This window comes from Rana temporaria, chromosome 3 (assembly GCF_905171775.1).
Source record: "Rana temporaria chromosome 3, aRanTem1.1, whole genome shotgun sequence".
NCBI lineage: Eukaryota > Metazoa > Chordata > Amphibia > Anura > Ranidae > Rana > Rana temporaria.
The window spans coordinates 248116097-248692812 of NC_053491.1; the positions used below are offsets into that span (position 1 = coordinate 248116097).

General features: G+C 42.8%; 4 non-coding genes and 1 pseudogene across 4 annotated transcripts; all 5 read right to left on the bottom strand.

Annotated features, from left to right (window-relative positions):
- Nucleotides 1-315113: 315113 nt before the first annotated feature.
- On the bottom strand, nt 315114-315232 carry LOC120933856. The gene has a single exon (XR_005748135.1). It is a non-coding gene; the product is annotated as a 5S ribosomal RNA (ribosomal RNA).
- Nucleotides 315233-316025: 793 nt separating this feature from the next.
- On the bottom strand, nt 316026-316144 carry LOC120934188. The gene has a single exon (XR_005748334.1). It is a non-coding gene; the product is annotated as a 5S ribosomal RNA (ribosomal RNA).
- Nucleotides 316145-316244: 100 nt separating this feature from the next.
- LOC120933858 lies at nt 316245-316363 on the bottom strand (annotated as a pseudogene).
- Nucleotides 316364-316454: 91 nt separating this feature from the next.
- On the bottom strand, nt 316455-316573 carry LOC120933981. Its single transcript, XR_005748166.1, has one exon. It is a non-coding gene; the product is annotated as a 5S ribosomal RNA (ribosomal RNA).
- A 358-nt stretch (nt 316574-316931) lies between these two features.
- Nucleotides 316932-317050, bottom strand: LOC120934083. The gene has a single exon (XR_005748238.1). It is a non-coding gene; the product is annotated as a 5S ribosomal RNA (ribosomal RNA).
- Between the last annotated feature and the right edge of the window lie 259666 nt (nt 317051-576716).

Genomic DNA, 576716 nt, shown 5'->3' on the forward strand with positions numbered 1-576716 from the left:
AAAATGCCAAAATAGCACAAAAAAAACCCAAATGACCCCATTTTGGAAAGAAGACACCCCAAGGAAACTGCTGAGAGGCATGTTGAGTCCATTGATTTTTTTTTTTTTTGTCCAAAGTGATTGAATAATGAGAAAAAAAAAAAAAAAAAAGAAAAATGTGTCACTAAATGATATATTGCTCACACATGCCATGGTTATATGTGGAGTTGCACCCTAAAATACATTCTGCTGCTTCTCCTGAGTACGGGGATACCACATGTTTGGGACTTTTTGGGAGCCTAGCCGCGTACGGGACCCCGAAAACCAAGCACCGCCTTCAGCATTTCTAAGGGCGCAAATTTTTGATTTCACTCCTCACTACCTATCACAGTTTCGAAGGCCATAAAATGCCAAAATAGCACAAAAAACCCCCAAATGACCCCATTTTGGAAAGTAGACACCCCAAGCTATTTGCTGAGAGGCATGTTGAGTCCATGGAATATTTAATTTTTTTGCCCCAAGTGATTGAATCATGACCAAAAAAAATTAAAATAAAAAAATGTACAAAACATTGTCACTAAATGATATATTTCTCACACATGCCATGGTTATATGTGGAATTGCACCCCAAAATACATTCTGCTACTTCTCCTGAGTACGGGGATACCACATGTGTGGGACTTTTTGGGAGCCTAGCCGCGTATGAGACCCCGAAAACCAAGCACCGCCTTCAAGATTTCTAAGGACATAAATTTTTGATTTCACTCACACAAATCTTGAAGGCAGTGCTTGGTTTTCGGGGCCCCGTACGCGGCTAGGCTCCCAAAAAGTCCCACACATGTGGTATCCCCGTACTCAGGAGAAGCAGCAGAATGTATTTTGGGGTGCAATTCCACATATAACCGTGGCATGTGTGAGAAATATATCATTTAGTGACAACGTTTTGTATTTTTTTTTTTTGGTCATTATTCAGTGACTTGGGGCAAAAAAATTAAATATTCCATGGACTCAACATGCCTCTCAGCAAATAGCTTGGGGTGTCTACTTTCCAAAATGGGGTCATTTGGGGGGGTTTTGTGCTGTTTTGGCATTTTATTGCCTTCGAAACTGTGATAGGTAGTGAGGAGTGAAATCAAAAATTTATGCCCTTAGAAATCCTGAAGGCGGTGATTGGTTTTCGGGGTCCCGTACGCGGCTAGGCTCCCAAAAAGTCCCACACATGTGGTATCCCCGTACTCAGGAGAAGCAGCAGAATGTATTTTGGGGTGCAATTCCACATATAACCGTGGCATGTGTGAGAAATATATCATTTAGTGACAACGTTTTGTATTTTTTTTTTTTTGGTCATTATTCAGTGACTTGGGGCAAAAAAATTAAATATTCCATGGACTCAACATGCCTCTCAGCAAATAGCTTGGGGTGTCTACTTTCCAAAATGGGGTCATTTGGGGGGGTTTTGTGCTGTTTTGGCATTTTATTGCCTTCGAAACTGTGATAGGTAGTGAGGAGTGAAATCAAAAATTTATGCCCTTAGAAATCCTGAAGGCGGTGATTGGTTTTCGGGGTCCCGTACGCGGCTAGGCTCCCAAAAAGTCCCACACATGTGGTATCCCCGTACTCAGGAGAAGCAGCAGAATGTATTTTGGGGTGCAATTCCACATATGCCCATGGCATATGTGAGAAATATATCATTTAGTGACAACGTTTTGTAAAAAATATTTTTTTTTTTTTTTTGGTCATTATTCAATCACTTGGGGCCATAAAATTAAATATTCCATGGACTCAACATGCCTCTCAGCAAATAGCTTGGGGTGTCTTCTTTCCAAAATGGGGTCATTTGGGGGGGTTGTGTGACATCTTGGCATTTTATGGCCTTCAAAACTGTGATAGGTAGTGATAGGTAGTGAGGAGTGAAATCAAAAATGTATGCCCTTAGAAATCTTGAAGGCGGTGCTTTGTTTTCGGGGCCCCGTACGTGGCTAGGCTCACAAAAAGTCCCACATATGTGGTATCCCCGTACTCGGGAGAAGCAGCAGAATGTCTTTTGGGGTGCAATTCCACATATAACTATGGCATGTGTGAGCAATATATCATTTAGTGACAACTTTGTGCAAAAAAAAATCAGTTTGTCATATTCCCGCAACTTGTGTCAAAATATAAAATATTCCATGGACTCGACATGCCTCTCAGCAAATAGCTTAGGGTGTCTACTTTCCAAAATGGGGTCATTTGTTTTGTTTTTTTGCTATTTTGGCATTTTATGGCCTTCGAAACCTTGATAGGTAGTGAGGAGTGAAATCAAAAATTTGTGCCCTTAGAAATGCTGAAGGCGGTGCTTGGGTTTTGGGGCCCCGTATGCGGCTAGGCTCCCAAAAAGTCCCACACATGTGGTATCCCCGTACTCAGGAGAAGCAGCAGAATGTATTTTGGGGTGCAATTCCACATATAACCATGGCATGTGTGAGAAATATATCATTTAGTGACAACTTTTTGTAAACATTTTTTTTTTTTTTTTTTTCGTCATTATTCAATCACTTGGGACAAAAAAATTAAATATTCAATGGACTCAACATGCCTCTCAGCAGTTTCCTTGGGGTGTCTACTTTCCAAAATGGGGTCATTTGGGGGGGGTTTGTACTGCCTTGCCATTTTAGCACCTCAAGAAATGAGATAGGCAGTCATAAAATAAAAGCTGTGTAAATTCCAGAAAATGTACCCTAGTTTGTAGACGCTATAACTTTTGCGAAAACCAATAAATATACGCTTATTGCGATTTTTTTTACTAAAGACATGTGGCTGAATACATTTTGGCCTAAATGTTTGACTAAAATTTAGTTTATTCGATTTTTTTTACTTTTTGTTATAAGAAAAATCATTTTTTTTCAAAATTTACGGTCTTTTTGCGTTTATATCGCAAAAAATAAAAATCGCAGAGGCGATCAAATACCATCAAAATAAAGCTCTATTTGTGGGAAGAAAAGGACGCAAGTTTCGTTTCGGTACAACATTGCATGACCGCGCAATTACCAGTTAAAGCAGCGCATTGCCAAATTGTAAAAACACCTCTGGTCTTTAGACAGCGTATTGGTCCGGAGCTTAAGTGGTTAATGGACTTTATATCACTTGTCACATGGTGTTATTGAGTTTATATGTTATTGTTTATTTATTATTATATTGATTAGCGCTGCAATTTTCTTACACCTATTTAGGTTACGTTTTTTTCATTTTAATCATTTATAAAATGTAAAAATAGGTGGAACTCCTGCGCTGAAATGGGTAGGTGGGGAAGGGAGGGGGTGGGAAGGGGAGGGGGGGGATGCAAAAGGCTGTGGAAGTGCCCACATCCACAGCCTTTTGCATCCCCCCCTCCCCTTCCCACCCCCTCCCTTCCCCACCTACCCATTTCAGCGCAGGAGTTCCACCTATTTTTATATATCACGTGATCCTATTTGCACATTTATAAAATGTGCTAGGTTATGTCACTCATTTTGTGTTGCAGGGTTTGACATTTTATAAAAAGCTTCGACATGCTATTTTTAGCACGCTTTTTCTTAACCATCATGGCTGTCTCTTATATATAATAAATGTTAACTATACAGTATATTGCATGTCTGCACCTATAGGCATGGGCTCCTAATTAGACATAGGCAATTAGTTTAGTTCCGAATTATTTTTTTAACAAATTTTGACAAATTCGTTAATTCCGAAATGTCCTAATTTCCTAATTTTTCGAATTTCCAAATTTTCGAATTTCCGAATTTTTAAATTTCCGAAATTACGAATTTCTGAAATTTCCAAATTTCTAAATTCTAAAATGTGAAAATTCAAAAATCCTAAATTCTAAAATTCAGAATTTGAACATTTTAGAATTTTCGAATTTCCAAATTTTCGAATTTCCAAATTTTCGCATTTTTCGAATTTCCGCATTTTCCGAATTTCCAAATTTCCTAAAAAAGCTAAAAAACAAATGAAATTAAAACGAAAATTAACACATTTTTCAGCAGTGCACATGTCTACTCCTAATAATACTGCAGTCTCTCTTTATATTAGCTTCCCGTTGTTTATTGTAAAGGATTTGATTAGGAGAGGAAGGGGCAGTGCTATGAGCCAATCAGGTTTTAGTTCACAGAACAGTGAACTTGGACCTGATTGGTAGGAGGGAAGATCATCTATTTCAACCAATATAAAACAAAATAAACTAATTGAAAACCTCCATATATACAATCCTATACCCACACACTTGCCGACCACCTAACTGTAAATGTACATAATGACTTTACAGCTAAATGCCAGAGTTATGGCACCAGCTAGCTAAATAAAAAAAATAAAGGGACAGTGTAAAATTTAAAAACATAAAAAGTTTAATTATTTAGAGAATTTTTTTTTAAAAGTGCCCCATCCCTCCGAGCTTCTGTGCATAAGCATACGCATATGTAAGTCTTGCTAGCATATGTAAACAGTGTTCAAACCACACATGTGAGGCATCACCGCGATCGTTAGAGCAATAATTTTAGCACTAGGCCCTTTCTATAACACTTAACAGGTACAGTAACCTGTAAAAATGTGTAAAGCACTGCCTATAGAGATTTTTAAGTACCGCCATTCAACGAGCATGCACAATTTTAAAGCATGGCATGTTAGGTATCTACTGTGTAACATCATCTGTCATATTTTACTAACCAATTGAGCTAACTTTTGTGTAAATGGTGTGATTTTCACGCCAATAATGTGTGTACGTGTTGAATGGACCCATGTAAATTAAACAAATAAACAATAGTGACTGTATATTTATTTTTAAGCTGCTCCCCTGTTGTGATGGAGTGGATGCCTCCTATCTTAGTAAAGAGTGAGTGATAGGGGGCGCTAGGTGGTGAAATTAATTAGTAAATGCTAGTTCCTAGTGTTAGTAGCATATCTAGGAATTGAATATTTATATTAATTTATATGTGTGATATAACTGATATGTCACAATTTTATAAATAATTAATCCCAAACAAATGTGCCAAACAGTTAGTAAATAACTTGCTGCCAGTACAAAAAACTATAAATGAATAAATGAATAAACAATATTAAATTTTCGCCACTGGATAGATCTTGATGTGCTTAATGATGTCTCCTCATACAAATTCTTCTTGATTGGATGATACGCACATTGAATGTTGGAGCTTGTGGGCCCCTTGTTTCTATGTTAGCAGTGCCTGATGCAAGTTTGGTTTTGTTATTGGATCACAACATACCCACAACCAGTGTCTGGAGAGCAGAGTTGGAATTGCCTAATGATCAACACATGCCTGCTTTATACAGATTTGTGGTAAACAGATTGGATTTACACGTGGTGTGATGTGCTCTCCCAAACACACTGAAGCTGTTGAAGCGCTTTTTCATCTTTACCCTCTTGGAAAGACTGTTTATTTTTTAGCTAGCACCGCATGTGGACTATTATTATATGTTTTATAGTATATATTACTGATATATACAAGTCAATTTTATTGAATGACTCAAAATAACTGAAGTGTAGCCAGATCACCTAATGGATGGGCCTTTCACATTCTCAGGCCTTCAGACATGGGTCATTTTGCATGTTTTAGAGATTTGTACAAAGAAAAAATTGAATGACGCTGCAATACTTAAGATTTAATTAAAAGACTCCATTCAATTATTTTTAATTTGAGGTAAGAGATGCTCTACTGTCCATTATTAATTACATTTGTAAGAAGGGTTGGCAAGCAGACATCACACTGATTAACCACATTAATTCAACCATCATCAGTGTTGAAATATTTCATGTTTTTGTAGGATTAGCTTAAGAGTAGCTATTAAAACATGAGATTGCATTTATCCCACTTGGGTTGCAATTTAAAAATAAACCAAAGATGCTAGATTTTTGTACTTAAGCCATTAACATTTGGACTCACTTTAATAAGGAAGATTCTGGAGATTTGCCTACCACAAGGGTGATTGTTTTGTAAAACATAGTTTGAAGATGAAATATACTCTGGAGAATGTAAATTGACTATTACAAATGACGAGACATTTAGGTTAGTGTACAAACAATGCATGTAAGATGTAAAATGCAACATGTTGGCCTTACAATAGTTTATTATTAGATATTAAGGATGCGCCAAACACCCCCCAGTTTGGTTCGCAGCAGAACATGCGAACAGGCAAATAATTTGTTTGAACACACGAACACCGTTAAAGTCTATGGGACACGAATGTGAAAAATCAAAAGTGACAATTTTAAAGGTTAATATGCAAGTTATTGTCATAAAAAGTGTTTGGGGACCTGGGTCCAGCCCCATGGGACATGTATCAATGCAACAAAAAGTTTTAAAAACTGATGTTTTTTTGGGAGCAGTGATTTCAATAATGCTTAAAGTGAAACAATAAAAGTGAAAAATATTCCTTTACATTTCGTACCTGGGGGTTGTCTATAGTATGCATTCAAAGTGGCACATTTTTTCCCTTGTTTATAACAGTCCCTGCACAAAATGACATTTCTAAAGAAAAAAAAAGTAATTTAAAACTACTCGCGGCTATAATGAATTGTCGGGTCCCGGCAATACAGATAAAAGTCATTGAAAAAAACAGCATGGGTTCAGCCCCCCAGTCCATTACTAGGCCCTTTGGGTCTGGTATGAATATTAATATCCGTAGTAGTGAAGGATCTGGGGGTTTTGGTAGAGCTATAAGTTAATCTATAAGCTCAATAATAGCATGCAATGCCAAGCTGCGGTTTCCAAAGCGAGCAAAGTCCTTTCTTGTATTAAGAGAGAGAGAGAGATATAATTGTGCCCCTGTTCAAATCATTAGTAAGACCTCATCTGGAATATGCAGTTCAGTTTTGGGCACCAGTTCTCAAAAAGAATATTGGGGAACTGGAGAAAGTGCAAAGAAGGGCAACCAAACTGATAAGAGGCATGGAGGAGCTCAGCTATGAGTAACTGAATTTATTCACTCTTGAAAAGAGGAGAATAAGGGGGGATATGATCAACATGTACAAATATATAACGGTCCATATAGTAAACTTGGTGTTGAGTTATTCACTTTACGGTCAACACAGAGGACACAGGGGCACTCTTTACATCTAGAGGAAAAGAGATTTCATCATCTCCAAATACTAAAAGGTTTCTTCACAGTAAGAGCTGTTAAAATGTGGAATAAACTCCCTCCAGAGGTGGTTCTGGCCAGCTCAGTAGATTGCTTTAAGAAAGGCCTGGATTCTTTCCTAGATTTACATAATATAAGTGGGTAATAACATTTATAGGTAAAGTTGATCCAGGTAAAATCCGATTGCCTCTCGGGGGATCAGGAAGGATTTTTTTCCCCTGCTGTAGCAAATTGGAGCATGCTGTGCTGTTTTTTGCCTTCCTCTGGATCAACTGTGGGTATAGAATTGGGTATATGGGATTGTACGATATTTTAATTTTTTTTATGGTTTAACTGGATGGACTAACTATGTAACTATGGGACAGATTCACAGTCCGGCGGCGCAGCGTAACGTAACCCGTTTACGTTACACCGCCGCAAATTTCCCGATTTAGTGCCCGATCCACAAAGCACTTACCTGGAAATTTGCGGTGGTGTATCGTAAACAGGTACGGCGCAAGGCGGCCCAATTCAAATGGGGCGGGTACCATTTAAATTAGGCGCGCTCCCGTGCCGGACATACTGCGCATGCTCCCGTCGCAAATTTCCCGACGTGCTTTGCGCGAAATTACGACGCGCCGACGTTTTGTGAATCGCGACGTGAAAAAAAGACTTGCGCCGGGAAAAATAAAAAACTAAAAAAAATTCAAAAGCGACGCGGGAAAGACGGGCATATTTTAACATGGTGGAGTACTTTTACACAATGTTAAAGGTGCCCTATCTTTGCGCCGGAAATCTAACACTCGCGACGACGTAACGACGGGAAAAATCTTTGTGGATCTCTGTAACTCCTAATTTGCATACCCGACGCTGTATTACGACGCAAACTCCCCCCAGCGGCGGCCACGGTATTGCATCCTAAGATCCGACAGTGTAAAACAATTACACCTGTCGGATCTTCTGGCTATCTATGCGTGACTGATTCTATGAATCAGTCGCATAGATAGAACAACAGATACGACGTCGTATCTGCTCTGTGAATCTGGCCCCTAGTAACTAAGGGTAACCACAAACCAAAATGTAAAAAAAAATCCATAGACAAAAAAAATTATATATAGCGCATACCAGAGTGAATAGAAGTGTAACAGCTGCGTCTCAAAATGTCATACAACATCAATAAAACATAAAAAAGAAGGAGTCGCGCTAAATGGTAAAGAAGAATGCAAATATAAAGTGAAACAGTAAGTGAACAGTGCACGTATATATAGGATAAGAACTGATGTTCTCATATCAGCTCCAACATGAAAAAGTCCATAAAGTGAAAGAAAATGAGCCAAAAAGCGAAATGGCCTAAAAAGAAATAAGACACAGTCCCAAAAGATGAGTGTCCCGTCAGTGCTGAAAAAAAGGGGGGGGAATCCACAGATGCTGTGATGAATAGCAGACAGGAGACCTCCACCAATGTAACACACTGACTCTTACCAGAGATCAATCAATAATCAGCATAAACGAAATCCAGCCTCCACTAAGGAACAGGTAAACTCTCATTCCATGAACCACCACGATAAGCAGTATTCCTCTCTGATGGCAGCCCAACAAAATACTCCAGTGTATAAAACGAGATTAAAAAGGACTCATAGCGTGATACTGCAAGATGTTTTAATCATAAAAAAAAGTATTGCACTTACATCAATCCGAAGAATAACTGGCATGTAACAGATAAAATAGCACACAGCCGGCCGGTCTGTGTTAGGAAGCGCGTGCCCAGAGATCCGGGTCCTCGCACGTGTAACGCGGTGACGTCAAAGCGCTGCCTCCCAACGTTTCGTCGCAAAAGAGGACGTGTTCACGGGATGAGGAGGCGCTTCCCGTCACCGCATAATAAAACAAAAAAAGGAGGGGCTTAGCTCCGAGATGGATCCGACAGCGGACGCACATCCACCATCTTAGTTAGTGGAAAGTACATAGCAATTGCCAGTACAATATCGCCAATCAGAGCTTAAGAGCCAACAACGTGAGGGGTGTCACAAAGGTCCTAAAGCCATAGCAACCACTTACCCCCACTCACAAAGCGCGTTCTTATAGCGCCCTTAATAAAATTTGAAAATAACAACAACTAAAACTTAAAATGCTGTTAAAAATACTAACTAAAACTGGGAAAGGCTAGTATAAGCCAAAAGACCCAGAGACAAAAACTTTTACATTTTAAATGTCTAAAAATTGGTCACATGTCACCTATCAGATCCATCTCAAATCAAAAATGACATATAAACAGAGTGATGGTGAACCTTCAAAGCTAATCTGGCGCCATGTACCAATACAATGTAATCATATTACTGACATCCTAGCAAATATATATTTATAGAGCATGAATAATATATGAAATAAAAAACATAAATAACATAAAAAATAAGATAAACAATAAGATACAAATCTTGAAGTAAAAATGAGTGAAATTATGAATTGTCTATGAAACAGTTCACGTCTACTTCAATGTTTAACCCATAAGGGGTGTAACATTTTAATTTGTGAATCCAAGCCATTTCGGATCGGGAGATATTTCTCACCAGATCACTCCCCCGCCAATGGGCCGAGAACTTATCAATACCCAAAAATATCGTGTCTTTAGGGTTCTTATCATGGACAAGCAAATAATGTTTGGAGACGGAGTGCTCTGTGAAGCCATTCCGTATGTTTGCTATGTGCTCATTTAGCCTTATGTGGAGAGGGCGTTTAGTCCTGCCCACATATTGAAGGCCGCATGGGCACATAAGCAAATAGATCACCCCTACTGTGGAACAGGTAATAAACGGTTTGATACTATGAATCCTCTGAGTGCAGCTCGAACTGAACTCAGTTGTCCTTTTAGTGGTTCGCCCATTCAAACCACAACTCTGGCATCTTCCACATTTAAAGAACCCTGTTAGTCCAGAAGAAAACATGGAAGGCAATTTGGGGGGGGGGGGGGGGGGGTCTAGTGTGTTAGGGACCAATTTGTCCTTCAAAGAGGGCAGTCCCCTGAAGACTACCTGAGGTCTTGCAGGCAATATTTCGTTGAGGACATTGTCACTTTTCAGAATGTGCCAATGTTTGGACAAAATATGTTTGACACTGGTATGTTGACATGAAAAGTCCGTAATAAAGGGAGATTTAAACTTAGTAGATACATCTCTAGGTTTATCTTCTAATAGAGTTTCTATCTGTTGTTTTGAAGTGTGTTGTAGTCACGAAACAGTTCTCCTCGACAGAAATAACCAAGTCCAGAAAGCAAATCTGCACCTGACTCGCCTTGTACGTGAGAAAAATCCCACGTTCATTGATATTAAGTAGATCAATGAATTGCGACAGGTCATCCTCAGTACCATCCCACAGGAGGAGGATGTCGTCTATGTATCTAGCCCACAGCTTGATCTGGGGTCTAGATTGGACACGGACGACATCCTCCTCCCAAAGAGCCATAAATAAGTTCGCGAGGCTGGGGGCATATTTAGCCCTCATAGCAACCCCGCGACTTTGCTGGTAAAACTTGCCACCATGCCAAAAATAGTTGTGTGTGGCCGCAAACTCTAGGAGTTCCATTATGAAGGTAATTTGTATGGGATCAAGGCCACTATCCTTGTTTAGATAATAAGAAACAGCATGTAGGCCAAGATCATGAGGTATAATGGTGTATAATGAAGTGACATCCGCTGTCACTAACCAAATCCCTGGTGAAGGTGTTAATCTAGAAAGTATATTAATTACATCTTTGGTGTCCTTAATGTAAGATGGTATATTCTTAACCAGTGGTTGAAGGAAGAAATCAATGTACTTGCCCATTGTACTAAAGGAAGTCAGAACCGTGTCCCCACGGGGGGTACCCCGAGAGGATCTGGTAAAGGGAAAAAAAACTTTGCAATCCCTTCCAACAGGGTTAGAGGAGGGTCCAGTCAACGTGGTTACTTTACCCCCTCAAATGGTTTGCAACATCAGGGTTGGAACCAATTTCAAACAGGGGGCCCCCCTAGCTTACGAGGGAGAGGTCCTCCTGGACCCTTACCCCAACCCCCTCCGGTTATAAATTATAGCCAAAACAGGGGTTATCAGAACCAATATGGGGGCTATCAGGGTCACCAGCCTTTTAAGGCGCAGCATTTTGGCCCACCTCCAGGTTTTGGGATACAGGAGGTTGTCCATTATGCAGGCAACCTTGAACCAGAGTACAATATACTCACACAAAACAGTTTTCTACCTTTGGGTGATCTGACTGACCAGGATGAGGGCGCATGTGGCCCTATACTGGGACCTAATGGCTCTACCAATCCGGCGCCTTATGAATTTGGGTACAACGCTGGCCCCAGCCAATTAAATGGCTTTAATCAAACACATTGGGGTTTTCCCCGGGCCAACCAGGGTACCAAAAGGGCGGCAGAACGAAAAGAGGAGTTAGAGGGGGGAGGAATAGGAAGCCCAAAAAGACCCAAAATGTAACAGGTGAGGGTATTTTTAATTTGAGCTCCCATACTTTAAGTGAGTCTGAGGTGGCGGTGTTGGACAAGGGACTTAAATATGTTCCCCCCACCAACATTAACAAGTTTAGAACTTACATGGACATACATATGTATGTCCGTAAGCTTAACATCCAGCGATATTTTGCCTCTAACCCTTACACCACGTCTGGTATTTCTTCATCACACATTGTTCATTCAGGTTTGGCAAACGCTTCCGTTTTCAACCCCCCTGGACATTTACCAGCGGCCTTAAGAGTGTTTAGAGACCTGACACTCAAAGACTTAGATGATTTAAAAACCAAACAAGTCCGTTGTAAACTACAAATAGAGGAGGGTATCAAGTCTCTGTGTCAAAATAAGGACTTGGTGATCCGCCCCGCGGATAAGGGTGGGGGAATTGTAGTCCTTAACAAGGACGATTATATGCAGGAAATGCAAAGAATACTTGGGGATGGGGATACATATACCCCTCTTCTGTTAGACCCTGGAGCAAAATATAAAAAGGCCTTGGTCAAAATTATCAATAGAGGTTTCCAAAGGAAGATTCTAAATGAAAAGGAAAAGACCTTTTTAGTACCTAGGATTCCGAGAACCCCTATAATGTATTATTTGCCTAAGGTACATAAAAATCCTACTTGCCCCCCGGGACGTCCCATTGTGAGTGGGATAGATTCGGTTACGTCCCGGGTGGGCAAGTACATTGATTTCTTCCTTCAACCACTGGTTAAGAATATACCATCTTACATTAAGGACACCAAAGATGTAATTAATATACTTTCTAGATTAACACCTTCACCAGGGATTTGGTTAGTGACAGCGGATGTCACTTCATTATACACCATTATACCTCATGATCTTGGCCTACATGCTGTTTCTTATTATCTAAACAAGGATAGTGGCCTTGATCCCATACAAACTACCTTCATAATGGAACTCCTAGAATTTGCGGCCACACACAACTATTTTTGGCATGGTGGCAAGTTTTACCAGCAAAGTCGCGGGGTTGCTATGGGGGCTAAATATGCCCCCAGCCTCGCGAACTTATTTATGGCTCCTTGGGAGGAGGATGTCGTCCGTGTCCAATCTAGACCCCAGATCAAGCTGTGGGCTAGATACATAGACGACATCCTCCTCCTGTGGGATGGTACTGAGGATGACCTGTCGCAATTCATTGATCTACTTAATATCAATGAACGTGGGATTTTTCTCACGTACGAGGCGAGTCAGGTGCAGATTTGCTTTCTGGACTTGGTTATTTCTGTCGAGGAGAACTGTTTCGTGACTACAACACACTTCAAAACAACAGATAGAAACTCGTATATATCTAAAGACAGTTGCCACTACTCTCCCTGGTTAGACTCTATACCAAAGAGTCAATACCTTCGACTAAAAAGGAACTGCACCAAACAAGCTTCCTTTGTGAAGCAAGCAGGTGTCCTAACAGAACGATTTGCTTCAAAGGGATATTGCTTAGATGGCCTATCTGATGCTTTCGATCAAGTAGCGAATTTGGACAGATTTGCTCTATTAGAAGATAAACCTAGAGATGTATCTACTAAGTTTAAATCTCCCTTTATTACGGACTTTTCATGTCAACATACCAGTGTCAAACATATTTTGTCCAAACATTGGCACATTCTGAAAAGTGACAATGTCCTCAACGAAATATTGCCTGCAAGACCTCAGGTAGTCTTTAGGGGACTGCCCTCTTTGAAGGACAAATTGGTCCCTAACACACTAGACCCCCCCCAAATTGCCTTCCATGTTTTCTTCTGGACTAACAGGGTTCTTTAAATGTGGAAGATGCTAGAGTTGTGGTTTGAATGGCCGAACCACTAAAAGGACAACTGAGTTCAGTTCGAGCTGCACTCAGAGGATTCATAGTATCAAACCGTTTATTACCTGTTCCACAGTAGGGGTATCTATTTGCTTATGTGCCCATGCGGCCTTCAATATGTGGGCAGGACTAAACGCCCTCTCCACATAAGGCTAAATGAGCACATAGCAAACATACGGAATGGCTTCACAGAGCACTCTGTCTCCAAACATTATTTGCTTGTCCAAGATAAGAACCCTAAAGACACGATATTTTTGGGTATTGATAAGTTCTCGGCCCATTGGCGGGGGAGTGATCTGGTGAGAAATATCTCCCGATCCGAAATGGCTTGGATTCACAAATTAAAATGTTACACCCCTTATGGGTTAAACATTGAAGTAGACGTGAACTGTTTCATAGACAATTCATAATTTCACTCATTTTTACTTCAAGATTTTTATCTTATTTTTTATCTTATTTTTTATGTTATTTATGTTTTTTATTTCATATATTATTCATGCTCTATAAATATATATTTGCTAGGATGTCAGTAATATGATTACATTGTATTGGTACATGGCGCCAGATTAGCTTTGAAGGTTCACTATCACTCTCTTTATATGTCATTTTTGATTTGAGATGGATCTGATAGGTGACATGTGACCAATTTTTAGACATTTAAAATGTAAAAGTTTTTGTCTCTGGGTCTTTTGGCTTATACTAGCCTTTCCCAGTTTTAGTTAGTATTTTTAACAGCATTTTAAGTTTTAGTTGTTGTTATTTTCAAATTTTATTAAGGGCGCTATAAGAACGTGCTTTGTGAGTGGGGGTAAGTGGTTGCTATGGCTTTAGGACCTTTGTGACACCCCTCACGTTGCTGGCTCTTAAGCTCTGATTGGCGATATTGTACTGGCAATTGCTATGTACTTTCCACTAACTAAGATGGTGGATGTGCGTCCGCTGTCGGATCCATCTCGGAGCTAAGCCCCTCCTTTTTTTGTTTTATTATGCGGTGACGGGAAGCGCCTCCTCATCCCGTGAACACGTCCTCTTTTGCGACGAAACGTTGGGAGGCGGCGCTTTGAAGTCAACGCGTTACACGTGCGAGGACCCGGATCTCTGGGCATGCGCTTCCTAACACAGTGTGTGCTATTTTATCTGTTACATGCCAGTTATTCTTCGGATTGATGTAAGTGCAATACTTTTTTTATGATTAAAACATCTTGCAGTATCATGCTATGAGTCCTTTTTAATCTCGTTTCATACACTGGAGTATTTTGTTGGGCTGCCATCAGAGAGGAATACTGCTTATCGTGGTGGTTCATGGAATGAGAGTTTACCTGTTCCTTAGTGGAGGCTGGATTTCGTTTATGCTGATTATTGATTGATCTCTGGTAAGAGTCAGTGTGTTACATTGGTGGAGGTCTCCTGTCTGCTATTCATCACAGCATCTGTGGATTCCCCCCCCTTTTTTTCAGCACTGACGGGACACTCATCTTTTGGGACTGTGTCTTATTTCTTTTTAGGCCATTTCGCTTTTTGGCTCATTTTCTTTCTTTTTTAAAAAAATTATTTTTTCACTTTATGGACTTTTTCATGTTGGAGCTGATATGAGAACATCAGTTCTTATCCTATATATACGTGCACTGTTCACTCACTGTTTCACTTTATATTTGCATTCTTCTTTACCATTTAGCGCGACTCCTTCTTTTTTATAAAAAAAAATCCATACCAGACTTTTATCTGAGCACGCAACCTGGCAGGACGCAGGAAAAGAGGGGGGATGAGAGAGCCACATGCCCTCAACATGGGGAGAATGTCCCCATGTTCATAGGGACAAAGACCTCATCCCCACAACCCTTGCCCGGTGGTTGTGGGGGTTTGCCGGCGAGGGGCTTATCGGAATCTGGAAGCCCCCTTTAACAAAAGGGAACCCCAGATCCCGCCCCCCTATGTGAATTGGTAATGGGGTACATTGTACCTCTACCATTTCACAAAAAAAGTGTCAAAAATGTAAAAAAAGTCCTTTATAAAAAAGAAAGACATTTTTTTTCCAGCGATGTAATCCATTCTCGAGCAAAGAATACGGAGGAAAAAAAAAAACGCTGACACGATCTGCAAAAACCCCCGTTGCGTCAGAGGTGGACGAGGTCACCCGTACATGTCACTAGGTAACCCTGCTGTGTTTTCCCATTGTGTCAGAGGGGGACGGGGTCTCCCGTGCATGTGACAGGTGTCCCCACCCTCAGCTATTCAAGAGCTGTCAGGGCGGGTGTAGCGCCAGTCAGCGGATCATGTCTGCATTTTTTTTAGCTTTTTTTTTTCCGTATCCTCTGCTCAAGAATGAATTATATTGCTGGAATTTTATTTATTTTTGTCCCAAGCTGTCTACTGTGTTTTTTTTTTAAATGTTGACACTTTTTTTTTGTGAAATGGTAGGGGTACAATGTACCCTGTTACCAATTCACATAGGGGGCCAAGATCTGGGGGTCCTCCTTGTTAAAGGGGGCTTCCAAATTCTGATAAGCCCCCTGCCCGAAGACCCCTACAACCACCAGGCAAGGGTTGTGGGGATTGTTCTGCCCACCAGATGTCTATGCTGATTATTTGTATCTGTGTTACATGTACTGTAAGGTGGCGAGTCACCTGCCGCCAGCTGCATCTGGTGACAGGTGACACGGCAAGTGACAAACTGCATCTGGTGGCATGGCAAGTGACATGCTTAGGGCTTCCACTGATTCTGTATTATGGTTAGTTGAACTATTTAATTTTATATTACAGTGTAATAACAGAAATAATGTGCTTCAATCTTCCTGACCTTTTGCTTGGTCTCATGTGTGCTGTCATTACTTTTGGCTACATTGGGATCAGCTGAGCTTGTCAGCTGGGTGGATTATTTTCCTTCTGCTGACGCCCAGGTCATGTGTCTGCACTGCGGCGCTTTGATTGGTCAATCATCGCCGTGGTGGCAGATTTAAAGCCCAAGCGCTGTGTTAGGCGCTCCAGCTGAGACCAGACCTAATTAATGCAAGGAAAGGCTGCTGTATGCACAGCTATCTAGGTGGCTCTGCCTTTTCATCTTTGGACTTTGTCCTAATCAGGTATTTACCTTACAAGCTTTTTGGCTTTGTGCTTACACACTGTGAGCATTAGGGATTTGTTTGTTCTGTGCATTTTTTGGCACTGAACTATCCCTATTTACTTATAATATACTTTTTTATTTCTCCCCTTTTTTCTTAACAGAGCGGATGCCGCTTTTTGATCAGGTTATTTGAGGGGCTGTGAGAGTGTCTTCCTTCCCCTTTATCCTCTTTCAATCCATATCTATGGCAAACATTAGACTGTTTCTACTGACAATAGGCATTTTTGCTTACTATTGACAGGTATATATATTACATATATTGTTCATTATAACAAGTTTTTGGAGTGTATATTCTCTTTACCCACTGTTGCATAATACAACTGAGAGTAGTTTGCATATGTGTTTCCACATGTGCTTTCCTGATTTTTCAGATTAATTCTATTAATGGCTTAAAATCCTGCTGTGGTTCTCCTGAACTATTCTGTTTTCCCTGAGGACTCTGGTTCCTTCCTGTATGGTCTGCTGTCTTTTGCTGTTTTACCTTTTTGGTAAGTAAATATTATTGTTTTTACTTTTGGCCCCTGTTTATATGTAGTTGAGATCCTTGAGCATGCATTATCTACAATAACTGATGTATTCATGATCAATATTTTTCTTTTCCCCTTTTTTGACATTATTTACCAAAATGTATTGATATATAAATGATTGTTTTCAACAGTCATTTAATTATATGTCTTGTTGTTTTTTCTTTTGATATTTAGCATTGTATGTCTGAAAGCTCCTGAAGAAACTCGTCGGAGTGAAACATGTAGAGCTGACTTAAACAATGCTTCGTCTTGATATCACGTATTTAATCGAGATGTATTTCAAATTTATCGTATTTATGGCATATTAATTATTTGTATAATAAATTATATTTTCTAATTTTATAATCAAATTTTGTCTGATTATCTATTTGCACCGTTCAAAAGCCCCGGTGTCCTTTTGGTTACCCCCTTTTTTTCCCCCCCTTCTCATTTTTTCTTATCATTGGGGTGAGGTGCCTGTGACTACTGATACTTGTCCACAAAACGTATTCTTTCTGATTCTTGGGTGTTTATTCACCTATCACCATTGGTGGACATTTATCAAAGTCTCTATATATATAATCAAAGTATTTTTTTCTTTTGATATTGATTGGACGACGTCCATGCATGTGCTAAGTATACATTTAATGATTTATGTATGGTTTCAAAAATCTTTTTGTTTTTTTTCACTTTCTCATTCTTTCTTTTTTTTATTTTCTGTTTTGTAATTATGGCTAATTATTGTGGGGAAGCTTTTAGTGGGTTAATGACTGATATTCATAGGTCACAAAACAAAATCAGTGGGGGGTTATCGATGGACCATTTTTTTGTCAGATTACAAAGGATGCTGGAGAGAAAATCCAGACTCTTTTGGAATAAGTGGTACTTTATGAAATATATGGATGACAAAATTACCCCATGGGGTTTAAGGATTCAAATTTTTCCAACAATCTCCAATGTAGACCAAGAGTTTAAAACTGAATGGGAGACAAATCTTCAAATTTGTTCCTTTAAAATGATGACACTTCTATGTCAGAGATACACTTTGGATTTGGACTCCCTGGATAGGGAAATAGAGAAACTGTATAGTGAGAACAAAAGCATCACAGATGATGAGATTTTCTCTGAAAGAGAAGTCACGCTAAAAGGTAACTTGGAAACTTATGTTTCAGTACTTTTAAAAAATAAAGAACAAAAATTTACCAGAGACAAGTTGTCCTACGACAACTCTCAAGCATACAACTGGGGCTCAGCCTCCAAGTACCGTAAACGGAAGGGGGATAAACCCAAATCCAAACGTCCTGATATTCCGAGTGATATTACTGGCTCTGACTCCTCTTTATCCTCCACTATTTCTATTTCGACAACAGATCAAATACCGAATGTGAAAACTCACGGCTTTTTCCAACCAAAATCAAACAGAGGAAACATGAGAGGTAACTCCTCGAGATCATCAACAAGGACCACGGTCAACACGCGAGCACAAGCTGCGAAAGCATCTTCAGCAAACGCATTGACTTTATCGGAACCAGCGAGTGGTATGGTCAATAATATGTTCAGTGCATTAAAAACTCCTACGGTAGGCACCTCTCAAAGCAACTCCACAGAGTTGGATTTTCGTCCTGCACGGGCTCTCACCCAGCCAGTGACGGACGACAAAAAATGACTTCTAAATCATCAGATATTGTTCAAACCACCTTGGGGGGTTTCCAAATAGTAAATTTATCCTCAACCCATCTATCCACTGAACAAATTGATGTTTTAAACCTAGGTCTGACATTTTGTCCTGTACAGAATACGGATACCTTTGATTTAATTAAGGATATACATTTATTTTCTCGTAGATTAATGTTAAAAGTACTCTTTGACAAACCCAAACCATCAGTTGCATCAACCAATTTTGAAAACCCCATCTGGGAAGAAATGACTCTAAAAGATATCAAAGCTCTTGAGGAGCTTACAGAACTTTGGGAGGAGGGAGGCATCGATGAGACCGACCTAATGGAGGCGGTTCTCCTTGATGCATCCACCCTCCCTGCTTCTCTATCCGATGCCTTGGTAACAACACATGTCCCAACTTCCAAACCTAGGGACTACAAACCAAAGTCCAAAATGTTCCCTACATTGCAAGGAAACCCCAGTATATGGGCTTTCACAAATCAGGTAACAAAGGAAATCAGTAGAACAAACTGGTCCCATATGCCCCACTCGAATTTATCGGAGACACAAAAATCTGCTCTCAGCTCCTTACAGACCAATGACACAATTGTCATAAAGCCTTCTGACAAAGGCGGCAATATTGTCATTCAAGATAAATCAAGCTATAAATTGATGGTATATAAAATCTTAAACAACAAAGAATGGTATAAAAAAGTAAGTGAGACACATCTTAGAAATACCATATTGCGATACCAAAACCTAATCAATTCAGCTTATCATCAGGGCCTCATTGTGAAATCTACATGGGAATTTTTGAATGTGATGCATCCTAGGACACCGACGCTGTATGCGTTGCCCAAAATTCACAAAAATTCGACTAATCCACCGGGCAGACCGATTGTTTCGGGTAACGGATCCCTAACTGAAAAAGCCAGTCAACTCATCGACGAGTATCTTCGTCCTTGGGTTGAAAATCTGGCTTCGCATTTACAGGATACTACCGATCTTCTGAAAACATTGGATGGGATTAATATCCCCAAGGATTCGTGGCTGGTAGCCTTGGACGTGGAGGCCCTCTACAACTCCATCCCCCATTCATTGGGGTTGAGGGTTGTAGAGGGCTTCATCTTGGAAAATTCTGAAGCCTCCCCGGCATACAATAAATTCATTTTGGATTTGTTGGACTTTATCTTATCCAATAATATTTTTCTTTTTGATGGCTCCCACTACCTCCAAGTACAAGGCATAGCTATGGGGACTAAGTGCGCCCCTTCCTACGCGAACTTGTACTTGGGGGGGTGGGAGCAAAATTTGCTACGCACGGATGATGTGCATTCATTTTTTGAGCACATCCCCCTGTGGCGTCGTTTTATAGACGATGTTTTTTTCATTTGGACGGGCCCCAAGGTTGATCTTTTATCCTTCTTGAAAAGTTTGGAGAGCAATGAATATAATCTTAAGTTTACCTCTGAGATGAGCCAACTGTCTATAACGTTTTTAGACATTCAGATTTCAATAGACAATGTAGGAATGATTGAGACATCCTTATTCCATAAACCATCGGCAGGCAATGCACTTTTGCATGCCTCTAGCTCACATCCGAGATCTCTTATCTCTAATATTCCTTATGGACAATATTTGCGACTACGTCGCAATTGTAGTACTGAATCTAACTTTGAGCATGAGGCAAAGTTATTGCAAACCAGATTCCAAGAGAGAGGATATAGCAAAAAGGGCCTTAAAAAGGCATACCTCAGGGCAAAGCAAAACAAAAGAAGTTCCTTGCTCCATGACCAAAAAACTTCCAAACCCGATCCGGGCATACGATTGATCACACGCTTTTCTGGCCACCACCAGAAGGTGCGTTCCATCCTTCAGAAATATTGGTGTCTTTTACTCAGCGATGAAGCTGTGTCTAGACATTTACAGGACTATCCACAGATTACCTTTAGGAAATCTAGATCGCTGCGGGACCGGCTGGTCCGCAGCCATTTTTCCTTAGGTAACACACGCCTGTGTGGACCCAGGGGCTCTAGACCATGCCACAAATGCCCATTTTGTTGCTACATTCACGCTTCCACCACCGTGAATCTTCCAAATGGACAAATATTGAAACCAACTTTCTCCGTAACATGCCAATCTATTGGCATAGTATATTTGATGCAATGCGAATGTGGGGCTTTTTACGTGGGAAAAACCAAGCGTCCATTTTTTCATAGGATCAGGGACCATGTTACCTTGATTGCTAAGAAAAAGATGGAAACCCCGATAAGCCGCCACTCAGGCATTCACCACCAATTTAACAGTCATAAAATGAAATTCTCTGCCTTGGAATACATCACCCCCGGTGAGAGAGGGGGCGACTATGATAAAATACTGCTCCAAAGGGAGGTAAAGTGGATTTACTCCTTGTCCGCTTTGATTGCTCCAGGGTTAAATGAAGCTTTGAGCTTCAAGCCTTTCTTATAGGGCTGTCTTTCATTTTCACTTCTATTATATCATTATTGTTAAAATTCATAATTCATATATCACATATATATATATGTTTCTGATTTCATAGCAATATTTATCAACATCATTGTATATTGATACTCATATGTATCTTCTATAAAATTTCATTTTCTTTTTATTTTTATTTTTCATCTACTTATTAATTACAATTAATTCCTTTTTCTTTATTGTATTTTTATTTTTATTTTCATTTTTATTTTATTTTATTTTATTTTATTTTCATTTTATTTATTTTGTTTTTTGTTTTCTGTTTTTTTTCTTTTTCTTTTTCTTTTTCTTTTTATTGAAATCCAAAAATCACTTAGGATATTTCCAGATGCAATAATCACTGTATGTTTATCATACTGTAACTTCTTATGCAATTATGTATGGATTGTCTCTCCAAATAAAACTTTGTGTTTAATGATTGTTGGATCTGCTTGCTCATGGATCTCATAAAACAGAGTGCTATTTACAAATAATAATTAAGAACACTATATGTCAAAACACCTTGCTTTTTCTACTTTCAAGTAGTAACACTATATCATACTGTTTTATTATTTATATTTATTTTCATTGTATTACTTCTATTCATAATGACGGCACACCAAGGAATGTTTTTCCCTTATGCCTCTGGGCGCAGGATGGATTCAGGAGAGCCATACGGACACGTAGGGAGCTGCAGGGGTTAAGAGGGTTTATCACTCCCCTTTCATTATTGTTTCCCCTCAGGTCCCTTTCTTTTAGACCATTTACGCCAGCACATCCATTCCCAGCTTGAGTTTTGTGTGTTTTTTCAGCGCTGCTGCGCTGTCTATTCCATTTGCCTTCCAGCTATCTTGTACTGGAAACCTTTCCAGCCTCCAAAATGGCGCCGATCGTTTTTGGACCGCCCACAGAGACCTTTTCCTTGGTCTCATGTGTGCTGTCATTACTTTTGGCTACATTGGGATCAGCTGAGCTTGTCAGCTGGGTGGATTATTTTCCTTCTGCTGACGCCCAGGTCATGTGTCTGCACTGCGGCGCTTTGATTGGTCAATCATCGCCGTGGTGGCAGATTTAAAGCCCAAGCGCTGTGTTAGGTGCTCCAGCTGAGACCAGACCTAATTAATGCAAGGAAAGGCTGCTGTATGCACAGCTATCTAGGTGGCTCTGCCTTTTCATCTTTGGACTTTGTCCTAATCAGGTATTTACCTTACAAGCTTTTTGGCTTTGTGCTTAGACACTCTGAGCATTAGGGATTTGTTTGTTCTGTGCATTTTTTTGGCACTGAACTATCCCTATTTACTTATAATATACTTTTTTATTTCTCCCCTTTTTTCTTAACAGAGCGGATGCCGCTTTTTGATCAGGTTATTTGAGGGGCTGTGAGAGTGTCTTCCTTCCCCTTTATCCTCTTTCAATCCATATCTATGGCAAACATTAGACTGTTTCTACTGACAATAGGCATTTTTGCTTACTATTGACAGGTATATATATTACATATATTGTTCATTATAACAAGTTTTTGGAGTGTATATTCTCTTTACCCACTGTTGCATAATACAACTGAGAGTAGTTTGCATATGTGTTTCCACATGTGCTTTCCTGATTTTTCAGATTAATTCTATTAATGGCTTAAAATCCTGCTGTGGTTCTCCTGAACTATTCTGTTTTCCCTGAGGACTCTGGTTCCTTCCTGTATGGTCTGCTGTCTTTTGCTGTTTTACCTTTTTGGTAAGTAAATATTATTGTTTTTACTTTTGGCCCCTGTTTATATGTAGTTGAGATCCTTGAGCATGCATTATCTACAATAACTGATGTATTCATGATCAATATTTTTCTTTTCCCCTTTTTTGACATTATTTACCAAAATGTATTGATATATAAATGATTGTTTTCAACAGTCATTTATTATATGTCTTGTTGTTTTTTCTTTTGATATTTAGCATTGTATGTCTGAAAGCTCCTGAAGAAACTCGTCGGAGTGAAACATGTAGAGCTGACTTAAACAATGCTTCGTCTTGATATCACGTATTTAATCGAGATGTATTTCAAATTTATCGTATTTATGGCATATTAATTATTTGTGTAATAAATTATATTTTCTAATTTTATAATCAAATTCTGTCTGATTATCTATTTGCACCGTTCAAAAGCCCCGGGGTCCTTTTGGTTACCCCCTTTTTTTTCCCCCCCTTCTCATTTTTTCTTATCATTGGGGTGAGGTGCCTGTGACTACTGATACTTGTCCACAAAACGTATTCTTCCTGACACCTTATCAACCATGGCGTTGTGATGATTGAAGCGCTAACACCATCCGGGTCCAGTAGCGGATGAGCAGGTAAGGATAAAACAGAAGCATGGTCAGTAAAAAAGCCAAAAGGTCAGTACAGTAACGAGTAGTTGCACGTTGGGATCAGGCAGAAGTGTAGTTGAGGAACAAGCCAAGGGTCAACAATGAGCAGTTTCAAATATGGACGGAAGCAGGGAAGACAGGAGAGAGATACAGACTGGAGATAGCACAATATTCTGGCAAGAAGGAAGTGCAGAGAGATGGTTTATATCAGGAAGTTGGTGGGAGGAGCAAAGAGTTCAAAGTTCAGCTGAAATCAAGGTACAATGCAGGGTTGTCTAAGGATCTGACAATGTGCTGTCCAGCATCTCAGATAGCTCAGTGAGAAGATTCATTGCCAGACACAGCTGAGGTCCCAGGTACAAGTCCAAGTCCTGACACGTATATTGACAACAGCAGTAGCAATGTCCCCGCAGACCTTCTAAAGCCTGTAAGGACAAATAGAATGATCTTACCGGTTACTCTGAGCAGTATTGAATGGGCCCCATGCTGAATGTCATATCCTGTGTTGTCATTTCCTGTGATGCAATTTCGCATGGAGGAAGCGATTGGCTGTTGGGGCCACGACTTCCTGCTTGTCATTCCTTTTGTGGCCGATGAATAAAAACCAAGTGCCTGTGCTCAGGAAAGGCATTCGAGCGATGGAATAAGGATGTAAGCATGTTGGTTACTAGACATGTGCACACTGAAATATTTCCTTTCAGATTTTCGTTTTCGTCCGAAAAATACATTTATTTAGTTACTCCCGAAATTCGTTTTAATTTATTTTGTTTTTCTTTGGAAATTGAGTTCGTCCGAACAAATTAAGGTTAAAACTGTCATTGAAGGCTTATGGTGACTGACTGTCTGTCGAATGTTCAAAGAAGATTCGACGGAGCAGCGAAACTGTACGACGCTGCAATCATACTTTTCCGATCGGATGTCCTGCCTACAAGCTATAGTAGAATTCTATTGTTGTATGACTAGTAATAATTATATTTATTAATTATTATTACTAGTCAACCAATAATATAATTTTTCTATAGCCTATTGGCAGAGCATTTGACCGGAAATGTATGATTGCAGCGTCGTACAGTTTAGCTGCTCCGTCCAATCTTCTTAGAACTATCAACAGACACCATAAGCCTTCAATGACAGATTCAAAGTTTTTCGATGCTTTGTCGAATCTTCGCCGTTCATGTTGAATTGTCAAGTTAGTTCTAGCTATTTTACTGCTCCTCCTCTTTGGTTACAATCAGTCAATAACATTCATCATCATCATTATTTTTATTTTACACCCCCACCCAATTCCAGCAGCGATCTTTTCTCTCTATAATGTCAAATCTTTTCTCTCTATAATGTCAAATCTTTTCTCTCTATGTAGAATAATCTTGGACTAATAGTGTTAAGGTTAGGCACATTCGACCAACGAAAACGAAAATAAAGCATTTGTTTAATGTCGGATCTTTCGGTTTTCCTATTCTGTGCGTTCGTTTTCGTTTGTTAAAACGATAACGAAAATACCTGAAACTCGGACGAAGATGCATTCGGATGAAAACGAATGCACATGTCTATTGGTTATGTCTGTTTACTTATAAGGGAAACAGGTTTATTAAGATGCATTATACCAAAAGGCTGAAAGGGCGCTTTTTAGCGCAGGAGACATGGATTACATGTAGCATATAGTGGAATTTCCACGACAGTACAGACTGCAGGGTTGAGAGGTGCGCTATGTACCGAGTGCAGAGTTGGAAGGTGCGCTATGTACACCCAGCAGGTACGATATTTAAAGGATTTATTTTTTATTTTTTTATTTAAGTATCATTAAAATGACTGCTCCAGAAAAAACGACAGTTTTTAAAACTTTTTTTCTATTGATACATGTTCCCTGAGCAAGACCCGGGTTCTCAAAGACGTTTTCGCAGGCATACTATAGACACCCAGCAGGTACAATATTTACCTGCTTTATGTTTTATGACAATAACTTGCTTATAAGGCTTTAAAATGAGCACTTTTGAATTCGAACGTTCGAGTCCCATAGACGTCAATGGGGTTCTAAATGTTTGCGCGAACGGTCTGTCCGTTCGAAGGTTCTGGTGCGAACCGAACGGGGGGGTTTTCGGCTCATCCCTAGCGCTATGTACCGAGTGCAGAGTTGGGAGGTGTGCTATGTACCAAGGGCAGGTTTAAAGGGTGTGCTACATACCCAGTGCAGGGTTGAGAGGTGCGCTACATACCGAGTGAAGGGATGAGAGGTGTGCTGTGTATCGAGTGTAGGGTTAAGGGGTGCGCTACCTACCAAGTGCAGGGTTGACAGGTACACTACATACCCTGTGCAGGGTTGAGAGGTGCGCTATGTCCTTGGAAAGCCCACCACTTAAATAAATCACTGATCTGCATTGTACAGTAAAAACAAAGAGCTTGCTGTTTGCTCGGAAGCCACAAGGCAGTGTAGGAGTTACCTCCCTGGATGCTTCTGCCATCTCCAGGCAGCCTAAGCTGGTATTAGCCAAGCTTAACTAATTTGGTCAGTTTACAGATGAAAAAGAGGAGGGGCTGACAGGGACTTGAATGCAGAGCATCATGTGCGGTTCCCTTTAAGTTTTTCCAGCAAACAATCTAACTGTGTCTGTGGAGATCTGTAGTGATTTCAAACATGCATCTCTGTGGAACAGGATGAGCTCTTCACAAGCTGTACAAAAAAGCATATTTATAACAATTATCTCCGCTCTTAGTTCACTGCATGCCATTGCAACAGCCCTGACTGTGCAGGATGGCCTGCCTCCCTGTCCGAGTCACGCAGACCCACTCGAGCTAAGCTGGATGGCTCACCTCTGCCGTCTAAGCCAAGAAGAATCTCCCCCCTGCCTGAGCCGAGCTGAGCCGACCCACTTTCCCGCCCAGTTGAGAGGACCTGCCCTAGCCAAGCCAGAACACTTACCCTCAGCTTATCTCCATTTTCCAGATGTGAGCAGGTGAGTGGAAATTTTAAGGGCTGTACATATATAGTGGCCCCCTCTGCATTGCATGAATGGTCCCCGCTGCCACCCCCTGTTCAGGGGCCCGGCCCCTTGCTGGGCGCTGGGCACCTGAATTACATTGGTGGGGTATTTTTTGGCCATAGGTTCTAATAGGCATCCAAAAAGGTGAACAGTGGGCTCCATGCTGGGCGCTAGCTGTTCACTCAGCATTGTGTTAGGAAAGCGTATGAATTGCTTTCCTAACACTGACCCACCTCTTAGCCAATCAGGTGCTTGGGTCTATTACCTGTCACCTGATTGGCTGAAACAACAGGCGCTCTGATAGAGAGGACGGGAGAAGACATTGAGGAGCATGGAGAATGCCACTGTAATCTGCTATGAGTCAGGTAAGTGCCGGGCAATGCACACTGGTAGCCTTTGATGGGGCATAGAAGCAGCAATTAATAGGCAGTGTGCCTATTAATGCAATTGATGAGCACAGTGTGAGCAATTGATGGGCACATTGGCAGCAAATCATGGGCAGAGTAGCAGCAATTGAGGGGCACAGTGGCAGCAATTGATGGGCACACTGGCAGCAATTTATGGGTACAGTGGCTGCGTTTGATGGCACAGTGGCTGCATTTGATGGCACAGTGGCGGCAATTGATGGCACAGTGGCTGCGTTTGATGGGCACAGTGGCTGCGTTTGATGGCACAGTGGTGGCTATTGATGGCACAGTGGCTGCGTTTGATGGGCACAGTGGCTGTGTTTGATGGTACAGTGGCTGCATTTGATGGCACAGTGGTGGCATTTGATGGGCACAGTGGCTGCATTTGATGGGCACAGTGACTGCGCTTGATGGGCACAGTGGCTGTGTTTGATGGGCACAGTGGCTATGCTGGATGGGCACAGTGGCTGCGCTTGATGGGCACAGTGGCTGTGTTTGATGGGCACAGTGGCTGCTGTTAGATAGCACAGTGGCTGCATTTGATGGGCACAGTGGCTGCGCTTGATGTTTTTTTTTCAGTTTGTTTGTTTAAATTTTGAGCACCAGCCACCACTGTGTATATATATATATATATATATATATATATATATATATATATATATATATATATATATATATATATATATATATACACTGTGTATATATTCATTCATACAGATATAACAATAATAAATACCTTGTACAATATGTAAAAAAAGATTGTATATAGTAGGGCATATTCTTAAACAAAAAATGCCTTTTGTTTATATTTGCCTTTCTGACATATTAGAGACAACTGATCGACTGATGTTCCTGTATGATTATTTATGCTTCATCTCTGACTTTCCTGCTGGTGCAACCAAGGGATTTTTTTAAATTGATAAGCCTTCTAATATTAACTGACAATGTGTGGGAGATTGACCATCTGGATGACTGAAACACTAAAGCTCACTGCATGATCAGACTTGCCAAAGAAATATATTAATGTGAATGCAGCAGAATGTCAAAAGATATATATCTAAAGATGGAATGCATAGCTTACACCAAAGTAGTGCCATTCAGAAAAACACTCATCACACTCATCACTGTTACTACAACAGCAAAAAAAGAAGAAAACATTTGTCACTGTGTCCTGAAAATCACAACATGTATAGTATAGACTTGTTTATCATACTTAGAACTTTGGAAAGAAATAACACATACTGTACAAGAGTATTTGGCAAACCACAGCAACAAATTAAAAAAAGTGTTTTCAGGTCATCATGTATTTATATTTTCCTTGAAAATATAGCCCTGAATCTCCTGATGCTGTCCCTGTTTGTAGCTTCACTCTGTAACTGATCACCATTTATGAACAGATCCTTAATTTAAAGCAGACCTTCAGTAATGTTTCTGCCAGTAAATACCTTATACAGCCAACTTCCTGTTTCTTGTCTGGAAAAAAGCCTAGGCTTATGACATCATGCACACCTCTCTCTCACTCTCATGAGAGTTTGCCAAGAAAGGGAGGGGGTGAGTGATAAGAGGGCCAATGAGAGCTGCAGGGCTGAAGATCTGGAGGTGTGCCTCTGTGTGTCTGTGTAAATCCAGGAAGTGAAAAGACAGCAGCTTTAGTTGCCCACAGTTAAAATGGATGCAGCCAGACTTAGTGGAGGGAGATGTCTGCAGCATGTTTGGTGCAGAATCACAGTGTATATAAAATAATAGATGTTTGTGAGCATACTGCAGTTCCTCTTTAACATCTAACTTTGACCCTTACTTCTGTTTACCTGTGACTGTGAAATAGTGTGAGAACAACCCTATGTTTTTTTCCTGTGCACCTATACTATACTCAGTGAAATAATTTCACACAGTTAGTCTGTCCTTACAACACTGTTCTGAACAAACTTTTTCATTATGTCCTGATTTCTGGCAGGGCAAGGTTAACTAATTAAGCAATTGGTGAATCAGGGCTGTAGATACTGCTGGACCTAAGCGCGGCCTTTGACACTGTAGACCACAGACTACTACTGGCTAGGCTAGCTGAAGTAGCCGGAGTCGCTGAAGGTGTTTTACCCTGGTTCTCCTCCTTCTTGGAAAACTGATCACAAATAGTGAAACTGGGGTCTTTCACTTCTGAAAAACGTACGGTGTCATGCGGAGTCCCCCAGGGATCTCTCTTATCGCCCATATTGTTTAATATCTATCTTCGCCCTCTCTTTGAAATCATCGGTAACCAGAAGTTACTTTACCACTCCTATGCAGACGACACACAACTGTATTTCCGCGTCTGCAACAAAAAGAATCATTCTCTTGGACTAGAGAAATGCCTCACTCTAATAGATAACTGGATGACAAAAAGTTATCTTAAACTCAATGGTTCGAAAACAGAACTTCTCCTGTTTCACGCTAACCGGAAAAATCACCCCGCGTCAACATGGACTCCCCCACCCATTCTGGGTAAAACTATCACCCCTAGCACAAAAGTCAAAAGTCTCGGAGTCATTTTCGATACCTACATGACAATGGATGCACAAATAGGGTCAGTAGTCAGCGGATCCCACCATCTGCTGCGTCTACTACGCAGACTCACGCCCTTTATCCCGAAAGAGGACATTGCAGTCGTGGTGGGAACAATCATCAATTCCAGACTCGACTACGCAAATGCCCTCTATCTAGGACTCCCCAAATACCAAATCACTCTTCTGCAAGTCGTTCAAAATACGGCCGCTCGACTAGTGACTGGGAAAAAACCATGGGAATCAATCTCACCTTCACTGAGATCCCTTCATTGGTTGCCAGTAAAATACAGAATCACTTTCAAGGCACTCTGCCTAATACATAAGTGTATTCAAGGCAACGCCCCCAATATCTATGCAAAAAAATAAAAGCCCATAACCCCAATGGCATTCTGCGATCCACCAATCAAAACCTCCTCCAGATACCCAAAGCCAGATACAAGTCCAAAGGAGATCGAAGATTTGCAGTCCAGGGACCTCGCCTGTGGAATGCACTACCAACCACCATCCGACTGGAGTCGGACCACTTGGCCTTCAGGAGAAAGATTAAAACCCATCTCTTCTGAGGTCAAGGGGTTCCTTAACCATGAAATGGATACAGCGCCCAGAGGCGATTCAGTTTGCATGTGTTGCGCTTTACAAGTCTCTCTCTCTCTCTCTCTCTCTGTAGATGGAGTCTTCAGTCTCCCTCTAGCAGTTGTAAACCCCTAATGCCTAGTACACGCGATCGGTTTTCCCTGACGGTTTAAAAGTCCGCCGGAAAAACCGAGGGGAAACTGGGAAACGGCTCGGTCCCTTTTCCCCTGTACACACAGCCGGTTTTCCCGACAGGAAAACTGGCAGGAGAACTTTGGTCGGGAAAACCGGCCGTGTGTAGGCTCCCTCGCAGTGTTTCCCATAGGAAAACTGCAGGAAAAAAAACGCTGCGATTCGTTGCGAGAAAAAAAGAGAACAAGTTTTCATTTTTTAAACCACAGTTTTACTGTTGGAAAAACTGCTAAACCGCATACACACGCCCGGTTTTCACGGCCAAAGGAAAACACGGCAGTTTTCCCGACGGGAAAAACGATCGTGTGTACTAGGCATTAGGGTTTGTTACTAAGCAAACTATTTTACTGCATTTAATTATTTGTATGGGTTGTTAAATGGCACGCAAAACCCTGTGGAAAGGTTATGAATTGGTAATTACCAGTCTCAGAGCAAACAGCCCTCTTCAGGCTCTTCAATAAAGAAGACACGGATGAACATGGATGTATGAGTCTTGCTTTTACATGGTTATATGTTCTGGCAATGACCAGTCTAATAACCTTTCCAGGCAAATCAACCTCTCCAGACTCTCCAAAGGTGAAGATGTGGAGGAACATGACTGTGTGAATCTTGCTTTGATTAAGCAACCAGAGATGAGGATGATGATACCCAACAGGTTGCCTAATTTATTAAACAAGTGGCCAATACACTAAAAGGAGATATTCCCACTTACCCTGAGAAGGGGTTAAATTCTGGCAAGGAGCAGTCTCATAGCTATCCCAAGCAAACATCCATTTTCAGACTCTATAAGAGGAATACACGGATGGGCATGACAGTATGTATCCCACTGGCTCAAGCAGCCAGGGATAAGGATGACACCTAATAGGATGTCACATTTAATAAACACATTGCCAATACACTCTAAAGGAGTGCATTTATACATGTCACCTGGGGCAGGACGCAGGTCCCCAAACACCTTTTATGACAATAACTTGCATATTAGCCTTTAAAATTAGCACTTTTGATTTTTCTTGTTCGTGCTCCATAGACTTTAATGGTGTTTGAACACATTTTTTGCCTGTTCGCATCTTCTGCTGCGAACTTAACCAGGGGGTGTTCGGCTCATCCCTAATGAGGACAACCTTTGTCCAGATTGGTAAGGTTGGTGAAATGCCTTACATTAGAAGTGAAGCTTTGGAAGTATTTTAAGTACCTCCAGAGGATAGCTTGACAATGCCCTTATGTTGGATGGATCAAGTGCTCGTTCTACAAGATTGGAGTATGTTGTCACAGCAGGATGTCAGTTTTGCCCTTATGAGCTGAAAGATGTCCAGGGCTTGGGATCACCCCTCTGGTCAGTGTGTGTCCCTTGTGGAATTGACTATATACATGACTTTACCATCAAAAGATGTTGCGGCCTTCAATGACAAACGGATTCACTGCATTTTTCTTGATCGTAGAGGGTCAAGCCTAAATTTTATAGTGATCAGTTTGGCTTCCTGCCTCAAGATGAATGTCTGCTGAGTTAAACTCAAGAATCAGTTTCCACGCTCACTCTCACTCCAGAGAGCTTAGCTTCTGGATCCTGACTGGGAGTCCAGGAAAAACTGGGTAACCAATGCATAAACCAAGAAGTCAGTAAAGAGTTCCATGTCAGGATGCTTTCTGTTATTTTGGGATTGTGCCACCCATACATGTCTTAGGGGCACTATGTGGCTCCTCTGTGGACATAGGTATGGCTTTGGTGATTGACATGTGGTCCCTTAAGGAAAGCATTTCAGGCCATATTTGGAGATCTTTCCACCTTCATGTCTCAGATTGAGCCATAGAAATTGCCTTGCTCCAGCAGCTCAGGTAGGCTCAGTTTAACTCTCGCTCCCATTCAAGTAGGGTTTCTGGACCAGTGGCCTAAACTTGTGCTTGAAGAAACAAAATCATCTGCAATGTCATTCCCTTCTGACGACCTAGTGGCTGGTAGTGCAGTGAGACACCAGAAAAGTAGTAGAGGAGCCCTACTTCAAGAGCAATAGGCTCAGGGCCAACAGTCTTTTTTAAGGGTCCAAAATGGTGTCCAAAGTCCTGGAGTTGAGAGCAGCATTTCAGGCTCTTAGCCTTCAGTCACCTCATCTGGGGTAAGCCTGTCCTGGTAAAGTTGGGCAGCTCAATGACTTTGGCCTACATCTGGAAACAAGGCTCAGTCTCTCCCTTCTGAAGGAGGTTTCTCTAATTCTAGAATCCGCCCAAGTCAATCTTCTGCAGCTATCTATGGCCTATGTGCCTGGTCAGAAGAATCTTCAGGCAAACTATTTGTGAAAATTGTGAATACTCTTATGAAAACAAGAAAGGACAGCGCTAACCGTGCCTATAGTAAAATATGGCATACATTCCCAGTATTATTGATGATCAAGATTTTGTATGTATGCTATAGGCATACATTTCGCCTATCTTTACCTTCGCCGGCATACAGTGGGCATCCAACACTTAATTATACTGTTTTTTAAGATGCAATTTGGTTGAAACCTCAAATTGTTTCCGAAATTTGATCTCCCATTGCTGTTGGACGTTATTGCATCAGATGCCTTCAATCACCCTGTGGTACCTCTCACTGAAAACTGCTTTACTGGTGGCAATAACATCAGCCAGCATTGGTGGCCTTGGGGTTTAAAGAACCCATACTTGTGTACATCCCAGACAGGGTGGTACTCATGCCAATGCCCAAACTTTGTGCCTGAACTGACCTTCAGAGTCCATATCACATAAGAGGTTGTCCTCCTATGTTCCTTTTGGGGAATACTCAAGAAATTAGCCCATCAGATGTGGGACAAGCTTTAAAATGTTTAATCAAGGTGACTTCTGCCATCAGAAAGTCGGAGCATCTGTTTGTCATTCCAGGTGGAACACATAATGATTTTACGGCTTCCAGCTAGATTATTGCCTCTTGGTTAGTAAAGCTCATCTCCTTGGCCTACAAGTTGAAGGGGTTGGCTGTGCCAGGAGAATCACAGCACTCTTCACTAGAAGGGTCTTGACCTTGAGAGTGACAGTGGGCTGAGTGTCTGAAACTATCTGCAAGGCAGCTATGTGGGCACCAAAATATTCATATTCATGGCTTAATGACAATTGAGTTTGGCAGAGGCATCCTGGCTTAATTTTTAGTCAGAATTGAGGAGTGTGTAGCATTATCCCTCCCCTGTTTTGACTAGTTAGTTTCCAGCTGTGCTGACATGGAGTCACCAGGAAAACTTAATTCAAATACCGTAATTTACCTTTCCTGACGAGCTCCATGGCAGCACAGATCCCACCCAGCTTGGTAGGACTAGTTACAGAATGCCGAGGCTGTAGGTGGGCTCAAATTTATACGAGTGAAATCCTGGAGGCATGGGGGGCAGAGCCTATACCCCAGCTGTGCTGCCATGGAGCTCGTCAGGAAAGGAAAATTATGGTAAGTATTTTATTTCAATTTTCAGTTTTCCAGCTACTGTTGTGTTTCACATAAGGGGATTACACCACAATTCAATGCCCTTAGATCTGCCACATCCCCTGTTACCTACCCACCTGCTGCTGGGCTGCAAGTGAAAATCAGTTCAGTGGTGAGGTTCACTGCTTACTCTTTCTGTCATTTTTCTTGAACACTACCATTTTCATCCCAAGGTGCCTTAATTATGTCAGAATGGCAACACTGTGTAAAGCAATAACATCTGGATAGCTTAAAGTACTGGTACTCTCACTATCAGCCTAATTTCTACAGTGCAGGGTTTTGTGGTAAAATGTATGTAATACAGTTTTAAAATAATTACAGTACAAATATTTAAAATATATTTATAAATGTATTTAATGTGTTTGAACAAACATCTATATTTATTGTGCATTGCCCTAAAGCCTTCTTAACATAAGTAAGTGTAACTCTGCATGTTGCTGGAAACACTACTGGTAGATGCTTAGATCTCACTCATTATCTTGTTTTCTCGGTTTCATGTTTATACTTTAAAGATGCTGATTTACCTGACTGCAACAGTCCTGCTGTGCTGTCAAAATACACAGCCTCATTATATTCTAAGCATTTAATTTCAATATAAGCACTAAATAATAACAATGTTGGAATTATTTTTGAAAATATTTTCTATCCACATTTTCCTGTTTACATATTTTGCATATTTATCAGTGAGTAATGCTATTGCAGCTGAGGAAAAACATAAGTTCAAGGACAAACTCTTCATAATGGATCTGAAGAAAGGGTTTTCTCATTTGCCCTAATAGTGTAAATAAAAGTGGTATATTGCTTTTCGTTTTTAATACTCCCCCCTGCACCTCTGCAATTCTTTTTATCTGTACCCTTTTTATTGTGACCTCCTGCCTTTTGCCCACCAATGACTAATGCACTTTTCCTCACCACTAGCTGCCACATCTCCTGCCTTTAAACTCTTAGCTCTTGCTTGTTGCCATTAGCGTCTCCTCTTGTCTGTACTGTGACAGCAGGCAGGTTAAATTCCCCTGGTTGCATCCAGGATGCAGTGTATATATCCCCTAGGTTCAGGCTTTATGCCAGTTTATACCTCTAGGGGGAGTGCTGGGAGTCCTGCTGGGAAGACTTGATGAGCCCAGCTGAATTAGGTGGGCTCATTAGGTCCTCTACAAAAACTCCCAGCATGCAGAGAGATATGCTCCAACCTGGAACCAGACCTGTGTGATTAGTCTGGGGAGTGTGATGTCTGTGCGGTGAGACCAAGCCTGTGTGGCTATTGCTAAGTGATTTAAACAGCAGGGAGTCAGGGACTGGGGCAGCACAAGGCTGTACCCAGTTGTTAGTTAGGGACACCAACGTTTATAGCGAGCAGCTCAAGTTGACCAGGATTTATTTTTGTATTTCTTTTGTTTTCTGTCATATTTTTATTTGTATATAGTTCAAATAAAACCGCACCTTTTTGTTTTCCTCCTACCACTGTCTGCTGTGCCGAATGTTTTTTGTGTGCTGAACCCTTCCAGTGGGTCACACACACCTGCTGCCGGGCTAACCCCTCACAGTATCTACTAGTTTGCTCCTGTAGGTCATGCTAACTGCTCATTACTATCAGTCACAATTCTATACTCAGTCCACCAGCAATTGCTGGAAATGTACATCCTGCTTCTTTCCAACAGTAGTACTTGAACCTCTTCTTATTTAACTAACACTAGCTAGTGTGTTTCCTACCCTAGGTACACCAATGGCTTCCACATTTGCTGTCACGTGCTTAGTCTTTTTTCATCATCTGTCACTTTGGTCTGAATTATGCTCTCTGCTGGATGCTTAACTTCCAATAGATCATGTGTCACTTTTCACAAAAGATATCTCTATAATTTCACTGTGCCCTTCATTAGATGTGGCAGCTCTTGCCCTTTTTTCCACTCCACTTTTTACAATAGATCTCCTTATAATGTCACTGTGTCCTTCACTAAATCCTACACCACTTACCCTTTGTTCACTCCACTTTGCGCAACAGATCTCCCTATTATTTCCCCTGTGCTTGAAGCTTGAACACCATCATCCAAAGCATTAAATCTAAGTTTAGTGCTCTTAATGCCATTGCTGCCAGTCATTGAGCCAACCCTTGTCTTACCCACTACCTCATAACTCCTCTTTGCCTGTGGTCAACCATTATCCAAACACTACCTAAACATCTGCCTGCTGACTTAACTTGTCACAGCTGTCCTCCTCTATGCCTTTATACAGGAAAATTAAGCCAAAGGTACAGAGGGACAGGATTTGACAACAGTAAATTAGTTATACAGTAAGTAACACATTGGGTACATATTACTTGAATCACTGAGTTAAATAAACACATCATAGTCAAAAGTTATATTCCTTAGCATGTTTCAAGCTCTCCCTTAATGATATTGCATACCTCTCTGTCAAGATTGATGACACATTGATCAATCCACCCCCATATGCCAGGGTACTGTGTGTAATCCTGGACTCAACTCTCCTTTTGGTCCCACATTCAACTTCTCTAAAATATGCGCTTTCTTATCCAAAGAAACCAGAAGGCTTCTAATTCACTACCTGGTTATCTCTCGAAATGACTACTGCAACTCTCTCCTCATTGGCTTACGCTTACATAGGCAGTCCCCCCTTAAGTCCATCATGAATGTCAATCTAATTTACCAACTACTCTTCTCTGCCAATCCCTCCATTGGCTTCCCTTCACCCAACAAATACAATTAAAAATACTAACAACAATTTACAAAGCCATCCACAAATCTGCCCCAAGCTTATCACTAGCTGTATCTCCAAAATACCAAACAGAACGTTTTCTTCGCTCCCCTCAAAGTGGTTCTAAAAGCAGATTTTTTTTGTTTTAATGCATTTATGCATTAAGATAAAAAACCTTCTGTGTGCAGCCGCCCCCTCAACCCCCCTAACACTTACCTGAGCTCCCTCTCGATCCAGCAATGTTGTATGAGAGCCACAAAGTCCCTTCATTGTCGCCCACTGCTGTCAATCAAAATCTGTGAGCCAATGATAAGAGAGAGAGGGGGCGGAGCAAAGCTGCGGTTTCGTGGCTGAATAGACACAAAGAGCACCAGCTCAAGCTGCTTGCTGTGGGGGGCACTCTGCAGCAGGGACGGGCCAGGAGCGCCAGCGAGGGACCCAAGAAGAGCAGGGTTGCTCTGTATATAATAATTATTATAAAAATTATTTGGTTTTGGGTGAGATTAAAGGATTTTAACCAATAAAGTGTGTATTGTCATTTCAATATTCACTGATGACTCAGAGAATTGCACATATAATGCTAGATTATTTGGTGGCACCATACAGCGTATTTCTAAATAGAGATGTAGCGCCCCCTTTACTTTCAGAAAGGGCACTACCCTAAAGTTAGTGGGAGAATGAGAGAGATACGTTGCTCTCATTCTTAATTTTGTTAAATTTGGCTGTCGCCAAGTCCTGGATTGTCCTGTGGGTCAGTTTGTGCGTCCAGAGATACGGTCTCATCTCTGGACGGCAGATGGCGCCAGAGGGATCCAGGAGTTGAGCCTCGCTGTGCATGCTGGGAGGGGGGATTTCTGTGGCGGAGACCGTTGTTCTAGGTTCTTCGTGGGTTCCTGGTTCCGTGTGCGCACATTGCGGGCCCCACCACTATCCTACCTGGCCTGGGGTCGCGCGCCACGCGCAGTTCCAGACTCTGGGCCCTTCTGGCCTGGAGCAACTGATGCCACAAAGGTGCCCCAGTGACTTACTGGGTCCCCGATTCTACTGAGGAGATCCCAGGCTGTATGGCGTTCGGTGGGGGATCGGCTTGAGGAAAACCCGGAGGCAGGTTATCCGAAAGGGCTTGAAAGAACCATCGGGGATCTGGTGTCCGGAACATTGACAGGTACACTCGCACTGTCAGCCGGTGACCCTGACGTGATCTATTGGGAGGATTCGCTCTGCTGTTCACATTGTCAGCATTGAGCCTGTGGCAGAGGTTTCATCTGGCATCCTAATCTAATCAGAGCCAAGTCGGTGGCAGAGACTTGTTCCTCCCAGTAACCTAAAATGGCACTCCGGCTGCCAGGCCTGTGGCAGAGGTCTGTCCGGGGGCACTTCACCCACTCTCGCTGGCGAAGTATCGTTACAGCTGTAGAGAAGCAGGACTGCTTTTCCTTATCCAAGGCCTGATACTGCAAAGTTACTTTATTTCATCAACCTTTCCTGTCTACCTCAAGTTGATGTTGGTCGTGTCAGACCAAGATATAAAGCATTCAGAAAACTTTGAAAAAAGGATATTAGTAGGTTGTGGCGCCTTCTGGTGAAAGTGATATTTTATAAATAAGAAAATGTATATACAAAAATAAATAAAAATGTGGTATAACTTCACTGCACAACTAGTGCTAATCATCAGAAAAAACTAAAATAAGTATCCAATGATCTGAACCGGTGACATGAACAATCAAATAAATAATAAATAAACTATTTGCATACAGTGCTAATAATCAAAAATGCTGTGCATAAATAAATACATATAAATATAACCTAATAAGAACTAAAATAATCCAATCCAATGATAAATTAAATATTTAAATTAGATGTATAAGTTCATATAGCTTAAAGCTGCTGAGGTAATAATTAATAAAGGTCCATGCAAAAAGGTGCTGTGTGCTTCGTGCCAATTCTAATACATTTCTGGTGTTTCACTTTGTGCTCCCTTCCTCCGTGCTCTGGTGTGTCCCGCACTCACCAGATCCACATCCCCTCCTGGGGTAACAGGCGTCCACAGTATACGCTCTGTGCAGCGCTCTGGCAATTCCTATTGTTCCCCTATGGTCCTTTCCAATGTCCACTCAGAAAAAGAAAGAATCCCAATAGTGTGATACCGTATGAAACTCAAAATGTATTGATAAAAAACACAGGGTACTCACATTTAGGCCACTGTAGAGCACCATTTCATATTTCCAGCATCTACTTCCTGCAGCATATTTATTTATTTTTTTCCTTGTCAAGAATATCTTTATTAAATGCAAGAATAAATTGTACATGAAGCATACATTCGTTACAGTTATCAGGTGGTTATTATAACATAAGATTGACTAACAGTATCATCTATCAACAACAATAAACGGGAATATTTTAGCCATGTTCTGTGTACTATCGCAGGAAGAGTTTAAGTAGTTAACATAGCCAAATATGTAATCCTTACAACTTGTCCTAGTGGCTAGTGGATAATATATCAAAGATAATACGTCCTTATTTAATGTAACCTTACTACCTATCAACTTTAAATTTCTAAAATGTGCTACCTTTTCAAAGTTAACGGTAGATACACGAAGGTACTACCTTATGCAGTATCAGATCAGGAAAAGGAAGAAGCGAAGAAAAGGAAGGCAAATGGGGGGGGGGGTCAGGTAAGGAAGTCTGCAGGGATGGGCTAGGATCCGTCGTCAAAGCATGAAATGTACAACGGTTATTTTCGTATAGGAAAGCTACCATGGCATCATTATACCTCTATTAAAATTTTCTGGTATAGCATATTGTATCCAAGGGTTCCATATTTTTTCAAAGTTGGCGATCGTGTCCGTTTCTAACGCTTCCATTTTGGCGTGCGTCATAGCAATATTCATTCTATTTTTTGTTTCCGTCGTTGATAAAATTGGAGTTTTCCAAGCTTTTGCTATGGTTTGTTTGGCTGCCGTAAAGAGTTGTGTTAGTAGCTTGAAGTGCGTGTGTGTTAGATTGATGGGCTTTAAATTCAGTAGTGCCAATTTAGGGTCTGGAAGTATTCTCAATTTAGTCACCGCATTTACCATCTTGAAAATCTTATCCCAGAATTTATGTACTATTGGACACGTCCACCAAGTATGAAAATATGTACCTTCGGTGATGCAACCCCTATAGCAATGTCCGGTGCAGTTTGGTGCATATTTAGCTATTCTGCTTGGCCCTGCAGCATATTTTTTAAACGTAATTCCGTAGCGCGGATTCATACTACCTTTCATTCAGAAAACTTCATCTGCTGACTGGACATTCAATTTCTGCTCTACTCACTACCTTCACCCCTAGACATCACATAGAGGTAACTTAATACGCAGATCCCAAAACAATCAGCGGCTCCTGAGGGGGTAGCGCTACAGAGAAATACCCTATTGTTGTCTTCTGGGGATGTATGATGCATTATCACTTGGCATAGAGCAGATTTAAAGGTGATAGATATGAAATATGGATAACCCTCAAATTAACAAAGAATAACCATAGCTGTGGCAATTGGGCATGGTGCTTAGGAACTGTAGTTTTTCCGGAAGTATTTTATCATTAGTAATACTCCATTCGTGTGATATTTTTCATTTCCAGGTTTTATTAAAAATTGTAAGAGTTCTCCCCAGTTGATTGTCCAAGTTCAAAAGGCTCTTATGTGTAATACTAAACATTTGTCACTGGCTGCCTGCTTGTTTCCAAGGTTTCTAAAAATCATGGTAACCACAAACTGAATTCACTTTATCACGTCAGGCTCACCTATCCCCTGCATACAGTAAATGGGACCCTCAGGGTTAAATCATCAGAAATAATTTGAAGCAGTCTTGGGTGATTAGTTTAGTATTCCACTGGGTTTCTCCCATTTTACTTTATTTTCTTGCTAGATAGTTGCAGTAGCAGGAAAGTAATATGATTAATATGTTCTTTCATTAAAGCTGAACTCCAGGCAGATATACAAAAAATTATCAAGTACTACTCTGACCAAGTTATATGTGTTCATTGAAAATGTATACATTTATTTAAATGCAGCAAGTGTATGCAGCCTCTTATAATTCCCTGTACAGAAGTCCTCATACTGGGAGGAGGGGCAGCTAGTCAGTTGCTCTATAATATAAGGCAAGGGACATTCTGACAGGAAGAGGTGACTGAGATGTGGTGTTTAACAGCTGTAAACTAGTACACTATTATCGGTATCGGGACCGGTACCGAGCATTTGTGTGAGTACTTGAACTCACACAAATGCTCTAGATGCCAGATATGATATCTGGAACCGGAAGTCGGCGGACGGAGAGGGCGGAACGGAGATCGGTCTGGCGGCAGTGGATCAGAGTGCAGTGGGTAAGCTGGCCAGGGCAGGGGTGCAGGGTACCGCCGCATATTTCGGTGACCGGAGCCATAACATTCAGTACAGAAAGTGACGTTCCATGTCATTGTCGGAAGGGTAAACATCACGACGGCCATCTTGGTACACCCTGCACTCAGCTGCAGTAAGCCAGTAGCGGACATCTTGTTACACCCAGCCCATATAGTTCGAGCTGGGTGTACCAATATGGGCGTCGCAGCACATACTTACTAGAAGTTAAAGTGGAGGTTCACCCAAAAACTAAATTTTTAACATTAGATTGAGGCTCGTTTTGTGAAGGGGAATCGGGTGTTTTTTTTTTAAATCGAAGCAGTACTTACCGTTTTAGAGATAGATCTTCTCCGCCGCTTCCGGGTATTGGCTGCGGGACTGGGCGTTCCTATTTGATTGACATGCTTCCGACGAGCCTCAATCTAATGTTAAAAATTGTTTTTCGGGTTAACTCCCGCATGTCAACATCATATTTCAATTTATGTATTATCCTTTATCAGCCTAACGATACTGTTTGTTTATACTCTGATTCTAAATCTATTGCATTATTGATCTACTGGATATCGGTTTGATCATTCTTTTTAAAAGACAGCTAAAAGATGAACATATTAAAATGTTCTGGTAGCAACACGCTAAAAATGATTGATTGACAAATGGGTTAGTGTCTGTAGGGGTTGGGAAAGAATAATTTCAGGAGGAGATCTTGTCTGTCTAGTGAAATTTAAAGGTTGGTTTGAACTCTTCCTGACTAGTATTTTTACCCACATACCTACACTTGTCTGAGGTTTAGGGAATAGGATATTACCGCGCTACCAAAGAGGAGGGAAGGGGGGGAGAAGAGGGGGAGGGGAGGAGAAAGATAGAAAGGGAATACTGCTGCAACACTGAAGGTGTATCAAACCCCAAAAAAATTAAGGTAAATAAGTAGTGCTGCGCTGTGTGATAGGGTAAATGAATTAGAGAAAAGACAGTTGCTATAACTGATATGTGAACATCAAAGCAAAAATACTCGCTGATATTGGTAATACAAATGACATCCAATCACAAATACAAAGTGCTCAGTGATATTAAATTGAAGCATGCACTGCTATATAAAGTAGCACAACTAAAGCAACACACATAAGTGATGCTAAGAAATCTCATCAGTGTCCATGCAGAAAAACAGCAAAAACCAAATGCTGTTTAAAAGATCAAAATAATCAACAATAAAGTGCTGGTGCTTGTGCCAAAATAATCAACGTGAAGGTTGTGCAGAAAAAAAATTCCAATATCCTTTTGAAGTTTAGTGAGGGTGTCCCCTTACCTTACTGCTGTAAGGTAACAGCATATATAATATAGCCAACGGTGTTCCAGTCGTTTCAGAATGTGGTATGTTCCAATGAACTGTAATCTCTCTCTATGAATAAAGTCTCAAGAGTCACGTCCAATGGACAACAATGACCCTCACCCAGGGAGGTAAAAAGCGCCAATAGTGCAGTATAGTTTAAAAGTTATTATTAATAAAAAAGGCATACACTATGGTACTCACATGGATGCAATAAAAACAGGCATAAAAAAAGTGGCGAGTTCGCAAGCGTCACCTCCGGTACCTCACGACACATGACTTCTTTAGGAGTGGTCTGAGGTGTCATTTCCGCTAACAGAACCACACTATGAAGATCGGTCACTTTCTTTGCTGTAATGTGCAAATAAGAATGGTATACTTGTACATTATAACAGACGTACCTCTGGTTTTGCCTTCTTCCAGCATTGACACCTCTGTGCTCTCTCTCTCACTACTCTGCCACTGCCCTGTTTCTGGATCGTAAAGCTTCTCTCTTTAGCCATTAGGATGCACACTGGAGTTACAACACAAAGAAGGAAAAATGTGATAATAAGAAAAACAAGACATATACTGTATATCCAAACACACAAAAGTGTCAATGTTGTCAAAAAAATCCATGTCAGTAAAAAAAACACTCTCCTGTCACCACTCAGACTAGGCAGCTAGTAATGCAATTACAGTAAAGTACAAGAGGTGTGTATACATGTGGCTGATGGGCAATGAATGCCTTCCTGGTGGGATAGCTTAAGTGAGTTTGGACTAGGATCCAAACATGTCTGAGCTCATCTCCAGTGAAGAGATATACTTTCCTTGTTTTTCCTTGATTTTTCACAAGCTAATACACATCTGTGCACCATAATGTATGGGGGCAGGATACCACGTACAGTACATATACATGGAAAATTCCAACAAGCTCTCAGCTTAAAGCAGTAGTGAACCCGCAGATTTTTTTTTTGTAAACCTGTAAGGCAAAAGGCATAAAGAGCTAGTATGCACCACATACTATCTCATTATGAAATACTTACCTTAGAACGCGGCGTCGGTATCTCACCCGGTCCACTCCGAGGGAGCGGACATTTTCCCTGAGCGTGTCTTCTGGGTATTGCAGCTCCGGCACTGTGAGTGGTCGGAACCGCAAAGTCATCACTCCCGCGCATGCACGTGGGAGACTTCTTTCCTTTCAGCCGGAAAACTCAGGGAGTATGCACCGCTGAAGTCAGTGGCTGCATGCAAGGGAAATATCTTCTAAACTGTACAGGTTTTGGAGGTAAAATTTTTACCTACAGGTAAGCCTTATTATAGGCTTACCTGTAGGTCAAAGTGTAAAAAAGGGTATACAACCGCTTTAACAAAATCTCATGGCAAGGTGGAAAAGGCCACACAGGATGTTGTCAGTGCACTTAACCCCACCCCGGGCTTTATCAGAACGTCCTACAATGAGCATAAGCCGCAGCCATCCATAAAATTTGATGGAGAAAGAAGTGGAAAGACATTTTATGCATAAAGATTATACCAAGTCTCTTCTGCCAAACAGCTCTAACTTTTATGTAGGTTCCCTTTAATGCCCCAGTGATAGCCGGCAGAAGATTATCTCAAAGAACTGCCCCTTTAGTAATAATTATTCTGAAAGCCCCCTTGTTCCCCTATCCCCTCTGCTACAATCCTCCTTTTCTTTTGAACCCAGTCCTACCCAGTCAGTCTAGGACTTGCATCACCACAATAACTGTGCTCTGGCATTATAGGTCTAGCGTTTGATAGATTCAACTTTACTACTGCTCACTGTTGTACATGAAGTGGCCTTGCTACTCTTTATGCTGCCTCGTCCCTACTGTTAATCACTTTGAATGCTACATTTTGTTATTACCATTGGTAATCCAGTTTATGCTTGCATAGTTACCAACGATATTGGGTGACAATATATCATGTTTGCCTTTAATACTGGTTTGATGCCTATTTTCTTTGATATAGCACTACTATTGGGTACTAAATATTGTTTTCAATGAGTTCATGTGATGTTTATATGCTCATCCTGTTGTGTCAGAGGGGCTGAGGTTCTTAAAAAGGTGGAAGCAAAGAACAGCGTACCTACCCTATCCAGTATCTTCTACAGGGATATCCCTATATGTACATAAATGGAAGCTGATACGCTTCTAGTCCCAAGCAAACATTGGACCCTAGAACTAATTTCATCACTAAACCACATTTAAAAAAAAAAATCTGAACTAAGTTTGAGAACTTACCTTTTCTGTAATTTCTTCCAGTAAAAATATATTCTGGTGACTGTCTATTAAATGTTTCATCACACGTACAAAATTTGCATTTCTTAATGGAAAATTCCTAATGCAAATAAACAGTACAGTAATTATAATATATTTCATTATATAGAATGATGCAAAATCTATTCTAGCCAAAATAAATAAATAATACTAAAACACAGCAGCAGAAAAAAGAAAGCAACATAAGAGAGTGTTAGGCATTTATTCGATTCTCTGTAAACTGTTTTTTCTCTAACACTAAGACATACTAAAAAGTAAAATGATTTTGGCAGCTTTGTGGTCTGTTATTAATATTCATAACCCTAACTCAGGCATATTCTTCAAATTGGCTACAAAGAATATGTAAATGAAGATTAAGCAGGTGCTGGAAGCCTCTATTTATGCCTCCTTGAATTGAACACATTGGTTTAGGAGATTCAGCAGGACTGCCTAGTGAATGTAGTCTCAGCCATTGCTTGTGTACAGTAGCAATATTTTAATCTGATCAAAAAAATAGTCATTGGACAAAAAAAATTAAATTAAGTATTATACATGTTGTTTAACGTAGCACAGACTAGACTATGGACTTTGCAGAAATGAAATATTGGACCCATTTCATATTCTTGGCTGAGCGTTTTAGCATTTTTTTTAATGAATGTTTTTGTTGTCTAAAATACGCAGGCTGCCATTGCTGACTTATTTTTAAAGCTGAATGCTCCAGGGCTTTATTACCAAGTGCAGAGATGGATCAGGATAGAGGGGCATGCTAAGCAATTTAGCAGCTTCAGCACCCCCCACTCATAACTTCCATCAATATTGATAAGGATTGCAATAAACACATAGGCCCAGATTCACAGAGACTTACGCCGACGTATCAGTAGATACGCCGTCGTAAGTCTGAAAATGCGCCGTCGTATCTATGCGCTCATTCTTAAAATGAGCTACGCCTGAATGTTGCCAAGATACAACCGACGTAAGTCTCCTACGCCGTCGTATCTTGGGTGCATATTTACGCTGGCCGCTAGGGGCGCTTACGTTGATTTACGCGTCAAATGTGTAAATGAGCAAGATACGCTGATTCACGAACGTACGTACGCCCGTCGCAGTAAGCAACGCTGTTTACGTAAGACATACTCTGGCGTAAAGATAAAACACCTCTATAGGTGGCGCAGCCCAAGCAAGGTATGGACGACGGAGCAGCCGTCGTATTTTACGTTGTTTGCGTAAGCCGTACGTGAATGGTGCTGGGCGTAGGTTACGTTCACATCGAAAGCATTAAGCCGACGTATCTTAGGGAGTATTTGCGACGTGATTCTGAGCATGCATACGCCGTACCAACGGCCCTTCATTTACATGGGGTCACGGTTAATTTACATGTAGTACGCCCACTACCTGCCTAATTTGAATTAGGCGGGCTTACGCCGGCCCATTTTCGCTATGCCGACGTAACTTTGGGAGCAAGTGCTTTGTGAATACAGCTCTTCCTCTCAGAGTTACGTCGGCGTAGCGCATATGAGATGCGATACGCCGGAACAAAGAAGCGCAGCTCTACCTGAATCCGGCTAATAGTTGCTGTTACACTTGCATGGCTTTTACTGAGAAAGCCAAGCCCGGCATAAAGTCCTATAAATATGTTCTCTTTTGTAAAGTTACAGACAGTTTTTTCCAATTGTGCTATCCGCTGGTTTACCGCAGCAGCATAAAGGTGGTAGCTGTGCCATCTGGAAATCCACTTGTGGATGATCCAGCTTGGCCTAGTGAACCACTGCCCTAGGACAAGTATACAAGATTACAATTGAGGGCTCATTTACACCAGATGCAGTGCAATAAGTTTTTAAAAAACAGTACAAACACGTATGCAAAAAATAAATGTATTTCAAATATTCTAGTTTACACCAGAATATGCTTTCATGTGCATTTAAAAAGTACAGTAGTAATGGGGTATATGGCGCAAAAAGTGTTGTGCGTACATAAATGTCTATACAGAACAGCAAAAAGTTAAAGGTAACTTTCCACTGATCTCAATGCATCAGATGCAGCACCTCTGAAGCCCTGTACACACGATCGGAAATTCCGATGGGAAAAGTCAGACTAACTTTTTCCATCGGAAATTCCACCCTTCTGAATGCCCCATCGGAGTAATTCCAGGGCTGTGGAGTCGGAGTCGGGGGAAATTTTGGGTACCTGGAGTCGGAGTCGGCAAACAATGCACCGACTCCGACTCCGACTCCTACTAAATTTAGATTGGAATAAAAAAAAAAAAAAAGCAAGTTTAAATGTCCCAATTCACAAAAAGTTATAATTAATGACTTCTCTACTGTAAGAATAAAGACCAATGCATGCAGTGCCTCACGTAACCGCAAAACGAACACGTTAAGTGACCGTGAAGAAGCATGCTTTTCATGTGCTTCACTATATGGCACGCAACGCACAATTTGGAGCTGCAATACTTATACTTTCCATAGTGTTGTGTTCTGCTTTTACAGGGAACGTATGTTAGAGAACCAGTAAGTGTCCAAATAAAAAAATTCCAACAGGAGTTTTATAAAGCACTAAAAGAAGTTGAAAAGTATGATCGCGCATCAAAACTAAGGCCCCGTACACACGATAGAATCCATCCGCAGATAAATCCCAGCAAATGGGTTTCTGCGGATAGATCCTATGGTGTGTACACGCCAGCGGATCTGTTTCCGCGGAGAAATCTCCTCTGGGATGGATTCCAGCAGATCGGATATTTGCTGAGATGCACAACAAATCCATCTGCTGGAATCCATTCCAACGGATGGATCCGCTCGTCTGTACAGACTTACCGGATCCATCCGTCCAAAGGGATTCCCCGCACGCGTCATAATGATTTGACGCATGCGTGGAATTCCTTATATGACAGCGTCGCGCCCGTCGCCGCGTCATAATCGCGGCGACGGCGCGACACGTCATCGCCAGAGGATTTCCGCGCGGATTTCAATGCGATGGTGTGTACACTCCATCGCATCGAAATCTGCGGAAATCTTTGAGAGGATTTATCCGTGGAAACGGTCCGCTGGACCGTATCCGCGGATAAATTCTCTCGTGTGTATGGGGCCTTACTGTTGAAGAAGCCATCCTTGTTTATCCAGAGATCGTTAGTGATGTGGCCAGAATAGTTACTGCAATGCCACCCACCCAAGTCAGTGTCGAAAGATTATTTTCAGCCCTGAAAATAATAAAGTCTGACTTAAGAGCCTCTATGAAAGAGGATCTGGCAGAGGCAATTCTCTTCCTTAGAACTCTACATTGAATTGATTTGCATTTGCTAAGCCTAGAACTACATTTCAAGATTAATATAAACCATTTCTAGGTTTTGCAGATTTTGTTTTTGGTTCATTATAGATAAGCTTTGTTTTTGTTCTAAAACAACCAAATAATGTGGTTTGTATTTTTGAACTGGTAAAGATCCTGTTCTTGATGTTTATGCCTGCTGCTACTATCCAGTCACTTGATTGTTTTCATTGTGTTTGTCTTTTGCTTAAACTGTGCAATACAGTAGACTGTTGGCTTCCCAGCCAGTAGTCCTGTGGTAGGTTGCGTTTCTTTCCCTCAAGGAATGTATAAAATACATTCGCATATTAATACAGAGGAGTCGGAGTCGGGGAGTCGGAGTCGGCGTCGGAAGTACATAAAACTGAGGAGTCGGAGTCGGAGTCGGAACATTTATCTACCGACTCCACAGCCCTGAGTAATTCCATTGGAAATTCTGATGAATTCCATAGGAGTTTACATAGAGAACATGTTCTCTTTTCCTCCGATGGAATTCTGTCTGAATTCCGATGTGAATTTGGTCGGACAAAGGTCTGATCATGTGTACGGGGAATGAGAGAATGAAGTATCTCTAGGAAAACAGATGAGAAGATCAGCAGTGTGCAATCTGAGTGTAGTAAATTAACAGATTTACTGTGGTGAAAAGACAAATGGCAACTTACATTGTGACTGTTAAGCCTTATACACACGATCGGACTTCCAACTGACTTTTAGGTGGACGTTGCTCCGAATGGGCGTTGGACATAAACTTGGTATGCATACAGAAGGTAGGACTTTTTCAGCCAACAAACATGAACGTAGTAACGTAATAGATGTACTACGTGTTTTTTCTGCTCTTTACCGCCACCCTTTGGGCAACTTCTGCTATTGTTGTCTGATCTTTAGCATTGGTTCTGAGCATGTGTGTTTGTGCTTCGGACTTTAGACCGATGGACTTGTGTACACACGATCGGATTAGCCGACGTAGGACATTTGATGCCGGAAAGTTTGTCTGTTCTCACAGCGAACATTTGTCCGATGAAAAAGCAAAAAAGTTTGTCCCATGGAGCGTACACATGGTCGGATTGTCCGCTAAAACAGGTCTGTGTGTATGGGCCTTTAGAAAGAGGCTTGGACAGCCATAAAATGCATAGCTCTGCCCTCGACATCCAGATGACATCACTTCCAGTCTGCTCTGCATCCAACTGCCATTTTGTTGGTTTCCACTTGCTCATCTAAGCTGTCATCCAGCCTGATGTCTGGACTTTCTAAGCTGTAAGTTGTAGGAAGAGGCACCCCATTCCAGATGCTTGAACCGACAGCTTAGGGATTACTGTACATACAAAAAGTGCCATTTCTTCTTCCCATGTGCGTTAGTAATTTAAAGTATTTCTCAGTACTAATAATGCTGCACTTAGTTTGGTGCCCCCGGTGTGTTCTCTTGGTCCTGCAGGTGTATCCATCCACCCAGTACTCCTTTTGGTCTGAGGTTCCCTGTTGTGAGACTGTCCATCAGAAGCCCTTACTGTGTGATGAGTATGATATTTTTAACTGTCACAATGAGAGTTGCCATTTGTCTTTTCACCACAATAAATCTGGTATCATACTACACTCAGATTGCGAACTGCTGTTCTTCGTATTTAAAAAATACATCATGTAAACTTACAAGAACCCACACAAACACAAATGTATGCACTGAAAATGCATGCATATGCAATGTAAAAAAAATAAAAAATAATAATGCCTAAAAAACATAGCGCAATTGCACTGCAAACAAGACAAACATGCACTACAAACGCACTTCAATCATATATAAAAACGCACTGCAAATGTACCACAGATGCATACAAAATCATATGCGGAACTTCTTCAGAACACTGAATGTAGGGATTGTGGTGTTAGGAATCGCACAGATGGCTGAGGGATGGTAAAAAACGGTGGTTTCACTGCCCCCCAGTTGCCATACTGGATCTTAACATTACAGTCTGACAGAGCTTTTCAGCTGAACGGTTGAACAGTGTGTGTATCTATTTTACAAGGTGGATTTGGAAGAGCACGGTTTTTCAGAAGGAGTTTGTATTCTAACAAGAGATTTTGTTCTCTCATATTATTATTGCTTTGTACTCCATGAACTTTGGACTCTCTGTTTTATTGCACGTTTCAGTACACATGGGATGAGAAAGCCGATGAACTGTATGCACATAATAATGGACACATAACATTCTAATTTCTACTTTATGCTATGATTGATTTATCATCTTTGCTGTTACACTTGCATGGCTTTGTTTTTCTACACAAGTGCTGGAGAATTATCTTTTGCACTGCGCTGGTTTATTTATTTATGCAAGTTTGTTGTTGGTGTAACACACTTATTTATTGATAACAGATACACATATTGGCCCAGATTCTCGTATATCGGCGCATCCTTATGCGGGCGTAGGGCATCCAAGATGCGCTACGCCGTCCTAACTTAGAGAGGTAAGCTCCGTATTCCCGAAGCACCGGCGTTCAAATTTGCGCCGGCGTAGTGCAAATTCGTGGTCGTATGTGGGCGTAAGTGAAAGTAGGAAGGAAGTGGGCGTGATACATTTAAATGAACTGTGACCTTATGCAAATGATGGTCTGAACGGACGGCGCATGCGCCGTCACGTGACCGGGTGTCCCCCGCCCCTATGCGCATGCGCACAACGCGATTGGCGAGTTGCTCCGACCAAGTGCATAAATACATCGTGTGCAAAAGTACACCTGTTAGTTTACTGTTGGTGGTGAGCTTACTTTTGCAGTGCTTTGCCATGTCTGCTGAGCGTACAAGGAGCAGGAAAAAGAATTTCTCTCCTGATGAGAGGGCTATAATTCTCGCAGGCATGGAGAGGCACTATGACCGCCTCCATGGGTCCAGGAGTAAAACTACAAGCAAGGGGCGAAGGGATGAGATCCTGCAGAGGATAACGGATCAAGTGAATGCTGTGGGCAATGAGGCGAGGAGGCCCCATCATATAGGCAAAAAAATAAATGATCTTAGGAGGAGGGTCAAGGACAAGATGGCCCTCATGGCGAGGCATGCCAGGGGCACTGGTGGGGGACCTGCCTCAAGGATCCGTCTGACACCAGATGAGGAGGTAGTTGCCCGGTGCCTTACCAGGGTGCAAGTTGAGGGAATGCCGGGCTATGATTCTGTTCATCCGCCCTTGAGGACAGGTAAGTGTTTATTTCAACTATCTGGTGTGTAGCATGTGTGGGGTCGGGGGAAGGGAATATGTGTGTGGGTCCACCAACATGTGAATGTTTTGTGTCATCCACAGGTGTCCAGGATGAAGCTGGCCCGTCTCGTGCCCCTGCCCGTCCCACACCATCCCCTGATGCTGATGTCCCTGCCCGTCCCACACCATCTTCATCTGATGAAGATGCCCCTGACCCCCAGGGAAGGCAAGCGGCATTGGTGGAGGAGAGTGGTGGCCACGCCTCCATTGAGGAGGTTCTGCAGGATGCGGAGCATTTGGGGGAGGAGGTGTCACTGTCCCTTTTCATGGAGGATTTGGGAAGCTTGGCTGGTCCATCCCGGACCTCAAGCCCACGATCCTCCATATCCTCGGACTCCATCTCCAACCCAGCCACTCCCTCTGTCTCCATCCCCAACCCACCCCCTCCATCTAATCCCTCCCCCTATGCCAGGCCTGAAGCCTCTCGTGGACCAAGGAGGTCAACGCCGAGAACCAGGGGGGTACCCGAGTTCCTGTCTGTGACCCTGACCACTGCGCAGGAAAACCAGACCCGCCTTATGGGTGCGATGGGCCAGGACTTCACTCGAGTGGCTGACAGCCTTGGGGAGAGGGGACATGTCCCCGATGTGATTCAGGACATTGCATGCAACACCACTGCAATTATCACCTGTTTGCAGGATCTCGAAACCACCACAGCAAGCCTGGTGAAAGAGGTGCAGACCCTAAATGAGTCCGTCCAGGGGCACACAGCTGCCATTGTTGGTGTTCAAACCGAGACCAATAACCTCCTGAGGAGGATAGCGGTGGCATTAGAGGGCAGGCCTCCTGCCCCGGTGGATGCTCCTCTGCCTGATGCAACCCCCCCTCAACCAGGCAGTTGAGGAGCCGGGGCCGGGGCCGTGGCCGAAGGCAGGCCAATTAGGTTTTTTTTCTTTATGATTATTGCTCGGGTAAAGAGTTATTTTCTTTATTTTTCTAAGTATTGCTCTGGTAAAGAGTATTTTAATTTATTGTTGACAAATGCACACGGTGAGGCGTGCAGAATAGTGTGACTGGTGTGAGAATGGGGGGGGGTTGACACTCCTGCCAGCAAAGGGGTGTCACCCTCTGCCGTGTGAAAGGTGTATGAATGTACAGTAACATAATTGGAGCCTTGGCGTGGCGTTACTGCTCCCTAAAACCATGTGGTTTGATTGGGTCTAATCCAATTTGATGTGCATGTGGGGGGTGTGTGCTAGGGACCACAGTGGTGTGCACGCGTGCATTCACATTGTGCCATTTTTAATGTGTGTGTTTAACGTTCAAAGAGACGTTCAATGAGGCATCTCCTGATTGCTGATCCCTCAGCAGACGGGGTACCCTCAGGCAGGGGGGGATTGTCGGGTTGGGGGCTCAGGTCATCACGTAGTTGAATCTCTAGGCCCTTTCTCACTGCGAAGTTGTGCAGAATGCAACATGCCCCGATGATCTGGCACACAAAGTCTGGGGAATACAACAGGGTCCCCCAGACTTATCCAGGCATCTGAAACGGGACTTCAGTTGGCCAAAGGTTCGTTCCACCACTGCACGGGTACTTATGTGTGCAGCATTGTAGTTTTCCTCTCCTGGGGTTTGGGGGTTCCGGAATGGGGTCATTAGATGAGGTCCAAGTGCATATGCCGAGTCACCTGGAAGGGAAAAGACAGGAGGATGTTAGTCATGCATGTGTCCCTCGTAATGTCTGCGTCATGGGGGGGACAGTCATACCTGACACCCATGTCACTCACCAACCAGCCAGCTGTCCCCATACACGTTCTGGTCAAACTCCATTGGGATGTCGCTTTGGCGGTAGATGAAGCTGTCATGACAGGATCCGGGGTGTTTGGCACGGACGTGCCATATGAGGCCATGGGCATCCACGATCACCTGGACATTGATAGAATGCCAGAGCTTCCTATTGCGGAATAGGTGCTCTGTGTCATGGGGGGGGCTGTAGTGCCACATGGGTGCAATCAATGGCCCCGATGGTGCGTGGAAATCCTGCAATTCTGACAAAATCTGCCCTTGCCTTATTCCGCTGGACCTCCTGGGTGGGTCTGACGATTTGGTTGGACATGTGTCTCAGGATTGCGGGGACAACCTGGTGCACACATCTGCTCATGCTGGTTTGTGACATCCCAGCCACACCTCCACTTGTGCGCTGAAAAGATCCAGTGGCCAGGAAATGGAGTGTTGCTAGGACCTTGATCAGTGGCTGCACTGCATGTGAGCGGTGTGTTGGGCTGGTGAGGTCATCCTGCAGGATTGTGGTTATTTCCTGGATGGCTTGAGTGTTAAATCTGAAGAGGCGATACACCTCTGCTTCCCCGATGGCCAAGACGTCTAATGGCGTTCGGTAAAAACGCTGCCGTGCCCTCCTCCTTCTCCTTCTCATTCTAAGCGCCTGGGCGCACACTAGTTGTGCTATGACCATGCCTGCCCCTGGCATGTTGGCATACAGAAGTCTTGTCCTGCAAGTGTGGTTGCTCAGCTCGTCCGTAAGGGTGCTGCTAAAGCTGCTCTCCAGCTGACCTGCACACGTCTGGTGCAAAGTTGCCCCTGCTTTTATGAGGGGCAAGTTTACACCGGTCGAACAGCTTACGCGCACCGCTCATAGCCTGCGTCGGGCGGTCGTACGTTCGGGAATCTCCGTATATCCCTCATTTGCATATTTGATTATGAAATCAATGGGAGCGCTGGGCGTTCTCGGCGTAAATGTGCGCCTACGCTACGCCGGCGTACAAACGTTGCGCCGATCGGAACAAGACTAATTTCTGGCGGACCTGGTTCTGTGGGTACGGCGCACCGATACGACGGCGCATCTGTACAGTTACGCCGCGCATATCAAGGTGCCCTGGCGTAACGCCTTTGAGAATCTGGGCCATTATTTGTATTCACAGGAGTCTAGGGTTGCACAGGAGTCTAGGGTTGTGCATATGTTTTGCTTTAACCACTTCCGCTCTAAAAGTTTTTACCCCCTTCTTTGCCAGGCCATTTTTTTGCGGTACGGCACTGCATATTTTAACTGACATTTGCGTGGTCCTGCGACGCTATACCCAAATAAAATTGATGTCCCATAGTCGGTGCTATGTTAAATTTAGGGGAGAATTCAGAGAGATAGTTGGCTATGAATTAGTTTGATTGTTTAACCTCTTTACCACCGCGCTATAGACAAAACACGTCTACAGCGCGGTGGAGTTATTCTGGGAGGACGTCCCTGGGACGTCCTCCCCGAATCCTCCTCTCGCGCGCCCCCTGGGGCGCGCTCCCGGAATCATCTGTGAGCGCCGGGTCTAGAAGACCCGGCGCATCACAGATCACGGTAAATTGCCGCTGATAGCCGCTGTTTACCACGTGATCGCTCCGTCAAATGACGGAGCGATCACTTGTAAACAAACCGGCATCATGTGATGACGCCGGTTCCTCCCTCTCCTCTCTGTACCGATCGGTACAGTGTGAGAGGAGAAGGGGGAGAGCGGGTGGCAGCAGCAGCTGCTGTGGCTGGATCTGTGACAAATGCAGTCACAGATCCAGCCATCCATCCCTCCCTGTGCAATACTCTGCAATACCAGCAATACTCTGCAATAACCCCCCCATACTCTGCGATAACCCCCCCATACTCTGAAATAACCCCCCCATACTCTGCAATAACCCCCCCTTACTCTGCAATAACCCCCCCATACTCTGCAATAACCCCCCTATACTCTGCAATAACCCCCCAATACTCTGCAATACCCCCAATACTCCGCAATACCCCGCAATACCTGCTAATATGACAGAAACTAGATTTTTTTTTTTTTATAGAATTTTCAGTGTTTTTTCTTTTATAGCGCAAAAAATAAAAAACCCAGAGGTGATCAAATACCACCAAAAGAAAGCTCTATTTGTGGGGAAAAAAGGACAAAAATTTCAGATGGGCACAATGTTGTATGACTGAGTAATTGTCAAATTGTGAGAGCACCGAAAGCTGAAAATTTATCTGGTTAGGAAGGGGGTTTAAGTGCCCAGTGGTCAAGTGGTTAAATTTGTGTCTCTGCTCTAGCTTGGCTGTACTGTGGGCTAACCTTTTTTCCGGGGACTCCCATCACCCCCGGATGACAGGTGGCAGCAGTGGGGTCAAGTGTGTCTGAGTATCACTCCTCAGCGGCCAGTCAGGGGTTGGGCCACTTCGCTGTGCATGCTGGGGAGGGGTATAAAGGGGCAGACGCCATTGCCTTGAGGTTCTTCCTCGTGTGGCGCCCACCATTGGGGTAGCCATTCCACGACACTCCCGCATATGGCCCTCCTGGCCGGGGTGTGCGTGGGCAGCAGTGTTCCTGGTTCCGGGACCACGTTGGCCCGGAGCAATTGATCTACTGTGTGGACCCAGTGATCAACTGGGTCTCCAATCTGGAGGGTGTCATGAGCTGTCCGTCCAATGGGAGGAAGCTGACCGATGAGGAGTCTGTCCGAAGGATACCAAGCACGAGGCTGGTGTTCCAGGAGGGGCATGTCCATTAATCGGGCGACAACCTGAGATCTGAGAGGCTGGATGTTGGTCGCCTGTCAGTTACTAATTTTGCATAACTACCTGAAGGAGATCCAGGTGCTGAATCTACTGAGAGAGGATTCCAGACCATAATTGTCTCCAATCTTTTAGGAGGGTCTGTGGCAGAGACTTAATCCTAAGTTCCATTGACACTCTGGCTGCCAGGCTGGTGAGAGGCCTGTCCAGGTGCGCTATACCCACTCTGGCTGGAGTGGAGAAGTAAAGTGTCGTTGGAAGCAAGACTATTTCCCGTATTTAATTACATCTGAATCTGCTGTCTCCTATTTGCTATCCCTTCACCTTTCGATTGTTTAATCGTTTTTACCTGGCTGGGTAATAAAAGAACAGAAAAGACACCTGTCGTGTGGACATTCCCTTTACTACAGCTCTCATCAAGTACCCTAGACGGCGGATATAGAGAGGTAACATGCCACCCAAAACAAACCAGCAGCTCCTTTGGGGGTAGTGCTACACTCACAAAGAGAGCTTTCTTTCGGTGGTACTTTATCACCTCTGCATCTTTTTTTTTTTGTGCTAAAAACAAAGGGCAACAATTTTGAAATAAAAATATATATATTTTTATTTTCTGCTATAAAACATATCCAATGTTTTTTTTTTGTTTTTTTTAATCTAATTTCTTCATAAATTTAGGGCAAAATTTATTCTACTACATGCTTTAGGTAAAAAAAATCCCCATAAGAATATATTGATTGGTTTGCGCAAAAGTTATAGCATCTAATAAATGTAATGGCGGCAATCAGCGACTTATAGTGGGACTGCGGTATTGCGGCGGACAAATCTGACACTTGTTGGGGACCAGTGACACCAATACAGTGATCAATGCTAAAAATAAACCCCCTGTCACTGTACAAAAGACACTGGCAGGGAAGGGGTTAACACCAGGGGAAATCAAAGGATTAAAGAGGTGCTTTCTAACTGTGGGGGAAATGCTTTGACTAAAGGAGATCTGTGTTTATGCTTAACAAGATTTCCATTGTCCCCTCTGGCAGAACGACCACCGCTCTGCCTCTCTCCGAACGATCGCCAGGTTCCCGGACCCGCTGATTGGCTCCTGCTGTGTCCAACCACAGTGCTCACAATCACTGCCAGCCCCTCTGATGTGACAAAATGTACTACACAGTGTCTGTGTTTTTTTAAATTCTTCTGCTAAATACCTTATTCCACCTCGCCAATCTGCTGTCACAGGATCGCCAGCCTCTCTCCTTCTACAAACTATGCACTACAGAGGGAGGGACTGAGATCCCTCTCTGACGTCTGCCAGGCATTCACATGGCCACAAATTAGCTAGGTGGAATAAGGTATTTAGAAGAAGAATTCAAAAAACACAGACACTGTGTAGTACATTTTGTCATAGCAGAGGGGCTGGCAGTAATTTTGAGCTGTTACTTTACTGCCACTCGGAACAGTGATAGAAGGGGAGGGGGGCAGATCACACAGGGAGGGGCAGCTGACAGGCAGGGAGGGGGAGAAGGGAAGACATAAACTGACCAAAGTAATCCAAGATCAACAGCCGTGAGTCAGGACACAGGGATAAAGGAACAGGCAGGATCAAACAGTTTTTTTTACAGCAGAGAAAAGGAAAAACTACCACACAAGCACTATGTGGTTTACAAGCTTTAACCGCTTAACTACGGCAGCAAAATGGCTGACCTGCACGAATCGTCATAGCTGTACGGCAGGCGCTTTAAGGAATATAAGGGGCGCACGCCACCAATATATTAATTACGGTTGTGCTCATGAGTTTATATACCCTGGCAGAATTTATGATTTCTTGGCCATTTTTCAGAGAATATGAATGATAACACAAAAACTTTTCTTTCACTCATGGTTAGTGTTTTGCTGAAGCCATTTATTATCAATCAACTGTGTTTACTCTTTTTAACTCATAATGCAACAGAAACTACCGAAATAACCCTGATCAACAGTTTACATACACCAGTTCTTAATACCGTGTATTGCTCCCTTTAACTTCAATGACAGCTTGAAGTCTTATGTGGTATTTGTGGATGAGGCTCTCTATCTTCTCAGATGGTAAAGCTGTCCATTCCTCTTAGCAAAAAGCCTCCTGTTTTTTGTAAATTCTTGGGCTGTCTTGCCCCAGAGTAGCTCAATGATATTGAGGTCAGGAGACTACTGTAAGATGCCACTCCAGAACCCTCACTGTATTCTGCTGTAGCCAATGATAGGTCGACTTGGCCTTGTGTTTTTTATCATTGTCATGTTGGAATGTCCAAGTACGTCCCATGAACAGCTTCCTGGCTAATGAATGCAAATGTTCCTCCAGTATTTTTTTGATAACATACTGCATTCATCTTGCCAACAATTTTGACCAAATTTCCTGTGTCTTTGTAGCTCACACATCCCCAAAACATCAGCGATCCACCTCTGTAACTTTTATCATAGGCCTTGTTGACTCCTCTCCAAATGTAGCGTTTATGGTTGTGGCCAAAAAGCAAAATTTTGGTCTCATCACTCCAAATGGCTTTGTAGTTACATTTTAAGCAAAACAGCTCTGGCAGCGAAAGGGTTTGCAGACATAAAGTACATACAATCTTTATATATATATATATATATAAAATATATATCTAAGGCTCCATTAATGTTAGACACGGACAAGGGTTTGCAAACATAAAGTACATACAATCTTTATATATATATATAAAATATATATCTAAGGCTCCATTAATGTTAGACACAACAATAGATAATGGATTTTGAGAGGACTAGCTAATATGAATGTTCAGGATAAATCTATATTTAGTGTTTTTGCAGAAGCTGAAATTGGTCACCTCCACTGCCTCTTTGGCTCCTGGGCAGCGTCAATGACTGGGCCACCATCCAGGAAATCAATTATGATTTTAATTTACATTTTTTTTTTCCTAAGATATTTTTATATGGTTTCTTCAAGCATGTTTAAGAAGTAGATTGTGTTTCAGTGACTGTTTTTTTTTTTTTTTAAATATTCTTTATTTAAGTTATCCAGCATACAGAAAATGGCCAATCTATTTGATCAAATACATCAATATAGTAAACACCAAACAAATCTATACAAAATCAAATGTTCAACATTAATCATAATTTATATAAATGTATGGGCGGCCGTATCGGAACGTCCTATGATCATAAATTCATCTAAACTTAAACAAATAAAAAAAATCTACATTCTAAGCTCGATTCCGTCTTGATAGTTTTCTTTAACGTCTTTATAGGAAGACAAAACTAAAAACATAAAAGAAAAAGTTACTCCTTTCTTTAGTGACTGTTTTAATTACAGATGCTTATTTCCATTGTTATCCCCAGGAACTGTACCATTGGTCTAAGAAACACTTAAAAAGGCTTCCCACATGTGGGTAGGTGTAGCGTGGTGTGGTGGCAGTAAACACTTGTAGACCCATAAAAACAGAACTGTATTGTAGTAAAAGTCCAAATAAACACAACTACCTGTAACAGCTCTGGTGAACGCGAGTGAACCACAATTGCGGTTAGCAAGGATTTCAATGCACTTCTCTATGTTATGTGAGAATTCAGTATTGGACCCCTGGCGTCACTTCAATCAGAGAACAGGAGTTTGGGGGTTTTCTACATCATCTCTCTCTCTCACATAAAGGAATCCGTTGAGCTACTAGGGGTGGATGTATTACAACATGCGTCCAACCACTAGCATTAAAAGATTACGATGCATGTGAAGATTCTAATGCACTTCCTTATGCAATTGATTATCAGTACTGGACCCCAGGCGTCACTCCAATCAAGAACAGGAGTTTAGGGGTTCTCTACATCATATCACCTAAACATAAGGAAATGCATTAGGCCACTAAGGGAGCAGGTATAAAATACCTCAACCCTTAGAATAGAAAAGATAAGGCAAACATGTTCAGTAACTTAGGGCACGGGCCCATAAATAAGTAACGACTTATGTCAAGCACGTAGTAAATAGGGTTTGTGATAGCAACTAATAGTTGCATAAGAGAGGCATATATAGCTCAGCTTAAATTGAGAGTATATGTTCCTTTAAGATGTTCCACAGCAAACAGGCAGTAACACAACAGTCAGTCCCAAGCAGTAAGTTAGTATCTAGCAGGTCAGAGTTATATGCAACGAATGTTTAGAAGCAATATATGTAGCAGGTCTTTCTAAGGCACTACAGATGGAACAAATGCTACTTATCCATTTTGCAGGGCTTGAAGTTAACAGTAAAGGATTCCGTAGTGTAGGGTGTCAGCAGGGAATATCTGTCAGGGTGTCCCCAGCAATGGCAGCCTGGATGTAGTGAGGGTGGTCATTAAATGTCCATGAAGTTGCAGCCTGGCTTGTTGTCCAATGTGGGAGCAATGGTACCAGGATTGTAGCATGGCCGATATGGCTGACAATATTAGAATGGCGTGTGTAATACACGCCATTCTGTTTATAGTTGTGAGGCATGTGTGCAGAATGCAGTGTTGATTGCATTCGGCCCTTTCGCGTTCCAAGCTGGAACGCGCGCGGCGCCGGGCGATGGCGTCATCGCGCAGTCGACGTATGTGTTCCAGTGTGGAACGCAATACGGCAACAGCGCCGTTTACACTACCTGGTGGGGAGACAACTGGGTGTACTCACAAGATGTTGCAGATAACAGTGTAACAGCAGTTCTTGAATATTTCAACAGCGTCTGTCTCAAGGGATAAAATGCAGCCTGGCCAGTCTTCACCCCAAACAGAGAGGCTTCCAGGAAAGATAGCATGCCCCTGCTCTTTCCCTACTCCTCTGGAACCTCATCCTATCACTATTACTGTTTCTGTCAGATGGTTGACCTGTCCCTATACTACCCACATGTGAAATGTGTGCCAAATCTGGGAGCTAAAACCTTAAATTGGCTCTGCCTGACCCAAGATGGCTGCCAAAATCACATGGGCTGGCAGCATGCAGTCGAATAGCTTCCCCTGTGACCCAGGAAACCATAAATTAACCATGTTCCTCTTGACTTCTCCAACTGCAATGCTGCGGTCGAGCACCACCTACAGTGGAAAAAATAGACTGCACCTCCCTACAAACCATCTATACATGGCTGTTATGTCAGTGCTATTGGAGATCTGATATATAACATTTTGTAATAAGTCTGATAGGCTGAGATGGTACATAAAATGATAGTTGAAATAAGTTCTGAAACATGTGCAACTGAACGGCATATAGGCAGGTGCCTACTGGGGTATGCGTGCCTTGATTTTTATGTAATATTGTTTGGTATGGGTATGGGGAGATGTGGGTATTACAGTGGGGGGAGATGTGGGTATTACAGTGGGGGGAGATGTGGATATTGCAGTGGGGAGATGTGGATATTACAGTGGGGGAGATGTGGATATTACAGTGGGGAGATGTGGATATTACAGTGGGGGAGATGTGGATATTACAGTGGGGAGATGTGGATATTACAGTGCACACATTTTACAGTACTTGTATTTAGTTTTAAACATATTGTATGGCTCTCACCAAATTACATTTTAAAATATGTGGCGTTCATGGCTCTCTCAGCCAAAAAGGTTCCTGACCCCTGCAATATATGGTTATGGTGTGAAGGCACCGTCCAACACCCAAAGCCTAATTTTTACACACTTGTTACTTCTATCCAAAGTCTACGAAATAGAATAAAAAAATTGTATCTTGTTCCGAGTGCACTAAATTGTGGACTCATCATACAGACTGGCTCCCCAAGTCGTTGTTTATAAAATAAAAAAAACTTTAATGGAAAATGTAATTTGTTTGGGCTTTATAAATGTCATTATTGCTGCAGCATGTTCTATATACAGTACCAGATGTGCTACTTTACAGGCTAACTAGGGGTACCCCCAGGCACTATATTTAAAGGAAGCGTTTCTTTTTTTATTATTTCTCATTTTGATGGCTTCAATTAAAGCATAAGTAAATCACTACTCATTTAAAAATTATGGGCCAGATTCACATATACTTGCGGCGGCGTAACGTATCGTCTATACGTTACACCGCCGCAAGTTTTCAGCGCAAGTGCCTGATTCACCAAGCACTTGCGTGTAAACTTACGGCGGTGTAACGTAAAGGCGTCCGGCGCAAACCCGCCTAATTCAAATGGGGCGTGTACCATTTAAATTAGGCGCGCTCCCATGCCAGACGTACTGCGCATGCTCCGTTTTGAAATTCCCGCCGTGCTTTGCGCAAAGTGACGTCATTTTTTTGAACGGCGACGTGCGTAACGTACTTTCGTATTCCCGGACGTCTTACGCAAAAAAAAAATTTGAAATTCGACCCGGGAACGACGGCCATACTTTACCATGGCTCGTCTAAAGTTAAGCCATGTTAAAGCAGGCTTAACTTTGCGATGGGAAAAAACGACTAGCGACGACGTAACGAACGCGAAAACCTTCGTGGATCGCCGTAAAACCTCATTTGCATACCCGACTCTGGAAAACGACGCAAACTCCACCCAGCGGCGGCCGAAGTATTGCATCCTAAGATCCGACGGTGTAAGTCAATTACACCTGTCGGATCTTAGGGCTATCTATGCGTAACTGATTCTATGAATTAGTCGCATAGATACACTCAGAGATACGACGGCGTATCTCTTCTGTGAATCTGGCCCTATGTTTTTTTACAACGTTTTTTTACAACGTTTTTTTACAACGTTTTTTTCATTGATACCCCCAGGGCAGTACCCGGACCCAATTACTTGCATATAAGCCTCCAAAATGGGCACTTTTGATTTTTCTACTTTGGGTCCCATAGACTTCAATCGGAACATCGTTTGCGATGTTCGAAATTTCTGCCATGAACCGAACAGGGGGTCGTTCGACCTATCTCTACTTCAAAATAACAAAATGTAGAAATCTGCAACAAAGTTTGTTACAATACTTGTAATATACATCGATCACCCAGAGGGGAATGTTTTTTTCTTAACAAAAGTGGAGTTACGCTTTAACAGACAACCTGAACCAAAGGTACAGTTGCCCTTTAACCTCTTGACCACTGGGCACTTAAACCCCCTTCCTAACCAGACCAATTTTCAGCTTTCTGTGCTCTCACAATTTGAATGCAACATTGTACCCATTTGAAATTTTTGTCCTTTTTTTCACACAAATAGAGCTTTCTTTTGGTGGTATTTGATCACCTCTGGGTTTTTTATTTTTTGCGCTATAAAAGAAAAACGACAGAAAATTCTGTAAAAAAAAAAAAAAAAAAACTTGTTTCTGTCATATTCGCAGGTTATTTCTCACACACAGCATATGCTTACCACGAATTACACCCCAAAACACATTCTGCTATTCCTCCCGAGTATGGCGATACCCCATGTGTGCGACTTTTACACGGCGTGGCCACATAGAGAGGCCCAACATGCAGGGAGCGCCATCAGGCGTTCTGGAACACCCAGACCAATTCTTACAATTACATAGAACCCCAAAACATTATATATGCGGAGTATTGGGGTATTGCGGAGTATCGCGCAGGGTATTGGGGTATTGCGGAGTATTGGGGTATTGCGGAGTATTGGGGTATTGCGGAGTATCGCGCAGGGTATTGGGGTATTGCGGAGTATTGGGTTATTGCGGAGTATCGCGCAGGGTATTGGGGTATTGCAGAGTATTGCGGAGTATTGGGGTATTGCTGAGTATTGGGGTATTGCGGGGTATTGCGGAGTATTGCGGAGTATTGGGGTATTGCTGAGTATTGGGGTATTGCGGAGTATTGGGGTATTGCGGAGTATTGGGGTATTGCGGAGTATCGCGCAGGGTATTGGGGTATTGCAGAGTATTGGGGTATTGCAGAGTATTGCGCAGGGTATTGCAGAGTATCGAGGTATTGCCAGAGTATGGGGTAGTATTGCCAGAGTATGGGGTAGTATTGCCAGAGTATGGGGTAGTATTGCCAGAGTATGGGGTAGTATTGCCAGAGTATGGGGTAGTATTGCCAGAGTATGGGGTAGTGTTGCCAGAGTATGGGGTAGTGTTGCCAGAGTATGGGGTAGTGTTGCCAGAGTATGGGGTAGTGTTGCCAGAGTATGGGGTAGTGTTGCCAGAGTATGGGGTAGTATTGCCAGAGTATGGGGTAGTATTGCCAGAGTATGGGGTAGTATTGCCAGAGTATGGGGTAGTATTGCCAGAGTATGGGGTATTTGCAGAGTATTGCGCAGGGATAGCTGAGCTGGGATGGATCTGTGACTGCAGTTGTCCAGCCACAGCACTGCTGACACCCCGCGCCCCCCCCCCCTCTCCTCTCGCACTGTACCGAACGGTACAGAGAGGGGAGGGAGGAACCGGCGTCATCAAATGACGCCGGTTTGTTTACAAGTGATCGCTCCGTCATTTGACGGAGCGATCACGTGGTAAACGGCCGCTATCAGCGGCAATTTACCGTGATCCGTGATGCGCCGGGTCTTCTAGACCCGGCGAGCACGGACACTTCCGCGAGCGTGCCCCAGGGGACGCGCAAACGCGGAAGTGCACGAGGACGTCCCAGGGACGTCCTGTCACAGTAACTCGACCGCGCTGTAGCAGTATTTTTGCTATAGCGCGGTCGGCAAGAGGTTAAATATAAAAACATTCCTTTAATGAGAAACTCTAATTTATTTGATCTTTATTTGTCCTACATTTTTTTTTTATTTTAGAACATACTAAACTTATATTTCATATAATTTCTTAAATGATTCCTTAAAACCTTTATTTTATAAAGAAATACTTAGTCCAGGGAGGACCTATTTTATTTACAATTTATTTCTAGGGGCTTTTTAAAAGGAAAACTAAGCATTGGCTGTATATTTTATAAATATGTGTACCTGAAAATTCAAACAGGGTAATATGTACAACTGTGGCCCAGATTCTCAAAGGGCTTACGACGGCGCAACGTACGGTGTCGTAAGTCCTAATCTGGGCCGTCGTATCTATGCGACAGATTCTTAGAATCAGTTACGCATAGATATCCATTAGATCCGACAGGCGTAAGGCTCTTACGCTGTTGGATCTTAAATGCTATTTTTTTTTTGCCGCTAGGTGTCGCCTCTGTTGTTTCCCCGTCGAGTATGCAAATTAGCAAAATACGCGAATTCCCGAACGTACGCGCGGTCGACGCAGTGAAGTTACGACGTTTACGTTAGATTTGTGGCGCGTAAAGTTGCCCCTGCTATATGAGGGGCAACCAATGTTAAGTATGGCCGTCGTTCCCGCGTCAAAATTTTTAAATTTACGTTGTTTGCATAAGTCGTCCGTGAATGGGGCTGGACGCCATTTACGTTCACGTCGAAACCAATGACGTCCTTGCGACGTCATTTGGAGCAATGCACTCTGGGATATTTTCCGGATGGCGCATGCACAGTACGTTCGGCGCGGAAACGCGCTTAATTTAAATGCTCCACGCCCCCTTCCCCGGCTAATTTGAATTAGGCGGCCTTGCGCCGGGTGATTTACGCTACGCCGCCGCAACTTTACAGGCAAGTTCTTTGTGAATAAAGCACTTGCCTGTAAAACTTGCGGCGGCGTAACGTAAATCAGATACGTTACGCCCGCACAGTTTTATGCCCATATACGAGAATCTGGGCATGTGTGTGTAAATTAAGCTCCTGCTGTTGAGGTCTGTTTACAATGTTGGCTATTTACAGCAAAGCAGTAAATTCAACTTAGATAAAATGTGTAGGTAGCCTTGAGTTTCACCTGCTAGCTGCAGGTACTGTAGAAAATAATAAATATTCATAAGTCCCATTTTTATTTTACTGGTTAAAAAAATACCATTTTTATTTTGTTGCTTAGTCTAATGCCGCGTACACACGATCATTTTTCGGCATGAAAAAAAAAAAAACATTTTTCGGCATGTAGAAAAAACGACGTTTTTCCAACTTCATCATTAAAACGACATTGCCCACACACCATCGTTTTTTAAAAATGCTCTAGCAAAGCGAGTTGACGTACAACACGTACGAAAGCACTATAAAGGGGAAGTTCCATGCGGATGACGCCACCCTTGGGGCTGCTTTAGCTGATTCCGTGTTAGTAAAAGACGATTTGCGCTTTTCTGTCTGTTACAGCGTAATGAATGTGCTTACTCCATTACTCCATTACTCCCGTCTCATAACTTGCTTCTGAGCATGCGCAGGTTTTTAACGTTGTTTTAGCCCACACACGATCATTTTTTACAACCCGAAAAACGACATCGTTTAAAACGTCGTTAAAAAATGCAGCAGGCTCGAAAAAAAAAAATTTTGTTTTTCAGAACCCGAAAATTGATGTGAAGCCCACACACGATCATTTTAAATGACATTTTTTTAAAACAATGTTTTTTTCATGCCGAAAAATTATCGTGTGTACGCGGCATAATACATAAAATAAATAAATATTAAAATGACATACCAAACCGTGTACATTCACCTTAACAAACTCCTGATTAACACAGCATGAAATCCTAGCACATGTGTGGACTCTTTTGGCCTGTGGAGTATTATAAAGCATCCTTCCTGATGATAATAATTCCTTAGAAGATTCCAATCACATAGCAATAACTGGCAGTGATTCAGAAATGCAGTTCTCAGACAAATGGTTATGGACTGTCAAGTAATCCTCTGTAAATGCATCTGAAACAACTGACCTTTCCATGTATTCTTAAGTCACGTTTAAAGTTCACGATTATTTTTTATACATTCCAAATGTCTATACTTTGTTAAACACCAATAAAAACAAGACTAAGGAAAAACTTTTCTTTTCACAGTACTACAGAGTGTGTATATGTGTATATATGTGTGTGTATATATATATTTATACATCAGACAGGAGGCTCATATCTTATGCATGATCTTTCTTTATTCATGCTCACAGCAGAAAACCAACTTTAGTAAAAAATGCTATAGAAAAAATGTTTCTTTAAACTGACAACCAGAAGCTACACCCCCGGCAGCCCTCTAGGTGGGTCTGCCAATCACGAGGTAGTCCAGTCATTATATAAAGGCCTGTCACTTTAGGAAACCTCCTCTTTCTTTCTGCTCACAGATCAGAACTCAGATAAGTATTTTTCCTAGAAATTTTTTATTTATCATATTTTATCAGATCTTTGAGCAAGATTGTTTACAGGGTTACATTTATATATATGGGAATAGAGAGGTCGTTCAAAATGATCCAAGACCGAGTCTTAGACCTATTTGGCCCCATCACTAAGATACTAAATCTCAGTGAACAGGCTTCCGCCTCTGGACAACCTGTCGATTTATCTCAACTCAGGGGATGGGCCCAGAGAGCGGTGTGTCTCCTGGGTTCAGCTAATACTGCATGCTCCATGGAGCGTCGACGCTCTATACTCATGAGACTTGATCCCCAACTCTCCCATCTGGCCGACTCCGAACCAGGACCGTCTGCCGACGGCATGCTATTCGGGGATTCCTTAATAAAGGACATAAATAAAATGGTAGGGCTCTATTCCAGCCTGGACAAGGCCCAGACGTCTCTGAAGAAGACTAACAATAGAGTTTTTCACAAGGCCGGTAGATATAGAGGCCGCTCTACCGGCCGTTTCTCTTCCTCCAGGCCATTCCAAAGAGCTCCCGTGCAGTACCAGGCTCCTCCGCCCTACTCCGTACCGGTTGCCCAACCAGCACCCTTTTTTTCCCCCCCGGGGACGTCCATGGAGAGGCCGAGGAACTAGAGGTTACCCCCGTTCCAGACCATCTTCCGGTGAGTACGATACCTCTACATTTGTCCCAAATACCGATAGGGGGAAGATTGAAACATTTTATCCACGCCTGGTCTGCGATTACGGCAGATTCGTGGATACTCAATACAGTAGCGGGCTACCAAATAGAATTATATGCCCTTCCAGTGATGGACCATACTCCTCACCCCATCCGGTTTTCTATCCCAAACGCCAGTCTGATGGACACCGAGTTACAGGATCTCCAGTCCAAACTAGCTGTAACAGAGGTGGACGCAAACTCTCCCGGTTTCCTCAGCAACCTTTTTCTAGTCAGAAAGAAGGGCGGAGGTTTCCGGCCGGTCATAAACCTGAGGAACCTCAACCAACATGTCGTCTACCGACATTTCAAGATGGAAGGCATTCACTGCCTAAGAGACCTCTTACGCCCGGGGGATTGGTTAGTCAAGGTGGACTTAAAGGACGCCTACCTTACGGTTCCCATCCATCCGTCCTCTCAACACTTACTCCGTTTCCTGTGGAGGGAAAGAGTGTGGCAGTTCACTTGTCTTCCCTTCGGTCTTTCATCAGCTCCTTGGTGTTTTACCAAGTTACTAAAACCTGTAATAGCATCCCTACGGAGCAGAGGCGTGAGATTGATCGTCTACCTAGACGACATACTCATTATGAGTCGCTCACCCCACCAAGCAAACGTCCATGCATCCTGGACAGTCACCCTACTTCAAGACCTGGGTTTCCTAGTAAACCACGAAAAATCGGTCCTTATCCCATCTCAGGAGATGGAGTTTTTAGGATTTCTGGTAGACACCAACCTAGCGGTCCTTCGTCTACCCAAATCCAAACTTTTGACCATACGCAAGGAGATCAGCCTCGTGCTCAACAAACAGAGGGTGTCCTTGCGCGGACTGGCACGTCTCGTCGGTCTATTGGCAGCGTCGATCCAAGCCATATTTCCTGCCCCCCTCCATTACCGAGCCCTTCAGAGGCTCAAAGCCCTTCACCTCCGCCAGGGGCTCCGCTACGCGGACGAGGTCCGCCTGGACGCGGAAGCCTTGGGGGAGCTTCGATGGTGGCTGCGCCATGCCGTAGAATGGAACGGCAAGACCATATTCAGTTCCAATCCGGACTTCATTCTGGAGTCGGATGCCAGCCGCCATGGATGGGGCGCTCGATGCGGTTCATCCTCCACAGGAGGGACGTGGTCCGCGGAGGAATCACTACTTCACATCAATGCGTTAGAACTCTTAGCAGCCTTTTTCGCCGTCAAGAGTTTATTACCTCACGCTTCCAATTGTTGTATATTACTTCGCATGGACAACGTCTCCGCTGTCCAATACGTCAATCGGCTGGGGGGCTCCAAGTCCAAGATCCTAGCGGATCTCGCGAGGGAGTTCTGGCATTTCTGCCTGGAACGCAACATCATTCCAATCGCGGAATATATTCCCGGCATCTCCAATGTAGTAGCGGACTGGAACTCCCGTCACCTGTCCGATTCCAGCGATTGGCGACTGGAACAGACAGTATTCCTTGCCCTCAATCTCCTGTGGGGTCCATTTACCCTAGACCTCTTCGCGTCCCGCCTCAACCGCCAACTCCCACAGTTCTACAGCTGGAGACCGGATCCGGAGGCTCAGGCGGTAGACGCTCTTCGCCAGACCTGGCCCCGAGGGACGCACTATGCGTTTCCCCCCTTCTCCCTGATCCTCAGGGTCCTTCTCCACATTACACACCTGAGAGCGGCGGCCGTCCTGATCACTCCATGGTGGCCGACGCAACCGTGGTTCCCTCTCCTCCTGGGGATGGCAGTGGATCTCCCCAGACTCCTCCCTCACTCCCCTCACCTTCTCACCGGTCCCAACGGGGACCTACATCCATTGCTCGTGGACAACTCACTTCCTCTCCTCGCTTGGTTGGTTTCGGGGTGCCCGACGCAGGCTGCGCTCTTTCAGGAGCAGCTAGGAATCTCCTCACCATGGCCTGGGCCCCCGGAACTAGGTCGGCATACCAATCAGCCTGGAAGCTCTGGGTTCGTTGGTGTGATCAACGACAGGTTGATCCCATTCAAGCACCTGTGACCCTAGTGGTCAATTACTTAGCGGAATCTTATGGATCCGGGAAATCTTACAACTCCCTCAATGTGTATCGATCAGCGATCTCAGCCTACCACTCTCTCGTTGACTCGCTACCGGTAGGTAGACACCCTTTAGTGTGCCGCCTACTACGGGGCGTTAGGTTTCAACGACCCCCACGGCCCAAGTACCATCATACTTGGGACGTGACCAAAGTCCTCTCCATGTTTTCGGATTGGAACGACAATGATTCGCTGTCCTTGAAGCTACTATCCTTTAAATTGACTGTTCTCTTGTGTCTGATCTCCATCAAACGAGTGTCAGACGTCAGAGCTCTGGACATTTCCAGACGCCAGTTCTCACCTCAAGGGGTGAGGTTTACAGTCGTACGGCGTACTAAGACTGGTCTCCAGTCGGTTTTTTACCCCTTCTTCCCATCTCATCCGCACCTTTGTGTGGTTCGCTGTCTTCAAACTTATGAGTCTAGGACGTCCCCTTTACGGTCCCTGTGTTCGTCACAACTTCTTGTTTCTTACGTTAGACCTCACCTTCCAGTTTCTTCGGCCACTTTGGCCAGGTGGGTACGCTCTGTCATGGACATGGCAGGGATCGACACGTCCCTATTTGGCGCTCACTCCGCCAGAGGGGCAATGGCTACTAAGGTCATTACTGCGGGAGGTTCTCTATCGGATCTACTACTAGCAGCAGACTGGTCTTCAGCGACCACATTCCGTCAATTTTATTTCAGACCGGAGGAACACGTATCTATGACTGTGTTATAATAATGTGTTTTACTGTATGCTTGTTATAGCTTTAAACTTGCATAAGATATGAGCCTCCTGTCTGATGTATAATTCTAGATTTTCCTAGCTTGTGACGGAAAATATTGATTATATGAAGACAGGAGGCGAGTATCTTCCCTCCCGACCCATCCCTTTCACTGTATTATGTCTCATTTATTCTAGGTTATTGAACCACGCATGTTCCAGTTTTATGGCTGACTGTTCCAGCACGTCCTGTTGATCTCCTGTTGGGATCGTTTCGTCAGGCTTTCTTCAACACTTGGACCGGTTGTCCTCACAGATCGGAGGGGGGGCCCCCTCTCCATCCAGATGCCCGACTGTCGATTGTCTACGGCTTCAGAAGTTCCAGTTCCAAGGATTAGAGGTCGGCCTGTTATCGTTATCCGGGTTTGTTTGCAGTTCGCGTCAAGAAAGAGGAGGTTTCCTAAAGTGACAGGCCTTTATATAATGACTGGACTACCTCGTGATTGGCAGACCCACCTAGAGGGCTGCCGGGGGTGTAGCTTCTGGTTGTCAGTTTAAAGAAACATTTTTTCTATAGCATTTTTTACTAAAGTTGGTTTTCTGCTGTGAGCATGAATAAAGAAAGATCATGCATAAGATACTCGCCTCCTGTCTTCATATAATCAATATTTTCCGTCACAAGCTAGGAAAATCTAGAAATATATATATATATATATATATATATATATATATATATATATATATATATATATATATATATATATATATATATATATATATATATATATAATTGACATTAGGGGATGTCTAGATCAGTGATAGATGCATTTTAAGTGAGTTCACAGCCAACGGGGACCAAGGTTTAATGGCATGGTAGCCTATTACTTTATTGACATATATATATTGACATAACGAGGCTCTATCACTATGAAGAGGGATGGACTAAGGACACAGAGTTTGCATGTCAGATGACTGCAAGGTTGCAGAGCAGTTATTTTGAGAGGAGAAATCTGCTCTGGCAGCTTTCTCCGGATTTTGCTATCTTCAGATGGGCCTCTGTAGTTTGGAGATCCCTCAGAGATTTAGGTGGGACGGGATCTCCACCCCTGTGTCCAGGTCTTGTGGACAGCCAGCAGGGTGTGTGCCCAGGTGCACACAGCCCATATAACGAGGGACTGGTGAGAACAGTGAGAGGAGGAAGGTGGAGTGTGTTCAGCTTGTTACTGCTGCTGCTGTATCAAGACAGACCTGTGTCTGGAAAGCTGTCTGCCCTGTGTGAGACTACATCCCTGGTGAGGGGGGACTTCGTGTCTGACGGACTGGAAAGGTTGGGACGGCTACAAGGGCCTGTGAGACCAAAGAAGGGTTTGGGAGGCTGGGAGACCCAAGGGGGCTGAAGGAATTCCTGGAGTCTGGTGGACAGAGAGCTAACCCAGGGGATGGAGAATCCTGTTGAGACCAGGAGTAGGCCGGTTTAGCAGAGAACTGCAAGGCAAAGTAAGCCTAGGAGCCAGGAGGCTTGGCATTTTCTGTTGTGTGAGTTTACTGGAGAAGAACCCCTGTGTGGGAAATTCTGTGTATAAACTTTTATTTTGTTCTTTTTAATAAAAATGGGCTACCATGCCCTCAAACCTGATAACTGACTGCCGTGGACTCTCTGGAAAAACGCATCTACCACTTAGCTAAACAACCCCCAATGTCACTATATATATATATATATATATATATATATATATATATATATATATATATATATATATATATATATATATATCTAAAACCCTGTGCTTACTGTAACAAATTAAAAATATAACTACAAAGGACATTAGCACTCTGTAATAGACATGTGCACACTGAAATATTTTGTTTCGTAATTTCGTTTTCGTCCGAAATATAAATTTATTTAGTTACTCCCGAAATTCGTTTTTATTTATTTTGTTTTTCATAAAAAAAATGCATTCGTCCGAAAATCCAAATTAATTAAGGTCTAATCTGTCATTGAAGGCTTATGGTGTCTGTCGAATGTTCTAAGAAATCTTTGAAAAAAAAAAAAAAGATTTGATGGAGCAACGAAACTGTCTCTCTATGTCGAATCTTTTCTCTCTATGTCAAATTTTCTTCATGTCTCTATAATGTTGAATCTTTTTTCTTTATGTAGAATAATATTGGACTAATAGAGTTAAGGTTAAGCACATTCGACCGCAACGAAAATGAAAATAAAGCATTTGTTTATGTCGGATCTTTCGGTTTTCGTTCTCTGTGCTTTCGTTATCGTTTGTTAAAACGATAACGAAAATACCTGAAATTCGGATGAAAATGCATTCGGAGGAAAACAAATGCACATGTCTACTCTGTAATTGCCAGAATACAGCAAGGCATCAAGGCATCAAATAGTATACTATATATCTATAATTTTTAAGGATATACAATATTTGATGCCAATGAGCTGATGTTGCTGTATCTCCATTGGATGATTTGTAATTATATATCAGACAGGAGGCTCATATCTTATGCATTATCTTTCTTTATTAATGCCCATAGCAGAAATACAACTTTTTCAGTAATTTCAAGTAGAAAAACGTTTAACTGAAAGAAAAAGAAAAAACTACAACACCCAGCAGCCCTCAGGCTGGGTCTGCCAATCATGAGGCAGGACAGCCGGCATATAAGGGGCTGCCTCCTTAGACCCTTCCTCTTTCTTTCTGCTCATGGCAGAGCATACAAGATAAGTACTTCATATAACTTTATTCCTTGATTGTATATATATATTGTCCCTGATACCGAATGTGGTGTCAGGTAACCTTGTTGAATGATGTTTAATATATGGTGGAATATTGGGTGTTTTTCCCTTGTATTCCCCCGATTTTACGTTTTTACATCTGTCTCCCTGATACCGGATGTCCCGATGTCAGGTAGTCTTGTTGGAAATTTTGGTTGTTTTATCTGGAAAGTTGTGGAATATGGGGGGGTTCCCCCCTGTTATTCCCCCGATTTTTGCACTTTTATGTCTGTTTTCCCTGACACCGCACGGTGTCAGGTAGTTATGTTTGAGCCTTATTTTGAAATCTTTCACTTTAATTTCTGTTACTTTAGTCATCCTGACTTGGGCTTTCCCCTTCCCTGGCGCTGGAGCGCTGCGGCGTCCTCCGTGCGGGGTCCGTGCTGTTCCCTCGCTCCCTCAGCGGGCGCCATCTCTGGGCAGCTGTCCCCCCCTCCTTCCTCCCCACGCTCGCCTTCGCGCGCTCGGTCGGTGGGCGGAGCCTCCGCCGCGGCCGCTCCTCTCCCCTCTCGCCGTCTACGGTGCCTTCTCTCGACCCGGGTGACACCTCGGCGTTGCCCCCCCTCCCTATCTCCGAGCAGGACGGGAAAGAGCGGATCTCATCGACCGCTCTGTCCCTCACATCCACGGCTCAGTAGGGACTCCAGAGGCCGTAGTCTCGCGAGACTTCGCCTCTGGAGTTATAATCTCGTCAGGCTCTCCTCCCACCGCAAGCTGTCAGCGGTGTTGGAGGCAGGAACCTGCGATACCATCTCTATAATCTATATATGACTTTAAATAAATTAAATAAATAAATTAAATTAAATAAATAAATAAATGAATAAAATAAATAAATTAAATAAGTTAAATAAATAAATTAAATAAATTAAATAAATTAAATAAATTAAATAAATTAAATTAAATTAAATTAAATAAATTAAATAAATTCAATTAAATAAATTAAATAAATTAAATTAAATAAATTAAATAAATTAAATTAAATTAAATAAATTAAATAAATTAAATTAAATAAATTAAATTAAATAAATTAAATAAATTAAATAAAATAAATTAAATTAAATAAATTAAATAAATTAAATTAAATAAATTAAATAAATTAAATAAATTAAATAAATTAAATTAAATAAATTAAATTAAATAAATTAAATTAAATAAATTAAATAAATTAAATTAAATAAATTAAATAAATTAAATAAATTAAATTAAATAAATTAAATAAAATAAATAAAATAAATAAATAAATTAAATAAATTAAATAAAATAAATTAAATAAATTAAATTAAATAAATTAAATTAAATAAATTAAATAAATTAAATAAATTAAATTAAATAAATTAAATAAATTAAATAAATTAAATTAAATAAATTAAATAAAATAAATAAAATAAATAAATAAATTAAATAAATTAAATAAATTAAATAAAATAAATTAAATAAATTAAATTAAATAAATTAAATTAAATAAATTAAATAAATTAAATAAATTAAATAAAATAAATTAAATAAATTAAATAAATTAAATTAAATAAATTAAATTAAATAAATTAAATAAAATAAATTAAATAAATTAAATTAAATAAATTAAATTAAATAAATTAAATAAATTAAATTAAATAAATTAAATAAATTAAATAAATTAAATTAAATAAATTAAATTAAATAAATTAAATAAATTAAATTAAATAAATTAAATAAATTAAATAAATTAAATTAAATAAATTAAATAAAATAAATAAAATAAATAAATAAATTAAATAAATTAAATAAATTAAATAAAATAAATTAAATAAATTAAATTAAATAAATTAAATAAATTAAATAAATTAAATTAAATAAATTAAATTAAATAAATTAAATAAATTAAATAAATTAAATTAAATTAAATAAATTAAATAAATTCAATTAAATAAATTAAATAAATTAAATTAAATAAATTAAATAAATTAAATAAATTAAATTAAATTAAATAAATTAAATAAATTAAATTAAATAAATTAAATTAAATAAATTAAATTAAATAAATTAAATAAATTAAATAAAATAAATTAAATTAAATAAATTAAATAAATTAAATTAAATAAATTAAATAAATTAAATAAATTAAATTAAATAAATTAAATAAAATAAATAAAATAAATAAATAAATTAAATAAATTAAATAAATTAAATAAAATAAATTAAATAAATTAAATAAATTAAATTAAATAAATTAAATTAAATAAATTAAATTAAATAAATTAAATTAAATAAATTAAATAAATTAAATAAATTAAATTAAATAAATTAAATTAAATAAATTAAATAAATAAATTAAATAAATAAATTAATTAAATAAATAAATTAAATAATCTAAATCTAATTAAATAAATAAATAAATATTTACTCATTAATTCTTGTTTCTGGGGAATTTATTCCCTAGAATAGATACCTCATTTATCAGAAAAATAATTAATAAAAATATAGATAAACAAAATCTAAATAAATAAATAAATATTTATATGAACGTACGAACAAATAAATACATTTATAGCATGTTCCTGTACATGCCTCCCATATGTTACTGTACTGTTTACGGTGCTGTCCGCAGACAGCAGATTCTTCTCCTGTGGTTGACGATTGGACCTTACCCCTGCTAGCGCCCCTGCCGGGGTTGACACAGTCCTGGCAGGCCGAGCCTACCTCAGTGCGGCACAGGTTCAAGAACTGATCGGTAGGTCCATCCAGGCTACCATGGCGTCGGTTCTAACCCGCCTGCGCCCCTATGTCCGGACCAGCCGGCAATGGTATACCGCCCCTAAATAGGGCAAGGTGTCCCAATGACACCGCCTCCGACTCCCCGGCAGGGGAAGTAAATAACATGTCCCAGGCAGTACCCTCCCAGGACTGCCGACCCACTGCCCTCCCAGACTCCAACTGACCCCCGAGCCTCGGGGAGATGCACATGCAGAGGCAGCAGTCCACTAGACGGACTAAGCCAGCCTCATTAGTGGATTCTTCTAGAACAGTCCACGGAGTCCGAGGCGGCTAACACCTTGAGTCTGAGGATGATGACGATGATTATGTGAGCAGTGGGCACATGGCGCTTCATGACGACGCCAACCCTGTGTCCCAGGGTGAAACATTATTGGACTCTCGTGGAGAGCCATTTTTCGATCAGGGGGCGATTTTCCATCCACACTCCGGTGACTGGGCACCCCAATATATCGAATACTGGATCCAGAGATCGGTCGGTAGAGCTAACCAAAACATGTTGTGGGCGGAATGCCCGCCTTTCCATTACCAAGTAAGGTTGTGCACACTCCCGAGGTGGACCTATACTCTTGAGGTATCTCACCAAGCACGGGAAGTATTCCTAGGGGAATAGAGAGGACCTTTTAGAGGACCTTTTAAGACCACACAGGACAGGGTCTTAGATCTTTGGACCTATCACCAAACCCTACGCCTTAGTGAGCAGGCTACCGCCTCTGTACAGCCGGTTGACCTAGCCCAACTTAGGGGCTGGGCCCAACGGGCAGTTTTTGCCTCCTGGAATGCACGTACACTTCGTGTTCGACAGAACGCCGCCGCTCAATCCTAAGGAAACTTGACCCCAACGGTCCCACCTAGCTGAATCAGAACACAGATCGGCCGCCGTAGACATTTTAGTCGGGATCACCAGACATGGACCTGGTCCCCCATCCCATTCGGGTTTTCAAACCTGTACACCGTCCTAATAGACAACGAGTTGCAAGACCTTGGACCAAACAAGCGTTCATTTTCCTGGTCAGGGAAAGTGGGATGGTTATCGCCCAGTGTTAACTTGTGGAATCTCACCAAATTATGGCACCCTGCGGAACAGGGGCGAGGTGGATCATCTACTTGTACAACCTACTCTTAATGGCTCGTTCTCCTCACCTGCCAAACAAACACGCCTCCTGGACGGGCGGATCGCTTCAGGATCTGGGACTCCTCATAAATCACACCAACCGAGCGATCCGTCGGCTGCCCATGACCAATTAGGCGCCATCTGCAAAGGAGCAGGTTTAGCTCAGGGCTAGGGTGCCTGCCCTGCATGCATTTGATTCTGGGTTCAAGCCCAGGATAGTCTACAATGTCACGGACCAGGGCTCAGCGTGGCCGCATCTCCACTGTTAGATCAGTATCGTGCTGGGCAAGCAACGGGTGTCCTTACGCGGACTGGCTCGCTTAGTCGGCCTGTTATCGGCGTCAATCCAGGCCATTTCCCAGCCCCTCTTCACTATCGAGCCCCCCAGAGACTCGAGGCTCTACACCTTCGCTAGGGGTTTTCGCTATGCAGACGAAGTCACTTTGGACGCAGAAGCCATAGTGGAACTACGGTGGTGTTTACGTCATGCCGTCAAACGGAACGGCGAGTCCGTCGTCAATTCTACACCGGATTTCGTCATAGGGTCGGATGCCAGCCGCCTCGGCTGGGGTACTCGGTGCAGCCCCTCGTCCACAGGAGGGACGTGGTCCGCAGAGGAATCTCTGCTGCACATCATCACTAGAATCCCGGCGGCTTTCTTGCCACCAGGAGTCTACTGCCACACACATCAACCTGCTGTGTGTTCTTGCAGATAGACAACGTAACCACAGTCCAGTACGTTGATCGCTTTGGGGGCCCCAGATCCAGTCCTAGCGGTTCTGGCAAAAGACTTCGGGCCTTTCTGCCTGGAACGCAACATCGTTCCGGTTGCGGAATATAGCCCAGGCTATTCCAATATGGTGGCAGATTGGAATTCTCGTTACTTGGCCGATTCCAGCGATTGCCGACTGCACCGACCTGTGTTCCTGGCCCTCGCTCACCTAAGGGATCCTTCTCTATGGACCCGTTCACCTCTCGCCTCATCTATCAGCTCCTGCACTTTTACAACCGGGAGCCAGATCCGGAGGCGCACACTGTGGACGCCCTCGGCCAACCTGGTCACTGGGGACACATTACGCGTTTCTCCCCGTTCCCGATGACCCTCTGGGTCCTCCTTCTCGTAGCAAACCTGAGAGCATCGGTCGTGCGGCTCACTCCACGGTGGCCGACACAACCATGGTTTTCCCCTCCTTCTGGAGAGGACTGTGGATCTCCACAGGTTGCTTCCTCACTCCCCTCATCTCCTTGCCAGTCCGAAGGGGGATCTGCACCCTCTACTCATGAAACACATCCTACCTCTCTTCGCAGGGTTGGTTTCGGGATGCCGGTCGCGGACAACGACTTTTCAAGAGCGACTAGGGATCCCTTTTTCCTTGGCCTGGACCCGGGAATAGATCGGCATCTCGATCAGCCGGGGGTCTCTGGGTTTCTCGGTGTGATCAACGACAGGTTGATCCCGTTCAGGCGCCTGGGTTTGTAGTGGCCAACTGTTGGGCGGACTTTTGATTCCGGGAGGCCCTTTAGCTCCCTTAACGTCTATCGCTCTGCGATCTCAGCCTACCGCTCCCTTGTAGACTTGCCCGGTGGGTAAACATCCGTCGGTGTGCCGACTTGGTAGAAGTTAGGTTTGAAACGCCCATCTCGCCCAAGTATCAACACTCTTGGATGTGACCAAGGCCCTGACCAGGTCCTCGGACTGGGGGGGGCAATGGCACTCTATCTTTGAGGTTACTGCCTTTCAAACTTACTGTCCTCTCGTATCTGATTCCGCCTAACGTGTGTCAGGCGTCCGGACTTTGGACGTTTCCAGGCGTCAGTTCTCGCCTCAGAATCAGGTTTTCCGGAGTTCTTAGGACAAAGACGGGACTTCAAGCAGTTTTCTACCCACTCTTCTCCGCGCATCCACGCCTGTGTGTGTCTCGCTGCCTACAGACTTGCGAGTCCTTGTCGGCCCGTTGCGATCTTCGCAATTCTCCCTACTCCTCGTTTCCTACGTTAACCTAATTTTCCGGTTTCCTCGACTACGCTAGCCAGAGGGGTACGGTCGGTCATGGGAATGACAGGGTTTGACATAACCCTGGTTGGTGCCCACTCCTCCTGAGGGGCGGTGGCTATTAAGGTCGTCACCTCGGTAGGCTCCCTCTAGGACCTACTGCTAGCGGCGGACTGGTCGTCCCGACCACCTTCCACCAATTCTGCTTTAGACGGAGGAACACATATCTATGTCAGTTTTGTAGTTTATTTTGACTGTTATCTTTAATATATACATTGTTGTAGCTTTGAACTTGCATAAGATATGAGCCTCCTGTCTGATATATAATTCGAGATTTTCCTAGTTTGTGACGGAAAATATTAATTATATGAAGACAGGAGGCGAGTATCTTCCCTCCCAACCCAACCCTATCACGATGTTGTCTCTCTCGTTCTAGGTCATTGCATCACGCATCCTACAGGTCGGAGGCTGATACGCCCCTGGACTTTGTTTTTCAACATCACCGTCGGGATTGCGGTTCTCATTTCGATCCATGGGTTTTTGTGCACCACAGACCGGAAGTGGAGGTTCCTACTGCGTTCCGGATCCGGAGCATGGATGCCGTCGACTGAATCCTGTCCGGAAGTTCCAGTTTGCCAGGCTCCCGGTGTTTCGAACTGTTTTTTTTTTTTTTTCTATTCCAGGTTTCCTGCCGATTCGCCTCAAGAAAGAGGAAGGGTCTAAGGAGGCAGCCCCTTATATGCCGGCTGTCCTGCCTCATGATTGGCAGACCCAGCCTGAGGGCTGCTGGGTGTTGTAGTTTTTTCTTTTTCTTTCAGTTAAACGTTTTTCTACTTGAAATTACTGAAAAAGTTGTATTTCTGCTATGGGCATTAATAAAGAAAGATAATGCATAAGATACTCGCCTCCTGTCTTCATATAATTAATATTTTCCGTCACAAACTAGGAAAATCTCGAATTAAATAAAACATTTTTATAAAATGTATTGTGTGGGGGTTGGAATCTCTCCTGTGCACATCCGGGGGTACCACTCCTCTTCTCCCGTGTATGCGCTCATCAATGCCCGGTACCAGGCGGGGCTGCGATCATGTGAAAGTCAACATTATGGCGGTACCCCAGCTTAGAGATGAGCTGTATGCTGTGTGCAGTAGTATAACATGCAGAGTTCCTCTGCAAAGTGTTCCGTCCCATGTCACTCCACACCTTGCTTGATGAATATTGCATTTAGGAGGGACACTGCTAAGCCCATGCCCTGTCCATTAGTCCAGAGTCTCTTTGCCACCTCACTTCCAGTGACAGAATAGGGTCCCGCTGTGCACCTAGCAGGGACCTCATGTGTGCATTTACTGTAACTACTTCGGCTCTCCTGTACCATGCGGCTCGGTATATGGGGTCTCCATACCATGGGTTTAGTCCTGTTTGATTTTGGGAGACTGACCACTAGGGACAGAGCCAGAGCCCCTGACCCCCTCGCTACCGGAGGACCTGTCACCTTCACCAGGTACCGTGCTTATTGATCGGCCAATTTTAATTTTCCACCAGTTCTTGGTTAACAGTGGCAACTGCACTCCTATTTTGACTCTTCTGCCAAGTCAACCCTTTGTAGTGATTTTTCTTCTGTACCCCTGTACTCCTTCTTCTGATACACCACGTACCACCATGCATCCCTTTCATTTACTACAAACCAGGCTTGAAATGGCTACCAAAGTTTTACTAAAACACTTAGGATTTTTACAGTATATAGTGCAACACAGTCCTCCTCAATAACTTTGCTATGGTTGCCCAGGCATACCTGTACAGGTGTGTGTCCATATTTGGTAGAGCCCATTGATTGTGAATCCCCTTGGGGTAACAAATGAAGGTTGCTTCTTTCTACATGCTTCACAGTGGTTTGGACCTCCTGCTTCCAATGTGGTCTCGCTAAAAAAAAAAATAACTCACTAAACCCAGTCTTCCCCCTTTTTGTAAATCTGCCATACTTAAATGATTCAGAGCATAATTTTTTATTTTTTTTTTTACACAAAGATAACCCGAGTTAATAAAAAATGCAGTTTTTAAATGATTTTTTCATTTATTAAGGGACAAAGCTGTCCAAACCTGCCTGGCCCTATGTGAAAAAACATTTGCCCCATCCTTGCTAAATCATGAATGAACTGTAATTAACCATATTTTTTTGAAAACTGAGTTAAATTTAACTTGCCACACCCAGGCATGATTACTGCCAGACCTGTTGAATCAAATCACTTAATCTTTCTGACAAAGTGAATCACACTAAAAGATCTCAAAAAGCAACACATAATATAAAGAAATTCAAGAACTATGCCAAAATTCCTCCACAGTGATGTGAAAGACTCATTGCCGGTTATGGCATAGTAGGCTTGATAGCAGTTGTTGCCGCCAAGGGTGGCACAACCAGTTTTTAGGTTTAGGGAGTCATTTATTTTTCACATAGGGCCAGGCAAGTTTGCACAGCTTTTGTGTGCAGCAGCCCCCTAAGCCCCCCCTAATACTTACCAGGGCCCATCTCGGTTCAGCAATTTTGCAAAAGTGTCTCGGATGCCTGGGACTCCCCTCCCTACTGTAAATTATTAAAATGATTGTTCTGAACTTGGCAAGTTACATACTATATGATGTAAAAGCTGTAATCATAAAGTTTTAAAACATGACAAACAAGCACTGAATGTTAACCACTTAATGACTGCCTGTACACACATTGTACTGTCGGCGAGCAACCACTGTAGGCAAAGCGACATACTGGTACTTCACTTCCGACTTCCAGGTTTAGGACTGTCTCCTGCATGCCCTTTGCCTGGCTCCCAATGTGATTGTACACAGCGGGAGCCTATCAGCAAGTTCTGCCCAATGATTCAATTTACAGTCGTGAGCTCTGTGCAGAGCTCTGTACACAGACAGCAATCTGTCAGTTTTTCATCCTTGCAAAGCAGGGAGATCATTAGTAAAAAGCAGCACGCTTTACACACATTACACAAAGTTAGGCATGTATTTATCCCCTTGATCACCCTAGATGTTAACCCCATCCCAGCCAGTGTCAGTAGTACAGTTACTGTATATTGTAGCACCGATCATTGTATTAATGCCAATGGTGATGTCAGTGGCAGTTAGTCGGACCCCCCCGCATCAGTTAGTGTCAGATTGTCCGCTACCATATTGGGATTTTTTGTTTAATCAAAAACATAGCAGAATACATTTTGTTTGGCAAAAATTTATGAAGAAATTAGATTTTTTTAAATAGTTTTATTGGATATTGTAAAGGGAAAAGGTGAGTTTGGGACTTTAAATGAGGCAGTACCAAAGGGGTAACTGCCTCCATCCCTATCATAATTTGCTAAAAGGGGAGAGCAATTGCAGGACTTTAAATGAAGCACACAGCAGTAAAAGGGAAAGTCAAGTGAGTAGAATATATATATATGTTTGTTTTGCATTGTACATTCACATGAAGCATATATTGGGCACAAGCCTATATTTTCAGCACAACATACATATTAATCCACAATCTAATATACATTTAAATACATAAAAGAAAAAAGGGCATGACATGGTTAAACTGGTTTGCAGTTAAAATTATGAATTCAATTATACAGAGTATAATGGTGTCCATGGTAGAGAATGAAGGTGATAATAAACTGGTTCTACACGTTTCGTGGCCTTTTAGCCGCTCATCAGGAGCATAAACCATGGAATTTTAGTCTAAAAATGAAAAGATGCATGTCTAAGCAATATTGAATATTTTAACTTGAAAAGCAAAACAATATAAGAAGTATTGATGATATTAAATATTAATACTGAAAGTTGGGGGGAGGGAGGGGATTATTTCAGTTAAAGAACTTACGTCTGCACACAGCACAGCCCTAGCATGCCACCGACAATCGCCAGCGCATGTTAGAACCCCATTCTCAGGCGCTGTGGAGGTCTGAGAGGCAGCAACAGCAGATTGAGGCATATCCCAGGCAGGTAAATGAATTTTTATTTTCTGTGTTTGAATGTATATTAGATTGTGGATTAATATGTAATTTGTACTGAAAATATTTAAATGCTTATTGTTTAGAGCAGGGATATGCAATTAGCGGACCTCCAGCTGTTGCAAAACTACAAGTCCCATCATGCCTCTGACTCTGGGTGTCATGCTTGTGGTTGTCAGAGTCTTGCTATGCCTCATGGGAATTGTAGTTCTGCAACAGCTGGAGGTCCGCTAATTGCATATTCCCGGTTTAGAGGCTTACGCCCAATATATGCTTCATGTGAATGTACAATGCAAAATAAATATATATATTTTTTCTACTCGCTTGACTTTCCATTTTACTGCTGTGTGCTTCATTTAAAGTCCAGCAATTGCTCTCCCCTTTTAATGTTTTATTGGATATGTTTTATAGCAGAAAGTAAAAAAAATATTTTTCTTTTCCCAAAAAAATGCACAATTGCCAGTTAAAGTAGCGCAGTGCTGAATAGCAAAAAACAGCCTTGTCATGAAGGAAGTAAAATCTTCCAGAGATGAAGTGGTTAATGTGATTGTAACCCCTTATTATTGTAAACCTTACTCCCGAACTGGCACTGTGTGTCTAATGGCTCCTGCTGCTGTCTCTGAGCTTACGAGGAGGGAGAGAGCCGAGAGAGGCATTGCTCTTGACCACATCGCTGGATCGAACTGCACTCATAAGGTTTTTTACCTTAATGCAGAGAATGCATTAACCCTGGTGGTATGATTATGCCAGATTTTTGATGCAGAAAGCGGTACAATTATGTTGCATGGAAATTTGCCATTTTATATTGTAATTCTTAGGAATAACTCACTTAAATCTGTCCAAACCAGAGTCTAGTAGACATCTCGGGTATGATAAAGTTTAAAACACAAAATCATAAATTATAATATAATAAATAATTATATAAAATAATAATATAATAATAATACTTTTTATTCAATACATTTTAGTCAATCAAATCAAAAAACTAGGGTGCAATATTACTAGTCATATTGCTTCAGTAAACATCCCGGGTATGGTAAATTTTGAAACATGGGACAGCACAAAGTCTTATTTTCAGTTGGTGGGATGTGGTCCATAAAATGACAACCAGTCAGGCGCTCTGGGCTGACAATGCCAGCAGCACGACGTCCAGCTCTATTTACAGCAGTTGGAGTTTGGTGCTTCAGAAATATAAGTTTGGAAACTTTCCCAACAAAGTCCGCATCAACCACAGGCTTGTCACTCTTTTTTTTTTACAGAAGGAAGGTAATCTACTGTTCAAGAAGATGCCTGAAGATGCTCTTGTAATTTATTTTTTTTGTTTTCTCATCGCTGGATCAAATGTCATGGCCTGGTCAGCTCTGTCAACACCTCTTATGGTGTTGTTGTAATCTATCACGACTTGTGGTTTCATTATGTCTTTTCCACCTTTTGTGTTTACCATGACAGTGGAGGTGTTATGAATAGTACTGATTGGGCACACATCTTTTTTGTCACGCCATCTCAGTGCCATAATTTTGCCTTTCTGGGCAACTACTGTATTTTTCCTGCCTTGAGCTTTTTATTGTCAAAGGTTGGCGGCATGTCACACCAGTTAGCCCTAACGGTTCCATGGGCATCGCCTTGTTCTGTAGAAGGAACTCATAGAGTTCAGGAGAAGTGTAAAAATTGTCTGTGGTTACACAGTAGCCCTGATTCAGCAATAGCTCAATCAAAGTAAGAACTGAAGAGGTTGCCATTCCATAATTACTGAATCTTTCGTTGAATTTGGTTCCTTTCCCGATGTATAGGACGAACTCCATATGTAACCAGTGCTTGATTCACATAGCATGAATGATTTTATGCCAAATAGTGCTCTCGTTGACGCCATATACTCTATTCAGCTGAGTCTTTCTTTTGTAGGCCATTAGACTTTCATCAATGCTGATGTAATCCAGGCTGGCCCTACTCTCTCTCTCTCTCTCTCTCTCTCTCTCTCTCTCTCTCTCTCTCTCTCTCTCTCTATCTCTCTCTCTCTCTCTCTCTCTCTCTCTCTCTCTATCTCTCTCTAAGTTTGTCTATTTGGAAAATCAGCTATGCATCAAACTTTGATATCTCATTGAGATTTCTGAAATCATTACACAACTGTCCCATTAGACTTCAGTACCAACACACTGGGCTTGATCATTCACTGTGTGATTCCTCAAGGATACCAAGTTCAAGCATTTTCTACACTCCCTCTGATACAGCTTTCCTGAGAAATAATATTGTGCAAATTCTTAATCTGTGCAATGATAATTATGTGCAATGCCTACATGCTTATAACCAATCTCTTGTGCTGTCAATTCAACAAATAACAAATATTTTTGTGCACAATCAATGCTTGTACAATCCACTGCAAATAGCGCAAACCATGCAAAATGTACAATGATGCAAACAGTGCTAATATTACTAGTAGTGCAAAAATGCAAAAATAGTGCAAAGTTTTTGCGCAACAGAGCTTTGCAATTTACAGTGAACTGTGTCAAAAGAAATGGCTCCTCTGTGCCAAGTACAGATTTTCTTTTTATGTTTAGCTGTTACACTTTTCCATAGCTCTAGACATCACATTCAAGACAGTGCTTCAAACTCCTCCACCAAACAATCAAAATGCTCGCCAGATGCTTGGTACACTCAGATGTAATTGTGCTCTCCCAGCACTCGGTACATAGAGCTTCTTAGTATTCCTGAGCAGGGCTCCACCAGCTCTATGCACTAGGGAGTGGCCACTCTTAGTTCAGGGATACTGCACTGTTTCAAAGCCACCTCCTATGTGTTTTGTCATTGTGACATCTCCAGGGGGTATGCATTTTTGTACTACTAGTATTGCTTGCACTGTTTGCATCTTTGCAAAATTTACATTGTTTGCCTACAAATCTGGTGAGTGTTTTGATTGCTTGGCGGAGGAGTGTGAAGCACTGTCTTGAATGTGACGTCTAGAAGCACTGTTTTGAAGGTGACAGCTAGAGCTACAGAGAAGTGTAACATCTAAATATAAAAAGGAAATCTGTGATTGGCACAGGGGAGCCATTTATTTTGACACAATGGACTGTGTATGAATTGCAAAGCTTTGTTTGCACTGTTTGCATTTTTGCATTACTAGTATTATTTGCATGGTTAGCATCATTGCACAATTCGCATTGTATTTTATGTTTGGAGTATCAGGGGATTCTCAAGAGTATAGCTGATGGTGTATAGGATAATAGAGGTGTAGACTTTATTATATAGATATTCCAAAACAATGCCATGCTCAATTACACCTGTACGGCCTAGCAGTTCCAAAACAGATCTCCCTGTTCCTCTGAAAAATTAATTTACCTGCTGAAATTGCAGCTTGGACAGGGTTGTGGCAACATCAGCCAGGGTGACTACCTTGTTCCCATTTTTTTTATAATTTCACATGGTAGATTTAGTTCGGCTTTCGCTTCCCAGGTTGGTGTACTTTATGGTTTATCTCACTGACCTTTTCTATCTCCTTGAATGGCCCCTGCCATCTTGTCAGGAACCTTTAGCAACATTTTATCAATATATGTTCTACCACTGTCCTATGTGGATTTCGGCCATCTGAGGGTGATAAACAGACAAACCCAATTATTTGATCTGGAACAGCTTACACAGGTCTGTCATCACTTTTGACATGAGTGGAGTGCCTTGGTAATACAGAACATGCTAAATAATTCTCTGACAATTGGTTTTGAGGAAGTCTTACTCAGAGGAATCTCCTCTGAATACCTTGTTCCATAATAGAGTACCCCCAGGATATACTAGTGATCCCAAGGGGCCCACCAGATTCATCACAATATGCTCAAATAAGACCTCAAATATAGCCAGAGGTATCAAGTGGTTCCTAAAATGTGATACTGTGGCAGATAGTTGATACCCTGACTTTCCAGATTTTCCTACCTCTGCAGGGGTCCCCTTTACATGTAGACCATCTACTACAGGTAGAACATTATCATACGTCAAAATGTCCAGCCCATTATAGCAAAAAAACTGTCAATCTGCCCAGACATTCTTCTGCTTACATAACCCCACAGTTCAACAACAAAAAAGATAGTTTTGCCCCATTATGATGTAATGTGCGAGTCAGGATATCTCCCCGACCTCGTGCGTAACTGGGTCACAGACAGTAGTGATAGTCACTGGTAACAGCAAGTACTTTTTAGTATCACCATGTGACCCTCTGGGTGTAACAGGGCAGCTTATGTATAGCTCCGCATTCCATGGGCTACAGATATTGAGCCTAAATATAGAGCTGGGGGTGATATAGCAAGCACAGCAAGTTTTCATACCTTCATGCTGGAGCAGAATTCTGGGACAGCAGATCCTCCACCACAGTGTACCGCTCTACCATCTCCACCAGTCTGTACATTGTCTGGGGTTTGCACATGGTTAACCCAAACTTCAGCTCATTAAGGAAGCACTTAAAGATCCATTAAGAGCCTTTCCATGATCTGTGGTTCCATTAGCATTTACAGGTGTAGCCACTTGGTGACCAGCCACAACAGGTCATGCATTTGGGACTGCGGTGTCTGGCCAGCACGATACCTCCAACAATGCATTTGATGTGCCCGGGCAGCAACAGTAACTCCAAAGCAGGCAAAGATCTTTCCCTTCAGTTTTGTATAATCCAGAAGATCATAGTAGGCCATCTGCAGTTCTCCTGACAGGAATAGGGCAATGAGGCGGACCCACTGATCCTGATATCTCCCCTCCCTCTCAGCCATGTGCCCAAATGTGGTCAAGAAGGCCTCCACATCACCATGGTGAATACAATTCTGTAGGAATTGGCTTGCCATCACTGTTACTGGGTTGCTAGGGGCAACCACTATCTTTAAACACTCCAATATAGTGGTCAAATGGGTCTTCACTGACTCCTTTTGAAGCTTCAGTAGAGCCAAGGTTTGGACCTGGCATGCCTGAACTTCCTTATGGTGGCAGGCGACTTTTGCAGAGGCCTGCAGTTGCGCCCTAGTAGCCTCCTGCGGGGCCTACATTTGCACCTGGGTGGCCTCTTGCTTGCCCACTGTGGCCTGAAAACCAGGGCTTTGACAACATCTTCCATGCTGCTTTCAGAGGTTTGCCATACCTGTGATGCTCTGACCCAGTACATACACAACAGAAGCTGGCCCTTTGAATATCAGTTTTGCCTTCAAATGGCTCTTTGGCTAGATTGTCCACATCCAAGCACCATTTTTTATATATGGAATCCTGGGATCACCAGCCAGCCATATTGGTAAAAGCAAACAGTATGTTTATTTTAAAACAGGCAAACAGAAAAGAGCTTCTCCTCAGCAAGGAAAAGCATGCAAAAATAGCCGATACATTTTTGGTACAAAAATAAAAGCTTATCTCCCTGCCTGTAAAATTTGTCCCTACATGGTTTCTGAAAGTCCATGTCTGCCTTATGCCGCGTACACAAGATCGGTTTGTCTAATGAAAACGGTCTGATGGACCGTTTTCATCAGACTAACCGATCGTGTGTGGGCCCCATCAGTTTTTTAACCATCGGTTAAAAAACCAGGAACTTGTTTTAAAATTATCTGATGGTTAACTAACCGATGGAAAAAACAAAAACGATCGTCTGTAGGCACGTCCATCGGTTAAAAATCCACGCATGCTCAGACTAAATTAGGGGACAGGAGCGCTCGTTCTGGCAAAACTAGCGTTCGTTATGGAGCTAGCACATTCATCACGCTGTAACAGACAGAAAAGCGCAAATCGTCTTTTACTAACATGAAATCAGCCCCAAGGGTGGCGCCATTGGATTTGATCTTCCCCTTTATAGTGCCGTCGTACGTGGTTTACGTGACCGCGTTCTGACACAATCGTTTTTTTAACCGATGGTGTGTAGGCACGACTGATCATCAGTCAAAAAAATATATATATCAATAAGATATATATATAGAGGTGGGACTTTGAATGAGACCTTGATCACAAAGTACACCGATTTCCATCTCTAATGTTTGATGGAAAGGATAAATGGGAAAAGGGATACGGTGGGCAGTGTGACTTTATATAAAACGCAAAACTGAGGTAGATTGAATCAAATAAAGATGTTTTAATTTATTAAAAGGTACAATAGAGCATAATGCAGTGATGGTATCGATACAAATTCAATGTATAATTCAGAATATAACCGTCAACATGATTGGTAATCACATACTTATAATATCACGTGATTGGTAATCACATAATAATTGATAACATAATAAAACATACTGTTATACATGAAAGTTGAAAGTCCAACACTTATTCCAGCATAAATGGTATGACAGTATAATAATAAATAATTCATTGATGATTCAAACATATCAGAACCCATGATAGATACATGACTGTTGTACTGAGGTGACAACCAAAAGAGGAGCTCGACGCGTTTCGTGGACTTTATCCACTCATCAGGAGCAACTATACAATGGGGGTACCTAGAATGGATGAAAGAATTGGTAATCAATGGTAATTGACTAGTATAATGAAAGAGCACCAGAAACCTAAAGTCTGAGCATTCTTACCTATGTATGAAATGTAGAGGTAGATATGTCATGGTACAAAATATAAGGAGCAAAGGGGAGTGGAGAATATCCCTCCAGGAGTTGAGGTGGAGATCATGTAGCGACAGGGTGGCCAAAAATTGTGGGTGAATGAGCTTCTTGTGAAAGGACAACACTCGTCCAGGATTGGAGTGATTGATGGAGCAATGGATGCTTCTAGAAAAAACAATAATGATGGTATTACCGGGTGGTAAGTACAGACTGGCTAAATAGTAGCACAGGAAAAAGCAAGAATGTAAGGGTGGGGGACACTAGGAACCCAACAATAAGTACCCCGGTGAAGTGCAGAGAAAAATAAATTAAGAACCAACAGTGCTTATAGAGAGATCCAATCACCAGAGAAAGAAAGACCCGGGCAAAAATGTACCTGAGAGGTGGAGTGATGTGGGGACACTGAGGGAAGTGCTCCATGGTGGTGTGATAATAAAAAAGTGGCCCATCTGTCGACAAAGCTCCAACCAACGTCACGCAGGACGTGCACAGGGAGAAAGGCAGCCCAAAACAAGTGACGAGCGCCTGTTAAATGGGCGCCCAGATTCCCTCGTGGTGCACGCCAGATGGAAACAGAGACGCCGATGTGCGGCGTCAAGGGATGACGTCACAGGTACGGCCTATGGGCGTGGCATCGACGCATAGCGGGTGCACGCCCCCAACCCCGCGGTCACAAGGATCGCGGCATTGGCGGAGAGCCACGGTATGCGTCGCAACTCCCGGGAGTAATAGAAACACTCCCCAACATATGGCTTAATATAGCTGACCCAGTATAGTATATGCCTAGGCTGGCACCAATTGTCAACCAACAGAAAGTCATGAAATAAAATAAAATAAGCAGTTTGCGTTTCCATCCCTAATAACTTGTAAAAAAAAAATATATATCAATAAGATATATATAGAGGTGGGACTTTGAATAAGACTGTGACCACCAAGTACACCGATCTCCATCCCTAATGTTTGATGGAAAGGATAAATGGAAAAAGGGATACGGTGGGCAGTGGGACTTTATATGAAACGCAAAACTGAGGTAGATTGAATCAAATAAAGATGTTTTAATTTATTAAAAGGTACAATAGAGCATAATGCAGTGATGGTATCAATACAAATTCAATGTATAATTCAGAATATAACCGTCAACATGATTGGTAATCACATACTTATAATATCACGTGATTTGTAATCACATAATAATTGATAACATAATAAAACATACTGTTATACATGAAAGTTGAAAGTCCAACACTTATTCCAGCATAAATGGTATAACAATATAATAAATAATTCATTGATGATTCAAACATATCAGAACCCATGATACTGTAGATACATGACTGTTGTACTGAGGTGACAACCAAAAGAGGGGCTCGACGCGTTTCATCAGGAGCAACTATACAATGGGGGAACCTAGAATGGATGACAGAATTGGTAATCAATGGTAATTGACTAGCATAAGGAAAGAGCACCAGAAACCTAAAGTCTGAGCATTCTTACGTATGTATGAAATGTAGAGGTAGATATGTCATGGTACAAAATATATGGAGCAAAGGGGAGTGGAGAATATCCCTCCGGGAGTTGAGGTGGAGATCATGTAGCGACAGGGTGGCCAAAAATTGAGGGTGAGTGAGCTTCTTGTGAAAGGACAACACTCGTCCAGGATTGGAGTGATTGATGGAGCAATGGATGCTTCTAGAGAAAACAATGATGATGGTATTACCGGGTGGTAAGTATAGACTGGCTAAATAGTAGCACAGGAAAAAGCAAGAATGTAAGGGTGGGGGACACTAGGAACCCACCAATAAGTACCCCGGTGAAGTGCAGAGAAAAATAAATTAAGAACCAACAGTGCTTATAGAGAGATCCAATCACCAGAGAAAGAAAGACCCAGGCAAAAATGTACCTGAGAGGTGGAGTGATGTGGGGACACTGAGGGAAGTGCTCCATGGTGGTGTGATAATAAAAAAGTGGCCCATCTGTCGACAAAGCTCCAACCAACGTCACGCAGGACGTGCACAGGGAGTAATACCATCATCATTGTTTTTTCTAGAAGCATCCATTGCTCCATCAATCACTCCAATCCTGGACGAGTGTTGTCCTTTCACAAGAAGCTCACTCACCCACAATTTTTGGCCACCCTGTCGCTACATGATCTTCACCTCAACTCCCGGAGGGATATTCTCCACTCCCCTTTGCTCCTTATATTTTGTACCATGACATATCTACCTCTACATTTCATACATAAGTAAGAATGCTCAGACTTTAGGTTTCTGGTGCTCTTTCCTTATGCTAGTCAATTACCATTGATTACCAATTCTTTCATCCATTCTAGGTACCCCCATTGTATAGTTGCTCCTGATGAGTGGATAGAGTCCACGAAACGCATTGAGCTCCTCTTTTGGTTGTCACCTCAGTACAACAGTTATGTATCTATCATGGGTTCTGATATGTTTGAATCATCAATGAATTATTTATTATTATATTGTTATACCATTTATGCTGGAATAAGTGTTGGACTTTCAACTTTCATGTATAACAGTATGTTTTATTATGTTATCAATTACTATGTGATTACCAATCACGTGATATTATAAGTATGTGATTACCAATCATGTTGACGGTTATATTCTGAATTATACATTGAATTTGTATCGATACCATCACTGCATTATGCTCTAGTGTACCTTTTAATAAATTAAAACATCTTTATTTGATTCAATCTACCTCAGTTTTGCGTTTCATATAAAGTCCCACTGCCCACCTTATCCCTTTGTCCATTTATGCTTTTGATCATCAGTCAACTTCATCGGATAACTGATGGAAAAATCCATCAGACTGTTTTCATCGGATGGACCGATCGTGTGTACAGGGCATTAGTTTCCACAGTTCAGCAACCATGTCTTAGTCACAAACTACACAGCTCACTCAGCTGTGTTCTGCTCCACTTCACATAAAGTTGTTGACTCCTTCATGCCCCTCATCAAACCTACCCTTCAGGCAGGTTTATCCTTTCAGAACCACAGTCCCTGTAATTACAGTTCGTATGCTCTTTCCCACCCAAAGCCCCTCTGAGCCTCTGAAATCCAGGTCTCAATTTGGCACTAAACAATTCTGAAGGAACTGTAAATCAGTCTTCTCCTCTCCAACTGGACTATCCCAGAAACCCTCACCCTACATGGGTGAGAACCCCTAAGTACTCAAAAACATCTGTTAAACACAGCCACAGCCCAAATAGTGGGAAAATCGATCTCCTGTCCATGACCCATACCTGGCGTCCTGTGCAACTTTCATTGATGTATGAGTGATTATAAACAGGGGTTTCCAGTATTATCAACCAGATGAGACACAATGATGTAAAACAGATTACACTTTGGAACACTTATGATTACTGTACAGAACAAATGTCTCTGCTCACGCCTTACCACCATCTTACCTTTTATGACAATTCTTCTGTGTACATGCATTATCTAGGCACATTTAGAAATTCCATACAGTAAAAGATAGAACCAATTATTCCAGAACAGTATTATGGCAGTGTAGAAGCACAAAAAGGACATGAGCCATCCAACTGTTAATTTACCATTGTTTAAAGTGGCACATAATGCTAGACATTTTTTACCTTAATACATTCTTGGCAGTAAAGTAAAAAAATGTCCAAGTACCCTTTTGTACCCCCTTCCCTAAACACTTATCTGTGGTCATTGCGCATCAACACTAGATCCTCCTGGTTAGATCTGTTCTGCTTCCCTAAACATTCATTTTGCAGAGGTGGGTACTGAGGGCAGCGGAGCTATAGGCTCTGAGACCAATTGCTACAGATAGTGGTAGCAGGTCTTCTCAATGGGAAGCTATGGGAATCCCACTCCTGCTTAAAAACCTTGCATTATTCTTTACAGTACAACAGAGGAGAATCCAGGAAAATGTGTTTAAAGTGGTATTAAACCACATAAATAAATTAAAAAAAAAGGTACCGGCAGTTTAAGTAATAATGTGCTAGTATGCGTATGCTTACAAGTACATTAAGACAGACTTACCTAAAAACAAAGCCCTCCGCAGCGCACTTTCACTGCTGAAGGTGCTTCCATTCTCCCCAGGTCTTCCTTCCAGGTTTTCAGGCTTTATCGTTATGAATGGCGGAGCCAGCAATGATGCAACTCCCCCGCATGCATGTGGGAGTTGCTGTTTACCGCACTGCTCTGAAGGAAGGGCACGGGTACGCCGTTCCTTCAAAACGCATGCGCTGGTGAACTCGCCGCCTGCATCTAAAGTAAATATCTCCTAAAATGTGCACATGTAGCAGATATTTACTGTACCTATAGATAAGCCTTATTACAGGCTTACCTATAGGCAGTGGCGTCTCCAGCTTTCATATTTAGGGGGGGCACATGGGGGGACAGGGACAAAAGTAGGGGGGCCAACTATAAAATGCAATTATATATATATATATATATATATATATATATATCCTGGGGCCCTTTACTACGATCCCACTATGGGCCCTTTCACATTTTCTGCAGTGAGCTCCCTTCCTACTATACTGGGGCCCCCCAGGGTGGCAGAAAACAAGAGATATGTCACCAGCACACCAAGAAAATATAAGGGTCCAAAGCAGTGGGAGAACTATCAGGGTTGCAAAGGTTGTCTTGCCACTGGGCCCTGGTGTTCTGCCACTCTAGGGTTCCCCAGCTGTCCTGTCCCTGCTATTTACAGAGCTGGTCTGGCGTCTGTCTCCTTGGCAGCGGCAGCAGTCTATTAGGATCTAGTGCTGGTGACATTATGGGTGCATGCAGGGGAAGTCTGGCACTATTGGTTATAGAGAACCGAGCCCCCAGCTGGTCACCTAGCAGCAGTAATGCTGTATAACCTTCTCTGTTGACATGCTGATCGGGATGTGATCCAGGTGATGCTCCCAGTCAGATCTAATAAACACAGTAATTATTAGCATCAAGAGTACAACCACATAAATATAATCAACCATATGATCAGCAGCCATGAGGGCTCTATGCCTGTAACGTGTGGGCTTTGATCAATAAAATCACTGATATTTATGACTAGGATTTGACTAAGAGCATCACCTGGATTGCATCCCGATCAGCATGTCAGAGAAGGGTCCACTGCTGCTAAGCAACCTGCAGGGAGCTCAACTGTCTACAACCAATAGAGATGGGCTCGGGTGTGTTTGAAATCCCACATGCCCGATCCCGCCAGGAAGCCGACACTCCACAGTGCTAATCAATGTATGGGCTGCCTAAGAGCTAAGACCAGCCATAGACAGTTTAAATCTCAGCTGGTTCAGCAGAAACTGGCTGAGATTTGAACCATTAATGAGCAGATTCTCTTATAATTATCACTAGTGGTTGCTGTATAGCCACTGATGATAATCACTGTTTGTCGGGAGAATATAATTGCTGGGCAGGAGGGATATTCCCATGTCACCACTGTCTGTTGATGGGGGAATCATGCAAGTTTCTTTCCTGCAATCTGTGGATGCAGGAAAGAAATTTGCACCGTATATTATCTGCCTAACTGAAAGTGAAAGTAAATTGTGAATGTTTTGAAAGAACAGGAGAGGGGCAGGGAGACAAATGGGGGGGAAGAGAAGGGATGGAGATAATGTAGTTCAGTGATTACAGTGTACTGCAGTCTGCAGTGCACACACTTAAACACGGCCCAGGCTAGAATATCTGGTTGTGTGAGCGCTCGCATTATGCAGTGTCGGCGAGCACAGGGAGGGGGAGGAATTCCCCGCAGAGCTTACTGGGGACGCTCTCCCTCTCGGGGAGCAAAATACAAAAATTGCACACAAAAAAAAAAAAAAAAAAAAAAAAAATTTTTTTTTTGGGGGGGGCACATGGTGGGGCACAGCATGATGTTGGGGGGTCAGGGCCCCCTCTGGCCCCCCCCTAGGGACGCCTCTGCCTATAGGTAAAAATTATACAAGAGAGTTTACTCCCACTTTAAATGCTAGAATTAGAATTGTGTTCATAATAATTTATTATAAAGTTTATTCTTACTTTTAAATAAACCAATAAAGTGAATTGGCCATTTTTATTGCCAAGATTTTAATGTCTTGGTCATTTATTTATTAATATAATTTCTTTATAGCTGCTGTGTGTGCTCGGGGTGCCATCTGCAGTCTTGTGCCTTCCCTACTGATGGAAGCTGACAATCAAATCAAGAATCAGGTGAAGTACCCAATTATAAGCCATAGGTAAGTAAAGGCCCAAGACTGGGGCAGAAGGCATGCAGGCATAGTTGAGAAAGAAGGCAAGAGAGTGGAAACAAAAAGTTGATCCAAGAATAGGCCAAGGTCAAACCAGAGTAACAAAGAGGACAATGAGAATGTCAAAGCTCACTGGAACCATGAAATTAATTTAGACTAGAGCATAGGCGTGCGCACAGGGTGTGCCAGGTGTACCTGGGCACAGCCTAATCATCTAGTGCACATTGGCATTATTGCTCTGTGTGCCAGCGGGGAGATGGGAAATATCTCCCTCTTACCCACTCTGCCATAAGAAAAGTGATTACTTGCTTCTCTTTCACTGCTGAAAGAAAGTGCTGATATACTGGCACCAGCTATCACGCAGCTCATAAACCAATCATTCAAGGAGGGCATGGTGCCCACCTTGCTAAAACAAGGTACAATAAAACCAATTCTAAAAAAAAATACCCTCGACCCCAAAGACCCAAACAACCGGAGGCCCATAACAGCTCTAAATATCTTCTCCAAGGTAATGGAGAAAGTAGTTGTACAACAGCTGCAACTGCATTTAGACACCCATAAATTACACGACCCGTTTTAATCAGGCTTCCGTCCGGGTCACGGAACAGAAACGGCGCTGCTCAAAATATGGGATGACGCTCTAGAGGCCGCAGACGAAGGAGAATCTTGTCTCCTGATACTGCTGGACCTAAGTGCGGCTTTTGACACTGTAGACCACAGACTACTACTGGCTAGGCTAGCTGAAGTAGCCGGAGTCGCTGAAGGTGTTTTACCCTGGTTCTCCTCCTTCTTGGAAAACCGATCACAAATAGTGAAACTGGGGTCTTTCACTTCTGAAAAACGTACAGTGTCCTGCGGAGTCCCTCAGGGATCTCCCTTATCGCCCATATTGTTTAATATCTATCTTCGCCCCCTCTCTTTGAAATCATCAGTAACCAGAAGTTACTTTACCACTCCTATGCAGACGACACACAACTGTATTTCCGCATCTGCAACAAAAAGGATCATTCTCTTGGACTAGAGAAATGCCTCACTCTAAGGCCCCGTACTCACGACCAAACATGTCTGCTGAAACTGGTCCGCGGACCAGTTTCAGCGGACATGTTCGTTCGTGTGTAGGCAGCAACGTACAGGATTCCAGCAAACAATCGTCGGCCAGACCGTTTTCCAACGAACAACTGTTTCCTGGTCTTGCTTTAAAACAGTCTGCTGGAATCGTGTCCGTCAGACATGTTCGGTTGTCTGTACACAAAAGCAGCGTACAAAAACCCCGCGCATGCTCAGTCCAAATGAGGAGACGGGAGCGCTCGTTCAGGTAAAACTCGCGTTTGTTTGGGATATGGCACATTCGTCATTACAAACCTTTTATTCTAGCAAGAGAACAATGTCTTAAAAAGGCGCACTAAACCACATTTTCTTGCCTCGTTTTATTAATTCTTCTCTTGCTAGAATAACCCCGTTCTCTTGCTGATGCAATTTCAATAGAGTTGTCCCATACTGAAATGTCACATTTCTTGCTTGTGATGTAATCCTTTAATAATGTTTTCTATGCCAGACGTGTGTTTTGGTTGGTGGTCCTCCATAATTTATAGTAGTCATTTTTGTAAAGGAATGTGCATATTTTCTTTTTTTTTTTGTTGTTTCTAGTTATGTCACCATTTAAAATAGTTTTTTTTTACATGTTTTTTTTTTTTTTTTTTTTTTTTGTGTTTCATTAGAGAATATTAAACCATGTTGGCACACCAAATGTCCCCCCCCCCCCAAGGAGTGTGTCCTTTGTAAATTACCCATTGTATATTTATTAAAGGTTTGCTGCCTAATAATCCCCACAGTATAACAAACAATAGACATGTTTTCAAATGAAAGCAAAAAGCCTTTTATTCAGGCAAATGTCATCACAAAAAATAAAAAGAACGGCAGCACTAGAATAGATAGCAAACTATATGCAAACTTGCATTTCCAACATGGTGAAGGATAAACTTCCAAGCCTCAGGAGCCAAACACAAAAATATGAAGCAGCAGCACACAAACAAAGGAACCCAAACTGTGGTAGTACAAACAAGATGTCCTTTATGTGGAAGGAAATGGAAGGCAGAAAATCAACGTTTCCTCCTCTTTCCAGCCTTCCCTCCAGGCAGCCTTCCAGCGGATCTAACACGGGGTCTTGCAGGTGGGGTCGATGTGGCAGCAGGAGGATGGTGTTCCGCAAGCCGGGCCGGGTCACATAGCCCAGTCTCTGGGGTCAGCAGGCCCCTCTGCATCCACCAAAGGACCTGGTTCATCAGGGCCTTTGCCAGTCTTCTCTGGTCCTCCTCCCCTTCATTTAAATCATGGGCCAATGAGGCACTGAAGGCCTCTGTGGGGTTGAGGGGGGCCCTCATGATGGCGCTTGCCTCCTGTATAATGCGGAGGCTTGCCTCCTCCACAGGCCTCAACTGCCTCCTTCGGCCTGATGGCCTCACCTGGGGGGGAGAAGACTGGCTGGTGGTGGTTCTCCTGGCCGGGGGGACCTGCTGCAGGCCACTGGGCCCAGCCTCCTCCTGGCTGCCACTGACCCCGGCCTCCTCCTGGCTGCCACTGACCCCGGCCTCCTCCTGGCTGACAGACACCTGAGGATCTGCCACCTCCTGGCTGATCTCTTCTTCCTGTGTGGGAAAAAAAGGACATTTTTTACAATTTCGCTAAATAAAACCACACTCATTTTCATGTTTTTCGTTTAGTATTTTCTGTTCATTATTACTTGAATACACTCTACTTCTGACCCCTGCAGTTGTCATCTCTGACACCTATTTGTCTGAACACCTTTTTTTTTGCTTTTTCCCAGCTTGGCTTTTTTTTTACAATATCTAATCATTAATCCACCAAGAATTATTTACGCAAGAAATATAGAGGAAACTACTATACATCCTCATCGAAGGGTGGCAGATCTGCATCTCTGTCAGCCAGGCCCTCTTCCTCCGACTCTGCAGGGCTGTGGTCATCTGGGGAAGGTCCGCTGGAAGGTAGCATGGAGGAAAGGTTGGAAGAAAGACTCGACATCGTTTTCCTGCCTTCCATTTCGTCCCGCAAAAAAGCCATCTGTTTATAATACCACAGTTTGGGTTCCTTTGCTTGTCTTGCTGCTGCTCCTGATTTTTTGCTTTTATTAGCTTTGTATGCTCTCCTGTATGTGCTTCTGAGGTTGGCAAGTTTATCCTTCACCATGTTGGCAGTGCATCCTGGCACCCAAGTTTGCATATAGTTTGCTAGCTCTTCTAGTGCTGCCGCTCGTACCTCTTTATTGCAATATAATGCGTGTTTGGAATTCCACAGGATGGGCGTCTCCTGATATTTTTGGAGTAAGGCCTCTATAGCTTCCTTGGTTTGTAGGAGGTCCATTGAATTTTTAGAAAAATTATATTTCTTTTTGAGTCTAGATTCCAAAAACATAAACCACAGAAAAATAAATATTCAAAAGGATCAGCGTTGACCTTGATCTAATATGTGTCTTCAAATTTATTACCTATATCTAATTACAAACACAGTCTCTCTTGTTTAAACAATGATTGGCAGCTCGGCCGCATTGCTTGTACCAAACATTGATTTGCTAGATGCAGAGCCATTGTTAACATTGCAGTAAATATTTTTAATATAGAAAACTAAACAATGCTTACAAATGACAGTATTCATCTAGGCACTCTTTCATGTGTAAATCTCATGCCCCTGACAATGGATGACATAAAAGACACTTCCTAATGACCTCTGTACAACCAACACTTGAACAATACTTTGCCTGATCTGAATACACCATTCAAAAACTTGTCAATGAGGTACAGCATTGTTCACATCTCTATTTTGTGAGGTGTCCAAAAGCATTTGGATACCAAAATAACATTGTGGTACCCCATAGACAGAATAGCTTAAAAAGGGTGCAACCAACAGCCCAAACCCCCATCCCATGTGTCTACATTTTCAAGGCCTCTGCTGATCACATTTTTAATTTCCTTACCTTCCTGTCTCTCGCTCCTCGTTTCTCACGCTCGCCTAATTACCGCGTAAGATGCGTAATCACGGCGTGCACCTTTTAAACACTCCGCGTATTTATTAAACCCCGCCCTCGTCACCTTTGCGAGGCCCCTAATCAATGAGTTTAGGAAATATGGCGTTAACTGTGTATGTTCTGGATGCGATCGAAGATTCTCCGCGTAACCGACATAAACACGTTGTTTGCATTCTCTACACTCCGCGTATGTATTAAACGCCGCCCTCTTCTCCGCCCATGGCGTAAGAATTCATCTTTTCAACGCCCATAATCTCTGTGGGAAAGGAAAGATGGCGATGTCACACGAGCGGGCACGATGCTCTCATGCCACAAGTGAAGGGACAGAGGCAGGGACGTCCCGATCAAGGCAAAGAAGATATAAAGCCACTAATATGCGGTTCCAGGAAATGGTGGAGTTAGTTTACATCATGCGAAAGAAGGACTATGATGGTGAATTAGGGCCATACAAGACCCCTAACCGCCGAAAGGCACATATTATGGACAAGGTGGCGAGGAGAATGCAGAGGCTGTTTGGGATCACCAGGTCCAAGGAACAGCTGAGGAAACGATGGTCAGACTTAAAATTGAGGGAGCCACATCAGATGAAGAAAATACTTAAAATTCTGCGTAAAAGTAAGTGAATATATATTGGGGTTGGGGGGGGGTTGTGATTGTCTGCAATAATGTGTTGCCATGTATATTTCACCATCTGCCTCCTTGGCCTGCTTGTAATTTTAAAGACATGTTGTCATTTATTTTTTATGACCTAAATACCAACATATTTACAAATAGTGTTCTTAGTAAACAACGTAACATCACATAGTTTCTCTGAAAGGCTCGGTTATTCCAGGAACAACACACCTGGACATGGCTCACTGGCCAAAAACTTTGTTTGTAAACATTGTGTAAAAGCTAGTTCTAGAAAATAAAATTATGAGAATGGGAAAGGCAAACAGGATTCATTCTAAAAACAGTGGTAATAAAGCAGATGTTTTCACATCTGCAATGCAGAGCACCTGTGTCTCCCCAAATCAAAAATGGGTTTTGGTAGGGTCTCCCAGAAATACAGTTTAGGGGGGACATCCATGTGTGTCACTTTGCTAAAAAGGGGCAGGATCAGAGCTTGCCATATAGAAGTAATTGCAAAATGTAGGTTTGGTGAAAGATAAAAGTAACTAAATGAAAGCATCTTCTAAGCAATGTGTGCGATTTATGCTCTCCAATATCTGTGTGCTGATGAGTCTACATTTTTTTTGGTTTATTTCAGGGGAAAGAAGTCGCCAGCATTTGGAGGAGGCAGAGAGGGCCAGACAAGGCCAAAATCTGCCATCTCAACATGTGGAGGAGGAGGAGGATGTGGAAGGAGAAGAGGATGTGGAAGGAGAAGAGGATGTGGAAGGAGAAGAGGATGTGGAAGGAGAAGAGGATGTGGAAGGAGAAGAGGATGTGGAAGGAGAGGAGGAAGGAAGAAAGGAGGAAGGAAGAGAGGAGGAAGAAGTAATTTTGGACTTAGAAGTTATAGCAGATGAAGGGCAAGTGGCGGAAGAACAATTTGGCGAATTGAAAGAAGGTGGATTGATGGATGAAGGAGGAGTCCAAGATGATGGGGAAGTGGTGGAAGAAGGAGGAGTGATAGAAGATGATGGGGAGGTGGTGGAAGAAGGAGGAGTGATAGAAGATGTCGAAGAGGTGGAAAGGAGAAGCCCATCAGGTCAGTGTCACCCTAGCTTGATTCAAAAAAACATATGTAGATAGGCCTCATCGAAAAATAATGTTGTAAATGCCATTTTTTTTTTTTTTTTAGGGGAGGAGGATGGTGTGCCAATATTTTCACGTGCAAGTGCTGCTATAATTATTCAGCAGGTAATGGAGTGCAGCACTGAAATGCACAATATGCGTGAAAGGATGGTTGTCATGGAAGAGAATTTAACAAATGTCCTTTTGGAATGCTGCACGGAAATGGACAATATGCGGCAAAGAATGATGGTCATCGAATCTAATTTTAAAAACATTATTGACATGATGGGCCGTGTCAAAGACTGAAACACCCCCCGCCCATCCCCCGCCCCCACAAACATTTTTACAGTTTTAATAATGAATACGCCAAAATTTGAAGATACACACACAGTGTGCCAACATGTGCTATCTGCCATCACAGAATATCTAATGTCTGTGCTTTGTGGGTCCAACCCCCTCCTCCATCCTCAAGTAGTTGAGAGGAAGGGGTTGCTCCCACAGAACACAGACATTGATCACCCATGATGTCAGATAGCACATGTGGCCATTTGTCTGTTGAACCAATGACATTTGGCGAGTTTGCACTGAATGTGTGTATCTTCCAATTTTGGCGTGTTCCAGTGTGAAAGCACACCATGACTGACTGCTGTTGTGAGTTTTTATATTTTTGGAATTGGATTTTGTTACTTTTTGACCATGTTGAACATTTTGGGATACTATAAAGTTTAGACCATAAAGAATAAACAACGCCAAAAAATTTAAAATATATATATATAGAATTATAAATCTCTCTAATCACTGAATTTAGTGAAGTAGAGATTTGACTCCAAAATCTCACCTAAAAATTTACTTTTTGAAAAACACACCAAAAACAAAAAAAATGGTTAAAAAATTATTGTTTTTTGTGCATAAAAAATATGCCCAAAAAAAAAAATTAAGGCGGTAAACACCCCACCAAAAATAGTCTATATATATATATATATATATGTAAACAATAAATCTAACTATATTTGATAAAAAAAAATGTGAACTTGTTAATAAATGTATAATCTGCATAATATTTTTGGTTGAATTACCTGAAAAAAAAAAAAAAAAAAAAAATAATTTTGTATACTCCTAAGTACAAAAGCAGGGAGTAATGAAAAAAATATAAAATAATTTTTGGGGTCATGAACAAGCAAAAATTAAAATACTTGACCTCAAAATTTACAAATGGAGTTGCTTCTTATTTCTAGACTCAATACCCTGTTTGTAGATGAGTGAATACTGTGCAAAATGTGGTTAGTTACTAAAAGTGGAGAAATCAATTATGCATTACAATTGAAGAAGTTAGTTAGAGAACCAGGAAGACAGAGAAAAAGAGAAAAAGCATTAATGACAAACAACTGTATAAAGTCCAATGGTCTAATTATTTATTATTTTTGAGAATATTCCTTTCTTTGGGGGCCGAATTAGAAAGAAATATGATCTGGCATAGCAATGGCCCCCCGACCCATGAAGTACTCAACATATTTGTCGCGTACCTCACGAGCTGATTGGGGGGCCAAGCCAGCGCGACCAGTGTCCAGCCCGGGAAGGGGATCTGAGGGTAGTCTTGCCTCAGAACCGATGTCGGGTAGGTACGTCTGGGAGTGCCTGCGTAAAAAGTTGTGCAAAATGCAGCAGGCAAATACAACGGTGTCCAATTTATATTCCGCCAGATGTATCGATGTCCTGAACAGGCGGAACCGGTTGGTGAGTATCCCAAAGGCATTCTCGACTACCCTCCGAGCCCTGGCCAACCGAAAATTAAACACACTCCTCTCTGAGGTGAGGGTCCTCTGGGGAAAAGGCCGCATGAGGTGAGGACCAAGCCCGAAAGCCTCGTCCGCTAGGAACACAAACGGAAGTCCTTCCACATTATCTTCATCTGGTGGCAATGCCAGACCACCAGCTTGGAGACGATCATAGAAATCAGTCCGTGCGAACACTCCCCCATCAGACATCCGGCCGTTCTTCCCCACGTCCACATATAGAAACTCATACTGTGCCGACACCACCGCCATCAACACAATACTATGATAACCCTTGTAATTATAATAGTAGGACCCCGAGCGGGGTGGGGGCACAATGCGGATGTGTTTCCCATCTATTGCTCCACCGCAGTTTGGAAAATCCCACCGCTGGGCAAATTGGGAAGCCACAGACTGCCATTCCTGTGGTGTGGAGGGTAGCTGTGGGGACAAACAAAAAAAGAGATTTAGTACTTTGTAACAAAAACATCCTACAAGCATCCTTGTGACAGTTCACAGTATTAAAATTGCATTAGAAAAATGTGCATGGAGAATTTGGGAAATGAAATATATAGGGCCACTTCATTAAGAGACTCCACAGCCCTCTGATGGGGACAATAAAAGTTTGAAGGGGGGGGGGGGGACACAAAAAACAAAAAGTCCTGTTTTTAAAAATGGCAAGGTGGGTTTGTCCCTAGGATAGCATGCTGGACAGGTTAATATTGGGTAAGGGACAAATATGCAGGTAGGTCAAGAAAAAAACATGTAAAAGCTGATATCAACATGCATAGGGAGAAAAGGTAACGTTAGTTAAACACACAGCATATCTGGGAAAATAAAAATAAAGTTAGTTGGCCACATTATTACAGCCAGGAAACTTACCTTAATATACTCCTCATGCATAACTTTGATGATGGCAGCACACGTGTCCGGTATGATGACCCCAAGCGCCTGCGGAGAGATGCCTGTCGAGAACTTGAGGTCCTGCAGGCTCCTCCCAGTCGCCAAGTTCCAGCAGACTGTTGAATACGGGGTCCGTCATGCGGAGAAAATTCCTAAAGTCATTAGGATTATTCTCCTGGAGTTCCCTAAGCAGAGGCATATGTGAGAACTGGTCACGCTGGCGCAACCAATTCTTGGTCCAGAAACGCCTCCGCCCCCTGTTTCTGGCCAAAGTACTGGACAAATGAACATATCCAGCAGCCATCCCATAAACAGCACCAACTCGCAAAAATTGACGCTGCTGCTCCATCATGGCTTCAAACCGGCCGGCTGGTCAGTCAAGAACACACTGAAACAGAAAGCACTCGCAAATCCAGCACTACCTGCGACAAACGCGTGACAAACAGATACGAGCGCACAGGATGCAACTGCTAAAGCAGAAACAACCTGCTAGCCTATAGCCGAATGACAACTACGTTACCGCAAGCACACGCACTGAACCCGTGAATACACGCTGTCAAAGCCTGGAGACCGAGAAGCGCGAATCAGCTCTAACCAAACCTTCACTAACACGAGCAAACCCGTAACTAGCAAAAGAGGAACAGAGGGCGGCGCCATTAAGTTTGGTCTTCCCCTTTATAGTGACGTCGTACGTAGTTTACGTGCACGCGTTCCGGTACGACGGTAATTTGGTCCGCTGGTGTGTACACGCCAGCGGAACCAAACACAAATCAGCCTTGTACGCCGGAAACTGTCGGGCAGACAGTTTCCAGCGCACAGATCCGGTCGTGAGTACAAGGCCTCATAGATAACTGGATGACAAACAGTTATCTTAAACTCAACGGGTCGAAAACAGAACTTCTCCTGTTTCACGCTAACCGGAAAAATCACCCCGTGTCAACATGGACTCCCCCACCCATTCTGGGTAAAACTATCACCCCTAGCACCAAAGTCAAAAGTCTCGGAGTCATTTTCGATACCTACATGACAATGGATACACAAATAGGGTCAGTAGTCAGCAGATCCCACCATCTGCTGCGCCTACTACGCAGACTCACGCCCTTTATCCCGAAAGAGAACATTGCAGTCGTGGTGGGAACAGACTCGACTACGCAAATGCCCTCTATCTAGGACTCCCCAAATACCAAATCACTCGTCTGCAAGTCGTTCAAAATACGGCCGCTCGACTAGTGACTGGGAAAAAACCATGGGAATCAATCTCACCTTCACTGAGATCCCTTCATTGGTTGACAGTAAAAGACAGAATCACTTTCAAGGCACTCTGCCTAATACATAAGTGTATTCAAGGCAACGCCCCCCAATATCTATGCGAAAAAATAAAAGCCCATAACCCCAATCGCATTCTGCGATCCACCAATCAAAACCTCCTCCAGATACCCAAAGCCAGATACAAGTCCAAAGGAGATCGAAGATTTGCAGTCCAGGGACCTCGCCTGTGGAATGCACTACCAACCACCATCTGACTGGAGTCGGACCACTTGGCCTTCAGGAGAAAGATTAAAACCCATCTCTTCTGAGGTCAAGGGGTTCCTTACCCATGAAATGGATACAGTGCCCAGAGGCGATTCAGTTCGCATGTGTTGCGCTTTACAAGTCTCTCTCTCTCTCTCACTGTGCCAACAGGGAGATGAATGTACTGGGACAATATACATGTAGACACATACGCATGAATGTGTGTTTGAGCTTTGGGGTGCACACCCTAATGCAGTGGGCTGCGCACACCTATGGACTAGAGTATGCTGAGCAGACTTTAAACTAAACACCTGAATGCAGCTCTGCACTTAGCCAATAAGTGGGAGCCACTGGTTAGTTACATATTGGCTTGCTCATAACAATAAAAGGACAATTTTACCCATAGTAAAGTAGTCCTTTAATATATCTCTCACTGCCACTACAGCCCACCTGGTTTAATACTTTTTTCCCCTAATGCAGCAATCTTTCCTCCAATAGAGTTGTCCTTTAAATCTATTTCAGGTCGGCATATGCCATCATTACCATTTCTTTCTGCTATAATGATTGAGCAGCATTTTTATTTTAAGAACTGGAAAGATTTGCCATTAAGATGTTTCAATTTCCTTGGCTGATGTAGCATTTATCTCCTTGTGCATTAACAGCTACATTGTATGGGTGGCTTTGTGGGAGGTCAGGAGTACTCTGGCAGCAAGACACAGGGTACTGCATACCGCTTACTTCTTTCTAATGAGGTTAAATAAAAGGCAGGCTTTGCTGATAGTACAAAGGAAATAATCAGAGCACATGTGCTCAAGCAGAAGCACATCCAAGATTCATACATAGAACATCTCTAGCTTGTTAAATCTGAGAACACAGTCATTGTCATGCTTATTATTTCATATTGCTCCATTAATTTGCTTCTCTGCAAGAAAATACAGATTGATTGTAGCTAAAATAATACATTCCCTTTCAGTATGTAATGTATGGGTTAAACTGAAACAAAACAGTATCTATTCTACATAAGGTTTATGGTTTTCTGTCCTTTTTTTGCTCTTTACCAACCATATATCTTATAAAAATTATGAACGTGTATGTATTTTTGTTAAATATCTGCTTCTGGTTTACCTGCATATTGATGTTTGGAGTTTTAGTAAATTAAAGAAAATTACATGACACAGATATCTTTCTTGGTCCCCCCATCAACTATCAATCTACTGCAGCAATAAAATGATCGAGCAAGATAACTTGAAAACAGAATGAGACTGCTCATTGACTGACTATGGTATATTGAAAAGGTCAGCTCGCCCAAAAATGATATTTCAATTTTGGCACTGAAGAGATTATGGTTTCTTTTAATGTGGAGACTCAAATGATTAGATCTACACTAATCATTCTCCAACAACTCCAATAGTATGTTACAGTCTAATGCCGCGTACACACCATCGTTTTCTGCGATGGAAAAATGCGACGCTTTATGTGCTTTAAAAAAACGTCATTTTTCAAACTTCAATTTGAACAACGACGTAGCATACACACCATCGCTTTTTCACAACGCTCTAGCACAGCGCAGTTCCGTCAATCACGCACGACGTCACTATAAAGGGTCGTTTCCATGCGGAAGACGGCCTCTTTTGCTGATATCGTGTTGCTGCGTGTTAGTAAAAGTTTGGTGAGATACGATTCGTGATTTTCAGTGACTGTGCTTTAAATTTCGTTTTCTTGTCTATAAGCTGAAAAACACCTTAACGAATGTGCTGATTCCATTCTGAACAGTCGTTTTACATGAATGAGCGCTGCCGTCTCCTAACTTGCTTCTGAGCATGCGCGGGCTTAAATCGACGTTTTTACGTACACACGGTCAATGTTTAGAACACAGAAAACGACGTCGGCCAAAAACGACACATAAAATTGAAGCATGCTTCAATTTTTTTCTGTCGTTTTTTAGAAGACATAAAACGACGTTTTTGCCCACACACGGTCAATTAAATTGACGTTTTTGAAAATGACGTTTTTTTCCATCGCAGAAAACGATGGTGTGTACGCGGCATAACAGTCTCCTGCAGGATGCCCACATTCTCTGACCATCTCCTGTATCAAGTCTGCAATCTATGAATCTCTGACCATCCCCTGTATTATGTCCATGGTCCCTGACCATTTCTTGTTTCATGCCCATAGTCTTTGACTATATCCTGTTGTATGTCTGCTATCTCTGATATTGAATATTCACTTAATTTTTGTTTAGACCTTTGGTGGTGTCAGTCGTAGTGTTGCTCACGAATATTCGTATTGCGAATATTCGGCTCGAATATGGCATATTCGAGTATTCGCGAATATATCGAATTTCGCGGCCAATATTCGCTATTCCGAATATTCGCATTTTTTCAATTTTATTTTTAAAACAGATCACATCCTAGTGATCTCCATCGACGTCTAAAAGCATTGCTGGTATGATTAGAGACACTGGGCCGAGTAGCTGAAGCGATCATTTTATATTGCCGAATATTCGCAATGCGAATATTCGGCAATAGGAATATTGCGCGATTATTTTCTCCGCCCTTTATTTGCATCAGAGTTCTCCTACCACAGTTGTTAAAATTTCGCTATCATTTTCGCATCCGCATTAGCGCAATTTCGCAATATTGTTTTTTGGATAAAATGTCACGAATATTCAATTTCAGAATATTAGCGAATACTTTCTCCGCCCTTCTTTTGCATCGGAGCCAATCAGAGTTCTCCTACCACAGTTGTCGAAATTCCGCAATCAATTTCGCATTCGCATTTGCAAAATTTCGATAATATATCACAAATATTCGATTTCAGCATGAGTCAATCAGAGTTCTCCTACCGCACTTGTCGAAATTTCGCAATTATTTTCGCATTCGCAATAGCGAAATTTCGCAAAAATTTCATTTGGATAAAATATCACGAATATTCGATTTTAGCGAATATTTCTTGAATATTCGGCTATATATTCGTGATATATCGCAAAATCGAATATGGCGTATTCCGCTCAACACTAGTCAGTCGCCACACTTGAGTTCTCCTTTATCAAGAAAGTTGACCAGCACTGCACTACATAATGGAGATGAAGACAAGAATACATGTTTGAAATTCATGCTGTGCCTTTTCTAGGCATTGCGGTGTGGCTCAGGTGCGAATTCAGGAACATTATCTTCTATGGGGACGCATCTGATTCGCAGATGTGTTCATTTCACTTCAGGATTTCTCTCATTCAGCTCAATACACTTCACCCCTCCCCCTCCCCTCTCCCAGTTCTCCAAATTTGCATCTAAAACGGAGCTATCTCTGCAGAGATAAGAGAGCTGAAATTCGCACCGCACAAGTGTGAATCCAGCCTTATTGTATGATTATCATACCCAAAAAAGGAGAAAGGCCATAAAAAATTAAAGAAATTAAACCATTTCATCTAAGGACTGGTAAGCCGCAACATATGCTGTTTGGGGTTTAGAAATACTCTGATGTATTCAGTGATATGTCACATGTGTGGGGCGACCATGGTTTACACATGCATGCGCACCCTGGGCATGCATTTGCATGTGTGTGGGGCAATGGATGTCATGGCAATTAAAAAAAAAAATGTAATACATTTTATTATAATTTCATTTTTAAAATCTTTTTCTTTTATTTATTTATTTATACTTGATTGTGATTAAACCCTCATATGATAATATTGGTCAGGTGGCAGGTACTCTTTTTGGAGACATTAGGGGTCTAATAGTCCCCCAATATCGTCACTGCCCTTAACACCATCTAACCGTGCACAGATCTGCTTGGTTATATGTGTCCCCTGGCTGTACTGGCCAGGAAATTATTGATCTAAAACTGGAAGTGACAAAAATGATTGTCACTTCTGGTTTCTTTGCTTACATGTGAGCTCAAAGCATAGATATGCCTCACTCTGACACTGCTCTCCATCCTGAAACCAGCAGTTGTGGTCCCAGACTCTCCGTAAGGGAACAATGTCCTGCCTGCTATCAGTGTTGTCAACTGTCAGTATTTTTACTGCCAGCTAGTAAGCATCGGGCACTTCTCTCCTGCCTGTAGATGCCAGTGACAGGGAAAGGTTTCCAGTAAAAGATATGGCTGTGGTACTCAACTCGGAAACCCATTGAAGTGCCTGTTACAGTGTGTTGGCTCCATTAGGGGGTGGTGTCTGAGTGTGTCATGTGATGTCATGGTGCAAGGGAGCGGAGCAGATCGGCTGGACCCCAATTTGTGGGTCAGCGGGGCAGGAGCAAAACAAGGAAGGAGTTGGATGATCAGTCCTGTTTGGACTGGAGTGGACTGAATGGACCACCTGCTGTGGAGTGAGACTGTCACTGTGACTCAGGAGAGGACGTTTCGTGTCAGTGAGGTGTCATCATCATCTGTGCTGCTGTACACTGCTGTCAGTGCCACTGTGAGAGTCAATTAAATGGATAAGCTGTTCAATCTGCTGCTGCTCCTTCAATGTTCAATCACAGGTTGGGGCAGGGAGGTGACCAGGCTATATTGCTTAAACTGCAGTAGAGAAGTGTCAGGCCAAGAACCTGGCTTTGCTGTATGGCAGGTAAAACAGTTACTGTATACTAATTTCAACTGTGTGTTTAGCTGTATATACTGCCAACGACTATTTAGTGCAGCATAATGTCCTCCATTAAAATGTGTTGTGTAAGCATTAGTATAAGTAATTATTAACATAAGTAAACTGTATTTTTAACTTTCAAATGTAATCTTTAAGAATAATAAACGTAGTTGTTATTTTGTTAAAAAAAAATGTGTCTTAGTTATAGTTTCTTGTATTAAGACTTATTTAATGTATTCCACATTTTAATTATCCTGATTGTAATTAGGCAACTATTTCAGATTTTCAAGCACCAAAGAAATTGCTCATTTAATTAGCTTGCTCTAAATACTGAAATGGTGTGTGTCACTATCTCCATAAGAAGGTCACATTCTTTCTAAGATCTCTTTGATGAAAAAATCCATTGTGTATAATGTATAACAGGCTTGTTAGAGCAATCACACTGCCATATTTTTTTTTACTTGCTATAATACTTTCTTAATTGATTTTTGCCTTCTAGTTGTTTGGAAAATCTATTACATTTGCTTAGTAGATGTATTGTAAAATAACCAAGCATTTTTTCTATGACAAACAAATTGAAAAGCTGAATTCCAGTTAAACAACTAAAAACTACGGGCCGGATTCACAAAGAGTTACGCCGGCGTATCAGTAGATACGCCGACGTAACTCTGAATCTAAGCCCGTCGTATGTTTAAGTGTATGCTTAAACTGAGATACACTTAAACATGCCTAAGATACGACGGCCTGCGCCGTCGTATCTTAGGGTGCAATATTTACACTGGCCGCTAGGTGGCGCTTCTATTGAGTTTGGCATAGAATATGCAAATGAGTCGTTACGCCGATTCACGAACGTACGCTTGCCCATCGCAGTAAAGATACGCCGTTTCCGTAAGAGATACGCCGCGTAAAGATAAACATGCCCCCTAGGTGGCGTATCCAATGTAAGTATGGCCGTCATTCCCGCGTTGCAATTTGAAAATTTTACGTTGTTTGCGTAACTCATCCGTGAATGGGGCTGGACGCCATTTACGTCCACGTCAAAACCAATGACGTCCTTGCGACGTCATTTAGAGCAATGCACACCAAGATATTTTAGGGATGGCGCATGCGCAGTTCATTTGGCGCGGGGACGCGCTTCATTTAAATTAAACACTCCCCCTACCCGCCGAATTTGAATTCCGCCGGGTGATTTACGCTATGCCGCCACAACTTTACAGGCAAGTGCTTTGTGAATAAAGCACTTGCCTGAAAAACTTGCGGCAGCGTAACGTAAATCAAATACGTTACGCCCGCCCAAAAATACACCCATCTACGTGAATCTGGCCCTACATTTACAGTATATAATCTGTGTTGTGTAAATTACCTATATATTTAACTCTGCTCAGCTAGTCTTGAGCTGCACATACTGCTACTGCACTGCTTAGCCAGTAGAGTAACATTTTTATTTCCAGCTGCATTTTCCGCTAAAAGAAATTATTTCGGCGCACCCAGCACAGCCTTACAAGCTTCCTCCTGGACGTGGAGCAGAGAACCGGCAAGATGTCCCAAAATGGCGCTGGCCTTCATGCGGGAACAGAGGATTTCTCATCTCATCCCCAATCTAACCAGCAGGAACGTCAGTACCGACTTCCTCTCTCTAAGGCTGACTTAGATGCGAGCGTCACGGCCATATATGATAAGTTAGTGGAGAAGATTGAAAAGGAGGTACACAATTCCACCGCGGCCCTCTCACATGAGATTGCCAGTATAGGCAGCCGCACAGACCTCGAGACAAAGCATGATGAGCTTTCCCTGGCTCACAATGACCTCACGAAGGATTATGAAAACCTGGCAGACAACTTTTTCTTTATGCAGGCGCAGGTCGATGACCTGGACAATAGAAACCGCCGCCATAACATTAGGGTGCGCGGCGTCCCTGAGACTGTCACAGACCTGATGCCTGCTGTCTCCAAAATCTTTCATGACCTTTTGCCCGACAAACCCATGTCAGCATTCACATGTGACAGGTTTCACAGAGCACTTCGCCCTAAACCCACTCCTGACAAACCCCCCAGGGATATCATTATGTGCATGAAAGATTTCCTTGTAAAAGAAGATATCATGTATGCATTAAGAAATGCCCCCAAAATAAGATTTGATGGCAAGAGGTTACAAATTTATCCGGATATTTCACCCGCCACCTTGGACAGGAGACGCAGGATGAAAGAAGTCACTAATGTACTACAATCAGCCAGGATAAAATACCACTGGGGATTCTCCTTTAAGCTTACATAATGGCTCCACCTACACGGTGTACAACGTAATTGAGGGCAAGGAACTTTTGGTGAAATTGGGCTTATTAGCGCAAGACCCCCTTGTCCACCCTCCAGCTACACCTAGACCCTAACCGATCTGGCCTACCCCTTCCACCAGGCGTAGCCAGAGAGATCAAAGGAGGTTGCTTCACTCCTTTCAAAATCAACCTATCTGATGACTTTTCTGCTCCCCCGTGTTCATTGTTTTTTTTTATTCAGGAAGATCTCACCAAACTGGACCCCAATTGGTCCCTACTATCAGGTTTGCAGCTGAGTATGTCCTCCCAGTGACTAACTTCCGATGTTCAGCCCATTCTGTTTTGATATATGTTCCTGTACTCCACACTTGTCCTCGAATTCAGAGTCAGTTAGTCCAACTGACAGTTTCTTGCTGCCCCTTTGGACTGCCTCTGGATGTATCTCCACTCCTCAGGCGATTAAGACATTTAGTCTAGTTGGCTCAACTTAATTTTTCACTAGTTCTTGATTTAGGTCCTCGGCAGACCACGCTTGATGTCCTACCTTGTGATACTCTTGCTGCAGTTGTTCAGTAATGTTTTTGTTTCAGCATTCACACCCCCTCTGATAAAGATCTTAACCCCATGCACCATTTTTTAATATTGCCTGGAGCGTCCGCTGCCGCTAGATTGACCCCACACTTGCGATTGTGGTCGACTGCTGCACCATTTTTTGGTGGTGTGTCACCCGACCTGGGTTGCAGGATAATGACACATTTGTCCTCTGTTTTTCCCTCATAGTTTGTGTGACAAGTATCCCCTTGTCCCCATGATTCTAACTTTCACCTACATTTCTGGTATATTAGTTCCTATGGCCCTTTTGTCCATTCACTTGATTTACATCACTTCTGGTAGTCACAGTTTATCTACTTTTTTATTGCTTAGTCATTTTCACATTGCTCTGTTTTGTTATTGCTTATTGCTCATAAGATTTTAAAGTCATACATTTGCTTTTCTCTATAGCGGGCTTCCGACTGCATTTTCGATCATAGCTATCCGGGTTGCTAATCAAGGATGTGGCCGGTACTCATTGATTTATTGCACACATTAAGCTGATTGTAATATTTGATTTTACTCTGTTGATCCTACTTATCTTATTTTCTAATGGGTCTTGAAATAATTTCTCACAACGTCCAGGGTTTCAATTCGCCTCACAAATGCAAAAAAGCGTTCCAGCACTACAAAAGGCTTGGAGCAGATATTATCCTGCTTCAAGAAACCCAGTTTGCTTCCTCCAACCACCCAAATTACTTCAACAGATCCTATAACCAACTCCAATACACGACTTTCACCAACAAAACACGAGGAGTCGCGATTTTTATCCGCAACTCCATAATATTTGATATTCATAACATCTATAAAGATTCGGAAAGACGTTTTATCATCCTAAAAGGTACCATAAATAATGGTGCGATTACTATCGCCTCTGTATATGCCCCAAATGATTCCCAATCTATATTTTTTGCTAACTTCTTTGAAACCCTGGACCGTTATAATTCCCCCCATATGGTGTTGGACGGGGATTTCAACCTTTCTGCTCACCCTGCCCTGGATAGAAGCAGACTCTCCCCCTCCTCCAAGGCATTTTCTAAATCCACCAACCGCTCTATTAACAAATTGCAATTGATAGATTCTTGGAGAGCCCATAATATTGGAATTAAGGCTTATACTCACTACTCCCACCCTCATGATTTGCTATGCTAGACTGGACTACATTTTCTGTACACCGATCCTACTGGCTAACTCCTCTCAAGCACATATTCACCCATGCCCATGGTCTGACCATAATATCGCTTCATTCGACACATCTTACATTGGCCTCTCCCCTTCACCATACAACTGGCGGTTGGTCACAGGTATTAGATAGAATGGAGATGCTTAAGCTATCAGTAAGGCCCCATACACACGGGAGAATTTATCCGCGAATACAGTCCAGCGGACCGTTTCCGCGGATAAATCCTCTCGAGGATTTCAGCAGATTTCTATGCGATGGCGTGTACACACCATCGCATTGAAATCCGCGCCGAAATCCTCTGGCGATGACGTGTCGCACCGTCGCCGCGATTATGATGCGGCGACGTGCGCGACGCTGTCATATAAGGAATTCCACGCATGCGTCAATTCATTACGAAGCATGCGGGGGATCCCTTCGGACAGATGGATTCGGTGAGTCTGTACAGACCAGCGGATCCATCCGTTGGGATGGATTCCAGCAGATGGATTTGTTGTGCATGTCAGCAAATATCCGATCTGCTGGAATCCATCCCAGGGGAGATTTATCCGCGGAAAAAGATCCGCTGGCGTGTACACACCATAGGATCTATCCGCAGAAACCCATTTGCTGGGATTTATCTGCGGATGGATTCTATGGTGTGTACGGGGCCTAAGAGTCTATCATACCTTAAATGATAGTCTCCATCTATATGACCTTAAATGGTCATACTGGAACCTCACGTAATAACAACACTATTCTACCACTTCACATCTCTCTTACTGTTCCCTCTCACCATTTCCTCTTGTGTCATTGAGTGCCTTATTCCGCTTTTTCTGCCTCCATGTTCCGCTACAATTTGTTTTGTGCGGTTATATCACATTATGATGTATGATGCGTTATGTACTATTCCATTGACAAACTATTGATCCCCTTGTTATTCTCTGTATGCAATTGTTCTGTTATACTTACCATAAACTTTTGTAAACAAAAAAAGATTGACATCATGGTACAGTGTATCATCGCCCACACTTCTGCACTTATTTATAGAAGTGAGTGGATACCTCTATCTGCTGCACACCGGTGTTATTCCATACTGCAATCTGCAGTTTCCATCTCATTCTAGGCCATGGTATGACACCTACAGTATTCCATGGAATTCTCTCAGCTTAGTTGCAGAGTGAACGCCATTATTTGACAAGAGGCCAGTCATGTGAACCTGTGACACCATGGGCCAGATTCACATAGAGCGGCGCATATTTAGATCGGCGTAACGCATCTCTGTTACGTTACGCCGACTCAATTTTGTGACGTAAGTACCGTATCCAAAGAGTATTTGCGCCCAAATTTGCGCCAGCGTAACGTAAATTCCGAGGCGTAAGGCGGGGTAATTGAAAGTGGGAAGGAAGTGGGCGTGCTTCATTGAAATGAGCCGTGACCCCATGCAAATGAAGGGCCGGCTGGCATGCGCATGCGCAATGGTGCTGACTCTGTTCATAGCCTCTCTGCGCATGCGCAGAAATCGGCCCGGCGCAATCAGTGAGATAGGAACTAGGCCAAGCATACTTGGTGAGATACGCCCTGTGCTTTAATAGGGCAGATACGCCCTGTGCTTAAATTTGCGCCAGCGTAACGTAAATTCCGAGGCGTAAGGCGGGGTAATTGAAAGTGGGAAGGAAGTGGGCGTGCTTCATTGAAATGAGCCGTGACCCCATGCAAATGAAGGGCCGGCTGGCATGCGCATGCGCAATGGTGCTGACTCTGTTCATAGCCTCTCTGCGCATGCGCAGAAATCGGCCCGGCGCAATCAGTGAGATAGGAACTAGGCCAAGCATACTTGGTGAGATACGCCCTGTGCTTAAATAGGCCCAGACAAACGCCCTTCCATTGCAAAAGTACATCCCTGTGTTTCCCTTCCTGAAGCGAGGTGCTTTTGTTCTGTTGTCTGTGGCTGTTTGTTGGTTTGTGTAGGAGTGTTGTAGCAAAGATTTTTTGGAGAGTGAGATAAGAGATTGTATTAGCTGTCTGTTTGTTCTGTTTGATTTTGGTGTTTGTTTATTGCTGTGTGTTTTTGTGTCTGTGTGTGCTGTGTGTTTTGGTGTCTGTGTGTGCTGTTTGTTTTTGTGTCTGTTTGGTGCTGACTGTTTGGTGGTGATATGGCACCAAAGAAGAGGAAGTTAAACTTCTCTGTCCGGGAGAAGCAAACCCTTGCTAGGGCCATTTCCCGTCATGGGCGATATTTGCATGGCCCTGAGAGCCGGGACATCACCCCGGCCAGGAAGAAGCAGATCCTCCAGGAGATTACTGATGAGATCAATGCGTTGGGGGGGGGGGAGACGAGGACCGTCAGTGGGATCTCAAAAAAGATCCGCCGCCTGGTCCGTGATAAGCTAGCCAAGCTTACAGGCCATTCCAGGGGCACTGGCGGGGGACCACCTTGTACCATCAGGCTGACTGAGGAGGAGTGGGCAGTGGCCCGGTGCTTCAACAGGCAGCAAGTGGTGGGCCTGCCTGGCTTTGACTCCAAGGAGGCCGTGAGGACAGGTACGTTTTTTTTTTTCATCTGGCGAGTAGCATGTGTGGGGGGGGGGAGGGAATATGTGCCAAGTGTGTGGATCCTCCAACCTGTGTATGTTTTGTGTCACCCACAGATGGCCAGGAGGGTGATGGCCATCAGGCCAGTCTGCACCAACCCCCGGACATGAGGCTGCAGAAGTTCCCCAGGCAAGGCTGGAGTGCTCAGGGGAGGAGAGTGGCCACAACTCACCTCATGAGGAGGATGAGGGGGAGGAGTTTGAGGAGGATCAGGTTGACATAGCCAGTGAGATACTTCTCCTTTTGGAGGAGTCTCCCCCTGGGGCTGGCAGCAGTCAGGCCACCATCAGGGGTAGCCCCTCCCACTCCTCCACCAACAGGGCTCCCCCCCAGGGGGCTCCCCTCCTCCTAGGCCACAAGCCTCATCTGGAGGCAGTCAGGCCACCATCAGGGGAAGCCCCTCCCACTCCTCCCCAACAGGCCTCCCCCCCAGGGGGCTCCCCTCCTCCCAGGCCACAAGCCTCATCTGGAGGCAGGAAGGCCACCCAGAAGACCAGGGGGGTGGCCGACTTTCTGCCAGCCAATCTGCGGAGGGACCAGGCCCTTCAGACCCGCCATCTGGGTGAGGTCAGCCAGACTTTGGCACAGATGGAGGACAGCCTGTCCTCTATTAAGGACTCAGTGACTGAAATGAGCTGCAACTCCTTGGCATTCAACTGTTTTAATGAACTGCAGACTGCAACAGCAGGCGTGGGTCAGGAGGTGCATGCCCTGACCCAGGCTGTCCAGGACAATACCCAGGCTGTCCAGGCCAATACGGCAGCCCTCACTGTGGGCCTGAACAGGATAGCCGTGGCCTTGGAGGGCAGGCCAGCAGGTGGGCCGAGCCCAGGGGAGGCTCCTCCTTCCCCTGATTTCCCCCCCATGAGTCTCCCCTGAGGGGCCGGGGCCGTGGCCGGCCCAGGCGTGGGTCACGCCGTTGTTAATTTTTTGTGTATTTTTGTTTTCAGTGCTTTTTTTGGTTTTGTTTTTACTGTGTTTATGATTTGTTTTATGTTTGTGAATGATGTATGAATGTGGGGGTGACATTCCTGCTGAAAAAGGGGTGTCACCCTCATTTGTGGTGGAGTAGGGTTCCCCAGGACCAGGGAGAAGTGATCCCAGGTCCATATGAATGGTGTATGAATGTACAGTGACATAATTGGAGCCTTGGTGGGGCGTTGCTGCTCCCTAGTACCGTGCGGTGTACTTTGGTCTAATCCAATTCGATGTGGATGTGTGGTGTGTGAGCTAGGGACCACAGTGGTGTGCATGCATGCATTCTCATTGTGCCATGATTAATGTGTGGGTTTAACGTGCAAAGATGCCTTCTGCGAGGCGTCTCCTGGCTGCTCTTCCCTCAGAAGACGGGGTACCCTCGGTTAGGGGGGGACTGTGTGGTTCGGGGGTCAGGTCATCACGTATGTCAATCTCCAGGCACCTTCTCATGGTGAAGTTGTGCAGAATGCAACATGCACAATGATCTGGCACACAAAGTTTGGGGAATACAACAGGGTACCCCCAGACTTATCCAGGCATCGGAAACGGGACTTCAGGAGGCCAAAGGTGCATTCCACCACTGCACGGGTATCTTTCCTCTCCTGGGGTTTGGGGGTTCCGAAATGGAGTCATGAGATGGGGTCCAAGTGCATATGCAGAGTCACCTGGAAGGGAAAAGACAGGAGGATGTTAGTCATGCATGTGCCCCTCGTGATGTCTGCATCATGGGGGGGACAGTCATGCCTGACACCCATGTCACTCACCAACCAGCCAGCTGTCCCCATACACGTTCTGTTCAAATTCTCTTGGGATGTGGCTTTGACGGTATATGTAGCTGTCATGGCTGGATCCTCTGTGTTTGGCACGGATGTGCCATATGAGGTATTGGGCATCGGCTATCACCTGTACGTTGATGGAATGCCAATGCTTGCGGTATATGTGCTCTGTCTCACGGGGGGGGCTGTAGTGCCACACGTGTGCAGTCAATGGCCCCCACGGTGCGTGGGAATCTGGCAATTCTGTAGAAATCTGTCATTGTCTTCATCCGCAGGTCCTCCTGGGTGGGTTTGATGATTTGGTTGGCCATGCGTCTGAGGATTGCAGGGACAACCTGGTGCACACATCTGCTAATGGAGGATTTTGCCATCCCAGCCACCACTCCACTTGTGCGCTGAAAAGAGCCAGTGGCAAGGAAATGAAGTGTTGCTATGACCTTGACCAGTGGCTCCAGTGCATGTGAGCGGTGTGTTGGGCTGGTGATGTCATCTTTCAGGGTTCTGGTTAATTCCATGATGGCTTCAGGGCTGAATCTGAAGGTGCGATACACCTCAGAAGCAGGCATGCCAAAGACATCTAGGCGTGTGCAGTATATCCACTCCTGTGCCCTCCTCCTCCTCCTCCGTTCCCTCCTCCTTCTGCGTGCCTCTAAAGTCACTAGTATAGCTATGAGCATGGATGCCCCTGGCATATTGGCATACAGATTGTTGTCCTGCAAGTGTGTGTGCTCAGCTCGTCCCTAATGGTGTTGCTTTAGCTGACCTGCACACGTCTGGTGCAAAGTTAAACCTGCTTTTATAAGATGTACCTTTAGACCGGACATTCAGCTGATGCGCACAGGGCGTAGCCTGCGCCGCACAAACGTACTTTTGTGGATCGCCGTAATTCCCTCATTTGCATATTTGAATAGCAAAACAATGGTGCGTCTAGCGTATTTTGCGCCGGTGTAATCGTTTTACGTCGGTCTAAAAAAATGGTTTTCAGGCGTATCTCATTTTGAGGATACGGCGCAGAGATACACACGGCGCATTTTTAAAAGTACGCCGCGCATCTCTAGATACGCCGGCGTAAGTGCTTTGTGAATCTGGCCCCCTGTTTCTGGCACTTAAAACCAGCAATATGGCCCAGGAAGGCTATATCAACACTTTATAAATGGGGCTCTCAGTCTAATGTGTGTAAAATAGATTATAAGCAGCTAAAACATTAGATTACATTAATGGGTAAGTAGCAGTCACAGGTGTTTTTGGTCTGTTCATCAGTATTGGGTAGAGATGACTGAAAATTGGTACTTACTAAGATGGGATTAGATGAATGGAGTTTAGCTCTCCACAATTGTGACAGACTGGGGGTTAATTTACTAAGAGCACAAGTATGGACACTCTACATTTAATAGCACCCAATTAAAGTCAATTAAGACTTCAACTGGGCGGACATGCAAATGCAAAGCATGCTATTGCCTGCGAGCATGCCTGTCACATCGGAATATGCGGAAATGGTTGAAGTCAAGGGGGTTTGAACCTGCAAAATCCAAAGTCCTCATTAAAGGCTTGTATGCAAATCATTGGCCATACAAATTGTATGGGGACCTGCCCTAGGGGACAGGTATCAATGCACAAAACAGTTTTTTAAATTATTGTTTTTAAAGGAGCAGTGATTTTAATGATGCTTAAAGTGAAACAATAAAAATGAAATATTCCTTTACATATCGTGCCTGGGGGGGTCCCCTTAGTCTGCCTGTAAAGTGGCACATCTGTGTGATGTGTAGAACATGCCACAGCAATAATGACATTTTTAAAGGAAAAATGTAATTTAAACTTGCTTATGGCTGTAATGTACAGTATTGCCGGTGATCTGTCAATTTCTCAAACCCATCAGAAACTCTACCACTTTTTTTTTTTTTTTTTTTTAAGTAAGCAGCTACAAATACTACAGCTGCTGACTTTTAAGATTCGTCGCAGTCACGAAAAAAATCGCTGATCGCCGCCATTAGTAGTAAAAACAAATATATATATATTAATAAAAATGCCATAAAACGATTCCCTATTTTGTAAACGCTATAAATTTTGCGCAAACCAATTGATAAACGCTTATTGCGATTTTTATTTTTTTTACCAAAAATAGGTAGAAGAATACGTATCGGCCTAAACTGAGGACATTTTTTTTATATATTTTTTGGGGATATTTATAATAACAAAAAGTAAAAAATATTGATTTTTTTTCAAAATTGTCACTCTATTTTTGTTTATAGCGCAAGAAAAAAAAATGCAGAGGTGATCAAATACCACCAAAAGAAAGCTCTATTTGTGGGAAAATAATATGCCGATTTTGTTTGGGAGCCAGGTCGCACGACCGCGCAATTGTCAGTTAAAGCAACGCAGTGCCGAATCGCAAAAAGGGGTAAGGTCCTTAACCTGCATATTGGTCCGGGTCTTAAGTGGTTAAATAACTTAGCTAGGATTGCTAGCACACCCACCTAGACCCACCTAGTAAAGGACACACCCACCAGTGTAATTGATTCTGTCTCTTCATGTATGCCTTAAGTGCTCACACCTGTTCATTAGGAATACACACTCTTTACAAATGGAAAAAAAAATGCATCAGCATAGATATCTGTGCAGGGTAAACTTCAAAATAACAAATGTCCAAGGCTCTGGCCATGATCAGTGATCCGAAAAATCTCCAATTTAAACTTGTACATTGTTGAGCATGTGGAGGGTCTAAAACAGGATTTTAGAGGGCTGCTTCACACAAATTGGTCATTCATCATAAGCATACAACATTAAAATATGTGTGCAGGATCACACCAGACTTATACAGCCATATCTGGGCCAAAAAAAACCAGTCCTAGATTTGGTGGAAACAAATACTTGCTTGATTTATAATTTGATTTCTTGGGTTCCATTATGTGAAACCCATCAAAAATGTCATCACTGGTGTAAAATAAACATTTACAGCACAACAGAGGAAGAAACCTTTAGCCAGGGAGCAGGATTGGTTTCCAAACCAAGAACCTTAGTGCTGCTAGGCAGAAGTGCTAACCTGTTAGCCACTGTGCTGCCACATAATTGTAGGCTGCATCTCTGTGGTGTCAAATAGCTAGATTCAGGTAGATGGGCGCATATTTGGGCCGGCATAACGCAACGTATATGCGCTACGCCGGCATAAGCCGGAGAGCAAAGTTGATGATTCACAAAGCACTTGCTCGCCAATGTGCGCCGGCCGAACTTAAACTTGGAGGCTTAAGCCGGTGTAAGTGGAAGTGGGTGTGAACTTATGCAAATGATTGTCTGAGCGTGGTGCAGTGGCTTACGCCCGGCCTAACTTCAACGGAGCATGCGCAGTGATGTCCAAGCCGCTTTCTTGTGCGCATTCGCACATCTAGGTCGCCCGAACTTCCAGTTGTACGCCGGCCTATTGGCTTGCGTCAAGCGCATAAATACGCCCAGACATGCGTCCGTCCGACGCAAAATTACATCCTGCTTTCCCCCCCCTGAGCGTAGTAGTTTTGCCCCGGCTTGTTTTTTTTTCTGTCTGATGGCTTCTCCTGTCAGCAAGAGAAAGAAACATTTCACTGCCCAGGAGAGGGCTATCATCATCTCTGGGATGGAGGAGTTTGAGTTCCTCCATGGACCTGAAAGCTGAAATACCACCCGTGCCAGGAAGCAAGAGATTCTGGACACCATAGCCACTAGGGTCAATGCCCTTGGCAATGTCCCCCGCATTGCAAAGGACATCTCCAAAAAGATCAATGACATGCGGCTTCGTGTGCGGGAGAAACTTGCCAAAATAAACAAACACCGGACTGGCACTGGGGGTGGACCACCCTGTGATGTAGAGCTGACCCCGGAGGATGAGCGGATCGCCCGGTGTCTGCATAGGGAGCAGGTGGAGGGAGTAGAGGGGTTTGATTCCCGGGAAGAGGTCTTGAGGACAGGTAAGTGTGTTTTATATTTCCTATCTGATGTGTAGCATGTGTGGGTGGGGGAAGGGAACATGTGACAAGTGTGTGGGTCCCCCAACATGTGACTGCTTAATGTCATCCACAGATGTGCAGGAAGGGGCCATCCCACCACATCGTCTGAGGAGCCTCAGGAAGACCCCCAAGATGCTGTGGTGGTGGGGACTGTCCACACCTCTCCTATTGAGGTGGTGTTGGATGACTCAGTGGACCTTGGCCAGATTGGGCTTATCATTGGGGAGTCCATGTTGATGGTTGGGCCCTCTAACACCTCCACCCCCATGATAGGAAGCCCCTCAGCATCACCCACCAGCAGGGAAACCACCTCAAGGGGCTCCCCATACACCCACTCAGGAAGGTGACCAGGAAGACGAGGGGTGTAGCGGTGGATGTACAGGACCAGATTACCCAGGATCAAAGCCAGCAGACCCGGCATATGGGGGATATCGCCGGGCATCTGCAGAAGATGGCTGAGAATGCTGGACAACTAAGGGAGGCAGTGCAGGAGGTGAGCTGCAACAGCTCTGCAGTAACCACCTGTGTGGTTGACCTGCAGGCCACCACTGCCAACCTGGTCACCAAAGTGGATTGCCTTATTGAGGCTGTTAAGGCAAACACCACCGCCGTACAGGAGGAGGGGAGACGGAGGCAGCGGACTGAGAGGGCAAACCTCACCCGCCAGCTGAGAATGCAGACCCAGACCAATCTGTTCCTCAGCCGGATAGCCGTTGCCTTGAAGGCCAGGCAGCCTTCACCTGCCAGGACTGGGCCACCTGCGGAAGAGCCCCCTCCAGATCTCCAGTTATAAGTACGGGTAACATGTGCTATTTCACTTGCATACTTTACACCCCCCCCCCCCCAGGTACGAAATTTAAAGGAATATCTCACTTTTATTGTTTTACTTTAAGCATTATTAAATTCACTGCTCCCGAAAAAACTGCCATTTTGAAAACTTTTTTTTTGCATTGATACATGTCCCGTGAGGCAGGACCCAGGTCCCCAAACACTTTTTAGGACAATAACTGGCATATTAGCCTTTAAAATTAGTACTTTGGATTTCTCCCATAGACTTTAACAGGGTGTTCCGCGGCTTTTCGAATTTGCCGCGAACACCCCAAATTGTTTGTTGTTCGGCGAACAGGCAATGTTGGAGATCGCACATTCGTCACGCTGTAACGGACTGAAAAGCATGAGGCTGAAAAGCGCAAATCGGCTCTCACCAAACTTCTACTAACACGACTGGTAGTGAACTTCCCTTTCCTAATGCCGTCATACGTCTTGTACGTTGCCGCGTTCTTGACATTCGGAATGTTTGTGTGACCGTGTGTATGCAAGACACGTTTAAGCAAACTCCACGGTTTTGTTGTCGGAATGTCCGATCGTCTGTACGCGGCATTATTTTCACTCTCAAAAAACACTTTTTAACCCGGCGCTCATTTTGGTATTTACTATAGCTCTTGGTAAAAAAGGCATGGGAGTTAAAAAGAGTAGTTTGTATGTCTGAGCATGCTCAGTTGTGCTGGTAGTGAGTGAGTGTGAGTGAGTGAGTGAAAAAACGTATATATCGCTGCACATGCGAACTAAATTGCCTCTGATCGCTTGTTTGAATTTGGGGGGACCTAGTTGTAAAGAGACGGGGAAGTTATGTCTTTTCAGACTTTTAAAGATATTTCAGTGTATATAACACTTTTTTTTTTTTTTCAAATTCTTTATTTTATACATTTTTCTCTCTCTTATCGAAAGTTCAAACAATAATAGTTACAGTAATATAACATTTCAATTATCTCTTACTTTAGTATGTTGGCTACTGTTAATCCTCTCATTCTCAAAATTCTATTTTCTTACCTTCCTGACGGTTATTGAACAAAAACTCTGTTTTTATGAACTTCCTACCCCCTCCCCCCTCCCCAAAACAAACCCCCTTAAAAAAAAATAAAAAAAATTATAAAAAATAATCTCCTCTCGGATATCACCCCTCCTCCTCCCATCCCCACCTCAGGGGTTTTGCTCTCTATATGTAATATATGGGGCCCACATCTGTCTGTATTTCTCCTCCTGTTCCCTCATTCCCATGGTCAAGTTTTCCATTTGCTGAATTTCCGTTACTCTGGCCAACCCCTGTCTTCTTGTCGGAGCAACCGTACTCTTCCAAAGAATTGGAATGCATGCCTTTGCCGCGGACAGCAAATGTCTAATCAAAGATTTTTTACCATGGAAATCGGGAAATCATTCAGCAGATAAGCCGCTGGGCTATCTCCCAGATTCACCTCCGTGATTTCCCTTATTGTATCCGCAACCATTTACCAAAATTCTTTCAGTTTTGGGCATTCCCAAAATATGTGCACCATGGTGCCCTCCGCCTCTCCGCATCGCCAGCATTGATCTGATACTTCTGGGTATATCTTTTTAAGAACTACTGGAGTCCTATACCATCTAGTTAAAATTTTATATCCCCCTTCCTGATATTTGGTGGCTATCGAGGCCTTATGTGTAAACCTGAAAATTTTATTTTTCTGGGTCTCTGAGAATGTCAGCCCTAACTCTCTTTCCCAGGCTTGGATAAATAGGAAAGTCTGCGGGGCTTCTGATTCTACTAGCAAACTATACATACAGGACAAACCGGGTCTCGTTGGTTTTCCCTTTAAGCAGACTTCCTCAAACTCCGATAGTCTTCTAGTCGTCCCCCCTTGTGATTTTATTGCTCGGATTGCCGCTTTCAATTGCAGTTGTCTTAATGGGTCCAGTTCCCTCCTAACTATCTCTTCAATTTCTCCACTAGTCCTCCTCTGATTATTACTCTCATAATGTATTAGTCTGCCCATACCCATTGGTCTTAGGTTATTAAAATGTAAGTCTGTTAGGCCTAACTCAAACCTCGGATTCCCAAGAACCGGCATCATTGGGCTTAGATATTCTGAAATTTTAGTTTTCCTGAAAATCCTTTTTATCGCTCTTATTGTCGCTCCCATTGTAGGGTGTTTCTTCACTTTAGTTGGAATATCTACTTCTGCAATCCATGCCATTCCCTCCAGGGGGATATTTGTAATTTTTTGTTCCATATGGATCCACGGTTTCTCCTTCTGGTGGGCACACCACTCTACTACCCTTGCCATATGAGAGGCATCATGGTACCTGATAGGGTCTGGGAATCCCACCCCCCCTCTCTCTTTCGGCAATGTAAGAATATCCCTCCTTATTCTCGCCGGTTTATCTGCCCAAACAAACTTGGCAAATCTAGATCTTAAATCTCTCATAAAACCCATGGGGATCTTTACCGGAAGGGTCTGGAATAGATACAACAGTCTTGGCATCACATTCATTTTTATAATATTAATTCTTCCGAACTATGTAAAGATCTCCTTATCCCATCGTTGGAAGTCTACTTTGATCTGTTTTATTAAAGGCACATAGTTCAGTTCAAAAATCGGAATCTTTGTATCCAGATAACATATATGGGAACCTGTCCATCTAAAGGGAAAATTTACCGCTAGTTGTTCCTGCATCAGTCCATTCATCTCCACCCCCATCGCCTCGGATTTACTATAATTCACCTTGAAATTGGACAGGTCTCCATATTCCCATATATCTTTTAATAACGATGGGAGGGATAACTCTGGCATCGTTATCGAAAACAGTAGATCGTCTGCAAATGCGGCCACCTTGTATTCATCCCCTTGAACCCGCATCCCTCTTATATCCGCATTCGCACGTATCGTTCTCAAAAATGGTTCAAGGGTAAGGGTGAAGATAATCGGGGAAAGTGGGCATCCTTGCCTTGTCCCATTCCCTATTGGGAATGGATCAGACATCACCTCGTTTATCTTCACCCTTGCCATCGGGCAAGAATACAAGCCTGAGATCCAATTTTGCATCCCTTTCCCTAACCCTACAGTATGTGTTGTAATATGGTTCTCAGGGATCCCCAGTCCACCCTGTCAAAGGCTTTCTCGGCATCAGTTGAAATTAATACTAACGGGTTTCGTTGGAGTTGGGATAGATAAATAGTGCTCAATACTCTTTGTGTATTTTCCCTCCCCTCTCTACCGGGTGTAAACCCTACCTGATCTGGGTGTATTAAGGATGGGATGTACATTATCAATCTGTTAGCGAGTATTTTCGAGAAGATTTTTAAATCTACGTTCAACAGGGATATTGGTCGATAACTGGAACATAATGTAGGGTCCTTTCCCTCTTTCGGAATCACTGCTATGTGCGCCCCTAATGTCTCCCTTAGCATCGGTTTTCCTTCTCTTATTGAGTTAAAAGCTGCAAGAAATTTTGATGTCAATTTTTAATGAAAAGTTTTATAATATAATAGGGTATATCCGTCTGGGCCAGGGGCTTTACCCTGTTTCATTGCTTTGATTGTTTCTAAAAACTCCTCCAATGTTATCGGCTTCTCTATAGTCCCAATGCTTTCTTCTGGTATCCTGGGCATTCCTGGGGCCTCTATATATTTCTTTACCTGATCTTCTCTACTATGATTTTTTGTTGTAACTGGTTGTTTCTCCAATTGGTAGAGGCTACCATAGTATTCTCTGAAAGCTTTAGCTATTGACTAAGATGAGTTTACTAGAGTATCCCCTTGGGTTTTTATTTTTTGAATATGGCTTTTTGCTCTTGTCTCTCTCAACGCGTTCGCTAGCATCCTACTAGGTTTATTCCCATACTCATAGTATGCCCTTCTACATCTGCTTAATTTTGCTTTGGCCTTGTCAATTAATAACAAGTTTAATTAGTCTCGCAGAATAGTTAACCTCTCTTCAATATCTGCTCTTTGTGATTTCTTATGTTGGTTTTCTAAAATTCTAATCCCCCCCAGCAGGCTGTCCAGCTTTGCGTTAAGAGAGCGCTTTCGTTGAGCTCCTAATGAAATGAGGATCCCTCTCAAGTAACACTTATGCGTTTCCCATCTACATAGATGTGATGTTTCATCTGAGTCATTTAATTAAAAAAAAGTTTCTATCTCCTGGACTATGTTTCTCTCGTACTCTGGATCCCTAATTAATGTTTCATTGATCTTCCAGTTCCATTCTCTTGGGCTTGCTATCCCCCACTCAATGGAGCAGTTTACTGGGGCATGATCAGATATTGTAAATGAGCCCATTGATGCGTCCCTTAAATTTAACAATATATTTTGATCTAAAAATATATGGTCAATTCTTGTATACGTTTTATGTTTTGCTGAGTAAAAGCTATAGTCTCTCTCATGGACATGTAGAGTCCTCCAACTATCTATTAACTGTAATTCTTGAGGGATCTTCCTTGTTCTTCGCAATTTTATATTAGATATGTAATAAGATCCTTTAGATGAATCCAAGCTAGGCTCTAGGACCAAATTTAAATCCCCTCCCAGAATCAGGGCTCCCTCTTTCTCCTAACTTATCAAGTTTGAGTACTTCTCTAACGCTGATACTGGGTCCTCGTTTGGGAGATATATGTTAACTAGAGTAATCTTTTGCTCATTCATCGTCCCTTTTACCAAGAGAAAACAACCTTCATCATCTGCTAGTACCTTCTCTTCCTTCCATATTATCCCCTTGGCTATTAGAGTTGCAACACCATTTGCTTTTGACGTCTGGGAGGCACCATGGTACACTACTGGGAATTTTTGCCTCCTAAACTTTGGAATTGTATCTTTTCTGAAATGCGTTTCTTGCATAAACACAATTTGTGATTTAAGTCTTCCCAATTCCGTTAATATTTTAGTTCTCTTTTCTGGGATATTTAGCCCCTTTACATTGTAAGTGGTGAAATTTATTCTATTCATTTTAGCTCTCACTTTTCCCCCGTTCCCCACCCCTCTTCTGTCTAATTAGGTGAAATCCAGACAACTAAGGCACCCAATGAGGAGGGGCTGAGGGAGAGAGGAAAGCACAACAATGAGAAGGCGAGAGCGAGAGAAAAAAAAAAAAAAACCCTGGTCTCTCGGTTTCAAGTCCACCGTCTGGGTCACCAAGTAGTCTTACGTTCCTCCTCAGTGTCCCTCACCAGTCCCGGTGGTGTCTCACTGCTGGAGGAAGAAAAAGAAAAGAAAAAAAAGAGAAAAAAAAATATCCCCCCCCCAAAAAAAAAATAAAAATAAACCCCAATTAAGCATCTCCGACTTCCCTCCTTTTAGGAGGAGAAACGTTCTTATGGGGGTAAGTGTAAGAGTACCGCGGAGGGGCCCGCCTTGGTATCATTCTGGGTGCACCCTCTTAATATTCAACTTTAGATTATTCCCTCCTCCCGCCCACTTCCTCCTCTCAGGGGTTCCCCCTCCCCACACCCAACCCCCCAAATCTCAGGGGGGGCGGGCGTGGGAAGAGGGGGGGAAGTCCCCCCAACTCCCCATCACTTTAGACCCATAGAAACCGATACACTATCCATAATATACAATCATTATACTAACATATTCCTATACAGTAGTGATGTGAAATACTGATACCCTCTATGGCAGTGGTCTCAAAGTACCGGCCCGCGGGCCATTTGCGGCCCGCGGACCAGTTATAAATGGCCCGCAGGCAGGGTGGAAGTGAGGGGAGCTGGAGCTGGAGCCATCTGGTGGTGAGCCGTTGGTATTACAAGTTATTACCACCAGATGTGAGCTGGCGCCATCTGGTGGTGGCCGTTGGTATTACAAGTTAAGCATTACAAGTTAAACAGCAATTCTAATGTCATTTTTCACTATTTTCACTGCCATATTCTTCCCTCTAATTAGAACCCCCAAACATTATATATATTTTTTATCCTAACACCCTAGAGAATAAAATAGCGATCGTTGCAATACTTTCTGTTACGCCGTATTTGCGCAGCGGTCTTACAAGCGCACTTTTTTGGGAAAAAAATACACTTTTTTTAATTTAAAAATAAGACAACAGTAAAGTTATCCCCATTTTTTTTAATATTATGAAAGATAATGTTACGCCGAGTAAATTCATACCCAACATGTCACGCTTCAAAATTGTGTCCGCTTGTGGAATGCCGACAAACTTTTTTACCCTTTAAAATCTTCATAGGCGACATTTAAAAAAATCTACAGGTTGCATGTTTTAAGTTACAGAGGAGCTAGAATTATTTCTCTCACTCTACCAATCGCGGCGATACCTCACATGTGTGGTTTGAACACCGTTTACATATGCGGGCGCTGCTCACGTATGTGTTCGCTTCTGCGCGCAAGCTCGTCGGGACGGGGTGCGTTTTCTGGCTCCTAACTTTTTTAGCTGGCTCCTAGATTCCAAGCAAATTTGTCAAACCCTGACTTACACCAGTGCTGGTGGTAATAATGCGCTCGCTGACACCAGTGCTGGGGGTTAATAATGTGTTCGTTGACACCAGTACTGTTATTTTTGAAATTTGAAAGTTTGCATGCGGCCCCCCATGGCATATGAAAACTTGTCTTGTGGCCCTTAGGTAATTTGAGTTTGAGACCCCTGCTCTATGGCATAAGAGGGAGATCTGACAGAAAACATCAACAGAGAAGAAAAAAAAAACCTTAAGCCTGGGTAAACATAATTTCCTCATCTTAACCCCCCATAACTCCATTTACTTCCCTAAGCAAACTTCCCTAACTACATGATTTTAATTGGATTTATTAATTACATAGCAATTCCCCCCTCTTCCGTTACTCTTATTGTTCTGTAATTCTACTGCCCCAGGTTTAGTTATCTACTACCCTCTTCCATTCCCTTGCCTCCCCCCAAACCTATCAAATTTCTTCCTCCCTATCCCTTCCCCAATCCCCAAGGGCATATACCCCCTCTCTTCAACCCCCCCCCCTAAATAAAAAAAAGGGAGACCCTCCCCCTCAGTGCTCAAAATCTACGCCCCTCCCTTTTCCCCTACTTGCACCTAATATGCCTAATGGGGCCTCTTATCGTGTCAAAGTATATAACACTTTTTAACACAGTTTAAAAGCAGATTATCTTTAAACAATATACTGCATATTTCGGTACTATTTAGGCGATCATATCATGCTTTAAATAATATTTACATGTGCTATACTCCAGGTCCTAGTAAGAGTAAGGGTTTGGCCACTATCTGTTGTCTGGGCACTATAGTAAATTTGATTTTGCAAGTATTTTTTCCCCAGTACTTTTGTAAATTCCATTTGGGCGCTAATTACCACGATCGTAGTAATTTAAGCATTAATTAGCGATAATTAGCTCTAATTGGCAGGCAGCGCTATAGTAGATTACCTCCACTGCTTGGTTTGCTTAGGACACAGCTATCCAATTGCCAGTGTGCAGCCCATATTCAACCTTATTTGGCAGCTAGTGAGGTTCTAGCTACATAATTGCCAATAGTCCTAGATTCTGTGGAACAGTTCCAGGACTTTGCATGCTGTTAGACTATTCTGATGGATCCAGTACACAATGCACAAAGGCTGCTTAGTGCCAAGTGCTGTAATGCTTTCTACTAAAAAGCTAACTAAAAATATATTTTCTTGAACTTTTTACTACATTCTATAAAATTAAAAAAACAAATCTCCTCGTGCTCACCCATTTAAGTAATAAAAAAGAAAGAAGAAAAAAGTAGAGAAGGGAAGCTGCAGCACACAAAGCTCCCAACTTTTATAGAATTACAGTACCAGAAAGTGCTGTGCTATCAAATAATTTTAAGTGCAATCTGGATTCTAATAACATACAAGGGGAAAAAAAAGAAAAACAAAAAAATATATACCGTATAAGCCAAGTTTTTCAACCCTTTTTTTTTAGGGCTGAAAATACCCCCCTCGGCTTACACTCGAGTCAGTACCTGAATTCTTGCCAGGCGTCCATTTTTTTTAGTCGCGGCTTCCTCCTGGTGTTCTGTTCCGTGATAGGCATTTGACACTGTGTTTCGCCTATCACAGAGGTCCTCTCATCCTTGGACAGTTTCCCAGCAGACACTGGCCTAGATGCAGGTAGATTTGCGCCCTCTTACAGAGGCACAGCGTACCGTTTTTACGCTACGCCTCCGTAAATTACGTGCGCTACGCTTCATTCACGAAGCAGTAGCTCCGTAATTTGCGGGGGCGCTCCGTAAAACTGGCCGCGCGCGTAATTTAAATGATCCCGTAGGGGGCGTGGATCATTTAAATTAGGCGCGTTCCCGCGCCGAACGTAGTGCGCATGCTCCGTCGGGAAACTTTCCCGACATGCATTGCGGCAAATGACGTCGCAAGGACGTCATTTGCTTTAACGTGAACGTAAATGGCGTCCAGCGCCATTCACGATTCATTTACGCAAACGACGTAACTTTCAAACATCGCGACGCGGGAACGACGGGTATACTTAGCATTGGCTGCTCCTGCTAATAGCATGAGCAGCCTTACGCAGAAACCGACGAACGCAAACGACGTAAAATGCGAACGCCGGGCGCCCGTACGGTTGTGAATCGGCGTGAGTATGCAATTTGCATACTCTACGCTGACCACTACGGGAACGCCACCTAGCGGCCATCGTAAGAATGCAGCCTACGATACGACGGCATAAGAGCCTTATGCCTGTCATATCTTAGGCTACAGTCGGCGTATCGAGCTTTCTGAATACAGAAAAGTCGATACGCCGGCGCAAATTAGCAATTACGCTGCGTATCTATGGATACGCAGGCGTAATTGCTACCTGAATCTACCCCACTGTGTTCAGTGTTCCGCCAATCGCAGATGTCCTCTTGTTCGAGGATGAAAGAATGTCTGTGATTGCGGAACACTGAACACAGTGTCTGCTGGGAAACTGAGTCGGAGGATGAGTGGACCTCCGTGATAAGCGGAACACAGGGTCAAATGCCTATCACGGAATGGAACACCAAGAGGAAGCTGTGACTTTTAAAAAATGGACGCCTGTCAAGATTGAAGGTACTCGGGCGCAGTGAGGTATGGCACAGTGAGACTGCAATGGGCACAGAGGTATGGCACAGTGAGACGGCAATGAGCACAGTGAGGTATGGCACAATGAGGTTGCAATGGGCACAGCGAGGTGTGCAAATGGGCATTGTTGACCCTCTTTTCCGCTTACAGTAGCTACTCGAGTCAATACGTTTCCCATTTTTTTTTGTGTTAAAATTAGGTCCTCGGCTTACTCGAGTATATACTGTGTGTGTGTGTATATGTATATATAGTCTTGGCTTATATAAAATTATGATAATTCCTAATTCTTCCTATAATGATTGCCAAATTTAGGTGATTTTCTAAATGTTCACTTTTCTCTACAATGCCCTTCATCTACTGCTTCTTACTTAGTAGCCAAATATTATGACTCACACCTTCATGCTCAGAGCCTGAGGGCTGAAATGATTCTTGGCATTTTGGAAAAGGTCATCTATTTAGCCCTTGTCATATTTGTTTCAAACAAAAGCAGTGAAAACAGTGAGCTATAAATAATTGCTAACTTTTAGCTTTAGTCTTGTATATCTTTGCCCAAAGTTGTTTCTTTCTCTATAGAATTGAATGTATCTGGAGCAAAAACATACATGGCCCAGTTAACGCAACAGAACTGACTAGTGTTGCTCACGAATATTCGCATTGCGAATATTCGACTCGAATATAGCATATTCGAGAAATCGCGCTATATTTCGAATTTCGCGGTGAATATTCGCAATTCCGAATATTCGCATTTTTTCAATTTGATTTTTAAAACAGATCACATCCTATCGACGTCTAAAAGCATTGCTGGTATGATTAGAGACCCTGGGCCGAGTAGCTAAGCTGAGGCGATCCTTTTATGTTGCCAAATTGAAAAAAAAAAAATTGCAATTTTTCGCTATTGCGAATGCGAAAATGATTGCGAATTTTCGATAACTGTGGTAGGAGAACTCTGATTGTCTCTGATGCAAAAGGGGGGGGCTTTGTGTATGTGTATGTTATGAATATTTGTATGTTTGATATTATTATTTTTTGTAAGAAGGAAAAAATTGCGCATACCTTAAAAAAGGGGAGAATACAGCAGCAACTCAAAAATGTTATACAACATAAATTAATACAAGACAGAAAATGGAGTCGCTCTACAAGAATAAAAAATATGTCTAGTGACAAGACATGTGGGCAAATTATAAAATAAGCAAGCGCAAATAACTTGTGAAATACACAGTGAAACAAATATATAAAGAAATATAGTCCCAATAATAGAAAAATAATCTTTCATAAAAATGTCTTTGATATGTGAAGTGAAAAAAAGTCCAAAGCATGCAGCATGAACGTGTTCAATCTTCAAGGTGTTTGATTGACAAACGGCTGTGACAGATGGATAGAGTAAAGAATCACCACCAATGCAAAACACTTTTTATTTTGTATTGTAAAATATCACGAATATTCTGAGCCAATCAGAGTGCTCCTTCCGCATTTGCCGAATATTCGCAATTATTTTGTATTGTAAAATATCACGAATATTCTGAGCCAATCAGAGTGCTCCTACAGCATTTGTCGAAATTGCGCAATAAATATCGCATTCGCATGTTGCGATATTTCGATAAAATATCACGAATATTCTGAGCCAATCAGAGCGCTCCTCCAGCATTTCTCGAAATTGCGCAATAAATATCGCATTCGCATGTTGCGATATTTCGATAAAATATCACGAATATTCTGAGCCAATCAGAGTGCTCCTACCGCAGTTATCAAAAAATCGCAATTATTTTCGCATTCGCAATAGCGAAAAATCGCAATCATTTAATTTCGATAAAATATCACGAATATTCGAATTTAGCGAATATATCTCGAATATTCGACTATATATTCGAGATATATCGCGAAATCGAATATGGCATATTCTGCTCAACACTAGAACTGACCAATTTGAGCAAACCTGCAATGATTCCAAAACAATGGATTCAAGTAGGATTTTAGAATAACAAACACTTTCAAGAGCTAGAAAAGCTTTTTGCAATGTTGAAAAAGAACATACTACCTTTTTTTTTACCAAAAAAAGACAAGTCGCCCTTGGGACTTTGAATGAGGTAAGAGAGATTGGCACATGTTCACACTAATGTGCAATGAAATCAATTTATTAGTTACAAATGCTGTAGAACAAAACAGAAACAGCAATAATTGTGCATCACCAGGCATAGTGGCCAATGTTAACAACATAAGTACAGACAAATATAGATACAGTACATTGCAATTATAAAACATCAATGAAAAAACAGTAATGGCATAGACTGGACCAGTAGATACAAATTCACACACATATTAAAAAGCTCATTTAAAGATAATAGTGGTATTGAAATAAAATGGGAGCTTGTTGCAATACAGCATAGACCCTCAACACCTGCAGATTTACAAAACGCATCACTGGTTCCCTATGCGTTTCGCGAGACTCTGCTCGCTTCTTCAGGGGCGGATGCATGGTTATTTTATCTGTTATAGAAATAGAGACAATAAGGCCTCATGCACACTGGACGTTAAAAAACGCCAGTAGCTTTGCAGTGAGTTTTTTAGCTTTTTTCAATAGTGTTTTTTTAGCGTTTATTAGCGTTTTTTTGTTGAAGACATTTTTTTAAATTTTTTATTTTTTTTAATGGATCAAAAACGTTAAACACTGGTGAGTGACGTTTTTGAGCGTTTATCGATGTTTATCAGCGTTGGAGCGTTTTTACAGCTGAAAAACATCTCTCAGAACCCACTAGTTTTGGGTTTTTTTTACGGCTCAAAGACGCCACTGCTGATAACAGCCTATGTGTGCATGGACACATAGGATAACATGATGGAGAGTTTATTGACGGTAGAAGAAAACATCTACTGCCAAAAACAGCTGCTGTAAAAAAAATCCAAATACGTCCAGTGTGCATGAGGCCTAAATGTGTATTACTGATAATGGGGGGGGGGGGGGCAGGCAAAGTGGTGACTAAAGAAGGTCGGAAATGAAAAAGACCCCATACTCATCACTGCCCTGGGTTGAATTACCAATCGCTGAGTACAAAAATGGAGGCAACATAGTGTATCCAGTTCGGGAGCTGAGGGGGCGAAGCAAATAGACAACACCACAGGAGATAGTCCGGATGAACTGTACAGTCTGTATGGGGATACTTGGCAGATGGTCACATGGGGCTCATGGAAATGTATCACTGACGCCAGCACGTCTTCATCCGTACATGGTGCTGGGAACAGAGCTCTCAAAGGGAGAGGGTAAATCTCCTTAACGGGGGGCACAGACAACAATAAAAACTGACAGGTGTTCTAATCCCTCTACATTCTGTCCAAAAAAAAAAAGTTTTATCTTTAGTTATGCTTTAACTTTATATTAGTGATACCGCAGGTGTTTATGCAGGAATGCTGAATTCTAAACCCTCATAATAAGGTGTGTATGTGTATTTATTTACTTGTAACTCTTGTTAATCTCCTGTACTAATTGCCCTGGGAGGAGGTGGCTATCTGTGTGCCCTCTTATTACAAACGGGGCTTTCAGATTCCACAATAAGTCCAACCATATTACCCACCCTTCTTAAGGCAATGTAGGTATGGGAGTGGCCCTTGTACCTTAGCATTAGGACAAGGGTACCTTATAAGGAGGGAAAACATAGCTTGATTGCAAGAACCCAGCACAGAGGCAAAGCTTGATCAGAAGCCAATAGGACGGTTTCCAAAATCACATATTTACTCTGATAGCCAGTCACATTGATCACTTGTTTCAGACACCTCCCCTGCATCTCTTTCTCTTTAGAGGAGAAGTCTGTAAAAACAAGTGTAGCGCTACCCCCTCAGGAGCCGCTGATTGATTTGGGATCAGCGTATTAAGTTACCTCTATGTAGTGTCTAGGGGTGAAGGTAGTGAGCAGAGCAGTAATCGAATGTCCAATCTGTAGTTGAAGGTTTTGAATGCTTTATTTTCCTGGCCCAACACGACCAACATCAACTTGAGGTAGACAGGAAAGATTGATGAAAATAGAATAACTTTGCAGCATCAGGCTCTGGATAAGGAAAAGCAGTCCTGCCTTCCGTAATTGTATCAGTACGTCGCCACTCCAGCCAGAGTGGGTGAAGTGCCCCCGGACAGACCTCTGCCACAGGCCTAGTGCAAGGTTAAATCCTCCCAGTAAATCACGTTAGGGTCACCAGTTGACAGTGTGAGTGTACCTGTCAATGTCCGGTCACCAGATCCCCGATGGTTCGTTCAAGCCCTTTTGGATAACTTGCCTCCGGGTTCTCCTCAAGCCGGTCCCCCACCGAACAGCACACAGCCTGGGATCTTCTCAAAAGAAGTGGGGACCCAGTAAGTCACTGGGGCCCCTTGGTAGCATCAGTTACTCCAGGCCATGAGGGCCCAGAGTCAGGAACTCCGCGTAGCACACGACCCCAGGCCAGGAGGGCCATAGTGGTGGGGCCCGTGATGTGCGCACACCCTAAAGGTGGGTGCCGCATCCGGAACCAGGAACCCCGCGAAGAACCCAGAACGGCCTCCACCACAGAAATACCCCCTCCCAGCAGACCCCGCAAGGGAAAACCTCCTCCAATTGGCTGCTGGGAAGAAGCAGATCCGCCTGGACCCCCATGGCACCACCTGCCGCCCAGAGATGGAACTGCATCCCTGGAACGCAGACTGACCCACAGAACAATCCAGATTTGGCGACAGCCAAATTTGACAAAATCAAGAATGAGAGCAACATGACTCTCTCATTCCCCACTAAATTTAACATAGCGTCCTTTCTGAAAGTAAAGGGGCGCTACACAAGCAATATAATAATAATAATAATAATAATAATAATAATAATCTATATATATAAAACTCAACGTGTGTGTGTGTGTATGTATGTATGTATGTTCCAACATCACGTCCAAACGGCTAAAGATATTAACATGAAACTTGGCACACATGTTACTTATATGTCAGCAACAAACATAGGATAGGTGGTTTAACCCTTACCCACCCCCATTTGCCATGGTCGGGGTTTTTCTTTAAAGTCCCATTCAACTCTATGGGAAATACATGTTACTTCATGTTCCAGCATCACGTCCAAACGGCTAAAGATATTAACATGAAACTTGGCACACATGTTACTTATATGTCAGCAACAAACATAGGATAGGTGGTTTAACCCTTACCCACCCCCATTTGCCATGGTCGGGGTTTTCCTTTAAAGTCCCATTCAACTCTATGGGAAATACATGTTACTTCATAACTTCCAAACGGCTGTAGATATTTCGATAACACTTGGTCACATGTTACTTATATGTCCACTTAAACTATAGGATAGTTAATTTATCCCTTAACTACCCCCATTTGTGAGGGTCGGGGTTTTTGTTTAAAGTCCCATGCAAATCAATGGGAAATGCATGTTCCCACATAACTTCTGTACGCCTGGAGATATTTCAATAATACCTGGTACACATATTACTTATATGCCAAATAAAAATATATGACAGTTAAATTAACCCTTACCTACACCCTTATATAAAATATGGGTATATTTATATTACTATGATTTTCCTCCCCAAAAGGTTAAGATAGGAAGTTAGGGTCAGTGTCAGTTGTTACCCGTTTATTATATTTAAGATTTAACATCTCAAAGATATGATGTCGGTCAAATGAGAGTTATTTGACCAAGGGTGAAAGCTTTAACACAATAACATTTATTGGGGAGAAGTGAGTATACAAATAAAACCAAAAACTCATCACTTGAGCATAAAAGAAAACCAAAAAAAAATCATCTGCCCTGTCGTGGGCTGCGCCTGGTGCCTAGGCTCTGGGGACGCAGTTGTCTGGGGGGAGCCTCAGGTGGGGGGGGGGGGTTGTCCGGTGGAGGTACATCCCCCGGCATCTCCCTGGCTGCCTGTCTGCCCTCCAATGCCAGGGCTATGCGGTGGAGGAAATTATTTGTCACCGCCTGCATCCGCAGCTGGTGGGTGGTGGTGTTGCGCAGGTGGCGCCTTGTCTGCCTCCCCTCCTCTTGTACGGCAGCTGCCTGGCTCCTCCCCTCCACCTGCATGGCAGCCGTATTGGCCTGGACTGCCTCTGCCAGGCTCCGGTCCTCCGTCACAAGGCCTGATGTGGTGGCCTGCAGTTCCCCCAGACAGGTCACAATTGCTGTACCGTTTCCAACCACATCCTGCAGGCTGTCATTGATGGCGAAATTCTGATCAGCCTGCTGGGTGAGGGCCTGCTGCACAGCTAGGGTACAGGCAGCCTGGGTCTGGGCTGAGGAGGCCAGGCTCTCTGCCACACGGTGCAGGTCCCCCACTAAGGCAGCCATATGGTGGGTTTGGTGGGCCTGGTCCCTCGCCAAATTCTCCTCCAATGCCTCCGGAACACCCCTTGTTTTGCGTGTAGCCTTACTTGGGGCAGGAGAGGCTTGGGGGCGGCTGTATGGGGTGGCCCTTGAGGGGCTATCCCTGAGGGGGGGCCCTTGAGTGGCTATCCCAGATGGGGGGGGTGGTCCTTGTGAGGCTATCCCTGATGGGGGAGGAGGTTTGGGAGGGTACTGGTATGGGGGTCTCCTCCACAATGAAGAAACTTTCCTCCATAGTGACCTGCTCCTCCTCTACTTCCTCTAGAGGTGAGGTGGGGGCACTCTTCTCCAGGGATGGCGTGGGTCGCCCAGCAGCTGACGACGGCCCAGCTCCCTCAAGCATATCTGTGGATGACACAAAACATTCACATGTTGGTGGACCCACACACTTGTCACATGTTCCCTTCCACCCCTTCACATGATACACACCGGAGAGAAGATAAAACACACTTACCTGTCCTCAAGGGCTGATCAACAGAATCATATCCCTCCAGGCCCTCAACCTGCTCCCTCTCCAGGCATCGGGCAATCACCTGCTCCTCAGAAGTGAGGGTGATGTTGGTGGCTGGTCCACCTCCTGTGCCACTGGCATGCCTCCGGATCTTTGCCATCTTCTCTTTTACCAGACGCTGCAGATCATTTATTTTTTTCATATGATATCCCTGGGGGTCCTAGCCTCCACGCAAAGGGCATTCACCTGCGTTGTTAGCTCCAGCAGGATCCGATCTTTCTGCACCTTGCTGGTAGTGCCACTCAGTGCCCCATAGAGGCACGCGCCGTACTTAGAGAGGCCCTCGATAATTATTGCCTTCTCCTCAGGGCTGAAATTTAGCTTCCTCCAACCCTTTGTAGTCACTACTGGTGCAGACATGGCTCCAAATGCAAAAGAACTAGCACCCAAAAATGCTTGTGTACTTTTGCACTTGACGGGCGCATGTCTGGGCGTATTTATGCACTGGGCGTAGGCGGTGGGCCGGCGTATCTTAGGGGTTACACCGGGTGTAGTTGTGAGCATGCGCAGATGGGTGCGGCCAATTCGTCCATCTCACAGCGCATGCACCGTTTAAGATACGCCCGATGTAAACCACTGCGACATGCTCGGACCATCATTTGCATGGGGTGACGTCCACTTACACTTACGCTGCCCTACGCCATCGAAAATACGATACACTGGCGCATCTTGGAAAGTAATGGCTTTCTGAATACACTACATGCCTCTCCGCGCTGCTCCGGCGTAGTGTAAAAAAGATACGCTACGTCGGCATAAATATGCGCCAATGTATCTGAATCTGGGCCATTATGCTGAGGCATTTGCACAGCATTTTTTGTGGGTCATGGTAACAACAAGAAATATACAGTTACATTTAAAAAAATTAAAATGTTGTTACTATTTTGGGTCGGTTTTCCTTGATAATAAAAAGCAGAAGATATCTATTAATATTTACCATCAAATGAAGGCAAAATTTTATGAAAAAAACAAAGCATAAGCCACCTGGATACACTAGGGAGATATGTACAGTTTTATTAACATGTACATAATTTGCAAACTGGGTTCAGGTATTAAGGCTTGTTTTACCTTCTTTTGCATTAAGGGGTAAAGATTCCTGGGTTTCAGAGCAAAGATAAAAACGTTTAAAGAAAATTTGAGGGAGCTCTTACGACATGTTAACTGTTGTCCCTGTGGTGCTTGTCAGCTTATTTAGACCAGTGTATCTCAACCATTTCACAGCTAAGGTACCCTTTAAAATTATGCACAATCTCAAGGCATCCCACTCTAAGGCCTCGTACAGACGAGCGGACCTGTCCGATGAAAACGGTCAGCGGACCGTTTTCATCAGACATGTCTGCTAGCAGATTTTGGTCTGATGGTTGTACACACCATCAAACCAAAATCCCCGCGGACAGAATACACGGTGACGTGGCGGCGACGATGACACGGCGACGTGCGCGAACCTGGAAGTTCAATGCTTCCTCGCATGCGTCGAATCACTTCGACGTCATGAGCGGGTTCTCGGGCCAGCGGACATGTCCGATGAGTTGTACTGACCATCGGACATGTCCGGCGGACAGACTTCCAGCGGACATGTTTCTTAGCATGCTAAGAAACATTTGTCCGCTGGAAACCTGTCCGGTCGGCCAGGAAGTTGTCCGGTCGGCCCTACACACGACCGAACATGTCTGCTGAAACTGGTCCGACGGACCAGTTTCAGCGGACATGTTCGGTCGTGTGTACGAGGCCTAAAGGTTAAAGACTCAACTAATAGTTTTTCATATTGCAGCAACATCTGCACATGTAGGACACCCAATTTTAGAGATAATTTATTCTTCCAAAGCAATATACCTTTGGACACTGGTACTGACTAGTATTCCAATGTTTCTCTTCTCCTTCAGTTTCTCTGCAACTTGCAGCTAAAGTTACTCTGGTGCTAATGGAGAGGGACAAACAAGGATTCTGTGCAGGCAGCCGACATTCTCCTCCTGACAGTGCTGCCAACCGTCCGTTTAATTTACAACAACGCATACATTTCACCCCATTTTAGGGGTGTCCGTGAATGTCCGTTAAGGGCAGTCAGTGCCTGTAGAAAAGATGGCTGCGGGCCAGCCATGCAACTGTGCCAGCGCCGTTCTGAAGCCTGCAGGATTTGTGAAAGATCATACGAGCTTGGCGGTGCATGGGCAGTAACGTAATGTTGCTGCCTGGCGCCATTTTTAAATGAAAGCCACCACTCGTTCTTCTCTGCGGTTCCGTGGGGGGTTGGGGGCACCACGCCGGTGTGCCATTGGCATGTTGAACAAGTGTGCTGCCTCCATGAGCACCCGACTGGATGCGGAAAGGAGGGTGCAGCCGGCCCCAATGAGCAGGCACTGAAAACTGTCAGGATCAAGAGTGAGGCTGGCTGCTGAGTGAGCTTCTCCTTGGAATTTATCTACACTCACCCTCCACATCACTGGGGCCAGGGGAGGTACTGGGGTATGATCTACTGCTGATCAGTATTTGGTGTATATAATCTGATGGCAGTATTAATTCTAAATGTGTTTTGTTATCTGAGGGGGGGGGGGGGGGGAGCTGTGACTATAAAAAAGTTTATTGCAGTGATTTATGATTTTTACATTAGGCTTCTTTTTTATACAGCAGAGCTTGTAAAACAAGGTGCATTTTAATTGCATTACAGTGCATATTGGTGCATAGCTGGTTGTTAAGGACAACAACTGGCTATTCATTGGTTGTTCAGGAGCTGGAACACGAGTCCTAACAACCAGTCATAATGCCTCCCCCAGTACCTCTTTTGTGGTAAGAATGCTCCAGGTCCTCTTGTGCAAGAAAAATGTGCCCAGGCAGTGGCGGTGGGGGGCTGGTCTGGCGTAGGCGGTGCCTAAGCGTGTCATGTGATGCCATGGTGCAAGGAAGCTGAGTGGAGTGGCCAGAGCCTCGTGTGTGGGTCTGCAGGACAGGAGCAAGCCAAGCTTCCCTTACTATATCGAAAATAAAATAAGATATTATGTTTTTTGCGATAATTTTTCCCTTAAATCGCATTGCTAATTGCATATTGTACTTGTTCATTTGCAATTAAAACTATAATTTTGTATCTTTAGGAAATGCCAGTAAAGACTTTGGGCCGGATTCAGCAAGAATTTACGCCGGCGTAACTATAGATACGCCACGTAAATTCAAAGCTGCGCCGGCGTATCTTCTTTCTGTATTCAGAAAGCAAGATATGCCGAAATTAGGCTAAGATCCGACTGGCGTAAGTCTCTTACGCCGTCGTATCTTAGGGTGCATATTTACGCTGGCCGCTAGGTGGCGCTTCTGTCGTTTTCGGCATAGAATATGCAAATGACCTAGATACGCCGATTGACAAACGTACGTGCGCCTGGCGGAATTTTTTTACGTCGTTTGCGTAAGGCTTTTCCGGCGTAACGTTGCTCCTGCTTCTATGAGGCGTACGCAATGTTGAGTATGGCCGTCGTTCCCTCGCGTCAAAATTTAAAATTTTTACGTCGTTTACGTAAGTCGTCCGTGAATGGGGCTGGACGTAATTTACGTTCACGTCGAAACCAATGACGTCCTTGCAGCGTACTTTGGAGCAATGCACACTGGAAAATTCCACGGACGGCGCATGCCATCAATCACGTCGGGTCACCAATAATTAACATAAAACACGCCCCCGCATCCTTATTTGAATTGGGCGCGCTTACACCGGCCCCATTTACGCTACGCCGCCGTAACTTAGGAGGCAAGTGCTTTGTGAATACAGCACTTGCCTCTCTGACTTACGGCGGCGTAGCGTAAATACGATACGCTGTGCCGCCGTAAAAATGCACGGAACTACCTGAATCCAGCCCTTTAAATTTTGGGTGTCGTGTCAGTAAATTTTAATCTGGTAGGTTGGCAACGCTGCCTCTTGATATCATTAATTGTTAGGAGGCCGGTAGCTAGAAGGTTGCAATGGTGCAAATTCAATATTCATGGCTTTTACTAACTAAAAGACAGGCTTCATTCACCCACTGGCTTGTGTACAATTTTTGGGAAATTTTTAAGTCTTTTACCAAGCCACCCTTGAACAAAAATCTTATGGCATCCTGGTTGAGAGACTGGCTTAGACTAACATATAAAGTTGCTGTTACTTACATTCCAAATTTTACATAAAGATTTATGGAAAAGAAGATACATGCATAAAGGTCTGAAGAGGCACAGAATATAATTAAAAGAAGAAAGGCATATCAGAAGTGATATTTCACAGCATTCTCATTATTTTTTCAACACACATTGTAATCCCATCTTGACCTAAAATGTCCTTTTGAGGCCATATTTTGCTTCAGTGAGTTCAACTGACACAGAACAATAGGTTGCATAAGAGAGCTAAGCTAGGTAACTCAATTCAATGTGTTCACATAGTAACAAATATAATTAATAGTCTATCTATCAACAGTTTTTGGTTTTAATTTTTATTGGTCTTTCAAATAATTGATAATAAGTTCTCCAAATAAAATAAAGTGTGAAAATAAAATCAAAGTAATCAAATGTAAAATTCTACAGCAACATGTAAGACAGCTATAATTTCTTTTATTTCACTTCATACAGATAAGGTGGTGACAAATGGGAGTTCATTTTCATAGGGTAAGCTACAGGGCAGCTAATTATTCATGCTGTGAATAAAGACAAGGAACAGGTGATGCAGTCCATCATCAATGTAATCAGAATATTATAGCTTTTTTGCAAGTCTTTGGAAAAATAATAAGATGTGAACTTCATGGTATCTTTTACAAGTTACTGTAGCTCCAAAATGGATTTTATGTGAACTTCCTTCACATTACGACAGCAAGTCTATGTCACAAATCCACATCACAAGAACAGCAAAATTATTTTTCAATATTTTTATTATTTTAATGCAATATAAGACATGGACCCTGTAGTACAGACAGTAGCGATAAAAAAACAAATTTCAGTACAGACACTCCTCACTTAAAGTGGATCTTCACCCTTTATGTGAAGTCCCCCCCCTCTCGATCCCTCCTCCCCTCCTCTACATAAATACAGCAGAATCCGAAAGAGATGGTGAGCCTCTCAATGATGTCACAAGTAAGAACAGAGCAGTGTCTCTTAACAGAAGGATATTAGTTAGACAATGCTGGATCCGGTGGTTGGGTGAGTATTAGAACTGTGCCTACAACACCATCCAGTAAACAGGTGTAGCGCTCACCCCCGAAGGAGCCGCTGATTTAGAATAGGGATTGCGTGTTACCTCTGTGAGCGTCTAGGGGTAATGATGATGATGATGATGAGAGCAGTGATGGAATGTCCAACCATCAGGTGTCTTTTCTTGTAGCTTTTATTACTGCCCAACACGGCAAACAGTAAACTTGAGGTAGATAGTAAAAGATGGGTGAGAAGGAGAATTGCAGATTCAGGCTTGAACAATAAAGAAGCAATCCTGCTTCAAATAACACTCTACTTTCGTCGCCCCTCAGCCGAGGGGGTATAGTGTACCTGGACAGGCCCCTCACACCGACCTGGCAGCCAGGGTATCACTCGGAGCACTGGGAGGAAGAACAAGTCTCTGCCACAGACCTGATGCAAATGGATATCAGGGAAGAAGCCTCTGCCACAGGCCCTTCCCTACGAACGTAGAAATATGAAGTGAATCTTCCCCAGTAAATTTAGTGCCTGAATCTCCCTCAGGTAGTTTTCCTCAACTGGTCACCGACTGACAGGTTGCCAACAGACAAACTCCCAATGTGCGGTCACCTTGATCCCCAGTGGATTGTCTAGGCCCTATTAGATTGCCTGCCTCCAGGCTCTCCTCAGATTGACTCCCCACCGAACAGCACAACTCACTTGGGATCTTCTCTCAAAGTTTGGGGAACCCAGTAGATCACTGGGGTCCCGCCATAGCTTCAGTTGCTCCGGGCCAGCATGGTCCCAGTACAAAGGACACCGTGTTGCATGCGCACCCCGGCCTAGTAGGCCATATCGCCGGGGGCCGTGATGTGCGCACACCCTGATGGTGGGTGCCGCACCCGGAACAAGACTCCCGCCCAAAAACGTCTGCTCAAAAAGTACCCTCCCCAGCATGCCCCGCGAGGGAAAACTCCTCCCGATTGGCTGCTGGCAAGAGGCGCTCCTGACTGAACTCCACTGCTGCCACCTGTCGCCCTGGGGTGGAAAGGCACCTCTGGAACACAGAATAAACTGACAGTACAGCCCAGCTAGAGTAGAGGCCTAATTTACATAAATTATCTGGATGAGAGTCAAGCAACTCTCTCATCCCCCTATAAATTTAAGATAGTACCTGGACTGAAAGTACACAGGCGCTACACAGGGGTGTAAAAAAAAATGGGTGGTGGGCTGAAGTTCCATTCCAACGACTTGGTCATTAAGTGAATTGGTCGATAAGCAACTAGTTGTGCGCAGTACTTCAGTTTGTAGACTACAGTATTGTGAAGAAAATGTCCAAAGGAAACTCCAGCTTGATGACTTTACTTTAATATGCATAACTCTTTTATACAGCACTCTAATGTATTACAGAACATAAAAATCAGCAAAAATCTAATCGACATGTAGGAAAAATAATAAAAAAAAACACAGAAAAAACATTCAGATTAACATTTTAGTCATTGAATCCTTCAAAGTCATCAGGGACTTTAGACTTCCCAGGTAAGGGGTCCTCGGTGTAGCCTTCCAGAAGAATTTCCTTATTGTGGTCTGCACAGATGAACACTTACAGTTGTATTCAAAATTATTCAACCCCCACTGAAATTGATTGTTTTGCCAAGTTTGACATTGATTTTGATCATCCTGTCATCCTGCTTACAATTAAATCAAAGAGGCACGTGTAGGTCAGACAAATATAACATAACATTTATAATGAAATAATCACAAATGTCTTTTCTGTGCTCACATCATTATCAGTTTTATTCAACCCCCAATTGACATTCAATCTTAGTACTTAGTACAACATCCTTTTACAGTTATAACAGCTTTTAAACTTGAAGCATAGCTTGACACAAGTGTCTTGCAGCGATCTACGGGTATCTTCGCCCATTTGTCATGGGCAAAAGCCTCCAGTTCAGTCACATTCTTAGGCTTGCGCACTGCAGCTGCTTTCTTTAAGTCCCACCAGAGGTTCTCAATCGGATTTAAGTCTGGTGACTGCGATGGCCACTCCAAAATGTTCCAGCCTTTAATCTGCAACCATGCTCTAGTGGACTTGGAGGTATGATTGGGATCATTGTCCTGTTGAAAGGTCCAACATCTCCCAAGCCTCAGGTTTGTGACGGACTGCATCACATTGTTATCCACTATCTCCTGGTACTGAAGAGAATTCATGGTACCTTGCACACACTGAAGCTTTCCTGTACCTGCAGAAGCAAAACAGCCCCAAAGCATGATTGACCCCCCGCCATGCTTCACAGTAGGCAAGGTGTTCTTTTCATCATAGGCCTTGTTCTTCCTCCTCCAAACATAGCGTTGATCCATGGGCCCAAACAGTTCTAATTTTGTTTCATCAGTCCACAGAACACAATCCCAAAACTTCTGTGGTTTGTCCACATGATTTTTGCATACTGCAGTCGACTCTTCTTATTCTTTGTAGACAGCAAGGGGGTGCGCCTGGGAGTTCTGGCATGGAGGCCTTCATTACGCAGTGTGCGCCGTATTGTCTGAGCAGAAACTTCAGTACCCACATCTGACAAATCTTTTGTCAGTTCCTCAGCAGTCACAAGGGGACTTTTCTCCACTCTTTACGCTTCAGGTAGCGCTCGTCAAAGTCAGCATCTTCTTTCTGCCACGACCAGGTAGCGTTTCAACAGTGCCCTTTGGCTTGAATTTGCGAGTGATGCTTCCTATGGTGTCTCTTGGTATGTTTAACATCTTTGCAATCTTTTTATAGCCATTGCCCTTCCTGTGAAGAGTAATCACCTCTTCTCTTGTCTTCCCGGACCATTCTTTTGACTTCACCATGTTTGTAACCACACCAGTAAATGTCTAGAAGGAGCTGAGTATCACAGTCATTTTAAAGCTGCCTGATTGGTGCTTATTAGGCTTTATTGCTGCTCCCTGACATCCACAGGTGTTTTCAATACCTGATTGAAAACACTTCAATGAACCTCTGTTCTTCAGAGTGGTAGTCTTTAAGGGGTTGAATAATTGTGTAAATGAAGAATTCACAAAATAAACATTTACTACTGTATTACAAAACCAATTGATGTCATTTTAGTTGCATATGGTTCTTTAAGAAGTCCTTGTAGGATTTAATTCTGAATACAATTAAAAATGTACACTAAATTCCCTAAAACCCTTTACAGCATTGGGGGGTTGAATAATTTTGAACACAACTGTATGTGGAGTGAAATGTAACTCCACTATTTAAACGGTTTAAGCAAGTGGGGGAAATTTTGAGTAAATTACCTTTTAACGATAATAGGTAGAGCTAATCTAATAAAGATGATATAATATGGATGCCACAATTATATTTGTTGCATACAGTAATTGCCCTGTATGGCTCCCTCAAAAAAATGTTAAACAAATAGATACTTTGTTTAGAGACCTTTATTTGGAAACATAACAATCCTCGGATTAGACTGGAAATGTTGCAATTGTCTAAAGATGAAGGAGGCTTGGCTGTTCCTAATGCCAGATTGTATTATCTGGTATCCCAATTTCTGCAATTATAAGGATGGAATGCTATAGAGTATGAGGATCCCATACAGCAAATTATATTTTCTCAACTGCCTATAGAACCACCAGTGCAGTTAATAGTAGCCTAAGATACTCAACATGAGGGATATACTCCATATAGACCCATAAAGAATAACCTGCTATTACCTGAGCTGGCACAGCCTTAAAGATTTTGACATATGGAAGAGAGCTGGCATCAGGGTTTAGTTCCTATTTAAATACACGTACACACCTTATTTCACCGCCGCTTCCGGGTATGTCTTCTCCGGGACTGGGCGTTCCTATCTGATTGACAGGCTTCCGACCGTCGCATACTACGCATCACGAGTTGCCGAAAGAAGCCGAACGTCGGTGCGGCTCTATACGGTGCCTGCACAGCGACGTTCGGCTTCTTTCGGCAACTCGGGATGCGTAGTATGCGACGGTCGGAAGCCTGTCAATCAGATAGGAACGCCCAGTCCCGCAGAAGACATACCCGGAAGCGGCGGTGAAAATTAGGTATGTACGAGGAAAAAAAAAAAAAACAGCCGATTGTCATTAGGACAACTCGGCTGAATGTAATGTTAAACATTTTTATTTTTTGGGTGAACCTCCACTATAAATAGCTTTAAATTAGAATGCATCAAGATAAAAAAAACTTTTGCCTCTCAAATCGCTGTTATATTACGATATTACCATAAGTAGGAGTTCAATTAACAACAAATATAATAATAAACATTAGTTTTATGCTTGCATACAAGCAGCCTCCTAGTCAAATGTACACCAAGCATTTTTGTTTTATAAAATGACTTTGACCTCAGAGCATATACTATGAAGATATGTTTTTTCTGAAGATGTTACAAATGTCAGCTACTGCACAAGCAGAATTTTCTATTAGCTGAAATAGCTTTTCACCTCGCTTGCACAGCACAGTGAGAAACAATCTTTCCAATGGTTCCTGCCAATTTTCAGATTAAAACTCTTCAATTGATTTCTATAGATTGGCTTTGGGCAGTGGATGGTACAGCACAGGCTTTAACCCATTTGCCAAGAAATGGACTGTGTCCAGCCAATGATTTCTTTGTGTCCTGCAGTCAAGAAAAGTTTTTACAAGACAATAGCCTGCTATTCAAGCTTGCTGCAGCGTGAGATGATTTCTTTTTGTAGTTGCTATACTGAAAGCTCTCAAAAAAGCAGAAGTGAGCCAAGCATAAGCTTATAAATACATTTTAAGATACAAAAAAAAGGTATACTATCCATATTAATGTATTTACTATAAATGCGTGTGCTATAAATGTAGACAATTGGCCAAGGTGTAGGTAAATAGTTGAGCATGGGTAGCATCTACTGCACTGAATGTGCTCCCACTTGCTGGCTAAAACATGTTCTGTGCAAGGTTCATATATATGTGCATGTCAATATAGGGCAGAGATGTCAGCATACACTGTGCTAATAGAACTGCTAAACCTTGATCATATTAGGGGCCTTGTAGTAGGTGGGTTAGAATAGTGTAGTGTAGTCAACTACCCATTTTCCCCTGACCCTAGGCTCCATGCTTAGAAAGTTACAATGGATGCATTATCAGAACACTGGTGACAATCTTCCAATTTTCTTTAGTTAGAAAGAGGGACACCTTTAGCACAAAGTATGTAGGCCAAGGACACCCAATGCCACAGTTCCAGTTACACTGGTCATGAAGATTGAATATATACAAATTTATTAGTTAAACCCAACAGTGCCTTTTCACCACTGCTTTAGTGGCTTTTATAAATACCAATGCAATAATTTTAAAGTGGTTGTAAACCACTTTAAAATTCATTAAATATGACCGAAGCACATATATTTGTGGTGTTCACTTATCTTTCTTCAAAGCTCTAAGTGCCGTTTCTTTCTGGTGCCTCGTTCCTTTGTTATCAGCAGGGTCACTTCTGACAAGTTCTCTTACACATGTGATAACAGTAGCTGAAAATGTGTGTCAGGGAGGTAGATTAGCAGAGAGCTTGTCTATTCAGACTACAGCTCTGCATGTTCCTTTGCCTGTGTGTGTGTGTGTGTGGGGGGGGGGGGGTGTCTAGTTCCTCCAATCAGCTCTCACAGAGTGTAACCCCATTCTCCCCAACCACCCCTATGTGCTGCTGAAAGAGGAAGAAATATTTCTAAGCATGATCTGCACTTTCCAACAAGTGTAAAAAGCTGGAGACAGCAGCTATACATGTAAAACCTATGTACGAGCATTTTTTCCATCTCCATGTATTATCTGAGGCTGTTCACTTCACTATGTAAGGGTTTACAACCACCTTAAAGAAACACTAAAGGTTCATTTTTTATTAGATCAATTGATTGCTGTAAGCTAGAGCATTTAAATATCACTTACCTCGTTTTTCCTTTTGACCTCCAAAATACAGTAATCCAGGTTTGAAAATGCCATTTGCTGTCTCTACTCTTCTTGCTTTCCACCAGCATCTGAGCTGTTTTGCATGGTGGAAAGCAGAATGTGCTCACCCCCTCCCTATGACTACAGCCCTGCGTGAAGATGCTCTCTTATCCCTCACAGGCATGGAGGCTAAGCCTAATGGGAACTGTAGTTCCCATTAGGCCGTGATGTAGCAACTAGCAAGAATGAATGCGCACCACAAACCAGGAAGTCGGTGAGAATAATGATTCAGGAGTGACGGAGGTGATTAAAACGGCTCGATTTCAACAGGTATCAAACTAGTTATAATGCAAAACATTACTTTTTACTTTATCAGCTACAGTCAAACTTTAATTTAAAGCGGTTGTATACCCGCATTTTTTTTTTATTTTACACCTGAAAGTAAAAGCCATAATGAGCTAGTATGGACCGCATACTAGCTCATTATGAAATACTTACCTTTAAAATGAGGTGTAGGGAACTTACCTGGTCCACGCCGAGCGAGATGTCATCTTGCTCCGGCGTGTCTTCCGGGTATCGCCGCTCCAGCGCTGTGATTGGCTGGAGCGGCGATGTCGTCACTCCCAGGCGGCCAGCCCTTTAGCCGAGGATCCCCCCTGCGCATGCGCCGCTGCAATCAGCGGCGCATTGCGAGGGGAATATATCCTAAACTGTACAGGTTTTGGAGATATTCTTTATACCTACAGGTAAGCCTTATTATAGGCTTACCTGTAGGTAAAAGTCAAAAAGTGGGGTTTACAACCACTTTAAGAGGAAAATATTTTTGTCTTTACAACCCCTTTAAGGTTGGATTAAATTGTTTGGGTAGTATAACACTCTTAATAGTACAATATACTATAGAAGTCTGTACATCAGACCAGAAACTGGGACAACAGATGAGAAAAGAAGGTAGAGGGTTCAGAAAGATGGACAGAACAGTTGGGATCAATGCTCTTATACTTATACAAAAGCGGCAACTTCTCTTACCTATAAATGTAATACTATTTGTGTGAATCGCAAGACTACTCTTATGTCATTAATTGCCATGTAAACAGTATATTTCTCAGCTTACATGAGGCAGGGATCGGATGTCACACGCTGCATAGAAAAGAGCTGAGTGTAATCTGAAACCTGAGTGAAGGGAATGGAAACATCCTTCCTCTCTACAGTTTCATAGGGCAACATGCACATCTCCCATGATTGCCTGGTGTCAAGGAAAACTGTCAGATGAGACTTATGAAGATAGCAGAAGATGGAGAGAGCAGCCATACTCACACTATGTGCCTTGGCCTTGGGCAAGAATACACTGTATATTGATTTGCTCCATTCATTGTAAGGGGTTTTCAACCACTTTAGGATATTAACATAGCCATTACGGAACTACTGCAGTTATCATGTCTTGTTATATAGACTTAATCAAAGGGTATTATTTGTGTGATTTATTCAGTTTTTCTTACAACATTTATGCTTCCTGGAAAATATCAATATTCATTATTGAACTGTTATGTAACCATACTACTTGCGGCATATAACATTAACCTATGCCATCCTACTCATGCTTTACATTGTTTTAACACTGCAGAGAAAATGTTTACCACAATGCATCTGCATTAACATGGGTGTCCACTGGGGCAATGTCATTATACATATATCATTAAACTATTTAATTGCAGAAATAAAATTGACTTTCTTTTTCTTACACACCCCTTACCTCAGTGTCCAGCTGGCTGTATAAAAAATCTCCTCCAATGCTTCCTGGACAGACCTTGGGATGTGACAGGAAGGTGTTTACCAGTTGACCTTATTAATTTACACCCTGCACTTGTTCTCCCCTCTTCCATCAGATAACCACCACCCACTGCACCAGGTGCATGTTTTTCCAATGCAATCACTAAATACACAGCCATAGATAGTTCATTTGGCAGAGTGTGCAGGAACTGAGCATTTAGATAACAGCCTAATGTAGATTAAAGGGGTTGTAAAGACAAAAATATTTTCCTCTTAAATTAAAGTCTGACAGTAGCTGATAAAGTAAAAAGTAATGTTTTGCATTATAACTAGTTTGATACCTGTTGAAATTGATCTGTTTTATTCACCTCCGTCATTCCGGAATCATTATTCTCACTGACTTCCTGGTTTGCGGTGCACATTCATTCTTGCTACATCACGGCCTAATGGGAACTACAGTTCCCATTAGGCTTAGCCTCCATGCCTGTGAGGGATAAGAGAGCATCTTCACGCAGGGCTGTAGTCATAGGGAGGGGGTGAGCACATTCTGCTTTCCACCATGCAAAACGGCTCAGATGCTGGTGGAAAGCAAGAAGAGGAGAGACAGGAAATGGCATTTTCAAACCTGGATTACTGTATTTTGGAGGTCAAAAGGAAAAACGAGGTAAGTGATATTTAAATGCTCTTGCTTACAGCAATCAATTGATCTAATAAAAAACGAACCTTTAGTGTTCCTTTAAGTTGTAATATTCAAAACAGGAGAAGTATATCCTGGGTTCTGAAAAGCTCACCATACACTATAATATCCGATTATATAATCTCCTTTAGATCTACACTATATTGCCAAAAGTATTGGGACACCTGCCTTTACACGCACGTGAAGTTTTTTGGCATCCCAGTATTAGTCCGTAGGGTTCAATATTGAGTTGGCCCACCCTTTGCAGCTATAACAGCCTCAACTCTTTTTAGAAGGCTGTCCACAAAGTTTAGGAGTGTGTATATGGGAATGTTTGACTATTCTTCCAGAAGCACATTTGTGAGGTCAGGCACTGATGTTAGATGAGAACCCCTGAAACACAACCACACACCATAATCCTACCTCCCCCAAATGATTTGAACCAGTGCACACATAAAGGTCTGTAAAGACATGAATCCTGACCTCTACCTGATAGAACATGTTTGGGATGAATTAGAGTGGAGAGTGAAAGCCAGGCCTTCTCGTCCAACATCAATGCCTGACCCCACAAATACGCTTCTGGAAGAATGGTCAAACATTCTCATAGACACACTCCTAAACCTTGTTCACAGCCGTCCCATAAGAGTTGAAGCTGTTATAGCTGCAAAGGGTGGGCCAACTCAATATTGAACCTTACGGACGAAGACTGGGATGCCATTAAAGTTCATGTGCGTGTAAAAGCAGGCATCCCAATACTTTTGGCAATATAGTGTACCATCAATTGGAGCTGGAATTTAGAAAGGGAAAAAAAAGTGAACTGGGTTGGTTTATAGAATCAAACACTGGGGTTCTATAAATTACCAGTTTGTGGGCGGGGCTTACAACACTCAAGTAGGAACCTGCCATCGACTCCTCCTGCAGGCAATCACAGCCAGTGAGGAGGGAATGGGGCTCAGAAGCGAGCACACATGAGCGCCCCAGAAGAAGTGCCTTGCTATGGGGGCACTCGGCAGGGGGAAGGGCCTGGCGTGCCTACAGGGGACCCATGAAGAGGAGAATCGATGCTGCTCAGTGCAAAACCATTGCACAGAGCAAGTAAATATGACATGTTTGTTATTTTATTTTTTTAATTGCCTTTACAAACACTTTAATACTGATGTCCGATCACAGAAGTAAAGTGTCAGCTAAAGCTTTTATCACCTATAAAAAACAGATCACCTAATGCATCAAAGACTTCATTTATCAATTTAACTGTGAATGTTCTGCTATCTAAAACCTCAGCTTAATTAATCCCATTGTTGATGCTAATGCAAAGCTTTTTCAATGATTCATTATTTCAACCTTCTAGCAATTTTTCTTTTGATCTTTTCAGCTTGGAAATTACTAGAGAAGTTAAAAATAAAATTGATAGAGATTTGGAAAAATATAGATTTCACTACCGGGCTACCTGCAAGGTAAAACATTTCTTTCAAATGTTGGTAGCATTTGATTATTTTCTTTAAGTAATGTTTAATTTGTGTGACTCTGGAGACCACCATGTTCCAAAGTTTGATAAAGGTGTTCTCTATTTTCACTGACAATTCTTACTCAGTATATTCAAGACTGTACAATTATTGCTTCAGGCACCATTTTCATAGATCATTTTAAGTGTAAAGCCCAAAGCAAATTTCATATTTGAATCACTGTCCATGCTGTGTGGATGCCTATATTCACAAATGTGTCCTGCTACAACTTCTAATCTAGTTTTAGAAGACACTGTTAAGTACAGAAAAGGAAATGGAAGGAAATATGGGTAACTCAAATGAGTTAGTAATGAGGTTGACACATGGGGAAAATTCTTCTTTTTTTTTTACACATGGAAGGAAGACCTAACTGTAAGCTTTAGTTAAAGTGCTTGAAGAAAATGTATCTATCTCTACCTAGTCAGGATTTTTTTTTACTCATGGTGATGTGGTACTGGAGTACACTAAAGCTGAAGCAAGGAAATATCCCTCTCTTCTTTGCTGTTTTGTCTCCCTTTATATTGTAGAGCGCTGTGAAAACTGTTATGCCCCGTACACACAATCGGAATTTCCGTCGGGATAAACTCAGATGGATTTTTCCGACGGAATTCCATTCAAGCTGTCTTGCATACACACTGTCACATCAAATTCCGACCATAAAGAACGCGGTGATGTACAACACTATGACGAGCCGAGAAAAATTACGTTCAATGCTTCCGAGCATGCGTCGACTTGCGTCGATTCTGAGCATGCATGTTTTTTTCTCCGTCGCAGTTCCATACAGACGAACGGAATATCTGATAGAAAAAAAGAGAACATAATCTCTTTCTAAGTCTGTCAGAATTTCCAAAGGAAAAACTCAGATGGGGCACACACACGGTCGGAATATCCGATGAAAAATTTCCATCAGACTTTTTCCATCGGAAATTACGATCGTGTGTACGTGGCATTAGTGCTATATAAATTCTGTAGAACAATAAAAATTATATAATAATAATGTGGTGTTGCAAACATGCTTATAGTTTTAGGTTTCCATAAAGGGGAGATTATTCAATGGCCAATTGTTGAATACAAATAAGAGTTGTTTTTTTTTTTTTTTTTTTACTTAATAAAGGTAGCTCACACACACCATACTAATGTTTTAATGGTAAGTCTAGCCACTTACTAAGGAATGAACGAACAGGTCTGTCCAGGGCAGAGTGACTTCTTATGCTAGCACAGTCAGCAGATAGAGATATTTATTCAAAAGAGGGGGAAGGGAAAGACAGCACCACTGCTCTAGTGTAGTAATCAATATAAGTCTTTACTATACCAATGTAAATTGATCTTACTCGCAAATGTAAGGTGCACCGGAAGCAGTATTAAACACCATGCACTGTTATCAGTGCACAGTCCCAAGCCGCACAGAGGATCAGTTCATAACTTACCATTTGCTGAGAAAGTTCTGCCTCCTCGTGGCCACAATGCAGCACCTAATTGTCCTTTGACAGGGAGTCCACCATGCCAATGACACCACAGAAGGATGCAGGTCACAGCAGGGTGCGTTTCAAGGTAATCTTCCTCCTCTTCAGCTGACCCCCGGAGGATGATTTCCTTAAAATGCATTTTACTGTGACCTGGATCCTGTGGTGGTGTCATAGGCGTGGTGTACTCACTTGCAAAGGACATTTGGTGGCTGCATCTTGGCTATGAGGAGCCAGCACCTATGGACTGATGCTCTGTGCAGCTCCGGATTATGCACGGATAGCGGCACATGGTGTTATCCAGTGCTACTACCAATGTACCTTACTTTTGTAAGTAGGATCTTTTTCCATTGTTTTAACAAAGGCTTACATGGATTATTACGCTAGAGCAGTGGCGCTGTCTCTACCCCCCCCGTTTGTCTTTACACAGGTGACCCCCCCCTCCTGTTTGACAGCAGCACGCTTTAGTGTTAGTTCTTCCATCTCTAGCTTGGGGCTATGCGCTTTATTACCAATTTTTTACACTCATTCTGTATCCTATATGTTTTGATCTTTTGTATACCTGTACTTTGTATCTCTTTCATAGCTTGTGCAGTGCAACATTAACCTGTTATTTCCCCTGTTGGTTTTACTGCCCTCAGAGGGAGTTGAGTACTGTGTTCTGAGCACTACTTCTTATGCCGCGTACACACGATCGGTTAAACCGATGACAATGGTCTGATGGACTGTTTTCATCAGTCAAAACTGATCGTGTGTGGGCGCCATCGGTTATTTAACCATCGGTTAAAAAAAGCAAACTTGCTTTAAATTTAACCGATGGATTCCTAACCGATAGGTCAAAACCGAACCATTGGTTAAAAATCCACACATGCTCAGAATCAAGTCGACGCATGCTTGGAAGCATTGAACTTCATTTTTCTCAGCACGTCATTGTGTTTTACGTCTCCGCGTTCTGACACAATCGTTTTTTTAACCGATGGTGTGTAGGCGCGACGGACCATCGGTCCATTCTCATCAGATGGACTGATCGTGTACGCGTCATTAGTGTTCAGGCTTTCATAGAGATGTTTATGCACCTTTCCTAAAGAAGTGGCTAGTCTTAATTCAAATGTTGAGATTGTGAAAGAAACTACCTTTGTGTTTTCATAAAGTCTCTTTTTTTTTCCATCCTTGCAAATACTCCCTTTTTTGGTAAGCTACCTTTGTGAGAGCCTCTGCTACACCATGTTCTTTATGGAATTTTTTTCTGGCTTCCACTTCAGATTTAGAAGACAACACTGTCTACCTTTTGCATTGTTTTGTTGCACTCTACGTTAATACATAGATACTAAAAGATCTATATCCTTCAAGGTGAATCTCTTACAAAATGCGGTTCTTCTGGGATAGAGAAATGCAAAACAAATTTCCAACAATAATGTATTATTATTATACCTTTTTTCATTAATGTGATTTACAAATTTCATTATGTATTAGTGTAGCATAACCCCCGTAGGAGATGCTGGATATAATGTATGTAAATGGAGATGACACATTGGCTCACCCAGAACTTACCAACACACCTTAGGTATTTTAAAAATGTATTTGAACAGCAACAATCTAAGAAAAGGCAATTAGTATGTCAAAGAACACACAAGCAACAAAACAATATATTTTGTATGGATGCAATAATAACTAAGCACTAGCAATGCTCTCTTCAAGCAATATGCAACAGTATGGTAGCCTATGCCTAGTACCAAGAGGGAAAAAAGGGTCATTATAGCAGGTAAACAATCCCTTCCTCACTGGCCAATAGTAGATGAAATAAGCACGTTGGCTGGCAATAGTGGGGCTCTTTAAGAAATAACAGTCTCAATAGGGAACAATGCCAGTTTGCTGAAGTTTGAGCGCTTACCAGTCCCACACTCACTACCAGAATATCTATGCATTCACAGAGACTCAGTTTAGTATCATTTTAGCCATCAGCGAGGGGATGAGAGACTCTACCAGGTAGTCCAGTCACACAAGGTGTTTACTGAATACCTTAAACCCTACCAGGGAGAACACAATTTCCAAGGCAAAGCTCCGAACAGCGGCTTGTCCCTTGGCTTCTTGGAAGTGTTCTTGAGGGACAGCCACCCACAACAGTGTACTGGGCGCACCCGGTTACTGTCTCCAGCATCAGAATTCCAAATGAACTTGGAGGGTGATCTCCAGCATTGGGGTACCTTGCACATAGGAAGCTCTGTCCCCACACACTCCCGTTCTCACTCCTATGTGTTCTGCTCCTCCTCTCTTTTTAGTTAGAACCAGACACTGTCAAAATGTCTGCCCCAGTGATATCATTAAAGATGATAGCCACATTTCTGTGGAATTGAATGTTCAACTAATAGTCTTTTTAACCACTTCTGCTACTGAAGGTTCTACCCCCTTCATCACCAGGGCATTTTTTGCTATTCAACACTTCACTACTTTAACTGGCAACAGCGGCCAGTGTACAGCCCTACGAAATCTCATAAAAAGTGTTTGGGGACCTGGGACCTGTCCCAGGGGACAGATAAACGTCATTGAAAAAAACAGCATGGGATCCCTCCCCAGTCCATTACCCGAACCAAAAATAAAATAAAAATTGCATGGAGGTCCCCCAAATTCATTACCAGGCCCTTTTAAAAAATATAAAGGACTTGTCCAAAGCTGGTTCTTTTTTTTTTTTTTTTTGGGTGAAATGGTAGGAGTACAATGTACCCGTTACCAATTCACATGGGGGGGGGGGGCGGGATCTGGGGGTCCCCTTGTTAAATTGCTTCTAAACAGAAATCTGTTTTGAGGAGCAGGCAAACAAAATTGTTAGATTTTATTTTTTGTTATGGCAGGAGAGGTCAAACGCACACCTGCATTGATTAAAAAAATTGTCATGTGTCTGAACTGCCTGACTCCAATTACCCCCTGTTCAAAATGCCATTATCTTTCCACGAATGACACTGATTGTGCAAACCATTTGTGTTCAATAAAGATACAGCCAAGTTAAAGGTTGTTTTTGGTGTTTGTTAAATACGAGTGCATTTATTATTATGGCATTATGAATATTAGATCACATTTTATAAACCATTAACTATTAAAGCATAACTCCACTTTTGTTGAGAAAAAAACATTCCCCTCTGGGTGATCTATACACATTGCAAAGATTATAACAACCTTTGCTGCAGATTCCTACCTTTTGTGTTATTCTGAAGAAATCCATGTGTATTTCTCTGTGCCTCTGTACCGAGTGGGTTTAATGGGAGTGGTTTCATAATTAACTGTCAAGCCCCATACACACTATCAGTTTTCCTGCAGGTTTTCTCTTCAGGTTTACCAAAACCATGTAGTGCAAGGGCCTGCCTGATTGCATACAAATTGAAACTCTTGAGGTTTGACCTCATATTAGATGGTTTTGGTAAACCTAAAGAGAAAACCTGCAGGAAAACTGATAGTGTGTATGGGGCTTCGGTGTGCAGGGCACTAATGAGGAAATCTGCTGGGCCTGCATCTCTTTAGACGGGCTCCTATTGAAAGTAGCTCTCCAAAAATGAATTTTTTGTTGCAGGGGATGCCTGAAATCTGACTTATATCTTAGGCAGACTTCTGGAAAAAAAATGGTGAGCCAATCACACAAGCAGGAAATTATGTTTGTGGGGAGTTGTCACTTTGTGTACAGAATAACTCCAGGAAGCCATATTGCAATGCATTCTCAGAAAATTACAGCGGCTGCGGATTGAAAAGGAAAGGTAATTTTTTAATAACATTCAATTACAATATTATTAGTGTCGCAATTATATGTGCTATATTTTTTCTTTATTTGCAATTTTTTTCCCAATGAAAGTGGAGTTACCCTTTAAAGCAGAAAAAAAACTCAAACATTTCTAAGAGCTCAATAACTTTTTCTCTCACAGCTATACATTGACCCATTTGTACCCCAATATCATTGATCCCTAGATGCCCATACTAGGTTTAGCAGCATATGTGTTAAAGTTGCTCAGTTGATCCTCTTCAGATGCACAAACACATTTCTAACTGCTACCTACCTGCTAGCAGTGAGATATGTGTTTTTGTGCCTGCAGAGGATCATCTGAGCAGCCTTAATGCACATACTGAAGTCAATTCATGCTGTGTTTTATCACGGTATACGTGATAGTTTACATATTTGGGGTTGTATTCAAGATGTGCAAAAAGACCACACAAACTGTAGTAGATATAATATTTACTTAAAGGGTAACTCCACTTTCGGGGGGGGGGGAAATGCAAATAAAGAAAAAAATAATATAGCACATATAATTGCGACTCTAATCATATTGTATTTGAATTTTATTAAAAATTACCTTTCCTTTTCAATCTGCAGTCAATGTAATTTTCTGAGAATACATTGCAATATGGCTACCTGTACACAGAATGTTTACTGACCACTCCCCAGAAACATAATTTCCTGCTTGTGTGATTGTTTCACCAATTTTCCCAGAATATTTCAGGCATCCCTTGCATCAAAAATTTATTTTTTTGAGAGATACTTTCAATAGGAACATGCCTAAAGGGCACAAATTAGTGGCCTGCAGCTCCACACCTGACAGTTTATTATAATCCTTGTAATGTAGATCACCCAGAGGGGAATGTTTTTTTTTTTTCTTTTCAACAAAAGTGGAGTTACACTTTAAGTAAAGACAGATAACAAATGTAATAGTCTTAGAAAATATAACAAGAACACTTAACTAAAGATGTCCGTCGCAGCTCTCGCTGTATTAAACACTTCTCGTATGTGGCTTGCTGTCTCGTATGTGGCTCTCCTGTCCACAGCAAGCCACATACGAGAAGCATCTAATATAGCGAGAGCTGCAACGGACACTGACTATCAGTGCTGAGGAGACCTGGCCATGCGCCTTTTCGTCATCAGCTCCCCCACTGACGCTGACACCTATAGCATCCTGCTTCTGTGGCTTTTTGTCTGGACAGTGAGATCTATTCGGATACGAGGGTTGCTCAAACACAACAACCTATCCCTGAAGAAGAGGTTTACTCTATATGACCTTGAAACGTTGGGTCTCTGTTGCCATATTTATGGTGATAGTAGGCGAGTTGCAACAATACTATCTTTTTCATGCATTGTGTTCTGTGTTTTTGCCTACACAATATTTTGCGTTGATTGTTATATAGAGGTATTTTTTTATCATTGAAAAACATTAAATTATATATTTTTTGAATACTATTGTCCATGCGATTTATCAGCCACCCAATTAGAGGATCTGCACTCTCCGAGTGACTTCTTTTTTCTATGGTCCGGAATTTGGTCCAGGGTTCCCCTTAATATTCATACAAACCCAAAGGGCCTGGTAATAGACTAAGGGGGGAACCCATGCCATTTTTCTCAGTGACCTTTGTCTGTATTTGCCGAGGACCAGACAATTTATTATAGCTGCGAGTAGTTTTAAATTACTTTTTTACTTTAGAAATGTCATTTTGTGCAGGGACTGTTCTAAACACGGGAACAATGTGCCACTTTACAGGCATACTATAGAAATCCCCCAGGTACGAAATTTAAAGGAATATTTCACTGTTATTGTTTCACTTTAAGCATTATTAAAATCACTGCTCCCAAAAAACTGCATTTTTTAAAACTTTTGTTTTGCATTGATACATGTCCTCTGGGGCAAGACCCAGGTCCCCAAACACTTTTTATGACAAGAACTTGCATATTAACCTTTAAAATTAGCACTTTTGATTTTTAATGTTGGTGTCCAATAGACCTTAATGGTGTTCGTGTGTTCGAACACATTTTTTGCCTGTTTGCATGTTTTGGTGCAAACCGAACCGGGGTGGGGGTGTTCGGCTCATCCCTACTAATCACTTTGTATGCTAAATAGTGTTATTGACTAGTGTTGCTCACGAATATTCGCATTGCGAATATTCGACTCGAATATAGCATATTTGAGAAATCGCGCTATATTTCGAAATTTGCGGTGAATATTCGCAATTCCGAATATTCGATTTTTTACAATTTTTTTTTTAAAACAGATCACATCCTAGATATCTCCATCGACGTCTAAAAGCATTGCTGGTATCATTAGAGACCCTGGGCCGAGTAGCTGAAGCGTTCATTGAATTTTCCAGAAAGATCGCAATGCGATTATTCGGCAAACGCAATATCGCGCGATTACTTTCCTCGCCCCGATCTTCCGCATCAGAGCGATTTTTACAGTTTCATTTTTAAAACAGATCACATCCTAGTGATCTCCATAGACGTCTAAAAGCATTGCTGGTATGATTAGAGACCTTGGGCCGAGTAGCTGAAGCGATCATTTTATATTGCCGAATATTCGCAATGCGAATATTCGGCAATAGGAATATTGCGCGATTATTTGCTCCGCCCTTTTGCATCAGAGCCAATCAGAGTTCTCCTTCCACACTCGTCAGAGGTTAGCAACCAATAGGAACCTGCCTGCATGGACATTATATAAGCTCACTCCCAGCACCATTTCATTGCAGATTCAGAAGCTGGCTATAGAGTGTGGAGGCTGTTTCTGTGTTCCTGTGTCTTTGTTCCTGATTGATTTAGATCATCACCAGCATTGCTATTTAGTGATTCCAGTGGATCTTTTCCAGTATATCAACTGCTTTTTTCAAAGCAATAGACCCAAGAGCTTTTTTCAAAGCTACGTTTTGTGCTGTTTTGTGCTGTTTTGTTCATTTGTGTTACTGTTTGATCCTGCAATCCTCGCTGTTCAGTGATATTTGCTAGAGATTTCAGAACACATTTTGCTGAGCTTTCTAAAAGAGCTTTTCTAAAAGCTAAGTTTTGTTCATCTTGTGTTACTGTTAGATCTTGCAGGTTCGCTGTTCAGTGATATTTGCTAGGCATCTCAGTTCACATTTTGTTTAGTTTTTCCTAAAGAGCTTTTCTAAAAGCTAAGTTTTGTGTTCAGTTTAGTTAAATTTTGTGTAGTAAGTGTACACACTGTTAGTGTACATTTATTTCATCTAGCTTAGCTTAGTGTGTGTTTAGTGTCTGTGTTTTGTGTTTAAAAAAAAAAAAAAAAAAAAAAAAAAAGTTAGTGTTTGTTTAGTGCTTTTTTTTTTTCTTTAATTTTGTAGTCCTTGTCTTTGGTGTACTACTTTTCTTATAGTTTAGTAGCTGTCTGTGTACGTCTTTGTCTGCGTGCCTGTCTTGTAAAAAATACACAAAAACACATTTTGTTCACATTTCCCCCCCCCAATAAAGTTTACCCCCCCCACACACATATCAGCAATAATGAGCGGCATCCGTGGCCGTGGCAGCAGGGGTAGGGGAGTTACTCCCAGTGCTGGATCGCTGCCAGCACGGGGTACCTCTCGTGCCCCTACTAGTGTTAGAGGATCGGGTGCAAGGGGAGTACGCCTGATCCGGGAGTTCTTCCCATCGGGCAGCCGCCCGATATTGCCATCTCAGGCTGAAGTAGTGGTGGACTACATGGGGCACAGCAGTGCCACTGAGTCGTCGGTCCCGACTCACAGTAGTACCACCATTACACCGGTGCCTGTAGTACGCCCCCCCAGCCCCCAAGAGTCCAGCATCTTACTGTTCGACAGCGACAGTGAGAGGGATCTCTTGGGGGAGGCCATGCATCAGGCAGACCTCCAGCTCTGTCCTGATGGTCAGGACCTTTTTGAAGGGATGGATGAGGAGGATGGGATACCTGCTGGCAGTATCCCAGAGACATCCCTTCAAACTGGTGCTGCTGTTTTGGTGCAGGAAACAGCAGCACCTAGTCAGACCCAGGCGTGGGTGAGGGGACAGCGGAGCCAGGCTAGAGGCTCCATGTCAGTTGGTTCCCTCAGACCAACACATTTCAGCCCTTGGTCTGACATCTCTGGGGGCGAAGAGGGTGACCCATCATGGTTGCCATCTGACGCGTCGGCTCACTACGTCAGTGACGACGGGGAAGGTAGGCACCCTGGTGAAACGGTGCGCCAGGTCACCACCAGGGAGACCATCGTCAGGGTCTCCACTGGTGATGGCAGCAGGAGGTGTCAGAAGGAGGAGCAGCAGCAGCAGCAGCAGCAGCAGGCAGCTCCACCTGTGCGCACCGAGTCCCAGCAGGTGCAAGTAAGCGTCACCCCATCTGACAGGAGGGCGGTGCTGAAGTCACCTGTCTGGAATTACTTTACCCTGGTGGCAGACAACCCTACCGTGGCCATCTGCCGGATTTGTAAAGTGAGGGTGAAGAGAGGAAAGTGTTTGGCTCGGGTGGGTACCACAGCCCTGAACCAGCACCTGAGGATAAACCACTGGGCGGTGTATGACGAGATGAAGCGTGGTGGTGGTAGCAGCGCCACCACCACAAGTGAGCAGGGTACAGCAGCCCCTGCCACATCTTCATCTCTTTCCAGCAGGTCATGCCCCCCCGCTCCCTCTAGTAGAGGTACTGGTACCGGCAGCCAGACCTCTACTTCCACAGCACCCTCCACGTCTGTGTCCCGCACTGCCGTCCGGCGCCAGGCGTCGATTTCAGACGCCTTTGACCGCACCACTCCCTTCCCCCCTGGAGACCGACGTGTGCGTTCCCTCAATGGGCTCCTGGCAAGGGTTATTGCCCAACATCTGCTGCCCTTCAACATAGTTGACAGCAACCCCTTCAGGCAGATGTTGGAGCAGGCCCAACCCCAATGGCGTGTCCCCAGCCGCCATTTCTTTGCCAGGACTGGTGTCCCTGCCCTACACCAGCACATTGTGCAGAATGTAACCCTGTCGCTGGATCACGCTGTCAGCGACAGGGTTCATCTGACAATGGATGGCTGGACCAGCAGGCATGGGCAGGGGCGCTACATCAGCTTCACGGCCCATTGGGTTTCCCTCCGAGGCGTCGGTGAGGGATCGGCGGCAACCGATCTTGTGGTGCCGCCCCGGGGTGTCCAGGGGAGAACTGCTGGTCTCCCTCAAGCCACTGTCTCCGCAGCTGCTGAGCCTCCCAGCAAGCGCCCCCGTAGCTACTCAAGTGTGGGGCACGTGCGCTGTCAGGCCGTGCTCCAGCTTGTTAGTTTAGGGGACCGGAGACACACTGGAGAAGAAGTGCTGAAAGCACTTCAGGCTCAGGTCCAGAAGTGGCTGACACCCCGAAGGCTCCAGGCAGGTATGGTTGTCTGCGATAACGGCAGCAACCTACTCGCCGCCCTTAGTGCTGGCAGTCTGACCCACGTGCCCTGTCTGGCACATGTCCTCAACCTGGTGGTGCAGAAGTTCCTGCGCACTTATCCAGGGTTGAGTGACATTGTGGCAAAGGCGCGTAGGATTGCCAGCCACTTCAGGCGCTCCCCAACCGCTACCGCGTCCCTGTCCAAGTTGCAGCGGGAGTACAATCTGCCCCTTCACAGGCTGATTGTGGACAGTGTGACGCGGTGGAACTCCACCCTCCACATGCTGAAGAGGTTGTGGGAGCAGCAAAGGGCGGTGAGGGAGTACCTGATGGAACTAGGCACTGAGAGGACTTCACCACAACTCCCTTTCATCGCCTGTGCGGAGTGGGGGCAGATAAACCAGGTCTGCCAAGTGTTGTCCTCCTTCGAGCAGGCGACCAAGATGTTCAGCAGTGAGCAAATCGGCCTCAATAGCGTGCTGCCAATAGTGTTCATGCTGGAGAGGACACTAGATCGCCTGCTCGAGGCTGGGGAGAGTGCCTTGGTGGAGCAGGAGGAGTCAGCAATGCTCCACCGAGACCAGGGCCAGGACGAGGAGGATGAGGAGGAGGATGATGATGAAGAGGAGGAGGAGGTGGTTGCTGGTGTCGTCCCGGAGTCAGGGCCTGGTCAGGAGGGAGAGCCGGTGTTGGGGGCACCGATAGTCCGGGGGTTGGGCATGTCTGAGTTTGACCAGCAGCGCCTCAGGGATGAAGAGTCGCACCTCATTCACCTGGCCAGCATTGAGGAGTCACAGCGGGCTGTTCTCTTCCCCATGGCTGCCCACATGCTGAGATGCCTCAGGAGGGACCCCCGGGTTAAGACCATCAAGACGAGGGATGATTTCTGGATGGCCACCCTTTTGGATCCCAGGTGCAAGGGGAAACTGGAGCAGTTCATCCCAGCCAGCCGGAGGCAGCACCGGATGGAGGAACTGCAGGCAGCCATTGTCAGACGGTTGGAGCAGGCAACTCCCCGGCCTCCAGTTGTCCCCCCTCATCTCACCCAGCAGGTGGCTGCACCCAGCTGCAGCCGAGCAGGGGACCTAATGGAAGAGATGAGGATGTTCTTCCAAACCGAGCGACCCAGTACCAGCACCAGCAGCAGCAGCAGTCACCACCAGCGGCTGGCCCACATGGTGGCAGACTACATGGCGTCCGTCGGTGCTTCTGACAGTATGAGCACCGACGACCCCATGGAGTACTGGGTTGCCAGATTGGACACCTGCCGCGAGCTCGCTCAGTATGCGCTGGAGTTATTGTCTTGCCCCCCCTCCAGCGTACTATCTGAGCGGACATTCAGCGCGGCAGGTGGGGTGGTCACGGACAAGAGGACCCGTCTGTCCACAGACTCCGTGGACAGACTCACATTCATAAAGATGAATGAGTCCTGGATCGGCGGTGACTTTCTGGCACCCGTCGACGGTTCAGGGCGCTGAAGGGTCCCTTGTCATGCATTCCCTGATAAAGCCCCGGACCTGATGTATTTACAGTGCTGAATATAACTATTTTAACATCAGAGAAAATCAATGTTAATATTTGGTACAGTAGGCTTTCTTTGCAATTACAGCGGTCAAACCTTTCTTGTAGTTTTACACCAGCTTTGCACACACTGGAGGAGGGATTTTGGCCCACTCCTCCACACAGATCTTCTCTACATCAGTCATGTTTCTGGGCTCTCGCTGAGAAACACGGAGTTTGAGCTCCCTCCAAAGATTCTCTATTGGGTTTAGGTCTGGAGACTGGCTAGGCCACGCCAGAACCTTGATATGCTCCTTACAGAGCCAATCCTTGGTTATCCTGGCTGTGTGCTTTGGGTCATTGTCATGTTGGAAGACCCAGCCTCGACCCATCTTCAAAGCTCTAACTCAGGGAAGGAGGTTGTTGCCCAAAATCTCGCAATACATGGCCACGGTCATCCTCTCCTTAATACAGTGCAGTCACCCTGTCCCATGTGCAGAAAAACACCACCAAAGCATGATGCTACCACCCCCATGCTTCACATTAGGGATGGCGTTCTTGGCATGGTACTCATCATTATTCTTCCTCCGAACACGGTTAGTGAAATTATGATCAAAAAGTTATATTATAGTCTCATCTGACCACATGATTTTCTCCCATGACTCCTCTGGATCAGTCAAGACACCTATGTCAGCAGTTATTTCACACCCTATATACTCTTATTAATACTGCTGTTCATCATGGCACCTCCTGCCCATGTGATATGACTCTGTATCAACTACTACTGTTAATACTACTACTGCTGCTTCTGCTGCTGCTGCTGCCCAGTCAAGACACCTATGTCAGCAGTTATTTGACACTCTATATACTCCTATTCCTACTGCTGTTCATCATGGCACCTCCTGCCCATGTGATATGACTCTGTATCAACTACTACTGTTAATACTACTACTGCTGCTTCTGCTGCTGCCCAGTCAAGACACCTATGTCAGCAGTTATTTGACACTCTATATACTCCTATTCCTACTGCTGTTCATCATGGCACCTCCTGCCCATGTGATATGACTCTGTATCAACTACTACTGTTAATACTACTACTGCTGCTTCTGCTGCCCAGTCAAGACACCTATGTCAGCAGTTATTTCACACCCTACTGTATATACTCTTATTAATACTGCTGTTCATCATGGCACCTCCTGCCCAAGTGATATGACTCTGTATCAACTACTACTGTTAATACTACTACTGCTGCTTCTGCTGCTGCTGCTGCCCAGTCAAGACACCTATGTCAGCAGTTATTTGGCACTCTATATACTCCTATTCCTACTGCTGTTCATCATGGCACCTCCTGCCCATGTGATATGACTCTGTATCAACTACTACTGTTAATACTACTACTGCTGCTTCTGCTGCTGCTGCTGCCCAGTCAAGACACCTATGTCAGCAGTTATTTGACACTCTATATACTCCTATTCCTACTGCTGTTCATCATGGCACCTCCTGCCCATGTGATATGACTCTGTATCAACTACTACTGTTAATACTACTACTGCTGCTTCTGCTGCCCAGTCAAGACACCTATGTCAGCAGTTATTTCACACCCTATATACTCTTATTAATACTGCTGTTCATCATGGCACCTCCTGCCCAAGTGATATGACTCTGTATCAACTACTACTGCTAATACTACTACTGCTGCTTCTGCTGCCCAGTCAAGACACCTATGTCAGCAATTATTTCACACCCTATATACTCTTATTAAGACTGCTGTTCATCATGGCACCTCTTGCCCGAGTGATTTGACACTGTATTGTCAATGTCTACTACTACTATTACAGATCAGTCAAGACACCTGTGTCCCAATTTTTTGGTACACTATTGACTACTATGACCACTACTGATGCTGTAAAGTATTCCCCAAGTGTTTTTATGCTATCTATTACTATTACCACTACTGCTTGTAAATCATGCCTGTGTGATACTTAGTGGGAATGCTTTAATAAGCATTCCCAGTATGGATACCCGTAAATGTATTAATCTTAATTAGTGTGAATGCTTTAATAAACATTTCCAGTATTGATATACGTAAATTTGGTAATCTTATTATTCCTTACGTTTTTTGGTTCTGCGTAACTTCGGCATACTTTCAGCTATTGAGACCATTCAACTGTAAAAATGTTCGTCTCTTTCAGCTAATGATGGGACTTCTTCAAGTTTTTTTCTACTTTTTACACTTTTATAAATTTTAAGCTTTTAGACCCTTTTTTTAACATTGAAGTCAATGAGAACATCCTTTTTCCCCTTTGAATTCACATGCCCTGCCAAAAGTTTCAGCTACTTCATACTTTCACTTACAGACACTGAAAAAACTGTAAAGCGGTCACAAAATATTTAGCTATCCGGCTATGACTTTTCAGATCGTCATCGTTTACAATTTTTTGTTGAAAACGCAATTTACGTTTTGCGAATTTTTCACAAAAATGCGATAGGTTATAATGTAATCCTATGGAGGGGATTTAGAGTCTGTCATGTGACCTTAACATTGGAGATCTTTGTAATTAAAAATATCTTTACAAAAAGGGGAAACAAATTGGTCTCACGCCCACAAGATCTACTTTTCATACACAATTTTTATATCAAAACGTAGCTATGCTTGTCTGGTTTCTGGCAATGTGATCAATTCTGCAATACGTATTTTAGTTTTAGTTATTGGAGCAACAGCCAGAAATTATGTCTCATAGACTCTCATGTTAAATTATCTAAAAAATGTTGCTGCAAAACTCACAAAGACGCTCTTTTCTAAATCGCAGACATGGCCACATTTTTAAGTTTATCAACATAAATTTCATATCAATGCGTTCACAAGGGCCGTGTATTTCAAACGGTGTAGTCGTTGTATCGATCGCATGTACGGTTGAGGATTTATTAAGCTTTGTTTGGAGGCTTAAATCATGTATTTGATCTGTGAATTAAAAGCGTTTGTAATGTTATTTCTTTCCATAAATAACTTTCCTGACCTCAGTGCAATATTCCTCCTCACTGACCTGGGGGGGAGGGGAAACCTCTTGAGGGGGGAGGGGCGACCAGGAAGTCAGCATACTCTATACTTTGCAGATAGAGAAAGAAGCTGTGTGTCCTAAAGATAGTGTAGTGGTTATGGTGAATGTCTTTGGCAAGGGGCTCAGCAATTAAGCTATTCAGCATTCCCACTTGCATTTTCCTCAGGAAATGCATTGTCTAGTTACATTATATTTTAATACTACTGCTGCTGCCTCCATGCTGAGTAAAGCTTCATGACCTCTCTGGCACAGCGGATTCACCAACAGCCTCCGCTTCAAGCTACCAGACCGGATCGTAACAGCAAGTGTAACTAAAACAATGAACCTTATGTTAAACCCTGGTTTGCGGCCTTTATACTGCAACCATTAGGCTGTCTGCAAGAGCAAATCTGCACTCTCTCTCTCTTTCTTGCTCTCTCTCTCTCTCTGTATATATATATATATATATTGTTGCTTTTGTTATGTTCATTTTTCAACAGTTTATTTTGTGTTCGTCGTGTCTGTGTCCGTGTGCTTTAGTTTGTCCTAGGTTTGTGTTAAATAAAATGATAGTATAAAATGTTTTTGCTTATTATGAAGTTAGATGTGTTGATGTTGATTTGTTCGATGTGAAGTTAGATGTGTTGAAAAACCTAAAAATCTATCTCAAAAAGAAATGAAACATTTCCAAAAAATAACATTTTTTAATCAAAAAATTAATTCAGACATAGCTGAGCATTTGCTTCTGAAGCCTTTCCAGCTCAGCAAGATATTCTAATTGCTGCTGCTCTAGCTGCGTATTTTGCTGGACCAGGTAGCGAATTTGTTGATGATTTCCCTTAATCCTCAGATGTGTCTTCTTTAGCAGCGCGTGCTGCTGCATCATCTTTCTTGCTACTGTTAGGATATAATAAAAAAACATTTGGATTTCAAAGAACGTTACCAAATAAATAAAATATTTTTTTTGCTTATTAATCAATCATTATCATGTGTATACACTTGTTATGTGTCTAACACATCCCGGGAGTGCAGAATTATTAGGCAAATGAGTATTTGGACCACATCATCCTCTTTATGCATGTTGTCTTACTCCAAGCTGTATAGGCTCGAAAGCCTACTACCGATTAGGCATATTAGGTAATGTACATCTCTGTAATGAGAAGGTGTGTGGTCTAATGACATCAACACTCTATATCAGGTGTGCATAATTATTAGTCAATTTCCTTTCCTTTGGCAAAATGGGCCAAAAGAAGGACTTGACAGACTCTGAAAAGTCCAAAATAGAGAGATATCTAGCAGAGGGATGCAGCACTCTTAAAATTGCAAAGCTTCTGAAGCGTGATCATCAAACAAAAGAAACGTGTGGAAAAACAAAGGCGCAAAATAACTGCCCATGAACTGAGAAAGGTTAAGCGTGCAGCTGCCAAGATGCCACTTGCCACCAGATTGGCCATATTTCAGAGCTGCAACATCACTGGGGTGCCCAAAAGCACAAGGTGTGCAATACCCAGAGACATGGCCAAGGTAAGAAAGGCTGAAAGACGACGACCACTGAACAAGACACACAAGCTGCAACGTCAAGACTGTGCCAATAAATATCTCAAGAAAGATTTTTCTAAGGTTTTATGGACTACTGAAATGAGAGTGAGTCTTGATGGGCCAGATGGAAGAGCCCGTGGCTGGATTGGTAAAGGGCAGGGAGCTCCAGTCCGACTCAGACGCCAGCAAGGTGGTGGTGGAGTACTGGTTTGGGCTGGTATCATCAAAGATGAGCTTGTGGGGCCTTTTCGGATTGAGGATGGAGTCAAGCTCAACTCCCAGTCCTACTGCCAGATTATGGAAGAGACCTTCTTCAAGCAGTGGTACAGGAAGAAGTCACCATCCTTCAAGAAAAACATGATTTTCATGCAGGACAATGCTCCATCACACGTGTCAAAGTACTCCACAGCGTGGCTGGCAAGAAAGGGTATTAAATAAAAAAAAGTAATGACATGGCCTCCTTGTTCACCTGATCTGAACCCCATTGAGAACCTGTGGTCCATCATCAAATGTGGGATTTACAAGGAGGGAAAACAGTACACCTCTCTGAACAGTGTCTGGGAGGCTGTGGTTGCTGCTGCACGCAATGTTGATGGTGAACAGATCAAAACACTGACAGAATCCATGGATGTCAGGCTTTTGAGTGTCCTTGCAAAGAAAGGTGGCTATATTGGTCACTGATTTGTTTTTGTTTTGTTTTTAAATGTCAGAAATGTGTATTTGTGAATGTTGAGATGTTATATTGGTTTCACTGTTAAAAATAAATCATTGAAATGGGTATCTATTTATTTTTTGGTTAAGTTGCCTAATAATTCTGCACAGTAATAGTAGTCACCTGCACACACAGATATCCCCCGAAAATAACTAACACTAAAAACAAACTAAAAACTACTTCCAAAAAAATTCAGCTTTGATATTAATGAGTTTTTGGGGTTCATTGAGAACATGGTTGTTGTTCAATAATAAAATGAATCCTCAAAAAATACAACTTGCCTAATAATTATGCACTACCTGTATACTTCTAGCATCAATACCATATTATGGTTCTACAATCTGACAGGTGCGCTTTATATGTTGTCCATTTTTATATCTACATTTTGTTGTTGAAATGTTATTAATCATTGTGCACATATTTACCTTCCTGAGCGAGGCTCACAGGACCGCTCTCTTCCTCCTGCTCTTCTGCTTGAGAAGTTGGGGTGGTGGGGGGGGGAAGCTCCTCAGCTTGCTCCTCAACAGGAGCTGGGGTTGGGGAGTGGGAGGGCCCTGGCTGCTCCTCCTCATCCATCTCCTCCTCTGCCGCATCCTCCTCTGCCGCATCCTCCTCCTCCTCCTCATCAGCCTGGCGCCTTCTGCGCTTGGCGCGCACAACTGGCATTGGAGCTCCTATAATAACACAATGTTCATATATTATAAAAATGTTTTCTAATGACGTATGCAAATTCTGTGTACTCTGCTGTATTGTATATGAATACAAATTGATTTATATAGACCGTTAACCAATGGGACAATGTTATATTAAAGGGTCTTGTGGGCACTACAGGGGACTGAGCGTGAGCTGGGATGCCACCATGTTAAAATGAGCTGTTTTTGTCTCCTTTGTTTTGTTCAGACCATCTCATGTTAAAAAAAGGGCCTGATGGAGCACACGGGATTACTATAACAACCCCACTCCTAACACAGGAATTTAGTGGTAATCTATATATATAAAACTCAACGTGTGTGTGTGCATAAATGTATGTATGTATGTATGTTCCAGCATCACGTACAAACGGCTAAAGATATTTATATGAAACTTGGCACACAGGTTACTTATATGTCAGCCACAAACATAGGATAGGTGGTTTAAACCTTACCCACCCCCACTTGCCATGGTCGGGGTTTTTCTTTAAAGTCCCATGCAAAGCAATGGGAAAAGTATGTTCCCACATAACTTCTGTGTTCCTGTCTGCTGTCCCATGTCTTTTTTCAACAGTACTATGAATACCTTGGCTGGTGGTGATATATGTTAGCACAACATGGCATCTTGGTTAACAACTAGTGTTGCTCACGAATATTCGCATTGCGAATATTCGACTCGAATATAGCATATTCGAGAAATCGCGCTATATTTCGAAATTCGCGGTGAATATTCGCAATTCCGAATATTCGATTTTTTACAAATTTTTTTTTGAATCAGATCACATCCTAGATATCTCCATCGACGTCTAAAAGCATTGCTGGTATCATTAGAGACCCTGGGCCGAGTAGCTGAAGCGTTCATTGAATTTTCCAGAAAGATCGCAATGCGATTATTCGGCAAACGCAATATCGCGCGATTATTTTCCTCGCCCCGATCTTCCGCATCAGAGCGATTTTTACAGTTTCATTTTTAAAACAGATCACATCCTAGTGATCTCCATAGACGTCTGAAAGCATTGCTGGTATGATTAGAGCCATTGGGCCGAGTAGCTGAAGCGATCATTTTATATTGCCGAATATTCGCAATGCGAATATTCGGCAATAGGAATATTGCGCGATTATTTGCTCCGCCCTTTTGCATCAGAGCCAATCAGAGTTCTCCTTCCACACTCGTCACAGGTTAGCAACCAATAGGAACCTGCCTGCATGGACATTATATAAGCTCACTCCCAGCACCATTTCATTGCAGATTCAGAAGCTGGCTATAGAGTGTGGAGGCTGTTTCTGTGTTCCTGGTTTCCTGTGTCTTTGTTCTTGATTGATTTAGATCATCACCAGCATTGCTATTTAGTGATTCCAGTGGATCTTTTCCAGTATATCAACTGCTTTTTTCAAAGCAATAGACCCAAGAGCTTTTTTCAAAGCTACGTTTTGTGCTGTTTTGTGCTGTTTTTTTCATTTGTGTTACTGTTTGATCCTGCAATCCTCCCTGTTCAGTTATATTTGCAAGAGATTTCAGAACACATTTTGCTGAGCTTTATAAAAGAGCTTTTCTAAAAGCTAAGTTTTGTTCATCTTGTGTTACTGTTAGATCTTGCAGGTTCGCTGTTCAGTGATATTTGATAGGCATCTCAGTTCAAATTTTGTTTAGTTTTCCCTAAAGAGCTTTTATAAAAGCTAAGTTTTGTGTTCAGTTTAGTTAAATTTTGTGTAGTAAGTGTACACACTGTTAGTTTACATTTATTTCATCTAGCTTAGCTTAGTGTGTGTTTAGTGTCTGTGTTTTGTGTTTAAAAAAAAAAAAAAAAAAAAAAAGTTAGTGTTTGTTTAGTGCTTTTTTTTTTTTCTTTAATTTTGTAGTCCTTGTCTGGTGTACTACTTTTCTTATAGTTTAGTAGCTGTCTGTGTACGTCTTTGTCTGCGTGCCTGTCTTGTAAAAAAAACACAAAAACACATTTTGTTCACATTTTCCCCCCCAATAAAGTTTAACCCCCCCACACACATATCAGCAATTATGAGCGGCATCCGTGGCCGTGGCAGCAGGGGTAGGGGAGTTACTCCCAGTGCTGGATCGCTGCCAGCACGGGGTACCTCTCGTGCCCCTACTAGTGGTAGAGGATCGGGTGCAAGGGGAGTACGCCTGATCCGGGAGTTCTTCCCATCGGGCAGCCGCCCGATATTGCCATCTCAGGCTCAAGTAGTGGTGGACTACATGGGGCACAGCAGTGCCACTGAGTCGTCGGTCCCGACTCACAGTAGTACCACCATTACACCGTTGCCTGTACTACCCCCCCCCAGCCCCCAAGAGTCCAGCATCTTACTGTTCGACAGCGACAGTGATAGGGATCTCTTGGGGGAGGCCATGCATCAGGCAGACCTCCAGCTCTGTCCTGATGGTCAGGACCTTTTTGAAGGGATGGATGAGGAGGATGGGATACCTGCTGGCAGTATCCCAGAGACATCCCTTCAAACTGGTGCTGCTGTTTTGGTGCAGGAAACAGCAGCACCTAGTCAGACCCAGGCGTGGGTGAGGGGACAGCGGAGCCAGGCTAGAGGCTCCATGTCACGTGGTTCCCTCAGACCAACACATCTCAGCCCTTGGTCTGACATCTCTGGGGGCGAAGAGGGTGACCCATCATGGTTGCCATCTGACGCGTCGGCTCACTACGTCAGTGACGACGGGGAAGGTAGGCACCCTGGTGAAACGGTGCGCCAGGTCACCACCAGGGAGACCATCGTCAGGGTCTCCACTGGTGATGGCAGCAGGAGGTGTCAGGAGGAGGAGCAGCAGCAGCAGCAGCAGCAGCAGGCAGCTCCACCTGTGCGCACCGAATCCCAGCAGGTGCAAGTAAGCGTCACCCCATCTGACAGGAGGGCGGTGCTGAAGTCACCTGTCTGGAATTTCTTTACCCTGGTGGCAGACAACCCTACCGTGGCCATCTGCCGGATTTGTAAAGTGAGGGTGAAGAGAGGGAAGTGTTTGGCTCGGGTGGGTACCACAGCCCTGAACCAGCACCTGAGGATAAACCACTGGGCGTTGTATGACGAGATGAAGCGTGGTGGTGGTAGCAGCGCCACCACCACAAGTGAGCAGGGTACAGCAGCCCCTGCCACATCTTCATCTGTTTCCAGCAGGTCATGCCCCCCCGCTCCCTCTAGTAGAGGTACTGGTACCGGCAGCCAGACCTCTACTTCCACAGCACCCTCCACGTCTGTGTCCCGCACTGCCGTCCGGCGCCAGGCGTCGATTTCAGACGCCTTTGACCGCACCACTCCCTTCCCCCCTGGAGACCGACGTGTGCGTTCCCTCAATGGGCTCCTGGCAAGGGTTATTGCCCAACATCTGCTGCCCTTCAACATAGTTGACAGCAACCCCTTCAGGCAGATGTTGGAGCAGGCCCAACCCCAATGGCGTGTCCCCAGCCGCCATTTCTTTGCCAGGACTGGTGTCCCTGCCCTACACCAGCACATTGTGCAGAATGTAACCCTGTCGCTGGATCACGCTGTCAGCGACAGGGTTCATCTGACAATGGATGGCTGGACCAGCAGGCATGGGCAGGGACGCTACATCAGCTTCACGGCCCATTGGGTTTCCCTCCGAGGCGTCGGTGAGGGATCGTCGGCAACCGATCTTGTGGTGCCGCCCCGGGGTGTCCAGGGGAGAACTGCTGGTCTCCCTCAAGCCACTGTCTCCGCAGCTGCTGAGCCTCCCAGCAAGCGCCCCCGTAGCTACTCAAGTGTGGGGCACGTGCGCTGTCAGGCCGTGCTCCAGCTTGTTAGTTTAGGGGACCGGAGACACACTGCAGAAGAAGTGCTGAAAGCACTTCAAGCTCAGGTCCAGAAGTGGCTGACACCCCGAAGGCTCCAGCCAGGTATGGTTGTCTGCGATAACGGCAGCAACCTACTCGCCGCCCTCCATGCTGGCAGTCTGACGCACGTGCCCTGTCTGGCACATGTCCTCAACCTGGTGGTGCAGAAGTTCCTGCGCACTTATCCAGGGTTGAGTGACATTGTGGCAAAGGCGCGTAGGATTGCCAGCCACTTCAGGCGCTCCCCAACCGCTACCGCGTCCCTGTCCAAATTGCAGCGGAAGTACAATCTGCCCCTTCACAGGCTGATTGTGGACAGTGTGACGCGGTGGAACTCCACCCTCCACATGCTGAAGAGGTTGTGGGAGCAGCAAAGGGCGGTGAGGGAGTACCTGATGGAACTAGGCACTGAGAGGGCTTCACCACAACTCCCTTTCATCGCCTGTGCGCAGTGGGGGCAGATAAACCAGGTCTGCCAAGTGTTGTCCTCCTTCGAGCAGGCGACCAAGATGGTCAGCAGTGAGCAAATTGGCCTCAATAGCGTGCTGCCAATACTGTTCATGCTGGAGAGGACACTAGATCGCCTGCTCGAGGCTGGGGAGAGTGCCTTGGTGGAGCAGGAGGAGTCAGCAATGCTCCACCGAGACCAGGGCCAGGACCAGGAGGAGGAGGAGGAGGAGGAGGATGATGATGAAGAGGAGGAGGAGGTGGTTGCTGGTGTCGTCCCGGAGTCAGGGCCTGGTCAGGAGGGAGAGCCGGTGTTGGGGGCACCGATAGTCCGGGGGTTGGGCATGTCTGAGTTTGACCAGCAGCGCCTCAGGGAAGAAGAGTCGCACCTCATTCACCTGGCCAGCATTGAGGAGTCACAGCGGGCTGTGCTCTTCCCCATGGCTGCCCACATGCTGAGATGCCTCAGGAGGGACCCCCGGGTTAAGACCATCAAGACGAGGGATGATTTCTGGATGGCCACCCTTTTGGATCCCAGGTGCAAGGGGAAACTGGAGCAGTTCATCCCAGCCAGCCGGAGGCAGCACCGGATGGAGGAACTGCAGGCAGCCATTGTCAGACGGTTGGAGCAGGCAACTCCCCGGCCTCCAGTTGTCCCCCCTCATCTCACCCAGCAGGTGGCTGCACCCAGCTGCAGCCGAGCAGGGGACCTAATGGAAGAGATGAGGATGTTCTTCCAAACCGAGCGACCCAGTACCACCACCAGCAGCAGCAGCAGCAGTCACCACCAGCGGCTGGCCCACATGGTGGCAGACTACATGGCGTCCGTCGGTGCTTCTGACAGTATGAGCACCGACGACCCCATGGAGTACTGGGTTGCCAGATTGGACACCTGCCGCGAGCTCGCTCAGTATGCGCTGGAGTTATTGTCTTGCCCCCCCTCCAGCGTACTATCTGAGCGGACATTCAGCGCGGCAGGTGGGGTGGTCACGGACAAGAGGACCCGTCTGTCCACAGACTCCGTGGACAGACTCACATTCATAAAGATGAATGAGTCCTGGATCGGCGGTGACTTTCTGGCACCCGTCGTCGGTTCAGGGCGCTGAAGGGTCCCTTGCCATGCATTCCCTGATGAAGCCCCGGACCTGATGTATTTACAGTGCTGAATATAACTATTTCAACATCAGAGAAAATCAATGTTAATATTTGGTACAGTAGGCTTTCTTTGCAATTACAGCGGTCAAACATTTCTTGTAGTTTTACACCAACTTTGCACACACTGGAGGAGGGATTTTGGCCCACTCCTCCACACAGATCTTCTCTACATCAGTCATGTTTCTGGGCTATCGCTGAGAAACACGGAGTTTGAGCTCCCTCCAAAGATTCTCTATTGGGTTTAGGTCTGGAGACTGGCTAGGCCACGCCAGAACCTTGATATGCTCCTTACAGAGCCAATCCTTGGTTATCCTGGCTGTGTGCTTTGGGTCATTCTCATGTTGGAAGACCCAGCCTCGACCCATCTTCAAAGCTCTAACTCAGGGAAGGAGGTTGTTGCCCAAAATCTTGCAATACATGGCCCCGGTCATCCTCTCCTTAATACAGTACAGTCACCCTGTCCCATGTGCAGAAAAACACCACCAAAGCATGATGCTACCACCCCCATGCTTCACATTAGGGATGGCGTTCTTGGCATGGTACTCATCATTATTCTTCCTCCGAACACGGTTAGTGAAATTATGATCAAAAAATTATATTATAGTCTCATCTGACCACATGATTTTCTCCCATGACTCCTTTGGATCAGTCAAGACAATTATGTCAGCAGTTATTTCACACCCTATATACTCTTATTAAGACTGCTGTACATCATGGCAACTCCTGCCCATGTGATATGACTCTGTATCAACTACTACTGTTAATACTACTACTGCTGCTTCTGCTGCTGCTGCCGCCCAGTCAATACACCTATGTCAGCAGTTATTTCACACTCTATATACTCCTATTCCTACTGCTGTTCATGATGGCACCTCCTGCCCATGTGATATGACTCTGTATCAACTACTACTGTTAATACTACTGCTGCTTCTGCTGCTGCTGCCCAGTCAATACACCTATGTCAGCAGTTATTTGACACTCTATATACTCCTATTCCTACTGCTGTTCATGATGGCACCTCCTGCCCATGTGATATGACTCTGTATCAACTACTACTGTTAATACTACTGCTGCTTCTGCTGCTGCTGCTGCCCAGTCAATACACCTATGTCAGCAGTTATTTGACACTCTATATACTCCTATTCCTACTGCTGTTCATGATGGCACCTCCTGCCCATGTGATATGACTCTGTATCAACTACTACTGTTAATACTACTGCTGCTTCTGCTGCTGCTGCCCAGTCAAGACACCTATGTCAGCAGTTATTTGACACTCTATATACTCCTATTCCTACTGCTGTTCATCATGGCACCTCCTGCCCATGTGATATGACTCTGTATCAACTACTACTGTTAATACTACTGCTGCTTCTGCTGCTGCTGCTGCCCAGTCAATACACCTATGTCAGCAGTTATTTGACACTCTATATACTCCTATTCCTACTGCTGTTCATGATGGCACCTCCTGCCCATGTGATATGACTCTGTATCAACTACTACTGTTAATACTACTGCTGCTTCTGCTGCTGCTGCCCAGTCAATACACCTATGTCAGCAGTTATTTGACACTCTATATACTCCTATTCCTACTGCTGTTCATCATGGCACCTCCTGCCCATGTGATATGACTCTGTATCAACTACTACTGTTAATACTACTGCTGCTTCTGCTGCTGCTGCTGCCCAGTCAATACACCTATGTCAGCAGTTATTTGACACTCTATATACTCCTATTCCTACTGCTGTTCATGATGGCACCTCCTGCCCATGTGATATGACTCTGTATCAACTACTACTGTTAATACTACTGCTGCTTCTGCTGCTGCTGCCCAGTCAAGACACCTATGTCAGCAGTTATTTGACACTCTATATACTCCTATTCCTACTGCTGTTCATCATGGCACCTCCTGCCCATGTGATATGACTCTGTATCAACTACTACTGTTAATACTACTGCTGCTTCTGCTGCTGCTGCTGCCCACTCAATACACCTATGTCAGCAGTTATTTGACACTCTATATACTCCTATTCCTACTGCTGTTCATGATGGCACCTCCTGCCCATGTGATATGACTCTGTATCAACTACTACTGTTAATACTACTGCTGCTTCTGCTGCTGCTGCCCAGTCAATACACCTATGTCAGCAGTTATTTGACACTCTATATACTCCTATTCCTACTGCTGTTCATGATGGCACCTCCTGCCCATGTGATATGACTCTGTATCAACTACTACTGTTAATACTACTGCTGCTTCTGCTGCTGCTGCCCAGTCAAGACACCTATGTCAGCAGTTATTTGACACTCTATATACTCCTATTCCTACTGCTGTTCATCATGGCACCTCCTGCCCATGTGATATGACTCTGTATCAACTACTACTGTTAATACTACTGCTGCTTCTGCTGCTGCTGCCCAGTCAATACACCTATGTCAGCAGTTATTTGACACTCTATATACTCCTATTCCTACTGCTGTTCATGATGGCACCTCCTGCCCATGTGATATGACTCTGTATCAACTACTACTGTTAATACTACTGCTGCTTCTGCTGCTGCTGCTGCCCAGTCAATACACCTATGTCAGCAGTTATTTGACACTCTATATACTCCTATTCCTACTGCTGTTCATGATGGCACCTCCTGCCCATGTGATATGACTCTGTATCAACTACTACTGTTAATACTACTGCTGCTTCTGCTGCTGCTGCCCAGTCAAGACACCTATGTCAGCAGTTATTTGACACTCTATATACTCCTATTCCTACTGCTGTTCATCATGGCACCTCCTGCCCATGTGATATGACTCTGTATCAACTACTACTGTTAATACTACTGCTGCTTCTGCTGCTGCTGCTGCCCAGTCAATACACCTATGTCAGCAGTTATTTGACACTCTATATACTCCTATTCCTACTGCTGTTCATGATGGCACCTCCTGCCCATGTGATATGACTCTGTATCAACTACTACTGTTAATACTACTGCTGCTTCTGCTGCTGCTGCCCAGTCAATACACCTATGTCAGCAGTTATTTGACACTCTATATACTCCTATTCCTACTGCTGTTCATCATGGCACCTCCTGCCCATGTGATATGACTCTGTATCAACTACTACTGTTAATACTACTGGTGCTTCTGCTGCTGCTGCTGCCCAGTCAATACACCTATGTCAGCAGTTATTTGACACTCTATATACTCCTATTCCTACTGCTGTTCATGATGGCACCTCCTGCCCATGTGATATGACTCTGTATCAACTACTACTGTTAATACTACTGCTGCTTCTGCTGCTGCTGCCCAGTCAATACACCTATGTCAGCAGTTATTTGACACTCTATATACTCCTATTCCTACTGCTGTTCATCATGGCACCTCCTGCCCATGTGATATGACTCTGTATCAACTACTACTGTTAATACTACTGCTGCTTCTGCTGCTGCTGCTGCCCAGTCAATACACCTATGTCAGCAGTTATTTGACACTCTATATACTCCTATTCCTACTGCTGTTCATGATGGCACCTCCTGCCCATGTGATATGACTCTGTATCAACTACTACTGTTAATACTACTGCTGCTTCTGCTGCTGCTGCCCAGTCAATACACCTATGTCAGCAGTTATTTGACACTCTATATACTCCTATTCCTACTGCTGTTCATCATGGCACCTCCTGCCCATGTGATATGACTCTGTATCAACTACTACTGTTAATACTACTGCTGCTTCTGCTGCTGCTGCCCAGTCAATACACCTATGTCAGCAGTTATTTCACACCCTATATACTCTTATTAAGACTGCTGTTCATCATGGCACCTCTTGCCCGAGTGATTTGACACTGTATTGTCAATGTCTACTACTACTATTACAGCTCAGTCAAGACACCTGTGTCCCAATTTTTTGGTACACTATTGACTACTATGACCACTACTGATGCTGTAAAGTATTCCCCAAGTGTTTTTATGCTATGTATTACTATTACCACTACTGCTTGTAAATCATGCCTGTGTGATACTTAGTGGGAATGCTTTAATAAGCATTCCCAGTATGGATACCCGTAAATGTATTAATCTTAATTAGTGTGAATGCTTTAATAAACATTTCCAGTATTGATATACGTAAATTTAGTAATCTTATTATTCCTTACGTTTTTTGGTTCTGCGTAACTTCGGCATACTTTCAGCTATTGAGACCATTCAACTGTAAAAATGTTCGTCTCTTTCAGCTAATGATGGGACTTCTTCAAGTTTTTTTCTACTTTTTACACTTTTATAAATTTTAAGCTTTTAGACCCTTTTTTTAACATTGAAGTCAATGAGAACATCCTTTTCCCCTTTGAATTCACATGCCCTGCCAAAAGTTTCAGCTACTTCATACTTTCACTTACAGACACTGAAAAAACTGTAAAGCGGTCACAAAATATTTAGCTATCCGGCTATGACTTTTCAGATCGTCATCGTTTACAATTTTTTGTTGAAAACGCAATTTACGTTTTGCGAATTTTTCACAAAAATGCGATAGGTTATAATGTAATCCTATGGAGGGGATTTAGAGTCTGTCATGTGACCTTAACATTGCAGATCTTTGTAATTAAAAATATCTTTACAAAAAGGGGAAACAAAATGGTCTCACGCCCAGAAGATCTACTTTTCATACACAATTTTTATATCAAAACGTAGCTATGCTTGTCTGGTTTCTGGCAATGTGATCAATTCTGCGATACGTATTTTAGTTTTAGTTATTGGAGCAACAGCCAGAAATTATGTCTCATAGACTCTCATGTTAAATTATCTAAAAAATGTTGCTGCAAAACTCACAAAGACGCTCTTTTCTAAATCGCAGACATGGCCACATTTTTAAGTTTATCAACATAAATTTCATATCAATGCGTTCACAAGGGCCGTGTATTTCAAACGGTGTAGTCGTTGTATCGATCGCATGTACGGTTGAGGATTTATTAAGCTTTGTTTGGAGGCTTAAATCATGTATTTGATCTGTGAATTAAAAGCGTTTGTAATGTTATTTCTTTCCATAAATAACTTTCCTGACCTCAGTGCAATATTCCTCCTCACTGACCTGGGGGGGAGGGGAAACCTCTTGAGGGGGGAGGGGCGACCAGGAAGTCAGCATACTCTATACTTTGCAGATAGAGAAAGAAGCTGTGTGTCCTAAAGATAGTGTAGTGGTTATGGTGAATGTCTTTGGCAAAGGGCCTGACCAATTAAGCTATTCAGCATTCCCACTCGCATTTTCCTCAGGAAATGCATTGTCTAGTTACATTATATTTTAATACTACTGCTGCTGCCTCCATGCTGAGTAAAGCTTCATGACCTCTCTGGCACAGCGGATTCACCAACAGCCTCCGCTTCAAGCTACCAGACCGGATCGTAACAGCAAGTGTAACTAAAACAATTAACCTTATGTTAAACCCTGGTTTGCGGCCTTTATACTGCAACCATTAGGCTGTCTGCAAGAGCAAATCTGCACTCTCTCTCTCTTTCTTGCTCTCTCTCTCTCTCTGTATATATATATATATTGTTGCTTTTGTTATGTTCATTTTTCAACAGTTTATTTTGTGTTCGTCGTGTCTGTGTCCGTGTGCTTTAGTTTGTCCTAGGTTTGTGTTAAATAAAATGATAGTATAAAATGTTTTTGCTTATTATGAAGTTAGATGTGTTGATGTTGATTTGTTCGATGTGAAGTTAGATGTGTTGAAAAACCTAAAAATCGATCTCAAAAAGAAATGAAACATTTCCAAAAAATAACATTTTTTAATCAAAAAATTAATTCAGACATAGCTGAGCATGAGCTTCTGAAGCCTTTCCAGCTCAGCAAGATATTCTAATTGCTGCTGCTCTAGCTGCGTATTTTGCTGGACCAGGTAGCGAATTTGTTGATGATTTCCCTTAATCCTCAGATGTGTCTTCTTTAGCAGCGCGTGCTGCTGCATCATCTTTCTTGCTACTGTTAGGATATAATAAAAAAACATTTGGATTTCAAAGAACGTTACCAAATAAATAAAATATTTTTTTTGCTTATTAATCAATCATTATCATGTGTATACACTTGTTATGTGTCTAACACATCCCGGGAGTGCAGAATTATTAGGCAAATGAGTATTTGGACCACATCATCCTCTTTATGCATGTTGTCTTACTCCAAGCTGTATAGGCTCGAAAGCCTACTACCGATTAGGCATATTAGGTAATGTACATCTCTGTAATGAGAAGGTGTGTGGTCTAATGACATCAACACTCTATATCAGGTGTGCATAATTATTAGTCAATTTCCTTTCCTTTGGCAAAATGGGCCAAAAGAAGGACTTGACAGACTCTGAAAAGTCCAAAATAGAGAGATATCTAGCAGAGGGATGCAGCACTCTTAAAATTGCAAAGCTTCTGAAGCGTGATCATCAAACAAAAGAAACGTGTGGAAAAACAAAGGCGCAAAATAACTGCCCATGAACTGAGAAAGGTTAAGCGTGCAGCTGCCAAGATGCCACTTGCCACCAGATTGGCCATATTTCAGAGCTGCAACATCACTGGGGTGCCCAAAAGCACAAGGTGTGCAATAACCAGAGACATGGCCAAGGTAAGAAAGGCTGAAAGACGACGACCACTGAACAAGACACACAAGCTGCAACGTCAAGACTGTGCCAATAAATATCTCAAGAAAGATTTTTCTAAGGTTTTATGGACTACTGAAATGAGAGTGAGTCTTGATGGGACAGATGGAAGAGCCCGTGGCTGGATTGGTAAAGGGCAGGGAGCTCCAGTCCGACTCAGACGCCAGCAAGGTGGTGGTGGAGTACTGGTTTGGGCTGGTATCATCAAAGATGAGCTTGTGGGGCCTTTTCGGATTGAGGATGGAGTCAAGCTCAACTCCCAGTCCTACTGCCAGATTATGGAAGAGACCTTCTTTAAGCAGTGGTACAGGACGAAGTCACCATCCTTCAAGAAAAACATGATTTTCATGCAGGACAATGCTCCATCACACGTGTCAAAGTACTCCACAGCGTGGCTGGCAAGAAAGGGTATTAAATAAAAAAAAGTAATGACATGGCCTCCTTGTTCACCTGATCTGAACCCCATTGAGAACCTGTGGTCCATCATCAAATGTGGGATTTACAAGGAGGGAAAACAGTACACCTCTCTGAACAGTGTCTGGGAGGCTGTGGTTGCTGCTGCACGCAATGTTGATGGTGAACAGATCAAAACACTGACAGAATCCATGGATGTCAGGCTTTTGAGTGTCCTTGCAAAGAAAGGTGGCTATATTGGTCACTGATTTGTTTTTGTTTTGTTTTTAAATGTCAGAAATGTGTATTTGTGAATGTTGAGATGTTATATTGGTTTCACTGTTAAAAATAAATCATTGAAATGGGTATCTATTTATTTTTTGGTTAAGTTGCCTAATAATTCTGCACAGTAATAGTAGTCACCTGCACACACAGATATCCCCCGAAAATAACTAACACTAAAAACAAACTAAAAACTACTTCCAAAAAAATTCAGCATTGATATTAATGAGTTTTTGGGGTTCATTGAGAACATGGTTGTTGTTCAATAATAAAATGAATCCTCAAAAAATACAACTTGCCTAATAATTATGCACTACCTGTATACTTCTAGCATCAATACCATATTATGGTTCTACAATCTGACAGGTGCGCTTTATATGTTGTCCATTTTTATATCTACATTTTGTTGTTGAAATGTTATTAATCATTGTGCACATATTTACCTTCCTGAGCGAGGCTCACAGGACCGCTCTCTTCCTCCTGCTCTTCTGCTTGAGAAGTTGGGGTGGTGGGGGGGGGAATCTCCTCAGCTTGCTCCTCAGCAGGAGCTGGGGTTGGGGAGTGGGAGGGCCCTGGCTGCTCCTCTTCATCCATCTCCTCCTCTGCCGCATCCTCCTCTGCCGCATCCTCCTCCTCCTCCTCATCGGCCTGGCGCCTTCTGCGCTTGGCGCGGATAACTGGCATTGGAGCTCCTATAATAACACAATGTTCATATATTATAAAAATGTTTTCTAATGACGTATGCAAATTCTGTGTACTCTGCTGTATTGTATATGAATACAAATTGATTTATATAGACAGTTAACCAATGGGACAATGTTATATTAAAGGGTCTTGTGGGCACTACAGGGGACTGAGCGTGAGCTGGGATGCAACCATGTTAAAATGAGCTGTTTTTGTCTCCTTTGTTTTGTTCAGACCATCTCATGTTAAAAAAAGGGCCTGATGGAGCACACGGGATTACTATAACAACCCCACTCCTAACACAGGAATTTAGTGGTAATCTATATATATAAAACTCAACGTGTGTGTGTGCATAAATGTATGTATGTATGTATGTATGTATGTATGTATGTTCCAGCATCACGTACAAACGGCTAAAGATATTTATATGAAACTTGGCACACAGGTTACTTATATGTCAGCCACAAACATAGGATAGGTGGTTTAAACCTTACCCACCCCCACTTGCCATGGTCGGGGTTTTTCTTTAAAGTCCCATGCAAAGCAATGGGAAAATTATGTTCCCACATAACTTCTGTGTTCCTGTCTGCTGTCCCATGTCTTTTTTCAACAGTACTATGAATACCTTGGCCGGTGGTGATATATGTTAGCACAACATGGCATCTTGGTTAACAACATCTGACCTTACATGAATTACATATGACCTTACATAACTGTAACCAAAGGAGCTGCGGTGGCTCCACGCGATTGCCACTGCACTGACAACTGATTCACCTCTGCAGCTAGGGGTTCGGATCCCGCTCTCGGCTACCTGTGAATTGAGTTTGGTGGTCTCAGCCCCGCCCCTGGTGGGTGTGCTATGCGAGGTTGGGTTGGGAGGACCCCCTCACACCCGCCATTGCCAAGCGGGGCATGGAGAAAGGTGGCAGATTGCCTCTGGGGGAGGCCTCCCAACTCCTGCAGGCCGGCTCCTCTCTCTTTCGAGTTCACGCACAAAATACACTTTTTTAAAAAAAAACATAACTGTCAACAATAACTTACCTGGATGATATTTAGCCCGAAGACGTCTGACATGAACCATTTGGCGCCTCTTCAGGTCAGACCACTTCTTAACAATGGCCTTGTGGTCATGTTGGCCGCCAAAGTCAGCGATTAGGGCGCTGACCACAGCCCTTTTCTCTGGCTGCCTCCGCAGCTCATCGTATCCTGTTTCCAGGAACTTCTGCAAGATGAAGAACAAAGTATATTGTAATACTTCTGTTGACAGCCTTATGGATATATGACGTAAATGTATGCTATTCAACAATTGGAAGCATTCTCGCCTTATTAATCAATGACAGGGGTAACATGAAAGATTTTATATCCTGCCATTTCGGTCGCCACCTTTTTTGCATAAATATAGCAGCCATTATCATTTGCATAATTATGAATATATTATTAACAACACAGGATACACGTATAGGGGAGATATGCGTTGCTAACTCTTTTCCCTGTCAGGAGCCTAACGCCCCGGGGGGTCAGAGACGGGACCTTTTTCGGAGGACCACTGACGTATGTACCCGTCGCAGTTTTTTGTGATGTCACTCTTTAGGTGTGTGCACATTTTTCACTGCATCCGGGTGGAGTTTTTGGGTTGTGTTTTGCACGCCACAGGCTTTTCAACAGGAAAAAAACAGCTGGAGGCAGAATGGTTGCAAAACACTACGTGTTTGTTACTTAACTCTGGGTTTCAAGACCAGTCCACCTCCAGCTGTTGCAAAACTACTACTCCCATCAGCCACGGTCTGTCAGTGCATGCTAAGAATTTTACTTTTGCTGCATCTAGGGTGCCACAGTTTAGAGACCCGTGCATAAAGGCCTGAAAAATGGGGGCCTGCAGAACTTACAATACTAGAAGTGCCAGCATTCCCAGGCATGCTGGAAGTTGTAGTTCTGCAACATCTAAAGGGCAATATGTATTCGAACGTCCTTGGGCCTTGAGGACACTGAAGTCAGGACGTTCGCATACGTCCTATGTCCAAAAAATTTTTAAATTCATTATGCTAAATAACAAGGAAAAGTGCCTAAATACACATTTGCCAACCAGGGTGTCTGCAGCTGTCCAGGCATGCTGGGACTTGTAGTTTTGTAAAAGCAGGAGACACATTTTTTGTGAAATACTAATATATGATCATATATACTAACTTTTAAACTAGACTAAAATGCTGGGCTGGGCTGGGACTTGTAGTTTTGTAAAAGCAGGAGACACATTTTTGGTTAAATACTAATATCTGATCATATATACTAACTTTTAAACTAGACTTAAATGCAGTTGAAGATGATGAAATAACAGTGGTCAAAATACTTACACAAATCAGCAACTTTTCCTCAGACTTAGTGAAATTGCTTCCAACCATGTTGCTGTGTGATTGCGCTGCGATCATAAGTTGGAAACTGGCAAGGCTCCAGGAAATGGTCGCGTGTTGTTCGCGTGTTGATTGCGCTGCTTGGACCGAGATGGGTCCATATGGCTTCGGCTGTATGGACCACAGTAACTCTTTTCCCTGTCAGGAGCCTAGGAGCCTAACGCCCCGGGGGGTCAGAGACGGGACCTTTTCGGAGGACCACTGACGTATGCAACCGTCGCAGTTTTTTGTGATGTCACTCTTTAGGTGTGTGCAAATTTTTCCTTGCACCGGGTGGAGTTTTTGGGTTGTGTTTTGCACGCCACAGGCTTTTCAACAGAAAATAACCAGCTGGAGGCAGAATGGTTGCAAAACACTACGGGTTTGTTACCTAACTCTGGGTTTCAAGACCAGTCCACCTCCAGCTGTTGCAAAACTACTACTCCCATCAGCCACGGTCTGTCAGTGCATGCTAAGAATTTTACTTTTGCTGCATCTAGGGTGCCACAGTTTAGAGACCCGTGCATAAAGGCCTGAAAAATGTGGGCCTGCAGAACTTACAATACTAGAAGTGCCAGCATTCCCAGGCATGCTGGAAGTTGTAGTTCTGCAACATCTAAAGGGCAATATGTATTCGAACGTCCTTGGGCCTTGAGGACACTGAAGTCAGGACGTTCGCATACGTCCTATGTCCAATAAAATGTTAAATTCATTATGCTAAATAACAAGGAAAAGTGCCTAAATACACATTTGCCAACCAGGGTGTCTGCAGCTGTCCAGGCATGCTGGGACTTGTAGTTTTGTAAAAGCAGGAGACACATTTTTTGTGAAATACTAATATCTGATCATATATACTAACTTTTAAACTAGACTAAAATGCAGTTGAAGATGATGAAATAACAGTGGTCAAAATACTTACACAAATCAGCAACTTTTCCTCAGACTTAGTGAAATTGCTTCCAACCATGTTGCTGTGTGATTGCGCTGCGATCATAAGTTGGAAACTGGCAAGGCTCCAGGAAATGGTCGCGTGTTGTTCGCGCAATTGCGCATGCGCGATCGAAAAATCGCAATCGCAATATGTATTTTGGTTAAAATATCATACATATTCGATTTCAGAGTGCTGCTACAGCAGTTTTCGAAATATCTGCAATAAATTTCGCATTCGCATGTTGCGATATTTCGATAAAATATCAGGAATATTCTGAGCCAATCAGAGCGCTCCTCCAGCATATCTCGAAATTGCGCAATAAATATCGCATTCGCATGTTGCGATATTTCGATAAAATATCACGAATATTCTGAGCCAATCAGAGCGCTCCTCCAGCATATCTCGAAATTCCGCAATAAATATCGCATTCGCATGTTGCGATATTTCGATAAAATATCACGAATATTCTGAGCCAATCAGAGCGCTCCTCCAGCATATCTCGAAATTGCGCAATAAATATCGCATTCGCATGTTGCGATATTTCGATAAAATATCACGAATATTCTGAGCCAATCAGAGCGCTCCTCCAGCATATCTCGAAATTGCGCAATAAATATCGCATTCGCATGTTGCGATATTTCGATAAAATATCACGAATATTCTAAGCCAATCAGAGCGCTCCTCCAGCATATCTCGAAATTCCGCAATAAATATCGCATTCGCATGTTGCGATATTTCGATAAAATATCACGAATATTCTAAGCCAATCAGAGCGCTCCTACCGCAGTTATTAAAAAAAATCGCAATTATTTTCGCATTCGCAATAGCGAAAAATCGCATTCAATTAATTTCGATAAAATATCACGAATATTCGAATTTAGCGAATATATCTCGAATATTCGAATATATATTCGAGATATATCGCGAAATCGAATATGGCATATTCTGCTCAACACTATTAACAACATCTGACCTTACATGAATTACATATGACCTTACATAACTGTCACCAAAGGAGCTGCGGTGGCTCCACGCGATTGCCACTGCACTGACAAGTGATTCACCTCTGCAGCTAGGGGTTCGGATCCCGCTCTCGGCTACCTGTGAATTGAGTTTGGTGGTCTCAGCCCCGCCCCTGGTGGGTGTGCTATGCGAGGTTGGGTTGGGAGGACCCCCTCACACCCGCGATTGCCAACCGGGGCATGGAGAAAGGTGGCAGATTGCCTCTGGGGGAGGCCTCCCAACTCTTGCAGGCCGGCTCCTCTCTCTTTCGAGTTCACGCACAAAATACACTTTTTAAAAAAAAACATAACTGTCAACAATAACTTACCTGGATGATATTTAGCCCGAAGACGTCTGACCTGATCCATTTGGCGCCTCTTCAGGTCAGACCACTTCTTCACAATCGCATTGTGGTCGTGTTGGCCGCCAAAGTCAGCGATTAGGGCGCTGACCACAGCCCTTTTCTCTGGCTGCCTCCGCAGCTTATCGTATCCTGTTTCCAGGAACTTCTGCAAGATGAAGAACAAAGTATATTGTAATACTTCTGTTGACAGCCTTATGGATATATGACGTAAATGTATGCTATTCAACAATTGGAAGCATTCTCGCCTTATTAATCAATGACAGGGGTAACATGACAGATTTTATATCCTGCCATTTCGGTCGCCACCTTTTTTGCATAAATATAGCAGCCATTATCATTTGCATAATTATGAATATATTATTAACAACACAGGATACACGTATAGGGGAGATATGCGTTGCTAACTCTTTTCCCTGTCAGGAGCCTAACGCCCCGGGGGGTCAGAGACGGGACCTTTTCGGAGGGCCACTGACGTATGTACCCGTCGCAGTTTTTTGTGATGTCACTCTTTAGGTGTGTGCACATTTTTCACTGCATCCGGGTGGAGTTTTTGGGTTGTGTTTTGCACGCCACAGGCTTTTCAACAGGAAAAAAACAGCTGGAGGCAGAATGGTTGCAAAACACTACGGGTTTGTTACCTAACTCTGGGTTTCAAGACCAGTCCACCTCCAGCTGTTGCAAAACTACTACTCCCATCAGCCACGGTCTGTCAGTGCATGCTAAGAATTTTACTTTTGCTGCATCTAGGGTGCCACAGTTTAGAGACCCGTGCATAAAGGCCTGAAAAATGGGGGCCTGCAGAACTTACAATACTAGAAGTGCCAGCATTCCCAGGCATGCTGGAAGTTGTAGTTCTGCAACATCTAAAGGGCAATATGTATTCGAACGTCCTTGGGCCTTGAGGACACTGAAGTCAGGACGTTCGCATACGTCCTATGTCCAAAAAAATGTTAAATTCATTATGCTAAATAACAAGGAAAAGTGCCTAAATACACATTTGCCAACCAGGGTGTCTGCAGCTGTCCAGGCATGCTGGGACTTGTAGTTTTGTAAAAGCAGGAGACACATTTTTTGTGAAATACTAATATCTGATCATATATACTAACTTTTAAACTAGACTAAAATGCAGTTGAAGATGATGAAATAACAGTGGTCAAAATACTTACACAAATCAGCAACTTTTCCTCAGACTTAGTGAAATTGCTTCCAACCATGTTGCTGTGTGATTGCGCTGCGATCATAAGTTGGAAACTGGCAAGGCTCCAGGAAATGGTCGCGTGTTGTTCGCGCAATTGCGCATGCGCGATCGAAAAATCGCAATCGCAATATGTTTTTTGGTTAAAATATCATACATATTCGATTTCAGAGTGCTGCTACAGCAGTTTTCGAAATATCTGCAATCAATTTCGCATTCGCATTTTGTGAAATTGCGTTAAAATATCTCGAATATTCGATTTCAGAGTGAGCCAATCAGAGCGCTCCTCCAGCATTTCTCGAAATTGCGCAATAAATATCGCATTCGCATGTTGCGATATTTCGATAAAATATCAGGAATATTCTGAGCCAATCAGAGCGCTCCTCCAGCATATCTCGAAATTGCGCAATAAATATCGCATTCGCATGTTGCGATATTTCGATAAAATATCACGAATATTCTGAGCCAATCAGAGCGCTCCTCCAGCATATCTCGAAATTCCGCAATAAATATCGCATTCGCATGTTGCGATATTTCGATAAAATATCACGAATATTCTGAGCCAATCAGAGCGCTCCTCCAGCATATCTCGAAATTCCGCAATAAATATCGCATTCGCATGTTGCGATATTTCGATAAAATATCACGAATATTCTAAGCCAATCAGAGCGCTCCTACCGCAGTTATCAAAAAATCGCAATTATTTTCGCATTCGCAATAGCGAAAAATCGCAATCAATTAATTTCGATAAAATATCACGAATATTCGAATTTAGCGAATATATCTCGAATATTCGAATATGTATTCGAGATATATCGCGAAATCGAATATGGCATATTCTGCTCAACACTATTATTGACTTTGGTAATCCATTTTAATGCTCGCCTCCTTACCCAACATTTTGGGTGACAATATATAAATTTTGCCTTTACTAACTATCTCAGTACCTGTTTTCTTGGACATGGTAGTGTTAATGGTTGTCAGATATTACTTTTAGTGTTGCTCACGAATATTCGCATTGCGAATATTCGACTCGAATATAGCATATTCGAGAAATCGCGCTATATTTCGAATTTCGCGGTGAATATTCGCAATTCCGAATATTCGCATTTTTTCAATTTGATTTTTAAAACAGATCACATCCCATCGACGTCTAAAAGCATTGCTGGTATGATTAGAGACCCTGGGCCGAGTAGCTAAGCTGAGGCGATCCTTTTATGTTGCCAAATTGAAAAAAAAAAAATTGCGATTTTTCGCTAATGCGAATGCGAAAATGATTGCGAATTTTCGATAACTGTGGTAGGAGAACTCTGATTGTCTCTGATGCAAAAGGGGGGGGGCTTTGTGTATGTTTCTGTTATGAATATTTGTATGTTTGATATTATTTTTTTTTGTAAGAAGGAAAAAATTGCGCATACCTTAAAAAAAGGGGAGAATACAGCAGCAACTCAAAAATGTTATACAACATAATTTAATACAAGACAGAAAATGGAGTCGCTCTACAAGAATAAAAAATATGTCTAGTGACAAGACATGTGGGCAAATTATAAAATAAGCAAGCGCAAATAACTTGTGAAATACACAGTGAAACAAATATATAAAGAAATATAGTCCCAATAATAGAAAAATAATCTTTCATAAAAATGTCTTTGATATGTGAAGTGAAAAAAAGTCCAAAGCATGCAGCATGAACGTGTTCAATCTTCAAGGTGTTTGATTGACAAACGGCTGTGACAGATGGATAGAGTAAAGAATCACCACCAATGCAAAACACTTTTTATTTTCTATTGTAAAATATCACGAATATTCTGAGCCAATCAGAGTGCTCCTTCTGCATTTGCCGAATATTCGCAATTATTTTGTATTGTAAAATATCAAGAATATTCTGAGCCAATCAGAGTGCTCCTTCTGCATTTGCCGAATATTCGCAATTATTTTGTATTGTAAAATATCAAGAATATTCTGAGCCAATCAGAGTGCTCCTTCCGCATTTGCCGAATATTCGCAATTATTTTGTATTGTAAAATATCAAGAATATTCTGAGCCAATCAGAGTGCTCCTTCCGCATTTGCCGAATATTCGCAATTATTTTGTATTGTAAAATATCAAGAATATTCTGAGCCAATCAGAGTGCTCCTTCCGCATTTGCCGAATATTCGCAATTATTTTGTATTGTAAAATATCACGAATATTCTGAGCCAATCAGAGTGCTCCTACAGCATTTGTCGAAATTGCGCAGTAAATATCGCATTCGCATGTTGCGATATTTCGATAAAATATCACGAATATTCTGAGCCAATCAGAGCGCTCCTCCAGCATTTCTCGAAATTGCGCAATAAATATCGCATTCGCATGTTGCGATATTTCGATAAAATATCACGAATATTCTAAGCCAATCAGAGTGCTCCTACCGCAGTTATCAAAAAATCGCAATTATTTTCGCATTCGCAATAGCGAAAAATCGCAATCATTTAATTTCGATAAAATATCACGAATATTCGAATTTAGCGAATATATCTCGAATATTCGAATATATATTCGAGATATATCGCGAAATCGAATATGGCATATTCTGCTCAACACTAATTACTTTCAGTGATTTTCTGGGGGTATTGCATGCTATGCACACTCAACCTAGTGTGTCAGAGGGGCTGAAGTTCTTATGGAGGTCGAGGCAAAGAACAGAGGTTCTACCCTAACCAGCGGCTCCTACATGGGTAGTAGAATTTGTTTGTGGTTCATAAATTCCACTTACTGTTTCTGGAATATAGGTGTAAGCAACTGGAAATGTATAAAGCCCTACATAAGGCAGAGTAATTTATGTGATATTTAAAATAAAGTGTACATCGTGTAGAAAATATACAGTAGGAACATTTAGGCATATAAAGACACATACTGTAGTTTGTGCTGTAATAATAACATGAATAATATAGCCATCAATCTTTTATTCAGAATTTTGTATATATCATAGTTCAAATGGCAATTTATTTTTCATCTTGGTTTTATTTCTTTGTTCACTATTTTTACTGTGTTACCCAATGAAGGTGCTTCATGTCACATATCCATTAAAAATACTGAATAGAATATGTCAACAGGCACAGTGTAGTGCAGAGTTCACAGATCAGTTCTAGCAACAATTTCAGCCCTAAATTTCATTTTCCACTGCTTTATAAAATGGATTTTACTTTGATTTTATAAATTTCAGTGTCTGATCTTTTACACTCCCCATTTAGTTTGCAGTTTAAATTATCTTCAAAGTACAATTTCCTGTAGTGTGTTTCTCAGTGTAGCTTTCTACGCTCTGCTGAGACGCTGCTGCTTGTAACTCATCTGTCCAGCAAGCAAATCAGCCAAATTACTTGTCGACAGGAAAAACGAACAAACCTAAATGCTGTAATGGTTACTATACAAAAATATAGATTACTTTGTTTAACAGAGCAAAACCTTGATGCACTTAAAGGGTTATAAAAAAAAAAAAAAACATTACTAGGACAAACAAATGTGAGGTTTGAAGGCAGAGCATAATTGACACTACAATGGGGTTTGTATTTATTTGCAAGATACTGTGGGGCAGATTCACAAACAATTGCATGGGCGCAGCGTATGTGAGATACACTACGCCGCTGTAACTTACTGTTCCCAGCTTCGAATCCACAAAGAATTTGCACCGTAAGTTACGGCGGCGTAGTGTATCTCTCGTGGCGTAATGGCGCGCAATTCAAATGCGGCGAGTAGGGGGCATGTTTCATTTAAATGAAGCGCGTCCCCTCGCCGAACGAACTGCGCATGCGCCGTCCCTAAATTTCCCGCCGTGCATTGCGCTAAATGACGTCGCAAGGACGTCATTGTTTTGACGTGGACGTAAATTACGTCCAGCCCGATTCACGGACGACTTGCGCAAACAAAATACATTTTTTAAAATTATACGCGGGAACGACGGCCATACTTAACATTGAGTACGCCACCATATAGCAGCTTTAACTATACCCCGGAAAAAGCCGACTAGAGACGACGTAAAAGAATGCGACGGCCGCTCGTACGTTCGTGGATCGTCGGAAATAGCTAATTTGCATACTCGACGCGGATTACGACGGGAACGCCACCCAGCGGACGCCGAAGAATTGCATCTAAGATCCGAAGGCGTACGAAGACGTACGCCTGTCGGATCTAACCCAGATGCCGTTGTATCTTGTTTTGAGGATTCTCTTTGTGGATCTGCCACTGTGGCATCTTCTTTGCCCTCTATTGATTTTAGTGTGCCTGTTCAATAAAATACTATATTACCCATAGTTAGGAAACAAGGAATGATGCAACAAGTCACTCAACTTTTCCATTGTAACTTTTTTAATCAGATACAGAGTAAATACTAAATTAGAATATTCCATAATAATCACTTACAGCTGACAGGCCCTAAGCAAAAACAGCAACATTCTGTTTCTATGTAAACAAGGCAGATTATTGTTCTGTGAAAAGGGAAGGCTCTGATCCTATGTTTCTGCTTAGCTCTCTGCCTTCCCTAAGTACCAGCACCCCTGACACAGTTAGTAAGCACTCCTTAGGAACACATTTAACCCATTGATCACCTTTGATAACACCTTCCCTGCCAATGTCATTAGGACAGTCACAGTGCATATTTTTAGCACACTGATCACTGTATTAGGTTCACTGGTCCCCAAAAAGTGTCACTTATGTCGCGTACACACGGTCGGTATTTCCGACAAAAAATGTTCAATGTGAGCTTTTGGTCGGATATATTTTGGTGGGAATTTCCGACAACAAATGTTTGAGAGCTGGTTCTCATTTTTTTCCGAAACTAAAGTTCTTGTCGGAAATTCCGATCGTCTGTATGCAATTCCGACGCACAAAAATCCTACGCATGCTCAGAATCAATTTGACGCATGCTCGGAATCATTAAACGTAATTTTTCTTGGCTGGTCGTAGTGTTGTACGTGACCGCGTTCTTAACGCTCGGAATTTCCGACAACATTTGTGTGACCGTGTGTGTGCAAGACAAGTTTGAGCCAACATTCCATCGAAAAAAAATCTACCGTTTTGTTGTAGGAATGTCCGATTGTGTGTACGTGGCATTAGTGTCCGATTCGTCCGCTGCAATATGGCAGTCCCAATAGAAAAAGCTGATCGCCGCCATTACTAGTAAAAAAAATAAAAATTACATAAATCTATCCCATAGTTTGTAGATGCTATAACTTTTGCGTAAACCACTCAATATACGCTTATTTTTATACAAAAAAAACTTCTACATTTTTGCATTTTCAATTTCAAATGCTATTATAAAGTAAAACGTAGTGGTATAAAAGCACTTGTAAGTTTAACCAATCATTTGTTTATTAATCCTCCATATAACCAGGGTGTGTCATTTGTTTACACACTTTTTGCTAATAGGTCCCTCTTTCCCATCTCAGAAAGTTGAAAGATACTGTATGCCTTAGCAGTATTGTTGATTGGAGCACTGTGTATATCAGACTGCTATGTAGACATACAGTACTGTAGGTCATGCTGTCCAGTGTGCTGTTATTACAAGGCAGCTTCATACAGTTTTAATCACACACACTTAATTTAAAAACACAATAGGGGCAGATCCACATACATAGACTGCGCCCGGCGCAGATGTAAGATATGCTACGCCGCTGTAACTTACCAGGCTTTGGTTTGAATCCTCAATGAATTTGCGCCCTAAGTTACGGCGGCGTAGTGCATCTCTCGCGGCGGAATTCAAATTGGGCAGGTAGGGGGCGTGTTTCATTTAAATGAAGCGCGTCCTCGCGCCGAACGAACTGCGCATGCGCCGTCCGTAAAAACTCCTAGGGTGCATTGCTCCAAATGATGTCGCAAGGATGTCATTGTTTTCAACGTGAACGTAAATGGCGTCCAGCCCCATTCACGGACGACTTACGCAAACAACGTAACATTTTTAAAATTAGACGCGGAAACGACGGCCATACTTAACATCGAGTACGCCACCATATAGCAGCTTTAACTATACGCCGGAAAAAGCCGACTAGAGACGACGTAAAAGAATGCGACGGCCGCTCGTACGTTCGTGGATCGTCGGAAATAGCTAATTTGCATACTCGACGCGGATTACGACGGGAACGCCACCCAGCGGACGCCGAAGAATTGCATCTAAGATCCGAAGGCGTACGAAGACGTACGCCTGTCGGATCTAACCCAGATGCCGTTGTATCTTGTTTTGAGGATTCTCTTTGTGGATCTGCCCCTGTGGCATCTTCTTTGCCCTCTATTGATTTTAGTGTGTCTGTTCAATAAAATACTATATTACCCATAGTTAGGAAACAAGGAATGATGCAACAAGTCACTCAACTTTTCCATTGTAACTTTTTTAATCAGATACAGAGTAAATACTAAATTAGAATATTCCATAATAATCACTTACAGCTGACAGGCCCTAAGCAAAAACAGCAACATTCTGTTTCTATGTAAACAAGGCAGATTATTGTTCTGTGAAAAGGGAAGGCTCTGATCCTATGTTTCTGCTTAGCTCTCTGCCTTCCCTAAGTACCAGCACCCCTGACACAGTTAGTAAGCACTCCTTAGGAACACATTTAACCCATTGATCACCTTTGATAACACCTTCCCTGCCAATGTCATTAGGACAGTCACAGTGCATATTTTTAGCACACTGATCACTGTATTAGGTTCACTGGTCCCCAAAAAGTGTCACTTATGTCGCGTACACACGGTCGGTATTTCCGACAAAAAATGTTCAATGTGAGCTTTTGGTCGGATATATTTTGGTGGGAATTTCCGACAACAAATGTTTGAGAGCTGGTTCTCATTTTTTTCCGAAACTAAAGTTCTTGTCGGAAATTCCGATCGTCTGTATGCAATTCCGACGCACAAAAATCCTACGCATGCTCAGAATCAATTTGACGCATGCTCGGAATCATTAAACGTAATTTTTCTTGGCTGGTCGTAGTGTTGTACGTGACCGCGTTCTTAACGCTCGGAATTTCCGACAACATTTGTGTGACCGTGTGTGTGCAAGACAAGTTTGAGCCAACATTCCATCGAAAAAAAATCTACCGTTTTGTTGTAGGAATGTCCGATTGTGTGTACGTGGCATTAGTGTCCGATTCGTCCGCTGCAATATGGCAGTCCCAATAGAAAAAGCTGATCGCCGCCATTACTAGTAAAAAAAATAAAAATTACATAAATCTATCCCATAGTTTGTAGATGCTATAACTTTTGCGTAAACCACTCAATATACGCTTATTTTTATACAAAAAAAACTTCTACATTTTTGCATTTTCAATTTCAAATGCTATTATAAAGTAAAACGTAGTGGTATAAAAGCACTTGTAAGTTTAACCAATCATTTGTTGTGTATTAATCCTCCATATAACCAGGGTGTGTCATTTGTTTACACACTTTTTGCTAATAGGTCCCTCTTTCCCATCTCAGAAAGTTGAAAGATACTGTATGCCTTAGCAGTATTGTTGATTGGAGCACTGTGTATATCAGACTGCTATGTAGACATACAGTACTGTAGGTCATGCTGTCCAGTGTGCTGTTATTACAAGGCAGCTTCATACAGTTTTAATCGCACACACTTAATTTAAAAACACAATAGGGGCAGATCCACATACATAGACTGCGCCCGGCGCAGATGTAAGATATGCTACGCCACTGTAACTTACCAGGCTTTGGTTTGAATCCTCAACGAATTTGCGCCCTAAGTTACGGCGGCGTAGTGCATCTCTCGCGGCGGAATTCAAATTGGGCAGGTAGGGGGCGTGTTTCATTTAAATGAAGCGCGTCCTCGCGCCGAACGAACTGCGCATGCGCCGTCTGTAAAAACTCCTAGGGTGCATTGCTCCAAATGATGTCGCAAGGACGTCATTGTTTTCAACGTGAACGTAAATGGCGTCCAGCCCCATTCACGGACGACTTACGCAAACAACGTAACATTTTTAAAATTAGACGCGGAAACGACGGCCATACTTAACATCGAGTACGCCACCATATAGCAGCTTTAATTATACGCCGGAAAAAGCCGAACGGAAACGACGTAAAAAAATGCGACGGCCGGTCGTACGTTCGGGGATCGTCGGAAATAGCTACTTTGCATACTCGACGCAGATTACGACGTGAACGCCACCTAGCGGACGCCGAAAAATTGCATCTAAGATCCAACGGCATACGAAGACGTACACCTGTCGGATCCAACACGGATGCCGTCGTATCTTGTTTTGTGGATACCAAAACAAAGATACGACGCGCAAAATTCGAAATTACGCGGCGTATCAAGAGATACGCCGTGTAATTTCTTTGAGGATCTGCCTCAATAGTCTTTACTTGTTATGCTGACTGTATAAAAACCGAGACTTCAACTGGGTTTTATATTAGATGTGCTTTATTTAAACTGGATTTCCAGCTTTATAACAAAACGGGAACCCAGAATCACCAGTGACAGATACATATATAAAATATAGTTAAATACTCCTCTATGGATGTTTCTGTGCAACTTTGACTTTACTGGGACATTCCTTATCGAAGTGCTTGTTGCAGGTCAGTGTCTCAAAATACATAGGCCCAGATTCTGAAAGGGCTTACGACGGCGCAACGCCATGTGCGCCGTCGTAAGTCCTAATCTGGGCCATCGTATCTATGCGTCTGATTCTTAGAATCAGTTACGCATAGATAACCATTAGATCCGACAGGCATAAGGCTCTTACGCTGTCGGATCTTAAATGCAATTTTTTTTTTCGCCGCTAGGTGTCGCCTCCGTCGTTTTCCCGATCGAGTATGCAAATTAGCAAAATATGCGAATTCCCGAACGTACGCGCGGTCGACGCAGTGAAGATACGACGTTTACGTTAGAATTGCGACGCGCAAAGTTGCCCCTGCTATATGAGGGGCAACCAATGTTAAGTATGGCCGTCGCTCCCGCGTCAAAATTTTAAAATTTACGTCGTTTTCGTAAGTCGTCCGTGAATGGGGCTGGACGCCATTTACGTTCACGTCGAAACCAAATCCTTGCGACGTCATTTCGCGCAATGCACGTCGGGAAATTTTAGGGATGGCGCAGTACGTTCGGCGTGAGAACGCGCCTAATTTAAATGATCCACGCCCCCTACCCAGATCATTTGAATTAGGCGGGCTTGCGCCGGGGAATTTACGCTACGCCACCGCAACTTTACAGGCAAGTGCTTTGTGAATCAAGCACTTGCCCGTAAAACTTGCGGCGCCGTAACGTAAACGAGATACGTTGCGCCCGCATAGTTTTACGCAGAGATACAAGAATCTGGGCCATAGAGGTCAGCAATTGCAGTGTCTGTGCTTCTCTCAAAACAGGTTTGCTTTGATATGGTGGTGTGATGTAGCCTGTGCTCAGTGGTCACCTAAAGAAAGAGCAGGATTGTTATGCCTAAGCAATATGAAGACATAGCTATAGGTTCTCGACTCTCTCTCCCTGATGCGTGCAGCCTGTTGTGAAGTGGTCGGTATGAGCTGGGCTACACTACGAATAACGCAGGTAAGGCTGAGCTGCAGAGGTCACATGTCACAGGGGGGGTCTTTGTATGTGTCATCACGGGGGGGGGGGATCAGTGTATGTGTCATCATGGGGGGATAAGTGTATGGGGGATCAGTGTATGTGTCATCTTGGGTGGATCAGTGTATGTGTCATCATGGGGGATCAGTCTATGGGGGATCAGTGTATGGGGAATCAGCTCATGTGTCATCATGGGGGGATCAGTGCATGTGTCATCATGGGGGGATCAGTGCATGTGTCATCATGGGGGGGATCAGTGCATGTGTCATCATGGGGGGATCAGTGTATGTGTCACCATAGTGGATCAGTGTATGTGTCACCATAGTGGATCAGTGTATGTGTCATCATGGGGATCAGTGTATATGTGTCAGGGGGGTCAGTGTAGGGGTTTGGTAGGTCAGTTTAGTGACCCAGGCAGCATCCAACAAGTGAGCCTAAACCCCCAAACCCCCCCCCCCCCCTGCGCACGCACCACCGCCAGGCTTGGACTTCAAGCTGAAGCCCCTGGTCTTTTTCACACCTAGCAACGCCCCTGGTTGTCAGACATGCATACAAGCACTTGGGGGCCATACAAACTACTGAGGATCATTTTGAGTTGTTGCAATGAAATCTCAGCAAAATGGATTAGCTTGCTGCATCATTTTTTCACTTTGATTTTCGGGGTGTCTTTGAATTCAGCCCTCTGTAGGTGGATAGTTTTCATTTCCATCAAATGATGTGCCATCCTTTCATTCCTAACACATTGCCCAGTCCATATCAGTATAGATATCCAGCATGAGATTTTTGCCCGTTGAGATCTGATATGTTTTCAAAGTGTTCCTTTAATTTTTTTGAGAAGTGTATATACAGTATATTCAGCGAACAAATATCCAAGGGTTGCACCACACCGGGATAATTTTAGGACACAATTTTTTTTACAAAGTGTAAACAAAAAACAATAGAAACGCAACAGCAATTTAGCCAACCCTTCTTCAGGCATGAAACACAAGTAACAACATTTCAAAATAAATTCTTATTTATATCATCCTTAAAACCACAATTTTACACAGGTGAATGAAATATCAATAATTACAAATAGGGAGATCAAAGAAAGGGGTAGGTTTTTCCTAACTCAGGCCCCATACACACCATAGAATCTATCCGCAGATAAATCCCATCAAATGGGTTTCTGCGGATAGATCCTATGGTGTGTACACACCAGCGGATCTTTATCCGCAGATAAATCTCCCCTGGGATGGATTTCCAGCAGATAAATATTTGTCGACATGCACAGAATATCTATCTGCTGGAATCCATTCCAACGGATGGATCCGCTCGTCTGTACAGACTTACCGGATCCATCCGTCCAAAGGGATTCCCCGCACGCGTCGTAATGATTTGACGCATGCGTGGAATTCCTTATATGACAGCGTCGCGCCCGTCGCCGCGTCATAATAGCGGCGACGGCGCGACACGTCATCTGCAGAGGATTTCAGCGCGGATTTCAATGCGATGGTGTGTACACGCCATCGCATAGAAATCTTCTGAAATCCTCGAGAGGATTTATCCGCGGATACGGTCCGCTGGACCGTATCTGCGGATAAATCCTCTCGTGTGTATGGGGCCTCATTGAAGATAGGCTCTAATCATCACATAAATTAGGTAAAAAAGAAAAATAGAAAGAGTAAAACAAATCTACACAGAGGAATAACCCTAATATTCATATGAACATTTTGATATGTTGTTGTTACTTGAGTTTCATGCCTGAGGAAGGGCTGACTATACTGGGTCAAAACTGTTGCATTTTCTTTTTTTTAAACTTTACATTTTTTTCTCTTAAAACTATTCTGAAGAGCTGCAATCCTTGGAATTTTGTTTCTAACGCCTTGTACACACGACCGAACATGTCTGCTGAAACTGGACCAGTTTCAGCAGACATGTTCGGTCGTGTGTGCGGCCGACCGGACAGGTTTCCAGCGGACATTTGTCCAGCCGACCGTTTTGCAGCGGACAAATGTTTCTTAGCATGCTAAGAAACATGTCCGCTGGAAGCCTGTCCGTCGGGCATGTTCGGTCGTCTGTACAGACTCACCGTACATGTCCGATCGGCCGCCATCCCTTGCATGTGTCGAAATGATTCGACGCATGCGTGGAAGCTTTGAACTTCCAGGGCCGCGCACGTTGCCGCGTCATCTTCGCGGCCACGTCCCCGCGTATCGTGTATGCGGGGATTTCTGTCTGATGGTGTGTACAACCATCAGACAGAAATCTCCGAGGGGACATGTCCGCTGAAAACGGTCCGGCGGACCGTTTTCAGCGGACTGTCCCCTCGTCTGTACGAGGCCTTATACAAATGGCTGTAGAGGACTGCCTGCTGCATAGCACTACAGACTGTGTGGAGGTGGGGTTCACCTGTCTACTATAACAAATAAATAAATATATATCATTTTGTATGATTAGCCCTAGGTGGTATGTCCCTAACTCACAAGTCTTAGAGCCGTTTCACACAGGGGCAACACGACTCTTTGCGAGGCGACCTGGACGCAATCTGAGCGCGCACCACATCGCGATTTGGGGCGACTTACAAGGCGACTTCAAGTCGCCTCCAGGACAAGTGACTTTCCAGTGGCCAATTAAAAAACAATCAGCTCTGTGGGAGGGAAGGGGAGGGGTTTGCCTGAGAAAACAATTTTCTCTTCCTGTATTGTTGCTTCAGTTAGGACAGGGGATCCGACTTGGAGGCGACTTCCATTGAAATCAATGGGTACAAGTCGGATTGAATTAGTACAGGAACCTTTTCTGAAGTCGGAGATGGCTTTATTCACTTCCATTTATTTTCTGAACCGCGCAAATTTGGGTGACTTTAAGTCGGATCCCAAGTCGCCCCTGTGTGAACCGGCTCTAAAGCTATATCTTCCTATCTATTACTACTAATAAACAACAATAATACTGTAATAATACCAGATATACCCATATTACTCAAAAGTATGAATGTATTATTTACCAATCAATATGTTACTCAAAGGAGAAAAAAAATGTAGCTTAATGCTTGTTTTCTATAGTGTCAATATGGAGCTATTGTCAAAATGGGAAGATGCCATATTTTTTCTTGTTATTGCCTTTCACACATGTCCTTTCAGAGAGCAATTTAACAATGCAAAATGATATACATAAAGAATCCTTGCATTTTCTAGAATGGCTCAAGCTCAGTAGATCTTAAAACATTATAAAGCACCGCACAGCTCATTCAGTTTAATGGGCCGTAAAGTGAATTATAGCTTAGAAGACATTAGTAGTAAAAATGGTCATGTTTACAGCATTTTGTGCAGTCAAGAGTGAGTAAGTTAAAATGCAGAAAATGTGGTAATACGTCTTCAGCTAGAACAAAAACATCTATTTTTAAAACAGACAGGAAAGATGGGCAGATTGAAATAAGATTAAATGATATGTTGATGTTGAATAAAATAACTTAAAATAAATAAAATATCAGTAATACAATAACAGTGCCATTTATACATATTATGCAGGTGTTGTTTTAGCCTATTTTTGTAGTGAAAATTGCATAGCTTACACAGATCCAGTTGAACGAACATGATATACAATCAAATGACTAGAATAAATAAATATATTGTCTTCGGTTAATGACTTATCTTGCGGTAACTGTGCAGAGAAGCAGCAATCCTGAAAGCTGGTGATGAGCTTTTTATTACCAGAGCAATTAATATTGCCAAGCACCTATCTTTAACTGATTGTAGTTTAATGGGTTGTATACTGACCTGAAGTGACACATTTACTTTGACCTTAATCGCCGTTGCTATTGGAAGGATAAAGTTTAAATATGACTCAGGTTTCCAATTAATATTGGAATTTAGAGACAAGGATAATACTTAATGATTTAATTCTTACACTGATGTAGTCCGATGCTGGGCTACAGCAACATGGACAAGGGAACAATGCCTACTGTTGCTCTTTATTTTACTGCAAAGCTGATATTAAGCTGTGTTATCCCCTCCAACCAGCAGGGGGAAAGCTAAACACTGTGAACCATGGGAGCTGTAGTTAGAGAGGGCAGCCATACAACGGCACCAAAGAGAATCTTTATACTACTGTTTCCAAATGGCACCAAGAGGGAGTAGCACAGCTTTTATTGGATTGCCTGGAAACACTTTGCTTTCTTGGTGCTATGGACTGGGGGTGTACAGATTTATAACCAGGGTTTGACTGCTGCCAGGCCAGGCTGGAAGATATTGATCGGGAGACCAAGAGAGGAAAAAAAATACTGTACTTGCTGCACACTACAGACAACAGTGATCAAGCTGCACCATTGCTGCAGGGAGACTGGAGTGACATCTACCCTTGACTGCAGAGCTGTCTTTTCTTAAAAGCAGAACTTTTTGTGGAGTATCTCCCCACCACCTTTAAAACCTCATTCTCTGCATCTCTCCCAGGCAGGTGTTATGAAGCATTTCCAGGAACTGCATCCACGACATTCGGAAAAACTGAGCCAGGACCACAGGGCAGAGCTAAAGCATAGAAGAGGTGACCAATGATTTGCACCACTTTTTTCTAAGGATTATTAGGTAGATGGACTTTGGAAAAAAATTGAGATAGAAGTCATTAGGGTATATCTAATGTTTTTGCCTACCTGTCCCCTATAAAACCAATCTTGTGCATACATTAAAGCCCCCCCCCTCTCAGTGACCCAAATATTTGAGCAAATATTCCCTCAAATGGACTGCTGTTTCTATTCAAAAAATGCATCAATGGGTGTCCCCATCTAAAGCCTATTGGAATTATTATTTTTTTGAGCAGGACCTGAGTTTTTTGAGGCAGGACATTGAGCATGCATACCACATTGCACCAGTGTGCTGTCTTACCCCCCCCCCCCCGTATATAGCCTCTGCATACAGAGGCTATATATGGGGGGGGTGTAAGACAGCACAACCACAATTAAAATTATAAATATACACAAGCAGCAGCCATAGCAAAAGAAGTGTTCACACACTAAAAATAGTTTGTTAAAGAGGGGGTGAAATGGTGCTTACTCAAAACTATCTGTTAATAAATAATATATTGCAAAGATTCCTGTGCAAATAAATTCCTGTGCAAAAAAATCTGATAAATACAATATATCTTGAATACATAAATATAACATTTCCTTGGTGCATAAAAGCAAATGCAAATGAGTGCAAAATATTAAAAGTACTAATAAATATTTCTATATTTCTTCAGTGCCAATGAGCAAATTCAAAATTAAGGTGCAAAATTAAGCACAAAAAGGGCAGCAAAGTAAAAAGTGAATAAAAATTGAAAGTCAGAAAATAAAAAATAATAATTATTTCTGTGCAAAAAACATTCATGCCGCGTTCACACGACCGTTTTTCATGACGAGAAAATGCAATTTTTTAAATTGGTCGTGAAAAACAGTCATGTGTATGCTCCAGAGCATTTTTCTCCACGAGAAAAATGCCTGTTAAAAATTTAGAACCTGCTCTATTTTTTCTTGTCGTTTTTCACGTCGTTCTTTTTCACGTCGTGAAAAACAGTCATGTGTACGCTTTAATGAGGGGAAAAAAATGCACATGCTCAGAAGCAAGTTATGAGGCGGGAGTGCTTGTTCTGGTAAAACTAGCGTTTGTAATGGAGATGGCACATTCGTCACACTCTAACAGACTGAAAAGCACGAAGACTGAAAAGCACGAATCGTCTCTCACCAAACTTTTACTAACACGCAGTAACACGAAATCCGCAAAAGCAGCCCAAAGGGTGGTGCCATTCGAATGGAACTTCCCCTTTTATAGTGCCGTCGTAAGTGTTGTACGTCACCGCGCTTTGCTCGAGCATTTTTTGTCACAAACGTATGCAAGGCAGGCTTGAGAGGAATCTTGTCGAGAAAAAATTTGTTTTTTTCCATGACATGAATAATGGTCGTGTGTACGCGGCATCAGTGTCAAAACAGTCCTTAGTGCAAACAAGTAAAAAACATGCCAAAACTCCTCTGTGCTGGAAAAGTTCTGAAACAGTCCAAACGATGTGCATAAAGATCCAAGTGCAAAATTGCAACAAATCAACTTTGAAAGGAAATATTCTCCAACTGCCTAAAAAACATGCAAAGTGCTTTAAACCTGTTTCCCCCAGCCTCTCACCTTACCTGACTTAAAATTAAGCCTTTCTGCTAGTCTCCAATAGCTGAGTGCGCTCTTTTCTTGTTCAATCGCCCACGATCAGGTTTGCCATTTTAGGTACTCAGATAACAGAGAGGAAAGGTGGGACTCCATAGTGAAGTATTTCAGATATACATTTATTAATAAAGGTTAAACTTACAATTCAGATGATTAAAAACAGCATGACACAGTTCTGTATTCCAGCTTCCGGACTCGGCCGCGACTGGAAGTGATGTCACCACAGCTCTGTACCCTGACCTGTTGCGTGACTGCTCTACATCACTTTCTCAAAGGGGTACAGAGCTGTGGTGACATCGCTTCCGGTCGTGGCCGAGTACGGAAGCTGGACTACACACCGTGTCATGCTGTTTTTAATCATCTGAATTGTACGTTTTTCTTTAACCTTTATTAATAAATGTATATCTGAAATACAACCATACAATCCCCCCTTTCCTCTCTTTGTTATCTGAGTACCTAAAATGGGAAACCTGATTGTGGGCGATTGAACAAGAAAATAGAGCACTCAGCTATTGTAGACTAGCAGAAAGGCTTAATTTTAAGCCAGATGAGGTGAGAGGCTGGGAGAAACGAGGGCATGTGCAGAGGTTTGAAGCACTTTGCATGTTTTTTTGGCAGTTGGAGACTATTTCCTTTCAATGTTGATTTATTGCAATTTTGCACTTGGATCTTTATGCACATCATTTGGACTGTTTCAGAAATTTTCCAGCATGGAGGAGGGTTTGTTTGCATGTTTTTTACTTGTTTGCACTTAAAGGAACACTAAAGGTTCATTTTTTATTAGATCAATTGATTGCTGTAAGCAAGAGCATTTAAATATCACTTACCTCGTTTTTCCTTTTGACCTCCAAAATACAGTAATCCAGATTTGAAAATGCCATTTCCTGTCTCTCCTCTTCTTGCTTTCCACCAGCATCTGAGCCGTTTTGCATGGTGGAAAGTAGAATGTGCTCACCCCCTCCCTATGACTACAGCCCTGCGTGAATATGCTCTATTATCCCTCACAGGCACGGAGGCTAAGCCTAATGGGAACTGTAGTTCCCATTAGGCCGTGATGTAGCAAGAATGAATGCGCACTGCAAACCAGGAAGTCAGTGAGAATAACGATTCAGGAGTGCTGGAGGTGAATAAAACAGCTCAATTTCAACAGGTATCAAACTAGTTATAATGCAAAACATTACTTTTTACTTTATCAGCTACTGTCAGACTTTAATTTAAGAGGAAAATATTTTTGTCTTTACAACCCCTTTAAGACTGTTTTGAGGCCCCGTACACACGACAGAGTTTCTCGGCAGAATTCACCGAGAAACTCGGTCAAAACCCGGATTCTGCCGAGAAACTCTGTCGTCTGTACAGTTTTGGCTCGATGGAGCCGCCGAGGAGCTCGACGAGAAAATAGAGAACATGTTCTCTATTTTCTCGTTGTTCTATGGGAGAAGGCGGCCCGCCGAGCTCCTCGGCGGCTTCATCCCAGAACTCGACGTGCCAAGCACGTCGAGTTCCTCGGCCGTGTGTACGGGGCCTAACACTGAACGTTTTTTGCACAGAAATAATAATTTTTTATTTTCTGACTTTACATTTTTATTCACTTTTTACTTTGCACATTATTGCTGCACTTTTTGTGCTTGATTTTACACCTTAATTTTGCATTTGCTTATTGGCACTGAAGAAATATTTTTTTAGTACTTTTAATATTTTGCACTCATTTGCATTTGCTTTTATGCACCAAGGACATTTTATATTTATTTATTCAAGATATATTGAATTTATCTGATTTTTTGCACAGGAATCTTTGCTATACTGTATATTTAATAACAGATCATTTTGAGTAAGCGCCATTTCACCCCCTATTTAACACCCAAGCAGGCTTGTTCCCGAGCTGTGTCTCTGCGTGTCCATTCACACATAGAGCGTCATGAAGGTAAAAAACCTTGAACCATTAAAACCATTTTAAATAAAGATGATAATACTGTTAAGCTGATCTCCTGGTACCCTTGTTCTCAGTCCAAAAGCCTTGTATATGGCCCACAGAAATTGACATAATCATAGACCTTCTCCACCTACACAGTGCATAGTTTATTATTATGTTTAATCACAGGAAAGCAGTGTTGCACAATTTCTGTAGCATTTTGGCAAAGTTGGGTGTCCTTTTTTGCATACATTAAAGATACCTCCTTTGAACAGAGTAAAATAATAATAATGAAGATGAATGAATGAATGAATTTTATGAGTTTGCTAATTTGATGTAATCCATTGAGCCAAACATTGAAAGTAATTAAAGATGTAAGTCTAAGCAGAAGAGTTACATGCTGGGCTATGTTAATTGCAATGTCTGCCTTGTTAATGAACATTTATATAAGGTCTTCATATGAAGCAAAAAAAATGCTTACTTTGACAGTAATTTATGATCTCCTTGCTGAGCTAATTACTTCATCTCCTGGGTTTTTGCCATAGAGTCAGGCACATATTTTTATTTCCTGTGTTACTATAGTCTTTTATGACATTTCAAGTCTTCAAAAGTAGATGCAAACATACAAATTTCTCATGTAACATTTACAGTTGTGTTCATACATTTACATACCCTGGCAGAATTTATGATTTCTTGGCCATTTTTCAGAGAATCTGAATGATAACGCAAAAACTTTTCTTTCACTCATAATAAAACAAACTACCCAAATTACCCTGATCAAAAGTATACATACCCTGGTGATTTTTCCCTGAGAACATGCACACAAGTTGACATAAAGGGGTTTGAATGGCTATTAAAGGTAACCATCCTCACCTGTGATCTGTTTGCTTGTAATTAGTGTGTGTGTGTGTGTGTGTGTGTATAAAAGGTCAATGAGTTTCTGGACTCCTGACAGATCCTTGCATTTTTCAATTGGTGCTGCACTGAGGTTTCTGGAATCTGAGTCATGGGGAAAGAAAAATAAATGTCAAAGGATCTGTGAGAAAATGTAGTTGAACTGTATAAAACAGGAAAGGGATATAAAAAGATATCCAAGGAATTGAAAATACCACAGTCAGGTAGACTAACTAAAATTTCAGACAAAACTGCCAGGGAAATCATTCGGGATGCAAAGAAAACCCCACAAATAACTTCAGGTGAAATACAGGACTCTCTGAAAACATGTGGTGTGGTTGTTTCAAGATGCACAATAAGGAGGCACTTGAAGAAAGATGGGCTGCATGCTTGAGTCACCAGAAGAAAGCCATTACTACACAAATTCCAATAAGTATCCTGCTTACTATATGGCTAACAGCACAGAGACAAGCTTCAGACCTTCTAGCACAAAGTCATTTGGAGTGATGAGGCCAAAATTGAGCTTTTTAGCCACAACCATAAACACTTTTGGAGAGGAGTCTACACGGCCAATGATGAAAGGTACACCAATCCTACTGTGAAACATAGGATCACTGATGTTTTTGGTATATGTGAGCTACAAAGGCACAGGACATTTGGTCAACATTGATGGCCGAGTATATACGGTATTCCTGAGCTAGTATGGTCAACAGTAGGGATGAGCTCGTTCACCAAATAGCAAATTCATAAGCCGCGGAACACCCTTTAAAAGTCTATGGGAGAAATCAAAAGTGCTAATTTTAAAGGTTAATATGCAAGTTATTGTGATAAAAAGGGTTTGGGGACCTGGGTCCTGCTCCAGGGGACATGTATCCATGCAAAACAAAGTTTTAATTCTTTTTTTTTTTCAGGAGCAGTGATTTTAATAATGCTTAAAGTTAAACAATAAAACAATATAATATTCCTTTTAAATGTTGTACCTGGGGGGTGTCTATAGTATGCCTGTAAAGTAGTGCATATTTCCCGTGTTTATAACAGTCTACTGAACAAAATAAAATTTCTAAAGGAAAAAAAGTCATTTAAAACTACTTGCGGCTATAATGAATTGTCAGGTCCCAGCAATACAGATAAAAGTCATTGAAAAAAACGGCATGGGTTCCCCCCTTTGTTCCCCCTGGGATCTGGAGGTCCCTGGGGGGAACAAAGGGGGGACCTGAAGGATCTGGCATGGATCTTGAGGGGGACCCCTATGTCATTTAAAAAAAAAAATTGGTGCAGGGTTCCTCTTAATATCCATGCCAGACCTGAAAGGCCTGATATGGAATTTGGGGGGACCCCCACTAATTTTGTTTTGTTTCGGGGTTTCCCTCAATATTCATACCCAGACCCAAAGGGCTAAAAGGGGAACCCATGCCATTTTTTAAAATTACTTTTATCTGTATTGCCGGGACCTGACAATTCATTATAGCTGCAAGTAGTTTTAAATGACTTTTTTTCCTTTAGAAATGTCATTTTGTGCAGAGACTGTTATAAACACGGGAAACATGTGCTACTTTACAGGAATACTATAGACACCCCCCAGGTACACAAATTAAAGGAATATTTCACTTTTATTGTGTCACTTTAAGAATTATTAAAATCACTGCTCTCGGAAAACTGACACTTTTAAAACTTTTTTTTGCATTCATACATGTCCCCTGGGGCAGGACCCAGGTCCCATTTTTATGATAGTAACTTGCATATTAACCTTTAAAATTAGCACTTTTGATTTTTCATGTTCGTGTCCCTCAGACTTTAACGGTGTTCGCGTGTTCAAACAAATTTTTTGCCTGTTCGCATGTTCTTCTGCGAACCGAACCGGCGGTGTTCGGCTCATCCCTAGTCAACAGCACAATCTCCCTTCCACGACCATCATCCAACCATACATTTAGCAAGAGAATTAATATTTAATGAGCATTGAGTGATGAAGGTTGCACTTTCACTGGTCATGTAAAGGAAAGGGACACGTCAGTTTCCCTGTCCTACCCTTTCTGACCTTTTAAGCAGTGATAGGCTCAGGTCTATCTGCCACACACCTTCATTGGTTGCTAGCATGCAGGTAGTCAGGCCGCACAGTAGTCATGTTTGTTAGGATGTAGATGGCCCGGCTGCCTGCGAACTAGCAACCAATGACCTGTGCAGCTTGGCCCTATATAACATACTGTCCAATATAGCGGTGCTGCACAGCATCTTTGGTTGCTAGGATACAGGTGGCTCAGCTGCTGGAGTTCTGTCAAACAATGTCCAGTCCTACATATTATACATCAGTGGTTGCTAGAGCACAGATGGCCAGGTCATCTGTGTTCTGGCAACCCATGACACTGTTTGGCCCCACTGTATGTAGTGATTTGTTTTATATCCTTGCATGTATATATATATATATATATATATATATATATATATATATATATATATAGGTTTGAGCTGTAAAATTTGTTTTTCGTAACCTAATTATTACCTAGTTACTTATTAGATAGGTGGTAAAACGGAGAAACTGTGTGGGATCCCTATAGCTGACACTCCTCATCCCCCAGGTGCCCTCAATATTTTTTGTAATACACATTTACAACATAATACACAAACTAAAATACTGACATAATTTTAATACAGTGCTTAATCAAAGATTGTTTTCCTCTTGCACAATACAATGGGAGAGATGAAATGTTATTTCTATCCTATGTCATGGAAACAAACACACAGTAGAGCATGAATCTTATTTTCTGCTATACCGCAACCCAGTTTACTAATCAGTGGTTTGTCTTCTTCCTTAGAGATTCTGCATTAACACCTCTGCCCTCTTAGATACTGCATATTCTGCAGCACTTTGCTATTTCTGACCTTGACCTACAAGAGGTGTCCAGAGAAAAAAAAATGCATTTCTTTATAACATTGTGACTACCAGAATATAAAAGATTTTGCAGAGGACTGACTTAACTCTTTAAGCAGTGTATTACAGCTACTCATGAATATCTGCACTGTTAGTAACCTTTACTGAAGCAGGCAGATCAAAAGACACATTAATGCAGTTTTGAATTACCGTAAATAAATAATAAATTTATTTTTTATAAAAGTAAGTAATATGATCTGGCATCAGCCTTGTGCAGTACCTGTACAACAGGGATCAGATTGGGTAAGAGAGAAAAATACAAGAAATCAAGGAGATATGTTGTAGCGGAGAGAGCTGAATGTCTGAGTTGAGCTCATCAGTGTGCTGCTTCTCTTTTCACTGTTCTGTTATGACGGGTGGGGGAAATGAATAAAAATGAAACTGCCGGAGGTGCATGCGTGGAGTCTAGCAGTGTGGTAATGCAGTGCTAGAGCGCCATACCGTTCGGGAGGAGAGCCGCTATTTAACCAAAACCAGCAAGTATTTGACATATCCTCGGGGTGGAACTAGTACCCGGGATCTAGCTGACCAATTTGTGGGCAGAATTATGGCACAGGGAGGCGGCCGTGTCAAAATAAAGAATTCCATTATGAAGGCTTCAAAGGGGAAAGCTGTGACTAAAATGGCACCTCCCCCCTCTTCATTCACAGCCTCTATGTGCTCCCACAGACAAAGCCTGACACAACCTGTGTCCCCAGCTGATTCTGACAGTGATTTATTCACCTCACAAGACTCTCCTCAGACCCCTCAAGTAGCCCCAGCCATTTTAAAACAATTTGAACATATGCTCCATAAAGCACTAAAACAAACATCTGATCAAATCACTTCTAACCTCACAAGAGAGATAAGAGAACTTGGAAAACGCACAGCATCTTTAGAGGTTAAAGCAGATGATTTAGAAAATATTTCTCTGGAACACACTATGGAAATAGAAAACCTCAAAGAGGAAAACCTATTGTTCCATACTAAAATTGAGGACCATGAGCTTCCCCTTTATAGTGCCGTTGTACATGTTGTACGTCACCGTGCTTTGGACGGGCGGACTTTTGGTCTGAGCGTGTGCAGTTTGTTTTGCAGTGGCCCCAATCATCCTCTTCTGGGGTCCCATGGTGGCTCTTGCGGCTCCTCCCCGCAAGAGCTAACCCCCTCTGGGAAGTTCTCTCCCAAAGGGGATTACCTTGGGGGCATGCTCCCGATTGATACACTCGGTGGCCATAGCCACCAAGTATATGACTCGGCTCCACCCCCGGCGCGCCGCGTCATTGATTTGATTGACAGCAGCGGGTGTGCTGCTATCAATCATCCAATGAAGAGCTGACAAGAGCTGGGGGAAAGCATTATGGGATCGGACCCATGAAGAATTGGTGTTCAGGTAAGTAAAACGGGGGCTGGGGGGGCGGTGACTGCAAGGTGTTTTTCACCTTAATGCATAGGATGCATTAAGGGGAAAAACACTACGTTTTACAACCCCTTTAAAGGCTTATTTGCAAGTTATTGCCATAAAAAGTATATGGGGACCCAGGTACTGCCCCAGGGGACATGTATCAATGCAAAAAATAAGTTTTTAAAACGTCAGTTTTAACAGTGATTTTAATAATGCTTAAAGTGAAACAATAAGAATTTAATATTCTTTTAATTATCATGCCTGGGGGTCCCCCTGGTCTGCCTGTAAAGTTGCACATATTTCCCATGTTTATAACAGTAATGCAGAAAAATGTAATTCGTAAAGTAAAAAAAAAAATAACAGATTCACGACCACTGCACGCCGATATACGTGTGCAGAATGGCACAGGTCCGCAAAAGGGCATACTCGTATGTCCCTTTGTAATCCCCAGATAGCGGGCACGTGCGCCATGGAATTGCGGCGAGAAGGGGCAGAACAGGGAAATGCCCAAGTCATTTCCCTGTTCTGCTTAGTGACATGACAGGGATCTTCTGTTCCCTGTCATCGGGAACAGCGATCTCTGTCATGTTAGTGGTAGCCCACCCCCCCTACAGTTAAAACACGCCAAGGGAACACATTTAGCTCCTTCCCTGCCAGTGACATTTTTACAGTAATCAGTGGCTATTTATAGCACTATTCGCTGTATGAATGTCAATGATAACAAAAAAGTGTCAAAAGTTTTTGATCTGTCTGCCGCAATGTTGCAGTCCCGATAAGAATCGCAGATCACCACCATTACTAATAAAAAAATATATATAATAAAAATGCCATAAAACTATCCCCTATTTTATAGACACTTTGGCCCGGCATCAAAATGCTAACGTGGAGTGCAACTGAGTACAAAGACAGAGTGAAAGTGACTCCGGTGAACAAAAGTGCAACAAGTGCAATGTTCATAAAATAAAATAAAGTGTCCTAAAACTGGGCGTTCTGATGGTGATGATAAATGAGTGGGGTCTTCTCATTAATAGCTGATAGTAGTGATAGCATCCATAAACGGTCTCACAGAGCCCTCACCTTGAAAGTACTATATATGTGCATATAGTATGGGTGTCTGCCTCTCCAGGATGTGGACCTCACTCCTTTCCAGTGATGTTCCTTATCGCTGCTGGTGCCTGTTCCAACTGCATGTGAAGGACCTAATTGGTGCTCAAAGTACCATAGGAGCAAGTGGTAAAAAGAAGGAGAGAGCGGATGCCTCCAATGGTAATGTATGTATAAAAAGGGGGGGGGGTATTTATTGTTTAAAAATTGGACTCTTACATCAATCAAAAAGTAAAGTGCAAAAACAATTTGATAGGACGCGGCGAGTGTGGCGCCGTCTTGCGTCTTTCTGCTGGCCTCTAGCTTACGCAGGTATCACGTGGTCTCGACTCCCTACGGCGTTACGTCACGCACCTCGTGACTTCATCAGGGTACTGCGTTGGCGTAGCGTACATTGTTTGCGCTAGGGCGGCGTAATTTGCGGCCACTCTCTGTGAATCTGGGCCTAAAACTTTTGTGCAAACCAATCAATATACACTTATTGCGATTTTTTTTCTACCAAAAATATGTAGAAGAATACATATCGGCCTAAACTGAGGAAGACTTGTTTTTATATATATTTTTGGGGGATATTTATTATAGTAAAAAATATAGCTTTTTTAAAAAAAATTACAACAACGGAGGTGATCAAATACCACCAAAAGAAAGTTCTATTTTTGTTTTGGTACAGCGTTGCACTACTGCGCAATTGTGAGTTAAATCAACGCAGTGCCAAAAAATGCTTTGGTCATCAAGGGGTAAAAACTTCCGGGGCTGAAGTGGTTAAAATTGCTTGCAGCTGTAATGTATTGCTGGATCCCAGCAATATACATAAAAAATCATAGAAAAAAAATGGCATGGGTAACCCCCTGGTCCATTAGCAGGCCCTTCGGGTCTGGTATGGATATTAAGGGGAACTCCGTGCCAAAATTGAAAAAAAAAATGGCGTGTGGGTCCCTCCCATTCCAAGTATGTATTATGTTGAAGGTGATTTTATCTTAGTTTTTATAAGCTTACTATATTTATTGGCTGGTGATATAAGATATAGAATCAAAAAAAATATGGTTTTGTGGGGGTTGGTTGATGCAATAGCTAATTTAAAATGTTTTATGTATTAATTTTCTTATTTGTTTTATGAAAGGGACAATGAAAAATTAAATAAAGATTTATTTTTTTATATACGCTTAAAAAAGCATGGTGGGTTTTTTGAACTTGTAATTTTTTGGAAAATGAAGAAAGTAAATAAAATTTGTATTTAACAAAGTTATCATTTTATTAATGTATTACTCTAGACGTGGGCATACTTACAATTACCTTTTAAAACACATTCTTCTACTCCACCCAAATGTGGGGATACCACATGTGAGAGATTTTTTCACTGCCAAGAGGCAAAGAGGGACCCAAAAATCCAATAAGCACCTTTAGGCTTCCAAGGAGCATAAATAATGCATGAGATAGGAAAATAACACAAACAAAATGACCACATTTTGCAAAGTAAACCTTCCAATGTATTTAATTCTAGGCATGGTGAGTTTTTGTACATATTAATTAATACGTTATTCATAGCACACAGTATGGGCATACATATAATTTAAACACCAAAACACATTCTGCTAGTCCTCATGAATCTAGTTATACCACATTTGTGAGATTTTTTTCACAGCTTAGCCACATAAAGGTGCCCAAAATCGAACGAACACCTTCAGGCTTTCAAGGAGCATACATTATGCATTTAATCTCCTGACTACCTATCACAATTTTGGAAGCCCTGTAACACCAGGGCAGTAAGGTACACAAAACAAATTTTCCAGGAAGCATAATGAATTTTTTGAAGATTTAATTTCTTTGCCACAAATTGGCTCATTCTTTGTTAAAGTGGTTGTAAAGGCACAAGGTGCATTCTATGCATGAAGGTAAAAAACCTGTGTGCAGTAGCCCCACCTAATAATTACCTGTGCCCCTCACGATACAGCGATGTCCACAAGAGCCTCGGCTCTCCAGGAGTCACACTTCTGATTGGCTTTTGGCAGCAGCGAGAGCCATTGGCTGTCGATCACAGCCAGTGAGCCAATCAGGAGACGGAGTGGACGGGAGTGCACCTACTTGAATGCCCCCATAGAAAGCTGCTTGCGGTAGGATCACCCAGGAGGAGGGATGGGCCAGGGGTGCCAGCGAGGGATCCAGAAGAGGCTGCTCTGTGCAAAACCATTACAGAGCCGGTAGGTATAACATGTTTGTTATTAAAAAATAAAAAAATACTTTAATATCACTTAGGCTGGGTTCACACTGATACAAATTGGATAAGAGTTTCCCCACATCCAATTGGCATGTCAGGAGATTGGCATCTATACTATGTACAGCATTGTGACCTGTGATTTCTTTACTATGTAATCACTCTTTTCTTCAATAAAATATTATTGTAAAAAAAAAATGTGGTTAAAAAACAGACCAAGGTCAGTACAGGTGGCAGCCAGAGGCAACACTGCACTGGTGTGGTGATGATTAGGAACACTGTTGCTGGCTGCGTTGGTTCTGGTGACACTGGCACTGATGTGGCTAGTAATCAATAACATTTCTGCTGGTTGAACTGGTCTGGCAGCACTGCCACTTGTAGTGCAAATCTGCAAAATGCAAAAAGCACTAAAAATGCATAGGTGTGAATTCAGCCTTAAAGGCTTCTTATATCTATTAACATGCTACATCGGGCTGCATGGGTTAGCAGTTCTGATTAACTTTGACATCAAACTCTTTTGCTGCAGCTTTTTGTTAGTGAGTAATGAGCAGAGAATAAAAATGAAACTTTGATATTATTGGTCTTACAATAGTTCTGTTACTCCTTACAAGAAAGAAGTAAAAAAAAAAAAAAAATTGCAGGCTTCTTTTATGCATTTGGAAGCAAGTGGGAATAGTGTGGTATACCAGACCTGAAATTGAAATAGGATGTAAGTTAGCATTTTATTAAATTTGTACATTGCGGATGCGTGTAACCCCTGCAATACAAATCACCAAGCAGACGGCTTTATTTGACATCATGTAATATTATGTCAGATTCATTGGCCTATAATTCTGAAAGGTGCACCTCTCTGCTGTAGGAGGATTTAAAGGAAACCATGTGATTTGATTTGTGATTAAATGATAAACACATGGAGGATGCTTATGAGTCTGGGATATTTATCTTTACTGTCACGGACCTATCCTTGTCATAAATTAAGTTGAAAAAATATGTTACACTTTGGTCATCATTATACTTTACAAGCGTCTAGTAAAAAATCCATGCAGGTTTTTATGTTGGGGAAAAGTATGATTGCAATACTGTTTAAACATAGTTTTGGTAATGTGAGTTTATAAAACTCAAACTAATAATGGTCTTTGGGAAGCTAGCAGCAATACATCATTACTATGTTTATCTTGTTTAAAAAAGAAACAGGCTTACTTTTTATTAATTTTATAAAACAGTGTTAACTGGTGTATCTGAGCTCTAAACTGAGTGGTATCTACAAGTTGGGTTACTTTAGGATATAAGTGGGCCTAGAATAAAGATAAATACTGTAGTGTGCAGCACTACCTTTGTAGAACAAAACTTTACATGTCAAGCCATGGCTTTCAATTTGTGTATAACATTTTATATGTTTTATTTTTAAAGCTCTTCGCTAAGGATCATCCCCGCTTCAAACCTTGCCTCCCTCTAACTAATAAGTTGGTTACAATTGAAAGCCTAAAATACTTACCTGAATCCAGGGTCATGTGACGATCTGGGTTCCAAATTCTATTTTCTTCACTGCAGAGTAGAAGAGTTATTTTTTGAGAGTCTACATCATTGCCTGAATGACATATATATTTTGGGGGGATGTACTAGTACTGGTGCACACAGAATCTGGTATGTGGACACAGATTGCAGTGCTGGATCATAGGTCACCACACATGGAGTGCTACGCAAAATGCTGTTAAAGGTGTTTGGTGGGGAATGGGTGGCAGGGGGGGGGTAAAGAAAGGGGGGTTGTGTATGTCCAGAGATGGGCTAAATCACAGCTCTTATAATTCAAAAGGTATTTATGGTTTTATGCGCTACAGAACATACAGTGTATATTTTGGAGCAAAAATAAACTTCAAAACTATGACAAACTTTGGTTGGTGTGTCAATTTTTTTAGTTTCTTGTTAGATAATGTCTTAAGATAGGTCATTGTCAACACATCATCAGTGGTAATAGTTTGAAGGGTTCAAGGAATCCCCAAAAACCCTGAAACACAGACACAAAGTGTGTTTGTGTTTTGTTGTTACTGTATGTTCATTTTGTGTATTTTACCTTTTTAGATCGTCTCCTGAGGAAGCGATAAATAGATCGCGAAACTAGTCGAGACCCGAGACTGTCTGTCTAATGGCGCTTTTGGCCTACCCGAACTCCCCCCTCTTCTCTGAAGGGATTGCACATTGGGTGACCTAATCGCCATACATGTATTGTATTTTAAATGTATTGTTTGAATTTTAGGGCCAGATCCACAAAGAACCGGCGTAACCTAAAAATTCCCATTTAAGTTACACTGCCTTAAAATTTCTACCTAAGTGCCCGATCCACAAAGCACTTACCTAGAAATTTTCAGCTGTGTAACTTAAATTCAGCCGGCGCAAGGCGTTCCTCTTCAAATGGGGGCGATTCCCATTTAAATTAGGCGCGCTCCCGCGCCGGCCGTACTGCGCATGCTCATGACGTCATTTTCCCGACGTGCATAGCGCAAAATTACGTTACGCCGAGCTTTGTGGATCGCGACGGGTCAATAAAGTTGCGTCGGAAAAAAAAAAAAGATACGGCGAAAAAATTTTTTAAAAAAAAAAGCGTCGCTGGACAGAAGGGTCTGCTTTTACAAGGTGTAAACAGTTTACACTTTGTAAAAGCAGCCCTAATTTTACGATTGCAAACTAAAACTTACGGAGAAAAAACGAAGCTGAAAAGCTTCGTGGATCTCCGTAAGTGCTAATTTGCATACCCGAGGCGGCATTTCGACGCGAAATGCCCCCAGCGGCGGATGCGGTACTGCATCCTAAGATCCGGCAGTGTAAGTCCTTTACACATGCCGGATCTTCTGTCTATCTCTTGGAAACTGATTCTGTGGATCAGTTCCAAAGATAGAAACAGGGATACGACGGCGTATCAGTAGATACGCCGTCGTATCTCTTTTGAGGATATGGCCCTTAATTCCTCCTGTGTGATGTATATTCTGTTAATAATTTTTTTCTAAATCATATTTTTGCATTACTCTGGTTGTATACAACCACCTTACCCTGTACCGGGATAGTCCTCCCCGCCCATTTTACCTTTGTGTCGGTGTTTCAGGGTTTTTGGGGATTCCTTAAACCCTTCAAACTATTTCTATGATATTAGGATGATGGTACACCCCTAACCCCTTTGTACATTCCCAAACTTGAGAGGTCAAACTGTACATCATCCGTGGTGCTGAACATTGCCAAATGTTCTAACCCTTCCTCGTTTTTCATTTTTTTTTTGTTAATGTTGCCCATGAAAATATTCCCAATGTTTTCTTGCCCTGACAGCAAGTAAGCAGAAATTTGCCAAGCAGGAACATTGCAATAAAAACTTGACAGAGGATCTTAGTCCTCTCTGATCTATCTATATTGGAAAAAAATGTTTATTTGTTGCTAGGCATTAAATGGAATGTAAACAATAGTGTTTTTAATTATTTTAAACTCTTGCCACCCAGGTAATGCAAAGGGGTGGGTCCAAGGCATATATATTCAACTACAGTAAAGGTACCTTATTCTCAAAATGAAATTCACAAAACCAAACCCTAATTTGTAGCTACACCCATAAATTCAGACTCCCATTTTTCTAACACACCTCAAAATGGTTACAGACTTTTTGGACAAGAGGCAGCCAGGCAGGCTTTGGAAATACAAAGACAAAATACCTTGGGCATCGTGAGAAGGGCAATGATGCATCATTCATAGCATGCCATGACAGTGGGCAGGGCTTACAATGGTATGGTTAACTAGAACTTAAAACATTGCTGTTATGGGTCAAGAGAGTGTAAGGCATACAATGCAGGAGTCAGGCTTAAGTAATACAAAAATCTCAGGGATCAGGGTTACGTAATTTATAGAGTTCAGGGGTCAGGAATCGGATTAAGTAATGCACATGGTTCAAGTTTAAGTAACACACAGGGTCCAGGGGTCAGGATTGCACAGGGTTCTGGGATCAGAAGTAACAAACACATAGAGCTTATGGGTTTAGTTTGTGAGCTCTGTGTGTTACTTTGATAGGCCATACAATGGGTTGAAGAAAAGGAAATTGTTTGATTCCCCCATCAACATAGTCAGTGTTGATGGGAGAATTGATCCGGCAGCACTATTGTGTTCTGCAGGTGGGGAGCCTTCCCCACTGGCAGCATACAATGATCAATGTACTCTGGCAATAGACATGGGCAGTGATCAGGTGAAAAATCCTGACTGGCTGGTTATACTGAAGTCGATCGATTGTATCAACTTCAGTATAACCAGCATGCCCATGGATGGATTGAAATTTGGGAAGTTCCTGCTAAACAGCCTGCAATTTCAATCTGTCCATGGCCGGCATTAACCCTGACCCCTGAACTCGGAGTGTTACTTATTCCTGGCCCATGAACTTCAGGGGTCAGTATTAAATAACACAGAGAGCTCAGAGGTCAGGATTAAGAGTTCAGTGATCACGCAATTATTCACAAATTGCAACTTGTGTCCGGAAGACCAAAATCTTTACAGTGCCTTAGCTCCAACACATCATGCTATGCAAGTGTCAGTGCAAAATGGCACACAGTCCAAAGTTTGCATGTGCACAGCAGCATGAATGGCAATGCACATGTATAGCACTCTTTTTTTAGACTTTAGAACTGACACTTGTGCAGTGCGAGGAGTTTTGGCTCCCAGGGACAAATCCTAGGATGCCTATTTCCTGTGGACAGACCCTTTACAACAGTGACTGTTCTCAAGAAATGTGGATGTATGGTAACCTTAATGTAAAGGGATGCTAGAGATGGACAGGAAAGGGTTATGTAAGAGATCAGCTTCATGTAAAATATTTTACTGTGTCTTGTTAATGTAAAATGCATATATAAATACATTGGGCCAGATTCACAAAAGAATTACGCCGACATATCTATTGATACGCCGCGTAATTTAAAATTTCCCACGTCGTATCTTTGTTTTGTATCTACAAAACAAGATACGACTGCATCTGGGATCGATCCGACAGGCGTACGTCTTAGTACGCCGTTGGATCGTAGATGCATTTTTTCCGCAGGCCGCTAGGTGGTGTTCCCGTCTAATTCCGCGTCGAGTATGCAAATTAGCTAGTTACGGTGATCCACGAACGTACGTCTGGCCAGCGCATTTTTTTACGTCGTTTGCGTTCGGATTTTTCCGGCGTATAGTTACCCCGTCGTTCCCGCATCAAATTTAGAATTTTTTACGTTGTTTGCGTAAGTCATTCGCGAATAGGGATTTGCGTAGAATGATGTCACCGTCGTAAGCATTGGCTTGTTCCGGTTTAATTTCGAGTATGCGCACTGGGATACCCCCACAGACGGCGCATGCGCCGTTCAAAAAAAACGTAAAAAATGCGGGGTCAAGTCAAATTTAAATGAAACACGCCCCCAACATTCCCATTTGAATTACGCGGCCTTACGCCGCAACACATACGTTACGCCGCCGTAAATAAGGGCGCAAGTTCATTCTGAATACAGAACTTGCGCCCAAAGTTACAGCGGCGTAACGTATCGGGGATACGTTACGCCAGCAGAAAGATCCGCTGATCTTTCTGAATCTGGCCCAATGCTTTTAAAAAAATGAAAGTTCTCTAAACGTGATTTTATTGCCTTAAGAGGCCTGCAATTACAGATGTATCTTGCACCTCTGTGATCTTACACTAGTCAAAAGGGACTGTGCCGAATACAGTGTTTGAAGCTGTGGATATATCTTCTGATTTAACATTTTGATTAGTATGATGTTATGAACTGGCCTAAATCTTGAAGCTTATCATATCTTTAAATAAAAAGCTTCATATGACTTACCATTCCTGAATAAAACATTGATTTAACCAGTTAACAGCTGGAAACTGCTAATTGGATCACAGTTTTGTAATGAATGTCTCATACATATTTTATCTATTCGGTGGAAAGTGTGGACTCTCAGCAACATAAAAAAATTTCCCTATGATATTTACTACACTGCTTTTTGATATTTTGGATGTGTTACCATAAGAACATTTGAACTAATATTAAAAACCTATTTGAACAAACATGCTGATACCCAGAAAGCATTGAAGTAGAGGAAGTTACTATTCTGTATTGTCTTCTTTTGTCCAGAACAACAATACCAAAATCTTTGCATTTCTTACTGCACCAGTGGAGAATCATTTTATATGATGGTTGACCTATTTTATTGTAAACATTTTATATAGCTTAAAAATAGAGATCTTTAAAAAAGGTTAACATTTAATAACGTCATGTATTTTGTTCCGAATAAAAAATGGACATAGTATGTAAATTGGCCAAGAGAAAGGTCTCCATTGTTTTCATTGCTTTCTACTGAATTCTTCCTATTGCTTGTAATCTATGCTAGTAATTGGCCATGGAGAGCATGGGCAAGATGTAATGGTGTTTATTTACTAAAGGTGTTCACTTTAAATACCCAATCATGTGCTGATAAAATACACAGTGAATTTACCAGTTCTTGTGTTGGAGACTTGAAGACAAGATCAGTGGTGATGGGGAGATCCTCTAACTGTTGTGCAACTTGCCTGGAATGAAAATCTACTTGGTGCTTTAGTTCCTCCCTAGTAGTTTCCAATCTTACATGCAACTGGACCTCTAACTACCAGAAGTGGCCATTGGATGCCTAATCTGACTGGTTATTCATCCCTAAGCTAAAGCTAGCTATAAAATGCCAGACCAGAGGGGGCAGGATTAAATAAAATAACAGAAGTTGCATATAACTAAAATATAGGCGCTGCATATAAACTCCTTTTGTAATAAACAGGTTTACCTACTAATATACTGGAAGGTAAACAGCTACATACATAGAGTAGGACAGACCTAACTCTCTGCCACTATGCATGTGAGATAACAACAATAGGACAGGAATACTCTGTCTGTCACAAGGATTCAGAAACACACTTAGGAAGCTATGGGCAGCTGCAGTTAAACTATTAAAATAGTTGCATAATAGCTTTATGGCAGGTTCTTACGTATTCCAAGATTCACAGTGGTGGCATTCGTTATGTTTATGGATACATATTGAGACCTATCCATTGCACTTTGGGACATTATTTATTATTTTTCATCACCCCAACTTTTTCCGGTTGTTGGTTTAATATTGCTGGCGCAGTTTTTTCTGTCTAGCAAGTTTATAATAATGGCGGCTTTGTCCATATGCTTTAGCTATGTAACCATAAATACATATTCTGATATTTGGGCTTTCATGTAATCATGTAACGTTATAATATCAGATATTCATGTTGCTATATTATTGGGTTGCACATAAGATGTCCAGTGTGATAAAATAAATCACTGTTTCTACCTCTATTTCTAGTGTGTATAAAGCAGGATAATAGATTGATTTTATTCACCTAGCAGGATGCAATGGTATATTATGTTGAAGGTTATCCAAAATTATAAAGGCAGACACAAAAGCAAAGGAAATGTTTACATACATTACAATGAACGTAATACCTATATTTTCCTATAATTCCTAACCTATTTTTCCCTCCTGTGCTGCTGATTATTCCTCAGCAGCGCTGTAGATGCATACACATTTCCTATGTAGCTTTTGCATAATGAAATGTGGGGCCTTTGGTAAATGCCTTTCTTTGTATTTAAACATATATCTGTCCCTTCCTTACTCCATCACCATCCAAAGCATGTCTTCATAACAATTGTTTTGATCTCAGTACCTGATTTCCTAGTGTTTTATTAAATTTATGCAAGACTCAATGAATTTAAAATCAAGGCTGAGGGTTTAAAAAAAGGGAGCAAATCCATGACAACTGCAAAGCGCATTTATTAAATTATAGCAGTGTTTTAAAGATAAACAGCAAATCTATTAGGCTGGGTTCACACTACGGTTTTCCCGTCCGTCAGCCGCATACGATTTCAGTATTGAAAACGTACGGGCCCGGACGGGAAAACGTAGAGATAGACAATGCATTGCAAATCGTATGCACTCGGATGCATCCGGGTGCGTACGATTTGCTGGCAAAACGTTTTTTTAAACGTACGCAAAACCGTGTTCAACCACGGTTTTGCGGTCGTTTTTAAAACAGTATGGCAACCGCATACGTTTTCCTTTAACATTAATGTTAATGGAAAACGCACATATGTGCGGTGCCATACGTTCCCGTCCGTTTCAGCCGCATACGTTTTTTCATATAAATCGTATGCGGCTGACGGACGGGAAAACCGTAGTGTGAACCCAGCCTTACAGAATTCTGTAATACAGACTGTTTTACAATAGCATGTACAAAAAAGTGTTTTTAGAATTGGCTAACTGCAAGTTTGATTATTTTTTTCCCCAGATTGATTATACTCTATTTTTGTGCTTGCCATTTAATTCCCAACTGCAGTCACCTGGGTTGAATTTATTGGCTGAAGTTCTAACATCAATTAACTGCTTTAACTCAGGTCCTTGCACTTGAATAGCATTGAGAATGTAAACCACAAATAACAGCTTTATTACGTGGTAAAACAAGACAACTTAGCTGGCACAAAAATTGTTAAGGATATTTTATATTTAATACATGATTGGCAGCAGAACTACAGCAAGAGGATTTTTCCTTTTTTTTTTTTTTTTTTTTTACAAACTTTTATTGTAATAATAATGAATGGTTGCACAACTATAATGACAATGTAATCAATAATAGAAAGTCAGTAGAATTGTACATAGTATATCATTCAATCAAAGTAATTATTGTTATACAATAGTAAAGGTAATAATAAACAGGTATCAGTTTTTAAATGTATTGTAATCTAGTAATATCTTATTTGGTATGGGTAGTGATGGTTAAGAAAAGGGGAAGGGAGAGGAGAAGAATATTGAGTATTATGGTATGTTCCAAAAAGGATTTTTCCTTAGTACATTTGTTTATTGTATTGTATCCAAATACAAGAACAAAGAAATATATAGGCCCCTTACAAAATAATCAAGAGTGAGTGACTGGGGACAAAGAAGGCTAATTTATTAAATACTTTCTTCAGCTCTGTGTATACAATGGAGCATGGGGGAGCTCATGTCCATAATGGGGGTGGTAGTGACAAAGCCCCAAATGATCCACAATGGCTCAAAAGTGATATGGTCCAGAAATATTTAGACAGAATAAAGGTGGATAAAGCACCTGGGCCTGATGGCATACACCCATGGATCATAAAATAATTGAGCTCTGTAATTTCAAAGCCATTGTATCTAATTTTTAGGGACTCATTATTGACAGGAATAGTACCACTGGATTGGCGTAGGGTCAATGTGGTGCCCATATTTAAAAAGAGAACAAAGTCTTTACCAAGTAACTATAGACCTGTTAGTTTAACTTCTATAGTTGGGAAGATACTGGAGCGTTTAATAAAAGGCCACAGGGGGGGAAGTTGTACTGGGGGAGGGATCTGTATTGGGGAGATCTGTACTTGGGAGAGCTGTATTGGGTGGGGGATCTGAACTGCAGGGGGGAAGTTGTACTGGGGGGAGGGATCTGTATTGGGGAGCTCTGTACTTGGGAGAAGTACGTCCTAGGAGTAGGACGTGTGGCTCCTAGCGCCAGACAGGCAGGGCCCCCCGTCCCCCCCCTCGCATCGGATCAGGTAAGCGCCCATCCTCTTCCCCTTTGGTCCCCCATCCACCTCCCCTGGGACAGTGTGCAGCCATCCTTTTCAGGATAAGCCACGGCTGCTGCCTAACATAGTGGAGAAATGGCCAGTTTCTTTATCCCCCCACCCCCAGCTGTTTTAGCACTTGAGCCAGGGCTCTTCCGATCGCCGTTGAGGGGTCAGGAAGGAATTTTTTTCCCTGGTCGTGGCAGATTGGCATTGCACGGCTAGCATTTTTTTCGCCTTCCTCTGGATCAAACAGGGAAGGACGGTTTAGCAGGTAGGAGACTTGAAAATCTTCCTTCCCATCATCGCCAAAATACCTTCCCCGAACAATATCACCTTCCCCAGCGTTTTCTGCGACCATGGGTTATCTGAGATACTCTGCAGAAACCATTTGGGAACAAAAATCATTTGCCTCACCAAAAAAGCTCTAAGAAAAGAGCAACTGTTAAAAATCGATTGACGATCGACAGTCAAAAACTACTCACATCCACCCCAGCCTAAGCGCATATCATGCACTTTGTTCAACACAAGATCGGCAGTAAAACACCGACAAGAAATCCATGATTTCATCCTTCAACACGACTTAGACTGCCTCTTTATCACAGAAAGCTGGCTCACAGCCGACTGCAACACCATTCTAGGAGAACTGGTGCCAGCAAATTACCACATTCAAATGCAAAACAGAGTGGGGCAAAATCTTGATCCACAAGATTCACCTCTCGATCACCAAACCCTCACTCTGCAATTGCAAACAAATCCCCAAGACACGGTCCATATTCTACTTTGCTATAGACCACCAGGTCCAAAAACCCATCTTCTCACGTCGTTGATGGAGTTCATCTCCACCTATACCCTAAACATCAAACACCTCTTGGTGCTTGGGGATTTCAACCTCTGGGCCAACTCCTCACTGGACCCCGTCACCGATGCCTGCATTGACCATCTGGAAGGATTAGGTCTGCAGCAACTAATACACGGGCCCACTCATGCCTCAGGCCATACGCTCGATCTCATTTTCAAACAAGATTTGGAAATCGACGTCCTGGAAAATGAGCCGCAGCCATGGACTGATCACCATTCCATTAAATTCACAATTACCAAAAACGCCCCATCCCCCAAAAAAACGATAAAACCGGTGAAAACTCACTGGACTAGATCTCAGAAGAAGCTCCACTCGGAACTCTTCAAAACAACACTAGGGAACAAAATAATAACAATCCAACAACAGAAAACAGCCACAGAAACACGTTACGCCATCAACAAGGCACTACTACAGTCAGCTGACTTGGTAGCACCAAAATGCAAAACTTGCATCCGGAAAAACAACTCCAGCTGGTTTAATGACCAGCTGTCGTTGCTAAAGCAAGAGCGTAGAAGAGCAGAAGCTGCGTGGAAAAGAAGCTCTTCAGAGGAAAATCACACCATTTATAAGATAATAACCAAGAAATACCACAAAGAAATCTTTATGGCCAAAAAAAATCATTTTTCCAACATCATCGCAAATGCCAAAAACCGCCCCCGCAAACTCTTCAAGCTGGTCACTCAGACTATGAATACTGCTTGTTTAGAGGCCCCTAATTCTGATTCACAAAAATTGTGCAACGAATTATCGGATTATTTCATTAATTTCATTAATAAAATTGAAAAATTGAAAAAATCCGTGAAAGTATTCAGCAAAATGGAACCGTCACTAACCCCTCCCCAAATCACAAACCTAATACCCACAAAAATCTGCCACAATCATCAAAACTCACTCTAAAACCCATTTCCATTGATGCCACTAAAAACATCATCGGGACTCTGCGAAACAGCACAACACCCAATGACATCATCCCCACTAAACTACTGAAAGAATGGTGCCGATATATTGGCACCAGCTATCACGCAGCTCATAAATCAATCATTCAAGGAGGGCATGGTGCCCACCTTGCTGAAACAAGGTACAATAAAACCAATTAAAAAAAAAAACACCCTCGACCCCAAAGATCCAAACAACCGTAGACCCATAACAGGCCTGAATGTCTTCTCCAAGGTAATGGAGAAAGAAGTTGTACAACAACTACAACATCATTTGGACACCCATAAATTACTCGATCCGTTTCAATCAGGTTTCCGTCCGGGTCACGGAACAGAAACGGCGCTGCTCAAAATATGGGATGACGCTCTAGAGGCCGCAGACAAAGGAGAATCTTGTCTCCTGGTACTGTTGGACCTAAGCGCGGCTTTTAACACTGTAGACCATGGACTACTACTGACTCGGCTAGCTGAGGTGATTTACCCTGGTTCTCCTCCTTCTTGGAAAACCGATCACAAATAGTGAAACTGGGGTCTTTCACTTCTGAAAAACGTACAGTGTCATGTGGAGTCCCTCAGGGATCCCCTTTGTTGCCCTCTCTTTGAAATTATCAGTAACCAAAAGTTACTTTACCACTCCTATGCAGATGACACAACTGTATTTCCGCATCTGCAACACAAAGAATGATCATCTCGGACTAGAGAAATGCCTTATTTTGATAGATAACTGGATGACAAACAGTTATCTTAAACGCAAAGGTTCGAAAACAGAACTTCTCCTGTTTCACGCCAACCGGAAAAATCACCCCGCGACAACATGGACACCCCCGCCCATTCTGGGTAAAACGATCACCCCTAGCACCAAAGTCAAAAGTCTCAGAGTCATTTTCGACACCAACATGACAATGGATGCACAAATAGGGTCAGTAGTCAGCAGATCACACCATCTGCTGCGCCTACTACGCAGACTCACCCCCTTTATCCCGAAAGAGGACATTGCAGTCCTGGTAGGAACAATCATCAATTCCAGACTTGACTATGCAAATGCCCTCTATCTCGGACTCCCCAAATACCAAATCACTCGTCTGCAAGTCGTTCAAAATACGGCCGCTCAATTAGTGACCGGCAAAAAAACATGGGAATCAATCTCACCTTCACTGAGATCCCTTCATTGGTTGCCAGTAAAAGACAGAATCACTTTCAAGGCACTCTGCCTAATGCCTAATGCATAAGTGTATTCAAGGAAACGCCCCCCCAATATCTATGCGAAAAAATAAAAGCCCACAACCCCATTCTGCGATCCACCAAACCTACTCCAGATACCCAAAGCCAGATACAAAGGAGATCGAAGATTTGCAGTCCAGGGACCTCGGCTGTGGAACGCGCTACCAACCACCATCCGATTGGAGTTGGACCACTTGGCCTTCAGGAGAAAGATTAAAACCCATCTCTTCTGAGGGCAAAGGGTTTTACCCAGGAAATGGATACAGCGCCCAGAGGCGATTCAGTTTGCATGTGTTGCGCTATATACGTTTTTCACTCACTCACAAATATATAAGGGGTCCATATAGTGAACTTGGTGTTGAGTTATTCACTTTACGGTCAACACTGAGGACAAGGGGGCGCTCTTTACATCTAGAGGAAAAGAGATTTCACCTCCAAATACGGAAAGGTTTCTTCACAGTAAGATCTGTGAAAATGTGGAACAGACTCCCTCCAGAGGTGGTTCAAGCCAGCTCAGTAGATTGCTTTAAGAAATACCTGGATACTTTCCTAAATGTACATAATATAACTGAGTACTAAGATTTGTTAGGGAAAGTTGATCCAGGGTAAATCCGATTGCCTCTCGGGGGATCAGAAAAGATTTTTTTCCCCCTACAGTAGCAAATTTGATCATGCTCTGCTGGGGTTTTTTGCCTTCCTCTGGATCAACTGTGGGTATGAAGTTGGGTGTATGGGATTGTACTATGTTTTTTATTTTGTTTGTTTCTTTTTTTTGTGGTTGAACTGGATAGACTTGTGTCTTTTTTTTTCCAACCTGATTAACTATATATTGTAGCATTGCTGTCCTTAGATGAGGTGATTACCTTGGTGTTTTTTTCTTTCAATATTTTCACCTGGTGATCCTGCTAGTAACACACTTCCTATCCTTAGATGAAAATACCCACTCACCTTATTATATCTATGGCGCAGGAGTGTTTTCACTCCAGAACAGGAAGTGTATTAGGACTACATAACACAGTACCCTCTCATCATCTCCATAACACAGGGTGATAGATGTTCTGTGGTCCAACATGAGAGGAGGGATGTTTTGTAGTCCACAGAGAGCTCTTAGAACAGTGATGACTACTAACAGTACATCATGGGTGGGCTCTACATACTGTTTAATGAAAGCCAAGTCAAACAACTTGTTTGAAAAATGCTTAAAAATGTTGGTAATTAGGTAATATGTAAAGCAATCATTACTCCTCTCTTGTTGCCACAAGGTTTAAAACACAATGGTGTAACATGTGTGAGCATTGTAGCACTAACTAAAAACATCCGAACACAATAATTTGGAACAGTGTCCACATCTTTTCACTATATAGTGTGGCTCTCTTATCACTGGTTGTGCCAGTATTGGCTGCAATGGCTGTAACTGACAACTTGTGTTAAGAGAAATATTGAACACCCGCCCCCATGCAGAACTGGTTTAGTTCAGCAACATATGTTTTTGAGGGTAGGTATAAACATTTTGTTTATGTCTCTCCAAGGTGTTTTAATTTTAGTGATTTAGTGGTCAGAACATTCAGGTGGACATTCAATGCTAGCACAATTTAGCTTTTTTATTGAATGGACTACTATCTATATTTCCCAATGCATTTATTTGAATTAGTAATTACTTACCTGAATTAGTAAGACTGCTGGGCTCGCAAGTCTTGTAGCAGCAAACAGGTCTGCTACCATCAAGAAATAGTAAAAAGCTATATTTGTTGGCTTTATGACAGAATTTTTTACCCTTGCTTCATCAGTTTGCTGAACATGACATTTGAAGTTCTGATGTATGTTTATGTATTTTTTTTTTTTTTTTTACAAAACTGCAGACTAAGAGACATGTTATTTTGAAACAAGCAGCAGCTTCAGCCTTATAATTTTCTGCTTTCTGTGTCACTATATTGCTTAACCACTTAAGACCCGGACCATTATGCAGGTAAAGGACCTGGCCCCTTTTTGCGATTCGGCACTGCGTCGCTTTAACTGACAATTGCGCAGTCGTGCAATGTGGCTCCAAAACAAAATTGGCGTCCTTTTTTTCCCACAAATAGAGCTTTCTTTTGGTGGTATTTGATCACCTCTGTGGTTTTTATTTTTTGCGCTATAACCAAAAATAGAGGGGAGCTGCGGTGGCTCAACGCGATTGGCACTGCGCTGACAAGCCATTCACCGCTGCAGCTAGGGGTTCGGATCCCGGTCTCAGCTACATGTGAATTGAGTTTGGTGGTCTCAGCCCGGCTCCCGGTGGCTGTGCTATGCGAGGTAGCCTGCGCTTAGTACGCCCACCCCCCTCCCACAAAAACCACCACACTTACACGCACTCGAAATTGGGTAACATGCACGCACTTTGACCACGCGGTCTCTAAAAAGAGAGGTGAAGGACTAACGGGGCTGGTTGAGTGGTCTAGATCCTCTCACTCCCTTATAGGGAGTCCCTCTGCCCCGTTGGGCTTCAAAGCGGAGCAGGTAGGGCGGGCTGTGTGGGAGGACCCCCTTACACACCCACCATTGCCACCCGGGGCATGGAGAAAGGTGGCAGATTGCCTCTGGGGGAGGCCTGCCTACTCCCAACTCCTGCAGTCCGGCTCCTCTCTCGAGTACACGCACAAAATACACTTTAATAAAAAAATAAAAAATAAATAAACAAAAACAGAGAGACAATTTTGAAAAAAATGCAATATTTTTTACTTTTTGCTATAATAAATATCCCCCAAAAATATATATATAAAAAAAGTTTTTTTCCTCAGTTTAGGCCGATATGTATTCTTCTACTTATTTTTGGTAAAACAAAATCGCAATAAGCGTTTATTGATTGGTTTGCGCAAAAGTTATAGCGTTTACAAAATAGGGGATAGTTTTATGGCATTTTTGTTAATATTTTTTTTACTAGTAATGGCGGCGATCAGTGATTTTTATCGTGACTGCGACATTATGGCAGACACATTGGACACTTTTGACACATTTTTGGGACATTGTCATTTTCACAGCGAAAAGCGCTATAAAAATCCACTGATTATTGTAAGAATGACATTGGCAGTAAAGGGAATAACCACTAGGGGTTAAGTGTGCCCTAAGAGAGTGATTATTACAGTAGGGGGTGTGGCTGGACGTGTGACGTCACTGATCGTCGTTCCCTATAACAGGGAACAGACGATCAGTGACACTGCCACAGAGAAGAACGGGGAAGGTGTGTTGACACTCACCTCTCCCCGTTCTTCAGCTCCTGTGACCCGTTCACGGGACACCGGTGGCGATCGGGTCCGCGTGTCCCGCAGGCGTAGTCACGGAGCTTCGGACCGGGTCGCTAGCGTACCGGCGGTGGTGCACGACCCAGAGCTGGGCACTTAAAGGGCAACGTACCTGTACGTGTCTGTGCCCAGCCGTGCCATTCTGCCGACGTACAGTATATCTGCGTTAGGTGGTCCTTAAGTGGTTTAAGTGTTTGTAAACTCTCGTAGATAACATAATCTTAAAATGTTGTCCATACCACAGGCAGCTGATCGCTGCCTGTGAAAGTGTTCTCAGCGCTGTATCTACCTATGAAATTGGCTTTTTCGTTTAAATGATGTCACCCACGCTTGCGCACATTTGCCCACCAAGAACAGCATCTAAAGAATGCTTTGTTTTACTGTGTGTAATTTCTGGAATTCACTCATAGGGAGCCTCCCCTCTTTTCGGCACTGAGGAGAAGTCTCGCGTTGGTTCACTCTGTTGCTTGTTCCTGATACTCCCCCTTGTGACTGAACAAGATGTCACAGAAGGGGAGTGAAACAACACAGCAGCCGGAGACAAACAGGGGAATGGATCTGCTGAGGAGTTCTTGTCTGCTCTGTAAACAAATAAAAATTGTAAATTAATAAATTAAGAATAGGCCTTAATTTACATTAATAAAACTATAGTGTTTTATATTTGCTCATAAAGTATGTTGTTCCTTGTCTGAAGAGCTTCTGGTAGAATGATATTTTTTAGGTATATTCCCACTTTTTATCCTTTTAAGTGTGTGGCTCTGACCCTCAGAAGGGAAGCGTTACCAACTTACCAGGGACTCAAACTCTCCACTCTAATAAAAAGGAACACCATGATTGTGACATATCTATAACATATCTCTGCCAGTCAGGATAGTCAGGTGGAAAATATGCAGATTTATTATCCAGCGAGCAGAATGGCAGATGAGGGAGGTGACAAACAACACTTGCTTGGTAAGCCTAGAAATAAGTGTGGTGTCTGGTGCATAGGCGTGCGCAGCCTACACGTTCTCACAACGAAACGTACGTCGGAGGCGGTCCTGGTCACGTGACATCCCCCCGCTCTGTAGTGTTGACAGCGAGGTTTCCATGGTGGTGTGTTGGCGGCAGCTTCCTCCCCTTGAGCCGGTAATTCGAACCGCATATTGGCGGTAGCAAGTCTGCAGCCTCAGTGGCGGGTGGGCACCCTTTTAAGTAAGAGGCCATTTGGCTGTTTTCCATGTTTTTAATGTATTTTTAATTAAACGTTATCACGCTATTGGCATCTCCTTGGTTTTCCTTTTATATATATATCCTATTTGGAGCTCCTGGATCTACTATCGGTTTTCCCATATCCTCATGTGCGCAGGCACAATCCTGCATAAGCTTGTGTGACCATCTTTTTCACTAAAGTGGTCAACAAGCTCTGGTAAGAGCAATCTATATACTTACACCTTGGGTGGAATTGAAGATTTAAATGTGGTGGTGGCACCCTTTTTTCCCTTTTAAGAAGATCACTTTAATTGAAGAGTTTTGGACAACTTTCTTCTCTTTTTTTACTTTTGGGACTTTAAAGACTCTTTATATTTGATCACATTGAATCACATTTTCATAAATGCGCAGCGCTGTCTGCAATATCTTGGGACTTTATTTATTAATTATTTTTTAGGCAATTATTTTTATATTGTTCATATATGCTGATTTAATTATCATCCAATCACGGATCAGGTTGCTGATTTTGGATTTTGACACTTTTGCACTAATTAGGATTTGTGTCTAGTATTTAGCGCCCTCTATCCCCACTTCTAACTAGCTTAAAGGAACCTATTTAGAAAATATAAACAAACCTTTACAACCCCTTTAATTTCTCTGTCTTATTCTTACTCCTAGGTGTATTTGCCCATTGCTACTTCTATGGTCATAGTCTCAGAGGTTTAGATATTTGTTTTCCTTTTGGAAAACCTTGATTTTAGATGGAGGCTGCTCTGTGCAAAACCATTGCACAGAGCAAGTAAGTATAACCTGTACCTTGCTGCCGTCTTCTGGGTTCTGGGCACACGCATTTGCAACCCCTGTTAACTCTCCCTGTAATTAGGCACAGCAGGAATTTATCAGCAGGTTCCAGCCAATGATTCATGGCCGGGAACCTGCTGACTGGCTGTGTCCAATCACAGCCAAGAGCCCACAACAAACAACACAGGGCTTTCTACAGAGGGAACAATCTGTTTGTTTCTTCTCTCTGGAGAAGGAACAAACAGATATTTAGTAAAAAAAAAGGACACATTACACATTGTTAGGCACAGAGTTAACCCTTTGATCGTAGATGTTAACCCCTTCCCAGCCTGTCATTAGTACAGTGACAATGTATAGTTTTATCACTAAACACTGTATTAAGCCCCGTACACACAGTCAGACCTTGCCATGGAGTAAAATAGAGCATGTTCTCTATCTAAACAAATTTCCCATAGATTTACTCCGATGGGGCATACACACGGTCAAAATTTCCGATGGGAAAAAAGTCCATCTGACTTTTTCCATCGGAAATTCCGATCGCGTGTACGGGGCATTATTGTCACTAGTGATGTCAGTTAGTGTTCCTCCCTGCCAGTGTATGTTAGTGTCAGACAGCCCCACTATAAGTTGCTGATCACCTCCATTATGGGTTGTAAGATTCCGGGGTGATTAAGCTCTAGTGGTGTATGCGATTTCTGGAACACGTGTTAGTCCACATATTTAAAGGCTTGGCAGCCCACTTTTATTTAAAGTAAACAAAGTTCAAAGAAAATAACAGCAATTTCCCTCGCAGGGGGTTCTACCATTACTGTATAGTTCAAACCTTCAGCCTCCTGGCTTATACTCTTGCAACACCCCTGCTTCATGCCTAGGCATTTGGGTTGCTCCTCAGAGAGTATGCTCATGCTGCCAGCTGCAGCCTCCCTCCCCTAGGGAACATGAGTGTCCTCTGACACTTTTACGCAAACGTCCTGTCTGTAGGGCAGAATCCTCCTGACACTCATACACAGTCGTTGTGTCTGTAGGGAAGTGTCCTGACTCCTTAGCCAGGCTTCCTGTCTGCCTGGGGAGAGCTATCTCCAAATGGGAGCTCTGAGCTCTAATCCTGGGAAGAAAATAAACCCAGCCCACAAGTGTGCAATCAGCATGCCTGTCTTTGTAAGACCCCTTTCATACTGAAGGCGTTTTTCAGGCACTTTAGCGCTAAAAATAGGTTTAAAAGCACCCCGCCAGTGGCCAAGAAGCGCAGCAAAAACGACAGTAAAGCAAAACTAAAAATAGCAGCGCTTTACCGCTGAAAATGCTAATATACACAGTGGCACAGTGTCGCCTCTCCACAGAGTATAAAAAAAAAAAACACAAATTCAAGTATAAATACCATAGTTTGTAGACGCTATAACTTTTACAGAAACCAAAGACAACGACACATAGCAGAATACATTTTGGCCTAAGTTCATGAAGAAACTAGATTTTCATCTTTTCTTTGAATATGTTTTATAACAGAAAGTGAAAAAAAATATATATATATTTTTTTTTTCAAAATTTTCAGCCTTTATTAGTTTATATTGCTAAGAAAAATAGAAAAAATTGCCACTAAAAGAAAACTCTATTTGTATGAAAAAAAAGGATACAAATTGAATCTGAATACAGTGTTGCATGACCATGCAATTACCAGTTAAAGTAGTGTTAAATAATAAGAAATGGCCTGGTCATGAAGGGGTGAAACCTTTCGGAGCAGAAGTGGTAAAAAAAAAAAAACCCTGTTTACAATCACTTTATTTAGACGTCTCTTATGATAGTAGTACCCTTGAACATATAACTGCTATTTTATAGTTTCAATCGTAAACAAAATAAATATGTTTCTTACGCTGCTATATGTGCTCTAAATCTTACAATGCGGCACTATCATTTTTTTTTCTAAATGTAGCTGATAATTATTCGATAATAAAAAGCTTTACAGGTAGATCTGCAAGACTTCAGGCTGCAGAACTTCAACAATTCTCATCATTTCTTTTTATTTGCTTATAAATGTAGACATAACATATGACTACGCAGTCATATCAAATCAGGGGTTAGCCGTCCTTGTCAACACATTTCCATTTGCCTGCATAATGCTATAGGCAGGCTAAGGACAATGTTCCAAGCTTTGAATCTGTGTCTGTCCTTGGGCAAACACATTTCTTAGTCTTCACTGTGTGGATTGGTCATTTACAGTTTCTCTGAGATGTCAGCTGCAATCTGTCATCCTCCTTGTTTGCCTTATGTGGATGGAAAGGAGGAAAATCTCTCTGCCTCACAGTAATATATAATGTTCTGCTATTACACAGAGGTTAACATACTACTGTTTGATTTCCTCCTCTACACGCTTGGCTGAAAAAGGCTAAATGGATTACATTAACCTTTTTACATTCAGGGGCCCTCAAAACCTTTGTGACCAGGCCAGATTTTGACGTTATTTTATGTAACTTAAAGTGAAAGAAAAGCCTAGCTATAACTATTCCTTAAAATGTTCCCTTAAACACCTGTATAAAAAAAGATGTGAGTGGCTGCTGCAGGGGAGAGGCGGGAGTGGAGACAATGGCTGGATGATGGGATCTGATGGGTGACATCACGGCTCCAGGAATTCTCAGCCATTTTCAAGCACTACCTTACACAGAGTTGCAGGATTACATAGCAGATGGACAATAGATAAGTACACAGAATTGTGGATTAGATCAGGGGTGGGCAAACTTTTTGACTCGAGGGCCGCAATGGGTTCATATATTGGACCCAGGGGCCGTACCAAGAGTAGATGGACCGCGCACCTGGCTATGTAAATGCGGGGGGTGGCCGCAAAAGACGTGAAGTCGCCGCAGGAGCGGCGCCGGCTGTGCCGCCCCTGCACCACTGCCGCCCCAAGGCCTGGCCTTGGCAGTGGCGTAACCAGAGTTATGGGTGCCCGGGGCGGAATTTTTTTTCCCGCCCCCCTTATTTAAACATCTGCATTTATATGTGTGTAAACGTGGGGGTGGGGGACTTAAACATTTTGGAGCTTTTTTCAAAACTTTGTTTTTAAAACTTTATTTATATTTATTTACTTTTTTTTTACTCTTTTTATGTTTTTTTTACACTTGATGTCATTGCTATTACATAGGGGGATAAAAATCCCCCTATATAATAGCAAGGGTATACTGACAGGTCCTCTTTATGAAGACAATAGGGGTCTCTAGGACTCCTAATGTCACCACAAAAGAAGCTGATGAAGCACAGATCTGCTTCTTCTCTCTGGCTATAGCAGCCACATGACTGACAGGTGAATGCGGATATAATACACATTACTTCTGCATTTACAGCCTGGAGGGAGATCAGCAAGGAGGAAGATGCTGGTCTCCCTCCCATGTTACCTCCTGACACCCTCCTGAGCCGGTCCCGGGCCGCAGATGGGGCAGCGGATCCCGGGATTAAAGGTGAGGGGTCAGGAGGGGGGCGGCGGCAGTACTGGAGGGGGGTAGGGGGGCACGCAGCCAGCACATATACACAATTGGCAGGCTATAGCACCCGGTAATGGCACTGACCTCCGACGCTGCAACTCCCTCCATGCTTTCATCTCCACACAGCTCCGTACCAGAGCGGAGGGGAAGACAGCGGCCATGGCGGCTCACACTTCCAGTGCCTGTCTCCCGCCGCCATGTTCAGAGTTTCCCGGCACGCTGTGATTGGGCGTATGGTGGTCATGTGCGGAGGCGGGACTTCCAGCCCCACGCCTCACATGACCCCCATATGCCCAATCACAGGGCGCCGGACACTAAACATGGCGGCCAGACATCGGTGACGCGGGAAATTAAAATTAGGAGGAGGCACGGAATGTCACCCCCCTGGCTCTGTGGGCCAGATTAAAAGGTCCCCCGGGCCGTAGTTTGCCCATTCCTGGATTAGATCAATGGAGGTGGTTCTATTTTCCCTCTTTTATGCTCTAAATTTGAGTATATAGCTAATATAGAGATTGTAATACTATATACAAATGAAAACTGGTTCCATTGTATTTGGATAAACTGGACAATCAAGGCAATCTAGACAATCTTAATCTGGAATGCCTCGTACACACGGTCGGACTTTTGACCATGCAAAAGTCCGTCGTGAGTCCGTCGGTTCTCTATCTAAGGTCTGTCGGACTTCCGACAAAAAAAGTCAGATGGAGGCTACACACGCCTGGACTTTCTGACAAAAAAAGGATGTCAGACTTTTTTTCTCAGAAAGTCCGGCCGTGTGTATGAGGCATAATGCCACGTACACACGATCAGGTTTAAACACCGCCGAGAAACCCGACGAATAAACCGAGGACCGGCTTGGTCACTTTTCCCCGTGTACACACGGATGATTTTCCCGACAGGTTTTCTCTTGGTCGAGAAAACCGGCCGTGTAGAGGGTCCCTTGCAGTGTTTCCCTATGGGAAAACTGACGAGAAAAAAAAACCCACGATTCGCAACGAGAAAATTTAGAACATTCTCGGCGGAAAATTGCTGGAGAGCCTACACGTGGCCGGTTTTCTCGTCCAAGAGAAAACATGACGGTTTTCCCGACGAGAAAACTGATCGCGTGTACGCGGCATAAGCCTCGCTGAAAGTGAATTTCACAGTAAAGCTGACCATAGATGTATTGAAACTTGGCTGTTTCAGCAGGGACCAGCCATATTTCATTCCATCTATGGCCATTCTCGATCTGCAGAAGTCAATCCAATCATTGACTTCTGTCAAACTGGAATATTGGACATTTTTCATTTGATCAGCGGCTGCAGTGCTGATCAGTCTATTTTGACAGTGGAGGAGTCCCCACTTCCAGAATACAATATCACAGCATAGAGAATTCCTCCATCAAACTTGCTTGTGTGGATGGGGGACTACATGTGCTTCTTTTTTTGATCAGCCAGCTGCTTGATGTATGGGAAGCCATACTGTATGCAAAGCCTTACAATGAAACTCAATTATGGCAAGGACAATGCTAATGAACATTATGGTGACCTTTATTTTTTATTGGACTCAAATCCAGCCAATATCCTCTCCTGCTCTCCAGAACACCTTCCAGCATAGATCATGCTTGATTCATTCAGTCTGAGGTAAACATAGGGGGACAGTGATATAATTTGTATTTAAACCACTTCAGCCACGGAAGGATTTGCCCCCTTAATGACCAGGCCATTTTTTGTGATACATCACTGCGTTGTTTTAACTGACAATTGCGTGGTCATGTGACACTTTACCCAAACAAAATTGTTGTCTTATTTTTCCACAAATAGAGCTTTCTTTTGGTGATATTTGATCACCTCTACAGTTTTTATTTTTTGCATTATAAACTAACAAAGAGCGACCAATTTTGAAAAAAAAATATGTATTTTTTTTTACTATTTGTCATACTACATATCTAAAACAAAATATATAAAAAATGAATTTATTCATCAGTTTAGGTCGATATAAATTCTTTTACATATTTTGGGTAATAAAAAAAGACACAATAGGCGTATATTGATTAGTTTGTGCAAAAGTTATCGCGTCTACAAACTATTGGATAGATTTAGGTACTTTTATTTATTTTTATTGTTTTTACTAGTGGCGATCTGCGACTGTGACATTGCGGCGGACAAACTTTTTGGGGACCAGTGACACTATTACATTGATCAGTGCTATAAAAATGCACTGATCAATGTTTTAATATGACATTTGCATTGAAGGGGATAACACTAGGGGGCGATCAAGGGGTTAAGTGTGTTCCCTCAGCGTGTTCTAACTGTAGGGGGGATGGGCTCACGTGTTCATGACCGAGATGACTGTTCCTGATAACTGTTAACAGTAGATATCTGTTATGTGTCCTGTCAGAATGGGGAATCACCTTGTTTACATAGGCAGTTCACTGTTCTGCCTCTCTACTAGGCGATCGCAAGTCGCCGGTGTACATCGAGTCGTATGCCCCCGCCTGAAACTGTGCCTGCACGAGTCGCCATACAGGTACACAGGAGAGCTGACCTGCCCCGGTATATCTATGTGAGCTGTTTGGCTAAGGGTTAATAATTAGTGTAAGGGGTATGAACTTATTTGGTCTTTTAGACCAGTGGTCCCCAACCTTTTTGGCACCGGGGACCGGCTGCATGGAAGAAAATTTTCCAAGGCCCGGTTCGGGGGAGGTTGGGGATGGCATGCGGGGGGTAAGCAATTTTTCGCGGGCAATTTGTCAGCGCATTATTTCTATTTATTACAGTTGTAGTAATAAATAAAGTTAAACCCACCATAATGCAGAATCAGTGGGAGCTTTGAGTGTGTCACTTGCCACGCTGCCTGCCACCAGATGCGGATTGTCACTTGCCACGCTGCCTGCCACCAGATGCGGATTGTCACTTGCCACGCTGCCTGCCACCAGATGCAGATTGTCACTTGCCATGCTGCCTGCCACCAGATGTGGATTGTCACTTGCCATGCTGCCTGCCACCAGATGTGGTAAGGCCCCAACAGATGAAGCTAGTGCCCCCACTAGGCCCTGCTCACACTCACCCTGTCACTGGTAGTGTTGTCATACTCTGGGCTCCCCCATTAACAGTACTGTCACCTGCCCCTATTTATATCATAACCCCACATTACAGTCCTCAGTCCCCCCACACATTACAGTCCTCAGCCTTCCCCCCCACACACACATTACAGTCCTCAGCCTTCCCCCCCCCACACATTACAGTCCTCAGCCTCCCCCCCACACACATTGCAGACCTCAGCCTTCCCCCCCACACATTACAGTCCTCAGCCTTCCCCCCCACACATTACAGTCCTCAGTTCCGTGCCCCACACATTACAGTCCTCAGTTCTGTCCCCCACACATTACAGTCCTCAGTTCCGTCCCCCACACATTACAGTCCTCGGTTCCATCCCCCACACATTACAGTCTTCGGTTCCGTCCCACACACATTACAGTCCTCGGTTCCGTCCCCCAAACATTACAGTCCTCGGTTCCATCCCCCACACATTACGGTCCTCGGTTCCGTCCCCCACACATTACGGTCCTCGGTTCCGTCCCCCACACATTGCAGTCCTCGGTTCCGTCCCCCACACATTACAGTCCTCTGTTCCATCCCCCACACTTAGGGACAGATCGGAGGGAGGCACAGCAAGAGGAGAAAAGTTGCAGGGAGGGAGGCGGGACAGTTCTGGATGGAGGGCCGAGGTAACAAACAGGTGATTGGCTGCTAGGATGAAGGACAGTCCTAGCAGCCAATCGCCTGTTTGATAACCTCAGGCAGCTCCGCCCTCCACCCAGAATTGTTCCGCCCCCCGCTGCGGCTCTATGAGCGACGCAGGAGGAAGAAAAGTCTCCTTGCGGTCCGAATGGCAGAGTGCCGCGGTCCGTATGTGGGGCTCTCTCATGCCGCCTGCTCGTGGCCCGGCTGCAGAAGTGCCGCGGCCCGGTAGTGGGCCCCGGACCGGGGGTTGGGGAACACTGTTTTAGACGATACATCTTGCAGGTCTGGCTAAGAGTCTGCCACATCTTGTCTGTGTTCTCTGCAGTCCCCCTAGTGGGTTTTATGTGTCTGCATGGGCTACATACAGTATATGCAAGTGTGGGATTGTATGTAATGCTTAAACATCTTGAAGAGTTTGTGAACCCATTTATAGAAGACGATGCCATCCCCTCTATTAGGGGTTAACATACAGTAGCACACTATGAAAGTTATTTTAAAAAAAAACGAGTGTTCTAAATACAAATTTTGAGCTGTCTTCAGGTCGGTCACATTTCTTGTGGCCGCTTTACAGCTCCAATGAATGGCTTTTGCGGGAGGGACCATGATCTTCCTCTGACGTCAGTCCGGTAGATCACGTAGCCGCTCGTCTCCTTCTCAGAAGCTCTGTCTCGTAGCTGTAAAGCAGTCAAGAGTCACGTAACCGGCCAGAAGACCGCTCAAAATTGGTATTTAGAATGCTAGTTTTTTAAAACAACTTTCATAATGTGCTATGCCAGCCTCGAATAGAGGGGCTGACAGTGGCATTTTTTTTCAAGAATAGCAGCGGGGGGCAGGGCGGAGACAGACACAGAGAGGGAGATGACAGACAGGAATGAGACATAGATGAGATTACTAAATCTACCCTCTTCCCCCAGACCCCTTCACCCTATCCACCCCCCCCCCCCACTTCATCACCCAATCTTTCCCTTCACTATTTTCTTTTCTCCTCAATCCTTCTCCTACTCTTTAACTTCTACTCAGATGTGGAGTTATATAGATATATGATATGATGTGTAATGCAAGGAGACATCTTACTGAAAATAATTGCTTATCCCCACCTATCTGTATGTAGACAGATGCTGGCCTACAGCAATAAGGAAAAGGATACATTGCCTTTTTGCCTCACCAATCTCCTGACTAGCAAGGGAAGGGCTAATTCCAAACAAGCCTATAGACTTCTTTGCAGAGTGCTAAGATCCCTGGGAGCTGTAGGTTTGGACAGCGGCCATATAATGGAACCCATAGACTCTTCGGAGTATAGATCCCAATGGACACTGTGTAGTCAGAGGAGTGTGGAGTGGATATGTGTTCTTCTTCTTGACGCCAAGGTGAGAGAGAGTAGCACACCTCTATCCGAGTATTTACCTCTCCGAGTATTCTGCACTGCTGCCGCAGAGAAGCTGAAGCATCCACTCACCCTCTGCTTTCCACGGATGATCACCAGAGGCTTTCACGAAGAGACTAAGGGGGTCCCCTTCTACAGCGAGGTTTCCAAGCAGCATCCTGGAAACTGGTGAGAGGGCTAATCCCCATTATTGACATTGCTAGTAGAGACTGAGCCACTGAGAGCAGGACACCAAATACAACCAACGTATTCCGCATCCATATCAGCCCTATACTGCACTTCTACCAAATCTATACTGCACCCATGCCAATCTTATACTGCAGTCATACCAAACTGTCACTGCATCTGCATCACCAGAGCTGAGACTATATCATACCTATAGTGCGTACAGGTTAACTGGGACTGTTAAGTGTAAAGATGCCCTTAAAGGGCCCCAACAATGGCTGGCAGAACAACATCTCAGAGGACTCCCCCCCCCCCCATAGTGATTATTCTGCAAGCTCTCTTTGTTCCCCTACCCCCTCTATACTATACTCCTTTTATTTTGGACTGTGCATTCACAGTCGGTCAAGGACTAGTATTGTCACTATAAGTGTGCTCTGGCAGTATAGTTCTAGCGCTGGGTAGATTACATTTTACTACTGCTCAATGCTGCACTTGAGGTGGCCTTGCTACTGTTTATGATGATCTGGATGCCAAATGAAATCTTATGCCTAGCTCTTACTGTTAATCAGGTTGTTTGCTAAATTGTGCTGTTACCATTGTTAATCCATTTGATGAGGGCCTAGTTAACAATTAAATTGGGTGAAAATATATTAGGTGTGCCTTTATTGCCTGGTTTGGTGCCTGTGTTTTCTTTGATATAACACTACAATTGGGTACTAAGTATTACTTTCAGTAATTTCCTGTGATATTGTATGTTTATACACTCAACCTGGTGTGTCAGAGTTCTTGAAAAAGTTGTGGCAAAGAACAGAGGACCCTACCTATCCAGTGGCTTCTACGGGGTAGTGCTACATATATTTTATTATATAAATAATGTTGACAACATTGAGAAGATCCTGACAACTTTAATGTACAAGGGGCATATTGTACTGTTTACTTTCTCCGATTTCTAATCTCATGTTGAAATGGTTTCTACAAATGTAAATATGGAACAATCTGTATTGATGTTACTAGGAACTCTGCCTTATATAGCCAAAAGATATTCAAATTTCTTTTGCTGCCAAGTATAAAAAATAAAAATAAAATAAAAGTTGACTAACCTATTGAACTAATGAATTACTGTAGTATGTAAGCTTAGTTTGGTGGGTGATCCATCACAAGCAATGTGTTTGGATATGAGACCCATATCTGATCATAGTCATTACATTTTAACTTGCGAATGAGTAGACTGGATGTATGGAAACATGTAATCCTGGAGTATGAGTGATTTTCTAATACAACTATGATCATTTCTCTTAGCTTTAGAAGTCTGTTTCTGAGAAGCCCAAAGACATAAAATGATCATTAATTAATTCAGTCCATTTATTTTACACTAGGCAAAGTCATTATGTTGTACTGTATGACATCCCTGACCAATTGTTCTCATAGGAATAATTAATCAGTCAACTGCAACTGATCCTTCAAGATAATGTTCTATAAATACCTATTCAGCTATCAAAGATCACAAAAGCATGAATGTTCTTAAACTGATTGTTTAAAGCTGAAGTTGAATCTGCTTACATTTTGCCTTCCTTGGCTTGCACCCCCTATCAACATGATAATATTTTTTTTTTGAATACTTACCTTATTTTAGACCCAGACCCAGTTTCTCTATGTATGCAGACTATAGCTGGTTTTAGGGGTGTGGTGGTTTACATAGTTTCCTGAAAACACCAAAGCAACTATCCTCACTACTCCCCTTAAGAGCACTCAGCGACAGGTAAGTATACACACTCTCAGGTTTCTCGGCAGGAAACCACTGACGAGAATCACAACGAGAAAATAGAGAACAGGTTCTCTATTTTTCTCCTCAAGATTTTGGGCAGTTTTCTTGACGAGAAACCTGAAAGCCTCGTACACACGCACGGTTTACTCGGCAAGAAAGCTCTGCCAGCAGATTTTTTGCTAGTTCTTGCCGAGAAAACCATGCGTGTGTACAAAGCTTAACCACTTAAAACCCAGACCATTATGCAGGTTAAGGACCTTGCCCCTTTTTGTGATTCGGCACTGCGTCGCTTTAACTGACAATTGTGCGGTCGTGCGACTTTGCTCCCAAACAAATTTGGCATCCTTTTTTCCCCACAAATAGAGCTTTCTTTTGGTGGTATTTGATCACCTCTGCGTTTTTAATTTTTTGCGCTATAAACAAAAATAGAGCGACAATTTTGAAAACAATTCAATATTTTTTATTTTTTACTATAATAAATATCCCCAAAAAATATATACATTTTTTTTTCCTCAGTTTAGGCAGATACGTATTCTTCTACTTATTTTTGGTAAAAAAATCGCAATAAGTGTTTATTGATTAGTTTGCGCACAAGTTATAGCGTTTACAATATAGGGGATCGTTTTATAGCATTTTTATTAATATTTTTTTTTTACTAGTAATGGCGGCGATCAGTGATTTTTTTTGTGACTGCGACATTATGGCGGACACATTGGACACTTTTGACACATTTTTGGGACCATTGTCATTTTCACAGCGAAAAGTGCTATGAAAATGCACTGTTACTGTGAAAATGGCAATGGCAGTGAGGGGGTTAACCACTAGGGGGCGCTAAGGGGTTAAGTGTGCTCTAAGGGAGTGATTATTACTGTAGGGGGGCAAGGCTGTAGGTGTGACGTCACTGATCGTCGTTCCCTGCCACAGAGAAGAACGGGGAAGGTGTGCTTACACACACCTCTCCCTATTCTTCATCTCCTGTGACCGATCGCGGGACACCGGTGGCGATCGGGCCCCACGGGTGCGGTCACTGAGCTTCGGACCGAGTCGCGAGCGTGCTGCTGGCGGCGCGCGCGCGACCCATGGCTGGGCTCTTAAAGGCGACGTACAGGTATGTGCCTGTGCCCAGCCGTGCCATTCTGCCAATGTATATCAGCGTTAGGCAGTCCTTAAGTGGTTAAGACTGGGGAGAAAAGAGATAAACGATGAAGGAAATTAGTCAGCCAGAAAATAAGCTCTATCTGTTTTTCTACAACCTTGATTGCATACTGTGTGAAGCTCACACTGTGCAGTGAAAACATAATAAGCTTTTTATGTACAGGAGAGAAGCCTGCACAACAGTGCAAAATAGAAGGTAAAGCTGGAGTTCTACTTAAAAAATAAATACTGATGGTGAAATTGGTGAAATTATTGCAAAATCATGCAAGAAATCAAGGCCAAATGCTCCACTTTTGATATGTGGATATGGAGACATGGAGGCATTTTTCAAGCATTTCAATTTATTTATATATATTTTTTTCAATTTTGCATAATCCTCATGAAAAAAAGACAAGTTGGAAAAACTGCATTAGTACTATGGACCGATGAATAATTCCAGTGATTTAGTCTGCTGATTAGTGTGCGTGGGTAGGTATCTTTTGCCCTTTCATTTTGTAGACACAGACGCTAAATGAGAACAAGCAAAGACGAATATGAAGAGGTCACTGCTTATAATATGATTATAGTTGGAAATGATGGTCATATTTGGGAGCTATAAATAACTCTTTTCGCTAGGGAATTAGGAAATGAGCAATGGCCAATAATCTCTTTTTGTGTCTGTTGTTTGTGCTTCTAGATGGAAGCAGAGGCAGCAGAGGAAAAAAAAAACAATTCTGAAAACAGTACTGGAAAAAAAAAAAGGTTTAAGTCATTACTTAAAATAAAAGAATTTGGGTGAAATGTGACGGATCTTATTAAAGAGAGCCTTCCAAAAAAGAGATATCCTTTCAATTTTTGTTCCTATCGATATCAAAATTCAGATGTCATTTAGCTGAAAGGCTAATTGGATGTCAAGGCCAAGAGCCTTTTGTAACCTTCATTTTAGACCTTCAGTTATATTGACATATTTAACATGGTTGACATGGTACTTCCTAACAAAAAGAGTAAACAAGAGTACTGTTCCTAATTACCACATAGAGACATGACTTTTAGGGCAGAATCAAAAGTTTTATGATGCACCTTTATAAACAGGCTAAGGCTTTTTAAGCCTAACTCCAGAAATTAGAAAAAAATCTTATCCACCTTCCCCATCTGCAAAGGTTACATGTCTATGTAATTATGGATGGGTAGTAGAAGAACAGCCATTACAACTTATTCTACATCTCACTCTGGCTGGTTCTGGCACTGCCCTCATGTTTCCTATATGGTCTGTGGGTGATTCCTTGGTATGATCATGTACATTGCAGGGCTATTACCTGACATTTTACATGGTGGGGGAAAGCAAATAAACAACTTAGAGAGGTAGCAGTGCTGAACCAGATGCACCACTAGAGGGACCCTGCTGGTGAATGTACTGTATTTGCTGGCGTATAAGACTACCTTGTAAGCCTCGTACACACGATCAGTCCATCCGATGAGAACAGTCTGATGGACCGTTGTCATAGGTTAACCGATGAAGCTGACTGATGGTCCGTCGCACCCACACACCATCGGTTAAATAACCGATCGTGTCAGAACACGGTGACGTAAAACACAACGACATGCTGAAAAAAATTCAATGCTTCCAAGCATGCATCAACTTGATTCTGAGCATGCTTGGATTTTTAACTGATGGTTGTGCCTACTAACGATCGTTTTTTTTCCCCATCGGTTAGGAATCCATCGGTTAAATTTAAAGCAAGTTGGCTTTTTTTTAACCGATGGTTAAATAACCTATGGGGCCTACACACAATCGGTTTTGACCGATGAAAACGGTCCATCAGACCGTTGTCCTCTGGTTAACCTATCGTGTGTACGAGGTTCCATCGCCGCCATCTTTCTACACCCCACACCATTGCACAGTAATCATAGAGTGTGAAGGGGGCAAGCAGACATCTTCTTACACCCACCAGAGTTTTAGATTTCACAGTTATTTTCAACACAAAACAGAGCTTATATGCTTAAATACAGTGTTTGGAAATCCGACGGACAGTTTACATGTTGCATATTTTTTAATGGGAACGCCGAATGCGTCCAGCGTAACTATGCGACCACGATACGCCGGCTTAGGCAAGTTACGTCGGTTGGCTGAAGCCATCTTTTCAGGCGTATCTAGATTTGTGAATCGGCGTATAGATGCGATGGCGCACATTTTATATTACGGCGGCGTATCTGGAAATACGCTGCCGTATCTCCTTTCTGAATCCGAAGAGGTAACTCTGGAGGAGCTGCAGAGATCCACAGGTCAGGTGGGAGAATCTGTCCATAGGGCAACTACTGTATTAGTCGTGCACTTCACAAATATGGGCTTTATGGAAGAGTGACAAGAAGAAAGCCATTGTTAAAAGAAAGTCATAAGAAGTCCAGTTTGTGAGAAGCCATGCGGGGGACACAGTAAACATGTGGTAGAAGGTGCTCTGATCAGATGAGAATAAAATTTTACTTTTTGCCCTAAAAGCAAAACGCTATGTGTAGTGGAAAACTAACACTGTATATCACACTGAACACATCATCCCCACCGTGAAACATGGGGGTGGCAGCATCATGTTGTGTGGATGCTTTTGTTCAACAGGGACAGGGAAGCTGGTCAGAGTTGATGGGTAGATGGATGGATCCAAATACAGGTCAACCTTAGACTTAAGACTGGGGCAGAGGTTCACCTTCCAGCAGGACGACGACTCTAAACATACAGCCAGAGCTACAATGGAATTGTTTAGATCAGGGGTGTCCAAACTTTTTTCAAAGAGGGCCAGATTTGATGAGGTGAACATGCGTGAGGGCCGACCATTTTTCATGACATTCTATGAACCATTAAAATTAAATGCAAACTAATACATTGCCCAACGAGAATTCTCTTGCCTTTGTGGCTGTGTGTGGTGAAGAGTCCAAGGATGAGCTCAGGCATTTTATTTGGATATACCACATTCATCGGCGTATAAAACGCACAGGCACAAAAGAATAGAATTTTAAAAAAAGAACTGTGAAGCAAAATAAAGGTCAGTGCCAATCAATGCTGCCTAATCAGTGCCCATCTGCAACCTCACAATTGCCATTAATGCAGCCTCACCATTGCCATGAATTCAACCTCACAAGTACCATGAATGCAGCCTCTCCATTGCCATGAATGCAGCCCCACCATTGACATGAATGCAGCCTTTGAATGCACGGGGCTCGGGGATTCGTTGGGGGCTACAAAAGATATATATATCCAAGTAACCAGTGGGGCCGCATTAAACCGAAACGTGAGCTGCAATTGGCCCCCGGGCCGGACATTGGACATGCCTGGTTTAGATCAAAGCATATATATGTGTTAGAATGGCCCAGTCAAAGTCTAGACCCAAATCCAATTGAGAATCTGTGGCAAGACTTGAAAATTACTGTTCACAGATGCTCTCCATCCAATCTGCTAGAGCTTGAGCTATTTTGCAAAAATTTCACTCTCTATATGTGCAAAGATGGTAGAGACATACCCAAATGTGGCTTGTTCATAGGGGCTCATAGGGCAATGCCAGTTTTGTTGAAAACATTAAATAATTAACAAGTAAACTATAAAAAAATTAAATAAACTATTATTTTTTTTTTCTCTAGCTGTGCTGCTGTTGCTTGCTACTTGCTAGAGAGATTAAAAAAAAATGTATAATCTGCTTAGCAACAGGACATCCATCCAAAAAATCACTAAACAGTTGTATTTAGAACACTGTAAAAATTATTTCTCCACTGTTATTGGCTGTTTGGCAACATTCTGTTCAGTTATTAGGATTTGTTTTGGGCGGGTTGCAATATCGACCCTGGCCAGCCTAGCACATGCGTTTAATCTGGTTCCTCCCTGAGGGGGGGGGGGTGAAGATCTTCCATGCCTGCAGTTACACAGAGTGGCCTGGCAAGTCGTGCCCCCCCTGCAAATCGCACTCCGTCTGCATTTGGTCTTTTCCTCTCGAGTCTCAACTCTCCACTCGGCCATCATCTTGTGTGCATCAGAGCAGACTGGAGGAGGGAGGCAGGAGAAGAGACAGAGACACCACAGGACTGTTGCAGCAGAGAGACTGACTGAGCTCATGAGTGAGTGTAATCACATGTCCCTTATGTAAAAATCTACATGATTTAGGACAGTATAATAGTGAAGGGAATCCATAGCAGTCTGTTGCAGTACATGTTGTGTGTCAGTGTGTGTGTCATTGTGCATATACATATATATATATATATATATATATATATATATATATATATATATATATATATATATATATATATATATATATATATATATATATATATATGTGTGTGTGTGTATGTGTATATATACATATATATTCCAAAAAAAGAAGGTTGGAATGGGGTGGGTGGGGCTTCTGAGAAGTGGGAGGGGTCAAAAAAGCGGCACTTCACCAGCCACCACTGGACATACCCAAAAAGACTTGCAGCTGTAATTGCAGTGAAAGGTGGTTTTACAAAGTATTGACTCAGAGGGGCTGAATAAAATGCACGCCACACATTTGACATATTTATTCCTTCCACTTCACAAATATGTGCCACTTTGTGTGAGTCTATCACAAAAAATACCAATAAAATACATTTACATCTTCTATTGTTACATGACAAAATTTGGAAAATTTGAAGGGGTATAAATACTTTTTCAAGGCATTGTATACACATTTTGGCCCGGATTCACAAAGCACTTGCGCCGACGTATCTCAAGATACGCCACGTAAGTACAAATATGCGCCATTGTATCTGTGCGCCGGGCCCACAAAACTAAGATACGCCTGAAAATAGGCTTCATCCGACCGACATAACTTGCCTACGTCGGCGTAGGGTGGGAGCATATTTACGCTGGACGTATTTGGCGCTCCCATAGATTTTCTATTCACATATGCAAATGAGGGAGATACGCCGATTCACGAACGTATGTCCGTCCGACGCAGTGCACGTAAAGTCATACGTCCGGCGTAAAGTTATGCCCCATAAAGGAGGTGTAACTCAGCAGCATCCATGCAAAGGGCTGCACCAGGGAACACAAGCCGACGTATTTTACGTAGTTTACGTAGGACGAGAATATGACTAGGCGTAGGTTACGTTCATGCCGTAGGTAGTGATCCGACGTATCTTAGGCAGTTGTTCCGACGTGATTGTGAGCATGCGCACTGAGATGCGCCCACGGGATGGTGCATGCGCAGTTGGCGATATGTATCTGTCTGGAACTCGGCCCATCATTTGCATGGGGTCACGCCTCATTAGCATGGCTCACGCCCACTTCCACTTATGCCGACTTACGCCTTGGAAACCCAGCACAGATTTGGAAGCACTGGCTTTGTGAATCCAGTGCTTGCCTCTCTGCTCTGCGTCTGCGTAGCGTAAAGGAGATACGCTACGGCGGCATAAATATGCGCCAGTGTCTGTGAATCCGGGCCTATATTACCAAAAGTATTGGGATGCCTGCCTTTACACTCACATAAACTTTAATGACATCCCAGTCTTAGTTCGTAGGGTTCAATATTGAGTAGGCCTACCCTGCAGCTATAACAGCTTCAACTCTTCTGGGAAGGCTGTCCACAAGGTTAGAAGTGTGTCTATGGGAATGTTTGAGACCATTCTTCCAGAAGTGCATTTGTGAGGTCAGGCACTGATGTGGACAGAAGGCCTGGCTTGCAGTCTCCACTTTAATTTATCCCAAAAGTGTTCTATCAGGTTGAGGTCAGGACTCTGTGTAGGCCAGTCAAGTTCTTCCATCCCAAACTCACTCATTCATGTCTTTATGGAACTTGTTTTGTGCACTGGTCCAAATCATTTGGTGGACGGGTGGGTTTTGGTGTGGGGTTGTTTTTCTGGGTTGGACTTGGTCCCTTATTTCCAGTGAAGGGAATTCTTAAGGCATCAGCATACCAAGACATTTTGGACAATTTCATGCTCCCAACTTTGTGGGAAAAGTTTGGGGATAGCTCTTTCCCGTTCCAACATGACTGCGCATCAGTGCACAAAGCAAGGTCCATAAAGACATGGAGGAGTTTGGGGTGGAGGAACTTGACTGGCCTGCACAGAGTCCTGACCTTAACCCAATAGCACACTTTTGGGATTAATTAGAGCGGAGACTGCGAGCCAGGACTTCTCGTCCTATCAGTCCCTGACCTCACAAATGCACTTCTGGAAGAATGGTCAAACATTCCCATAGACACACTCCTAAAGCTTGTGGACAGCCTTTCCAAAATAGTTGAAGCGGTTACAGCTGAAAAGAGTGGGCCAACTCAATATTGAACCCTATGAACTAAGACTGGGATGCCATTAAAGTTCATGTGCGTGTAAAGACAGGCATCCCAATATCTTTGGTATTATAGTGTACATTGCCGATAAATATTGCTGACCTATCCAGGGGCGTCAGAGGGCCTGGTGCTGTTTGGAGAGTCAAGGGCACAGGAACAGGGGACCCAATACATCCATAGCTCCTTCATGGATGAGCGCTACATTAAAATGGGCCATTTTGCAAGAATTAATGTCTAAATAAGAAATGCTCTGCGAATGTCTGCTAGCAAAAAAACAAAACTTAATATTCTGTCAATGCACAATTCCTGCTTATACACAAAGGTGGAATCCACACAGGGGACATTGCCATTTGAATAGCAAATCTCCTTCAAAAGGATATCCAGATTATTGTACAAAAACTGCTTTATGAAGAAATGCTATATTTAAATCCAAGATCCTTCTGTAAACAGGAGTTAGTGCTTTCAACCCTTGCAGACAGGCTGAGCCTGTCAACATTTAAAATGTGGTGTTTCTTCATTGAATAATTTTGTACACTGCTTTTGATACAACAAAGTGGCACCAAAGGCTATGTTTTCTAATTAAAATAACAAACATGTTATATTTACCTGCTCTGTGCGATGAAATTGCACAGAGCAGCCCCAAACCTCCTCTTTTCGGATCACCTGCTGATGCTGTCTGCTCTTTCTTTTCAGTGTCTGCCCCCATAGCAAGCACTTGATTGACAGCCAATTGCTCAGGCCGTCAGAACCACCATTTCTGGTTGGACTGCAAACTCTGGCCTAGCAGCCTGGGCAATAAAACACATGTCCACCCAGACAGCCGTGCAGATGGCACAGAACACTGATCACCTGACTCCCCCCAAATATATAGGTTCTCCCAGCAGGCCAAGGGATCAGAGAAAACCCCTGCCCATTGGCTGAGATACCCCATATACGCCTAATCTGTCCTTGCTTTGCCCTTCACATATATAATGCTACCAGTTACCCGGCCACCTAGTGGCAGAAGAGGGATTCCAGACTTAGGTTGAAATCAATTGATCCCTAATGCCGCATACACACGATCAGTCCATCTGATAAAAACGGACCGATGGACCATTTTCATCGGTTAACCGATTAAGCTGACTGATGGTCCGTCACGCCTACACACCATTGGTTAAAAAACCGATCGTGTCAGAACGCGGTCACGTAAACCACGTACGACGGCACTATAAAGGGGAAGGTCATATCCAATGGCACCACCCTTGGGGCTGCTCTTGCTGATTCCGTGTTACCGCGTGTTAGTAAAAGTTTGGTTCAAGCCGATTCGCGCTTTTTCAGTCTCCGTGCTTTAAAGATCGTTTTCTAGGGTTCAGTTTGTGCTTGTGGGTTCGTATCTGTTTTTCAGTGCTTGCAGTCAGGTCATATCTGTTTTGCAGTGCGTTCCTGTCCACTCGATTTCTGTTTTTCAGTTTGTTCTTTACAGGCCTTGCTGTACTTGGTTGCTTTCTGTTTTAAGTGTTCTTCCATCATACAAGTGATACAGAAGGTCTATATTAAGGTAAGTTGTCTCCTTTCACATCACAATCTATATATGTCTTAAATGTATGCTAATGTCTTGTATATCTTGCATCATTCCCTAATTACCATGATTGTAATATGCTGTGAATGTCCCCTTTGTCCCCATGCATGTTGTAAGCTTTGAATGGTCCTTTTTTGGCCTACATGCATATTTCCCTTCACTAACCTGTCCAGCATGCTATCCTAGGCCCAAACACACCTAACCTAGTCTGTTTTCAACTTTATTTTTGTCTGCTCCATTGTAGTTCTGCCCCCCCCCCCTTAAACTGATTAATGGCCCATCAAAGGGGTAAGAAGTCTGATAATTGGGCCTATTTTAGTTCTGGCATGAAATTAGCACTCCACTAATAAATGTTATACGGATGTTGGACAAGGATGTCTTTTGTATTGTGATTGCAATGTTTATGTGCCAAAGTACTATTTTTTTTTGTTTGACTCCACAGTTTCCTTCCATGCCACAGGAATGGCAGACTGTGGCTTCCCAATTGGCCCAGCGGTAGGACTTCTCTAACTGTGGAGGGGCAATAGATGGGAAACACGTCCGCATAGTGCCGCCACCCCGTTCGGGGTCATACTATATCAACTACAAAGGTTTTCATAGTATTGTGTTGATGGTGTCGGCACAGTACGAGTTTTTGTATTTAGACGTGGGGAAGAACGGCCGGATGTCCGACGGTGGAGTCTTTGCGCAGATGGAGTTTGCCCACCATCTCCAGACTGGTGGCCTGGCCCTGCCACAGGATGAAGACAATGTGGAGGGACTCCCTTTTGTGTTTTTTGTCGCGGATGAAGCTTTTGGGCTTGGACCACACCTCATGAGTCCGTTTACCCAGAGGACTCTCACCCCGGAGAGGAGGGTTTTTAATTACCGGCTGGCCAGAGCCTGGAGGGTTGTCGAGAATGCCTTCGGGATAATGGCCAGACGATTTGGCCTGTTCCAGACAGCCATCCACATGGCGGACTATAAACTGAACACTGTCATTTTTCCTGCTACATTTTGCATAATTTGCGCAGGCATTCAGAGACCTACCTTTCAAACATTGGGCCTGAGGCCAGACAATCATCTGAGAACCTGACTGGCCTGGACACTGGCCGTACTGGATTGGCCCCGAACTGCTCGAGATGCCCGTGATATATACATGGAGTACTTCACTGGTAGGGGGGCCATTGCTATGCCAGACCATATTTCTTTGAAAACAAACAAAAAAAAAGGCAGAGGTGCATGTCCCAGCTGGAGGAAGAGTGTCTGCAGGTCATTAGGGAGGCAGCTTCCATCATGAGGGCCCCCTTAACCCTGTTGAGGGCTACAGCACCTACCTTGCTGACCAGCTGCAAAAAATGGATGAGCGACAACGTTCCCTGGCAGAGGATATTTTAGCCCGAGAATATGATGCGATTCATCGACAAATATTGCACTTTTAAAAACCTGTGGGAAATCAAAAATCAATCAAAAAGAATGTTTGACGGGCAACAATTGATCAATTGGTCACTTATATGCACACCTGGATACCAGAGCTAACTTCCACCATGATAAGCAATAAAATCAAAAACATGAGGAATGGTTACAAGAAGCGTTTGATACAGGTCTGTGCTTCTCGGAGGTCAGGAGCAGCAGCAGATGAAGTACAGGAGCCCAAGCTGTGGTACTATAAACACCTCAGTTTTCTGTACGATCAGATCGAGGCCAGAGAATCACTTTCCAGTCTTCCTTCCCCCCTTTCCTCCACCGTTCCCTCCAGCGTTCCTTCCACTGTTCCCCCCACCCCTGCAGAGGGTGCCGCGGAGCTGGCTGAGATTGAGGAGCCAGATTTGAACATCTTCAGTCAGGTATAGTAGTTTACAACATATTTCTTGGCTTTAAATAATTTTTGGTTTAACACGATGTTTTTTGAACCAAAATGAATGCTTGAAAAGCCAAACAAAAGTTGTGGGCAGAAAATATAGTGACAGGGATGCCAACTGCAGGGCTCAGAATGAGAGTCTGTTCAATTTACCAAAAAATGCAAGTCATGAGCTTTAAAATGTGTGTGCTTGATGAAGCCAAAAAAAACCATGTCCCTTTTTTAGACACAGGAAGAGATCAGCCAAGAGGAGGAGGCTCCGGAATGAGACAGCCAGGAGGAGGAAGGGGTGAGTGGCAGACAGGAAGAGGCTGGGCCGAGTGACAGTCAGCAGATGCCCAGGCCCAGTCTCCTCCTCCTCCTCCTGCTGCCCCATTCTCACCACCTGCAAGGGGCCATGGAAGGAAGGCTGCAAGAAAGACCAGAAAGTGAATCCGTGACTTCAAGCTGATCTGCCAGAAAACGGAGGTTGTTGTTGTAGTACCACAGCTTGGGGTTAGGTATGACATCTGCTGCTGCTTCTGATTTCTGGGATTTGGGGAGCACATTGTGACCCCAATTAGAGGTTATTGATTTTGATGTTTATCATGGTGGAATGAGCCTTTGGGCTCCAAAGTCTACATAGATTTTGCTGAGTTTATAAATTGTTGCCCTTCATGTTTAATTGTTTGAACCTGAATAAATGGAGATTTAATTTAAGTTAAATACTTCTATTGTGTTCTTCTGGTGAATAGCCATAAAACATTTCAGAAATACAATGTGTAATTTACAAAAGGACACAACCTCCTTGGGGGGGGGACACAATTTGGTGTGATAACTTGTTAAAAAGAAAAACCTGAAATTTAAAATTGACAAAAAAAAAATGTGGAGTACAAAAAAATATTTTGGAGATCTGTTTTTTTTTTTTTTTTAAAGGATTATTCATGAGATCACAAGCCAAAAATAAAAGAAGTCAGTATGGAAGAACTCCGTCAAAATACCATCAGCAAAACAACGTCTTTATTCTAGCAATAGAACGAAGAAAAAAATGCCCTGCAATAAACGAGGGACTCATTTTAAAAATGTAGAATGTGCCATCTCCAAAACGAACGTGAGTTTTACCAGAACGAGCGCTCCCGTCCCCTAATTTAGTCTGAGCATGCGTGGATTTTTAACCGATGGTTCGTGCCTACTAATGATCAGTTTTGACCTATCGGTTAGGAATCCATCGGTTAAATTTAAAGCAAGTTTGCTTTTTTTTAACCGATGGTTAAATAACCGATGGCGCCCACACGCGATCGGTTTTGACCGATGAAAACAGTCCATCAGACCATTCTCATCGGTTTAACCGATCATGTGTACGCGGCATTACAGTGAGCCAAGGTAACTACAGGTTAATTTAGGAGCAACCATGCCTAAACACCAGGGTGTTACAGAGGTAAGAAGTGAATAGGAAAAGAACAGACCTGTGAAGTAAGAGAGGCCTGCAGTCTAAGGCTGCTTTCACATTGAGGCGTGCAGCCACGGTGACGGTATAGCCGTGCTATTTGTAGCGCAGCTATACCGTCGTATTTACCGCGATATTCGGGCGCCAGCGGTGAGGTTTTAACCCCCGCTAGCGGCCGAAAAAGGGTTAATACCGTCCGCGTTGCGGGCGGTATTACCGCGCTTTCCCATTAATTTCAATGGGAAGGCGCTGTATAGGAGCGGTGAACACACCGCTCCTATACCACGGTAAAGATGCGGCTAGCAGGACTTTTGGAGCGCTCCTGCTAGCGCACCGCTTCGATGTGAAAGCCTTCGGGCTTTCACATTGAACACTACAGGGCAGGTTTTTTCATGCGGTATAGCAGCGCTATTTTTAGCGCTGTACCGCATGAAAAACGCCTCAATGTGAAAGGGGCCAAACTCTCTTCAAGATTTACATCAATGAACTGGTTGCAGCTCTAGAATCCTCCCCAGCACCTGGGCTAACTATTTATGGCACCAAGGTAAAGTTCCTGCTGTATGCGGATGACCTCTTACTAATGTCACTAAGAGAGAGAGGCCTACAAGACAGCTTGGAAGTGCTGGAGAAATAAAGTGTGACATGGCCACTACCTATCAACCTAAATAAAATAAAAATCACGGTGTTCTGAAAGAAAAACACAAAACAAAGTAAAGAGCTTTTCCTTTACATTAAACAGCTGCACTCTTGATAAACAGCTACACATGCATTGACCTAAAAATAAACCAATCAGGAGGTTTCAAGTCACCCATAGAGGCCCTAACATACAAGGCATGCATAGCCTTCTAAGCCATCAGGAGCCAATTGTACCACCTAAAACCACCAGTAAGAGGCTGGCTTAAAATCTTTGATAGCGGCTTCACACCAATCCTTCTTTAAGGCAGTAAAGTTTTGTCACCTACGCAGACCAATCCAAATGTGACTCCAGCCCAACAAAAATATTCAATCTGGAATTCTGCAAGTACCACTTCCAAGTTCATCAGAGCACCCCAACAGTGCTTGCTGGTCTGAGCAGGGTCGTTTTTCCCTACTGTTCATGGTACAGAAGAGGGCACTATCTTGCTGGAGGCATCTCAAAAACATCAATGCCAACTCATACTGCCAATAAAGCCTTAATGACCAACAAGGTCCAGCCCAAGCCATGCAGCCTTCAACAGCTAATTATTGCCTTGTCTATCCCAAACTCCCAGCAATGTGGCTTGACAAAATCTCAAATAAAAGACATAATGAATCATTCCAAAGAAAAATTTGTCAGAGAATGAAAATAAAAAACTCCATAAAACAAACTATTTACCAGCCACTACAGAGAGACTACAAACTGGGCCCACACCTGGAGGTGCTACATCAAAGACAGGCATACCCTCAGCCTGTACAGACCAAGCACCCACAGCCTGGAAATTGAATCGGAATGACACACACAGACTTGCAAGCCCAAGAAGAGGAGACTGTACCAACAAAGTGACCAGGGTGACCTGGAGGATGAGGCCTACATCCTTCTATGGTGCCCCAAGTAAGTGAGGGATGTTCACTTCCATAGGCTCTCTTCTCTTATCCAAGACTTAAATTCTATAGAAGAGAGGAGGGAACTGCACGTTCTACTGGTAGAAGAGGAGCCAATGATGACAATAGCTACACAATTATGTGACAGCAAGTCACAGACTGAGAGGAACGTGAGAAACATCACATGGACTCATGGGCGTCCGCTTCATAGGGCAAGGGGGGGTCACTTGCCCCCCCCTGGAAGTCAGAGTGAAGACACACTTGCCCCCTGTGTTGCAATGGCCACCGTGGCCACCTCCGCGGCAGCCGTGGACTTTTTTTTTTCTAAGTCTGCAGACTGCTGCTGGCCTGGGGGCTGGGGCTGCTCTCAGTCTTTTCTGACTATCCGTCCCTCCCTCCTCGCCCCCGGCCTGAGCATTGGATTGGCTCTGCCGCTCTGGGCCTCTGCTTAACATCACCGTGACCCAGCTGTTCTGTGATTGGCTGCTGCGTCAGTCTGCCTCTGCCTGTGTAAATGTGCCTATGCTGATCTGGCCAGCGCCGGCTCCTTCCACAGGTGCGTGGCGTGTAGTGGCCGAGACAGGAGACTGAATACGCTGCCAGTGCCTGCCCTGGGCCTATCGCTGAAGAACTACAGGTAACTACAGGTAACAGCAGTGCCTGTGCCACGACACCACTGTATACATCTTTCTATATTGCAATGTATTGCAATACATCTGTGTTGTGGGCGGCCATATTTTGATCTTGATGAAAACAACCTATACATACAGTATAGGCTGTTTTTCATCAAAATCAAAATATATCCGCCCACAACACAGATGTATTGCAATACATTGCAATATAGAAAGATGTACATTCTCTAGGCTATATTTATATGGGCATGACGTGAAACTGAATTATCCTCAAGAGCTATTTCACACTGCCAGCTGGCCACGTTATTGGTAAAGCGCCGCTAGTTTTAGCTTTGGCAGTGGTGCCCATTTATTTCAATGGGCGGGGGGGGGGGTTTAAAGGAGTGGTGTATACAGAGCTGCTCCACTGCCCCAAAGATGCTGCTTGCAGGATTTTTTCTAACGTCCTGCAAGCACACCGCCACAGTGTGAAAGCACTCGGACTCTCACACTGGGGCTGCAGGGTAGGCGTCTTTCATGCGCTTTTTTTTACCAATTTAGCGCCTGGAAAAAGCCTCAGCGTGAAAGGGGTCTTATATGCCGCCCCATCCCCCCTGAAAAAAGTTCAGTGGACGCCCATGCATGGACTCAATAAAGCGTATTTGAAAAAAGAAAGAAAAAAGGCACAATGAGAGAGAGAGAGAGAGAGAGAAAGAGACAGAGATGGAGAGAGTCTATGGTGTCTCAGATTGGCATTTTTTAAAAGGTACACACAATGCCATTTTGATTGTAACAGTATTATATGGTTGAAAGAAATATTGTTTTGGGGACTAATGCCGCGTACACACGATCATTTTTCGGCATGTAAAAAACAATGTTTTAAAAATGTTTTATTTAAAATGATCGTGTGTGGGCTTCACATTTTTCGGGTTCTGAAAAACGACAATTTTTTTTTTCGAACATGCTTTTTTTTTTAACGACGTTTTAAACAATGCCATTTTTCGGGTTGTAAGAAATTATCGTGTGTGGGCTAAAACAACGTAAAAAACCTGCGCATGCTCGAAAGCAAGTTATGAGACGGGAGCGCTCGTTCTGGTAAAACTACCATTCGTAATGAAGTAAGCACATTCATCACAGACAGAAAAGCGCGAATCGTCTTTTACAAACACGACATCAGCAAAAGCAGCCCCAAGAGTGGCGTCATCCACGTGGAACTTCCCCTTTATAGTGCCGTTGTACGTGTTGTACGTCACCGCGCTTTGCTAGAGCATTTTTTTTTTAACGATCGTGTGTGGGCAACGTCATTTTAATGATGAAGCTGGAAAACAAAATGTTTTTTCTAGATGCTGAAAAACTTTATTTTTTGCATGCCGAAAAATGATCGTGTCTACGCGGCATAAGCTTTATAACCACTTTAAGCTTTAATGAAGGGGAAGGGGGTTCTGACCCCCAAAACGTGCTGGATGTTTTTTCGTGGAAACTAATGTAGCGCTGGTTTGAATTTGGGCCTGCAGTTACCTCACCACGTTCGTCTTAGGGGTCCTCCTTGAAGAGTTATTCAGAAATGTCTACCCTTACACTTAGTCTCTTTTCTTCCAAAGTTTTATTAAACAAACTCAGACAGAGGGATGGAGGGTTAGGGGAGATTCAGGTACCTTGCTTTGCGGATCACGGGTACGTTCTTGGATCCAGAGGACAAACCGTTTCCACACTGGATTCATCAACAATCGGATAGGCATCTCTCACTGACCTAACAGCCGGTGCGAAGCTCAATCAAAAGTCTCTGCAATAGACTTGATGTGTGCAGTCGAGTCACAGGACCGTGTAACTACACACACTTTGTAAAGTTCCAAAGACACAGCTACACAGTTCCAAGATCTTTCAGCCAGCCGGCAGCACTGTGTGGTGGATTGGCTGGATGGGTCCTCCAATTGAGTCCCCAATTGTATGGCTTCTTCCCGCAGGCAAGACGGCACAGGACCACTCCTGGACCAGTAGGCCCCAGAACCTCCTGGGCCTACTCTCAGTCAGGGCTGGACTGGGACAGAAATTTGGCCCTGGACTTCATCCAGACTGGCCCACTTTGACAGGTCTCTCCCATGGCAGCCGAGCAACTCCCGCACTCCCTCTCCCCCTTCACTAGCCACTAGCCATTCTACTTTTATTAGAGTAGAACGGCTGGTACTGGTCCTCTTATAGGCAGTACCAGTGGGGAAGCTAGACATTATTTAACCCGGGGCAAAGAATCAGTTCCGTGCCCCCCCTTATGGGACAAGATTAGGCAGAAGTGAGAAACTCCCAGGCCATAGCTGTTGAGTCAGCTGTCTGTCCCCTCCCCCTTGCTCCTCTGTCCCCCCCTGCTCCTCTGGTCCTCCCCCTGCTCCTCTGGTCCTCCCCCTGCTCCTCTGTTCCCCCCAGGTGAATGCTGCAGAGAGGGAGAGGAGGCGAGTGCTGTGGGAAGGGAGAGACAGAGGAGAAGAGGGGGGCGGCAGTCCTCTGTCACTGAAGCCGGCCCACTGAGCCATCGGCCCACCAATAAACTCCCTGTAGTCCCAATGGCCAGTCCATCCCTGCTCTCAGTAGCGGAGCCTCGGGCCAGTAGGCCTCAAGGCTGAAGAACTGCTAACACAATCCTGAGGCCAGGAGGGCCATCAGGTCAGGATCGGAAGACCCTGCCAGAACAGTGTCAGTCACTTAAGTATCCTCTCCCAGAATGCACAGCGGCGGAAACCACGTCCACTGGGCTGCTTTTGGGAAAAGGATACTTAATACACTCAACCCGCTGCATTTCCAACCTTGTCCCGTGGTGAAAGCGACACCAACAGTCAAGTGGAAAATGTGCAACGCAGCTGAACTGGAACTGAAACCAATAATTTGACATAATCATTCTGAGCTAAACTACAGCTCAGATAACTTAAATTTACAAATAGTGCCTACCCAACAGGAGCAGGGTGCTACACTAATAAATGTATTTGGACTCTTTTATCCTTTGGTCTGACGCTTTCCTCCATTGGTGCATGTTTTTTTCTGGTAACCAAAAACTATGTGACAGGGTGCCCAAAGTTTTGCTCAAGCCACACTTTGCAGTGTTTTTTCCCCCAGTCTGTTAAACCTGAGCACATTAACTTTTGCATTTAATGTTGCGTAATCATATCATATGTAAGTTAACTCTCTGCAGATGTTGTATGCACTTTTTTTTTACTAACAAAATCAACAAAACATATGAGTTGACCAGGGGTACCCAAACTTTTTCATACGGCTGCACCCAATATAGATTTCTGGTGATAATACAGCTGAGTGTTTTTCTGTAGATGAACACACTGCTGTTTTTGTGTTCAGACATAATCACATGGAACGCAGCATGCATGCGGAATTATTTGTAATGGGTATGACTGTGGGCTACTAAACAGCATAACTTGTCTACTGCTGGCACAAGAAGCAGGGGGGAATCAGGGTATTAATAAACATCCATCAATGTTCTATTTGCTGGTTCTCCAGCAGAGCTGGGAATGATTGCTTCTGATAAAAATAAATTGTTTGCATGAAGAAAAATATGTCAGTTCAGGTTTTAGATTTAGACAATTTTCTAGAAGCTACACTGCCTTATGTCACGTTATTAATTTATATGGGAAGCAATAATAAAAAATAAATCTATATTATGCAACGTAAATATAAGATATGCTTGTGTATATAGGTTTTCGTGTTGTTTTGTGTTGAAGTCAAATGCAATAGTAATTGTTATGCCTGTAGTACTGAGCAATGCTTCCAAAACCCTTGAGATATGAGGCTGGAGTGTTAATTAAAGGGAAGCTGTACAAACAGAAATATGAGGGCAACACTGCTGACTTGCTTTTAAAAGTAATCTCCAACTTGTAACAAGTATGCACATAGGGACTTTCAATTTTGTGATGTGCATGCAGGTAAGTAACTTGGAGTACTGAAGATAGTGGCTCAGCAGCAGAGTTTTTTTTTCCAGAAAAACTCAGAAACAACATTCCCTTATTCCAGTCAAGATAGGTTTACTTTAACCACTTGCCTACTGTGCACATACACCCCCTTCCTGCCCAGGCGAAATTTTAGCTTCCGGCACTGCGTCGTTTTAACTGACAATTGCGCGGTCGTGCGACGTGGCTCCCAAACAAGCTGTTTACACACAGAGATCCAGGGTCCTGCTAAGTTATTGGACAATCGTGTGTGCCCGACGGCCATCGCGGCCGCCTGGCACGCGCATTGTGTTCCCAGTAACGCGACGGGTGTGGTCCCTAGCGGCTTTAAATGACAGGACGTCATATGACGTCCTGTCAGAATAACTGAGCTACGGCGGCTCAACGCGATTGGCACTGCGCTGACAAGCCATTCACCTCTGCAGCTAGAGGTTCGGATCCCGGTCTCGGCTTCATGTGAATTGAGTTTGGTGGTCTCAGCCCGGCTCCCGGTGGGTGTGCTATGCAAGGTAAGCCTGTGCTTAGTACGCCCACCCCCCTCCCACAAAAACCACTACACCTACACACGCACTCTAAATTGGGTTAACACACGCACATTGACCACGCGGTCTCTAAAGAGAGGCGAAGGACTAATGGGGCTGGTTGAGCGGGCTAATCCTCTCACTCCCTTATAGGGAGTCCCTCTGCCCCGTTGGGCTTCAAAGCGGAGCAGGTAGGGCGGGCTGTGTGGGAGGACCCCCTCACACACCCGCCATTGCCACCCGGGGCATGGAGAAAGGTGGCAGATTGCCTCTGGGGGAGGCCTGCCTACTCCCAACTCCTGCAGTCTGGCTCCTCTCTCGAGCACACGCACAAAAAAATACACTTAAAAAAAAAAAAAAAAGAATAACTGAGCTACTTTGCCGCCGTCATTTGACGGTGGGTGGTAGTGGAGCGGTTAAAGGGGTTGTAAAGGCAGAAGGTTTTTTTTATCCTAATGCATTTCTAGTGCATTGACTATAAAAAGGTTGAGAAAATACAGAAAGGCGAAATTTTAGCTTCCGGCACTGCGTCGTTTTAACTGACAATTGCGCGGTCGTGCGACGTGGCTCCCAAACAAGCTGTTTACACACAGAGATCCAGGGTCCTGCTAAGTTATTGGGCAATCGTGTGTGCCCGACGGCCATCGCGGCCGCCTGGCACGCGCATTGTGTTCCCAGTAACGCGACGGGTGTGGTCCCTAGCGGCTTTAAATGACAGGACGTCATATGACGTCCTGTCAGAATAACTGAGCTACTTTGCCGCCGTCATTTGACGGTGGGTGGTAGTGGAGCGGTTAAAGGGGTTGTAAAGGCAGAAGGTTTTTTTTATCCTAATGCATTTCTAGTGCATTGACTATAAAAAGGTTGAGAAAATACAGAATTATAGGGGTTGTAAAGGAAAACATTTTTTTCCTTAAATAGCTTCCTTTCTTCTGAGAAATCCTCACTTCCTGTTCTTCTGTCTGCGAGGCTTTCTCCCTGGTGTGGAGAAAGCCTCTTGAGAGGGAGGGGGCGAGCAGGAGTGTCAGGACGCCCACTAACACACAGCTTCTTTCTCTATCTGCAAAGTAGAGTGTCTTGACCCTCCTGCTTGCCCCCTCAAGAGACTTTCTCCACACCAGGAAGAAAGCCTTGCATTACTGTGTGTAGTTACAGACAGAAGAACAGGAAGTGAGGATTTCTCAGAAGAAATAAGGACATTTAAAAACAAAATTCAAGTATGAGGTAAGTGAAGGAGGACTGCACTAAGGTAAAGCAAGCTATTTAGGGGGAAAAATGTTTACCTTTACATCCCCTTTAAGTATTTTCTCTGTTTTGGGAGTCAGCGTGTTCTGTTCATTATATAGAATAAATATCACAATAGACTGTACGTTGGTAAGGTTTGCAAACAATAAAAGGAAGGTATGTACACAGTACTCTGTGTTGTGTTCATTTCTGAGCCTGTGGAATTTAGTCCATTTAGAACACCAGCAAGCATTTCTAATCTACCTAAATAAACGGCTATTATTACTATAACAAGATTGCAATTATATTAGTATGAGCACATGTTTGTTAATGTGAATGCTTTGTCAGCTATTGATTTTACCAGCTTTCCATTAGTTCATTCAAAAGGCAGGCTAGTAATCTGATATGTACACCTTTATTATGTTTTCCTGGAAATTAGCATCTCAGATAATTGCTGGCGACAGTGTGTATTTGCCAAAAATGAAAATATTAAATAAAAACCATTATGTTACTTTTGTAATGCTTAAAAATACAACATTTTCAAGTTTAACCCAATACCACACAAGAATCATTGGATCATTAGAGTATCATGTCTCCACATGTTTTGTGGTCAAGCTACCATTTAAATTCACTGTAAATTCACTGTAATAGACCTTGCTAAGGCTGGGTTCACACTACGGTTTTCCCGTCCGTCAGCCGCATACGATTTCAGTATTGAAAATGTACGGGCCCGGACGGGAAAACGTATAGATAGACAATGCATTGCAAATCGTATGCTGGCAAAACGTTTTTTAAACGTATGCAAAACCGTGTTCAACCACGGTTTTGCGGACGTTTTTAAAACAGTATGGCAAACGCATACGTTTTCCTTTAACATTAACGTCAATGGAAAACGCACATATGTGCGGTTCCATACGTTCCCGTCCGTTTCAGCCGCATACGGTTTTTCATATAAATCGTATGCGGCTGACGGACAGGAAAACCGTAGTGTGAACCCAGCCTTATACTACTGAAAACATTTATTAAATCTTCTACTCTTGTTGTTTTAACTTTGGATAGTAACACATTATTTATTTTTTTGCCAGTAAATACCTTATACAGCCCACTTCCTGTTTCTTGTCTGGTAAAAAGCCTAGGCGTATGACATCATGCACAGCTCTCTCTCTCTCACTCTTCTGAGAGTTTGCCAGGAAGGGAGGGTGGGTGAGCCATAAGAGGGCCAATGAGAGCTGCAGAGCTGGTGGTGTGCCCCTTTGTCTGTGTAAATCCTGGAAGTGAACAGGCAGCAGCTTCAGCTGCCCACAGTTAAAATAGCTACAGCCAGACTCAGTGGAGGGAGATTTCTGCAGCATATTTGGCAAGTACAGAATCACATTATATATAAAATAATATGCAAAGTGGTTGGCGTTAAGCTTTAGAATGCCAAAGATGTTTTTTATTACAAATTATGTGAGCAGACTGTTTCCGACCAGCTCCTGTAAATATACGTTGGCAGAATGACATGGCTGCAGGGCTCAAGTCCTGCGGGAACGGAGTTCCTGCACTTTTTTCACAGCAGGAACTCAGTTCCCTTTGCAGGACTAGAGCAGTCGAGAGCAGCCGAGCCGCCCGAGCCAATCCTTTACTAAGCGGTGATGCCCAGCTCAAGTCACTGTCAGGGGCAGGCGAACCTTAGTAATCCTTTATGTTACTGGCCGCTTCCTGTATATGGATTCATCGGGTAGTGTGAGGGTATTCCGTCACTTTCTCGATGCCGCAATGTCTCCTGGGAGCTTTTGTCATTGTTCCCAGGAGATATTGTGGAGGTCTGCCACGAGTTATTGCGGGATTTAGAAAGAACTTAGAAAAAACTTTAGAAAAAAAAACATGCAATTTAGTAATTATGCATATGAGCGCATCATTTTTTTTTTTTTTTTGGTGGTGGGGGAGTGGATCTTGGGTGGGAGTTCCCACACTTTTTTCCCCAGGACTTGACCCCTGCCCAGCTGGGCAAAGTGACATATATACGTGAGCTCCATGACCGTGCCCGCGGGACCCGTGGACTCTATGTCCTCCAGTGTCCCACGATCGGGTCACAGAGCTGCAGAACGGGGAGAGGCAAGTGTAAACATGCATCTCCCCGTTCTGCCTAGTGACACAGTCACTGATTGTCTGTTCCCTGTGATCGGGAACAGCAATCAGTGATGTGTCACATGTAGCCATGCCCCCTAACAGTAAGAATCATTTCCTAGGGCACTCTTAACCCCTTAAGCGCCACCTAGTGGTTAACCCCTTCACTGCCAGTGTCATTTTCACAGTAATCAGTGCATATTTATAGCACTGTTTGCTGTAAAAATGACAATGGACCCAAAAATGTGTCAAAAGTGTCAGCCATAATGTCGCATTTTTTTTTTTATGGTGGTGGGGGAGTGGATCTTGGGTGGGAGTTCCCACACTTTTTCCCCCAGGACTTGACCCCTGCACGGCTGAGCAAAGTGACATATATACGTGAGCTCCATGACCGTGCCCGCGGGACCCGTGGACTCGATGTCCTCCAGTGTCCCACGATCGGGTCACAGAGCTGCAGAACGGGGAGAGGCAAGTGTAAACATGCATCTCCCAGTTCTGCCTAGTGACACTGTCACTGATTGTCTGTTCCCTGCAATCAGTGACGTGTCACATGTAGCCACGCCCCCTAACAGTAAGAATCATTTTCTAGGGCACTCTTAACCCCTTCAGCGCCACCTAGTGGTTAACCCCTTCACTGCCAGTGTCATTTTCACAGTAATCAGTGCATATTTATAGCACTGTTTGCTGTAAAAATGACAATGGACCCAAAAATGTGTCAAAAGTGTCAGCCATAATGTCGCAGTCACGATAAAAATCGCTGATCGCCGTCATTACTAGTAAAAAAAAAATATATTAATAAAAATGCCATAAAACTTTATAGCGCAAAAAAATAAAAAACGCAGAAGTGATCAAATACTACCAAAAGAAAGCTATATTTGTGGGAAAAAAGGACGTCAATTTGGTTTGGGAGCCACGTCGCACAGCCACGCAATTGTCAGTTAAAGCAACGCAGTGCCGAATTGCAAAACATGCTCTGGTCTTTGGCCAGCAAAATGGTCTGGGGCTGAAGTGGTTAAAGTGTAGTTCCACTTTTTCTGTCTAAATTAGAATCACAGGAAATTGTAATATTTATTATTTGTTCCCATTCACATAGTGTAACTTAAAGCGGAGTTCCGGCCACAATTTCACTTTTTAAATATAAATACCCCTGTAATACACAAGCTTAATGTATTCTAGTAAAGTTAGTCTGTAAACTAAGGTCCGTTTTGTTAGGTTGTTACAGCATTTAGACACTTTATAAAATAGAAATTGACTGGGGCCATCTTAAGTGTGGGCATCATGAAGCCAGACTGTATGACTTCCTGGATTTCAGCCTTGCAGATCTCGCACATGCTCAGTGCTGCACAAGCAGTGTAATAGGTTTCAGCACCTGTACTGTCCAAGTCACATGATTCTTTGAGACTGGGCAGTGCACAGACTCCTGGAAAGTTACACCCACTACATTCCCAGAAGTCTGTGCGGTGTAGGTTAGGAAGCTTAAGCACCTAGGTGCAGGAAGAGGGAAGTTTAACTATTCTGCCTAGCAACAACACTTTGAAGGCATCTAAAAAAAAAAAAAATTCTTAAAGGACTAATGACATTTTTTTAAAACTACTGATGTAATGTTATATTTATGGGTGGAACTCCACTTTAAAAACATATTTAAAAATTGTTGCTTACATTTTACTTGCTCTTTTCTTAAAACTGCAAAGCTGAACATTTCTCCATCTATGTAATGTTAAGGAGGGAGCGGGGGTGTTATGTTTACATGATTAACCCCCTATGTACTGTACAGAAAAATCTTCATTTTAAATTGTAAACTAGATGTGCACACCCCTACATAAACCTGGCCTCAGGTGATACACAGTGATGAATGAAATCCTCCTACATATGTTATACCTGTTTATCTGCAGCCTTCTCTCCCCCACAGTTTTCCAAAGTACAATGTTAGATATTGTTTCTCAGCTTTCAGGAGGCAGGAGGCAAATATTTGATGTCACACACTACACAGTACAGAGAAGAGAGAGCTGAGTGTAATCTGAGACCTGTGCAGTGAGAAAGGACACCCCCCTCCCCTACAGAGCCTTACTGGAAAACATGCAAATCTGAGGCTGTCAATTATAGTGTGTGTGCTGGGGGGGAGTTACCTCCAAGGATTGCCTGGTTTTGGGAAAACTTTAGTAGTATCTTATGTAGATAGCAAGGAGAGAGCAGACAGGATTCATACTAAAGCTGGTTATACACAAATATAATTTTTAATGAACGCTGGTAAGAATATTCATACAGACATGTATGCAAAAATGTTACATTTGTGTACATTTGATAATTGCACAAATGCCATTTGAAAGTACTGCAAAATTGTGTTTTTTCATTCTATTTTACAGTGAATTTAATTTCCCAAACCAAAACTCGCTGTTTTATCCTGCTTCTTTGAATTTTCACTGTTATAAAAAAAAAAAAAGTCAATTTGACTCCACTAACAACAAGAAAATGAAAGAAGTGCTCTTAAGGCCCTTTTCACACTGGGGCGTTATTCAAGCGTTATTCGAGCGTTATTACAGCGTTATTCGAGCGTTATTACAGCGTTAATACAGCGTTATTAGAGCAAAGCCTCATCTGCAATCCTAATGTGCTAGTAAAGCACCGTAACACCCTACAGTTTTGTTTGTTTTTTTGCAGTGCCTCAGTGTGAAAGGGTAAGGCGTTTTTACAGTGCTTTTCAATTCATTTCAATGGAGAGGGGCATTTTTGGAGCGTTTTTTTCAGCGCTCAAAACCTGCTCCAAAGATGCTGCTTGCAGGACTCAGTGTGAAAAGGTCCATTGAGATGCATGGAAAGCGTTTTACGAGCATTTTAAGAGCACTATTTTTAACGCTAAAACGCTGTAAAACGCTTCAGTGTGAAAGGGGTCTAAATGAAAAATTTCAAGTGTACAGCCAATCTAATGCAGGCTATAGACTATTTAATTTTCTTTCCTTCCACCACGGGTGAAACGAAAGAAAATTGCTAGATTTTCCCCATCTAGACAGTCAGTGCTGATGGGGGAATCCTTGCCGCTTGGCTGTATCATATTGCTGGTGGGGAGCCTTCCCCTCTGGCAGAACACAATAATTAGTGTTCCAGGCTGTAACCGGCGTCACTAATCGTTCAGGAAAAACCTGACAGGCTGGGTATACACGAGTTGACCAACAATACAACCAGTGTCCCCATAGATGGATCTAAATCCATCCAGTCCCTGCTGAACCAGCTTAAGTGTCATGGACTGAGGCAAGTACACACTATATGAGAATATGTTTTGTTAATTTTTCATTTCAGAAGTTTACAATCACTTTAATGCATGTTTAAATCAATACGTAATTAATCTGTCTCTTGCAAGTTTTTCTGATCAATACAAGCTGCCTATAGAGTCCCATCTTTAATCATGCTCCAAAGATACAACTAGAAAGGTAACAACATTTAAGAAAAAAATATTCATAGGTATGTTGTGTTAATAGGAAAATGTGGTGCCACACAGTCCTCTTTCTGGTCTGGGTACTCCTCTATGATACAGTGTATTACACTGACATGATGAGATCAGTGCTGCTTTGCGCACCATTATGCAGTGGATGCAGATGCAATAATAATTCCCTGCACTCACAGTATGTCCTCAGTCTTCTGATTTGTAATTAAACTCAGTGGGGCAGATTCATCAAGAGATACGACGGCGGATCTTCTGATCTGCCGTCGTATCTGTGAGAGCCGACGGTCGGATCTGTGAGATCCCACGGTCGGAGCTATGCGACTGATTCATAAGAATCAGTTCCGCATAGATCTCCCTTAGATCCGACTGGTGTAAGTGACTTACACCAGTCGAATCTTAGGCTGTAATCTCCCGCCGGCCGCTAGGTGTCGTCGCTTTTTTTTACACGTCGCATATGCAAATGAGGAGAACCGCCGATTCACGTCTGTACGCCCGCCCGTCGCTCTTTTTCAACGTTGTTTGCGTTCGGCTTTTTCCGGCGGATAGCTACCCCTGCTATATGAGGAGTAGCTAATGTTAAGTATGGCCGACGTTCCCGCGCCGAGTTTTAAATTTGTTACGTCGTTTGCGTAAGTCCGTCGGGAATACGGATGGCCGTAAGTAACCTAGCCGCCGAAAACAATGACGTCCTAGCGACGTCATTTGGAGCATGCGCACTGGGCTTTTTCGCCGGCGGCGCGGGAACGCGCCTGATTTAAATTGTACACTCCCCCTCGCCGTGGAATTTGCATTCCGCCGGGGGGAGTTAGGATCCGACGGTGCAATTTGCGAGGTAAGTGCTTTATGAATCATGCACTAGCCTCGCTAAATTGCACCGGCGGATCGTAAAACACGTAGATCTAGCGAATCTAAAGATCCGCTGATCTACATGAATCTGGCCCAGTGTTTTCACTTGATGTTTATGGACTTTTATTTGTGTGGATGCACACTCATTGTATGTGTATACAGGTGAAACTCGAAAAATTTGAATATCGTGAAAAAGTTCATTTATTATACTAATGAAACTTAAAAGGTAAAAACTAATATATGAGATAGACTCATTACATGCAAAGCAAGATAGTTCAAGACGTGATTTGTCATAATTGTGATGATTATTGCTTACAGCTCATGAAAACCTCAAATCCCCAATCTCAGAAAAATAGAATATTACATGCAATCAATAAAACATGGATTGTACATAGAACAATATCGGACCTCTGAAAAGTAGAAGCATGCATATGTACTCAGTCATTACTAGGTTTGGGCCCCTCTTGCAAGCAATTACTGCCTCAATGCCAATGACATTGAAGCTATTAGCCTGTGGCCAGGGCCGGACTTACCATTGGCCTTGACTGGGCTCAAGCCCAGGGGCCCCACCCAATAGGGGGCCCCCTTTAAAAAAAAAAAAAAAAAAAAAAAAATTTTTTTTTTTTTTTTTTTTTTTTAGGGGTCCGGAGGTCCCCAGGGCCCTGGACGGCAACCCCCCCTTTTTTTATTTATTTTTTGTAAAAAAATGTTTTTTTTTATATATTTTTTATTTATATAATATATATATATATATATATATATATATATATATATATATATATATATATATATATATATATATATATATATATATATATATATATATATATATTTTTTTATTATTATTATTAAAGGGCCCATGGGTCTCCAGGGCCCCGGATGGCAACCCCCCTTTTTTTTATTTATTTTTTGTAAAAAAATGTTTTTTTTTATATATTTTTTTATTTATATAATATATATATATATATATATATATATTATTATTATTATTATTAAAGGGCCCAGGGGTCTCCAGGGCCCCGGATGGCAACCCCCCTTTTTTTTTTTTTTTTTTTTGTAAAAAAATGTTTTTTTTATATATTTTTTTTTTTTATATATATAATATATATATATATATATGTATATATATATATATATATATATATATTTTATTATTATTATTAAAGGGCCCAGGGGTCTCCAGGGCCCCCGGATGGCAACCCACCTTTTTTATTTTTTTATAAAAAAAATTACATTTTTTTTTATATATATATATATTTTTTTTTATTAAAGGGCTCAGAGGTCCCCAGGGCCCCATGTGGCAACCCCCCCTTTTTTATTTTTTTTATAAATGTTTATTTTTTTATTTTTGTTTATTTTTTTATTTTTTATTAAAAGGCCCAGAGGTTCCCAGGGGCCCAGAGGTCCCCAGGGCCCCCGGGTTTGGCAACCTCCCTTTTTTTATGTATTTTTTATAAATGTTTTTTTTTTTTATTATTAAAGGGCCCAGAGGTTTATTTTTTCTTTTTATTAAAAGGCCCAGAGGTCCCCAGGGCCCCAGATGGCTACATATATTTATATATATTTGTTTTCTTCTTTATTTCTTCTTTTTTTTGTAAAGGCCCCCCCGCTTCTCAATTTGCGGCAGCCCCCACGCTTCTCAATTTCAGGCGGCAGCACCCCCACCCCCCCTAGGTTCTATGCTTCAGGGGGCCCATGCCTTAAGCTGTGCAAGGGGCCCCAAAATTCCTGATGGCGGCCCTGCGCATACCTCCCAACACGCACGGATTCTGTGGGACTTTCCCGCACAGACAGCTTCTTCCCGCAGCCCCGCAAAAGGGTTAATTTTCCCGCACTGCAAGAGGAGGCAGCACGGAAGCAGGAGGAACCGGAGTGGTGTGTGGAGGACTGTGGCTGCTGAAGGGAAGAAAGCCGAGAGCCGGGCTAATGACAGTCTGTGGCCCCGGCTGTTGGCACAGGTGAGAGGCACTCCCCCCTCAACAACTGCAAAATCCCCCCCCGCTCAACAACTTTAATGCGCTCCCCCCCGCTCAACAACTTCAATTCGCCCCCCCCCGCTCAACAACTTCGATCCCCCCCAATTCTCGGCTCCAGGGGGCCCCTTCAACACTCAAGCCCAGGGGCCCCCACCACCCTAAGTCCTGCCCTGCCTGTGGCACTGCTGAGGTGTTATGGAAGACCAGGATGCTTTAATAGCGGCCTTCATGTCTTCTGCATTGTTTGGTCTCATGTCTCTCATCTTTCTCTTGGCAATCCCCCATAGATTCTCTATGGGGTTCTGGTCAGGCGAGTTTGCTGGCCAATCAAGCACAGAAATCCCATGGTCATTGAACCAGGTTTTGGTGCTTTTGGCAGTAGGGGCAGGTGCCAAGTCCTGCTGGAAAATGAAGTCAGCATCCCCATAGAGCTTGTCTGCCAAAGAAAGCATGAAGTGCTCCAAAGTCTCCTGGTAGACAGCTGTGTTGACTCTGGACTTAATGAAGCACAGTGTGCCAACACCATAGAGGTTGTCAATGATGGTTTTCTGCACAACTGTCAGGTCAGCAGTCTTTCCCATGATTGTGATTCCTACTGAACCAGACTAAGAGAACATTTAAAGGCTCAAGAACCCTTTGCAGGTGTTATGGCTTAGTTAGCCAATTAGAGTGGGACACTTTGAGCCTAGAATATTGCATCTTTTCACAATATTCTAATTTTCTGAGATTGTGGATTTGGGGTTTTCATGAGCTGTAAGCCATAATCATCACAATTATTACAAATGACGGCTTGAACTATCTTGCTTTGCATGTAATGAGTTTATCTCATATATTAGTTTCACCTTTTAAGTTGCATTAGTGAAATTAATGAACTTTTGCACAATATTCGAATTTTTCGAGTTTCACCTGTATAAAAATTCGGACATACAATATTCTGATATTGTTTAATGGGTGCTGCTCACTATGTACACTTTTTCAAACTAAGCGCTAAATAATATTTTTGTTGGTATTAATTAACCACTTGCTTACTGGGCACATATACCCCCTTCCTGCCCAGGTGAAATTTCAGCTTTCGGCACTGCGTCGCTTTAACCGACAATTGTGCGGTCGTGCGACGTGGCTTCCAAACAAAATTGACTTCCTTTTTACCCACAAATAGAGATTTCTTTTGGTGGTATTTGATGGTTTGCGTATAAGGACTGGTTTGCGCAAAAGTTATAGCGCCTACAAAATAGGGTACATAATTATGAATTTTTTTGTATTATTGTTTTTTTACTAGTAATGGCAGCGATCTGCGATTTTTATTGGGACTGCGACATTATGGCGGACACATCGGACACTTTTGACACATTTTTGGGACCATTCACATTTATACAGCGATCAGTGCTATAAATATGCATTGATTACTGTATAAATTTAACTGGCAGGGAAGGGGTTAACACTAGGGGGCGAGGAAGGGGTTAAATGTGTACCCTGGGAGTGATTCTTACTGTGGGGGAAGGGGACTGACTGGGGGAGGAGACTGATCTGTGTCCCTATGTACAAGGGACACAGCATCAGTCTCCTCTCCCTGACAGGACGTGGATCTCTGTGTTTACACACAGAGATCCACGGTCCTGCTCAGTTACTGGGCAATCGCGGGTGCCCGGCAGCCGCACGCGCCCCCTAGTGGCTGTGAAAGACGAGGACGTCATATGTCAGAACAATAGATCTATCATGCTGCCGTCAATTGACGGCGGCCGGTAGTATAGTGGTTAATATTCATACCAGACCCAAAAAGCCTGGTAATGGACTGGGATATACACTGTAAGATAGTGCTGGGCCCTCAGCCCTCCCTTCAGTCCCAGGAAGTAAATAAAGGGATATAAGAGAGTGCTGGGCCCTCAGCCCTTCCTTCAGTCCCAGGAAGTAAAGAAAGGGATATACACTAAGATAGTGCTGGGCCCTCAGCCCTCCCTTCAGTCCCAGGAAGTAAATAAAGGGATATAAGAGAGTGCTGGGCCCTCAGCCCTCCCTTCAGTCCCAGGAAGTAAAGAAAGGGATATACACTAAGATAGTGCTGGGCCCTCAGCCCTCCCTTCAGTCCCAGGAAGTAAATAAAGGGATATAAGAGAGTGCTGGGCCCTCAGCCCTCCCTTCAGTCCCAGGCAGGGCCGGATTAACATAGGGGCTATTGGAGCTGCAGCTCCAGGCCCCTTCCTCAAGATAGGCCCATTTGCCCAAAAAGAAAAAAAAAAATCACAAAAAAAAAAGAAAGAAAGAAAAAAAGATCGACTTCGAGGATTGTAGCTTGGCGACCAGGGGTCACAGAGACTACACATTTGAGGAGTATGTGGCTGAAGACCCACCCCACAACTAGTCAAAATATGGGGCTGCTATCATTTATGAGAAAAAAAGGGGTGTTGCCTGCGCGTATGTAAAGTAGGTATAAGGAAGGAAAAAAGTGAATAGCAGACTGCTGCCCCCCCTAAAACATGTTGTCCGAGGAAAACATAAAAAATATAAATACAAAAGATGGGGGTGGTGGCGCTGTCTGTTATAGTCCCCGTGTGACCAGGGTGTGAACCTGTGGACAATCCTACGCTAGATAGCGAGGGTCAGCAAAATAAACAAAGTAAATGACCAAACGAATTGCCTAGTAGTGTAGTAGTACTTTCTGTCCACTAGATGGCGGTAATAAAAATACCTAAATAAATGTGATGCCAAAAGTATTAAAATAAAAAATATATATATATATATAAGTGCAAGTGCACTCAAAGTGTGACCAGTTGGCTAGTGGCAAGCCGTAAGCAGTGGTGTATTAAGTGTATACATAAACCATTCAGTGAGGTAAAGATATGTTATACATAGTAAAAATACTTCTATCATCCACACTGGATGCAAACGTGTAATAAATCAATCAAATGTGCATAATCTGACATAAATTCAAATAAGGTAGGAAAAATAGTCCTTCCAACTTGCAGCTGTGAATTAATAAAAAGATATATATATATATATATATATATATATATATATATATATATATATATATATATATATATATATAAATAAAATTAAAAATAGACGGTAGCAGGTATAAAGTTCATTCGGTGGGTGTCATCATGGTGACTTGCTGGGTGAACAGACAAATACTTTAGAGTGCAGTCGCTGTGGCTCCGGTGCTCCCCCTTATGTGTCCCCACTCACCAGAGTTGAACACCCCTGCAGGGGTAACAAGCGTGGGTAAGACTTTCCACCAGGCGCTCCTCAGCTTAGATCTCCAGGCACTCGATTATCCCAACGTTTTCTTTAAATTCCACAGCGGGGCAAACAGTAGAGTAGGCTGCTCTCCTTACACACTTTATCTGTAGTCTGACCAGTCTTTTGGTTTGGTAGTAAGTGTCCTTACAGTTGCACAAACTTGAATCCAAAATCAGGGATAAGCAGCCATGCTCCAATATACCTCCTCACACATAGACACACACACATAGAGTGTGTGTCTATGTGTGAGGAGGTATATTGGAGGTATATTCGGTGATGACACCCACCGAATGAACTTTATACCTGCTACCGTCTATTTTTAATTTTATTTTTATATATATATATATATATATATATATATATATATATATATATATATATATATATATATATATATATATATATATATATATATATATATATATATATATCTTTTTATTAATTCACAGCTGCAAGTTGGAAGGACTATTTTTCCTACCTTATTTGAATTTATGTCAGATTATGCACATTTGATTGATTTATTACACGTTTGCATCCAGTGTGGATGATAGAAGTATTTTTACTATGTATAACATATCTTTACCTCACTGAATGGTTTATGTATACACTTAATACACCACTGCTTACGGCTTGCCACTAGCCAACTGGTCACACTTTGAGTGCACTTGCACTTATATATATATATTTTTTATTTTAATACTTTTGGCATCACATTTATTTAGGTATTTTTAATACCGCCATCTAGTGGACAGAAAGTACTACTACACTACTAGGCAATTCGTTTGGTCATTTACTTGGTTTATTTTGCTGACCCTCGCTATCTAGCGTAGGATTGTCCACAGGTTCACACCCTGGTCACACGGGGACTATAACAGACAGCGCCACCACCCCCATCTTTTGTATTGCTATCGTTTATGGTTCCGGAGATACGGGGCTGCTTGCACAGCCTGTCAGAAGCTACATACAGAGCGACCAGTATAAATACAAGCTGACACACTCTGCAGTAGCAGACTGAGAGGATGAGATCACAGAGCTTATAATAATTATTTGTATATTTCTTATTGTAATTAACCCCTTGCTACCCAGGCCAATTCTGACACTTCTCTCCTACATGTAAAAATCATCATTTGTAGGGTTGTCCCGATATCACTTTTTTAGGACCGAGTACAAGTACCGATACTTTTTTTCATGTACTGGCCGATACTGAATACTTATTGGCTGAGAGTCATAAGACCCGATTGGCCTAGAGTCCTAAGACCCAAAGGGTCATGAGGAGAAGCGACCACCGGGATTTGGGAGCTGATGCAAGGGGAAGCCGCCGAAGCCGCGACCTGGATAGGGTAAGTGCGGGGCTGCCGGGCGGCCTGGTGGGCAATGGGCAAACGAAGCAACGATTGATCCAGCGATGGGGGTGGGGAGAGTGAGGGGGCCAGGTCTGCCGCCCCAAGCCCACCCTTTTTAAAGCCAATTAGTGCTATAATCACGTGCTTCAAAAAAACATTAAAATCCATGGAGATTAGGGGCCGGGCACATGGATTAGGGGGGCGGAGCCCCTGTACCCCTCATTAGCGGCCGCCACTGTTCAGTAAGATGTGGTCAACTCGATGAGTTTTGCAGTTGCAATAATTGACTGCTTGTTCTGGAGTATTTGTAAGTCTATAACAGATCAAATACACCATTATTTACAATCAAACAGATATATGTATAACATTTACCATACTTATAACAATACTGTTATCGACCCATATTTTTGTTTAGGTCTACCTTCTTACATTGACTGTTCAAACTATCAATTGTAGCAAACATTGCAATGTCTGCCTTGCCAGTGGCGTGTGTAGTTGAACCAGTGGCGGCTGGTGCTCAAAATTTTTGGGGGGCTATCAGTTGCTGATACAGTGTACAGGGAAGAAAAGTTTGAGGATTAGGATTAGGGTTAAAGGAAGGGCTAGTGTTTGGGTTACAGGGAAGATTAGTTTGAAGGTTAGTATTGGGATTACAGGAAGGCTTAGTGAAAAAGTGGCTTAGAGTATGACACTACTCTCAGCTCTGGGCCAAAAACTGAGTTTGATGCTGAAACCTAATGTAATGAAAAGAGTTACAATAAATGATCCCAATTGCATCTTCGAATCAAGTTATACCTGAGGGCTCTGTTTTGATGGTTGGCGAAGCAGATTATGTTTATCCGATTATAAGCCATGCATTTTCATTCTGATTAATTAAAAATCTAAGAGCATTAAAGGAAGAAAAGGAAGTGTTTAGACAGAACAACTGCCTCATTTCCATAGCATTAAATAAGACGCGCTGTAATAAAAACCCCATTAGGCTGTAAGAGCTATTTAAACTGAGAAAACATTAGCTAATATACAAAGAGCTGGGTCTGAAATATGTAGACACACAAAAAAAGATTCCTGAATATTGTTCTTGTTAAATATTTTATTGTGCATTTCAAATGCAAAAAACATTATAAGGGTTGCATGAACAAACTGTCATATACAATGATCAAACAGAGTAGTCACGACAATGCTGATTTCACATTTCAGAAGCAGCTAGGCGTAAGCTCGTCATAACCAACTGGCAGTAATACACTTACGTATTGTCATTTAAATAAGAATTATACAGTAGTAGTGTGTAAAGATGGAGAAAAAAAGTGGTATAGCTCGAAAAGCATGAAGGAAGAAGTAATGGGGAATGTTAGATCTGCAAAAAGTGCGCGATCCACGGGTTTCTTATTTAAAAGTGATTCATAAGTTTGCATAGGTATGATTTTCCTGCAAGAGAGTGGCCAGGATTCTGTATGCTTGGGTCCAATATCTATGGACCACCGGGCAGCATCACCAAATATAAAGAAATGTGCCTGGGTCTGGACAGCCATAAAAACAAGACAATGAGGCAGTAGGATTTACATGGGCTAACCAAGTACCATCTGAGCAGTATCTTGTACTTGGTTTCAATTGCTGCTATATTGTATGAGCAAGACTTAGTGGGCCTCCAGATTTGATCCCAATACTCTTGTTCAAGTTCTGCTGTATATTGAGATCCAGTTCCCATTTGTTGATCTATGAGAGAGGCTCAAAGGGGTATTTGGAAATAGGAGCATTGTAGAAAGGAGAGGTTAAACTAGGAAAAATAGGATCCTTTTTATACTTGGATTCCAAGGGATTGAAGAGTGGCTGTTCCCTTCGCAGCCAAGCTAAAAATAAAATATGACGCTTAACTAGTAGTGAAATAATTCCGTTGGGTAGCTGACATGATCCCTGGAGTTCATCAAAGGATTCGACACCATTGGGGGAAAGAAGTGTAACTTTTAAGTAAATCCATTGTCTAAAGTCCTAGGGCACTTAGCATCCTGGAATAAAAAAAGGAATTGTGTAATATACTGTAGATATTGAGAGTAAAGCCTCGTACACATGATCAGATTTTCGGCAGACAAAGCGTCGGACTTTTGTCTGAAGGTCGTTGGCCAGGAATTTGTCTTGCATACAAAACGACAAATAATTGTTGGCCAACAAACACGAACACAGTGAAGTATTAGACGTACTACGAGACTACAAAGAGGAAGTTCAATTGTCAGGCGCCATCCTTTGGGGTCCTTCTGCTAGTTTTGTGTAATGCCCCATACACACGATCGTAATTCCACTGAAGCTTGGCTTGCATACACACGGTCACACAAAAGTTCTCTGAACTTTCGACCGTCAAGAATGCGGTGACGTACAACACTACTACGAGCCGAGCAAATTAAGTTCAATGCTTCTGCGCATGCAGCGAATTGTTTCCGAGCATGCTTCGGAATTTTGCGCGTCAGGAATGCTACAGATGATCGGATTTTCCAATAGGATTTTTTTCCGTCTGAAAATTTAAGAACCAGCTCTCAATCTTTTGCTGGCGTAAATTCCGCCAGCAAAAGTCTGATGGAGCATACACATGGTCGGAATTTCCGTTCAAAAGCTCAAATCTGACTTTTGCTGTCCTAATTTCCGATCATGTGTACGGGGCATTAGTAGAAGTTTGGTGAGTGTTGATTTGCGCTTTTCAGTTTGCGCTTTTCAGTCCGTTTCTAAAAGGCCGTTCGTCAACCAGCCATGTTTTGCGGAATCGGAGAAGAGAACATGCTATCGTTGGGCTTGGAGTTATTGCATTGACCCAAGTCCAGTCCTGGAATAGGAGGAGGAGGAGTTCTTGGACCAAAAATGAGTTGTTTAATCGTGAACAATTATGTCATATGCCTTGCTGCGGGAGCTCTGGGAGAATAATCCTGATGATTTTAGGAATTATCTCTGGATGACGGACCCCTGCTTTCACTAACTTGCCACTGTTGACCCTCTATATTAAGAAGCAGGACACATGCATGGGGCATGCCATTCCTCCAGAGCAAAGGCTCATAGCCACCTTGCGGTACTTGTCGACGGGGAGAAGTCTCTAGGACCTCAAGTTTGCCACTGGGATCCCCCTGGCTCTGGGACACATTATTCCAGAGACCTGTTTAGCCATTATTCAAGTGCTGCAGAAGGACTATATTCAGGTACGTTTTTTTCCGTTAACATCACATTCTATGTCTTTAATGTTTGCTAATGTATTGTATTACTATCTTGATTCCATAATTATCAATGTTGTAATATGGTGTAAATGTACACTTTGTCATAATGTCGTAAGCTTTTCCTGCTCCTTTTTTTGCCTACATGCATATTTTTAATTACTAACATCCCCAGCATGCTATCCTGGGCCCATAAACACCTATAGGTAGATTCAGGTAGAGTTAGGCCGACTTATCAGTAGAAAATTCGAAATTTTTACGTTGTTTGCGTAAGTCGTCCGCGAATCGGGATTTACGTCGGTTAGCCGCAATGCACACTGGGAAATGTAGGCGCCCGGCGCATGTGCAGTAACAAAAAAACGTCAAAAACGTAAGGTCAAGCCTTATTACCATTAAACACACCCCCCTAACACAGATTTGAATTTGGCGCCCTTACGCCCGCCCGCTTTAGGCTACGCCGCCGTATATTAGCAGGCAAGTACATTGAGAATCATTACTTGCCTAGCTAACTTACGACGGCGTAGCCTAAACACGCTAAGCTACGCCGCCGTAACTTTATTCCATTGTACCTGAATCTACCTACTAGTCTAGTAACTTAAAGGGGTTGTAAAGGATTTTTTTTTTAGCTAAATAGCTTCCTTTACATTAGTGCAGTCCTCTTTTCATTTCCTGACTGTTCGTTTTTCCTCTGAAGTTGCTGTATTTCTTGTCTGTTCTCTCCACTTCCTGGTTGTCTGTTTGTAGATAACCACAGTCAAGGGAGAATTCATGCTGTGGTCAGTGACATGCTCGCCCCCTCCTGGGGACTACATTTGTGCGGCAGGACGCTCTGTACGTCTTACAGACTTCAAGGAGGTGTGAATTACTGGGTGTGTCTATAACCCCACAGCACCTCCTCCCTTGGATAAGTTTCGTTTTAGTAAACCTTCACTGCCCCGCCTGGACCCCGCCCCCTTGCTGTGTGAAAAACTCCCATTTTCAGTTTTTTTTCCAGTTGTTCCTGCTGGCTTCTGGCATGTATGGCTGTGTATGGCTGTGTGGGTGGGTTTACAAGACTTGAATATTCATCGTTGGGCGGTATAGTTGGCGGTTTATTCAAAAACTGCCAGAGAGCTCTCGTGCCCATTTTTGTATACTGCGCATGCGCGATACGAAATGGATACTGGGAAATGTAGTTCTAACAGTACGGCGGCGGCACTCACATGTGAGCGCCGAGAAGCAGGAAGTCAATAGCAGAAATGAAACTAGAAACCCAGAGGTAATATATATGAATGATTTTAGTCTTTTTTTTTAAAGAATCATTAAACTATTCTGTCTGTCTACCTTGCAGACAGACATTTTAGCACAACATTTTTTTTATTTACAACTCCTTTAACAATGTTTTTTTGTCAGCTACATATTTGGCCTCTCTAAACACCCCCTAAATTGTGTCAAAATGTTATTGTTGTCCTCAAATTCAGGCAGAGTGCAATAAGGCATTTTTTGGGGCCCAGACTCATTTGGAGCATCCCCCCCCCCCCAAAAAAAAAGCAAAGTCAACAGATACAAATACTCTATCTGCTGACTTTGCAAAACTCATACACACTATACCTCTTTTGTAGTCATATTTCTGGATAAATTCACCAAAGCATATAGCGCAAGGGCCTGCCTGATTAGCTTCAAAGTGTATCGCAGACATTTTTGAGCCCCCAATTTTTAGATTCTGACACTTCGTATATGTCCACTGGGCTGCCAATAGTGTACGTAAGGAGGGGCTGGCCAAAATTTCACACATTATTTATGCAAACAGCTCTCATGGAAGTAGTGATGATAACCTGTCCAAAACATCTACCCATTACCTCCCCCCACAATAACATTTTTAGAAGGGGCCACCAGAGGGGGTGAGGAATCAGATAAGTTGACCTTACACTTTTGTCAATAAATACTGCTTTAAGTTTTATACTTATGTTGGCCAAGAATGTTTGTGTCAAATCTGCTTGGAATGTTATGTTCATAAGTAGTAATTTATTTTTCCTTTTTTACTGCACAGTTTCCTTCCAACCCACAACAATGGCAGGATGTTGCAGCGCAGTTCCAGCATCAGTGGGATTTTCCCAGCTGTGGTAGTGATATTGATGGCAAACATGTCCAGATTGTCCCACCACCCAACTCGGGTTCATTTGGCATCCTGAAGTCCCGTTTCCAATGCCTGGATAAGTCCGGGGGGCCCTGTTGTATTCCCCAAACTTTGTGTGCCAAATCATCGGTGCATGTTGCGTGCTGCACAACTATGCCATGAGAAATGGCCTGGAGATTAACATATGTGATGACCTGACCCCCCGCACCACACAGTCCCCCCCTGCCCGAGGCTACCCCGTCTGTTGAAGGAACAGCATTTAGGAGTTGCCTCGTGGAACGCATCTTTGCACGTTGAATTGCAGCAACACACACATTCATCATGGCACACGGACAATGCATGCATGCACACCACTGTGGTCCTTAGCTCACACACACCACATCCACCTCACATTGGTTTAGCCCAAATCCACCGTGCAGGACTTGGGAGCAGCAACGCCACGCCAAGGCACCAATGATGTTGCTGTACATTCATACCACATCCACACGGTTGTGGGGATAACCTCTCCCTGACGATCCAAGGTGACCCCTGACAGTTGACACGCAGTGCTGGCAGAAGTGACGATGATTCGGGTGGGGCGTCCCGTGGCGGTTCAACCACTGGGCTGTCGCTCCTGGATACGGATCTTGATGTAGCCTGCATCCCCTCCAAGGCAATGGCAATGAGGGTCAGCACGCCATATGTTTCCGCCTGCATCTGCCTCTGACTGGCGTTGTGTTGGCGCTGCAGGTGCCTGTTCTGGCGTCCCTCAAACTGGGTGTTGGCCTGCACGATCCCACCCAGGCTCCTAACCTCTGTCACGATCCCTGCTGCTGTTGCTTGCAGTTGTATTATGGACGTGGTGTTGCGTTGCTGGGTCACCTGCATGTCCATGGCCGATCCATGTTCCTCAGATGTTGCGGGACCCCCTGCCACCATGTGCTGATACATGGCATCCAGGGTATGTGCTTGGTCACACAGGCATGTGACTATGGCTGCACAGTTAGCATTGACCTCCTGTATGCAGTCACAGATGGCCTTTGTGTGTTCGGCCTGCTGTTTGAGCCACTGCTGCATTGTGGCTGCGATGCCCTGCACAGCCAGTGTGTACTCAGCCTGCACCTTCTCCGAGGACCCAACGAAGGAAGCTACGTTGTCACCCACGCGGTGGAGGTCGATGGCCATGTCTGCCATGTGCTGTGTCTGGCGGGCCTGTTGCCTCTCGAGCCCTTCTTGGACTGATCCGGTCCCGGCCCTGTTCTTGCTCAGGGCCTTCCTGGGAGTTGCAGTCTGTGGCATCCCTCTGTCCGGTGTGTCCCTTGAAGGTGTCCCTCTTCCCGGGGTGGCCCTCGGGGGGTTCCCCTGATGGGCGTCAATGGCGTCATGAGGTCTGCGACTCCCACCGTCTCAGAGGGTCCGGCGCTGAGGGTCTCCTCCTCATCGAGGTACAGGAAGTCCTCCTGTTGGATGTCCATAGGCTCCTCCACGACGACCTCCAATGCACCTGTGTGTGCACTCCCCTCCACCATTGCTGCAGCCATGGCGTGTTGACGAGCTTCTTCTGCACCTCCTTCCATGTTTGGGTTTTGTGCCCGAGAGAGTTCAGCTCCAGGGTCACCTTCTGCAGGATTTCGAGTGTCCTGGCCTTGCTCGTCCTCCCGTTCTGTGCTCCGTGGAGGTACGTATCGTACTTCCCAATGGCCGTGGTCAGGATCGCCCTCTCATCCACGGAGAAGTTCTTCTTGCACTTCTCCTTCTCACTGTCACTGTCTGACGTATCTTCTGCACCAGGGAACACAAGACGGCGTACTGTGCATTGGATGTGCGTCTCGCTGGGTGTAGCGTAGGCAGTTGTGCAGGCATGGTTGTGCGCAGGGGGTGCTGTGACGGTGGTTTGCATGCGTTTACGCCACGGCACATGCGCAGTTTGTGGTACGCCTGACTTACGCCACGTCAGCGTACCTGTCTGGTGCTCTGGCCCTCATTTGTATTGGGTCACGCCCACTCCCCCCTACGCCGGCGTGCGCCTTCGAACCCTATGCCACGCTGGCGTGGTGTGGGGTGCATCGGCTTGCTGAATGCCATGCTTGCCTCACCGCGCTACGTTGGCGTGCCGTACGGAGTGTGCGCTAAACCGGCGTAGCGTACGTCTTGTGAATCTGGGCCAATGTTTTTGTTCTTAATGGATCTAATGCATCTTATGCCTTTTGAACTCCTTTAATTTTTGGTAGTCCCAAAAATTCACTGAGTTGCCCACATTTAAGAGGACATTGTCACTGTAACTACAACAACTTAACAAATACACAGGTATTGAGCATTGAAATAATAAGCCACACATTGTTTAGTAAAAACATTTTACTTAAAGCACATTCACATGTGCGTTTTAAGGTTTTAAAACAAACCAACATTTAGGTGTATAACATGTATGTTTGCCATTATTTTGCCTTTATGGTGGCTAAACAGGCACGGTCAAGAACAGAAGATAAGCCTTACCAACTCAGTCACTTACACATTTTGTTAAACAATAGTATCCCAAGACTGTGTGGATGTTTCATTCCTCAGATGGGGTGATCTCACCCCTCTAAAAGCCAACACGTACACATAGAGGCATAACTTTGAAATGTCCCTTGTTATTCCCTGCTGAAAATGTGTGTAATTACAAACATGTTTGTTTCTAAACCCCCAAAACGCACAGTGTGTCAACATGTGCTATCTCACATCACGGGTATCAATGGACTCGTTTTGGGGGTGCAACCCCTTCCTCATAACTAAAGTAGGTAAGAGGAAGGAGTTACACCCTCAAAACACTTCCATTGATACCCCATGTTGGGAGCTAGCACATGTTGACCCACTGTGTGTTTTGTGGCTTTAGTCAACTACATGTAGGAAAAGACACACAATTTAGGCATGGGATCATGAGGGAAAAAAGAATCCTTTGGCACAATTTGTGAGCATCTTAAATGTTTGGCTTTGTGATTCCTAAAACCACATACAGATTACAATTAACATTACTTAGGGCAGTGTTTTCCAACTCTCCTTCTCCAGATGCATTCCCATGTCATGTTTTCTATATTTTTTTGATTTTGGCACAGGTGATGATGTCATTTTCAAGGTTAGTAATTCACACAGTCGTTTTTTTACTGTGTGAATACAGAAAACAGGACCTGGTGGTGCACCTAGAGAAGTAGAGTGGAGAAACACTGACCTCTGACACTAAAGCCTAGGTTCACATTGGAGCGAATTGTCATGCAATTTTCAAAATAAAATCGCATGACAGGTCGCAGCCCATTGGAGGCAATGGCAGTGTTCCAATCGGTGCGACAACGATTTAGCAGTGCCGTACCAATTGCAAAAGTAGTTTCTGCACTACTTTTACCGATTTCAGGTGCGGCTTCAATAGACATCTGGGCATGAAACCACACAAATGTCTATCAAGTAGCACCTGAAATCGCACTGAACACGCTACTTAGAAATCGCACTACTTCAAGTGAAGTAGGGCGATTTCAAAGTAGCATTAATGTGAACCAGGGCTTAAAAGTCATAAAAACATGTGAAATATGAAAAGTGCAAACAGGAGCCAACAATTGGAACAAAACTTGAGCCCAGGCCATTTGAACCTAAAATTTGGCAAGCATGTCAACATAATCATGTATTCTTCTCTGTAAAGCAGTTGTGGCCTCCTTTATTTGCTAAAGATCATTCAAACACTGCATCATATCTGCACTAATTTGGCCAATTGTGCATCTTGAAGTTCATGACCTTGTAAAAAGATAAAAAAGTATTAAGGGAACGATGGTCAAGTGGCTGAGGCTCTACATAGTGAATTATGGTCAAGTTACTAGTCAAATTGTGAAAATATCTACCAAGTCTATTATTGTTGCTTGCAACCTGCTTGCTCTTCAGACACCTACACTACTAGGAATGTACACCCTGCAACTACTCTGTAATCTTGGCCCTAGTGCCTGGATCTACAAAACTTGGATACCTAGCAACACTGTCAGTGCCTTCCAACTCTTCCTTCTTAATGCTAATGTTAACCACTTACCCCCCGGACCATATTGCTGCCCAAAGACCAGAGTACTTTTTGCAATTCGGGACTGCGTCGCTTTAACAGACAATTGCGCGGTCGTGCGACGTGGCTCCCAAACAAAATTGGCGTCCTTTTTTTCCCACAAATAGAGCTTTCTTTTGGTGGTATTTGATCACCTCTGCGGTTTTTAGTTTTTGCGCTATAAACAAAAATAGAGCGACAATTTTGAAAAAAATAAATATTTTTTACATTTTGCTATAATAAATATCCCCCAAAAATATATAAAAAAACATTTTTTTTCCTCAGTTTAGGCCGATACGTTTTCTTCTACATATTTTTCGTAAAAAAAAATCGCAATAGGCGTTTATTGATTGGTTTGCGCAAAAGTTATAGCGTTTACAAAATAGGGGGTATTTTTATGTCATTTTTATTATATTTTTTTTACTAGTAATGGCGGCGATCAGCGATTTTTTTTTTCCGGTACTGCGACATTATGGCGGACACTTCGGACTCTTTTGACACATTTTTGGGACCATTGGCATTTTTATAGCGATCAGTGCTATAAAAATGCATTGGATTACTATAAAAATGCCACTGGCAGTGAAGGGGTTAACACTAGGGGGCGGGGAAGGGGTTAAGTATGCCTGGGTGTGTTCTTACTGTGGGTGGGGGGGGTGGCCTCACTAGGGGAAACACTGATCCTCGGTTCATACATTGTATGAACCGAAGATCAGCATTTCCCCTGCTGACAGGACCGGGAGCTGTGTGTTTACACACACAGCTCCCGGTCCCCGCTCTGTACCGAGCGATCGCGTGTGCCCGGCGGCGATCGCGCCCGCCGGGCACACCCGCGGGAGTCGGGGGCGCACGGGGGGCGTGCGCGCGCGCCCCTAGTGGCGGCTGGGAGAGAGGACGTCATATTACGTGCTCCCGCCCAGCAGAGCCACCTTGTGGACGTATAATGACGGTGCGCCGTCGGCAAGTGGTTAAGGCACTACATACTTTGCTAATGTGTGGAATGGGTGTTTGGTTTGGACATCTAAACACTTGACATGTATAAACATTTGAGGTCAGATTCAAAGAATACTTACTTGCGAAAACAAGAGGCTCACAAATAGTTTCTTCCACTTCTGGGTCTTTTTGGCCCTCTGTTTGACTTGTGTCAGGGGATGTTACATCAACAAGTGCAAGGTCTGTTCTGGGTCCAGGAGTCAGATCCCACACTTTAAAACCAACATCCTGGTTGAGCTGACCACACTCACTTTCCTCTAAAAAGAAACAATACACCATTCATTAAGCCACCCCAAGTCACATCTGTTTCTAGCATCCATTTTGCGGCATTAGTTGATCAACCTTGCACTTGGGACAATGTTTGGTCCAGACTAATGGACTCCACCATGCTGCACTGTGGGTTTTTTTCATTGATAAAATTCATCGAAAAGGGAAGGTGATGTAATTTTACAGAGGGCAAACACTGGACAAGTGCCAAATTTGAAAAACTCATGCAGTTGCCCCCCACCCCTCTTGTCTCCTATGGGATAGTGAATATACAAGGATCATTCTAGCAGGCGTGACTGTGATCCCCGGGTCCTCTTCTCTACCCGTGTCTATCCTGGCAAGGCTGTATTAATGGGCACTGATGAACCAGGCAGCAACCAGAAAGTGTTCTTTACCCCTTAAGTTTCGCCCTAAGCTATGGCCCACTTAGAATCACCCCTGTCGGTGGCTAAATGAGTGTGTTTTAAGTTGTCACTTACAATTTTGGGAAGAAGATGGCCTTGTTGTTTCCCCTGTTTGGGCCCAAGCGATGGTAGCCTCCCTTCATCCCCTCTGGTGGCTTGTCTGTAGGCTAATTTCTGTGTGTCTCCCTGTTGAAAGAAGAGAAACAAATAGTTACAAAAATAAATAAATGGCAAAACCCCAAAAAATAATGAATGTTCATATCTGCTTTATATTTAACTTCATCTTTAAAAAACAAGTTCAGACAAAGATTAGAGAAAACATCTAGATTTTTCAAGACCTACTTGGAGAAAGCACATATACAGACATCTAATTTACACATATACATATTGGTTAGTTACAAATATTGCTTACTTTTTTTGATTATGTGATGGATGGACTCCACCTGGTCTTGCTCGTGGTGCTTTAAATCAGACCATCGCATTCGGATTTGGTCCTTCGTTTGTTGCACCAAAAATTCTCCCTCCAAAATGGCGATGACCTTCTCCAAAATTAGGTCCTTTTGCTGTTGGCAAGGATGCACACCATCTCCATTATCTAACCCTTGCTCATGGGGGTTGCTTTTTGCCTCCTATAAGCTCCACCACCTCGGGGCTGCCCAGAATTTGCAGAATCCATCATGTTGTCCCTCCCAAATGTTCCGCCGTGTGTGTCGCATGTAGAAGAGAGATGGTCATGCACCAGTGTCATGACGCACTGAGAATGGAGTTTCACACATGCACAGTGTATATAAAACCATAACGCGCGGCCGAAGGAACAGCCCGAGGAACGATCTTGGAGTGGAGGACAATCGATCGCCATCACCAACACACGAAAGGAGACAGAAAACAAAGAATGTACAATTGGAAATTGGGGTTTAGGTGGTTAGTTGCCTATACTGCTTAGATTGAGGCCTATATTGGGACCAGTTAAGCCTGGCATTATAGTTTGTTTTGTGTTCTGTCTTGCAGGCATCAGATAATTTATCATGGTTAAAAAATTCACAGCGCCGGACTTTTTGCCACAATTTATCAACCTGTACCAGGAGCTGTCCTGTCTCTGGAAGGTCAGGAGTCAAGATTATACAAATAAAACCAGGAGGAAGGCAGCGATGGACAAACTGCTGGAGCTGGAGCTGGTGAATCCTTTGTACCCCAGGGCAGACATCAATTATATGAAGACCAAAATTGGGAACCTGAGGAGTACTTTTAATAGGGAGCACAAGGAGCTACTGGACTCTCAGTGATCAGGAGCAACAGCAGATGACCAATATGTCCCTCAGGGGGACATATAGAAAAAAAGCCGTTTTAAATACGTTTGGCAGAACTCCTCCGTCAGTATCACCAGCAAAGCTGCTTCATTATTATCCCATTAAAGAAGAAGAGAATGTGCGTTGCATTTCGACATTTCATAATTTGCCACGTCACGAATGTTAATTTTCCATTACGAACGATAGTTTACAAGACCGACCGCTTCCGGTTCGTCCTTGCTTCCTAGCAGGCGTGTTTGTACTTTTGTCTGTAGAACTTGTGTACACACAATCATAAAATCCGTCGTCAACAGACCGCTGTCCGTGGAAAATTTTAAAGAGTGCCATCCAACATTTGTCCACGGAAAATCCAACAACAATTGTACAATGGAGCATACAAATGGTCAGATTTTTGGCCAACAATCTGTCAACACACAATTCCCGTCAGAAAATCTGACACACGATCGGAATTTCCGATAAAAAAAGTCAGACGGAATATTTTCATTGGATATTTCGACCGTGTGTGGGCCCCATCTGACTTTTGTCTGTCAGAGTTTATAAATCCCCCTACCAGCACTGCTACTCATTCCATCAATCCCCCCAGCACTGCCACTGATCACAATTACCCCCCAGCACTGCCACACATCCCATTCCCCCCAGCACTGCCACTAATCCTATCCCCCCCTATCTGAAACCCCACCAGAACTGCCACTGATCCCATCCCCCCACCACTGCCACTGATCTCATCAACCCTCCATCACTGCCACTAATGACATATTCATTCCTAACCAGCACTGCCACTCATCCTATCCCCCCATCACTGCCATAGATCCCCCAGCCTGGCCACTCATAAACTGTATACAAGATCTTGCAAACTACCTACTAGTGCTAATAACAATTGCCAAATTAATATAAATATATGAGCAGCTGCTGGCACTAATCACATACTCATACAGCCGTGTGACAATATGTAAATAAATAGAGGGTATGTGTCAGGCTAACTACCTATGAATCCCAACGTGATACTGCTGTAAAATAAATGTATCAATGAGCAAGCTCATATATACAGTATAACCGTGACTCATAAGTAATCAAACTTATCATAATCCATATATAACAATATTAAGACAAAGTGCAAAATATAAAGTGACAATAAATACAATTATATAAAGTGCTTTAGTGCTAAGTCTGTGATGCTGCCTTAATTTCATGGATTAAAGCAGCCCAAATCGCATTGAAAGTCCTTCTGTGGTTAAAGATCTATGAATCCATCGGTGCAATTCAAACAGTGCTGTGATATCCACATACAGGTGCTCCTCACCCTTAGGTAATAACCAATATACTGGGGGGTCCCAAACTGCTTAGCGTTGATGTCTCCTGCTCTGTAATGTTGTCTCCTCAAGAACAAATGGCAACTGTCACTCATCCCCCCGAGACCGGCCCCGATCCTATCCTCCCCCCAGCACTGCCACTGATCCCCTTCCGCCCTGGCACTGCCACTGATCACCCCAAGCACTGCCACTGGTCCCATCGCCCCATCAGCAATGCCACTCAGCACATCACCCTGCAGCACTGACACTTCCCCGACACAGAACTGACATTGCTTTCATCACCCCCTCCACCAGCATTGCTACTGATCCCTCTCTCCACCCCCCCCCTCCCAGCACTGCCACAGATTTTTTCATACCCCCCCCCCCCTTCATGGTATCTTGCACTGGGGCCCTGAAGGTTTTAGTTATGCCTCTGATTATGGTCCTCATCATTCAATTCCATAAGGTATTTTTTAATGTCTTTAGGACATCTCTGGAATGCCAGAATGTGTTTTGTCACCATTATAGAATTTGGAAAATAATATTTCTTCTCACAATATTTACAAATTGCAGCTTTGCTCTTAGCAGAAATTGTAATATGGAAATGCTTCCAAACTCTAGATCTTGGTCTCACAATTTCCTGAGCATATTAATATGAATAATTTAAAGGTTCTAAATCTAATTTGTCAGACACATTTTCACCTCTTACCTCTCAACTAAGGCCCGAGAGGAAAGAAACATCATCACCTACTGTATCACAAAAATTACCCAACTGTAGGAGGTACAAGATAGAGCCCACATGCAAAATAAACTATAGCCTTTTCCCTGTAGTGTGCCCTAGTGGCAGAAGTGCATATTTATCTTGTTTGATAACTGCATCAAGAAGTACAGTGTCATCTGCTTGTCTTCAGAACTTGCAATAATGTAAGACTTTACATAAAGTCTCAGAAATCTTTCAAGAAGGTCTTCATGTTATAAAGTTTGAATAACATGTCATGGATATATTAATTATCATTGTAAAAAAACATGTTTCACACTTTTACATTTTTTCCGGAAAATAATCAAAAACAACTTTGAAAAAAAAAACTGAAAATAATAACATCAAAAGTATAATGAAACTATGATCTTCATACCAAATATCATTCTCGGGAAGAATAGTGGCCACAAAAATGGTTATACTACCCAAACTTGTATTCTTTTTTAGAGCCCTTCCTCTTACATTGCCCAAAACACGTTAGATTCATTCCAAAGAGAAATCAATAATTCATGTGGCAAAACAAAAAAACAAGGTTTAGCTACTCCCTAATGTTTAGGCCCCAACTAAAAGGAGGTCTAAATATCCCAAATGTATTGCTATATTATCTGTCAGCCAGATTCACCCAACTTGCACAATGGTATGCCCCAGCCTCCCAAATCCCCTGGCTCCTGTTCGAAGAACAATCAGTCCTCCCTTACCACCTACAAGGACTACTCTGGTCCAAATCTATTTTACCACAGAAAATAAGACTGTTAAATATAATTGTAACACATTCCCTACAACTGTAGAACAGACAAGATACCAAATTTAAAGCGGTTGTATACCCTGTAAAAAAAATAATTTTTTACACCTGTAAAGGAAAAGCCATAATGAGCTAGTATGCACTGCATACTTAAGAAATACTTACCTTAAAATGAGGTGAAGAGAACTTACCTGGTCCACGCCGAGCAATATGTCATCTTCTTCCGGCGTGTCTTCCGGGTATCGCCGCTCCAGTGCTGTGATTGGCTCGAGCGGCTTGCGCGCGGGAGACTTCAATTCGGCAAGGTCCGGCAGCTGCTGGTCCTTTAGCCGAGGATCCCAGCTGCGCATGCGCCGCTGCAATCAGTGGCGCATTGCGGGGGAATATCTCCTAAACCGTACAGGTTTAGGAGATATTCTTTATACCTACAGGTAAGCCTTATTATTGGCTTACCTGTAGGTAAATGTCAAAAAGTGGGGTTTACAACCACTTTAACATGTCTTCAGACATCCCTCCCCTAGCATCCTTTCTAGGAGACCCTCACTTCCTTAGATAATAACCAAAACTCATTAGCAATATGGAAACTGCATAATCCACCAAATCTAAAATCACTCACCCATAACAATACATTTTACTCTTTCACTGAACTATAAACAAAATATGACCTTGCACCTACAGAACATGAAAATTATACAAAGATAAAGCACTTCTACCAAAAATACTACTCACTCTACGTATACCCTTCTCACAATTCGAACAGATTTGTATTTCCTCCCCACGGAACAAAGGATTAATTTCCAAAATGTATAAAAACCTAAACAAATTCAATATGCCTGAAAAAACACACCCCATGCTACAATGGGAATCAGACTTAAACGTTTCATTCTCCCCTGAACAATGGGATACCATATTTGAAAACCTACACAAATGTACCAAAACTACCACCATCAGAGAATCTGCCACTAAACTGCTTTACAGGTGGTATCTCACCCCTGCCAAACTTAACTCATTTTACCCATCAACATCCTCACTCTGTTTTAGGGGCTGCCCTACACACGGAACACTATTGCATATATTTTGGGACTGTTCCCTCCTAAAAATCATCTGGCACAATGCAAGTCTTATGATTGATCGAATTTCAGGCAGAAAGATCCCACTAACACCCCAAATGTGCCTTCTATTCTCCCCCATACAAGACATACCAATAGCCAGTTCTAGACTAATCAACACTCTCTTTAGCTCTATCCACTGGGCCATAGCTTTAAACTGGCGTTCATCCAACGCACCATGGCCTCAGGTTCTTAACCGTATGGCAAACATCAAATTATCAGAAAGAATACACCACACGTTGTATGACACCATGCATATATACCCCAAAAAATTTCCTTTTTGGGAAACCTCACTACTGGTGTAATGTCCACTACTGTTATTCTAATTAAGCACACCCACAGATCTTTTCCCACAAATGTTATATAGTACTATGATCTTATCCATAATAAAAAATGTTTGTAAACTAAAAAAAAAAAAAAAGAAAATAACCTGTGTTTCTGTTTTTTTTCTCCAGGCCTTCCCATCTCTGCTCCTGAATACTTAAGACTGTTCCATATCTGCTAGACATGTGCACACTGAAATATTTTGTTTTGCAATTTCAATTTAGTTCGAAAAATACATTTATTTAGTTACTCCCGAAATTAGTTTTTATTTATTTTGTTTAGTTAAAAAATGCATTAGTCCGAAAATCTGAATTAATTAAGGTCGAATCTGTCAGTTGAAGGCTTAGGCCCCATACACATGGTCGGTTTGGTCCGATGAGAATGAATCAAAGTTTATTTTCATCGGACCAAACCGACCGTGTGTATAGGCTATCGGTCTGTTTTCCTTCGGTCCAAAATTTCTAAACATGCTTCAAAACCGAACCGATGGACCGCTGCCCCATCGGACCAAACCGATGGTTAGTACAGAAAAGCATCGGTTCAAAACCCGTGCATGCTCAGAATCAAGTCGACGCATGCTTGGAAGCATTAAACTTTGTTTTATTCAGCACGTCGTGTGTTTTACGTCACCGCGTTCTGACCCGATCGGATTTTGAACTGATGGTGTGTACACACATTAGGCCGTACGGCCACTTCAGAGGTGAACCGATGAAAACGGTCCGTCGGACCATTCTCATCGGTTTTGTCTGACCGTGTGTACGGGGCCTTTCGGATGTTCTAAGAAGATTCGATGAAGCAGCTAAACTGTACGACGCTGTGATTGTACATTTCCGGTCGAATGCTCCGCCCACAAGCTATAGTAGAATTCTAATCTTGTTTGACTAGTAATATAATAATTATAATTATTATTACTAGTCAAACAACATTAGAATTCTTCTATAGCTTATGGGCGGAGCATTTGGACATAAATGTCCGCTCACGGTGATCATATGTTTTTAGCTGCTTCATCGAATCTTCATGTCTTTATAATGTCTAATCTTTTCTCTCTATGTCGAATAATCTTGGACTAATTAAGTTAGGTTAGGCACATTCACACGCAGGTTCGATAGACACAGATCGGTATTGTCACCGTCATGTCAAATCTTCCATCTATCTATATCAAACTGTTGTCACAACGATACGAAAATAAAGCATTTTTTTATTTTGGATCTTTCGGATTCTGCACGTTTGTTATTGTTTGTTAACGAACATGAAAATTACTGAAATTCGAAAATGCTTTCAGATGAAAACAAATGCACATGTCTAATATCTGCAAAGAGTGCTGTATGTGGGTTGGATAGCTGAGCAAATGTGTGTGACTTGGTAGTAGATGGTAGAGATGTAACATTTCCGGAAGTTTTGAAGACATGAGGAAAAAAAATTCCCTGTTTTTTTTTTATAGAAAAAATAAATTAGTTTGGGCCACCTAGTCCTCTCTTTATGCTAGACTGAAACATTATATGCCTGCCTTGCCTAGGTTTGTGGTTTTGCCATATATAATGCATAACCAGATCTTAAGGTAAAGAGTAAACTCCCATGTATGAATGAAAGTAAAGCTTTCCTAGAGGTACTGTAAATATTTTCTAAATGTACACTGTTTAGGAGATATATTTATTTTAAATGCGGCCGGATCATGCATGCACTCTGAAGGAATGTCATACCTGTGCCATTCCTTCAGAGCTGTGTCGTAAGCAGAGACTCCCAAGCGCATGAGCGGGACTGACATCATGGGCTGACTCGGCCAATCAGATAGACCTGGTGAAGTTGGAAGCACCTTCAGCGGTGAGGGAGGATTTCGTTTTTAGGTAAGTCTGTAATATTGTGATGCATACTAGCACATTATGACTTAACCTGGCCGGGCCCGTTTTTTTTTATAGATGCGGTTAAAAAGGCTTGATCGGAACCTGAATAGGGGCCATGGTTGGACTATCACGGTACTAGTAACATAGGTATAAAGTGTAAAGGAGAACAGGTAAATAATAAAAACATTTTTATTGAATACATTATCAATAAAGACACAATAGAGGAATACAGAGTTAAAAACTAAACGACCAACATAACACCAGTGTAGTAGTCCCCAGGGGGGGGGGGGGAAGAACAGTGGGTTGAGAGTCATATCGAACATCTTTACTAGTTTCGCGGCTTCAGCCGCTTAATCAGAAGAAGGTCTACAATTAAAATGACAAGGCGTCAAACAGTTAAATGTTAGACAACAACTACAAAAGATAAATTGGGGAACAAAGGACTCGGCTGCTCACCTAAAAAAAACACACGAGAGGCAGGGAGGGTGGCTGCCACCACACAGGGTACCAGGTGGGGACAAGGGGGCACGTGAATGGACGAGTGGACCTGCTTGTCGAATATATGAAGTACAAAAAATAGTTAACATACTAGGCCCAGACAGGTGAAAAGAGGGAATTGGTGCAAAAAAACGTGATAACACCCGGTGATGAAAGTTGAAATCAGAAGTGGTGTGGAAAATGAGTGGTGAGGTAGGGTGGTAGTAGAAAAGTAGGTAGAGACAGAGAAGAAAGGGGAGGGAAGATGGAGGAGAGAGGGAAGAGGTGATAGGGGAAAGGAGGAAGGGGATAAGGTAGGAAAGGATGAGGGTAAGCAGGAAGGGTGAGAAAAGAGGAAAGAAAAGGAGAGGGAGGAGAAGGTGAAAGGGTTACCTTGAGTACAAGGAAGTGTGTAACATGTAGGGGGCCCCGGGGTGGAGAGCCCTGGTTGGGGTTTCTCGGTAGAGCCACGTGTAACCTCCGCTGAGGGGTGTCCATGATAATGGACCCTGAAAGGAGGGGGACCACATAGGATCCCATGGTGGCATCATGGTGGTGAGGCCTACCAGTGGCACCTAAACAGGAAACATAAAAAATAGATGGGAGGTGGTAAATGGTGAGGGGGAGGGGGGGGTTTGGTGGGATGGAGGAAGTGGAAAGGTGAGAGGAAGGGCTGATAATAGTTTGAAGGGCTAAGGAAGAAGCAGGTCTTACTGTGAGCCGGGTAGGGCCACAGAGAGTCTGGGGTCCGTCGTCCACTGCGAGAAAAGCAGGCTGAGCCTGCATTTATACCCCTCGCCGACACACCTGAGAACATGGGGGTAGAAGCTGATGTATAGCGTGGCCGGGGCTGGGCGCGTTGCATGACGTCAGCGCAGGGGTCTGCGCATGCGTCATGCGATGGAGTCCCGCGATCTAAGGGCGAAAGTCGACACTGACGTGTCTCCCTGAGGAGCACAGCCCCAGAGGTGGGGCTAGTGTTCCTGTGGAGACGATGACTGGGTCACCAAGGGGGGGAGGCACTCTGGGCCATCCACTGGAACCCATAGGTAGTGGGAGAGGTGAGCAGCTGAGTCCATATAGGTAGGTAGGCAATGTGTAAGCACAAAATATATAAGGCAATGTGAAAATAAACGTAGAGTAACACAATATAAATACAATAGAACTACATTGGCTTTTGATAATGAATGCCCAATATATAGTGGGCATCAAGGTAAACTTCAAACAACAGCTTGGAAATGCTGGAGGCATATGCAGAATAGGGGCAAATAACCTAAGATGGCATGGTCATGTGTCCCGCTGTGGCAACCATTGGCCCAGGGGGATCGCAGTACCCAGATGGAATGAGTGGCATATACTGAAGGACCAGTGTTATGTTGGTCGTTTAGTTTTTAACTCTGTATTCCTCTATTGTGTCTTTATTGATATTGTATTCAATAAAAATGTTTTTATTATTTACCTGTTCTCCTTTACATTTTATACCTATGTTACTAGTATCGTGATAGTCCAACCATGGCCCCAACTCCCCCTTTTTGGCTCTTTGGTTTGGGGACCTTAGAACCAATATATATATTTCTATATCCTGGATGATGGTACGCCCCCTTTAAATGTCTACTTATTTTCTACTCTGAGAGGTTACATATCGGAACCTGAATAGGTAGGACTCTGAACAGACTTTAGCAGATTCACTGCTGCGGTACACTCTAGCCAGGAAAAAGGTAAGTCTCCCATGTCCGAAGAGTAAGTCTAAGTTTGTGTATGAGGGGAGTATAAATTGCCTCAAAGTAGTGTAAGCAGTTGTAAGGAAGAAACATATTTAAGAAGGTTTTGAGCTTTTACACTGATATTAGAATGAGTGTTGTAGAGTTTACAGTTGGGAGGAGGGGAGAGATATGATAGGAGCTTTCTATTTTAATGAGTTGACTTGCAGTCCTGAAAGAGATCCATAGTGCGTGAAAGCATCTGTGGACCCCAACTATAGATCTTGTTAGAGATCCCAATCTTTGAAAATGTTCCCATACTTTACCATAGCTGCTATATAATTTTTTTTTTTTATGCCTGAAATTCTTCCTTTTACACTTACCAGGTCATATACAACTCTTGGCTAGCCCAATACCCCAATTTCACTGCTCTCACACAAAATGACTGTATCTTTAAGGACCCATTCACATTATTGCACTGCATTAGGGAATGCACAAGCGTGTGTTTTGCGGTGTGCTGCCAGAAAATTGATATACACTTCTTTTGTGCATTCTGGTACATCAGGTACGCCCATTGAAATGACTGGGCATTCTTAACGCAGTACAGCATATAGAGCTCTAACATAACACAACAGTGTGACTGAGCCCTAAATGTTTGCTATACTGACTTTATTGTTGAATGTTGTAGCAGTAAGTTTTCTTTTTGAACAGATAAATCCAATGTATATTTACAGTGCCTTGAAAAAGTGTTCATACCCCTTGAAATGTTCCACATTTTGTCACGTAACAATTAAAAATGTAAATGTATTTTATGTGATAGACCAATACAAAGTGGCACATCATTGTGAAGTGAAAAGAAAATGATACAAATAAATATTGGAAAAGTGTTGGGTGCATTTGTATTCAGCACCCCTGAGTTAATACTTTGTAGAACCACCTTTCGCTGTAATTACAGCTTGAAATATTTTTTAGTATGTCTCTTCCAGCTTTGCACATCTAGAGAGTAAAATTTTTGCGCATTCTCGTTTGCAAAATAGCTCAAGCTCTGTAAGATTGGATGGAGAGTATCTGTGAACAACAATTTTCAAGTCTTGCCACAGATTCTCAATTTAATTTAGGTCTGGACTTTGATTGGGCCATTCTAACACATTAATATGCTTTGATCTCAACCATTCCATTGTAGCTCTGGCTGTATTTTTAGGGTTGTTGTTCTGTTGGAAGGTGAACCTCTGCCCCAGTCCCAAGTCTTCTGCAAACTCTAACAGGATTTCTTCTAAGATTGCCCTGTATTTGGCTTCATCCATCTCCCCATCACCTCTGACCAGCTTCCATGTCCCTGCTGAAGAAAAGCATCCCCACAACATGATGCTGCCACCACCATGTTTCATGGTGGGGATGGTGTGTTTAGGGTGATGTGCGTTGTTTGTTTTCTGTCACACATAGTGTTTTCCTTTTAGGACAAATAGTTACATTTTGGTCTCCCCTGACCAGAGCACTTTCTTCTACATGTTTGCTGTGTCAACCACATGGCTTCTCGCAAACTTCAAATGGGACTTCTTATGGCTTTCTTTTAACAATGGCTTTCTTCTTGCCACTCTTCCATAAAGGCCAGATTTGTGGAGTGTATGACTAATAGTGGTAATGTGGAGAGATTTTCCCACCTAAGCTGTGGATCTCTGCAGCTCCTCCAGAGTTACCATGGGCTTATTGGCTGCTTCTATGAATAATGATCTCTGTGCCTGGCCTGTCAGTTTAGGTGGATGGCCATGTCTTGGTAGGGTTGCAGTTGTGCCATATGCTTTACATTTTCAGATGATGAATTGAACAGTGCTCAGTGAGATGTTCAAAGTTTGGGATATTTTTTTTTATAACCAAACCCTGCTTTAAACTTCTCCACAACTTTATCACTGACCTGTCTGGTGTGTTCCTTGGCCTTCATGATGCTGTTTGTTCACTAAGGATCTCTAACAAACCTCTAAAGGGCTTTTCAGAACAGCTGTATTTATACTGAGATTAAACTACACACAGGTGGACTATATTTACTAATTAAGGGACTTCTGAAGGCAATTGAATACACTAGATCTTTGTTAGGGGTATCAGAGTACAGCTCCTTTCTCTATCTGCAACGTAGAGAGCATCCTGACTCTCCTGCTCGCCCCCTCCCACCTCAAGGGAGGGGGCAAGCACGACATTCCACACCAGGGAGAAAGCCTTGCATTACTGTGTGGAGTTACAGACAGAAGAACAGGAAGTGAGGATTTCTCAGAAGAAATAAGGATATTTAAAAGCAAAATCGAAGGATGAGGTAAGTAAAGGAGGACTGCACTAAGGTAAAGGAAGCTATTTTGGAAAAAAAATTGTACCTTTACAATCCCTTTAAACCCCACCAGTCTCACCACCTTCAATTGTAATTTCCTCTGCTGCCGCTGGAGAATTTATTGAATGGTTCATTTAATAATTTCTCCATTCTCTCATTTTTTTTGTGAGAGAAAGGGGAAACCTCACCAATGTAAATAGTACTAAATTAATTAAAATAGTACTAAAGCAACATTGGTGATCACTGCTGTTGGTCATCACAGTGATCACATGGCACAGAGCAGAACTTTAGCCAATGCTCTCCACTGCCCAATGACATTAGGAACAGTGGCTTTGTAAAAAACAACATGGTCATATGAGGTCATATAAGTCCACCTGCCCTAGTATGGCTACGGTCAAGCCATTTAGTAACAATGGCTGGACTGCCTCAATGATATTTATAAGAGATAAGGCCAGAAAAGGTCACAATAGTTAGATGCAGAATAGGCAGCATGTATGTGTCAGCTGTGCCCTCTCACTTCTCAATATTAACATACAGTGAACAATTTTTATTTCTCTTGTAAGACATCACCTTAAATAAGACGTTCAACCTGGCAAATGCCATTGTGTCAAAATGAAATCATTTAAAATGCAAGATTATCTCCTACTTCTGTTCAAGCACAAGAATCACACTGCAAATATAAAGGTCATGCTTCTTGAACATGTGGAGATGACCCATTAGTGAGAATATGTTTAGGGAGATATGCAGAATTTAATATAATATCTCTCAGCAGGTGCTACTCACACTTCAACCAAAGTTCATAAAACATTTCCATATATTGTATATACGGTATTGTATAATTACAGTAACAAGTGTACTGGCAACAATGCCAGTGGTGATTTATTTCTAATTGAAGTCTTTCAAAAAACATTTCCGCTGCCCTGAAAACTGCATTTTTAATCTACCTAGCCAATAAACGGTATCCCCACATTCACATCAAACGCTCCACATCTGATAAAGACTTGGGGCTCAAAATGTATATGGTCCAGAAATATTTAGACAGAATAAAGGTGAATACGGGACCTGGACCAGATGGCATATACCCCTAGGTCCTAAGGGCCAGTTCACACAATGCCCACACATGAATCCCACAGGAATGCCCTGTGCGTTCCTGTGCAGTGTGATTTCAGCCCATTCATTTTGAATGAACTAAAATTGCACCGCATGGACTACTTTTTAAAATGCATTGCAACTCAATTACATGGCACTGTGTTTGCGACCTGCATTTGGGGTGTCATTAGCTTTCTATGGACACCTGCTGCAGATCACAAATGGAGTGCATTTTATATGTGGTCTGGATCACACAGGAACCTACAGCACATTCCTATGCAATTCCTGTGCGGGCACGGTGTGATCTGGTCTTTAAAGTGTTACTAAACACATTACTCTGTATTTACTATATCTGGTCCATCACAGTACACAGAACATGGAAATGCAATTATTTTAATAAATACCAACTGATAAATACCTTTTCTGATCAGCAGTTAGGGCAGTCTTGTGACTTCTATCAGTGTCCAGCCAAGCACTGGTTAAAGCTTGTAGGAGGAGTTTTCTGACTGTCCTATTAGACTACAAGACCCCTGACCCTCTGTCTGGACAATGCTGATTGGCCCTGTGCTGATCACATGCACTCTCCCAAGAAAGAAAAAATACATTTTATGAGGAGGTAAACAAAACTTTAGACAAATGAATGGCTGTGGACTTGGATTTTACAAAAGCGTTTGACACAGTTCCTCACAGACAGCTAATGTGTAAGGTAAAGTCTACAGGCTTGGAAGAATCAGTTTGTAAATGGATAGAAAACTGGCTAAAAGACCCTATTCAGAGAGTAGTTGACATGTGCACACTGAAATATTTTATTTCAGAATTTCGGTTTCGTCCGAAAAATAAATTGATTTAGTTACTCCCCAAATTCATTTTTATTTATTTTGTTTTGTTCAAAAAAGCAAAATCCGAAATTAAGGTTGAATCTGTCAAGCAGCTAAACTGTATGACGCGGCAATCGTACATTTCCGGTCAAATGCTCTGCCCACAAGCTATAGTAGAATTCTAATGTATGACTAGTAAGTAATAATTATATTTATGAATTATTATTACTAGTCAACCAAAATTAGAATTCTTCTATAGCCTATGGGCGGAGCATTTGACCATAAATGTCCGCTCACGGCCATCGTATGTTCTTAGCTACTTTGTCGAATCTTCATGTCACTATAATGTTGAATCTTTTCTCTCTATGTTGAATAATCTTGGACTAATTGAGTTAGGTTAGGTACATTCAACCGCAGGTTCGATAGACACAGATCGCTATTGTCACCGTCATGTCGAATCTTCTATCTATATCGAACTGTTGTAGCAACGAAACGAAAATAAAGCATTTTTTATGTCGGATCTTTTGGATTTTGGATTCTGCGCATTCGTTATTGTTTGTTAAAACAAACACGAAAATCACAGACATTCGGACGAAAATGCATCCGGAAGAAAACGAATGCACATGTCTAGAGAGTAGTGATTATTGATTCTTACTCTGAATGGTCTAAGGTTCATCGTGGTGTACCCCAAGATTCAGTGTTGGGACCCTTACTTTTTAATATATTTATAAAATGAAATAGAGTCTGGGATTAAAAGTATAATTTCAGTGTTTACAGATGACACCAAGCTATGCAGTGGATAAACATCCTTATACATTGTCTCCAACTTACAAAACTGACCTCAATGCATTGTTTTATTGGGCGACTATGTGAAAAATTTGGTTTAATGTTAATAAATGTAAAGTTATGCACTTGGGGGCTAAGAATATGCATACGTCATACATACTAGGAGGAGTACAACTGGGGAAATCAATGGTGGAGAAGGATCTGGGTGTTCTAATAGATCATACGCTTAACTACTTGCCGCCTGCCAATGACATATTGACGTCTGCAAAGTGGTTGTAGAATCCTGACTGGATGTCATATGACGTCTTCAGGATTCTGAGCCGCCGCGGCGATCGTTGTTGAAGGGTGTCAGTCTGACACCCCGCAACACCGATCAAGGTAAAGAGTCTCTCACGGAGACTCTTTACCATGTGATCAGCCGTGTCCAATCACGGCTGATCACGATGTAAATCACTGATTGGCAGGCATTGTTTGGCACTGATTGGCATCCATTAGTACAACACATACAATAGTGCCCATCTATGCCAATCCGTGCCACCTATCAGTGCCCATCCATGCCGCCTATCAGTGCCCATCCATGCTGCCTATCAGTGCCCATCAATGCCGCCTATCCGTGCCTGTCCATGCCGCCTATCTGTGCCCATCCATGCCGCCTATCTGTGCCCAGCCGTGCCGCCTAGCTGTGCCCATCTGTGCCACCTATCCGTGCCCATCTGTGCCGCCTATCCAAGCCCATCCATGCCGCCTATCCGTGCCGCCTATCAGTGCCCATCCGTGCCGCCCATCAGTGCCGCATATTAGTGCCCATCAATGCCACCACATTGGTGCCACCTCATCGGTGCCCATCTGTGCCGCCTTATCAGTCAGTGCAGTACCATCAGTGCCCATCAGTGAAGGAGAAAACGTATTTATTTACAATGTTTTATAACAGAAACAAAAAAAAAATTCTAAATTTTCGGTCATTTTTTTTATTTTTTTTGCAGAAAATAAATATCCCAGAGGTGATCAAATACCACCAAAAGAAAGCTCTATTTGTGGGTACAAAATGATAACAATTTCGTTTGGGTACAGTGTAGCACGAACTCGCAATTGTCATTCAAAGTGCAACAGCACTGAAAGCTAAAAATTGGTCTGGGCGGGAAGGTGTATAAGTGCCCTGTATGGAAGTGGTTAAAGAGGAGGTCCATCTGTTCAGTCTGTAAAAAATCCTATAGCATACAGTATACAAATCCTATAGCTGGTTGGAGATATCATCTAGCACAGCAAGATTTGTTGTTGGTTGTTTTCCATTGGATTCAAAACATTTGTTTGCTTCATCCGACACAAGTTGGGACTCTATTTATCACATGGTTTGGCAGTTGGTCGCCTCACTGGACATTAATTTATTATTAATATCGATTTATTTTCACTGGATACTATTGTTATCACTAATACACAATTTTTGATATATCCAATAGCGCCCCCTACCACTCACAATTTATAAAGGGGGTAAAACCTTCCAAAGTTCACGTGATTAATCTAAATTAAAAAAAATATAGCATGATACCTCCATAGTATGATTTGGCTAAAACTTGGCTTGAATTTAACAATCTTTTACTTATGGGGTTCCTGCAACTGTAAAACTTTAGATAGCAGGGCAATATAAAACAAAGTATGAACATCAGCATGAACATTAGACTTATCCTGCAGGTAGGCTGCATCCCTTAAGTGCCACATTGATTATTATGCAGTATATTCCTTCACTATAGAAAATGACAGTTCAACAGAGAATATTCACACTGGGATAAAACCTCCTACCCCCTTCTAAATTCCAGCTTCACTATGTACCAATATAGCATTAATGTACTTATTTTGCAAAAATAAAACAGCTTTCCATTAATTCTGCACCTACTTACCTCACTCTCTTCATAGCTGTTTAACTGCTTGCCGACCAGCCACCGTTATACGGCGGCAGGTTGGCTCTGCTGGACGAGATCACGTAGCTATACGTCATCTTGCCGAGCAGCCAATAGGGGCGCGCGCACCGATGCGCGTGCCCGGCGGTCGCGATCACCACCGGGCACCCACGATCGCTCGTTACAGAGCGAGAACCGGGAGCTGTGTGTGTAAACACACAGCTCCCGGTCCTGTCAGGGGGGAAATGACCTATCGTCTGTTCATACAATGTATGAACAGCGATTTGCCATTTCCCCATGTCAGTCCACCCCCCCTTCAGTTAGAACACACCCAGGGAACATGATTAACCCCTTCCTCGCCCCCTAGTGTTAACCCCTTCACTGCCAGTGTCATTTTTATAGTAATCAATGCATTTTTATAGCACTGATTGCTATAAAAATGGCAATGGTCCCAAAAATGTGTCAAAAGTGTCCGAAGTGTCCGCCATAATGTTGCAGTACCGATAAAAATCGCTGATCACCGCCATTACTAGTAAAAAAAAAATATTAATAAAAATGCCATAAAACTATCCCCTATTTTGTAAATGCTATAAATTTTGCGCAAACTAATCAATAAATGCTTATTGCGATTTTTTTTAACGAAAAATATGTAGACGAATACGTATCGGCCTAAACTGAGGAAAAAAATGTTTTTTTTATATATTTTTGGGGGATATTTATTATAGCAAAAAGTAAAATTTTTTAATTTTTTTCAAAATTGTCGCTCTATTTTTGTTTATAGCACAAAAACTAAAAACCGCAAAGGTGATCAAATACCACCAAAAGAAAGCTCTATTTGTGGGAAAAAAAGGACGCCAATTTTGTTTGGGAGCCACGTCGCACCACCGCGCAATTGTCAGTTAAAGAGACGCAGTGCCGAATTGCAAAAAGTGGCCTGGTCTTTGACCAGCAATATGGTCCGGGGGTTAAGTGGTTAAACACATTGCTTGATTACTTCTGCCATACCTCCTGGGCTGACTTTAGGTCATGTCACAGGAAGGAGTTGACCAGCTGACCTCATTAGCACACACCCTGCATCATCTACCCTCAGCTGGTCAACTCCTTCCTGTGTCGTGTCCTAAAGTCTGACCAGAAAGTAAGGCAGAAATAATCAAGCAGTGTGTTTAAACAGCTATGAAGAGAGTTAGGTAAGTAGGTGTAGAATTAATGGAAAGCTGTTTTATTTTTGCTAAATAAGTACATTAAAGCTATATTGGTACATATAGGGAAGCTGGAGTTTAGGGGGGAATAAAGTGAAAAAAAGGTGAACTTAGCCTTTAATACGGTAATTGCAGACCCTAATACAAGGCAAACTACAATTGATAGCAGGACCTTCTTACCAGGTGTTTCCACATGGCAGTTTAAGCTAGCAAGATTTCTTTTCAATTGCCATTATTTAGCAAATAATGATTAAACAAAATATTTATAGGTAGATTCACGTAGAGTTAGGCCGGCTTATCAGTAGACAAGACGACCTAACTCAGAATCTACGCCGACCTATGTTTAAGCGTATGCTCAAACAGAGATACGCTTAAGCATATCTAAGATACGACCGCTTGCGCCGTCCTATCTTAGATTGGAATATTTTGGATGGCCGCTAGGTGGCGCTTCCATTGCGGTCGGCGTAGAATATGTAAATGAGGGGATACGCCGATTCACGAACGTACGCCAGGCCGACGCAGTACTTTTACGCCATTTACGTAAGAGATAAGCCACGTAAAGTTAGAGCTAGGCCCTAGTGGAATAGTAATGTCAAGTATGGCCGCCATTCCCGCCGCAAAATTAAAATTTTTTACATTAACAAAAAAACGTAAAAAATGTAAGGTCAAGCCTTATTAGCATTAAACACGCCCCCTTCCACACATTTGAATTAGGCGCCCATACGCCCGCCCGCTTTAGGCTACGCCGCCGTATATTAGCAGGCAAGTATATTGAGAATCATTACTAGCCTAGCTAATTCACGGCGGCGTAGCCTAAACACGCTAAGCTACGCCGCCGTAACTTTAATCCAATGTACCTGAATCTACCTATTAGACTAATTTTGCTTATTACAACCTATCATTTTTGCTCCTGTGAATATACCATTATCTATGATAGCACATTAAGTGTCACCAGGTACCCTTAAATCTGTAAAATTAATGTTTCCTTTTCTGTCTAATGCTTGTTTAATGAGTAAAATCAGTTGGATGGAAAAATATATGGACTTTTATATATGTCGTTCATTTGTATTTTTTTTTTTTTTTCAGCGAAGGTACTGTTATGTATCTAATGTAACTATACGGTTCTTTTTACCTAAGGACGCTATAATTGTATCATTGTATGTTTCATAATTTGATATTTTGTTCTGTATATTTTATTAGAACATAATGTCGCCTCCATTATCTTGACAGAAAAACGTTTTTAAATGCAAATCGCAGAGGATTTTACCATCATTAGATCACAAGCATTTGGCAGCCTAACTAGGACAAAAATTGTTTTGAGTGATAGCTTAACATTTTAATTAAAGATTTTTATCATGCAAAATATTCTAGCAATTCCTAACATAAGTGTGCAAACCTGAGTTATAGTCAAATGTATCAGAATAAAAAAAATATAGCAAATTAGAAGTGATAACAAAGACAATTTCAAGCTGCACAAAGAAAGCATTGTGTATATATACTGTATATCTCTGCATTTGTTTATAATCTCTTGTAATAGCTAGTTGTTTAACCATGAATGGCTTAGATGACTAAACCATGGCAAACCTTTACAGAATTTATTTTACTGACTGAGTGTGGCAGTGGTAAACCTAAGATCACACATACTGTACTTCACATTAGGCTTATAGTCATACAGAGTAAAATAGGCTTGCTGTTGTGGTGCTCTGGAGCTACAACGGCATCATATTTTTGACCATTGAGATGCATTACAGAAGAAGCCGCCGTACATGGCTATAGACTCATAAACACTGACAATTACGTTTAGAACTGTATGGGCATATTTTTTGAAAAAAATAAACATTTTATGCAATTCTGTACAATTTGCAATGACAAGCCCCATACACACTATCAGTTTTCCTGCAGGTTTTTCTCTTCAGGTTTACCAAAACCATGTAGTGCAAGGGCCTGCCTGATTACATTCAACTTGAAACTCTTAAGGTTTGACCTCATATTAGATGGTTTTGGTAAACCTGAAGAGAAAAACCTGCTAGAAAACTGATAGTGTGTATGGGGCTACACTTTTGACAAGTCTTTTAAAAAACCCACAATGTAAGTCTATCGTCAATCATATCATCCAGCTTTGCTCACTCACATGGATGAGATCTCCTGACACCCCCTGCTTAAAGTACCCAAAGAGGCAAAGTCGTCTTCCGGGTGAAAGCATTGACCTATTATACAGTGCCTTGAAAAAGTATTCATACCACTTGAAATTTTCCACAATTTGCCATGTTACAGCCAAAAACATAACTGTATTTTATTGGGATTTTATGTGATAGACCAACACAAAGTGGTACATAATTGTGACGTGGAAGGAAAACGATAAATGTTTTTCACAATTTGTTACAAATAAATATGTGAAAAGTGTGGCATGCATTTATACTTTGCATTACACTGATACCCCTAACTAAAATCTAGAGGAACCAATTACCTTCAGACCTCACCTAATTAGTAAATAGAGTCCACCTGTGTGTAATTTAATCTCAATATAAATACAGCTGTTCTGTGAAGCCCTTAAATGGTTTGTTAGAGAACCTTAGGCTGGTTTCACACAGGTGTTACATTTTTTAGTTCAGTTACGTTTTTTTTTTTTTTTTAAACAATCAAAAACTGATACGGATGTACATTTTTACATCTGTTTCCATGTCCGCTGACATCCGTTTTTTACAAAAAAAATAAAAATGTGACTGAACAGAACTTTAAACACTGTATATAGCTGGTTGCTAAGGAGGGGGCCGGGAAAGCCAGCTGCCACGTCCTTAACAACCAATGAGTCATCAGCTGTCAGTGGTTTTCCCTGCTGACAGCTGAATTAAAAAGAATTGCTGGCAAAAAAAAAAATTGTGAGAGAAACTGTGTGGGGTCCCCCCCCCAGGTCCATACCAGGCCCTTTAACACTAACATTTTTAAAGAAAATGGCATGGGGTCCCCCCCAAAATCCATAACAGACCCTTATCCGAGCATTCAGCCTGGCAGGTTAGGAAAGGGACAAGCGAGCGCCCCCTCCTCTTGAACCATATAAGTCTGCATGCCCTCAACATGAAGATGTGGGTGCTTTGGAGCAGGGGGGCTCTGTGCCACCCACCCCAAAGCACATTGCCCCCATGTTGATGGGGACAAGGGCCTCTTCCTACCAACCCTGGCTGGTGGTTGTTGGGGTCTGTGGGTGGGGGCTTATTGGAATCTGGAAGCCCCCTTTAACAAGGGGGGCCCCTGATTCTGCTCCCCCCATGTGAATGAGTATGGGGTACATTGTACCTCTACCTAATTTCCTGAGACCCGATTGGCTGGGAGTCTTAAGACCCGATTGGCCCCAGATCCCACCCTCCCATGTGAATGGGTATCGGGTACATCGGAAAAGCATACACACAACCGTTTTCCGCGACGATAAAAAAACTGGCGGGAAACACAATGAGAAAAAAGAAAGTTGGTTTAAATTTTTTTGCGGGCAGTTTTGTTGTCGAGAAAACTGCTAGGGAGCATACACATGACCGGTTTTCACGACCAATATAAAAAATGGCAGTTTTCTCGCCGTGAAAACCGGTCGTGTGTACAAGGCATTAGAGTCTGCAAGACTTGAGACTGGGGCAGAGGTTCACCTTCCAATGGGACAATGACCCTAAACATACAGCCAAATGGAATGGTTTAAATCAAAGAATATTCATATGTTAGAATGGCTCAGTCAAAGTCCAGACCTAATAATAATAATAATAATAATAATAATAATAATATAAATTCAATACATAATCAAATAAAATTAAACAGTTATTTTGTCACAAACAAAAAATTGCACATTATCCTATAAAGTGCATATTGGAAACTCAAAATATCAATGTGTGCCAAAGTCCGAACAACACTATTGGTTCAAGAATTAAACATCTCTCATACATTGCATATCGATGATCAAAGATTTCCTTCTTATTTGTTTCCACATGATCAAACTTGACCGGCAAATAGAGTCTCCATTTCCCAGTAGACGACAGTTGTGTGGAAACGCGTTGGATAGGAGAATACTTGAATACTTGCAACGCTATTCTATCTAGTTGGCAGACTGACAACGCCACTAGAGATATCATTCATGCTGGAATTTTTTAATCTGTATGTAAGTTCATCTATATATTTAAAACAAAATAGGCTGATTTACACTATGAGGCTTCTCCCTTTTCATATATGACCTTTGAACATATGGAGCTCATCCCTACAAGTGTATCAAGGCACACTGTTTGAAGTTTCCACACCTGTGATCATCCCGGCCTAAGCGTCCTTGATCTTTGTAATAGGGATCCATCAGATCTGCTTATCCCTGCAAGTATATCAAGACATGCTGTTTGAAGTCTCCACATCTGTGATTGTCATGGCATAAGCTTCCTTGATCTCTGTAATAGGGATTTGTCAGATCTGGTAAGGGGCCACTCGTTTTTTTTTTCTTCCGAATGGAACACTTTGCCATGGTTGCTACGAAGTTTAATACCATTTTCATTTGTCACACCCTTTATTAAATGTATGGATTTTTTATGAACTTTTGAAATTTCACTTTAATTTTGCTGGAATTTTGCTATTTTTTGCACATTGTTGTTTGCATCACTTAGTTCTATCATATTGTTCAGATACACACATGCTCTATGTTTGAACACTTAGGTAGATATTTTGTTTATTCACTTTATTTTGTTCTTTATCACATCAGTTCACTATTTAAGGGAGCAGCGCATCATTAGCCGTTTCTATTACTTTATCCCTTCCAAGATTTGAGTTGCAGCTGTTCCATACCAGACTAGCGCCGAGATATTTTTACTTATTTGGTAGAAATTTGCATTAGTATTTACATAAATAAACATATTTTTGTTAACTCTTTATTGCAAACCTGTTGAAACATTTGATAGGCTCCAGGCCCAGGTTCAATCCAGAGGTCTGAAGCCAAAGCACCATCAGTACCTATCCAAGGCCCCATGCACACGAGACGCTGCTAAACTCGAGTTCAGAGGCATTTGGGCATTTTTTTCAACTGCCCCATAACACATTTAATGTTATCCTATGTGTCCATGCACACATTCATGTTTTTTGGCATTTTAAAGCAGTTGGGTTTATGTCCGTTTTTTCAGACGTCAAATTTTGGGTTCAGAAGCGTTTTATTTTTGCGTTTTAAACTTTGGGAGGGTCTACAATGTCTTTGAGATAAGGGCTGACAGCTGCAAACGCGGTAAAACGCCACTAATCGCGGCAAAACGCTGTGCAATTCGCGGCAAAAACGAGCGTTTTAAATGCCGGTTTTTGCCTTTGAAAACGTGAGTTTAGAGGTGTTTGTAATTGCTTCTCGTGTGCATGGGGCCTTACAGACCTCAATGGTCCAAGAACAACTTATCTCAGAAGTAGCCTCCTCCCAGTCCCTCCCAAATAAAGGTAGTGTATTTTCAAGGACATTTTTTGCAATCATGTCTGCTTCCAGAAATTGTAAACGCTCTGGTATGTCTGCCTGACTGGCTAAAGTGATGCCTACTTGCCTACTATAAAGTGACTGACAGTCAATAGTTTTATAATTAAAGTTAAACTAACGTTCTACGATTTTCTTAAAGTTTAATAAGAAAAAATTACTTACCTCAGTGCTACAGTTTGAATTTAAAATGTATTTGTGTGAACTGTGAAGTTAAGTCATGGATTATGGAAACTAACTAGTGTCAGGTGATTGTATATAGTGTATACCACATTTACCACTGACTAGGGATGAGCTTCGAGTTCGAGTCGAACTCATGTTCGACTCGAACATTGCCTGTTCGGCGAACAACGAACAATTAGGGGTGTTCGCGGCAAATTCGAAAAGCCGCGGAACACCCTGTTAAAGTCTATGGGAGAAATCTAAAGTGTTAATTTTAAAGGCTAATATGCAATTTATTGTCCTAAAAAGTGTTTTGGGGACCTGGGTCCTGTCCCAGGAAACATGTATCAATGCAAAAAAAAGTTTTAAAAACGGCCATTTTTTCAGAAGCAGTGAATTTAATAATGCTAAAAGTGAAACAATAAAAGTGTAATATTACTTTAAATTTCCTACCTAGGGGGGGGTGTAAAGTCAGCATGTGAAAAAGCGCATGTTTCCCGTACATAGAACTGTCCCTGCACAAAGTGTCATTTCTGAAAGAAAAAAAGGCATTTAAAACCGGCTTTGCGGCTCTAATGAATTGTCGGCTCTGGCAATTACAGAGATGATTCATTCATAAAAAATAAAAATAAAAAAGCTGGGGGTCCCCCCAAATTCCATTAACAGGCGCTTCAGGTCTGATATGGATATTAAGGGGAACCCCGCCGCACCCTTGTACGTCACTGGGAAAGACCGTCTTTCACGAGGGTGCGTCAGAGGGGGCGGGGTCACGTGACGGGTGGCCGCTTCCCCTATATAAGAAATGTCACAGCTCCAGTGCGTCATTCTGCTGGGCTGTGTCCAGCGGAGAGAGGAGCTCCCCTGCTGCGCTCTGGACGGATGGATCTTCTCATCGCTGGATCGGGCCGCTGATCACCCGTCGCTGGAGAGATCATCCATCGCTGGATAGAAGACAACGTTGGAGCGGGGTGCCGGACTGAGAGTGGATTCACATAGCTGGATTTTTTTTTTTTATTAATAAAGGATTTTTTTCTACGGTGTCTGTGTGTTTTTTTTTAACTATTTACACTTCCTTCGTGAAATGGTAAAGGTACAGTGTACCCCATTACCAATTCACATAGGGGGGGGCCAGGATCTGGGGGTCTTCCAGATTCTGATAAGCCCCCCGCCCGCAGACCCCCACAACCACTGGGCAAGGGTTGTGGGGATGAGGCCCTTGTCCCCATCAACACGGGGACATCCTCCCCATGTTGAGGGCATGTGGCCTGGTGCGGTTCAGGAGAGGGGGGGGCGCATTCTGTCCCCCCTCTTTTCTGCGGCCGGCCAGGTTAACGTGCTTGAATCAGGGTCTGGTGTGGATTTTGGGGGGAACTCCACGCCATTTTTTTTTTATTTGGGGTGGAGTTCCCCTTAAAATCCACACCAGACCTGAAGGGTCTGGTATGGATATTTGGGGGGAACCCCACGTCATTTTTTTTTTAATTGACGGCGGGGTTCCCCTTAATATCCATATCAGACCTGAAGGGCCTGTTAATGGAATTTGGGGGGACCCCCCAGCTTTTTTTTTTTTTTTTTTTTATGAATGAATCTTCTCTGTAATTGCCAGAGCCGACAATTCATTAGAGCCGCAAAGCCGGTTTTAAATGCCTTTTTTTCTTTCAGAAATGACACTTTGTGCAGGGACAGTTCTATGTACGGGAAACATGTGCTTTTTCACATGCTGACTTTACCCCCCCCCCCCCTAGGTACGAAATTTAAAGTAATATTACACTTTTATTGTTTCACTTTTAGCATTATTAAATTCACTGCTCCTGAAAAAACGGCCGTTTTTAAAACTTTTTTTTGCATTGATACATGTTTCCTGGGACAGGACCCAGGTCCCCAAACACTTTTTAGGACAATAACTTGCATATTAGCCTTTAAAATTAACACTTTAGATTTCAAATGTTCAAGTCCCATAGACTTTAACGGGGTTCTAAAGTTCACACGAACATTTGGTGTGTTCGCAAGTTCTGATGCGAACCGAACAGGTGGGTGTTCGGCTCATCCTTAGTAGGCGATAACCATGGCTGGCCTTAACTCTCTTGAAGATAGCTTGGAAGAAAGACTAGAAAAAAGGCTTCAAGGACTCCACCACCAAAAAAAAATAAAAAGAAGCCTACAGCACCTGGTATTCCCAGGCGGTTTCCCATCCAGGTACTAACCAGGCCCGACCCTGCTTAGCCTCCGAGATCAGACGAGATCGGGCACTTTCAGGGTGATGTGGCCGTAGGCGATAACCATGGCTGGCCTTAACTCTCTTGAAGATAGCTTGGAAGAAAGACTAGAAAAAAGGCTTCAAGGACTCCACCACCAAAAAAAAAGAAGCCTACAGCACCTGGTATTCCCAGGCGGTCTCCCATCCAGGTACTAACCAGGCCCGACCCTGCTTAGCCTCCGAGATCAGACGAGATTGGGTAGGCATGTGCATTTCGTTTCGTTCCGAATCGAAATTCGGACACATTTTTCATTATTCGGACATTCGGATGCATACAAATTCCCGAATTGCAATATTAACGAATTTACCAAATCCGAACAAACGTTTTCGATTACGAATCGAAAACCCGCGGACGAAATTCGATCGGAATTCGAAAAAAAAATAATATTTGAATTAAATAAAAAAAAAAAAAAAAATATTCAAATTGAATTTGAAAAAAATTATATTGGAAAAGAGACTATTTGTTTTCTAATCCGGTCGAAATATTTTAGATTTCGAGCGGATTTTTCGAAATTCTGTCAAAAACGAACGAATTCAGAAAACGGTCGAAATATTTTAGAATTCGACCAGATTTTTCGAATTCCGAAAACGAATTCAACACATGTAACGAACCTAACTTAACGAAATTAATTAAATGACGAATTAAAACGAAACAAATTTTTCACTTTTGCACATGCCTAAGATCGGGCGCTTTCAGGGTGATGTGGCCATAGGCGATAACCATGGCTGGCCTTAACTCTCTTGAAGATAGCTTGGAAGAAAGACTAGAAAAAAGGCTTCAAGGACTCCACCACCACCACAAAAAAAAGAAGCCTACAGCACCTGGTATTCCCAGGCGGTCTCCCATCCAGGTACTAACCAGGCCCGACCTTGCGTAGCCTCCGAGATCAGACGAGATCGGGTGCTTTCAGGGTGATGTGGACGTAGGCGATAACCATGGCTGGCCTTAACTCTCTTGAAGATAGCTTGGAAGAAAGACTAGAAAAAAGACTTCAAGGACTCCACCACCAAAAAAAAAAAAAAAAAAGAAGCCTACAGCACTTGGTATTGCCAGGCGGTCTCCCATCCAGGTACTACCCAGGCCCGACCCTGCGTAGCCTCCGAGATCAGAAGAGATCGGGCACTTTCAGGGTGATGTGGCCATAGGCGATTACCATGGCTGGCCTTAACTCTCTTGAAGATAGCTTGGAAGAAAGACTAGAAAAAAAGATTCAAGGACTCCACTACAACAACCAAAAAAGCCTACAGCACCTGGTATTCCCAGGCGGTCTCCCATCCAGGTACTAACCAGGCCCGACCTTGCTTAGCCTCCAAGATCAGACGAGATCGGGCGCTTTCAGGGTGATGTGGCCGTAGGTGATAACCAAGGCTGGCCTTAACTCTCTTGAAGATAGCTTGGAAGAAAGACTAGAAAAAAAGATTCAGCCTAGGTTCACACTGCTGCGAATTCAAAATTGCGGTAAAATGCGCGATTTTACCGCGATTTCGCGGCTGCGATTTTGCGTCTGCGATTTTGCCGCGATTTTGCCGCGATTTTGCCACAGGAACTACTTTTTGAAATCGCAGTTGCGGCGTCGCACTGATTAGGACAGTGCCATTGCCGACAATTGCCGCCGATTTGAGATGCGATTTGACATGTCAAATCGCATCTCAAATCGTTCCAAATCGCACCCAGTGTGAACCAGGGCTCAAGGACTCCACCACAACAACCAATAAAGCCTACAGCACTTGGTATTCCCAGGCGGTCTCCCATCCAGGTACTAACCAGGCCCGACCCTGCTTAGCCTCCGAGATCAGACAAGATCGGGCGCTTTCAGGGTGATGTGGCCATAGGCGATAACCATGGCTGGCCTTAACTCTCTTGAAGATAGCTTGAAAGAAAGACTAGAAAATAAGATTCACCTCTTTTTTTATCCTTGGTCGCTTCCCTGCCCATATAAATTTCATCAGAAGGGAGCTCATTTGTCGGAGATATGCCGCTGGAATAGTTATCGGCAGGGTCTGAAACAAATACATAATTTTTGGCAAAATACTCATCTTAACTATGTTGTTTCGACCGAACCATATTGCCATTTCTCAAGGAGCGTTCTTACAGAGTTAAAAAGTGGGGGGAAATTTGTTTTAAAAGTTTTGTTTATATTTGCTGGAATCAAAATACCCAAGTACTTTAGCGCCTTCTTCCACTTAATCCCAAAATTTTGTTGTATGATCTTGCACTTCTGAGGTGACATTGCCACGCTCATCGCTTCAGATTTGGCCTGATTTATTTTTAGATTTGACAACTCACCGTATCTTACGATCACTTTCACAAGATTGGGAAGTGAGACGTGTGGGTTGGATATGGAGAATAACAAATCGTCCGCATAAGCTGATACTGTATGCTTTTTCTCTCCTATCTGTATTCCCTGTATGTCTGGGTTTTGACGTACTCCATTTAATAAAGGCTCCAAGGATAATGCAAATAATAAGGGTGAAAGAGGGCATTCCTGTCGTGTACCGTTTGTAATTTTGAAAGATTTTGAAAATATTCCATTAACTCTTACTGCGGCATGTGGGGCTGTATAGACGCTCCCGATCCATCTAATCATACACTCCCCCAATCCCACATGACACAGCACCGAGAATAGAAAACACCAACTTACTCTGTCGAATGCCTTCTCGGCATCGGTGTTTAGAAACACGCAAGGGATGTCTACTTCATTAGCATAATGGACCAGGTTAAGGACCTTTATTGTATTATCCCTTGCCTCCCGTGAAGGGACAAATACCACCTGGTCCATATCTACCAGCTCAGGTAGCCATAACTGAAGCCGCGTTGCCAATATTTTATTAAAAAAAAACTGGACTGGAGTTGGAAAAAAACCCGGACTGGAGTTAAAAAAAACCCGGACTGGAATTTTAAAAAACTGGACTGGAGTTGAAAAAGAAAAACCTGGACTGGATTTTTAATAAAACTGGACTGGAGTTGAAAAAGAAAAACCTGGACTGGATGTTTAATAAAACTGGACTGGAGTTGAAAAAGAAAAACCCGGACTGGATTTAAAAAAAAAAACTGGACTGGAGTTGAAAAAAAAACCCCGGACTGGAATTTAAAAAAACTGGACTGGAGTTGGAAAAAAACCCAGACTGGATTTAAAAAAAAACTGGACAGGAGTTGAAAAGTAGCACATCTTTCTCATGTTTCTTTTTCATGTTTATAACAGTGCCACAGCAAGGTTACTGCACATCATTACTGCTCACTCAGTGATTGCTAGAGGTTAAACATGAGAAAGATGTGCTACTTTTCCAGTTTTTTTTAAATCCAGTCCGGGTTTTTTTTCCAACTCCTATCCAGTTTTTTTTTTTTAAATCCAGTCAAAATCCATCATTTTCATCCTCAGTTGCATTACACACCACAATACTGCCCTGCCTCCCAGTGAGAGTGATGGGCTGTAACCTCTAGCAAACAGTAAGTCATAAGTAGTAACTATAGCAACCAATCAGTGAGCAGTAATAATGTGCAGTAACCTCTAGCAACCAATCAGTAAGTGGTAATAATCTGCAGTAACCTCTGGCAAATCACTGAGTGAGCAGTAATGATGTGCAGTAACCTCTAGCAACCAATCAATGGGCGGTAATAATGTGCAGTAACCTCTAGCAACCAATCATTGCACAGTAACCTCTAGCAACCAACCAACCAATTTGAAAAAAAAACACGGACTGTATTTAAAAAAAACTGGACTGGAGTTGGAAAAAAAACCCGGACTGGAGTTGAAAAAAAAAACCGGAGTGGAGTTTAAAAAAACTGGACTGGAGTTGGAAAAAAAAACCCAGACTGGATTAAAAAAAAACTGGACTGGAGTTGAAAAGTAGCACATCTTTCTCATGTTTCTTTCTCATGTTTATAACAGTGCCACAGCAAAATGACAATTCTAAAGGAAAAAAGATGCAGCAAATCTTCTATATGAAGCCCCATTCACGCCCAAAATGCGAAAAAAATTCAAGCAATAGAAATTAATTGTATAAATTACAGTTTTTTTTTTAGATCCAGTCCGGGTTTTTTTCAACTCCAGTCCAGTTTTTTAAAAAAATCCAGTCCAGGTTTTTCAACTCCAGTCCAGTTTTTTTTAAAAAATCCAGTCCGGGTTTTTCTTTTTCAATTCCAGTCCAGTTTTTTTTTAAAAATCCAGTCCGGGTTTTTTTTTCAATTCCAGTCCAGTTTTTTTAAAAAATCCAGTCCGGGTTTTTCTTTTTCAATTCCAGTCCAGTTTTTTTTAAAAATCCAGTCCGGGTTTTTTTTTTTCAATTCCAGTCCAGTTTTTCTTAAAAAATCCAGTCCAGGTTTTTTTTTCAACTCCAGTCCAGTTTTTTTTAAAATCCAGTCCGGGTTTTTCAACTCCAGTCCAGTTTTTTTTAAAAAATCCAGTCCGGGTTTTTCTTTTTCAATTCCAGTCCAATTTTTTTTTAAAAATCCAGTCCGGGTTTTTCTTTTTCAACTCCAGTCCAGTTTTTTTTTTAAATCCAGTCCGGGTTTTTCTTTTTCAACTTCAGTCCAGTTTTTTTAAAAAAATCCAGTCCGGGTTTTTTTTTTCAACTCCAGTCCAGTTTTTTTTTAAATCCAGTCCTGGTCTTTTTCAACTCCAGTCCAGTTTTTATAAACAATCCAGTCCAGGTTTTTCTTTTTTAATTCCAGTCCAGTTTTTTTTTTAAATCCAGTCCGGGTTTTTCTTTTTCAATTCCAGTCCATTTTTTTTTAAAAATCCAGTCCGGGTTTTTTTTTTTCAATTCCAGTCCAGTTTTTCTTAAAAAATCCAGTCCAGGTTTTTTTTTCAACTCCAGTCCAGTTTTTTTTAAAATCCAGTCCGGGTTTTTCAACTCCAGTCCAGTTTTTTTTAAAAAATCCAGTCCGGGTTTTTCTTTTTCAATTCCAGTCCAATTTTTTTTAAAAATCCAGTCCGGGTTTTTCTTTTTCAACTCCAGTCCAGTTTTTTTTTAAATCCAGTCCTGGTCTTTTTCAACTCCAGTCCAGTTTTTATAAACAATCCAGTCCAGGTTTTTCTTTTTTAATTCCAGTCCAGTTTTTTTTTTAAATCCAGTCCGGGTTTTTCTTTTTCAACTCCAGTCCAGTTTTTCTTAAAAATCCAGTCCGGGTTTTTCTTTTTCAACTCCAGTCCTGTTTTTTTTTAAAAATCCAGTCCGGGTTTTTCTTTTTAAACTCCAGTCCAGTTTTTTTTACATCCAGTCCGGGTTTTTCTTGTTCAACTTCAGTCCAGTTTTTTTTAAAAATCCAGTCCGGGTTTTTTACAACTCCAGTCCAGTTTTTTTTACATCCAGTCCGGGTTTTTCTTGTTCAACTCCAGTCCAGTTTTTTTTTTAAATCCAGTCCTGGTCTTTTACAACTCCAGTCCAGTTTTTATAAACAATCCAGTCCAGGTTTTTCTTTTTTAATTCCAGTCCAGTTTTTTTTTTAAATCCATGTGGGTTTTTCTTTTTCAACTCCAGTCCAGTTTTTCTTAAAAATCCAGTCCGGGTTTTTCTTTTTCAACTCCAGTCCAGTTTTTTTTAAAAATCCAGTCCGGGTTTTTGTTTTTAAACTCCAGTCCAGTTTTTTTTAAATCCAGTCCGGGTTTTTCTTTTTCAACTCCAGTCCAGTTTTTTTTAAAAATCCAGTCCGGGTTTTTTTTTCAACTCCAGTCCAGTTTTTTTTTTTTAAATCCAGTCCGGGTTTTTCTTTTTCAACTACAGTCCAGTTTTTTTAAAAAATCCAGTCCGGGTTTTTCTTTTTCAACTCCAGTCCAGTTTTTTTTAAAAAATCCAGTCCGGGTTTTTCTTTTTCAACACCAGTCCAGTTTTTTTTAAATGCAGTCCGGGTTTTTCTTTTTCAACTCCAGTCCAGTTTTTTTAAAAAATCCAGTCCGGGTTTTTCTTTTTCAACTCCAGTCCAGTTTTTTTTAAAAAAATCCAGTCCGGGTTTTTCTTTCAACTCCAGTCCAGTTTTTTTTAAAAATCCAGTCCGGGTTTTTCTTTTTAAAAAAAATCCCGGACTGGATTAAAGGAAAAACTGGACTGGAGTTAAAAAAAACCTGGACTGGATTAAAAAAAAACTGGACTGGAGTTGAAAGAAACACCCAGACTGGATTTGAAAAAAAAACTGGACAGAAGTTGGGAAAAAACCCGGACTGGATTTAAAAAAAAATGGACAGGAGTTGGAAAAACGTACATCACTGGGAAAGACCGGGAAAGACGGTCTTTCCCAGTGACGTACGAGGGTACGGCGGGGTTCCCCTTAATATCCATATCAGACCTGAAGGGCCTGTTAATGGAATTTGGGGGGACCCCTCAGCTTTTTTATTTTAATTTTTTATGAATGAATCTTCTCTGTAATTGCCAGAGCCGACAATTCATTAGAGCCGCAAAGCCGGTTTTAAATGCCTTTTTTTCTTTCAGAAATTACACTTTGTGCAGGGACAGTTCTATGTACGGGAAACATGCGCTTTTTCACATGCTGACTTTACACCCCCCCCCCTAGGTACGAAATTTAAAGTAATATTACACTTTTATTGTTTCACTTTTAGCATTATTAAATTCACTGCTCCTGAAAAAACGGCCGTTTTTAAAACTTTTTTTTGCATTGATACATGTCCTCTGGGGCAGGACCCAGGTCTCCAAACACTTTTTAGGACAATAAATTGCATATTAGCCTTTAAAATTAACACTTTAGATTTCAAATGTTCGAGTCCCATAGACTTTAACGGGGTTCTAAAGTTCACACGAACATTTGGTGTGTTCGCAAGTTCTGATGCGAACCGAACAGGTGGGTGTTCGGCTCATCCTTACCACTGACTAATGCAGAGTTGCAATGCAAGGAGATCAGTTAAAAGTAGTTGGATCTGTATGTGTGTTATAATTAATCGAAATTAGTCGATTATTCGATTAAAAAAAAAACGATTGATCGAACACGAAAATTCCAAACAGTAACAGCCCTAATAATAAACAAAACCAATTCAATAAAAAGGTAATGCAAGATATATAAGAAGGGAGTCACTTTTATAATGTGCCCAAATAAACGTTCCCACCAAGAATCCTTCCTTAACATATGACACTTGCAAGACTTTATTTTGATTGTGGGCAAGATAAATAGCTGCTTTCTTTTCAGTAGCTCTTAATATATTTAAAAATAATCCTCTTTACTAAAATGTAAAAACCAGGCTCAGCTGCAAACCCAAGGGGACTTTTTGTAAACATACAGGGGTGTCAGGCTTAATGTACAACCTTTTTCTGGAGTAACATGTGTAGACACTTTAATTTCAACTACATTCACTCCCAAGATAGAGTTAGGTATACAATAAACCCTAGGAGGTAAAGTACCATTTTGTGCACAATTAGGGTGTACAGAATAGGTGGTAAATCACCTGACACCACCACCAATAGCCTTGTCCAATGTATTTCAAATGATTGGATGGTAAATTATATACATCCATCAACCACGATCCTGTGTTTTCCCAATAGCGCTGTCTTGCTATTCTGTCTTGTTTTCCTTGATACAGTAGAACACCCTCCCTTTTCCTGGCCCCATCAGTGCCTGTCATCCAAAGCTGCCCTAACTCATAAATCATCAAGTCATGATACAACATAAATATTCGCTGATAAAATTGTACTCAAATTGATTTGCAGTGTAGACATGTTTCTATATTCTGGAAATGGGTACTGAAGAAAATACTATGTAAAATGATAAGTTTGCCGCTTGTAACATGTTACATGTTACACTCATATTTGGGAATAGGGATGAGCTTCGTATTCGAGTCAAACTCATGTTTGACTCGAACATCGTATGTTCGATTGTTTGTCGAATTACAAACGTTTTGGGTCGTTCGTGCCAAATTCAAGTTGTGTTTCACAGCCCATAATTCACTGCGGCATCGCAGTGCATTGCTGGCTGATGATTGGCCAAGCATGCACTATGACCCGCATACTTGGCCAATCACAGCTTGCAAAGAACGGAGAGACATAATTGGCCAAAGCCAGGGTGGCTTTGGCCAATTATGGCTCGGGGGGTTTAGTACACGCCCCACACTATTAAAAGGCCGCCTGCAGGTCGGCCTTGTGTAGTGTGTTGCGGTGGTTAAAAGAGAGAAGACAGAGAGAGAGAGAGTGCCATTTTTAGTAGGTAGATAGAGCAGGTAGGCAGGCAGGCTAGTCAGTTAAAGTTACAGTGTGTAGAGGATATATATGCATCCCAGGTGTTGTGTATATATATTTATACACTGTATAGTTTAGCTAGATCTGCACTTCCTAATTTACTGGCAGGCAGGTGATTGTGCTAGCTGCAGTATTCTCACGTGGTGTCCTGCCTGTGTCCTCTGCAGTGTGCACCTAAAGCTACGTAGTGTGTACTACCTGTGTCCTCTGCAGTGTGCACCTAAAGCTATGTGGTGTGTACTGCCTGTGTCCTCTGCAGTGTGCACCTAAAGCTACGTAGTGTGTACTGCCCATATCCTCTGCAGCGTGCACCTAAAGCTACGTGGTGTGTTCCTCCTGTGTCCTCTGCAGTGTGCACCTAAAGGTACGTGGTGTGTACTGCCTGTGTCTTCTGCAGTGTGCACCTAAAGCTACGTGGTGTGTGTACTGCCCGTGTCCTCTGCAGTGTGCACCTAAAGCTACATGGTGTGTACTGCCCGTGTCCTCTGCAGTGTGCACCTAAAGCTACATGGTGTGTACTGCCTGTGTACTCTGCAGTGTGCACCTAAAGCTACGTGGTGTGTACTGCCCGTGTCCTCTGCAGTGTGTACCTAAAGCTATGTGGTGTGTGTACTGCCCGTGTCCTCTGCAGTGTGCACCTAAAGCTACGTGGTGTGTACTGCCTGTGTCCTCTGCAGTGTGCACCTAAAGGTATGTGGTGTGTACTGCCTGTGTCTTCTGCAGTGTGCACCTAAAGCTACGTGGTGTGTGTACTACCCATGTCCTCTGCAGTGTGCACCTAAAGCTACGTGGTGTGTACTGCCCGTGTCCTCTGCAGTGTGCACCTAAAGCTACGTGGTGTGTGTACTGCCTGTGTTCTCTGCAGTGTGCACCTAAAGCCACGTGGTGTGTACTGCCTGTGTCCTCTGCAGTGTGCACCTAAAGCTACGTGGTGTGTACTGCCTGTGTCCTCTGCAGTGTGCAACTAAAGCTACATGGTGTGTACTGCCTGTGTCCTCTGCAGTGTGTACCTAAAGCTACGTGGTGTGTGTACTGCCGTGTCCTCTGCAGTGTGCACCTAAAGCTACGTGGTGTGTGTACTGCCCGTGTCCTCTGCAGTGTGCACCTAAAGCTACGTGGTGCGTGTACTGTCTGTGTCTGTGCTATTTTTCTCAATGATTTTCATCCATATTGCAGGGACCAGACATTACATTAAAGCCGCAAGCAGTTTTAAATTACTTTTTTCTTATAGTAATCTAATTTTGAGCAGGGACAGTTCTAAACATGTGCCACTTCACAGGCATACTATAGACACCCAGCAGGTACGATATTTAAAGTAATTTTTCATATTTTTTTCACTTTAAGCATCATTAAAATCACTGCTCCAAAAAAACGACAGTTTTTAAAACTTTTTTTCCATTGATACATGTTCCCTGGGGCAAGACCCGGGTTCTCAAATATGTTTTTCGACAATAACTTGCATATTAGGCTTTAAAATGAGCACTTTTGAATTCGAACGTTCGAGTCCCATAGACGTCAATGGGGTTCTAAATGTTCGCGCGAACGGTCGGTCCGTTCAAAGGTTCTGGTGCGAACCGAATGGGGGGGTGTTCGGCTCATCCCTATTTGGGAACGTTTTCTGCAGGCTGTATATTTTTTTGTATCTCCTTGTGGTTTTCCGGAATCACCAGAGAGAAGGTCAAATTCTCTCAAATCAGGGAAAGAGAGAGTCAAAAGACTGCAGGTTGTTTTGGTTTTTGCAACTGGAGTCCTCCAGATCCACCAGTGTTTCAGAGTCATCTTCTAGCAAATATTGGACAGCTTGAAGCACACCCTGGCTGTCAGGAGGTCTTTCATGGTATCCATCTTCCTCATTACTTATTTATTTATTTTTTTAGTAGTTGTTTTTTCTTCTTTTGCATTCAGTCTGGTTTTCATTTTGTAAATATTAAGAATGAAGATATTGAGGTTCCCAGATCTGTGCACAGATTCCATTATTCATTTGCTCCACAACCTTTTCTCATTTGGGTAGGTCATTTTTTCATGGTATTCCTTCTCGAGCTTTTCCCAAGCTTTAGGCTTGAAAGATCCTGCTTTGTGTATCTGACTACTAACCCGCCAGATCAGCTCTCAGGGGTACAGGTGGTGAGGTTCCCAATGACTTGACCTATTTTGATGACATATTACCAATTTCTACAACGTTTTGGGTAGTCTTAATGGACTAATGAACCCTACTAGAGTTGATCAATTTCCTATTTGGGTAGACAGGCACATCCCCTGCCCTCTAAACAGTCACACCGTCTGCAGAGTCAGCCCGACTCATGGAGAGTGTCTTTGACTTGGATTGGATCCAACTATGGTGGACCAGTTGTCCTACATTAATAAATTAATAAATTCCCTTTTGGTAAATCTTTCCAGAGCAGGTATATCACTCTTATTATTGTTGCACAGATTAGACTAAAGTGAAAACCTTCTACTGCACAGTCTAATATCTTAACACAGTTGATTGTATCATTGCAGTTAAAATCCCAAATCTGACTTTAGTAATTACAAACCATGATAAATCTTTTACAACAAGTACTCTACGGCCACTAGCTTTCCACACAGGTGTGGGGCCATCTTGGCAATTGTCAGAAGCAAAGGTCAATTGGTTTCACAGTCAAATTCTTGTCAGTCACATCTACACTCCATAGTTCAGTATGTGAATTTGCCCTTACATGACTACCCAAATCTCATGTAGATGAGAATACTACCGATGGATTATGGCTCCTTTATTGAACAGACTATCTACCAAACATTGACCTAGTGATAGTCTCACATACAATGTCTGTTCTTAGGTAGTCAGATTGATCCAGAAGCCACAGCAAACATTACTTACTCATATAAAGAGTGCTCCTGATCTGCAAGAGTCTAAGTAAGAACTTTCTAATTCAGCTTGATCCAACAGGTCATAGGCGAGTCGAGGTAAGGGCAAACAAATAAGGTTAATACAAAAATATTGTAGGTGCCTTGTCTGGCCTGATCTCACTCTTTCACCTAGTTGTCAATTATCTGGGTTCTTAGTTTTCATCACACAGACACAAAATAAACTGTCTGGGATGGATTCTTCTCATATAAAGGAACAATGACTTCTAACTATAATAAGTGCAATTTGAGTAAATAGCAAGAAGAGTGTTTAAGTAAGAACTCAACTTGATTAAACAGGTCTTAGGCAAATAGAGGTGAAGGTAGACAAACATAGGTTAAAATAGTCCATACTTTTGGTGTCATTGGCCCGGATTCACATACATCGGCACATATTTAATGCCGGCGTAGCGTATCGAATATACGCTATGCCGACGCAGCGCAGAGAGGCAAGCACAGTATTCACAAAGCACTTGCTCCCACTCGCTCTCAAATCTATGATGGGTTTCCTCGGCGTAAGCCAGCGTAGGTGGAAGTGGGCGTGAGTCATGCTAATGAGGCGTGACCCCATGCAAATGATGGGCCAAGCGGCATAGAAGTACTTAAATTGAACGGCGCATGCATCGTCCCGTGGCCGCCTCCCAGTGTGCATGCTCAGAATCACGTCAAAACATCTGCCTAAGATACGTCGAATCACTGCCTACGACGTGAACGTAACCTACGCCTAGCCATATTCACGTACTACGTAAACAACGTAAAATACGACGGCTCTGTTCCCTGGTCCATACCTTTGCATGAGTTGTGCCTCCTATATGGGGAATAACTTTACGCCGTACGTACAACTTACGCAAACCGCGTATATTATGCGCCGGGCGCAAGTACGTTCGTGAATCGACGTATATCCCTCATTTCCATATTTGAATAAGAAATAAATGGGAGCGCCCCTTGCGGCCAGCGTAAATATGCGCCCACGAAAACGCCAGCGTAGGAAAGTTACGTCGGTCGGATGAAGCCTATTTTCAGGCGTATCTTGGTTTCTGAGTCCGGCGCATAGATACGACGGCGCATATTTGCACTTACGCGGCGTATCTGTAGATACGTTGGCATAAGTGCTTTGTGAATCCGGGCCATTGTCTTGATTGATCTCACTCTCCTTCAGCACATCTGGGTTCTCAGTACTCCTCATACAGGGTGCCAAGTAAACTGACCAGGATGGATATTCCCTTCTCAAGGAACAATTCACTTCTCATTATAGCAGATTAAGTTTTATTTACAGATGTGTTTGAGATCAAATAAAATAAGGCAATCATTCTGAGAATTTTTTTCTCTTTACATCAGAATTATATTATTATTAAACAAGTGTGTTCAATGAAATAGATTCAGTAGAATTGAAAAAAGGGGACACACCTATGTGTGATGTGGCGATAGAAAACTAAAACTAAAGGAATGTAAAAAAAACAATGTAATAACATGAGAAACCACTGGGGGGTGGTTAGGTGAGTCTCAAACACACTGTGAAAGGTGAGGTGGCACCTATATATGACAATGAACTAGGATGAACCCAAGACAAAGTCCAAACAAAAAATGTGTGCCAGTCCTGATATCAGACCGGCGTGTATAGTCCAAAAAGAGGTGAAGATGGTCAGGAATTCTTATTAAGGAAAACCAAACAACAAATGAATAGAAGGTGATGATCTTCTCTGGTACGACAATCAGGTAATCAATGCAGATAGTAGGAACCTCATCAGCGATCCACAATAAAATCCAGATAGATAGGTATAAAGATGGATACTCTTACCAGAATACGTGGACATACGTGTCAGCGACGGTATGTCGATCAGGCATACACGAACTCCTGGGCGGCAGTGATGTCGGTAGGAGGCCTTATGGTGTATCAACCTTTAGTCCACGGGAGCCGGATTGATCCAATGGCAAGAGACCGACCATGTAGGAAAGGTTCACAGATGCAGGCATGTGATGAACAAAACCATCGTGAAGTCATGTAAGGGAAAACGTAACTCACATAGTGCAGTTAATCCCAAATAAAAAGCCTTTATTAGGCATACAAATAAATAAAACAAACAGAGGACTGGATAAGAAGCATATAAAAAAGTATAAAAAAGTACAAGCCTGATTAAAGACAAGTACAAGTGATCACATATGTAAAAAATGGTGTATAGAGCAGGTAGCGTATGGGCTATGTACCCAACGTGTTTCGAGCGGTAGAGCTCTTCAACTGCCCCAGACAGTTTATTTTGTGTCTGTGTGATGAAAACTAAGAACCCAGATAATTGACAACTAGGTGAAAGAGTGAGATCAGGCCAGACAAGGCACCTGCAATATTTTTTTATTAACCTTATTACTTATCGCCACATCACACATAGGTGTGTCCCCTTTTTTCAATTCTACTGAATCTATTTAATTGAATTGGAATATTCACCATATTTTTTGATTCATTTCATTTAATATTAAGCGCTGCACTTTTTCTTTTTCAAAACCCAGACAATGTTTTGATGTCCAGTAGATATGAACTGTCAAAGCACCAATGCATGCTGTTCCATACAGTCATGTAGGACTATATCCTAACCATATATATCTAAACAGCAAAATCAGATATATGCATCTATCTGCATGCTATGAAGGCTAGGGGCTTAAAGGGGTTGTAAAGGTATTTTTCCCCCTAAATAGCTTCCTTTACCTTAGTGCAGTCCTCCTTCACTTACCTCACCCTTTGATTTTGCTTTTAAATGTCCTTATTTCTTCTGAGAAATCCTCACTTCCTGTTCTTCTGTCTGTAACTACACACCATAATGCAAGGCTTTCTCCCTGGTGTGGATAAAGCCTCCTAAGGGGGGAGGGGGCGAGCAGGAGTGTCAGGATACTCTCTACTTTGCAGATAGAGAAAGGAGTTGTGTATTAGTGGGCGTTCTGACACTCCTGCTCGCCCCCTCCACCCTCAAGAAGCTTTCTCCACACCAGGGAGAAAGCCTCGCATTACGGTGTGTAGTTACAGACAGAAGAACAGGAAGTGAGGATTTCTCAGAAGAAATAAGGACATTTAAAAGCAAAATCGAAGGATGAGGTAAGTGAAGGAGGATTGCACTAAGGAAAAGGAAGCTATTTAGGGAAAACATTTTTTACCTTTACAATCCCTTTAACAAAATGGCAAAATAGTCTGTCATATGAGGGCAAAGCCTTGCAAATGGCCAACATGATTTCCTACAACAGCTACTAAATCCACTTCAGTATTCATATTCCATACCTGGCTGATTACTCAAAGAACGCATTGCATTTTTTTCAGTGAATGCAAAGTGTTCTCTCATTGGCACCTGTGCCAAGCAGGCAAACCCTCTCTGGTTATTACACAGCATGGGACCCAGAAGACAGCATATATTGTTGTAGTAGTGTCAGTTACTACCATGATTTTCTTCTTCCACAGGGATCAACCAGGTATGGACTATAAATGCATACTTACACTTGTCCGAGCTGGACCAATTATCTATGCAACAAACAAAACATACCTGGAATTCAGCTTTAGATCTAGTGTCATATGGATTTGTACATACACAAAATGTATTCTCTGCAGCTAAGAACATATTAGTGGAGTGTGGTACAGTTCCAAGAATGTAGCAAGCACCACAGTTTAGAACAATGGTTATATTAAAGTATGATGAGCAAATGTGTATGTCAATTATTGTCCACAAAATCTGTCACAACTATTTTGGGATATTTCTAAACACTACACTTCTTTAGGATTTATCTAGATCCATTTTATGTTGAAGCTAGCTGAATGGCTGCTGTTAGTGTATTTCTCACAAAGCTGATTAATATAATAAGGTCAGAGAATAGTCTAGCTAGTTGCTGCTGTTTTGTAGAATTTATCCTGGTATGTGTGTAGTGTTTTAAAAGAATTCTCAGCACGATTGTTCATTGTCAAGTCACCTCCTGGCAGCTAGAATTCAATTTACCAGCTCCCTCTTTCTATATATACGTACATATAACACAGTATTTAATAAAGTCACTGAAATACATTTAAAAAGCCCAGAAAATTCTATATCAAAAGGACACCAAAGGGTACATGGCGGTCTGGTAATAAATTCTTGTTGAAAAATTATCTGTTGTCTGCCTATAATGATTCTGGTAATAAATATTCTAACATTTTTAATATGAGCAGACAAACTTGCCAGTTGCTCCTGATGCTGTCTTTGAGCCAATGAGGAGGGAGAGAATCAAGAGAGCCTCTCAGCACATTGCTGAATCAAGATTGGGCTCGGGTAAAAATAAGTGTGTGTGTGTGTGGGGCTGCATTCAAAAGGGTTTGCATATAATGCATTTAGATAAAAGAAAACTGTCTTTAGAACCATTTCAAGCATTATGTTAGCTTTCTTTTTGGGTGGGAGGAGGGCTAGAACTTTTTATGGTCTAGTATAGTGTCCCTGTTGGGAAGGTTTCCCCTCATTTCCTCTGACATAGAAAGACTGTTAAGCAAAATCTCTCTCATAGGAGCACAGCAAAATAAAACAAAAAAAAAAGCAGAGGGGGAATGCCTGAACCACTTTTTGTCTATATTCTTGCCATGCATGTTCTTTTCCATTTATTTCCTGTCCAGGAAGAAATGGAAATGATAATAATTACAGATTCTAGCTTTCTGTGTTTAAACCTAAAAAAATGAAAACTTTTGGCCGGATTTACACTTTTAAATGTTGACTGTAGTGTTTGTTATGGGTTCATTTTAAAAGTTAAAGTTACGCAAATTCTTAAAGGGTCACTAAAGGAAAAACATGTTTTGCCTAAAATGAATGTCTGCAAGGTAGACATACAGAATAGTGTAATGATTCTGTTAAAAAACTAGTAAATACCTATTAAATTCCTTCATCTATATCACCTCCGGCTTTCTAGTTTCTGTTTTCTCATTCACTTCCTGGTTTGCATCGTTTGTTCATGTAAGAACTACATTTCCCAGTATGAATTGCGGCACGCCCAGTAATTCACACCTCCTTGAAGTCTCTAACATGTAGAGAGCGTCCTGCCGCACAGATGTAGTTCCCAGGAGGGGGTGAGCACGTTACTCACCACTGCAGTAAAGCCTCCCATCACGGTGGTGAGTAAGAATCAGACAAGCAGGAAGTGAACAGAACAGAGAAGAAATAGAGCATTTTCTGAGCAAAAACGAACAATGAGGAAGTGAAAAGAGGAATGTCTGCATGTAAAGGATGCTTATTATGAAAAAAAAAATGTTTCCTTTACAACCCCTTTAACTCAAAAAAGTACCTTCTTCTGTTCTGAGCCTCCTCCAAAACTAAAAAAAAAATGTTTCAGTTCTGTGATCTGGCTTATTGTTAGAGGGTAGCTATGTTAATTCTCCAGGGTCCCACTGTATGTAGGAACATAGCCACTTTCTTATTCTCACTTCTAAAATGAACAATGGACTATGGACTACAAGCTCTGTAGTGTGCATAGGGCAGTGCACTGCACATGACCACAACTCACATTCACTGGTCATTCCAAACAAATGGAAGTGAGGGGAAAGGAGAGATTTGGAATTACTTATGTTACAGAGAGGCAGAAAAACACCATAATAAACAATTTAATTAAAAGTATATTACAGGGCCATTAAATAGTGAATGTGTATGAATTATTTTTGGAGAACAAGGACATTTTTTAGCGTCACTTTAAGGGTCAAGGCTATGATGATTTTTACATGTTAGGTCAAGTTGAGTTGAGTGGCATCTAGATATAGCACAGACATTTACCCGGTGGGGTTCCTTTAGGGATCCTACATTAGGTATTAAATTAGGAGGCAGTTAAGAGCTAAAGCAAACCTTGTGTAGAATTCCTTTGATTAAAATCTTTATTTTGGATATTATGATATTATAAGGCTAATACAAGATCCTGACCATTATGTTTATAGAAGTGTCAAGGATTTATATACTTTCTGTCTTCAATAGAGAAATAAAGAGGTAACAAAGACTTAAAAGACAAACAAGTAAAGGCTTAAAAGCACAATACATAATATTATTCAAAGAAATTTGGTGAATTGCAAATAACCTAAAATTGTGCACTTAGTTGTATACTCAGATATTAATGTTATTCTGTTTCAAATGCCTTCCATTTAAATCCTTCCATTTAACTGCTAAGGCTTTTTTAGCATAGAAAAACACCATACATAATAGAGTCTTCTGCAAGCTACTCAGGTCTTTCTCAGCAAAATCATCCAAAAGACACCTAGCTGGGGAGCAGATATTTGGAAGAGATAAGTTTTTTGCACTAGAAACCTGAGCATAGCTGATCCTGACTCTGGAGCATGCCAAAATCATGTGGAAATATTCACTCAGATCAGAATGGCAGCGGGGGCAGTCTGGAGAATCCACTCTACCCATTTTATATAAACAACAGGGGGTATATTCGATTCTGTGAAAATATTTAGGTTTTATTAGTTTATCTCAGGCAGCTATAACTATAGAGAGCTGAAAATCAACCATTTCAACCCATGCCACTTCAGTCGGGGATGTGATATCTGCCTTCCACTGCCACTGAACAATATTTACCCTGATGCAGTTCAATACAACAGAGAAAAAAATACATGTAAGTGGGATAGACCAATTATCCACATGAGTAAAATACTTTACAAAGCAAAACCTGTAAATGCATTCAGACTGAAGTAAAAAAAAATCAGCTTTAGTGTAATGAAATATGTCCCATGTAGAAATTTTCTTTGGATCCTGTAGAATCCTTCTTTGCAGGGATGCCCACCATAATTATATAATAAACATTTATGTGGTGTGATGATATCAGTGTGCAGCCTCTTTTGGATGTTTGCTAAGGTGCGCTGGGTGAGTATGATCTGCTTGGCCCAGCACCTGCTTCTAGACTAGACTAGAGAGGGAGAGTGGTGTTTCTGGGATCTTCAATAGTGCACCTAGCATATTTGACAGACAAGGCAGATTACTTTTTTTTAACGCGCTCTCTCAAATACATTAAATTTTGTTTTAGTAATATTCATGAAATAAAAAATGTACTAATATAAAACAGAAAAGAAACTTAAACAATAAACATTTACATATATTATCAGTAAAAAAAATAAAAAAAAAATAAAAAAAAAAAAAAATATATATATATATATATATATATATATATATATATATATATATATATATATATATATATATATATATATATATATATATATATATATATATATATATATATTAGCGGTGGACATGCAGCACAGCAAAACATAAAAGCAGCGTAGCGTGACAGTAACAGGCCTGCAAGGGATTAAATTATAGTAATATGTTCCTCTGAACAGGGGTGACTTGACAATACAAGTAAAAAATTTCTTTGCATAGGATTGTCAATGGCAATAATACACAATACACAGGGAACAAATGGGCAATTGTGGTAATACACAGGCAACAAAGAGCCAGTTGTTACAATATGTGGGCAGAAAATACACAGTTGTTACATTGGTAATGATGATTACAGAGACAATACCTTGTGTACAATCAGTGGGAACAAAGCCGTGCGGTCAGTGGAGATAATGGGTCTTACATTGGGGGTCAGTTGGAAAAAATATTCTTTATATTTCTTGCCAGAATGAAAAACACTACCCCTTATATTGGTGGTCAGCCAGAAAATTTTGTCTGGCAACAATTGGTTTAGCTGGTGTCTACAGACATACTGATCCTTACTTTATCTGGATGAAATCTTCCAGCCCTTACAACAACCAACCATCTTATGTCTACTGGTACCTAATTTAGTTGTGATAAAGAACCCATCTTGACCTCTGCACAAGATCTGGCAGTATACAAGAATAAGGATGTACAAAGAGAAAAGATAATGAGTAATATCTTACAAGATCCAGACAGCCATCAACCAGCCTACTAAAAGTAAAAGAACATTTCTCCATGGTTCCTGTGGTGCCATTTGCACTACTTTACTGAATAAGTCATTGTGTATTTTAAAATTTCAGAGAGTTTGTAGAAACTTTTGTGACTGTTGTTCAGTAAACCGCACGAGAACAAAAGAGGAATGGAGGGCTTGCATGCTGAAGAGTCGATTCTCATATTTGCCTAATAGGCTGCTCGTTTCCAGCTGGGTTTCCAGTGGCAAGGAGAAGAATATTTCTAACTTCACAGAAGAAAGAGACTTTACACTCTAATGAGGAAAATATTTATCCCGGCAGCCCTTCTACTTTAATAACCTAAATGCATCTCCTTTGAACTGGGTAATCATTGGGAGTACTTTACTGTAGACTGCAGGCAGCAAAAGGCCTTGTAATATCTAAGTGGACACCGCAGAGCTTAGAAGGGGACATACACATGAAAGAACGAGCAAAAATAATAATTATGAAAATAACAAAAGATCAAGTGGAGGGAGATAGGAAACGTCTGTTGTACGTGGCATCTCAATATGATTAAACAGAAAAAAAACTTAGATAATGATTTTTTTAACATATGCTCCCTGGCAGGATGGTTCATGAACAAAACTTGCACTAGCAAGCAAAGAAAAAAATATTTAAATAAAATATAATGTAAAAAAAAAACAAAAAAAAAGGAAAAACAATCACTTGAATAAAAGAGAAGGCACTTTTCTGGTTAGTACAAGATTCCCAGACTCCGTTCCCTGAACATTTCATGCAAATACAAACCATCTCATGTTAGAGCAGAGGCACACCCACTCCCCATTACTACTTTTTGGATGCAAGATGGGTTTGGAAGAGCCTATTATGTGATTAAAAGAAACTTGATGTTTGCATAGGAAATTTTAGGGGGCCCCAAAAGGCCAGCCATTTCTAGAGTATATTTGGTGTTGTATCACACCATATACAGCTTTCTTAAAATGTTATCAAATCCAGGACACTGCACCCGTTTCCTGTTTGCTGTTTAAAAAATGTTGCTTGTCTTGTACAACGCTCTCAAACCAAGTTGCTCTCAAACCAAGGTTTTACTGTATGACATGTAGATTAATGAGTAAAAGGGGCGGGTTAATAAGGGCTACTCCAAAGTATTGCCCAATAACACCTGTGGTATTTGAAGGACTATCTTGGTACCCAGAAAGTGAAACAGGTTTAGATAAAAATTATACATGTATTAAGAAAAAATACATAAAATACCAAACAAGACAATAATAGCATTGTGAGTAGTTGTGTTACATTAACACTGACAAAACAAAGATCACAACCCGTAGGTGGGAACACAAAGATGTAGGTAAAGATGTGGTCCTCTATATGTTTTGCGACATAAGTCGCTTCTTCAGGAGGAGTCAACCAAAACATCTAAAAAGAGATACAATCTCATAGTTACAATATCAAAGAACAGATGAAAAACAATATGTAGCCAAGCTACCAATATACCTTTGGTTTTGGAGTATTAGGAAAGCCAACATAACTCACCAGTGGAAGCCCACATGTAAATGAATGGTGACTTCACCTCCCTCTTTTTTTAAGACACAGGCTGGAGGGGTGTGACACAGCTTGTGACTGGCAGAAATCCACTCACACCATGTTATGTCCACAAAATAATAAAGATTTGATTTCAAATATATATCTGTATGACAATTTAAAACAGTTTAATAATATTATTTATAAATGTTTACTCTATATTCCAAAGGCTGTCTTTTTTTTTGAACATGTGACCACCAGCAGCAGAGGACTAGAAGCTCCCCAGGCTTATGTTTCTCTACAGACAGGCTAGGAAATATATGGGTCATGTGACAGCTGTATATCAATTAGGAAAACTGTACTTTTTTATGTTAAAATAATTACAGTGCCATCAACCACATACAGAAATAGAAGGGGCAATGTAAACTAAACGGTGTGTGTTTAGTATCACTTTAATCTGTTCAAATTTTTGGTACTTTTTTACCAACCTTTGTAACTATATCTATTACCCTGATATTTCCCTATGTTTTGACTCTTTCCCTTTCTGTTGGAAGAATATCAATTTATGTATGTTCTTGTGAATCAACTCATTAAAGAACTATTTGAATTACAAATTTAACTGTTTCCCCCATCCACACATTCCAAGTGGATGTGTGAATCTTCCCCACTAAGTCATTACATTCTTACAGCGGGACTCCCTCACCATCAGAGTACACTGATCAGCTCTTCAGTTGATTGTCTGCAAGCACTGATTGATGCAAAAATGTCCAACAAACCAGTTCATAAGAAGTTGAAATGGCTATAAATGAGTTCCTGCTCAACCAACTGAATTTTGGTCCATGCATGGCCAGCTTAAACCTGTAGTTTATCTGATAAGGCATTCCAACGGCCAAAAGAAGGAGTTTGCACAGCAGGATGACAATGCTGCTGCTAACTGCAAGGTAGTGGTTTTGTAACGGCAGATACTTTTAACCCTGTTGGCACCAATTATAATTTGGTTTAACATCACTACAGTTCAGTTGACTGTCATCTTATGGGTTAGTGTTCACATTATCTAGAACAGCATTTTTAAACTTGTTTAACTGCCTGTCTATTGATTAATGTTTTGCTTAACTGCATTACCATAATACATTCTTTCAGTCTACCATCCAGTTGCTTGTGGCCTATTTTCTGTACATTATTATAGAGTGGAAGCATGCTAACTTTTAAGTTACAGAGGTGTGTCAGTTGGGTCTGAACAACCTAAAGAGCCATGGCAGAACAGAGAACCCATCATTACCAATGGCTCCTGTGGGGTCAAACATTACAAATACAGTATAATGGATTTAAAATTTTCACTATAGATACGCTTTAAACACTCTAATAGGAATTTATCAAAACTAGAACAGCCAAAATGTGGAGCAGCTGTGCAAGACAACAAATCAGATTATATCTTTAATTTTCAAAGCATAACTGAACAAGATGAAAATAGAAGCTGATTATTTGTCACACATAAGTGCTCAAATTCACTCTGCTCCAGTTTTGATACATTTCCCTCTGTGTGTCTTGAGAATACCCCTAGAAGGTTTAATGCTACAGAAAGCTTGCCTCCTGGGAGACTACTGATAATGGCTCGTGAAAGAAAGGACATCATCCCTGAGGAAGCACTTATGGCAACCCACTAGAGTGAATGATTGGCTAAGCGAGAAGTTTACAGACTAAGCTTCTCAGGTCTCCTACCTTACATGTCAATGATCAAGACAATACTAAACAAAACAAAAACCTTGTTCTATAACAAGCTAAATTTCAGCACTGCATGTCATGGCATGTAAAAGTTGAGAGCGAGGGGAAAGACAGAAAGAGTGAGAGAAGTAATTTAAGATGAATAAAGTTTAGTCAGGTATCCTGATTTGTCCATCACACCAAAACTTGTGCCACTCTGTGCCCTCACACCACCTGTCACCACTACAAGGGGAGTTGGATAAGAGGTGCAAGGGAAGCCCCATCTCCAGCTCAATCTCTGCCAAGTACGTGACAGTGGGATGTTGATTTATTTTTTAACCACTTTAAAGGGTTTGTAAAATATTTTTTTTTTTTTTTTTTTAAATAACAAACATGTTATACTTACCTCTACTGTGCAGCTCGTTTTGCACAGTGTGGCCTCGATCCACGTCTTCTGGGGTTCCGCGGTGGCTGTCTCTGGTTCTCCCCGCAAGGACTCCACACATTCATGCGAGAGAGCTCGCATGTGTGGAGTCCTTGCGGGCGCACTCCCGTGATACAGCCGATGGCCATAGCCGGCCCCACCCCCCGGCGCACCGCGTCATTGGTTGTGATTGACAGCAGAGCGAGCCAATGGCTGCGCTGCTTCAATCGACCAATGAATGAGCCGGGAAGCTGGCCAAAAAGCCAGCACGTTCACGGCACAGGACTTTCGAGGAGTCAGGTAAGTAAATGGGGGCCTGGGGAGGCTGGTATTGTCTGAATTTTTTTCACCTTAATGCATAGAATACATTAAGGTGAAAAAACGTTTACCTTTACAACCCCTTTAATTCAAAGCAGGGCATTTTTACACCCTTCCTGCCCAGACCAATTTTTATCTTTCAGCTTTCTCACGCTTTGAGTGACAATTACTCAGTCATGCTACACTGTACCCAAACAAGATTTTTATCATTTTTTTATCACAAATAGAGCTTTCTTTTGGTGGTATTTAATCACTGCTGGATTTTAAATTTTTTACAATATAAGCAAAAAAAGAGAGAACGTTTTGAAAAATAAAAACCCTCTTCTTAGTTTCTATTGTAAAATTTGGGCCAAAATGTATACCGCTACATATCTTTAGTACAAATAACCCAAATGAGTGTATATTATTTAGTGAACGTTGTAGACCCGGATTCACAAAGCACTTGCGCCGACGTATCTCGAGATACGCCGCGTAAGTGCAAATATGCGCCGTCGTATCTGTGCGCCGTGCCCACAAAACTAGATATGCCTGAAAATAGGCTTCATCCGACCAACGTAACTTGCCTACGCTGGGGTAGAGTGGGCGCATATTTACGCTGGATGTATTTGGCGCTTCCATTGATTTTCTATTCACATATGCAAATGAGGGAGATATGCCGATTCACGAACGTATGTACGTCCGACGCAGTGCGCGTAAAGTCATACGTCCGGCGCAAAGGTATGCCCCATAAAGGAGGTGTAACTCAGCAGCATCCATGCAAAGGGAACACAAGCCGACGTATTTTACATAGTTTATGTAGGACGTGAATATGACTAGGCGTAGGTTACGTTCACGCCGTAGGCAGTGAACCGGCGTATCTTAGGGAGTAGTTCCGACGTGATTGTGAGCATGCGCACTGGGATGCGTCCACGGGACGGCGCATGCGCCGTTCGTTATACGTATCTGTCTGGCGCTCGGCCCAACATTTGCATGGGATCACGCCTCATTTGCATGGCTCACGCCCACTTCCAAAAATATGCATCAGACCTCCACAAAAGTTCTTTTAAGGACTGGTATAGGTGTACTATTGTTTGGTGTGCAGTATATAGAGGTGTAATACACTTATAATATACTTTCTAACATAGAAAGCATATTATAGTGGATTTGTATTGTGCACTGTGCAGCATTGTGACTGGTGTATTTGGGCACTGCAGATTTTTTTTTCTGTTTTGCTGCTTTACCTCTTGCTACACACAGTGACAAATGATACTGGAAAACAAGTTTTATAACTGGTGTGATACATTCTGCTTTTTGTCAGTGTAGGGAGAGGTTGCTGTGTGGAGCAGGGACAGACTGTAGTGACACAAATCGTTAGCTAACAGGTCCACAAAAGTCCTTTTAAGGACTTGTATAGGTGTACTATTGTTTGGTGTGCAGTATATAGGGGTGTAATACACTTATAATATACTTTCTAATATAAAAAGCATATTATAGTGGATTTGTATTGTGCAGCATTGTGAAAAAATATTGGGGGGGGGGGGAAATTGCGCTAACTAAGAAATGTGGACCAAGTAGCAGCCGGCACACAAACAAACAAACAAAGTCTGAAGTAAACAAAACAAAAAAGTGCAGCACTAATAACAATGATGAGTGAAAAATGTTGCCATAATCACATAACCTGTGTAAATAAAAACAATGAAATACTAAGAAGTGTGAATGAAGGATCGTTCAACATGGGACCAATATGATGACCAGTCCATATGTGTGTTAACGACCAGGTGGGTGGAAACACTATGCAGGTGCAATGAACAACATAGGAAAGTTCAATGGTCAGTGAGGAAAGTTCATAGAAATGCTTCCCAGTGGAAAAGTGAAAACACTTCACAAATAATGCAGGTTCAGATAAACAAAACGGCAGTAATGGCTTGTCTGTAGCAATCTCCAAGGCAATATATATATAAGAGAATGGGTACTCTTACCAGCTGTGGTGGACTTGCATGTTAGTACTAACATCAAGTCAGGTAAGGCGTGATGGTCACAGCGGACCCTGGGGCTCTGTACGGATGGATGGCTCTGTCGGATGGTCACTCCATTTGCAATGATGAAACCGATCTAGTCAGATGTTCTCTCAGGAACAGGAACCCGAATGGACAATGCCGATCGTAACAAGGGCCACACTCATGGATCAACACAGCATGTATATGGAAGGAAAGAAATGCTCCAATGGTGCAGATCAAAAAGTAAAACCGTGAAGGCTTTATTTAAAAAAGTAACAATAAAATCACGTGAACAAATTTATAAAAGGCAGTATGGGGTACACGGCATGTTACCCGATGCGTTTCGGCTCAAAGCCATCAACAGGGGCATGTATCTGTACCCCCACACTGCTGAACTTATATGTACCAAACACTCTGAAACTCCTCCCCTGGAAGGGAGGAGACAGGAAGTTGAACAAACATGGTAAAAACAAATGCATATTTGCATAAGCAGGAAATGTTATACCGCATTTCAACATAAAAACCTTCAATGCTATTTAATAATAAGAAAAAATATATATAACCAGTGCCATGCAAGCGGTAGTAATATACTTATGTCAACCATATATGTATAGCAAATAATGGTTAGACTCGATGTGCGGTGAGGCATATCCGTGCCGAGTGAAATAGTCCAATCAGAGGGTGCGGTGTGCCGCCAGCCAAAGCGCATCACCACCCTCTCAAGGATCCACCGTATATATTATAAAGCTACCAAAAGGCGAATCGCCATTGAGCTGTGCAAAAAAACATTGTACAGCTCCTAAAACGCTATACTGAGCATGAATCCCTGCTCTGGGGACACCCAGCGTGATTGGAGCGTAAGGGGGAAGACCGGGGGTGGAGCCGATGACGCGATCGGGAATTCATCCAACCACTGTCATCAGCCATGTCCCCACCCCCGTATCTCATCCATAGGCTGAAGTGTGCTGGAGAGGGAGGGGCCAAAGGCATCAGCCTAGCCGAAGGTGGGATCGTCGATGACTGACATTGACGATCCAGCATGTAACGGGGGGAGCAGGCGTGCCAACGGAGAGTCCTCAGAACGGCCGCCCACTGTACATGATGGGCGGGCGCGGCAACGAGCACACCTTGAAGCCTGCGCAAGTCTATCATATGCCAGAGATGTGACCGCAGCCACCGCCAATCAGATCAGCCGGGGGAAGCCTCAATACTCCGACGTACGGCGGTGGAGCGCGGTGACGTCATGACAGAGTGGCCAATCAAACAGAAGACCGGTCACTCTGGCGCTCGATTGAGGAAAATCAACCCCAGGGGACACTCATAGAATGAAAAATGATTGGCAAAGGCAAACTCACAAAAATGATTTACACTTGCTTCGTGAAATGGTAGGGGTACAATGTACCCCATTAACAATTTACATAGGGGGGGCCAGGATCTGGGGGTCCCCTTTGTTAAAGGGGTCTTCCAGATTCTGATAAGCCCCCCGCCCTCAGACCACCACAACCACCTGGCAAGGGTTGTGGGGATGAGGCCCTTGTCCCCATCAACATGGGGACATCCTCACCATGTTGAGGGCATGTGGCCTGGTATGGTTCAGGAGAGGGGGGGCCGCACTCTGTCCCCCCCTCTTTTCTGCGGCCGGCCAGGTTAACGTGCTCGGAAAAGGGGACTGGTGTGAATTTTTGGGGGAACTCCACGCCATTTTTTTTCAATTTGGGGTGGAGTTCCCCTTAAAATCCACACCAGACTTGAAGGGTCTGGAATAGATATTTGGGGGAAACCCCACGTAAAAAAATGTTTTAAATTGACGGCGGGGTTCCCCTTAATATCCATTCCAGACCTGAAGGGCCTGGTAATGGAATTTGGGGGGACCCCCACGCTTTTTTTTTTAATGAATGAATTCTCTCTGAATTGCCAGAGCCGACAATTCATTATAGCCGCAAGTTCGGTTTTAAAATACTTTTTTTCCTTTCAGAAATGACACTTTGTGCATCGACAGTTCTATGTACTGGAAACATGCGCTATTTCACATGCTAACTTTACACCCCCCCCCTAGGTACGAAATTTAAAGTAATATTTCACTTTTATTGTTTCACTTTTAGCATTATTAAATTCACTGCTCCCGAAAAAACTGCAGTTTTTAAAACTTTTTTTTGCATTGATACATGTCCCCTGGGACAGGACCCAGGTCCCCAAACACTTTTTAGGACAATAACTTGCATATTAGCCTTTAAAATTAGCACTTTAGATTTCAAATGTTCGAGTCCCATAGACTTTTAACGGGGTTCTAAAGTTCACATGAACATTTGGTGTATTCGCAAGTTCTGATGCGAACCGAACAGGGGGGTATTCGGCTCATCCCTACTTCAGAGTTGCTTCTCCTCTAACCAAAGTGCTGCCAGAAGTGTTATCTCATCACTATCATCCCTCTGACCAGCTATCCACCTCCACCAGAGCACCCTTATCCCCTCCCTATTTTATTCTCTAGGGTGTCTGATTTTAGGAAATATATAATATTTGTGGGTTTTGTGTAATCTTCAGGCCTAAAACTATTTTTTAAACATATGTGCTTAAAACACAAAAACGGCTCTGGCAGTGAAAGGGTTAATAATCCTCTAATTGCTATAACAGTTTACATATTTTCAAAGATGTCTCTTGTATAACTCCAGACGGTGCCTCTGCTCCATGCGGATGCTGCTGTTCTGGGGTTCTGAGGAGACCAAGCCGGCGCGTCACTGTTCATTTAAACAATATTTTGAATGAATTTTTGGCTTTGCCATATATTCTTTCCCCTTCTTGACGATTTTTATAGTAATCATCTCCCTTTGTCTATGTTTTTCCATATGCTTTTCTTAGGTCCTTTTGTTCTTATTTTATGATCTTAGGACTATTTATTTCCATCTTACGTCTGGCCCCCCCTTGGGGTAGCTGCAAAGGTTTCTTCTGGGAATCCTTGTGTGGTACTCTGCAGGCCCAGAGGGGTCTCCATTCAGTTGGTCACTGTGCAACAGGGAGATATTTCTCCTCGCTTTTTTCATCTTTTTCCTAGAAATCTTTTAAGAAATATGTGACTCTATGACACAGCATTGGTATGTATACTTTTTGGCATGGCTGTCGTGTTTCACATGCTGACACAACATTTGTTCTGTTCATGTCTTGAAACTACTGTATATATTTTTTGTTCTCTTTCAGAGTACCTCTATATCAACTTCTCCATAACCCTGAAGAAGGGATATATGCTAAACCTCCCGAAATGCGTCAGTAAAAGAAGAACTGTTTTTTAAGTTTATATAGCTCTCTTTGAGCATGGTACCTTATCCTTTTGTTTTTCTTTAACTATTTTTCAAGTAGTGGACTTCAGCAGCCATGCCATTAAAGCCAGCTATTCTAAGCATATACCTTACCTTGAGATATGAAGTCCAGTCAATCTAGGAAAGCCCACAGAGTGTCTGCCAGAAGTCTGCCAGAAGTCAGGTCGAAGTATCACATCTATCTGGGCCAATTCAGACCTATGTGGATCAATGGAATGCCCTCCATCTGGATACTGTGGAATCATCCCATAGAGTCACTAGAGCATCTACTACTTCTACCAGAAGAACTCTGAATCTGGAGACAAACCTGCACAGTTGGATGTTAAACCTGCAAGTCCACATCCAGTGTCCCCCACCTTTGATACAGATCCTGAAACTCTTCTGGGTGTACAGATCAATTTTCCTTAGACCAGGTATTGCTGGCTGAGGCAGCCTATCTGCCAATTGTTCACATCCAAAATGTGAACCTCTGACATTTTTCAATATGGGGTCTTCCAGGTATCTCCCTAAGGAAATACCTTGGGTGCATAGTAAGGCATATATGAGGTCAATTATTAAGGCCACAAATTGGTAGGGTTGTGTACCCACAGTAAAATGTACACACTGTACACGTAGAAAGATAGAGACATACTGCACGTTTTCATCCTCTCTCCCAAGGCTAGGAAGTCTCCCTGATGGAGGGAGGCTATGGCAGACTTGATGGATTCCATGCAGAACTCTAACTCAAAGGAAAACATTTAAAACCTTCAAGTGCAATATAGGGCAAATACCCCTTTTTGCTTTTAGAACAGTGAAGGCTGGAATAGAGCCTCTGGAACCATTGGTAAAATTGCAGTAACTTCTTGGTGTAAAAGGTCTGCAAGAGTAAAATGGAGGTGTGCTAACCGCTGCTGAGATAGGGGTGGGCTGGATAACGTGAAGCGAGGCTAAAGTAGAGACAGTGGAACTCTGCCTCATATTTCCTGGATCTCACACTTCTTACCTAGACATCAAAGATGTTTGATGACCAGGTATCCGCAAAGGCCAATGTATGTCCCCTAATTTTGAAATGTGGGGCTGCCCCTTCATGATGCAGAGAACATGTCTGCAGAATTGGTAAACCTAACAATACAAAGTTTGCAGTTGTACTGGGCTTTTACTTTTGGCTTCAGAAGGTGAGAGGATTTTGTAATTTAAAGCCTATGCTTCTTCTGTTGGGAGACAGTGGGTACTGTTATCCAAAAGCACCAAAAAGACATACATCAAAGGGCATGAGGAAAAAAAAATTACATTGTTGTTCCGCAGACAAACATTTTAGGCAAAGAGTTCTTCATATGTTAACAGACAGGGGACTCAATCGGGAGTCATATAATATTATCTGGACCATTAACATAATAATGCAGGGCTGAAGGTAGAAGATCTGATCTCTCTACAAGTAAGGGGTCAGTAAGCACAGTAGCCAGATCAGTTGTTTTGATAATCTTGGACCCTTTTAGTTATCCTAGGCTGGTAACAGCACTAGAACAAGGTACAGGCTGCTCTGTTATAAATGTGATGACCACAGCATCAATATAGTCAATATGGTATAATTTAGTCTGGGAGCTATTTCAGTTGGCTGAGCCTAATCTGTAAGATAGTTATCCATTTAAGATTTGTTAGACTGTCAGACACAGACTCTGGGCCGGATTCAGAAAGAAGATACGACAGCGTATCTCCTGATACGCCGTCGTATCTCTGAGTCCGGCCGTCGTATCTATGCGCCTGATTCATAGAATCAGGTTACGCATAGATATGCCTAAGATCCCACAGGTGTAAGTGACTTACACCGTCGGATCTTAGGCTGCAATTCCATGCCGGCCGCTAGGTGGCGCTTCCGTATCTTTTACGCGTCGAATATGCAAATGAGCATTTACACCGATTCAAAAACGAACGACCGCCCGGCGCTTTTTTTTAACGTAGTTTGCGTTCGGCTTTTTCCGGCGGAAAGTTACCCCTGCTAAAGGGGGGGGGGGGTAAGTGCGGCGTATTCTATGTTAAGTATGGCCGTCGTTCCCGCGCCGTGTTTTGAATTTTTTACGTTGTTTGCGTAAGTCGTTCGCGAATACGGCCAGACGTAATTTACGTTAACGTCGAAACCAATGACGTCCTTGCGACGTCATTTGGAGCAATGCACGCTGGCAAAATTTGCGGACGGCGCATGCGCTGTTCGATCGGCGCGGGACACGCCTGATTGACATTTTTGACGCCCCCTAGCCGCGGAATTTGAATTATGCCGGGGTATTTACGATACGCCACCGCAACTTTAGAGGCAAGTGCTTTCTAAATAAAGCAATTGCCTCAAAAACTTGCGGCGGCGTAACGTAAATCAGATAGGTTACGCGGATCTAAAGATCCGCTGACCTATCTGAATCTGGCCCAATATGTCCACAGCAGAAGGTACAAACGCTGCTAAAGCTGCAGGAATGTCAAAGAAAGATTCAGGAGGAGAAAGTGTAGAAAGAAGCTTGCAGCCTCTGCTTCAGCAATCATACAGTATTTGCAAGTTGGCTTATAAAATCTAACATAACTGCGGAGAACTCTTCCAAAGAGGAAATTGACCCATTTAGAGGGCAACGATCCAGGCTATTGATTTCAGAACCATTGTGATGGAAATTCTAGGCCACTTGGAATTGTTAGTGAATCATGAGGAGTAGGAGAAATCTGATGCTGTAGTACTATATCCCCTGTGCTTCAGATCCAACATGTTGTACTGTGTTAACAGTGACAGCTAAGAGAAAGCACCAGGTAAACCATGTTCAACTCAAAAGTAACTTCTTATTTAGAAGAGGTTAATTAGAAGAGGTGACCAGGTCATTGTAGGAGGCAGCAAGAACCAAACAGTGTATAACTGCATGTTACTTGCAGAGAGGAGCAATCGCAGGGAAAAGTAAAGTAAAGTGAGGAACATGTGAGGAACATGTACACAACACTCAAACTAATGATATGGCATATAATTCCTCAGCATGTTAATTATGCCCACAGAAACTGATGCATTAGGGGAGTAATGGTGTAGTTCAATGTTACCAATAATGTAATTGATCCTGTTTCTCAGTCCAATTGGCCTACTCATTATAGTATAACTAAAGGCAAAAAATGTTTTTAGTTTTGGATAGAATAGAGAGGAATTAGAACACTTGTCAATTTGTATTGCTGTCTATGTCCCTGTTAAAGATCCACCCTCTCTATCTGTCCTGTTTACCATTATCGTTGAAATTGTAAAAGAAAATCCCACATTTTGGATTGTCCCCAGAAAAGTAATAGAAGGGAAATCTTCCAATGGGAACACTAGTTCTGGTGACCTGGGTCTCCCCAAGGAATTCCCTTAATTTGCAGGAATTTCCTCTCACTTCCCGTTTGGCTATGGGACAGGAAGTGAAGGGAAATCTCTGCAATAGGCCACAAGTGGAAAAACAATAAAACAAAAAAAAAAAAAAAAATCTGACAGGTAAAATAAAGTTTTGCCAATAGTTCTACTTTAAGAGTCTTTAGAGACTGGAAGAAATCAGGAGCTGGGTCATGGCTCTGGACCTAGAAAGTGCACTGCAGTTCTGGGTACAGCCTCCTAGGGATTTGTTTATCTGGATAACTGCATAGAGCACCAAATGTTGTAGCATGTAGATAATGTTCTTGATTAAAGAAAACATCTCTTTATAAAAATAAAAGTAAAGAAAATGAAATGGCTAGTAAAAATGGGGTATACTTTTCCCAAAAAGGTATAGGAGTTCATTCTCCTAGGACAGGGGTCGACAAACTTTCTAAACAAGGGCCAGTTTACTGTCCTTCAGACTTTGTGGGGGCCAGACTGTGGCCAGTAGGAGTAAAAAATGCCCTGGCATCATTGATAATAAACAAAGCCCCACCATTGGTATTAGTGAGGAATATTGTCCCATTGTTTATATCAGGGAAAGGAATAGTGCCCCATCATTGGTGTCAGTGGGAGGTATAGTGCCCCATCATTGATGTCAGTGGAGGAATAGTGTCCCATCATTGGTGTCAGTGGGAGAAATAGTGCCCCATCATTGGTATCAGGGGAAGCAATAGTGCCCCATCATCTGTGTCATTCGGAAGAAAAGTGCCCCAAGAGCTGGATAAAGGCAAGCAAAGGGCCACATCTGGCCCTCGGGCCACAGTTTGGATACCACTGTCCTAGGACAATAACAGAAAACGGAAGCATGCAAAGAGTAGGAGGAGTTACTACTGTACCCTGTGATGATACAACATAGCGCATGTACCTAAAGTCCTCTTTGGGATGCATGTCATGGTATCCCAGGAGGCTGCAGGTTACTGGGAAAGTCATTCTTGCCTATGCAAGAATCCTGGAAGTGCAGTGACAGTTGCTAAAAAATAAGTATAAAATAATTAATAAACATGCAAAAGGAAAGGGGGGGGGGTAAGAGTGAAATGATGGAAATTAGATGAGATACAACATCCACAATACGGATTAAATGCTAAGTTGAATAATGGCTTGCATGGCAAATATTTATTTATTTATTTATTTGTTTATTCAAAGCAGAGTTGTCTTTTAGGATTAACACACTTTTCCCTTTAACCTCTATAGGCTTGTATAACTGGGCAGAGAATATACATGTTTATTTCACAAGATATATGTACTCCCTTAATTGCAGTTGTGAAATACTCTTGGCTGAGAAACCAGTGCTGTTAAACACTTGCATGGTTCATTGCACTGTGAGATTATAGTTACGGTAATTTGATTAAATAAAAGATGACCAGAGAGGAAGTACAGGCAGTGTTCTGCTTCTGGCTATTAGATATTTTCATGCACTAACACTAGCTACAAAGAAAAATCCTGCCAAACAGAATATATAAAAGCAACAGAATGACATTTTCTTGACTGTTTTTCGGTTCTTCACCCTTTCCCAATTCAAGCACACACCCCTTGTGCTTTGCTGTATATCTTGTTGTATTGTAGGTGCACAGCAATGTGTAGATCTTGTACAGATTTTTGACAGGCTCTATAATATTTACCTTTACTCTATTCTGAGTGAATGTAGCTTAGCGTACAAGTGCAGCAATTTTCAGCACTGTGGTTCGATTTACATTTCATTGAGCTTCTTATTTTTTTGTCGGGAAAACTGAGATTTTGGTAGAGTTTCCACCAGGCTTCTGTTTCCCCAGCTAAATGAGTAAAATAAGAAAAGAGACATTTGCAGATTTAAAAAATACCCCAAAGTTAATTGTAAGGCACACACCCAAAATATTACCCATTTTTTTTTGTGTCCAATATTAGAAGACTGATTTGCATTGAGTAAATAGATATCCAATGTGTCAAGCGTTAAATGTGTGCAAGTCAACAAAATGACAACACATTTTGTTACCCTATAATACTCATGGGCCATGATTTGAAAGCCTCTAAAGGTCATCAGCTTAGAGTTAACCATGCATAATGGTTTAAGATGTATTGCTCTCACTCTGATGTACACGATGATATGTAACATGTGTATTGCATGTGTATTGCAAGCAATACTTTTTTACGTAGGTGACCCCAAAAGAGTACATTTACATTTATGTGTGTGTATGTGGGGGCAGCCTAAAAACAAATGTGTGGTAGTTTTAATTGCTTGGGTGTAAATTAATTTGTATACTTTTTTTTTTACTTTTACAAAAGCGTTTTACGATTACTTTTTTACACATCACTTCTAGTTCCATTTTAGATAGGGGTCTCTTGTGCTTCCATCGCCCTGTGTTCACACGCAAATGTGATTGCACCACACATGAGAGGTATTGCCAGGAAATACCAATAGCATTAATTTTAGCACCAAATCTCCTGTTTAATTCTAAACTGGTAACTTGTAAAGGCTTTAAGGTGTAACATATGGACATTTTTAGGTACCATAGTTTGTCACTGTCGTGGACACTGGATGCAGGGACCTTTTCTGCCACATTCACAGTTATTTCTTATTGCTATATTCCTCCTTTTGTTACATTTTTGAGAGACTGTTTTCTTGGATCTGCCCAAAGACCATTCTTAGTTGTTAATTCTGAACAATACATTAACATTGAAAGACACTTTGTAAGAACCAGTGACACTATTATAGTGGTCAGTGCTAAAAATATGCACTGTCACTGTACTAATGACATTGGCTGGGAAAGGGTTGAACATCTAGGGCGACCAAGGGGTTAAATGTGTGCCTAACCAGTGTTTGTGTTTACTATGTATGCTGCTTTCACTAGGGTGAAGAGATGGATTTGAGTCCCTGCTTTGCTGGAATGCAGAATCCATTCCTTCCCCAATCAGAACAGAACTCTTGCTTACATAGTCGGGCATAGTCACTGTCCGACGATCGTGGGTGCCAGTGTTCTGTTGAATAGTGCCCTCTATCGAAATGCCCGCTCCTGGGCTGATTTCCGGATTATGACAGCGTGATGGCGCATGCACTGTTTCAGAGACAATAGCGGACGAGCGCCGAGGGACAGAATTATTTTACCGATTCTGCCTCGCACTTGTGGGGTGTGTTCAGTGTTGTGAAGGCTGGGTTTTTTGGTGTTGATGGGAGGGTTCAGTGCTGCAAAGAGACAATGTTAGTCTATGAAGTGTGTTAAGGGCAGTTTTTTTTTTTTTTTTAATGGGTGGGATCAGTGCTTTGCAAATAGCGTATGAATTGTAGAATAACATTGTCCCTTTTCAGCACTGAACCTGCCCATAAAAACAAAAAAAAAACACCCTTCATAACATTGAACACTCCTTGCAAGTGCGAGGCAGAATTGGAGAATAATTCTGTCCATCGGTGCTCGTCGGCTATTGTCTCCATGCACAGTGCATGCTCCGTCACAACAGCTGATCGGGAAATCAGCTGTTGTGCTGTTGCGTACTGTGCATGCGCAGCCCGGAGCAGGCACTATTTCACAGGACACTGGCAGACATTGAGTGCCCAGCATGCACAAATCAGCTTCTGCTGTGAATAATCACAGCAGAAGCGACACGCTGGAGGCTGGTGGCAGTGCGGGATCACGTATATATACACTTGATCCTGTTCACAGCTGCTGCTGTGTATCAGTAAAACTGATGTAGGGTTGTCAGCAAGTGGTTAAAGAGAACATAACCAAAATAACAGGGACACCAATCTACTGTCGGCGTCCTTATGTTTTTTTTTTTTTGCTGGTTTCCAAGAAACCACTTGCAATCCCATGGTCTTGTCATTTGCAAAAACATTTATTATTTATTATTATTATTATTTATTATTTTGTTAGCTCATTATGTGCAGGAGGATTTGTGACTACAAAATACCTGCTTTAAACTAACAAACTTGTTATTATGAATATGACATGATTTATTATTCAGCATATACTTCTACCCAGTCAAAAGCCCACAGAAAACTTGTTAACAATGTATAAACGCTGCATCATGGGAAATGCACTTTGTAAAAAATGAATGCTGTTTGGAACTTAGGTTCTATGGTGGGATTATACAAAGGGAAATTACAGTCTGAAATGCATTTCATCTAAGTGCCTAAAGAACAGAATGTATCAAAAGCTTTTATGATTTGCAATAATTTATTTTCTTTTTCTAGTTTATTTGATTTAGCTTGCTATTGCTCGGTTTGATAATAACTATACTTTAGAGTGTTCAAGCAATGCAACAATTCAAATAGTCTGTTAGCCTGAGAGTGTGAAATGATCTTTAAAGCGGAATTTCGAGTAAAGTAAACATCCTTATTTGCAGTGTGGCTCCCCCACACACACTGCAAGGATAAAATACGTTTACATCTAAGGGACTTGGAAAAGCAGTTTTAGCTTCCTGATCCTTCAGTCTGCAAGTCCCTTGGAGCTGCAAGTTCAGTACACACGGCCTCTTTGCCCCTTGTGCCATCAAGCACGATGCAGTAAGAAAGGATACAGAGGAGGAACAGTCCATGGCTGGAGCATGCTGAGGGAGAAGAGGATCTAGTATGTAAATCTGCTTTTCTGTCCCCTAGATCTAAATTAGCATTTAACTCTTGTAATGAGGGAGACAGCCCCACCACAAAGGGAGGATTTTAACTTTTTTCTGAAAATGGGCTTTAAATAGAAAATACAAGCAATGAATAAGGTCTGTGTAGCCAGGTACTCTGTCAGCTGTGTGCTGTGTGCTGTGTCCTGACTGTTTTTTTCCTCCCCTTCAAGTGGTTGTGTGAGTTTATCTTCCCATTTCTCCCCCCTCCCTAATGTCTTTGAATAGTTTGTAAGGGTTAAGTAGACTTGCTAGCGCATCAACTCTTCAACTCCCTCCTTGGTGAGGGAACCACACAGGACTCTGAGAAATGTAGTCCAGAATGAGATCTGCACTATAAAAGTTAATAGGGTTGTGAACTACAAGGCCACTTTTTATAGGAGAGGAGATGAAGAAGTTTTTCTTTTGGGCTTTCAAGAAGAACTTCTTCTTGCTGCTGGGGACTGGAGCTGTACAAAGAAAGCCAGCAAACAGTTTGCTGAAGACAAGCAGACTAAGGACATGGATTACTGGAACCATGTCCTGTGGTCTGCTAAGACCAAGATAAATTTATTTGGTTCAGATGGTGTCAAGCGTGTGTGGAGGCAACCAGGTGAGGAGTACAAAGACAAGTGTGTCTGCCTACAGTCAAGCATAGTGGTGGGAGTGTCATGGTCTGGGGCTGCATGAATGCAGCCGACACTGGGGAGCTACAGTTCAATGAGGGAACCATGAATGCCAAAATGTACTGTGACATACTGAAGCAGAGCATGATCCCCTCCCTTTGGAGACTGGGCTGCAGGGCAGTTTTCCAATATGGTAACAACCCCAGACACACCTCCAAGATGACCACTGCCTTGCTGAAGAAGCTGAGGGTAAAGATGATGGACTGGCCAAGCATGTCTCCAGACCAAAACCCTATTGAGCATCTGTGGGGCATCCTCAAATGGAAGGTGAAGGAGTGCATGGTCAACATCCACCAGCTTGATGATGTCATGAAGGAGTGGAGAAGGACTCCAGTGGCAACCTGTAAAGTTCTGGTAAACTCCATGCCAAAAAGGGTTAAAGCGGGGGTTCACCCTTAGAGGGCACTTTTCCCCCTTAGATTCCTGCTCGTTATTACTAGGGGAATCGGCTATTTATTTTAAAATATGTGCAGTACTTACCCGTTTTACGAGACGCATCCTCTCCGTCGCTTCCGGGTATGGGCTTCGGGAATGGGCGTTCCTTCTTGATTGACAGGTTTCCGAGAGGCTTCCGACGGTCGCATCCATCGCGTCACGATTTTCCGAAAGAAGCCGAATGTCGGTGCGCAGGCGCAGTATAGAGCCGCACCGACGTTCGGCTTCTTTCGGCTACGAGTGACGCGATGGATGCGACCGTCGGAAGCCTCTCGGAAGAATGTCAATCAAGAAGGAACGCCCGCTCCCGAAGACCCATACCCGGAAGCGACGGAAGAAGATGCAGCTCGAAAACGGGTAAGTACTGCACATATTTTAATATAAATAGCCGATTCCCCTAGACCGAACGAGCAGGAAGCTAAGGGGAGATTTTTTTTTTTTTTTTAAATGGGTGAACTCCCGCTTTAAGGCAAAATAATGGTGGCCACACAAAATATGGACACTTTGTGGCCCAATTTGGAAATTTTCACACATACTGCTGAAATCAAAGACTGTGGGGCTGATTTACCAAGTCTTTGCTCCATGATTCATGGAGCAAAGTCTGGAGCAACAGCTGTTTTGGCATTTACTAAAGGGATGCGCTGCCAAAGCAGCACAATTCCTTATTTACTATAATGCCGAGTGCGCCCAAGAGGGGGTGCACGGCATTTAGAAATGTAAAATTAAAGTGTTTGGGAGTGAGTTTATTAGGGGGGGGGGGGTGTGGGATGATGTGGGGAAGTGTAGTGACATGTGTTTATGTAACATTTACGGGCCAAATTGAAAGTGATAGTGACTTTTGTAAAAACTAGCCGCTGCGCGTGCTAGTACATGTAAACCTGCGGGAGGTTTATTTGTGTACTGCGCATGCGTGAGCAACAATTTTGGGCAATCACGCACACCGCTTTACTACGCCGGCAAAATATTGGTAAATATCAAGCGGCGTAGCTGCTTTTGCGCAGCTTGAAGCGACGCACGTGAATGACCGAATCGTTTTTAGCTTACGCTGACCATGAAGGGGAACTCCGCGCCAAATAAAAAAAAACGGCGTGGGTTTCCCTTCAGGAGCATACCAGGCCCTTGGGTTTGGTATGGATTGTAAGGGGGAACACCTATGCTGAAAAAACGGCATCGGGGTTCCCCCAAAATTCATACCAAACCCTTATCCGAGCACGCCACCTGGCCGGACAGGAATGGGGGTGGGGACGAGCGAGCGCCCCCCCCTCCTAAGCCGTACCAGACCGCATACCCTTAACATGGGGAGGTGGGGACAAGGGCCTCTTCCCGACATTCCTGGCCGTTGGTTGTCGGGGTCTGCGGGCGGGGGCTTATCGGAATCTGGGAGCCAACTTTAATAAGGTGGCCCCTAGATGCCAGCCCCCCACCCTATGTGAATGAGTATGGGGTAAAATGAGGAAAAATGTTAAGTTAAAAAACCACACTACACAGGGTTGAAGTAATTTATTAGTCAGCTGGGGGGGTCTTCTGCCGGCCCCCCTTTCTTCTTTAAGCTCTTTTACAAGGGGGGTAGGCCCGGACTTCACCACTGTGTTCTCTCTTCTGCCGGGCTCCACCGCAGAGGCCCGGACTTCACTGCCGCCTTCTGCCTCCTTAGGCTCTTTTACATGGGGGGGGTAGGCCCGGTCTTCTCCGCCGTTATCTGCCAGGGGGAACCAGACTTCACGCTGTCTTCCGCCGGGGCCCCCTCCCCCTTTCTTCTTTAAGCTCTTTTACAAAGGGGGGGTGCACCCAGTCTTCTCCGCTGTCTTCTGCGGGGGGCGGAATTCTCTGTTCTCGCTTCTGCCGTGCTCCACTGCATGGGCCCGGTCTTCTCCACTGTCTTCTCTGTTCCCTCTTCTGCCGGGCTCCACCGTGGGGGCCCGGTCTTCTCCGGTGGCTGTCTTCTCTGTTCCCTCTTCTGCCGTCTCCAGCGCGGGGGCCCAGTCTTCTCCGCTGGCTGTCTTCTCTGTTTCCTCTTCTGCCGGGCTCTATCGTGGGGGCCCGGTCTTCTCCTCCGCTGTCTTGTTCCGTCTTCTCTTCTAGGGATGTTGACACAACGAGCTCTCCCACTGTAATGCCGTGTGAGTGTTGCGCAACAACTTATATAGGCATGGGGCGTGGTCACCGGGTGATACCACCCGGCGACCCCACCCTTTGTTACATCACATTCCCGGGGCATGATGTTAATGTGATGTAACAAAGGGTGGGGTCGCCGGGTGGCGTCACCGGTGACCACACCCCATGCCTATATAAGTCGTTTCGCAACGCTCACACGGCATTACAGCGGGAGAGCTTGTCGTGTCAACATCGCTAGAAGAGAAGACGGAACAAGACAGCAGAGGAGAAGATGGATCGGTTGAGCCTGGCAGAAGAGGGAGCAGAGAATACCGCCCCCCCCCCCCAGAAGACAGTGGAGAAGACCGGGCGCATCCCTCCCCCTTTGTAAAAGAGCTTAAAGAAGAAAGGGGGAGGGGGCCCAGCAGAAGACAGCGTGAAGTCCAGTTCCTCCCCCCGCAGAAGACAGCGGAGAAGACCTGGCGCATCCCTCCATGTAAAAGAGCTTAAAGAGGGAGGGGGCCCCGGCAGAAGACAGTGTGAAGTCCGGTTCCTCCCCAGCAGAAGACAGTGGAACAGACCGGGCGCACCCCCCCCATGTAAAAGAGCTTAATGGGGGAGGGGGCCCCGGCAAAAGGCGGCGGTGAAGTCCGGCTCCCCCCCGGCAGAAGACAGCGGAGAAGACCGGGCCTACCCCCCATGTAAAAGAGCTTAAAGGGGGAGGGGGCCCGGCAGAAGACCCCCCAGCTGACTAATAAATTACTGCAAAAATCTGTGTAGTGCGTTTTTTTAACTTAACATTTTTCCCCCAGGTGAATGGGTAGGGGTACGATGTACCCCATACTCATTCACATAGGGTGGGGGCCAGTATCTGGGGGACACCTTATTAAAGGGGCTCCCAGATTCTGATAAGCCCCCCGCCCGCAGACCCCAAAAAACAAAGGCCAGGGTTGTCGGCAAGAGGCCCTTGTCCCCATCGACATGGGAACAAGAGTGCTTTGGCGTGGGGGCACAGTGCCCCTCCTGCCCCAAAGCACCCACCCCCCCATGTTGAGGGCATGCGGTCTGGTACAGCTCAGGAGGGGGGGCGCTCGCTCGTCCCCACCTCCATTCCTGTCTGGCCAGGCGGCGTGCTTGGATAAGGGTTTGGTATGGATTTTGGGGGAACCCCCATGCTGTTTTTTCGACGTAGGTGTTCCCCCTTACAATCCATACCAAACCTTTTTTTATTTGGTGCAGAGTTCCCCTTCATGATTAGCGTAACGAAAACCCATGCCGGTGTTTTATTTAACCACTTCCATGCCACGCCTATTCTGGAACTTCTCTCCATGTAAAAATCATATTTTTTTACTAGAAAATTACTCAGAACCCCAATTATTATATATATATTTTTTAGAAGACACCCTAGGGAATAAAATGGCGCTCATTACAATGTTTTATCCCCAAGGGAATTGGAGACTTGGAGGAAGGAAAGAAAACATCCCCTGCGCGCCCCAGATCATCACAGTGCCACTGGCAGTGAGTGTGACCTGTCTGTGTACCTGCGGTCCCATCGTTACCGTCCACCACCAGTCTGCCTCTGATGTACCGCTCCGCCTCCGCTACAGCCAGCCAGCTCTGCCTTTGAGCCTCTGCCTTTCTGCCCAGTGCTGCCTGTGCCCATACGTCGCATGTCCCAACCCCCCCCCATCATGGATGCCGCTCTCTCTCCTGTGTTTTTCCTATTGCGGCAGCCAGCGCAAGATTTACAGTACCCTGTCGCTGAGAACCAGATTGATGAGATCACGCAGAAAGTACAATAACGGCGGCAGGTACTGTATGTCCTTTAGGTGGGACCTGGGCCCCCATACCCATTTTAAGGCCAATTACTAGAAGATAAGCCAGCCAAGTGGGGTCTAGCAAAATGAACAAGTCATTTCCCATAGACTGCAATGGTATTTATGGTATAACTTTTGCCCATGTTAGGCTCTTTGTTTGCCCAACCGGACCAGGGGGTGTTTGTCCCATCTCTAATTTTGTAGCATGCTGGATGATGTGATTCATTTTTGACAGGGCGTTGCCTTATTTTCTGCTAGCTGCATTTCTGGTGATCTGAGCATGCCCAGGGACTTAGATTTTTTGATGTTGCTTTTTGTGTGTGAACAGCACTTGGATGTTTCTGGGCATGCTCATAGAGCGTGTTTTTTGGGTTAGTAATTTAATGACATCCTTAACAGGTGTACCCACTTTAAAATTCAGTCTCTACATTGGGTGAACTTGCGTTTTGTGTGTTTCATGTGCTGTGCATGTGTTTTCAATTGCCTCATTAGCACACAAGCCTATGTTATATATAGTTTGCAGAGAGCATTTGTTACCTTGCCCTAAAAAGAGCCAAGACTGTGTGTGGGGCCGGCTGGCAAGATTACTGTATTTATTGGTGTATATTATAGCACTCACTTTTTTACCCTGAAAATAGAGGGTAAACTGTGCCTGCGTGTTATACGCAGGGGGCTGTGGAACGTTTTTTTCCTGAAACTTCCCTCTTAGGCCCCGTACACACGACCGAACATGTCTGCTGAAACTGGTCCGCGGACCAGTTTCAGCAGACATGTTCGGTCGTGTGTAGGCCCGAGCGGACAGGATTCCAGCGTACATTTGCCCGCCGGGCCTTTTTCCAGCGGGCAAATATTTCTGAACATGTTTTAAAACATGCCCGCTGGAATCCTGCCCGTCGGACATGTTCGGTCGTCTGTACAGACCTACCGTACACGTCCGAGCGGCCGCCATCCCTCGCATGCGTCAAATGACTTTGACGCATGCGTGGAAGCATTGAACTGGCAGGGCCGCGCACGTTGCCGCGTCATCATCGCGGCCTCGTCGCCGCGTATCGAGTACGCGCGGATTTCTGTATGATGGTGAGTACAGCCATCATACAGAAATCCCCGGGCAGACATGTACGGTGAAAACGGTCCGGCGGACCGGTTTCATCGTACATGTTTGCTCGTCTGTACGTTAGGGGTGCGTGTTATACGCCGATAAATACGGTATATTTGTGTGTCCTTATTGAATGCCTATTTTATTTATGTCTTTGCAAAACAGATATGTTTTTGATCAAGGGTTTTTTGACTGGTTTATTTATTTATTTTGGGTGGGGGCTATCTTCGCCTGAAATATTTGTGATGTTGTCAAAGTATGTTGTTTTTAGGGTGTTCACTTTGATGTAATTGTCTGTGCTGCATTATTTTGCTAAATCTTTCTCAAGATGTTGTGACTAATTAATGTTTCAATCCTTAATAGATGTCTGGGCCTTTTTAATCTTCTGTTAATTTCCAAAGCATAAACCATATTCTGTTTACTGTCTCAAATGAACCTATGTTTATTTTTATTTTTTATACTATTTATTTATTTTTGTTTGATTTTTGTTTGATTTTGCTTTCCTTGCTCTTTTTTCAAAGTCCTATTTTGTTGACCAATAAAATTACTTTCAAATTTTGAAGTTTGTTTTTTGTTACTTCTTCATGCTACATATTTTGACAGCTGCAGCTGAAATAGGCTGATTGGCCAAACAAAACAAAACAGGTGTGATTTTGTCTCGAAGCTCCTTTCCTGGTGCCTTCATGCATGGATTTTGTGCTGCCATGTATAGTCACCAGGAAAGGAAAAATACAGAGCGGTAAGTATTTAGGCCCGGATTCACGTAGAATTGCGTATCTTTGTGCGGGTGTAACGTATACTATTTACGCTACGCCTCCGCAACTTTTACAGGCAAGTGCCGTATTCTCAAACGAAAGTTGCGGCGGCGCAGAGTAAATAGGCCGGCGTAAGCCCGCCTAATTCAAATGTGGTAGATGTGGGCGTGTGTTATGTAAATTTTATGTGACCCCCGTAAATGACGCTTTTTACGAACGGCGCATGCACCTTCCGTGAAAAGTATCCCAGTGCGCATGCTCCAATAACCCGCAAGAACCCAATGCTTTCAACGTGAACGTAAATGACGCCCAGCCCTATTCGCGAACGACTTACACAAACAACGTAAAATTTTCAAAATTCAACGCGGGAACGCCGTCCATACTTAACATTGGTACACCGCATCTACGCCTCATATAGCAGGGGTAACTTTACGCCGGGAAAAGCCTAACGTAAACGGCGTATCTGTACTGCGTCGGCCGGGCGTACGTTCGTGAATTCGTGTATCTAGCTGATTTACATATTTCTAGGCATAAATCAGCGTACACGCCCCTAGTGGCCAGCGTAAATATGCAGTTAAGATACGACGGCGTAAGAGACTTACGTTGGATCTAATACAAATCTATGCGTAACTGTATCTAAGGCGCATAGATACGACGGCTCGGACTCAGAGTTACGACCGCGTATCTGGAGATACGTCGGCGTAACTCTTTTGAGAATCTGGGCGCTCTCTCGTCCCCCCCTCTTTTCTGCGGTCGGCCAGAATTTGTGCTCGGATAAGGGGTCTGGTGTGGATTTTTGGGGGAACTCCACGCATTTCTTTTTAAAATTGGGGTAGAGTTCGCCTTAAAATCCATACCAGACCTGAAGGGCTTGGTATGGATATTTGGGGGGAACCCCACATAATTTTTTTTTAATTTGACGGCGGGGTTCCCCTTAATATCCATACAGACCTGAATGGCCTGGTAATTAAATTTGGGGGGACCCCACGCTTTTTTTTTTTTAATGAATGAATGAATTTGCTCTGAATTGCCGGGAGCCGACAATTCATTATAGCCACGAGTCAGTTTTAAATTACTTTTTTTCCGTCAGAATGTCATTTTGTGCTGAGACAGTTCTAACCACGGGAAACACGTGCTCATTTACATGCATATTATACACCCCCCCTACAAAATTTAAAGGAATATTTCACTTTTATTGTTGCACGTTAAGCATTATTAAATTCACTGCTCCCAAAAAAAGTCAGTTTAAAAAAAAAAATGCATTGATACATGTCCCCTGGGGCAGGACTCAGGTCCCCAAACACTTTTTAGGACAAAAACTAGCATATTAACCTTTAAAATGAACACTTTTGATTTCTCCCATAGACTTCTAAAGGGAGTTCGGCAGCTTTACATATTAATTGCATTGCGCCCTCTGCTGTGCCGGTTCATGCGCTCAATTAAGGATTTATTCATTGTGCCAATTAATCCATGAAATGGCGCAGCGCATTGTTTTTAGTAAATCAGCCCCTGTGTGTTTTATTAGGCCTCGTACACATGATAGGTTAACCAGAGGACAAAACCGATCGTGTGTGGGCCCCATAGGTTATTTAACCATCGGTTAAAAAAAAGCCAACTCCTTCAGACCGTTCTCATCGGATGGACTGATCGTGTGTACGAGGCTTTAGAGTACCATTTTGATATAATGCTGTTTTTTGTTAATAAAAAAGGCGATTCAAAAAGTCATTGTAATCATTTGATGAAGATTTGTCTTTTGTTTGTTCACTATGCCACATTCAAATCGAAAAAAAAAAAACAAAACTAACATCTACGATTCAACTGATTTAAAATTTATCGATTCAAAGGTTTCAAATTGAAAAAAAAAGTAAAAATTCAAAAAAGACATAATAACAAATTCTGAATACGCATTCTGAATACAAATTGAACAAATCAACCAAATTTGACGAATCTAAACTAAACAAAACAAATTTTTTCATCATGCACATATCTAAAAGGTACCCAAAGTTAGAAAGGCAGGCAAATCGCTCCAGCCTCTGCACTGCCTAAATATATTTCTCTATCACATGGTGCCATCATGGTGCCATCATGAAAAAAATGGGCAGTCGGGGTTGACTCATCCTTATTTCCTCATCTCATTGTGAGAGCAGAGCAGAATATGCTGTGCATGATGCAGGAGGATGTGCCAATCTTATCCAGGGTAGAGAGATACTAGGAAAGCAGAGAATTATTTGGCCTGCACGATCAATAACAGAGATACTTGGCATGATAGACACTGAGAATGAGACCCTAATGAGAACAATAACAAAATGTGAAAAATACATACAGTAATGTGAAAAAGTATTTGCCCCCTTTCTGATTTTTTTTGCATATTTGTTACATAGATGCCATTTTGCCCAGTCTCCTTCTTATTGTTGAATCATGAACACTGATCTTACCTGAGGCCTGCAGTTCTTTAGATGTTGTTCTGGGTTATTTCATGACCTCTTGGATGAGTCGTCGTCATGCTCTTTGAGTAATTTTTGTAGGAGGTCCTTTCCTGGGAAGCAGGGGCGTTGCTAGGTGGCAAAAAAACTAGGGGCTTCAGCCCCCTGCCGGCCCTGGGAGGGGGGGGTGCGGGCGCGGTGGAGTGGCGCGGTGTGACCTTCCTGAAACACATTCTCTGACGTACGTGTGTGTGCGTGCGTCAGTACACACACACACTGACGTGTATGTATGTTAGTGTGTGGGTATGTATGTCAGTGTGTGTGTGTGTGTGTCTGTGTGTGTGTATGTCAGTACACACACACACTGACGTGTCAGTTACACATTCCATGAGATCAGCATGTAAGGAAGCTCTTAGGGACATGTCTTTCAGGGTTGTTTCTGACACATGACCTGACCTACATACACTGACCTTACCTACATACACTAACACTGACGTGTCCTACATACACTGACATGTCCTACATACACTGACACTGACATGTCCTACATATACTAACACTGACATGTCCTACATACACTGACACTGACAAGTCCTACTTACACTGACACTGACATGTCCTACATACACTGACATGTCCTACATACACTGACATACACTGACACTGACATGTCCTACATACACTGACACTGACATGTACTACATACACTGACATACACTGACACTGACATGTCCTACATACACTGACATGTCCTACATACACTGACACTGACATGTCCTACATACACTGACACTGACATGTCCTACATACACTGACACTGACATGTCAGGAGGCTTAGCAGCCGAGGAGGAGAGGAGAGCCGCCGAGCAGGGAGCAGGGATGTGGCGTGGCGCAGCGGGCAGCCGTGGTGTGCAAAAATGGATGAAATGTAAAATGATGAGCACAATAGTAATATAATAAAGAATTCTAAGTGCAAAAAGTGCTAAATATCTGGAGATACGCTGTCGTATCTCGTTTGAGAATCTGGCCCAAAGTCCCCACCAGCCGGTTTTGTCTGCTAACAAAAACGGCCTACCCCAACACCGTGGCCATTTCTATCATAGCTTGGAGATCCAGATTGAAAATATCTAAGCCTATATCAGATAAGTGAATACCATCTTGCCTGTAAAGGCCAGAAAAACCTCCTTCCAACTCAGTGGGCCAGATTCAGATAGGAGATACGACGGCGTATCTCCTGATACGCCGTTGTATCTCTAAGGCCGGCCAGTCGTATCTATGCGACTGATTCATAGAATCAGTTACGCATAGATATGCCTAGTATCCGACAGATGTAAGTGACTTACACTGTCGGATTTTTAGGCTGTAATTCCAGGCCAGCCGCTAGGTGGCGCTTCCGTGTCTTTTACGCGTCGAATATGCTAATGAGCATTTACGCCGATTCAGAAACGAACGCCCGCCCGTCGTTTTTTTTTTACGTTGCTTGCGTTCGGATTTTTCCGGCGTATAGTTACCCCTGCTATGTGAGGCGTATCCTATGTTAAGTATGGCCGTCGTTCCCGCGCCGAGTTTTGAATTTTTACGTTGTTTGCGTAAGTCGATTCAGAATACGGCCGGACACAAGTTACGCTCATGCCGAAACCAATGACGTCCTAGCGACTTCATTTGGAGCAATGCACGCTGGGAAAAATCGCGGACGGCGCATGCGCTGTTGGATCTGCGTGGGGACGCGCCTGATTTAAATTGTAGACGCCCCCTAGCCGCGGAATTTGAATTCCGCCGGGGGATTTACGGCGGTAAGTTTTGAGGTAAGTGCTTTCTGAATACAGCACTAGCCTCTAAAACTTGCGCCGGCGGATCATAAATCAGATCTAAAGATCCGCTAATCTGTCTGAATCAACCCCAGTATGTCTATAAGAGAAACTGTTCAACATAGGCATGAATTTTTCAATTAAGTGATTAACGCGTCTCCTTATTTTTTCCAAAGATTTATTCTCTGAAAAAGATAACCAGATTAGACGTGGAATCATCTCTGAGAAAATCACTCTAGTACCAGGAAAAGATAAATGAATACGTTGAAGATCACGTTTTATCATGAAAATTAAATCTAATGTAGAACTGTTTCCCACATCACTAACTCCAAGATGGATTATTAAAATATCTGGATAAGGCAAAATATTAGACAACAAAGAAATGTGATGAAAAGATTGTTCCACTGAAGACCACAAATACCTTTCCAGAAAACTTTAAAAGAATCAGGGGGTAAAGATAGATTAGCAGAGTAACATCGCTGACAAGCCCGTTTGTGAGCCCAGTGAACAAAAGAATGTCCAATAATCCAGACGGAAGATATTGAACCTAGAATTAGAGAGATAAATTAGGGCGGATATACGAGTTAAACCTCTTAGATTCCCATCTACACAAACTCTTAATTACTGCATCATTAAGGCCCATTCTTGCTGCTTCCGTGGCAGCTCCGATACGGACCGAATGAGAGGAAAATTTTAAGTGACCAAGGTTTTATGAAATCAAACAACGCTGAAATATGGCTGAAAATTGAAATTTCGTTAATGGGGAAAAATCCAGATGAACTAGAAAATTCCCCATACAGGAAAGCCTAGCCGAAATATAGGAAAAAAACAAAAGAACAAAAGCTGGACAGCCGCACTCCAAAATTTTCTTTAAAAGAGATGTCTTTATTTTCAACTGTGCATACAGTCACTGCAAGCCCACAAAAATCAGTATGGCCAACGTTTCGCACTGGCGTCAGTGCTTAGTCATGGCTTAGCCGAAATATACCTGGAAAGGATTAAGTAAGGGCAAATAATGGGATCACCACAAGCATGCAGCGTGAGCCAATGGCCTCTGCCGACCAAATCTGTCTTTGACTTGCTAATAAAAACTTGAACTTTTCCTTGCGCAATGCAAACTTCCTCAACCTTCAAACCTGAATTGCCTTTTTTATGGTTTGGAACTAGCTCGGAGATGTGAAGCGCTGCAAAGAAAATTAGTACAAAAGCAGTATGGAAGAGTAATGCCTCGAATTCTGAGGAACATACGTTAGTGGTACTTAAACAGATACTTCTTAAAAGCTCTATTGAGATGGGCCTACGCATATCAGGCATAAAGGTCTGCCTTCTATATCCTTTTAAAGCTTGGCGAACAGAAAATAAACTATTGCAGGCCGGTAAATTATGCAGTTTTAGGAAAAAGGAGATACCAGCTAAGTTCTTGTTAATGTGATTAAAAGATCATTTTTTTTGCATGAGTGAGCAAAGAAAGGCAAGGATCGATTGTTCCGTAGGTGAAAAAAACAGATAACCCTATTTCATCGGTGAACAAGAGTCACTTTCTCCATGCGACTGAATACTCGATCCATGTTTTTGGTGCAATAGAGCTCTAGATAGCCGAGATAACCGGAGCTATATCAAATCCCATAGGTGACTTGGGCAAGTGTAGCCAACTAGGTCCGCTTCCGGAAAAAGCTGCCTGAAACGAGCCATCTGAAAATGAGACAGGGCGTCAGCAATCACATTATTTTTCCCAGGAACATGCTTTGCTTTTACCCAAATGTTAAGCCTTAAACATAATAAAACAAAATACCTCAGTAGTTTTATTACGAATATGGATCTAGAAGAAAGACAATTAAGCGCAAAGATAACACCTTTATTGTCCGAATGGACCAAAATTCTTTTGTTAGAAAAACTGTTTCCCCATAATTCAAAAGCTACTACTATGGGGAATAACTCCAGCAGTACTATATTTTTGGTTGCATTGTTGGCCACCCAAAAGGGAGGCCAAGAACCACAACACTAGTGTTGCTCATGAATATTCGTATTGCGAATATTCGGCTCGAATATAGCATATTCGAGTAATCGCGCTATATTTCGAATTTCGCGGTGAATATTCGCAATTCCGAATATTCGATTTTTTCCAATTTTATTTTTAGAACAGATCACATCCTAGATATCTCCATCGACGTCTAAAAGCATTGCTGGTATGATTAGAGACCTTGGGCCGAGTAGCTGAAGCGTTCATTGTATTTTGCCGAAAAATCGCAATGCGATTATTCGGCAATCGCAATATCGCGCGATTATTTTCTTCGCCCCTATCTTCCGCATCAGAGCGTTTTTTTCAGTTTCATTTTTAAAACAGATCACATCCTAGTGATCTCCATAGACGTCTAAAAGCATTGCTGGTATGATTAGAGACCTTGGGCCGAGTAGCTGAAGCGATCATTGTATTTTGCCGAAAAATCGCAATGCGATTATTCGGCAATCGCAATATCGCGCGATTATTTTCTTCGCCCCTATCTTCCGCATAAGAGCGATTTTTTCAGTTTCATTTTTAAAACAGATCACATCCTAGTGATCTCCATAGACGTCTAAAAGCATTGCTGGTATGATTAGAGACCTTGGGCCGAGTAGCTGAAGCGATCATTTTATATTGCCGAATATTCGCAATGCGAATATTCGGCAATAGGAATATTGCGCGATTATTTTCTCCGCCCTTCTTTTGCATCAGAGCCAATCAGAGTTCTCCTACCACAGTTGTCATAGGTTTGCAACCAATAGGAACCTGCCTGCACGGACATTATATAAGGTCACTCCCAGCACCATTTCATTGCAGATTCAGAAGGTGGCTAGAGAGTGTGGAGACTGTTTCTGTGTTCCTGGTTCTGTTTGCCTGTAGTGTTGAGCAGAATACGCCATATTCGATTTTGCGATATATCTCGAATATATAGTCGAATATTCAAGATATATTCACTAAATTCGAATATTCGTGATATTTTATCGAAATGAAATGATTGCGAATTTTCGCTATTGCGAATGCGAAAATAATTGCGAAATTTCGATAACTGCGGTAGGAGCACTCTGATTGGCTCAGAATATTCTTGATATTTTTTTGAAATTTTGCAAAATGCGAATGCGATATTTACTGTGCAATTTCGACAAATGCTGTAGGAGCACTCTGATTGGCTCAGAATATTCGTGATATTTTACAATACAAAATAATTGCGAATATTCGGCAAATGCGGAAGGAGCACTCTGATTGGCTCAGAATATTCTTGATATTTTACAATACAAAATAATTGCGAATATTCGGCAAATGCGGAAGGAGCACTCTGATTGGCTCAGAATATTCTTGATATTTTACAATACAAAATAATTGCGAATATTCGGCAAATGCGGAAGGAGCACTCTGATTGGCTCAGAATATTCTTGATATTTTACAATACAAAATAATTGCGAATATTCGGCAAATGCGGAAGGAGCACTCTGATTGGCTCAGAATATTCTTGATATTTTACAATAGAAAATAAAAAGTGTTTTGCATTGGTGGTGATTCTTTACTCTATCCATCTGTCACAGCCGTTTGTCAATCAAATACCTTGAAGATTGAACACGTTCATGCTGCATGCTTTGGACTTTTTTTCACTTCACATATCAAAGACATTTTTATGAAAGATTATTTTTCTATTATTGGGACTATATTTCTTTATATATTTGTTTCACTGTGTATTTCACAAGTTATTTGCGCTTGCTTATTTTATAATTTGCCCACATGTCTTGTCACTAGACATATTTTTTATTCTTGTAGAGCGACTCCATTTTCTGTCTTGTATTAATTTATGTTGTATAACATTTTTGAGTTGCTGCTGTATTCTCCCCTTTTTTTAAGGTATGCGCAATTTTTTCCTTCTTACAAAAAAAAATAATATCAAATATACAAATATTCATAACAGAAACATACACAAAGCCCCCCCCCCCATTTTGCATCAGAGACAATCAGAGTTCTCCTACCACAGTTATCGAAAATTCGCAATCATTTTCGCATTCGCATTAGCGAAAATTCGCAATTTTTTTTTTTTAATTCGGCAACATAAAAGGATCGCCTCAGCTTAGCTACTCGGCCCAGGGTCTCTAATCATACCAGCAATGCTTTTAGACGTCGATAGGATGTGATCTGTTTTAAAAATAAAATTGAAAAAATGCGAATATTCGGAATTGCGAATATTCACCGCGAAATGCGAAATATATCGCGAATACTCGAATATGCCATATTCGAGCCGAATATTCGCAATACGAATATTCGTGAGCAACACTATTTGCCTGTTTGATCTAGCATCATCATCATTGTCCTTCATTGATACTTAGTGATTTCAGTGCATATTTTCCAGATTATCAACTGCTTTTTTCAAAGCAATAGACCCAAGAGCTTTTTTCAAAGCTAAGTTTTGTGCTGTGTTGTTCAGCTTGTGTTACTGTTTGATCTTGCAGCTTCGCTTTTCAGTGCTATTTGCTAGTAATTTCAGTGCACATTTTCCTGATTAGAAACTGCTTTTTTCAAAGCAAAAGGCCCAAGAGCTTTTCTAAAAGCTAAGTTTTGTGTTGTTCAGGTTAGTTAGATTTCTGTGTAGTAAGTGTACATACTGTTAGTGTACATTTCTTTCAGCTAGCTTAGTTTAGTGTGTGTTTAGTGTCTGTGTTTTGTGTTAAAAAAATAAAAAAATAATTATTAGTTAGTGTTTGTTTAGTGCATTTTTTTTTATTTTTTGTAGTCCTTGTCTTTGGTGTAATAGTTTTATTATAGTTTAGTAGCTGTCTGTGTACGTCTTTGTCTGCGTGCCTGTCTTTTAAAAAACACAAAAAAACATTTTCCTCACATTTCCCCCCCCCAATAAAGTTTACCCCCCCCACACACATCAGCAATTATGAGCGGCATCCGTGGCCGTGGCAGCAGGGGTAGGGGAGTTACTCCCAGTGCTGGGTCGCTGCCAGCACGGGGTACCTCTCGTGCCCCTACTAGTGGTAGAGGATCGGGTGGAAGGGGACTCCGCCTCATGCGGGATTTTTTTCCATCGGGCAGCCGCCCGATATTGCCATCTCAGGCTCAAGTAGTGGTGGACTACATGGGGCACAGCAGTGCCACTGAGTCGTCGGTCCCGACTCCCAGTAGTACCACCATTACATCGGTGCCTGTAGTACCCCCCCCAGCCCCCAAGAGTCCAGCATCTTACTGTTCGACAGCGACAGTGAGAGGGATCTCTTGGGGGAGGCCGTGCATCAGGCAGACCTCCAGCTCTGTCCTGATGGTCAGGACCTTTTTGAAGGGATGGATGAGGAGGATGGGATACCTGCTGGCAGTATCCCAGAGACATCCCTTCAAACTGGTGCTGCTGTTTTGGTGCAGGAAACAGCAGCACCTAGTCAGACCCAGGCGTGGGTGAGGGGACAGCGGAGCCAGGCTATCGGCTCCATGTCAGTTGGTTCCCTCAGACCACAACATCTCAGCCCTTGGTCTGACATCTCTGGGGGCGAAGAGGGTGACCCATCATGGTTGCCATCTGACTCGTCGGCTCACTGCGTCAGTGACGACGGGGAAGGTAGGCACCCTGGGGAAACGGTGCGCCAGGTCACCACCAGGGAGACCATCGTCAGGGTCTCCACTGGTGATGGCAGCAGGAGGTGTCAGCAGCAGCAGCAGCAGCAGCAGCAGGCAGCTCCACCTGTGCGCACCGAGTCCCAGCAGGTGCAAGTTAGCGTCACCCCATCTGACAGGATGCGCTGAAGTCACCTGTCTGGAACTACTTCACCCTGGTGGCAGACAACCCTACCGTGGCCATCTGCCAGATCTGTAAAGTCAGGGTGAAGAGAGGGAAGTGTTTGGCTCGGGTGGGTACCACAGCCCTGAACCAGCACCTGAGGATCAATCACTGGCGGGTGTATGACGAGATGAAGCGTGGTGGTGGTAGCAGCGCCACCACCACAAGTGAGCAGGGTACAGCAGCCCCTGCCACAGCTTCATCTCTTCCCAGCAGGTCATGCCCCCCCGCTCCCTCTAGTAATGGTACTGGTACCGGCATCCAGACCTCTACTTTGACAGCACCCTCCGCGTCTGTGTCCCGCACTGCCGTCCGGCGCCAGGCGTCGATTTCAGATGCCTTTGAACGCACCACTCCCTTCCCCCCTGGAGACCGACGTGTGCGTTCCCTCAATGGGCTCCTGGCAAGGGTTATTGCCCAACATCTGCTGCCCTTCAACATAGTTGACAGCAACCCCTTCAGGCAGATGTTGGAGCAGGCCCAACCCCAATGGCGTGTCCCCAGCCGCCATTTCTTTGCCAGGACTGGTGTCCCTGCCCTACACCAGCACATTGTGCATAATGTAACCCTGTCGCTGGATCACGCTGTCAGCGACAGGGTTCATCTGACAATGGATGGCTGGACCAGCAGGCATGGGCAGGGGCGCTACATCAGCTTCACGGCCCATTGGGTTTCCCTCCGAGGCGCCGGGGAGGGATCGGCGGCAACAGATTTTGTGGTGCCGCCCCGGGGTGTCCAGGGGAGAACTGCTGGTCTCCCTCAAGCCACTGTCTCCGCAGCTGCTGAGCCTCCCAGCAAGCGCCCCCGTAGCTACTCAAGTGTGGGGCACGTGCGCTGTCAGGCCGTGCTCCAGCTGTTTAGTTTAGGGGACCGGAGACACACTGGACAAGAAGTGCTGAAAGCACTTCAGGCTCAGGTCCAGAAGTGGCTGACAGTCCGAAGGCTCCAGGCAGGTATGGTTGTCTGCGATAACGGCAGCAACCTACTTTCCGCCCTCCATGCTGGCAGTCTGACCCACGTGCCCTGTCTGGCACATGTCCTCAACCTGGTGGTGCAGAAGTTCCTGCGCACTTATCCCGGGTTGAGTGACATTGTGCCAAAGGTGCGTAGGATTGCCAGCCACTTCAGGCGCTCCCCAACCGCTACCGCGTCCCTGTCCGAGTTGCAGCGGGTCAACAGGCTGCCCCTTCACAGGCTGATTGTGGACAGTGTGACGCGGTGGAACTCCACCCTCCACAAGCTGAAGAGGTTGTGGGAGCAGCGAAGGGCGGTGAAGGAGTACCTGCTGGACCTAGGCACTGAGAGGACTTCACTACAACTCCCTTTCATCACCTGTGCAGAGTGGGGGCAGATACACCAGGTCTGCCAAGTGTTGTCCTCCTTCGAGCAGGCGACCAAGATGGTCAGCAGTGAGCATGTCGGCCTCAATGACGTGCTGCCAATAGTGTTCATGCTGGAGAGGACACTAGATCGCCTGCTCGAAGCTGGGGAGAGTGCCTTGGTGGAGCAGGAGGAGGCAGCAATGCTCCACCGAGACCAGGGCCAGGACAAGGAGGAGGAGGATGATGATGATGAGGAGGTTGCTGGTGTCGTCCCGGAGTCAGGGCCTGGTCAGGAGGGAGAGTGGGTGTTGGGGGCACCGATAGTCCGGGGGTTGGGCATCTCTGAGCGTGACCAGCAGCGCCTCAGGGATGAAGAGTCGGACCTCATTGACCTGGGCAGCAGTGAGGAGTCACAGCAGGCTGTGCTCTTCCCCATGGCTGCCCACATGCTGAGATGCCTCAGGAGGGACCCCCGGGTTAAGACCATCAAGGAGAGGGATGATTTTTGGATGGCCACCCTTTTGGATCCCAGGTGCAAGGGGAAACTGGAGCAGTTCATCCCAGCCAGCCGGAGGCAGCGCCGGATGGAGGAACTGCAGGCAGGCATTGTCAGCCGGTTGGAGCAGGCAACTCCCCGGCCTCCAGTTGTCCCCCCTCATCTCACCCAGCAGGTGGCTGCACCCAGCAGCAGCCGAGCAGGGGACCTAATGGATGAGATGAGGATGTTCTTCCAATCGGAGCGACCCAGTACCAGCACCAGCAGCAGCAGTCACCACCAGCGGCTGGCCCACATGGTGGCAGATTACATGGCGTCCGTCGGTGCTTCTGAGAGTATGAACACCGACGACCCCATGGAGTACTGGGTTGCCAGATTGGACACCTGCCGCGAGCTCGCTCAGTATGCGCTGGAGTTATTGTCTTGCCCCCCCTCCAGCGTACTATCTGAGCGGACATTCAGCGCGGCAGGTGGGGTGGTCACGGACAAGAGAACCCGTCTGTCCGTGGACAGACTCACATTCATAAAGATGAATGAGTCCTGGATCGGCGGTGACTTTCTGGCACCCGCCGTCGGTTCAGGGCGCTGAAGGGTCCCTTGTCATGCATTGCCTGATGGAGCCCCGGACCTGATGTATTTACAGTGCTGAATATAACTATTTGAACACCTGAGAAAATCAATGTTAATATTTGGTACAGTAGGCTTTGTTTGCAATTACAGCGGTCAAACCTTTCTTGTAGTTTTTCACCAGCTTTGCACACACTGGAGGAGGGATTTTGGCCCACTCCTCCACACAGATCTTCTCTACATCAGTCAGGTTTCTGGGCTCTCACTGAGAAACACGGAGTTTGAGCTCCCTCCAAAGATTCTCTATTGGGTTTAGGTCTGGAGACTGGCTAGGCCACGCCAGAACCTTGATATGCTCCTTACAGAGCCACTCCTTGGTTATCCTGGCTGTGTGCTTTGGGTCATTGTCATGTTGGAAGACCCAGCCTCGACCCATCTTCAAAGCTCTAATGCCGCGTACACACCATCACTTTATGTGATGAAAAAAAACGACACTTTCTGTGAAGTAAAAAATTACGTTTTTGAAACTTCAATTTTCAAAGACGAAGTTGCCTACACACCATCGTTTTCTCACAATGATCTTGCAAAGTGAGGTTACGTTCCACCACGTTTTACCATTGAAGCTTGCTTCATAAGTAGCTTCTGGGCATGCGTGGATGAAAAAATGTCTTAGAAAACAACGTTTTTTGCTACACACGGTCAATTTCTGTGAAGTAAAAAGTGCACTTTTGAAAAACGACACATAAAATTGAAGCATGCTTCAATTTTTTTTGGTCGTTTTTTACAAGACATAAAACAACGTTTTCCCCCACACACAGTCAATTAAAGTGACGTTTTTAAAAACGTCATTTTTTCATCACATAAAGTGATGGTGTGTACGCGGCATAACTCAGGGAAGGAGGTTGTTGCCCAAAATCTTGCAAAACATGGCCCCGGTCATCCTCTCCTTAATACAGTGCAGTCACCCTGTCCCATGTGCAGAAAAACACCCCCAAAGCATGATGCTACCACCCCCATGCTTCACAGTAGGGATGGCGTTCTTGGCATGGTACTCATCATTCTTCTTCCTCCGAACACGGTTAGTGGAATTATGACCAAAAAATTATATTATGGTCTCATCTGACCACATGACTTTCTCCCATGACTCCTCTGGATCAGTCAAGACAACTATGTCAGAAGTAATTTCCCACTCTATATACTCCTATTACCACTGCTGTTCATCATGGCACCTCCTGCCCAAGTGATATGACTCTGTATCTACTACTACTACTAATACTGCTGCTGCTCAGTCAAGACACCTATGTCAGAAATTATTTCCCACTCTATATACTCCTATTACCACTGCTGTTCATCATGGCACCTCCTGCCCAAGTGATATGACTCTGTATCTACTACTACTACTAATACTGCTGCTGCTCAGTCAAGACACCTATGTCAGAAGTTATTTGCCACTCTATATACTCCTATTACCACTGCTGTTCATCATGGCACCTCCTGTCCAAGTGATATGACTCTGTATCTACTACTACTACTACTACTACTACTGCTGCTGCTGCTCAGTCAAGACACCTATGTCAGAAGTTATTTCCCACTCTATATACTCCTATTACCACTGCTGTTCATCATGGCACCTCCTGCCCAAGTGGTATGACTCTGTATCTACTACTACTACTACTACTACTACTACTACTACTGCTGGTGCTCAGTCAAGACACCTATGTCAGAAGTTATTTACCACTCTATACTACTATTACAATGCTGTTCATCATGGCACCTCCTGGCCAAGTGATTTGACACTGTATTGTCAATGTCTACTACTACTACTACTACTACTAATACTACTACTGCTGCTCAGTCAAAACACCTATGTCAGAAGTTATTTCCCACTCTATACTCCTATTATCACTGCTGTTCATCATGGCACCCCCTGACCAATTGATTTGACTCTGTATCTACTACTACTACTACTACTGCTGGTGCTCAGTCAAGACACCTATGTCAGAAGTTATTTACCACTCTATATACTACTATTTTCACTGCTGTTCATCATGGCACCTCCTGCCCAAGTGATTTGACTCTGTATTGTCACTGTCTACTACTACTACTACTGCTGCTGCTGCTGCTCAGTCAAGACACCTATGTCAGAAGTTATTTCCCACTCTATATACTCCTATTACCACTGCTGTTCATCATGGCACCTCCTGCCCAAGTGATATGACTCTGTATCTACTACTACTACTACTACTACTACTACTGCTGCTGCTGCTCAGTCAAGACACCTATGTCAAAAGTTATTTCCCATTCTATATACTCCTATTACCACTGCTGTTCATCATGGCACCTCCTGTCCAAGTGATATGACTCTATATCTACTACTACTACTACTACTGCTGCTGGTGCTCAGTCAAGACACCTATGTCAGAAGTTATTTCCCACTCTGTATACTCCTATTACCACTGCTGTTCATCATGGCACCTCCTGCCCAAGTGATATGACGCTGTATCTACTACCACTACTAATACTGCTGCTGCTCAGTCAAGACACCTATGTCAGAAGTTATTTCCCACTCTATATACTCCTATTACCACTGCTGTTCATCATGGAACCTCCTGCCCAAGTGATATGACTCTGTATCTACTACTACTACTAATACTGCTGCTGCTCAGTCAAGACACCTATGTCAGAAGTTATTTGCCACTCTATATACTCCTATTACCACTGCTGTTCATCATGGCACCTCCTGCCCAAGTGATATGACTCTGTATCTACTACTACTACTACTACTACTACTACTACTACTACTACTACTACTACTGCTGGTGCTCAGTCAAGACACCTATGTCAGAAGTTATTTACCACTCTATATACTCCTATTACCACTGCTGTTCATCATGGCACCTCCTGCCCAAGTGATATGACTCTGTATCTACTACTACTACTACTACTACTACTGCTGGTGCTCAGTCAAGACACCTATGTCAGAAGTTATTTACCACTCTATACTACTATTACAATGCTGTTCATCATGGCACCTCCTGGCCAAGTGATTTGACACTGTATTGTCAATGTCTACTACTACTACTACTACTACTACTACTACTACTGCTGCTCAGTCAAAACACCTATGTCAGAAGTTATTTCCCACTCTATACTCCTATTATCACTGCTGTTCATCATGGCACCCCCTGACCAATTGATTTGACTCTGTATCTACTACTACTACTACTACTACTACTGCTGGTGCTCAGTCAAGACACCTTTGTCAGAAGTTATTTACCACTCTATATACTACTATTTTCACTGCTGTTCATCATGGCACCTCCTGCCCAAGTGATTTGACTCTGTATTGTCACTGTCTACTACTACTACTACTACTACTACTGCTGCTGCTGCTCAGTCAAGACACCTATGTCAGAAGTTATTTCCCACTCTATATACTCCTATTACCACTGCTGTTCATCATGGCACCTCCTGCCCAAGTGATATGACTCTGTATCTACTACTACTACTACTACTACTGCTGGTGCTCAGTCAAGACACCTATGTCAGAAGTTATTTACCACTCTATACTACTATTACAATGCTGTTCATCATGGCACCTCCTGGCCAAGTGATTTGACACTGTATTGTCAATGTCTACTACTACTACTACTACTACTACTGCTGCTCAGTCAAAACACCTATGTCAGAAGTTATTTCCCACTCTATACTCCTATTATCACTGCTGTTCATCATGGCACCCCCTGACCAATTGATTTGACTCTGTATCTACTACTACTACTACTACTACTGCTGGTGCTCAGTCAAAACACCTATGTCAGAAGTTATTTCCCACTCTATACTCCTATTATCACTGCTGTTCATCATGGCACCCCCTGACCAATTGATTTGACTCTGTATCTACTACTACTACTACTACTACTACTACTGCTGGTGCTCAGTCAAGACACCTATGTCAGAAGTTATTTACCACTCTATATACTACTATTTTCACTGCTGTTCATCATGGCACCTCCTGCCCAAGTGATTTGACTCTGTATTGTCACTGTCTACTACTATTACTAGTACTGCTGCTCAGTCAAGACACCTATGTCACAAGTTATTTGACACTCTATATACTCCTATTACCACTGCTGTTCATCATGGCACCTCCTGCCCAAGTGATATGACTCTGTATCTACTACTACTACTACTACTACTACTACTACTACTACTGCTGCTGCTGCTCAGTCAAGACACCTATGTCAGAAGTTATTTCCCACTCTATATACTCCTATTACCACTGCTGTTCATCATGGCACCTCCTGCCCAAGTGATATGACTCTGTATCTACTACTACTACTACTACTACTGCTGGTGCTCAGTCAAGACACCTATGTCAGAAGTTATTTACCACTCTATACTACTATTACAATGCTGTTCATCATGGCACCTCCTGGCCAAGTGATTTGACACTGTATTGTCAATGTCTACTACTACTACTACTACTACTACTGCTGCTCAGTCAAAACACCTATGTCAGAAGTTATTTCCCACTCTATACTCCTATTATCACTGCTGTTCATCATGGCACCCCCTGACCAATTGATTTGACTCTGTATCTACTACTACTACTACTACTACTGCTGGTGCTCAGTCAAAACACCTATGTCAGAAGTTATTTCCCACTCTATACTCCTATTATCACTGCTGTTCATCATGGCACCCCCTGACCAATTGATTTGACTCTGTATCTACTACTACTACTACTACTACTACTACTGCTGGTGCTCAGTCAAGACACCTATGTCAGAAGTTATTTACCACTCTATATACTACTATTTTCACTGCTGTTCATCATGGCACCTCCTGCCCAAGTGATTTGACTCTGTATTGTCACTGTCTACTACTATTACTAGTACTGCTGCTCAGTCAAGACACCTATGTCACAAGTTATTTGACACTCTATATACTCCTATTACCACTGCTGTTCATCATGGCACCTCCTGCCCAAGTGATATGACTCTGTATCTACTACTACTACTACTACTACTACTACTACTACTGCTGCTGCTGCTCAGTCAAGACACCTATGTCAGAAGTTATTTCCCACTCTATATACTCCTATTACCACTGCTGTTCATCATGGCACCTCCTGCCCAAGTGATATGACTCTGTATCTACTACTACTACTACTACTACTGCTGGTGCTCAGTCAAGACACCTATGTCAGAAGTTATTTACCACTCTATACTACTATTACAATGCTGTTCATCATGGCACCTCCTGGCCAAGTGATTTGACACTGTATTGTCAATGTCTACTACTACTACTACTACTACTGCTGCTCAGTCAAAACACCTATGTCAGAAGTTATTTCCCACTCTATACTCCTATTATCACTGCTGTTCATCATGGCACCCCCTGACCAATTGATTTGACTCTGTATCTACTACTACTACTACTACTACTGCTGGTGCTCAGTCAAGACACCTATGTCAGAAGTTATTTACCACTCTATATACTACTATTTTCACTGCTGTTCATCATGGCACCTCCTGCCCAAGTGATTTGACTCTGTATTGTCACTGTCTACTACTATTACTAGTACTGCTGCTCAGTCAAGACACCTATGTCACAAGTTATTTGACACTATTGACTACTATGGTCACTACTGATGCTGTAAAGTCTTGCCCACGTGTTTAGATGCTATCTAGTAATATTACCAATACTCCTTGTAAATGATGCCTGTGTGAGAGTTAAGTGGTCTTGCATAGCAAGAGCACTTATTGTTATCTCACATATATATTATTCTTATTATAGCCAACTTTTAAACGGTATCTCCTCCCACAGTTTTTACACTACATAGACAAGTAATATATCGAAACGTGTGGATTGTTCCAGAATGGTGTGCTATTACTTTGTGGAACGTTTCGCTTAATCGTTCATGAAATATCGTCATTTTTGCGGCGAAATTTTCCCATAGGAGTGAATGGGGAGAGCTAGAGTGTGGAATGTAAAAACCTGAAAAATCAGCACATGATTTGTAAACTGCGACCACTCCCTCATTTTCAAGCCGACCTACACAAATCTTATATCAAAAAGTTCAGCTCTCCCTGCTGCCATCACACGTATTTACGGCTAAGCGAATGATCAAACGGTTTTCACAATATGATAATTTGTTTGCAACCAACGACATCCATTATTTCAATGGAAGTCAATGGAGGTCAAAGTTTATAAAACTAAAATCTGCTGTTGAATTTGTAAACTTCGACTGTGCCTTCAATTTTATTATTTCAGAGACATACTATACATCAAAATGTAGGTCTGGGTCTTGTGATTCGTAAACTATAAAGATATTCACTGTGAGATTTTTAGTTTTTAAGATCGAACAATTTGAAGGACAAGTATTCAAAAAACATTCCTCAATTTCTGCTGTGTTTACAGAGAGCCTGCAAACCCAAAAATTGGTTTCCTAGGAAAAGCTGAGGAGTTTAATAACACCTCACAAACAGTTGTGAGGTGAGTTGGTTCCTCCCACACAAGGCTGAGGGAACTTTCCTCTGTTAAGCAAGGGTCTCAAACTGGTGGCCCTCCAGCTGTTGTAAAACTACAGTTACCATCATGCCTCTGCCTGTGGGAGTCATGCTGGTAACTGTCATTCTTGCAATGCCTCATTGGACTTGTAGTTTTGCAACATCTCCCCGATGGGCGGTGCCGAGTCGCACGAGGAGCTGAGAGACAGAGGCATACAGATCATGACTGCACGGAGCTGTTGTAACATCCGTGCGATGAGCCATAAATTTGGCTTCTGCAAACTACAAACGAGCTGAGAGGAGGGGGGGATGGAAGTGCTCCGGAGGTGAGAGATAAGCCTGTCATGCTTGATATATGGGTGAGTGTAGAGAGGTGGCAGAATCCCCCCCCTTCCTGCTGCAGCGATCCTCTGTGTGTGTGTACTGTTTGTGCAGCCCCCAATGTGTAAGGCAAACTCTTTTACTGTCTAATTTCTTGCTGTGATTTCCCTATCATCTCTCCCCTCTGGAACCATCTACTGATCTGCAAGCAGTATATTTCTTGCTGATTGGAATGTCTCCCTTTTTTTATTTGTGCAGTGATGTTGACCTGTTTACTATGCAAGTTGCTGCAAGGGTCGCAAGAAGCGTGTGGAAAAACCAAGGCGCAAAATAACTGCCCATGAACTGAGAAAAGTCAAGCGTGCAGCTGCCAAGATGCCACTTGCCACCAGTTTGGCTATATTTCAGAGCTGCAACATCACTGGAGTGCCCAAAAGCACAAGGTGTGCAATACTCAGAGACATGGCCAAGGTAAGAAAGGCTGAAAAAACGACGACCACTGAACAAGACACACAAGCTGAAACGTCAAGACTGGGCCTAGAAATATCTCAAGAATGATTTTTCAAAGGTTTTATGGACTGCTGAAATGAGAGTGAGTCTTGATTGGCCAGATGGATGGGCCCGTGGCTGGAATGGTAAAGGGCAGAGAGCTCCAGTCCGACTCAGACGCCAGCAAGGTGGAGGTGGAGTACTGGTTTGGGCTGGTATCATCAAAGATGAGCTTGTGGGGCCTTTTCAGGTTGAGGATGGAGTCAAGCTCAACTCCCAGTCCTACTGGCAGTTTCTGGAAGACACCTTCTTCAAGCTGTGTTACAGGAAGAAGTCTGCATCCTTCAAGAAAAACATGATTTTCATGCAGGACAATGCTCCATCACACGTGTCCAAGTACTCCACAGCGTGGCTGGCAAGAAAGGGTATAAAAGAAGAAAAACTAATGACATGGCCTCCTTGTTCACCTGATCTGAACCCCATTGAGAACCTGTGGTCCATCATCAAATGTGAGATTTACAAGGAGGGAAAACAGTACACCTCTCTGAACAGTGTCTGGGAGGCTGCGGTTGCTGCTGCACGAAATGTTGATGGTGAACAGATCAAAACACTGACAGAATCCATGGATGGCAGGCTTTTGAGTGTCCATGCAAAGAAAGGTGGCTATATTGGTCACTTATTTGTTTTTGTTTTGTTTTTGAATGTCAGAAATGTATATTTTAGAAAGTTCAGATGTTATATTGGTTTCACTGGTAAAAATAATTAATTGAAATGGGTATATATTTTTTTTTGTTAAGTTGCCTAATAATTATGCACAGTAATAGTAGTCACCTGCACACACAGATATCACCCTAAAATAGCTAAAACTCAAAAAAAAAACAACTACTTCAAAAAATATTAAGCTTTGATATTAATGAGTTTTTTGGGTTCATTGAGAACATGGTTGTTGTTCAATAATAAAATGAATCCTCAAAAATACAACTTGCCTAATAATTCTGCACTACCTGTATACTTCTATCATAAATACCATATTATGGTACTGAAATCTGACGGGTGCGCTTTAAATGTTGTCCATTTTTATATCTACATTTTATTGTTAACATGTTATTAAGCTTTGTGCACATAATTACCCTCCTGACCGAGGCTCATAGCAACGGTCTCTTCCACCTCCTCGACCTCCCCTGCAGCCGCGATTTGACCAGAAATTTGGGGGGAGGGGGTAAGCTCCTCATCAGGCACCTCAACTTGAGCAGGAGCTGGGGTTGGTGAGTGGGAGGGCCCTGGCTGCTCCTCCTCATCCCTCTCCTCCTCTGCCGCATCCTCCTCTGCCACATCCTCCTCTTCATCCTCCTCCTCTGCGGCCTGTCGCCTTGTGCGCTTGGGGCGCACAGCTGGTAGAGGAGCTCCTATAATAACACAATGTTCATATATGTAAAAATGTTTTCTAATGACGTATGCAAATTCTGTGTACTCTGCTGTATTGTATATGAATACAAATTAATTTATATAGACAGTTAACCAATGGGACAATGTTATATTAAAGGGTCTTGTGGGCACTACAGGGGACTGAGCGTGAGCTGGGCTGCCACCATGGTAAAATGAGCTGTTTTTGTCTCCTTTGTTTTGTTCAGACGATCTCATGTTAAAAAAAGGGCCTGATGAAGTACACGGGATTACTATAACAACCCCACGCCTAACACAGGAATTTAGTGGGAATCTATATATATAAAACTCAACGTGTGTGTGCATGTATGTATGTATGTTCCAGCATCACGTCCAAACGACTAAAGATATTTACATGAAACTTGGCACACAGGTTACTTATATGTCAGCCACAAACATAGGATAGGTGGTTTAACCCTTACCCACCCCCATTTGCCATGGTCGGGGTTTTTCTTTAAAGTCCCATTCAACTCTATGGGAAATACATGTTACTTCATAACAGCTGTAGATATTTTGATAACACTTGGTCACATGTTACTTATACGTCCACTTAAAGTATAGGATCGTCAATTTATCCCTTAACTACCCCCATTGGTGAGGGTCGGGGTTTTTGTTTAAAGTCCCATGCAAAGCAATGGGAAAAGTATGTTCCCACATAACTTCTGTGTTCCTGTCTGCTGTCCCATGTCTTTTTTCAACAGTACTATGAATACCTTGGCTGGTGGTGATATATGTTACCACAACATGGCGTCTGGGTTAACAACATCTGACCTTACATTAATTACATATGACCTTACATAACTGTCACCAAAGGAGCTGCGGTGGCTCAACGCGATTGCCACTGCGCTGACAAGCGATTCACCTCTGCAGCTAGGGGTTCGGATCCCGCTCTCGGCTACATGTGAATTGAGTTTGGTGGTCTCAGCCTGGCCCCCGGTGGGTGTGCTATGCGAGGTAAGCCTGCGCTTAGTACGCCCACCCCCCTCCCACAAAAACCACCACAATTACACACGCACTCGATATTGGGTTAACATGCAGGCACTCTGACCATGCGGTCTCTAAAAAGAGAGGCGAAGGACTAACGGGGCTGGTTGAGCGGGCAAATCCTCTCACTCCCTTATAGGGAGTCCCTCTGCCCCGTTGGGCTTCGAAGTGGAGCAGGTAGGACGGTCTGTGTGGGAGGACCCCCTCACACCCGCCATTGCCACCCGGGGCATGGAGAAAGGTGGCAGATTGCCTCTGGGGGAGGCCTGCCTACTCCCAACTCCTGCAGGCCGGCTCCTCTCTCTCGAGTTCACGCACAAAATACACTTTGGAAAAAAAAAACATAACTGTCACCAATAACTTACCTGGATGATATTTATCCCGAATACGTCTGACCTGGTCCATGTGGCGCCTCTTCAGGTCAGACCATTTCTTGACAATCGCCAGGCGATTGTGTTGGCCGCCTAAGTCCGTCATTAGGGCGCTGACCACGGCCTTTTTATCAGGCTGCCTGCGCAGCTGATCGTAGCCCTTTTCTAGGAACCTCTGCAAGATGAAGAACAAAGTATATTGTAATACTTTTGTTTAAAGCCTTATGGATATATGACGTAAATGTATGGTATTCAACAATTGGAAGCATTCTCGCCTTATTAATCAATGACAGGGGTAACATGACAGATTTTATATCCTGCCATTTCGGTCGCCACCTTTTTTGCATAAATATAGCAGCCATTATCATTTGCATAATTATGTATATATGATTAACAACACAGGATACACGTATAGGGGAGATATGCGTTGCTATTCATCTGACCGCTATAATTATTTTTGGACACTTATAATGGGCCTGTACAATAGATTATTTTTTTTCATCCCTATCTTTATATAGGAACAATAATATGTTTGTTTCTTTTGACTTTTTGATGAATTAATTTTGAATAAATAATGGAGTTGATGTTATTTAACAACTACAACTACCAGCATGCTCTGATACACCATGTAGCTCACCGTCACCAGCTGTACAACAATTAAACTTTAACTCCCAGCATGCCTGGACAGTTAATGGCTGTCCGGTAATAACGGGGAGTTGTTTTGCAACAGCTGTAGGCTCCGTTTAGGAAACAGTGCCGTACAAGATGTTTTCTTTTAATGTGGAGGTGAGGGTGGCTATGTAGGGGTATGTGTATATGTTTTGTTTTTTCATTTATATTTAGTGTGGTGTAGTGTTTTTAAGGTACAGTCAGAGGGGCATGGGGTTCACAGTAGTTTCCCGCTGAGGGTTTGAGCTACAGCGCCAAATTTGCTTCAGCTAGAAGCACACTGTAAGCCACAGCCCATGTGAATGTACCCTGTACATTCACATTGGGGGAGAGGGGGGGGGTAATTGCAACCAGTTGCATGCAGGGAGTTGTAGTTTTGCAACAGCTGGAGGCAGAATTATTTCACATTGGTCACTTTCCTCACTCTCCCATCTTCCTTTTCCCCACTTTCTTTTATTATTTTTCCCCGTGTTCTGTTTTGTTTGTCACTCTTTTTGTTTTGGTGCTTGCACTTTATGTGTGGCGAGTAGGGTGCTGGTCCTCGGGCCGGTCTCTGAAAGTCTTGGGAGTTGGTAGACTCGGCCTTCTGGTTAGGTTCACCGGCTCTCATGGGGTCTCCCTTCGGGGGAGCCTCACCGAGGAGGGTTCTGTTTCGGCAGTCCCTCCGAGGATGTTGGGTCCTTGTGGCTTCGGCTGCTTGGACCAAGATGGGTCCATATGGCTTCGGCTGTATGGACCACAGTAACTCTTTTCCCTGTCAGGAGCCTAACGCCCCGGGGGATCAGAGACGGGTCCTTTTCGGAGGACCACTGACGTATGCACCCGTCGCAGTTTTTTGTGATGTCACTCTTTATGTGTGTGCACATTTTTCCCTGCACCGGGTGGAGTTTTTGGGTTGTGTTTTGCACGCCACAGGCTTTTCAACAGAAAAAAAAACAGCTGGAGGCAGAATGGTTGCAAAACACTACGAGTTTGTTACCTAACTCAGGGTTTCAAGACCAGTCCACCTCCAGCTGTTGCAAAACTACTACTCCCATCAGCCACGGTCTGTAAGTGCATGCTAAGAATTTTACTTTTGCTGCATCTAGGGTGCCACAGTTTAGAGACCCGTGCATAAAGGTCTGAAAAACGTGGGCCTGCAGAACTTACAATACTAGAAGTGCCAGCATTCCCAGGCATGCTGGAAGTTGTAGTTCTGCAACGTCTAAAGGGCAATATGTATTCGAACGTCCTTGGGCCTTGAGGACCCTGAAGTCAGGACGTTCGCATACGTCCTATGTCCAAAAAAATGTTAAATTCATTATGCTAAATAACAAGGAAAGTGCCTAAATACACATTTACCAACCAGGGTGTCTGCAGCTGTCCAGGCATGCTGGGAGTTGTAGTTTTGTAACAACAGGAGACACATTGTTTGGGAAATACTAATATCTGATTTATATACTAACTTTTAAACTAGACTAAAATGCAGTTAAAGATAATGAAATAACAGTGGTCAAAATACTTACACTAATCAGCATCTTTTCCTCAGCGAGTGTGAAATTGCTTCCAACCATTCTGATATTGCGATGCGATCATAAAGTAGGAAACTGGCAAGGGTCCAGGAAATGGTCGCATGTTGGGCGCGTGTTGTTCGCGCGATTGTGCATGCGCGATCGAAAATTTGCAATCGCAATATTTTTTTCGCTAAAATATCACAAATATTCGATTTCAGAGTGCTCCTACAGCAGTTTTCGAAATATCTGCAATCAATTTCGCATTCGCATTTTGTGAAATTGCGCTAAAATCAGAGCGCTCCTACAGCATTTGGGGAAATTCCGCAATAATTATCGCATTCGCAATATTGCGAAATTTCGATAAAATATAACGAATATTCTGAGCCAATCAGAGTGCTCCTACAGCATTTGTCGAAATTGCGCAATAAATATCGCATTCGCATTTTGCGAAATTTCGATAAAATATCACGAATATTCTGAGCCAATCAGAGTGCTCCTACCGCAGTTGTCGAAAATTCGCAATTATTTTCGCATTCGCAATAGCGAAAAATCGCAATCATTTCATTTCGATAAAATATCACGAATATTCGAATTTAGCGAATATATCTCAAATATTCGACTATATGTTCGAGATATATCGCGAAATCGAATATGGCGTATTCTGCTCAACACTACACAACACCAATGAGTGGACCAAATTGCTGAAAAACCATGAGCGCCTGCAGCATCAATGTAGAGATCCATATCGGCCGAAAAAACAAATTCTTCCTGAAAGAAAGTATGGCAATTGTAATCCGACAAAAATTGGGACCAGACCAAAAGATCATCTTTTAGATCGGAAGTAAGCCGAATATGGGAAAAAGGAGACTTAAATCCAGACATTGCCATGGACAATCTCCTGGAGAAAATTCTGCCGACTGGCATTACCCTAGTGGCAAAAGCCAGAAACCCTAAAAAGGACTGAAGTTCCTTTAATAGGACCTTCTTTCTGTGCAAAAAGAAACAAATTGTGTTTTGTATTTTGGATATTTTTTCCACTGGAAGCTGAAATTGACATAACATGGTGTCAATGCTGATACCTAAAAATTCTATAACCGTAACCGGAAAAACATTTTTTTCAGTGGCAATTGGAACGCCAAATATCTGAGCAATGCTCAAAAATAATTTCAATAATAAAAAACAGATAGGAGAACTAGGAGGGCCAATAAAAAGAAAATCATCTAAGTAGTGAATAATACCGGCGCATCCCGACTCAGGCCCCGTACACACGAGAGGATCCATCCGCTGAAAAATCTCAGCGGATCGGTTTCAGCGGATAGATCCCCTGGTGTGTACGTTCCAGCGGATATTTCCGATTTCCAGCAGATAAAAATTTGTTAGCATGCTAACAAATCTATCCGCTGGAATCGGCTCCAGCGGATCGATCCGGTGGTCTGTACAGACTCACCGGATCGATCCGTCTGAACCCGTCCCTCGCATGCGTCGTAATGATTCGACGCATGCGTGGATTTCCTTATATGACAGCATCGCGCACGTCGCCGCGTCATCATCGCGGCGACGGCGCGACACGTCACCGCGGTTGAATTCCGCGCAGATTTGGATTCGATGGTGAGTACATGCCAACGGATCCAAATCCGCCATAGGATTTATCCGCGGATCAATCCTATCGTGTGTACCAGGCCTCATGGGTGATGACCCATTGCAAAAAAGTAGGAACATTTTGAAGTACCGGCACGATAGAGAGCAGCCCATGGGTAAACACATGTCATAGAATTTTTTTTCCTCAAAACAAAAACCTAAAGAATTGAAGGACTCGGACGCAATAGGTAATAGTCTAAAGGCGGATTTAATGTCAGATTTTGCTAACAAGGCCCCCCTCCCAAATTTTTTAATTAGTCTTATCGCATCATCGAAGCTAGCATATGATACCGAGGCTAAGGAATCGTCAATTTCATCATTCAATGAATCACCCTTAGGCCGCGTACACACGGTCGGTACAAACCGATGAAAACGGTCTGAAGTCCAGTTTCATTGGTCCAAACCGACCGTGTGTACGGCCCATCGGCCTGTTGTCCTTCGGTCAAAAATTTTAGAACTTGCTTTAAAATCGAACCGATGGACCGCTGCCCGATAGGTCCAAACTGATGGTTAGTACACAAAAGCATCGGTTTTAAAACCTGCGCATGCTCAGAATCAAGTCGACACATGCTTGGAAGCATTGAACTTCATTTTTTTCAGCACGTCGTGTGTTTTACGTCACTGCATTCTGACCCGATCGGTTTTTGAACTGATGGTGTGTACGCACATCAGACCATCAGGCCACTTCACGCGGCCTTAGGGAACGAAAGGTGATGTATCAAAGGATATGAATTGGGCTCTTTTTTAGGTACTATCCCCAAAGGGGAAATCCAAAAATTCTTAAAAGGAGGTGAGACAAAAAGACCGACAACCCTCCCGGCTGCAATTTCTTTTATTAATTTTTGTCTCACCACCTTGCTATGCGTCAAAACAGATTTCAAGTTACTCACCATACTGCAACCGACTCCTGCAAAAACCGGCAGTTTAAAACCTGCAGAAAAAGCCTTAATTAAAACCTCAGGTTTCTCCCTGTCTGGGTACATTAACCAAGGGTTTTTTCTAGTTTCACTGGAGTGCAGGCTTTTTGAATTTTCTCTGTTCTGTGTATGAGGGTAGCTCCTTTTGAAACATTTTGTGACGGGATGAGTCCAGAAACAAAAGGAACATTCATGCTTGTACCGGCATGACGTCAACCACTTGCACTGTGATTCATTGAAAGCGTAACAAAAACCTCTTTTGTATACAGATGCAACATTTTTATTCACAGGTAACTGTTTTGAAAAGGCCGATTTCTGTGGTAAAATGAGGTTCAACCACAAACCAACGTCCTTCATTCCCCATTTTAAGTTAGGATAGACGGACATTTTTTGGCAGAATGATTCATCATAGTTATACCAACCGAAACCGCCAAAATTCCTGTAAGCTTCGAGAATGTTTTCCAGATGCTGGAATAAACCGCTGCACTTATCCGGAAATTTCTCGCTCATGATGGCAGAATATATACAGAAAGCATGTAACCAATTATGGAAAGACTTTGGAGCTGTGCGACGCTTATCCTCTACCACTTCTTCCATTTTTTTTATCATTTTTTCCTGACAATTCTTTCCCAGGGACTCAGAGTAAAGTTAATAAATCAATAAATTTGCCTCTCCAAATATTTTCTTTTATATAGGAGGTTAAGTAAAAACCTAAAGGAGAGATTTCACATGGCAAGGGCTCTTTAAAATAAATTTCAGGGACTTGAGGAGAAACTGGTAAAGAATAGACAGGTTCATAATTAAGGTTAGAAGTACTAGCAACCTGTGAAACAGTTGATAATGATTGAGCTGACCAAACATTTGCAGGAAATAACTGTTGATTATTAATAGAATCCTGCAATTTATTCACTGAATTCAATAGTCTATTTAATAGCAGCTGGTTTGCAGACTCACCATCAGGATATGAACCTGCACTAGCCTGTACTGCTGTGCTGCTCTGTGTCCTGCTTGGGATGACAGCTGACCTAGAAGGAGAATCTGGTCGCTGCTGCGCTGTCACATCATCCAGCAGAGTCTGCCCGGCAACAAGTGACGCTGACTGCTCCTCAATCGCCGTAGGAACCTGAAAAGACAAGAAAGACTACCTTCCTCTAGCTGGTGATTGATGGCCTCTGCCCCTCCCTGCAGTGACGCGCACGGGTGAGGGAGAGGCCGCCCTCTTGTTCTTCTTTTGGATACGCAGGCTGCTATGCTGCGGAGTGACGTCCCTTGCTTCATCCTGGCCGGCATTATCGTCCTCCCGGGGTGCTGAGGATGCGACGGAACGCTCGTGGGGAACCTGTGGGGAAGAGAGGATGTCTGGGGTGGAGGAGGGTCCTGCGATGCCCCGGAAGGACCAGCAATGGCGTCATCTTCCTCTGCGAAGAGAGCCGTCTCAGCCTCCATCGCGGCAAGACACTTCCTTAGCCACTCCTCTCCGTCGTCAGCTGCCGCTCGTTCCAGGATCTTCTTGAGGTTCTCCATGACCCGCAGTAGGCGCAAAACAGATAGGCGTGGGGGGGGGGGGGGGGGGCACACCACACTGTTTTAGTCACGACTGAGCTATGACACATACTAAGGGGCTTATATAGCCCCCCTCACGTGTACTAATCTGGAAAAAATGTGTTTCTCCAGCTCAGAAACACGTTTTTCCCGCCTGGGATACGCCTGACAGTCACAGACAGCCTTAAAGTGGCAGTATCCTATTATTTAAACATACATACTTCCTTATTTATTTTTTATTTTTTTAATTCTTTGACAGCCACAATCCCATGTTGTGGGCACTAACTAATGCCCCCTTTTCATTCTACCTTTTTTTTTTATATATTAAACACACAGGATAATAAAGCAACTATAGCTCAGCGTTGACCTTAATGTTCATTTGTGAACTGATTGAAATGGTTTGATGTAACCTGTAAAACACTATGGATGGTGTCTGTTTATATGAATAAATAAATTAAATATCTTGGCAAAACCTTTTGCTGTGTTAAATTCTTCAAAATGCACAACAAATGAATGAGATAATATCAATTACAATAACAGTGCATTTCCTCTGAATAAATGCTGCATAGCCCATATGGATTGCATTCAGAACACTACATGAAAATGCTACTGGGCATTCATACACAAACTGCTAATGAGAAACAGATGAAGGAACTAAAATTAGAAAGGTGCTTGCATGAGATCTAGAAAAGCCACTGGAAAGTATACAACTGGGAATATAAAAGCAATCCATTTTAATCTCATACACAAGTTGCATGAAGGGTGAATGCCTGCTGAATGCATAAGCGGCCACTGTTCATTAGCCCATGTCAAGTGAAAATATGTCTAAGTGTTCCTTTCTAAAGATTTCTCAGACATGATTAAGCCTTAACCCAATAACTGCTTAGAAGCTCAGCAATACATTTTTGTCATTAAAGTTCCAGCCGCAATTTATTATTTTTTTTTCTAAGAGTCAGCACCTAAAAGTACTGTAGCTGCTGATTTTTTAAAAAGGACGTTTACCTGTCCAGGAAATGTCAGCCCCCCTTGCCAATTCGTCCCCCGATTAGTGTGCAGGCACCTCCATTCCAACTAAGGGAAACCTCACAGCCGGTTTCCTACTGTGCATGCACGTGTGAATCGCCATCACGTCTTCTGGGACACAGGTCCCAGAAGGCAGCGGGGGGGGGGGAATGAGGAGGGCTCGCCGCAGAAGAGGACGTGACGTACTGTGCCGGGCTAAGACAGAAGTACATTTATTCTTGCTAAAAAGGTAGGTAAAAAATAGATATCCAAAAACAAGGGGCCAGATTCACAAAAGAGATACAACGGCGTATCTCCTGATATGCCGTCGTATCTCTGAGATACGATTGTCCTATCTATGCGCCTGATTCAAAGAATCAGGTTACGCATAGATAGCCCTAAGATCTGACAGGTGTAAGTGACTTACACCGTCGGATATTAGGCTGCAATTCTAGGCCGGCCGCTAGGTGGCGATTCCATTGCGGTCAGAATAGAATATGCAAATGACTAGTTACGCCGATTCACGAACGTCCGCTTTGCCCGTTGCTGTAAATTTACGTAGTTTCCGTAGAGATACGTTGTGTAAAACTAAAGCTGCCCTCTAGGTGGTCTAGCCAATGTTAAGTATGGCCGTCGTTCCCGTGTCGAAATTTGAAATTTCACGTCGTTTGCGTAAGTCGTCCGTGAATGGCGCTGGACGCCATTTACGTTAACATCGAAACCAATGACGTCCTTGCGACGTCATTTAGCGCAATGCACATTGGGAAATTTTAGGGACGGAGCATGTGCAGTACAATCGGCGCGGGAACGCGCCTAATTTAAATGGTCCCCGCCCCATTTGAATTAGGCGGGCTTGCCCTGGGCGGATTTACGCTACGCCGCCGCAAGTTTACAGGCAAGTGCTTTGTGAATCAAGCACTTATGCTGAAAACTTGCGGCGGTGTAACGTAAATGTAATACGTTACGCCGCCACAGCGTAGGGCGATTCTACGTGAATCTGGCCCAAGGTGTCTTTAGTTTAATTAAGACCACCTTGCAAAAGTGAGTGGAACTCCGCTTTAAGCAAGTCAGGCCTCTTCCATAGTAAATTATACGAATGACTAGCCAGTGAACACAAAATGTTCACTCCCTTGGAAAAAGAGATCAAAACAGATACCATAGGAGCTGTTGTCTGTCATTAAGGAGTAGCATGTTTACAAATGCATAATTACAGTTTAAGGCACCACACAACAGATGCCCAGGGAGAGGCCAGAACCCCCCCAAATTCAATGAAGATATTGAAAAAGTGCATATTTATACCAAATATGATGTGTACAATCAATCCACCCAAAGAACTAAAAACATAGCAAATGAAACAAATAATAGATGATGTGAAATCCCACACTGCCATCTAGTGATGAAAGATTAAACTATATGTAAACCCAATCACTAAAATCTCACTTTTAACATGTAAGTTGTCAATACTTTTAAATCTGCAGCTTTGATTAAAAAATGTAAATAAATGAGTTCCTGACATGAAGGTCTTTGTTCAGGCTCTTGCTTTAATAAGATAACAACTGTCTCCCTGTAGTGCTCCTATATTGTCACCTTGTCACACGCACCCCTGATGGAAGGTACAAACAGATGTGCCAATACACATTGTGCAGGCATGGTCTACTGTTGCCTTATTAGTAAGCTGGTCAGTAATGTACAGAAAACACTGAAGCAAGTGCAAGTAAATTAAAAAAAGGTTGTAGGAGATCAACAGCACTGAGATACAAAAAGGTGAAAACAGTAGGTTATAAAAAAAAGTTATTTGTTGACAATATACAGTGCTTTCGCAAACTAAATGTCTCAACCACAATGTTACCTATAGACAATTCCTTAAAGTAAATTGAGAAATTCAGGCAACACAAAGTAGGCATACCCTAAACTGGAACGAACACCACCACAAAATCAAGTTTTTAATGGGGTTCCCATCACATTTTCTCGAAGATTTATGTATTAATAAAAACAAAAATTGGATTTTGGTTGCATTCTGGTTAATCTAGATAACCCCAGTCTTATAAACACCCCTGGATGCTGGTATGATTATTTAAGGATATTATAGATGTTACTCAGTTGGTTTGAGGCAATTGAGATAATTTTGGTATACCATTATACTCTGTACCTCTATTGTGTTTATTCCTCTCTATTTAAACACTTGCTTACTAGGCACTTATGCCCCGTACACACGATCATTTTTCGGGACGGGAGCGCTCGTTCTGGTAAAACTACCGTTCGTAATGGAGTAAGCACATTCATCACGCTGTAACAGACAGAAAAACACAAAATCAGCTAAAGCAGCCCCAAGGGTGGCGCCATCCGCATGGAACTTCCCCTTTATAGTGGCGTCGTACATGTTGTACGTCACCACGCTTTGCTAGAGCTTTTTTTTTCACGATCGTGTGTAGGCAAGGCCATTTTATTGATCAAGTTGAAAAAAACTTTGGCCCAGATCCACAAAGAAATTACGCCGGCGTGTCTATTGATACGCCGCGTAATTTCTAAGATGCCCCGTCGTATCTTTGTTTTGTATCCACAAAACAAGATACGACTGAATGTGGGCTTGATCCGACTGGGTTACTTCTTAGTACGCCGTCGGATCTTAGGTGCATATTTACGCTGGCCGCTAGGTGGCGATTCCGTCGATTTCCGCGTTGAGTATGCAAATTAGGTAGATACGCCAATCCACAAACGTACATCCGCCCGGTGCTTTTTTTTACGTCATTTACGTAAGGCTTTTTTCGGCGTAACGTTACCCCTGCTCTATGAGGCGTAGGCAAAGTTAAGTATGGACGTCGGGCCAGCATCGAATTTTCTGTTGTGTACGTCGTTTGCGTAAAACGTTCGCGAATAGGGCTTTGCGTAGAATTACGTTCACGTCGAAAGCATTGGTTTGTTGCAGGTTAATTTCGAGCATGCGCACTGGGATACCCCTACGGACGGCGCATGCGCCGTTAAAAAAAAAAAGCCGATTACGTGGGGTCAATAGGAATTACCATAAAACACGCCCCCATCTCATCCATTTGAATTGCGCGCCCTTACGCCGACACAGTTACACTACGCCACCGTAACTTACGGCGCCAATTATTTGAGGATTCGGAAAATACGCTGTAAGTTACGGCGGCATAGTGTATCTGAGATACGATATGCCGGACGTATAGATGCGCCAAGGTACATGGATCTGGCCCTTTGTTTTTTTCTAGAGCCTGAAAAACGTCATTTTTTAGAACCCGAAAAATGATCGTGTGTACGCGGCATTATACTCCCTTCCTGGCCAGGCCAATTTTCAGCTTTCAGCGCTCTCACACTTTGAATGACAATCGTGCGGTTGTTCTGTTCTCGCTACACGTTTGCCCCTGGCATGTACTGTATGTAGCTCAACATACAGCTCATACCTTGCATCCTAAAATAACCAGACTGTCTGTAACTTTGGATCTTTATTACAAAGAACAGGTGGTGGCCATATAAGAATAGGATTTACATGCAGTGAAACAGCGATGCTGCCTTAGAAGAACCAGGATTTTCCAAAGAAACATGTGGTGCAGGCTTAGCTGGCGCCATGTGGTCTGTCCCAGTGGAAAAGGTCAAAAAGAGTTGTAGTAGGAAGTGGAGCTAGTTCCCAGTGATATGACAGGAAATGTGTATTCACCATAGAACACTGCCCATCAATAGTCTTTTGTTAAGAGTGGCATCTAGTGGACAATGTTGGTATTGCAAGTCCAGAAGATATTTTTTTTCCTTATAGGCCGAAGGCATGACAGCGGTCATGAAACACTGGACCCATGTGACATTTTTTTTCCAAAAATAAAGCTTTCTTTTGGTGATATTTAATCACCACTGGAATTTAAATGTTTTGCTAAACAAACAAAAAAAAGACTGGAAATTTTGGAAACAGGTAATTTTTCTCCTTTACTGATAGGCACTGATGAGGTGGCACTGATGCGCATTGATAGGCTGCACTAATGGGCACTGATTAGGCAGCACCGATGGCCACTAATATGTGGCACTGACGGGCAAAGATGAGGAGATGAGCACTGATCAGAAGGCACTGATAAGGCTGAACTGCTGGTAAGTGACACTGATATTGAGGCAGTGCTGGGCACTCATTGGCAGCACTGATGGGCATTGATAGGTGGCTATGGTGGGCACTGATTAGCAGCACTGGATGGCACTGATTAGCAGCACTTGTGGGCTCTAAGGGGACTGATGTCCCTCTAACAGTAGCCGAATAATGGCTTTCTTCTTTTCTTCACGCTGACAGCAATAACCGACTTCTGTTTACTTCTGCAATCAGCTATCAGCTATCTCGGGCTGGGCACTGGCTGCGACTTGACCCCTGGAGCATCACCCCCCCCCAGGAGGTTTTGCTAGGATCTGCTGAGCTCAGAGACCCTGATACGCCCAGCTGACCCCCATATCCTATCTCCCAGAGTCTTGGACTCGCCAGAGATGCATGTGACTGGCTCAGATTGGGTACTAGCTGCAATTTGACCCCAGGAGCATCACCCCCCCCCCCCCAGGAGGCCGTGAAAGGACCTGCGGAGCTGAGCTGCCATTGCTGAGGTGAAAGACCCTGAAATCCCATCTCCCCCCAAACACCCCATTTACCCTGCCCCAGTACCCACCCAGTAACCTTAACCCTTTCATGACTAAGCCTATTTCTGACATTTGGTGTTTACAAATTAGAATCCACATTTTTTGCTAGAAAATTACTTAGAACCCACAAAAATTATATATATTTTTTTAGCAGGGAATCTAGAAAATAAAATGGTGATTGTTGCAATATTTTATGTCGGACGGTATTTGTGTGGCAGTGTTTTAAACGCAACTTTTTGGGAAAAATGTATTTTCATGAATTTTAAAAAAATGAAAAAGTAAAGTTAGCCCAATTTTTTTGTATAATGTAAAAGATAATGTTATGCTGAGTAAATAGATACCAAACATGTCACGCTTTATAATTGCACGCACTCGTGGAATGGCGACAAACTACGGTACCTAAAAATCTCCATAGGCGAGGCTTTAATTTTTTTTTACAGTTACCAGGTTAGAGTTACAGAGGATGTCTAGTGCTAGAATTATTGCTCTTGCTCTGATGATCGCGGCGATACCTCACATGTGTGATTTGAACACCATTTTCATATGCGGGTGCGACTTCTGTATGCGTTTTCTTTGTTGCGCGAGCTCGTGGGGAGGGGGGCGCTTTTAAAAAAAAAAATCTTATTTATTTAATCTATTTTTATAATATTAAAATTGTTTTTTTTTTTACATTTTGATCACTTTTATTGCTGTCACAAGGAATGTAAACATCCCTTGTGTCAGTAATAGGTGGTGACAGGTACTATTTATGGAGGAAAAAACAAAAGGAAGTGCAGCGCTGATAAATGATAAATTATTTAGTTCATGAAAATATATATAAATACAAGCTCATCCTAAAATAAATGAAGAGAGCAAGAAAAAAAGAAAAATTAAGAAAAGTTTGGTGTAATAAGAAGAAAATCTCCAAAAACCACTCAGTGATGAAGTGAAAAAGTCCAGCATTAAATCTTGTGATGAAAACAGCTGCCAAGAAAGGTGATCAAGTGAACTCCAAGTTTCTGCTAATGGAATAGGTCTTCACACTGCACCTGTGAGTTAAGACTGCCTGCTTACCAGAAGGAAAGACTGCTTTGCATCAGTCTCATAGAACATAGGGAAGTCAGGTCTCCCTGGAACCAATCCGTGTGATGATCCAAATGGAGCTCAGCAATGGATCCGGGATAAATGCATAAACGATAGAAAGGAAAGAACTCTCATAGCGTAATGTGTATATCAAAAAGGGGGGTTTAATAAGTATTGCACTTACAATTAGTTGATAGGAATGTGGCATGAAAAGTACTAAAGAGCCGTAGTCTCTCCACTCCGATGCCTCTCGCTACTCGGACGAAAATGCCGCCGACGTTCAGGACGGAACGTGATGACGTCACGGCACCCTCGTCTTTTGTTTTTTTTTCTTTACTATTTATGGAGGGATTGGGGGTCTAAAAGACCCCCAATCCCTCCATGCACTTCAAAGTATTCAGATCACCAAAAACGGCGATTCTGAATACTGTGTATTTTTTTAAATCCGGCGCCATTGGCAGCCGAGAAACCCGGAAGTGAAGTCATAACGTCGCTTCCGTGTTTACAATGTCCCCTCCTGCTCCTCCGGCACATAACAACCGATCGGCTTTTAGCCGATCAGTTGTTATGCTTGGATAACCAATCTCCGGCTCTAAACAACGGTACCGAGAGTTTGGCCTTACAGGTTTAGCGGTAGGTTGCTACGAGTTACAAACATCACCAAATCACCCTGCTGCCAGACCCCCATATATCACCTCTGAGACAATGAGCAATCATTTGCGTAGTTTTGTTGCGTTTATTGTGAGATACAGCTTGGTTGGGGTAAAGGAAGACATGGGATGTCCATAGCACTTATTGAACTTTCATCACTTCTGTAGAACATTGGTTAGTAGATTTAGCCCTGAAAATTCTGCACTTCTAACATTCACAGTTTCTTCCCCTGCATATCTCCACTGCAGACTATTGCTCCTCCTCATCTGCACTGGCTCCTGTAGAGCAGTGGTCATCAACCCTGTCCTGCAGGGCCCACTAACAGGCCAGGTTTTATGTATTACCTTGGGGAGATGCAGTCTAGAATACTGCAATCACTGAGGAGCAAATGATATCAGCTGTGATGTATTTCAGTTATCTTGCAAACCTGGCCTGTTAGTGGGCCCTGCAGGACAAGATTGATGACCACTGCTGTAGAGTATCACTCTTCTAGATTCCTCTCCTCCTGTACAACTACTTTGTTGCAAAACTGTTAGATTCCTGTTGCTTCACTTCCAGTAAGACAAAAATGGATCAATCTGAATAACCCCAGCTTGCTGGCTGTACTTTAATAATGTAAGAAAGTCTCTTGGATAGTGTTGCTTGAGCAAATCAATGAGCCAGAGGCATACAATACCTCTCCCTGGTGGCTCAGTGAGTTTGGTAGCTACACAGTCTCTTGGATGGTATTACCAGAGTGCTTTACTAGGTCAGAGATACTTGGTACCTCTCCCCGACAGCCTAGCAATGGCGGCACATGGCAATGAGCGGACTACTGCTCCCAGCCAGTCCATAACTGCAAATGCTGCATTCTGCACTACTCTTAACTTTCCTCCTCGTGCTTCTTCCACACTGACCTTCTCCAAAGTGCAAGTCCTGTGTTCCCCAGTAATAGGAGCCCGACACTATCTCCATGGTGAAAATCTTTATCCAGGAACACTTCCTAATGGCTCCTCCGTCCCTCCCCCGCTTTCGGTGCTCCCCAAGTGGGGAAGCCCTGCAATAGCAGCCTAAAACTCCATTCTCCTTTTTCCTTCACCGACAGACCTCCCTAGCAGCATGTGACCTCAGCTTATATGGGAGGCCTGCCCCCTGCCAATACTAAATAGGGATTGGTCAGAGCTCCTCATATGAGCTGCCTGTCACTCAGAACTTCAGGTCCAACCCCTATTCCAGAACAATCTTACTGAAAGCAGGGGGGGCATCTCTGAGTCAGAGCACAGGTGATCATACCCACTACTGCAATGAACACTCCCAGCCCCAGATCAAAACTTCCCTCAAAGGACAGATGCCTAAGGGTTGTCTTACACAGTTCCTCTAACCAGCAGTTAAGCCAAAGAATCCCCTGCATGTTGATGAAGAAGAGGCTTGTCTCGGAAATTTGGGGAAGTGCATCTGCCAAGATGTTCATACAGTGACCTAATGCCACAGGTAAAATCTCTAATTGGTGATGAAAAGAGGAATAAGTTAAGATGGACCTAGGGTCTCAGGCCTTGTGCTTAATCCAGACAGCAAGAGTTTGACTGCTAGAAAAGCAACTGCAGGTTGTATTGGTGAGGCCTGTAAAGGAAAGAGGACTTTAAACCTTTTGACCACTGGACACTTGAAAACAGAATTAGTGTCTTGCTGAGACAAGAGAAGGCAGGATCCACCACAAAGACTGTCTTTTTGTGTACAAAGATCTCTTCAATAGTATATCGCTGAGCAAAATGTTTTGGTGAGGTAAATAGCTTTTCAGAGAGAGACTAGTCGCCATCATTAATAATTTCCATATGGGATTAATAGAGTATTTTGAATATGAATATTGGACAGGCTCTTAGAATGAGTGGGCTGGGAAGACATGAATAGATGTGGGCAATTGTAGGGACCCCATGCATTGGGGTGAGCAGACATGTAGGGCCTTGGAAGTGTACGGCGTTAATAGAGGGTAGCAATAATATCCTTAAACTTGGAAAAAAATTAAGGATGAGGCAATTCATGCTGATCTGGTTCAGTGGGAGTAAAGAGAGGTATTTATGTGTCTACATTCTCACACACTTGCTAATCTTCTCTTTTTTAAGGCTATGCTTAGCCTAATAAATTCTTTGAAATACCTCAAGGTGTGTCAGTAAGTACTGGGTGAGTGAAGTGTGTCATCTTCAGGTGTTCAGAGAAATCACAAAACAATTTAGCGACTCCTCTGGGGGTACCACTGACTATTAGGCCAGGTTCACACCTATGCGAATTGAGTGCGGCTTAAACCGCATCTAATCCGCAGGACATTTCAAAATACATTGTTTTCAATGAGGCTGGTTCACATATGTGCGATGCATCCGCACTGCGCATTGCCTCCAAACCGTGTGCAGTTTTTATGTCTTGCGGTGCGGCTCAGGTGCGAATTCAGTCCCATTATCTTCTATGGGTACGCAGCTGAATTCGCAGATGTGTTCATTTCTCTTCAGTATTTGTCTCATTCAGTTCAATACACTTCCCCCCTCCCCCTCCCCTCTCCCAGGTCTCCAAATTCGCACCTGATCTGCAGCTAAAACGCAGTTGATCTGCAGAACACCTTATAGAGAAATTCGCAAAGACAACGGAGCTCCAAAACGCAACGCACTAGTGTGATTCAGGCCTTAATGTTTTTTCAGGTATGTGGAGCATACATAATATAACAGCCTTCTTTCTGATTATCATGTCCAACAGAATACATGCACAAATTGAATGATCAGGCTACATAACCTTTTCTTTATGTTGCAAAGCATTGCCTAGCATAAATCAGTTTCTGGAGTGAGCACTCTAGATAATTACAAGGCAAAGAAAGTCTCACGAGGTTATGCAACATGCATAGCTAGCCAGGAGTATGCAGAATTCACAGTATATGTATTTAGATAAACTTTCTTTCCTATGCTGAACAGGAATCTTGCAAGCAGCAAATGGACATGGATTGTAATTGTGGCTTACTAGGATTGTATCTCAGATATACAGTACAGAGAGGCCCGGAGCAAAGAGCAGCAGGACATAGGCGGAGGGCCGGCCATGACAGGGTTAAAGAAAAGCCCTGCTCTGGCCGGGGGGGAGGGCTCAGTAAGGAAGGAGAGCAGTGGGAGGGAGGTTATATATTTCCCCTCCCACGCTTCCTGGGTAACACACGAGGGGAGAATTTTCTGCTGGGGACTTGCTGCTCTGCCAGACTTAGGAAGGGGTGAGGTAGGCTGCTACTGGGGACATTTCCTGCCATTTTTGCAGCGTTTTAGACCAGCGCTGCTGGGGGAAGCCAGGCTCTGCCAGAAATCCCCAAAAAAAAAACGAGCGCCGCTAGGCCGCAGCCGGGGACTAAATTTTGCCACATCCATCGGCCTGCACCATGGCTGGGGTCGAGGCTATGCTCGCCCAGCTCAGGCAGGAGGCGGATCGCCGCGGTGAGGGGTGGCTGCAGTCTATGCTGGGGCCGCTCCTCCCGCCCGGGGACACGGAACATGATTCACCCGTTCGGGGGGGTGGGGGGGGCACCCCGCGAGCGGGGGGGGCACATACTGCCACCCAGGACATAGCCAGCGAGTCACCCATCCGGGGGGGGGAGGGGGACACCCCGCGATCCAGGGTGTCCCGGCCTCCGGCACATTATTCCCCGGGACCGTCCACCCGGTCCCACAGGAGAGGGGGTAGCCCCATCTGGGCCCCCTCGGGCCCACCCGCAAAACGGACAGCGTCGGCGGCGGGGGGGCGCCAGGAGAAGGCCACCGATCGGCAGCGGGGAACAGGGAGGGGGCGGCCAGGGGGCTCCAATGCGGCGACCAGGTCCGCTCGGCGAGATGATCGGAGGGATGCGGGCTCCAACCCCGGTTTTGCGCCGGAGGGCCGAGAGCCTCGGCTAAACACATCTGTCCCTGCGGTGGCTAGCTCTTCAGCATCCGCGGCTAGCCACCTCCAATCCAGCCCCGTGGTGAGGGAGCGAGGGGGAGGGGAAGACGGCAGAGTGTCCGAGGCGCCACGAAAAGCTACGCGGAAGTCAGTGCACGGGTCCAGGGCGCGCAGCGAGAGTGAGTCCAGCTCTGGGCCCGCGGCTCCCAGGCCCGAGTCGCCTGGTGGGCTTTCATCTGGTGAGGAGGGTCGGCATGGAGATCGATCGGAAGGGGAGCTGTCGGAGGAGGAAGTCGTGCCCAGGACGGAGGTCGCAGCGCGGGAGCCTAGCCGGACGGCTGGTGGGATTGCTTCCAGACAGCCCGGTGAGTCGTTTTTGGCTTTTCCTTCTACTTTACAAAATGTGGGGGTGTTAGCGGGGGGACGGGGGGGGGTCCCCGTAGTCGAGTGGGGGTGCCCGCAGGGGTGGGTAGTGGTGATTCTGGTGCGCTAGGGGAACAGTCGAGAGAGGATGCGGGTTTGCACCGGTTCCTGGTGGGTCTGGAAACGTTGGTTAGCCAGCTGAAGGGTGGGGTCAGCCCCGCTGTCAGCCCAGCGGCGGCATGGGGAACGGCGGGTGGATCCGGGGTTACGGCGCCTGCAGTAGCGGTCGCCGTGCCGGGGGCTGTGGTGCCCGTGGACAAGGGACAAGAGGTAGGGGCAGTGGCGGCAGGTGCCGTGGGGCCTCCTACGGAAAAGGGGGATGCGGGGGTCGACTCCGCGAAGAAGAGAGAGTTGGTCCGGTTGGCGGACGCGGCTAAAGGGGAGGTTTACACGTGTTGGGAGGCACCGCTGGGTTCGCATTTGAAGCCGGAGGTGCGGGAAAAGATTTGGAAGAGTGAATATGTAGAGATATTCGCTTTGCTTCCGCTGGAAAAGTTTAACCTGGATAGGGTTAAGCCGGAAGAGTCCAAGAAAGAGGACGAGGAGAAGAGGAGGTATAGGCTTATACCTAGGACTTTTGCGAATTGGTCGCAGGCCTACTCGATCATGGCGAGCGTGATCGGTGAGAAAAACCCCGAACATTGTTCGGCGCTTTTCAGTTACCAAGAGGCGATCAGCGAGGCCTACCGGTGTTACGGGGGCACGGGGTGGCTCCGGTATGATGAGCAGTTCCGGCAACGCCGGGCTATCAGGCCGGATATTAGGTGGGACACTAAGGACATTGGCCTTTGGATGCGGCTTATGTCGGCCCCACGGACGTCCACGCCGTTTTTTTCAGGGGGGGCCGGTGGAACCTCTTCCCCAGGACAGTCGGCCGGAAAGAAGAAAGGGGTCTGCTGGCAGTTTAACGAGGGAAACTGCAGGTTCGGAGGGTCTTGCCGGTTCAAGCACGAGTGCTCCGGCTGTGGTGGCAATCACCCCTCTTCCCGGTGTTTTAAGCAAGGCAAGGGACGTCCCGGAGATTCTTCAAGTAAGAGGGAGGACTCCGGTGATGGTGGAAAGGATGCGACCGTTTCTCGGTAGATATCCTGACAGGGCGGCCGCCCTGTCGTTGGAAAGGGGATTCTCGGTGGGTTTTAACATTCCGTGCTCTTTGGCCGTGGTCCCCCCGGTGGCTAGGAAATTTGCGTTCCGCGTTACAACACCCGGATGTGGTTTCAGAGAAACTGCGGAAGGAAGTGGCGTTGGGCCGTATGGGGGGCCCATTTGTCTCGCCTCCCTTGGACAACTTGGTGGTTTCCCCGTGGGGGTGGTGCCAAAGAAGGAGCCGAACAAATTTCGGCTTATTCATCATTTGTCGTTTCCAAAGGGGGGGTCTGTGAACGACGCCATCAGCATGGAGGAGTGTACGGTGAGTTACACCTCTTTTGATGCTGCGGTGGGCTGGGTCAGGCGGTATGGCCGGGGGGCCTTGATGGCCAAGTCGGACATTGAGGCGGCGTTTCGGCTCCTGCCGGTCCACCCAGATAGTTTCAGGCTCTTGGGCTGCCATTGGGGTGGGGAGTTCTACGTAGACAAGTGTCTGCCGATGGGCTGTTCCATTTCCTGCGCGCTGTTTGAACGGTTTAGTTCGTTCCTGGAGTGGGTGGTTCGGGATGTGTCCGGCGTAAGCTCCGTGATCCACTACCTGGATGACTTTCTCTGTGTTGGGCCGGCGGGGTCGCGGATTTGCGCAGTGTTGTTGGCCACGTTGGAGCACGTGGCGGAGCGATTTGGGGTGCCGCTGGCACCCGAGAAAACGGAAGGACCGAGATCGGTCATCCAATTCTTGGGCATCGTGATTGACTCGGAAAGGATGGAATGTAGGTTACCGCTGGACAAGTTGGTGGGCCTCAAGGCCGAGTTTCAGGAGATGGTGGGCTTGCGAAAGGTGCAACTCCGAGCGCTTCAGTCGCTCCTGGGGAAGCTTAATTTTGCTTGCCGCATTCTCCCCATGGGGAGGGTTTTTTGCAGGCGCCTTTCGGCGGCCACAGCGGGCGTCAGGTCACCCAGGCACTATGTGCGACTGGGGAAGGAACATAGGGAGGATTTGTTGGTATGGCACTCCTTTTTGGACTCCTTCAACGGCAGGGCCTTGTGGATGTCCGGCCCGGTTAGCAACTTTGACATGGAGTTGTTCACAGATGCGGCCGGTGGCGCAGGTTTTGGGGCATATTTTCAAGGGCAATGGAGTGCGGGCTCTTGGCCACAGGCCTGGTTGGAGGCGGGGTTCACAAAGAACTTGGTGCTGTTGGAATTGTTTCCGGTGGTGCTGGCAGTAGAACTGTGGGGGGCGGCCTTCCGGGATCGGAAGGTGCGGTTCCATGGTGACAATATGGGGGTGGTCCAGGTGATCAACAGAGTTACGGCGTCTTCTCCTCCAGTTATTCGGCTGCTACGGCACCTGGTGCTGCGCTGTTTGCAGTTGAACATATTTGTATATGCGGTGCACACCGGGGGTGGAGAATGTAGTGGCTGACGCTCTGTCTCGCTTTCAGTGGGACAGGTTCCGGGAGCTGGCGCCGGAGGCAGAGGAGCAAGGTGTCCCCTGTCCGGAGTGGCTTTGGAGGATTCCGTTGGAATCGTCTCCGATTGGATCAGAAGGTCGGTAAGTGTGAACACCTGGAGGGCGTATGAGAAGGTGTGGGCGGAATGGCAGGCTTTGGTTGGGGAGTCCGAGGTGGACCCGGCCGGTCCCGAGGTCAAGGGATTGGTGTTGTATTTCTTGGTCAGGAACATGGAGGCCGGGTCTCTCCGTCCATGTTGGACAAAAAGTTGGCTGGTTTGGCTTTTCTGTTTAAGTGGCAAGGGCGCCCGGACTTTACTAAGGAATTTTGTGTCCGGCAGGCTCTCAAGGGTTACAGGAAGCAGGGGCGTCAGGCGGATTCCCGGCGCCCTGTGTCGTTTGAAATATCGAGGGGTATTATGGGAAAATTGGGGACATTGTGTTCGTCCCGGTTTGAAGTGTTATTGTTTCGCGCGGCGTTCGTGTTGGCATTCTTTGGAGCTTTTCGAGTGGGGGAGTTGGTTAGCCCCTCGAAGACGGTGCAGGGTGGCATGTTAGCTGAGGATGTGGTGTGGAAGCAAGACGGGGTCGCATTGTTGCTACGCCAGTCCAAGACGGACCAGAAAGGGAAGGGTAAAGTGGTGCGAGTCTTCCCTATTGAAGGGTCGGAATTATGCCCGGTTAGGGTAGTGCGGGAATTTTTGGATGTACGGCCAGTGTTAAGTGGATCATTCTTGGTGCACGAGGATGGGACAGCGTTGTCGCGGTATCAGTTCGTGACAGTGTTCAGACGGTGTCTGGGGGCATTGGGCCTGGCGGCTCAGGAGTTCTCGGCGCATTCCTTTCGGATTGGGGCCGCGACAGAAGCAGTACGTTGTGGCTTGGACGACGAATTGGTGAAAAGGATTGGGAGATGGGAGTCGAGGAGGTTTCGGTTATATGTCAGACCTCAGCTCATGGTAGAATTAGGGGTGAGCGGTGGTGCAACAAAATAGAGGTCCAGGGAAAGTTAAGGTTAGGCCACCTCCAAGGGGGATGGGGAGTGGATCGGGGTTTTTTGGTAAAGGGAACATGTTGGTAGTCGGGGATGGGAGCGTCTCCCGATGGGCTTGTGGTGATGGATTTCTTACTTGCTGTCTTTCAGGTGCGGGACAGGGACTGGTATGGATAATGGGACACTCCTTCGTGCGTAGGGGGGCTGCGAGAGCGGATATGCGGCCGAACGGTCGCCAACTGGGGGTCCCAAGACAGGAAGCGATGGTGCGGTGGTTGGGATTCCCGGGGATGTTGTGGAGCAGGGTGGTGCCGGAAGTGCACAAGTTTGCACGGTTGGATCGACCGCCGGACGTTTTGTTGATCCATGCGGGGGGCAACGACTTGGGGGTGCGTTCTATGTTGAATGTCGCACGAGACATCAAGTTTGATTTCTTGAGGATTCGCATGTCCTACCCGGAAACGGTAGTGATATGGTCTGATATTGTGGGAAGGTCTTCATGGCGGATGGCTAGATCATGGGAAGGTGTGAACAGGGCCAGGAGAAAGATTAATCGGGACGTGGCTAAATTTGTGATTCGGAACGGCGGGTTGGTGGTTAGTCATCCTGAGTTGGAGGTGGATACGTGGAGGTATCAGCTGAGAGATGGAGTTCATTTGACCGACGTGGGGATTGATATGTGGGTGTTGGGCCTACAGGACGGGATACAGCGAGCATTGAGGGTGTGGAGGTGCGCCCAAAGGTAAGGAGTTACCCTTGGGTGCTGGTGGCGGGTGTTTTGGACTTTGCAGGAGAAGAAATTACCCTGAAGTGGATGCCATTACCCAGAGGTGGTATGGGTTCTGAAGGGGCTGTTAGTCCAGTCTACCAAGGTGTAGCTGACAAGTGGTTAATGGGGGCACTGCGGTCAGTTGGTCGTCTTTGAGTCAGTTTCGGCTTGAGGCCTAAGACCAGAGTTAGGTACAGCAGTGCTCATAAAACGTTTTAGAATGGTTACAAGTGTGTTAATGTGCCTGCAAAGTCCAGCACCAGCAGGGTTAAAAATATTGTATCTCAGGTCTAATAAAGGTTATGTGTGAAAATGTTATTTAAAGTTATTTAATATTTAAAAGGTTATTTAAAATAAATGGAGGCTGCTACGGCCAGTTTTTACTCCAAAGATTACAGTAGTGGTGTCAGTTATTTATTAAGGTAAAGGTTGAGTAAAAAATGTGGGTCTTAGCAGATAAGGGGTTAATGTATTTATACCATAGTCAAGAGAGGCCCGGAGCAAAGAGCAGCAGGACATAGGCGGAGGGCCGGCCATGACAGGGTTAAAGAAAAGCCCTGCTCTGGCCGGGGGGGAGGGCTCAGTAAGGAAGGAGAGCAGTGGGAGGGAGGTTATATATTTCCCCTCCCACGCTTCCTGGGTAACACACGAGGGGAGAATTTTCCCACCCACCCTCAATTTGTTGGGGTTTTTAAAGGGGGCTATTGGTATATTGGGATGTAAGGGTATGTGATATGGTGTTGGCGGTTTGGGTGCTTTCCTGGTTTTTGTTTTTCCACACAGGTACGAACTCATGATGTCGTGGCGGCGGCGGGTGTTTTGGACTTTGCAGGAGAAGAAATTACCCTGAAGTGGATGCCATTACCCAGAGGTGGTATGGGTTCTGAAGGGGCTGTTAGTCCAGTCTACCAAGGTGTAGCTGACAAGTGGTTAATGGGGGCACTGCGGTCAGTTGGTCGTCTTTGAGTCAGTTTCGGCTTGAGGCCTAAGACCAGAGTTAGGTACAGCAGTGCTCATAAAACGTTTTAGAATGGTTACAAGTGTGTTAATGTGCCTGCAAAGTCCAGCACCAGCAGGGTTAAAAATATTGTATCTCAGGTCTAATAAAGGTTATGTGTGAAAATGTTATTTAATGTTATTTAATATTTAAAAGGTTATTTAAAATAAATGGAGGCTGCTACGGCCAGTTTTTACTCCAAAGATTACAGTAGTGGTGTCAGTTATTTATTAAGGTAAAGGTTGAGTAAAAAATGTGGGTCTTAGCAGATAAGGGGTTAATGTATTTATACCATAGTCATGTAATTGAAAAGCATAATAATACCTTAGATTGTAAGCTCATTGAGGGCAGGGACTGATGTGAATGTACATTATATATTGTAACATGGGGACCATTAGCTCTCGTGACAGATGCGTTTGTCAGTGATTCAAGTCAGTCAGGAACTATATTTTAGGGCATGGTAGCACATTTTTATTAAAAAAGCATAGCAAAGTCTGTAACATAAAGATTTCCCATGCAGGGGATATCCAGAAAATACACTCAATGGAAAATACTAACCCACATGGTTCTTTCTTTGGCAGTACTTCTGCTCATTATGCTGGTCCTCAGACCATAGGTTTCTTCAATGTGGACTACAAAAAAAGGAGGGGGGAGGCGCCAACTAAGATAATCCTACTGTTGTTTAACATGTTAGTATAGTGTGTACACTTACAGGTTCGCTGGGTAAAGGTGTCCGTCAGGGGTGGAGGTATCCTTGGGTGTGTTGAGGCTGCTCTATGGCCGTTTCCCTCGGCCATAGAGGTGAAAAACTGTTGTATGTTGTCACAGGCTTCTCTGCAGTGTCCACCAGACAGAAAGCTCCACGCTGACCAGTCTGGAACGCGGAAGCGGAAGTGACGTTACCACGGCAGGGCGGGCATTCAAACATAGAGTGGGAATTTGAACAGGCTACGCACTCAGGCCTCACAGCTCCTCCTACTGGCCTGTTTACTCTCAGAAAAAGAGCAGCTTAAGTACATGGGCAGGAGGTCTGCGGCTGAGGAACCATAACAGCCAGTGGACCTATACTATAGTAAAAAAGCTTGATTGCAAAAAAATCTTTATAATTAAAAACAATTGTTTTAATAGAGAATATAAGAATTATATTCTTCAATGTGGACGGCTTTACTTTAGCACCCACAGCTCCGCTCCGGCCTTAGTCCTCAGGCCGTTTACTGCCTCTTGCAGTCACACGCATTCTGGCTGCCTCCTGCAGCCCCTCTGACTCCTGGAGACCTCCTGTCTGAATGAATGAATGAATGAGTGACTTATATAGCGCTACACATGCGAACTAAATCGCCTCTAGGCACTTTTTGCAGCCAGTGTCTCACTGGCTGGTGCGGTCACTTACCCCCTAGGATCTTGACACGCTTGGGACACACAGTCGTACACACATACAGTAGTCTCTCTTGGTGTGGAGATGTCCCCAACTGGGAGCCATGAGGTATTCCCATACCCTCCCCTGCTGGTCATCTACAAAATCTGGACACAGGGTAGGAGTTTCTGTCCCACCCAAGACACTATGGAATCTCCAAACTACAGAGACCTATGCCAGAATACCAAAACCTGGAGAAAGCTTTGAAAGCAGTTTTCTCCGGTCCACATTTATGCTCTGCAGTCTTGCACCAAGTCAATGTGCACACCCTGTGTCCCTCAAATGACCAATTTTACAGTGACAGAATCTCTTATTGTCACAATATGTAAAGCTCGGTGTAAATTGACGGCGCTATAAAAGTACATGTAATAAATACAAGTTATAATAATGTGTGCCCTTTGTTTGCCAAGTTCTATAACACCGTTGAGTAATGCCGCATACACACGTTCAGAATTTCCGACAAGAAAAGTTCGATGTGAGCTTTTGGTCAGAAATTCCGACGTGTGTAGGCTCCATCTGACTTTTTCTGTCGGAATTTGAGAGCTGGTTCTCAAATTTTCAGACAGGAAATGTTCTTGTCAGAAATTACGATCGTCTGTATACAATTCCGACGCACAAAAAAAACATGCATGCTCTGAATCAAGCAGAAGAGCCGCACTGCCGATTGAACTTAATTTTTTTTTCTTGGCTCGTCGTACGTGTTGTACGTAACTGCGTTCTTGGCGATCGGAATTTCAGACAACATTTGTGTGACCGTGTGTATGCAACAGAAGTTTGAGCCAAAATTCCACGGAAAAAAATCCACGGTTTTCTTGTCGGAATTTCCGAACGTGTGTACGTGGCATAAGAGCTAGAGCAAGTTGGCAAGGGATATGGACTTTGCTGACTATAGATTTCCAGCTTTTATTAAGCAGGAGGTGTGTCAGACCTCTGTAGAGAAACCACTGATTCCATATAGAAAGCAGTATGCTATTGAGAAATTTGGATTTCTACTTTGGTTGTGTCTGCTTTCAAAATAAAACAAATTGTACAATTGCACTTGCGCATTCTTCATAAACAGTTCCAAGCAAAAAAAGAAAACAAATTTACATATACATAAATCATTCAAAACCAAACCATTTTATTTCAGGCTATGGTGGTATACCTCAGGATTAATTTAACGCAGTCATTATTTAGATTTTTTGGGCCATTTTGTGTTGTCTTATTGATGTTGTATAAACATTTTCATGGTTAATTTGTGCACAAATTACAGGTGTTCCCGATGTATGTTTTCTCCATTATTATTGTAGTTCACCTTTGACCCTGCCTGAGGCTGTTTAACCACCCTTACCTGTGGGTGTCACCAACTGTAGTGTCCATATAGTATAGTATATATGGCATTGGTTGTGCTGGGGGGTTTAGCTTTGAAGAAGGGTGTGCCAGTGCAGCGTTACGGTGTATATGGCCACACTATTGCCACGCTGGATTGAGATTTAGGGGCTGATATACTAAAGGCAAATAGTCTGGGCACTGCAAATGCATCTGCAAGTGCATTTGCTCTAGATCTGAGCAGGGCCATCTTAATAGCATTATGGGCCCCTGGGCAAAGTAATGCTATGCGGCCCCTACAAGGTTGCCCCAATTTATGCATCTACTCTCAAGAATGAAAGTACAGTATATCTAATTTACAGCGTGTCACTTGCCACCGTCCCGTCACCAGATTCATCGTGTCACTTGCCAGCGTCACCTGTCAACAAATTCAGTGTGTCATTTGCCACTGTCACCTGTCACCAGATTCAGCGTGTCACTTGCCATCGTCATCTGTCTACAAATTCAGCGTGTCAATTGCCACCCGTCCCCTGCTACCAAATTCAGTGTGTCACTTGTAAATTGCCACCCATCCCCAGCCACCAGATTACGCCTGTCACTTGCCATTGCCACCTGTCAACAGATTCAGCGTGTCACTTGCCATTGTCACCTGCCACCAGATTCAGCGTGTGACTTGCCAGTATCACCTTTCACCAGATTCAGCGTGTCACTTACCATCCATCCCATCACCAGCTGGGATGGATGGTAGAAGGATGGAGAAGGATGGAGGGATGGAGAAGGATGGGGGAGGAAGGGGGATGAAGAAGGAAGGCGGGAAGGCGGGGAAAGGGAAGAGGGGGGAGAAGGAAGGGGGGAGAAGGAAGGAGGGGAGAGAAGGAGTGGATGAGGAGGGGGAGAGAAGGAAGGAGGGGGAGAAGGAATAGGGAAGGGAAGGAAGGGGGGATAAGTAGGAGAGAATGAAGGCAGTGGAAAAGGAAGAGGGGAGAAAAGGAAGGGGGAGAAGGAGGGGGGATAAGGAAGGGGGAGAGAAGGAGGGGGAGAGGAGGCGGAGAGAAGGAAGGGGGGAGAAGGAGGAAGAGAAGGAAGAGGGGGAGAAGGAAAGGGGGAGAGAATGAGGAGGGAGAAGGGGGGGGTCTGGTCACAGTGCTCACTTACTTGAATGGTCAGGTGCTCTCAGTCAGTGACGTCTCTCAATGTGGTTTGGCTCCGTAATCTTCCCAACCCCACATTCCCTTTACAGACGTAGCAGCACACATGCAGGGAGAGAGCGGCGGGGGGAGGGATGTGTGTGTGTCATGCTGGGGGGGACGGGACGGAGCAGCGTGGTTATCCCTTCCAGGACAGCCACACACCTCCCGAGCCGCTTTTCACTGCACATTGAGCAGTAAGGATGGAGCGACTCAGCGGCCATGAAAGGAGGGGGAAGAGAGGAGCAGCTGGATTGAACTACGAGTTTTCAGTGGTGTACAGCTTCACATCACCACCGAAGATACCAGCTAACTAAGGCTCTCCACAGCACCAGAAACACCTGCCTTCGCTCGCGGAACATCCGTAGAATACCTGAGAATGGGCAGGAAGAAATGCACCCTACCAAGCTCCCTCACTTCTTTCCTCCTACAGAGCGACCAGCATACTAATTTCTGCGCCCCTCGAGCGCACCAACTGACACTCCCCCGACTAGTGCTATCTGTCCGGCTCTGATGGGGCCCCAGGTGAACGTGGGGCCCCCGTGCTGTGCCCAGGGGTGCCTGCTTAGTAAGACGGCCCTGGATCTGAGAGGAACATGCAAAGGAACTTGCACATGATTAGATGATAAAAATCAGCAAAGCTTCCCCTCATTTCAGAGCTTCTCCTCAGATCTAGCGCAACTGCACTTGCAGTGCACAGTATATTTGCCTTTAAAGAATCAACCTCATAGTGTCATAAAACACCTGTATACATTTATTTTGTGAGTATTAATTTGGCTGTATGTTTTGTGTTATACAATAAACCTTCTGTAATGCACTAGGCGTGTGCTCCCTCTTTGTGCTCTTTTATGGTTGTCTACTAGATTCCCTGATCTGAGAAGGGCTACATCGATGAAGCATACCTGAAGGATATTACTCCACTGCCTTTGATGATCCATTGCACAAGTAGACTCTGAGGCAGAACTTTGCGCTGGAAGTGTTAATCTGTTTTGTACAATTATTTTTAACCCTAATACAAATTACTTTAGCCCCTTGCTGACCAGCCGCCGGCAGTTTTACGGCGGCAGGTCGGCTCTGCTGGGCGAGATCGCGTATATCTACGTCATCTTACGGAGCAGCGCCCCCCGCTAGCCCCTGACGCCGACGCGCGATCACTGCCGGGCACCCGCGATCGCTCGTTACAGAGCGAGAACCGGGAGCTGTGTGTGTAAACACACAGCTCCCGGTCCTGTCAGGGGGAGAAATGCTGATCCTCTGTTCATATAATGTATGAACAGCGATCTGTCATTTCCCCAAGTCAGTCCCACCCCCCCTTCAGTTAGAACACACCCAGGGAACATACTTACCCCCTTCCTCGCCCCCTAGTGTTAACCCCTTCCCTGCCAGTGGCATTTTTATAGTAATCAATGCATATTTATAGCACTGATCGCTATAAAAATGCCAATGGTCCCAAAAATGTGTCAAAGGTGTCCGCCATAATGTCGCAGTACCGATAAAAATCGCTGATTGCCGCCATTACTAGTAAAAAAAAAAAAATGCCATAAAACGATACCCTATTTTGTAAACGCAATAACTTTTGCTCAAAGCAATCAATAAATGTGTATTGCGATTTTTTTTACGGAAAATATGTAGAAGAATACGTATCGGCCTAAACTGAGGAAAACATTTTTTTTTTTTATGGGGATATTACAGCAAAAAGTAAAAAATATAAAGCATGCCCATTCAGCTCCACTCACATTTTCTTCTGCCTTGACTCAAGTCCCAGCCAGCCGCCTGCCTATCTCCTTGCCTTCCCTGGCGGAGTGACCTTCCTCCACTCCCCACACAGTAGTAGCCGGAGCCAGAGAGTAAAGCCTTGTACATGCAGCGTCCCACTCAGGACATGTGGGAACTGCAAAAGTATTACTTCTTTGTCATTGCTATATTGCATGTCATTTTGCATTGTATACCTGTGGTATCCCTGTTCATAGGCTGGTCAGGTGTGCTTCTTACTTCCCACCACAAGATGGGGATAGCACCACTCTGGGAAATCTATCCCAGCTCAGGCTTATCCGTGGTCAGTTGGTCAGTACAGGAAGCAGTGTGGAGAGGAAAGGAGAATGTGAAGGTCAGTCCAGAGAAGGGACACATTTAAACTGCTAAAATCAAAGGATAAAAGCCATTAATCGGCAGCAAAGACCTTTGAGTATAAAGGTGAAGGATTTATTAGCCTCCGGCAACCTCACCCATGTCACTGGATTCAAAAAGGACCAGACACAAGTAAGCATTATTACTGAACCACAGCCTGAGTCCAGGTCTACTAAAGCCTATTAGCAGTGGATCAGCAGAATCCCTCTATTTACCCAGAGACTGTATTCTAACTGGATGTTTGTACTGCAACCAAAACCAGACACAGTAAAAGTTGTGAGTTGTATTCTGCCACTGTCTACCTCATTCTTTAACATTGTTACTACAACTGGTTGTACCACCATTAACGGTACTGGCGTCACGACAAATATCATCAAGGGACCCAGCCGCCACAAGCACTCTAAACACCCCTGTCATCACGGGCACCTCAACCACCATCTTGGCTGGCGTTTCCCTATCGCAGAGCGTGCCCCGGAGGATCCTGTGCTGTCTTCCCTTTCACTGTGCGACCGGCCCAGGGAGGCTTTCTGCTAACCGTGAGTAAACCGATGAACTGTATTATTGCTGTCTCTCATCGGCCCACCGTGCACCTCACGTGTTCCCCTGCGGTTCTGGCTCGTCGCATAAGAAAAATTGGCGTCACGAACAGGATATTTTACCCCTGCGCCTTATCTAAAAGACTGTTGCATCAGAATAAGCCCCTTTGCTTTATTGAGAGACTATTTACTTATTGCATGCTGTGTGGGGCCACAGAACTGTTTAAACTGTTTAAAAATTGCATGGAAGCGTTATCCCAGTTATCAGCATAAAAATCGCAGCATCCAAAGTGAGAAAATCAGACATTTGTGTGTTAACAAAACTGCATGCAGGATTTGAATTGACTATTTCCATTCACTTAAAATGGCTGCCAGAGACCTTCTTGTCCAAAAATTCCTGCGCCATCACTGGGGATAGGTTAGTGACACCCCCTGAAGAGCGGGAAAGTTTGGTGCCACCCATTCATGCAAAATCGCCTTACCTTTGCTGTGTCAATCCTGGGAGGAAAGTGTGACAAACGCACGCCCCAGAAGTCGCGAGACTTTGCATGCGAGCAAAAGGAGAGAAAATAATCGCATTGCTTGCCGTCCGAGCAGTAATCGCAGCCTGTCAGGTGCCTCTACTAACTATAAGGGCACAGATACCTGAAACTCTGCCAGAGACCCAAAATCAACATTGCTGCAGCATTGTATTCAGCCGTCATTAAATTCTTAAAGGGCCATACACCCGCAAGACAGCGGTTGCCCATAGCAACAACGCACAAAAAGTGTCTAAAAACGCATTTGACTTACCTAACTAGAACTCACCTGCTGTTACCATGTCTGTGCAAGGAGATGACGTGCAGCCCGACCTCAGAGGACCCCCTGCATCAGCCGCAGTCGGTCCCAATGCAATACCAACCGCTGCAGCACCAAGTTTAATGCCTTTAACCATGCCTTATTATTTTGGGGCCCCCTGGTTCCCACGATATTCTGGGGAAATTCATACTTTAAGGGACTTTAAAGAAAAAATTCTGGCTATGTTCAGATTGTACCCTGTATCCTCAGAGCAACAGATGGAGATTCTTCTTGCGCAATTGGAAGGAGCTGCGCTCAGAGAAGTGAAATCTTGGCCGAGCTCAGAGAGAAAGACCATGGAGCAGATTTTTCAACGTCTCTACACCACCTTTGAACCCAGAACCGTGTCAAAGGTCAAGATGAGGTTCTTCAGCAAGAGACAGCAATCTGGTGAGTCACTCAGAGACTTTGCATTATCTTTGCAGGAAGCCCTTAGAGCTGTTGTCCAAGTAGACCCCCGTGAGGCAGAAAATCAGGACAAAACCCTGAAAGAACAATTTATTGAAGGCGTCGATACAGACAATCTAAAGAGCCAACTAAGAATGTTAGCCGCCCAACATCCAAGCGCTACCTTCTTAGATTTCAAAGAATTAGCTATCAGCATCCTAGGAAAAAGCCCACCAACAGAACCTGTTAGATCTGTTGACGTGCCTGTATCACAGCTGGTTACCCCTGTAAAGTCTTTACCTATAGTCAGTCAGGCAACCCAAGCTCCAGTTCCTGACGCAGTTGCTGCCTTGACTGAGCAAGTCCGTTTTCTGACTAAAAGTCTGGAGAAAGTCCACCAAAAATTGGAACAATGGGAAAAACCATTAATGCTAGAGGATGAGAAACCTGTGTCCAGAAGACTCTTCCCCTCTAATTCTAGAGAGACTTATTCCAGAAATTCTGGCGGACGCCCCCCTGACCACACTAGTACCCCTAAGCGGCCTATCTGCACGTACTGTCACAAACCAGGCCATACAGAAGCAACCTGCTGGCAGTTAAAACGGGAAGCCCCCGAGGCCAAGGACCACCCCTCGGGAGGTAAACCAATAGGTCCAGAAGATCCCCACTGGATGCCAAGATACGTTGGATCCCGTCCTGAAGTGGCACTTCAAATAAATGGAGTTCCTTTTGTTGCCCTAGTTGACACCGGATCCCAAGTCACCACCATCCAACAAGCAGCCTTTGAAAAATACTGGGATCAAAATCAGCTTACCCAGCCTCCAGAATCCTGGCTGAGTCTCATAGCCAGTAACGGCAAACCCATACCAGTCCATGGTTATTGGGAACCTACCATTCAAGTAGGAGGAACTACACTACCTCGACAAGGCCTTATTGTGGTACAAGTCAGAGACAATAACCCTAACCCTCCAATAGTCCTAGGAATGAATGTCCTTAGGAACTGTTATGTTGAGATGCTAGAAGCCTTGCACCAGTTAGTGCCTACTGCCCCTCCTGATTCTAAGAAGGTGATCCAACAAACCATCCGTGTACTAAATGCGCAACAGAGATTCACCAACGAAAAAGGAGAAATTTGCTGTGCCCGCATACGGGATAAGCAACCTGTGATCCTCAAACCCAACACCGAAACTCTCTTGTGGTGCCGAGCTGTAGTCGGAATCCAAGGTCAAGACTACCAAGCCCTGGTAGAGCCTGTTGTTTTGGAAGACTATCCTCTAGTGAGAGCTGCAAGGAGCCTAGTAACCGTCTCTGAAGGTAAAGTGCCTATACGACTCCTAAACTTGAGTGATAGCAGCGTAACACTATCAAAACACCTTCCTATTGCACAGCTAATCCAAGTCACTTTTCAAGATGTCATCAGTGTGGCTACAGCTACCACAGAGCAAATTCCCAAGAGACAGAACCCCCAGGACCAAAATGTAAACACATCCTGGTGGAAAGAACTTCATGTGGGAGATGCTTCCACACCAGCAGACCAAATAGAGGGAGTACTAAAAATTGTGAAGGAGCTTCACCTTGCCTTCAGTAAGCATCCCACCGACTATGGAGAAGTGGATATCATCAAGCACTCCATTCCTACAGGTTCACACCCACCGATCAAGGAAAGATATCGGCCTATACCACCAACTATGTACCAATCTGTAAAGCAAATGATCCAAGAGATGAAGGACTCCAATGTCATTAGAGACAGCCATAGTCCATGGGCTGCACCTCTAGTCCTTGTCCGTAAAAAGGATGGTAACATCAGATTCTGTGTGGATTACAGAAAAATTAACCAAATCACCCACAAGGATGCTTACCCTTTACCACGCATAGAGGAATCTTTGACAGCTTTAGGATCTTCAGCCTACTTCTCTACCCTTGATTTAACCAGTGGATACTGGCAAGTACCCATGGCACCTGAAGATCGTGAGAAGACTGCATTTACCACCCCGATGGGCCTATTTGAGTTCAACCGCATGCCTTTTGGACTTTGCAATGCGCCCGGAACCTTTCAAAGATTAATGGAGCATTTTTTAGGACACAAAAATTTTGAAACCGTTCTGTTGTACTTAGATGATGTCATCATCTACTCCAAATCTTATGAAGATCACTTGAAACATTTGGCTGAAGTTTTTCAAATCCTCATTAAACATGGACTCAAAGTCAAACCATCTAAGTGCTATCTACTGAAGACAGAAGTCAAATACTTAGGGCATATTGTAAGCTCTGAAGGTGTTAAACCGGATCCAGAGAAGATAGCCGCAGTCCGAAATTGGCCTACTCCTACTACAGTGAAAGAAGTGAGGAGCTTTCTCAGTTTCGCAGGATACTACAGACGCTTTATTCCTCACTTTGCCCAAATTGCGGGGCCAATATTAGAACTTCTGAGAGGACATCCTAAGAGGTACCAAAAGTCTCCAATACCAGTCGAATGGAACACAGAAAGAGAAATTGCCTTCCAGCTCCTAAAGAAGAAGTTAACAGAACCACCAATCCTAGGCTATCCAGATTACCAGAAGCCATTTCATCTTTACACAGATGCTAGTAAGAAAGGTCTGGGAGCTGTCCTATCGCAGGTACAGGAAGGAAAAGAAAGAGTTATTTCCTATGCTAGTAGATCTCTTAAAGGTACTGAAAGAAACGACCAAAACTATAGTTCCTTCAAATTGGAATTCCTCGCACTCGTGTGGGCTGTTACAGAAAAATTTAAAGATTACCTTGCCGCAACACCATTTGTGGCCTTCACAGATAACAACCCGCTAGCACATCTGAATACCGCCAAGTTGGGAGCATTGGAACAAAGATGGGCCTCACGCCTAGCTAACTACGATTTCACCATAAAATACAGAACAGGAAAAGCAAATGAAAATGCGGATGCATTATCCCGTCTGCCTACCCAAGAAGACCCTACTACACAGGAAGATGTTTGGGAAGAGGTAGAAATGCCAGCTTTTTACAAAAATTTTGCCCAACAAGACATAATCACCATCAAAGGAAGAAAAGTCCTTAATCTTCAACAACAAGTGGATCCAAGATCCCAAGTGGACAAAGAAAGGTGGATCAAGCTGCAAAATGAAAGCAGAGTGTTGGGAGAACTGCAAGATTTCTTCACCAGCGGAAGAACCCCTGAAAGAATTCGCAGAAGAAATGCTGATCCAGAATTGTCAAAACTTTGGAGACACAGAAAACATCTCTTCCTACAGAAGGGCCTACTATTAAGAAGAACTTTAGACCCAATTACCTCGGATTGTCTATACCAAATCTTAATACCACGCCGAGATGCAAGAATCATTCTTGAGATGTATCATGATCAATCAGGACACTTTGGCGTGCAGAAGACAGAAGCCACCATCCGTAGAAGATTCTACTGGATTGGGATGAGAAGAGACATTGAAAAGTGGTGTCGAGAATGTTCCACCTGTGCTGTTGGAAGAAATGAAAAACATGACCAAAAAGCACCCTTACATCCCATTGTAAGCCAAACACCGCTAGAAATAGTTGCGATTGACCATGTGAAGCTGGAACCAAGTCGCTCAGGTTACACATACGCCATGACCATCATTGATCATTATACCAAATTTGTTGTAGCCGTACCTGTCAAGGACCTGACTGCTAAAACAACTGCAGATGCCTTCTGGAAACATTTCCTATTGCCATATGGATGCCCAGAAAGAATCCTTACAGATCAGGGATCTGCCTTTGAGTCGCAACTCTTCAAAGAACTGTGTACACTTCACAATTGCCAGAAAATCAGGACCACAGCCTACCACCCTCAAGGGAATGGACTTTGCGAGAAAATGAACCAAACTTTAATTGAGATGTTAAGAGCAGTACCACCTGCTACAAGAAGTGATTGGCCTACTCTATTGCCTCAATTGATGTACACCTACAATAACACCATTCACTGTTCTACTGGGTATACACCTTCCTATCTCATGTTTGGCCGACAAGGTAAACTACCTGCTGACCATACTTTGGGCGTACAAGTGCCTGATGCAATCAACCCCCTACCAAAGACTGATTGGGTGAGTGAGCACCAAAGACGTCTAATTGATGCACAAGAAATTGTTCAACATCGCATGGAACGTGCTCATGAAAAGCAACAAAGAGATTATAACCAATCTGCCAAAGCAGAACCTCTCAAAATTGGTGACCATGTATGGTTAAAAAACAACCATCGCACCAGCAAGTTAGATAGCAAATGGGAGAGAGAACCTTACACCATTACAGCTATTCTCAATCCAGAGACTGATACTTATGAGATCACTAAAGAAAACAAATCACGTGTAGTACATCGCAATCGCCTTAAGTTATGTCTCAAGGAAAGTACTCAAGAAGAAACTCTTCAAGAAGAAGCTATCCAAGAGGAAACACAATCCATAGAACCAGAGCCTACAAGATCATCTGATTCAGAGAATCCACTACAGTCTTTTGGAAAAGCATTATTAGACTCTGATCCTTTACAATGGTTCCTTACACCATGGCTCAATATCTTAGTGCCTGCCAAGAACAATACAACCGCACTTCAACCAGAGGAGCTATCTCAAGAAGTGTCTACTACAGCTCAAGAGACACCAAGTTCCCTTGAAACAAGGCCTGTAGAAACTCAGCCACTAAGAAGATCTGACAGAACTACAAGAGGACGACCACCTGTCCGTTTGGAGGATTACCTGCACCAGCAGCCGAGAAGTCGACTACCGACCCTGTCATCTCATCGTTGAGTGCATCCTTACATCGTCTGAAGTTCCAGAGTGAGAAGAAGACTTACTTGGGATATTATGTTTATTTCCTTTAAATGACTTTTTACTTACCTACTGTTTTGCAACGTTCAAGCCTGCACCCGGAGATAGACTTTCACGTACCTGAGCCTCCGTGATATTCATCTGTTGACATTTTCCTGTACCCAGGGAACGGACTCATACCCTGTGAGCCTCCTGAGATGTTATTTTTGTTTTCTTTTTCTTTTTCCATCTCATCGTGGACTATTCTGGTTTTGCCATACATCACCAGTCTTCAGAGGAAAAACTACACCCCTTTTTTTGTCACATTTCGTTGTTGCCTGAGATATGTTTGCCTAACCCATTTTACTTGCAGATACAAGAAGTACAAGAATGGGGTTATATTGTTATTTCCTATGCATGCATGCTTTTCCATTTCTCTTATATCTTACAGGAAGACACAACATCGAGTCAAAAGTGTGCCGAGGTCGACACACGTTTTACCATGGGGGTATGCAGCGTCCCACTCAGGACATGTGGGAACTGCAAAAGTATTACTTCTTTGTCATTGCTATATTGCATGTCATTTTGCATTGTATACCTGTGGTATCCCTGTTCATAGGCTGGTCAGGTGTGCTTCTTACTTCCCACCACAAGATGGGGATAGCACCACTCTGGGAAATCTATCCCAGCTCAGGCTTATCCGTGGTCAGTTGGTCAGTACAGGAAGCAGTGTGGAGAGGAAAGGAGAATGTGAAGGTCAGTCCAGAGAAGGGACACATTTAAACTGCTAAAATCAAAGGATAAAAGCCATTAATCGGCAGCAAAGACCTTTGAGTATAAAGGTGAAGGATTTATTAGCCTCTGGCAACCTCACCCATGTCACTGGATTCAAAAAGGACCAGACACAAGTAAGCATTATTACTGAACCACAGCCTGAGTCCAGGTCTACTAAAGCCTATTAGCAGTGGATCAGCAGAATCCCTCTATTTACCCAGAGACTGTATTCTAACTGGATGTTTGTACTGCAACCAAAACCAGACACAGTAAAAGTTGTGAGTTGTATTCTGCCACTGTCTACCTCATTCTTTAACATTGTTACTACAACTGGTTGTACCACCATTAACGGTACTGGCGTCACGACAAATATCATCAAGGGACCCAGCCGCCACAAGCACTCTAAACACCCCTGTCATCACGGGCACCTCAACCACCATCTTGGCTGGCGTTTCCCTATCGCAGAGCGTGCCCCGGAGGATCCTGTGCTGTCTTCCCTTTCACTGTGCGACCGGCCCAGGGAGGCTTTCTGCTAACCGTGAGTAAACCGATGAACTGTATTATTGCTGTCTCTCATCGGCCCACCGTGCACCTCACGTGTTCCCCTGCGGTTCTGGCTCGTCGCATACACAAGATTGGGTTTTCTGCAGACAAAGCGTAGGACTTTTGTCCAAAGGGCATTGGCCAGGAACTTGTATTGCATACAAACGGCAAAGAATTTTCGGCCAACAAACACAAAACTATGTGTTTTTCAGCTCTTTTGCACCACCCTTTAGGCAACTTCTGCTAATGTTGTAGTATGGTGAGCATTGCTTCTGAGCATGCGTGTTTGTACTTTGGAGTTTTGTCCAACAAACTTGTGTACACATGATCGGAAAATCCGACAACACACAATTGTTGGTAGACAATTTTAAAGCATGCTATCCCACATTTGTCTGCAGAAAATCTGACAACAATTGTCCGATGGAGCATACAAACGGTCAGGCCTCGTACACACGACCGAACATGTCTGCTGAAACTGGTCCGCGGACCAGTTTCCGCGGACATGTCCGACCGTGTGTAGGGCCTACCGGACTGGATTCCTGGCCGAGCGGACAGGTATCCAGCGGACAAAAGTTTCTTAGCATGCTAAGAAACTTGTCCGCTGGAACCATGTCCGTCGGACATGTCCGATGGTCAGTATGACTCATCGGACATGTCCGCTGGTTATGACGTATAACCAGCGGCCCGAAATCCCACGCATGCGTCGAATTGATTTGACACATGCGTGGAAGCATCGAACTTCCGCGTCAGAGAACGTCGGTGTCGTATACGTCACCGCGTTCTCTGTCCGCGGGGAATTTAATCTGATGGTGTGTATGACAAAAAATGTCCCCGGATTTCATTTAAAAAATCTGGTCACCTTAGTATATACAGTATTAAGAAATATACATATTGTATTTCATGATCAAAAATGTCAATCTATGTTAATGGAATAATGAAAAAAAAACACACAAATCATGTATATCATAGATTGGAAAAACAAGGGAGAGGGGGTGGGTTTTGCTGGTCCACCAAATCTTTGACAAGTGCAAAAATAAATGATTTAAGAAAATCTATTGTGACGCTTGCAAAAAGTGTCAGATCGGGATAAGATTGTATAGACATGCACTTCAGGGTTGGGGAAAAAAAGGCTTCCCAACCCCGAAACACATGCATAAACATATTACACTCTAATATTGAGAGTGCAATACAGTTTATTGTTACGCTATGCAGTGCCTCTTCCCAATTTTTTATAGATCCTGGCCCAGATTCAAGAGGCTATTGCGCCCGCGCAACCATAGGTTGCGCGGCACAATAGCTGTTTTGCTCCCGCGTAGCGAATGCCCCTGATTCAGGAACATTGCTACGCGGACTGCAGCCTAGGATATGACAGGCATAAGCCTCCTTATGCCTTCATATCTCAGGCTGCATTCTTGCGTTGTCCGCTAGGGGGCGCGGCCATTGTGATCGGCGTATAGTATGCAAATTGCATACTACCACCGATTCACAAAAGTTGCGCGGGCCCTGCGCACGCAAGGTACGGAGTTTCCGTACGGCGACTTTAGCGCAAGGTTGCTCCTGCTAATAGCAGGGGCAGCCAATGCTAAAGTATAGCCGCCCTTCCCGCTCGTGAAATTTAAATTTCACGTCGTTTACGTAAGTGATTCGTGAATGGCGCTGGACGCCATTCACGGTCACTTAGAAGCAAATGACGTCCTTGCGACGTCATTTGCCGCAATGCACGTCGGGAAAGTTTCCCGACGAAGCATGCGCTGTTCGCTCGGTGCGGAAGCGCGCCTAATTTAAATGATTCCCGCCCCCGGCGGGATCATTTACATTAGGCGCCCTTACGCCGGGCTAATTAGCATAGCGCCCGCGCAATTTAAGGAGCTACTGCTCCGTGAATCGCGGGCAAATCAAAATATTTGCGTGGGCGCAGAGCAAAAATCGTTGCCCTTTGCCCACGCAAATATTGCGCGGATCTACCTGAATCTGGGCCCCTGTTTGCTCCTACATGTTCACTTGCACATTTACAGCAAGGCTTTGTATATGACAGTTCTAACTGGCGTCACCATTGGGCTTTATCTCTTTTAGCTCTTCTTGACTTTTTTGATTCTTCACTTTTTATCTATCTTTTTATTTGAACCTTATCTTTTATTTTGTTGTTCATTGTATGCATTTTTATATTAATCATATAGTGACTTCAATGCCCCAAGTTCTCTTACCCCCAATCACTTTTTATTACTGCATAATTGTTGCTAATTGTTCCCTATCTGATGAAAGTTGTGAGAAGACCCATAAAATCATTATGGGTTGCTAAAAAAAATCCTTATTTAAAAAAGGTTCCTGTTATAGGAACGCTGGGTGTTCTTTGTTATGTGCTCCTATTAATTCTGCTGACACACTGTGCTCACAGAAAGACTCAAAAAGTGCATTCAGACTGCCTTATGCAATATTCAACAAGGGCACTAAATCTATAGTCCAGACTATGTGCATCTTAAGAAAGACAATTTGGATCATAGATTTAGTTGGTGATCCCTGTGTTATTATTATGATGCATCATTTATATACAAGAGTTCACAATCTAATAGCAGTGTTAATTTTGACAGCAAATTTCGATTTAGTCTAAGGCCCCGTACACACGACCAAACATGTCCGCTGAAACTGGTCCGCGGACCAGTTTCAGCGGACATGTTCGGTCGTGTGTACGGCCAATCGGACAATTGTCCAGCGGATCGGACAGGTTTCCAGCGGACAAATGTTTCTTAGCATGCTAAGAAACATGTCCGCTGGAAGCCTGTCCGTCGGACAGTCTGTACAGACTCACCGTACATGTCCGCTCGGCCGAAAGCCCTCGCATGCGTCAAAGTGATTAGACGCATGCGTGGAAGCATTGACCTTCCAGGGCCGTGCACGTCACCGCGTAATCGTTGCGGCGACGGCGCAGCCACGTCACCGCGTATCGTGTCTGCGCGGATTTCTGTTTGATGGTGTGTACAACCATCAGACAGAAATCCGGCAGCGGACTGACCGTTTTCAGCGGACAGTCCGTCCGTGTGTACGAGGCCTTAAGCCTCGTACACACGCTCATTTTTCATGGCAAGAAAACTGCTGGCAGAGCTTTTTGCCGAGAAAACCACGTGTGTGTATGGTTTCTCATCGAGAAAACTGCCTGGAATCTCGACAAGAAATATAGAGAACCTGTTCTCTATTTTCTCGTCGTGATTCTCGGCAGTGTTTTCCTGCCGAGAAACCCAAGCGTGTGTATACTTACCTGCCTCCATGGAAACCCGCGCATGCTCGATGAGACTTCGGCGCATGGGTGGTAGCTTCCAAAGCATAGTGTGGGGTGTAGCAAGATGGCGGTGACGGCATCGAATGTGACGAGCGCATGCTCGTCGTAGTCGATGACGTCACCGTGTTCTTGCCGTTCTTTTGAATGGACGTGTGTACACTCAGGCCTCGTACACACGACCGAACATGTCTGCTGAAACTGGTCCGCGGACATGTCCGACCGTGTGTAGGGCCTAGCGGACCAGATTCCAGGCCGATCGGACAGGTTTCCAGCGGACAAAAGTTTCTTAGCATGGTCAGTACGACTCATCGGACATGTCCGCTGGCCTGAAATCCCGCGCATGCGTGGAAGTGATTTGACGCATGCGTGGAAGCATTGAACTTCCGGGTTCGCGCACATCGCCGCGTCATCATCGCCGCTACGTCGCCGCCACGTCACCGCGTTTTCTGTCCGCGGGGAATTTGGTCTGATGGTGTGTACACACATCAGACCAAATTCTGCCAGCAGATCTGGTCATCTGTACGAGGCCTCAGAGAGCAAGGAAAGCGTTTTTTTCCTGACGAGATTCCCGGACGTGTGTACAGGGCTTCAGTCTTAGAACTAAAAATGGCATTTTAGTTTTAAACCCATTTTAGGCCCAGATTCTCGTATATGGGCGTAAAACTGTGCGGGCGTAATGTATCTGATTTACTTTACGGCGCCGCAAGTTTTACAGGCAAGTTCTTTATTCACAAAGAACTTGCCTGTAAAGTTGCGGCGGCGTAGCGTAAATCACCCGGCGCAAGCCCACCTAATTCAAATTAGCCGGGTAGGGGGCGTGGAGCATTTAAATTAAGCGCGTTCCCACGCCGAATGTAATGCGCTTGCGCCGTCCGAAAAAAATCCCAGGGTGCATTGCTCCAAATGACGTCGCAAGGACGTCATTGGTTTCGACGTGAACGTAAATGGCGTACAGCCCCATTCACAGACGACTTACGCAAACAATGTACATTTTAAAATTTTGACGCGGGAACGACGGCCATACTTAACATTGGTTGCCCCTCATATAGCAGGGGCAACTTTACATGGCGCAAACCTAACGTAAACGTCGTAACTTCACTGCGTCGACCGCGCATACGTTCGGGAATTCGCGTATTTTGCTAATTTGCATACTCGACTGGGAAAACGGCGGCAAAAAAAAAATTGCATTTAAGATCTGACACTGTCGGATCTAATGGATATCTATGCGTAACTGATTCTAAGAATCAGTCGCATAGAAACGACGGCCCAGATTAGGACTTACGACGGCGTACATTGCGTTGCGCCGTCGTAAGCCCTTTGAGAATCTGGGCCTTAGTCTTCTGCAATTGTTTTAGTCGCATTTAGTCGACTAAATCTCCAGCACATTTTAGTTGACTAAAATGCCCTACGTTTTATTTAACTAAAATCTCCAGTACATTTTAGTCGACTAAAACTCATTTTAGTCGTCTAAAATCTAATGGGTGTAATTAAATTGTAATGCATTAGTTATTCTCTACAATGTCCAAACTCATTATATACTGCTAGAGTGAGAAATCGAATATGTTATTATTTATGGTATTGAGGTATGAACATGCACTACAGACCAGCGTTTAATTTTGAAGTCAAATTTCAATTTAGTTTTAGTCATAAGCCCCATACACACGGTCGGACTTTTTGCCAACAAACTTCAAAATGAGCAAGTTTTCCAAAAAATCTAACTTTTTCGGTTTTCCTCAGACAAACGTTCGCTCTGCAAACGGACAAACTTTTTGGCAACAAAAGTCCGGTGGTGCAAAGTCTGACCGTGTGTACATGAATCCATCGGACTTTTGTCCGAAGTACAAATACGCATGCACAGAACCAATGTTAAAATCAACCAACAATAGCAGAAGTTGACCAAAGGGTGGTGGTAAAGAGCAGAAAAGAGCAGAAAAACCACATGATATTGGGAAAGTTTTAGGAAAGTTTGCAGAAAAGTCAGAGCGTGTGTATGCTATGGGTGTGCCCGGCCAACTCCCTTCGGACAAAAATCCACAGAAAAGTTTGTTTGAAGTCCGACCGTGTGTACGAGGCTTTAGGCTTTTGACTAAAATGCCATTTTCGTTTAAGTCCGAATTTAGTCTTTTGACTAAAATGCCATTTTAGTTTTAGTCGTATTTTAGTCATCTCAATTGTTTTAATCGTATTTTAGTAGACTAAAATAGTATTAATTTAATCGACTAAAATGTCTTAGTCATTTTAGTCGAATAAATTAACACAGTCTAATAGGCTGTGTTTAATATTGCAAACTCTCAAATGAATCCTGTGAATGAAAGGTACATGATCTTATAAATTCAATCACAAAATCTCCTTCACAGTGGACATACAATATTATACTGCATTATAACATTTGAAGTTAATGGAAGAGCATCAAAACATATAGTATGTCAATGGGTGTTGTAATGGGGATTAAAATGCCCATCAGTGCACACTGTTACACATCAGCATGATGCACATCAAGATGAATTCATGTGCTTTCAATAGTTACTTATTAGCCAGTGGCTATTTTTTGACATCTAAAGTGTGCAGCAACAAATCATTGATTTTAAAACTAAGTAAACTGAAGCAATTGTGTATTGTAAGGGTTGAAACTGCTGCATATTTCTCTTTTGCCTCAAGATGGCAGTATAGAACTATTATTGCAATTATTGTATATCGCTAAATTTAAAATATTCCTAAATATTGTTAATCAATGTAGCTTCTGTGAAACATTCTAATTCGTGCAAAAAACTGTGTGAATTGAAAATCTACATTTAAGATATTTAAATACTGTCAAATGTAACCATTAACTGCTAAATTCTAATAAAATATTATTTGTTCTATTAAAGCAGTTATTAATTGTTTGATAATTGCACTGATACTGTTACCATCTAGATCATAATCATCACTAACAAAAAAAAAATCTTTATTTTGTTATGGTATTTTACAATCGTTTTAACAAGTTACAGTACACATTAAAATCATTTATGAAGATGATGATGAAAAAATAAAAATTCAATAAACTACAGCTCTAAATAAATGTATGATCTGCTGTACTTCAAAATATGAATCAGGGCCCTGTATGATCCTCACAATATAACCAAACCATACACCAAATTCCCTATAAAATATTTGTAATCATTGAGGTCTATTTTAACTGATAACTACAGCCTGACATTGACTCGTTTGGAGCTATTTAACCACTTTAGCCCTGAACCATTTTGCTGGCCAAAGACCAGAGCATTTCTTTGCGATTCGGCACTGCGTCGCTTTAACTGACAATTGCGTGGTCGTGCGACGTGGCTCCCAAACAAAATTGACGTCCTTTTTTTCCCACAAATAGAACTTTCTATTGGTGGTATTTGATTACCTCTGCAGGTTTTATTTTTTGCGCTATAAACAAAAATAGAGCGTACATTTTGAAAAAAAATCAATATTTTTTGCATTTTGCTGTAATAAATATCCCCCAAAAATATATAACTTGTTTTTTTTTTGCTCAGTTTAGGCCGATATGTATTCTTCTACATATTTTTGGTAAAAAAATTGCAATAAGCGTTTATTGATTGGTTTGTGCTATTGAGTTATTGGGCTAGATTCAGAAAAATGAGCGCATCTTTCTGCGGGCGTAACGTATCTGCGATACGTTACGCCACTGTAACTTTGGGCGCAAGTTCTGTATGCAGAAAGAACTTGCGCCCTTAGTTACGGCGGCGTAACGTATGTGTGGCGGCATAGGCCCGAGTAATTCAAATGGGGATGTTGGGGGCGTGTTTTATTTAAATTTCACTTGACCCCGCCTTTTGGACAGTTTTTTTGAACGGCGCATGCGCCGTCCGTAAAATATCCCAGTGTGCATTGCTCCAAAGTACGCCGCAAGGACGTATTGGATTCGATGTGAACGTAAATGACGTCAAGCCCTATTCGCGAATGACTTACGCAAACAACGTAAAATTTTCAAAACTTGGCGCGGGAACGACGGCCATACTTAACATTAGCTACGCCTCATATAGCAGGGGTAACTATACGTCAGAAAAAGCCTAAAGTAAACGACGTAAAAAAATGCGCCAGCGGGATGTACGTTTCTGAATCGGCGTAAATACCTAATTAGCATATTCCTTGCGTAACTATACGGAAGCGCCACCTAGCGGCCAGCGTGAATATGCAGCCTAAGATACAACGGTGTAAGGCCTCGTACACACGACAGAGTTTCTCGGCAGAATTCGGCGAGAAACTCGGTCAGAGCCGGATTCTGCCGAGAAACTGTCGTGTGCACACTTTCGGCCAGATGGAGCCGCCGAGGAACTCGTCGAGAAAATAGAGAACATGTTCTCTATTTTCTCGTTGTTCTTTGGGAGCTCTTGGCCCGCCGAGCTCCTCGGCGGCTTCAGGGCTGAACTGGCCGAGGAACTCGATGTGTTTGGCACGTCGAGTTCCTCGGCCGTGTGTACGAGGCCTAAGACACTTACACCAGTCGGATCTTAGAGAAATCTATGCGTAACTGATTCTATGAATCAGGCGCATAGATACGATGGCCCGCACTCAGAGATACGACTCTGAATCTACCCCATAGTGTCTACAAAATAGGGGATAGTTTTATGGCTTTTTTATTAATATTTTTTTTTTTACTAGTAATGGCGCCGATCAGCGATTTTTATTGTGACTGCGACATTATGGCGGACACATCAGACACTTCCGACACATTTTTGGCACCATTGTAATTTTTACAGCAAACAGTGCTATAAATATGCACTGTTACTGTGAAAATGACACTGGCAGTAAAGGGGTTAACCACTAGGTGGCGCTGAAAGGGTTAAGTGTGCCCTAGTGAGTGATTCTTACTGTTAGGGGGCATGGCTACATGTGACACGTCACTGATTGCTGTTCCCGATCACAGGGAACAGACAATCAGTGAAAGTGTCACTAGGCAGAACGGGGAGATGCATGTTTACACACGTTTTTTTTTTCAGCAGGAAAACGGCTGAAAACAGCTGAAATTTGTCTTGTATACACACGGTCACACTAATCTTGTCTGAAATTCCGAACGTCAAGAACGCAGTGACATACAACATGTACGACAAGCCGAGATCAATGAAGTTCAATAGGCAGTTCAGCACTTCTGCTTGATTCTGAGCATGCACGTTTTTTTTGCACGTCATAAATGCATACAGACGAACAAGATTCGCGACAGGAATTTTTCCTGTCACGAAAATTGAGATCCTGCTCTCAATCTTTTCGTGGCGTAATAAAATTAACTATAACAATTTAATTAAAAAGAGAATATTAATTTAAATGTGTAAATAAAGGTTACATTTTAGCATATTTATCTGCCCTTTACCCATAGAACTCTGTGTTCCTGATTTTAATCAATAGTATTTTGAGAAGCTAGAACAAAAATTAAATAGTCATTAAAAAAATATCAACCAACCGAGGTGCAGCATTATGCTATGTTTATGATGAGGTTTTACCACCCCTTTAAGCTGCAAAGTACACATGCCACAGCTGTGATGATTTGCAAAAAAAAAAAGTAAATAGAGCTCTGACGCCACCATCCAGAACTACGACTTCTGGCATATTAAATGTTGGTGTTTTACCATGCATCTGCCCTGAACCAGCCCTGAATGTGCAAATAGTACATTTTTATTTTGGTTTTCTTCTTTTGTATATATAATAGAACATTTTTTTTGTATTAATTGCTGCATATTTTTATCAAGACATTCTCCCACAAAAGATATATTCAGTAAATAGGGGCTCATGCACCCCCTTCCATCTTAAACATGCTGTGTGTGCTGGGGCTTTGGAGCCCTTGGTGCTACATACAGTCACCCATAGGCATGAATGGGTGTAGGTAGCTGTACACAGGTATTCGCCACATGTGTACAGACATGTCTTCAAACGCAGACATTCTAGGTGACTCTACGCAACACCAGGGGATCCTAGGCACCAAAACACACAGCATGTTTAGGCCTTAATGAGTAATATGGCCTTGTGCATTAGCCTTAAGGCCGCGTACACACGATCGGTCCATCCGATGAGAACGGTCCGAAGGTTAACGATGAACCTGACTGGTGATCCGTCGTGCCTACACACCATCGGTTAAAAAAACTATTGTGTCAGAACGCAGTGATGTAAAACATGACGTGCTGAAAAAAAACGAAGTTCAATGCTTCCAAGCATGTGTCGACTTGATTCTGAGCATGCGCGCGTTTTTAACCAATGCTTTTGCATACTAACGATCGGTTTTGACCTATCAGTTAGGCGTCCATCGGTTCAATTTTAAAGCAAGTTCTCATTTTTTTGACCGAAGGTTAAAGAACCTATGGGGCCTACACAAGATCGGTTTGGACTGATGAAAACGGTCCTTCTGACCGTTCTCCTCTGGCGATCCTATCGTGTGTACGTGGCCTAAGAGAAAGGTTATATACCTGTATTTATATTAGGTGTACTGGCGCAAAGGTGCAAATTACCTTTAGCCACATAGCACAAACTGTTTCTCATAGAGGCATCACAATTGGTACACAAAGCGGTGTGCATGGTTTAACTACATCCCCACCATCCCATAGCAGATATACTGCTACAGGGTGGCCAGTCTGTGCAGAATCACATATCTATCTATCTATCTATCTATCTATCTATCTATCTATCTATCTATCTATCTATCTATCTATATTTATTTATTTATTTATTTATTTATTTATATATATATATATATATATATATATATATATATATATATATATATATATATATATATATATATATATATATATATATATATATATATATATATATAGACAGATAGATAGATAGATAGATAGATAGACATTAGTTTGGCAGACTCATTGGACAAAAATAAAACTAGGCAGACAACAATACAGGAAAAGAGCCTTTAAGCTGAATGCAGCGATCTGTATCTTGTAGCAAAAACGTCACTCACAGTATTTCACTGCAGGTCCTCAAGCTCAACTCACAGTATCCTGCGGTAGATCCTCAAGCTTAGCTCCCAGCTACCTGCTGGACTTCTCAAGCTTCACTCACAGCTACCCGCTGTATTCTTCAAGCCCCGCTGTATTCTTCAAGCTTCATCCACAGCTACCCGCTGTACTTTTCTTCAAGCTTTACTCACAGCTACATGATGTACATCTTGGATGAGTTCTCTCCTAAAGCTTTTCCAACACTTCACAGTTCACAGCTGATGAAGAGTCTGCTCTGGTACTCTTTCAAAACTCAATCCCTTCGACAACTAGCTCCGGCAACAAGAGTGGTTGACCCTCTGGCAACTTCTTCTCCTATGCCTCCTGGCAACAATCAGGCTCCCCTTAGGCTGAGCCCCTTTACATGTGGCTAGGCCTCAGGCTTCAGGCCTACACCTCTGCTGCTGCTACACACACACACACACCCACCCAGACTGCAGCCGGGGCATAGTTGCCAACATTGTAAAAAAATTATAGGGACACTTTTTTGGCTGTAGGCAGAGTATTATTATACTTAGGGGGTGGGGCATGCCTTTGTAGGCATGGCATTGCAAACAAAACTGAGAAATATGGGTGTGGTTTACGTGAAATAGTGAACGTGGCTTAAATGGGCGTCTCTTAAAAGGGGTGTAGTTAAAGTCTGAGATGAATGAGGGATGGAGGGAGAAAGAAAGAGGGAGGGAGAAAGAAAGGGTGAAAGAGAAAAAAAGAAAGAAAGAAAGAAAGAGGGAAGGAGAGAGAAGGAAGGAAAGAGGGATGGAGGGACAGAAGGCCCAGATCCTACACCACATTAGAAATATGTGTATTCCAAAGTTTGACAATCAGCAGATAAAAATACTCCAAACACTTGGTGTTAGTGCTTCAATCATCCCGGCACCAAGGTTGTTATGGTGTCAAGATGATTGAAGCGCATTATTTCTATTATTACATTGTAAGATAGAATGAAATCATTCAACTCACCATAATGCCAAATCAGTGGGATCCCTGAGTGTGTCACCTGCCACCAGATGGCCCCAGCAGAGTCCGTCATTACATCAGGTGCCCCCAGCAGAGTCCATCCTTGCATCATGTGCTTCCAGCAGAGTCCGTCCTTGCATCAGATGTCCCCAGCAGCGGAGCCCCTTCTTACATCAGGTGTCCCCAGCAGCGGAGCCCCGTCTTACATCAGGTGTCCCCAGCAGCAGAGCCCCTTCATACATCTGGTGTCCCCAGTCACCCAAGGTTGGCGGGAGGGGCTCCCGATCATCTGGTACTGTGATTAGCTGCACAGTGCTGACATTATTGGGAGCCCACTCTACTGGATCCTGATAGTAAGTAGTTACATAGTTACATAGTTAGTCAGGTTGAAAAAAGACACAAGTCCATCCAGTTCAACCACAAAAAAATAAACAAACAAAATAAAAAACACAGTACAATCCCATACACCCAACTCCATACCCACAGTTGATCCAGAGGAAGGCAAAAATACCCAGCAGAGCATGAGATCCAATTTGCTACAGCAGGGGAAAAAAAATCCTTCCTGATCCCCCGAGAGGCAATCAGGTTTACCCCGGATCAACTTTACCTACAAATCTTAGTATTCAGTTATATTCTGTACATTTAGGAAAGTATCCAGGCCTTTCTTAAAGCAATCTAATGAGCTGGCCAGAACCACCTCTGGAGGGAGTCTGTTCCACATTTTCACAGCTCTTACTGTGAAAAAACCTTTCCGTATTTGGAGGTGAAATCTCTTTTCCTCTAGATGTAAAGAGTGCCCCCTTGTCCTCAGTGTTGACCGTAAAGTGAATAACTCAACACCAAGTCCACTGTATGGACCTCTTATATATTTGTACATGTTGATCATATCCCCCCTTATTCTTCTCTTCTCAAGAGTGAATAAATTCAGTTCTTCTAATCTTTCCTCATAGCTGAGCTTCTCCATGCCCCTTATCAGTTTGGTTGCCCTTCTCTGCACTTTCTCCAGTTCTCCGATATCCTTTTTAAGAACTGGTGCCTAAAACTGAACTGCATATTCCAGATGAGGTCTTACTAATGATTTGTACAGGGGCAAAATTATATCTCTCTCTCTGGAGTCCATGCCTCTCTTAATACAAGAAAGGACTTTGCTCGCTTTGGAAACTGCAGCTTGGCATTGCATGCCATTATTGAGCTTATGATCAACTAAAACCCCCAGACCCTTCTCCACTACAGATCCCCCCATTTGTACTCCCCCTAGTATGTATGATGCATGCATATTCTTAGCCCTCAAGTGCATAACTTTACATTTATCAACATTAAACCTCATCTGCCACTTAGTCGCCCAATTAGACAGAGCATTGAGGTCGACTTGTAAATTGGCGACATCCTGCAAGAACGTTATTCCACTGCATAGCTTGGTTTCATCTGCAAAAACAGAAATGTTACTTTTGATCTCAGACCCAATATCATTTATAAATATATTGAAAAGTAAGGGTCCCAACACTGAACCTTGGGGTACACCACTGATAACCTTGGACCATTCAGATTAAGAATCATTAACCACTACACTCTGAATTCTGTCTTTCAGACAGTTTTCTATCCATTTAAAAACTGCTATATACAATCCTGTAGACCTTACTTTACACATGAGCCGTGTGTGCGGAACTGTAGTTGTAGTTGTAGTTTACTGTGAGTTGTGGGTTACAACTTGGTTCAGTTCTGAGAGCGCCAACGGCGCTCACCCCATATCAGTGATGGTGAACCTTGGCACCCCAGATGTTTTGGAACTACATTTGCCATGATGCTCATGCACTCTGCAGTGTAGTTGAGCATCATGGGAAATGTAGTTCCAAAACATCTGAGATGCCAAGGTTCGCCATCACTGCCCTAGAACAAGACACTGAGGTGTACACAGTATTTTTTAATGTCAAGGTCCATCCTCCCAGCCACTGCATATCGATGTATTGCTGTCTTTAGGGGTTAAAATGTGACTACAAATGAAAAAGCCCTTTGCACATCACTATTCTTTGGGAATATCTTTATAAACAAGTCCCAGATACAATCAGCAAAATCACGATTGTATGATTGCCTATATGGCAATCTGTCAGACAAGTTTTGATCTGTAAAATGTGATAATGGACAAATCTTTATGAGTCATTACAATACTTGCCATACTAAACAGTGAAAAGCCAATTTGCATTTTGCAATAGTGGCTCCGAAGAGGTGCCTTACTCTTAAGGACATTTTCATGCAGGCCATCTGTCATAAGCACCCTTTTCACGTCAGCTGAGTTAGAGCGTCCTGAGCAGAACTGCTGACAGAAACGTGACACATCTCACCACTATGGTCGCCGCGATGCCACAGCTGTGGATTCTGGCCCAGGAGTAAATCTGAAAAGAAAACATGGTGTATGAGCTTACAAACCAGCATTTCATGAAATATGCTGGACTGCTACACCTATAAATTCACACACTTCATATATTCTTATGAAATTTTCATCCTAACTGCCACTAGCGGTCATTGCTGGAAATGGAAGAATCGTGTTCATATATTCACAATAGTAATTAAGAAACAAAACTTGTCTCATGGCGTGAGTGTAATGTTGATATGATGTGCTTATTTTTAGGCTGGGGCAGCTGTTAGCTATGCTGACTCACCACTATAGTAGTACATGAGCAGCATGTCCAAAAGTCTATAAATGTTTTGTAAACATTTATGCTGGCACAGACCATTATAAAAATATACGCAGGAGTGAGCTGATTGTTTGTGACTGATCTGTGACTATGTATCTTACTGTGCATGTAGAAGGACAGGAGGCAATAGGAACCTATGGGTAATGTCAGCACACTATTAGGCCCCGTACACACGACCGGATCTGTCCGCTGGGATTTATCCGCGGATCAGTTCCAGCGGACAGATCCGGTCGTGTGTAGGCCCGAGCGGACATTTTCCAGCGGATAAAAATCCAGCCGACGGATTTCCAGCGGATAAAAATTTCTTAGCATGCTAAGAAATCTATCCGCTGGAATCCTGTCCTTCGGACTTATCTGTACAGACTCACCGGATAAGTCCACCCGATCCCCATCCCTCGCATGCGTCGAAGTGATTCGACGCATGCGTGGAAGTATTTACCTTCCAGGGTCGCGCACGTCGCCGCATCATCGTCGCGGCGACGGCGCGGCCACGGGGGATTTTGATCTGATGGCGTGTACAGCCATCAGATCAAAATCTGCCAGCGGACATATCCGATGGAAACGGTCCGGCGGACCATTTTCATCGGATATCCACTCGTCTGTACGAGGCCTTCAAGGGGTTGTAAACAACCTCAGAATACAAATTTGAAGCAATTATCTGCAAAGCCATCTTAAAGGGGTTGTAAAGGAAAAAAATAGTTTTCCCTAAATAGCTTCCTTTACCTTAGTGCAGTCCTCCTTCACTTACCTCATCCTTCCATTTTGCTTTTAAATGTCCTTATTTCTCCACACCAGGAAGAAAGCCTCGCATTACTGTGTGGAGTTACAGACAGAAGAACAGGAAGTGAGGATTTCTCAGAAGAAATAAGGACATTTAAAAGCAAAATGGAAGGATGAGGTAAGTGAAGGAGGACTGCACTAAGGTAAAGGAAGCTATTTAGGGAAAACTATTTTTTTCCTTTACAACCCCTTTAAGATGGCTTTGCAGATAATTGCTTCAAATTTGTATTCTGAGGTGCACTTCTAGAAACTTATTCACACTATGCTTTGCTATAAGGTAAGGGCCAAAAGGTCATGGTCATTGTATTTTAGGTAGGATTATTATTTATTTATTTTTTTATATCTGTGTTGGTGTGTTTTAGGTAGGATAAAAAAAAAGCAAAATTAACATTGTTTCTGGGACCTACTACGGTTGCCAACAACAAATAATATACTCATATGTGGTATCACTGTGATTGTCAGGAGCAGGAGAATTTATTTTGAGTTGTTCTTTGGTGGTAGACTATGATAATATCAGGAAATATACAGCTACATTTAAAGTGGTTGTGAATAATAAGCCTATAATAAAGTGACGTCATTGCTGCTTCGGCCAATCACAGTGCCGGAGCCCGCGAACCCGTAAATAACTCTGGGAGACATGTCACCGGTCACATCGGTGTGCGGGGCCTGCTGCATCAGCTTTGATCTAAGGTAAGTATTTCATAATGAGCTAGTATGCGATGCATACTAACTATCTCATTATGCCTTTGTCTTGCAGGATTACATTTTTTTTTTGGAGTTTACAACCACTTTAATATAATATCATTTTTTTTTTTTTTACATTTTTTATTAGTATTTATTTTTAATGTTGTGCCAGTTTTCCTTAACCACTTAAGGACCGCTTAACGCCGATATACGCCGGCAGAATGGCACGGATGGGCACAGGCACGTACAGGTACGTCGCCTTTAAGAGCCCAGCCGTGGGTCGTGTGCGGGGGGCCGCAGACCCGCTTGCTGCCGGTGTCCCACGATCGGGTCACAGGAGCTGAAGAACGGGGAAGGTGTGTGTAAACATGTGTAGTGCCTGTGTACTTTCAGTCCAGGTGCTATCTTAAATTTAGAGGGGAATGAGAGAGTTAGTTAACTCTCATCCAGTTATTTTGTGTAAATTAGGCCTCTGCTCAGGCTGGGCTGTACCGTCAGTTAATTCTGTGTTCCAAAGGTGCTTTTCCACCTCGGGGCGACAGGTGGAAGCAGTGGAGTTCAGTCAGGAGCGCCTCATGCCAGCAGTCAATCAGGAGGGGTTTTCCCTCGCGGGGCATGCTGGGGAAGGGTATTTCTTGAGCGGACGCCATTTTGTGGGGTTCGTTTTCTGGTTCTTGTTCCAGGTGCGGCACCCACCTTCAGGGTGTGCGCTTATCGCGGCCCCCGGCGATATGGCCTTCCAGGCCGGAGCGCGCGTGCTACGGGGTGTCCTTGGTTTCCGGGGCCATGTTGGCCCGGAGCAACTGAAGCTATGGCGGGATCCCAGTGATCTACTGGGTTCCCCAAATTTCTGAAGAAGATCCCAGGCGAGTTGTGCTGTTCGGTGGGGAGTCAGTCTGAGGAGAGCCCGGAGGCAGGCGATCCAACAGGGCCTAGACAATCTACCGGGGATCAAGGTGACCGGACACTGAGAGGTTGGATGTCAGCAACCTGTCAGTCGGTGACCAAGTGAGAGCTACCTGAGGGAGATTCAGGCATTGCATTCACTGGGAAGATTCACTTCAAAATTCTACATACAGGGGAAGGGCCTGTGGCAGAGGTTCTTCCCTGATATCTATTTGCAACAGGTCTGTGGCAGAGATTTACTTTTCTCCCCAGTGCTCCGAGTGATACCCTGGCTGCCAGACCGGTGTGAGAGGCCTGTCCAGGTACACTATACCCCCTCGGCTGAGGGGCGACAAAAGTAGAGTATCGTTTTGAAGCAGGATTGCTTTTGTACTGTTCAAGCCTGAATCTGCAATTCTCCTATTTCACCCATCTTTTTCCTATCTACCTCAAGTTTACTGTTTTGCCGTGTTGGGTGAAATAAAGCTACCAAAAAGACACCTGCTGCTTGGACATTCCGTCAGTGCTCTCATCATCTCATCATCATTACCCCTAGACGCTCACAGAGGTAACACGCCATCCCTATTCTAACCAGCGGCTCCTGCGGGGGTGAGCGCTACACATACCTTCCCCGTTCTTCTGTGTGGCAGTGTCACTGATCGTCTGTTCTCTGATATAGGGAATGACGATCACTGACGTCACACCTACATTCAAGCCCCCCTAGAGTAAGAATCACTCCCTTAGGGCAAAATTAACAATAATCACATCTCACAGATGTTATCACACTCCCGACTTCCAAAAGACCTCAAGGCCCAACTTCCTCCTGTATTTATTACTACAGGAGGTGACTCATGTAGGAGAAGGCACACCACCCGCCTACCTGCGTATAAGGGTATTTTGTGTGCAGAAGGATAATGAAGATTAATAAACAGATCAGACAACAAGTGTTTTATTTTTAATATTTCATGACTACATTCATTTTCATTTACAGTGCAAAAACCTGTAACTAAACTAATAATGTGCTAATAAAAAGGTTTGTGTTATTTACATACTGTATATGTTTTGTGCTATTCCTAGGATCCTACATGAACAAATTATTAATATTATTGTTATAATTATTATCATTATTGTCTTTTAACAGAAGATGGAAACGGCTATTATTTAACTAAAACTTTTTTCTGCCTAGGATTGATCTTTGAGAATCAACTTCCAAATCTGAGGCATGGAAAAGATCAAGTTAAGACACTTCTTTGAAGAACTGATAGTCTCCTAGAATGTCTACTCTCACCTGAGTATTTAAGCCGTATAGTAAAAAGCGATAAAAGAAAGGTATTTCCTGCCGCTGAATTTATCTCTTCACGAAGACAGACATATAATAAAAATTAATAACCTGACATATGTTCCAAAGATAACCTTTTTTGTTATTATTCATTTTGAAAATAATCTGTATGTACAGAATGGCCAACAATGAGAAAAGAAATACTCACCATGCGTTTGTCATTATCATGCTGGCATTTTCATGTGCAACAGATCTTCTGAATAGGATTTAAAGAAAAATCCTTCTGTGGTGTGTCTATCAATCAAAAAACTGTTTTAGTGGCATGAAGTGATTGTGATATAATAAACATTAGTACCAGTCTAGGAGGCGTGATTTTTTGGGATCCATATCTCTTCAAAGATAAAACATTGGGTGCCCTCCATGTTTTCTTTTTAGTCACCTTTTCTTGCATTACTGTCAAGTGCTGCTAGTGCCAAGCAATACGATGTTATAAACCCTTACCCAGTGAAGTGAATAGCCTCAGGTGATACACAGAGATGAAAGAAATCTTCCTACATAAAGTGTTCCTGTATATTTGCAGTCTTCTCATCATCTCACTCTAGTTAACTATAACTAACTTGTGTATACCTAAATAATGTTTACAATTTTTATTTATAGAGGAACTTCAGCTTGATTTTTCAGCAGCTATAAATACTGTATCACTGCTTGTCACTGGTGTTGCCATCTTGGATATAGGAGCTGGCTGTGACTTCCTGAGGAACCACAGCCAGCTTCCGATTGGGAAATTGCAAGTTCACACAACACTTTGTAAAAAGTCCTGCAGCTTCCTGGGACATGTTTGTGGAAGGGATGTCATCCTCACCTTGAGTGAAGTTCTGCTTTAAGGTTTTATTTGTGAATAATTTCCCTGCTTATATTTTTTTTATAGGCTATACAGTATATTATATTACAGTATGATCTATAAAATGATATATATTTTTTACTAGTTAGTTTTCATTATTTTTTAATATTGTCATTTTAATTTTGTATTATACATGTAGGAATGCTTTTGTATCCCTAATTAAATTTAGTTTGTTGCTAGGCTGTAACCAGCATGTGCTGATATTTATCTTTCTGTAGGTCTTCTGAAAACACAGTGGGTTGATTGCTTTTGTATCTGACCCGACCCATCCCTGAATATGATGTTCAGAGGTATGGTTTGGAAGAGGATAAATATTTGGGGATCTTCATGGCTTATCTTTTTTCTTGTCCATTTCTAACATGGGTTTCGGGCATATGCCAGAGGTCTGAGGATTTAATGTGGAACCAAACACCCCTATCCGTTAAAACCAAGCAAGCTGCAATCTTATGCCGCGTACACACAGCCGTTTTTTATTGTCATGGAAAAAACAACGTTTTTCTCGACGTGATTATTTTTCAAGCCTACCTTGCATACACACGATCATGAAAAAAAAAAGCTTGAGCAAAGCACGGTGACGTACAACACGTACAACATCACGATAAAGGGGAAGTTCCATTCAGATGGCGCCACCCTTTGGGCTGCTTTTGCTGATTTCGTGTTAGTAAAGGTTTGGTGAGAGACGATTTGCGCTTTTCAGTCTTCGCGCTTTTCAGTCTGTTACAGCGCGACGAATGTGCTATCTCCATTCAAACTGCTAGTTTTAACGAGTGCTCCCATCTCATAACTTGCTTCTGAGCATGCACATTTTTTTCCCGTCGTTAAAGCCTACATACAACCGTTTTTCACGACGTGAAAAACGGCGACGTGAAAAACGACAACGTGAAAAACAATGTGAAAATTAGAGCATGTTCTAAATTTTTAATGTCCATTTTTCACGTTGAGAACAATGCTCTGGAGCCTACACACGGTCGTTTTTAATGACCAATTTAAAAAATTGCATTTTTCACGTCATGAAAAACAGTCGTGTGTACGTGGCATAAGATTCTGTTTGATCTGCAGTTGCCAAGGTGATGCACACATGCCTTGAATGTAACTGTTTTGGGAAATGATTAAATTACAGGATTTAGTTCCCCATTAGGCTACCTGCTAGAGTGAATATCTGGAGGTAGTTTGGCTGGAAAAGGATATCCTTTCTGAAGAGTGTCACAAAGGAATTGGGTAGAAACTACTGTCTGGACATTGTAAGAAGGATTCCTTGCACAAGGTGCAAGGTATCTTTGACTACTTGAAAATTGGTCAAGATCCAGATTTATCAGGGAGAGATCCACTGCAACTTGAGAAACAATGTGATTGCTTTTGCAGAATCATAGATCTGCCTGGCTGCTCTCACATGGCCCTACTTATCAAGAAACTGTTCCTAAAGCGTTAGCTCACATTTACCAAAAAACTATGTTCACTATGCAGGTAAGGAGCAGCTGTAGATAAAAATAAACTGCGGAAATTTGACTAAATTTTAATAATGCCCATGCTATAGGTGTAGGCTTTTTTATTTACACCAAAGCCTGACTCCCAGGAATGGCATCAACCCATCTTGCCCTATTGATAGAATGTTGCTAATACACTCCCAACTATTACTGCTCACCCCACCATCACAGGTGCAAGCTCTCAAACCCTTGCACATGCATATCTCCCAAATTTATGAGATGATAATGACAGACACATATTAGCAAAAGTACGTAGGCATAACACACACCCCTTGCCACACCCCCCCCTTAAAGGAAAATTGTCCAAAAAATTATTGGTTAAGCTCGTAAGTGCTTTTTTACCACTACTATGGGATCATAGACAGAACATCTATATAACAAATAATAAACAATACTCAAGACTCAGTAACCTGTGGGTTGTATAGGCTGTGCCCTTTATTATAGGTATAATATAATGAATGCATAAAATAATAATTCTATTATTAATTATAATACAAGCAATATATCTATTATATTAATTTTTTTTTATATAAAACAACAATAGCTCAGCTATATTTAGCTCAAGCTAATACATTTTTGTTTTAAAACAACAGAACATCCCGTACGCCAGTCTCATCCTTAATGAGACTGGCGCACCCCCCGGGCCACAGCCAGCTCCACACAGGTCTGAATGTCAAGGTTGAATATATCAAGAGCTATGTCCGACAAATGGACCTTATCAGGTCGATATAAACCCAATAATCCACCTTCAAGTTCCATGTGTCGGAAAGAGAACCCATTAATGGACAGCATAAATTTCATCAACATCCTATTTAGACATTTGCAAATCTTATCAAGAAATTTAAGCTCAGGTGAAATTAACCAACATAGACGAGGGATAATTTCTGAAAATATAAAAACAGTATTAGGAAGCACTGCATGCAAACATAAGAAATCCAATTTAACCTGAGACATGAAACCCAATGTATTAAAATGACCTATATCATTACCCGACAAATGTAAGATCACAATTTGTGGAACAGGCCCATGTCCAAGTAAATATGACATAGTGTCATGGAATTTCCTCCACTGTATACCGCGCTTTTCAAACCAATGAACTTTATAGAAATCAGACGGCAAACCACGATTGGTACCGTAAATCCTTTCTTCAGCACGCTTCTTGGCCCAAAATATAAATGAGTGGCTCATAATCCACACATTACACCATTTTCCTGAAAATTAAAAGGAAGAATTAGGCCGTACATAAGATCTAAAACAATTAGATTTCCATTGACCAATATTCTTAATCATAAAATCAATAAATCCCAGCATAGCCGCTTCAGTGGCTGCTCCAATCCTGAAAGAGTGTGAAGTAATTTTCAGCTGCGAAAGATTGAAGTGGAGCAAGCATTTTTTCAAAACAGCTGAAAATTGATGCACCGTCACAGGTCTCCCATCCAAATGAATGAGAAAATTATTCGAAAAAGATGGGTGCAAGTGTAAATATTGCCTCAGCAAAGTAACAACACATAAACTAGAACCAAAGTTTGTTCGTAAAGTAATCCACCTGCCACGCCCCAAAGGATTAGTCTTACTTCTACGTAAAAATATTTGAACAGAATCTAATTGTAAAAGAACATCCTCAAATAGAAGACCAGAACAGTCACCCAGTTTGCGAGGAAGCAGCTCGGAAACCCGAAATGCACCAAAAAAAACAGAGGTAAAAAGCCAACTTAAACAATAAGGGGTAGATTCACAAAAGGATTACGCCGGCGTACCTACTGATACGCCGGCGGAATTTTAAATTTCCCGCGTCGTATCTTTGTTTTGTATCCACAAAACAAGATACGACGGCATCTGGGTTCGATCCGACAGGCGTGCGTCTTAGTACGCCGTCGGATCTTAGATGCAATTTTTCGGCGGCTGCTAGGTGGCGTTCCCGTCGATTTCCGCGTCGAGTATGCAAATTAGCTAGTTACGGCGATCCACGAACGTACGTCAGCCCGGCGCATTTTTTTCCGTCATTTGCGTTCGGCTTTTTCCGGCGTATAGTTAAAGCTGCTATACTGAGGCGTACTCAATGTTAAGTATGACCGTCCTTCCCGCATACAATTTTGAATTTTTTACGTCATTTGCGTAAGTCGTTCGCGAATAGGAATTTGCATAGAATGACGTCACCGTTGTAAGCATTGGCTTGTTCCGGTTAAATTTCGAGCATGCGCACTGGGATACGGCGCATGCGCAGTTAAAAAAAAACATTGTTTACGTCGGGTCACAACATATTTACATAAAACACGCCACCCATTACATTCATTTGAATTCCGCGCCCTTACGCCACAAGAGATACACTACGCCGCCGTAACTTACGGCGCAAATTCGTTGAGGATTCGAAAAACAAAGCCAAGTAAGTTACAGCGGCATAGTGTATCTTAGATACACTACGCCCGGCGCCATAATGCACCATTGTACGAGGATCTACCCCTAAAGCTCTAAAAGGCGAAAAACAAACATCACTAGTAGGAGTGCCAATAACGGGCAACAATTCACTGGAAATAGGCAATTGTAAATTCGTTGTCCTATAACGTTTCCGCTAACCTTTTAAAGCACTTTTCACGACAAAAAACTGTAAACAGGCTCCTGTGCCAGATACACACAGAAAAAAAGAAACTCCCGCTAAAATCTTGACAATATAAGAATAGGAAAAAGAGCAGGACATAAGATAATTAAAGCTGTTGTAAACCGCATAAACAATTATTTTTTTCAAACCTGCAAGGCAAAAGGCATAATCAGCTAGTATGCACCGCATACTAGCTGATTATGAAATACTTACCTCGGAACGAGGTGAAGAACACTTACCTGGTCCACGCCGAGCGAGATGTCATCTTGCTCCGGCGTGTCTTCCCGGGTATCGCCGCTCCAGCGATGTGATTGGCTGGAGCGGCGATGACGTCACTCCCGCACGTGCGCGTGGGACATTTAAAATTGGCAAGGGTCGGCCGCTGCCGGTCCTTTAGCCGTGGATTCCCTCCTGCGCATGCGCCGCTGCAATTAGCGGCGCATTGCGAGGGGAATATCTCCTAAACCGTACAGGTTTAGGAGATATTCTTTATACCTACAGGTAAGCCTTATTATAGGCTTACCTGTAGGTAAAAGTCAAAAAGTGGGGTTTACAACCACTTTAAGAAAAGGCAATTCCGAATAGTACAGAGGACAGGAGTAATTCTAGGTCCCATAAGTGAAGAGGGCAGGACGTGCCATTCTGATCCGCCTCTGGTACCAACTTCTTGAATTCTGAAATCTGTAAATGGGACAAACTATCAGCTATTCAATTTTCAACCACATGCACACAATGTGCTTTAATCTAAATATTATAATACAAACATTTAAAAACAATATACCGCAAGATAAAATAACGGGCAAAGATTTTGAGGACAGTTAATAGCAAAGACTACACCTTTGTTGTCCGAATGAAGCAGAATCCTTCTATTAACGAATATTTGCCCCAAAGCTCCATAGCCACCAAAACTGGAAAGATTTCCAAAAGAACAATGTTGGATGTTAAACCCAAATCCTTCCATCTATTTGGCTGTCAGGACCTGGGCTTGGACCTGGGACCTCTTCTGTGTCTGGCATTGTATTTTCCCACTGAGCTATCTGGGTTGCTGCACAGTTCTCTGCCTGATCTGCTGGATAAACCTATATGATCCTCTACTCTGCTTGGTGTCTTGATTGCCTTGAACCTTGAACCCCTTGCTCCTCCCATGAACTTCCTATATAAGCCTTACCTCAGCACTTCCTCTTGGCCAGGTTATTGTGCCTTCCCAGCCAGTGCCTTGCTATTTGTCTGCTCTGCTGCCATTTGTACCCGCAACCACCTGTGTTTGACCCTCAGCCTGTTCCTGGACTACTTAACTGCCTGATCCCAATTTGCAACCACCTGTGTTTGACCCTCGGCCTGTCCCTAGACTACTCATCTGCCTGATGCCAATCTGCAACCCCCCGTGATTTATCCCTTGGCTTGTTTACTGACCACGCTGCTGGTTCATCCTTGTCTGCTTATCTGCTACTGGACCCCGGCTTGCTCACCAACTGGTGGGGCGAACCTGAGGACAGCGACCTAATGCTAAGACGCAGCAAAATCCATCTCCACCATCAGGAGCTCTGGTGAACACTGGTTAGCGCTTAGACTCCGCACCTCAGGTGAGCCTGTGTCATCTGCCAGAAGTGACTGTCTGTACACCTGTCTTCAACTGCTATAGCTACTGGCCTTTGAGCCCGACGCCTGATCGTGACATTGGCCAAACGTCCATGGACCAATGACCATTCCAAAAAGCACCATATCCGCAAGAGTCAGCAGCATCTGTATGCAAATTAAGCGCTGAAGCCAGACAAAAAGGTGATTGCCAAAGGGAACAACCATTAAATTTGCGTAAAAGTGCTTGCCAAACAACCAAATCATCTTTTATATCCCTAGTAATACATACAAAATGATAAGGAGAAGACAACCCAGAGAAAGCCCTATAAAGTTGTTTCAAAAAAATTCTACCAATGGGCATCACGCGAGAAGAAAAGGCTAGTAAACCTAACAATGATTGCAGGATCTTCAGTCTTACCTTATCCTTAGACAAAACAAACCCTAACAATTTTTGCATTTGCACAATTTTTTCCAACGGCAAAAAATGTTTCCATCAAAAGTGTCAATTTGTATTCCTAATGCCGCGTACACACGGTCGTTTTTTGTGATGAAATAAAACAACGTTTTTTATCATGAAACAAAACAACGTTTTTCAAACTTCATTTTAAAAAACGACGTTGTCTACACACCATTGTTTTTTCAAAATGCTCTAGCAAAGCGCGGTTACGTTCAGCACGTACGACTGCACTCTGTTCCATTCAAGCTCCTGTCATAACTTGCTTCTGAGCATGCGCGGGTTTAAAAACGTTGTTTTAAAAGTCGTTTTACCCACACACTATCATTTTAAATGACACAAAAAACAACGTTTTGAAAAGCGACATAAAAAATTGAAGCATGTTCCAATTTATTTTTTTCGTTTTTCAGAAGACATAAAACGACGTTTTCCCCACACACGGTCATTTTAAATGAAGTTTTTAAAAATGTTGTTTTTTTTTATCACAAAAAACGTCCGTGTGTACGCGGCATAAGAACTCAAGACTAAGGATGAGCCAAACACCCCCCAGAACGGACCGAACGTTCGCGCAAACTTTTAGAACCCCATGGAAGTCTATGGGACTCGAACATTCAAATTCAAAAGTGCTAATTTTAAAGGCTAATATGCAAGTTATTGTCGTAAAACGGGTTTGAGGACCCGGGTCTTGCCCCAGGGAACATGTATCAATATAAAACATTTTCTTTTAAAAACGGTCGTTTGTCCGGGAGCAGTGATTTTATTGATGCTTAAAGTGAAAAAATAAAAAATAAAATTCATTTAAATATCGTACCTGCTGGGTGTCTATAGTATGCCTGTGAAGTGGCACATGTTTAGAACTGTCCCTGCACAAAATGACATTACTATAAGAAAAAAGTCATTTAAAGCTTTAATGTAATGTCTGGTCCCTGCAATATGGATGAAAATCATTGAGAAAAATAGCATGGGTTCCTCCCCCCAGGCCATTACCAGCCCCTTTGGCCCTATATACTTTGAACAGCAGTATACAGGTGGTGCAAACAAGACAGGGACTGTAGGTTTGTTGTTAAGTAGAATCTGTTTGTAATTTTGAACTGGTACTTTTTTAAAGTGTAGCTCTAGCCAAAAAATCTATTTTTAAGCTTTTTGGAAAACATAGAGAAGGGTTATCACCCCTGTAACATTTGTTTTGCTGTCTGTGCGCATCTGTTCAGAAGATTGCACCTCACTTTCTGTCCCAATGACAAATGATTTTTTGAAAAAAAAAACTTTTTTTGTGAAACAAGGATTCACTTCCTGTTGTCTCCTTCCGTTTGCAAGTAAGAGTTGTTTGTAAGTTGGATGTTTGAAAGTAGGGGCCTGCCGTATATAGTCTTGGTGGGCGCTGGAACGCCCTGCTGTGAACTATTATATCACGAATTGTAATTACATGCCATTGTTGAACAGTGGTAAAAAAATTGGGCTGTTGTTGTTGGTGGTGGTGCCTGTGCCACAACACTGTCAGCCCTCACAGTTACTCTTGGTGGGCACAGGAATGGGTGCAGTGAAAATACTTGCAGATCAGCCACTACCTGTGGTATTAATATGAGAACAACAGCAATTGTATTCAGGTAGCTTTAGGTGCACACTGCAGGGGACACAGACAGTACACTACGTAAAAGTACTTGCAGAATGATCCCCTGCCTGTGGTGTTAATATGAGCAGATCCCTGCCTCTAGGAATTAATATGAGAAACACCAGCTTTACGTAGCTTTAGGTGCACACTGTGCAGAGGACACAGACAGCACACCACGTGAAAATACTGCAGCTAGCACCATCACCTGCCTGTCAGTATATTAGGAAGAGCGGATCTAGCTAAACTCAATACAGTGTATAAATATATATACAACACCTGAGATGCATATATATCCTCTACACACTGTAACTCTAACTGACTAGCCTGTCTGCCTGCCTGCTCTATCTAACTCCAAAAATCACACTCTTTCTCTCTGTCTCCCTCTGTAAACCACCGCACACACTACACAAGGCCGACTTAAAGGTGGCCTTATATAGTGTGGGGCGTGTACTAAACCCCCTGAGCCATAATTGGCCAAAGCCACCCTGGCTTTGGCCAATTATGGCTCTCTGTTTTTTGCAACCTGTTTAGGCCGAGAATGTGGGTCATAGTGCATGCTTGGCCAATCATCAGCCAGCAATGCACTGTTATGCCGCAGTGAATTATGGGCCGTGACACGACACTCGAATTTGGCGCGAACGGCCCGTAATGTTCATATTTCGTCGAACATACGACTCGAACACAAAGCTCATCCCAACTCACGACAAGACGTAGGATAAACAGACTTCTCCTGAGCCAAAGGAATACCAAATTCTCTACACACAATCTTGAATTCGGTGAACAAATACAAACAATCACTGAAATCTGTTTTACCAATAAATAGAAAGTCATCAAGATAATGAAGTAAATTATCTGAATCCTAACGACGACCAACAACCCATTCAACAAAAGAAGAAAACACTTTGAAGTAATGGCAGGAAAGGGAGCATCCTATAGGAATACAGCGATCAAAATAATATTTACAATCAAAGTAAAAACCTAATGAATTAAACGTGCATGGAATAATAGGCAATAAACGAAACACAGATTTTATGTCCACCTTTGCAAGCAAAGCAGCTCCACCTACCCTCATAATTTTTAGTAAAGCATCATTTAAAGACGAATACTGAACAGAACAAAGGGCAGGATCGATATCATCAATCAATGACAACCCTTTAGGGTACAATAGGTGAAGAATTAACCAAAAGGAATTTGGTTCCTTTTTAGGGATGATGCCAAAAGGAGAAATTCTGAAATTTGAGAAAGGAGGTGCATCAAAAGGACCAGCAACCCTACCTTCTTCAATCCCTTTCTCAATCTTCTTTCGAACTATGGCAATATGTAAAGAAACAGAAGAAAGGTCATCAACCACATTACAACCAAAACCATTAAAAGAAGGTAGCACAAAACCACGCAAAAAAACATTATGCAAAATTAGAGCCTTTTCCGACGATCGGGATACAGCCGGAGCCATGGCAACATGTTTGGAAGATTCACCGGGGTGGTTGCTTTTGAGAAAAAGCTCTTTAGAACCACCTGTTGAATTCGTAGACAATCATTTGAAACACCTTGAAACCGGGTGTGGACCAGCACAAAAATTGCATTTATGTTTATATTTACACGAATTAGGCCACTTAGGCAACAAATTCCCCTCCTATAATTGGTAGGAACATTACAATGAGATTTAACAAATTGTTTTTGAGGCAACAACAAATTAATCCACAGGCCAACATCCTTAACTCCCCACTTCATGGATTTATGAACCATCAACTTTTGACAAAACTATTTGTCGTAAGCAAACCACGAATTTCCAGGGAAATTTTTGTAAGCTTCTAGAATAATTTCAACATGTTGAAATAAGCCACAGCATAAATCTGACCATTTTTTTCCCCAAGAACGCTAGCAAAAATGCAGAAAGCCTGCAGCCAATTGCTAAAAGACTGAGGCGCAACTCTGCGTTTATCATCTTTAAAGTCATCACCATCCCTTTTTCAACCCTATATTCTTTTGAGGAAGGAAGCAAAGTTGACAAATCAACATAATCGCCTCTCCAGATCTTCTCCTAAACAGTATTTTGTAAGTGAAAACCTAAAGGCGACAATTCACAGGTAATTACCTCCTTCAAACATGACTCAGGGACCAATAAAGAATTTATATTAGAAGACTCCCCTGAATTGGGGGCCATAGCAACAGAAGATTGAAGAAGACCCTGGTGGCAACACTGTATCCTGGCCTAGGCCAACAAGGCCCAGGCCTAGGGCAGCACTTTGCAGGGGGGCAGCACGGAAAGAGTTCCCACCAGCTAGTGTAGCGCCAGTCTTATGGGGCAGACTGGGCTGAGAGGCACTGCTTATAATTTTGTCTGTCTTATCATCCTGGACCACAAACCTTCCTCACTGGGCTATATGTTTTCTGCTGCACCATTGGAATGGTTATATCTTTTTAATCCTCTCCATAAAATTATCAGAAATTTGTGCTTAAAGTAGAACTATAGACAACACTTTTTTTAATTTTTGATAGCGTAAGGGAGGGTTATAGCCCCTGTCAGTTTAGTTTTTACCATCCCTGACCCACTGCAGAGATTTCCCGTCACTTCCTGCCCCATAGCCAAACAGGAAAAGAGATTAAATCTATGCAAATTAAGGGACTCCATTGCCCCCACCCCAGGCCCTCAGAACTAGTGTCCCCACTCGAAAATGTCAGGGTTGGTCTTAAACAGCAAGGGGTGTGGCCTTCACAGAAAGGGGTTGGTCATATTTAAATTAGGGGGTGCACGAGTTTAGTCAGGCCTAGGACAGCACAAAACCTAAATACACCACTGCCTGGCGGAGTCAGAGACTGAGGAGCAAGCCACACAGAGGTGATATTCGGATCCAATGGGGGCTGCAAAGCAACATTCTTTGTTTGAGAACATTTTAACAGTAAATCTCCCAAAAAAGTTAAAAGGTTTTTGAACTGCAAAGTGTCATTTGACTCACCTTTGTCAGTCATAAACACAGGGATGGATGCATTATCAGCGTCATCATGTTGTTGTTACAATGCCATCACATCCTCTTCATTCGATCAATGGTTACCATCATCTGAAAAAACAGTAACCTCAGAGCGATTAACCACATCAGTAATAACCATAGAATGAACATCATATAAATGTGGACAATCAAAATTAAGCATGTTACTATCATGCAAATCAGGAACATTCATAGTGCCAGACTGAGCTAATCCTGAACCATTATAGACAGTAGAAACAGCAGTACCAAAAGAAGCGATATTAGCATTGCCATTCCTGTCTTTTAAATTAGTGGACTGTGATGAGGAATGATTAGGACGACCAGAGACATGTTTTGATGGTCCAGAAGTCTTTGATCCTTTAGACAAACCTTTTCCTCTTTTTTCAGGAACATGACAAGCCTGGGAATCGAACCGGCGGGGCTGCTTCAAAAACTTGGAAGTGTGTCTTCCCCTCTGAATCGCTGCGTCATCCTGTCCATCAAGTGACAGAGAGGGCCAGACACAGGAAGGCTCCGGAGGAGGGATGACGAAGTTAGCCAAAGAAGGAGGGACAGGAGGCGGGCAGGAAACAGAAGAGCTTGACCTGGACATAGTAGACGGAGGACACAGTAAGATGGGGGCCTCGACATTAGGAAATGACAAAATAGCACCACGTTCCCGGACAAACGAACCGGACAGGAGCGGCACCTCTTGGGAAGAAGGCACAGAGGGGGAAGATAAGGAAAGGCAGCAGCGCATCCACTCATGGCCATTTCCAGCAGCTGCTCTATCCATCATCATACACAGTAAGTTCTCCATTATGTCAGAGAGGACAAGCTTTCTCTCTCTCATTCTTTCATAATGGTCACTGGAAGTTCAACATGGCAAAGAACTCTCTGAGGGTCTGAAAAAAATAATTTTTGCTCTACATAAAGATGGCCTAGGCTATAAGAAGATTGCCAAGACCCTGAAACTGAGCTGCAGCATGGTGGCCAAGACCATACAGTGGTTTACCAGGACAGGTTCCACTCAGAACAGGCCTCAAAATGGTCAACCAAAGAAGTTGAGTGCACATTCTCAGCGTCATATACAGAGGTTGACTTTGCTAAATAGACGTATAAGTGTTGCCAACATAGCTGCAGAGGTTAAAGGGGTGGGGGGTCAGCCTGTCAGTGCTTAGACCATATGCCGCACACTGCATCAAATAGGTCTGCATGGCTGTCATCCCAGAATGAAGTCTCCTCCAAAGATGATGAACAAGAAAGCCCTCAGTTTGCTGAAGACAAGCAGACAAAGGACATGGATTATTGGAACCATGTCCTGTGGTCTGATGAGACCAAGATATACTTATTTGGTTCAGATGGTGTCAAGCGTGTGTGGCTACAACCAGGTCAGGAGTACAAAGACAAGTGTGTCTTGCCTACAGTCAAGCAAGGTGGTGAAAGTGTCATGGTCTGGGGCTGCATGAGTGCTGCCCGAACTGGGGAGCGACAGTTCATTGATGGAACCTAGAATGCCAACATGTTCTGTGACATAGTGAAAAAGAGCATGATCCCCTCCCTTCGGAGACTGGGCCACAGGGCATTATTCCAACATGATAATGACCCCAAGCACACCTCCAAGATAACTGCTGCCTTGCTAAAGAAGCTGAGGGTAAAGGTGATGGACTAGCCAAGCATGTCCCCAGACCTAAACCCTATTGAGCATCTGTGGAGCAGAAGGTGGAGGAGCGCAAAGTCTCCAACATCCACCAGGTCGGTGATATCATCATGGAGGTATGGAAGAGGATTCCAGTGGCAACCCGTGAAGCTCTGATAAACTACATGCCCAAGAGGGTTAAGGCAGTGCTGGAAAATGGTGGCCACAAATATATTGACAATTTGGGTGCAATTTGGAAATTTTCACTTAGGGGTGTACACACTTTTGTTTCCAGAGCTTTAGACAATAATGGAAGGGTGTTGAGTTATTTTGAGGGGACAGCAAATTTGCACTTTTATACAAGCTGTACACTCATTACTTTACATTGTAGCACAGTGTAACTTCTTCAGTATCGTCACATGAAAAGTTATAATAAAATATTTACGAAAAATGTGGGGGGTGTACTCACTTTTGTGAGATACTGTGTGTGTGTGTGTATATATATATATATATATATATATATATATATATATATATATATATATATATATATATATATATATATATATATACATATATATATATATATATATATATATATATATATATATATATATATATATATATATATATATATATATATATATATATATATATATATATATATATATATATATATATATATATATATATATATATATATATATATATATATACACAGTGCCTTGCAAAAGTATTTACCTCCTTGGCATTTTTTGTGTTTTGTTGCCTCACAACCTGGAATTAACATGGATTGTTTGAGAATTTTGCATCATTTGATTTACAGAACATACCCACAACTTTGAAGATGTGTTTTTTTTTTTTTATTATTATTGTGAATCACACAACAAATTGGACAAAATAACAGAAAAAGTCAATGTGCATATTTACCCCCTAAAGTCAATACCTTGTAGAGCCACCTTTTGCGGCAATCACAGCTCCAAGTCTCTTTGGATAAGCCTCTATGAGCTTACCACATCTTACCACTGGGATTTTTGCCCATTCCTCCTTGCAAAATTGCTCCAGCTACTTCAAGTTGGATGGTTCATGCTTGTGAACAGCAATCTTTAAGTCTGACCACAGATTTTTTATTGGATTGAGGTCTGGGCTTTGACTAGGCCATTCCAACCCATTTACATGTTTCCCCTTAAACCACTCAAGTGTTGCTTTAGTAGTGTGTTTGGGGTCATTGTCCTGCTGGAAGGTGAACCCCTGTGCTGGCCTCAAATCACACAGGTACAGGTTTTGCTAAAGAATATCCCTGTATTTAGCACCATCCATCTTTCCCTCAACTCTGACCAGTTCCCAGTCCCGACTGCTAAAATACAACCCCTCAACATTATCCTGCCACCACCATGTTTCACTGTGGGGATGGTGTTCTTTGGGTGATGTGATGTGTTGGGTTTGTGCCAGATATAGCGTTTTCTTTGATGGTTAAAAAGTTAAATTTTAGTGTCATCAGACCAGAGCACTTTCTCCATACATTTTGGGAGTCTCCTACATGCCTTTTCGCAAACTCAAAATGTCCATTTTGTTTTTTGATGAAAGTAATGGCTTTCTTCTGGCCACTCTGCCATAAAGCCCAACTCTATGGAGTGTATGGCTTATTGTCGTCCTATGTACAGATACTCCAGTCTCTGCTGTGGAACTCTGCAGCTCCTCCAGGGTTACCTTAGGTCTCTGTGCTGCCTCTCTGATTAATGCCCTCCTTGCCTGGTCTGTGAGTCTTGGTGTGAGGCTGTCTCTTGGCAGGTTTGCTGTTGTGCCATGTTCTTTCCATTTGGTTATGATAGATTTGATGATGCTGCTAGGGATCATCAAAGATTTGGATATTTTTTTATAACCTAACCCTTCTCAACAACATTGTCTCTTGCTTGTTTGGAGAGTTCCTTGTTTTTGTGGCAGTGTTTGGTTAGTGGTGCCTCTTGTTTAGGTGTTGCAGCCTCTGGGGCCTTTCAAAAAGGTGTGTATATGTAATGACAAATCATGTGACACTTAGGTGGCACACAGGTGGACATTATTTTACTAATTATGTTACTTCTGAAGGTAATTGGTTGCACCAGAGCTTTTTATGGGCTTCATAACTAAGGGGGTAAATACATACGCACATGCCAATTATAATTTTTTTATTTCTGAAAAATAGTTTCATGTATATATTTTTCTAATTGCACTTCACCAACTTAGACTATTGTGTTCTGATATATCACATATAATTCAGATAAAAAAAAAAACACTAAAAAACTAAAGGTTGTAATGTAACAAAATAGATAAAAAGCCAAGGTAGGTGAATACTTTTGCAAGGCACTGTATGTATGTGTGTGTGTATATTAATACATATATAAATATATATAAAACCACGTAGGCAGTCTTAGATGACAGCTTTCTTCATCAGTAATGATTGATGTGGGCTAATAGTCTGCACATTTTAAATACACTATTATTACTGATACACATGCATAGTAAGTTTGCATAAAGGCGTTCTTTATTAGCTCTGGCTTCACAGCATAAAATAAACAAATGCTGTCACTTGTTGCCCTTCACACACATGAATGACCAGCATTTTAGTACCTACACACTGATGAGCAGTTTTTTTTTTTTTTATGAATTATTAATGTGTGGCTGAGTTTGAATGTAGCGCTCTTGTCAAAAAGTCAAGAATGACAAGCTTCCTTATGCAGTTCATATAGTTTATAAAGGGAAAATAATGCATAGGAGCTCAGTTGTAACTTTGTGCAGTGATTGATTTTAAGTAGACCACCATTCACCAAGCTCTTTACCACGTGGAAAAATCTCCCCTTTGGGGATGCACTCACCACAACTATTGTCTATTATATTACCACATAGTGTGATACTGTTTCAAAGTTTTAATATCAGACAAAAAAAAACCACCTTACAAGTTATACGTACTAAAGTGTAGTTAATCTGAAGCCATAATCAAGTGCAAGTGCTAACGTAAATCACCCGGTCACCGAAGATAGCAGACAGAGATGCCTGTGTATAGCAGCCAATCTACTTCCTGATTCCTTGGTGGCCCGTGGAACGCATATTAAAACTTTGAAACAGTATCACACTATGCGGACAATTCATTAAGTGTGACTAGAGTTTGGTGGAAGTTCAGCTGGAGTGTGGAGGATCAGTCTTTGATGTGAGGCGTATTAGATCCATAGTGCATCCCCGAAGGGGAGATTTTTTCACGTGGTGAAGCGCTTGGTGAATGGTGGTCTACTTAAAATCAATCACTACAGAAAGTTACAACTGAGCATTATTTTCCCTGAACTATATGAACTGCATAAGGAAGCTTGTCATTCTTGACTTTTTGACAAGAGCGCTGCTACAATATTTGTGAGGACACTTTTTAATAGGAGTGTGTTTTAATATTGTCTTTGTTGGGTTACATTATTTTTACAGAGGCTGCTATTTTATGTGATTTTATGATGAGTATTGTATTTTCATATTTATCTATGGCACACCATATTGCATAGAGACCTTGATTGTTTTATTCCGGAGCGCTGAGCGGTGCTTTCATAGGAGGGTTGATTAAGCATTTTTTCTGAGTTTGAATGTGGTTGACATGTAAAGATAATTCAACTCTGTGGTTTAGTAGACTGTACACTGATTACTTTGCAGTGAACAAAACTAAATACACCATGTTCCATTTAGGTCTCTTGCAAATTAAATCTTGCATCTACACATATGGGTGCAGATAAATTATTATAACTAGGATTATTGGCAAAGTAATCCCAATCAAAGGTTAGATGTATCTGTTCGCTGTGAATGGCAAATTGCACTGGTGTGTCCACCAGAAGACCGGATAAGGGAAGGGATGGTCGGCATAGTATTTCTTTATAAAATGTATATACAAAGCTGTGAAACAGCCTACGTGTTTCAGAGGTTTAGTCCTTAGTCATGGCATCTACCAGTAGGAATGAGCCAAACACCCCCCCCCCTGTTTGGTTCGCACCAGAACCGTCAAACGGACCAAACGTTTGCGTGAACATTTAGAACCCCATTGAAGTCTATGGGACTTGAACGTTCAAATTTAAAAGTGCTAATTTTAAAGTCCAATATGCAAGTTATTGTCGTAAAACGGGTTTGAGAACCCGGGTCTTGCCCCAGGGAACATGTATCAATGAAAAAAAAGTTTTAAAAACTGTCGTTTTTTCTGGAGCAGTGATTTTAATGATGCTTAAAGTGAGAAAAAAAATAGAAAAATTCCTTTAAATATCGTACCTGCTGGGTGTTACTATAAGAAAAAAGTCATTTAAAACTGCTTGCGGCTTTAATGTAATGTCTGCAATATGGATGAAAATCATTGAGAAAAATAGCATGGGTTTCCCTGCCCCCTCCCCCCAGGTCATTACCAGCCCCTTTGGCCCTATATACTTTTAACAGCAGTATACAGGTGGTGCAAAAAAGACAGGGACTGTAGGTTTGTTGTCAAGTAGAATCTGTTTGTAATTTTGACCTGGTACTTTTTTAAAGTGTAGCTCCAGACAAAAAATAATTTTTTTAAGCTTTTTGGAAAACATAGAGAGGGGTTATCACCCCTGTAACATTTGTTTTGCTTTTTGTGCGCATCTGTTCAGAAGATTGCACCTCACTTTCTGTCCCAATGACAAATGATTTTTTGAAAATGTGTTGTTTTTGGTGCCTCTCTGCCTCCTGACTGTGTTTTAAAGGTTCAACTTCACATCTATGCGATGCATCAGAGTATGTGCCTTGCTGCAGAACAGCCTATTCATTTGAGAATGAACTGCCTGTCACCCCTCAACAGCACCAAAGTGCATGGGCCTTTTTTTAATTTTTTTTGTTAATGCCGCTGCATCAAAATGCATGGTGCTTTTGTTAGCATGCATTTTTTTTCTGATTTTTTATTTTATTTACATGTATATATGTGTAAATAAAAAAAAATCACAAAAATAAAAATGCATGCTAACAAAAGCACCATGCATTTTGATGCAGCGGCATTAAAAAATAAAATTAAAAAAAGGCCCATGCACTTTGGTGCTATTGAGGGGTGGCAGGCAGTTCATTCTCAAATTAATAGGCTGTTCTGCAGCAAGACACATAGGGGTAGATTCAGGTAGGGAGCGCGTATTTGTGTGCGGAACATATCCTATTTACGCTACGCCTCCGCAACTTTGACAGGCAAGTGCAGTATTCACAAAGCAAAGTTGCGGTGGCATAGCGTAAATAAGCCGGCGTAAGCCCGCCTAATTCAAATGTGGAACATGTGGGCGTACTTTATGTTAATTTATTGTGACCCCACGTAAATGACGCTTTTTACGAACGTGCATGCGCCGTCCGTGAAAGTATCCCAGTGTGCATGCACCAAATTAACCCGCAAAAAGCCAATGCTTTCAACGTGAACGTAAATGACGCACAGCCCTATTCGCGAACGACTTACGCAAACGACGTAATCGACGAAAAATTCAACGCTGGCCCGACGTCCATACTTAACATTGGCTGCGCCTCATATAGCAGGGGTAACTTTATGCCGGAAAAAGCCTAACGTAAATGGCGTATCTGTACTGCGACGGCCGGGCGTACGTTCGTGAATAGGCGTATCTAGCTAATTTACATATTCTAGGCATAAATCAGCGCACACGCCCCTAGCAGCCAGCGTAAATATGCAGTTAAGATACAACGGCGTAGGAGACTTACGCTGGTCGTATCTTAGACAAATTCTGGCGTAGATTCTTTGAATCAGGCGCCAGGATACGACGCCTCACACTCAGAGATACGACGGCGTATCTGGAGATACGCCGTCGTATCTCCTACCTGAATCTGGCCCAATCTCTGTGCGCGTAAATAAAATAAAATAAAGAATCACAAAAATGCATCCTAACAAAAGCACCATGCACTTTTTTGAGAATCGTGATCTTCATTCTAAGCAAAAGAATTGTTATTCTCATTTTTCCCAGAATCATGCAGCTCTACTGCCTTTAGGAATTAATATGAGAAACACCAGCAAATCTATTGACGTAGCTTTAGGTGCACACTGCAGAGGACACAGACAGTACACCACGTGAGAATACTGCAGCTAGCACAATCACCTGCCTGCCTGTCAGTAAATTAGGAAGAGCGGATCTTGCTAAACTCAATACAGTGTATAAATATATATACAACACCTGGGATGCATATATATCCTCTACACACTGTAACTCTAACTGACTAGCCTGCCTGCCTGCCTGCTTTATCTAACTCCAAAAAATGATATTCTCTCTCTATCTCTCTCTGTAAACCACCAACACACTACACAAGGCCGACTTTAAGGCAGCATTATATAGTGTAGGGCGTGTACTAAACCCCCTAAGCCATAATTGGCCAAAGCCACCCTGGCTTTGGCCAATTATGGCTCTCCATTTTTTGCGCGCTGTGATTGGCCAAGCATGCGGGTCATAGTGCATGCTTGGTCAATCATCAGCCAGCAATGCACTGCAAAGCCGCAGTGAATTATGGGCCATGACACGCCACTCGAATTTGGCGCGAATGGCCCAAAACGTTTATAATTCGACGAATGATCGAACATACGATGTTCGAGTCAAACGTGAGTTTGACTCGAATACGAAGCTCATCCCTATCTACCAGAAGACACTGCTTGCTGAGAGATATGCACAGGCTTTGATTGGGAAGGAAGTACACCAAATATCAATGATTGCCTATGTAAAGGGCAGGCTAGTTTGCTGTAATAATACACACAGATGAGGGACATTAGTGTAGCAACACCCTGCCAAAAGCTATGCTAATTTTCATTTGTTGGCTTCACAGTACTCAGTAAAGAAATTATCAATTTTTTTTTTTGGTCGGGTCAGAGTTTTCTTGAGGTCATTTAGTGAGTGCTTCTGTCTGCTTCTGGAGACAGCTTCCATAAAATAGAATATGAGGATCAACCACTGATTTATGAATATGCATCATACCCCAGCCAATCCCTGGCAAGGGAGGCATCCAGAAGGTCTCTAAGGGAGGTGATAAATGTTTGGGGAGGCCTGGGCAGAGTGTTCTTTCTCTGCTAGGGGGCGCTTCGTCTCTTGGGGCTGTTGCTCCTGGGCGACAGGTAGTGTGAAACAAGAGTTGTGATCTGGGCTTCAGCTGGTGCTGGGCTAGAGTCCCAGGGATAATTGCTAAAGCATTTTTGCTGGAGAACATCGTTCTGGAGTCCTGGTCTGGAAAAGGATCTTTGTCTCCCTCACTGAAGAGTGTCATATGGAAGCTTGCTGAAACAAAGCTTCTAGGACATTGTGAGTAAGACCTGGTTTTGGGACTCTCGGGTGTGCCTGCTTCTAGGAGTGCCATAGGTTACTGTATGGTCTGCTCTTATAGAGACCTAGAGTTACTGGCAAGTCCCTATCACCTCCAGTCAAGTCTGCTGCTACAGGATTTGTACTAAGACGTTAGTCCTTATGTTGATTTCTGATATAGTTTTGGAGTATTCTGTACCCCTAAATCCCTTCCTGTTCAAGTTTCTGCAAATAAAATAAAATAAAAAAGACATTACCTAGACTGAGCCTGTGTTGTCAGTGTGCTTGGAACTGTGTCTGTGCAGGCAATCTCTGCACTAGCAACGGAGACCTGGGCAAATTCTCAGTGGCCCCTTTGGAGCTGAATGCTACACTTGAATTTCACTGGCTGAAGAAGGAACAAATGAGCTGTTCTGAAACTCGTCCCGACTCTATGACACACTTCCTTCCACTTCCTGTTTGTGTTCCATGCTGGTTTTTGTCTCGCTTCCTCTGACATTATCCCCAGGCTCCAGCACTATTGTGTCCCCAGAACATTCACAGCACAAGTTGGCTGTTATCTCGTGGACTTCCTGGAAGCTTTACCATCACAGACTGGGACTGCCCTGCCACTGGAACATCTTCTGGATGGACTTACGTGCTACATGCCTGTTTCATCCACCATCTTGTAAGTGTTTTTTAACTACCGTATTTATCGGGGTATAGCGCGCTCCCGTATATAGCGTGCACCCCTAAAGTTGCCCCAATTCCTGTGGAAAAAAAGATTTTTTGTACTTACAGTTTTGGTGTCTTGCGCGCCGTCCATCGGCGGCCTCGTCGGGTCCGGCGTCCGTCTGCGGCTTCGGGTGTCCTCTTCGTCGGGTCTGGCGTCCTTCTGCGGCGTCCTCCCCGCTCGTTTCCCGCGCCGAGTTTGAATACTGCGCCAACATATACCGAGCGCAGTACACTCGTGTATCGTCGGGCAGGCTCGGCTACACTCGTGCAGACGTCCTGTACGTCCAGGACGTCAGCCGAGACTGCCCGACGATACACGAGTGTACTGCACTCGGTATATGCCGGGAAAGCGGGTATCGGCGTATACTGCGCACCCACGATTTTGCCCTGATTTTCAGGGCAAAAAAGTGTGCGGTATACGCCGATAAATACGGTACTTTAGGGGATATTAAAAGTTTTATACTTCTGCACTTAGAGGCACCTTGTTTGTTTTTCTGTTTCCACTTGAATTTCACTGCTGGCTAATCAAGGATTAGAAGACCAGTACAGGGCAATTCAAAATATTTATTTTTAGGGTTCACCATCTTTTTCTGCTCCTGCCATGTAAGAGTTTCAGGGGCTAGATCTTGATCCTCCCCCTCCTCAGAATTAGAATGAACCTACTCTATTTTCTCTACCTCAGGGCTCATGCTAGAGCTTGGACTGAAGGGTTATCTCCTTCTCTACTCGAAAAGTGTCACCATCATTCTGGGTGATAATCCTCCCTTTGTTTAATGTCTCAGTCAACAATAGGTTTACTAGTCTAAAACAGCTTGCATAAGTGACAACTTTGGTAGGTATCGCTGGTTATTTTTTCACTGCTGGGACTGTTGAAGAAACGATGGCTGGTGCTTCTATTACCACTGGAGCTATCATTGGTGTCACAAGTCACTCCTCAGCTTCAGAAGATGTAGGAGTCCTTATCTAATATGAAACGCTGCATAGACCCAGATGGCCACAAGGCGGCATGTGTCTAATGTGTCGGTCAGTCATTACTTTTTGATTGATATCCAGCCAGCTTGATGGTTTAGGTATACTGATCCGACTGTCTCCAATCACAGCTGGTCTCTAGCATGGTGAAATGAACCAATGAACATAGGACATGTATCTTCTTCTTCTTTGCAGCAACAGCAGCACATATGATCATTTCCTCTTTCATTCAACACGTGGTCTGGAAAAGGCAGAAAGGGGTAGAAACTCCTCTCTTTTTTGCTTTAGATAGTCTACCACCAGCACAAGAAATGGGTTCATGCCAACATCTTCCTGCCAGTTAAGGGTTCAACAGTTAACTTAATCACTGCCAGCCAAAGTGATAAATGCCAGAGTGCCCAAAACAAAATCCAATTTACAATAGTCACAACCATCCAGGAAGGAAGATATAAAGCAACAAGTGTCTCAGATACATATAATAGTTCTCCCAGCATGTGTCAGTAGGTTCCCCAGAGTGACAGTGATTGGACACACTATCAAACATCCATAATACACAAAGGAACCTCACTACTACTACTACTCTTCTGAAGCAGATAACAGGGAAAATACAGCACATTCTTACAGAATCACTTATCTTGAGGCCCATGTAGGCCAGTTAGAGCCCACTGCTGACTACAGAATTCACAACAATGCAAAAATGAATTTAACAAAAATGATACATCCCTACATAGTAAAACACAATAATGCCAATAATAACTATAGCATAGTTGGTGAGAAATCTTTGCCTTTTGCCACTTCTATGACTCCAATTGTTGAACCACAATTCCATGCAAATAAAAAATAACACAGTAACTGTGAAATGCTTCTAAATGTGTGCATATGCAAAGTAGAGCCATTACTTTTTAAGGAGTTGGAGCACAGGGAACAGTGTATGAAAAGAAAGGTGCTGTACCTTTGACCTGGGCGCTCTGCCTAGCCCTGGGCAAACCAGGAGAATTTAGGAGGGAACATAATATTTACAGGTGATGAAGAAGGCTTTGGGGGTAAGAAAATGCCACATACAAGCAAAATTACATTTTAAAATTCACCAGTGCATTTATTTAAACTCTCAAAGTCAGTGAATAGGAAATAAGAGCAATACTTCCAAAAGGTCAGAAGAGGGTGCTATAAACTGACAAAGGCATTGTCAATCACAATAAAGCTCTATTAAAGGAATAGCATCATACACACATTATTAGTCATTGTTTGTGGATGGAAAAATAATCTCAATAAAAGTATAATAATGTTTTGAAAGATTTATTTGCATTCAAGCATTGGTAATTCTTCAAAGTGGAGAAAGGACACAAATGTGGTTATGTTCGAGAATAAATGAATGTATTAAATGCTATGTAGTATTTGTTTTTTCCAGTGTGTGCTACATTCATTAAACGTTGATTTTATTTTTCATTTTGTATATTTATTATTTGCGATAGAAAGATACGGTACTTATCTATTAATTTTTCGCGATTTGTATGGTATTTATTTTGGAATTCACACTTGGATGTTTAAGGGGCGATTCATATGTGATCACTAAAAGAGAGAATGAACCATCCTTCTGGGTTCCCACATACACTAAGGGACCATTTACATTTTTACGTCCTGGCAATGCACAGTAAACCACAATGCACTATAAAGCAGGAACTGCGGAATGGCCCCCCAACGGTCAACTAGCGCTCAATGCACCCGCGTTGCAGTGCACTATAAAGCACATGCTGTGCATTGTGGTGGGGTGTGTTTCAAAAAGAAAGAATGTGGTTCTGTTTTTCATGTGCTAAGATGTGCTGCCAGCCCAAAAAAACATCTTTTTATACCCATCAAAGACTTGCATTTCACCAGTAAACTCAGCTTAAATAGTGAAGTAAAGTATTTGGAGGTCTGTGATACTGTTTTGGGTATGGTTCAGGAGGGGGTGTGCACACTCATCCTCCCCTTCCTCATCCTCCAACCAGGCTGCATGCTAAATTTTAGGGGGCCCTCAAGAATATTTTGTGAGGAAACCCCCCTTAAAATCTATACCAGGCTCAAAGGGCCTGTTATTTTTTTTTTTTGGGGGGGGGGGGCTCTGTGCAGTTTTTTTTCTAGCTGTAGGATGTGCTACAGCAAAAGGGACATTTTCAAAGGAAAAAACAGCACACACACACCCTCCAAAGGTTCCCCAAAATATATAGCAGACCCTTGTGGGCTTTTATTTATTTATAATTTTTATGGAAAATCTGGCAACAAAATATCTATTGCCAGCAATGTTAAACAATTTTGTACACTTTGTGAATGTCACTGCTGCTGCAAATCTTTCTGTACATTACATAGATGCACTTCTTCACAGGCAGAATCAGTATACACACCAGATGTGTTGGTTAAAGGAACTGGGCATTTTTTATATTTCATTTGCAGTATTAAAAAAAAATCACTACTCCTGGCCGAATGGAAATGTAAAAATATTTTTGTGCATTTGTACATGTTTCCCTGGGCACTGCACATAAAAGGTTTTTCCCTTCATGCATAGAATGCATAAAGGTAAAAACGTTTCGCCTTTACAACCACTTTTAACTCTTCCTCTTTACACCTGTGTACAGGTTGGGCACTTCTTTGGTGCTAACTTGCTCCCGTTGCTATGGAAGACGAACCTGCTCATGGAGAAAGTGCAGACAAAAACTCCTCCTGCAAGAGGCTACCCCACGTGCCACATATATATATATATATGCTTCATGGCAGGCTGCTTGATAGATCTCTGTTACCCTTGGTAAACACTTTCCTTACTCCACATTGTGTTAACACACGATCGGACAATCCGACATCAAAACCGTGGATTTTATTTCCGAGAGATTGTTCGCTTAAACTTGTCTTTAATACACATGGTCACACAAATGTTGTCGGAAATACCGAACGTCAAGAACGCGGTGAAGTACAACACTCGTCAAGCCGAGAAAAATTCAATTCAATGATTCCGACACTTCCGCACTTCCCTTGCAAAAGTACATCCCTGTATTCCCCTTTCCTAGAGCAAGTTGCTTCTGCTCTGTCGTCTGTTGGTGTGTTGGTGAGTTTAGTGTTAGATAAAAGTTTTGGAGGAGTAGTAGAGTGTAGTAGCTGTGTTTTTTTTCTGAGTGTATTTTCTGTTTGTTTTTTCTGATTGTTTTTTTTCTGAGTGTATTTTCTGTGTGTTTTTTCCGTGTTTGTTTTTGAATTTGTATTAGCTGTCTGCTTGTGTGGTTTGATTTTTGTGTGTATTTGTTGTGTGAGTATTTGTGTTTGTTTGTTGTGTGAGTATTTGTGTTTGTTTGTTTGTTGTGTTTGTTTTTTGTTGTTGCTGAGTGGTGGGTGTTATGGCACCGAAGCGCAGGAAGCTGAATTTTTCTGTCACAGAGAAGCAGATACTTGCTCGGGCCATCACCCGATATGGGCATTATTTGCATGGCCCTGAGAGCCGGGAACACCCCCCCGGTCAGGAGGAAGGAGATCATTCAAAAAATCACAGATCAGATCAATGCGGCGGGGGGATGACGACGAGGACCCCCAGTGGGATTCAAAAGAAGATCAACGATCTTAAGAGCCTGGTCCGGGACAAGATGGCCAAAATACATGCCCATGCCACGGGCACTGGAGGAGGCCCACCCTGCTCCGTCAGGCTGACTGAGGAGGAATGGGCAGTGGCCCGGTGTTTCCACCCACAGCAGGTGGTGGGCCTGCCTGGCTTTCAATCTGATTCTCCTGTGAGGACAGGTAATTTTTGGGCTTTTCTATCTGGTGATTAGCATGTGTGGGTGGGGGAAGGGAAGATGTGCCAAGTGTGTGGATCCTCCAACCTGTGAATGTTTTGTGTCCTCCACAGATGGCCAGGAGGTTGCTGGGCCATCAGGCCATGCTGCACCATCCCCAGGACAACAGGCTGCAGAAGAGTCCCAAGAATGGCAGGAGTCCCCAGGGGAGGGGAGTGGCCACACCTCCCCTCATGAGGAGGTTGAGCGGGGGAGGATGAGGGGGGGAGGCTGAGGATGAAGATATGGAGATTGCCAGGGAAATCCTTTTGGCCTCGGATGTGTTTCCCCCTGAGGCTACCCCTGAGGCTGGCAGAAGTCAGGCCTCCATCAGGGGTAGCCCCTCCCACTCCTCCCCCAACAGGCCTCCCCCACAAGGGTCTCTCTCTCCCCTCCTCCCAGGCCACAAGACTCAGCTGCAGGCAGGATGGCGACCCAGAAGATCAGGGGGGGGGCGAGTGTCTTCCGGTCAGTCTGCAGAGGGACAATGCCCGGCAGACCCGCCATCTGGGTCAGATAAACCAGACTCTGACCCAGATGGAGGACAGCCTGGGTTCAATTAAGGAGTCACTCACTGATGTGGCCACAAACTCCTTGGCGGTCATCACATGCATTTGTGACCTGCAGACCGCCACAACAGGCGTGGCCCAGGAGGTGAGTGCCCTGACCCAGGCTGTCCAGGACAATACCCAGGCTGTCCAGGCCAATACGGCTGCCCTCACAATCAGTCTGAACAGAATTGCAGTGGCCTTGGAGGGCAGGCCAGCAAGAGGACAGTCACCAGGGGAGGCTCCTCCTTCCCCTGCTCACCCCCCCATGAGTCTCCTCCTTCCCCTGCTCACCCCCCCCCAGGAGTCTCCCCTGGTTGGCCGTGGCCAAGCCCGTGGGCAGCCCAGGCGTAGCTCTCGCCGCTGCCGTTAACTTTTTGGGTACTTTTTTTTTTTTTTTTATTATACTGTACTTATGATTTGTTTTATGTGTGTGAATGATGTGTGAATGTGGCATTCCTGATTAAATAAGAGGTGTCACCCTCAGTTTTGGTGGAGTAGGGATCCCCAGGACCAGGGAGAAGTGATCCCAGGTCCGTGTGAAAGGTGTATGAATGCACAGTGACATAATTGGAGCCGTGGTGTGGCGTTACTGCTCCCAAGTACCATTGGGGGTACTTGGATCTAATCCAATTAGATGTGCATGTGATGTGTCTGTGCTAGGGACCACAGTGGGTGTGCATGCGTGCATTCTCATTGTGCCATGATTAATGTGTGTGTTTACTGTGCAAAGATGCATTCTGCGAGGTGTCTCCTGGCTGCTGTTCCCTCAGAAAAGGGGGTACCCTCGGTTACTAAAGTCACTAGTATAGTTATGAGCATGGATGCCCCTGGCATGTTGGCATACAGATTGTTGTCCTGCAAGTGTGTGTGCTCAGCTCTTCCTTAATGGTGTTGCTTTAGCTGACCTTTACACGGCTGGTGTAAAATTAGGGCACCTTTTATAAAGTGTAATTTTACACCATGAAACTAACAGAAGCGCACAGGGTGTAATCTACGCCGCACACACTTAGGGCCTGATCCACAAAAACCGTCCATAACTTAACTTTTGCCATTTAAGTTACACCGCCGCAAAATCTCTACCTAAGTGCCTGATCCACAAAGCACTTACCTAGAAATTTCTTAGCGGTGTAACTTAAATCCGTCCAGCGCAAGGCGTGCCTAATCTAATGAGGCAAGTCCCATTTAAATTAGGCGCGCTCCCGCGCTGGACGTACTGCGCATGCTCCCGACGTTATTTTCCCAACGTGCTTTGCGCGGATTTACGTTGCGCCGGGTTTTGAGAATCGCGACGGGCGTAAAAAAAAAAAAGAGTTGCGGCGGGGAAAAAAAAATGACAGCGACGCGGGATAGAAGGGTATACTTTTACAAGGTGTAAACAGTTTACACTTTGTAAAAGCAGCCCTAATTTTGCGACGGCAAACTAATACTTACGGAGAAAAAACGAAGTGTAAAAGCTTTGTGGATCTCCGTAAGTGCTAATTTGCATACCCGACGCTGGATTTCGACGAGAAATGCCCCCAGCGGCGTCCGCGGTACTGCATCCTAAGATCCGACAGTGTAAGTCCCTTACACATGTCGGATCTTCTGCCTATCTATGAGAAACTGATTCTGTGGATCAGTTCCATAAATAGAAACAGGGATACGACGGCGTATCAGTAGATGCGACAGCGTATCCGTTTTGTGGATCAGGCCCTTCATTTTGTGGATCACCTTATCTCCCTCATTTGCATCTTTGCCTAGCAAAACAGTGGTGTGTCTAGCTGTCTAGCGTATTTTGCGTGCGAAGAAGCGCCGGTGTAATTATTTTAGGTAGGACGGAAAAACCTGGATTTCAAGCGTATCTCGTTTTGAGGATCAGGCGCAAAGATACGCGCGGCGCATTTTTCAATTACGCCGCGCATCTCGAGTTAAGTCGGCGCATCTGCTTTGTGAATCTGGCCCAAAGTTTCCAAGTTTTTCTTTACTTAAATAACTTAGCATGATGATATATACACACAGATAACATTCCAACATACAGTGCAGTCTTTGCCTAACATCTCTAGTCCCTAACTTCAGGCTTGCAGCTCCCCCAGCATACTCGCATAGGACGAAATTCCATGCTTGGCTGAGTCCATAGGAGGTTTCTTCAGGGAGGACTGCAGGTCCTAGCAATCTCCCCTAATAGTGGGTCCATTTTATAATGCACAGGACCGGGAAACACAATTAACCCTAACCTTTCTACCCTAATCTTCCCAGCGTTAACCACTACATGCCTATACACCTTTGCCTATTAGCCCACATAAGTGGCATTTTTTATTTGACAGATTTGGCTCACATTGCTTTCATGGGGGTTTATATTGGGCATACAGTAGGGGACAATTAAAACCATTGTCATTTTTTTTCTTTTTACATCTGTGTCTCATTATGTAGATTCTACTTAATTTCCTGTTCTGTAAACTCAAGAGGAAATGAGGGCATATTTTCCAGTTTGAGGGAAATCCCCTCATTGACAGTTGTCACAGGAACATGTGTCCTAATTGATAGATGTCTCCATATCCCTGTTTTGGAGGCAACATAGAACTGTGGATTTACCTTCTCATTCCCTCTCACACTGGTGATGACGACAATTAAAGAAAGTGAATGTTGAATCAGTAAAAACCTGGCAGCTTTTCTAACCCCTCACTACTCAAATCAAATCAAAGTTTTGATTTACTTTATTTATGCTGCTCCTTTTTCTAACTACCCTCTATATGACATAGAATCTTGCTAAATCTTTCAGCTGCTGTGAAATAGATGGGACCATTCAGATACCTTGTAAATGTAGCACTACCCCCTTAAAGTGTCTCAAAACCCTCCCTTGACACAACTGGTAATATGGGAGTTGTGGACCCCAATAACTTGTGGGGAAACACAATATCCTGTTACACTACAACAGATTATGCAAATCAAAGGGTACCTTAAATGGAAGGGATCCTGCAGTATGAAAGATAAGCTGCACACAGACTTCAAGATAACCAAAGTAATGCTTTACTTAGGGTGGAAACAAAAGAACATAATTAAAACAGTGATACACTGAGGCTTAAGTGTGAGCTAGACTACAATGTCACACAGACCTGTGTAAGCACAAAGCAAGGGGGACCCCTTCAACAAAACATACACACTGAAACGCCCCCTTGCCAAGCCTCACCCAGCTCTCCGTCTCTCTACAATACTATATAAAGTAATAGAACCGATTACTCGATCAACGAGCAATGAGATTAATATCAACAATATACAACACTAAATAGATAACCCTTGGGTACTTTAACTATAGCTAATCAGTATCACTTGGCGTCCCAGGCCAAACTTCAATATAATTTTATGCAAATAGTTTGTGCACTTGTGCGTTGGCGCACAAAGAGCAATTTATAATCCAAAAGGGTAATAGTAAATTGTTGAAAGTTTCCTAAATAGTCAAACCGCAAAGATGGATATCAACAATACGCCCTCCCGCAAGACAATCAGTACTCTCGGGCAAGTGCCGTCTCACCCAACCGATTCAGGCCTTGTCCTTCTGTGGCACCCCGTCCCCGATCTCCAGCCACAGTCCTGTTAGCCGGCAGCCTCCGATTCTCAAACAGGTCGCAGGGGTACTGGAAACTCATCTGATCACTCCGGCAGAGGCTCCGTCTCTTCTTCTTACCTCCCCTAGCAGGCGGCGCGGAAGGCAAAGCATCTTGGGGTTGTACAGCTGCTCTCTGGGTAATGTAGTTTATTACAGGCCAGGGCAAATGGAGTCTCTTTTCCTCCTGAACTCAATCCCCCAACATTCTCTGCGGTACCAGAACAAATTGTAAACAACAGGTGGCTCTAACCCGACTCGGCCACAGGAGGGAGCTGAGATCCTTCATGGTAGTCTTTTATATCACATCGAAAAGGGTGATACCCCGCTACATAAAGTTAGCAGCACACTTATTTTACTTATTTACAGTACTACATATATTTATCCTAACATGACAATATCTAATGGATAATAGGTATGCTGGGCAAACATATTGTCAGAATCCATAAAAAAATCCCTAACAGACTCCAAGATAAGAGCTTTAGAGGTAAGAGTTTGGGGTCCAGGGGAAGGCAAACAACATTCTGAACAACTGCTGCCACTTTTTTCACACAAAAGGGATGGAAAAGATTTTTCATGATCAGTATTATGACATTTCCACATAACAATGGAATGCAGTATTGAATCATCATGCAAAGGTATATACTGTAGAACAACAAAGGTTAGAGCAGGAGTTGCTCAGGCAATTTAGTTCTTTAGTATCTTCAGGCATTGCCTAAACAAGAGGTCGTAGGTACAGACTGCAGGACAGACACAGAAGTAAGAAGTAAAAAAATAATAATAATCTAGAAACTGAAGAAACGACATAGAAAGACACAGGGTCCAGTGGTGAATTGTATTCTTATGAACAAATCCATATTAGTGAACTTTCAAAAGGCTAGGAAAGGAAATAGAAGAGAAAATTACCCAACAAACCTTCAACAGTCTAAGCATTTTGTGTTGTTGGTGGCATTGTTATTGTGCCAGACAGTGCTATATAAGGTCAGTTTCTTCCCCTTGATTTTCATTATTTTTGTTTAGGCTATCTAGGCATATTTCTGAGTAAAGAAAAGGTGCAGATTGTTAGAAAATTTCAACCCTCGGATAGATGGATAAGCTTCAGTGCGTTTCACTTTCTTTAGAGATTTTACATTTTAAAACAAAGTGCATTTATCATTTTTGACCCCCTTCCCTTACCTAATATAGGACATCCTTTCCCTCCTCAGCCAGATGCATACTTTTATGCAGTCCAGTAGCCACCAGTACTTGTTTATATCCTGTACCACAACATACCAGTGCTATAAATCAATAATGACTTCAACGAGGCTGTGTCCAAGCGTCTCTAGCTTCAAAAGAAGGCCTCATAGAAGTCTATGGGGATGTATTGTGTAGGCTTGGACAAAAAGTTAGGATTTGAGACACAGGAAGTAAATTAACATTGTAGGCTGTGGCCATTGGATCTATGTAAGTTTGCATTTAGAGAGGGTGGGCTAGGGAAATAAAAAAAGATAAGTATGCTCAATTATACTTTAACTCTGTATGTCTTTTAAATGGAAGAGAATATGCTTTTACTGGTCTATTTCTTTCCTAGTTACCTTCAATCAAGGTAGTTATTCAGGGAAAAGCGTCCTGTCCTTTTCCTACTTTTACTATATAAATTGAATGCTATGCACGTGCCTTCAAACAACTTTGTCTGTTTCCTCCAATACCCTGGAACCCCCTAAACCCATTCTGCTCTGAAATGCTAATCTTGCCTTTTGTACAGAAAGTTATATTTTTACTAAATCCTCTTAAAAAATTTGTTTCACTAGCATTACCTCTATAAGTTGTACAGGTTAGCTGTGCTTTCTTGAAATTGTCCATCGCATTCATTTTGTGATTTCGGTTCCCAATGCTGTGTGCAGCTATGCACCTCTGTCTAGAAACCTCCTGTGGGTGTTAAAGATTGCCCTCGACTACAAGTACTGTACCAAGCTTTTTTTCCCTCCTATGTAAAGTGCAAGTGTGGCATGTACAATTAATGCATTATTGTTCTTGCTGAAGGTGTTCCTGCATATTATCCATAGGAACAATCAAGACATGTCGTAACACTGACCATAAAAGGCAATGTTGACAGGAAATGGATAGAGCACCCTTGCTGGCACAAGCAATAGATAGCATTAAAATCAATAAAAAACAAACAGAAGGTGCTTCTAAGTGCATTAATGAGACAATTTTTATTGCCAAGGATAAAAACACACTTACTAGCAGTAAGGATGGGAAGGGTTTATCATATCCATAAGAGATGGGGATGTAAAGTCCAGCAGGAGGCAGTCCTAAGAGTGGTCCAGTGTGCAGCCAGTTGTCATGAGTCCCAGCCGACCAGCAAAGGGGAGCCACAGGGAGAAACCATCAGGAAAAACGACCATGCTGGTGGGACCAGCTAAGAATGCAGGACCCGAAAGTGATGTCAACAGGAAGCGGTCGGGAGGCCAGAGTTGACCGCAGGTACCCGGAAATGTCAACAAATCGATGGGAAGCGTTTCAGAGAGTGTAAATGGCTCATTCTTCATGCCAATCTGAAATGCGTCCCGTCCCTTTTTCGTCATTTCTGGGTACCTGGAGTCCACCCTGGTCCCGGCCACTTCTTGTTGATGTCAATTCCGGGTCCTACATTCCATGATCATCCCGGCAGCACGGCCATTTTTCCTGGTGGTTTCTGTATGTGCGGCTCCCCTCCGCTGGTCATCTGGGACTCACGCAACTGGCTGCACCCTGGACCACCCTCAGGACTGCCTCTTGCTGGAATTTACTTCCCCTTCTCTTATGGATATGATGAGCACTTCCCTTTCTAACTTCTAGTAAGTGTGTTTTTATCCTCTGCAATAAAAATAGTCTTGTGATTACTGCACATAGAAGTGCCGTCTGTTTGTTTTCTATTGCCAGAGAATTGCTTCACCTCTTGGAGTGCTGCTCAAGTGCCATCCAAGCCATCTGTTTGCCTGATCTACACTACCATCCCTGTCTCTGGAGGTGCCACCATGCTTTCAGGGGTCAGTAGATGCTACACAACATGTATTGACGTTTTCTAATTATGCATCGATGCACTTTAACAGCTGACCCATATTTGTAAACTGCAGATTAATTCCAAGGAAAAATTTGAAGAATCCAACACTTTCAGGTGTGACAGATTATTCTCATTCTGGCTGCCCACTTTTGCTTCTCCCTCAGCTATTACATCAAGAGGCTCACAGCGCTGACCCTACATTTAGTAACTGGTCTTCTGGACATTGCCTAAGCACTCAGGCTGTTTGGGGGAGTGTTTTTTTTTTTAATACATTTTATTAAAAGAAGCATCATACAGAGTATAAAATTAATAGCATTGGTAATTGTTTTGAAATGTTTACACACAAAAAACAATAATAATAATGAAGAGTCTTGTAACCTAGGGATGGTGAACCTGAGCCCCCAAAGTGGGGTTGACAACAGGGACGTATTCACAGTACAAGGTTAATAACCTTCAAATTGAAAAGCAAAGGGGTAACTGGATGGATCTGAGGAGAGGGAGGGACCCTAGGGTTCCCGAGAGAGAACTGGTGGATGATTCCAGAAAAGGTGAGGGGCAGGGAAAGGCAGGGAGAGGGGGGGTATGGGCACCAAGTTCAAGTTGTAGATGTAGAATGAGGGTAGACGGCAAGGCATTGTCTGCAGTTTTGAGAGTAGCAGTCTCTTTTGATACGTTTAGAGGAAGAGAAATGAGGAGGAAAGTGGGACAGAGGGACTTTGCTCCAAATCAGGGACAGTCCCTCTAAATCAGGGACAGTTGGGAGCTATGGCTTTAAATCCCCCAAAAAAGGAAAATCTGTGAATTCTAGCCCTCCATTTTATCCATCCTAGATGCTCGGTAGCAATCCTGTGGAAGCAAGCCTCATCACTGAGGCTGGGAAGTGGGTAAGAAGTCATAACATAAGCAAGGAGCAGTAATAAGTAGATAGAAATTTAGCAGTATTAACCTAAAAGGTTCATAGGGGAAATTCAATTTGTAAATGCAAGAGGCATGACCTCTTCATCTAGAACTTATTTCATCCATTAATGTAAAGAAAACATATCCCTAGACTTAAATATTGACCAGAGCAATGAAAATACCCTGTAGACTGATTAGGGAACTGTGTTCTCATTGCGTAACCATTCTGAACCACCCTGACTTCAGCCTTGAGATTATGATCATCATAAGTGGGAGAAATGACTGAAAGTTACACCACTTGTCATTCTTTATGTTGTTATATACAAACCCTTCAGATCAGTTTTCTATAAGTAAAAGGAGAGCATGTAAAGAGCGCTGTAATTGCTGAGTTAAAAATCTCATTTTCCTACCGGCAAGCTGTAGTTAAAGAGGTGCTAGGAGGCAGCCTGACTGTCTGCACACAAACTGATCAAAGCTCTGCCAGGCATCTGGTTTGTCTCTGAGTTTCTCTGCAGCCTTTTCTTTGCCTCCGTTTCTCAGCTGTGTAAAAAGAAACATTTAAAATGTAATTTATTATCAGTTTTGTCTGTAGGTAAGAATGCGAAATGTCCATGTGAATGCGATCACGTGCGCTTTTACATACACATTTGATTTATTAAAATGTAGCTATAGCGTGCTTTATGGTATTAATTTATACAGGGAAAATATAATCACTTGCAGTGATATTTGAGAAAATAATACATATTACGTTAGGTGTAAATCTATGCAAAATAAAAACAAACAAAAAACAAACATATTTACACTATATTGATTATCAGAATAAAGTAAAGGTTTGGCGCTAACTCAGATAAATAAATCAAACATACATCCTTAATAAACTATATATATAGTTGACAAAAAGGCCTGGCTTGCAGTCTCCGCTCTAATTCACCCCAATGGGATGAATGACCTTGAGTTGAGGTCAGGACTCTGTGCAGGCCAGTCAAGTTCTTCTACCCCAAACATGCAAACTCATGTGCAAAGGCAGACATCCCAATACTTTTGGCAATATAGTGTATATGGTGTATATTCAAATAACAAGTAGTGGTACCAAAAAAATGTGAAGATAATATTTGTGCAAAAAAAAAGTGAGTACAGCTGCCCCTTTTTCAAGTGAAAGATTCATCTTAAAAATGATTATCAGAATAAAGTAAAGGTTCGGCACTAATGCAGATAAATAAATCAATATACATTCTTAATAAACTATATATATATATATATATATATATATATATATATATATATATATATATATATATATATATATATATATATATATATATCCATTCAGTCCAAAAAAGTGCTCCAAAAAAAAAGCTAAATAAATTGTGAGAAAAAAGAGTGGTGGAAAGATTTTGTGCAGTGACTAACAGTCATTTTGTCTGTGCTCCACCATCAAATGTGTTTGAGAAATGGAAACCCACCAGATATCTAAGCCTTGTAACAATCAGATTCCTTGGATACCCCTGTGTATTTGAGGAGGATGGATATCAGCAAAAGATGTATCTCCTTAATTTATTACCAAAGAAGCTCGGGAGCAGCACAATGGATATCATAGCGCAACAAGTTTATTGCAACAAACGTCCCAGCATATAGGTAACAAATGTGCACTTACATTTCAAGGTGCTATAAGTTAGCACCAACATGTACTGCCTGCCTGGTACAAAAAAACGCAGTCTCTCCAAGTTGTGGCATGCATTCCAGGTCGGAACCACGAAAACCCTAAGTGACATAGAACAGGCGCGGACGCGCAGCCTCAATGCATATAATAAACACTACATCAGAAAGCCTACCCGCCGCCATTTCATTGAAGCCCTATATACCCCACCATTTGTTCTAATTGGTTAGCAAAAAATCTCTCAAAAATATCAGGTTTAGGTTACCCGCAACTTGGAATAGCTTTAAAAAAACATAAAAAAAACATATTGGTATCTCACCTTTACAATTGAAACTTATGTGGGCAAAGTAAAAACACTTAAAACAATCACAAGTCTGTTAAATCATATAAAAATAAATCAATAAAAAATTAATGTCATTAATATACAAATCAGACATTACAAAATCACAGGACTGAAGTTGGTAAAATAAATATGTGTATATATATATATATATATATATATATATATATATATATATATATATATATATATATATATATATATATATATATGCAAAGGCTAAAATCTAGCAATTCAAAAGTTGGAGATAAAACAATTTATGTCAATATCTATATTGAGTCCTGGTGGAAACAAACAACCAACCTCATGTATCCATCAGGTCTCATTCTGGGAAATCTGTCTACAAAGCTCACTTCCTTTCCAGTGTCTATAAACCCTATCAATGCCCACAAACCTGAGGACAGATGAGTCTCTATTATGCATCTTTCTAAAATAACTGGACATGTTATGTTTAATACAGCCCTTTCTGATATTAGTAACATGCTCATTGATTCTTTTAAATAGGGGTCTAGTAGTTCTACCTACATATATCACCCCACAAGGGCAAGTAAGGAGATAGGTTACACATTTGGTGTGGCACGTAATAAAAGTATTAATGTCATACTTTGGACATGTAGTGCCATGACAATTTTTAACCTTCCTTCTTTTATCACTACCGTAGTGGTTCTACAGAAAATACCTCTGCCGCATCTAAAAAAAAAAAAACGTTTCTCTCTAAAAAAGGTAGTAGGTCTTTCAGGGGGATCCCAAACTTTTTTGGCTATTCTATTACGTATAACAGGAGCTTTTCTGTATATAAATAGAGTATTTTTGAGAGTATTTTGCTAAAGGTGGAATCTTTCAAAAGTATCAGACAATATTTGCGTATAATTTTTTCTACACTTTTGTATTGGGTATGGTAACCTGTCGTAAAGGCCATGTCGCCTGGTTTTTCCTTTTTTGTTTTTGTGTCAGAAACCTGTTTCTCTCCAGTTTACCAATCTCATCTCTGGTTTTTATTAGATCTTTTGTTTTATAGCTCTTCTCTTTAACTTCTCTATGAGTTTCTTTGATTGGGAGAGATAGTCATTTTTATCATGACAGTTTCTTTTAACTGGCATTTAGGAATGGCTCCAATCCCCCTGGGGTGATAACAACTCCTAGTGAATACATAGCATTACTGTTTAATGAGGCCAAATAACTCTTTGAGCTTTTCCTCAGATCCCCTCCATAACACCAGGATGTCATCTATAAGACCCTTTCACACTGGGGCATTTTTCAGGCGCTTTTGGGCTAAAAAACTTTGCCTGCAGCCCCAGTGTAAGAGCCTGAGTGTTTTCACACTGGGGTGGTGTGCTTGCAGGAAGTTTCAGGTGGTGCGAGAGTGGTGTATACACCGCTCCTCCACCGTCCCCACCATTGAAATCAATGGGCACCGCTGCCGAAGCACCTGCAAAGCAGTCACTTTTAACCCTTTTTTTGGCTGCTTGGGGGGTTAAAAGTGCCCAGCTAGTGGCCAGAAAGCGCCACTATAACAGCGATAAAGTGTAGCTAAAATTAGCGGCGCTTTACTGCTAACGCCCCCCACCTCAGTGTGAAAGTAGACTTAATCTATGATAACATCCTAGCTCTGGACAGGAACCTGGGAATACCCCTTCTTCTTCTCATTTATTTAAAAAGATGTTTGCTATACTTGGTGCATACCTAGACCCCATTGCCACACCTTTAATTTAATTAAAATACTCCCCCTGGTGCCAAAAATAATTATTGGACATTGCCATGTCCAATCCATCTAAAATTTATTGAATCTGCTCCTGTTGTGTAAAGCCCATTTGGCTGCTTTTATGGCATCGTTCTGTCTAATTTTTCTGTACAATGACTCCATTGTAAAGGTGAGATACTAATATGTACAGCAGCATTTGATGTTTTTTTTTTAAGCTATTCCGAGTTGCGGGTAACCTAAACTGGATCTTTATGAGAGATTTTTTGCTAACCAATTTTCCCTTTTTTTTCTCACAATTTATGGTGCTTTTATTCTGGAACACTGTTAGAGTGAATGGATATATTTATAGTTTATTAAGGATGTATATTGATTCATTTATCTGAGTTAGCGCTGAACCTTTACTTTATTCTGATAATCATTTTTATGGTGAATCTTTCACTTGAAAAAGCGGCAGCTGCACTTACTTTTTTTGCACAAATATTAAAGGACGTTAATGGACAATGTCGTCAACGTCCGATCAGTTAAGATCTGTTTTAAATAAATTATATTTTTTCTCTTTATTTGTGAACTCAACCTATGACCCAGACAGTAGTTGGACAATAGGAAGTACATCCCCAGTACATCATCCTCAAGGAGAAACATGGCCAGAGATGTCTCCCATGAGGACCTAATAAACCTGGTCCACGAAACGCCAGGCTTGTGGGACTCAACCTGTCGGGACCACAGTGACAGAGTTAGAACACAGCAACTATGGGAGGAAATCTCTAAACTTGTGACACCAAATTGGTCCACCATGACTCCCTAACATCGTGATCAATGTGTTGCCCAACTGCAGCATGCTTTCTTGTCATTGTTTTTATGTAATCTTGAGATTATGGAAACATGTGAGTACTGTTCAGTTTCTCACTGCAGCAGAGCCAAACCAGGTGGCACTCTGGGGGGTTATTTACTAAAGGCAAATCCACTTTGCGCTACAAGTGAAAAGTGCTCTTGAAATTTAACTGAAAGTGCACTTGGAAGTGCAGTGGCTGTAGATCCGCTTGTAGTTTGCACTTGTAGTGCAAAGTGGATTTCCTTTCATAAATATGTATGTATTGTTATTTACCGTTATGCATGTGATTTTGAGGACAGTGCATATCCTTTCTGGCCTCTCTGAAGTTTGCGAAACTTGTCCCAGAAGGACATCATTTTTGTGTCTATTGCTGTCCTTGTTACACGCTCAATTTGTGGTGACTTAAGCATAAAAATATTGCTGTCAATCTGAATATGTTGATAGCATTCTGTGCACATGATGTATTGTGAAAAGGCAAGGGCATGCTCACTCCTCCACAGACTATGGAGTCCTATTGGTTATAGGTTTTTTTCTTTTCCACTTTACTTATCTTAACTCAAATTATTTTTCAATGTGTTTGCAGGATTCAAAATTAACAGAAGGTGGCATTCTCTGAGAAACCGTTTTCAAAGAGATTTGAATGATGAGACAGAGTGTGCAAGCGGAGCTACCACCAAGAACAAATCAGTCTACTTTGAAATGTTGTCCTTCCTAAGGAAAGTCATGGACGTTAGATCGTAAGTGACATTTAGATGTTCCATCTAGAAAGTGAAAAAAGTAGGTATAGTAAGGTTTTGAGACCAAATGTTCCTCCTTTTTATTGTAGTACATCATCAAACGAGTGTGAGGAGAACACTGAAAATAATGAGACAGAGGCAGTGCAGGGAGGTGAGCAAGACACACAAGAGGGAATCTGTGGATGCGGATGAGACAGCACGTCCAAGTGCACGTCCAAGCTCTACACAAAGATCCGTTAATGTAAGCATACTATTGATCACTAATCTTTATCTAGTTACACCAAGGCATCATTGCATTTCTCAATCGGCATATTATTCTCTACAGGTTAGTCATGACAGGCCAACAACATCACGATCCTTGTGGCGTGGCAAAAAGCCAAAAAATGCAGAAATGCACAAAGCCATGAAGTCCTTCATGGAGGACAATTTATCACACACTTCAAAAAGGACCAGCAGAGAGGCAGATTGTGATACATATGGGTATATTTTAATTATGTGGGGGGATGTATTAGAGTTGTCGAGTCAGAAATGCCATTGCCCACTATTAGCCAGTATGAACCTCCTCAGAGTCCATAGCATCAATATTCCTATGAGCCCCCTTGCCTTCCGGCTCAGCCATATCTACCGCCCTATCCACAGACCCCTGTGCGTTTGTACAGCTCAATGCACAATACCCAGAGGCCTTATGCTTCCTCTCCTGCTCATTCCTCACAGGGAACATATCCTCCGAGTGCAAATATTAGCTCTTCTTCCCAAACTTCTACTTCATTTTCCCCCCCATTCCCCTCCTTTTTTTTAATCAGGATTTGTAACCTGTTTTGTTTTTTTCAAATACTTTATTTTCCAAGGGCGAATCCAGGTTTTCATAACAATTATATGTAAACAATAACATAACAGATATGATCAATAATCATTAAAAACAAGATAATAATCACATTCTTCATAGCGGCCTCCATACCCCTGAGGAGGACACCCTGCTGATATTACAGCGAGCCGGGGGACCACCCCATATGCTGTATCTGGATTCACCCTATACATTTTCCATTTTTTAAGCTATGCACAAAAACAGAGAAAAAAAATAAAAAAGGGGGAGAAAATAAATAAATAAAATAAAAAAGTTTTTATGGGGAGGGGACAAAAAGGGGGGGGGTTAAGGGGAAAAAAGGGAAAGGAAAGGCTGAGGGAAGGCATTCTGGGTCCTGTGACGTCATCCCCCCTCTCTGCACGCCGTTCTGTCCCAGTGTGCACTTCAGCCCTCTATCTAGCTGCTGCACAGTTTACCTGGAAACTTCCTGTTTGGGAAAACAAGCACCTGCATTTTATCTCTGCAACAAACAGCAGCTGCTACAAGTGGACTTCACCAATACGGCCAAGAGACTGACTGTCCTATGGACCCCATCTTTATGCCTAAATACAGTAACTGAGTAACTTAAAGCGGTTTATACATTAAAAGTTTACAGTCTTTTCTAAGTGGCGCCTGTTGTTTTTTTCTTTCTGTTACATGTTTGGAGTTTGGCTTCAGCTCCCTGCACAAGGCTGCCCAGATCCTACAGACTGTCATCTCACTTCAGAGCCTGGTGCTCAAAGGACTTTTTACTTGACATGTGTTATATCTTCTAACTGCAGCGTGCGCCATTACTGTGTATATTTTAAGGCTGAGGGAAGGGACTACTCTGGATACGTAATGGATAACTAGTTATAATACTTATATCTGATCAACCTGTTTTAAAATTATCTGATGGTTAAAAAAACGATAGAAAAAAAAACGATCGTCTGTGGGGAAATCCATCGGTTAAAAATCAACTTATGCTCAGAATCAAGTCGACGCATGCTTGGAAGCATTGAACTTCATTTTTCTCAGCACGTCGTTGTGTTTTACGTCACCGCGTTCTGACACAATCGTTTTTTTAACTGATGGTGTTTAGGCAAGACTGATGAAAGTCAGCTTCATCGGATATCTGATGAAAAAATACATCAGACCGTTTTCTAAAATGTATCTGTAGGGTCTGCATCCTCTCGGTAGGGAGACCTAGCCCATTGCCTCTGATTTGTTAAAATTGATCCTTATATTAGACAATCGACCATAAATTTCAAATTCTCGCATAAGATTCAGCAGTGAGGGAGAAGAGTAAATCGTCAGCAAAAGCTGAGATTTTATGTTGCTCCTCTCTCACTCCAACTCAGGTTCAGGCGGATCCTACACAAAAACGGTTCCAGGGAGAGAACATAAAGAAGAGGGGACAGTGGACACCCTGCCTCGTCCAATTTTGTGAAAGTTTGCATCTTATGCTTTGTTCAAACTCTGACAAAGTTTTGACAAAAAAAAAAAGTTAAGTGAAAATGTTTTATTTTAAACGGGTGATACAGATTAATAAAAAACGTTTTGAACATATCATGTGATTTTTGGTCTTTTTATGCTATCAAAACACAATGAAATGACAAAATATAGAAAACATAACACAAGTTATTTTCATATGGTATCGGACATATTTGTACAATTGATGAAATTTGCACTGCATTATTTAAATATATTGATATTGCCATGGAACCTCTCTGGATGGAGATAGAAAGAAGTCTTCAAATTGTTCCTGCATGGCAATGTAGGATCTCCTTGCACGTATGCTGCTGTACTGTACAGAGGGCAGGTGGAACTCTTCCTCTTCCCCAATGTGCATGCCCTCCTTATCCCTGACAATGGAATGCAGAATGCAGCAGGCCTTAATTACAAACTCAGCATTCTCAAGACTGAGTTGCAAGGGGGTTTGAAAAACACACCATTTACTGGACAATATACCAAATGAATATTCAATGAGATGTCTTGCGCAGCTCAGCCGATAATTGAAGATCCTCTTCTTGTCGTTCAGATTACTTCTAGCATAAGGCCTAAGCAGATATTGAGAAAATGCGAAGGCCTCATCTGCAACAAGCGCGAAAGGCAGCTCTGGTCCTTCAGTTCCAGGCAGAGGCTGATCAGATGATATGTTAAATCGCCCTTCTCGCAGTCTTCCAGTCTTCAACCCATTACAGACTCACGGAACACTCTGAAATCAGAACTTCTGCCATATTCCCCAATGTCCACAGCGATACATTTATAGTTGCTGTCACAGATAGCCATGAGGACCAATGAAAAATATTTATTGTAGTTATGAAATCTGGACCCAGAACGTGGAGGCTTTTGGGTACGGATATGCTTTCCATCAAGAGCTCCGATACAATTTGGAAAGTTTGCTCGATTCCAAAATCCATCTGCTATTCTTTGCCACATGTTGCCATCTGCTAATGGCATCACTGCTGGACACAGCTCTTCCCAGATGGCTAAGCATGTATCATACACTATCTCTGAAATTGTTCAAATACCCAGTAAAAAATAATGGTTTAAAGAGGTATAGGACTGGCCAGTTGCGAGAAACCTAGAAAATAAAATTAACATCTTTTTAGCTTTTTAAGTAAAACAACATTCTACTGGCACATAAATCAATACAATATTTATTATCTATACATAATGTATATAAACACACACACACACAGTAGACAAGGCGTAGGCAACCTCGGCACTCCAGCTGTTTTGAGACTACAAATCCCATCATGCCCACCCCTGCAGCAGACCAACAAAAAAATTACATTTGATAAATGAATGACTTCTTACATCAAGGTCACTAAGAGACGTTCATCTGCAGGTACACACCTTCTCATGTTGGTATGTCTACGCTGCAGTTGTGGGTGCAGCTGGTCCAGTAAGTAGTCAAATGTGGCTACGGTCATCCTGGTGTTCGCTTTGCTAACACAACGCTGAGTAAACAGCGAATGCATAGCATGGAGCCCTCTGTTCACTTTTTGGGTGCCTATTAGAGCCTATGGCCTGAAAAGGGGCCGGACACCTGAATAGGGGTTGTCAGCAGCGACCATAGAAAGATTCATGCAATGCATAAATCTATCTATGGTGATAGAACGGTGCTAGGAGAGAGGGGGCAGCGTCCATGCGCCCCTTATGCACGCACTGCCACTGCCTCATGGTGTTGATGAGGACAAGGAACTCTTCCTCACAACCCTGGTTGGTGGTTGTGGGGGTCTTATAGGAATCTGGAAGCCCCTTTATGCCACGTCTGGACCACCGCACACCGATATACGTCGGCACTTTGAAGAAGGATATCTTTGTTATGGCAGCAGCTAGCTTTTTTTTTATTTGCATTTTAGTGTAAATATGAGATCTGGGGTCTTTTTGACCCTAGATCTCATATTTAAGAGGAACTGTCATGCTTTTTTTTATTACAAGGAATGTTTATATTCCTGTAATAGGAATGAAAGTGACAAAAAAAAAAAAAAAAGAACAGTGTAAAAAAAAAAAAAAAAAGGTAAAATAAATAATAATAATAATAAAAAAAGATTTTAAACGTGCCCAGTCCCACCGAGCTCGCTTGCAGAAGCGAACGCATACGTGAGCAGCGCCCGCATATGAAAATAGTATTAAAACCACACATGTGAGGTATCTCCACGATCAGTAGAGCGAGAGAAACAATTCTAGCCCTAGACCTCCTCTGTAACTCAAAACATGCAACCTGTAGAATTTTTTAAACGTTGCCTATGGAGATTTTTAAGGGTAAATGTTTGTCGCCATTTAACGAGTGAACGCATTTGTGAAGCGTGACATGTTGGGTATTAATTTATTCTGTGTAGCAGTATCTTTCACAGTTTAAAAAAAAATGTGCTAACTTTACTGTTGTCTTATTTTTTAATTAAAAAAAGTGCGCTTGTAAGACCGCTGCGCAAATACTGTGTGACAGAAAGTATTGCAACAACTGCCATTTTATTCTCTAGGGTATTAGAAAAAAAAATTATAATGTTTGGGGTTCTAAGTAATTTTCTAGCAATTTTTTTTTTAACTTGTAAACAACAAATCTCAGAAAGAGGCTCGGTCCTTAAGTGATTAATAATAAGGTGGCCACCAGATAATGCCCCCACTACATAAATGAGTATGGGGTACATAGTATCCATACTTATGAAAAAATAATAATAATAATAATTGTGACCAAGAAATAAAAACACTCAAATATTTGAGAAGTCTTTCACAAAAAAAAATACAAAAACAGATGACTCGGTGGGTTAATGTAATTTCCCAAATATGGCCAGTAATCATATTTGGGCAGTGAAGTCACTAAGCACTTTTTTCTTACATGGCCAGGTGATGTCAGTGGTGCACATGGGTTCCTTAGGAACCAGTGATAGTGGGAAGCTGTCTTATACAGAAGAAGTAGAAAAATGGCTTTTATATGTAATGCTCGGCTCCCGCTGAACAGGGGGTCAGATGGGCAAAAGTTTAAGCATTTGTCCCAACATCCAAACAGCCAAAGTTCACCTCAAACCCAGGTTTGAATAGAACCGCCAGCTCATCCCTAGTCACAATCTCCACCCTGTGCTATCAGAGAACGTCTTGTATTTATTGAAAAAAGTACAAGCCATTCAGTAAATGGTAGCAGTGCCAAGCAACCGACCCCTTGTTGTTACAGTGCAGAATAAGAAGCTGCTCCACACAAACCCCATAAGATTGCTTCTATTAATGTAGTATCTCAGACTAATACAGTGATTTGCAGCTGCCAAAGCATTCGCTGAATGAGATAAGCATACTTATGTAGCGCCCCCCCCTACTCTCAGTACGGGCGCTACACAAAAGTTAGTGGGAATGGGAGGCTTAGTTTTACTCCCATTCACAAATTATGGAAATTCAGGCTGCTGTTCATTCCAGAATTTGTCCTGTAGGTCAGTCTGCGCTCCAGGGGTACGTTGACACCCCTGGGCGGCAGTTGGCGCTAGAGGGATTCTGGTAGACCCACCTGCTCCCAGCAGCCAATCAGAGGAGTTTTCCCTCGTCGGGCATGCTGGGGAGGGATATATCTGGGGCAGCCACTTTTGGCGGGTTCTGCTTGCGGGGCCCGAGTTCCAGGTGCGGTACCCACCTTCAGGGTAGGCGCATCCATGGCCATATCCTGCCATTCTGAGGCCGTGTACCATGCGGAGCCTCTTCCTACTATTGAAAGGGGCCACAGCGACTTGCTGGGTCCCTGCCTGCTACTGAGAGGATCCTAAGCTGGGAGCTGTGCGATGGGGGATTGGCCCGGGAGAACCTAGAACTAGAGGTTGTCCAGGAGGCCCAGACGAACCATCGGGGATCCGGTCACCGCACCGTATGACAGGTATGCTCAAGATTGAACTGACTGGGAGGATTTGCTCAAACTGTTTTATCACAAATCCAAAATTATCCAGTCTGTGGCAGAGGCCCTGAGTCAGGCCTGTGGCAGAGGTCTGTTTCCTCCCAGAGATTTATAGGTGACGCTCCGGCTGCCAGGCCTGAGATAGCTGCCTGTCCGGGGGAACTTTACCCACCCTGATTGGGGTGGTGACGAATTGAGCTACACTGTTGCTGAGAGCAGGCTTGCTCTCTCTCTCTCTGAATATCCAAGGCCTGAAACTAAAAGTTCCTCTACGCTCATCAACCTTCTCTATCGTGTGTCATGTTGATGTTGGCCAGGTTGGGCCTTGGAATAAAGCATTGAAAAACTTAATTGGTGTCAGGACACTTGCTTTTTTGCTCTCACTCACAGAAATCACCCCTAGACCAAGTCAAGAAGGTAACTAGAAAGCCGGTTCCAAAAACTAAACTAAACCCCCTCCGGGGGTTAGCGCTACACTTACATTGGTCCAAGCTTTACAAACCAACCAAATCCCAATAGCCAAATTCCAGCTGGGGAGGTGTGTCTTTATTTCCTTTTCTGTCTAATAAAATAAATCTGTCTAATAAAATAAATCTGTAGTGCAAAGTGGATTTTCCTTTAGTAAATAACCCCCATTGTGTAGGTCCCATGATCAATAGACATGTGCACACTGAAATATTTTGTTTCGGAATTTCGTTTTCGTCCGAAAAATGTATTTATTTACCGTATTTACTGGGGTATAGCACGCTCCCACGTATAGCGCGCACCCCTAAACTTGACCCGGATTCCTGTGAAAAAAAGATTTTTTGTACTTACAGTTTTGGTGTCTTCCGCGGCGTCCATCGGCGGCCTCGTCGGGTCCGGCGTCCGTCTGCGGCTTCGGGTGTCCTCTTCGTTGAGTCCGGCGTCCTTCTGCGGCGTCCTCGCGTCCTCCCCGCTCGTTTCCCGCGCCGAGTTTGAATACTGTGCCGACATATACTGAGCGCAGTACACTTGTGTATCGTCGGGCAGGCTCGGCTACTCTCGTGGTGACGTCCTGTACGTCCAGGACGTCAACGCGAGAGGCGCCGAAACTGCCCGAAGATACACGAGTGTACTGCGCTCGATATATGCCGGCGCAGATTTCAAATTCAGCGCGGGAAAGCGGGTATCGGCGTATACCGCGCACCCACGATTTTGTCCTGAATTTCAGGGCAAAATAGTGCGCGGTATACGCCGATAAATACGGTAGTTACTCCCGAAATTCGTTTTTTGTTTCCTTAAAAAAAGCATTCGTCCAAAAATCCGAATTAATTAAGGTTGAATCTGTCAATGAATACTTATGGTGTCTGTCGAATGTTCTAAGAGGATTTGACAGAGCAGCGAAACTGTACGACGCCACAATCGTACATTTCCGATCAAATGTTCCGCCTACAAGCTATAGAAGAATTCTAATGTTGTATGACACTAGTAATAATTATATTTATAAATTATTATTACTAGTCAACCAACATTCAAATTCTTCTATAGCCTATGGGTGGAGCATTTGGCCTGGAAATGTACGATTGCGACGTCGTACAGTTTAGCTGCTTGTCAAATCGTCTTAGAACTTTCGACTGGAAAACCATAAGCCTTCAATGTTTTTTGCTGCTTCGTTGAATCTTCAACGTTCATGTTGAATGGTCTACTCCAACACTGTCTCTATAATGTCTAATCTTTTCTCTCTATGCCAAATCTTTCCTCTCTATGTAGAATAATCTTGGACTATTTGAGTTAAGGTTAGGAACATTCGACCGCAGATTCAATAGACACAGATTGCTGTTGTCAGCGTCATGTCGAATCTCCTATCTATATCGAACTGTTGTAGCAACGAAAACAAAAATAAAGCATTTTTTTATGTCGGATCTTTCAGATTTCGGATTCTGTGCGTTCGTTTTCGTTTGTTAAAACGATAATGAAAATACCTGAAATTCGGACTAAAATGCATTCAGACGAAAACGAATGTACATGTCTAATGATCAAGCATGTTACTCAAAGAAATAATGATTGAACTTGATAATACATAGAGGGCCAGATTCACAGAAGAAGTACGCCGGCGTAGCTACTGATACACCGGCGTACTTTCAAATTTGCCGCGTCGTATCTTTAGTTTGAATCCTCAAACCAAGATACAACGGCATTTGGGTAAGATCCGACAGGCGTACGGCTTCGTACGCCTTAGGATCGTAGGTGCAATTCTTTCGGCGCCCGCTGGGTGGAGTTCGCGTCGTTTTCCGTGTCAGGTATGCTAATTAGCATTTTCCGTCGATCCACAAAGGTACGCGCGCCCGTCGCATTCTCTTACGTCGTCGCTAGTCGGCTTTTCCCGGTGTATAGTTAAAGCTGCTATTTTGTGGCCTATAGTTAGACTTGCCATGTAAAAGTATGGCCGTCGTTCCCGCGTCAAATTAAATTTTTTTTTTTTTGCGTAAGTCGTCCGTGAATAGGAAAGGACGTAACTCATGTCGAAGTTCAAAAAATGACGTTGGTGCAACGTCATTTAGCGCAAAGCACGGCGGGAAATTTCAAAACGGAGCATGCGCAGTACGTTCGGCGCGGGAACGCGCCTAATTTAGATGATCCACACCCCCTACCCGGATCATTTGAATTCGGCGGGCTTGCGCCGGAGGGATTTACGCTACGCCGCCGCAACTTTACAGGCAAGTGCTTTGTGAATCAAGCACTTGCCCGTAAAACTTACGGCGGCGTAACGTAAATGCGATATGTTACATCGCCGCAGATATACCTAAATCTGGCCCAATGTACCCCGTGTCATGTGGGTCTAGTATGACATTTCTGGGGGACCTTGTGCACTTTTTTCTTGTTTTTTTGTCTACATTTTTGCTGTAAGATGTGGTACAACAAAATTGTCAAAAAAAAAAAAAAGAGAGAGAGACCGTTTATATTGCCAGACAATTGATTTTTTTTACCAGCTTCTTAAAAAAAAAAAAAAAGAAAAAGAAACACAGCACACAGACCTTCTAAAGGTACATTAGCAGAAGTCTGTATGTTTTTTCTTTTCAAGAAGCCGGGAGTAAACTGCCATTTTCTGGCATTTTTAAACACTTTTGTTTCCTTTGTAAATGTCAGTGCTGCTGCAGTACTTTTAGTACATCAAAGAAATGAACCCATTTACAGACAGGAAAATGGAATCCACCAAACATGTTATTAAAAGCAAATGGACATTTTTAATGTTTCATTTACAAGTGGTTTTGCACAGAGCAGGTAAGTATAAACACGTATATTATTTTTTATTATTATTTACAAAAAGCATTTACAATCACTTGCTTGAACCAAACTCAGGGCAGTTTGGCTCATCCCTAATTTGACATCACCACCCACCTTCCCACTTGTCCTTGGTGGTTGCTATTCAGAAGAGGGTCTGCTTCTAGTCTTAGGAGTACACTCTTTTATATCAGGACAACTGGAACAAGGTAGGACTACAGAACTACAGATAGGGCTACAGAAGGCCTTTGATATTGTGTGGTTCAGTAGTTCTAAGAGAACAATGTAATTGACAACAGCTAACATGGGCAGAGAGAATTGGAATTTATTAGTGCACAAAATTGATGACATTTCTTTTATGTTAACAAGTATATATAAAAACACCTTCAGTGGAATAATTAACAGATCAAAAGGGATCAAATAGGATATTTTATTGTTATGGTTCAAGTACACTTTAAGAGACAAAAGTTGGCCCTTACCAAAGCATAGGTGGTTACTAGATGGCACAGAAAACACAAGCACAGGTGTGCCAAGAAGGAAGACAATAAGAGTGACCAAACAAATAGGGAGCAGCAATGGATACATTCATAGGTGTGCACAGGGGGTGTACCAGGTGTGCCTACTGGCAAGGCTTCCCCCCATCTTGCTCCCCAGTGCCCCATTCCCCAGTTCTGCTGGCTTCATTCCTCTCCTCTCCCCCCAGCTGCTGTGGGGGATGTTTCAGCATGAAGAGTAGGGGAAAGGGCTTATCAATATATCATTTACCAGACCCTTTTTTTTTTCTTAATGAACACACTTACAAACTGTGTTTACTATGCTTCAGATTGTGAATGAACAGGAAGCCGCTCAGCACAGAGCCCTATCCCGTTCATTTCTCTGAGGCTACCAAGAAAGGCATGTGTGTTTGAGCTTTGGGGTGCCAAACCTAAGGCAATAGGCTGCATACCTCCTTGACATCTCTAAACACAAAGGCCCAGATTCACAAAAGAGATACGACGGCGTATCTCAGATACTCCGTCGTATCTCTCAGAGTATCTATGCGACTGATTCATATAATCAGTTACGCATAGATAGCCCTAAGATCCGACAGGTGTAATTGTTTTACACTGTCGGATCTTAGGATGCAATACCACGGCCGCCGCTGGGGGGAGTTCGCGTAGTAAACCAGCGTTGGGTATGCAAATTAGGAGTTACGGCGATCCACAACGGTTTTTCGCATTCGCTACGTCGCTGCTAGTCTAGTTTCCCGTCGCAAAGTTAGTCGTCGTTTTTGGTGCCCTAACTTCAAACAGCACACGCCGTCATTCCCGCGTCGAAATTTCAAAATGTTTCCTTCTTGCGTGAGACGTCCGGGAATACGGAAGTACGCTAAGCGCGTCGCCGTTCGAAAAAATGACGTCACTTCGCGCAAAGCACGGCGGGAAATTCAAAAGGGAGCATGCGCAGTAGGTCCAGCGCGGGAGCGCGCCTAATTTAAATGGCACACGCCCCTTTGAATTACGCGGGCTTACGCCGGAGGCCGCCAGCGTAGGTTTTTATTGCAAGTGCTTTGTGAATCAGGCACTTGCGATGAAAACTTGCGGCGGTGTAACGTATCTACGATACGTTACGCCGCCGCACTTCTACGTGAATCTGGCCCTAAATACTAAAATTGTCAGTAGTTAGAACTAACTTATTGTTTCTTGTTTTATTGTGATGCCATTATGCTAGTTTTAAGAAGAAGAAGAAGAAGAAAAAAAAATGAATGGTAAAGTCAGCAAAGAAAAAAAATCTATAAAGATTACTAGACCAGTTTATTGAAACCACATGTTTGTCTATGGCAGCATTGTGGTGTCACTTTCATCCCCAATAAAAAACAGGATACACGAACATACTGGAACAATGTTTAACATTCTACATTTATCATTAATATATTTCATTATTGCTTTACCATCATTAACCACTGTCATCATCATTGACCTCATACAGTAGTTATTATGCCAAGTATGTGACAGTCTTAATACATCTGAGACATGTTTTGTATTTTATGTATAGACTTTGATGTCATTTATGATTACAACTCATTGATTTCAAGATGGTAAGGAAACTATACAGGCCTACTCAGTAAGGCATTGCAAAGAGTAATGATCTGTAAAGTACAGTAACCCATGGCAACTAAAAAGACTTGTTTACTGGTGTAGCACTACCCCCCATAGCAATCGCTGATGTCAGGGTTCACCACTGCTATACAGCCAGTCACACAGCATTTCCTTCTTGCATCCAGACACAGAAATCAGTCATTTGGCTTGTTTTGTTATTTTATTAGGAGATCATTTGGATGGGGTAAGGGATTATGGGATGCCCACTGCAGATTTTGTTGAAGCAATGGTGAATAGTCAGATAAACCTTGTGAGTAACTTGTTAAACGTGGTTGTAAACCCATACAGACCACTTTAACCTACAGGTAAGCCTAGATTAACCTCCCTGGCGGTATGATTCTTTCAGAAAAAACATGCTGAAAGCGGTACCATTATTTGCAAGGAAATTTGGCGTTTTATATTGTAGGTCTGTAATTTTTAGAAATAAGTCACTTAAATCTGACCAAACAAGATTCTAATAGGCATCCCGGGTATGACATTTTTTTTAAAAACAAAATTATAAATTATAATATAATAAATAATTATAAATAATTATAACAAATAATAATATAATTATAATAAAAATTATTCAATAATGTAATCAAATCAAAATCACAGAAATTTGCTCAGTTGCAGAATTGTTGCTGTCATTATTTTTTTTTTTTATGACGAATTTCCCCACAGATCGCTATCGCACAATTCTGCAAGTGATTATAATTTATTATCGCTGTTTTTTAGCTGATCTAAAACCATTTTTGACATAAAGGGACACTTTTGGTTGCTATGGACAATCTACAGTTTGCAGGGAGAAAGAAACGTTTTTATTATATAAAATGACATGCATGACACAGGACAGACCACTAGGGACAAGGTGGTGTGTTTTTTTTTACATACAGTACTGTAATCTATAAGATTACAGTATACTGTATGTAATGTGTTTGTTTACTTTTTTGAATTTGGCGCCGTTCTCCGTCCCCGTGCGTCGTAACGTCGCAGGGAACGGAGATCGGCGTCACACAGAGGCACTGTGTGAATCGAGCGCGGTGGCATCGCTGGATCCAGGGACAAGGTAAGTAAACCAAGCCTGTGGATCTAGCGAGGCAAGCCCGAGTCTGACTCGGGGTTACCGCTCGCAGCAGGAAAATCTAACCCCGAGTCAGACTCGGGAATACCGCCAGGCAGGTTAAAGCTTACCTGTAGGTGCAACAAATATCTCCTAACACAGTTTATGAGATATTTGCAGAAAATACTGCACCAATGGCTACGGCGCATGCATGCCATATAAAACGGCATAGGCATACTGAGCGCGCCGTTACTGAGGGCGATCGTGCCGTCACTGACAGCTCCCGCGCGCATGCGCGGGAGTGACGTCATAGCGGCTCCGGCCAATCACAGCACCAGAGCCACGATACCCGGAAGCACTGCTGGGGTTGTATAAGATCAGGACTACATGTCCCAGGATCCTTTGCATCTGCTCATGCTGCTGTTAGAGTCCTTCTAATTAGCTCCTGTAATTGACACTGACAGGTGGGCTCTCCCTCAGTGGAGAGTATGTGTACTTGCAGCGGCCAATTTGGCAAGATGCAGGAGAAACAGGGCACCTGCTACATATGTAATATTAGCTCCAAGTGCATAATTTTACATTTATAAACATTAAACCTCATTTGCCACACAGTTGCCCAATGAAACATGCATTGAGGTTGGCTTGTAAATTGGAGACATCCTATAAGGACATTATTCTACTGCATAGCTTGGTGTCATCTGCAAAGACTAAAATGGTACTTTTAAATATAGAAATATATTAAAAAGTAAGTTATTTAATGTGTGTGATTGTAGAGACAAAAAGGAAAGTACATGGAGGGCCATTTATATGGATACACCTTAATAAAATGGGAATAGTTGGTGATATTAACTTCCTGTTTGTGGCACATTAGTATATGTGAGGGGGGAAACTTTTCAAGATGGGTGGTGACCATGGCGGCCATTTTGAAGTCGGCCATTTTGAATCCAAATTAAAACCAAGCACACCATTGTTTTTCTTGTGAAATTCCCAATAAGTTTGATGTGTCACATGACCCTCTTCCTATTGAAAAAACAAAAGTTGGATTCAAAATGGCCGACTTAAAAATGGCCGCCATGGTCACCACCCATCTTGAAAAGTTTCCCCCCTCACATATACTAATGTGCCACAAACAGGAAGTTAAAATCACCAACCATTCGCATTTTATTAAGGGGTATCCATATAAATGGCCCACCCTGTAGAATCATGAGCTAACAGCCTTTTTCAATAGTGTGGTTTGTTACTCTGTAAAGTGCAGTATCCTAGAGAAAAGATGAATACGGCTTGGTTGCTATGGGTCACTTTACACATAGTCATTGCACTATTCTGAAGGCAAAAAATATTGTAGGAAATGGATACCAAGCGCCCTGAGGCGATTCAGTTTGCATGTGTTGCGCTATACAAGTTTCTCACTCACTCACTCACTCACTCACTCACTCACTCACTCACTTTGCACTGCCCTATGGAATAAGTTCTAAACACTGTTAGGAAAACTGTTAATAAAGTGTAATGGGGGCAGGCTCTACAAGTCAGTCACCAAACTAATGTTGTGTCATCTTCATTCCCTCTTGTAAATCTGCTTTTGCAAGTGATATCGGCAGGCTGGGGGAACAGAGGGTAGCCTGTTGGGGATAATATTTTTGTTGGGACTTTTCTTTTGGGAAGCTAAGTGACAGGTGTGCCTTGCATGAAGTGCACATTCAGGGACTGCTCCAGTTAGGAGGTAAGACTGACTAAATTATCCACTGCTCCCCACTGTTAAATGAGTTTGCGATACATGGGTGTGATCACTCATTAAAAGAAAAATATCAAAAATAAATGGAGGCCCACATTATGAAAAAGTGTTTTAATAAAAATTCAATCAAAAAAGTAGACAATGTCCCCTGATGTAAATCTATCATCAATCATGTTGTATAATGATGTAGATACAGTATCAGTAACGATCATCTACTGTGATTACCCACTGCTTATTGATGTAGCCCCACCACCATCATAACCTGCCAAAAATGACAGATCCCCCGAAATTTTCAGTGAGTTGTGGCTACAATATTTTTGGTCTAGCATCAGACCATACTACTACAAAATGTAACATCATTATTTGGCCCTGCTCCTCGATTCTGAAACAGCTGTTTACTAACCTTGCAGTATATAGACTTGGATAAAATCGTATTATTCTGATGTGCGTCAATGGTTCTCCAAATATTCAAGTGCCATATTTGCTAGTACAAAAAAAATGCTTCAGAAAAATGCTTAAATACATATTTGTGGATATTTCCTAGAATATGTTTTGAAAATGTGATAGTTATAAATAGATTAACAGTACTGCTAATTGAACTAGTACTTGTATTTCAGACATACTTTAAGTACATTCATTATACTAAATTGAAACTTGCAGTTAGCTAATTTAATTCTACATTTTTCAACTTATCTTGGGGTTACTTTGCATCAGACAAAGGTCACCAAATTGATATTAAAGTTGATTAAGATTCATTGGCAGGAAGGAACAAAGGCAGACTTTACAAGACCAGCATATTTCAAAATTAAATTAAACAAAATATGGACCGCTGAATTCTCAAACAGGAACATCAGAAACACTGTCTACATCATAACCTGCCATGTCAAGTCTTTCCACCAACACCTCCCACCACCTTGATGTTGTCATGGTTGGGGACATTTCATCTTGCCTTGTCATCGAGGATACAGGAGCACAGTTCCCTCTTAGGTTTCATAACATATCTCTGGTAGAACATAGACATTCCTATATTACATACAAAAGGTGGATTTTCCTATACTGTTTAAATGTGTATTATCTAATTATTTTTTAATCCTTCAGGGTCACTACAAGTGCCAGCTGTTTAAAATTGTTGGGTAGTATAAAGGCTGTTTAGATTATTCACATATTTAGTTATGGTAATTATTACACTTTGCAGTGTTTATGTGCAGCATTGTGGAACACAGACAGTACATGGTAATGTTACAACAAGGTGATTTTGTACCAAATCATGCATCCTTAAGAGCATTTTTTTATTTATTTTTTGCTAAAAACATACAAACGAAAGATATGCTGTGCTTTGTGATAAATGCACATTTTCCCATATTTTATCCCTTTAAAAATTCCATAACAAAATATACCCAGGGGCCCTGCCAGAAATCCATTAAGCTTCTAACTTTCTAGGACACTATCTGAGTTCTATTTTGCCGGACTTCAGAATTTTTCCTATCCCAATCCCTTTTTGCCCATCTCCAAATTCATACCTCGATTTACTTCCCAGCAAAACAATGGCATTACCTTGACACCAATAGCCTGTCCATACACTGTGTGCAGGGTAAGGGCTCTTAAACAGGACATGTCAATAGAAAGGGACCTATAGCACTTTTCAGATCACTCATCTCTCAACAGCTTTGCCTGCAAGAATTTTGTAAGCTGGTGAAGATATCACAAAGAGCAACACAATCTGTTTTCCACTAAAAGAACAAGGTAAAATAAAAAAAGCAATGTTAGCACATGTTCTAGAGCAGTGTTTCTTAACTCCAGTCCCAACAGGTCATGTTTTCAGGCTTTTCATTATTTTGCACAGGTGATTTGATTAGTTTCACTGGCTTAGAAATTACCCCAGCCGTTTCATCTGAGGGAAATCCTGAAAACATGACCTGTTGGGGCGCCTTGAGGAGTGGAGTTGAGAAACACTGTTCTAGAGAATAAAAAGGAACATTTGAAATACATTTTGGGCCATGCCTATACATAACATGGCTATTTACTAGCCTGTTTAGTGTAGAAATTAAGCAACCCTGTGCATTTAACCTGTGGAAGGCACAGATTAAAGCTCAACAAATTCAGGCATTGAACCACTATCGCCATACTCTAATCGAGATCATCAAAAAGCAGTTCTATTTTTTGAGATTGATAGTGGATCAAAAATGTACCCCAAAGCCCAAACACACACTACCGATCACTCACGATCTTCATTCAGAAAGGGAAGGGGTCAGAAAATTACATACTTACCGGCCCCTCCCCCCACTTATTCTAAAACGTCCCCACAACAACAGCCGGCGGGAGAGGAGGGAAGCCAGAAGCACTTTGTAGGGAGAAAGAGAGGAGCTAGGGCAGTAGGGCAATTTGTGCTGCACAGGGTGATTAGGGTGTGCCTGGGCACACCTGGTACACCCTGTGCACACGCCTATGACCATAAGGCCCCTTTCACACTGGGGCAGTTTGCAGGCGCTATTGCACTAAAAAATAAAGCTTGCAAACGGGCCTGAAAGCAGGACCACTCCAAAAGTCCTGCTAGCTGCATCTTTGGAGCGATGTGTTTACCGCTCCTCCACCGCTTCTTCCCATTGAAAGCAATGGGAAACCTCGGCTATATCGCCAGCAATGCACCTCTGCAGAGACACATTGCGGGCGCTAATAACCCTTTTTTGACCGCTAGGGGGAGTAAAACCACACCGCAAGCGGCCAAATACCTCCGCAATTCCGACGGTAAAGCACCGCCAAAAATATCAGCGCTTTACCAGCACCGCACCTCTCGCCTCAGTGTGAAAGAGGCCTAAGTATATAGATGCACATTAGTATGGAAATAATATGAGCTTTATATAAGAAAAGATTAACAATACTACATACTGTAATCCAGCCCTCAAAATTTCCACTCGCCTACTAGCATTTGGCGAGTGGATTTAAGCTGGGGGCGAGTGATGACAGGGCTGCATGACCAATCTCCATCCAATCTGTGCCTACACTTAGAGTCCCGATGAGATTGGCGGCCGAAGAGGAAAAGTAGTCTGGTGAGCCGCGCACAGGCAGAGCAGTACACAGGTGCTCTACTTACAATTCTCATTAAGCCATGGGACCTAACAGTATGACCTCTCTGAGCCTGCCCCCTTCCCCGACCAATGTAGCTGGAGAGCAGAAAGTAATGAGTGAGGTGGAGGATTGCAAAAATTACCACTCCGGTGCAGCGCTCACTGAAAGTTGCCCTGACATGGGAGCGGCAGCCTTCTAGTGCAGTTTTCTTCTCCTTGTGCTCTATGTAGGTGTCCAACAGTTTAGCCTGAGCACTGTGAACAGACTGGTCTCAATGTGTGCTGTGCGCTGTCAGTGTGCGCTGTGCTATGGTGTCAATGGCTGTGCAGTTGTGTGGATCTCAGCGCTGGATTGTACTCCCTCCCGCTGTGCTGCAGCTCCTCTCCTCTCTGCCAGCCTGAATAATAGGGGGAAGTGGGGACATGCAAGCGTGGAGCCGCACACACAGGCTCCTGATGATGAGATGAATGGGAGAGAGAGAGAGAGGATGGATGGGAGTTGCAGAGGAGACAGCAAGAGAATGGGGAAGAGACCCAGTTCTAGTGCCCTGTCCCTCTGGTCTGCCCCCAGTGCCCTGTCCCTCTGGTCTGCCCCCAGTGCCCTGTCCCTCTGGTCTGCCCCCATTGCCCTGTCCCTCTGGTCTGCCCCCAGTGCCCTGTCCCTCTGGTCTGCCCCCAGTGCCCTGTCCCATTTTGTTAAAGTTGTTGCTGGTAATATTTAATTTTGTAACTTGATTCTGCATAAAACATTGTCATTCCATGAGATAATCTACGAGGGCGTGTTTACGGGTGCAATTAGGCACAGGGCAGTGTATGAATTAGGTGGGGCAACTGGTGGCGAGTAACTCTTGAGTCCTGGCTAGTAGCTCAGGACTTGAAATTTTGAGCCCTGCTGTAATCCATTGTACAAATTGGTCTTATCATCAAAAGGCCCAACAAGAATCCTGGTGAAATTGTGCACATATACCTGGCTATATATAGTTATTAATAAAGATACCTCCAGATGAACATAGCAGCAAAGTTCAGCTGCAGGGGCCCCTGAGAATGATCATGATGCAGTGTCAGTGTCGGATACGTGAAGACAAGATCAGCAGTGATGGGGAGATCCTCCAATAATTGTCCAACCAAACTGGAACACAGATTTTCACCAGCAGAAACCGTGTGTGTGGTACTGGAACACAGAGTCAGTCTATCTACTTTTTGTCCATAGTAACTAGTGTCTAATCTGTCATGCAACCAGACCTCTAACAACCAAAGGTCGCTGTTGGATGGCTAACCTGCTTTTACCCTATGCTGATTATTGAACCCTGAGCTAAAACTAACTATCAATTCCCAGACCAGAGGGGACAGGTTTAACTAAAATTACAGGACCTGCATATAAACTATATTGCAATAAACAGGTTCCCCTACTATGATACAGAAAGGTGACCATTACATACATACAGTACACTATATCACAGATTTAATTATCTAATATAGTGCATGTAAAATAACAACAAGGAGACAGATGTACCTTTGTCACCAGTCTTTAAATATCTTTAAATATATACAAGTATACACCCAGAAGCTATGGGCAAAAAAAGTTAACTATTAAACATAAGGGCACTTTCCTAATAATCCCTGGTTCTGGCCTGGGTTAGTAGCAGCTCTCAATAGCAGGACATGTGGTATTAGACACTCTCTATTTACTTCCTCCTTCTGGGGTTCCTAACAAAGACACACACAGACAGGAAGTGATGTACATACAGTAAATAATCAATGCGAACACTAAAGTGGACCTTTCATTAATTGTTTCAACTTTACATGTATTAAAGCTTTGCCCAATCAGGGTGCATTGAAAGCTGGTTGTTAAGAAGCAGGGCCGGGAAGCCAACTTTAGCGTCCTTAACAACCGATGACTAATCAGCTGTCCATGGGTTTCCCCACTGACAGCTGAATAATCAAAAAAAAAGTGGCAGTTAAAAAAATAAAGAAAAGAATGACATGGGGTCCATACCAGGCACTTTGGGTCTAGTATGTATTTGGAGAGAAACGCCAATTTTTTTTAAATGGCGTGGGCCCCCCCCCAAAAAAAATTCATACCAGACCCTTTCCAGGCATGCAGCCCAGAAGGTCAGGAAAGAGGGGTGGGGAGAAAATAAAAATACTCCATTGACATGAAGACTGGCTGCCTACTGCAGGCTCCACTGTTTGACGTTTCTTATATAGGTAAGGGGCGGAGCCACCTGCCTACGTCACCTGTTAGCACTGCCCCTTCTGACCACACTGACCCAGCATGCACCACTCAGTGACCAAGCCAGGTGGCCCCGCCTCTTACCTATATGAGAAATGTCAAACGGCGAAGCCTATAGTAGGTGACCAGCCTTCATGTCGATGACAGCATTTTTAGGTTTTTACTTTTTTTGGGTGCAATGGATTTACATTTAATTTTTTTTTAAAGGAATTGTCAAAAACTATGTGTGTGTTTTTATTACTTTTAAAAGTGGGCATCACAGTGCCAGGCAGGATAATACAAAGTACCGATATTCAAAGAGAATGAACCTTCAGTATCAATATCAATTTAGTAATCCCAGTATAGAAAACTTACCACTTAAATGAGACATGGTAACATATAAAGTAGCAGAACCATAACTTGTAGTAGCAATAAACCTTATCAAAGAAGGTATCTTTTTAATAATATCATCACATGTAGGTGTAATCAGTAGGCATCAAGAGTTGCACCCATATAAAATGACAAACATTTGTGAACCAAAATCACATGAAAAAAAAATGAGAATGAAAGAGAAGAAAAAAGGAAAAGGAGAAAAAAAGTCAAAGGGAAAGGAAGAACCCAGAGAAAGATGGGAAATTTAGGTTAAAGGGGGAGAGAAAGCAGGGGATGAGGAGCCTGGAGACCTTACTGCACTGGTGGTCTGAGAGAGAGGAATGTGGTGATATGTTGCCCAAGGTTCCCAAGTACGCTCAAAGAGGGTCTGACGGTCATTGATAATACTTGCAACATTTTCATGAATCATAATCCACAAAAGTTTCAACATTATGGATGACACTGATGGTGTCCTCCATGCTCCTGCTATAATGATCTTAGCAGCTAGTAAAACAAAGTAAACCAGGTGTTTTAGTGGACGAAGCCACCTGTGTGGGAACTCATTACCACTTAAAGGTGTTGTTAAGAGATTTTTTTTTAAATAACAAACATGTTATACTTACCTCCACTGTGCAGCTAGTTTTGAACAGAGTGGCCCCGATCCACATCTTCTGGGGTCCCTCGGCGGCTGTCTCTGGTCCTGCCCGCAAGAACTTTATACCTTCATGCGAGCGAGCAAGCATGGTGGTAAGTTCTTGCGGGCGCGCTCCCGTGATACAGCCGGTGGCTATAGCCGCTCACTGTATCACTCGGGCCCACTCGGCAGGGGGGGGGGTGAGGCCCGGCGGAGGAGGCTGTGAGAGCTGTAAGGGAACTTCACCTTTACATAGCCATTGGTGAAGTCCTCATCATTACACAGTCAATAGATGAGGAGTCCTGGATCAGAGGATAGAATGTGGGGAAGTGTGTCAAATCGATGTCCCTTGGGCTTTCACACTGGAGAAACAGCAGCCGCTGTTTCAGGTCGGTTTGCAGGTGCTATTTTTAGCGCAATAGTGCCTGCAAACTGCCCCAGTGTGAAAGGGGTCTAACAGCCATCAACTGGGATTATTCAGAGTGGTCACTTTTGTCATAATGAAGATGATGGGACGGAATCTAATAGTTTTACAGTGCAAGTTATGTGCAGGAGGAGAGAAGACTTGGGAGCAACAGTCTGCAGGAGCTAGGGCAGAGGAGCAATAGTCTGCATGGTCATATGCAGGGGGAAAAGACTGTATAATGTTAGAAGTACAACAGTTCTTCAAGGCTAATCCAAATAACCAATGTTCACTAAATATGATGGCAAAGCAACATGTTCTATGGGCATCCCATATCTGCCTTACCCCATCTAAGTTATATACCCCAATAAACAAAAACAAAACAATGCAAATGACTGTTCATTGTCTCTGAGGTGATAAATGAAGGTCTGGCAGCAGGGTGATATGGTGAATGTTTGTTACTAGTAGCAACCAACCGCTACAAAAAACAAGAGCGATGACTTTGAAAAAAAACGTTTTGCTATAATAAATATCCCCCCAAAATTTAAAGAAATTATTTCTTTAGCAGTTTAGGTCAATATGTATTCTTCGACATATTTTTGGTAAAAAAATGGCAAAAAGCGTATATTGATTGGTTTGTGCAAAAGTTACAGCATCTACAAAAAAGGGAATAGATTTATGGCATGTTTATGGCATTTTCTTTTTACTAGTAATGGCGGCAACCTGCGGGACTGCAACATTGCGGCTGACAGATTGTACACTTTTGACACTTTTTTGAGACATTGACATTTATACAGTGATAAGGGCTATAAAAATACACTGATTACTATGTAAATGTCACTGGCAGTAAAGGGGTTAACATTAGGGGGCAATCAAGGGGTTAAGTGTGTTCCCTAGGTGTGTTTGTAACTGTGAAGGGATGGGACTGACTAGAGGAGGAGACATATTGCTGTTCCTGATTAGTAGGAACAATAGATCTGTCTCTCCTCCCCTGTCAGAATGGGGATTTGTGTGTTTACACATACAAATCCCCATTCTGGCTCCCGTGCCAATGATCACGGGTGGCCACGCCCTCTAGAAGTGTGCTAGAGTTGGTATAGGGTTGCTGTGAAGGGTGAGATGTGTAATCTGGATCAGGGTTTCTTTAGGTCAGGGCTGGATTACTCATCAGGCAGCTCTTTCTGAAACTTCCCTCTGGTCTGGAAGTTTGTAGAAACATTCAGAGCTGAAGGGTCGAAGTAAGGAGGGGCTTGCATTCATATTTATGAGGTCCTCAGTGAATCCCAAGCAAATGGACTGGCAGGGGGCAGATTCACCTCATAAATAGACATGAGTCTTGCCAGCAGGGGCAGTCGGGTGGAAGATGGAGATGAAGTGCGGAGGAGGCTGTCAGTGACCCTTGAGGAAGCCCCCTAGTCAGAAGGAGTGACCTTGGGCCTGGGGCTCAGGTGCTGGAAAATTCCCTCTAAAACACACAGAGGAAACTTTTCCTGGAAGTACCAAAGCAAGGAGTGAGGACAGCAGGAGCAGGTCAGCACGTCTGGGAGATCTCCTGAGAGTCAGCCGGCGGGATGGTGAGTGTCAGTCTGGAGGACTGTGGATAGAAGATAAACTGGAGGGCTAGTGAAAGGAGCAGTTGCAGCCAGGTGGGTTGGCAGTGCCTGAAGAGGTGGTGCTGGGATCAGTAGCCACAGGAGTAATGCAAGCTGGACACAGAATTTTTTCTGCATAATTACCAAGGGGCCTCGGATTCCTGCCCACAATCAGCTATAGCTTCAATCTGACTGAGGGATTGTCAGATATTCACAGTGTTGCAGCTGGGTTCTGCAAGTGAGTGCTGGAGGAAGAAGAGGAGCTGTATATAGAGACTTTATATAGGAAGAGTTGTCCCTGAAGATTGTTCTGAAGTCAAATGGGCATCCCATAATCTTCCATCCCTATAAAACGTATTACCCTCAATAAAAAATAAAAATAAAAAAATGTCATGGACTGTTCTGACTCTGAGTGCCTGTGAAGATTCGGTGTGCCTAGCTGTGCATGGTGAGAGATCCCAATTTACTTGCGACTCCTTAGGGGGTGTGCTACACACACACACACACATATATATATATATATATACAGTATATATATATATATATACAGTATATATATATATATATATATATATATATATATATATATATATATACACACACATATACTGTACACCAATAGTTATTGACACATCCTGACATTGAAACCAACAAATGTATAGCTTCATCTTTACTGTGCTCATTCATGCTAATAATTTGCAATTTGCAATTTGTGTTTTGACAAATCCTTACATGTTCTTTTTACCTTCTTATTCATAGACATTCTACCTCAGGGCCCAAAAGAAGACTCCAAGAAACTATGCAAAACATATTTTTGCAGCTTTAATGGTAATGCTACATTCTTAGAGTTAATGCACATTATCTTCTTTTCAAACAGCAAATATTTAGACTATAATGTGGTAAATCTTTGAGACACTTTAGAATGTAGGATTGTAAGTGTTTTTTTTCCTCTAAAAGGCATATGCATGACTTTTTTTTTAGGTTATAAAATCATGAAAAGACAAATATGTATACCTTGGGGTTAATTTACTAGATTTACTAGCATTATTTACTTCAGCTTTTGTTAACTTTACCTGCCTAATCAGATTTAGAAGAAGCTTTTAATTTTCTAAATTCTTTTAAATCTCATTGAATGTTTATCATTTACACTCTAGGGTGAAAATTGTTCCTGTTCTTTTGTATCTATTACTTGACTTTGGTAATGCAATTGCTTGAATCTATTGAACATTATTATTTTTTCCTTAATATCAGCTTTAAAGGGTATGTCACCACATTTAAGACTTTTAGGCACATTTAAATATTGGCATACATCGTATATCATTAAACAATCTTTGGCTTGACAATTTAGTCTGTCATTTAAAAAATATGTAAAACATTATCCTTTGCAATCTGTATAAGTCTACTAGACTCTAGTTACTAGAGACAGCAAAAACAGATTACTTGAGGGACAATTGTATATCTAGCATATCTGGCATCCAGGGCCAATTGCTTTTTAATAACCCCCAATACAAAACAATCTAGTTAGTAATAAAGCAACGTACACAGACCACAAGACCAAATCGTAGGTGTGGCTGAGTTGAGCTAACAGTGGGAGGGTCTTAATGGGCATGGCTAATAAAACTAGTCCAACAGACATATACAACACTCAGCCCAATCGATGTTTTTTAAAAAACATAAAACTCTTTATTACACAAGAAAAACAATTGTAGCTTTATCTATCACTCCTCCTGTTCTTCATATAGTACTGTGCTCTCAAAGATAACAATCTGAGTGGACAGTACTGTGTGAAGAACAGGAGGGGTGAATGCTAAAGCTACAGTTGTTTTTGTGCCTACAGTTATATACTATTAGATATCAATATCTGATTTCTAAATAATTATGGTGGGGTTTGAAAAAAAATCTGTGACTGCTTAGCACTTAAGCAACTGTTGAGACAAGTGACACTTTGGTCAGAAGTATTGGTTGGCTGGTTGCAAACATACCCTCCTTGTCCACTGTATTGGATGTTAGTACTAAAACCTGAACTTCAAAGAGAACATAGTATAGGGGTCAACAGTACATATCGTAGAGTGCAGGGATCAAGAGTAGATATTGTACAAAATCTTGTATTTTGTCTGGTCTGAAGTGCATATTGTACAGAGTGCAGAAATCTGGTGTGCATAGAATAGAGTGTAAGATTCATATGAAATAACACAGAAGCCAGTGTATAGAATAAAAAGAAACCCCAGACAAACCTAGGAGACGAAACACGTCAGAAGGACTCCACTATTGCCACATTACTTTGCAAAGCGCTTTTTTATCATCTTAAATGTAAGTGTTCCTACTTCATAAACATTTTTGATACTTAATACAGAGTTACGCTATGTGGCCCTTTTTTCTCCTATTTTATGATACATACCCTTCTACATTAATTTGGGATTGCCTGGACCACTAATCTTCATGAGATTATCTCATAAAGACGTCATTCTCCTCTGTGGTTTATTCCATCCTGCTGGTGTTTGACTGCCCCCGGTTTAGCAACTTGGAGTGTACAGGATTGTCCAGTTCCCACTGTGGTTCCACCACACAAAGCCTGTTTGACCCATAGAACGTAAGTTCTCTCTGGTTCAAATGTTCTGGTAAGCCTTCTACCTATCGGTGATGGTTTTCTTCAGTTCATCATCCCTTCACCCTCTCCATTTTACTTATGTTTGAAGCCATCACCAAGTTTTGAACTTTTGTAAAACTTAGAAGTTTTTTTCACTATAGATATACAGTTGTGTATCTGTGCACCAGGATTGTATTTTCTCTATGTGGACATCCAATCGTGTACTTATTAGTATAACAATATTGCACATATTCACTATTTGAGCACTTTGTTTACCTATGTTTATAGGCATTTATTTATTCATTTTTTGATTAGCGCTACACTTTTTTGTTTTCATTTTTTGCTATTTGTCTATTTGCTGTGTTAGCTGCTTATCTGAAAGGCAGCACGGAATTATTCGTTATACTAGTGTATAGAATACAATGAAAAATTACCCCCTTCCCCTAATTCCATATTTCCCAAAGTAAAGATCTCCCCCAACAACCCCATTTCCCCCCAATACAGATCTCCCTCCCCAAAGCCCTCAATCTTTCCTCCAAGCCCACCCCCTAGATACATATCCCCCCCCCCAGTACAAGGTTCCTTTCTAGCCCACCTCCCTCATTACAGGCCTCCCCTACTACAGTCCCTTCTGCCAACTCACCCATCAGCACAGACCTCTCCCAGTGCCCACCTCCCAACCCACCCCCTCAGTACAGACCCACATCTAACCTTCTAGCCCTTCTTGCTTAGCAATGGCCCACCCTTTATGGAACAGTAAAAATAAATATCCCCCCTTTTGGCCAGTACCCCCACCAAATGGGACCCATTCAAGTGGACATGGTCATGTTACAACTACAAACCAAAGGCTAGGCTAGCAGTTGCAGCAGTGCAAGGAACAAAGTACAAACTGCAAACCATAGAAGCTAAAGCAGTTAATAGTTGTTACTGCACTTTGTACTTAGAACCTTTTCCCTTGCGCCATATATTGAAGCACCCCATATAATTGATAATGAATTAAATAAATAAAATACAATAATAATAAAATAATAAAGCCACTCATCCATTTCTTTTGATGTACATACTTGAGGGACAATTCACTTAAAGTAGAACTAAAGGCAATTTTTTTTTTTCATTTTGGATAGAGTAGGAAAGAAATATAACCCCTGTTAGTTTTTTTTTTGTGCTATCTGTGTCCCATTGGAGGAATTTCCCTTTACTTCCTGCCCTATAATCATCACTTTTGATGATAACATTATGCTTGAGGTGATTATAGCCATATTAGTACACTTGCGACAGAGACAACTGAGTACTGTCCATAATCCTTTTTTATTTGCACTAACATACAATTTTTTTTAGGACAAGCCTTTGGGGTATGTCCCCTTCTACAAGGTCTCAGCAGTACTGATTCAAAAACGTTTTAGCAGAGAGTAAAAAAAAAACGCAATCTCTGAGGGAAAGGAAAAAAACAAAAAAAAAAAAACACACACACAAACAAATGTATATGGCAATAGTAATAAAACTAGCACAGTTTGTGAGATAAGACAGAGGGAGAGCTATATACTGGGGGGGAGGGTGACAGTCACAGAGGGGGTCATACAACTGTAGAGTAATGGGTAAGGAAACCCATATCTAAATTTAGGCCATTATTTTTTGCGTCAAAAAGAAGTATCATTCATAGTTCAAAAGTTATCTTTTCCTGGATAGTTCTGAAATTCCCTTTAAGAACTAAAACATTGAGGTCTTCTATGGTCCGATTGTGAGAAATTATGTCCCACATGTGTGCAGAAATCTTCTTTATGTTCCTTGATGGTATGTCTGTGCAAAGTCTTTCTCATTTGCAACTTCTGTCTTGTTTCACCAACATAAGATCCTTTGCTACACCTTTTGCATCGGATGAGGTACACAACATTTCTAGAGGTACAGCTGTATGATCCCATGATATTGAAGGTCCCATTTGTGTGTGTGACACTTTTAGACACAGTTTGCAGTGTTTTTTATTGCCCCCGCAGCAGTCCTCGGACACCTCCTCCATCGCCGCAATGATAGCCGGAGTGACTTCCGGGTATCGCTGCTCCGGCGCTGTGACTGGCTGGAGCAGCAATGATGTCATGCGCGTGGGTGGCGCCACTAATGGCATGATCACCGTTAGAAGCGACACGCTCAGTGTGTCTGCGCCCAATGTCTACGGCGCATGCACCATAGTCATCGGAGCCTGTCTTTTCTGCAAATATCTCCTAAACCTTTTGGCCGGGATTCACGTAGCTCGGTGTATCTTTGAGCAGGCGTAGCGCATATCATATGCGCTACGCCGACATAACATAGAGAGGCAAGGCCAGAATTCACAAAGCACTTGCTCCCTAAGTTACAGCGGCGTAGCGTAAATGGGCCGGCGTAAGCCTGCCTAATTCAAAGTAGGCAGGTAGTGGGCGTGTTGTATTAAAATGATTCGTGACCCCATGTAAATGAATGGCTGTACGAACGGCGCATGCGCGCGCATGCTCAGAGTCACGTCGCATATACTCCCTAAGATACGTCGGCTCAATGCGTACGACGTGAACGTAACCTACGCCCAGCCCCATTCACGTATGACTTACGTAAACAACGTAAAATACGACGCTGTTCCCGCGCCCATACTTTAACATGACTTACCCCTGCTTTATGAGGGGTAAAATTACGCCGGACGTACGCCTTACGTAAACGGCGTAGATTACTGCGACGGGCGTAAGTACGTTTGTGAATTGGCGTATCTTGCTCATTTACATATTTGATGCGTAAAACAAAGGAAGCGCCCCTTGCGGCCAGCGTAAATATGCGCCCAAGATGCGACGGCGTAGGAGACTTGCGTTGGTCGGATGGAGCCAGAATTCAGGCGTATCTGGTTTCAAGAATACGGCGCTTAGATACGATGGCGCATCCGTGGACTTACACAGAGTATCAATAGATACGTTGGCGTAAGTCCTTTATGAATCCCGGCCCTTAAGTTTGGGAGATATTTGTTGCACCTACAGGTAAGCCTTAATCTAGGCTTACCTGTAGGTTAAAGTGGGTTAAAGGGGTTTACAACCACTTTAAGGGACTCATATTCATCATCTTGGAGTGCGGGCGTTACTTCCTTTTTGCAGTTTGTATGGTGGGCAAGCCGTTGTTAGCACCCTTGAGACGAGTCCTTCAATTCACTTCACTCATTTATTTATCTGGATTCACTCACCTGAGCGGTGTTCCTTGTTTTTTCCCATACATCAGGAATGACAAGCTTCACACTTCGATTTACAGAAAACCGATGCAGCTATCTCCATCTTTCAGTTTTTACCCCCAACACACTAAACGGGTCATCATACACAGCCAGGCAATCAGATACCACTAAATATGTTTAGACCCAGAAGACAGAGATAAACATCTCAGAACAGTAGCAGACTCCTTCCATAAGAAAGGTTACAAAGACAAAACCATCATCAACTGCATAAACGTGGCCTTGAAAACCCAAAGAAAAAATCTCCTCCAATACAAAGAGAAAAAAAAATAATAACCGCACACCTCTAGTCACCACATACAACTCTGCACTAGAAAGGTTTAAAAAGATAATCAAAGATTTAGGCCTCGTACACACGATAGGATAGCCAGAGGACAACGGTCTGAAGGACCGTTTCCATCAGTCCAAACCGATCGTGTGTAGGCCCCATAGGTTATTTAACCTTCGGTCAAAAAAAGAGAACTTGCTTTAAAATTTAACCGATGGACTGGTAACCAATAGGTCAAAACCGATCGTTATTATGCAAAAGCATCGGTTAAAAACCTGCGCATGCTCAGAATCAATTCGACGCATGCTTAGAAGCATTGAGCTTTGTTTTTCTCAGCACGTCGTTGTGTTTTACGTCACCGTGTTCTGACACGATCGTTTTTTTAACTGATGGTGTGTACGCACGACGGACCATCAGTCAGCTTTATCGGTTAACAGATGACAACGGTCCTTCGGACCGTTCTCATCGGATGGACTGATCGTGTGTACGAGGCTTTACAACCCATTATAACAGAGGATGGAACTCTTTCAGACAAGCACCCAACCTCAGACATAAACTAATCAGCAGGAAACTTCCCTCTGATTATGACGTCACCCATAATGAAAGCAAACCCTGCAATAAAAAACACTGCAAACTGTGCAACTAGATCAATCTGTCTAAAAGTGACACACACACAAATGGGACCTTCGATATCACAGGATCATGCAGCTGTACCTCTAGTAATGTTGTGTACATCATCCAATGCAAAAGGTGTAGCAAAGGATCTTATGTTGGTAAAACAGGACAGAAGTTGCAAGCAAGGATGAATTTGCACATACCATTAAGGAACATAAAGAAGATTGGGCCAAATTCTCAAAAACTCTGCGTAACTTAAATTTCAGCAGTTAAGTTACACTGACTTAAAATTTCTACCTAAGTGCCTGATCGTCAAAGCACTTAGGTAGAAATTACACGCTGTGTAACTTAAGTGCCGCCGTCGTAAGGCGGTCCTCCTCTCCTGGGGGCGTTTAAAATTTAAATGAGGCGCGCTCCCGCGCCGGCCGTACTGCGCATGCGTGTGACGTCATTTTCCCGACGTGCAGCGCGCGAACGTAATTAACGCCGGTCGGCTTTGAGAATTTCGACGGGACACTAAAGTTGCGACGGGTGAAAAAAAAAGACGCGCCGGGAAAACAAATAATTATAAAAAAAAATGTCAGCGTCGCTCAGCATGCATTCCTGAGAGGGAGAACTCCATGCCAATTTTCAAAGAAAAAAACGGCATGGGTTCCCCACCCAGGAGCATACCAGGCCCTTAGGTCTGTTATGGGTTGTAAGGAGACCCCCCCACGCCGAAAAATTGACGTAGGGGGTCCCCCTACAATCCATACCAGACCCGTATCCAAAGCACGCTACCCGGCCGGCCAGGAATGGGAGTGGGGACGAGCGAGCGTCCCCCCCCCTCCTGAGCCGTGCCAGGCCGCATGCCCTCAACATGGGGGGGTTGGGTGCTCTGGGGAAGGGGTGCGCACTGCGGGCCCCCCCACCCCAGAGCACCCTGTCCCCATGTTGATGAGGACAGGACCTCTTCCCGACAACCCTTGCCATTGGTTGTCGGGGTATGCGGGCGGGGGCTTATCGGAATCTGGGAGTCCCCTTTAATAAGGGGGCCCCCAGATACCGGCCCCCCACCCTAAGTGAATGGATATGGGGTACATCGTACCCCTATCCATTCACCTGGAGGCAAAAAGTAAAATGTAGTAAACACACAACACAAGGCTTTTTAAAATAATTTATTATTCTGCTCCGGATGCCCCCCCTGTCTTCGTTATTAGCTCAATTAGCAGGGGGGGCTTCTTCCACTCTCCGGGGGTCTTCCGCTCTCCGGGGGTCTTCTCCGGACTCCGGGGGGCTTCTTCCATCTTCTCCCCTCTTCCGCTGTTGACTCGGCGAACCCCGGTTCTTCTGCAGCTCTCCGGTGCCTTCTTCTTCAGCGCTGGCTGCCTGCTATCTTTGTGTGTTAGCTCGATTTCAAACAGGCAGCCGGCGCGGTCTTCTGTGACGCCAGGGTCTTCTGGTCTTCTCCCCTCTTCCGATGTTGCCTCGTCGCCTGTTGTCGCTGTAATGATGGAAGCGCGCCTTGCATCACATTTATATAGGCATCACCGTCCCATCATGCTCCGGCAGGTACCCACGTGGTGGGTGCCTACCCACGTGCACCCACCACGTGGTTACCTGCCGGGGCATGATGGGACGGTGATGCCTATATAAATGTGATGCAAGGCGCGCTTCCATCATTACAGCGACAAGATGCGACGAGGCAACATCGGAAGAGGGGAGAAGAACAGAAGAGAAGATGACGTCACAGAAGACCGCGCCGGCTGCCTGTTTGAAATCGAGCTAACACACAAACATAGCAGGCAGCCAGCGCTGAAGAAGAAGGCACCGGAGAGCTGCAGAAGAACCGGGGTTCGCCGAGTCAACAGCGGAAGAGGGGAGAAGATGGAAGAAGCCCCCCGGAGTCCGGAGAAGACCCCCGGAGAGCGGAAGACCCCCGGAGAGTGGAAGAAGAAGCCCCCCCTGCTAATTGAGCTAATAACGAAGACAGGGGGGGCATCCGGAGCAGAATAATAAATTATTTTAAAAAGCCTTGTGTTGTGTGTTTACTACATTTTACTTTTTGCCTCCAGGTGAATGGATAGGGGTACGATGTACCCCATATCCATTCACTTAGGGTGGGGGGCCGGTATCTGGGGGCCCCCTTATTAAAGGGGACTCCCAGATTCCGATAAGCCCCCGCCCGCATACCCCGACAACCAATGGCAAGGGTTGTCGGGAAGAGGTCCTGTCCTCATCAACATGGGGACAGGGTGCTCTGGGGTGGGGGGGCCCGCAGTGCGCCCCCCTGCCCCAGAGCACCCAACCCCCCCATGTTGAGGGCATGCGGCCTGGCACGGCTCAGGAGGGGGGGGACGCTCGCTCGTCCCCACTCCCATTCCTGGCCGGCCGGGTAGCGTGCTTTGGATACGGGTCTGGTATGGATTGTAGGGGGACCCCCTACGTCAATTTTTCGGCGTGGGGGGGTCTCCTTACAACCCATAACAGACCTAAGGGCCTGGTATGCTCCTGGGGGGGAACCCATGCCGGTTTTGAATTTAAAAATTGCCGTGGAGTTCTCCCTCAGGAATGCATACCAAATGCCGTCGCTGCAATGGGCCTTTACAAGGTTTGGCTAACTTTCCACATTATAAAACCAGCCCTAGATTTGCGCCGGCAAATGCGGAACTTAGGCAGAAATCAAAGTGCTGAAATGCTTTGAAAATCTGCTTAAGTCCTCATTTGCATACGCAAAGCTGCATTTCAATGAGAAATGCCCCCAGTGGCGGATGCGGTACTGCATCCTACAATCTGACCGTGTAAGTGTCTTACACATGTCAGATTTTCTGCCTAACTTTGGAAAAAGCCTTTTGAGAATCGTTTCCAAAGTTAGGCACAGGGATACGCAGGCTGAACAGCAGTTAAATCTGCGTATCTCTTTTGAGAATTTGGCCCATTGTTTCTGCACACCTGTGGGACTTCATTTCTCACAACCGGACAACACTATAGAAAACCTCAATGCTCTCCCTCTCCCTATATCTCACAAATCATGCTAGTTTTATTACCATTCCCATGTAGATTTGTTTGTGCATGTTAGTTTTTCTTTTTTTTCCTTTCCCATTTTTTTTTTTTTTTTTTTTTTTAGCATTCTGCTAAAACTTTTGTGAATCAGTACTGCTGAGACCTTGAAGAAGCTAGGGGACATACCCCGAAAGCTTGTCCTAAAATATTGTTTGTTTGTGCAAATAAAAAAGTATCACGGACAGTACTCAGTTGTCTCTAATGATAACATTAAACAGGACAAAAAAGCGAGGGTGGATCTCTCTAACAGGGCACAGACACCCTTTCTTAAAGTGGTTGTAAACACACTTTGGGTGGAAAAAACTAACACCTGCAAGACATTGGGGGCGAAGCTTGTGCTGATGTCATTACACCAGCTGGAGCTAGAAGTGGTGGTGGTTGTGTTTACATGTGATTTATCCTTGTACCTATGTAAGTAGATCCACAAATACTTATTACAATAAATATGCAGGCTGCACTATGGAATGCTTGCTTATCTCTTACATGGCTTAATGCACATGGAGGAGCGGAGGTGCAAACAGTGAATCCCTGCCAATGTACTCTGGAGTTCCTGAAGTGCCATTGAACAACCTGTTGCTGTGATATCCTATATGGTTCCAAGGCTGTGATCGTATGGTTACTGATGACATTCTGTTATAAGACCCCCTATAATTTGGACAGGTAGGAGGCTGCAATTGGTGGTGGTGTTGAATTCACAAGGCTGCCTTTTGCCATTCACAAGAGGACACATATGACAAGATTTGCTATGGCGATGGAACCCTCTTACACATAATTACTTGTTTTATTAGGACATTTGCATATAGGTGCTGGACTTGCATCAGAATCTATGTTTATTGATTTATTAATTTGTATTTTACATTTTTTTGTTTCAAAAGGGTAATAACTGTGAGGGATGAATTGATGGGAGAGGTAGACGATTTGGTTGACAGCTGAAGGCAGGATAGGCTTCCCTGGTGAGATGAGTTTTTTTTGGACAGAGTAGGAGATAGCCAGATAGATTGGGGTAGTGAGTTCCAGAGGATTGGAGAGGCTCTGGAGAAGTCCTGGACATGAGCAATGGAGGAAGAGACAAGGGATCTAGAGAGCAGGAGGTATTGAGAGTAGCAGAGAGGATGGTTTGGGTGATATTTGGAGACAAGATTGGTAATGTAACTTGGGGCAGAGTTGTAAATGGATTTGTATGCTATTGTTAGGGTTTTGAACTGTATTCCTAGGACAAAGGGAAGCCAGTGTAGGGATTGGCAGAGAGGGGTGTCGTACACTTAATGGTTGGTAAGGTGGATGAGTCTTTTGAAGGAGAAAAAGAGGAGAGTAAAAACCCTGTATATTATTTGGAATGGAGCACTGACATTATTGCCTGATGGAGCCATTGGATAGGAGGTACTCGACTTCTCACTTTGTTGGACACGAAGGAGCACGAAGGAGGCCACTGTCTGAAGGTCCAGAAGTGGCTTTTCTGATTGAAGAAACCACCTATAGACCCTGGCACTTATCCACCTAGATATGTGCAAATCTGGCCAATCTGATCCCAACTACTCTTGTCTGGTGGAATGCCAGTCACCAAGCTTTTTGGGAATTGAAGGATCTTAATTTGAGGATCTTAAGCTTTTTTATTGTTAATACAGGTTGTGTTAGGGAAGGTTCCATCCGCTGACGACACTGCCTGATATTTGGCGTGCAGTACTGTGGTCCACCAGCAGGTGTCTCCTGGCAGTCTGGAACTGCCAGGGGAGCTTTCCCCTGGTGGTGGTATTATGTGATCTTTGGGCCACAGTACTGGTGTCCACCAGCGGGTGGTTCGTGACAGTGTGGGGCCGTCATCATCTCCTGCAATCAGGCATCACCTGAGTCTGATTGCAGGAGATGTGTATAAATACCTGGCAGACACACACATACTTTGCCCTGGTATCTTTCCTTGCGCCTTGACCCTGAACCTGAGAAGCTCTGTATCTGTACCTGATCCTGATCCTGTTCCTGTCTGTTAACTGAACCTTGAACCCTGAACCCTGAACCCTGAGCCTTGTACCTGTACCTGTCCCTCCTGTGATCCATCCATCATCTCGTTTTCCTGTTTGTTTTCTCTTTCCCCAGCTGTTGACCTCCCGTTGACGACCCTGGCCTGGCCCTGTTTATGATTCTGATTTTCCCCATTACTTGTATATATTTGTCTGGTACTGTTATTATTTGTGGGTTCTGATTGGTATTGGTTGCTGTGCACTGTGTGGTATTGGAGGTGGTTGTATTTATATTATTTCACCTATCTTTAATAAATCATTATATTTCACTTACTGTACACATGTTTGGGTTTCCTTTGTTGCAGTCCACACAGTTCTGGTCTTATCTGATACGTGACAGGTTGACCTTTTCGCTGTTTGAAGGACGTCAATCCCTGAACCTTGAGTGAGTGAGTGAGTGAGTGAGTGAGTGAGTGAGTGAAAAACGTATATAGCGCAACACATGCGAACTGAATCGCCTCTGGGTGCCGTATCCATTCCATGGATAAAGGCCCTTTGACCTCAGAAGAGATGGGTTTTAATCCTTCTCCTGAAGGCCAATTGGTCCAACTCCAATCAGATGCTGATTTGTAGAGCGTTCCACAGTCGAGGTCCCTGGACTGCAAATATTCGATCTCCTTTGGACTTGTATCTGGCTTTGGGTATCTGGAGTAGGTTTTGATTGGAGGATCGCAGAGTGCGATTGGGGTTGTGGGCTTTTATTTTTTCGCATAGATATTGGGGGGCGTTACCTTGAATACACTTATGCATTAGGCAGAGTGCCTTGAAAGTGATTCTGTCTTTTACTGGCAACCAATGAAGGGCTCTCAGTGAAGGTGATATTGATTCCCATGTTTTTTTGCCGGTCACTAGTCGAGCGGACATATTTTGAACGACTTGCAGATGAGTGATTTGGTATTTGGGGAGTCCGAAATAGAGGGCATTTGCATAGTCAAGTCTGGAATTGATGATTGTTCCCACCACGACTGCAATGTCCTCTTTCGGGATAAATGGGGTGAGTCTGCGTAGTAGGCGCAGCAGATGATGCGACTAACTGACTACTGAACCTATTTGTGCATCCATTGTCATATTGGTGTCGAAAATGACTCCGAGACTTTTGACTTTGGTGCTAGGGGTGATAGTTTTACCCAGAATGGGCGGGGGTGTCCATGTTGTCACAGGATGATTTTTTCGGTTGGCGTGAAACAGGAGAAGTTCTGTTTTCGAACCGTTGAGTTTAAGATAACTCTTTGTCATCCAGTTTTCTATCAAAATAAGGCATTTCTCTAGTCCAAGAGAATGATCCTTTTTGTTGCATATGCGAAAATACAGTTGTGTGTCATCAGCATAAGAGTGGTAAAGTAGCTTCTGGTTGCTGATGATTTTAAAAAGAAGGCGGAGATAGATATTGAACAGAACAGGCGACAAAGGGGATCCCTGAGGGACTCCGGATGACACCGTGCGTTTTTCAGAAGTGAAAGACCTCAGTTTCACTGTTTGTGATCGGTTTTTCAAGAAGGAGGAGAACCAGGGTAAATCACATTCCGCGACTCTGGCTACTTCAACTAGCCGAGTCAGTAGTAGTCCATGGTCTACAGTGTCAAAAGCCGCACTTAGGTCCAACAGGTCCAACAGTATCAGGAGACAAGATTCTCCTTCGTCTGCGGCCTCTAGAGCGTCATCCCATATTTTGAGCAGCGCCGTTTCTGTTCCGTGACCCGGACGGAAACCTGATTGAAACGGATCGAGTAATTTATGGGTGTCTAGATGATGTTGTAGCTGTTGTACAACTTCTTTCTCCATTACCTGAAGAAAACATTTAGACCTGTTATGGGCCTCCGGTTGTTTGGATCTTTGGGGTCAAGGGTGTTTTTTTTAGAATTGGTTTTATTATACCTTCTTTCAGCCGGGTGGGCACCATGCCCTCCTTGAATGATTGGTTTATGAGCTGCGTGATATCGGCACATTCTTTCAGCAGTTTGGTGGGGATGATATCATTGGGCGCTGTACTGTTTCGCAGAGTACTGATGATATTTTTAGTGGCAACGATGGAAATGGGTTTTAGAGTGAAATTAGTTGATTGAGGTGGTTTCATGTGGGTAATAGATTTGTGATTAGGGGAGGGGTTGATGACGGTTCTGTTTTGCTGAATACTTACACGGATTTTTTCAATTTTATTAATGAAATAATCCCACAATTCGTTGCAAAATTCTTGTGAATCAGAATTGGGGGCCTCTAAACAAGCAGGATTCATAGTCTGAGTGACCAGCTTGAAGAGTTCGCGGGGGCGGTTTTGGGCATTTGCGATGATGTTGGAAAAAAAAAATTTTTTGACCATAAAGATTTCTTTGTGGTATTTCTTGGTTATTATCTTATAAGTGGTGTGATTTTCCTCTGAAGAGCTCCTTTTCCAAGCAGCTTCTGCTCTTCTACGCTCTTGCTTAAGCAACGACAGCTGGTCATTAAACCAGCTGGAGTTGTTTTTCCGGATGCATGTTTTGCATATAGGTGCTACCAAGTCAGCTGACTGTAGTAGCGCCTTGTTGATGGCGTGAAGTGTTTCTGTGGCTGTTTGCTGTTGCTGGATTGTTTTTATTTTTTTCCCTAGTGTTGTTTTGAAGAGTTCCGAGTGGAGCTTCTTCTGAGATCTAGTCCAGTGAGTTGTCACTGGTTTTATCCTTTTATTTGGGGGGGCGGTTTTGGTAATTGTGAATTTGATGGCATGGTGATCCGTCCAAGGTTGCGGCTCATTTTCCAGGATGTAGATTTCCAAATCTTGTTTGAAAATGAGATCGAGTGTATGACCTGAGGTATGAGTGGGCCCCTGTACTAGTTGCTGCAGACCTAAAACTTCCAGATGGTCGATGCAGGCGTCGGCGACGGGGTCCAGTGAGGAGTTGGCCCAGAGGTTGAAATCCCCAAGCACCAAGATGTGTTTGATGTTTAGGGTATAGGTGGCGATGAACTCCATCAATGATGTGGTAAGGTGCGTTTTTGGACCAGGTGGTCTATAGCAAAGTAGGTTATGGATCGTGTCTTGGGGATTTATTTGCAGTTGCAGAGTGAGGGTTTCCATGAATGGAAACGAGTTTTGAAGGACTGGTATGGTGATCGAGAGGTGAATTTGTGGATCACCGCCAGCCCCCCCCCCCTCTTTGCCCCACTCTGTTTTGCATTTGAATGCAGTAATTTGCTGGCACCAGTTCTCTTAGAATAGTGTTGCAGTTGGCTGCAAGCCAGCTTTCTGTGATAAAGAGGCAGTCTAAATCGTGTTGATGGATGAAATCATGGATTTCTTGTCAGTGTTTTACTGCCGATCTTGTGTTGACCAAAGCGCATGATATGCACTTAGGCTGGGGTAAATGCATGCAATTTTTGACTGTCAATCGTCGATCGATTCTTAACAGTTGCTCACTCCTTAGGGTTTTTTTGGTGACATCTGGTAATATAGAGGCGAATGGTTTTACTTCCCAAATGGTTTCTGCAGAGTATCTCAGTTTTTACATAATCACAGAAAACAACGGGGGGAATGATATTAACCGGGAAGGTATATAATTATGACAGGAAGGAAAGATTTTCATGTGGGTCCCCCACTCGCTAAAACCATCCCTTCCCGTTTGATCCAGAGGAAGGCGAAAAAAACCCTGGCTGTGCTATGCCAATCTGCGGTGACAGGGGAAAAAAATTCCTTCCTGATCCCTCAAAGGGTGATCGGTGGAGCCCTGGATCAAACACTTGGCAACTGTTAGAGCTGATGATTGTGGGGGGGGGGGGGGGGGGGGTGGGGGAGAGGGGTAAGCACACCCCTAAAGTTTACAGCTGGGAGCTAATTCCCAGCTTTTTTAGTACGTCCTAATGTTATAAAGTGAAGAGTGCTAATACAAGGCCTACTATTGCACTGCCGGCGCTTAGTGTTGCAACAACACCTTTAAAGTGACTGTGTGTAAAGTGGCATATAAGTTTACCGAACAGAATGTGAGAGAGCACCTCTAAGTGGTGAAAGAGGTGTTGTCTAATAAGCAGCTGTTTAGATGAAACAGGGAAGCCCCATTTAAAGTAGTGTTAACAGGTATCTTATATGCGTGAACAAGTAGTTCAAAAAGATAAACAGCGCTAATGAGGTGTTATGTCAACTCAAAACTAAAAGAATATAAAAGCCAGTGGACCCAGTTGGTGTAAAGGTAATGAAATCTTAAGTGTCAGTGCACCAAGAACGGCTCAAGAGAAAATACCTCTGTAGGTGGTCAAAGTCACCCACCAGGGGTGTGAGATTACCACAATAGAGCAATGTTGAGGCTCTATAACTACACCATCTGGTCCTCCAGGTATTGGTACGTCAAACACACGTCTCAGCAAGGTGTCATGTAAGGCAAATAAAGAGACAGATAATAGTGCAATAATGCTTAAATGAACCTGACTGCAGAGGGTTAAATAACCTAAAGTGAATGCCCGTACAATAAATCACTGAAAGATAAGCATAAAATATGATCACCGCTGTCACCGCCGTTTGAAATCCTCCAGGGGCCGCGCGCGTGCTGAGCAGAAGCTGTTATGACAGGCGCTGGATCGAGGTTGGTGGATGGTGGAGTGCGGTGGAACGCAGACTATATCCGTATGTAGCGTCGTTGTAGCCACGCACTGACGCGTTTCGTCACTTCCTGACTTCAACAGAGTGCGTGGCTACCTAGCGCATTCACTGTTCCTTTATACTCTGTCAGCAAGGATATTGAATCAGTTTTACCCGCCCCCTGGTCAGGATTGGTGCTGCTCCGATCCGGTGGGCGGGCTGACCTCAGCCTTGCTGTGTAGAGTTCACAAAGGGTAAAGTGAGAAAACGGAATAGTAAACAAAGTTACTGCATTTAATCTGGTTAAACAACCTACGAATGTATACAAAACAATTGCTTGTCACCAACGGGTATAGGGAGCATTTGTAAATGTTCTCTACAAGCAGGGGTATATATAAATATATTTGACGAATACATGTATTTATTAAAATAGCTGATAAAGGAAACAAATGGAAAGAATGTGTTTGGACACCGCGGGTGTCAGTTCACCCAATCACCGGGTGCCGTGGGCGTGTTTCAAATGTCTATCAGACGACTCAGGATTTATATGATGTTTGCAATTGATGTTTAAACATATCCTAAGAGGTAAATTATCTCAGACATTCAATTAGACTTAGTGGTTTGTGCACATTACAGCGCAAGATGACTGTGACAAAAATTGGTCATGGAACAAAGATTATATATTAGATAAATTTGCGATCATTAGTATCTAAAAAATGCATAAAAATGCACAGCAACGCACAACTCTCAGGTGAAAGTGTACTCTCAGAGGGAAAAAATTCCAGGTAATATCATGGAAAATGCACAATAACATGTGCTAGTGTGTGTATATATGGTATACGGTGTGTATTGGTAAACAGAGATACGCTCTTATATACAGATTATATAACCAAGCTTATATAGGCAGGGCCAAACTGACATATGTTTTAGCTATCACACACTTTGTCAGTGAAAAGAGTCTTGGAGTGGAAGTCCGGATCAATATAATGTGAAGCTTAATGTCATCCAAAAATGTCTGGACAGGGCCGGTAAGGAATAATGTTAATAAGGAGGGCTAAAATTAGAGGACCGATAAATATTATTTATCGGTCCTCTAATTTTAGCCCTCCTTATTAAAAAATCTGCCATTTTTTCGAGAGCAGTGATTTTAATAATGCTTGAAGTGAAACAATAAAAGTGATAATAAATAACAATAACAATAAATTTCGTACCTGGGGGTGTGTCTATAGTATGCCTGTAAAGTAGCGTATGTTTACCATGTTTATAACAGTCCCTGCACAAAATGAAATTTCTAAAGGAAAAAAAGTCATATAAAACTAGAGAAGAATTGTCTTTTGGGATTGGGTTTAACCCGTGCAAAATATTGCACATGATGGGCCTCTAGTCTACCTTCTGTCATTCTTCCTGGGATGACTCCTTAATGTTTTCCCTTAAAGGAAAAAGGGAGAATAGGAAAAACCTCCCGCTCCATAGTTCATTTAACTGCCTTGACATAGGGTTGTATCAGGACAAAGTCAAATTCAAATGGCTCTGGTTCTTCCTCTGATGCCAGAGAGGGGCAGAAGTAGATGGCTTGGAGGGAGAGGTTGTTTGAACAGGGCTTGTGTTACGCCAGATTGTGAATTTTTTCAGACATACATAAAAAATCTATTGTTTTTCAGGAGTAAACAACATCAGTTTCTTGTGGGAACATCTCACAAATAAATGTAATTGAAACAATGTTTGCATAAAGCTAGCTTTGTTGTTTTCTAATACAATGGGGAAATGTTACACTGCTAATTTTCTAAATAAAAGGACAACAGCACAAGTTGAAAGTGGAACTTCACCTGTTGATGACATTAAATCTACACTAGGAAAAAAAAGCAGCTTAATATATCACTTTCCTTTAAATGCTTAATGGCTGGTGTGCTGTTAAAGGAGAAGCAACAATAACAGAAGGCAGGCAACTGTTTCAGTAAGTGCATCCCTACAGCATACAGACCATTGTCAATGCTCATTTGCTTAAAAGGTTACATAGCACGTGCATGTGCGGTGTGCCCATATTTTGTAGTACTCTGTAAGTCTTATATTGTATTAAATAGTTTGCATATACAACATATTTGTTTAGTAAAATATATTAATTTACTACAGGGTTTTCATTAAAGTGGAGTTCCACCCATTTTTTTTATGTTTGTCTGTGCTGCATGCTCTAATCTCATAGTGTTCAGAATGGACAATTTTTATTTAATTTGTTGCTTGTAAATACATTTATTTTGTAGTCCTTCATTACTTCCTCCTCCTTATTTGCCTAGGCTATTTGCAAGGGTTTCTGGGATAGGCATCATGTTTCCCAGTAGTCCTTGCAAACCTGACTGAAACCTATTACATTGCTTGTGCACTGAGCATGTGCGAGATATGCAAAGCTGAAATCCAGGAAGTCATACAGTCTGGCTTCATGATGCCCACACTTAAGATGGCCACGGTCTATTTCTAGATTATAAACTATCTAAGTTCTGTAACAACCTAACAAAACGGACCTTAGTTTACAGACTAACTTTACTAGAATACATTAAGCTTGTGTATTACAGGGGTATTTATATTTAAAAAGTGAAATTGTGGGTGGAACTCCCCTTTAACTAGCTTTACCACAAAGTAGCTGAAAAGATACATGCAAAACAGGGTCTAAGATAATTTCCCTGAGCTTAGCATAGCCGAGACCAGTCTAAAGTGTGGGAGGTGTTAATGTATAGCAGAGTCCTCCAAACTTTCTAAACAAAGGGCCAGTTTACTGTTGTTCATACTTTAGGAGGGCCAAACTAAGGCCATTGGGAGTAGAAAATGTCCAGTGGGAGTAAACAATACCATATCTTTGATGTCAGTGTAAGGACTAGTGCCCCATTGTTGGTGTCAATAGAAGGAATTGTACCCTTTTGATAGTGTCGGTTGGATAAATAGTGTCCAATTGGAGGTTTCAGCAACAAGAATGATTCCCTATTGTTGGTGGCAGTGGATGAAATAGTGCCCAAAGGGCCGGAAAAAGACAAGCAAATGGCTGCATCTGGCCCCAGGGCCACAGTTTTTAGAACCCTGATGTATAGGATGGAATAGAGCCTTGTCCTTAACCCACTGGCATGATGTACCTAGAGAATTCAGACAGGGATTCATAAATGTTTTGTTTTAGCAGGGATATTACTTGCTAGCTCTCAAAGTCCCTGCCTGTTAAAAGGTTTTGGAGGCAATCAATGCAGACATTTTGTCTTGCAAGAGTACTGCAAAGCAGGCCCAACATTTTTTTCCCTTTGGTCACTGTGTGCGCTCAGGGAAAGAAGAGCAACGTTTTTGAGAGCTCTTCCTATGATTGGTATAGTACCTGCGAGGACTAAAAGAGCACTGTAATCTTCTGATCTCTTGTACCACAAAGCATTCTCTTGTACTTTATCCATTAAGAACAAGAGCAGGCAAGGCTGAAAATAATAATAAAGACCAGCAGGGAAACTTAATATAATTTTTTTAAAACTTACTTTAACTCATGGTCCTTTACTGAGGCATAAGAGGGTATTGTGCTTGGGGTGAATGGCTTATAGTCAATGAAATTTTTCAGGCAGTTGCACAAGCAATAAAAGGTGACAGGTGAGCACATACAGGGGCCTAGTGGAGTCCAGAGAACAGATGAAAATGCTTGATAAAGATTTGCAAGAGAGTAACTTCCAGGGGAGTCCCACTTGAAATGTGTGAATCTTCACCAAATTGTCAGGAACCACTTATTCCTTGCTAAAGCCTACCTCCCCATATGAACACAGCACCCACAGGAAGAGGAGAGAAATATGTGGAGGTGGTAAGGCAGTAAGCTGAAAAGAAGGAGTCATAACCCGAAACAAGCAGTGGAGAAAGAACCACAATGGACAGAAAAGAAGGAACAGTGGGCAGAGTAATGATAGCGGAAAGCAAAAGAAATTAGCAGAAAACAATACCCTCCCCCACACAATGCCACATCCCACAACGAAGAAGAACATTTCTAATAAGAAAACTAATCCGTCCAAAAAGACCCACAGAAGGGACTCCCTATATCATTAGTGCATTTAGCAACCCAAAGTATGAGACTGCACCTAATAGAGGTTGAACCCAGGTGGACACTGTTATTAGTTGGCAGGTAAACAACATGACACTGGTCTGCAGGTGAAAAGTAAAAAAAAAAAAGCTAACAGGAAAATGTTTGGGGTCTTTATCTCACTCTGTTCTAGATTTTAACTGATCCTGTAGGTGGAGAAAGGGGCAGAGCTCTATCACTAGCATGCTACCTTGTAGGCCTGGCATGGAATTTTTAGTAGGAGAAGGCTGAACTTCCATCAGCTTTTCATTGCTGTTTGGATAACTTTTGTAGATTTCATCTCAGTTTCGGTCTGTTGAAATTGTTTTTACTATGACAGTAAGAGGAAATATCTCTAAAAGAATTCCTGATAGCAATAAAAACCTAATAATGATCCTAATCTTTCTTTACTCAATCCAAAACGAAAGTAGCATATTTTGGCTGGACATACACTTTAAATAAATTGCTCTTCCCACAAAGTGTTTTTATGCCATATTTACACAAAGACAAAGACTAGTTTTATATATATAAAAAAGGAAATGAACCGCGCTTAGGACCCACCAGGGCTAGTACAGATGTAGAATACTATAGTGTGAGGCCAATCAGTGCCAACGAAATAGTTAAATAAATAACAAATATGAAAAGTAAAAGGTTAGGCTGCAGCCCCCCAAGAACAATTCCCCGAGGGGAAAGGCTATAAGAAAAATGGAAAATGGAATGGGGTGGTGGCGCTGCCCTACTTATAAACTGTGTAAATATTAAAATATAGTAGACAGTGACCCTAAGAGGTGCGTGAATAAGTGAATAAGTAAATGTTAGTAAACCGTGGAAACCAACAAATGCTGGGTAGTAAGTGTAATATCAGTGACCAGAAGCTAGCATGTAAAGACTGAACTCAACCAAAGGTGGTACACTATACGAGTAACCCAAGCTGCGCTATCACTACTAGGCTAAGCGCTAGCCTGTGTGTGTGTTTCCACTATGTGGGTGCAATATACTCATAAGACCCATATACATATGGGAAGTGAAATATAATAATAAATGCAGACAGTAACTCAATTAGTAAAATACAGTGAGACAGTCAATCATCATAGATATTGAGTGTATAGAAGATAAAAAATGAAAAAATGAAAAATGGAAAATAAAAATAGTCCAAAACTGTGAAACAATATAAAGGACAGTCTTCATACAAAGTGCCAATTAAATGATATAACAAGGGATAAAGTCCATCCAAGAATTGAAGGGATCCGTGCTTGTAAAGGTGCACCTAAAAAGGTGGGTGCTCAATTGAACATTGGTGACAATTCCACGCAGTGATCACGGTGCTCCCCCTTTGGGTCCCCACTCACCAGAGGCACTAACCCCTGCAGGGGTACAGTGCAAGAAGTATGCCTCCAACGATTCTAGGATCTCCCACGGTTCCTCTGGTGTCCTTGGTGTTTCCTTTCCTCCTTATTGGTGGAATTCCGGGTTCAGGAATGGGGGTACCGTTTATTGGTCAGCAATCCTCCAACAAAGCAAATGAACTAGCATAGCGTAGTATGTTTGATCAAACGCTGATTTATTATCACTAGCAATGACATGCGCAGTGTATAAAATGTAAAAATAATAATAAATAAAAATACTGGGTAATAAAAAACAATAGAGCAAGGAATGTACTCTATGTAGGATAAAAACTAAAAACCGAAGTAGCAGGTGGAGTGGCTAACAAAAGCTAGCATAACTCCTAGCGCCGCACTGCGTGTACCAGGAAGTGTCGGCAATAGCCTGGAAACGGCGTGCGTTCCACCAACGACCAGCTGGAAACCGGAAGTGCGTGCGTGTATGCGTGTATCCGCTTTACGTACGTTTCGTTCGGATACGTCTTCAGAAGCGGGTGCACGCATACAGCAGAGGGTTGCCCATATAGCCGACTTCATTATGCAAACACCTCCCACCAGCGGCGGTAGCCAATCGTGTTTATTTGCATTGGTTTCCCATCGAATCATATATAAAGGGGGTGAGCCCTTGGATCGTTCTGTTTGCATATTTAAGCCTCGGCGTCCCAAATGAGGCCAATAATATAAATGAAACGTCAGCAATATGAGCGCAGATCTATAACCACTACTAATATCACAGTATAACAATAGGCAACCTGCTCTGCTGTAGTGAGCCCTAAATGGACAATCATGGGCAAGTATAGATATACAGACTGAATAAAGGAAATTGTATAAAGGTTGAATGAGGGAAATATAAGGTATAAGGTACAAGTAGGTGTATAGTTCTAGGGGGATAAGGTCAAATATATGAACCAGGGCCCAACTATCATAGGCTAGTAGTTTGAGAACGAAATATCCCCTCGGTCTTAGGTGGCTACATTTAAAGATGAAAGGTGTATATGAAAAATGTATATTAAAGCCACCATAATCTCATGGCAGTCCAATGGTAGGTGAATGATGAATAATAATTGATAATTAGTTAGCAAACAAAGGAGAATGTTAGCTAGTAATATATGAAGAGGCTCCCAAAGTGATCTTAATGGTGATCCTTACTAAGTAATATAGATATTAGTAATTACCTCAAAAGGGTAAATATCTAGAGATTATCTTATTGAGGACTATTCTCTTATTAAAGTAGAGACCTTCTAGGTGATGGGCAGAAGTGTAGTTATGGTGCACGGTCTAAATGACCTATTGACAACATTTATAGTAGAAGTGCACATAGATGAATGTGAATCTCCCCATATCCGCTAAATGGTCATCAGTCAGATAGAGTTTGAAATAAGAGGGACAAAAATATATATCAGCGGGTGGTATAATACATAACCCAGCTAACCATAAAATTCTGTATCACCCCAAAGAAGGTGGGGGTGTGCAGAATTGGTGAAATCCCATACGGTAGGTCAAAGAATGGGGGGCGACGAGCTAATTTGGAGGTGGAGATCTCGCCTAGTACACGAATAGTGCTCAGAGTTAGTCAGATTGGTAAAAGATGGTACATATGTCTCGTTTTAAATGGTCAAATTCAGGGGTTTGCCAAGAAACAGTTTAAATCTATGTCCTTATTTAACCCATAAGGCGCCAATGTTCCCAGACGGTAGATCCAACTGGTTTCGTTCTGGGAGATGGCGGTGGTTTTATTGCCACCTCTCCAGTTGTCTTTTACAAGGTCTATACCGTAAAAAATCAAGCCACTAGGGTCTTTGTGGTGGACCTCTTTAAAGTGGCGTGAGAGGTAATGTTTGTCATATCCTGTTTTGATCCTATTTATATGTTCACGAATTCTCACTTTAAGAGGTCTGGTGGTTCTTCCCACATATTGTAGGTGGCAGGGACATTCGATGATATACGTCACATGGGTAGTGCTGCAGGTGATGAGTTCTTTGATCTTGTATTCTTTAAAGTCAGTTCTTGATTTGAAACTCATTTTTCGTCTCGGTTGGTTTTTGCTCACTCTGCAAGGCAGGCATTTCTGGCATTTATAAAAACCTTTAAGTTCAGGGCATATATTGACTGATTTTGGTGGGTCTATGACGTTATGCACAAGGAGATGACGAAGAGAAGGGGCACGCCTGTAAATGAAATTGGGTTTTTTCCCCAGTATTTTAGTAAGAGCATGGTCTTCTTGTAGGATTGGCCAGTATTTTTTGATTATGTGCTCAAAATCCTTATATTGAGAGTTAAAACCTGTGATGAATGCTACATTTCGCTTATTCTGCTTGTTCTTTATTTTAGGTGCCAGCATGTTGTTCCTATCCATGTTAAGAACTTCTTCTTTCAATTTTAACAGGTTTTGCTCCTTGTACCCCTTTTCCTTGAATCTATCTACGATTATGTCGGCTTGTATTTTGTAATCTGCAATCGAACTACAATTTCTCCGGAGCCGCATCATTTGTCCTTTAGGTATGTTTGACTTCCACCTAGGGTGGTGGCAGCTGGCTGATGGAATGTATCCATTGCGGTCCGTTGATTTGAAATGTGTTCTGGTCTGTAATGTTGAGCCGTCTTTGAAAATCTGAAGATCAAGGAAATCTATGCATTCTCTATCGCATTTTCCCGTGAAGGTGAGGCCATATCTGTTGGAGTTCAGCTCCTCTAGGAATTCCTGGAAGCTGTCGATCGTCCCATCCCACAAGATAATGACATCATCGATATACCGACGGTATAGTTTGATATGGGGAATATTTCTATTATAAACGTATTCCTCTTCCCAACAGTCCATTAATAAATTTGCAACACTGGGGGCATAACGTGCCCCCATCGCCACACCTCTGGTTTGAACGTAGTAAGTTCTGTTGTACCAGAAATAATTACATTTCATGGCCATTTCAAGTCCTTCTACAATGAAATTAATCTGTTGTTGCTTTAGCCCTGTGCTTTGATGTAGTGCTTTTTCCACCCCCATAATGCCATCTTTCTGTGATATACTGGTGTACAGTGAGTTGACATCTATAGTAGCTAGTAATAGATCTTGTACTTCGTCAATGTGTTGCAATTCGTTAATAAGTTGCAGGCTGTCCCGAAGATGTGATCTCCCCTCTTTAACAATCGGTTGTAGGTAAGTGTCCAAATATTCCCCCAGACGGGAAAAGATGGAGTTTATCCCGCTTATAATGGGGCGACCAGGGGGTTTAAGCAGTCTCTTATGGATCTTCGGAGTGTAGTAGATCACTGGAGTTTTAGTGGAGTTAGACACCAAATACTCTGCCTCCTTCTTATTGAGTATCCCCATGGTGGCACCCTTTTTGACATATTTAGTCAATTTTTTGATGTATCTCGCTTTCGGGTTGCCTTTGAGTTTTTTATAGGTGTTTTCAACCCTCAATAGGTTCTCCATTTCTTCCTCATACTCTGCTTTATTTAGGATTACCAATCCACCCCCCTTGTCAGCTGGTCTGATAATAACCTCATTTTTGTTGCCAATCTCCTTAATAGTTTTCCACACATTTTTATTTTTATTTTTAAATGTTTTCTGTAGTTTCCTTAAATCCCCCTCCACCATCTTTTTAAACGCTCCTATACACTGGTTGCCCGGTGTGTTGGGATTAAATGTGGAGTTATTCTTCAAGCTAGTTTGAATATACTCTGAAACTTCCATAGCACTCTCCTCTGTGTTATTCAGAAAGAATTTTTGTAGGTTAAGTTTTCTAAGGAATTTCTGGAGGTCGATGAAGACCTCGAATTGATCTAGAGTCTTTTCTGGGGCATATTTAAGGCCTAAATCTAAAATGTGTAGCTCGTCTTGGGTTAATTGGATATTGCTGAGATTAAATATACCTTTCCCTAATGTTGCCTTTGGCGTTTTCTTCTGCCCTCCCCTGCACCCTCTGGTGCGTTTTCTCTTTGGGTTTGCTCCAATTCCTGATTGTAGGATCTGTTGTTCCATGGGTTGGGATAAGGTCCCTGACCTTGGTACGGTTGATTTCTTTGGCTTTCTCCTCTTCCTGACGGTCGTATCTGGGTAGCCCCTCGGTTGCCATTCCCCCCTCTCCATCCAGGGTTTCCATAGCCTGTCCTTGGCCTCCATCTTCCTGGTGGACGAGTGTTGTGGCCACCTCTGTGAAAATCCCCATAATCCCTCGTATCTCTTCCTTGGTTGTAATAGGGATCATATGGGTACTGATTTCTTCCTGGGGAATTTCTATTGCGACTCTGTGACCTCCACCTAGGGGGGTTTCTGTTGCGGCTTTGTGACCTCCATCTAGGGGGGTTAGGGCTCCTTTGGTACTCATCATCATGGTATCTGACCCTTCTGTTGTCAGGCCTCGCCTGTTGACCCCTAGGTGTGTGAACAGTGTTTTGTATGAATTCCCTCGGTCTATCAGGTGCTATTAAATCAGTGATGTCTCTCAAGGAGCTGTCTTCTGGATTATTCATCAGGTTCAGTTCATTTTCATCCAAGAGTGTGTCATCGAGGTTTTCACTAGGTTCCTCCATGGAGGCTTGCCATTTGTAGACTTGCGCGTTTTTATAATCTAGAGCGTCTCTTTTAAATTTCTTTTGTTTTTTAGTCTGTATGTCACTATCGTATTTTTTAATCACATCCTGCAATTCTTTAGTTTTATCTTTATAGTCCTGCTGGTTTGCAAATGGTAGCAGTAAATTTTGGATTTCTTTTATGCTTTGTTCTATTGCCTTAAGTTTAAATTTCCTCCTCTTAACAATTTTGTGTAAAAGCTCATTTTCACATGTGTTAAAAAAATGGTACCACTCATTCATAAGTTCTGCATCATTAATATTGTCATTGGGGTGGACATCCCATCGTAGTCTCCTGGGGGTCATCTTTTCCTTAATATAGGTTTCTAAGGTGGCAACATCCCACCATACTCTGAGTTGTTTTTCCATAGTATGTCTTAGCTGTTTGACCAGCCCCTGCATATCCTGTCTATTGGTGGTGCCATCTTGACTAAAGATACCCCCCAGGTCTATGTTTCTACTATTCATGTAGCCAAAAAGGTCCATAGCAGCAGTAGACATACACCAAAGGTGTAGGAAATAGTATAAAAAAGGAAATGAACCGCGCTTAGGACCCACCAGGGCTAGTACAGATGTAGAATACTATAGTGTGAGGCCAATCAGTGCCAACGAAATAGTTAAATAAATAACAAATATGAAAAGTAAAAGGTTAGGCTGCAGCCCCCCAAGAACAATTCCCCGAGGGGAAAGGCTATAAGAAAAATGGAAAATGGAATGGGGTGGTGGCGCTGCCCTACTTATAAACTGTGTAAATATTAAAATATAGTAGACAGTGACCCTAAGAGGTGCGTGAATAAGTGAATAAGTAAATGTTAGTAAACCGTGGAAACCAACAAATGCTGGGTAGTAAGTGTAATATCAGTGACCAGAAGCTAGCATGTAAAGACTGAACTCAACCAAAGGTGGTACACTATACGAGTAACCCAAGCTGCGCTATCACTACTAGGCTAAGCGCTAGCCTGTGTGTGTGTTTCCACTATGTGGGTGCAATATACTCATAAGACCCATATACATATGGGAAGTGAAATATAATAATAAATGCAGACAGTAACTCAATTAGTAAAATACAGTGAGACAGTCAATCATCATAGATATTGAGTGTATAGAAGATAAAAAATGAAAAAATGAAAAATGGAAAATAAAAATAGTCCAAAACTGTGAAACAATATAAAGGACAGTCTTCATACAAAGTGCCAATTAAATGATATAACAAGGGATAAAGTCCATCCAAGAATTGAAGGGATCCGTGCTTGTAAAGGTGCACCTAAAAAGGTGGGTGCTCAATTGAACATTGGTGACAATTCCACGCAGTGATCACGGTGCTCCCCCTTTGGGTCCCCACTCACCAGAGGCACTAACCCCTGCAGGGGTACAGTGCAAGAAGTATGCCTCCAACGATTCTAGGATCTCCCACGGTTCCTCTGGTGTCCTTGGTGTTTCCTTTCCTCCTTATTGGTGGAATTCCGGGTTCAGGAATGGGGGTACCGTTTATTGGTCAGCAATCCTCCAACAAAGCAAATGAACTAGCATAGCGTAGTATGTTTGATCAAACGCTGATTTATTATCACTAGCAATGACATGCGCAGTGTATAAAATGTAAAAATAATAATAAATAAAAATACTGGGTAATAAAAAACAATAGAGCAAGGAATGTACTCTATGTAGGATAAAAACTAAAAACCGAAGTAGCAGGTGGAGTGGCTAACAAAAGCTAGCATAACTCCTAGCGCCGCACTGCGTGTACCAGGAAGTGTCGGCAATAGCCTGGAAACGGCGTGCGTTCCACCAACGACCAGCTGGAAACCGGAAGTGCGTGCGTGTATGCGTGTATCCGCTTTACGTACGTTTCGTTCGGATACGTCTTCAGAAGCGGGTGCACGCATACAGCAGAGGGTTGCCCATATAGCCGACTTCATTATGCAAACACCTCCCACCAGCGGCGGTAGCCAATCGTGTTTATTTGCATTGGTTTCCCATCGAATCATATATAAAGGGGGTGAGCCCTTGGATCGTTCTGTTTGCATATTTAAGCCTCGGCGTCCCAAATGAGGCCAATAATATAAATGAAACGTCAGCAATATGAGCGCAGATCTATAACCACTACTAATATCACAGTATAACAATAGGCAACCTGCTCTGCTGTAGTGAGCCCTAAATGGACAATCATGGGCAAGTATAGATATACAGACTGAATAAAGGAAATTGTATAAAGGTTGAATGAGGGAAATATAAGGTATAAGGTACAAGTAGGTGTATAGTTCTAGGGGGATAAGGTCAAATATATGAACCAGGGCCCAACTATCATAGGCTAGTAGTTTGAGAACGAAATATCCCCTCGGTCTTAGGTGGCTACATTTAAAGATGAAAGGTGTATATGAAAAATGTATATTAAAGCCACCATAATCTCATGGCAGTCCAATGGTAGGTGAATGATGAATAATAATTGATAATTAGTTAGCAAACAAAGGAGAATGTTAGCTAGTAATATATGAAGAGGCTCCCAAAGTGATCTTAATGGTGATCCTTACTAAGTAATATAGATATTAGTAATTACCTCAAAAGGGTAAATATCTAGAGATTATCTTATTGAGGACTATTCTCTTATTAAAGTAGAGACCTTCTACTAAAATACTGGGGAAAAAACCCAATTTCATTTACAGGCGTGCCCCTTCTCTTCGTCATCTCCTTGTGCATAACGTCATAGACCCACCAAAATCAGTCAATATATGCCCTGAACTTAAAGGTTTTTATAAATGCCAGAAATGCCTGCCTTGCAGAGTGAGCAAAAACCAACCGAGACGAAAAATGAGTTTCAAATCAAGAACTGACTTTAAAGAATACAAGATCAAAGAACTCATCACCTGCAGCACTACCCATGTGACGTATATCATCGAATGTCCCTGCCACCTACAATATGTGGGAAGAACCACCAGACCTCTTAAAGTGAGAATTCGTGAACATATAAATAGGATCAAAACAGGATATGACAAACATTACCTCTCACGCCACTTTAAAGAGGTCCACCACAAAGACCCTAGTGGCTTGATTTTTTACGGTATAGACCTTGTAAAAGACAACTGGAGAGGTGGCAATAAAACCACCGCCATCTCCCAGAACGAAACCAGTTGGATCTACCGTCTGGGAACATTGGCGCCTTATGGGTTAAATAAGGACATAGATTTAAACTGTTTCTTGGCAAACCCCTGAATTTGACCATTTAAAACGAGACATATGTACCATCTTTTACCAATCTGACTAACTCTGAGCACTATTCGTGTACTAGGCGAGATCTCCACCTCCAAATTAGCTCGTCGCCCCCCATTCTTTGACCTACCGTATGGGATTTCACCAATTCTGCACACCCCCACCTTCTTTGGGGTGATACAGAATTTTATGGTTAGCTGGGTTATGTATTATACCACCCGCTGATATATATTTTTGTCCCTCTTATTTCAAACTCTATCTGACTGATGACCATTTAGCGGATATGGGGAGATTCACATTCATCTATGTGCACTTCTACTATAAATGTTGTCAATAGGTCATTTAGACCGTGCACCATAACTACACTTCTGCCCATCACCTAGAAGGTCTCTACTTTAATAAGAGAATAGTCCTCAATAAGATAATCTCTAGATATTTACCCTTTTGAGGTAATTACTAATATCTATATTACTTAGTAAGGATCACCATTAAGATCACTTTGGGAGCCTCTTCATATATTACTAGCTAACATTCTCCTTTGTTTGCTAACTAATTATCAATTATTATTCATCATTCACCTACCATTGGACTGCCATGAGATTATGGTGGCTTTAATATACATTTTTCATATACACCTTTCATCTTTAAATGTAGCCACCTAAGACCGAGGGGATATTTCGTTCTCAAACTACTAGCCTATGATAGTTGGGCCCTGGTTCATATATTTGACCTTATCCCCCTAGAACTATACACCTACTTGTACCTTATACCTTATATTTCCCTCATTCAACCTTTATACAATTTCCTTTATTCAGTCTGTATATCTATACTTGCCCATGATTGTCCATTTAGGGCTCACTACAGCAGAGCAGGTTGCCTATTGTTATACTGTGATATTAGTAGTGGTTATAGATCTGCGCTCATATTGCTGACGTTTCATTTATATTATTGGCCTCATTTGGGACGCCGAGGCTTAAATATGCAAACAGAACGATCCAAGGGCTCACCCCCTTTATATATGATTCGATGGGAAACCAATGCAAATAAACACGATTGGCTACCGCCGCTGGTGGGAGGTGTTTGCATAATGAAGTCGGCTATATGGGCAACCCTCTGCTGTATGCGTGCACCCGCTTCTGAAGACGTATCCGAACGAAACGTACGTAAAGCGGATACACGCATACACGCACGCACTTCCGGTTTCCAGCTGGTCGTTGGTGGAACGCACGCCGTTTCCAGGCTATTGCCGACACTTCCTGGTACACGCAGTGCGGCGCTAGGAGTTATGCTAGCTTTTGTTAGCCACTCCACCTGCTACTTCGGTTTTTAGTTTTTATCCTACATAGAGTACATTCCTTGCTCTATTGTTTTTTATTACCCAGTATTTTTATTTATTATTATTTTTACATTTTATACACTGCGCATGTCATTGCTAGTGATAATAAATCAGCGTTTGATCAAACATACTACGCTATGCTAGTTCATTTGCTTTGTTGGAGGATTGCTGACCAATAAACGGTACCCCCATTCCTGAACCCGGAATTCCACCAATAAGGAGGAAAGGAAACACCAAGGACACCAGAGGAACCGTGGGAGATCCTAGAATCGTTGGAGGCATACTTCTTGCACTGTACCCCTGCAGGGGTTAGTGCCTCTGGTGAGTGGGGACCCAAAGGGGGAGCACCGTGATCACTGCGTGGAATTGTCACCAATGTTCAATTGAGCACCCACCTTTTTAGGTGCACCTTTACAAGCACGGATCCCTTCAATTCTTGGATGGACTTTATCCCTTGTTATATCATTTAATTGGCACTTTGTATGAAGACTGTCCTTTATATTGTTTCACAGTTTTGGACTATTTTTATTTTCCATTTTTCATTTTTTCATTTTTTATCTTCTATACACTCAATATCTATGATGATTGACTGTCTCACTGTATTTTACTAATTGAGTTACTGTCTGCATTTATTATTATATTTCACTTCCCATATGTATATGGGTCTTATGAGTATATTGCACCCACATAGTGGAAACACACACACAGGCTAGCGCTTAGCCTAGTAGTGATAGCGCAGCTTGGGTTACTCGTATAGTGTACCACCTTTGGTTGAGTTCAGTCTTTACATGCTAGCTTCTGGTCACTGATATTACACTTACTACCCAGCATTTGTTGGTTTCCACGGTTTACTAACATTTACTTATTCACTTATTCACGCACCTCTTAGGGTCACTGTCTACTATATTTTAATATTTACACAGTTTATAAGTAGGGCAGCGCCACCACCCCATTCCATTTTCCATTTTTCTTATAGCCTTTCCCCTCGGGGAATTGTTCTTGGGGGGCTGCAGCCTAACCTTTTACTTTTCATATTTGTTATTTATTTAACTATTTCGTTGGCACTGATTGGCCTCACACTATAGTATTCTACATCTGTACTAGCCCTGGTGGGTCCTAAGCGCGGTTCATTTCCTTTTTTATACTATTTCCTACACCTTTGGTGTATGTCTACTGCTGCTATGGACCTTTTTGGCTACATGAATAGTAGAAACATAGACCTGGGGGGTATCTTTAGTCAAGATGGCACCACCAATAGACAGGATATGCAGGGGCTGGTCAAACAGCTAAGACATACTATGGAAAAACAACTCAGAGTATGGTGGGATGTTGCCACCTTAGAAACCTATATTAAGGAAAAGATGACCCCCAGGAGACTACGATGGGATGTCCACCCCAATGACAATATTAATGATGCAGAACTTATGAATGAGTGGTACCATTTTTTTAACACATGTGAAAATGAGCTTTTACACAAAATTGTTAAGAGGAGGAAATTTAAACTTAAGGCAATAGAACAAAGCATAAAAGAAATCCAAAATTTACTGCTACCATTTGCAAACCAGCAGGACTATAAAGATAAAACTAAAGAATTGCAGGATGTGATTAAAAAATACGATAGTGACATACAGACTAAAAAACAAAAGAAATTTAAAAGAGACGCTCTAGATTATAAAAACGCGCAAGTCTACAAATGGCAAGCCTCCATGGAGGAACCTAGTGAAAACCTCGATGACACACTCTTGGATGAAAATGAACTGAACCTGATGAATAATCCAGAAGACAGCTCCTTGAGAGACATCACTGATTTAATAGCACCTGATAGACCGAGGGAATTCATACAAAACACTGTTCACACACCTAGGGGTCAACAGGCGAGGCCTGACAACAGAAGGGTCAGATACCATGATGATGAGTACCAAAGGAGCCCTAACCCCCCTAGATGGAGGTCACAAAGCCGCAACAGAAACCCCCCTAGGTGGAGGTCACAGAGTCGCAATAGAAATTCCCCAGGAAGAAATCAGTACCCATATGATCCCTATTACAACCAAGGAAGAGATACGAGGGATTATGGGGATTTTCACAGAGGTGGCCACAACACTCGTCCACCAGGAAGATGGAGGCCAAGGACAGGCTATGGAAACCCTGGATGGAGAGGGGGGAATGGCAACCGAGGGGCTACCCAGATACGACCGTCAGGAAGAGGAGAAAGCCAAAGAAATCAACCGTACCAAGGTCAGGGACCTTATCCCAACCCATGGAACAACAGATCCTACAATCAGGAATTGGAGCAAACCCAAAGAGAAAACGCACCAGAGGGTGCAGGGGAGGGCAGAAGAAAACGCCAAAGGCAACATTAGGGAAAGGTATATTTAATCTCAGCAATATCCAATTAACCCAAGACGAGCTACACATTTTAGATTTAGGCCTTAAATATGCCCCAGAAAAGACTCTAGATCAATTCGAGGTCTTCATCGACCTCCAGAAATTCCTTAGAAAACTTAACCTACAAAAATTCTTTCTGAATAACACAGAGGAGAGTGCTATGGAAGTTTCAGAGTATATTCAAACTAGCTTGAAGAATAACTCCACATTTAATCCCAACACACCGGGCAACCAGTGTATAGGAGCGTTTAAAAAGATGGTGGAGGGGGATTTAAGGAAACTACAGAAAACATTTAAAAATAAAAATAAAAATGTGTGGAAAACTATTAAGGAGATTGGCAACAAAAATGAGGTTATTATCAGACCAGCTGACAAGGGGGGTGGATTGGTAATCCTAAATAAAGCAGAGTATGAGGAAGAAATGGAGAACCTATTGAGGGTTGAAAACACCTATAAAAAACTCAAAGGCAACCCGAAAGCGAGATACATCAAAAAATTGACTAAATATGTCAAAAAGGGTGCCACCATGGGGATACTCAATAAGAAGGAGGCAGAGTATTTGGTGTCTAACTCCACTAAAACTCCAGTGATCTACTACACTCCGAAGATCCATAAGAGACTGCTTAAACCCCCTGGTCGCCCCATTATAAGCGGGATAAACTCCATCTTTTCCCGTCTGGGGGAATATTTGGACACTTACCTACAACCGATTGTTAAAGAGGGGAGATCACATCTTCGGGACAGCCTGCAACTTATTAACGAATTGCAACACATTGACGAAGTACAAGATCTATTACTAGCTACTATAGATGTCAACTCACTGTACACCAGTATATCACAGAAAGATGGCATTATGGGGGTGGAAAAAGCACTACATCAAAGCACAGGGCTAAAGCAACAACAGATTAATTTCATTGTAGAAGGACTTGAAATGGCCATGAAATGTAATTATTTCTGGTACAACAGAACTTACTACGTTCAAACCAGAGGTGTGGCGATGGGGGCACGTTATGCCCCCAGTGTTGCAAATTTATTAATGGACTGTTGGGAAGAGGAATACGTTTATAATAGAAATATTCCCCATATCAAACTATACCGTCGGTATATCGATGATGTCATTATCTTGTGGGATGGGACGATCGACAGCTTCCAGGAATTCCTAGAGGAGCTGAACTCCAACAGATATGGCCTCACCTTCACGGGAAAATGCGATAGAGAATGCATAGATTTCCTTGATCTTCAGATTTTCAAAGACGGCTCAACATTACAGACCAGAACACATTTCAAATCAACGGACCGCAATGGATACATTCCATCAGCCAGCTGCCACCACCCTAGGTGGAAGTCAAACATACCTAAAGGACAAATGATGCGGCTCCGGAGAAATTGTAGTTCGATTGCAGATTACAAAATACAAGCCGACATAATCGTAGATAGATTCAAGGAAAAGGGGTACAAGGAGCAAAACCTGTTAAAATTGAAAGAAGAAGTTCTTAACATGGATAGGAACAACATGCTGGCACCTAAAATAAAGAACAAGCAGAATAAGCGAAATGTAGCATTCATCACAGGTTTTAACTCTCAATATAAGGATTTTGAGCACATAATCAAAAAATACTGGCCAATCCTACAAGAAGACCATGCTCTTACTAAAATACTGGGGAAAAAACCCAATTTCATTTACAGGCGTGCCCCTTCTCTTCGTCATCTCCTTGTGCATAACGTCATAGACCCACCAAAATCAGTCAATATATGCCCTGAACTTAAAGGTTTTTATAAATGCCAGAAATGCCTGCCTTGCAGAGTGAGCAAAAACCAACCGAGACGAAAAATGAGTTTCAAATCAAGAACTGACTTTAAAGAATACAAGATCAAAGAACTCATCACCTGCAGCACTACCCATGTGACGTATATCATCGAATGTCCCTGCCACCTACAATATGTGGGAAGAACCACCAGACCTCTTAAAGTGAGAATTCGTGAACATATAAATAGGATCAAAACAGGATATGACAAACATTACCTCTCACGCCACTTTAAAGAGGTCCACCACAAAGACCCTAGTGGCTTGATTTTTTACGGTATAGACCTTGTAAAAGACAACTGGAGAGGTGGCAATAAAACCACCGCCATCTCCCAGAACGAAACCAGTTGGATCTACCGTCTGGGAACATTGGCGCCTTATGGGTTAAATAAGGACATAGATTTAAACTGTTTCTTGGCAAACCCCTGAATTTGACCATTTAAAACGAGACATATGTACCATCTTTTACCAATCTGACTAACTCTGAGCACTATTCGTGTACTAGGCGAGATCTCCACCTCCAAATTAGCTCGTCGCCCCCCATTCTTTGACCTACCGTATGGGATTTCACCAATTCTGCACACCCCCACCTCCTTTGGGGTGATACAGAATTTTATGGTTAGCTGGGTTATGTATTATACCACCCGCTGATATATATTTTTGTCCCTCTTATTTCAAACTCTATCTGACTGATGACCATTTAGCGGATATGGGGAGATTCACATTCATCTATGTGCACTTCTACTATAAATGTTGTCAATAGGTCATTTAGACCGTGCACCATAACTACACTTCTGCCCATCACCTAGAAGGTCTCTACTTTAATAAGAGAATAGTCCTCAATAAGATAATCTCTAGATATTTACCCTTTTGAGGTAATTACTAATATCTATATTACTTAGTAAGGATCACCATTAAGATCACTTTGGGAGCCTCTTCATATATTACTAGCTAACATTCTCCTTTGTTTGCTAACTAATTATCAATTATTATTCATCATTCACCTACCATTGGACTGCCATGAGATTATGGTGGCTTTAATATACATTTTTCATATACACCTTTCATCTTTAAATGTAGCCACCTAAGACCGAGGGGATATTTCGTTCTCAAACTACTAGCCTATGATAGTTGGGCCCTGGTTCATATATTTGACCTTATCCCCCTAGAACTATACACCTACTTGTACCTTATACCTTATATTTCCCTCATTCAACCTTTATACAATTTCCTTTATTCAGTCTGTATATCTATACTTGCCCATGATTGTCCATTTAGGGCTCACTACAGCAGAGCAGGTTGCCTATTGTTATACTGTGATATTAGTAGTGGTTATAGATCTGCGCTCATATTGCTGACGTTTCATTTATATTATTGGCCTCATTTGGGACGCCGAGGCTTAAATATGCAAACAGAACGATCCAAGGGCTCACCCCCTTTATATATGATTCGATGGGAAACCAATGCAAATAAACACGATTGGCTACCGCCGCTGGTGGGAGGTGTTTGCATAATGAAGTCGGCTATATGGGCAACCCTCTGCTGTATGCGTGCACCCGCTTCTGAAGACGTATCCGAACGAAACGTACGTAAAGCGGATACACGCATACACGCACGCACTTCCGGTTTCCAGCTGGTCGTTGGTGGAACGCACGCCGTTTCCAGGCTATTGCCGACACTTCCTGGTACACGCAGTGCGGCGCTAGGAGTTATGCTAGCTTTTGTTAGCCACTCCACCTGCTACTTCGGTTTTTAGTTTTTATCCTACATAGAGTACATTCCTTGCTCTATTGTTTTTTATTACCCAGTATTTTTATTTATTATTATTTTTACATTTTATACACTGCGCATGTCATTGCTAGTGATAATAAATCAGCGTTTGATCAAACATACTACGCTATGCTAGTTCATTTGCTTTGTTGGAGGATTGCTGACCAATAAACGGTACCCCCATTCCTGAACCCGGAATTCCACCAATAAGGAGGAAAGGAAACACCAAGGACACCAGAGGAACCGTGGGAGATCCTAGAATCGTTGGAGGCATACTTCTTGCACTGTACCCCTGCAGGGGTTAGTGCCTCTGGTGAGTGGGGACCCAAAGGGGGAGCACCGTGATCACTGCGTGGAATTGTCACCAATGTTCAATTGAGCACCCACCTTTTTAGGTGCACCTTTACAAGCACGGATCCCTTCAATTCTTGGATGGACTTTATCCCTTGTTATATCATTTAATTGGCACTTTGTATGAAGACTGTCCTTTATATTGTTTCACAGTTTTGGACTATTTTTATTTTCCATTTTTCATTTTTTCATTTTTTATCTTCTATACACTCAATATCTATGATGATTGACTGTCTCACTGTATTTTACTAATTGAGTTACTGTCTGCATTTATTATTATATTTCACTTCCCATATGTATATGGGTCTTATGAGTATATTGCACCCACATAGTGGAAACACACACACAGGCTAGCGCTTAGCCTAGTAGTGATAGCGCAGCTTGGGTTACTCGTATAGTGTACCACCTTTGGTTGAGTTCAGTCTTTACATGCTAGCTTCTGGTCACTGATATTACACTTACTACCCAGCATTTGTTGGTTTCCACGGTTTACTAACATTTACTTATTCACTTATTCACGCACCTCTTAGGGTCACTGTCTACTATATTTTAATATTTACACAGTTTATAAGTAGGGCAGCGCCACCACCCCATTCCATTTTCCATTTTAGTTTTATATATATAGGCAGCTGTTTTCCACTGATTGTGTGATGAATTCAAAAATGTTTGGAGGAAAGCTAACCAAATAGTACTGGTACTGAATATTGAAATGTGCTCCACATAGGTACGTTATAGTAGCTATTTCTTAAAGCAGCTGTACATGAAATATATTAGAGCATATTATGTCACCTCTAGAGAGATCTGCACAGCATTAATAATATCCCATCTAGTAAACTGCAGTGCTCTTTAGGACTCACTTGTATTAGCCTTCTTACTGTATATCGTAATTCAACTGCTCTATTTTAACTACAACGCTTAACAGATATTCAAGGGTCTAAATGTTTTTTCTCCATGAGTAAAAGCTTCAAAATGAAACAGAGTGCCTTTACAGGCTGCAGAGCATAGTGGGAAAGCCTATTTTCTAGTGATTGCTATAAAGCAGGCCAAAGATGTGTCAAGTTCAATTACCATCAATAAGGAACATCTGTATTTGGGCACCCAAGTTACTTAATGCAAACATTTCATAATTATATAGTATAGCACACACACTGCATTATGAGATGTGGTATCCCGAAGTGAATGATATTCGCATTTTTCAGATCAGTCAGCAGTCTTGGTCTGTACTTGGCTCGGTTTGCTGTCTCGCCATCACAACCTTTCTTTATAATATTGAATTAAGTACAATCCACATTTTTTCTCTTATCTGTGAAATCTTGCGGTTGTGGCTCAACTTTTTTTTTTTTAATGAAAGATTCAAGTGCACACATCAAGTTTTTTTCCTTGTCTTCAAGACATCTGTTTTTTTTTCCAATCAGCTCCAGTTAAAGAAAGCAAACTTTTGTCAGGGAACACTAGAATTTTAATGTTGCATCAGGAGTGATCACTTTAGTAAAAACACTGGAACCCATGGAGCTAATTTACAAAGGGAGTACTTTCACACTATCTAATGTTTACTTGAAGTGCCCAATCAGAGTTAGGTTTTTGTTTATTTTTTACAATTTGTTTGCACCTGATAAGGTATAATTGAAGCTGGGATAAACAAAAGTATTTCTTTATGAAATGATCCCTCTAAATATACTACGTTTTAAAATGTAAACCCAACTGTTGACTGATTTAGCTCTAATCTCTATCTTTTGCTATGTGTTCACAGAAAAAATATCTAAAACTCAGGTTTTAAAATTCTTTAACGCATATATGTAATTTATTTGCTAAAGTTCCCAAATTTTTAATTGAAGTTTGAATTCAAAATCTATTTTTAAACATTTATATCTTGTTCTCATTTAATTATTGGTATTAGTAGAAAATGTGAAGTGTTTGTATTTTAGATTATTGTTTTATAATGCTCTGACAAATTTTTCATGGGCTTTATAGAGTATGTAGATGTTATGTCCCTTAGATACGAGGTCTCTCAGTGTGCTGCTAGGACAAACATCACAGTAGATCATTTATATTAGACCTTGCCACTGAAGGAGTTTACAGTCCAGTGTCCATGCCACAGCCACACCAATGTGTACATGCACACTAGAATTTAATAACTTACATTTCCTATTAGTTTGAAAAAATAACAGCTTTTAGAGTATTTATTTAGCTACTATACGAGTTCAAATAAACTATTGATAGACAATGGAATCTGGAGGTAAAAAAAAAGGAATACAGATATTTAATATGAATTGTCTTCTTAATCAAATACAGGTTACCAGGTTTGGTGATCCTTAAGAATTTGATGTAACCATGCATATGCCTCCTAATTTTAAGAATTAACAGGCAATCTGACTACTGACACCCAGGGCAGATCCACTTTATTAGTCAGTATCACACAAGCTTGCACTGCCTTCACTCAGTCAGGCTCAGGAGATATTTCCATCTTTTTTTCAATCCTAAATGTAATTAGATACTTTTAGTGGATACCAAACAATGTATAATTGTGTTTTCTTTAGTAAATTCAACTATATTTTTGTCAAAGATTCAAATAATGATGCTTTTAATGTAAATGATTTAAACTCCAATACTACACAAGAACATTTAGCACAAATGATACAAAATCAACATGTGCATGTTCTACATTTTCATCTTCTGTTAAAAAAAAAAAAATCATCAGTTTAAACATAAGTCAAAATTGTGTCAGTTGCCTGTTTTATGTTCCTAACACTGGGTTTGATTTAATAAAGGAGTCGTGCATGTTCCCTTTACTAAGTGATGTGCATGTTCCCTTTACTCTTTGCAATGTGACTTTTAAACCGAACTTAGTAAATAAGGTAAACTCAGCAAAGTGAAAATGTTTCTTTGTAAAATGAACATGCTATACTCTTTTAGTAAATCAACCTTGCTATGTGTGTAAATGAAAAATTGGATGGAAATGGTCTCTAATAAGTTTACACATTCAATAAATATTTTAACAGAATGGTGCAAAAATTGGTATACTAGTAAACGATTGTTTTGCTGCAATGACCAGCCCTTCAGTGAGACATGCTTAATTAAATTGGTTAATTGGTTAAGGTTGACAAAACAAATTGCATGTATTGGGCAACCACATCCTTAGACAGAGCATATACAGTATATGTGCATATATATATCAAGGCTGTCTAAAATATTCAAGCTATTTTGAAAGCCTCAACCACTTTATATACTACTAATGTTGTATGTGAATAATCAAAGTCAGAAAGTTCTCCATTGTTTTTTTTTTCTCTACACTCATTTAAAAGATTACCTACCTATGGATCCTTTGCATTTATTCTATCTTATATTGGGCTACTGGGGCAAATTATGCAAAAAAAGTGAGGTACCTATCCAACAGTATGGACCTCCCCACTCAAGCAAAGGTCTTGGGCCAGATTTCGCCAGCGAGATATCTTGTTCAGTATCAGAGTACCCAAAAAGACAAAAGGGGGCAGCCCTGGGACTTTGAATGAGGTGAGAGAGGTTTAGCCAATGTTCACAGCGAACAATGAGACAAAATCAATTTATTATTTTCAAAGTGTTATGTAACAGAGCGGCAACAACAATGACTGTGAGTTACCCGGCATAATTGCCAATGTACACAGCACAGATGAAAATAAATACTGTATTTATTGGCGTATAACACTCACTTTTTTGCCCTGAAAATAGAGGGTAAACTGTGCATGCGTGTTACTGGGGACTGTGGAAAGTTTTTTTCCTGAAACTACCCTCTTAAAGTTAGGGTGCGTGTTATACACCTGTGCGTGTTATACACTGATAAATACGGTATGTAAAGATTTATTACAAATGTTATACATCATTGAGCAACAATACAACTTGAAAGTTGCAGGGCCAGTGGACACACATATACAATAAACAAATAAAATGTACATACATATAAACAGAGAGATATGTAGACATAATGCCGACATCAATAATATCCAGCATGTACAGGCATAAAAGAAGCATCAATAAAGCCCTACTAGTTTCGAGAGACCCTGCTCGCTTCTTCAGGGGCGGATGCATGAATGTTGTATCTGCAATGTAAGTGATAGAATCAATAGATGTATGTTAATAAATGGGGGAAGGCGGAATGATTGGCAAGAGAGGTCTGAAGAGGGATCTCAAACTTACCAATGGGCTGAAATTAATTGCCAAACGCTGGGTTGCGGCCTGTAGGAGACGGAGCAAACAAAAGCCACAATAGTGGAACATCCAGAGGATCAGCATGGTCTGGATGGGGGTATTTCTCACTGCAGGCTCCACTAAGCCCCTTGTAATCATGTCTAGAAAATATCTGCAAGGATGCACATGTATCAGAAGGCATCATGGTTGCAAAATTAGCTTAATGTGTAAGGTTATACTAGATAAAGTATAATTTATATATAAGGATGTAAGTAAATGCTGCAGACAGGGGTGGCCACCTGCACGTCAGCGCACCCTCTCTGGCAGTGGACGTCTCACTGACACCTATGCGTCACCGCCCGTACATGACGCTGGGGGCGGAGCCTTCGAGCCCTTGTGGGCACATCTTGGACGTTCAGCACGGCTTTAACTTTGTTTCACAACTTGATGGTTGGATAGAGCGGTCACATCTTTAAGAACAAACTGAGGTACAACTTATATACTTTCTTTACCCCTATTGGGTCTATTACATTGTTCTTTTATACATGTAATGCTTATATAATTTCCACATTGTCCCGTAGTCTCCCTACCCATACCAACTTTGTAACCATGTTGATTTGCATTCATGTATATACCATATCTCAGATAGTCTTTTATGCTAACATACTCCAGTAAGCTTAATTAATTTACTTACATCCTTATATGTAGATTATACTTTTTTTTTTACTCATCTGGAAATGCCTGTTGCTATGCGGTCCCACAAAATCTGCCTTTGAAACCACCTAGGATTCTGACATCATCTCCCTCTAATGATCCTGGGAAATGTGTGTCATCATTTCCCAGGATGCAGTGCGCTGTCCAATTATCACTCCCCATCCAAGACTTCCAGGAAGTAAGTGCTTGTAGGCTTCACAATGCCCACAAGCAAAATTACAACGGTGTAGACATAGTTTTATAAACTATATTTTTTGAATATCTATGCGGATTGGCAGCGGATTGTAAAATAGTAAGTGACCGGATTTATATTATAAAAACGCAGGATGAAAGTACATACATTTAAAAAATGCTAATTGTGGTTGGAACTCCGCTTTAAGCAATACCATGTTCCAACATCAGAATAGAATTGAAACAACTACATATAGTAAAATTAACAAATGTGACTGCACATGTTTAAGAGTTAGTTAATAACGTTGATACTGATCAATTGGCATTAGTTTTCTTATGACCTATGTATATTTTTTGCTGTGAGTTCTATTTTCTGTGTTACCTAGAGGAAGATTAATGGTAGATATCATATCTAGACATAAGTGAATACTATAGAGCTCTGGCATACCAGGCACAGTATCAAAATGACATTTCCATGTTTCCTTTGTGCTAGTGTGAGTTTACTCTGTGTTCTAGGTGCCTGAAAACTTCCTACAATAAAAAAGTATAATGGTAGTTTAGTTGGCTTCTGACCAAACTGGCCTAATAGTTTCCATATAGGTACTGTATGCTTCTGTGAATAGTAGGGACATATACACTTCTCTGGGACTAATACTGCTATAAATGGTTCTGTATTGTCTGTGCTACTTAATATGTTGGCACTATATAGCTATAATAATTATATAAATGCTATGGAAAGTTTTGCAGGAGTTACCCATAATTTTCAGTTATTTTATTCTTTAAGGTTTGGATTACTAAATGCCTGGATTATCACCTATTAATTTATTCTCTTTTATTTTATTATAAATGTAGTATGGTTTGTTTCTGTCTACAGATTACTGTTATGGGAATGTGATAATTACAGTAACTAGAAGAGCAAGTTTATATGAGGTTTGCATTACAAATTATATTTAGTTTGACAATTCTGCCTTTTTCTTACAATCAGCTTGGTAGTCACAATGTTTTGGCAATGAAAGCACTGTTAAGAATATGGCATAGACAAAAAGGAAATAATAATATTGTCATTTAAAAATACTGGGCCAGATTCACAAACAATTACGGCGGCGTAACGTATCCCCTTTATGTTACTCCGCCGCAAGTTTTGATCGTAAGTGCTTAATTCACAAAGCACTTGCGTGTAAACTTGCGGCGGCGTAGCGTAAAGCCGTCCGACGCAAGCCCGCTTAATTCAAATGGGGCATGTACCATTTAAATTAGGCGCGTTCCCGCGCCGAACGTTCTGCGCATGCTTCGTTAGGAAATTTCCCGCCGTGCTTTGCGCGAAATTACGGCGCCCCGACGTGTTTTTTGAACGGCGACGTGCGTTACGTCCTTTCGTATTCCCGGACGTCTTACACAAAAAAAAAATTGAAATTCGACGCGGGAACGACAGCCATACTTTAACATGGCTGGTCTAAATCTAAGCCATGAAATAGCAGGCTTAAGTTTGCGATGGGAAAAACCGACTAGCGACGACGTAAGAGAATGCGACGAAAGCGCGTACCTGCGTGGATCGCCATAAACAGCTAATTTGCATACCCGACGCGGAAAACGACGCAAACTCCACCCAGTGGTCGCCAAAGTATTGCATCCTAAGATCCGAAGGCGTCGGATCTTAGCCAAAAGCCGTCGTATCTTTGATTGTGAATTACAAATAAAGATACGACACGGCAAATTTGAAAGTACGCCGGAGTATCAGCAGATACTCCGGCGTACTTTTTCTGTGAATCTGGCCCCATGTGTTGTATAACTAATTATAACGGAAACTTCTGCAACTTTATTGAGCCTTGAAAGTTGCAATGCTACTTAGTAACAAAACCATTTCAACCTAAAGAAGTAGCCCACGCTATAAATATATGCTAGTAGTTTGTGTATTACCTAATCTACAAATTCAGAATAACTAGTCTTACCCAGATGATTATTCTTTAAAGTAAGGCTAAAGGAATACTGGTAGTATGCTAACAATAAAAGTAAATCTTTTTTTTTAAGTTATTTAATGCTGTTAAATCATCTTTGGTAAAGTAGGTATGTTGGACAAATCTTAAAAAGAACATGTAGCGTGTATGTTATATTTCTTGTGATGTTAGAATACTACGGCACAGCAGACAATTGAAAACAGCATATTGCATGGGTTACACAACACCTTAAAAATATTAAATTTAATTTAAGAAAACTTTATCAATTGTATCTTATTATAAAACCAGGCAAACATGATTCAATCACAAAAAAAATCTGTTTTAATTAAAACAAATAAATAAATACTGTAAATAAATAACTGTGACAGCAATGTTTCCTTTTCAGGCTGGCATTTTTTGCTTAGAATATGTATGAATTTAAAACAGTATAGAACTGACTATTAAACGTTACCTTATTTTAGAAATAAAGGAAAAAGTTATATGATGGTAAATAATGAGTTTGTTAAACGTTATAAAAAATGTGGCTTTAAAAAAAAAATTGAAACATATGATCATAAAATGCATCGGTCCTTTCTTTAGATGTCTAAATGTTAAAGTAATGTATTATAGTAGATTGTATAAAATTAAATTTAGCTGAAACATTTAGCCCTCCACAGTCTCCAACTCCCAGGTGAAAGGCAAGAGCCATTTCAATTTGGAACATTGCAGGGATTTTATAAGTGCACAGGGTACATTGTTTTAATTTGTTTACTAAGGACATGGAATGCTTTTAGCTCCACTAGTAATTTGCAGATTTATGTAAGCAATGTACTCTATTAGAAACATGCCTAGTTACCTTAAACTGCGTTGCTTTAAAAAAAAAAACATGCCATTAAAAATGTGGGATTCAAATATTTTGCTCTAAATCAAGATTAATTAAGGCAATGCCTTAATACTCTTTAAGTTGATTGTGGTTAAATTATTGTGAAGCTATATTTTTAACACTATCAATTTCTTCTTTTTTCATTTTGGTTAAAGCATTTTAAAAGGATGGAATGATATAACACATGTCCAAAGAAACTGAATCACAAACCAGATTCTTTTGAACGTGGAATTTGGGTGTATAAGACTTTGATTTTATTTATAATAATAATATGAAAATATAAATGTTTTTCTTGCCCTAGATCTTTTTTCCTACTGTATGTAAATACTTAAAAAAATATTTTCTCTTTACATGATTGGATAATTAAAGTGACTCTTCAAACATGTCATTGTGTTAATATTTCCAGTCATTTAGTAAACTAGCCTTATTTAACTATTTATTTTTCTGTCACGAATTACATTTAAAGTCAAACTGTTATTTGTTAGAATAGAGCATGCATTGATTAAAGCTTAACTGTTTAATAAAATGTTTTATTTTGCATTGGATAAAGTTAAGAACATGTGAAAGAACTGTTTCTGACCTCATTGTGAATACGGGATCCTTCTTCTCACCTATGTACAAAAAATGCGAGAACATCGGTCCCAGGGACAAAAACGCATACACAGCAACAAAAACATTGTCAAATTCCTCCTAAAAACTTTTTTTTTTGTTTGCACCTTTCACTCTAGCACTGTAGCACTTTATGTATTATTAATTACTGTTGAACACATTGGTAGCGCATTAGTACTTTACTGTTTATTTTTTTTTCTTAACTTAGTCCCTGTTGGAGAGATTTCTCATCAATCCTGTTAAAATGGGAAGTCAAAATCTCCACAGTAAGGACAAAGATTGAAATAAAAAGTAGACAGAGCCTCAAAACCCCCTTCGTCCCAAACCGAAAACAATATGACTGGAGTTGGGCTTTAAACAACTGTCAATTATTATGTTTTTAGTTTTAGAGGTTTCCCATCCCAACAGGAATTTGAAGGGAAATCCCCTCTTATAAAGTTGTCACTTGAACAAGTGTTCCATTGGGAGATTTCCCTTCTCCTGTGCCAATGACAACTGTAAAATGTTGGATTTCCCATCATTTCCTGTCAAAGTGGACAGGATAATCAGTATACACAGAGAAGGTGAATATCTCCAGTTCCAACATAGACATAACACTTCCATACTCGATTCACAGTGGGACAAATAGTTTTGTTTTCATCTATATTTTATGAAATATAGGTGTTTAAATCCATACAGGTTGGGCTGGACAGCAAACAAATGACTGTTTTAATAAATCACTTGCTTATTTCCTTTTTCCTGATAGATACTCATGTACTAATTGGGTGGTTATTTTATTTATATTTTTGTCTCTAAGCATGAACAATTTTAGTGGTCCTTAGCTTAAGGAACTACAGACATTTTATGAGCATGATTCTGCTGCTTCATAAATAATTTAACCACTTCAATACTGGCCACTTTTACCCCCTTCCTGCCCAGGCCAATGTTCAGCTTCCAGTACTGTCATAGTACATAGTACATAGTTAGTCTGTTTATTAAAAAGTACATCCAAAAAAATAAAAATAAAATCATAAATCCTATATGCACAATCCTAAACCCACAGTTGATCCAGAGGAAGGCAAAAAAAACAGCAAACCATGACCCACATTGCTCTAGCAGTGGAAAATAATATTTTCTGATCCCCAGGCACTCGTATATTCCCTGGATCAACTTTACCTATATCTGTGAGTATCCAGTTATATTATATACATTTAGAAAATAATCCAGCTGCCCTGATTGGCACTGATCACAGACACTGTGCATACGGAAAGGACTGCCTATAACCCACAAGTCTGTTTACATGTTATCAGCTGTGATTGCACACAGCTGATCACATGGTAAGGGACCGCTGTGATTGGCCCTTCAATGCAATCTGTTAACAGGTGTGTCCAAAGGACACAGCGGTCATAGAGTGAGCCCGATACACACACCACAGGGCGTGCAAGGGGGTGGGGTTCTGGAAGGATGTCCATGGACGCCCTCGCAGAAACAGAGAGCAACGCTGTAGCTGTCTTTTGGCTATAGAGCGATGTCAACATCACAATAGATTTTAATTATTTATTAAAATATCATGAAATTGTTATACACATCACATGATAAACAATGTCATGGTATTTTAATAAATAATTAAAATCTATTGTGATGTTGACATCTTAATAATTGAGCACCGCTATAATCCCACCATCCTCCTTTCCTATATATTACCTAATTGGGATGAGGTGCGCTTTTTCTTTGTGTCTTTTTTGAAACTACAAGGATCTTTTCCACCTATTAATGAATGTTGAGGTTTCAAAAATCTTGTTCTATTTAGTTTATAATTATAAATGTACATGGTGGAGGCAACCATATTTGATTATTACATACATACAAGTCCTCATACTTTCCAGTACTACCAAATGGTTATACTTTACTGTTCTCTCGTACCATGCAAGTGTGTTGGACTGATATCGTATCTCAACAATTGTTGAGTCATTGTAGAAGCTAATTGACAAATCTCTATTTATTGGTTTAATACAATATCAAAAATATGGAAAAGCATGTTAGGATGTAAATTCCAAAAATCACTTTCCTTTAAAGTGACTGTGTTGTTGAAGCAAATGCCTAAAAAGATCTCCCTACAAAAGAGAGTAAATGCCAGCCAGTCTCTGCTGCTGCTCTCCAGTTGACCTCCAGGTCACTGCCGGACACAATAAAGGATACCTATGGTCACAGCACACACTTTCAATTTATAACATTAAGATTGTAATAGCAATACAAGCAATTGTTAAATTTGATCTAACCGCTTCCTCCCAGCATCCCTTTAAATAGCAGTGCTAATGGCTGAATGCCCAGGGCTATCACAGTGGCACATGCTCAGAATTGGGACCTGCCAGCTCAGTCTGGACTGAGAGCTGTCTTTGACATCTCAGTTTTTGTGCACAGAGTGCACAGTGAGTGATCAGCACATAAACATTGGCCACTCAGGGGTGCATATGTGCAGCATGTGAGCGTTAAAGCCCAACTGTTTGTTGTTGCACATATGTGTTGGACTGGTGTAAATGGGCTAAGCTTACTTGAAAAATCTCCTTTCATGTTGTAAGTGATGCATATCTGCTGGCCAATTCTTTCTAAAACATCCAGGATTCTCTGCATACTTTACAGCATTGCCTTTCAATTACTAAGAACTATGGGCCAGATTCACGTAGGGCAGCGGCGGCGTAACGTATCTTAGATACGTCACACCGCCGCAATTTTTCATCGCAAGTGCCTGATTCACCAAGCACTTGCGATGAAAACCTACGCCGGCAGCCTCCGGCGCAAGGCGGGCCAATTTAAATGGGCGTGTGCCATTTAAATTAGGCGCGCTCCCGCGCCGGACCTACCGTGCATGCTCCGTTTCCGAACTCCCGCCGTTCATTGCGCGCCGCGACGTCATTTTTCCGAACGGCGACGCGCGTAGCGTAATTCTGTATTTCCGGACGGCTTACACAAACAACGTTATTTTTTAAATTTCGACGCGGGAACGACGGCCATACTTTATACAGCAATACGATTGCTGTGTAAAGTTAAGGCACCAAAAAAATTACTAACTTTGCGACGGGAAACTAGACTAGCGGCGACGTAGCGAACGCGAAAAACCATCGGGAATCGCCGTAACTCCTAATTTGCATACCCGACGCTGGTTTACGACGCGAACACCCCCCAGCGGCGGCCGCGGTATTGCATCTTAAGATCCGACAGTGTAAAACAATTACACCTGTTGGATCTTATGGCTATCTATGCGTAACTGATTCTATGAATCAGTCGCATAGATAGAAACAGAGATACGACGGCGTATCAGCAGATACGCCATCGTATCTCCACTGTGAATCTGGCCCTATATATCCCATGATACCTTGCTGTCTGAAAATAGTGATTCTTGTACTGACTCTGCATACTGAAGCTCCTTTTCTCAGCACATCTGTAGTTCACAAGGCAGGCTCTGTGAAATGTATGCATTTATGTCACAAAACTGAAGGAAGTAAATGTGTGGGAATTTTTAAACAGTGCATTTACAAACCTGTAAGATCATTCATATTCATAGAAATATTTTAATATTTTATAATTAAAATATTTATTTTATAATTAAAATACAATGTAAAAATGAAAGTGAGTATAATGATTTAACCACTTGAGACCCGCGCTGTAGACGAAATGCATCCACAGCCCGGCTCTCAACTGCCAGGTGGACGTCCTTTTGTTTGCATTCCCTGCGCGCGCCGTTGGGGGCACGCAGTGGGGAAAAACTGTGCCCGGCGCAACGCTGAGATGCCGATGCGCGTGCCTGGCGGCCACGACGTCCGCCAGGTTCCCGCGATCGGCAGTGACAGAGCCTGTCCTGTCAGGGAGAGAGGAGACATGTACATAGGGACACAGATCAGTCACCTCCCCCAGTCAGTCCCCTCCCCCCACAGTAAGAATCACTCCCAGGGAATACATTTAACCCCATCCTCGCCCCCTAGTGTTAACCCCTTCCCTGCCAGTCATATTTACACAGTAATCAGTGCATTACTTTAGCACTGTTCGCTGTGTAAATGTGAATGGTCCCAAAATAGTGTCAAAAGTGTCCGATGTGTCCGCTGCAATATCGCAGGCCTGACAAAAAAAACGCAGATTGCCGCCATTACTAGAAAAAAAATTAAAATAAAAAAAAAACATAAATCTATCCCCTATTTTGTAGGTGCTATAACTTTTGCGCAAACCAATCATTAAACGCTTATTGCGATTTTTTTTTTACCAAAAATATGTAGAAGAATACGTATCAGCCTAAACTGAGCAAATTTTTTTTAAAAAAATGGGATATTATTATAACAAAAAGTAAAAAATATTGTGTTTTTTTCATAATTTTCTGCCTTTTTTGTTTATAGGGCAAAAAATAAAAACCGCAGAGGTGATCAAATACCACCAAAAGAAATCTCTATTTGTGGGGAAATTTGATAAAAATATAATTTGGTTACAGTGTTGTATGACTGCGCAATTGTCATTCAAAATGCGTCAGCGCTCAAAGCTGAAAATTGGTCTGGGCAGGAAGGGGGCTTAAGTGCCCAGTAATGAAGTGGTTAAAATGGGACCATATATAATGATGATGGAAAGAACAACATATTCACTTACTACTTTTGCAGGTAGATTTTTATGGGTATTTGGTATGAGTAGTTTTTTCCTGGCAGGATCACTGCAAAAAATGGTTGCAATTAAGTATTCATAAAAAAAAGTATACTCCACAAAGATCTGCCCCGGCGCAGCATATCTGAGATACACTACGCCGCCGTAACTTACTTTTTTTGGTTTGAATCCTGAAAGAATTTGCGCCGTAAGTTACGGCGGCGTAGTGTATCTCTCGTGGCGTAACGGCACCTAATTCAAATCGGCGAGTAGGGGGGCGTGTTTCATTTAAATGAAGCACGTCCCCGCGCCGAACAAACTGCGCATGCGCCGTCCCTAAATTTCTCGCCATGCATTGCGCTAAATGACGTCGCAAGGACGTCATTGTATTGACGTGGACACAAATTATGTCAAGCACGATTTACGGACGACTTACGCAAACGAAAAAAACATTTTTAAATGATACGCGGGAACGACGGCCATACTTAACATTGAGTACGCCACCAAATAGCAGGTTTAACTATACGCCGAAAAAAGCCAACTACAGACGACGTAAAAGAATGCGACGGCCGCTCGTACATTCGTGGATCGTCGGAAATAGCTAATTTGCATACTCGACGCGGAAAACGAGGGGAATGCCACCCAGCGGACGCCGAAGAATTGCATCTTAGATCCAAAGGCGTACGAAGACGTACGCCTGTCGGATCTAACCCAGATGCTGTTGTATCTTGTTTTGAGGATTCAAAACAAAGATACTACACAGGAAATTTGAAAGTACGCCGGCGTATCAGTAGATACGCCGGCGTACTCGCTTTGTGGATCTGCCCCTTTACCTTTAAAATTAGGAGCATAAGCATTAAACAATTATTTATTTCTAGTAACTGAGAACTAGCAGTGAAAAATCAATACGCACACTCAATTATTAGAAATTCACTTCTTGAAATATCATGTAACATCCTCCTTTTCTGTGTCACCAATCACAATTAAACATAAGAAGTAAGTTGGAATCACATTAGTGGCTGTGAGAAATGTCATAGTTTTCTACACAAGGTTTTAAAGTTTTTTTTTCTATTATCTATTTTCATCTGGTGATCCTGCAAGTAAGTCTATTGTTTTTCAATAGAACAAGCTCTCTTGCAAAAGCAGCAGTTAAGAGTGTAGAGACACACCAGTTACCAGTGTTATTTTGATGTCAAACTGTGATTTAATTTTAGTCAGTCTTTTGACTAAAATGCCATATTAGTCATCCGAATTGTTTTAGTTTTAGTCATATTTTAGTCGGCTAAAATATCCAGTACATTTAAGTTGAGTAAAATCTCCAGTACATTATAATCGACTAAAATCTAATGGAGATGCCCAAGGCACCACGTCTACACTTCAAAAATTGCGTGAAGAAAATCAGTGAGGTAGAGGCAAAAGTTCCAAAAAAGAGTGTGGTCCACTTTAAGAAAGGACAGACAGTAAGCACCTTCCACCCGAACTCCTCAAGAGCCACCACGTGGGACAAAATAAGCCCCCTCTGGGGTACGCACTCACCAAAAAGTAAGTAATATAAGGCGATGTATGTGTAACTCCAGACTGACAATAATCCTTCATGCAGGGTAATCAAACACATCTGTGTGGAAGCTCCCAATTAAGCTGTGTCCTGCTCCATGCTGTCGGCGGCCCTGCATGAAGGATTATTATCAGTCTGGAGTTACACATACATCGCCTTATATTACTTACTTTTTGGTGAGTGCGTACCCCAGAGGGGGCTTATTTTGTCCCACGTGGTGTCTCTTGAGGAGTTTGGGTGGAAGGTGCTTACTGTCTGTCCTTTCTTAAAGTGGACCACACTCTTTTTTGGAACTTTTGCCTCTACCTCACTGATTTTCTTCACGCAATTTTTGAAGTGTAGACGTGGTGCCTTGGGCATCTACACTAGAACTGCCACTATCAGCGCTGTTTGTGATTTTATTATTTGTGCATTTATGCTCTTTTAATTGTGATCATTTTTATTATGTCTTTATTTTTTTAAACGGCTGCTCCCATTACCGTAGTATACAGATCATCTGTCATCTGCGTTTTTTTGTTATTAGGTTATTGTAATCAGCTTTTATCCTGTGTTGGCGCTGGGAGGTGTTTTGTAGGCCTTCATTACACTTTTTTCGTTTAAAATCTAATGGGTTTAGTTAAATTGTAACACATTATTTAGGCATTTCTCTAGAATTCACAAACTCATTTAATACTCCTGGAGTAAAAATCAAATGTTATTATTTATGATATTAAGATTGAACATGCACTACAGACACAGATTTATCCATTGTGATATATAACGTCTTTATAAAAAAACAGATTTCATAAACAAACAAAAATATTGCCTTTTGACAAACAGAAGTGCAACTTTAAAACATAAAAAAAAACTGTAAACTCTATTGGCTGTGATGCCATTGCACACATTACACAAATATTTTATCAATATTAAATAATAAGAAAAAAAAAGAAAAGCCTTGTTTCTTAATTTTTTTCTTTCAGCAGCTCCCTACTTATTCTTATGTGTTAGTGCAGTGTTAATTTTGATGTCAAATTTAGATTTAGTTATAGCCTTTTGACTAAATTGCATTTCAGTTTTAGACCTATTTTAGTCATGTGAATTATTTTAGATTTAGTAGTATTTTAGTCACTGCTTTGGTGACAATATTTTAAAAGAAAATTTAAAATATATACATATACTGTATATATATATATATATATATATATATATATATATATATATATATATATATATATATATATATATATATATATATATATATATATATATATATATATATATATATATATATATATATATATATATATATCTATATTACATACTGTCACTACTCAGTGTCCCTAATAACCACTGCACCAGTCATATTGTCACTGATCACTGCCACACCATTTACAGTGTCCCTGATCACTGTCACACCAGTCATGTTGTCTGTAATCCCCTCCTCGCCAGTTACAGTGTCCATGATTACAGAAAGACAATTTACAGCGTCCTTGATCACTGCCACAGCAGTCATATTGTCTATAATCACCTCCACACTAGAGATGGGCCGAACACCCCCCCATTCGGTTCGCACCAGAACCTTCGAACGGACCGAACGTTCATGCAAACATTTAAAACCCCATTGACGTCTATGGGACAAGTTTTAAAAACGGTTGTTTTTTAAAAAAAAAAACGACTCCTGAAAAAACGTCAGTTTTTAAAACTTTTCTTCCATTGATACATGTTCCCTCGGGCAAGACCCGGGTTCTCAAAGACGTTTTCACAGGCATACTATAGACACCCAGCAGGTACAATATTTAAAGGAATTTTTCATTTTTTTTTTATTTAAGCATCATTAAAATCACTGCTCCTCAATCTTTAGGTGCAAACTACAGAGCACACGGCCAGTACACACCAAGTAGCTTTAGGTGCAAACTACAGCACAAATGGGCAGTACACACCAAGTAGCTTTAGGTGCAAACTACAGAGGACACAGGCAATAAACCACGTAAGAATACTGCAGCTAGCACAATCACCTGCCTGCCAGTAACTTAGGAAGAACTGATCTAGCTAAACTATACAGTGTATAAATATGTAAAGTATTTTTTTATTAATATAGAAAAAAAAATTAGTGGTGATTAAAAAACACAAATAAAGCTCTGTATGTCTGAAAAATAAAATACATTTTTTTAATTTGGGTACAGTGTTTTATGACTGAGTAATTGTCATTCAAAGTGTGACAGCACTGAGAGCTGAAAAGTGGCCTGAACTGAAACGGGGTAAAAGTGTCCGGACTTGAAGCAGTTACAATAGTAAGTCAAAATATACAGTGTATAGTCACTGAAATACACTATATTTCCCCCTCAAGTTACTTTGATCTTCTTAATTCCATTCATTGTTGCCGTTAGTACACAGCACATCAGTTGTAAGTCTGCAAATAAGATGATTTTCAGGAAATCAGCAGGAAAGGTTCTCACACAGAGACTTAGCATCCATACAGAGATGCCAAGACAAGTGAAAAAGACGGTGTTTGTGGCAAAGAGCCAAAATTAAACTTACCACAGCAGGTGAGGTGGAAAGATAGCAAGAAAAAGGCAACAATAGAGGAAAATAAGTAAAATAATTTACTATCCACTATGTCAACCCATTGCAGTGCCCACATGAAATATTAAATCACAAAGAATGTGTGCAAGATACTCGACACCCCAGTCACTAGTATATATTACTTTTTCTGTGGTATTTTTTCTCTCTCTAATTCTGCATTCCCTTTTTACCTTTAAAATGACAGCATTAGATGCTGGTATTCTAAATGTTTCTAAATTCTTGAATGCAATTTGCTAATTTATTCAGTAAAAATTTGTACTTAAAGGGTTTGTAGAGGATTTTTTTTTATCTTAATAGCTTCCTTTACCTTAATGCAGTGCTGTTTTCATGTCCTCATTGTTAGTTTTTGCTCTCAAGTTGCTGTAATTCTCCTCTGATCTCCACACTTCCTGGTTGTCTGTTTCCTGATAACCACAGTGCTGGGAGCTTTCTCTCTGTGGTCACTAATCAAAGAGGTGTGTTTACTGTGTGTCTAAAACCCCTCAGCACCAATCAGTTTCGTTTTCCAAACCATCACTGCCCTGTATTGGCTCTGTGACTCTGTACAGCAGAGGCAGGAAACAACACGCAAAAACAAAACTAGAAACTACACAGGTACATTATATGATTGATTATTATCTATTTTTATTCGTTTTTAAAAGGAATCAGTTAACTACTATGTCTCTATACCCTGTAAACAGTCATTTCAGCATAATGTTTTTATATTTACAACTCCTTTAAGTCTAAAATCCTCATTGAGTTTTGAAAACTTCACTGAGAGAACCATTAGCATACATTAACTGTAGAGATGCGATCCAAGCTCTATTAACTGGATGTAAAGTTTATGTTTACCCTCTCAGAAAAAATAAATGTTAAAGGGGTTGTAAATGTAAAAAATGTTCCCCCTAAATAGCTTCCTTTACCTTAGTGCAGTCCTCCTCCACTTACCTCATCCTTCGATTTTGCTTTTAAATGTCCTTATTTCTTCTGAGTAATCCTCACTTCCTGTTCTTCTGTCTGTAACTCCACACAGTAATGCAAGGCTTTCTCCCTGGTGTGGAGTGTCGTGCTCGCCCCCTCCCTTGAGGGGTAAGGGGGCGAGCAGGAGAGTCAGGACTCTCTCTATGTTGCAGATAGAGAAAGGAGCTGTGTGTTAGTGGGCGTCCTGACACTCCTGCTCGCCCCCTCCTCCCTCAAGAGGCTTTCTCCACACCAGGGAGAAAGCCTTGCATTACGGTTGTGAGTTACAGACAGAAGAACAGGAAGTGAGGATTTCTCAGAAGAAATAAAAACATTTAAAAGCAAAATTGAAGGATGAGGTACGTGAAGGAGGACTGCACTGAGGTAAAGGAAGCTATTTAGGGAATTTTTTTTTTTAAGTTCCAAAATCCACAGATATGAAAAACCGTGTATGGGCAAATGGGCAAAATGTGCTCAATAGTCTGTATTGTTTCAATCCTTTACTAAAACCAGGGTAAATAGGTAGATGCAGTTATAGTTGAAAAGCACTAAGGCCCCGTACACACGGTCGGACCAAACCGATGAGACTGGCCCTCCGGACCGTTTTCATCGGTTCACCTCTGAAGTGGCCGTACGGCCTGATATGTGTACACACCATCAGTCCAAAATCCGATCGTGTCAGAACGTGGTGACGTCAAACACATGACGTGCTGAAGTATTTTACTTCCTGGTTTGGTGACATGGCGGCGTCAATGTCACCGCCACGTCACCGCGCTGTCTGTCCGCGGGGATTTCGGTTTGATGGTGTGTACAGCCATCAGACCGAAATCTCTGAGCGGACATGTCCGATGAAAACGGTCCGGTGGACCGTTTTCATCGGACTGTCCACTCGTCTGTACGGGGCCTAAGATACGACGGTGTAAAACACTTACGCCGGTCGGATCTTAGAGAAATCTATGCGTAACTGATTCTATGAATCAGGCGCATAGATACGCCCGGCCGGACTCAGAGATACAACGGCGTATCTGGAGATACGCTGTTGTATCTTCTCTCTGAATCTACCCCTATATGTTTACACACTATCACCAAAATAGTCCCCTTGCATAGCAGTACAGTGCTCCCAGCGCTCCTGCCACCTCTGAATTGTGTCCTGGAAGTCTTCTGCTATTCATGCAGGATCTCAGCAATGGTGTCAAAACGGTGACCTTTGAGCTGGATATTCTACTCATTGCGGAATCTCTGTAAATTTGCCGGATCATGTCAAATGTCACTGTGTCAGATTTGCCAAATTTCCAGCAGAATTTCACGTTTGCTCTTTGTTCTAACTTGTCCAGGATAAAATAGCAGAAGTGGTAACGCACATGATCAGAGTAGCACCAGTTACACAGCTCCCGATGTACACAGGACGATGTATTTTGGTACACTGACTTATGAAGGTCGGTGCTCCCTGTGTGTGCATCCCTGTGCTGCCATCTGTTGGCATTTTGCAAAACTAGTCCCAAAACTTTTTGATACCACCTCATATGTATTAACAATATGAGTGGCCACAATGTGGAGTGGAAGTGAGGAGAAGAGAGATTTGTGCCAATGATCTTGCAAGATCACAGGCTGAGATAATCATCCATGAAGAAATAAAATATAAAGTGGGAGAAATAACAGTTAAAACATAAAGTTAAAATTAATAAATGACCAATTGGAGAGGTACCACGCATGTTTTTGTTTATATCAAGACATTCCAGAGACACTTGTAACTGCGAATATTTACGGCTATACAAATACACTAGGAAACATGTCACAGAAATGTCTTGATATAAATAAAATCACAATTATTAATATAGGGTGTCTTGCAAATGAGATCTTTTATTTTTAGCTTTTTTCTGTTATTTTTCTGTCTAATATATAGGGAAATGTATGGGACGTGACCTCTTAAAGCACTAGGAAATGAAACACAATACCTTAAAACGCTAGAACATTTTATTAGGGGGTATACATCCCCAACTTTTAGAGGTCGTAAGGGGGGTGGCCATAAATAGTAACTATCATGGTCTATCTCAAGTTCATAAATGGACACCAATGCCCACTACATTGTTAAAGAGTGACTGCAAGCAATCTTTAAAGTTGAACTCCAGACAGAGAAAAAAAACACACACAGATTATTGCAGCTATATATTTATTAATAAATAATTAGGGTCACATGGTTGTTATTGCATTGTGGCAATGTTTTACTGTGTATTACAGCAATACACATTTCCGCGCAGCTCTATGTGTATGGCCCTGCAGTGCCATATGCTTTCTCTTTGAATGGCATCCCAACGCACAAACATAGAGCACCTCAATGCATATACATTTTGAGACAATACAATGCACAGATGTGAACACTTTGCATTTAAATTACAATAAAAAAATGTACAGGTGCAATAAAACCTGCTTTGCTTAGCATTGACAACCCATTCAAAATATATGAGCTGCCTCAATGCAACATACCTATAAGCATGTGTGTTAACACACTAAACAGTGTGAATCTGATATATACCAGTGTATATATATATATATATATACAGTATATGAATTTTTTTTATACCACTTTTGTAAGTCCCTGAATTTGATTGGGCTTCTGCCTCTTGCAATCACAGCATACAGCAGCATTAAGACTGGGAGTGGAAATGGTAGAACTGTAAGCCACTCAGACTGAAGTTTATCTTTAGAAAAAAATAGGAAAAAAATATAGCGGTGAAGCAGGCTTGAGACGCCTTTGATAACAGTCTGTGCCATTTATACCCTTTCCCTGATCCTCTGTCACGGGGATCACGGAGTTCAGGTAAGCAGTAAATCTTTCCATTGGTGGTGGATCCCACAGCTATTTCTTTCACCATTTTGAAGAGCCCACATTTATGGATAGTCTTTAAACAGCTTGCATGGGTAAACTGTCATTAATTTAATCCCATATTTGGATTTTACTTTTGATTGGACATTTTATTCATTCATTTACTGTTTATGTTTAACCATTTATGACACTATATGAATTTTTTTCACTTAATGGTCACTGGTGTTATTAATTACTTAACCATTTATGACTCATTTGGTTATTTTCACAATTGTCCATGATGTGGTAAAGTTTATCTTTAACAAAGTGTATTGAATCTTCCCTAGGGCCATGAAGAAACAGGCATAAGGTGATTTTACCCCCCTCATAATGGAGGGAAAGCAAATCCTAATGCCCAAACCAAGTTTTGCAATCTTGGTAGAGTTAATAAAATTATACATACCATCGCAATTAGGTGAATCTTTTTTTTTTTTACAGGAACATTTTTTGACTCTTGGAGCTATGTGGTAATCTCCTGATTTTTTTATTTAGCTGTATATTTCTGGTTATTACCATGACCAATCTCCAAATAAAAATAAATAAATAAATAAATAAATAAATACATTATTCTGCTTCTACTGATGTTTGTGGTAGTATTACATACAGTATGTATACGTTATTCATTGTTTGTACCCTGACTAGGGTCATGAAACAATAGTTTACCTTTTTTATTCTACAGGTAACCAAGTTGTACACACTAAGGCCCCTTTCAGACTGGGGCGGGAGCTGCGGTGGCGGTATAACGCTGCTAAAAATAGCGGCGCTATACCGCCGGAATTGCCGCGGGTATCAGCCACTAGCGGTGCGGTATTAACCCCCGCTAGCGGCCGATAAAGAGTTAATACCGCCCGCAATGCACCTCTATAGAGGCGCATTGCGGGCGGTATTGCCGCGGTTTCCCATTGTTTTCAATGGGAAGGAGCGGTGAAGGAGCGGTATACATGCCGCTCCTCTCACCGCTCCAAAGATGCTGCTGACAGGAGATTTTTTTGTCTCCCGCCAGCGCATCGCCTCAGTGTGAAAGCCCTCGGGCTTTCACATTGAGTCTGCAGTGAAGGAGTTTTTCAGGCGCGATAGCAGCGCTATTTTTAGCGCTGTACCGCCTGAAAAACTCCTCAATGTGAAAGGGGCCTTACACAAAAAAAATAAAAAAAAATATTTGTCTACATTCTTCCTCTGGCTAGGAAAAAGGACACAGTCTCTTTCCCTGATTGTAAAGAAAATGAGAGATCAGGGGTGGGTTTTTAGCCAATAGCAGGCTAACTCAATGATCATGTGATCAGGAGCCAGACATTCTGATTCTTGATTATTAATATGAGACCAGGAGCTATAAGATGACATTTCGGTCTGCAAGCTATGGAGCACACTTCCAGCAAAAATGGCACATGCAGCACCTTGAAGTAGGGCCCAGCTCTGTGACTCAGCACATATGTGTGAGCTTAGCATAATCAGGTTAAAAAAAATAACCCCCCCCCCCCCAAAAAAAAAAAAAAAAAAAAAAAAATATATATATATATATATATATATATATATATATATATATATATATATTGGGGGGGGGGGGGGTTGTATGTGTATTTTGTTGTTATCTGAGGTTTTTCAGGCATGGGGAGAAAACAAAGTGAAATTAGCAATGTTTAAGCTTTTAAAACCAGGGGCATGCTAGTGTTACTGTCCCAAGAAAAAGGACATTTCTATTTATCATTTTTTAATTCATTTCAATGTTCTCTTTTAATTTCCTATGAATGTATGTTTGTCATTTCCATAAAGATCCATCCAGGCAGTACTTTTTGAGTGAATTGAAGATATTGACAGTGAGTCATTAACCGCTTGCCGACCACTGCACGACGATGTACGTCAGCAGAATGGCACGGCTGTGCGAATGGGCAACCATCCATCGCAGGCTTATGGGCCCGCCGCGCATTGCAGGACTCGATGTCCACTGGTGGCACGCAATTGTGGCACGGAGAGGCAGAACTGGGAGATGCCTATGTAAACAAGGCATTTCCCTGTTCTGCCTAGTGACATGACAGGGATCTACTGTCCCCAGTAATCGGGAGCAGTGATCTCTATTATGTTCTAGTGAGCCCATCCCCCCTACAGTTAGAACACACTGAGGGAACATGCTTAACCCCTTGATCGCCCCCTAGTGTTTAAACCCTTCCCTGTCTGTGACATTTATACAGTAATTAGTGGCTATTTTTAGCTCTGATCATTGTATAAATGTCAATGGTCCCAAAATAGTGTCAAAAGTATGCAATTTTTTTTTACCAAAAATATGTAGAATACATATCGGCCTAAACTAAGGAAGATATTTCTTTTTTTTATATATTTTTGGGGATATTTATTATAGCAAAAAGTTTTTTTTTTTCAAAACTGTCGGTCTTTTTTTGTTTATAGTGCAAAAAATAAAATCCGTAGAGGTGATTAAATACCAACAAAAGGAAGCTCTATTTGTGGGAAAAAAAGAACATACATTTTGTTTGGGTGCAATGTCGCATTACCACGCAATTGTCAGTTAAAAGAACGCAGTGACGTATCGCAAAAAAATGCTCTGGTCAGGAAGGGGGTAAATTCTTCCAGGCAGAAGTGGTTAATGTCCTCAACTGTCATGTTTGTCATCTGATAAACTGAGTTTGGTATGAACCTTAGATCTTCTTAAGTTCCCTTTCTCATCTAGATTAGAATGAAAGAAATTCAAGTCTATTTAATGGAAAGTAGTAAATAGGCCCAAAGGTCACCACGCTGATGTTTACAGAATATACAAATTCTCATTAAAGTTTACTTTTGTGTAATGATTTTTGGTCCCATTTTATTTTATTTGTTTGTTTTGTTTACAGTCTATGGGCCAGATGCAGATACATTTGCCCTGGCGCAGCGTATCAGTGATACGCTACGCCGCCGTATCTTACCTGGCGGAATTTCGAATCCACAGCGATTTCGCGCCATAAGATACGGCGGCGTAGTGTTTTTGTGGCGGTGCATTTGAAATTGGGCGGGTAGGGGGCATGATTCATTTAAATGAAGCGTGTCCCCGCGCCGCTTGAACTGCGCATGCTCCGTTTTGAAATTTCCCGCCGTGCTTTGCGCTAAAAGACGTTGCACCAACGTCATTTTTTGAACGTCGATGTGAGTTACGCCCTTTCCTATTCACTGACGACTTACGCAAAAAAAAAAAAAATAAAAAAATTTGACGCGGGAACGACGGCCATACTTTAACATGGCAAATCTAAATATAGGCCAAGAAATAGCAGCTTTAACCACTTAAGCCCCGGACCAATATGCAGCCTAAAGACCCAAGGGGTTTTTACAGTTCGGGACTGCGTCGCTTTAACAGACAATTGCGCGGTCGTGCGACGTGGCTCCCAAACAAAATTGGCGTCCTTTTTTCCCCACAAATAGAGCTTTCTTTTGGTGGTATTTGATCACATCTGCGGTTTTTAGTTTTTGCGCTATAAACAAAAATAGAGCAACAATTTTGAAAAAAAAGCAATATTTTTTACTTTTTGCTGTAATAAATATCCCCCAAAAACATATATAAAAACATTTTTTTTCCTCAGTTTAGGCCGATACGTATTCTTCTACCTATTTTTAGTAAAAAAAATCGCAATAAGCGTTTATCGATTGGTTTGCGCAAAATTTATAGTGTTTACAAAATAGGGGATAGTTTTATTGCATTTTTATTTTTTTTTATTTTTTTACTACTAATGGCGGCGATCAGCAATTTTTTTCGTGACTGCGACATTATGGCGGACACTTCGGACAATTTTGACACATTTTTGGGACCATTGTCATTTTCACAGCAAAAAATGCATTTAAATTGCATTCTTTATTGTGAAAATGACAGTTGCAGTTTGGGAGTTAACCACAGGCGGCGCTGTAGGAGTTAGGGATCACTGTGTATGTGTTTACAACTGTTTGGGGGTGTGGCTGTAGGAATGACGTCATCGATCGTGTCTTCCCTATAAAGGGAATGACGCGATCGATGCGCCGCCATAGTGAAGGACGGGGAAGCCGTGTTTACACACGGCTCTCCTCGTTCTTCAGCTCCGGGGAGCGATCGCGACGGAGCGGCTATAAACAAATAGCCGCGCCGTGGTCCCGGATCGCTCCCCGAGCGGACCCGACCTCCGCATGTAGCGGGGGGGGTCCCGATCGGACCCCCCACCCGCTAATAGGGGAGGACGTACCCATACGCCCATGTGCCTGTACGTGCCATATTGTGGACGTATATGTACATGGGCTGGTCCTTAAGTGGTTAACTATACGCCGGGAAAAGCCGATTAGCGACGACGTAAGAGAATGCGACGGCCGCACATACCTTCGTGAATCGCCCGAAAAAGCTAATTAGCATACCCGACGCGGAAAACGTTGTTGTGCTCCGGTATTGTCTGACATTGCTGCCTACCTGCCGCGGTGTGAGATTGCTGCCAGGAGGATATCCAAACGGGGATCTGCGGCCCGCTCTGCCTCGCAACACGTGGTCCAAGATGGCGGAGCCATGGGGAAGTCGGCTAAGGAGAAGTATAGAAAGGCCGCACAGAAGCTATTCTCCCTGGGTGGCGCACAAGATCTGCTGTCCGCGGATGGAGGGGGAGCGGAGGATCATTCTGGCTCTCAGTCAGATGCTGACGATACAGTTCCTCTGGAAGATCCGTCTGCACCTGTTCTGCCATGGGACGCAGTAAGTGATACCCCAGTGACTGATAGTATGCGGGCGGCCATGTCATCAGGCCTGCCAGATCCTGAACCCACGTTGCGGGACATTCTCTCTGCGGTTACGTCCTGTAACCAGTCTATCACTGTCCTAGCATCTGAGATAAAGGGGATGAAGGTTGAGATGTCTTTTATGAATCAGGACATAGAAATTGCGAGACCTGACTACTGCGGTGGAGGGGCATATCAGTACTATCGAGGATGAATGGGCACCATTGCAGAGGGAGTCGCACGTGCAGCAATTGCTGGTAGGTAAGCACGCCGTGAGGCTAGACGATTTAGAAAACAGGCTCCGCAGAAATAATGTTAGAGCCATTGGTATTTCTGAAAAGATGGAGGGGAAGAATCCAGTCCAATTTATAGAACACTGGCTGTTTGAAAAATTTGGGAAGGATGCGTTTTCCCCAATTTTTGCTGTCGAGCGTGCGCACCGGGTCCCTTCCAGGCCTTTACCTCCTGGCAACCCGCCAAGAGCTTTCTTCAATTACAAGGACCGTGATGTTATTCTCTCTAAAGCCCGTACCCTGGGCGATGCCCTGGTGATGGATAATTCAAAGATCTCCTTGTTTCCGGACTTTTCCGCAGAGGTGCAGAAATCGAGAGCCCAGTTTAATAATGTGAAGAAGAGGCTTCGCTCTCTGGAGCTTCAATATGCCATGCTTTATCCTGCACGCTTACGAGTGGTGGCTAGGGATGAAGTTCACTTTTTTGAGAAACCTTCTCTTGCGATGCAATGGCTGGATAGGGAAGAACGTTCCCTGCGAGATGACCTGGGCAGGCGAAGGAGGGCAACCTGACAATCCCTCCCCCCCTTCTCTCCCTTTTTTTTGTTTTGTTTTCACACATGATCTACCTTTCTGTTGAGACTGGTACAGTTGGCGTCTCATGCTCCTGGTTAAGCGGAAGACTGTGCTCATAAGGTGTAACGATACCACTTGAGTTTTTGAGTACCTTCAAGGACCTGTTGCCTGCTGTCTCTTCAATGCCGGCTACTGAATATAGCCCCCCTGATCGGAGTCCCTCGTGGACATTACAGTTTTTTTTATTATTATTATTTTTTTTTTCTGTTTCTGTTTTTTTGGCTGCTGTCCTAAAAAAAAAATCTGCCTGTCTAAACTTTTTTCTTGCAGGATGCTGTTTTTTTTTATTCAGAGATTGCTCGCCACTGACTGTTATGGCTTGACATCGGTCTTGCCTGTCTGTGTAAGCTTTTGCCTGGACTTTTGTGAGTTTTTTGCCTCCTATATTATTATTTTATTTGTCTACCATATGTGTTTTGGTTCCTCATGGCTCAGCAACGTATTATAACCAGTTGGAATGTCCAGGGTCTGGGAGATAGGGTGAAACGTTTAGCAGTGCTTCATATAGTTAAACGCCTGGGATCATCTGTGGTGTGTTTACAGGAGACCCATATGTCCCCAGGCCAGGATTGCCCTTTTTCTGTTAACCTGTTTGGCATATTATACATTTATACATAAACTGGTTCACAAAGATCAGTCAGGGTTCATTCCCACCAGGTCCACGGCCCTCAACATTCGGCGCTTATTTTTGAATCTCCAAATACCAGTGAATAACCCAGGACGATGAGCAATCCTATCCTTAGACGCGGCTAAGGCCTTTGTTAGCGTCGAATGGCCTTACTTGTGGGAGGTGCTAAAGCGATTCGGGCTCGGTGAGAATTTCATTAATTGGGTCAAGTTATTATATGCGGCCCCCATGGCTAGGGTTCGCGTGAATGGGGACCTTTCGGATCCTTTTCCCCTCTTTCAGGGTACCAGGCAGGGGTGTCCATTGTCACCCCTGCTGTTTGCGCTTGCGCTCGAACCACTTGCTGCTGCTATACGCTTATCCTCATCTATTGTGGGGTTTGTGAGAGAGTGGGGCGTTGAAAAGATTTCCCTTTACGCGGACGACACTCTATTATATTTGGGGGACGTGGATGCTTCCCAGACCAGTGCTATGGATGTGATTAGGCATTTTGGCTCCTTGTCGGGATTCTGCATCAATTGGGACAAATCTGTTCTTTTGCCTTTGGATGCTCCGACGGTTTTGTTACCGGCTGCTGCAGAGTCCCTCAGGGTAGTCTCCTCCTTTAAATACTTGGGAGTGTATGTATCTGCGAACCCGTTGTCCTACTTGGAGGAGAATCTTTTTCCCCTCTTCAAAAAGCGAGTGAAGTGTAATGCATGGTGGAAATTACCATTGTCCGTAATTGGTAGAATAAATTTGATCAAAATGTTCTGGTGTCCCCAACTGTTGTATATTATGCATAATTCCCCACAATGGATTCCACGTTGATGGTTCACCCCTATCGATACCCTGTTTAGATCCCTAATATGGAGGAAACGGGTCGCCAGAATTAGTCTTTCCACCCTGCAGTATGGTAAAGACCGGGAAGGAGCTGCAGTTCCCAACCCCAAACTTTACTTTTATGCATCTCAGCTTCAGCATCTCAGTGGCTGTGGGTTGTTGTATGACTCCGATCCGATCGAGAACTTATTGCGGACTGGAACGCACGATACTACAGTAATATCCGAGCTGGAGGCAGGGTTACCCCGGTTGCCGCAAAAGTCCCCTACTGTTGTCCTTCTTAAGCGTCTCTGGACTGCTTTCAGGTCTTGTTTGAGAATCTCGGGGTTCTTGGAGGAGACCCCATTGTGGGCAATCTCAACTTTAAGGAAGTTTATCAGCTGGAGGGTTTCCAGGAATGGAGGGAGGCTGGCATTTTTAAGGTTGTCCAATTATTTCATGATAATGTTTTGAAGTCCTTTTCAGAGCTTCAAAATTAATAGAACCCAATTTTACAGATATCTCCAACTAAGACATGCTCTTCAGGCTCAAGGCCTAACTTCTATTCTCAGGCTATTCAGTCATTCCTTACTTAAGGATATTTGTTATGGTCAGGAGAGGAAGGGCTTGATTTCTCATATCTATTCAAACCTATTATTAACTACGCAGGATATAGACAATCTACCAAGTAGAAGGGGTTGGACACAGGATTTGGGAGACATTTCTGAAGAACACTGGGATTTATGCTTACAATCTGGTCCCCTTACTTCTGTGTCACAGTCTCATAGGTTTTCCCACTTTTTTTGCTGCATAGGGCGTACCGTACACCTATACAATTGCTTCGTTGGGGGAGGAGAGACTCCCCTATGTGTCCTAAATGTTGCAGGGATGAGGGTTCTCTAATTCATCTCATGTGGCGTTGCCCCAAGTTACATCATTACTGGGGTGATGTCACTGAAGTCATCTCCTCTGTATTCCAGGTTAGGGTCCCATTGGATCCCTTGATATGTGTCTTGGGAGCGATTGATGAGGAAGGTTTTCCTTACCCTGCCAATATAGCGGTAACTAGACTATTATACATAGCCCGTAAGCTGGTTGCAAGGTTTTGGCTGGCTGCACATGTGCCGACTAAACTACAGTGGGTGAACCAAGTAAACTATGTTCTCATTAGAGAACATCTAACGTATCAGCATAGAAATGTACCTCAGAAGTTCTATTCTATATGGCAGGCATGGCTGGATACACCTGGATTGGCACCTTTGCGATTAATTATGCATCGGTTACTGCAAATGTGAACAGTTTGTCTGGGTGGTTGTATAATTTTCTCAACACTCTATCTTTCACTGTTAAGTATACAAATTGCATTTACCCTCTGCTGATGAGAGGGAGTTTTTATTCATACAGGTAGAATGTTATGAGTATTCTGTATTTACAGGAAATATTTTTTTTGTTTTAGTTTCTTTCTTTTGTTCTCTTTTTGGCTTGTTGGCCTATTCTGCTGTTTTGTTGGGTTTTCTCTTTTTGTACGAAAGTGTATATGTGAACTACTTTTGTGCCATTACTTTGTTTGTACTATCTCCTGATGTCTTGTATCTTTTGATTGTACAAGGTATGTCTTGTTTTTGATGGCACAATAAACAATTTTTTTGATTTAAAAAAAAAATATGTCAAAAGAGCTCAAAATGTATCCAGTTATATATACTTTTTATTTTAAATATTTTACTAATTCCCATTATTTTTTGATTGTTAGCATCCATTTACTTACCCTACTCAATATAAGTTTTGTCTATGACTTGAATCATTTGTCTAAATAGTTTGTTAGTACTGCTGCCTGTGAGGGCAAGATACAAAAAGACGTGTAGAAAAGAAGCACATCAGACACAACACACGTGCACAAGACGATACAACCTAGGTGATAACTAAAGAAAAAAGTTTCCTTCATGCTTCAGCAATCGGCATGGGGGTGATGATGATTAATTATAGGGACTTTCTTCACATAACCACATACAGCGTAGAGATAGATCTTGTTTCCTGATCAGCAGGAGCTGACCATGGCCCATTCCCCACACCTGTTCTCAATCAGGTCTGCAAACATGTGATAAGAAACATATCATGCAAACTTTATGGAAAAGTCTTATTTTTCACAACAGAAACATGGAAACTGTATAATGCCCATGAAAGGCATCATACAAGAAAATATGTTAAAAATAGGTACACAAATAAAAAAAACTGGGTTGCTTAGTATGCTTTTTATTTACAATAGTATAGACTTCAATTACTTGTTGAATTATTGTTCCCAAGAAATCCTATACAGGAACATTAAAGCCTAAAGCTGGTCATACACTGATTCTGGAAATTCCAATCAGGCCCTGTACACACAGTCGGACAAAGCCGATGAGAATGGACCGAGGTTCAGTTTCATCGGTCCAAACCGACCGTGTGTATAGCCCATCAGTCTGTTTTCCTTCAGTCCAAAATTTTAAAACATGCTTCAAACCGAACCGATGGACCGCTGCCCGATCGGTCCAAACTGATGGTTAGTACAGAAAAGCATCGGTTCAAAACCCGCGCATGCTCAGAATCAAGTCGACGCATGCTTGGAAGCATTGAACTTCGTTTTTTTCAGCACGTCGTGTGTTTTACGTCGCCGCGTTCTGACCCGATCAGTTTTTGAACTGATGGTGTGTACGCACATCAGACCATCAGGCCACTTCAGCGGTGAACCGATGAAAACGGTCCGTTGGACCATTCTCATCGGTTTGGAACGACCGTGTGTACAAGGCCTCAGTGTGTGGTCATCTATGCTCGACATAAGTCGATTTTTTTCTCAATCAGTGGCTGCAGCGTCTGATTATTATATTCTGACAGCGAGGGTCCCACTGTTAGAATAAAATGTCCCCGGAGAGGGGGAGTGTATAGCCATCTTATGTTTTGTTAAATTTTGCTAATTTTTTTAAAGAAACTGTACATTTAATGAGAGGTGTCCCCTGTGCTGGTGGTTACTGTTCTAGATGAAGTCTTCTGTTCTCAGACACCCCCCCCCCACACCCCACACCCATGCAGTGTCATAGGCAATCTTTAAGACTGCTCTTTTTTGTAGTATAGACTGGCTTACGGAGACCGCACCACACTCGTGACTCTGCAATAAATGAGACAGTGTGCCAGATAAACTATTTTGGTACAGTGTTTAATATTTAGTGAGCAGTTGACCTCTCTTTTTTATTTTTTCTATATACTCTTTAAGACTGCCAACTATTTCGGCCTCAGCCCCCCTCCCTCTATTACTAGAAGCTGCAACATAGATTTCATCAATCAAAAGCACTCTATGAATGGAGGAGGCAGACCTTTCTTTTATCAACCCTTTTTACTTATTTTTAGAACTCTTTTCATTGACAGAAGCTATAGTACAGATTCTAAGAATGGAGGAGGAGGGCAAAAAAAGTGTACATAGTCAACACTCTTGACAAGTGCCTATGATATATTCAGCTGTATTAACACATGTAGCACCAGAAGATTACCATTGTGGAGGTGTGGGGAGCAGAGGGTGAAAAATTTAAATTAGTACAGCCTGCACAAGGGAGATTTCTCAACAAAAGTAATTACTGCCCCTTGTGCTGATTTTTTAAAAATGTGTAACTAAACTAGGCTTTAAAACTGAACTTTAAGCACAAAAGTGCAATAATTTTAATTCAAATGGCCTTAATTGGGCAATGATGTCTCCCTAGGCAATCTCCTGGTCGCCAGCTTAATGGGACTGGGTATGTCATTTCTAAGACTGTGTCAGCTTCACAGCTGGCAGTGCCCTAGCAAGGGGCTGAACATGCACTCAGCTTCTGTGCTGCCCTCCGTCATGTGACAGATTACACTACCTGTTCCTGATAAGTACATGTATCTGTTGTATGCGCTAACATTTTTGGTGCTGATAAGTGAGAGGATTCTAATGAGTGTGCATAGTGACTGCGGGGGATCCGAGAAAAGGATAAGGGCTGCTCTGTGCAAAACCACTGAACAGAGCAGGTAAGTATGATATGTTTGTTATTAAAAAATCAACAACATGAGTCTTTAAAATACCTTTAAATTTAAAACAATGACCCACCCCCCAACTCTTTATATATTTAACTTTTTATACATTTTATATTTGTGTTTATTATTTGTAGAACCATAGACGTTTGTAATCCACAAAAAATTGGCATATCTTCATGTAAATAGACTTGGTGGCAACACCCTTACTGTCTCACAGAAGAAGTCCCATTGGATGAAACGTACATAATAAACTCCTGTGTGCTTTTAAAAGAATGTTACGCAATGAGTTTATCTTCCTCTTTCATATGATGAATGTGTGACCGGACTCTAAAGTTTCCTTAACTGATAACTGGCTGGGTACTACTGAGTACAGCTGGGTATTGTCGAGTATGGCTGGGTACGGCTGAGTATGGCGGGGTACGGTCGAGTATGGCTGAGTACGGCTGGGTATCACCGATTATGCCTGGGTATGGCTGAGTATCACCGAGTCTGGCTGGGTATCACAGAGTATGGCTGGATATTATCGAGTATGGCTGGGTATCACTGAGTATAGCTGAGTATGGTTGAGTATGATTGAGTATGGCTGAGTATGGCTGAGTATGGCTGGGGGTGGATGGGATGGATGGCTGAGCATGGCAGAGTATGGAGTGATGGCGGAGTATGGAGGGATGGCAGAGTATGGTGGAAGGGATGGCAGGATGACAGAGTATGGTGGAGGGATGCCAGGATGCCAGAGTATGGTGGAGGGATGGCAGGTTGGCAGAGTATGGTGGAGGGATGGCAGAGTATGGTGGAGGGATGGCAGGATAGCAGAGTATGGTGGAGAGATGGCAGGATGGCAGAGTATGGTGGAGGGATGGCAGGATGGCAGAGTATGGTGGAGGGATGGAAGGATGGCAGAGTGTGGTGGAGGGATGGCAGAGTGTGGTGGAGGGATGGCAGAGTATGGTGGATGGATGGCAGGATAGCAGAGTATGGTGGAGAGATGGCAGGGTGGCAGAGTGTGGTGAAGGGATAGCAGGATGGCAGAGGGATGGCAGAGTATGGTGGAGGGATGGCAGAGTATGGTGAAGGGATGGAAGAGTATGGTGGAGGGATGGCAAAGGGATGGCAGAGTATGGTGGAGGGATGGCAGAGTATGGCGGAGGGATGGCAGGATGGCAGAGGGATGGCAGAGGGATGGCAGAGGGATGGCAGAGTATGGAGGAGGGATAGCAGAGGCTGCAGTTGTCATAGAGCAGTGCTGTGGGCACTACACATCCAGCCCACAGCGCTGCTGCAACCGATCTCTCACCTCTCCGCTCACACTGTACAGAGAGGGGAAAGAGGAACTGGACATGACACCGGTTTGTTTACAAGTGATCACTCCATCATTTGACGGAGCGATCATGTGGTAGACAGCCACTGTTAGCGGTCATTCACCATGATGCGCCGGGTCCCCTGGACCCATCGGTCACGGATACTCCCGTGTGCGCCCCAGGGGGCATGAGGGAGCACGATTCTGGGAGAAGGTCAATGTATGCCCTCCCGGAGTTATCGAGGGTCATTAAGGTCATGGTTTGACAGTGCTACACGCTTTGATTTTAACACTAAATTGGTCACATTGGATACCTTGAAGAAATGCTAGCAGTCCTTATGAAAGTTCCAATATCATATTGAGGTACAGTACTCCACGCTCCACATGTGACTACATGCAGCAGTAATGTAGCCTCTCTGAAAGACAATGGGCAAAGTCCACAGCTTATGCTGATTAATGTAATCATAAGTATGCCTGTATTGTGCCTGCTAAGAAAGTAAAAAGTCTTCCTCACAAATATTGCCAGAGCTTGCACCTATCAATGCCTCTAATAAGAAAGCAAACATGTCCAGATGTGGTTTAATTTTGGACCCCGCTATTCATCGCAAAGAATAACTCTTGGATCCATTATACATATAGGGCCAAATCCTCAGCCAGGCGGCGTAACTTAACTTTCAGCAGTTAAGTTACACTGACTTAAAGTTTCTACCTAAGTGCCTGATCCACAAAGCACTTACCTAGAAATTTCAGGCCGTGTAACTTAAGTGCCGCCGTCGTAAGGCGGTCCTCCTCTCCGGGGGGCGTTTAAAATTTAAATGAGGCGCGCACCCGCGCCGGCCGTACTGCGCATGCGTGTGACGTCATTTTCCCGACGTGCAGCGCGCGAACGTAATTGATGCCGGGCGGCTTTATGGATTGCGACGGGACACTAAAGTTGCGACGGGTGAAAAAAATATACGCGCCGGGAAAACAAATAATTCAAAAAAAAAATTACAGCGTCGCTCAGCATGCATTCCTGAGAGGGAGAACTCCATGCCAATTTTCAAAGAAAAAACCGGCATGGGTCCCCCCCCCAGGAGCATACCAGGCCCTTAGGTCTGGTATGGGTTGTAAGGAGACCCCCCCACGCCGAAAATTCCCTACAATCCATACCAGACCCGTATCCAAAGCACGCTACCCGGCCGGTCAGGAAGGGAGTGGGGACGAGCGAGCGCCCCCCCCCCTCCTGAGCCGTGCCAGGCCGCATGCCCTCAACATGGGGGGGTTGGGTGCTCTGGGGCAGGGGGGCGCACTGCGGGCCCCCCCACCCCAGAGCACCCTGTCCCCATGTTGATGAGGACAGGACCTCTTCCCGACAACCCTTGCCGTTGGTTGTCGGGGTCTGCGGGCGGGGGCTTATCGGAATCTGGGAGTCCCCTCAAATAAGGGGGCCCCCAGATACCGGCCCCCCACCCTAAGTGAATGGATATGGGGTACATCGTACCCCTACCCATTCACCTGTAGGCAAAAAGTAAAAGTTAGTAAACACACAACACAATGGTTTTTAAAATAATTTATTATTCTGCTCCGGAGGCACCCCCCTGTCTTCTTTATTAGCTCTATTACCAGGGGGGGCTTCTTCTTCCACTCTCCGGGGGTCTTCTTCCACTCTCCGGGGGGGGTTTCTTCTTCCGCTCTCCGGGGGGGAGCTTCTCCGGTCTCCGGGGGTCTTCTTCTATCTTCTCCCCTCTTCCGCTGTTGACTCGGCGAACCCCGGTTCTTCTGCAGATGTCCGGTGCCTTCTTTTTCAGCGCTGGCTGCCTGCTATCTTTGTGTGTTAGCTCAATTTCTAGCAGGCAGCCATCGCGGTCTTCTGTGACGTCAGGTTCTTCTCTTCTGTTCTTCTCCCCTCTTCCGATGTTGCCTCGTCGCCTCTTGTCACTGCAATGATGGAAGCGCGTCTTGCATCCCATTTATATAGGCATCACCGTCCCATCATACTCCGGCAGGTACCCACGTGGTGGGTGCCTACCCATGTGCACCCACCACGTGGGTACCTACCGGAGCATGATGGGACGGTGATGCCTATATAAATGGGATGCAAGGCGCGCTTCCATCATTACAGCGACAAGAGGCGACGAGTCAAGATCGGAAGAAGGGAAGAGAAGAACCTGACATCACAGAAGACCGCGCTGGCTGCCTGTTACTAATTGAGCTAACACACAAAGATAGCAGGCAGCCAGCGCTGAAGAAGAAGGCACCGGACAGCTGGAGAAGAACCGGGGTTCGCCGAGTCAACAGCGGAGAGCGGCGAAGAGAGAAGAAGACCCCCGGAGAGCGGAGAAGCCCCCCCTGGTAATAGAGCTAATAAAGAAGACAGGGGGGGCCTCCGGAGCAGAATAATAAATTATTTCAAAAACCCTTGTGTTGTGTGTTTAATAACTTTTACTTTTTGCCTCCAGGTGAATGTATAGGGGTACGATGTACCCCATATCCATTCACTTAGGGTGGGGGGCCGGTATCTGGGGGCCCCCTTATTTGAGGGGACTCCCAGATTCCGATAAGCCCCCGCCCGCAGACCCCGACAACCAACGGCAAGGGTTGTCGGGAAGAGGTCCTGTCCTCATCAACATGGGGACAGGGTGCTCTGGGGTGGGGGGGCCCGCAATGCGCCCCCCTGCCCCAGAGCACCCAACCCCCCCATGTTGAGGGCATGCGGCCTGGCACGGCTCAGGAGGGGGGGGAGCGCTCGCTCGTCCCCACTCCCATTCCTGACCGGCCTGGTAGCGTGCTTTGGATACGGGTCTGGTATGGATTGTAGGGGGACCCCCTACGTCGATTTTTCGGCGGAGGGGGGTCTCCTTACAACCCATAACAGACCTAAGGGCCTGGTATGCTCCTGGGGGGGAACCCATGCCGGTTTGGATTTTACAAATTGCCGTGGAGTTCTCCCTCGGGAATGCATACCAAATGCCGTCGCTTGAATGGGCTTTTACATGGTGTTACTAACTTTAGACCATGTAAAAGCAGCCCTAGTTTTACACTTGGCAAACTAAAACTTACGGCAAAAAAACGAAGCACAAAAGCTTTGTGGATCGCCCTAAGTGCTAATTTGCATACCAGAAGAGGCATTTCGACTCAAAATGCCCCCAGTGGCGGATGCGGTACTGCATCCTAAGATCCGGCAGTGTAAGTCCCTTACAGATGTCAGATCTTCTGCCTAACTTAGGAAAACTGCTTCTGAGGATCAGTTCCAAAGTTAGAACCAGAGATACGACGGCTTACGCCGGAGTATCTCTTTTGTGGATTTGGCCCACTGAACGTATAATAGCTGTGGTTCAGGAACAAGGCTCATAAAACATGTACAAAATTGTAAAGGAGGAAGTCACTCAATAAATATTATACCTAACAATCCAGGCCACCAAAATTCACGTGTGAGAGATGGGGGTTAAGTAGAGCCACCTAGTGACCTGCCCAACCACTTTTGCCAGCAGCATCAGAAGCTGGATGAGGTTCTGGTGTAGATTTTAGCAGGGACTCCATGCTTTTTTCTTGATTTTTGTGTGGAGGTCTGGTATAGATGAGGCCCCAGAAATGTTATTTACGAAAAGTAAGTGGTGGAGGCTATCAATTTGTCAGCAATTTAAACTACAATTATTTTGTTTGTAAATGGCAGCTTTGCTGTAGGACGGTATATATATTGAATAGATGTACAATTTCACAGACAGGGAAACCCACAGGCAAGGTATTTAAGTGTTACTAAAGTTTTTTTTTATTTTTTTTATTTTGGATAGAGTAAGTCTGTCCCTTTTTGCCATCTGTTTCCCATTGGGAAGATTTCCCATCACTTTCCCATATCCCAAACAGGAAGTAAGAGAAAATCCTTCCAAGATGAGGGAATCTCGGGGTGTCACCAGGGCCTCCAGAACTAGAACTAGTGTCTCCATTGGAAGATTTCCCCTCTATTAGTGTTCTGATGTCAACCAAAAATTTAAATTTTCTTTTAGTTTCATTTTTAAATGTTAAAAAGGACAAATAGAGAGGGTGAATCTCCCTAATGAGGACACAGACATCAATAAAACCTGACAGGGGCTATAATCCCTCTCTGATTTATCCAAAACTAAATAAAAAAGATTTTCGTTAGTGACATCTCCATCAAATGTTTTTTTTCTGCTTTGGTACATGTTCCCTAAGGCAGTGCCCATTCCCCATGCCATTTGTTTTGCTATTCTTTGCTTATTAACCTAAGAAAATGGCCAGAACAATTTTTTACATGTAGTTCCTATTAACAGAGGACAAGGGGACACTCGTTACGTCTAGAAAGTTCATCTTCAAATACGGAAAGGTTTTTTCAGCTGTGAAAATATGAAAAGAACTTCCTCCAGAGGTGGTTCTGGCCAGCTCAGTAGATTGCTTTAATAAAGGGCCTGGATTCTTTCTTAAATCTACAAAATATAACTGGGTACTAACATTTATAGGTAAAGTTTATCAAGGGAATATCCAATTGTCTCTCCGCTTTGCTGGGGTATTTCGCCTTCCTCTGGATCAACTATGGGTATAGGATTGTGTATATGGGATTGTATGATTTTTTTTTTTTATTGGTTAAACTAGATGGACTTTTCCAACCTGACTAACTATGTAACTATGTGTAGCGCCTGGTTACTTTTATAGCAGGTGCTGTTGTAAATTTAGAAGGGGGTCAGAGAGTTAATTGGCTCTGACCATATTAATTTGGCAAAATTTGAGGCCTCTGTTCCAACCCTGGCTGTGCTGTATGCCTATCCTTCTGTCTGGGGACTTCAGTCACCCCCGGACGGTAGGTGGCAGCAGTGGAATCAGGGTTGTGTGGATACTTCTCCTCTGCAGCCAATCAGGAGGGTTGATCGCCTCGCTGTGCATGCTGGGGAAAGGTATTTAAGGGGCAGATGCCATTGGTTCGGGTCGTCGCCGCCCCATGCCTTCCACCTGGGCAGTTGTGCCACCACCACTGTGTGTGGCCCTCCTGGCCGGGGTGTGTGTGCGTTGCTGTGTTCCTGGCTTTGGGACCACGTTGGTCGGGAGCATTAATCTACCTCGTAGGCTCAGTAAGCAGACTGAGTCTACAAATTTGCAAGTGGTCCTGTGCTGTCTGTCCAAAGTGGAAGAAGCCGGTCGATGGAGAACCTGTCTGGGGGACACCGAGCATGAGGCTGGTGTCGCAGGAGAGGCCTATCTGCTCTTTGAAGAACACTTCGTATCTGAGAGGCTGAACGATGGTCGCCTGTCAGTTCCTGATGTAACTAAAGCTGTGTGACGGAGATCCGGGTGCTGAATCCTGTTGAGAAGGATTTTGGACCGAGATTGTCTCCACCTTTAGCAGGGTCTGTGGCAGAGACTTTAACCTAAAGTTTCCAAGTGACACTCTGGCTGGTAGGCTGGTGAGAGAGGCCTATCCAGGTGCACTATACCCACTCTGGCTAGAGTGGTGAAGAAGTTTATCATTGGAAGCAGGACTGTTTCCCGAACCAATTAACCCTGAATCTGCCATTTCCATTTTTTCTATCCATTCACCTATTTCTACTTCTACTTCTATCGTTTTTACCCGAACAAATGGAATAGAAAGGGGTAAATTCTGCGCTAATAGTACAAAAAAATATTGATACAATATATGAAGTGAGAAAAGCTGCAACACAAAAAACATGTGATAATCATGTAATAAAGTGGATAAAGATGTTATATTTGTGCTAAATAAACCTGAATAAGTGTATGAATAGACATATTGAGAATACCTATAAGTAGTGTTGCTCACGAATATTCGCATTGCGAATATTCGACTCGAATATAGCATATTCGAGAAATCGCGCTATATTTCGAAATTCGCGGTGAATATTCGCAATTCCGAATATTCGATTTTTTACAATTTTTTTTTTGAATCAGATCACATCCTAGATATCTCCATCGACGTCTAAAAGCATTGCTGGTATAATTAGAGACCCTGGGCCGAGTAGCTGAAGCGTTCATTGAATTTTCCAGAAAGATCGCAATGCGATTATTCGGCAAACGCAATATCGCGCGATTATTTTCCTCGCCCCGATCTTCCGCATCAGAGCGATTTTTACAGTTTCATTTTTAAAACAGATCACATCCTAGTGATCTCCATAGACGTCTGAAAGCATTGCTGGTATGATTAGAGCCATTGGGCCGAGTAGCTGAAGCGATCATTTTATATTGCCGAATATTCGCAATGCGAATATTCGGCAATAGGAATATTGCGCGATTATTTGCTCCGCCCTTTTGCATCAGAGCCAATCAGAGTTCTCCTTCCACACTCGTCACAGGTTAGCAACCAATAGGAACCTGCCTGCATGGACATTATATAAGCTCACTCCCAGCACCATTTCATTGCAGATTCAGAAGCTTGCTATAGAGTGTGGAGGCTGTTTCTGTGTTCCTGGTTTCCTGGTTTCCTGTGTCTTTGTTCTTGATTGATTTAGATCATCACCAGCATTGCTATTTAGTGATTCCAGTGGATCTTTTCCAGTATATCAACTGCTTTTTTCAAAGCAATAGACCCAAGAGCTTTTTTCAAAGCTACGTTTTGTGCTGTTTTGTGCTGTTTTTTTCATTTGTGTTACTGTTTGATCCTGCAATCCTCCCTGTTCAGTTATATTTGCAAGAGATTTCAGAACACATATTGATCTGAGCTTTATAAAAGAGCTTTTCTAAAAGCTAAGTTTTGTTCATCTTGTGTTACTGTCAGATCTTGCAGGTTCACTGTTCAGTGATATTTGATAGGCATCTCAGTTCAAATTTTGTTTAGTTTTCCCTAAAGAGCTTTTATAAAAGCTAAGTTTTGTGTTCAGTTTAGTTAAATTTTGTGTAGTAAGTGTACACACTGTTAGTGTACATTTATTTCATCTAGCTTAGCTTAGTGTGTGTTTAGTGTCTGTGTTTAAAAAAAAAAAAAAAAAAAAAGTTAGTGTTTGTTTAGTGCTTTTTTTTTTTTTCTTTAATTTTGTAGTCCTTGTCTGGTGTACTACTTTTCTTATAGTTTAGTAGCTGTCTGTGTACGTCTTTGTCTGCGTGCCTGTCTTGTAAAAAAAACACAAAAACACATTTTGTTCACATTTTCCCCCCCAATAAAGTTTAACCCCCCCACACACATATCAGCAATTATGAGCGGCATCCGTGGCCGTGGCAGTAGGGGTAGGGGAGTTACTCCCAGTGCTGGATCGCTGCCAGCACGGGGTACCTCTCGTGCCCCTACTAGTGGTAGAGGATCGGGTGCAAGGGGAGTACGCCTGATCCGGGAGTTCTTCCCATCGGGCAGCCGCCCGATATTGCCATCTCAGGCTCAAGTAGTGGTGGACTACATGGGGCACAGCAGTGCCACTGAGTCGTCGGTCCCGACTCACAGTAGTACCACCATTACACCGTTGCCTGTACTACCCCCCCCCAGCCCCCAAGAGTCCAGCATCTTACTGTTCGACAGCGACAGTGATAGGGATCTCTTGGGGGAGGCCATGCATCAGGCAGACCTCCAGCTCTGTCCTGATGGTCAGGACCTTTTTGAAGGGATGGATGAGGAGGATGGGATACCTGCTGGCAGTATCCCAGAGACATCCCTTCAAACTGGTGCTGCTGTTTTGGTGCAGGAAACAGCAGCACCTAGTCAGACCCAGGCGTGGGTGAGGGGACAGCGGAGCCAGGCTAGAGGCTCCATGTCACGTGGTTCCCTCAGACCAACACATCTCAGCCCTTGGTCTGACATCTCTGGGGGCGAAGAGGGTGACCCATCATGGTTGCCATCTGACGCGTCGGCTCACTACGTCAGTGACGACGGGGAAGGTAGGCACCCTGGTGAAACGGTGCGCCAGGTCACCACCAGGGAGACCATCGTCAGGGTCTCCACTGGTGATGGCAGCAGGAGGTGTCAGGAGGAGGAGCAGCAGCAGCAGCAGCAGCAGCAGGCAGCTCCACCTGTGCGCACCGAATCCCAGCAGGTGCAAGTAAGCGTCACCCCATCTGACAGGAGGGCGGTGCTGAAGTCACCTGTCTGGAATTTCTTTACCCTGGTGGCAGACAACCCTACCGTGGCCATCTGCCGGATTTGTAAAGTGAGGGTGAAGAGAGGGAAGTGTTTGGCTCGGGTGGGTACCACAGCCCTGAACCAGCACCTCAGGATAAACCACTGGGCGTTGTATGAGGAGATGAAGCGTGGTGGTGGTAGCAGCGCCACCACCACAAGTGAGCAGGGTACAGCAGCCCCTGCCACATCTTCATCTGTTTCCAGCAGGTCATGCCCCCCCGCTCCCTCTAGTAGAGGTACTGGTACCGGCAGCCAGACCTCTACTTCCACAGCACCCTCCACGTCTGTGTCCCGCACTGCCGTCCGGCGCCAGGCGTCGATTTCAGACGCCTTTGACCGCACCACTCCCTTCCCCCCTGGAGACCGACGTGTGCGTTCCCTCAATGGGCTCCTGGCAAGGGTTATTGCCCAACATCTGCTGCCCTTCAACATAGTTGACAGCAACCCCTTCAGGCAGATGTTGGAGCAGGCCCAACCCCAATGGCGTGTCCCCAGCCGCCATTTCTTTGCCAGGACTGGTGTCCCTGCCCTACACCAGCACATTGTTCAGAATGTAACCCTGTCGCTGGATCACGCTGTCAGCGACAGGGTTCATCTGACAATGGATGGCTGGACCAGCAGGCATGGGCAGGGACGCTACATCAGCTTCACGGCCCATTGGGTTTCCCTCCGAGGCGTCGGTGAGGGATCGTCGGCAACCGATCTTGTGGTGCCGCCCCGGGGTGTCCAGGGGAGAACTGCTGGTCTCCCTCAAGCCACTGTCTCCGCAGCTGCTGAGCCTCCCAGCAAGCGCCCCCGTAGCTACTCAAGTGTGGGGCACGTGCGCTGTCAGGCCGTGCTCCAGCTTGTTAGTTTAGGGGACCG